We start from the raw sequence: 410224 nt of genomic DNA, 5'->3' as shown, positions 1-410224 counted from the left end.
ACTGAACATCAACAAAGTGTGCCAGATAGGAGAGAAAGAACAAAGCAAATCCCAGGGGACAGCTCTTGGGATCTTTTGTGAGAGCACAGAACAGTCCTGGAAGCCCCCAGGAATCACTGGGAAGGACTGTCGGCGGGGCTGGAGGCCCTGCATCATCACTTAGATGGCATGGATGATGCTATTTCCAGGATCCCATTTCATACCCAGGCCAGTGAGGCCTGGAAAACTCATTAAATAATCCAGTGGTTCTCAGATTAAAATAATCATCAGAATCACCTATTTGCTTAACAATTCAGATCCAGAACCTGATTCTAGATATGCTGAATTAGGATTTCTTAAAGTAAGGCCAGAAATGTTTGTCAAACCAAGCTCTTAAGAGAGTCTAATGTCTATCAAGTTTGGAAACTACCATTATAGATATTTTCAAAAAATAATTACTTCATCTTTTCCCAGTCTCCAAGTGAAGTTTCCTAGACTTGGGATATAAACTTATTTGTTAATCTAAGTATCTGTCCAGTGATTCCAACGACTCTATTCTTATATAAGAGTGTATTAACTTAATCATATTAAACAATTGGCATCATGAGGTGATCTAGAAGGGCCCAGCATCACTGAGCTAGAGGGTTTTTCAACCTCAGAACTTTTCATATTTTGGGTCAAATAATTCTTTGTTGTAAGGAGCTGTCTGGCGCATTGTAGGATGTCTAGCAGCATCCCTGACCTCCATTCCCTAGATGACAACAGCACTACCTCCAATTATGTTAACCAAAAAATGTACAGACATTGGCAAATGGTTGCTGAAGGCAAAATCACTTCCAGTTGAGAACCCCCGATTGTGAAATGCTATCTTTAGTATTTCACAGAAGCCCAGAAAATTCATGGCAACAGAAATATTAAATAACACTGGGTGGGAATTAAGAAAATGTACATGAAATCTTATGTTCTGGCTGAGACAATCTGTGCCTCCATTTTCCTGTGTGTATAAAAACTATGTGTTCTATATACTTCTATATAATTTCCAGAGATTAAGTGAGTGCTCACCTCACATTAATTTTTTTAATTTGTGTATTACTTACCTCTCCACTGAGCGGGGAGGTAAAGGAGGCTGGTAATCAAATTTCTTCAACTTCATTATGTTGCTACCTTGCAACACAATAATCCCTACTCTAAGCTAGCCTCAAATATCCTGTTTCTCATAAATAAGCTTAAATAAGGGAGGTGTGCTATAGACATGCTTTATGCTAAAATAAAAAGAACACATAATAAATAGATGAGAATTTAAGCTTTTATTAATAAATCATGATTTTCTATTGAATACATAATAAAGTACAATTAACAATAACATAACATTACAACATTAAAAATTAAAACTTTCAGAATCACCTTGATCAATATATAAAGCTTTAGTTCCTTATTTCAACAGTGTTCTTCTCATATGCAAAACAGCTTCCCAAAATAAGAGATTCGTGAATGAAATTTTATAAAGCTTCCTGTGTACCAAAGAGATTGACTCCACATCAACTGTCCCCTACTGAAAATCCAAACCATACAGGCTTGAAGGACCAGAACTGAGCCACATTCTATTAAAGTTATCAAAGATAAAATCTTAAAGATCTACAAATGGAACATGGAACTACCTTCTACCACCAATTCAATACACTGGGCAAACGTGGTAAATCTTGGCCTCAAGACAACATAAGATAGAATGATTCTTAAATATGTAGCAACAGATATATCAATATTATCCCTATTACAGAGACACATGTATACCAATTTATAACTGTTCTTTGCAGTAAGAAACTCAGAAATCATCTAGGAAATATCTATTTTCCTATGTTACAACTGAAATGAAAATGACAACATATTTTGTAAAATGATGCAATGTGGTATTGTCTTTTGATGAGACATGAAAACACAACTCACTGGCTAGAAATAGTTGTAAAACAAGCCTACTCTCACTGATATATACTTACTTTAAAAGTTACACTTACTTCTTAGTTTTCTGAAGAAAGAAGGATAATGGTCCTCTATTCAAAGTAGTAATAAAAATAATTGCACCTCAAATTACTCCCAGTGTAACATAAGATATTTAATATTAACATAAATATCATTTGCATAGATGATAGAAAAATTCTAATTTCTTAAAAGTGCTATGCCTTACTGGAATTTGAAGACAAAAAAAAAAGTGAGGAATACACTCTTCTGCCTGTCCGACAGAAGCCTCTACCGAGAACGTAAAAGGTTCTGAAACTCATCTATGAATGAGTCCACTTACTATAAGTGTCTTAAATTTACAATGCGCAAAAAACCAATGCACCCAAGAATACATCATGGCACCTTGCCCCATGGTAACCACTTGGCAGACTCAAATAATAACTACCCTCATAGGGAGAAATCTTGCCAAGGGAGAATTTACAACATATTTTTAGAAAGAAATGAGTATTCAATCATTCAATAAAGCAAATCAGAAAAAGTAAGGTTGTGAAAAGAACTCCAGATTATATGCCAGCAGGTTAATAAAATAATTCTTTTTTAAAAAATGACAAAGAAAAATCATAGTTCCAATTTTTTACTTAATGTCTTGAGTCTGCCAGACATGTCAAATGAAATAATTGAATTATGTAAAAATAAAAATAGTTGGTATTATATTGACAGACTACTTATAAATATGTTTAGCATAAATAGAAATTAAAGCTAAATATGTCTTTTTCTAAAAAAAAAAAAAAAATTATACCTAGGCTCAAAAGAATAGGAGCAGGGAGAGTTATGCTATCTACAATTCTGAATATTTCCACGTGCAGGATACAGTATTACATATGTAAGTAACATCTCCTAGGTAACAGAAATATATCTGGATTCTACATAAGCAAAACACTCCTCAGATTATAATATATAATCCAAAATACTAAACCAAAGATACTATTTTTACAATGTTTTGAAAAACAAAGTACAATAGCACAACACAATAAAAGGAAGCATTTCATTGACCAGACATATTTTAATGGGCTTGAATTTCTTTTTTAAAACTATAACTAAATGTAATAAGATGGTGGAACCAAATATAAAAATGTTATTCTGTCCTAGAATTGTTTGGCTACTAGGTTTTCCCAACATTCAGTCTCTGGAAGCATCGGCCAGTCAGAAAGAGAGGTAAGATATGCTGGTGTTTTACTAAGGTTCCCAGTGAGTGGAAAAGAAGGGGGACTTTAGTTCATACCAGTAAATGACATTGACAGTATTCTAAATGGAAGAGCTTCAGCATAAGGAATCTTAATGGTAAAATGAGTTTTTTAATATTATTACTCATAGCATGTGAAGAAAATAATTTATACTAGTAATTATTACTACTACATATACTCCTTTTCTCCTTATGCCTGTGGTATTTTAATCACTTTTAGTCCAAGCCCACTGCTTGTAGCAGAGCAAGTTCTCTAAGGGAAGTATGAAGGAAGAAGTGGCCGGGACATCTGCACAGCCCCATGCACCAGGAGACAGTGCTAGCTAACCCTTTATGTTCCTTCTCATTGTTGTCCTCTTCATTTTTAATAAACTTACAATAAAAAGAGATGAGTTACAAGGTGACTTTTTTGTTTTTTGTTTTTTGAGACAGAATCTCACTCTGTCCCCCAGGCTGGAGTGCAGTGGCGTGATCTCGGCTCACTGCAACCTCTGTCTCTCAGGTTCAAGTGATTCTCCTGCCTCAGCCTCCCGAGTAGGTGGGACTACAGGTGCATGCCACCACGCCTGGCTAAATTTTGTATTTTTAGTAGGGACGGGGTTTCACCATATTGGCCAGGCTGGTCTCAAACTCCTAACCTTGTGATTCACCCGCCTCAGCCTCCCAGAGTGCTGGGATTACAGGCATGAGCCACTGCGCCTGGCCTACGAGGTGACCTTTAACTTGAAAACATGGAGTTCTTCACCAAAAAAGTATTCAAATGATAGTTTTTAAACAAGGAAATATGGTCTAAAAAAGATACAACCTGTCTTCCAATGGCCTTTCCATTCTAGTGTTTCCTAATATATTACACTAGAAGTTAACTATAAATTATATACTTTAAAATATAAAGTATTGATTGTCAGTATAAGGTTCCCAGGCCAGGAAAGAGGAGGGGAAAGTCCTTTGCCAAGACCCTCCCCCAATTTCTTTGTAAGATGATTTCACCTTTAAAGAACTCCCAGAGAGTAAAGGGCAAAAACACGTTTACAAGGAGGCCCCAACATTACAAGTGCCTGTTTTAGAACAGATTGTGTCAGAGGTGTAAGAGATCTAGAAACTTTTCCCCACTTAAGAAAAAAAGGCAAGAAAATTAAGTATTTGATACTTAACTGCCCTCTTCATAGACCACTGTCTGGGGATCTATTTTCTATGTACAGGTTTGCCAGCTTTAAAATACTGAATGTCAGTTATTCCTACTTTGGTATCCAAAATATCCATAAGCAATATATGAGCATCCATTCCACTATAATTTCTGAAAATTCACTAAAATAAGAGCATTTTTAAAAATTAACTTTAAAAGATACATTTGCATACTTTATTTTTGATGGATTTATTTTTAAATAGCTAAAAACATAAAGCAAATTCTTTGGAGCCCATGGCAATTACTTTTTCCCCTGTCCACTTGAGTGAAATGCCATAGAGCTAAAGAGAAAAACTAAACCATTTCTTAGATTGAATAAAAGATCATTAATTGTTGACACATATCTAAATCATTTCAGTATATTTAGAAGGCAAAGAAGAAAGGGAGAAGGAAAGAAAAGAGAGAAGAAAAGAAAAAAGGGGGATTCATCTTTAAAATTTCCATCCAGATAAATTATATTACCCTTCGGAATACAGGGCAATTAAAGATTGAGGTGCTCAGGATTCGGGGATCTTAAAAGTTCACAGCAAGCATCAGATGTCACTAGACAACTGGCAGTCTAATGCTCACACCCCTGAACTAGAAGAGGTTCCACAGGATCCCTGGCCAATGCCAGGGATCTTTAGGTCAGCAGTCATGTCAAGATGCTCTGATTCTCCACAAACCCAGCTTCTTTCCCAAACTGCAGGGAGGTCGGTCTGCAGTGACTTACCTAGTATTTTGTTGTATCCCTGGCTCACAGTGTCTCCCTGGTCTAGGATCTTCGAATCGAAATCCCATGAAGCACATATTGCAGTGCTCTCTGACTCTCACCCCTGAAATAGAGCTGGTGTGGGGCTGAGGATGTGGGAAGGAGACAGCACACCCAGCACCCCCCAGGGCAATTTTCAGTATGCTCCTCAACCTCTGAGATGGTGTGAAAAGCACAGTAAATGTACTGCCCCTCACATTTCTCTACAGAGGAAAAAGAGAGGGAGGGCAATGGCTGGGGGGTGTGATCAGATTTCAAGCAGAAAAAGACCGTGCCACTTAAAAAAAATTCACCACCTAGATTCTGAAAAGAAAGAATTTCCAGTTAAGAAGTATCTACTGAGACCACTGGGCATGGGGTGGGTTGGGGTGGGGTGGGCAGTAGGGCTAGGTTGGAGGTGGGAAGGGAACAGATGAAGCTCCTCCTGCTGGCTGTTTTCTCCCATTCCCAGGGAAATCCATCTTTAAGCAAACATGGATGTGTAATAATGCTTAAGAATCTAGGTTCATTTCTTTCACAAAATGAGGAGAATACCTATTCTAAAGTAATACCTTTATTCTGGAGAAAACAAACACCTCCAAAAAAATTCTAAAAGATTTTGAGAGGGGAAAATATAGACACACAACTGCATTCATTCTGATCTTCCACACAAAGATCAGGTGAAGAAATCTATGCAGCTATACATGCTAGGACCTGTTGTACACCATCCCTGCAACCCCATAGAAAGAAAAAAAACTCTTTTTTCAAAATAGAAGCAGTATTCTTCTACGAAAACAAAACAATCACATGTGACTACTGGAAATGTTAGTGTTACACAGAGTCCTTTAAAAATAAATCACAGCCAAAGTTCCATAAAGTACAGAAGCTTGAAACAGAAAATAAAAATGACTGAAGAGTGATGATGGGAGCCTGAAGCTCCATCCTCACAAGGACGGCAGCCCTGGACATCACTGCAAAGGTCACAGGAGGACAGCTTCACTTCAGAGTTGTAACTTCTCACCGCCTGTCTCCCTGTTCAAAGAAGCAGACATCAGTTCACACGGCTCCCTTGTTTAGAAACATTGACTTTGCCAAAATATAAGAGCATTTCGATACACTTTTCTGAGTTTTCCATTCTTAACCTAATTTTATTTTTCTTTACAAGAAACAACTGAAATGTCCAAGAGTGGTCCAAAGTACTAACCAAATCCAAGAGAGAAACAATGCGCTCAGTCCAATCTGTCTACCACCAGCAGTTGGCCAGCATTAAAAGAGAGCAAATAGACTGCAGCTGCACACTGCAATCACAAGCACCACTTTAATCTCTTACTGCATCAGGGAGAATTTTCAGTTAAGGACTGTTTAACCTCCTCAAGAGTTTATTTTAGGATGACATTCTCTATGCACTCAAATCAAATTCTAATCATTAGAACTACTGAAAAGGGGCATTTACCCTGGGCTCTAGTAAAAAAATACATAAATATGAAGGGAAGACTGCCTATGCAATACCTTGTTTTAAAACACTCAGCATATAGTATCTAAAAGCGAACATGACAAAAACTACTTAAAGTACCTATAACACCACAGTGAACTCACTGTAAAACATAAATGAGTTTTATAATTTTTAAAAAACATATTCTATTTTCAAATTTATTCATGATTTTTCAGAGACTGTTTTCCATATCGTAAATGTGTTTTGAGATTTTTTAAAATGGGTTGGAAGGTTTAGCTTATTCTGATCTTTCCCATATTTTCATTTTAAAATGGCCTCCTCATAAGTAAGTTGTTTTCCATAAAAATTTGCATAGACTGAATTATTTTTGTTTCTTAAATGTTTAAAATGTTCCCCATGCACCCAAGAAATATAAATTGGGGAATTTTGCAACTAAGTAAAGTAATAAAGTTGGACAACTAGTTACTGTCATTGGGTCTCCACAGTGTATTCCATCCCTCCACTAGAAAAAAAGTGCCACACCAGTGTTTCCCAAATGTCCCACAAGAACCTGGGTGAACCCTCTTCCTCAGTGCCAACAGGAGGCAAAAGACAAGAGGAACTGGCTTGTTGACTATGAGGAGAGAACTGGTGCTACACCTTAGTCTTGAATACTCTATGAAACACTAACAACAATGGGAACAAGTTCATCTCATTTAAAGTGTAATTATCTACAACTACCTAACACACAAAAATGTTCATGCTTCTCATGCATTGTGATGATTCTGAGCCACCACAAGCGCTTATTCAAAATAAGACATATTACAATTAGAAACATTAGGCCAGAGATCACATACAAAAAGTCCCTCTGACTGAACATGGATTCATCCTATTAAACTTGGGCCATCTCCAGACCAGCTCTCTATTTTTACGTCCTAAATTTCCATCATTTTATACAAATAAGAAGTTACCAGTAAAATCAAAGAAGCTCAAGTTATTTTCCAAACAGGCTATATTTTTCTTGACACACTTTTAAAAATCTGTTATCAAGTGTAAGTTTCGGCAAAACACCAGACTCCCTCAATAAAGAAACAGCTAACTCCAGCCGATGCTACTGCATTGCAGATGCTGTTCATGTTCTCTCCTGAAGAAGTCCCATTTTATTTATTATTTGTTACTTATTTATTTACTGTTCAGGGGTACATGTACAAGTTTGTTACAAGGGTATATTATGTGATGCTGAGGTTTGGGCTTCTATTGATCCTGTCACCCAAATAATGAACATTGTACCCAATAGAGAGTGTTTCAGCCCTTATTCCCCCTCTCCCTCCCCACTTTTGAAGTCCCCAGTGTCTACTGTTCCCATTTTTATGTCCATGTGTACCCAATGTTCAGCTCCCACTTATAAGTGAGAACATGTGATATTTGGTTTTCTGTTTCTTCATTAATTCACTTAGAATAATGACCTTCAGCTGCATCCATGTTGCTGCAAAAGACATAATTTAGTTCTTTTTTATGGCTGTATAGTATTCCATGATGTACATCTACCACATTTTATTTATCCAATTCACAGTTGATGGGCACCTAGGTCGATGACCTGTCTTTGCTATTGTGAATTAGTGCTGTGATAAACATATGAGTGCAGGTGGCTTTTTGGTAGAACAATTTATTGTCCTTTGGGTATATATCCAGTAACGGGATTGTGGGGTCAAATGGTAGCTCTACTTTTAGAAGAACTCCCATTTTTTTTATTATACTTTAAGTGCTAGGGTACATGTGCACAACGTGCAGGTTTGTTACATATGTATACATGTGCCATGTTGGTGTGCTGCACCCGTTAACTCGTCATTTACATTAGGTATAACTCCTAATGCTATCCCTCCCTCCTCCCCCAACCCCATGACAGGCCCTGGTATGTGATGATCCCCTCTCTGTGTCCAAGTGTTCTCATTGGTCAATTCCCACCTATGAGTGCGAACATGCAGCATTTGGTTTTTTGTCCTTGCGATAGTTTGCTGAGAATGGTTTCCAGCTTCATCCATGTCCCTACAAAGGACATGAACTCATCCTTTTTTATAGCTGCATAGTATTCCATGGTGTATATGTGCCACATTAAGAACTCCCATTTTAAAGCTGGAAACAGATGGAATGGGTGCTTGGAATAGAAGCAATACCTTGCAAATGAGACATAACTGGACTCTATATGCCAATTTTTCTTTGTAAAGTTTATAATTGTGAGTTAAAAATCTAAAACATTATGAAAAAATATATCATTTTTAAATTTCATATGCTAAAACCTATCATGTGACCCTTGTAAATTATCAATAGTCTTCACTGAAATGGAATGCTCACTTCCTGCCCCCCCGCCTCCTGTACTTTCTCCTACCAAATCCTGCCCTCGCCACAGAACCAATCCAATGTGTGGTCACTTCCAATAAATGAATGAATGCCTGGCTTAATTTCTAAAGTATTAAGAACTCCAGAGCATACTTACTTGGCTCATAGTAATCCACTATGGACACTGAAGCATCTTGGGTATTTGAAACTTTAAAGTTTCTCACAGCAGGAATATTAACACAAAACTGGGTTTCATTTACCTTGAGAAATACAAAAGAGTCTTAAGGGGTTGGCACACTGTGTGTTCATGATTAAGTAAAGACATTTCTTTTTTCTCATCATTTTAGGAAACAGAGACTAACACTTAGGGAGGATTTCTACATGTCAGATACTGCAGTAAGTACTTCCTATGAACTATCTTATTTAACTTGTAAAACAATGCTTACAAAAAGGTATTGTTCTTAGTTCCATTTTGCTGAATGGGATACTGAGAATTAGAGTGGTTAAGTAAGCAGCAAGCCTTAGGGTGCATGCACCTAGATCTCCTGTCTCAGATGGTGCACCCCACCCCCAGTTACTACTAATGGCTCACAGCAGCCTCCTTCTCCTGGGAATCACCCTCAGCTCATGCAAGCCATGTCACCCAGTAGGTGAGGTAACTAAGATGGGGCTGTACTCCACAGCCAATGACTGAGATGGGGTACACAAAGCCAGCCTATCTGTCTCCAAGAGAGACAGATTTGGCCAATTTGGCAACAACACTCATTAAAGAATCAGAAATTAGTAAATTCCTTCAAACATTCCCTTATTTGCCAATAGTAGTAAATGAAAAGTCAAACTGACCACTCAAAGAGTACTGGACACTCAAATTAAAATAACCATTAACAAGAGCATCAAAGATAGAAGACAAACTCCAAAACCAATTACACAACTAAACTAAAACCTTAAATTTGTTTTTCAAGTTCCAAATCAGGCCAATGGCTTTTGAGCAGTGCTTAATGTAAGATAATTCCTAAACAGCAAAAGAATCTAGAGACTGTTATTTAACATTATATTGAGACTGAATTAGTTTTAACAGGGCTTTAACCAAAGTGGTTTTGAAGTGCTAAAACAAATGAGACCATTCAAGAACTATCTTTTTAAAAGCATATATTCAGCAATATATTTCTGATTCATACTTAGCAAAACTGAAATAAGAAACATACAAACCCACCCATGTAATATGAAATCCTTAGAATACTATGAACTCAATATCAGTTCAACCTATGAAGCTCATATAGATGCTATAAGAAAAGAATAAACTTACATACCACCAGTTTTGAGACATACCAAGTAGAGTCTGGAATTCTTCACTTACCTTTCCCTACACACTGTGTGCACTTTATTCTTGAATCAGTAGTACTCATTCAGCAATGGAAAGAGTACACGAAGGTTATGTAACAATTCTATGTCAAGATCAAATCTCTGAGAATAGTCTTCCATGATTTAGCACCTAATTTTTCAAGGTAAGAATATGAACCCCTTTAAGGTTTGTTAAAAGCTTCATGGAAGAATTTTAAAATGTGTAATTAAGACTTTCGTCTTCCAGCCAGGCATGGCGGCTCACACCTGTAATCCCAACACTTTGAGAAGCCAAGACCAGAAGATCACTTGAAGTCAGGAGTTCAAAACCAGCCTGGGCAACAAAATGAGACCCTATCTCCACAAAAAATTCTCATGAAATTATCTAGGCATGGTGGCATGCACCTGTGGTCCCAGCTACTCAGGAGCCTGCAGTGGGAGGATCACTTGAGCCCAGGAGTTGGAGGTTGCAGTGAGCTACGATTGCACCACTGCACTCCAGCCTAGGCAACTCCCTGAGGCAGACAGGCTCTCAAATTCAGATCTGGGTTGAATTTTTTTAATTATACTATGGAAATTTCTATGTATTTCACATCTGGCATGACATAAAGATTTAGTTATGAAGGCCTTCATCAGGCTCGTCATTAATAGCAACTCTCTAAACTGATTTTATACTTATGTCTTTCTAATGGAGATAAATATATGGTTGCCATGTTAAACTCATTCAGGGACACAAAAAGTTGAAATAACAATGAATTAAAGAAAACATACTTAAAGTAAGGTAGACACCTGAATACAAAACACAGTGGCTTTGTCAACAGTTACCTTATGTTTTACTACTTACAGAATCTAAATAGAGGTTGAGTTTTCCATGATCATATTCCACTTTCTTCACTGTCTCGCTCAGAGAAATTGCTTCTGAAGGCACCATAAAGCCACTTAATAGGTTAACTTCCATAAGAGCCATGCCACTCCTACCCGGGCCCGAAAAGCTAAATCAAAGAGGGAGGATGAATGAAAACTCCTCAGGAAAAACCCATAGCTGTTATCAAATTATCTTCATACAAAAATCAAACCCACCAAATGTTATTCCAAACACTGTTTGAGTTCAAATAAAATTCCCTATAGAGAATTTTAAAACAGGTTATCATTTTCTTACATGTGTGGTAATCTTGAAACTTTTAACCATATAAGGAATAATGATACAACAATGTGTTCATCTGACAGATAGTATGCAATGCCTGCAATGTAAGAGGCTTGTGCTTATAAACTGTGACAGTACAATATACATCCTTTCAACAGACAACTCTATTTTCTAGTGGTGATTCCAAACAGAATTGCACTTTTCCTTTTCTCAAAAGTTGACAGCACCAAACTTGCAAGCTGAAAGCCAGGCCCTGAGAAGGAGGCATCACTTGACCACTTAGTGATAGGTCCCATCCAAGGTCTTAGCAACCTTTTATTCGTCTGATTTTAGAAACATCAGACCAGTAGGGAGAAGCCATCCCTTTGTTCTCCCATATACTTGAAGAACATTTTCTGTTTTCTTTGGCCACCGTGAGGGAATTACAAGCCTTGGAAAGTTTTATTACACTGCATCCTTCTCTCGCCCTGTTGTACGTGATGTGAGCATCAAAGGATCTGGGCACCAACAACATTTTGTCTGCTTGGAAATAAATATTTTTATAAAATGAATTGATGGCAAGAGCTTTTCATTTAGAGCAGAAGGAGCCCAGCTAAGTGATTATGGAAAGATGTTTGCCTCCAATTTAAAAGAATCATAGCATTAAGTTAGTACCTGTTGTCCTTTTAAATGGCAAAAGAAAGAAGGGCTGTTAGAAAAATCTTGCTTTTTAGAGCAGAAAACCCATGCCTGCCAAACATGACTGATTGAAAAGCCATACAGTACAACTGCTGACTTCAGCTGGCTCTGCAATCCGAAGCAACTGAAACCATCTGCTGGCAATGCACTGAGCCAAAATAGATGTTATTGAGAACTAATAAATGGATTGAAACTGGAGGTGTTTGCATATGAGAAAAAAATATAGATGAGAAAAAAACAGTCAATATGCTTAAACATTTAAAAGCACAATGCAGATTATACTTTCAGTACATATTAAAAGTACCTTGGTTGATCTGATCTCTCTACCAAGCCTGGGGCAGAATTTGTTAAACTATCATGCCACACAGAAAGCCTGGTATGAGGTAAGGTCTTGGACCCTGTTGATAGGAATAAAGTGTCTGAAATATCAAGTAATCTTTTTATAATGTGCTGCTGAAAAAATACACCTAAATGTTATTTGTCCTTCATACCAGATTTTTCTCAGAAAACTAGTAGCAGCATTTAAATCCTTTTTATAAAACCCCTACCCTCACATGAAAACATTTCCCTTCTTCAGGCTCTACCTACCACCCAAACTCTGTTGTCCACCTGATTCCTGATGCTTAAAACTGGAAATCCTGCATCCTTACATGAACCCCTATAAATGCTGAGGCCTCTTCACAGTCTGAATTCTGGTTCCCCACCTCATTTTTCTCATGTTTCTTCACTTGATGTCTCTTAAGAGGTAAAAATCTCCCTCTCTTAACTCCATGAGGGTCTTCTTCTTTGCCCTTTTCAAAATTAGAATTTTAGGCTTGCTTAGGGGATTGTTTCCATTAATTTCTGTATCCCCCTCAAACAGCAAGTTCCACAAGGCAGAGCTTGCATCTTTTTTGGCTTACAATTATATTCCCACGCCTGACACACAGACACCATGCCTGGCACATAGTAGAGACTCAAGCAATACTTGCTGAGGTAATAAATAAATGAATGAGAAAAGCAAGAATAGGTGGGGCACAGTGGCTCATGCCTGTAAGCCCAGCACTTTGGGAGGCCAACGCAGGAGGATCACTTGAGGCCAGGAATTTGAGAAAAGCAGGGATAATAATAACACATACTTTACAGAGTTCCTGTAAGAATTAAATGATATGCATGTAAAAGTGTTTGGTGCCGTGCCTGGCATATAAGTTTGTAATTACTGTAGGTTGTTATTGTTTATAATAATAGTAATAACTTGAAGTTGTTATTCTATAACAGAGACCAATTGGAAGATTCGTAAAAAATAATTGGAGTCCTACTTTTTTCTCAGCTGAAAAGGATGCCAACACAGAGATTCTGATATCCCCTTGCTGCTGGCCCAAAATGCCCAAGAAGGTGAAGAATGGGACAAATGTGGGACATTTTACCCCAAAATCATGAACAAGAAGGTCCAAAGATAAAGACAGACAGTAGCAGTAATGGCGGAGACTGGGTCCAGGCAATAGCTGTGAAGGCTGGCCACCTGGATGAACACCCAGAGATGACCTTGAAGAACATCTGCCAGCTCAGGACCACATCAGGGACTTCTAGCCCAACAATAAGCTAAGTTAAACCAGGACACTATGGGATATTTTAGAAGAGCAAACAGCAGCTCCTCAATGCCAGTGCATCTTTAAGTCCCAGCTCAATACCAAATAATGCAGATGTAAGAGAATAGATTCATGAAAGAAAAAAAAGTGAAGCCTCTATTCAAGAACTTTCACAAGGAGTGTGCTCAAACTCCTGTGTGCAGTGGAATGACCAAAAATCTGCAGCTTCCCAGTCTTACTGTGAAGTCGGTAGGGTTGAGGTAGAACCCTTTTTCCTTATTAACAAGATTCTCAGATGCTTTGGATATAGAACAATTTAAGAGTCAACTTAAAAAGTACTCCCAGAAGCTTCAGCTGTTAAGTGTCTAATTATCCAAGATGAGAAACTCCTAAACTGGAATATTTTCAATGTACCTAAAAAAAAACTATCCTCTTGATTGAATTTGCATGTTATCATAAAGTTTTGGGTTAAATGCCTAACAGTTAAGGTTCAATATGAACCCGAAATAATTATTTCTACAGAAAAATAACTCATAACAAGAAATAACCATTTTTGAAGTATTAAATATGATTGACTTAATTTAAAGTTTTCCTAAATTAGACCTGAGTTTTATTAATTTATATATACACTGTTCTATTCAAATGTGTTATACGTCCAGGGAAAACTTGTAAATAATTTTTGTATGCATCTAATAAATGCTTGAATATAATTAGTAGTATTTCTAGTTTGTAATCTGAAGTGTAGTGCATAACTGAATTCTTTGTTCAATATAACTCTTAGATTGATATAGACAACTATACATAATTAAACCTTCAAGTCTATTTTTTAAAGGAAAAAAAGAAGAGAGACCTAAGCAGACACTTACCTTGTACACACATTCAAATCCACATGATTGAGATCATCTTTATTTTCTTTTACAGCAACATCTAAATCAAAGGCTTCTTGATTTTGGATAGATCTTCGTCTTCTAGAAGACCCAGAAGCCTTCACATTATATACAACATTGAGCTGTAAAAAATAAACTAGCATAAATAACAAGTTGGACATAAATTTCCATCATTTTGCCTTCTAAATACTGTATTAGGTAATGATTCTCTTTGGATGGACCCAGTAAGATTTTTAATCTTCAAACTAGAAAAAAATTAATTTAACTTGCTCACAAAGTATCACTATTAACAAATAGTATTAAAATTTATAAAATTATGTTTAAATGGAGAAAACTGTTAAGTAATATTCCAAAACAAGTACAATAAAACACTATGGGTGATATTTGGGGATACTGGTTTGCCAAAGAGGGCAAACATTCCCTTGAGGAAAAAACTTTCTTGACAGCATTCACTAATTTCTAAGGCCTGTTGCCCAAATGGAGTCATTTTTCTCTAACTAGAACTTCAAAAACTCTCAGTAGGATAAATCAAAACTAAAACATTGAAGAGCCTTAGTTGAACATTGCTGAGGATTATTTTTGTTCATACAATGTTTGTCAAAGATGATAAAATAAATGATAGCTTTCAAGTCAACTGGGTCTTTCTCAGCATCTACTCTGTACCCACCACTGATGTTAAAGGTGCCGTAGACACACTGGGAGAGCCTGAGGACCCGTGTCTTTCTCAAAGGGATCCTAAATCAGAAGCTTAGGAATGTACTCAAAACTTCCTAGTCCAATCTCATCTCCAGATGGACTGGAATCTATTTAAATGTTTTACCTCATCCCCTTTTTTATAACAAGGTTCATAAAGCTTACTGTTGCTTTGTAAGGTTGTGTTTTCTTTTAACTTATACCTAAAACACATACACATATGCACACGTGCACACACATACACACACACCCCTCAGAACTAACATCTAATACCCCTCATGGATTTGCATACTTAAAAAAATCCTCTAAGCCTTCATTTTTCAAATCTAAAAGTTGCAATCTTCTTATTCTGCCACAATCCAAACTGATATAATCCTTCATCCACTCGATCCTTCTGGTTATCTTACTTTGGACATTTGTCAACTCTTTCTTAAAGTATAATGATTAAATTATAGAGTATTCCTGAAGCAGCTGAAGAACAGTCCCATAAAATTGGAGAAATGCTTTCTATTATTTCCATCATTCCCCTTTCGGTGGCATGCAATTGTCCCTTTAGAGACCAATGCTATCAGGAAACAAACAAGGACTACTCTGTCTCTTGGGTCATAATTAATGCCCATCCATAACTAAGTATTAGGGTTTACATTTGGCAATAAAGCTCAACTGCTCACTCAGGGAACTTCAAAAGATCTTGCAGTTTATTTCCAACAGTTTAGTATTTTATTACCCAAAAGAGGGTAATATTTACTGCAAACTCATGAGTTTTCTTTGCCTTCCTTGTTCCAGAGCACTTATAAAAATATCAACTGTAAGAAATCTCAATACCCATTTCTGAGTGACCAACTTCTTTGTAATTTTTTTCCTCCCTCATGAGAGGTGCCTACTAGTCCCTTCCTTTTGTTTTCTGCATTTTGAGACCAACATGGGATTGATGAACATTCTGACCAACAGGTACCACATTTACCCCTGTGTGCTTCAAGCCTCAAGTAAAAAATCACTTGGTTTCACTAATTTCTCTACATTTGGTTTATCAAAAATGAATTCCAACCAACTTGGTGATTTAAGTACATATAATTTTTCAATTTTATCTAGAATACACAGCATATTTACTTCTGGATTTACTCTTGGATTGCAAGACAGCTTGAGAATGAGAATTTTCCCATGGTCTTTGTTAGTAAAGATCGAAATAAATTGTTTACTTTCTCTTTCTGACCTTTTCACTGAATACCATTCCTTTTCATTGTGATCATTTTTCCTTTAGTTTTAAAAAATGTTTACTGTATTCTGAGAATAATGCAAAATAATCTTAGAATTATTTGGAAGTTTCTAAATTATACCTGCTTAGCAAGGTATACCCGCCCTACTCAGCAAGTATACCTGTTCTCTCTACTAGAATGGTTGTTCTGGTTTTTGAAAAAAGTACTTTTTCTCCATAATAGCCATTTTTTTACTTTCTCAGTAAGTGTTTCAGTGTTTTTGTTTGGTCGTTTGTTTCTACCCAAGCACACAACCATTTTTGGTCCTATCACAAATTATCTTTGGGTTCTAATGAGATGATCTTAAAGTCCTCAATATTTTTATGTGCTATTTAGTGTGATGATTATCTTATTCAGTATTTTTCATACTACTTCCATTTTATTGTAGCTCCTGCTGCACTATAAAAATGTAGATTTCTTTATATTTTCTTTCTGTACCAGAGGATTGAGCATAATTATGCTTTAATTGTTATATTTACTATTATATAAGATTTTACATTAAAGGGACACAATTCCTCCCCTCAAGTCAATAATTCTACCATGTTGACTTCTATATTCTCAGATGAATATTAAGAAATTATAAGTAAAACATGTATTTGTTATCAGGAATCATATTGGAGGACATTAACCCTCACTTCAAAAAGCAAATAATCTCCAAGAAATACTTTTCAAACAGAAAATCAATCTATATAATTGCTCTCTACTCATTGGCTGGCAACATCTCTAATACTTTTTATTAAAGACAGTGATATATCTTGCTTAAGTCACAGATGTAAATCATTAGGAATTATATTCAAGTTATCTAAGATTTAATAAAGCCCCAAACCAAATAATTATTATAAAAAGTCATATTTAACTTAAAAAAATAAGCATCGTTACATACCTGACAAATAGCAAATCCAAAACCATTTGCGGAAATATTAACTGCCGTTGGCTGTACCACAGCAAGCTGAATCAAGGTGAAAAAAAGTGAATGAGGCTAATTTTCCATATCTAGATCCTTCCAAGTAGCAAAACAGATCAGTCCTATCCCTCATTAGGAAAAGAAGCAATCACTGACAGCACTAAGAGCTTTGCACTGTCTCACATATCAAAAGCTATGGGTCAAATAGGTAAGCAAGGTGATGAAAGGAAAAGTGCACACTCCCCAAGCTCCCTCACCTCTGCCCATGGGAGGGCACATTAGTGCTACTGACAAGTCTGTCCTCCTGTTGGGGCTGAAGCATAAAAGACAAGAAACTAAAGTCATCTCCCTCCCCTGACCTCCCTTAATCAGGGCCTAATCCCCTGGCTCTCCCAGGAACACAATAACACATTGTCTATGACTGTGCCTAACTTTATTCTTTCTTTTCCTTTATCATCACCACTCTTCATCACTTTCCAGAATTGAAGTTATCACCTTCATCCATTGTACTTAACCTCCCACAAAACTGATCAAGGGAATAAAGTTAAGAACTAGCATATTCTTTTATTCCAGTTAAAGTAAGAATTCTACTACCGGTTCTATCAATTCTCCTAAGAAGACATGTGGAGCAGCTGAAAAGAACATGGTCTTTGGAATGATGAGTTCAAATCCTAGCTCTACTGTTACTAGTAACATGATCTTGAGCAAGTCACTTAACCTCTCTCAGCCTCAGTTTTATCATATGTATGATGGGGATAGATGTACTTACTTCTTAGAGTTACTTTGAGAAGTAAATGCAATAGCATACGTAAAGTAATCTAGCACAGTGCCTATGAAGAATAGAAACTCAACAGGTTTCTATGTTCATTCCTTTCCCAATGTTACAGTGCCCGTGTTTTCTCCTGTTCCACCAATCTTTCCAAAGTTCCCCACCCTTCCAGAGCTCAGCAAATTCAGCCAAAGAAGGGCACCACTTCTCCCTATTACTCTACAGAGCTCTGGAAACAAGTCTTTGTTGAAATCAACAGATTACAAATAAAGCAGTATTCCAGCATAAAGAATTGTCTACACTGATTTTTAAATAACTGCCCCTTGCCCACACCTCTGCTGTCTGAAGGAGTAAGCGGTTGTGTGTGTCAATCAGAAACTTTACAGGACTTGGTGAGCTAGGCCCCGTCACGGTCACTTGGATATTTGTCCTTTCTGTATTCATTAGGGCTGCAAATTCAGACAGAGCCTTTAAAGCCACAGTGGTATCCTGTTGAGGGAAGAAAAACATTTGTACATATAAGTATATATCAAGGTCTTCAAAGAGTAAATTTAGTAGTATTTTGTTGCTGGATATTCATACACCTTCCTTCAGAGTGGAATGCTCCCTGATTCATATTTGAATGTCCTTGGCCTAGAGTACAGGAGAGGCTCAGAAAATGTTTGCTGAAATGTTTTATAGTTTTTAGTGTATAGATCTTATTGATTTTTGTCAGATTAATCCCTAAACAGTTCACATGTTATGCTATTTTGATTTGCATTTCCATTGCTTATATATAGATACAATGGATTTCTGTACAATGATTTTTTTATACCACAATGTTACTAAATTCACTTGTTAATCCTAGTAGCATTTCTGTAGATCCCACTGAATTTTGCTCATAAATGATCATATTATCAGTAAATTAAAAGTTTCAGTTTTTCCTTTCCAAAAAGAAGAAAAGAAAATAGAAAATATTTGCTATATGGAACTGAACATCTACTCTTATATCAGTTACCACAGATGAAAAGTGGCAGATGGGGAACTGATTTATTCCATATAAATATCAGACATGAAATTCATAGTAATGAGGAGAAAAAAATTAAAATTAATCAATTTAGCCTTTTGCTTAAGTTACTAAACTTTGAAACTGCCAAGTAATTTTATGAAATCAAGGAAAAAATGCAACCACATACTTTTAAAAATATTTTTTATATATAACATATGATTTATATAATATATACTATATATTATATATAAAATATATATAATAAATAAATCTATATTATATATTATAGTTTAAAGGGAAAAAACTATCATCTCTCACCTGAGTAGATGCAAAACCACCCAAGCTATTTCTTTGCCTGCTTAGCCACCTCATAATTGGGATTCCCTCAGAAGTCTGAAATTGTAAGAAGTGTGAGAGCAGTGCATAGGCTGCAACTTCAATATCCAGGGAGCGTGGCTGCCAGGAGTCAGAAAGTTTGGACTCTGATGACACCCAGAATTGCATGCCACCTGCAAGAGAAAAGTAATAACATTCTGATCAATTATCCAGAAAAATTACATTTTATACCATTAAATATTCCTACTCTGGTCCAAGTTGTACTTAACTAGCATAAAAAATATATACTTGTATACATGTATTTATTTATGCCAGACATGTATTTATTTATCACAAACACACACACACATACATATGTATACATGTGCCTATATGTTGCTTTTTTAAACTATTACAAGTTAAGTATATCTTATCCAAAAAGCTTGGGGCCAGAAGTGTGTCCAATTTCTGTTTTGTTTGAATTTTTGGAATATTTACAGCATACATACATTCCAAAATCTGAAATGCTCAAAAATCTGAAACTTTTTGAGCACTGACATGATACTCAAAGGAAATGCTCATTGGAGCATTTTGGATTTCAGATTTTTGGATTAGGGATGCTCAACCTATATACTTGTAAATTTTCATCCTTTTCCCATTGCCTACATTTGAGGATGTTTTGATGAAAATAGTTTTCCTATGAGAAATTCCCTATATTTGGCTCAAGACTAAATAGCTATAAATAAAAGGAAAAAATAATATATTTCAGAAGATAATGCACGTTACTTATCTGACCAGGCCATCCCCAAAATATTTTAAGACACATTGAAAAGAATCCTATTCTGGGAATCTGCCATTAACTAGCTCTAATATTCTGGACTCTCCCATTTTCATTATCTGAAGGTTGGTGTTAACAGTTTGAGGTTCAAGCCCCCAGGAAAAAAAATTAGGATCCCCAGCTAACTCAACAACCTTCCTAGAGATAATTCTGCTCTAGTCCCCAGAGGACCATCCTACTTGGTGCCCTCTCTCAAATATTACTATTTAGATGATGACTACACTTAGGTGGAATATTAAATAACTACCACTTAGCCAAGCAGACAAGAAGAAAAAATGTCAAAGACTGCTTCAGCCTCTAAGCAATAATCTTCTAGTCCCCAGCTTTGGAATAGGTAACAAGGATTCAATCTAAGTTACTGTTAATACAATATTTTTTACAGTCTCAGAAGCCTCTAAACACTTTCTACAATTATCCCTTCTTGAATTAACAGAAATTTGAATCACTGGACATTATCTTATTTCTGCCCACCCACTTCCATCTCTCTCTTTCTTACACACACACACACACACACACACACACACACACACACACCTGGATCCCTGTCCACTTTGTATATAAAATACACATAATCCACTTACTAGCAGCATTTTTTGGTATTCACATTTCTTTTAATTAGCATTTTAGTTCCTATTTTTGAGCATTTGCTATGCAGCAGCATTGCACATTATCTCATTTAATCCTCACAGCCACTCTAAAATAGGTGCCATTTCCACTTTACAGTTGGGAAAACTGAACCTCATAAAGGTAAGTTGCAGAACCAGGATTTAACCTGTCTCTCCAGAACCCAAGGTCTTAGCAAACTACAAGGCTGCCAAACCAGAAATGGTATCAGACACTCAAAGGGTAACTGACATAGGGCATCACATATCTAAAATAAAGAGACATCTGAGCCCTGAAATTCTGTTAAAAAAACCCTGGGGAGACCAGAAGCATTGTGGCCATGTCAGGCCCATCCTGATCTCATTATGTGTTTTACTTTTCACCAAAAGATGCAGATGTAATCAATTTCAAACCTGGCTAAAAATTTTTCTCATGTAAGTTATATATTTCATAAAGCATAACAACCTCAAGTGGGCCCAGCACATTACCTTCTTGTTCTGCTCTCCAAGTCAGCATATTCAAAGCTTCCTTCGCTTTAGGACTCCCCACTGATGACAATGCATAAGTTATAAGGGCTAGAGTATAATTGTCTGAAATTCCTCTACTGAATTCAGACTCCAAAAAATGGATAGACTCTTGCACATCAATGTTAGGCTTGGAAGAAAAAAAGTATGTTTTTTACTATTCAGAGTAACCCATTACCACATACTGAAACAAAAAGTACTTTGAAACATGCATTTAAAAAATAAGTTCAGTGTCTATGAAGTACCTGACCTTGTACTAGGCAATGAAAATCAACCATGATCATTGACATTTAAAGATTTGCCATGCATTTTGAAAATAATACTGTTTTTCAGTTTTTATAAGTAAACAGGTGTCATTCCCTAGAAGAAAAAAGTAGAGCTTTTGCCAGTGTTTCTCCCACTCAGTATCACAGACTCAGATAAGAACAGCAAACTGCTTGAGAAATATATTTCTTATATTTGATCTCTGGTAGTGCGGCCCTAAGTTCAGGAAAAGTTTAGCTTCTACATGCCTACTAGTAGAATAGGAAAATAGTGGGGGTCCTAATAAAGAGAATGACTTTGGTGATCTCATAAAATGCAGCAGGCAGTAAGCAGTAAAGGCATCAATCACCAGGACAGCTCTGGAGCAAACTTAAGCTCGTCAGCATACCTTTCCACGCATACTCATTCTCATCCAGGCATCCATGCCCATTCAACACACTTTTCAGGGTATGGGTGTTCTCAGCACTAAATTAACAGATATTGTAACTGTTCCATGATGTTTTATAAGTAAAAAATCCTTTGCAATCTAAACTTGCTAGAACACATTGTCAAATTTTAAATAATTTTCTTTCCCCTCAGAAATTAACTTTTTCAATGATAAAACATGTATTGACTTATCTTACCAATAGCAAGTACAATACATACATTAAAAAGCATTTTTAGAATTCTCTTAGTTATTCTGAAAGAGTGGGTTAATGTTTTATTCTCAGATTTTGGAACATGGCCACAAATGCAAAGCAAAAGAGTACTCAAATTCAGATTTCACATGTGTTGTAAAGCTGCAACTTGTTAAGTTTCCACACACATATTTGACCCATTAAGACCTACCTTCCTTGAATTTCCCATCTATCATTTATTAAATTAAATACGAAATACCTGATACTTTCTATATCCCAGGAGAGAAGTTACAATATAGGCTGTAAGTGTTACTGGACTTTTATTGCCACCTTGAAGCTCACTATGAATCACTCTTCCTGGATCCCAAAATTCACCGTTGGATTTCTGATGTCCTTTAAGCCAAGTGTATGTTCTGTGTAACACATTCTGATCAATATCTATGTAAGGATCGGCTTCAAGGAAACATCTTAAAACAAAAGCTGACAACCTTTATGAAAAGAGAAAAAAATTACATAAAATACACTTTATAAGGTCCACCAAATAACACCGAGCAAGCAAAACAACAACACTTTTTCCCCCATCAGAAGATTCATCAAAGGGGGAATCACTGAAGATGGAACAAGGAAAGAAAAAAATCAAAAAAGAAAGAGCAAAGGGACAAGGTAAGCAACTCTCTCTAGCAGGCAGAACTGGTTTCCACTTGGGCTTGGCCAAGAAATTCCATGTTGACTCAAAAATCTCAGATTTGAAAAGGAATTTAGAAATGATCTAATCCAGCTCCATTTTTTAATTTAATTTTATTTTATTTTATTTTTATTTATTATACTTTAAGTTCTAGGGTACATGTGCACAACGTGCAGGTTTGTTACATATGTGTACATGTGCCATGTTGGTGTGCTGCACCCATTAACGCGTCATTTACATTAGGTATGTCTCCTAATGCTATCCCTCCCCCATCCCCCCACCCCACAACAGGTCCCGGTGTGTAATGTTCCCCTTCCTGTGTCCAAGTGTTCTCATTGTTCAATTTCCACCTATGAGTGAGAACATGTGGTGTTTGGTTTTTTGTCCTTGCGATAGTTTGCTGAGAATGATGGTTTCCAGCTTCATCCATGTCCCTACAAAGGACATGAACTCATCCTTTTTTATGGCTGCATAGTATTCCATGGTGTATATGTGCCACATTTTCTTAATCCAGTCTATCATTGATGGACATTTGGGCTGGTTCCAAGTCTTTGCTATTGTGAATAGTGCCGCAATAAACATACGTGTGCATGTGTCTTTATAGCAGCATGATTTATAATCCTTTGGGTATATACCCAGTAATGGGATGGCTGGGTGTGGGGAAAAGAAAGAGAGATCAGATTGTTGCTGTGTCTGTGTAGAAAGAAGTAGACATAGGAGACTCCATTTTGTTCTGTACTAAGAAAAATTCTTCTGCCTTGAGATGCTGTTAATCTGTAACCTTACCCCCAACCCCGTGCCCTCTGAAACATGTGCTGTGTCAACTCAGGGTTAAATGGATTAAGGGCTGTGTAAGATGTGCCTTGTTAAACAGATGCTTGAAGGCAGCATGCTCGTTAAGAGTCATCACCACTCCCTAATCTCAAGTACCCAGGGACACAAACACTGCGGAAGGCTGCAGGGACCTCTGCCTAGGAAAGCCAGGTATTGTCCAAGGTTTCTCCCCATGTGATAGTCTGAAATGTGGCCTCGTGGGAAGGGAAAGACCTGACCGTCCCCCAGCCCAACACCCGTAAAGGGTCTGTGCTGAGGAGGATTAGTATAAGCAGAAGGAACACCTCTTTGCAGTTGAGATAAGAGGAAGGCATCTGTCTCCTGCCCGTCCCTGGGCAATGGAATGTCTCGGTATAAAATCCGATTGTATGTTCCATCTACTGAGATAGGGGAAACCTGCCTTAGGGCTGGAGGTGGGACATGCGGGCAGCAATACTGCTCTTTAAGGCATTGAGATGTTTATGTGTATGCATATCTAAAGCACAGCACTTAATTCTTTAACCCTGAGTTGACACAGCACATGTTTCAGAGAGCTCAGGGTTGGGGGTAAGGTTACAGATTAACAGCATCTCAAGGCAGAAGAATTTTTCTTAGTACAGAACAAAATGGAGTCTCCTATGTCTACTTCTTTCTACACAGACACGGTAACAATCTGATCTCTCTTTCTTTTCCCCACAGCTGGGTCAAATGGTATTTCTAGTTCTAGATCCTTGAGGAATCACCACACTGTCTTCCACAATGGTTGAACTAGTTTATGGTCCCACCAACAGTGTAAAAGTATTCCTATCTCTCCACAACTTCTCCAGCACCTGTTGTTTCCTGCCTTTATAATGATCGCCATTCTAACTGGTGTGAGATGGTATCTCATTGTGGTTTTGATTTACATTTCTCTGATGGCCAGTGATGATGAGCATTTTTTAATGTGTCTGTTGAATCCAGCTCCATTATTTTGTAGACTGAGAATCTGACAGTCCAAGAGAGTTAAATAAATTGTCCAAGGTTATTCATCTTTGGACTGTTCTAGATATTTACCAAAGAAGAGCTCCAACACGCTTCAGTCAGCCCCAAAGCTGTGGGTGAAGAATGCATACATAGTTCACAAGCAAACTGTAGTACTTCAGGTGGGGAAAATGATATTTTTCTCTCCTATAGAATGGGAGTTAGCCAACTGCAGCCTGTGGGCCAAATCTGCCTGGCCCAAATCTGGCCCTCAAGCCAAATACAGCCCAGGGCCTGTTTATGTGTGCACCAACCCAGCCCCCACCTGCCAACACCACCACCTAAGAGCGGGTTTTAAAAGAAGGAAAAGAAAAAGACAAAGACAGGAAAGAAAGAGGGAGGAGAGGGAGGAAGAGGGAAGAGCATGCAACGGAGACTCTACGTGGCCCAAAATGCCTGAAATACTTACAATCTGACCCTTTACAGAAAAGTTTGCCAGTCCCTGCTACAAAACACTATACTGAGGTAAAAAGAACATCAAGCAATACAACACTGAAAGCTTTCTATTTATGGTTCTATATCCTGAGTCAGGCCAAGGCCAAGAGAAAATTTGAAGCAGATCTGTTTCATGTTATATAAAGTTTCATGTGGTAAACATTACTGATATTCAATAATATACAGTTCTCTTTTACTTTGGTTACACAGAGGAATTCACTTTCCTGCCCCAGTGAGGTTAGGCATAGCCATGTGACCAGCTCTGAGAAGGATAAAATGAGTAGAAATGATACACTCAGGATGAAGTCTCTAATTGCCAGTGCTATAGACTCCAGCCTCCTCTTTCCGGGCTGTGGCAAACCTGGAGCCTCCTTTTGGAGACGTGGACACGTTGGCAGCTGCAGAGCCCCCTGCTGACCACAATGGAAAGGCAGCATGAACAAGAAATCCCTTCATTGTTAATTGCTTAGATTGAGTAGGTTGGTTGTTACCACAGCACTCCTAGTCTATCCTGATTGATACAGTGAGTCAATCTTTTTCTGAGTAAAATAGGAAATTGAAGATAAGTACAAGAAGAGAGATTAATCATCCAAAATCAGCCACATAGAGATTCCAGTCTGGAGGAAACTGGCTGTTCATACTTAATTCCATCAGTGTTTGTTTTTTACACACACACACACACACACACAAACTTAAACTACATTGACCGCAGTAACACAACACTTGTATTAGTCATGGAAGATTAAGAAAAAAGCTGTGTCACAATCACCCGGCATTTCTAACTGATTTTATCAGCTGCACCATCATCATAAAGTATTTTTATTTCTGTTTCTTCCACACACACACACACACAAAAAAGAGGATTTATAACTTATCTTTTCTAAATAAAAACATTTGATTTGTTAATGTTTGAAAATAATACTTTAAAAAGAAAATCTCTTTTTAAAGCCAGACTAAGGAAAAAGCAACCTCCCAGTCTATAATATATAGAGATATATCTGTCAATTTCGTGGCTATTGTGACCTAGTGAAAGCCCATTCCATGACACGGATTTGTTCAGTTGGCAAAAACACTTACCAAGTGCTCCCAGAAGGGTCATAATTCCCAAAAGCACTGAAAGAGCCATCTTCCCTCTGATAGAGAAGTTCTCTCTGGTAACCTAGACACAAAAATAGACAGATAGTCAAAGTAATCATTAACTTGCAATGGATGAAAGTTTCTAATTATGACTTCATATTGAGGAAATATGGGCAGAGAGGGGGAAAGAAGAAATCAAACCAAGAGCTAATATTGAGTACTTTCTATTTTAAGTGCTGTTGGAAATTTAAAATGCCAGGACTTTTCAAGCAGAATGCATAAAATAAAAACTGTGATATCCCAGCCGGGTGCAGTGGCTCACACCTATAATCCCAGCGCTTTGGGAGGCCGAAGCAGGTGGATTGCCTGAAGTCAGGACTTCGAGACCAGCTTGACCAACATGGTGAAACCCCATCTCTATTAAAAATACAAAAAGTAGCCGGGCATGGTGGCACATGCCTGTAATCCCAGCTACTCGGGAGGCTGAGGCAGGAGAATCGCTTGAACCCAGGAAGCAGAGGTTGCAGTGAGCCGAGATTTGCGTCATTGCACTCCAGCCTAGGCAACAAGAGCAAATAAAATTCCATCTCAAAAAAAAAAAAAAAAGCCTGTGATATCCCAAATTAAAGTAAATTAAAAGATCACTATGGCATAGATGATGCTTCTAGCCATTCAAAAGCAAGCAAATTAAAGGCAGACTTTTATTTAACTGTCTAGTGTTCATCAAAATTGTTTCAATGCTTAGTCATCTAGCACTGTTTGCTACAGAAGAAAAATACTATGTAGGGTATCATTAATTTAAGTTTAAGGCCAAAGTAGAAAATAAAAGTATTTTCTATTCTTAGACCAGCAATACAGAGGAGGAAATGCAAAATAATCTAAAACGGTGGCTCTTAAATTTTGGGGCCATGGCCAACTGAGGTAAACCAAAAAACCAACTTGCCTGCCTACCCACCAATTCCATGTTTCCACTAAAAAAAAAAAAAAAAAAAAAAATATATATATATATATACACACACACACACACACACACACACACACACATATACACATGCTCAGTGGTGGCAATGAAGTATCATTACAGAAGTAAATTAGGTAGGGGGTTAAGGCTCACGTATCTGCATTAATAAAAGCAAATGTGTCATATTTGCAAATAGTTACAAATAAATGATTGCAAATAAAAAGCAGATGTTTCATATTTGCAAAGCAATGCATACAGATCTCAAAGTCCAGTGTGAGAAAACATAGGCCAAACTCTAAAGGATTCACCAAACAACCCACAATAAACTAACTTGCTAAAAATAAAGTTAAGATAGCAATAACTTATCACTAAAAAAGCAACCATTAGCAGGAACATTTCCAGCTCAAGGCATTATCAATGACTCTCTGATAGCCAAAAATCCTTCTAAAAATTACACAATTCCACTATTAGCAGGTAAGGGCACACAGCCTGAGCTTTGCAGCACAGACATGGCAAAGCTTGGCAACCATACTCATTTGTGAAATGTTGAAATCCTTCCCCAGTAAACTGCAGTAATAAACAAATTTGACTTTATAAATACCATATTTTAGAAGCATCCAGAACTATAAGTAAAATTCATATTTGACTAACTAAACATAAGCATTAATGGTTTGAAATTACAGTTAATGTGTTCTCACCTTCAAGTCCCAAACTTCTCCCTGAGTCTTTCCAAAAGAAACCCTAGATTTAAGTATCTGATTTAAGTTACAATAAAACAAAATGCATAAAGAAAAAAAGAAAACAAGATACTCTGTTTCATGGTGATATTTAAGACTTATGGTAAAAGAAATATAAACATTTAAAGTGATGACAAAACTTTGCTTAATTTGAAGAAGGGAACATTAGATTATACCTTTATGTTTCTAATTGAATTATTACGGTGCAGTAATTAGCCAACTTTCATTCAGCACTCATTAGATGTCAGGAACTGTTCAAAGTCCTTTGCAGGATTAACTCAGGTAATTCTCACAAGGACCCTCTGACATAGATGCTATTATTATTCCCTTTTTCACAGATAATGAGACTGAAACTCAGCGGATACAGATACCATGTGCATGGTCACACAGCTAACAGGGAGTGAAGTTGGGCATTAGCCAACTTCTCACTGGCTCCAAGGCCACTGTCTCCTAGTAAATCACAGAGCTCTTCCAATTATTAAACATGATAAAAGAAGAAAAGACTTCAGTAAGTACCTTTTACATGGAAAGCTCTCAACAAACAATAGGCATTACTCTCTAATATAGGTGTAGAGGAAGGCTCTCTAAGCACCAGATGCAATAAAATAAAAAAATTGATGCATTTGACTATTTTTTTAAAGTTTTTAAACTATTCCAAGGCAAAACACACTATAAGCAAGGCTTAACAAATAAATTAAGACCATATTTGCAACATATAAGATGGATAAATAGCTAATATCAATATTATGTAATTTTTATGTATGTTTATATGTTATTACTTACATGTATATACATATATAAAGAACTTTTTAAAAATTAGGGTAAAGGATAAAAAGCCCTATAAAAATAAGTGAATAAAAGGCAAAACAGATAAGTCACAAAAGACAAAAATATAAAAACAAATCTTAATATAGAAAACACATTCAACTTCATAACAGGAGAAACTCAAATTAAACCTACACTGAGATACCATTTCTCTCCCATCAGATTAGCATTAAGATTCAAAAGTCTGACCACTCCTTCTGTTGGGTGAGCTGTATGGAAACCAGCACTGATCCACTGCTAGAGGGAATTCAGAAGGTTACAACTACCATGTAGGGGAATGTCTTTACCCTCTGACCCAGTAATCCCAGTTCTAGGAATCTACCCTGAAGACACACCTCCAACAATACAAAAATATATACGCAGAAGATTATTCATTACAGCATCATCTGTAATTGTAACATAATGGAAACAATCTTAGTGCCCCAAAACTGGAGACTGATTGAATAAACTATGGTACACACACATGACAGAGTACTATGCAGCTGTGAAAAAAAGAATGAGGAATATCTCGGTCAACTGATGCAGAGTAATTTCCTGGATACACTGTTAAGTGAAAAAGGCAAAGTGTAAAATAGTACATATAGATATACTATCTTCTGTGTAATAAAAAGGGGAAATGAGGCGAGGCGCCAAGGTTCACCTATTGCCAAGGTTCAGCACTTTGGGAGGCCAAGGCGAGTGGATCACTTGAGCCTAGGAGTTTGAGACCAGCCTGGGCAATATGACAAAAGCCTGTCTCTACAAAAATACAAAAAAAAAATTAGCATGGTGGCATGTGCCTGTAGTCCCACCTGTTCAGAAGGCTGAAGTGGGAGAATCACCTGAGCCCAGTAAGTCAAGGCTGCAGTGAACCATGATTGTGCCACTGCACTTCAGCCTGGGCAAAGGGAGACACCCTGTCTTTAAAAAAAAAAAAAAAATTGCGGGGGGAAATGAGAAAACATATATGTATACATTTATTTTCGCAAAAGGAGAGAGAGAAAAGATAGTCTAGAAACTAATGAAGTAGGTTACTGGTATATTTGTCCCCACACAAATCTCATGTTCAATTATAATCCTCAATGTTGGAGGTAAGGCCCAGTGGGAGGTGACTGGATCTTGGTGCTGTCCTTGAGATAGTGAGTGAGTTACTGTAAGATCTGGTCATTTAAAAGTGTGTGGCACCTCCCCACAACACTGTCTCTCTTGTCCTTGTTTTCACCATGTGATGTGCCTGTTCCCAGTTCACCTTCTGCCACAACTGTAAGCTTCCTGAGACCTTCCTAGGGGGAAATGCCGGCGCTATGCTTCCTGCACAGCCTGCAGAATCATGAGCCAATTAAACCTCTTTCCTTATAAATTACCCAGACTCGGGTATTTCTTTATAGTAATGCAAGAACCGCCTGATATAGTTACCAATGAGAGGTAGGGAGAAAGAAAAGGGGAAGAAGAGACACTCTTTTGAATATATGTCTCAAAATAAGTTTGTCTTTTGGAAGCATGTTAATGTTCTACATGTTCAAAACATAAACAAAAGTGGAAAAAATTAAATGATAGGCATTATCACTACTCTAGTTCATTTTATCATGTTTTAGTTTTCACATAACCTTTAAAAATGCAGTATATTATCTCATTTTTCAGAGGCAGCCAGGGATCACAGAGAAGCAAAATAATTAATGTTCACAAAAGAAATCAGCAAGAGAGTCCAGGACATTCTCCCTCAATTTTTAATTAAGGACTAAATTCTCCAGATAGCCAGAGTTTAACTATGAATTCAACCTAAGAAAAAAGAGGAAAAGGAAAGAAGAGAGGAGAAGGAGAGGAGAGGGAAGAAGAAAAAAGAAAATAGGTTTGAGGCCCTCAATCCCTACACAAAAGTTTGAGGTACTTTTGTGACAGAAAGACCAACCTCAAGGAGAGGACCATGTGCCTCCACACCCCCAGATCACATCAACAACGGCAGTTCCAAGTATGAGATATTGTGAAACTGGTCAGAGATGAGATCATGGAGATGAGATCAGTGCTTATGGAAATTACCCCTCAGGTGGCTGACCTCCAACATTCCCCATTAATATCAACAACTAGCACCATTCTTCCACTAGAGGCAGCCAGCCCAGAGAAGAGGCCACAGACAATCACCAGTTTTGCAGTGAATTTCTTGAGCAGGCTTAGATAACACCGAGAATCCAAACCACCAGCTCTGCTCCCATGGAAAAGTAAGGGAGAAATTCACAACCTGGAGAGAACTTGTATGTCTCCTTGTGGGAGTGTCCTGTGAGGTTTCCTTCCTCATCTTAAACCAGCATGCATCATTGTGGATCCCTCGACTGTCCTCCAAATCGTCCCAGTGTATCAGGCCTAATTTCCATCCCATAAACAAAACAGGTCCAGGCACAGTGGCTCATGCCTATAATCCCAGCACTTTGGGAGGCCAAGGCGGGTGGATTACCTGAGGACAGGAGTTTGAAACCAGCCTGGCTAATACGGCAAAGTCCCGTCTCTACTAAAAATACAAAAATTAGCCAGGTGTGGTGGCACACACCTGTAGTCCCAGCTACTCGGGAGGCTGAAGCAGGAGAATCGCTTGAACCTGGGAGGCGGAGGTTGCAGTGAGCCAAGATCGTACCACTGTACTCCAGACTGGATGACAGAGCAAGACTCCATCACAAAAAAAAGAAAAAAAAAAAAACAGGACACTGATGACTCGTCTATAATGTTTGTTGTTAATACAACAACTCAGCCTTCCAGTGCAGTCATCTAAGTTGGAGACTCTGCATCACAACAGACGAGAAAAGCAAAAACATAGCTCTCTCCAAAAGTTTATGAAGAAATAAGAGTATCACCTTTAAGTTAATCATTTTAGGAATGGCTCTTGAGTTTGAAAAGTAATCATATGCTCAGAACTTTCATAGACTTCTGAAAATTGAAATGCAGAAGAAGTCCAGAGGCTCTTAAGATAAAAACCCATGAGCCCTTCATAAAGGGCCAGATAAGACACATCCTGTTCTGGGTTATGAATTTTCTTTGGGATAACCATGAATGTAAAATTTCAAAATTTATTATAATAAAGATAAAAATACTGCTCACAAACAATGAAAAAGTAACATTCTAAACATAGTTTGACTTGATTTACCTCGTGTCAAAATTACATGTAAATAAAGGAAGTAAAGTCGGCTATTTGTGACTATTTCAAGAATTTTCTCTGGTAATAAGCTGATAAAAAAAATTCTCTGTATTAAAAGAAATCATTATGAATTTGTTTACTTTCTATGACATGAAATGGAAAGTGAGAACATCACAGTTTTTTAAGCTATGGCCACTAGCCATACTTGTGACCAATGGCAACATCCGAATTCTGAAGCTTTCTTTCTCTTATTTTTATTTCAATGGAGGAAATATAGTGTTTTCAATTAGACTTGGTTTGAGTCTCACTTTAAAAAGTTGAACTGCAGGCACTGTGATTTAAATATCTGAGGAAAACAAATGGTTTAAATCTTCAATTAACAGGTTCTGGATTTCCAGTCCTTATCAAAAACAGTTTTCATGTTATGGTTCCATTTTCCTTTTTGACAGCAAAGACACTTCATTCAATGATGTAGCTGTTGTTTCGACCAACAAAATAATGGGTTAGGTTACAGAACTCCTGGGCCAAGCATGATTTAAGTAAAACAATGCGCTGTTCATAAATGACATTTAAATAATATAATCATGACTCACGCTGAAGCCACTTTAATTTCTTAAAAAATAAAAACAACTACAGTATATTTAAAGGACTTTGGCAAATGTGATGGCAAAAGAAAAAAGAGAGTCTCTGAAATGAGACACTGATTTCATAATGAAAAGCATTATACCAAGAAGCTTTCGTCCACTACTTTGAAATATAATTTAGTTCAGCATGTGAGATGATGTATTTTTGGGGAGCTCCACTGTGCTGACTTTCACCAGCCACTTCACCAGCAAAAAGAGTAGCACATGGAAATCACTGGTCACATTTCTTAGCTGCTAAGAGAATGCCAAGGCCAGGTCGACCCATTAGTGCCCAGAGATCATCATGCTACACTGTGGGGGCGCTTCAGAGATCTTCTGGACCCAATATCCACATTAGGATGATGGACCTAAAGTCCAAAAAAGTTAATATTGGTAATAAGTTATTCGCCCATTCTGGATTTATTGAGATGCCCACATAGCTATACAATGAAGGTCAAACATGGTCCCCACTGTCACAGAGCTCCCCCTCTAAATGCCAGGACAGATGATGGACAGGATAATTTTAAATAATGTTAAGTGAAGAAATAAAATGGAGTAGTACAAATTGGAGTTACTAAGTGGTCAGGGAAGGCCACTCTGAGGCAAACATCAACTGAATGATGAAAAGGAGCAGCCATGGAAAGACCTAGGGAGAAAGCATGCCAGGAGAAGGAAGGGAAAGCATCATGTCCCTGAAGCAGCATGGAGCTCAGAGTGTTCCAGATACAGCCAGCTCCAGATGAGGCTAAGGAGGGAGGCCAAGCCAGATCACCCAGGACCCTGTAGGCTGAAGCCGGGAGCCCACTGCAGGATCATAAGCAAGCAAGTGACAGGATCTTGACATTTTCTAAGATCCCTTTTACATTATATGGAGAATGTACTGAAGGGGAGGGAACACAGAAAAAGACTAGTCAGGAAGCCATTGGAGTAGTCCAGTGAGCAATCATGCTTGAATGGAACAATTAGCAGTGGGATGGAGAGAAATAGAAGAATTTCATACAGGTTTTTAGAGGGAGAATGGACAGGATTTATTCACTGACATTAACCTCTAACTCCCTAGTTAGAGGCAACTAATTCTACTATAGCTGATATTTGTTGTGCACTTACTACGTGTTGAATAAAATGCTGACATATCTCACTGACTCCTCAAAACAACCCTACCACGTGGGTTCTTTTATTCTCACTGACTCCTAAAAACAACCCTACTAAGTGGGTTCTTTTATTATCCCTGTCTTCCAGGTAAAAAAACCAAGCCTTGGAGACACTAAGAACCTGTTCCAAGGTGGGAGCCAGGACTCAAGCCCAGGTGTGACTGCCTCCACAGCCAGTGCTATGCCCCTGATCTACTTCCTCCCAAGGGGAAACTCGCCTACTTACAGCTGTAGCGCTCGGCATTCTTAACACTTGGGAGGACTGCTTGGCATTTAGAGAACGATGCTTTTTTTGCACTCTGGCCACTGTACCTTCTAACAACCAACAGATGTGAGGAGGGATCTCAGGCAATCAGTAGAGACCCTTTCTGGGTTACTTTGAAAAACTACAGTTTGGCCACCTACCTGGCCAGGACTGACCTGAGGGACTAGCACTGCTTTGGGAAAACAACAGATACTGAGGATTTGGACCATTCATTTTGTAGGATGGCTGCTGATCCACAGCAAAAGTATCTAGGACACACACTGAAATTATTTTTAAGGAATGAGTTTTCACTGCTTACATGTTTCAAGCTATGTAAAATTTATGCTTTCTGTTTAAAGCATTAATATTTGATTAGCCAGAGTTACAGTTCATAAAGCATATGTAAATATGGAGTTATATGTGGCATTTTCTGAAATATTTTACCTTATTGTATTAAACTATCCCAAAGAATGTATGCCAAATTATAAAGCACCAGTCTAATTCCTATGTAGTTTCTACTTCAAACCAGAAAAACTAAATCTTGAATACAAATTGGAATCTTGTTTTCAAAAGGTACAACGTTCATTCATGACAATCCCAAATAATTTTTACTTATCTCCTTAATTACAGCCATTATGCCAATGTGTAAAGATCTCATTTGTGTTTAGCATGGCACACAATATACCACAGAGACCACTTGGTACCACTTAAATTTAATTATAATAAAATTTGACAAAGGTTATTCTTGTACGTATATATTTAAAACACGACCAATCCACAAATGTGTATAAACAGGGATAATTTTACATGGGCAACTCTATACAGGAAATTCCAACTGCTGGATCTCTACAAATATCCCAGAGGACCTAACCACCTGGTGCATTTCAGGGCCGGTCATAGTGTCTGCATGGTCTGGCCCTAATCTAAGGGAAAATATACCACTATGTCCTTCCCCACATCAGAACTCAGGCCACACTCAGCCCTGATTCTAAACGCTGGTCTCCCTTGGTTTGTGATCTCATACACTGCATTGTTCCTGACCCGCAACCCCTTGACTCCCATTCAGCCTTTGTCTGTGCCATCCTATCCCAGGGAGATCTTCAGACACTGACTCCAGCTCATCTACTTAAACCCAACACCTTACAGCTTACTTCAGTCTAATCTGACACCCCATATTCTAACCTTTGGTGCCTCCTTCTCTACAGGACCCCATGTTCCTCCCTTAATATTTTATCAAAACCTCCAGTGAGACTTCTTACACGGTGGTGATACTCAAGCATCCCGTCCCGATTCCTGGTCCTTTCCATCATATCCCATTGCTTCTAAAAACCAGAGAACACTGCAAATCAGAATTATCCCATAGTGTTCTGAGGAACAAGGTGGACGGTGGAACCAGACCACCATGGGTAAATTCTTTAACCTCTCTGTGCCTCAATTTCCTCATCTATAAAATGGAAATAATAATAGGACACCTGCTCCTAGAGTTTTTGTGAGAATTAAATGAAACATGCATAAAACATTTAAACAGATTTAGTTGTTATTACTGTCATTACATAGAATTATTTTAGAATAAAAAGGTCTCTACACAATAATGGAACCTGGAAGAAAAGCTCACATTACAATGGCGTCTTTACTGAGTTTTCTAATTCTCCTATGGAGAAATTAGCAATCAATTAATAGCTTGCCCCTACTTTTCATTTAATCCATTTGTTATAAAAAAACAAAAACTAAAAAAATTAGGAGTTGGAAAGCGTTGAACTATATTTCTCTTAGATTATAGTGAATCCTCATTTTTAATCAGTTTGTGTGAACCCTTCTAATCCTCATGAATTTGATGGACGGGATATATCATACAAATTGTGCAGAGAGAAAAACTCAGCCACAGAGAGTTTGTGCTAGAGGTCCACTAATAAGGAAATACAAAACTGAGACTGTAACTTTGGTAAGCTTTTGGAGTATTTCAGAAAATCAAATTTACTTTACTATTAACATCAAACGTGTCTCACATCTCTTTGTTTCCTCCTAGGTATGGATGTCAAGAGCATAGGCTCAGAGTCCAAATCCAAGCTCTGTATGACTATATGACCCTGGGCAAGTTAGCTAACTTTTCTGCACCTCAGCTTCCTCATCTGCAAAAAAACAGGATCATGCTAATACTAATGGTGAGCCTCCAATGAGGTATGAGATGTAAAGTGTTTAGAACACTGCCTGCCACACAGTGCACACTCAACTCATGTTAGCTGCTGTTATTAACAAGTTGCCAAAACAAAGGATCTGGTGCCTGTGAACAGTTTCCACCTTTCAAGGTGTCAAGATACAGTCTTCACTAGCATGACATTTCCTCAGGGTCCAGCAGGTCCTCCTCATCATTTTAAATGCACTGAGAAGGTCCCCACCACACGGCACTGCGTCTGTTTACATACAAACCATCTTCTCCATTGAGCAGCGAATTCTTTAAGAAGAGAGGCCCTGGCTCCCTCTGTTTTCTTGGCACGAAAACTGATCCTGGCACTAAGAAACACTCCACAAATGTGTAATAAAATGAATGAGTATTCCTCTAGATTTTTAAAGAGTTTTAAATTTCAGATCCCTTAGTATAATACAAGCCCTCCCACCAGAAACTAACTCTTAAGCCATTACTAACAAACATCTTAGCAGCAGTGAGTGAATAGTTAGCTAAAGGAAGAATTGTAACAGCTTTCCATTGTTTGCACTTCCTGCACATGTCAACACCGTGTAGCCCATCACTTACCTAAGACAAAATCCATCTATTTTGAAATATGGTCTAGAATGAACCCTACCTGAAAAAAACAAATTTTTTTCTACGAACAAATGTAGGTCTCTAAAATGCTTACCTTGCCTCATAAATGAAAGAGCTTTTTCTTTCAAATTATCTGTCAGTTGTTTCTTTTTAGTCAGATAATCCAAAATGTAAATATTTGGAGCAAAATTTATCATGTTCTGTTCACCACAGCCATAAGGCATCCGAATCAATGAGGCTAAGCCATTGATGGAAGGACCAAGAACATCTCCTGGAAGCACAAGACATGCAGTTCATTCAGTAAATACTCAGTAACAACGACCTGCTGGTGGCAAAGAGACTTCCACTGAGTACAGAAGACCTCTGTCATTGAAGCAATATCATTATTCCACTGCTTGGAACAGAGTTGGAACTTTACACCAAGCTTTTAGGAAGACTGGTCAAAAAAATAACAATGCTCTGGTACTGAACTTGTAGGTCATGTGATGAAAGAGGACATTTTTAGCTCAGTTAAGCATGTGGCATAAATTAGGCAAAAAATAATTTTTTTAAAAATCTTTAAAAAAATGTACAGAATTGATCAGTAAGACACCATCACTCATACAGGAAAGAAACATTTTATTAGTAGTATTCTTCACGCAAACAAAATTTTATTCTTATTTCTTACTAATACACCACAAGAACTTGAGAAATAATTTTTTAAAAAAACAATGAGGATTGTAGTGTTTTCCAATGTGTTCTGTTTAGTAACAACAAATATAAGTATTTCAATTAATCTCAGGATCAAAAGGATTCGGAAAAGGATTCAAAGTTAGTAATCTAAAATTAAACAAAACACATGCTTTAAAAACCCTCTACCCACATCCTAACACCACAACTCAGGGAAAGTAGCAAAAATTCAGAAATATGAAGGCTGAGTTCTAATTTTGGCCCTGCCATTGTTAAGCTGTATAGATAAGAGTATCTTTCTATGTAGTTTATTTTGAAAACTTATACCAAGCCAAGTCCAAATACCTAGTGAAAATGTGATCCTAAAAAATGAATATGAAAAAAAAGGGAAAAGAACCTGTTTCATATGAATAGACTGAAGCTGTGCCAGTATAGCTTAAATTTTAGATGTGAATACAAAGAAAAAAATAGAGGTTATATTATTACCACTGCAGGCTATGTGTTTAATATTCAAAGTGAACATAGACTATCAAAGTTCAAAGAAGCAAGCTAAAATTCGTACATTCTGGGATACAAAATAGGTCTTTAAAACAACATGTAAAAATAAAACTTGAAAATCCGTTCTTTACATCAAGCATAAAAATTAAGCCTCGGGGTATTTCCATGACGACAGACAGAATCGTTCCTGTGTAAGGAGTGATGGTACATATTTAAAAAGCCAGGCTCCTTCCCTCTGTGTATATGTGTGCGTGTGTGTGTGTGTATGTATGTGTAGTGCATGTCCCAGCATCCCAACACTGTGGGAGATGCTTAAGCAGAATTTATTCCCCTAAATAGAGAGCTTATTTAATTCCTTTTAAGAATTGGCCAGGCACAGTGGTGCATGCCTGTAGTCCCAGTTATGCAAGGGGCTGATGCAGGAGGACTACATGAGCTCAGAAGTTCAAGAAGTTCAAGTCCAGCCTGGGGCAAACATAGCTAAACCCTGCCTCTTCCAAAAAAAAATTATATATATATATATATATATATATATATGTATGTGTGTGTGTGTATATATATATATATATATATATATATATATATATATATATGTATGTATGTATATATATGCCTCCAAATAAAGTCCTCTGCCTATGGATTGGTTGTTTGGGTTATAATAAAAAAGCATTACATCTGCCAGTGAAATATAAAAGAACTGTAAAAAAGTGTTTTAGGTCCTAACACCTTAAAGACCTAACAAACTATTAGACGTCATTAATTAAAATGTTTTCTTCAGTTATTTGTAAAGCACAACTATATAAACAAACCATTTGTGAGGGTTAATTTTGTGTGTCAACTTAAGTGAGCCAAGGGGTGCCTAGATTAAGCATTGCTTCTGAGTGTCTGTGAGGGTGTTTCTAGATGACATTAGCATTTGAATTGGTGGACTGGGTCCAGCAGATTGTCCTCCCCAGTGTGTGTGGGCACCATCCAATCCACTGACAGCCTGAATAGACAAAAGCTTGAGGAAGGAGGAATTCACCCTTTTTTTCCTGCCTCACTACTTGAGCTCAGACATCTCATCTCATCTTCTCCTAGGACTGGGATTTACATCATCAGCTCCTCTGCTTCACAGGCCTTTGGACTCAGAGTGAGTACTACCAGCCTTCCTGGGTCTCCAGCTTGCAAAAGCAGATCATGGGACTTCTCAGCCTCCATAATTGCATGAGCCAATTCCTCATAATAAACCTCCTTTTATATGTAAGTATCTCCTATTGGTTCTGTTTCTCTGGAGAACCCTGATTAATAACACCATTTGTGTAGACACTATGTCTAATTAAAAAGTACTTTTAGGCTGGGCGCAATGGCTCATGCCTGTAATCCTGGCACTTTGGGAGGCTGAGGTGGGTGGATCACCTGAGGTGAGGGGTTTGAGACCAGCCTGGCCAACATGGTGAAATCCCGTCTCTAATGAAAATATAAAAAATTAGCCGGGCATGGTGGCACACACCTGTAGTCCCATCTTCATAGGAGGCCAAGGTATAAGAACTGCTTAAACCCAGTAGGCGGTGGTTGCAGTAAACCGAGATCACACCACTGCACTCCAGCCTGGGCTACAGAGAAAGACTCCATCTCAAAAAAAAAAAAAGGACTTTTAGCATGGTAAATATAGTTAATAACAAGAGTATTGTAAATTTCCAAATTGCTAAGAAAGGCTGAGTGCCATGGCTCACACCTGTAATCCCAGCACTTTGGGTCAGGGGTTCGAGACCAGCCTGGCCAACACTGCAAAAGCCCATCTCTACTAAAACTACAAAAACTAGCTGGGTGTGGTGGCACGTGCCTGTAATTCCAGCTACTCAGGAGGCTGAGGCAGGAGACTCGCTTGAACCCCAAGAGGCAGAGGTTGCAGTGAGCCAAGATCCTGCCACTGCACTCTAGCCTGGGAGACAGAGCAAGACTCCATCAAAGGAAAAAAAAAAAAAAAAGGCCGGGCGCGGTGGCTCACGCCTGTAATCCCAGCACTTTGGGAGGCCGAGGCGGGTGGATCATGAAGTCAGGAGATGGAGACCATCCTGGCTAACATGGTGAAACCCCATCTCTACTAAAAAATACAAAAAAAAAAAATTAGCCAGGCATGGTGGCGGGTGCCTGTAGTCCCAACTACTCGGGAGGCTGTGGCAGGAGAATGGCGTGAACCTGGGAAGCAGAGCTTGCAGTGAGCCAAGTTCGCGCCACTGCACTCCAGCCTGGGCGACAGAGCGAGACTCCGCCTCAAAAAAAAAAAATGCTCAGACAGCAAATTTCAAATGTTCTTCCCACAAAAAAAAACAGTTAAGTATTTGAGGTGATGACTACGTCAACCAGCTTGATTTAGTTATTCCACATTGCATTCATAAGCCATAATATCACTTTGTATCCCATAAATTTATACAATTATAAATTGCCAATTTTTGAAAAGTACTATTATGTTATGGAAAGTAACTAGGAGAGGCGACCGAAGTCAGTGAGTAACTTCCTACTGTAAAGGTTACTCATATCCTGCACAGAGAACTGCCCTAGGGAGGAGTACTCAACCTTTGGTTATCAGAATCACTTGTGAAAGTTTTTTAAGATATACATGACCAAGCCATAGCCCAAGTGATTCTGACTTAGTAGGTTTAGAGTAGAACCCAGATGTTTCTGTATTTACAGAGCTCCTTAGAAGATTCTGATATTCACCAGTGGTGGAGAGCCACAGAAGCCAGAAGCTCTGCTCTTAGGAATGAACCCTCCCTCCAGCCACAGTATAGTGAGGCCTTGCTACTCAAAGTGTGGTCTACAAGCCAGAGTATCACCAACACCTAGGAGCTTGTTAGAAAAGCAGATTCCCAGGCCCCACTCCAGACCTACTAAACCAGAATTTGCTTTTAAACAAGACTCCCAGGTGATTCTTATGCACATTGAAGATTGAGAACAGTTTTAGGATACATAATTTGCTAGCCTTCATATTATAATGAGTTGTTGGGCCCAATTAAAAACTTTTGCCATCTCTTCTTATTAGGACTCAATAAGAAAATACATCTATAATTACAAGAACAACATATATGATCATATACAATTAAACCAATAGATGGTGATATACTCTATTCTTACCAATTGCAGTGATCTGAACTCTTTCACTGCCAGTCACTGTATTAGGAGGAAATGAGAAACTCAAAGTTTTCAGGGTACTCTGTAGCCTATTGTCAGTCAAGTCTAATAAGATGGATTGTGAATATGATTTTTCTATTCCTTCAGCCTGTTGAAAAAAATGAACACAATTAACATGGTCTCTACTCACATGTTTACAGAGAACTATACGCAGATATGAGCACAAACATCTGACCTGTTGTGTCTGAGGTTTGTGTGTGGCTAAATAGGCACCTATCATTTCTTATTTTGTTTTCTTTAAATTAGATATTTTATTTAAACAAGTAATACATTCATTTCACAGAATGAGTTTTTCTTGTTAGTCTGTATTACAAAAAATTACCATAACTTTGATTAATTTTTCCTTTTAGATTTTCTCACTAAGTACAGTACCCTTCATTAACTGAAACGTGTTTTTCACAGGATTTACACTTAATAGGCACCATTTCCATGGAAATGAATTAAATCTGATGACACAGCGCGTACCATTTTGTTATTCTTACTTCAAATCTGTTAGTAAGTTCTAGTTAAATTAGATAAGGCATCTCATGGACTGGCCTTGAAAATGACAAAGAAGAAGATGAAAATGTAAGGAAAAAAACCCTTTGAGGTAGTTCCTATTATTATCCAAAGAGGGGGAGATTAAATGCCTTGTTCAAAATCACACTTGGCAGAGCTGAGATTCAAACACAGGGTTGCCTCACCCCAGAATACAAGTGTTTATCCACTATGCTCATTATCTTTCTGTCTAGAATGTCTTCTCTGAAAAAAATCTACAAAATCTCTTTTACCTTCACTGAAAAATTCCAAAATTCCAAATCTACAAATCGACTTGGCCGTGTTTTAATAGGATCCCAACGTAACACAGTCTGTAGATGTAAATGACTGCAAAAGAGACGTTAGTCTTTATAGTCACATTCCTGACTAAATTTAAAGAGGAAATTGGCAATTATTTCTAAATGATTTATTTTTACATACAGATTAGAAAGTGATTAGGCATTACCAGAAGGGTAAAGAAGATGACCTACTAGATATGCCAACAAATTTAACCAAGAGAAAAAACCTTCTGCTTCCTTTTTAATTACGTATTTCCATTTCACTTCTTTCAGACATCAAATATTTACCTTTACTAAAATCATCTGGGTGACAGCATCAGAAGCAGTGGGTGAAAGAGCTGTGACTGTGATAGGAATTTCTCCCAGATGTGTTGGCCTGATGGGAAAAAGAACAGTTGCCCCATCCTCACTGGGAACCAGAAGGGTCTGCTGGTGGCCTGTGGCATTTATTTCATTTGAAGTCATTAGAATATCAAATTTGTCACTTTTCTCAATGATTACCTTAACCTGAAAGAAAAAAATAAATCAAAGCTTTTGTATAATAGATGCTCTTCAGTAAAGTGCTCTTTTATCACCAGTTTAAGTACTGTCAAATCTGTGAGGCTCAAGACTAGCGAAAAGATGAGACAAAGATTCGACCAAGGAGAGTATCAAAGAGTATCAGGAAAAACTTCATTTCTTTTCTATGCTTTCCCCTCAACCTCAAGATACATGGGGAAAGGGCGATCTTCAGCCCCATTTCTAGTCCTCCCACTAACTTTAAATTCTCTCACTATCTGAAGCCATTAGATGGTAAGGATGTGCACAGAAAGGCTATTTCATATATTGATATTACTACTAGCTTGATTTAACTATGTCATCCTGGAACATACTGGTCTCATTAGAAAAATTTGAAGAAAACAGCATGAAATGTTATTGAATTTATTGAAGTCTCTGTAAAAAATTATTCCAAGGAAAGTACAACTCAGATATTAGTCCTGAAGCATATCTTGGTTGTAAACTTTTGTAAATTATCCCAAAGTTGCAAGTCTCATCAATAATAGCATTTATCTAGGCCTTAAATTTTACGAATTATTTTCCCATTGATGTTTTCATCTGCTTCTCAAGGTATCTTTTGTGGGTGTAATAATTATCATTTCCATTTTACAGATGAGGAAACTACAATTAAGTCATTTGCTGGTAAGTGGTAGATTAAACATTGAATCCAGGCCTTTAGACTCTAGATCTTTTGCTTGTTACATGGTACCATGATAACTGGGTTAAAAAGTAAAATTAAAAAATTAAAAAAATTTACTTCCCACTTTGTCAGCCAAATATGCCAATAAAAAGCTTAAAAAATTAAAATTTAAATTAAAAAAAATTATATATAAAGTGCCTAAAGATATCATGTCATTTTCATCCATGTAATAAAGTTAATTACGTATCTCTACTTATTCTGGGGGAAGAAAAATCAGTCACTTGGTTAACATACTGTGGGCACAACACAAACAGTGAACCTAATTCCTGCCTCCCAGGGAAATGACTAGCTAAGGAGATACAAGGTACGTGAATCCAATAGTGAATCCTTGAAAATATAAACATGGGGGCTACAAACATAACAGAATGGCAGTCGGGTGCAGTGGCTCATGCCTGTAATGCCAGTACTTTGGGAGGCCAAGGCAGGCAGATCACTTGATCAAGACCCGCCTGGCCAACATGGCAACACTCTGTCTCTATGAAAAACACAAAAATTAGCTGGGCGTGGTGGTGCACCCTTGTAATCCCAGCTACTCGGAGGCTGAGGCAGGAGAATCACTTGAACCTGTGAGGTGGAAGTTGCAGTGAGCCGAGATCACGCCACTGCACTCCAGCCTGGGCAACAGAGCAAGACCATGTCTCAAAAAAAAAAAAAAAACAAAACTGCAGTGGGCACAGAGTGGCAGTGAGAAGTGGCCACACATTCTAGATGTGGGGAAAACCAGGGGAAAATGCAGGGAGGCAGGAAAGAGAAAGGCATGCTTCAGAGACAATAAGGAACTTACATGGCAAAAGAGGAAAACCTATGCTGAAAATTCAAGGAGGTAATGTGTAGACATGCTAATGATATCCTTAGACATTAATTAGCAGAAGAAATCACTGACAAGACATGTCTATTTTCAGCCTCCCAGAAATGTATAAAGTGCTTAGAATCCCAAATGCCCAGATACTACACAACCCAATCCCTTCATGCTACCTCGATTTTCTCCTGTAGTGTAAATGATCAACAAAAGCTTGAATACATTACCTCAGTGGCATCTTTCAAATAATTGAATATAGTTATTTCCAAAGCAAATTCTTCACCTCTGATAACAGAGTAGGGAAGATTCAAAAAAATGAAAAATGGTTGGAAGGCTTGGAGCTGGAAAGAACACAACGAGTACATATTTTTATTCAGGTCAAAATTCTTCACATTTTATGCAATTAAATGCAATCTTTATAAAACCTGTGAAGCTTTTAACTTCAGCTAGAAATGTCAACTTGCTATCAACAGAAAGCAAACAGCAACTTATCACAAATGAATGACGGCAAATTGACTTGATTTATGTTACTTAACATAATAATTGCTATACTTTATTAAGTGCCTTATAGCAACCAAACACTTCACATAAATTATTTTGTTTGGTTATTACAACCCCATAAGGTTACTGTTAGTCTCCTAGTTTATAGAAAAGAAAATTAAATTTTTGAGATTTTTGTAACTAGTACAAATTCATATTGCTGGCAAGTAGAGGAGCCAGAACTAGAACCCAGCCTGTCTAATCCCGAAGCAATTTGCTCTTCTTTCATGCTGTATTGACTCCACCAATCTGCTTTAAAAGCCCTGCCAAATCCAACAGCCCCTGTTCTAGTGTGGGACATCTGAATACATGTGCTTCCTGACTAAATTTAAAGAGGAAATTGGAAATTATTTCTAAAACATATATATGATTTATTTTTACATACAGATGAGAAAATGTGTGGGACATCTGAATACATGTGCTTCCTCCTCAGTGACCCAATTCTGATATTGTTGGCCAAGTCCTACAGAAAAGGCCAAGCCCCACACCTGCATCTAAAGCTAAACCTGGGTTAGTTTAGGCCAGTGGTTTTGCTGGCAGCAGTAACTCCCTCTAGAGTTTATCTGCACATTTGTGAAGGTGTCTTAGATTGTCACCATGACTCGAAGGTGCTATAGGTAGTTAGTGGGTGACAGTCTGCAATACTCAGGACAGCCCCAGACAATGAAAAATTGCCCCATGTTCCTAATGATTCTTGAATGTCCCTTCAGACATTCATGTTGCTGAATTGTCTGTTTATAGTGGCCTGAGCTTACAATCTAATTCCAATTTCTATATAAACCCAAAGCATTTTTCAATCTACACTGTATTTTTCATGAATACGATTATTTTGTAAATCAAAATTACATTTCAATTTCAAATGAGAAAATTCAGGCCACTCATGGTCATTATATTCCTCCTGCCAGTGACTGGCTTAGGAAACAATATATGATGCAATTTGACCAAAAGACATGATGGAATATTGGCTAGGGAACATCTTGAGAAGTTCTGTTCATTCTTGAAGAGGACAAATAGAAAGACTCACTCTCTCTCTCCTCTCCTCTTTCTCTCTCTCTCTTTTTCTTTCTCTCTCTTCTGGCCTTTGGAGATGGTTAGTTCAGGTCAATAATAAACTTTTCTACCCAAATCTTAATACGGACTTTGCACATTTAGCAGTTTATATAGCTATATATAGCTCACATTCTTAAATATAAAACAGATAAAAACCAAAAGACAAAGCCAAGGAATCTCTAAACTGTGATAAACATTATAAGCAGTCATTTAAAAAAAAAATTGAGGAGCTGACGCTGTATTAGCTTAATGTCACCGTAATACTGATAAGCAGCTCTTTAATACAATACCTCCACTGGAGTAGTTGTTAGTCCAAGACCCAGGTCCTCAGAGATCACAAAACCAGTAGCCACCCAAGAAGTGATAGAATCAGGTACAGTTACTTCAAATTCTTGGTAAATCCTGTAACTGAAGTCAAGATAATAAATATAAACATCACAAAACCAAGAACTGATACATTTTGAAATAAGCCAAAATAATCTAAACTATTTTTGGAAGAATTTCAATTTTTCCTATTGTTTACATATCTGAATTTAAAACCATTTAAAAGGTTTAAGTATAAAACAGTAAATCCCAACTTTTCAAAGAATAGGTCATCATAAGGTCATAATACTGCATATTGATCCATATTCTAATAAAATCTTCCTGCAAAATTTACATCTTCAGAATAAACATTATTTTTTCACAAATTTTTTATAGATAATAAATACACATTTTCAAACTTAACTCCAATTTTTTCTCTAAATTTGCAGAAGTTTTTCTCTGTATCCCTGTCAATGCTGTTATTTGTTTCCTTGAGATTTCACTCATGTGTTAACTCAAGTATCTTTAAACAGCTGACTATAAAATACTATGTGGATTTCATGATTTACCTGCTCAATTATCAGGCCAGGTGGTACGGGGTTTATCAGCCAAGCTGAATTCTTTCCACCACCCATGCCCCTTCTCCCTGTGACTCCTGGGAATGCTTTGTGAGGAGCAGGGTTCAGTTAGCAGCACTGCCAGGGGTCACAGGAGGTAATCATGAGTGCTTCCCATCCTGTGACAACAAATGTACTCCCAGCAATTTTTCTTCAACAAGAATCATGAGACTTCAAGGAAGTCAAAATCACCCTTCAGTTAAAAAAAAAAAAAAAGGCCTATCTTCTCATTGATGAGACCTTCCTGCCATAATTTATGTGTGGCTTTATCAAAAACTGTATTTAGATTCAATAAATATCATTTCCTAAAAAATCCTTTTGGTCTACTTAGTTCTTAGTTACACTATGTTTGTACTTAAACATTAGAAAGCGGGCAAAGCTTATTTAAAACAAACACTAAACAAAATATGTATGGGCAAAGAACTTTATAAATTTTTACCCCATGTTGGTGTCTAGCCAAATCCAAGTCTCTGGAAAATGCTTTCGGACATGTGGACTGCTACCCAAAGAAAAGTCATGAATATCTACAATATGTCCTTCATTTTCCTCCATAAACCTCTCAGCATATTCTGCATTGTCATCTATAAATAAACATTGACAGTAGTTAGAAAAACAGTCACTGGAGAGAATGAATTGTAAACTCCACATACAAAATGAATGTCAATCACTTGAGGTGTCCAGAGACATAATGTGCCAGTGAGAGTATCAGGTTCCTTCTGTTACAGTGAAAAGGTAGAAGAAGGTTTTCAGAAAAGGTAAAGGATACAGTAAGTATTACTGGCAATAGAATGGGTATTACAGTGGGCATCAAGAAGGATTCAATATGTAAAAAAGAACAAAGATGGGTAAAAACTGAGACTGAAAAATGGAAAAACATGCTTGGAAGATTGTCTAGGATAGAGGGTTATATGAGGAAAGCTAAATGTACCACATGTCTTTAATGTAGAGAGATCATAATGACTTCATAACATCTTCAAGACTATAAAATTATCTTTTAAGTTTCAGGACAGAGGATCAGGTGTCCTGTTGGGGCAAGAACCAGCCCAAAGAGACCCGGGGGCTTAGCATGGAATAACAGAATACCTGACAGAAACAGGGAATTCAGGGATAGAAACTGTGACAGTTCTAGAAGCCTTTCAAGATGATGTTAGTATAACTTAACCTGAAAGAAAAGAGAATCCCTTCTAAGGTTAACCATTCTAATTTATACATTTATACATTTCCTTCAGTCAAAACATTTTATGACGTCTTTCTAAAAGCACACTTATTATTACTTGGCAGCCAACTCTATTTGGCAATTCAAGAAACTAGGATGTACAGATATAATCCTGCCCAGGAAGAACTCAGATTGATGAGGGGTGTGTGTGTGTGTGTGTGTCTGCGTGTGTGTCTATGTCTCTGTGTGTGTGTGTGTGTCTGTGTCTGTGTGTGTGTGTGTGTGTGTGTACCAGAATACTTTATGGCATGATGGCATCTGGGCTATTTTCTAGGTGAACATCAAAAAGCTGGAGTACAAAAATATTTCAAAAATATGTTGCTCCTTTTAAATAATTCCAAAAGAATAGGACAGTTTGTGATACAAATCAGAAGAAAAGCAGCTTCCAGTATGTCCAAAAATATAACTACCTCAAAGAATTACCTAGAGAAAAAGGAAAGCATTCACTTCAAATATCTAGACAGGAGCTCAGATGAACGTTCCATGTCATGGCCCAGATGTACTTCTAAGTACATTAAACTCCAAACATTTTGGGAGAAGAGAACAAAAAAATGAAAATCACAATCTCTATGTTCATCTAAAAAATATCCATACCTATATAAGTAATGTTGAATATCATGTGAAAGACAAATACAAGCATGTCGCCATGTATTACTTACAAACACCATCAATATAATCCTTCGTGAGGTTTGCATCTGTCAATACCCAGAGTCCACATTCCTAAAAAGAATAATTTTTATTTTCTTTTAAAACACAAGTTTAAATGCTCACTAAATTATCAAGGCAGTCTCCCAAACTCCTGACTCACTTGTGCTCATTTTTGAGAGCTTAGGTATACACATGCACATACATTCAACCTTTCTGTCTCTCACTCAAACACACACACACACGCACACACACATCAACCTTTCTCACTCAAACACACACACGCACATGCCCATCGATCTTTCTCACTCAAACACACACACACACGCATACACATATCGATCTCTCTCAAACACACACACGCACATACACATTGATCTTTCTCAAACACACATACACACATCAGTCTTACACACACACACATACACACACACACTCATGCATAAGAGCCATTTCAAAGTCAAGGAAATATATATAAAATATATTTATATATTATATATATACATAAAATATATTTATATATTATATATATACATAAAATATATTTATATATTATATATATACATAAAATATATTTATATGGAAATACATATACATAAAGGAAAAATTATTTGTTTAATGTCAATTCCATTAACTTTTCCAATGGTGAATTGTTCCATTTGCTTTTAAAACTGGAAAGATGATTATCTTTTCATTTCAAATTATACTTACATAAGACTGCGCTTCAGTGACACATTTAATAAAAGGTTAACATCTCAAAATGATCACTAATTCTGAAAGGGTTTGCAATAGTAAAAAATATTAATATCTTTTCAATATAGCAAGCAAAACATACCTGAAAGACTGCAAAAGAATTCATGAACATGCCTAAATAATATCCTGTGTTATAAAGTTCCAACTCATGGACCACCTAAGGAGAAGATAAAATATACGGAATGAATGGATTCATAACAACTTTCCACACTTCTTCCAAGTAACTTAGATAAGACTTAGCCTTCATGTTTATCAACTTTGAAAATGACACAAATTGAGGAGTAATGAATATGTAATTGCTTTGTTCATCAGTCAGTCAGCCAAAATTACATTTCTTACTTATACTTACTTTTACTCTGTTCAGCAATCCAGAGTTCCTAAGAAGTCTGGACTTGAGTTCTGCCAGGGAGAACTTAGATGTTACTGTTTGACAAGACCAACAGGCAGAGGTCAGCATTAAAAATGACCCACACTTTTGGCAGAGATAAACAGGTTAACTTTGTTGGAGATTAATATAAACTCTGCAAAATGTCAGTGACCTAAATTTACAAAAAAAAAAAAAAACTGAAGAGGCAATTTACAAAAGTAGAAATATAAGTTATTAATAAGCAGAAAAATATTCAGCCTCACTGATAATCAAAGCAATGCAAATGACAACATCCATGAGATACGGTTTTTTCAAAAATGAGATATTTGCATGTACCCCATTAGCAATGCTTTTTTTTTTAAGAATAGTACTCATTGCTAGCAAGAGTGGGTAAAACAGGCTAAAAGAGTAAAACTGTCAGATCCTCAAAAAATTAACATAGAATTAGAATATGACCCAGTAATTCCACTCCTAGGTATATACACAAAAGGACTGAAAACAGTAACTCCAAGAGATACTTGTATGCCACCGTTCATTGCAGCAATAGTTACAGTAGCCAAAAAGGTGGAAACAACCTGTGTCCATCAGCAGAAAAATGGATAAACAAAATGTGGTATATATACACAACACAATATTATTCAGCCGTAAAAAGAAATGAAGCTCTGAGGCTAGGTGCGGTGGCTCACACCTGTAATCCCAGCACTTTGGGAGGCCGAGGCGGGCGGATCATGAGGTCAGGAGTTTGAGACCAGCCTGGCCAACATAGTGAAACCCCGTCTCTACTAAAAATACAAAAAATTAGCTGGGCGTAGTGGTGGGCGCCTGTAGTCCCAACTACTCGGGAGGCTGAGGAAGGAGAATGGTTTGAACCCGGGAGGCGGAGGTTGCAGTGAGCCAAGATCGCGCTATTGCACTCCAGCCTGGGTAACAGAGCAAGACTCCGTCTCAAAAAAAAAAAAAGAAATGAAGCTCTGATACATGCTACAACATGGAATAATCTTGAAAACACTGTGCTAAGTGAAATAAGCCAGACACAAAAGGGCAAATATTATATAAATGTGAAATATCTAGAATAGGTAAATTCATAAAGACAGAAGTAGACTAGAGGTTCCCAAGGGCTGTGGGGAAGGGGAAATGAGTAGTTATTGCTTAATGATTACAGAGTCTCTGTCTGGAGCCATGAAAATGTTTTGGAAATATTGGTGATGGTCATATAACATTGTGAAGTAATTAATGTCACTGAATTAAACACTTAAAATGGTAAAAATAGCAAATTTTATTTTATATATATTTAACTTCAATAAAAATCAAGTATTATACCTTTTTAGGTAATAATTTTGATACTTCTCCCTAAAAATTTACATTAACCAGACAAATTAAGACAAAGTCAGAATTAAAAATCACAAAAAAAACTAAGTTGAAAAAAACACATTCCAGCATAAAATTAAACACCTGCAACCACTATTTCTGCAATGCTAACAACAACCATGGCTGCATCCACAGTAAGCAACTAGAACAGGCACCAATAAGAAAACAATAAAATAAGAAAAAAAATTCATAATGTGTCAAGAAGCTGGCAAGTAGACAAGGGAGCCAGAGCCAGGCATATTGGAGAGAAAAGGCTAGAGTTCCATGACTCCAACTCTGTCACAAAATACAAATACATGAAGATTTGCTTCCGCTCTTGCTCAGACACCAATTCAAGAAGCAGCATCTAAACAGTGGTTATCAGCACAAGACAAGAATGCCCTCTCTCACCGCTCCTATTCAACATAGTACTAGAAGTTCTGGCCAGGGCAATCAGGCAAAAGAAAGAAAGAAAAAATGAAACAAAGGGCATCCAAATAGGAAGAGAGGAAGTCAAACTATCCCTGTTTGCAGATGACATAATCCTATATCTAGAAAACCCCATAGTCTCAGCCCAAAAGTTTCTTAAACCGATAAACAACTTCAGGAAAGCCTCGATGTGTGAAAATCACTAGCATTCCTATACACCAACAACACACAGCAGAGAGCCAAATCAGAAATAAACTCCCATTCACAACTGCCACAGAAAGATAAAATACTTAAGAACACAGCTAACTAGGGAGGTAAAAGATCTCTACAAGGAGAACTACAAACCACTGCTCAAAGAAATCATAGATGAACAAACCAATGGGAAAACATCCCATGCTCATGGATAGGAAGAATCAATATTGTTAAAATGGCCATACTGCCCAAAGCAATTTATGTATTCAATGCTATTCCTATTAAACTACTACATTCTTCACAGAACGAGAGAAAACTATTTTAAAATTCATATGGAACCAAAAAAGAGCTCGTATAGCCAAGACAATCCTAAGCAAAAAGAACAAAGCTGGAGGCATCATGCTACCAGAGTTCAAACTGTACTACAAGGCTATAGTAACCAAAACAGCATGGTACTCACACAAAAACAGACACATAGACCAATGGAACAGAATAGAGAACCCAGAAATAAGACTGCACATCTACAACTATCTGATCTTCAACAAATCTGACAAAAACAAGCAATGGGGAAAGGATTTCCTATTCAATAAATGGTGCTGGGAGAGCTGGCTAGCCATATGCAGAAGACTGAAACTGGACCCCTTCCTTACATCATATACAAAAATTAACGCAAGATGGATTAAAAACTTAAATGTAAAACCCAAAACTATAAAAACCCTGGAAGACAACCTAGGCAATACCATTCAGGACATAGGAACAGCCAAAGATTTCAAAAGCAATTGCAACAAAAGCAAAAATTGACAAATGGGATCAAATTAAATGAAAGAGATCTGCACAGTGAAAGAAACTATCAACACAGTAAACAACCTACAAAATGGGAGAAAATTTTTGCAAACTGTGCATCTGACAAAGATCTAATATCCAGCATCTATAAGGAACTTAAACAAATTTACAAGAAAAAAAAAATTTTTTTAAGCCAGCAAAGGGGCCAGGCACAGTGGCTCATGCCTCTAATCCCAGCACTTTGGGAGGCCAAGGTAGGCAGATCACCTGAGATCAAGAGTTTTCAAGACCAGGCTGACCAACATGAAGAAACCCCATCTCTACTAAAAAATACAAAATTAGCAAGCATGGTGGCACATGCCTGTAATTCCAGCTACTTGGGAGGCTGAGGCAGGAGAATCACTTGAACCCGGGAGGTGGAGGTTGCAGCGTGGGCAACAAGGGGGAAACTCCATCTCAAAAAAAAAAAAAAAAAAAATGGGCAAAGGATATGAACAGACACTTTTCAAAAGAAGTCATACATGCATACATGAGGCCTACAATCATATGAGAAAAAGCTCAACATCACTGATCATTAGAGAAATGCAAATCAGAACCATAAGGAGGCCACCAGGCACAGTGCTCACATCTGTAACCCCAGCACTTTGGGAGGCCAAAGCAGGAGGATCACTTGAGATCAGGAGTTTGAAACCAGCCTGTCCAACATGGTGAAACCCTGTCTCTATTAAAATACAAAAATCAGCTGGGTATGGTGGCTCACGCCTGTAATCCCAGCTACTTGGGAGGCTGAGGCAGGAGAATCGCTTGAACCCAGAAGGTGAAGGTTGCAGTGAGCCAAGATCACATCACTGCACTCCAGCCTGGGTGACAGATCAAGGCTCTGTCAAAAAAAAAAAAAAAAAAAAAAAAGGCCACTTGCGTGGTGGCTCACGCCTGCAATCCCAGCACTTTAGGAGGCCAAGGGAGATGGATCACAAGGTCAGGAGTTTGAGACCAGCCAGGCCAATATGGTGAAACCCCTTCTCTACTAAAAAAGTTTAAAAATTAGCCAGGCGTGGAGGCGACACCTGTAGTCCCAGCTACTCGGGAGGCTGAGGCAGGAGAATTACTTGAACCTGGGAGGCAGAGGTTGCAGTGAGCCGAGATCACACCACCGCACTCCAGCCTGAGCAACAGAGTGAGACTTTGTCTCAAAAAAATAAAATAAAATAAAAACACACAATGAGATACCATCTCACACCAGTCAGAATGGATAGCTATCATTTAAAAGTCAAAAAAATAACAGATGCTGGAGAGGTTGTAGAGAAAAGGAACACTTATACACTGTCGGTAGGAGTGTTAATTAATTCAGCCATTGTACAAGACAATGTGACAATTCCTCAAAGACTTAAGACAGAAACACCATTTCAATACTAGCAATCCCATTATTGGGTATATATCCAAAGGAATATAAATAATTCTATTATAAAGATGTATGCATGCATATGTTCATTGCAGCACTATTCACAAAAGCAAAGACATGGAATCAAACTAAATGTCCGTCAATGATAGACTGGATAAAGAAAATGTGGTACATGTACACCATGGAATACTAGGCAGCCATAAAGAACAAGATCATCTCCTTTGCAGGTACATGGATGGAGCTGGAGGTCATTATCCTTAGCAAACTAACTCAGGAACAGAAAACCAAATACCACATGTTCTCACTTATAAGTGGGAGTTAAATGATGAGAACACATGGACACATAGAGAGGAACAACACACAGTAGAGATTGTCAGAGGGTGGAGGGTGGGAGCAGGGAGAGGATCATGAAAAATAACTAATGGGTACTGGACTTCATACCTGAGTAATGAAATAATCTGTACAACAAACCCCTATGACACAAGGTTGCCTATGTAACAAACCTGCACATGTATCCCTGAACTTAAAAGTTTAAATAAATAAATAGATAAACAAATGATGGTTACAGGGGCGAGGGGGAAAGGAAGAAGAAAATGGGAATATAGAGGTCAAGGGATACAAAATAGCAGATATGTGGGATGAAAAAATGCAGTTATATAATCTACAACATGAGAGATATAGTTAATAGAATTGTATGATATTTGGAGTTTTCATTAAATCGATTTTAACTGCTTTTGTCACAAAAATGTAGCTATGCAAAATGATAAATATGTAAATTTGCTTCACTACAGTAACCACTATACTGCCTATATGTATTCCATAACCTCATGTATACACAATAACCTCATATATACATATATACATATATATATATACACATAACCTCAAATATACACAATAAAATTTATTTTAAAAAAAGCAAAAGCAGCATCTATCTCATAAAGAAATCTTCCTGTTCTCACTGGCTCAATAAACAAAGCACTGTCAAAGCTGCAGCATAGGCTAACGAAAAGAAGGCTAATGTCTAAAAATTATTCCTGGAAGATCCACATACTGAAATTATTCCAAGGCATTCAAGAGGCTATTGACAACACATATAAATTTAACAAAAAAAAAAAAGAAGCCAAAACAGTCTACTATGACAGGATCCTCACTCCCTCCTCCAGAACCAACTGGAGAAACAATAAAAGCAAGCAGAAAACTTTAACGTGCACAGTGAGAAAACCCCAGGAAGAGTGGTGGACATCTTGAATTGGTCTTGGGAGAAAGTGCATCGCTTCAGTCTAAGGCAGAAGGCAGCTAGACACAGCAGCAGACATAGTCAGAAAACAGGCTGGAGGAGAGGTTTTTAAACTTTGCTCTTATTTCCCTCCAGGGGGTAGCCTCAGGACACACAGTCCTGGCAACTTCACTGCCAAAATCAACAGCAGTAGCAGCTCAGACGGCCTGTGCAAGTATCCAAAAGATAATACCAGGTCAGCACCTCTGCCTTTCTAGTGTGGGAAAGTGAAGAAAACATGCAGACAGACCCATGTCCCTCAAGCATTCACTCTTCCTCTCCTCCTCCTCCAAACCCTCAGGGCTGGTGAATCATAACCTCAGGAGACCTTCTCTTACTGGTGCTCTTTTCCCCAAGGGTTTAAGAGTGAAACACTGAATAGAGGCAAGCAGCAGAAAGGATCAAGAGTAATTCTCTAGTCCATGAGGCTAGTCCTCTCCCCTCAGGAAGGGGTCATAGGACTTACACAGATTGGAACCTTATGCTCAGCCTTCACCAATAGATATTATCAGAGAATCTGCCAAATCAGCTAGACTTCCAAAGAGTATAAATACTGTAGAAGTAAGACATCCAACTAAACAACATATAGCATGTGACACAAAATTACTGAAAAGTTCAATTCAATAATTTAAAATACGCATAGCAAATATACACAAGGAGATAATGGGAAATATCAGAATATAAAACAAAAACAAGAAACAAAGGAAAAATAATAGATATTAAAAACATAATAGCTGACATAAAAGACACAATATGAGAGATTAAAGTAGATTAAAATACAGCTAATGAATGATCACTAAGCTGAGTTGACTGAAGAACTCTCCCAGAGAAACACAGAAAAGACAAAGAGATAGAAAACATAAAACAAAAAACTAAGAGATGTGAAGGAGGAAGTAAAAGTGCCAATTTCTGAAAAACAAAAGTCCCAGAAGGAGAGAAAAAATAAAATGGGGAGGAAGAAATAATCAACACAGATTTCCACAATTAAAAAATGAAAGAACAGCATAGATTGAAAGGCAATCTATGGTAACATGGAACTAAAATCTGTACACGAGCAAAATGATCTGGCCAGGGTAGGAGGAGAAGGAGGAGACAGAGGTAGAGACCAAAAGGAATAGGAGCATACTAGAAGATTCAAATACTGATAACCTTTAGAAACCAACAAGGATAAATTAATATGGGTACAGTTTGTAACTAACAGAGTAACAAAAATAGAACGCATAACTTCTAAATCACCAAAACAAATTTAATCTAGCCCACAGAAAAAGAATCTAAATTTTAAAATATAGAAAAGCAGAAAAAGTCCCCATTAGAAAAAGAATTACCATACTTATAAGTGGATTAAATAAAAGCTTATTAAAAGATGTTGACTATTAGATTAGATTGAAAAACAAAAGCAAAATATAATAATATGCTATTTAAAAGATACACTTAAAAATTTACAAAAGGTTGAAAATAAGAAATGTAAAAATACACCAGGAAAATATGAACCAAAAGAAAGCTGAGAAAGCAATCTTAATATCTGAAAAAATTTAATGTAAATATGCATATATTATATGTATATATAAATATACTTGTAAATATATATATAACACACATATATAAATGTAAATAGAGACAGAGTGCGCAGCACATCAGATGGGGTGTGTGTGTATGTGTATGTATACACACACGTACACACACACAAACATACACATATGTAGGGAAGAAAAAATGAAATAATATATTTACCAAGATATTTAGAAAGCTATAAAATAACAGATACTATTATATTCAGTTAAATCAAATGCAAGATCTACAGACATAAAACTAATGTGAACTCAGGAAAAGTCAAAGAGAGAAAAATGACCAACTGGTTGTAAAAAAAAAAAAAGTTTTCAAAAAAAAGAAAAGATTGAAAAAAATAGTTGTGTAGACTGAAGAAAATGTACAATTTTTCTGAAGTAAACTAAATTTTACAATATAATGACCAAATCAACCCAACTATATATAGTTTTCTTTCTGATGTATTGTTAATCACTCTACTGAATCCATTAATAGACAAAAATTATACAATCTAGTTTACAACTGACAATGGTACACAAGAATATATCAAGGACATATAAATAAAAATCAAATGACTAATGAATATGGGATTCATTTATGCAATGCTAGATGTTCATATACTTCTTGGTTTGTAAGTTTTCTGCAGAGTAACATGATTTCACCCCCTCAATATACTGCAAATTCCTGATTCAATGGGAACTGTAATTTTTTTTTTTTTTTTTTTTTTTTTTGAGACAGAGTCTTGCTCTGTCACCCAGGCTGGAGTGCAGTGGCACGATTTCTGCTCGCTGCAAGCTCCGCCTCCTGGGATTCATGCCATTCTCCTGCCTCAGCCTCCCGAGTAGCTGGGACTACAGGCGCCCGCCACCGCGCCCGGCTAATTTTTTGTATTTTTAGTAGAGATGGGGTTTCACCATGTTAGCCAAGATGGTCTCGATCTCCTGACCTCGTGATCCACCCACCTCGGCCTCCCAAAGTGCTGAGATTACAGGCATGAGCCACCATGCCCGGCACAATGGGTGCTGTAATTATTTATAACCATTACGTATAACCAAAATAGAACACACTTCAAAAATTATCTAAAGCTCTCTTATCCAACGTAACCCAGAATAATGCAAGTCAATTTCCTAGTACTTTCTTGAGTGTCTTAAAATGTAGTATGAAAATGAAGGAAAACTATAGGTGGCATTTTTTATTGTATATATTTATGGAGTACAATGTGATATATTGATATTTGTATATACTGTGGAATGATTAAGCTAATTAACATATCTATCACCTTGCATACTACATACTGATCATTTTTTGTGGTGAGAACATTTCAAATCTACTCTTTTAGCAATTTTCAAGTATATGGTACATTATCATTAACTACAGTCACCATGTTGTACCACAGACCTCCAGAATTTATTCCTCCCATCTAACTTTAGGTGATAATTCTGATGAAAGAGAGCAAGGACACTTAACCACATAAGCTTCTTTCCAACATAACCATTACGATACAGATTACTTTTTATTTGGAAGCTTTACTAATTATTGACTTACACATGCAAAGGAACTAATGAAATTTTCTTTAAATATTTAAAGTAGTACAATAAAGTTTCCTCTTTCTCTTGTAATACATATTTTCATAATGAAAAAATAGCTAAACTCACATTTTCCATTGTAATATCATTAGAGGCATTCATCAGATTCACACTTTTGTCAACAGCTACAATCCCAACTATGGAGTCAGGCTGTGTCACAGAGATCCTAAGAGAGACTTTCTCAGATGGTTCAGCTTTCACTTTACTCCAATATAGCTTTATCTAAAAAAGAGAGAAAGGAGGATTAACTTATTTCACTTTTTTAAAGCATATTCTTGCCAATAGCAGACCACTGGCCCAAAATATAGCAAAGATTCTACATTTGCCTTGGCTCAGGGATAATTCTAAAACCATGCATAACCCTTCTCTAGGGAAAGGAATAAAAAAACTACGCCCAGAGTGTTTGCAAGTCATAGAACTTCTCACAGTGGTATAAATCTGAATTATTCTTTAATTCTGTATCTTTTTTCTTCCCTTTCTCCATCTCCCACCCCTCAGATCCCAGCCAGTGCTGAGTAGAAGACAGCAGTGTCTAGCATACCTGGGGAAGGCCAGTATACAAAGGAGAAACACGAAAGAGGAAAGAAACTGCAGATGCCTACATGTTGGTGACGTGAGCTCAGAAGTGAAGGCAAGGAGAGCTCCTCGGGGACTCATAGAACCACCTGGACTGAGGGTGAGGGGTGGCCTTTCCAAGGGAGTGGGTGGTTAGAGCAAACACTAGTCCAGGCCCTCATGCTCTGTCTCCATGGCCTTCTAAACTTCCTCACCATTACCCTCAGGAAAGCATGGTCCTGGACCTACTAATACTTTATAAAGAGCATCAGTCATCGCATCACCGCTGAACCAAATGGCCTTGTCATGAGGCCCCTGCCTACTGGGCATTTTCTTTTTTTGTTTTTGAGATGGAGTTTCCCTCTTGTTGCCCAGGCTAGAGTACAATGGCACAATCTCGGCTCACTGCAACCTTTGCCTCCTGGGTTCAAGTGATTCTCCTGCCTCAGCCTCCCAAGTAGCTGGGATTACAGGCGCCCACCACCATGCCCGGCTAATTTTTGTAACTTTTTTAGTAGAGACAGGGTTTCACCATGTTGGCCAGGCTGGTCTCCAACTCCTGACCACAGGTGATCCGCCTGCCTCGGCCTCCCAAAGTGCTGGGATTACAGGCGTGAGCCACAGTGCCTGGCCCCTGCTGGGAATTTTCATTTCATCTAGCTCTATCTCAACATTCTGCTGTGCCAATGATTATAATGCCTGACAAAGAGGGCCTTAACATTCCCCTCAAGTTGACTCGACTTTACAAAGACAGGCTTCTTCCTAACTATAAGCCCCTGAGCTCCCTTTTCTTAGAGCATTTATTTTAGAAAACATGCAATTATAAATTCTTTCTCCAACTCTCTGAGATGTAAATCTTTTCCCAGCCTCTGGCCAGTTTTACAACCCAGGCATGTCTTTCTCAAGGTCCTCAGAGCCATCCCTTTGAAGTATAATCATCAAGAAAGACAGAGTCCCAATTGATCTCATTCTCTGTGGGAGGGTGGAAACCTAACTTCAGTAAGTACTAATTAGCAAACACAGACTACCTAATCACATTGACCAACCTCCCAACAATGTCCTCCAGCACTTTCATATGAGTTCACCCCAGTGCTTAAAAACTCTTCTGCCTTTTGTTTCAGCAGAGTTGAGTTTATCATCTCTCTCTTCCATTGCAATAGTCTTGAATAAAGCCTTCCTTACCTGTTTAACTTGTCCAGTGCAATTTTTTTCTGACATGCCTCTCAAACCACTGTATGTAGGTTACTTTCTCCACCTACACACTAAAGCATGGGGGAGAGGGAGCAGCATGTTCAAGACTCAGTCTTAGACCTTGTACTTCTCACTCTATACTCTGTACCTCAGAGCCCCATGGCTTCAACTTGCACTTCTGTGTGGATGATTTCTAAACCTAAATCTCTTGCCGCTCCTACAGCTCATTTATTTATTCCATAGTCATTACTGAACATTAATAAACATTCACTAACTTTCTCTTGCTTAGACATATTCCATTTCTAATTATGTTGTTTCTTTATAAATGTGATGATTATCACATAAAAATAAGAGAAAGATATATAGTTGCAAATGGAACTGAAACTAATTCCTTTCTCTTATAGCTAAGAAATTACTTGAAAGTATGCTATTCATATACTCTGCTTCCTCAAAGTCCGTGATCTTTTACACTGTAACCAGCTTTAGAACCTGGTCTTGCTTTCTGAGATGTTTAAGCCTCCATAACTTCTACTTTAAAATTCACCTTTGTCAGGCAATTACTAGGATCACTAGAAGTCAAAAATTGTGCTCTACCACTAACAAAACACAGTGTTATCTTTTTAAGAACTCTTTTCATAAGCTAAAAAAATAGAAGTTTGTATTATATTTTAACAATCAAAGTGAGAGTAATAATTCTCAACAAAACTAAAGTACAGGCCTGGCGCAGTGGCTCATGTCTGTAATCCCGGCACCTTGAGAGGCTGAGGCAGGTGGATCTCCTGAGCCCAGGAGTTAGAGACCAACCTGAGCAACATGGCAAAACCCTCTCTCTACCGAAAATACAAAAATTAGCCAGTCTTATAACCTAGTCTCAAAAAATAAATAAATACAAATTTTAAAAAAGAAAGTACAGATCACTACTGTTACTTCTCAAATATTTTAACAAATAAAGGAAAAAGAAATAGAAGAACCATACTCTGCAAATCACTATTTAAAGGAATAATTTTTTACATAAGAGGATGGAGAGGGCAGCAGTTGTTAGTGACAGCAATGGCTCATTCTTATATACATGAGATGATGCAATCAGGTTTCTTTTCAGAGCTGGGGTCCAAAGGGATTTCCTACTCAAGCTGGTCACATTAGGCTATAAAAGGCACTGGTGCACTTGGAGACCAGACTCCACACAGATCCTCACATGCAGGGTAATCAAGCTCATTGAAAAGTTGCCCTGGGCTAGTTTCCAGCTAATTAAATAGATTAATGAAAGCCCAGCTCTGCTTCTACGTATTATCCTAGATGGCCTCACTCCTTCCCACACCCTTTATATCACTGCAATATCAACACCACACGAATTCTATGTTACCACTGGAATTTCACTCCTGAGCAATATTAATTCAACCATTTGAAAAATTCTGAAACAGCTTCATGATCTGAGTTAAAGTCTTAAAGACCAGAACCATAGTTTACAAATAGACTATCAATCCCCAATAACTCCACAAGTGAAAATATATATGTAATGCTAAATATTGAAAAGTTTAACCATAGTTCTAGAAATAGAATAATATAAATTTCTAACCAGTTTGGCTTAATGATACTTTTCTAAAGAAATATTACATTTCTCAGACTTCACTAATATAAAGTTTTCTTTTAAACATCATTACCTTAAATCTTACCTTATTTTTAAAAACAAGCTGAACAGGAATTTTTAGAACATCACTTATAATTTCCCCATCATCTTCAATATAATACACAATTACACAGGCTTTTGGAGTCCAAGAATTTTCTGGTGTTAAAGAGAACATTGTTGAATTTTGTTTTCCTACAGCCACCAACTGTCCCCTGGATACTACCTGAAAAGAACAGTAGATGGGTTTAATTTATTGCCAAACCTAGTAGGATCTCATCTGAAGCTACATTAATCATAATTGTATGCATACACACAAATTCTTGAATTAAACCAGCTTCAAAGTCTTTTGGAATGCAGGAAAACCTCTCTGACAAACACAGAGAGCATACACTGAGAAAAAGAAAATGGTAAGATTAAAGTAATACTGATTGGAGCAACAGTAGCTTCATAGTCAAGAATCTATTTTTGATTGCAAGGAATACAGGGCACCATTGGGAAAGCTGAATTAGCAAAATTACATGGTCATGGATAGCACTTTTTATTTTCTTTTTCATTTTTCTTACATTGTATAATTTTCTATAATGAATATATATTGCTTATCAAATAGAAATTTAAATTTTAAACATAAAACAAGGTTTAGTTATCTATTTTAAATTGGAAATGCAAACATAGGTGAAGAAATAAAAAAGGTTTTTTATTTGATTGCAATGTTAAAACGACAGGCTAAAAAGGTATGAGGCTGAGTTATAAAAATTAATAAGTTTAGTGTAGATATAAGGTAGACACCATTTAAGATGATTCTCAACCTAAATGCCCATCAAAGGTGGACTGGATAAAGAAAACGTGGTGCACATATACTACGGAATACTATGCAGCTATAAAAAAGAATAAAATCATGTCCTTTGCAGGAAGATGGATGGAGCTGGAGGCCACTATCCTTAGCAAACTAATGCAGGAACAGAAAACCAAATACCACATATTCTCACTTATAAGTGCACACTAAATGATGAGAACACATGGACACATAGAGGGGAACAACCGACACTGGGTCCTATGGGAGGGTGGAGGGTAGGAGGAGGGAGAGGATCAGGAAAAATAACTAATGGGTACTAGGATTAATACCTGGGTGATGAAATAATCTGTACAACAAACCCCCATGACATGAGTTTAGCTATATAACAAACCTGCACATGTACCCCAGAACTTAAAAGTGAATAAAAAGATGATTCTATAATAGATCATAAATTTAGATTCTATAAGAGATTACCATATAGCTTAACTCCTTCAATCGTTTGTTGCCACTAACCACCAACTCAAAAGGCGATCCCACCTAGAAAAAAACCTTAATTAATATGTACATATCAAAAGCAAGATAGTCCAATTATATTGTAATTCTCAAGTGAATTGTAAGCATTACCTTTATATTTTCATCTCTTGTTTTTAGTTGGATGTATGTCTTACTAGGAGACTTAAACAGACTATGAACTGCCATGCTACTTTTACTACCAAGGAAATAGGCCTATAATAAAAGAAAAAGGAGCTGTAAATGTTCATCTTTAGTAACACCTTGAGAAAAGATGTTACCTGCTGAACAATTATTAAAGACCAAATTCATCTTCACTTTTTTTTAATGCAAGAAAAATACATTCACCAGACATTGGATTTTCATCATTTTATAGCTTATACTGTAAAGAAACTGATAGCTTTAAAACACAGGAAAGGAATATATATATATATATATACACACACACATATACATATACATATATATGTGTGTATATATATATATGTATATATATTTATCTTTCATTTCAATTCCTGCCAAAATAAAATTTCAAATGACTGACCTCAAACACTAGACTGGGGATTTGAGGAAATTCTCCATCATATCTTCACATTGCTATATTTTACTGTGCTCTTCAAAATGAACTTACAAGGAAAAATTTAGTCTAACCTTCAGCCACTGTCATTAAATTACTTTTACCACTCTCCTCCATTTTGTGAAACAGAAACATGTGTCCACTTCCTATGTACTTTCAGTTCTGACAGGTTGAGTGCCTACCACAAGATTACAACTGTAATGGTGTTGTTGCAGTGACACAATGATGGGAAACAGACGGCACCTTCAACTGTAGCTCACTGGAATCCTCCAGGATTGGGAATTCAATCTTAAAAGTTCCACTTTGGGGGACAGTATAATTTATTTTCTGAACAGCTTCCATTTTCTGATTTCCACTGTTAGATCCGCTCCAGTACTCAGTATAGTTTCTCTGTGTCACTGTTATGACTACATTATTTCTTCTTTCTTCAAGAGTCAGTTGGTTGCCATCAGCACGAGTTACCTTCACCTAATGGTCAAAACAAAACATCTTAAAAACACAAAGGATTTAAGTACGATTAAATACAGTTTCCGTCTGTAGTATTCTCATGAAATTGAACTCTCAAAAATTATTGGTAGCACTATAATATCCAGATTCAGTGGCCTCTCTCTAGGAGGCATCCAACATCACTGATTACTCCCTTGTTAATATTATGGATTCCCTTAACTTCCGCGGCTCCAAAATAACCCCCTTCACTTCCTACCTCTCTTTCTGCATCCTCTCAGTGTCCTTTTCAGTTCCTCTTTCCTCTCCCTAAATGTGGGAATTTTGGACATCTGTTCTTCTCCCTTCCTCCAAGGTCTCAGCAATCCTATTGCTTAGCTTGTCATCTCTGTGATTGTACCCTAAAGCCAAAATTCCCATCCTTGCCCTTCTCTGGAGTTCATGCCCAACACCTCCAGTTACCTGCAGGAAATTTCTACTTGGATATCCTGGACACCTTGAATTCACATATCTAAAATGAGCAACCATGTCATTTTCCTATTTTCGCTAACATCAGGATTTTGCAAGACTTTACATTTCTGAATTTTCCCTCCCTCTCCCCACCCCCCAAATCCAATGAACACCAAAGTCCTATGCTTCTCTCTTCCATCCTCTCCACTCCCACAGCTACCACCACAAGGCTGCCCATCCCCTCACTCCTGGGCTACAGCCATCCTCCTGCACACAGCCTGAGCAGTCTCCCTCAAACACTACCTGAGTGCACCCCGAAATTGCCAGCCAGACCTCTCCTTCTTGTCTCACTTCTTATCTTGCTCCCCACCTCCCACTCCCATGCCCAAGCATTTAAAACACAACTAATCTTTTAAAAAACAGTTTAGACCATCCTCTTCCATAAAGCATCCCATAGTAACCCCCATGCCTATCCCACAGCCAACTCTCCCCCTCTGAACGCCCATGGTTTCACTCTACTCATTCAGAAATTACCATTTGCAGCCTCAATTTTTTAAACTGACCTTTTCAAACTGCCTAAATTAAGATCATTGAAATCAGAAACTACCTGAAACGTCTACCGACCCATTCAACAAGTGACCCCTCCATTCTTTCTTTGTCGTTTTAGTTGTTTTTTTTTTTTTTTTTGAAATGGAGTTCCACTTTTGTTGCCCAGGCTGGAGTGCAATGGCGCAATCTCCACTCACCACAACCTCCGCCTCCCGGGTTCAAGCGATTCTTCTGCCTCAGCCTCCCGAGTAGTTGGAATTACAGGCATGTGCCACCACGCCCGCCTAATTTTTTGTGTTTTTAGTGGAGATGGGGTTTCTCCATGTTGGTCAGGCTGGTCTCGAACTCCTAACCTCAGGTGATCCGCCTGCCTCGGCCTCCCAAAGTGCTGGGATTACAGGCATGAGCCACCACGCCAGGCCTGACTCCTCCTTTCTTTAAATCAGAGATCAGCCAACTACTGCAAGCTGATAGGCCAATCCAGTATGTTTGTAAACAAAGTTTTACTGGAACACATTCCACTCTCACTTATTTATAAATTGGCTATGGCTGCTTTCACACTACAATGGCAGGGCTGAGTAGCTGTGACAAAGACCACATGGCCACAAAGCTGAAAATATTTACTCTCTAGCCCTTTGCAGAAAAAGTTTGGCAACCCCTGCTTTAAATCCCTACAGAAATTAATTTGTAACACTAATCTTAATCTGCCATGAGTTATAGTTAAGTATATATTTTCCTGTCACCATCACAAAAACTGTGAACCTGAGGGTAGGGACTGAGCCCTTCTTGGCTCTATAGCCCTGCCCAACACCATGCCTTGCTCATTGTCAACATTCACACAATTAATGTGTTAATTCAACATTATCTCCAAAAAATGAGATTTGTTGATAATTTTTTAATGTAACATCTTTGTTAGAACTACAATTAATCATTATAAAAACCAAATTGAAATTGAAATTTTTGACTACCATGTAATTATTTCAATTAATTAATAAAAGCTTCAGTGTAGCAATCCACATCTAACTTAAATTGCTTGTAAAAAAAAATACATTTTCAAAAAATATTTTTACTGTTGTTGAAAACTACTTTTTTAGAAAAAATAGACAAAGGTCATTTGGAAACAAATCTACATGCCCCACATGTCTAAAGAGACAAAGTTATATACTTTTTGGCTTAAATTTTTAGAAAAGCATTGAAAATATTATTTCCCATTCTATTTCATTAAGCTGAACTTACTGCTATGGACTGGAAATAAATATACCAACTTACAGTGGCTGTGAAGTTGAGAGATGGCTTCAAGACAGTAGTATAATCAAAAAACTCAATGATGTAATCATGTTGCTTGAAGAACACATTAGTGCTTACATTTCTTGAAATACCTTTTTTGGAAATTGCACAATTTAGAAAGCAAAAGTAATGTTTCACCCAAAGCTTCTATCCACCAAATCTCTCCATCTAACCTATTGCAAAAAGGGTTAAAAATATCAGGGCACATAAGCCTCATTCCCATATTGACTTTGACACTACAAGCACCACACAGTTCTATTATGTTCTCTATGGATCCCCTCTAAGCACCATTGCTGCCATTCTACCGCAGTGACATGTACAACAGCAGCAAATTAAGGCCAATGAAAGAATAGTCTTTTGCTCTTTCAGGGATTGGCTAAAGTTGTTGAAATAGTAACAGAAAGGTCCAAGAAACTCAACTTTATTTTCTTATTAAAAGTGAAAACTGTCTAGGAACAGCTGAGATTTCAGTGATTTTAAAAAGAAGAAGGTTACCAGCTGAAAATGTAAGCCTTTCCATGTAGTTTTCAGGGGGAAAGAGTAGAAATGGAAAAAAAAATTAAGAAGAGCTATCACATGTGGTTGAAGTAGTGACTTTCATAGAAAATAAGGTCCCCCTTATAAAATCATCCTGCAACTTAGACTAACAGTCATAACAATTTCAACATTAAATAGCATCTTTAGAAAGTCAATGATGCTCCCAAATGAAAGTGCCAGTTATAATAAGAAAGATGATAAAGCAGTGTCACATGAATAGTTTTACCTCCACTTTAAAGTCTACAAACCTGTAACTGATTCTGTCACTGTGGTTAAAATTTCTACTGGTCCAGGGGAAGATAGATCCAGGTATTCAGAAAGTCCATTTGAAGAATCCATTACATTTTTCATCTCTTCATCATTAAAAGAGAAGTTTGCAGATCCATTTATCTGTTTTGTTTAAAAGTTCAGTATTATTTACCATTTTAGCAATTCAAATTTTAGAAATAAAACTCAAACTAAGTCACAACAATATGATAGCTCTGGTACCATTTTAATCGCTATAATTGCATAAATTCTCATTTGTTCAATGCTGGAAAGCTCTTGATTTTCTTACACTTAACTTTTTGTTAATTCAGTACTAAATCTTATTTCTAGAAAAATACACATATTTTACCCATCACAAGTTATAAAGTGTCTGCAAAAGTTACCTTAAATGTTTTTGTAATATTTTTCTTCTTTCCCCAAAAGGATAAAGGTAAAAATGTAAGCGTTACGTCTCCTTTCACTGGCTTCCCATATGTATACCTGAATAATTATAAACATAGTCTTTTTATGTATCAACTTGATATTGTCAGAACACAATAAAAATACTACTTTCAATAGCATACATTAGCAATTAGCAATCTAACATTTTAAAAAATTACATTGGGCTGGGAGCGGTGGCTCACGCCTGTAATCCCAGCACTTTGGGAGGCCGAGGCGGGTGGATCACGAGGTCAGGAGTGCAAGACCAGCCTGGCCAACATAGTGAAACCCTGTCTCTACTAAAAATACAAAAATCAGCTGGGCATGGTGGCAGGCACCTGTACTCCCAGCTACTTTGGAGGCTGAGGCAGGAGAACTGCTTGAACCCAGGAAGTGGAGGTTGCAGTGAGCCGAGATCGCATCACTGCACTCCAGCCTGGACAACACAGCAAGACAGCAAGACTCTGTCTCAAAATAAATAAATTAAAAAAAAATACATTATGGGATGGCAAAACACTAAAAAGAGAAAATTTTAAAAAGAAAAAAGTTACATTAAAAACATACTCCTACTATAATTTTTTAAACTAAACCCAACAAAAATGTCTTTAATAAACGGTGATCCTGGATGGGCACGGTGGCTCATGCCTGTAATCCCAGCACTTTGGGAGGCCGAGGCTGGTGGATCACGAGGTCAGGAGTTCAAGACCAGCCTGGCCAAGATGGTGAAACCCCATCTCTACTAAAAATGCAAAAAAATTAGCCAGGCGTGGTGGTGGGTGCCTGTAATCCCAGCTACTTGGAGGCTGAGGCAGAGAACTGTTTGAACCCAGGAGGTGGAGGCTGCAGTGAGCCAAGATCGTGCCACTGCACTCCAGCCTGGGCAACAGAGTGAGACTCCAACTCAAAAAATAAATAAATAAATAAAAAATAAATGGTGATCCTTGAAATTAAGTTTCCAAAATGGGAAGACTTTTAACTATAGTAGCTTAAAACAGTTCTTAACACACACTCTGCCCAACCTCTGACCATCTGAAAGACTCCAGAAAATACCTGATCATAATTGGAAGTGACAGTTTCCTGTCCAAAGATTTTTTAAAGATTACATAAATCTTTCACTCCTAGAAATCTGGACTGGCCCATTAACTGAATGCCCACGAAACTTCGCAGCTTTAGAAGATTTTTAAATGTCAGCTGATAGTGCAATCACCATGGTCTATTGCTACATGTTCCAATATTAGCGAGGAAGGTTTATTACACCATAGATTCTGAAGCACCAAATGTGCTCATGGCTGTCAAAAATTGATTTTTTGCCAAAAAATTTAAAATAAGAATAATTTTTAAAATCTGTAGTACCAAACTTAGTTTCTGGGTTTGTGTGTGTGTGTGTGTGTGTGTGTGTGTGTGTGTGTGTGTGTGTGTGTGTGTGTGTTTAGACACAGTCTCACTCTGTCACCCAGGCTGGATGCAGTGGCATGATCTCGGCTCACTGCAACCTCCACCTCAGGGGTTCAAGAGATTCTCCTGCCTCAGCCTCCTGAGTAGCTGGGATGACAAGCGCACACCACCACGTCCAGCGAATTTTATTTTATTTTATTTTTTGAGACAGAGTCTCGCTCTGTCACCCAGGCTGGAGTGCAGTGGTGCGATCTAGGGTCACTGCAACCTCTGCCTCCCAGGTTCAATCAATTCTCTGCTTCAGCCTCCCGAATAGCTGGGATTATAGGCGTCTGCCACTACACCCAGCTAATTTTTGTATTTTCAGTAGAAATGGAGTTTCACCATATTGGCCAGGCTGGTCTCAAACTCCTGACCTCAAGTGATCCACCCAGTTTGGCCCCCCAAAGTGCTGGGATTATAGGCACGAGCCACCTCACCTGGCCCAAACTTAGCTTCGTAAGTCAAATATTCTCTGCTACTTTTCTTTCTATGTATTAATTTTATCCTCTCTCATTATAGGAAAGTCTCTTCATGTGAAGAAGAGGCAATACATTTTACTGCCAGAAAGGCTTTTTTTTTTTTTTTTTTTTTTTTTTTTTTGAGACGGGGTCCCGCTCTTTAGCCCAGGCCGGACTGCAGTGGCACAATCTCGGCTCACTGCAAGCTCCGCCTCCCAGGTTCACGCCATTCTCCTGCCTCAGCCTCCCGAGTAGCTGGGACTACAGGCGCCCGCCACCGCGCCCGGCTAATTTTTTGTATTTTCAGTAGAGACGGGGTTTCACCGTGTTAGCCAAGATGGTCTCGATCTCCTGACCTTGTGACCCGCCCGCCTCGGCCTCCCAAAGTGCTGGGATTACAGGCGTGAGCCACTGCGCCCGGCCCAGAAAGCCTTTTTTAAGTACATTTCCTGGGTTGCTTCTATCTCTATTGTGAAATGCTGAGCCAGACATGGAAGTCAATTTTGCTTTGCAGTCTATAAATCACAGCAGTAAACGGCGGCTTCCTGAATCCATTAACTGAACACAGAAACAGCCCCTCATCTGGATCAACTCAACTCAAAAGCAAATCTTAAAATATAGCATATTCCAAACTAAGAAGAAAAAAAAAAAAATCCAAGTTCAAATGCACCACACTTCCAAACAAAAACAGTAAAGTCAGTGGAAACCCTGGTTAGCAACCTGAGCATCAAATTCACTCATTCAAGAGTCTTCGAAACCTGACTCTACTTGTATCGTGCTAAAGATTAAATAAAAGCAAAACTAGAATGCCAGGATATTGTATTTTAACAGAGTTATATCACATGGTAGTAAAAGGATCTTTAAAATCCAAATATAATTTAAAGTACTCTCAGACATAAAAATTTTTAATTTTGACTTTAATGTGAAGCAGATTTAGTTTTCCAAACACCAAGCTGGTTATAATAATTGTGAAACAAAGATACAATTATTGTCCCAAATAGAACCGGGAAGCATTTGGGATAAGTTAATCACTCAGAAAATAAAAGCTTGACTAATTTTTAAAAAGCAAATCAGCCCAGGAGTGGTGGAACATGCCTGTAGTCTCAGCACTTTAGGAGACCAAGGCAGGAGTATCATGTGAGGCCAGGAGTTCAAGACCAGCCTGGAGAAAATGGCAAGACCCCATCTCTATAAAGGAAAAAAAATTAGCCAGGCGTGGTGGCTTCAAGTCCATGTCATCTGAAAAAAAAACAGTGCTATCTATAATATAAATCCCTTAATAAGTCTAAGAAATATGGGAAATATTTTAAGACTGGGTCGGCTTGCAAGCAGAGTGATAGATGCAGTGAAATGTGGAGCTCTGTCCCATGCTTAATTATTTATTATAAATAGTCATTTACTGTCCACTAAGGTATTTTAATAAGCAAAAATTGCCCTAATATTCTGAAGTATACAATCAGCTTTTGGTCACACAGTTTTATAATGGTTTTGAGTCATATCAAAAGAAAAATGACACTTACTTTGCCGTGATGGTACCATTTAAATGCTTAGAATTCATAGAACAATATAATGGTGTCTGCAAAGTCACTTCAAATTTTGGTAATACTGGAAAAGAAAAGCAAGGGTAAATCTTTTTTTCTTTTTGAGACGAAGAAGCAAGGGTAAATCTTTTAAAGAATCTACTTCACTATCATCTTCCACTGAATAAAATGAAAAATAAAATTGTTGTGAAGGAGTTAATAATTTGTACTATTTGAACTTAAATTTATTAGAATCCAAATACATATTAAGACAGATGAAAAGCCCTTTGTTTCACCCAAAACTAGAAATCCCTAATTTGGTCAGCTTTATATAATTAAGGTATGAGGCTGGGAGTAGTGGCTCACGCCTGTAATTCTAGAACTCGGGAGGCAGAGGCAGGTGGATCACCTGAGGTCAGGAGTTCAAGACCAGCCTGGCCAGCATGGTGAATCCTATCTCTACTAAAAATACAAAAATTGTTGGGCATGGTGGTGCATGCCTGTAATCCCAGCTACTCAGGAGGCTGAGGCAGGAGAATCGCTTGAACCCAGGAGGCAGTGGTTGCAGTGACCCGAGATCATGCCACTGCACTCCAGCCTGAGTGACACAGTGAGACTCCGTCTCGAAAAATAATAATAATAATTAAGGTATAAACTATTTTATAAGTACTAATACTATAATTGATATAAAGCACTCCACCAGAGTAAAAAATGTGTGTTTCTTTACAGTCGATAAAACTTTTTTTCTATAGTTCTCTGACCAAAGAAACAGGCCACTCTCATAACAAGGCACCTCACCATTCAATTAACATAAGAGAAGTATCAAAAAAGCCAAATAGTCAACAATATAGGGCAGACCTTCAGCTCCAATCAAGGCTAATGGCCCTGAATGTACCAAGACACTCCTAGACTCTAGATCAGTCTAGGACAGGGAGACCAAAAAGTCACGTGAGTCAACTATGACCCCGCCCCCGCAACCCCCACCACCAAGAAAATCCAAATGCCTCTTCCTCAAACATCATAGGTTTGCAATCAATTCCCCACCTCCACTATACCTCATTCAACAACATACAACCACCCAGCATACCATCACAATGGGATATAAAGATAGCCTATAAAAATGTTGGTCCCCTATGACTTATTCTTCTAGATCAGGGCTGTCTAAAAGACATAAAATGGGAGCCATATGTGTAATTTTTCATTTCTAGTAGTCAAATTTTTAAAGTAAAAATAAGCAGGTGAAATTAATTTTTATATTTTACTTAACCCTATATATCTAAAATAGTATCTTTTCAACAAATAATAAAAATTTAAAAATGGTTATTAATGAACTATTTTTCTTTCTTTCATTTTTCTTGTACTAAGTCTTTGACATCTGCTGTCTCCATCTGGACTAGCCACATTTGAAGTGCTCAACAGCCACACATGGCAAGTGGCCCCGCTACTGGAGAGCACAGTTACAGATCAGAGTTCAGCAAACTATGACCAGCATGAACCAAGAACATTTTTTACAATTTTTAACTGGTTGAAAAAAATCAAAAGAAGAAGAATATTTCATGACATATGAAAATTATATGAAATTCAAATTTTCATGCCCATAAAATAAAGTTTATTGAACCACAGCAACATTCATGTACATATTATCTTTGGCTGCTCTCATGCTACCACGGCAAAATTGAGTAGTAACAACAGAGACATATGGCCCACAGAGCCTGAGGTATTACTACCTGTATATTATAATTTCTACTGCCTAAATAAAACCCAATCTCAAAAAAGAAGCTCAAATCAAATGAAAAACTGCATGTGCAACCTCAAAATAACTATTCAAATTATAACTAATACTAAGATCCTATGCTTTCAGTCTCATCTCTCATTCCTCTCCATTCACCAACAAAATAGATGGGTCCCACTGTTTTTATCTATGGGTTTCTAACAGATATTGTAAGTATGGCACCTGCAAGAAGAGGATTTACCTGAGAAACAGACCATCTTTACCAATGTCAATCAAATGAAAAATATGGAAGAGAATTTGTTAAGTATTTTTAAGTGCAACACTTTAAATATTTTTTTATCACAACAAAGTAGAAAAATAGAAAAATCATGTTGTGGATAAGAAAAAGACTAGCACAATGCAACTATAGGTGATTTTTTTCTACTTTTTTCTGTATAATGAGATTTTAGAATTTTTACAAAGGAAAAAAAATATGGTTAGGCCTTTAAAAAACACCAGAATTTTAACTCCATTGAGATTTTTACTTCAAATAATACATCTCTTAAAAATTTCTCTAATCTCTGCTGAAAGTAACAAATGTTTTTTTCTTCCAAAATAGATTGAGGAACTCTTACCATATTCTGAAACCTGAAATGATTGATAGTATGTCTGGTCCTATTGGGCAGGGGAGAAAAAAAAGACAGGAAAGTATATGAGTTCTTATTTATTTTGCTTGCTTACTTACTTGCATAAAACAATTTAGAAAATTAATTTTTAAATTACATTTATAATGATGCAATGAACAAACTTGTTTATTTTCATTTATGGAAGTGTATTTGTAGACAACTGCAACATGAAGCCTGTAAAATTTCATGAATTTTTCTTGCCAACCCGTTAGCATAAAATGGTGACCTATCTCTATAATTCATTGCGGGTCATTTAAACAAACTGCTTAATCTGACTTCCATCATTTGTGAAATAAGAACTAGATTAAACTAGATAATTGAGGAATTTATGAAGCAAAGATAACACAGGTCAAACTAACAAATAACTGCAGATTTGTTTTGGATATCATTATCAAAAATTAATGGAGAAAATGAAGTTACACATAACTCAAATACTTATAAATAATTAAGGATGCAAAATCTTCATAGAACAACATGCCTCACTTTTCCAATTCCTTGAATTATTTTCTACTGTAATTCTTAAATCAATACATCCTATGTGGTTATAATAGATACTGTTAATTATTTCCTTTTCCACAATCAACAAGAAAACGTGGGCTATTATCGTATCATTTATCTAACTCTTCATATTTCTCCTTTTTTTGTTGCTTTTGTTTTTGTTTTTGTTTTTTCAGACAGGGTCTCACTTTGTCACCCAGGCTGGAGTATAGTGGCACAAACACAGCTCACTGAAGCCTCAACCTCCTGGACTCAAGCGATTCTCCTGCCTCAGCCCACCAACTAGCTGGGACCACAGGGGCAAGTCACTATGCCCAGCTAATTTTTTTTTTTTTTAAGTAGAACAGGATTTTGCCATGTTGCCCAGGCTGGTCTCAAACTCCTGAGCTCAAGCAATCACACCTCAGCCTCCCAAAGTCCTAGGATTACAGGCATGAGACACCATGCCCAGTCAACTCTTCATATTTCTAAATCGCTCATTCTAAATCAAGGTAGCACATTAAATAGAACCTCTCCAAATTGGCTATGTAATTCCACTAATGAAATTTGCATTGTAAATTTAATTCCCAAATTTATCAAATCAAACACGGAGATGCAGCTATAAAATAATAGCTTTTGTTAACAAGTACCCTTGGTTAATCTAAAATATCTGTACACCACGAAGTTATTTTTCAGTCCTAAAAGAAGGCCATAGTTCACTTCAAAATATAAAACAAATAGAACCACTAACACGCTAACAAATAAATTGTGTATCAATTGGCTTCAACATTGTCATGTAAAGAAGATCCCATCTTTGGTTAGCTGTTGTTGAAAAATAAAAGTTTTAAAAAAAGAAAATCTCAAAGAAATTTTGTTGTTTTGATCAAAGTCTTAAGAAACTTCATATTTATGACTTCTATCTCAAATTGTTTTCATATCATATAGTAACATTATAAATTACACGTATTTGATTCATTTATAAGTTCTAACACGTCATTCTCAAAAGTCAAATCAAGAAGGTAATTTATCTATTACCTGTTTTACTAATGAACATAAGAATGCTAGTCTTTAAGTTAGTTTTTGCTTTATTACTGAGGCCAGCACAGACAAGACTATGGAATAAGTAACAATTATGATGTTTCTGTTTCTCAAGTTTCATTCATATAGCAAACATTAATTGAGTAAATACAACATGCAAAACACCATGTGAGGCTCTATAAATCACAGTCCTCAGCATTAGAGAGTCTAGTGGTGGAGACAGACATAGTCAAGAACAATAATTCAAGACTGACAGTGTCCTGGGGTTTCATGCACTGTGTTTTTGCTCTAACTCTTGCCTATTCTTGACTTATATGTACTTCCATCCCTCCCCATTTTCCAGGGCTTAGCTTAAATATTACTACTTCACTTTTTGATCATTTTTATATCCCGCATAGTTTATCCCTTAGGGTGCCAACCTGTTATAGCACCTAGTACAAAATAAGTGCTCAATAAATGTGTGTTTGATTAAATAAAAATTATTAGCTTTTACAAATATAGGAAATCAACTTACTTATTTGAGCCTACTTTAAACAACAGCCTGAAACTAAGTTTTAGGTCATCATTTGTTTAACACATAAGTAGTTTACATTAGAATATTTGAAATGAATTCCATCTCCCCTCTGCCTCCTACATTGCCAGTCCCTGATCAATCCTGGATTTTCCATCTTTCCATTGACCGTCTCCTTCCCCTCACTCAGTCTCTAAACACCATTGTCTTTTGTTCTCTTGGTATTCCTAATTATCTCTCTGACCCCTTCCTTGTTTCCTTTATGCATCTCTTTCTGATCCTTAAATGTTGGCCTTTCCCATGCTGAGCCCTCTTCCCACTCTTCAGGCTCTCATCAGCTCTCAGGGTTTTAACTGCCATTCCTAGAATAAAGACACCTAAATCCTTATCTCTATCCCAGATTGAGACTCAAATCCACCTGCCAGACATCTCCATCTGAATTTCTGACAGAATGTCCTGGATTTATTGATCTGGATTTAGCCTCTTTCAAATAGCTTTTCTTGATTGCCCTCTCCCCATGGTGGATTAGATGCCCCTTCTCTCCTATAATATCCTGACTATAACTCAATCATCTTGCCTAACACAGTATATGATAATCATTTGCTTTGTGTCCATCTCCTGTAAGAGACTATGAAATCCTTGAGAGCACAGAACCTAGTAAAGCATGCCTTCAACGTTTGTTGAATAAACATAAGTATAAATGAATAAATGAGTCAATTCTTGTCCCCAGTCTGGTTCCTACAGTGCTCAACAGATCAGCCTCAGTTATCAGGCAGCATCTCCTGCAATACATTAAAATAATCTTCTCTTGAGAAGGATCAAACAACCCTGAAGAGGCAAATGACCCACAGAGTAACCTTAACTCTGCCCTTTAAGGAAGGAACATGAATGCCCCAAGGAGTGAATGCATCCAGCCATCATAGAAAAATGAAGAACACAAAGGAAGAAAAGTACTTCTTTTCACTGACATTTTAAATTGTTCCAATAAATCTAGAAAACATTTTGGAAGTGGGTGCTGACAGTATGCTTTCTACTACACAATGTCTTCCCAAGGTGCTCATATGTGGTAAAATGCAAATCAAGAAATAAATTATTTTACTGTCCAAGGGATTTGAAAAGCAGAAATTAGTTTTGTAATGTCCAGTGTATTGTCCATTAGGCAAACAGACCATACCAATTTTCAGAATTAATTCAATTATTTTAATGAGATATATAATCAAGTACAAAAGATACTGAAATATTTAAAATTAATAATAATTCAGAGAATTAATAGCCATTTATGCCATATATAACCACAAAAACACTGATACTGAGTACTTTCATTAATCTAGAACAGGGATCTGCAAACTTTTCCTGTAAAGAGTGGGATAGTAAATATTTTAGGCTTTGCAGGCCATATGGTCTCTGTCCCAACTACTTAACAATGCTGTTGCAATGCAAATGTAGCCAGACACAATTTGTAAACAAACGAGCACGACTATGTTCCAATAAATCTTTATTCACAAAAACAGGTGTCAGGCTACATTTGGTTTTTCTGCCAGGGTTTGCTAACCTCTAGTTTAAAAAAAGGAATAAAATGTATTTCCAAATTGTTCAGTGTTCGTTCTAGGTGAACTAAACTAAATTTGACTAAACTTTACTAAAAACATGGAGCAAAAAAACACAGTCTTTTCGTAGGAAGTACAAGTTTCTCTTATGAAACAATTTTCCTTCACTTTCAAAATAATTTTATCTGCTTCAAAATGAGTATTTGTGTTAACTGTAGTTCATCAAATACAGTTCATGCTCATTCACTCTGCCAACAACTGGAAAAAAGACCCTAACCTGAAGGCTTAAATACTTGGGCAGCATGTCTTTTAAGCAAACACCTCCCCAGGCAAGAGAAGCATAACTCATGTCTCCTGAGCTCTTCTTTCCCCAATATGGTCACTCTTCCATGGGGAAAGCTCTCTCTTAAAAACCTGCTCCAAAGCACATCCAGTAGAAACTCTCTGTTTCTACTGGATGTAAGACGGCCTTGATTAGATTTTCTAAACAACTTCTAAAGCAGAAGTAGAAAATAAGAGTCAGCAGGTATTCTTAGCAACCTCTGTAATTTCTCTACCTCTTGTCCCTGAGTCAATAATTCATTGTGAGGGTGTATGTTACAGAAATTAGACAAATGAAGTGGGAAAGAGAAAACACATTATTTTTACCACCCTTTTAAGAAGTATGTTATGACTAGAATACAAATTGAGACATGTGAATTACTACAACCATCTATTCCAGTTACAGAATTTTTCTTCCCTAACCATGATGCCATCCAACTCTTGAGTTTCTATTTTTAACAGATTTGAAGAAATATAGCATATTACATGACCATTAAAAAATATATTTTAAAATGCAGGTCAGTTTCTTTCAACTCTTGCTTCTGGAGTAAAAAGCAATGCCAGAATCAAAACTAAGGTGCTGGTTGGATTATTTCTGTTTGTTCATTATGTTCTTTTATGGTCATTTCAATTCCCTAATAGTTTGTTTTAGCACTACTCTCCAGTGTCTGGATGTACCTTTTACTTTAAGAAAGGCACTGAATTTGTTAAATCTGCACATAACGGGAGGTTAAAAGGGAACTATTTCAGACTCAGTTTTGCGTTTAGCCCCCAAGACAATAGATGTCAACTATGTCCACCTTCCACAGGTGAAGGATGCAGGACCTGTAAAGGAGGTTTCCAAAAACTGGTTTTGTAACTCTTAACCCATCACCAAGGTGGAAAGGTCAAGATAAAAATAAAACTAGAAGGGAATTTCAGGAGAGAGCTTTCGATGAGCTAGGAGTGGCACTCACCCCACCCTGGGGCATCAGGTAGAGTTGCTTGGCCCTCATTTCAAGCCTAGGGAAACGGGCTTCCATAGACAATGCAGACAACTAGGTATGTGTCCCTGGGAGCATCCTCAAGCTGTCAGTGAGCAGGCTGTTGACACACCTGAAAACTCTAAAGGGTATAATATTTGTGCTGGCAGTGGAGCTAAGAGTGTGCTATGCTAGGAGTGGTCTGCATCTCCTGAATGTTCAGGATCAGAGAAAGCATGAGCATTTTCCCTCAACTAGATATGCCAAAAGAGCAAGTCAGCATGGAACTGTTTTCTATCCTGATCAAAACAGCCTTAGTAGGAATAAGGCAAGCCCTCAGAAGAGGGAAGCTGAGGTGTGTGATCTAGATGCCCAGCAGCTAAAGATGGAGTTATGAGCTGCCATTTGGAGGAGACAGATTCAAAAGCATCCAGGGTACTTTGGATGAAAGACCTCCCCACAATCTTAAGGGTCCTCCTAGGAATACAGAAAGGAGTTCTAAAAAGGAAAAATGTAGTTTTAAATGCCGTCTTAGCCCAGACAGGTCTCATGCAGATGACAACAGTATTACATTGAACCATATTAAATTGACATTTTTGCAGGACAAATATTAGCAAGTTCACATGACTCATCCTTATACATCAGATGAGAATTTTGTTACCCCTCACTTCTCTTTCCTCCACCCAATTCAGTCTGGAGGAGTCAAAGGCAGCCTAGTGAGTTGGAGGCAGGCATCCAGACCAAAGAAGACCCGAGCTGGAGAAGGGAGCATTTTATTTTATTAGACTGGACATATTAATTACTGAATGTAGACTGTGTATATGAAAGTAACCGAACATGACAGGACCTTTTGTTACCAAAGAGTAACCATAAAAATGATGAGATTTTCCCTACATTTTATCCAAGGAGTAGGGAAGAATTCGTCCCAAAGAACAGGACAAAATGGCACAAAAATAATGTGCTTTTTTACTTCACCTGTCAAGTAATAAATGTTCAACCTCACAGTTACACATAAATAACTGGGCATGAATATGTTAAGTAAGAATAGGAATACCATAACATAAATGAAATTATATTGCTGCTGCCTCCACCAGATAATCATATTAATTCTCTCCTTCTTAGGAACAGAAGTTGTAGACTATTATATACATTACCCTACATTACATAGCTATGTTATGTATAGCTATTTATGCGCTTTATTGCTCTTGAAATCTCGATTCTGCCTCTCCCATTTCACTGACCCCAGAAGATGCTCGGTATGCCAGGTTGCTTTCCTCTAACCGCCTGTCACCTTTCTCAGGCCTCACTCCCTTTGAGGCCTCTGCAGCACCTGGAAAGCCACTCTCTCTGAATCTCTTGCCCTCTGCTCTGTGCCTGAACTTGCTTGCTTTTCTCTTCCCAAAACTGGCTGTTCTTTCTCTATTGCTTTGGATGGCTTCTCTGCTTTGCTCCTAAATGTGATTTCTGATGGCTCAGTCCAAATACATCTAGCTCATACCACTCACCCAAACTGAGCTTCCATCCCTAACTTCCCTAGAACTGATATGGGTGATTCTCCCAAAGACCCAACTTGAAATTCCCAGGTACCTTTTGCTCCTCTTTCTTCTCTGCTCCAATCGAAATCCAGTCACTAATCCTAATGATTCTGCCTTTAAGTGTCTCTTGAATTCATCCATTCCTCTTTAATTTTTTCTGCTCTCTTACCGCAGTCCCCCATTACCTTTGAACTTACTAACACTGAAGGTATTCGATTATAAGCTAACATTGAAGGTATTCGTATATTTGTTAAACAATAATACTAACCCCCTGGTAGTCTCCTGGACTTTAGTTTCTCTCCCTCTAATCACCCTACATGCTGCCACCAAAGTGATCTTCCTAAAATACAACTTTAATCATGTCATACTTTTACATAGAAACTTTCTACTAAAGCAATAAGAAGACAACACATACTGATGATTTTTGTTTGTTTGGAAGTTTACCATAAGGGTGTCATACTTTCTACACTATCATGTTTGGATGTTTTTACCTTACTCATGCATTACTTTTATAACCAGAGGAAAATTATGAAGGTATGATCCTATAACTTTTATAATTTGAGAGACCCATTCACACACATTTTGTTTCCTTTGTCCTCAGAAGTCCTATATTGAAATTTGCATCACTGATTGAAATTCAAAGTAAAATACACAAAAGTTTTTAGAGCTGCCTGTTGTCTACAAAATGAAATACAAAATTTCAGCCTGATAGCCAATATCCTCCACAGCTCGGCCCACAAACTTCCCCACCTTTCTCTTCAACTACTACTCTCTACAAGCCCTCCATGCCAGCCAGTGCCTGCTCCCAGCCCCACAGCCCTGTCAGCCAGCTCAGAGCCCACCACTTCCCATCCAAATCCTACAGTCCCCTCCAGCCCTATCTTGGACTTGTAAAGTTGTGAAGATCCTTAAAAATCCCTTGATCCAAACCCCTTATTTTACAGCTGAGGAAACGGAGACCCACAGCTGAAATGCCATGCCCACCATCACTTAACTAGAGCACAGTACCCAGGTCTTAGGACTCCTAATCTAATGCTCTTTGCATTTGTTACACGAAGCTTTTCTGATTGTAAGCTCCTTGAAAGCCAGGTCTGTGTCTTGTCACCTTTAGATGTGTACTGACTGGTGTTTCTTCCCACCCTCGCATACAACACAAAAGCTTCATATTTTTAGCTTTATTCCGATCCCTACTAACCTGACTATGCCTAAACCTATTGCCTACGTAATAGCAATCATGTAATACCCTATTTTTCCCCTCTTTTATTTTTACCATAAAATTGGGAGAGCTTAAAAATAAAAAAGAAATCACAATGGAAATATCATCCTGTAAAAGTGTCAGCTGATGTACACTGTCCTACTTAGAGGAATGACAGAGTCAATAGGGTTTGCAAAATGAGAGAAAATGTTTATTAACATTTACATCATCCTTTCCTTCCCTTTCCTGTTTAGAGTCTAAACACCTGTGGTCTAAACTGTAGTTGCAACATATTTCTCTATGGGGTTCAACCCAAACTCAGCATCAGAATCAGCTGTGGTGGGTTTAATAAATAGAGGTGTCCAGTTCCTACCCCAGAGCTACTGAATCAGAATTACCAGGGCTGAGGCCCAAACACAACAAATGCATTCATTCATCCATTCCTTCAAGAGATATTCATTGCGCCTGAGTGGCAGGTGTAATGGGAATACAACCCCGCATGGACCTTCTGATCTAGTGGAAAGAAGGATATTTATCAAATAACCACATATGTGAGTATGTATTACAAATTATGATAAAAGCTGTGAATTAACATTTACAGAGAGTTATGAAATCTGGAGATGAGATGGGAAAAACAGAGTCAGATCAGGTAAGACCCTGTGTAGGCCATGGTAAAACATCTGAATTTTGTTCTGAGGCCAGTGGAAAGTCTTTGGACAGTTTTAAGCTGGGGAATAACATGATCCAGCTAATGTTGAGATTATTTTTACTGCTGTGTAGATAATTGGTTGCAAAGGGGAAAAAAACCAAATGCAGAGAGATTAAGAGACACTGTAATATCTAGGAACAATATAATAGTGGCTTGGACAAAGGAGGGAGAGGTGGAAATAGAGAAGTAGGTGGATTTGAAATATATTTAAGGTTGAGGCAGGCAGATCACTTGAGCTAAGGAGTTAGAGACCAGCCTGGGCAACATGGTGAAACCCCATCTCTACAAAAAATACAAAAATTAGCCGGGCATGGTGGCACACGCCTGTACTCCCAGCTACTCGGGAGATGGAGGCAGGAAGATCACTTGAACTCGGGAGGTGGAGGTTGCAGTGAGCTGAGATTGCCTGGGTGACAGAGCAAGACTCTGTCTCAGGGTAGGAAAAAAAAAAAAGAAAGAAAGAAATATATTTATTTAAGGGAAAAAGCTGTGGGAATTGATGAAGGCCTGAATATGGGTGGTCAGGCAGCATGAGGTGTCAAGAACTCTAAGGTTACCAGCCTGCACAGCCGAATGGATAGAGAATTAAATAAGGTAGGAAATGCTGCAGAGGAGCCAGGTGTGGTGGGGAAAGATTGTTAAGAATGATACTGGACATGAAGAGTTTGGGGTGCTTTGAAACATCCAAATACAGATGTTGATAGTTTTAAAGGTAGATAGTTTTAAAGGTCTAGAACTCAGAGGTATAGGTTCTCTCAGAGAGGCCAATTTGAGAGTCATTGGTGTATAGATGGAAACTGAAACCATGCCTTCGGGTGAACTTCCCTAGAGTGAGAAATGAAAGAAACTTAAAACCAAACTTGCAATGTGCCAATATGTAATAGAGAGTAAATGACGAAAGTGACCAAGAAGAAGAATCCAAACAAGTAGAAAGAAATCTCAGTCAAACTGGAGTGAGTTGGGAAAATGGAGGCAGAGAGATCAGACATTTTTTTTTAGAAGACTGGCTAGAATGGGAATGTGAAGTCACTGAAGAGGAAGTAGAGTTAAAGTACAGTACTTCTCTATATTTTTTGTTTTTTCAATGAGAAAGAATTAAACATATTAGATTTTATAAAAAGATCTAAGACAGAAAGAGATCCAGTTTGAAGACTGAGAAGAAAGAGACTGTCAACACTGCAAGTTTTCTGACAAAGTAGAGGAAGAAAGAAGCCAAGGCAGAAATCGGGATATTGGTCTTAGATGTGAAGAATAGGACCTTTCCTCTAAAAAGAAGAGAATAAGCATGAGATGGGCACAGGCAACACATGCAAATCTGGCAGAAAAAGTGAAAGAAATTCCCATCTGATGACTGTGTTCTCTGTGAAGTGGAAAGGAAGATAATCTACTGAGTGTGAGGAGGGAGGAATCAGAACCTCCCCAGGAGACAGTTTTGTTCCTGGATCCCTTCTCTCATTAGAAAGGATTACAAATATTCTGGTTCTTATCAAGGCTGGAACTAAACACCTGAAGAACTGAAGCTGGTCTATACCTGACAGTCACTCATAGTGACAGGACTTGGGAATAATGGATCTAACCAATGACCAAGACATAGACCATACAAGCCTCCAGTTAGCAGAATAGTGGCCAGGTATCCAGGGATCACAAGCACATTCATACTCCTAAAACAGTGTTACCATCTGCAGTACAAATACATTATGCAGTACAAGGGACAAACTTGTTTCCTTGGTGTTGAAAAAAAAAAAGTACTAACTAGAAACATATTCTCTTTAAAAACAAACAATAAACAAAAATCACCCATTTAACCCTCTCTGTTCCTACTCAAAGTAGAAGGAACTATGGTTTTTAAAGACATGTAACATGACCACCTTTCTTGGGCACCTATCTCAAGCAAGGGAGCAAAAGCAGCAGCATAGCTACAGGTTTGTACTGAATAGGAAAGTTACCCTTGAGGGAAAATAACTCCATTTCTTGCTCTTTCTCCCTTTCCTCACTCCACCCAGGGACTTGGTACTCATTTCAGTGCCCCCTTCCCCCTCACCCAGGGCTGCCACCACTGGTCAGAGCCCAGTGAGTTATCATTTTCCAAAACTCCCTCTATGCCACTGAAAATAAAGCATCATACAGAACCATACACACATACCACACAAACGTCAAATTCTTGCTTTTTATATTGTACTATAATAACATAAGATATAACCACTGGGTGCACTGCGTTAAGATAATATAGGGCCGCTTTGTGCTATCTTCGCAACTTTCTGTGAATCTACCTAAAGGTAAACAGTTATTTTTAAAATTAATCTTCTTGGCTGAGCACAGTGGCTTATGCCTATAATCCCAGCCCTTTGGAAGGCAGAGGCAGGCGGATCACTTGAGGTCAGAAGTTCAAGACCAGCCTGGCCAATGTGGCGAAACCTTGTCTCTACTAAAAATACAAAAATTTAGCCAGGCGTGGTGGTGGATGCCTGTAATCCCAGTTACTCGGGAGGCTGAGGCAGGTGAATCGCTTGAACCTGGGAGGCGGAGGTTACAGTAAGCCAAGATTGTGCCACTGCACTCCAGCCTGGGTGACACAGCGAGACTCTGTCTCAAAAACAAACAACAAAAAATTAATCTTTGTAAGCCTCATATGACCAAGGTTATAGAGGCTGTGAGGTGACAGCAGCCTAATCCTTAATAGTATATTAATGGATATTAAATAGATGAACCAAGTAACCTACATGCTGGACTCAAATCTTCAATCTAAACACATGGCTGCTGTGGTCAGAATCTGGGACACGTTGGGAACAATCCAACGTGCAAACAAGGTGATCCCGTGGCATCCACAAGTCATATAAAAGAAGTAGGTATCTTCTCCACCAATGCATACAGCAAGCCCTGTTGACATCTAAATTCAACCTTAAAAGGAGGCCATATTAAAACAGCAATTGCTGGCCAGGCATGATGACTCATGCCTGTAATCCCAGCACTTTGGGAGGCCAGGGCGGGCGGATCACCTGAGGTCAAGAGTTCAAGACCAGCCTGGCCAACATGGTGAAACCCTGTCTCTACTAAAAATACAAAAATTAGCCAGGCCCATGGTGGCACATGCCTGTAAATCCCAGCTACTCAGGAGGCTAAGGCAGGAGAATCACTTGAACCTGGGAGGCAGAAGTTGCAGTAAGCTGAGACAGCACCACTGCACTCCAGCCTGGGTGACAGAGCAAGACTCTGTCTCAAAAATAAATAAATAAATAAAACAGCAATTGCTGCACATATTAAATAATTTAATTTTACAGAACTGAAAGTATGAGTAAACTAGTTGCTAGTCCTGACCCTCCCACAACACACTGTGTGAGCCTAACCAGGTCACGTCACTTATCTCAGATTCTTCCTCCATAAAGTGGGGAGATGGATCTAGGCGACCTCTAAGATCATCTATAGCACTGAGTCCCTATCCTATGTACTGATGATGCTACATACTCAGACCCTCCATTTCATTGATGAACACAACATCCTAAAGTCTGGCCCCAAAGTTTTCTAACTGATGCCAAAAACATGTCTCTTCAGAGAGGGGTACAGAAGACACATTTGAAAGGAGGGGTCCTCCTAGGGTGGCTTCTGTAGAGAAAGAACAAAACAAAGAACTCCTCATGAAAATTTGCATATGGGGCCTAGAAATTAAAATGCACACTGCCAAAGGACTGGCACTAGCAGATCAAATGGCTGAATAAAGACACAAGAATAATATGGCACCAAAATTATAAGTCTATTTTAGACTTTATAACAAACTAGAATATTCAGCTCTTGCCTGAGATTTTTTTTAATTTTCAAAATGAGAAAGTCCAGGGCATTAATCCAAAAGTCCTGTTTTCCATTAGCTCACAGGTTCATCAAATACAGCAACCATATATATTCTCAAAATGAAAATATACAAAGATATTTCTACTAAGTTGCAAGATGATATAGCAGAGTGAGACTAGAAGTCAAAGAACATCACAAAGGATAATAACAGCAATCATCTAGAAGAAGCTCTATTCACTCATTCTTTCATCCCACAAGCATGAATGAGTTCCCATAACAGGTCAGATATTATATTAGACAGAACAAATATGAAAATTAATAAAATAGAATTCCTGTCTTCAAGGAGTTCACAGTTTAAGAAATGAGGCAGACATTTTTTTAAATATCTGAAGATAATAATAGGTTCTGGAGATGGATGGTGGCAGATGGTTGCACCACAATGTGAATGCACCTGATGCTACTTAACTTTTAAATTGTTAAAATGGTAAATTTTACATATATATCTTACCACAGTTTTTAAAAAACGAAAATAACGCTACACTGATTAATAAATGCTATTCTAGAGGTGTTTATCGGGGCCTTTGGAAGAATGGAGGAGAAAGTGCTGAGCTCTGCCAGATAATGCTCTAAGAAATCAATATTCTAAAACCATCTCCTCCCTCCCTTTCTCACTGAACAAGGAAGTAAGAGTTTGAGATCCTTCCCAAACAAAGCATTCTTCTTATAAGCAAAGACTAGTGAAAGTATTTTGGAAGCCACAACCACATTTCAGAGAGAATGCCACTGTTTTCTGACCTGTCAAAGTTTTGCTCCATGCTTTCTGTTAAGTTGTCGTCACAAGCCAGGCGGGTTAAGCAGATGCTCCTGGTAGAGTGCTTTAGGGACAAGAACTGTCCAAACAAAGATGTGCTCTTTTGCAAAAGAAAAACGGCTCCAGAGATACTTAACAGAAGCAGCAAGCTGACCCAGGCAGAGGCTGGACAACAAGTCCAGAAAAAATAAGGAATATCCTGAAAGGTTATAAAAAGCAGTAAGGTGTTGGCAACCCTCACCTAATCTAGAAAAAACAAGTAACTCAAGAGAAACTAGATATAACTGTTAGATGCAAAGAAATAACTCAATGCAGATTGCTTCTGAGTTACATAATAATTTGATAACCCGTTTCATTATACAGGGCTCCAGAAGAGTGACTTCAAGCCTTAACCCTGTTGAGTTTTCTGCTTGCTATTTCTTGTTCCCCACCTCTAACAATGGCTTAAGATTGAGACAACGGTTACGAAATTGTAGTTAGTGACAGATAGAAAAGATGATTATCAAGTTCAGTGGTTCCCAAGCTGGCTGTGCATCTGAAGCATCAGAGAAGCTGTTGTAAAGGATATACATTGTCCCAGAAATTCTGACTTAGTATGTCTAAGGTGCTGGGGAGCTCTACTGAGCTGATTACCTAAAAAGGTAAAGTAAATAGCAGAAAGTAGCACTGCTGAGGAATTCAAAGAATAAATCAGATGGCCTGTCCCCAGTTCCATACCTTGTTGACTGCCCAACACTGCCCAACACTGCCTCTCAATGGAAAAGATGGATTCTAAAGATGCCTAGCTGCGGGCATTTATGAGCACTTCTCAAAATGTGGTTCAAAAAACTAGTAGAATTTCCTTGAGTGCTTATTTAAAATTCAAACTCCTAGCTCCCATGCCAAAATTAGTAAATTGTGATCTGGGGGTGGGACCTGGACTATGCATCTTTAAACAAGCTCCCAGTCCATTGATTCTGTGGCACACTGATGTTTCAGAACCAGCTGCAGCCTCAGGTGGCCATTATGGTAAACTCAAATGCCTAAGCCACTCTAGAAAGAAGAAGAGACTTCCATCTGACAATGAGGAAAGACAGCACAGGGCTGCCGTCATCAAATGACCAGGAATCTCTCAGTGACTCAGGCTCTTCTTTCGGGCTCTTGGAGGAACATGAGCACCAGTGCGTGGGTCACGCAAAGACCTGGAGCTCTGGGCTGCAGGCTGCACTGCTCTGGCCAGATGCCTCCTGGCTCCCAGAAGCCTGGTTCTCAGACACCAACATTAGCCTTTCTTTTAAAGAACCCCTAAAATCACCTTCTAATAACCTCGAATATAATTTTTAAATCATAGATGCAAAAACATTCGCAACCAAATGTGGTATATTCACACAATGGAATATTATTCAGCCTTTAAAAGAGAGAAAATTCTGATATATGCTACAACATGGGTGAGCCATAATAACATTATGCTAAGAGAAAAAAGCCAGTCTCAAAAAGAGATCCTGTATGATTCTGCTGATATAAGACTAATCAACACCACAGAGATAGAATGTACAGTGGCTGCCAGGGGCTGGGGGGTGGGAGGGAATGGAGAGTTATTGTTTAATAGGTGTAGATTTTCAGTTTTGCAAGATGAAAAGAGTTACAGAGATGGATGGTGGTGATGAATGCACAACAATATTAATGTACTTAATACCACTGAACTGTACACTTAAAAATGGTTACAATGGCAAATTTTACGTTATGTGTATTTTACTACAGAAAATAAAAAATGGAGGGAAAAACCATTTGCAGGCCAGGCACAGTGGCTCATGCCTGTAATCCTAGCACTTTGGAAACCCAAGGCAAGTGAATCACCTGAGGTCAGGAGTTCGAGCCCAGCCTGACCAACATGGTGAAACCCCATCTCTACTAAAAATACAAAAATTAGCTGAACATGATGGTGCACACCTGTAATCCCAGCTACTCAGGAGGCTGAGGCAGGAAAATCACTTCAACCTGGGAGGTGGAGGTTGCAATGAGCTGAGATTGCACACTGCACTCCAGACTGGTCAACAGAGTGAGACTCTTTCTCAAAAAACAAAACAAAACAAAACAAAAAAACCATGTGCAATTATTTGAGAAAACTGTCAACACCAATCAAGAGATAACATACCTAGAGATAAGGTACCTAGAGAACTATATTGCAAAGAAATGAAAATAAAGGAATGTCTAACTTTTAAAACACATTATCTTCCTAAGGTGTATTTTCAAGTCAATTATTAAATCAGAACATATTCCCACACTCAACTTATAATGTACCTAAAGTATAACGGCCCTATAAAACACACTTCTATGAAAAGATGTTACAGCTAAAATATACCTCTGCCCTCTGAGAGGAGGGCTTGGTGCTCTAGACAAAGAAATGATGAAAAAGAGCAGGGCAATCAAAGTATGGCAGAAGTAGAAGACTTGGTCACATTCTCAAGAGAAGAAGTACAATCCCCAAAGTAGCAAAGAACTATTCACACTAGAATATGTGTGTCAATTAAGCACACGTATAAGTAGCACAAAAAGAGCCAGGGCTCTTACTAAACTTTACTGATTTTAAGAGGTCTTAAACATTATAATCATCAAGAGTTTCTTTGCAATTTGATTAAACTAGCATTGTAAAAAAAAAAAAAGTCTATGTATATATTGAGAACTTATGATGTCCCACCATCATATGCTGAACAATGACAGAGATAAAACATAAGATGGAAAACCAAGGTGGCAGGGTAGAGAGAACCTTGGATTTGGTGTCAAAAGGCCTGAGTTCTAATCCTAGTTTGGTAAGTTGTGGGACATTGGGCAAATCACTTAACTAATCCCCCAAAACATTTGTTTCCTTTCTTGGCCAGGCACAGTGGCTCATGCCTGTAATCCCAGCACTTTGGGAGGCCGAGTAGGGTGCATCACTTGAGGTCTGGAGTTCAAGACCACCCTGGCCAACATGATGAAACCGTCTCTACTAAAAATACAAAAATTAGCTGGGCATGGTGGTGCATGCCTGTAATCCCAGCTACTCAGGAGGCTGAGGCAGGAGAATCGCTTGAACCTGGGATGTGGAGGTTTCAGTGAGCCGAGATCACACCACGGCCTGGGCAAAAGAGCGAGACTCTGTCTCGAAAAAAAAAAAAAAGAAAGAAAGAAAAGAAAACTAGAAATCATACTAGACCAAAATAATTACTCACCATTACTATCATAAAAAACCTTGAAGGTGAAAAGCAATACAATACTTGAAGGGCAAACAATTTAGATTAATCCAGAAAGGTTAACACGGTATCATAAAGGACTTATTCACTCTTACTCTACAAACAAACATGTTATTAATACAAGTGGAGAAATGCCAAGGAGCCGTCAAGTATGTTTTACTTAAAGGATCCTTTTCCTGACCTAGGACAAAGGGTAACTGAAGAATACCACTTTCTGATTACCTGTATAGTCATTACAAATCAAAGCTCTGATAACTCCGGTAATTCTTAAAGAGATTGTCCATCAGTGGGAATACTCATATCATTCCATATTTTTTCTACAGACAAAATGGAATTTCAAAACTCTCCCAAAGGCTGTGTATGATGGCTCACACATGTAATCCCAGCACTTTGTGAGGCCAAGGCAGAAGGATTGCTTGAGTCCAGGAGCTCAAGATCAGCCTGGGCAACATAACAAGACCCTGTCTCTATGAAAAGGAAAAAAAAATTTTTTAACTAGGCAGGCGTAGTGGCACATACCTGTAGTCCCTGCTACTCAGGAGGCTGAGGCAGGAGGATCACTTGAGCCCAGGAGTTCGAGGCTGCAGTGAACTATGATTGTGCCACTTCACTCTAGCCTGAGTGACAGACGACAACCCTGTCTCTTACAAATTAAAAAATTTAAAAAATACTTCCTTTTTTTTTAGCCAGAGTATCACTCTGTCGCCCAGGCTGGAGAGCGGTGGCATGATCTTGGCTCACTGCAAGCTCCGCCTCCCAGGTTCACGCCATTCTCCTGCCTCAGCCTCCCGAGTAGCTGGGACTACAGGCGCCCGCCACCACACCCAGCTAATTTTTCGTATTTTTAGTAGAGACGGGGTTTCACTGTATTAGCCAAGATGGTCTCGGTCTCCTGACCTCGTGATCCGCCCGCCTCGGCTTCCCAAAGTGCTGGGATTACAGGTGTGAGCCACCACGCCCAGCCAATACTTTCTTGAAAATAAATATTTTCCTTCCCTGAGTTTTATATTGAGAATGGTGACTGCCACCGAAAAGTAAAAATATAGTCTCTAATGGTGGGCTATTTAAATAATAAATACATTTCCTCTATGTTATTATTCACTACTAAAAGAAAAGGGGTTTAATAACAAGAAATATACAGTCCTTTAATGCTGCGCAGTAGTCAAAGAAAAACAAAAGCCAGAGACCAAGGCCACAGTTGCTTCTCATAACATTTCCTTGGTTATACTGACCCCTGGTGGTTCTAAAAGGGCTCTTTTTTTTAAGGGGCTTATTTTTTCTTAGCTGAATGCCTCAAATTAACATACCTCAAATGACAAGTACCTGATCAGTATACTTGTCTTCAAAAAGATAAAGATGCTTTATAGAATATACAAAAGGGAAAATTGCATTTGGTTCAAGACAAATTATTGCTATATAGTTTTCACACATTCGTTTTAAGAAAATACTGCTTTCTACTTACATGCAAAAGCACTGAACTTGGTCCCAGGAATAGAGAGGTGAGCAAGACCAGAAGGTCACCAGCTTTACAAAGGCTACTGTCTATCATGGACCACTAATTAAAAGTGAGATGAATGAATTAAGGGAAGCACACAGTACTATGGGAATGTCTGGAACAGCCAGGCCACTTTAGAGAATGGCTGCAGGTTAAAAGCAAGTAGCGAGAATAAGGAAGAAAAAACATTCTCAGCAGAGGGAACAGCATGATGAAAGGCTCTAGAATGAGACAGATCGGTGAGTTTAAGAAACTTAAGGGACATAAGATGTCTAAAGCATAGAGTTCAAGAGGAAGGGCGGCACTTTACAAGACTGAAAAGTTGGGCAAGGGCCAGATCCTGCAAATGCTTTTCATTTTTTAAGCACCTAAATTTCCTTAAGAGCATTTGTTTTCTATAAAAGCAATATGACAAGCCAAGTCCACAAACCACAACATGATAAATCCTATAAATCTTTCAAAGTATAATCTCACATCTTCTGCAAAGTCTCCCTCTGCTATTCTATCCCCCTCTCTTCTGGTACTTATTCTGTCCACCATTCAATGAACAAATTAATCCCTCAGCGCCTGTTATCCAGCTAAAACTGCTCTTGCTGGTCATTGTGCATAGGTGGCATCTGAATGGACCAAAAATGGACACCTTGACCCAGGGCGGCCCACCCACAGGCTGCCAGCCACCTGTGCAGAGGCTTGCTTTAAAGATTCTGGGCATGATGGTTATTTAGCTAAGCTAATGGAATCAGAAGAACTGAAGAACACCTCAAAGGTTGGCAGAAGAGTGAAAGGAGAACAGAGCAGACCATGGGAGACAGAAGGAGCAGCTGGCCCCAAAACATCAGTGCTTGTGCTAACAATAAACCCTCTTTATCACCAAGCTGGACTGAACACCTTACAATTCCTCTGCTATTGCACTGCCCTGTGTTTGTCTGTCCCCCTTATGTCATTTAATTTTTATCATATTGTTCATGTCACCATGACAATGACCTTTGAAAATGGAGGTCATATGTTTACCTTCTTTGTATTCATCACAGCCATAAAGTCCTTAACACATACTGGGTTGGTGGGTGGGTGGGTGGATAGAAGGATCGATGGATGGATGGACCAAAAAAAGTGATTCTTAAGAATTTAAGTGGGAACTGAAAATAATATTCAAACTACTTTAAACTCACAACGTGCTTCCTAATCTACACCGCCATCATTCTCCACATGCTCCAGTAACATCAACTTCTCCCAAATCCCCAGACACATAACGTTCTCTTCCATTTTCCCTACTCCCACACAAATTTTTCCCTATTTTCTAAGTTTCACAAATGCCTACTCTTTCCACTTTCTCTACAAGCTCAGATATAAAGAATTCCACTTCCCCTAGAACTCATCACATCCTGCTCTAGGCTGCCATTTATAACAGTGGTTATTATTACACTGTTATAAGTAAGGAAATAAGCAAAGACCTCACTGAAAATTGTCCATGACTTTAATGGTTATGCATTACATTGTTCTCTAACAGTATGAGCCCCTTTCATAATATTGCCTCAAATGTTCTTTAAAACCACATCATACATTCATTCGGTAGAGCTTCTGCTACCTTAAAAAGAATAATATTGGTAAACACATCATACAAACACCCATAAAGATGCAGGGTGGCCATGAAGCAAATATTGAGAGTCCATTGTGCCTCCAGCACTGTTCTCATTCATACAGGTCAATTCACACACGAGTCCCACCTACTCAAGGCTCAGCAACAATGCTTAGAATAAGCTACAATTTCATGCATTTCATATTACATATCTTCCCCTTTAGATACAGAAAAAGTTGATTATATCTTATATGTTTATATGTCACATAAATATAGAAAAATATAAAGGTTTACATGTTATATACTAAATGACCAATTTATATCACATAAAACAGTTAAGTCTCATTGCTTTTTAAAATTGTTTCCATCCCATTGTGTTTATGTCTCATTCATTCCAATGAATGCCCCCCATTTAGATTTATATGCCATTTAATGCCCTCCATTTAGATTTCAGAGCTATACAAGTTGGCAGCAAGTAAAGGCAATAGGTGTAGAAGCTAGGGAAAAAGGATTGGGGAATAGCAGTCGGTGTAGCTATTTAAGTCACTGTTTCTTAAAACAAAGATAAAAGTAGGTTAATCTAATCACTCATTAGGAGTCATTATTCTAAGGCATAAAATTTGCCAAATAATAGCTATGTGTTCATTACTTAGTTTTAAAATAATGCATGAAACAAATAAGTAAACATTGTGTACTAAAATGTCAAAATGTTTTAACCTTTAAACATCATATCATAGAAAAAGACAACAGTTATGAAAATTCTAATATGTTAGAATGAAAGCTAAATAAACCCTTGATAAACATCATAAATTAAAAATAAACCGTTTAAATTGTCTAAATGTTCACATTAATTTTTTTCTCTTCATTGTATAAATGACTTTGGAGATTTTCCCCCACCTGACCTAATTAAATCACTTTAACATTCCCCCCAAAAAATATATTTATACTCACATTCACTTGAACTTGAATAGACCAGTCACCAAGTATTGGATGGGAAGATAGCTGAAAAGTTTTGGAAATGACTCCAAGATCACTTTGTTGTGACAACCACTGTTGGATCAAATTTGATTTGGGGTCCTAAAATGAAAACCAGACATGTAAGTATGTAGAGGCTGCCCATGTGCATGTGTATCCTATCAGGTTAGGAATAATGCCTTGCAGCATTCCCACCCAGGTCCAGAACTTTACTCCAAAATACGGCACAAATATGGCTGGATGGCAGGATGTGAGGATGGAAAGAAGGAGACACATTAGAGATATATTAACCTAACAAAGTTAAAAGGTCTGGAAATGTGAGAGAGGAATCTAGGATGACTGCTGGAATGGCTTGGATGAATGCTGCATGAACATTTTGGAAAACGTAGGCTCTATATTTCTAAAGAAGACAAATCAAAGTTTATTCTTTTCTCATATTTCTCCCAAGTTCATCTTGATTCTGCTCCACCTTTTAATTCCTGGCACCCTATTTCCTTCTACATGAAACACTACAACATGTACGTCACCAAACCCCTGGTGGCGGCGGTGGTGGTAGTAGTGTTAAAAGAAAATTTAACTGTAGAGATAACAGGCCCCATTTATTAAAGGCCCAATATGTGTCAGGCACTCTGCCTTATCTCTAATCATTACAATTCTCCTTTAGGACATGGTTATCCTCACTTTATAGTTGAGAAAACTGATGCCTGGAGAGGGAGGTACGCATTCAAGTGACTGGCATGACTCAATATTACAGCACCAGTGCATGATGAAATTCAGAATCCAAACTCATGTCTGCCTTTTAACTCAACAAAAGCATATTAGAGAGATGTTTAATCACGGATATACATGGAAAACACTTCATTCTTCCTATAACCTCCCAAACAACAATCCCTTCATGCAACATTTATCCAAGCCATTCCAGCAGTCATCCTAGATTCCTCTCTCACATTTCCTGACATTTTAACTTTGTTAGGTTAATATATCTCTAATTTGTCTCCTTCTTTCCATCCTCACATCCAGCCACCATGTCCTATTTTCTAACTAATGCAACTAATCTTCCCCCTCTAGTCTTGCCCTCTACAATACATCTTCCCCACTGCCAACAGTGTGATCCATCTGAAACGCAAATCTGAGAATGAGTTACAGTGGTTGAAATACTTGGCACAGTCCCTGGCATATAAAAAGCAGTGGCTATACACTTTTTATAGTCCCTAATTATAGTATATGATGATTATACTAGACCACTAGGTACCCATGGCTTTTGTTTGCCTACAGGAAGTCTACACTCCTTTGCCTAGTTTACAAGGCCCTTACTAATACTACTCCATCTACATTTCTAGGCTCATCTTCCTCCAAACATACGGATTTGTTTGCAGTTTATTCCCAAAAAGCCCATGCATGTAGGTCTCTGCAACTGCTGCATGGAAATCCCTCCCTTCCTTGTCCACTGGTGAAATCAGTTTCAGTTTCTTGCCTCCTATACATGCCTCCAATAGGCAGAGGTGACTTCTTCCTGGAAAGTCCCTAGTATATCTGGAGTTTATCTCTCTTGAATACATATTTTTGTTAAAGGCAGTAAAATATGTTTATTTTACATATTTTATTTTGCCAAAAATCTATATTTTATTATTCCCAACTAGACTGTGACTGAGAGCAGGGGTTGAATATTTTCCCTTAGACTTATCCTCTAAACTTTGCCTAGAAGTAGTGAGTGGGGCCAGTTATTAGAACAGAAGAAACCTCTCTCCCAGAGTGGAGATATGACAGTTAGGGGTAAGTACAATGCTGAGAACTGTGCAGAAAGCAGTCTAATAAGCCAGAAACCAATTGTGAAAACCAGAGACCAAAAGCAAGTCAAGAACAAGCAGGTCACTGTATCCTTGGTAAACTCCTGGGCCAGGCATTGTAATGGGCAGTTGGCCCTACTGTGCCTGCCACAGCATGACGCATGGGAGGGCTATGAAGTTCAAAGGCTCAGGAACAAAGGAAGAAATACAAATAGCCAATAAATATATGCTGTCTAGTAATTAAGGAAATACAAATGAAAACAATATTGTGTTTCTTCTGTCAGTCTGACAAAGATAAAAATAATAATAACAATAATTCTTGGTGTTACCTGAAGTGTAGGAAAATGGAATGTCCATATTCTACTGAAACATTATGGTAGTGAGGGCATACATTTCTCCTGGACAATGAAGTCTGAACTGACCTCATTGATGGCTTTGTACCTGGGGGATCTGGAGGGTTGGGGGAGAATGAGATAATTCCTCTGCTTTCCCAAGCCTGTCTTGGACCTAGGTCTAACTGTTACCAATAAGGCAGAGGGAGAGAATGCAGAAACACCAGAAGTCTACAAGACACATCAGGATTTGAACCAGCCAAGCATGGTGATGTCACAGCGGAGCCCAGCATTTGCATGCGGCCATCTGCTGCTACGACACAGCCATGTACAGTATGAGCAATACCCCCGTCACAGCCAGAAAAGCTGCAGGCCAGAGATCCTGGAATAGTGGCCCCACATGCCCTTCGAGTCACCTTTAGATCGCTCTGGATCTCTGAGATGCCTCAACACAGCACACAGTACCTGATTGTCTCAAGCAGTAAGCTCCCTGGCTGGAGAATATGTCTGTGAGGACTATTTCTGGATTATGTGTGAATAACATGTCTGTCCAGCCTGTAGAATTAGAGAATTCAAATCACTCAAATAAGGTAGCTTCTTCACCTGGCCAGCGGTCAGGTTCTGAGTTAGCCACCACTGCTCCAAAACTGAGTGTCAGGGCACAATAACAGGATATACCCCCAAGCCAATAACACCTGTTCCCCTACAAGATCATTCACCCGTACTAGCACCAACAACTTCTGGATGGAGAGGTCAGAGCAGAAGCCAGCCATGCCAGCTGCCATCGCAGTGTCAGAGGCACTCAATTCCATTGTGTCAGGCCAAATTGGCTAGAGGAGGCCAGAAGCGTGGGAGACATAGGTTATGTTTTTTCTACTGCCAAAAGGCCTCGAAGCTCCTTTCCCTCCTGAGAAGACCAGTTATTGGGGCATGCAAAATGAATAACACCCAAAGATGGCCTGCAGTCCCCAAGAACAACAATGAACACCCTGAAGGTGCTGTGACAGTCAGTATCTTAGCTACATCCTGCAGCCATTTCTAGCTGGGCAAGATGGGCCCCGTTAACTCTCAGGTGCACTTCTCCACATCAGCCTGCAGGTGGTGCTGTGCCAAGGAGTACAACTGTCTCAGTCAGGGGCTCCAGTTCAGGCTAAGTCCCAATTTGTTCTGAAAAGTTTTGCCAAGACACCAATTATTCCACACTGAAAGATGTAGAAAATATCATAGACTTGTAAACCTGGCCCAAATGTCTGTTTTCAGCTGAAAGAGTTCACATTACTGCTCCCACCTGGCCTCTGCAAGTTACAAGGAGGAAGGCAGCTAGACCTAAGTCCACATTTGAGCATCACTTCCCAGGTACAGAGACAGGAGCATGGCCACCCCTCACTCATAGTTCCAAAACACTTTGGGTTCCAGGTAGAATTTTAGTTTAAACTCCCCTCCCCTGGCCAAGAGAGTCATATCAGTACCAGAGCTAATAAGAGGAAAGTCTCTCTGAGCCCTTTCCAGAAAGCCAAACGTGGTCTGCTAAGTCCCAAACTGCACAGAAGAGCCCAAAGAATCTGCAAATCAAAGATTCAAAGGAAGATACTAGAGCAGAGTAGACAGGCAGAACTATGAAAATGCACAGACTAATTATCCAGAACCAGCAGGGTTAGTTCTGGGTTGATGTCTAGAACAGGCAATTTATGCAGTGCTAACTTTTATTTGCCTGCAGTAGAAGGAAGCATTGAATGTAAACACCCAGAGATAGCCAGACATTTATTAAACCATCTATTGTACACATCCTTTCTGACATACAGTAAGCTCTCCATATATGTGGATAAATGATGAAAGATGGTATGAATGGAGTCAGTTCAACTCTGCTCAGGGGGGTGACATGAATTTAGAAATACTATTCACTATGTCAACCTGCTTTATAAACATTCCATTACATACCAAAGGCAAACTCTGAAATAATGCTAGTTCAATTCAAGCAATATGCATTGAACACCATGGCAACAAATGTGATACTGGCTACAAATATATCTTGGCTCAAAGTTAAATGTATACATGTTTATTTGATTGGGTTTTGTTGTTTTAATTTATAACAACAAATAAACTAAGAATAGGAAGATACCAAACTAAAAGGCCTACTTTACCTTCCACACTATGTTATTCATTAGAATATCTGGAGTAACCAATGTCCTGAGACTAAGGAGGTTCCCAGGACCAGAGACTTTTCAGTTTTAAAATCAGAGGCATCCCAGGCAGACTGGGATGTTAGTCACCCTATTTCCAAGTAATGATCAAATGTCCAGTGTTCTTCTCCGTTTAAATACAGAAAACCAGGCCCAGCTGGATCTCAGTTGTCTTCAACTTGATTCTCACAGGAAAGCACTCAGTGTGCTAACCACAGTGCCTCCAAATCATCAGAGTATTAAGCAGCAGAGACAAAACTACTACCTTTCAAAAGGGGTTCCTAAAATAATAATAATGGCTAACGTTTAGTGAGCATGTACTATGTGCCAGACACAGTTCTAAATGGTTTACTTGAATTATCTCACTTAAGCCTCATAAAAACCTTTTGAGGTTTTATTATTACATATTTTCTAGATAAGGAAACTGAGGTTCTAGAAGGTTAATAAATTTACCCAGGATCACACAGCTAGCATCTAGCATCTATTCTTCTTAGAGCTGACAGTGATCCTTTTAAGATGTTAAGTTAGATTACATCAAGTCTTGCCTCAGAATTCTCCAGTGAATTCTCACTTCACTTAGCATAAGTTTCAAAGTCCCTATCATGGCCAATAAGGCCCTGCATGAGCCCCACCCTAACCCACCTACTTGTATAGGACCTCATGTCCTAGCACCTGTCCCCTCGCCCCGGGGCTCCAGCACACTGCCAGCTTGTTGTTCCTCCAATGCGCCAAACAAGCTCCCCCTCAGGGCCTTTCCATGTGCTTCCCCCTCTGTATGGGCTTATTTTCTTTTACTGCCTTTGGCTCTCTGCTCAAATCAGTCTTCCCAGACAACCCTAGAGAAAGCAACAAACATGCTGGGCGCAGTGGCTCACGCCTATAATCCCAGCATCTTTGGGAGGCTGAGGTGGGTGGATCACGAGGTCAGCCTGACCAACATGGTGAAACCCCGTCTCTACTAAAAATTCAAATTTAGGCAGACGTGGTGGCACATGCCTATAATCCCAGCTACTCAGGAGGCTGAGGCAGGAGAATCGCTTGAACCAAGGAGGCGGAGGTTGCAGTGAGCCAAGATCGTGCCATTGCACTCCAGCCTGGGCAACAAGAGTGAAACTCCATCTCAAAAAAAAAAAAGAAAGAAAGAAAATAGCAAACACAAACTCTCTGTCTCTCACTCCCTTTTTCTCTCTCATACACACACACAAATACATACATATCTGTCCCTTTATAAATATATATTTGTATGTTTATTTATTATGTCTGTCTCCTACTACCCACTGAAAAATAAACTCAGTGTCAGCAGGGACTTAATCTCTTCTGTTCACTGCCCTATCGCTGTGCCTGGAACACAGAAGTTTAATAAATGTTTGACAACTGTATAAATCAATGAAGACCCCAGGCCTGGAACTCAAGCAGGTTGACTCTAGAGGCTGAGCTCTTAACCCAGTGCATGCACCACCTTCTTTCCTATTAGAGGAGTTCCATGTTGGGAGGGAAGCTTATCTTAGGTGAATTCTAAAATATTCCAGTGTCAGTAACACAAGCAGAACTTCCCAGAGGGGTTTAGTAAGATGGCTAGAATTCCTTGCTTCATTTCTGTCTGGCACTTACCTTAATGAGAATGTTTAAAGAGGTTTTGTAAGGCTTAAAATCTGAGAAGAGTGTAACAATGCGAAACTTCACTTCTTGCTTTGGCTTGTATAAGGCCTTGTCTGTTTGAATGAAGACAGATATTCTCTTGGTCTCAAATGATAAGCGGGTACTATTAGAGAATAAAATCTCATCCTGGGTACGTCCGGTTACACGTAGCTCATAAATCTCATCTGCACTGTTCAGAGGTAGCTGGGGGGAAAAAGAGATCACACATCAAGGTCTCATTATTTTACCTCAAAAATGTTTTAATTGCAAGTTAGAATAAAAAAAGTAAATACACAGTATTATCAAAAGTAACTGCGATGTTGAAAATTTGCCCCTCCCAGGCATCAGAGTTAATTTGTTTTCCCTCTTTTAACTTCCTGCAGTTTGCTCTCCAGTTACATCACAGGGCTCCTGGAATGGGGGACACATAGCCCACTGCTCTCCCTCAGCAGGAGTCACCTTGCCATTTCCTATTCCAAGTGCAAATTCATCCTCCCTAACAGTTATTGCAGGTCAGAATATCTAACATCCTTCAACCTTCTTTTCCACGCTCACCCTATTTGAGGCAGTCAGCTGATGAAAGGCTCTTCTGCACAAAATTTGTTTCTTGCTATATTCTCTCAACCTGTTTTCTGAGATGCATTCTCCTAATGCATCTTGCGCATATGTGTCATAGTCTTGGTAGGGATGATGATGCTGCTACTTCTACTACTACTATTAATAACAGAAATCCTTCCCAGGCACGTTAACTCACACCTGTAATCCCAGCACTTTGGGAGACCAAGGCAGGCAGATCACCTGAGGTCAGGAGTTTGAGACCAGCCTGGCCAACATGGTGAAACCCCATCTCTACTAAAACTACAAAAATCACCCAGGTGTGGTGGCATGCGCCTGTAGTCCCAGCTACTCCGGGAGGCTGAGGCAGGAGAATCGCTTGAACATGGAGGTTGCAGTGAGCCGAGATCGTGCCACTGCACTCCAGCCTGGGCAACAGAGCGAGAATTTGTCTCAAAATAATAATAATAATAATAATAATAATAATAATAATAATAATAACAATAGAAGTCCTACCTTCTAGCATTAGCAGACCAGAGCCATACTGAGCAGTTTACCTGCACTATATCATTTTAATTCACAACAATCCCTCAGGTGGATATTCTTATTAAAATCATTTCAGACACACACACTACACACACACACACACACACACACTTTGATGTGGTAATTTTAAAATATGTCCAAAAATTCTCTGACTTTAGTCCCTTCAAAAGGTGAAGCCTAATTCCCCAGACTTAGTGATTTCCTTCCAAATCCTAGAATTAGGCTATGTCAGAAAAAGAATACCTTCTTCCCTGTTGTCTCTCTTTCTCGCTTGGATCACTCACTCTGGAGGAAGCCAGAGTGGTGTGGTAAGGACACTAAAGAAGTCTGTGGAGAGGCCCACATTGGGAGGAACCAGGGCCTCCCACCAACCACCAACAACCACGTGTCAGCCTAGTGAATGAGCTGCCTCACAGAATGTGTTAGCCCTGATGAAGCCTTCAGATGACTGCAGCCCTAGCTGATATCTTGATTGCAACCTCGTGAGACTCCAAATCAGAAATGCCCAACCATATTGTTCCCAATTCTTCACCCACAAAGACTGTGAGAAGTAATAAAAGTTTAATTTATTATTGTTTGAAGCAAAGTTTTAGAGTTACTTAGCAATAGATAACTAGCATGCTTGACTTTTAGTTGATTTTCATATTAAAACTGAGGTCCCGAAACTATATCCTGACTCATTTTTGCAAATAAGTTTTGTCTACAGATAGCTCAAAGGGGATTTTCCAATAATAGCAGACATCAGAATGCTATCAATGTGGTTAAGAATATGAAGAAAGTGCAAGAAACCACTGTCAACAATAAAATGGTCAGCAGCAATATTTAGGGAGAAGAGTATTGATGTCTGCAATTTACTTGGAAATACATTTAAAAATAAGATGAACTAATGGATGGATAGAAAGATGGGTAGATGGATAGATGTATGATAGAGCAAGTATAGTAAAATGTTAATGGTAGACCCTAAGTGGCAAGTATAGGAGTGTTCATTATGAAACATTTTCAAGTTTTTTGTATATTTGAAAAGTTAATAATAAAATGTTAGGAAAAACAATCAGTATGTCACCTTCAAATGACTTCTGGTGTCAATTTTTGCTTTTATTCAATAAAGAAGTGTTTTGTTTTGTTTTGTTTTGTTTTGAGACGAACTCTTGCTCTGTTGCCCAGGCTGGAGTGCAGTGGCCCAATCTCAACCCCACCTCTTGGGTTCAAGCGATTCTCCTGCCTCAGCCTCCCAAGTAGCTGGGACTACAGGTGTGCGCCACCATGCCTAGCTAATTTTTGTATTTTTAGTAGAGAAAAGGTTTTACCATGTTGGCCAGGCTGGTTTCGAATTCCTGAACTCAAGTGATCCACCCACCTCGGCCTCCCAAAGTGATGGGATTATACATGTGAGCCACTGCGCCCAGCCTAAAGAAGTATTTATTGAGCACCCTTTGTGTACCAGGACGCCCTAGGTACTTGGGATACAACATGAACCAAAGACCTGTGCCCTGGTAGAGCAGAGTCTAGCCTGGAACTTGCAATCTTAAATTCTATTTTCTCAAGTGATACTTCAGTCCTCAGACTCTTTGAATCAGATTTCCTAATACTATAAACAAGAAAATATATACACCAGGAACCAGAATATTATATGCTTATAAATGGCATCGATTTCTAAATATTTCATGTTTAAAAATATATTTGATGGGATTGCTCTTCCTGATTTGATATGTTTATCATTTTTAGTGGCACAGAGGCCCCAGAACAGATGCTAGATTGAAGACTGATGTCAAATTAATGACACAGAGGCCTAGAGCTAAAGAAGCCTATTAACCACAAGCAGCCTAAAGGGTCAGAGAATTAAAATAAATGCAAATATGCCCGAAAACATTTTATTCTACCTCCTACTCTATCCTCCTTCAGGGAGCTGACACTGACTCAGGGGAAACATTACTGACTATCTTCCTGTTCCTTTGGGTTACCTTAACTAATTTGCTTTTTTAACTTTTCCCCGTTAAAAACCCCACCTTGCCATATATAAAATTTAGGTAATTTGGGATCCTCAAAGACTCAGTGTTAGTCCCAGGGCAAGCCACCCAGAGATGACAATATGGGCCTTGGTGAATCATTAGACCTGGGTGCCTGTATGAAGCATGGGGCATCACCACATGTCTCGGGGTGTCACCACGTACTCTGGGTGGTGCTCCAGAGTCTTGTGGTGTCAATGCAGACCTCGGTGCTCCATGGTTAACAATGGGGGCGCATAATGAGACTGAAGAAAAGATTATTGACTTTAAGCAATTTTTATAAAAGTTTCTCTCTCTGTGCCAGATCTGGAGTGGGTTATAACCTGCCCACAGCAGAGTGGACACTATGAGGTAACAGAAGCTCCTGCATCTTTACTGGTAAATTGCCTTCTGCCGTCTTGGGGCCACAGTTACTGAAAAAGGTTCCCGAAATTGGTGGGGGAAAGGGGGAAAAAAAGCTGTTCCTTGATAAGTGACTTCCATGGCTCTTAAACAGGAGTCAATTATTTACCCACAGAGATTTTGGACTCCTTGACCAGAGGGCACAGGGCTGGAGGAAGGTGCAGTTCCCACAGTGAGAGGCTGTCTGAAAGCAGGACAAGAGTCTGGGAATTGACAATATCCCAAAGCTTTGACCAACAGAATATCAATCAGCCTCTGGATTGGCTATGTTGACTCTCACTTAGGCACATCTATTTCGTGTATACATAAATGCAAACTCTCTGAGGAGATGATAGCTCTCTGCCTAGGATACATAAGGTAAGCACATTCAAAAACATTCTTGCTAGACAATAAATAAGGATTACTTATTCTAATCTGGGCTGTCTAAAGCCATTTCACCTTCTCTGAAAGATTCACTGCTGTAAGGAAACTGAGACAACACAATAGTATTTATCCTCATATACTTCAGGAATAATGCCAGTTACCAAACATAACGGAGACAATTTTTCAAAATAAAATTGAGAAATCTAAGATGATAGTTTCCATTAAAAATATATTAGTAATTATACTTACACATTAAAAACATTTCTAATCAAATAAAACCACTCCTTCATTTGACAAAGAGAACAAAAGAAGTTTTTCTGCCATATTGTGTACAAAACAATATTTATATTGTCTCAATTTATGTTTTTTATTTACTTCATATTGGGGGTTATTTTAGTGTCTTGAAGTACAATGAGTAAATCAGAAATAAAAAACACATTTGTGTTAACACATTCTTGAAATATTTATATTTTACACTAAAAAGCCATAAAGACCTGAAAAATAATTTAAAATATTACACTTACAAGTGTCAGAATGCAAGTGCACTTTAAAAGGTGGTTCTATTCACAGGTATGTTCTCACTGGGGAAAAAGAAAGTTGGTTCTGCTTTAATTGAAAACTCATTAAAATGCAGAGCCTTCTTTTTTTGTCAAGCATTATCAAATTTGTCCATACACTTTATTTCTAAGTCTTTCATACTGTGCTTTACTAAAAAGAGATACACTCCAAAATATAATCTCTAATAAAGCTTTCAATAGATAATAGCTATATTTATATACAATTGAAATGACATAATATTAAAGACAAATACTGGATGTCAGAGTTAGTATTTCATATACTTAAGACTTAAAAGAAGTATAGTAGGCTGGGCGCAGTGGCTTGCGCCTGTAATCCCAGGACTTTGGGAGGCCGAGGCAGGCGGATTACTTGAGGTTGGAAGTTCAAGACCAGCCAGACCAACATGGCGAAACTCTGTCCCTACTAAAAATACAAAAAAAAATTAGCTGGGCATGGTGGTGCATGCCTGTAATCCCAGCTACTCGGGAGGCTGAGGCAGGAGAATCTCTTGAATCCGGGAAACGGAGGTTGCAGTGAGCCGAGATCGCGCCACTGCTCTCCAGCCTGGGCAACAAGAGAGAAACTCTGTCTCAAAAAAAAAAAAAAAAAAAAAGAAGTGTAGTAGACAAATTTCTAGTTAATATTAGCTCAGACACGTACAGTTTATACTAGTATCATTGAAAGAAACTCTCATGCCCTTGCCCCGCCTTCTCCTTTCAGCCTTTCTACACTTCCGGTATGTGAAACTGCAAACTCCTTTGAGGAAACCAGACAATTATTGTGCTTTAGGCTGTGATTCCTGAGCTTAAACCCCACCCTCCTTCTGCTATAGGGCAAATATACGACACAGGATTTATTTTCATCTTACCACTGGAATACCCTTTCAACAAAGTTCTGCGCCCAGGCACTGGGGCCAGTATCTAATGTTTTAGGTTATTTTAATGCAATCTAATGTTTTATTGCCACAAAGATTGCAGGGTTTTTTTCCCCCACTTCTGCCTGCTTATGCCTTTTTTCTTCCACTTTCTATTATTAGCAGCAGTATATTTCTTAGGAAAGAAAGTACAAATATAATATGTAACAAACAGAATAGATATAGCATACTAAGTAATTTTTATAAAGTATTGTTTGAGAGTATAATATTCTCTATGAACCCCCCAAAATAAATGTGGTTTCTGAATGTACTTGACAAGTAACTTTCAAAAGGTACTAAGTGGGCCAGGCATGGTGGTTCACTCCTGTAATCCCAGCACTTTGGGGGACCAAGGCAGGAGGGATGCTTGGGCCCAGGAGTTTGAGACAAGCCTGGGCAACATAGGGAAACCTGTTTCTACAAAAAATAAAAAATCAGCCAGGCATGGTGGCACATGCCAGTAGTCGGGAGGCTGAGGTGAGAAGATTGCTTGAACCTGGGAGATTGAGGCTGCAGTGAGCCATGATTGTGCCACTGAACTCCAGCCCGGGCAACAGACCAAGACCTGTCTCAAAAAAAAAAAAAAAAAAATTTAAGGTAATGAGCGAACCTGGCTTATGAGGTAATGCTGATACTAATCAGGTATACAGTGTGTCAGGGCCTAAGTCATTAGTCCTCTGTTCTCAGAAAAGTACATATATCAAACTGCACCTGATGTTGGATGCTGTGGTTTACTATACTGTACATTAAGCATGTAAAGCCCCAAAACAAAGCATAGTAATGAAAGTATAAACTTCCAAATCAAAGCTATAGGAAGATTCATCCACAAACATTTAATAATAAGGTTTTATGAATCTCTCAACAAAATAATAACTCCTTTCCATTTCTATAGCAAGTGCTACAACACTTCCACATCTCATTTCACTCCAGGACATGCTGTGAGATAAAGATGGTATCTTCATTCTCTTTTCCAAGGCCAGGGCTATGGTGAGGTGAGTGAGGCACTTGTCTAAGGTGCAAAATTTAAGGGGGTACCAAAAAATTTAGCAATCAAGAAAATAATATTTTAATACAATATTTTAAAATATCAAAATTAATGCAAAAAATTATAAACAAAGAAGTCGAAGTTTTAAACAAAGACAGGGTCAATATTACTGATTTTTCCTTTTGCCTCAAGTTCTAGTATGTCTCAGCATGGCACTGCTCTTTTCAAGCACAAGGAAACTGAGGAGCAGAGTTCCACACTAGAAGGCTCATTACGACAGAAGCAGGAGCAAACCAGCCCAGATGCCTTGTTTTTTTTTAACTTTTATTTTAAGTTCAGGGGTACAAGTGCAGGTTTGTTACATAGGTAAACTTGTGTCATGGGGGTTGTCGCACAGATTATTTCATCACCCAGTTGCTAAACCTAGAACCCATTAGCTATTTTTCCTGCTCCTCTCCCTCCTCCCTCCCTCTACCCTCCAGTAGGCCCCAGTGTGTGTTGTTCCCCTCTATGTGTCCATGTGTTCTCATCATTCAGCTCCCACTTATAAGTGAGAACATGTGGTGTTTAGTTTTCTGTTCCTATTTTAGTTTGCTAAAGATAATGGCCTCCAGCTCCATCCATGTTCCTGCAAAGGACATGGTCTCGTTCCTTTTTATGACCAGTCCAGATTTCTGTGCTAATAGTCCAGGCCAGTTTCCTTCAGTGAAGTCTTCTATTTTACAAGAGGAAAATCTCTGCCAAGAGTTTGAAGAGCCTCATAATCAATCTCCTTGAAATAATATTATTCATAAATAATCTGAAGGCTGAACTAAACTCAAGCCAAACTTACATGAAACGTGAAATGTGTGAATTGACATAAAATCCAATAAAATATTAATTTATTTAGTTCACTGATACAATATATTTCTGAAACCAAATTTTTTAAATGGATACTTACTGATGGAAGAGTAAGTGTCTTAAAAGAGCCTACAAGGAAAACAGGAAAGAAAACAGAGTTAGCACAATTTGAATATGATGATAGAATACAAACCTTCCAAAACTCTCCCAATACTCTTACATGTGTAGGTGGAATCATAAATACATTTGGTGAAACCAAAATGACATTTAAATGCCCAGAAGACCCAAGAAATTATTACATATCTTTGTGCCAAACAATTAAAAATCAGGATTAAAAGGGTATCAGTGGGCAAACCCAAAAAACATTAGGTTCTGCTTCTCTTTGCCATTATCATTTTTGTTGTCGTTGTTGCTGCTGCCCTTGTTGCTATTTTAAGGTTATACGTGCTTGCGGGACACTTCACACGCTGTACAGAAGTAGTCTGAGGTTTATTTCTTGTCCTCATACCCTCGTGATAAAGGAAGAAAGGAAGGCATTAGTCATGTCAGGGGTGAGCTGGGACTCATAACTGACTCGTGAGTACTGGGGTGATGCAGACTTTTTTCGTGTAAAGTTTCTATACATAGGACTGCTAATTAAACTCATGCCAATTTCTCATCAGATCCATTTATTTCAAGGGGAAAAATGGTTTCATGTTAAAAATAAAAGAGAACTTGTCCAAAGTTCCTATCGAAGATGGCAGGCCCTTGGGAAATAAAATGGAGCAAAAGATGATTTTAAAGAGAGAGAAGGAAATAATAGGCCCCGTAAAAACTAGCACAATGTGCAAGACAGATGTGGTCCCTCTCCTCCAGGAAGCCAAATGGGTCTATCATGTGAGAGCAGAGGCACCAGAGCACAGCACAGTACACAGCAGGGGTTAAGCTAGCAGCATCTGGAATCAGACCACATCAAGAATTTGATATGTACTGGCCCTGTCCTTGAACAAATTACCTGATTCTCTAGCTCAATTTTTTTCATCCATAAGATGAGGATGCTAATAATCATATCAATCTCATGAGGTGGTTATAAGGAATACGTATGTTGATACCTGTAAAGCATATAGAACAGTGCGTGACACATAGAAAACACTTGAAATATGTTAGCTATTATAGTGTCAAAAAGCTTGAAGAGTTTTCCATTGAGGATGTCATATGCCCCTATAGACGTAGTCTTCAAATTTTTATGATAGAGTACTCCATCAATAAAAATACTTAGTATACCTTACCAATGTCAAATTAGATTTATAAAATTATATACATGTATTTTCTCAACCAAAATATTAAACATTAGAAAAACTTTATAGCCAGGCACAGTGGCTCACACCTATAATCCCAGCACTTTGGGAGACTGAGGCAGACAGAACACCTGAAGTCAGGAGTTAGAGACCAGCCTGGCCAACATGGCAAAACCCCATCTCCACTAAAAACTACAAAAATTAGCCAGGCATAGTGGCACGCCTGTAGTCCCAGCTACTTGGGAAGCTGAGGAAGGAGGATTGCTTGAACCCAGGAGGTGGAGGTTGCAGTGAGCTGAGATCACATCACTGCACTACAGCCTGGGCAACAGAGCAAGACTCTGTCTCAAAAATAAATAAATAAATCAATAAAAAGAAAAAGAGAAACACTTTAACTTCTTAGCTTTGCTTAATAAAATAATAGAAATAAAAATTACTGGCCGGGCGTGGGTGGCTCATGCCTGTAATCCCAGCACTTTGGGAGGCCGAGGCGGGTGGATCATGAGGTCAGGAGATTGAGACCATCCTGGCTAACATGGTGAAACCCCATCTCTACTAAAAATACCAAAAATTAGCCGGGTGTGGTGGCAGGCGCCTGTAGTCCTAGCTACTCGGGAGGCTGAGGCAGGAGAATGGTGTGAACCCAGGAGGCAGAGCTTGCAGCGAGCCAAGATCGTGCCACTGCACTCCAGCCTGGGCTACAGAGGGAGATACTGTCTCAAAAAAAAAAAAAAAAGAAATAAAAATTACTACATTTTCTACTTCCATCCTTATAAATGGTCTCATATACTCTTAGACGTGTGCACACTCACTTTGAAGACTACCACCCCAGTGGGCCTCCATGAAATACAAGTATGTTTTCAGGAACAGATAAGTAATTCATCACCATCACTTACCACCTAGCACAGATCAGTTCCTCTAATAACTGTTATCATAGGAAGCAAAGAGCAAGACTCTTAAATAACAGGATATTGAACATGGTGTTTCAAAAAGGTGAAGAAGGAAGTATCGTGGAACAGATATACATAGTACAGGTAGGACAAGGAGCACATTGGAGGGATGAAGGGAAGGCACCTAGAGAAAACGATGCCAGTGTCTAAGGTTGTAGGATATGGAGAAATTAGCCATATGAGCAAGGAGGGGTACAATGTTACAGGCAAAAGAGCAGCAAATGCAAAGCAGTGGAGATCAACCTGAGTCTACCAAACCAAAGAGCTGGGTGAGCAAAGACCACAGCCAGAAAGACAGCAGTAGCCAGGAGGCCTGGCCCAATCAAAAGGGGGTCTTTGGACAAGATGAGGCCTCACCAGGATTATCCCAGTTGACGCTGTTATTCCAGCATCCTGATTTAGCATTTGTCCTGGATCTTTTTTTGGTTAGCAAAATATTATTCTAGGATGGGTTTAATGTGCACATAAATTAACTCTGAAAATGTTTTATTCTTTTTTTAATTGACAAGTAATAATTGAATATATTTATGGTATGCGACATATAGATGATAGATGTATACCTTATGGAATGAGGTATAACTTATGGAATGGCTAAACCACACTATTTAACATGTGCCTTACCTCACATAACTACTTGTGGAAAGGAACAATTAAAATCTACTCTAAGCAATTTTTAAGTATACAATATGTTGATATTAACCATAGTCACCATGCTGTACACTAGATCTCTTGAAATTATTCCTCCCGTATAACTGAAATTTTGTGTCTATTGACCAACATCTCCCCATTCCTTTCACTTCTGGTAACTGCCATTTTACCCTTTGTTTCTATGAGTTCATCTTTTTTTACCTTCCACATATAAGTGAGATCATGCAATATTTGTTTTTCTGTGCTTGGCTTATTTCACTTAACATAATGTCCTCCAAGTTCATCCATGTCACTGAAAATGACAAGACCTCCTTCTTTTTACATTTTTTTTGTTAAAAAAAATGGCTGAATAGTGTTCCATTACGTATATATACCACACTTTCTTTATCCATTTATCCATTGATGGACACTGACATCGATTCCATATCTTAGATATTGGGAATAATGCTGCAGTGGATGTGGGGGTGCAGCTATCTCTTCAACATACTGATTTCATATCTTTGGATATACACCAGTTATACTTTGGGAGTATCTTACCTTGTAGGAAGAAACTTCTGTTCATTAAGCTTACTTTTAATGGGAAAGACTTATTATATTCTATACTGAATTGAAGTGAAATTGAAAAGCCCTAGGATATTTCAGCAAGTAAACTTGGTAAAACTTTCAAAGGAACCATAAATAGAGACAATTTACTGGACAAATTTTGTCCTGTAAAAACATTTGTTGAAGAGAAGCATGGGGCTCTGCAAGCAGACCCTGTGAAATATTTGGGCTGAAACATTTAAACATTGCAATACGGGGGTGTTGGGGGATGGAATTGAGAATACCATCCATGTAGCAGAATTTGTTCTGATCTCATCAGGTACCTGAGCATGTGTGGAGAGGGTGTTTTCTTAATTTAAAATATTATGGTCAGATCACTTGAATAATAAAATAAATAATGGGTTACAACCTACTGAATACAACAAGAATCTATGAGTTCATGCTGATGTACAATTAAATATATGACTGAGTGAAAGAGAAGAAAGAGTTATTCCTTACCACAGAATTCCAACTAATAAATGTAGAAGGAATCGTGGAATTCAAAAACTATCATGGAATTCACAACTATCACAAAAATAATGGCAATAATCATCAATCTAGCATGTATAGGCTAAATGAGAATTGTGAGAAATAATAAACCATTGTTGTTTTAATCTACTAAATCTGGGGGCGGCTTATTTCACAGCAACAGTTGACTGGAACACTTCAGAAATGAGCAAGATTAACTAGCAACTCTTTAAAGCTGCTCAGTCACATACAGGAGCCTCTAAATACATGTGGCTATTGAGCCACTGAAATAAGCAGCAAGTGTAAAATACACCCCATATTTCTGAGACTTACAACCAAAAAAATGTAAAATGTCATGTCAATAATTTTATAGTGATTAAATGCTGAACTAATAATACTTGTAAATTATTGGGTTAAATAAAATATATTATTACAATTAATTTCACCTGTTTCTCTTTCTTTTTTAGTGCGGCTACTAGAAAATTGCCAATAACTTATGTAGTTGACTTATACTTGTATTGGACAGAACTGGTCACGGGGATAGAAGACTTAAATTTGTGTTTAGCAACAATGAAACAACCAACAGATCAGACAGAATACAATTTTTTAGTTATATGAATAAAATAATAATAATAGTACATACCACTTACAGAGTGTTCTAAAGCATTACATACATTGAGTTTAAAGCTCACAACAATACTATTAAGTATTATTACCCTTATTTTACAAATGAGAACACTGAGACATAGACATGTGAAATGACTTTCCCAGGGTCACACAGACAAAAAGTAGTGGGGCCAAGCTTCTGACCCTAACCACCTGACTCATGGGCCTGAGCTCTAAACCACTGCTCTGCACTGACTCTGAATATAAAAAAAAAAAAAGTTGTATGCACATCAATCAATGTGATACATCATATCAACAGAATGAAGGGCAAAAACTACATGATCATTTCAATTGATAATTTAAAAAAATTTGATAAAATTCAGCACCTCTTCATGATAAAAACCCTCAAAAAAACTGCATATAGAAGGAACACACCTCAACATAAAAAAAGCCATATATGACAGACCCACAGCTAGTATGATACTAAATGGGGAAAAACTGAAAGCCTTTCCTCTAAGATCAGGAAGACGACAAGAATGCCCACTTTCACCACTGTTACTCAACATAGTACTGGAAGTCCTAGCTAGGGCAATCAGACAAGAGAAAGAAATGAAGGGCAGGCAAATTGGAAAGGAAGAAGTCAAATTATTTTTGTTCGCAGATGATATAATATTTTTAATTAATTTACTTTTTAAAGATAAATAGACACAGGGTCTCCCTATGTTGCCCAGGCTGGTCTCAGACTCCCAGGCTCAAGTGATCTGGCCCTCCTCCACCTCCCAAAGTGCTGGGATTACAGGCATGAGTCACCACGCCCAGCCAATATGATCTTATATTTGGAAAAACCTAAAGATGCCACCAAAACACGATTAGAACTGATAAACTCAGTCTAGTTGCAGGATACAAAATCAACATACAAGAATCAGTAGAAGCCAGGCGCGGTGGCTCACGCCTGTAATCCCAGCACTTTGGGAGGCCGAGGTGGGCGGATCACGAGGTCAGGAGATCGAGACCGTCCTGGTTAACACGGTGAAACCCCGTCTCTACTAAAAATACAAAAAATTAGCCGGGCGTGGTTGCAGGCGCCTGTAGTCCCAGCTACTTGGAAGTCTGAGGTAGGAGAATGCCCTGAACCCGGGAGGCGGAGTTTGCAGTGAGCCGAGATTGCGCCACTGCACTCCAGCCTGGGTGACAGAGCGAGACTCCATCTCAAAAAAAAAAAAAAAAAAAAAAAAAAGAATCAGTAGAATTTCTATATGCCAGCAGTGAACAATCTGAAAAAGAAATCAAGAAAGTAATCCCATTTACAATAGCAGCAAATAAAGTTAAATACCCAGGCATTAACTTGATCAAAGAAGTGAAAAATCTGTACAATGAAAAGTATAAAACACTGATGAAAAAAATTGAAGATGACACCAAAAAAATGAAAAGATATTCCATGTTCACGGATTGAAATTATCAATATTGTTAAAATGTCCATGCTGCCTAAAGCAATCTATAGATTTAATGCAATCTCTATCAAAATACCAATGGCATTCTTCACAGAAATAGAAAAAAAATCCTAAAATTTTTATGGAACCACCAAAGACCCAGAATAGCCAAAGCCATACTGAGAAAGAAAAAAAAAAAGGAGGAATCACATTACCTGACTTCAAATTATGCTACAGAGCTATAGTAACCAAAACAGTATGATATTGGCATAAAAACAGACACACGACCAATGGAACACAATAGAGAAGCCAGAAACAAATCCATACACCTACAGTGAACTCATTTTTGACAAAGGTGCCAAGAACATATATTGAGGAAAAGATAGTCTCTTCAATAAATGGTGCTAGGAAATCTGGATGTACATATGCAGAAGAATGAAACTAGACCCTGTCTCTCACCATACACTAAAATCAAATCAAAATGGATTAAAGACTTAAACCTAAAACCTAAAACTGTGAAACTACTAAAAGAAAACTTTGGAGGGACTCTCCAGGACACTGAACTGGGCAAAGATTTCTTGAGCAATATCCCACAAGCACAGGCAACCAAAGCAAAAATCGACAAATGGGATCACGTCAAGTTAAAAAGCTTCTGCGCAATAAAGGAAACAATCAACAAAATGAAGATACAACTCAGAATGAGAGAAAATCTTTGTAACTACTCATCTCACAAGGGATTAATAACCAAAACACATAAGGAACTCAAATAACTCTACAGGAAAAAATCTAATAATCCAATTAAAAATGGGAAAACGATCTGAATAGACATTTCTCGAAAGAAGACATACAAATGGCAAACAGGTATATGAAAAGGCCCTCTCAACACCATTGATCATTAGAGAAATGCAAATCAAAACTACAATGAGATATCATCTCGCCCCAGTTAAAATGGCTTTTATCCAAAAGACAGGCAGTAACAAATGCTGATGAGGATGTGGAGGAAAGGGAACCCTCATACACTGTTGATGGAAATGAAAATTAGCACAACCACTATGGAGAACAGTTTGGAGGTTCCTCATAAAACTAAAAATAGAGCTACCATACAATCTAGCAATCCCACTGCTGAGTATATACCCAAAAGAAAGGAAATCAGTATATCAAAGAGCTATCTGCACTCCCATGTTTGTTACACCACTGTTCATAATAGCTAAGATTTGGAAGCAACCTAAGTGTCCATCAACAAATGAATGGATAAAGAAAATGTGGTACATGTACACAATTAAGTACTACTCAGCCATAAAAATGAATGAGATCCTGTCATTTGCAACAACATGGATGGAACTGAAGGTCATTATGTTAAGTGAAATAACCCAAACACAGAAAGACAAACTTTGCATGTTCTCACTTATTTGTGGTAGCTAAAAATTAAAACAATTTAACTAATAATGGAGATAAGAGTGTAGAAGGATGGTTACCAGAGGCTAGGGAGAGTAGTGAAGGGTTAGGGAGCAAGTGAGGATGGTTAATGGGCACAAAAAATAGTTAGAAAAATGAATAAGACCTAGTATTTGATAGCACAACAGGAGGACTGTAGTCAATAACAATTTGATTGTACATTTTTAAATAACTAAAATAGTATAACTGGATTGTTTGTAACACAAAGGACAAATGCTTGAGGGAACGGATACCCCAGTTACTATGATGTGGTTGTTGACATTGCATGCCTGTTTCAAAGTATCTCATGTACCCTGTAAATATATACATCTTCTATGTATCCACAACAATTAAAAATTAAAAAAAGAATCAGTTGTATAGTTGGTTTTATTATACATACCTTTTTTTTTTTTTTTTTTGGAGACAGGGTCTCACTCTGTCACCCAGGCTGGAGTACAGTGGTGCAATCATAGCTCACTGCCACCCCAAACTCCTGGACTCAAGCGATCTTCCTGCCTCAGCCTCCCCAGTAACTAGGACTACAAGCACAGGCCACCATGCCTGGCTAATTTTTTTTACTTTTTTGTAGAAATGGGGGCTCATTATGTTGCCCAGGCTGCTCTCAAACTCCTAGGCTCGAGTGATCCTCCCACCTTGACTTCCCAAGGCCCTAGGATTACAGATGTGAGTCACCGTGCCTCATCACTGGTTTTTTGTTTGTTTTTGAGACAGAGTCTTGCTCTGTCACCCAGGCTGGAGTGCAGTGGCACGATCTCAGCTCACTGCAACCTCCACCTCCCGGGTTCAAGAGATTCTCATGCCTCAGCCTCCCATGTAGCTGGGACTACAGGCAAGCACCATCACAGCTGGCTAATTTTTTGTGTTTTTAGTAGAGACAGGGTTGTGCCATGTTGGCCAGGCTGGTCTCGAACTCCTGACCTCAAGTGATCTGCCCGCCTCAGCCTCCCAAAGTGCTGGGATTACAGGCGTGAGCCACTGGACCCAGCCTTGTGCCTCACCATTGTTTTCATTATACATATCTTTGATTATAGTAAAAGTTCCACTGCCTGTATAGCCTGTTTGTATATGTTGCTATCACCACTTCCTCAATCATGGATGTTCAAAATCTCAATCATCTTGAACTCTTTTCTCTCCTCAACTCTAAGTTTATCACTCACCAAAACCTGTGGATTCTTCTTCCATGAAGTTTCTCTTAGAAGAAACTTAGAGTTATACTCCAAGCACTGCAGTAGCGGAGCTAACTCTAAAATATTTTGTGTCATACAAGAACTCTGAAAAGGATATAAAAACGAAAGACTTTCCCAACTCATGTCAATTCTTCACACTACACAGTTTTGACATGTTTGAAGTTGATTCCAAGATCTGAAACATTCCTCTTCAAAGGAAAGTTAAACAGTAGCCAACTCTGAGACGGTAATTACAATGCAGGAGGTTTACTAAGGAGTATTCGGTGGATCAGCACCTGCAGAAGGGAAAGGGGGAAACTGCACTAGGGGAGAGAGCAGTGGGGCTGCAATGCAGGCTCCAAAGAGGCATCCACCAGGGCAGCTCAGAAGCAGTCAGGGCCAGTGAGAGTTGTCCTGAACTGGGGCGAAAGGGCCAGACCTTCATACCCCACGTCAATCAGTCACATAATACAGGCCATCCCCAGGAGGGAGGCCACCATGGGCAAGGCAATTCTCTAGCTGATACGATCATCAGAGACAACTGGCTCTGAAGGCAGTCGGGCACAACACTCCTAGCAGCTTTCGGGAAAAAGTCCTTCATCCCTAAAGAGCGATCTGGGCCCTAAAACACAGCATCCACCACAATGTCCCACATTGGAATAAAATAGAAACAAACTGCAGTGAGCTTCGCCCCAACAAACCAGCACCCTCCATTATTGAGAGTTACTTATTTTTCATTGTATTAAGATAAATCATCAGGGGTTGACTATTATGCTAGCTCCATAACTGGAGGAAGCAATGTGCTTCCTTCCTGCCCTGGTCTGATACCAGCTACCACCCACCGGCAGCAAATTTACAAAGATGAAGAACGACGGGGGAGGGGTGGTAATTTATTTTTATCCAATGACATCAGCAAGGAGAAAGTAAAAAAACAGTTGGGAGTCTACAATCCAAATGAGGCTCTCGGAGATTGACTAATTGGAGGCCAAGCATTCTGGCACTTCAAAACAAGCTAAACAGATTTGAAGTGCAGGAAATCTCATTTCATAGTAGAAGTGTTTTTTGTTTTGTCTTTTGTTTTTAATGCAGCTCTGAATGAAGTCAAATCTTTGAGGAATTCTCTCACCAGAGAGAAGTTGGACGAGCAGTTCAACTGCATGCCTGGGTCCTACTGCTCAGACACATGACCTTATCTGTTCACAGATGCAAGAAAGATACAGAGCTAGAAACAGAAGTCCTACCCAGGCCAGGTGTGGCAGCTCACGCCTATAATACCAGCACTTTGGGAGGGCTGAGGCAGAAGGATCCCTTGAGGCAAGGAGTTCAAGACCAGCCTGGGCAACATCGTGTGACCCCATCTCTATTAAAAAAAAAATAAAAATACAAAATACAAAGACTCTTCCCCAACGCTATGGTGTAGGGACAAAGATGTCCCACCCACCCCTATTTCTTGCTGGATCCAGGGAGCGACTCAGAGGATATGTGGACACATCCAATCTAAGGCCTACTCACTGGTCTCATGCGTCCTTAATAAAAAGTCGATTTTAAGTACTTGACATTTTTTTCTGCTGATCTTCCCTTTAAATTTACAAATACAGCTTGGAATTTCCTAGGCACTTATGAAGTCCTAGCATAGGACTTATTTGAAAGTTCTATTCATTTAGCAATAATTTACACAACCAAAACATAAAATCGGGGGCAGCGGGGAGGAGAGTGGGGGCAGCATAGATGAGAGAGGAATAATAATCTCTTTCTCTGCTGTTGCTAGGTTGAGAATTAAATAGATAGTATTTGCAAACTGTTGTGAACATTTTTCTCCCTTTTGGCGAGGCTCCATTCAGACACGGGAAATGGTCACCACCTCTTGAAACCCAGTATGGCACTCTTTTAAATCACTAACTAAAGACACACTCTGTTATGTAAGGTTCTTCTTAGTGTTTTTATAGATAACTTTATAAAACTCCAATCATTTCTGTGTATAACCAGAGACAATCAATCTGAAAACCCTTTCAGATGCTTTCTCCTTCCCAGGGCTGCTTAAGCAACTCAGAAGAAACCTTGTTTGAAGGCTTCGCATTTGGCACAGCCTGAGAACTGGCCATTTGATTTACAAATAGAGTCAAAGCTATTTTTAAATTGTGTAATAAGCATACACAAAAACTAACCTTTCCTTAACTTTTTAAACATACTCTGTAATACCATTATATGCTGCCTCTTCTGACATCTGTCCTCACCAAATAACTTTGGAAAATCATTGAAGGGAAGGAGTAGTGTGTAACCGGAAATCCAACTAGGTACAGAAATACTCTCTATGAAAAAAAAAGTGGATTTTCCACTAGATATATATATATGCCTGACTTAGTGTTTGCTGCTTAATTATTTTTGGCAGCCTTTTGCTACTCAGTCTTATGCAATAATAAATTTATTATCACTTTTTTAGCTGAAAATTTTGATCTCTTTATCAAGTTACTAAATTTTTTTCCTCATTCTTCAGCAGTTTCTTTGATCAACAGATAAGGTAAGAAATAAGGGTTTTCCCCCCACAAATTCATGGAAAACAAAACTTTAAAATACAATTTTTTTTTTTTTGAGACGGAGTCTCGCTTCGTTGCCCAGGCTGGAGTGCAGTGGCATGATCTCGGCTCACTACAACCTCCGCTTTCCAGGTTCAAGCAATCCTCCTGCCTCAGCCCCCCAGTAGCTGGGATTAGAGGCATGCGCCACCATACCCGGCTAATTTTTGTATAAAATACAATATTTTTTAGAGAGTGAAATAATAGACATTGGAGATTCATATGGCAGGGAGGTAAGGGATAAGAAATGACTTAATGGATACAACATACACTATTTGGCTGATGTTTATACTAAAAGCCCAGACTCCACCACTACCCAAAATATCCATGTAAGAAAACTGCACATGTACCCCCTAAATCTATAAAAATAAAATATTTTAAAAACTTAGGCCGGGCGCGGTGGCTCACGCCTGTAATCCCAGCACTTTGGGAGGCCGAGGCGGGCGGATCACGAGGTCAAGAGATCGAGACCATCCCGGCTAAAACGGTGAAACCCCGTCTCTACTAAAAATACAAAAAAAAAATTAGCCGGGCGTAGTGGCGGGCGCCTGTAGTCCCAGCTACTTGGGAGGCTGAGGCAGGAGAATGGCGTGAACCCGGGAGGCGGAGCTTGCAGTGAGCCGAGATCCCGCCACTGCACTCCAGCCTGGGCGACAGAGCGAGACTCCGTCTCAAAAAAAAAAAAAAAAACTTAAAGTACGATTTTAAAAATACAATGTTTCTGCTTCACAGTTTAATGTCACTTTAAGGCAAAAAAACTATTGGGTAAATTCAGTCTACACAGAAAACACAAGTATTCTGAGCAGAACAAAACCAAACAAAAAATCTCCTTTGGTCCCTTACATACTCCTTTTATATTTTTCTCTCTTATTTCCCTTTGCTTACAAATATCTTAATAAATTTGAGTTTCATAAACAAAGTTTTGTTCCATTGTCTAAAAAAAAGCAGGTTAAACACAAACATTGAGTAAAAAAAAAAGCAGGTCAAACACAAACCTACTAAAAGTAAAATAAATAAAATGGTACACTATAAAGCAAATGTTAGGTTAAGTACAAATGAAAAACCCAGAGTCAAGCAAGGTTCTTGGCTGCTAAATGTACAGGGCATTTTTAATGGCAGGGTCAGCAATCCACAGCCTACAGATCCAGTCTGGCCCACGCCTGTTTTTTGTACAGTTCATGAACTAAGAATGGGTTTGCATTTCTAAATAGCTGGGGGGAATATCAAAAGAAGAAGAATATTTCATGATAAGTAAAAATTATATGAACTCAAAATTTCAGCATCCATAAATAAAGTTCTGCTGGTACACAACCATGCTCTTTTGTTTATGAACCGTCTACAGCTGCTTCCGAGCTATAAAGGCAGAGTTGAGCAGCTGTAATAAAGACCTGAAGGTTGGCAAAACCTACATGCTTAACATCTGGCCCTTTACAGAAATTTTGCCGACCCCTGTGGCTCTCTTTAGGGAGATTTTCTTCTTCCTCAAGGGATAAGGGATAAGGGTGAAGATCTACCTAAGCCAAAATGAGTCATCAGCAGGGAGACTTGGACTCATGCCACAGGCTTGTGGTCAGGCATCAGTATTAATATCTGATACTGAGAAACACCAGGTACAACATAGTTAACATTCCCTCGGTGTCTTCTATGTACCAAGCATTGTGATAAATGTTTTAAAGATGTGCACTAAAAAAAAAATAGAAAAAATTGGGCAGTATGGCCATTTTCAAGATATTGATTCTTCCTACCCATGAGCATGGAATGTTCTTCCATTTGTTTGTGTCCTCCTTTATTTCGTTGAGCAGTGGTTTGTAGTTCTCCTTGAAGAGGTCCTTCACATCCCTTGTAAGTTGGATTCCTAGGTATTTTATTCTCTTTGAAGCAATTGTGAATGGGAGTTCACTCATGATTTGGCTCTCTGTTTGTCTGTTATTGGTGTATAAGAATGCTGGTGATTTTTGCACATTGATTTTGTATCCTGAGACTTTGCTGAAGTTGCTTATCAGCTTAAGGAGATTTTGGGCTGAGACAATGGGGTTTTCTAGATATACAATCATGTCATCTACAAACAGGGACAATTTGACTTCCTCTTTTCCTAATTGAATACCTTTTATTTCTTTCTCCTGCCTGATTGCCCTAGCCAGAACCTCCAACACTATGTTGAATAGGAGTGGTGAGAGAGGACATCCCTGTCTTGTGCCAGTTTTCAAAGGGAATGCTTCCAGTTTTTGCCCATTCAGTATGATATTGGCTGTGGGTTTGTCATGAATAGCTCTTATTATTTTTAGATATGTCCCATCAATACCTAATTTATTGAGAGTTTTTAGCATGAAGCGCTGTTGAATTTTGTCAAAGGCCTTTTCTGCATCTGTTGAGATAATCATGTGGTTTTTGTCTTTGGTTCTGTTTATATGCTGGATTACGTTTATTGATTTTCATATGTTGAACCAGCCTTGCATCCCAGGGATGAAGCCCACTTGATCATGGTGGATAAGCTTTTTGATGTGCTGCTGGATTTGGTTTGCCGGTATTTTATTGAAGATTTTTGCATCGATGTTCATCAGGGATATTGGCCTAAAATTCTCTTTTTTTGTTGTGTCTCTGCCAGGCTTTGGTATCAGGAAAATGGCCATACTGCCCAAGGTAATTTATAGATTCAATGCCATCCCCATCAAGCTACCAATGACTTTCTTCACAGAACTGGAAAAAACTACTTTAAAGTTCATACGGAACCAAAAAACAACTCACATTGCCAAGTCAATCCTAAGCCAAAAGAACAAAGCTGGAGGCATCATGCTACCTGACTTCAAACTATACTACGAGGCTACAGTAACCAAAACAGCATGGTACTGGTACCAAAACAGAGATATAGACCAATGGAACACAATAGAGCCCTCAGAAATAATGCCACACATCTACAACTATCTGATCTTTGACAAACCTGACACAAACAAGAAATGGGGAAAGGATTCCCTATTTAATAAATGGTGCTGGGAAAACTGGCTAGCCATATGTAGAAAGCTGAAACTGGATCCCTTCCTTACACCTTATACAAAAATTAATTCAAGATGGATTAAAGACTTAAATGTTAGACCTAAAACCATAAAAACCCTAGAAGAAAACCTAGGCAATACCATTCAGGACACAGGCATGGGGAAGGACTTCATGTCTAAAACACCAAAAGCAATAGCAACAAAAGCCAAAATTGACAAATGGGATCTAATTAAACTAAAGAGCTTCTGCACAGCAAAAGAAACTACCATCAGAGTGAACAGGCAGCCTACAGAATGGGAGAACATTTTTGCAACCTACTCATCTGACAAAGGGCTAATATCCAGAATCTACAAAGAAGTCAAACAAATTTACAAGAAAAAAAACAAACAACCCCATCAACAAGTGGGCAAAGGATATGAACACACACTTCTCAAAAGAAGACATTTGTGCAGCCAAAAAACACATGGAAAAATGCTCATCATCACTGGCCATCAGAGAAATGCAAATCAAAACCACAATGAGATACCATCTCACACCAGTTAGAATGGCGATCATTAAAAAGTCAGGAAACAACAGGTACTGGAGAGGATGTGGAGAAATAGGAACACTTTTACACTGTTGGTGGGACTGTAAACTAGTTCAACCATTGTGGAAGACAGGGTGGTGATTCCTCAGGGATCTATAACTAGAAATACCATTTGACCCAGCCATCCCATTACTGGGTATATACCCAAAGGACTATAAATCATGCTGCTATAAAGACACATGCACACGTATGTTTATTGAGGCATTATTCACAATAGCAAAGACTTGGAACCAACCCAAATGTCCAACAACAACAGACTGGATTAAGAAATTGTGGCACATATACACCATGGAATACAATGCAGCCATAAAAAATGATGAGTTCATGTCCTTTGTAGGGACATGGATGAAGCTGGAAACCATCATTCTCAGCAAACTATCGCAAGGACAAAAAACCAAACACCGCATGTTCTCACTCATAGGTGGGAATTGAACAATGAGAACACTTGGACACAGGACGGGGAACATCACACACCGGGGCCTGTCGTGGGATGGGGGAAGGGGGAAGGGATAGTATTAGGAGATACACCTAATGTAAGTGACGCGTTAATGGGTGCAGCACACCAACATGGCACATGTATACATATGTAACAAACCTGCATGTTGTGCACATGTACCCTAGGACATAAAGTATAATAAATATATATATATATATATATATATATATATATATATATATATATATAAAGATAACAATTTTAAATCAAAGTTCTTAACTGCATAATAAAAGAGAAAATAATAACTAATATTTATTAAATTAGGTGTCTTTTATGTGCCAAAAAAAGAAAAAATTGGGTGACATTACTTTTAATAACATATTTTATTTAACTCAATATGTCCAAAATATTAACATTGAACATGAAATCATTATTTTAAAATCATAAGTTTTATTGCATTTCTTGGAACTAAGTATTCAAAATCCATTATGTATTTTATACTCCTGGCACATCTCAATTTGTATGAGCCACATTTCAAGTGCTCAAAAACCACATGTGGTTAGTAGCTACCATATTGGATGATACAGCTCTTAAGTATTATCTCATTTAATCCTCTCAACAATGCTACGAGGTGGGTACTACTATTAGGTGATGCTAGGGTTCAATTTCAGTGTGGTTCCTGAGCACCCATTCTAACCCACTGTGCCTCCCAAACAGTGCAGGACAGACCCAGCTATTCCTTCCAAAACAGTAGTGCAAACATAACCTCATATCCCTTCCCTCCTTGTTCCTCCTCTGTAGCTTACTCCACTCTCATTTACTATTTGGATACACCCACTCTTTCGTCTGTTCTCTCTTATCCATGTTGTTACTACCTCAAGCCCCTATGTAGCTACGTAGATAACCGTTCCTCTTAGACCATTCCTCTTCAACTGATCCATAAATAAAGTTTATGGATGGGCTACAGAATCCTTCGCAGCATTCATACCACACTCCCCAACTCCCATGGCCATGGCAGACACAGCTAATTCATCCAGTTCTCTAGTCCAGTAAACCCACGCTTGACTTTGAAACTGTCAACACGGCACCCGAACAAGCCTCTATAATCAACGTGGGAGGACACATCAAATGAAGCCTACTCTGCTTCCCTGCGAAGAGCACAGGCACAGGAACCTCATGTGGTCACCAAATATTTATGTCACCCAGCATTGTGCCATAGGCAATTTGGTGCTGAATAAATTTGAATTGCTCAGAATAATAAATTCCCTGTCTTATCTATATTCCTGAGGAGCTTTAACATATATTGCAGTGAAACTTAAGTTTGTAATACTAAATCATTTCTGCCAGCTATATTTTCATAAATGTAAATTCCTAACACAGCCCTGCCAAAAGGGAGCTACTAGGTGTTCTTTAAAAATTTTCCTCTTCATTTATTTCCAAGCTCTTTACCAGTCTGGTTTTCGGATTTTAATTTATGAATCGTTTCTTCAGAACTAACAACCTATAGACCTGTCATCTACCTACCTACTGCTACCCCCTCCACCAAATCTTTGACCAATTTCACCCTGAGCCTTGCAACGGAAGAAAGTCTCCTCATAGAATTCTCCGAGGTAAGTGAAGAGTGAAAGAGATAGAGCAAGACCAAGATCCACTTTAATCCTCCTAGACAAGTTTTATCATTGCACCTTGGTCATCTTGGCCCACACTAAGAGTGAATTACAAATTCACTGACAACCATGGCAGTAATAAAGTAACTCCACCCAGTCCTCTCGAGCTTCAACTGAGGCATATCTTCATCGTAAACAGCCCTTTCCTCTTCTCTCTCCTCCCTGTGTTAGCTCTCCCAGATACAAATATGACTTCCTGCCCCTGTATTCTAATTTCCTACAATCCAGCGGTGACCCAGTTTAGGGCACCACCAGGGAAGATCTCCAGTCCTGTGTTTCTCATTCTGGTCTGCCACTACTTTTAACTTTTACCCCCATTTCCTATAAAGTGGTGGCCAGATCTGTGCAATTTACAAGTCGGTAAATAAGTTTTCCTAAAACTGTATTTCAATTTTATTCTTCATCTCAATTTCATACCTCAAAATATTTCTTTCCTTAATGATTCTCTTCTATTTCTTTCTTTCTTCAAAGAAGAAAGTATGAGGGTTTTTTAAGGATAATCCACTTGCCTCTGCCCCAATACTGATCTCACCACTTCTAACCCAGGAATTATCCACCCTCTCCTTTGCCTTAACCACTTTCACCTTTCTAATGTGCCTTTTGAGAGACCGTCCACCTCTCTCCTTTCAACTACCAAACTTCTGGAAAGAATAAATTTTGATTATATTTTTCACCATCCATTTATTCCCTCAAATTTGCTTTTGCTTCCAACATTCAACTTAAAGCCATTTACTTAAGCGTCACCAATGTTCTTTCCTCTGTCCTCCTCTTCTCTGACCTGAGAGAATTGATTATTAACTATTAAACCTTCCTTCTTGGAACTTCTTCTTCCCTTGGCTTCTGAGACATTTTCAATTTACCCTTCTCTGATTGCTCGTTGTCTATTCTATTCTTTTCTTTTCTTTTCTTTTCTTTTCTTTTTCTTGAGACAGGGCCATGCTTTGTTACCCAGGCTAGAGTACAACGGCACTATAACTGTAGCTCAAGAAATCCTCCTGCCTGAGCCTCCTGAGTAGCTGGGACTACAAGCACATGTCACCACGTCCAGCTACCTTTTTTTTATTTTTAGTAGAGATGAGGTTCCAATATGTTGTCCAGGCTGATTTCAAACTCTTGAGCTCAAGCGATCTGCTCACCTCAGCCTCCCAAGTTGCTGGGATTACAGGCATGAGCCACTGTGTCTGGTCTTTTTCCCTTCATTAACTTATTTTCCTCTTTCCAAGCTTCTCTCAAAAGACTTGTTCTTTCCATGAGCTCTGTCTCTCTTGTGCATCTTATGTATTTCCAGGACTTCAAAATATTGTCTGCCTCTATGAAAATAATGCCTAAATCTCTCTCCCCAGCTGCAATTTCAAAACTATCTGCTGGACATCTCCACCTGGATGTCTCCCCAAACTCATATCCAAAGCAGAATGAAACATCTTTTTAGAAAATATATACACAAACCCCTATCTCCTTTTCATAACTGCCACACCAGCCAGCAGCTCTTTCCTCCGGCACACCCTTCCCGTCTCTAGTACGTGAAGTAACTGTTCCCTCCAAAGGCCAAATATGTCAGCAGAGGTGGGACATTTATGAATGGACATCTGTATAGCTCTGGAAGTAAAAGATAATAGTACCAGGCACAGGCTCACATACAAGAAGCACTATTTACAAACCGCATTGTATTTTTTATACAAAAAATAAAAACTCCTCTAGCCTTCTGCACTTTTAATATTATATTATCCTTCTGGGACCTCTGAATGTCCTCCAGTGCCTTCCTTTCTCTTATTCCCCACTCCCCATTCATTCATGTTTCACATACAGCAAATAATCAATAAATAATACATTAATGAGAAGAAATGTCTGTGGGGAAACAACTAGTTTCAGCATTATAAAGCCCTCTTCACAGGACATAAAGGATCAACAGTAACCCAGCCCAAATTCTTATGGGATCTGTTTTCTATTTCCACCACAATCCTTCAGTGAGTCACTAGGACAGTGACTCATCCAGTGCTAGAAGAGGAGCAGCACATGTTTAACTTGGAGTTTAAAGAATCAGTGTGTTCACTTTTAACTTCACCCAATCGTTGATTCACAATCAAACCCCAAGTCATGTTTCTCTGCGGCTGAAAATGAACACCAGCGCTTAGGGTTGAGGGTTGCTTAAAAGCAAACATGAAAGTCCACGAGGAGCCTTCCCTCCGCCGCCATGAATCATCACAGGCTTGCAGGGGCATGCTACTCACCCTCGAGCTTTCCAGTATTTGGTCGAGTACAATTTGTGAGATACCAAAGGGCAGTTGTTCTCATTCTAATGTGACTAAGAATCACCTGTGGTCATGGTGGAACATAAAGGTTAGATTCTCTTTTTTTTTTTTTTTTTGAGATGGAGTCTTGCTCTGTCACCCAGGCTGGAGTGCACTGGTACAATCTCACTGCAGCCTCTGCCTCCTGGGTTCAAGCGATTCTCCTGCCTCAGCCTCCCAAGTAACTGGGACTATAGGCGCCCACCACCACACCTGGCTAATTTTTGTGTTTTTGGTAGAGACGGGGTTTCACCATGTTGGCCAGGCTGGTCTCGAACTTCTGGCCTCAAGTGATCCACCTACCTTGGCTTCCCAAAGTGCTGGGATTATAGGCGTGAGCCACCACACCCAGCTGAGATTCTTGATTCTTACCCATGTCTTGAGGGAGGCCATGAATCAGCCTTTTTAATAAATACAATTTGGACTCTGAGAAACAAAGCAACAGAATTTAGTTTTTAAAAGGTCTATGAAGCTTCTAACCCAGCCCCCACCCCTTATACAGAACAAATAGTGCATAAAGAGCAACTCCACCTTGAGCTAAAATAAGAAACTTTCACAGTATGCAAGTAAGCATTTTTAAACTCCTTAGTTAGCCTTATTTTCTTCCATATCAGAAGAATCAGCATTTGTAAATATATCTTAGGTCTTAAGCTCAGCTCTCCATATGTTAGGAAACTTTCGTAGAGTATACTGGAAATAGCACTGGACTGCAAATTTGGGAAACTGCAATCTGTTTCCAGCTCTGCCACCAATAAGTGATTTGACCTTGGGAAAATCCCCAGATCCCATGCCTCACCTCAGTCTCCCAGCCATATATTAGGCTATTGAATTTGCTTATCTTTGAGGTCCCCTCCAGCTCCAAAACTCTATGAGGCTGAAAGTAAATTAAGAGGAGAGCTGGCATTTCATTTTGTAATTCTTTCGATTCAAATTAGATTTCATTAGATCCAGGTCTATCTACTGCAAGCAAATGTGAAAATGATTTTAGTGGAAGACAACTGCAACATTGCATCAATATCCCAAAATCAAGGAAATAAAAATACTTCACTCTCTTCCCAGCAATAGAAAACCTTATGGTCTCTGGACCTCAGATACAACTAACTTCAAATTCAGGCTTCACCATTTACTAACTGGGTTAACTCAGAAAAACTAATTCTTCTCTCTTTGCCTCAATTTCCTCACCTCCAAAATGAAGACAAGAGTATCTACTTCATCAAGTTGTTAAAATTAAATATAGTGCATAAAGTCCTTGGCACTATGAGGAAACTGGATATTTAATATGTTAAATCCCTTCCAATCCCCTCCTAGGGATGTGTCTTTTATAGAGTTCCCGGTTCAAGATTGTCACAATAGGTGATTAATAATTGCCTTTGACATAAACTGTTGCTACTCTCTTCTAGTAACAATAGCTACCATTTTCTTGAATAATTCCTTTGTGTTAAGTGCCTTGAATATGTTACCTCATTTAATCCTCACAATATCCATATAATTGTATAAGGCAGAAACCACTATTTTTCAGATGATGAAACTGAAGCCTAGTGAGATCATGACTGCCCACAGCCACACAACCACTAAGTGGAATGGCCAGCACCTGTGCCCAGGTAGCCAGGCTCCAGAGCCCAGGCACATCGTGATTATGCTGTGGTCCTTTATTCTCAGGTACCACCTACCTGTTAATATACATCACACACAAGAACAAAGACGATGTGTGAATGAAAAGCCTACACCCTTTAAAAATAATTCTAACATAACTGCAGGTTCAGACTGAGTTATGTTGGCAAAGCTGCCTGTGAAAACCTGCTCTGGGAGATCTGCCCACACACTACACTAATTAATCTACTTTCATAAAGACCATGGGACTGATTTTTATCTACGAGGCATGAAATGCATGTTCAGGAGCTTTGTTTCCACCAGAAAACCATCCAAACCAAATTGGATGATTTTTTAAGTTTTTCAGCTAATATCTCAATTTTTAAAAATTTCCCACCCTTACTGAGCCAAGATGGAAAATAAAATATATCATAGTCAATGTGAGAAAGACAACAAAGGAAAAAATAGATTTTTTAAAAAATCTTTAAAAAAAGGTTAACACTCCATTAACTCTCCAGGATTTTAGGGCAAAAAGAAAAAGCGAGTTACAGACACATTTATAGAGCACATTCCACCCCAGTAACTCAATGGGAAGATGGAAGTAGGATTGGCAGCATTTAAAAAATGGTGCCCCCAAACCAGCAGGCACTCACCTGGAGACGCCCATGCAGAGTTCCCAAAATTTCAGTAGGCATTTTCAGTTTAGGTTTTTGGGAGTTTTTGGTTTTAAGGGTTCTTTTGTTTTTGTTTTTGAGATAGAATTTCACTGTGTTGTCCAGGCTGGTCTCAAACTCCTGGGCTCAAGCAATCCTCCCACCTCAGCCTCCCAAGCTCTGGGATTACGGTTGTGAGCCACTGCACTCAGCCTCTAGCATTTTTTCTTAAATCAGGTTTACATGAAACTAATGATGATGAATTCATTAATGAGGGAGAAAGGTTATATTCTTTATTACTTGAAGTGACTCTTGTTCAGGAAAACTACTGAAAGTTTACAAATGAAAATGTCAAATTGTAGCAAGAGAAGGGAAAATAAAACAGAAATTATGGTTTCAAGGACATCACGAAAATTAAATTATTTTATATGCCTTAACAGATGAGAGGACAGTTCTCAAAATGTTCTTAATTTCTTTTTTCTTGATTTGGCAAGGAACTCCTTTCACAGTAAGGAAAGAGAAAAAAAATATGGGAAGAGACAAAGGGACAGACTCACTCTCCACCCAAAACAGTAATCTGACTTGATTTTAAATGCCAATAGCTGTGCCATCTTCTTTCCTCTGGTAATTATTACCTGCTGAACTTTTACTACGTTTTGCCAGTTATGTTTATTTAACTAACTCTTTATGCAAAGGAAGATAAGATTAGGAACATAGTTCTAATCACTATGGAGCTGATGGCAATGATGCTGATAGTGGTAGAGGCAGTGACAGTGGTAACAGTGACAAGCAATCTTTTGAATCTCACTACTAGAAAGGCATTGATACACCTTCCCAGAACTCTGCAAAGTGTAGCAGAAATACTTTTTCTAAAGGTCTATTATTCACCAAAAAAAAAAAAAAAGCCCATAATCGCTGGGCACGGTGGCTCACGCCTATAATCCTAGCACTTTGGGAGGCCGAGGCAGGCAGGTCACGAGGTCAGGAGTTCAAGACCAACCTGGCTAACACAGTGAAACCTCGTCTCTACTAAAAATACAAAAAATTAGCCAGGCATGGTGGCACATGCCTGTAGTCCCAGTTACTCGGAAGGCTGAGGCAGGAGAATCGCTTGAACCAGGGAGGCAGAGGTTGCAGTGAGCCGAGATCGCACCACTGCACTCCAGCCTGGGTGACAGAGTGAGACTGTGTCTCAAAAAAAAAAAAAAAAAAAAAAAAAAAAACTACAATCAATCCCCAATAAATGTAGAATTAATGTATTTTTAAATGAATAACAGTAATATAACCTACACTCCTGGCCATAAAAGTGGAAATGTAAATAAAATCTCCCCCATATCTGTCAAACAAACAAATGAACTCTTCCCTGAAGAAATGCCATACTTTTTCACCTTTATTAAATACATTCTCCATTTGAACAATTTAGTTATTACTATTTCCAACACAAATTGAGCCAGAAATCTATTGTGGTTTGGGTAAAACACCTCCCTATCCTGAGGATTTCTAAGAAATCCAAAACTGCTGGAAATAAGCTACTAAGACACAGTCTACTGCCTTACCCAACTTTACTAGAAGATAAATCTTTATTAAAACCAACCTTCTGTTGGGGGGCTGGGGGTGGCTCATAGGAAAATGAAACAATCAGGCTCATACCCATAATCCCAGCACTTCGGGAGGCTGAGGCAGGAAGATCGCTTGAGCCCAGGAGTTCAAGACCAGTCTGGGCAACATAGCAAGACCCCATCTCTACAAAAAAAAAAAAAATTTTAAACCTAGCATGCTGGCACTTGCCTGTAGTCCCAGCTGATTCAGGAGGCTGAGACAGCAGGATCACTTGAGCCCAAGAATTCCAAGTTGCAGTGAGCTATGATTTCACCACTGCACTCTGGCCTGGGCAACAGAGTGAGACTCTGTCCCTTAAAAATAAAAGGTATTTATTTGTTGGTGTTTGGTGTTTATGTGATGGAGAAAAAACAAAACATGAATCCACATCCAGATACTTGAAGATCCAGACCCCTGATTTAGAAGTCCTGGTTTATCTACATATTGTTACAACTGGAGAAGCCAGATAAAGCAAAGGATGTGAAGACAAGCAGGGAGAAGTGTCTTGATCCTCAAGTCCTCACATTACAGGAAGCATCTGCTCTGAGAACAATAACTCCCAGCCTCTGATAATACAGTAACATTCTCCTTTGAAACAGGAGAGTGCTCCTAGCAATGGCATTTTCAATGAAACTCTATGTCAATAGAGTCAAAAACAGCCCATGAAAGAAGCAGCGTTTTCCCTCCTTCCTTCCCACAGATCCATTCTGCTCCCAGGACAGCTTTGCCCGCCCCAGTCTTGAGTACTTGAACTTTCCTATGGGCATACAAGGAACCCTTCTCCCAAAAGAAGATCTAAGAATAAAGCTGAAAACCAAGCCACAACAACATGCACCCCAATGTAGGTACTATTTGTTGCAAAAAAAAAGAGAGACTGATAACAGAGATCACAGAAAAGACCTAACAGGTGAAATTCTAGAATTAGAGTATGTAAATGTCCAAGCAAAGCTCAAATATTTATCAAAAACATCCATATATATTCTGGATCTCTGCATTGCAGGAAAACTGCCACACTAGTGGAGCCAATATTATAAATTCTTTTTTTTTTAACTTTTATTTTAGTTTCAGGGATACACGTGCAGGTTTGTTATATAGGTAAAATGCCTGTCATAGGGCTTTAGTGTACATGTTATTTCATCATCCAGGTGATAAGTGTGGTACCCAATAGGTGGTTTTTTAATACCCTCCCTCTTCCCACTCATAAATTCTTAATGAATAAATAATGAATGTGGAACTACCTTAAGTATTATGTCCTGTGATTTAATATTTCAATATTTTCTTTAGCGACTATCATAAGATCAGGGGTCATTCATTTTCAGAAATGATAGTCCAATAACGAAAGTTGAAGTCTGCCCCCATGTAAAAAGGAAATGGACTTTCTGCATCCTCTTCTGCAGTATTATTACACTAATAATATTAGCAATTGTTGTTTATTGCATGCCTAAGAGGTACTATATACAGATTTTAACTTTATAACTGCCCTGGGAAATCAGTTTCATTATTTCCATTTTATAGACAAGGAAACTGTGGCTCAAAGCAGTTAAGTAACCTACCTAAGATCATACAACTAGTAGCAAAGTAGTACCAGGATTCAAACTCAGATCTTAAGGGCTAACCTATACTTCCCCTCCAGGGAAATAAGACCTCCCACTTCCCTGACATTGCTTCTATGAGGGACAAAAGTGACTTGCCCCTACACACACCATCTCTTCCTGACTCCTATTCCAAATATACCTACCCAGTGAACTTCCAGTGGGGAAAGAACCACAGATGCAGATAAACTTTTACTTTTATTTCATTTCATGATGGTGTTCATTTCTCTACGCTTGTAGAGAATAAACACTTATGTAATGAATACCAACCACCCTTCATTACGTGCCTTAAATTTTTTTTTTTAAATAACTCTTAACATTATAAAAATGTATGTCTCGGCCAGGAGCAGTAGCTTAGGACTGTAATCCCAGCACTTTGGGAGGCCAAGGTGGGTGGATCACTTGAACTTAGGAGTTCGAGACCAGCCTGGGCAACATGGTGAGAGCTTGTCTCTAAAAATAATTATAAGAATCTAAAAAAAGAAAAAAATGCAATAAAAGTTCATTTTAATGAAAAATGTTTTAAGTATTTAAGTATTTACCTCTTCCTCCCAAAATTATTTTTCCCTTAGCACTGAAAAAGAAGACATTCATTGGCCCAATTTAATCTTGGGCCATGTCAGAACCCAAACTTGAAACAAGAACCAAACTTGGTTCTGCTACAAATGGCTCCCACTTTCACACTATTTTCTTTTTTTCTCTTGTTACTTTAAAACTTAAGAAATATTCCATAAAACTGGATTTTAACTATTGTGTAGCTTTTCCTTTCCTTCCTACAGGCCTATTCTGTAAAATACTTTGCACTCAATAAATATGGTTTTGTGTTAGAGACTAGCCCATTTCCTCTTCTGGGGCACACATTAGCCTACACTTCCCAGCCTCCCTTGCCTGTGAATATGAGCAGTAGTGATGTAAGCTATTTCTAGGCCTATCCCATAAAAACCTTCCATATGCTCTTCCCATCCTCTTCCCCTTCTCCCATGAAGAAACTCCATGATCTTCCCCTGCAGTCTTGGGAGCCAAGTGATGATAATGGAGCCACAAAATGGAAGGAAACTGGGTCTCTGAATCTGCACTTGGAAGAGCATCCAGGAACACCATCTAGGACTTTACATGAGTGAGAATTAAAAGTATATTAGGTAAGATACTGCAAATTTGGGGTTTCTCTGCTATACTACCTAACACATGACCTTATTAACATATTCCAGTTATTACTGCAGAAGGGTAAGACTTTATGCTGTTTATCTTACCTTTTTCAAAGACTCCTTCTGCTTCCAGGACAGAGACAGTGAGGTTTGATGCTGTCTTGAGCAGCTCCGCCTTCACAGTCACCTGTGAAGGGCAGTGTTCCAGAAGCTCCACCCCAATAGTCACATTTCCTCCGGGCCTGATGATCCCTGGGGCTGTCACCAGAAACCGAGGCCTAAAGAGTTCCCAACAAGGGAAAAACAAAGTTTCTTATCCTCACATCTCCTTTCTTTTGTGACCCTCAGATTTCCTAGTGCGATAGGCACTCCATACTGCGCCAATTGCAGTTGTTTCCGTTAACATTGCCCACTGCTCTATTTGGCAACTGAATTGAAATGCTACTGAAACAACAATAATTCCCATAAATCAATTTTAATGCAGTAATTCATGCATCACTACTAGAGGAAGGCCTGTGTTATTATTTCCATTTTATAAACCACGAACCGCACAGAAGGAACCATGATGTAAATGGCTTGCACCGGGGCATAATGGAGTTATTGGCAAAGCAAAAGTCTCTAAGCTTCTCCTTTACAGAGGACCTTATCCCAGCGTGATTATTTTCTTGTTGTTGTTGTTATTTTTTAACTAAGATTTTGCCTGTTTCTTATTCAAACCTTTATCCTTGAGTAGCTGCCCAACGAGGGTAAAAAATTATTTAACCAATACCATTGATTGAAATATACCATTTGAAAATAAACTACAACTGGTGAAAATTCCAGGTATAGCGAATCATAAAAGAAGTCACTAAAGCAGCACTTTCTCTGCTATAACTAGGGGTTAGGGCTCAACTACAGAAATCTTTAGGAATGAATGGGGCTTGCCATTATTGGGTGCTGTTGTTTTCTTCCTATAATGTCTGCCCCTGAACCCATACATCAGTCCCCTCCGCCACACTTTGGCAATGCTAAGGTTGAGACATCTTGGTTAGAAAAAATATATCATGTCTTTGAGAGAAGAATCGCAATCTGGGAGCAAAAAGTTGAGAAGCAAAAGGCAGAGGCAATGTGGACTAAAAATAAAATGACTCTCTTCAGAAAGTTGTTATGGCCGGGGAGACGCTTAAACAACTTCATGAGTGGAGAAAGTTAACTGTCCCATGGAGAGCCACGCTGAAGCTACATATGGTCAAACCTCCAGGCCAGTACCAGGCTGGGGACTGCAGCCGCGAGGGCATTTCCCACCCGCTGCTGCACAGCAGCCGCCACCTCCCCGAAGCCCTGGCCCAGAGCCGCAGAGCGGCCCAGGCCCGCGCGCCCGCGCGCCCCCCGCGCGCCCACGTTCCTACCCGGGAGCCACGGCCAGCGCGGCGGTGCACACGCAGAGGAGGTGGGCGGCGGTCAGGAGCGGTGGGCCCTGCATCTCGACGGCGTCTGCCTGGGCTACAGTCCGCTGCCGGGGAAGTTCGCGGGCACCGTGGGGTGTGGCTTGCCACCTCCTCCCTGATTTTTTTTCCCTCTTAATTCGAGTTTAGTAATCTGAAATGGGCGCGCCTAACAGCAGAGTGAGAGATCTAAATTGAGACAGGACTTGGAGGCTCCACCCCTCCCATCCCCATTACAATGGCGCTTCTCGCTGCTGTGGCAAACATCGCAAATCCAGGGGGTGAGAAAGCAGTTGCTAAACGCAGGCGGCCCCACCTGGCCCGGCGTCCCAGCTGGCCGCGGAGAACAGAGCGCGCCCACTTCCCCGGCCCACCGGGTTCCTCAGGCTGTTTACACTAGCGCTCTACCAACGATGCCCAGGGTGAGTAAACAGGCCCATCCTTGTGAGGAGAAATTCATAGCAACTATGTGAAGTGGAAAAAAGTCAATCATTGTCCTCCAGACTATGAGTCAGAATTTTAGAGAAACGGCACACACACACACGCACACACACACGCACGCACACGCGCGCAAAACCGGGGCGTATTTCCTGGGTAGTTATTTAATGTATATGAATGGAAACAGAAAAACTATTTTTCCTTAAAACAAAAAATGAGGTCTACTGCTTTCCTTTCCAGGAAAATGTTATGATTTATCACCTTAAAAAAAAAAAGAAGAAGAGAACTCGCACTGCAGACGTTAGGTGTTGCTACTTGGAACCCTGAAAAAAAATTACCTAAGAAGATGCCTTTATATTTTTGCTACAGAAAGAATTTGGTAGAACTGTAAAGCTTGGAGCAATCTCTGAACACAGTTAGGGTTGGGTTGGCTCTCCTGTCAGAATGAAGGCCAGTGGCCGGTGGTGCCCAGGAGTTATTGATGCCCAACGCTGTCTGGCTTCTTTGCAGCTCCTCTCTCCTGCTCTCTGGCACTGCCACCATCTTCAGATGACTCAGGTTTCACCATGACTACACCATAAAAGCAGGGAACTGCCAGAAACTGTTGGAAAACAGACACATTCAGTCCCTGACAACTTAAACTTTCTAATTCATGGAGCGGTTTTAGATGGTAGCATTCTAATATGGGGCAAAATGCAAACGGAAAAGAGGTCAGCAAAAAGATGTCTCATGACAAAGCTATGTGCTAAATAAGGAAAAGTGAGAAAGTAGCACCTAGACAAACTGTGGTTTGGGGAATCCAGAAACTTGCTTTCCTCCCTTTCCTGTTCCACCCTTTTTCTCCCTGCTGAACAGCTTGCAAAGGTCCTTATGTCCTTTCCTTCAGGCAGCCTATCTTTAGTGGCCAACTTCCTGTGCAGGCAGGACTTAGGAATGGTCAAAAGTGTCTGTGTGGATCCCTGGGTGCTGACCTGTTCCTGACACAGCTGTTACTACTGGTCTCCTCACCTCCGTTGTTCAGAGAGGAGGACCATGGTCAAGGGTGGGCCAAGCACCAAGGTCTAACTCAGTGCTTCTCACATGCCAATGTGTGTGAGAATCACATGAAAACAGACTCTGACTTGGCAGGTCTGGAACGAGGACTGGGATTCTGCTTTACTTTAGCAGACAGTAGGCCATGGAGACTCTACAAGTGGGGGCAATTTGGGGGCAATTTGATGAGCAAAGGCAATTAAGAACACAGAAAATTCTTCTCAATCTTTCACTTCATAAAGGTGGATTAATAAATTCAGGTTCATTCTAGAGGTAGGCAAACATAAGAGGGACTGCAAAAGATTAGATGATAATGTTGCCTCCCGAGAAGACTTACAGAAAGTCTTAGAACCACATTGTATAAATCTGTGTGGATTTTAAAGTGATGCCACCTTCCTGTTTATGCCCTCCTTCCCACAATACACACTTGTCGAAAGGCGTAGTCATGCAAAAATTTAGGCATATGGATTTGCATAGAGATGAGGCTATTACATGCCTGGCACAGAGTAGCTATTCAATAAAAATGTGTTAAAAGGATTAATGAAAAATGTTCATCTCAGAAGTGGGATTTTTTATTAAGAAAAACTGAAAATGAGGCCAGGCGTGGTGGTTCACACCTGTAATCCCAGTAATTTGGGAGACCGAGGCGGGTGGATCACCTAAGGTCACGAGTTCGAGACCAACCTGACCAACATTGTGAAACCCCATCTCTACTAAAAATACAAAATTAGCCAAGTGTGGATGGTGGCACATGCCTGTAATCCGAGCTACTCAGGAGACTGAGGCAAGAGAATTGCTTGAACCTGGGCGTTGGAGGTTGCAGTGAGCCGAGATCGCAGAATTGCTCTCCAGCCTGGGCAACAAGAGCAAAACTCCGTCTCAAAAAAAAAAAGAAAAGAAAAGAAAGAAAAGAAAAAAGAAACACTGAAAATGGGCCGGGCATGGTGGCTTATGCCTGTAATCCCAACATTTTGGGAGGCTGAGGAAGGCAAATCACTTGAGGGCAGGAGTTCAAGACCAGCCTGGCCAAAATGGTGAAACCCTGTCTCTACTAAAAATACAAAAATTAGCCCAGCATGGTGGCACATACCTGTAATAAAAGCTACTCAGGAGGCTGTGGCATGACAATCACTTGAACCCAGGAGGTGGAGGCTGCAGTGAGCCAAGATGGTGCCACTGCACTCCAGTCTGGGTGACAGAGCAAGACTCTGTCTCAAAAGAAAAACTGAAAATGGTCTGAACATGTAACAATAAGATATTGGGTTTGCTGTCATTTGGATGTTTGTCGCCCAAAGCTGATGCTGAAATTTGATCCCCAGTGTTGGAGGTAGAGCACAATGTGAGATGTTTGGGTTCTGTGGGTGGATCCTCATGAATAGATGAATGTCCTCCCTGGGGGTCGGGGGGTGAGTGAGTACTCAGTTCCCACAAGAATTGGTTGTTAAAAAGAGCCTGGCACCTCCTGCTTCTCTTGTTTCCTCTCTCACCATGGGATCTCTGCACACTAGCTCCCCTTCCCCTTCCACATGAGTGGAAGCAGCCTGAGGACCTCACCAGAAGCCAAGCAAATGCCAATGTCATGCTTCTTGAACAGCCTGCAGAATTGTAAGCCAAGTAAACTTTTTTTTTTAATAAATTACCCAGCCTTGGGTACTACCTTATAGCAACACAAAACAGACAAAAACAGGATTAAATAAATTACAGTATATCCATGCAATGGAATACTGAAATAATTAAAAACTATTTGTTTAATTGGAGCTTGTTTAACCATCTAGAGACAAATATTCATATGTTATTAAGGAGGGTATATTAGTCTGTTCTCACCCTGCTAATAAAGACATACCTGAGACTGGGTAATTTATAAAGGAAAGAGATTTAATTGATTCACAGTTCCACATGGCTGGGAGGCCTCACAATTATGGTGGAAGGCGAATGTGGAGCAAAGTCAAGTCTTACATGGTGGCAGGCAAGAGAGCATATGTAGGGGAACTCCCCTTTATAAAACCATCATATTTCGTGAAATTTATTCACTATCACAAGAAAAGCATGGGAAAGACCCACCCCCAAAATTGAATTACATCCCACTGGGTCCCTCCCGTGACATGTGGGAATTATGAGAGCTGCAATTCAAGATGAGATTTGGGTGGGGACACAGCCAAACCATATCAGAGGGGAAGTCTGTTTTATAAAACAGAATTTAAATTTCATTTTATTTTTATAAAAAATAAAGTGTATTTATGTGTACATAGACATTACAGATCTATGCACTGAAGAAAGACTTGAAGGATATTCACCAAAATGCTATTATCAGTATCCTGGTGATTACCTGGATATGCCAAGTTTCCTACAATAAATATATATTATATCTCCTTTAAGAAGAAAACAATAATAATATTATTTTAGTAAATAGTTTTTGAGGGGGCATCTTAGAAGCTCTTTTGCATAAAACTTCTGAATTTTGATACCAAAAATATCATCTATGCTTATTGCATGAAAACCTAATGGTCTCTTGGATAAGAACCCCACACTGTTCCTGTGTCCCTCCTGAGCTGTCTTTAAGGTGTTGATATGGTTTGGATCTGTGTCCCTGCCCAGATCTTATGTCAAATCCCCAATTTCGGAGGTGGGGCCTGGTAGGAGGTGATTGAATCATGGGGGCAGATTTCCCCCGTGGTGCTGTTCTTGCGATAGTGAATCTTCATGAGATCTGGTTGTTTAAAAGTATGTGGCACCTCCCCCCACCTCTTTTGGTCCTTCTCCTGCCATGTAAGATACCACGAGCCCATACATCAGCCCCTTCTGCCATACTTTGGCAATGTTAAAGTTGAGACCATGAGTAAAAGCTCCCTGAGGCCTCCCTAGAAGCAGATGCTGACATGCTTCCTATATAGCCTGTGGAACTGTGAGCCAATTAAACTTCTTTTCTTTATAAGTTACCCAGTCTCAGGTGTTACTTTATAGCAATGCAAGAACAGAGTAATTCAATGAGAAAGGCAGAACCACTATGAGTGAGACAGACCCTAAGCAATCATGGGAGCTGGTAGGGCAGTTTGTGCAAACCATTGCCCCTGTGTGTGGTGTGCAGCATAACATAACTATGAGTCAGCCAGGGGAGAAAAGCTAAATGTGGGTAAGAATAAAGAAAAACTGATTGAGAAGTGGAACCCATGTCCATCTTACCACCTCCAACTTCCATGTCATGAGTAACCTGCAGGAGAAGCTGGTGTCCTTTGTCCAGAGCTTCATGTACATTTGGCCCACAATTCAGAAAAACTGAAGGAAGAGAGCCTCTGAGAACTAAAGGAGCTACAGGCCTGACTGTGGCCCTGAACCCACAAAGTGAACTGGCACATTAGTAACAGTATGGACAAGTGTTCCCAACTGCCTAGCACTCTAAACCAAGCTTCAGAAAGTAAAAAATACAGGTGTATGGGGTACCCCACCTCCCCTTTATAGTCTGCTCTGTCCATAACACCAGCTGGAGGCTTTCCTGGGGCCACCTGAGTCCAGGCCCCAATCAGATGGACATTGGAAGGGGTGAGACCAGGACTGGCAGGGAGCAGTTAGTTGCCTTTCTAGTCTCCCTCCCTAGCCATGCACTTTTGCCTTTAGAAAAATGATGGGGAAAACCTTGGCTCCTTCTTTGTCCAGAAAGTGTTAATTGCCTGTGGGTTCTGGTGGCCGGGGAGAAGAGCAGGAAAGCAGAGAGCAGGTGGGTGGCTGAAAGGGAAGAGGGGAGGAACACGGCAGAAACATGAAGGTGACCCTATCTATTCCCCTGGAGAAGGGGTGAGAGGTCAGGTAGAGTAGCTGCTCAGTACACAAAATGTAGAAAGATGATGAGAAAAAAAAATCTGCTACAGTCTTACCACTACCCAGAGACAAGCATTATTTCATTTTGTTGTGTTTCCTTCCTCTCTTTCTTTCTCCACATAATTTGCTGGTATCTTTTTTAAAGAGTAATTATGTTATAAATATAATACAACTTTGTGCTTTGTGTCCTACTTTTCCCATTTAATTATTCCATCATAAGCATTTCCTCATGTTTTACAAACCTTTTTTAAATAAAATGTTCATCAGCTGCAGCCGGGCACGGTGGCTCACGCCTGTAATCCCAGCACTTGGGAGGCCGAGGCGGGCAGATCACCTGAGGTCAGGAGTTTGAGACCAGCCTGACCAACATGGAGAAACCCCGTATCTACTAAAAATACAAAATTAGCAAGGCGTGGTGGCACATGCCTGTAATCCCAGCTACTCAGGAGGCTGAGGCAGGAGAATCTCTTGAACCTGGGAGGCGGAGGTTGCGGTGAGCCGAGATCACACCACTGCACTCCAGCCTGGACAACAAGAGCGAAACTCCGTCTCAAAAAAACAAACAAAAAAAATGTTTATCACCTGCATAATAAAACAAACAAAAGGAATAAAAACATTTTCAGAAATGGAATGGCTCAGAAACTTCGCCTTTCACAAATTCATTTTAGGAAGTTACTTTAGGAAGACATATTTAGCAACGAAGTGAAATAAGCCAAGAAAAAGGGAAATGTATATATAACCCCAGAAAAAAATGAAGAGAGAACTTCTAATAGGAAAAATTCCAGGAGTAAGCTCTTAAGGGAAATAAAAGGGATCTTAATCGAATAGATGTACATAATGAAATACAAGAAAACTGAGACTATGATAAAGTAAAATAGTGCAGTAAAAAGGAAGGGAATTTAGAAATTCAAGGGAAAAGCAAACACTGAATAAAAAAGAATATATCATGATTCATTAGTTGGCTTTGCAGTGAAAAATAATTAGTTGTGTTGATGTAAGTATGGTTTACTGATTTATAACAGAATAAAAGAATTGACAAAGAAGATTTAATTACACTGTTTCACCATTTCTAAAATATATGTTTTTCACATTTGTAACATTTCTGATCTTATAATCAATGGTATCATAATAATAATTGACAATAAATTTTCTTTCTTGGTATTAAAGTAAGTGGTGTATCTTAGATTTGATGAAATATGTGAAATACACAATGTTTACAAAACAATGTAAATGGTGTTAATACTTGAAAAGAGCACAGATGACAAAAACTTACAAAGTCAAAGAGGGATGAAGAATTAAAGCATTGACTGAGACACTAAGAGCCTTATAAAGTAAAAAAAAAAAATGTGTCTACAGTTTTCTTGGATCAAGAAATATGTCATAAGCATATTAAGACTATAAAGTAGTGTAAGGATATAAGAAAAACTGAACCAAAGTGGTTTTCCCACTTTTATACACTCAATATAACACACTGGCCACCAAAATGCATAGAAGAGCTTCTCCCATGCTGACCAAGCAATCAATTCTCTGGCAGATTCTACAGCAGACTCAGCTGAGCATCCTCTAAGTCAATTCAATCCCAACACAAACTACCTGGAAATAGCAGCAGATCCCCTAGGTTGAGGGTTCCTTCCCATAAGACTGCCCCCAACCTTAGATGCCAATCACAAACTCAGGTTGTGACCTGTGCTTCTGATCCAACAGCTATAAATTGGGGTTCCCACAATCCCATCCTTGGGTTTGGTTAATTTGCTAGAGCAGCTCACAGAACTCAGGGAAACTATGTTTCCCAGTTTATTAATAAAGGGTATAATAAATGACCTCTGCCAATTCTAGTTTGGAAGTTGAAAGATGTCGCCCAATGGAATAATTTATAAACTAATTAATTAATTAACAGAAGCAGCTGGGCTTGGTGGCTCATGCCTGTAATCCCAGCACTTTGGGAGGCCAAGGCAGGAGTACTGCTTGAGCTCAGGAGTTCGAGACCAGCCTGGGCAACATAGCAAAACCTTGTCTCTACTAAAAATCAAAAAAATTAGCCAGATGTGGTGGTGCGTGGCTGTAGTCCCAGCTACTTAGGAAGCTGAGGTAGGAAGATCACTTGAGTCTGGGAGATTGAGGCTGCAGTGAGCTTGATTACACCGCTGCACTCCAGCCTGAGTGACAGAAGGAGACCCTGTCTCAAAAAAAAAAAAAAAAAAAAAAAAAACAAAGAAAAACTCTCAGAACCCTATAATCCAGGAATTTTTATGGAAGCTTCATCAAGTAGAAATAATTATTAATGCCATTTCCAGCCCTTCTCCCCTCTCCAGAGGATGAGGGTGCACTAGAAGTTCCAGGCTTCTAATCATAGCTTGGTCTTTCTGGTGACCAGCCTCTATCCAGCAGCCTACCAAGAGTTACCTCATTAGTACAAAAGACTCTCTCATCGCACAGAAAATTCCAAGGGATTTAGGAGCTCTGTGTCAGATGCTAACACTTAGGAAATTACAAATGTCTTTGGAGCTCTGTGTCAGGAACCAGAGCAGAGACCAAATATTAGAACAAAAGATTCTCCTAGCACCCCTATCTAACAGAGTATTAAGAACTCTGTTTCAAGAACCAGAGCAGAAACCAAACATTAGAATGAAAGATTCTCCTAGCACTCCTATTGCTCAGGAAACTACAAGAGTTTTAAGAACTCTGTGCCAGGGACTGGGGGGCAGAGACCAATATGTGTATTTTTTATTGCACAACAGCCAATTAGAAATTAAAATACTAATATATTATCATAAATAGTAAAAGCAAAGGTATGTTTTCCAAAAAAAATCTACCAGACAAAAAGAAATCACAATTAATTTGAGTTCTTACAAAGTTTCTAGTGTTCTTCTAGTGCATGATTTTAATTACTATATTTTGAACAGCAAAGTACTATCTGGGGAAGATACATTAATCTGAGATGACATCTGCCAATGCCAGTTGGGAGTTTCTCACCTAATGGGACAATTTGTAAACTTATTAATCTATTAATAAGCAAAGAAACAACCTCAAAATCACACCAACAATAAACTTTTGCTTCAGATCCCAAGTTTGCAGGCCAGCTGAGGCAGTTCCCACTTTGTGTTTCTCCTTTTCCTTGGAACAGTAGTCTGGGAAAAGCACGTCCTTCTTGCGGTCATGGTAGAAGCACAAGAGAACAAGCCCCACTGCTCAAGCACATTTTAGGTCCCTGTTTACTTGACATCTGTGAAGATCCTGTTGCCCAGAGCAAGTTTCATGGTCAAGGACCAAGTCAAGGATGGGTAGAATACTCCACCTTTTGGTTAGAGGAACTGCAAACTTAATTATGTGGGAAAGGATATGGATGGGAGAAAATTGGGACAAATAATTCAATCTACCACAGACAGTTAGCAAAATTTGCCAAAAGCTGTGTTCTGTTCATCAAGACAATGTTTCCATGAAGGACAATTAGCCTATCAAGGAAGGAAGGAAAGAAGGGGAGGAGAGGGAAGGAGAGGGGAGGGGAGGGTAGGGAAGGGGAGGGGGAAAGGAAGAAGGGAAGAGAGAGAGCATGCATGTGAAAGAAGGAAGGAAGGAGAGAGAGGAGAAAGAGAAAGAAAGAGGAAGGAAAGAAAGACTGAAGGGAGGAAGGAGTATCCAATGTCTAAAATCATGCATGGTTTTTTTTAGTTATTCACTTTTGGAGGATGCTGCAATATGAACTCATTAAAGGTAAAGAATTAACCTTTATCCTGCCTTTCCTACGTGAACTGATCACTGGGTAACCAAATAGTAGATATGAGGGATTTCTCTCTATAGTTTTCCAACTAATAAATGTAAAATTAATGTTAGAATAGCACCATATCACTACTCTTTGTGAATTAATAGATCTAGACCAATGCTGTCCAATAGAACTTTCTGTGATGATGGAAATGTTCTGTATCTTATACAGTAGCTATAACCAACATGAATTTATTTAGCATTTGAAATGTGACTGATAGGCCAGGTGCAGTGGCTCACATCTATAATCCCAACACTTTGGGAGACCCAGGCGGGTGGATCACTTGAGGTCAGGAGTTCAACACCAGCCTGGCCAACATGGTGAAACCACATCTCTACTAAAAATACAAAAATTAGCTGGGCATGGCAGCAGGCACCTGTAATCCCAGCTACTCAGGAGGCTGAGGCAGAAGAATCACTTGAACCCGGGAGGCGGAGTTTGCAGTGAGCTGAGATTGTGCCACTACATTCCAGCCTGGGCAACACAGAAAGACTCTGTCTCAAAAAAAGAAAGAAAGAGAGAGGACTGATATAACTGAGAAATTGAATTTTTAATTTAATTTAATTTAATTTATATTTTTAAGTAGCCACATGTGGCTAATAGCTACCACATTGGATTGTATAGACTCAGCAGTGATCATAAATGGCTGCTAATATCACAAAGGGAGATATTCAGATACTATATGCCGCCCAGTAGAACAAAGCACCACCTAAGAAGTGGTCTTGCCAAAAATTCTAAACTGAATCTGATTAAATTTCTAGATTTAAATGCCAATTTGCAAGGAAATGTGAAGGAACGTATTAAACATCACACAGATGTATTAGCAAAATTCAGACTGTGCAAAACACTATCAAACAAATAATCCAATTCCTTCAACAAATAAATTTCAAGGAAAAATAGAGAGGACATCAACAAGATGCTGGAATAGGAGTTTCCAGGGCTCATCCCCTCAGAGACACATCAATTTGAACAGCCATCCACACACAAGAGTACCTTCACCAGTGCTGAGGACTCCAGGTGAGAGATTACAGCACCTAGTTGGAGCACAGAAACAATAAAAGACACATTGAAGAAGGTAGGAAAGACAGTTTCACATTACTCAAGTTACCCCTTTCCCAAGCCTACTCAGCACAGCATAGCACAGAGAGAGAAAAGCCCACAGCTAATATCATGCAAAATGGTCAAAAGCTGAAAGCTTATCCTTTAAGATCAGGAATAAGACAAGAATGCATACTCTCATCACCTTCACTCCATATAGTACTACAAGTCCTAGCCAGAGCAATTAGCAAAGAAAAAGAAATACAAAGACATCCAAATCAGAAAGGAAATAGTAAAATTGTCTCTGTTTGCAAAGATGACATGATCTTATATATTTTCAGAAACCTGATGTAACTCAGGAATGGAAAACCAAATACTGTATGTTTTCACCTATAAGTGAAAGCTAAGCTATGAGGATGCAAAGGGATAAGAATGATATAATGGACTTTGGGGACTTGAGGGGATGGACAACAGAGGGTAAGGGATAAAAGACTACATATTGGATACAGTGTGTGCACTGCTTGTATGACAAAATCTCAGAATTATCACCACTAAAGAACTTATTCATGTGACCAAAAACCGCCTGTACCCCAAAAACTATTGAAATAAAATTTTTTAAAAATTGTTTAATTTTTTTAAACCCTAAGGATTCCATACAAAAAAAAAGTTAGAACTAATAAATTCATTGATGTTGTATGATACAAAATCCACAAACATTGATCTAGACAATGTTTTTTTGCATATAACACCAAAAGCACAGGCAACAAAAGCAAAAATAGACAACTGGGATTGCATCAAACTAAAAAGCTTCTGGAAAAAAAAATCATCAGAGTAAACAGACAACCTATTGAATAGGAGAAAATATTTGCAAACCATATATCTAGTTAGTAAGGGGCTTATATCCAGAATATATAAGGAACTCAAACTACTCAATAACAAGAAAACAACCCAATAAAGAAATGGACAAAGCAGGCTAGGCACAGTGGCTCATGCCTATAATCCCAGCACTTTGGGAGGCTGAGGCGGGTGGATCATGAGGGCAAGAGATCAAGACCATCCTGGCCAACACAGTGAAACCCCGTCTCCACTAAAAAATGCAAAAATTAGCTGTGCCTGTAGTCCCAGCTACTCGGGAGGCTGAGGCAGGAAAATCACTTGAACCTGGGAGGTGGAGGTTGCAGTGAGCCAAGATCATGCCACTACACTCCATCCTTTTGAGATTCCACCTCAAAAAAAAAAAAAGAAAAAAAAATGGGCAAAGCAAGAATTTGAGACCACATAGGCAAAATAGTAGGACTTTTGTCTGTACCAAAAATAAAACTAAAAAGACTAGCCAGACATGGTAGCGTGGTCCCAGCTACTCAGGAGGCTGAGGCAAGAGGATCACTTGAGCCCAGGAGTTTGAGGTTACCGTGAGCTATGATTGTACCACTGCACTCCAGCCCAGGTGACAGAGTAAGATCCTGTCTCTAAAAAAGAGGGGAAGGGGGAGGAATTGAGTAAACATTTCTCAAAAGAAGACATATAAAATGGCCAACAGGTACATGAAAAAATGTTCAATACCACTAATCATCAGGGAAATGCAAATCAATACCAAAGAGATATCACCTTATACCTGTTAAAATGGATATCATCAAAAAAAGACAAAAGTTGGCCAGGTGCAGTGGCTCACACCCATAATCCCAGCACTTTGGGAGGCTGAGGCAGGTGAATCGCTTGAGCCCAGGACTTTGAGACCAGCCTGAACAACATGGCAAAACCTCATCTCCCCAAAAAAATACAAAAATTAGCCAGGAGTGGTGGCACTCAGCTGTAGTCCCAGCTACTTGGGAGATTGAAGTGGGAGGATCATCTGAGCCTGAGAAGCCAAGCTTGCAATGAGCCAAGACTGCATCACTGCACTCCAGCCTGGGTGACAGAGCAAGACCCTGTCTCAAAAAAAAAAAAAAAAGAAAGAACGACAAAAGAAAAGAGAAAACAATACAGAGGCTCCTCAAAAAATTAAAAATAGAACTACTGTATGATCCAGCAATCACATTTCTCAATATATATCAAAAACAACTGAAATTAGTATCAAAGAGAGATCCATACTCCCATGTTCATTGCACCATTGTTCACAATAGCCAAGCTATGATATCAATCTAAATGCCCATCAACAGATAAATAGTGATATGGTTTGGCTGTGTCCCCACCCAAATCTCATCTTGAATTGTAACTCCCACAGTTTCCAAGTGTCATGGGAGGAACCTAGTGGGAGGTAATTGAATCATGGGAGCAGGTCTTTCCCATGCTGTTCTAATGATAGTGAATAAATCTCATGAGATCTGGTGGTTTTAAAAATGGGAGTTCCACTGCACAAGCTCTCTCTCTTTGCCTGCTGCCATCCATGTAAGATGTGACTTGCTCCTCCTTGCCTTCCACCATGATTATGAGGCTTCCCCAACCACATGGAACTGTAAGTCCATTAAACCTCTTTCTTTTGTAAATTGCCCAGTCTCGGGTATGTCTTTATCAGCAGTGTGAAAACGGACTAATACAGTAAATTGGTACCAGTAGAGTGGGCACTGCTGAAAAGGTACCCAAAAATGTTGAAGTGACTTTGGAAATGGGTAACAGGCAGAGGTCAGAACAGTTTGGAGGGCTCAGAAGAAGACAGGAAAATGTGGGAACGTTTGGAACTTCCTAGAGACTTGTTGAATGGCTTTGACCAAAATATTGATAGTGATATGCACAATGAAATCCAGGCTGAGGTGGTCTCAGACTGAGATGAGGAGCTTGTTGGGAACTGGAGCAAAGGTGATTCTCGTTATGTTTTGGCAAAGAGACTGGTGGCATTTTGTCCCTGCCCTAGAGATTTCTGGAAATTTGAACTAGAGAGAGATGATTTAGGGTATCTGGTGGAAGAAATTTCTAAGCAGCAAAGCATTCAAGAGGTGACTTGGGTGCTGTTAAAGGCTTTCAGTTTCAAAAGCGATACAGAGCATAGAAGTTTGGAAAATGTGCAGCCTGACAATGCAATAGAAAAGCAAATCCCATTTTCTGAGGAGAAATTCAAACCAGCTGCAGAAATTTGCATAAGTAATGAGGAGCTGAATGTTAATCACCAAGACAATGGGGAAAATGTCTCCAGGGCATGTCAGAGAACTTTGCAGCAGCCCCTCCCATCACAGGCCTGGAAGCTTAGGAGGAAAAAGTGATTTCATGGGCTGGGCCCAGGGTCCCTGTGCTGTGTGCAGCCTAGGGACTTGGTGCCCTGTGTCCCAGCCACTCTAGCAGTGGCTAAAAGGGGCCAATGTAGAGCTCGGGCCGTGGTTTCAGAGGGTGCAAGCCTCAGCCTTGGCAGCTTCCATGTGGTGTTCAGCCTGCAGGTGCACAGAAGTCAAGAATTAAGGCTTGGGAAAGATTTCAGAAGATGTATAAAAATGCCTGGATGCCCAGGCAGAAGTTTGCTGTAGGGGTAGTGTCCTCATGGAGAACCTCTGCTAGGGCAAGAACCTCTGAAGGGAAATGGGGGATGGGAGCCCCCACACAGATTCCCTACTGGGTCACTGCCTAGTGGAGCTGTGAGAAGAGGGCCACGTCCTCCAGACCCCAGAATGGTAGATCCACCCACAGCTTGCACTGTGTGCCTGGAAAAGCTGCAGACACTCAACATCATCCAGTGAAAGCAGCCAAGAGGAAGGCTGTACCCTGCAAAGCCACAGGAGCGGAACTGCCCAAGACCATGGGAACCCACCTCTTTCATCAGCATGACCTGGATGTGAGACATGGAGTCAAAGGAAATCATTCTGAACTTTTAAGATTTGACTGCCCCACTAGATTTTGGACTTGCATGGGACGTGTAGCCCCTTTGTTTTGGCCAATTTCTCCAATTTGGAATGGCTGTATTTACCCAATGCCTGTACCTCCATTGTATCTAGGAAGCAACTAACCTGCTTTTGATTTTACAGGTTCAGAGGCAGAAGGGACTTGCTTCATCTCATATGAGACTTGGGACTGCGGACTTTTGAGTTAATGCTGAAGTGAGTTAAGACTTTAGGGGACTGTTGGGAAGGCATGACTGGTTTTGAAATGAGATTTGGGAGGGGCCGGGGTGGAATGATATGGTTTTGCTGTGTCCCAAACCATACCTCATCTTGAATTCCCACATGTTGTGGGAGAGTCCTGGTAGGAGGTAATTGAATCATGGCAGGGGGGATCTTTCCCATGCTGTTCTCATGATAGTGAATAAGTCTCATGAGATCTAATGGTTTTTAAAATCGGAATTTCCAGCCAGGTGCGGTGGCTCAGACCTGTAATCCCAGCACTTTGGGAGGCTAAGGTGGGCAGATCACCTGAGGTCAGGAGTTTGACCTCAGCCTGGCCAACATGGTGAAACCCCATCTCTACTAAAAATATAAAAATTAGCCAGGTGTGGTGGTGTGCACCTGTAATCCCAGCTACTCAGGAGTCTGAGACAGGAGAATCACTTGAACCCAGAAGGCGGAAGTTGTAGTGAGCCCAGATTGTACCATTGCACTCCAGCCTGGGTGACAAAAGCGAAACTCCATTTCAAAAAAAAAAAAGTGGGGGAAGTTTCCCTACACAAGCTCTCTCTTTGCCTGCTGCCATCCATGTAAGACATGACTTGTTTCTCCTTGCCTTCCACCGTGATTGTGAGACCTCCCCAGTCACACGGAACACTTTTTCCTGTATAAATTACCCAGTCTTGGTGTGTCTTTATCAGCAGCGTGAAAACAGACTAATACAATAATACCATATTGTATTCTTGAAATATGCTTAAAGAGTGGATCTTAAATGTCTCACCACATACACACACACACACACACACACACACACACACACACAAATGGTAACTGTAAGGTGATGGATATTATAATTAGCTTGTCTGTGGTAATTATTCCACAATGTATATGTATATCAAACATCACATATATCACATTGTATACCTTAAATATATAAAATTTTGTCAATTTCACCTCAATATCACTGGGGTAAAAAAGAGAGAGAATAGAACAAAGCCATGGATTTAAATGGACTTTTGGTTTTCAGACACTTTCTATGTAACTACCAACTTGTCTTACGAGGGAGCACTGCAGATGGGCCACTGAAAAGCTATCCATTCCTTTCCTGTGCTGTGTATTCCTTTGCCAGAGTCTGGAAAGCAAAAATAGGCAAATTTCTAGGCTCAATCCAGCTAGACGTGTCCATGTATGGTAATCCTGGATAAGGAGATGTAAAATGAAGACTGAAGAGAAAGCATTCTCTTCCTGAATGGAGACAACACCTCAAGGGAACCAGTCTTTGGCTCTTCCACTTTTGTCCTGCCCAGAACCCAGGCGCCGTGCTTTGAAACTCAGAAGACAAACGACACCCAAGAAGGGAAGATTGGAATGAGAGGTAGAAAGCACTGGATCACTAAGTGCACAATTAAGCAGTTGTAGCAGCCCTGGACTGGGCCAAATGCCCTCTTCCCCATCAATCCACCTCTTTGCAGGAAGGAAGTCCTGACTAAGTGCCAGACTTTCAGGCATGGACCTTTCCCCTGCAGGAGTCTCTCTTTGGGCAAGATTGGCCAGCTACGTGGAGAGTCTACCATTGCCTCAAAGCTCTCTCTTCAGCCACTGCCCTTTCACTGCTCATCCAGAACACAAAAGCTCATTTTTCACATCCTGTCTGCCCCCACAAAATACAACGAACACACCCTTGAGGTCAATTATTTCTATCAAGGTTAAGCTGTCTTGGCTTAGGGGCAATTTCTCCACCCACTCTTAAATATTTTTAAGTATGCCACACCCTTACACTGGCATATTTTAGTCAAAGGTATCATCAATCAAGCTTCAATGGCTGTTATAAGATTATATTTACCTCCTTATGCAAAAATGTGTTTGCCTGAACTTCTAGCAATTCAGATTTCTTCAAAAAGAATTGTATAAAGAAAAAGAATAAAAAATAATATAATTACATAAATCTGTATGTAATATAGTTAGGAAATAGACATTGTAGAAATATAAAAATGGCTTGAAATGGAAACAAACCAAATAGAAATGAATCACGAATTCACTCATATCTCTGGGTTTGTGGTCTTGGCTTTACATTCTTAAGTTACCTGCCTCCAGATCTTGGGCTGAATCCTTTATCAGCCACATATAGTTTTATTTTCCTCTAAAACAAAACACTATGATAAACTTTCCACGTAAAACATGGTTCACCAAAAACAACACTGAAAAACATCTATACCCGGGTGTAGTCACACACGCCTGTAATCCCAGCATTTTGGGAGGCCAAGGGAGGCAGATCACCTGAGGTCAGGAGTTCGAGACTAGCCTGGCCAACATGGTGAAACCCCATCTCTACTAAAAACACAAAAATTAGCTGGGCATGGTGGCTCGTGCCTATAATCCCAGCTACTCAAAGGCTGAGGCACAAGAATCACTTGAACCCAGGAGGCGGAGGTTGCAGTGAGTCGAGATCGTGCCGCTGCACTCCAGCCTAGACAACAAAGGGAAACTCCATCTCAAAAAAAACAAAAAACAAAAAAAAACAGAAAAGAAAAGAAAAACATCTATGATTTTTCTCTCATTTGTTTTCTCTATTTTTTTCTCATTTGTTTTCTCTATTGTTGCTAGTACTGAAATATAAAATGCTGCCTTTCCCTGCTTGATAAAATATTAAACTTTTTTTTTTAATTATCCAAGGGTACAGGATTAGGGACGTTTTAATTGTAAACGGCAGAAACCTTTAGAAGTGGGCTCTAAAACCTTTTGGAATATAACTTTTTTCTCCAAAATTTATATTAACAATGGTGATTCCTTTACATTTCACATGACATTCTACAAGCAAAATATACTTTGTTAGACTCAGTTCTGACATTATCTCATCCATCCTGGCTGGACTTGCCTTGCCATGCAGTCCCCACTTCAAGACTCACCCTGAGCCTGCGTTGTTCACACACACTTGCCACATTTTCACTTCTGGTCACCCTGCCAGGCTCAGCTCTAAAAATAGTAAAAGAATTTTTAGCTTGAAACATGGGCACCCAAAATTAACTACATTTCCCAGTCGTACTTGCAGCTGGGTGTGGCCATGGAGTTGTTAGTGAAAATAGTGTGTGCATCCTTTGGGAAATGTCCCCAAAGGGCGGAGGCATGTCATTTCCCTTTCTTTCCCTCTTTCCTTCTAGTGGAATACAGACATGGTGGCTGGAGCTGGAGCAGCCATCTGGAACCAGTAGTTTGACTTTAGAAAAGGAGGCCATGATGGCCGGGCGCGGTGGCTCATGCCTGTAATCCCAGCACTTTGGGAGACCGAGGCAGGGGGATCACATGACGTCAGGAGTTCAAGACCAGCCTGGTCAACATGGCGAAACCCCGTCTCTACTAAAAATACAAAAATTAGCTGGGTGTGGTGGCACGCACCTGTAATCCCAGCTACTCGAGAGGCTGAGGCAGGAGAATCGTTTGAACTGGGAGGTAGAGGTTGGAGTGAGTCAAGATTGCACCATTGCATTCCAGCCTGGGCAACAAGAGTGAAACTCCAGCTCAAAAAAAAAAAAAAAAGAAAAAGAGGCCATGCCCAGTAATAGAAGTCTAAGTCCCTGACTCCTCTGGAATTCTTTTTTTTTGTTTTGTTTTTTCTTTTTGAAGTGTCTTGCTCTGTCACTCAGGCTGGAGTGTAATGCCTGGATCATAGTTCGCTGCAGCCTCGAACTCCTGGGCTCAAGTGATCCTCCCACCTCAGCCTCCCCACAGGGACTACATGCCACCACACCTGGATAACTTTTTTTATTTTTAGTAGAGACAAGGTCTCACTGTGTTACCCAGGCTGGTCTTGAACTACTGAGCTGAAGCAATTGTACCTCAGCCTCCCAAATCCCAAAGCGTTGGGATTACAGGTGTAAGACATCACACCTGACTCCTCCGGACTTCTTTTTTCTTTTTCTTTTTCTTTTTTTTTTTTAAAAAAATAATATAATTACATAAATCTGTATGTAATATATTTAGAAAATAGTCATTGTAGAAATATAAAAATGGCTTGAAATGGAAACAAACCAAATAGAAATGAATCACGAATTCACTCATATCTCTGGGTTTGTGGTCTTGGCTTTACTTTCTTAAATTACCTGCCTCCAGATCTTGGGCTGAATCCTTTATCAATCCTTTAAAAAAAAAAACAGGGTCTGCCTGTGTCACCCAGGCTGGAGTGCAGTGGGGCAATCTCAGCTCACTGCAACCTCTGCCTCCTGGGCTCAAGCAATCCTCCCACCTCAGCCTCCCAAGTAGCTAAGACCACAGGTGCATGCTATTACACCCAGCTAATTTTGTAATTTCACCATGTTGCCCAGATTGGTCTCAAACTCCTGAGCTCAAGTGATCTGCCCGCCTCGGCCTCCCAAAGTGCTGGGATTACAGGCATAGCCACCACTCCCCCACCCTCCTCTGGACTTCTTGTGAGAGAAATAAAAATCTATCTTGTTTAAGCCATTGCGACTTTGAGTTTTCTATCACTCACAGAAAGAGATAACTAATGTACTACATGTATATCAATTTGCTGTGTATCCTTCCGTCTATTTCCGAGTTCTCATTTCTCTTCCATTGATCTGTTCGTGTATCACTGGGCCAAACACCTCATGCTTTAATTAATATAATTTTGTGTTAGGTTTTGATATCTAATAGGCAAAGCTCCTCCCTTAGTTCTTTTTCAGAATTGTTTTTGACTGTTCTTAGACTGTTACTCCTCCATTTGAATTTTAGTCTGTCTAGTTTCAGAGGAAAAAGTGTGGCAGCATTTTTATTGCCATCATGTTTCCATTTAACTTGTAGATTAACTTAGAATCAACACCTTTATGAAATTGAATGAGCATGGTATAGTTCCATATTTATGTTTTTGTGTACTACAATAATATTTTGTACTTTACTCCATAAATGTCTACGTACCCTATGTCAGATTTATATGCCTAATGTTCTTGTAAATGGTGTATTTTATTTTATTTCATTACCTGATGGGTTATTGGTGATATACAAGATTTTTTGCATGTTGGGCTTGTATTCAACAACCCTATTGAAATCTTATAAGTTCTAAAAGTATGTCTGTAAAGTCTTTTGAATTTTCTTCCTTTCTTTTTCTTTTTTTTTTTTTTTTTTTGAGACAGGGTCTTGCTTTGTCACCCAGGCTGGAGTGCAGTGGCACAATCACGGCTCACTATAGCTTCAAACTCCTGGGCTTAAGCCATCCTCCCACCTTAGCCTCCCAAGTAGCTGGGACTAAAGGCATGAGCCACCATGCCTGGCTAATTTTTTGTATTTTTAGTAGAGACAGGGTTTCACCATATTGCCCGGGCTGGTCTCAAACTCCTGAGCTCAAGCAATCTGCCTGCCTCGGCTTCTCAAAGCGCTAGGATTACAGGCATGAGCCACCACACATGGTCCTCTTGAATTTTCTATTAATTTGTTTCCATAAAGAAACCACAGGGAAATGAAAAAAAAGTAAAAGTGAATTGCCTTGAGTGTGAATAGCACTAAGAGTCTCAAAATAGAAGTGTAGTATAAGTAAGAAGTTCAGGTGCCAGCCGTAGAGCCTCATCAATAACACAGCAACAGGACTAACAAGGCAACCTTGGAATACTGAGCAAGGATATAAAATAGCTCACCTCAGGGGGACAGGCTAGCACTGGAACCAGAAGTCAGGCCATGAAAGACAAGAGCTGGGGTGGAAGGAGAGAGGGAAGGAGAGAGTCTGGGAAGATTCAAGAACCAGAGGCAGTAGCTCAACCAGACAACAACGTCACTCCCATGGAGGTCATTTATGGCAGATCAATTTGTCAGTCTCCAAAATAGAATTTGTTCAATATAAAAAGCTTGAGAGCAAAAGTTTCTTTATTTTGGTTAAGATACTGGCCTTCCCCTCCCAATACTGGAAGTAATAACATTACAAAGGAGAAAAGAGTAAAGTAAAAGATAAAAGATCTGGATCCTTACCAGGGAAGGATCCCTGAAAGCCAATTCAGCCTGAAACCTTTGACTTCTCATAAACAGTGAAAAGTGGAGATAATTCTATTGGGCTGCAGTGTCTCTCCAGGGACCGTAGTTAATACTTTCTTTACAATTCCCATCACCACTTCTGGGTTCTATGGTGTTTTGTTTGTTTTGTTTTGTTTTTTAATCTTCGTTACATGTTTATATGGGTTTTCAGAAGTGACTCAAAATTTTAGACTGTGACCCCTGTACATTCCAGATGTCTCTCTAAGGACACCTGGAATAACAGTAAGATAATAATTTTCCTCAATAAGACACTTAGTTTTTTGTGTATGAAGGTCTAAAGCAGAAATGAAGAATAGTCATTGGGGCTGAAGGTCCATAAGGTGACAGACACTTGAGTTCATCTACATTTTACATTCTGAATACAGGAAAAGCCTGCTGCAGCTGGTCATCATCATGCTGGTGTCCATAGAAGTCAGTCAGAACACTGTCCAGTTTCCCTAGCAGCTGCCATTCTGCACCAGCCTGCCACCTAGTGGTCAAGGAAGTTGATGCAACATATTATTGGAGATAACACAGGAACCCCATATAGCCTCATCCTTCTCTCGTGTCTCAGAGTTAATGATTACTGGGTAAAATCAAGGGAAAGAGAACAGATATTTCTGTTACAAGCCAGCAGCAGTGGCTTGCACCTGTAATCCCAACACTTTGGCAAGCCGAGATAGGAGGATCGCTTGAGGCCAGGAACTCAAAACCAGCCTGATCAATATAGCGAGACCCCATCTTTATATATTTAAAATTTAAAAATTTGATATATATATATATATAAATTGTGTGTGTGTGTGTATATATATATACATATTATATATATACACATATTTTATATATATATATATATATATATATATGATATTTCTGGCCAGGCTCTGTGGCTCACCCCTGTAGCCTGTAATCCCTGCATTTTGGGACACTGAGGCAGACAGATCATTTGAGGTCAGGAGTATGAGACCAACCTGGCCAACATGGTGAAACCCTGTCTCTATAAAAAATACAAAAATTAGCTGGGCAAGGTGATGCACACTTGTAATCCCAGCTACTTGGGAGGCTGAGAGAGGAGAATTGCTTGAGCCCAGGAGATCGAGGTTGTAGTGAGCCAAGATCACACCACCGCACTCTAGCCTGGGTGACAGAGTGAGACTCCATTTCAAAAAAAAAAAAAAAAAGATATGTCTGTAACAATGTTTCTTAGTCCATTCAGGCTGCTGTAACAAAATAGACATAAACACAGAAATTTATTTCTTACAGTTCTGGAGGCTGGAAGATCAAGGAGCTGGTGGGTTCAGTGTCTGGTAAGGACCCTTTTCCTAGTTCATAGATAATACTTTCTTGCTGTGTCTTCACATGATAGAAGGGGCAAGGCAGTTCTCTTGGGGCCTCTTTTATGAGGGCACTAATCTCATTCATGAGGCCTCTGCCCTCATGACCTAATCACCTCCCAAAGCCTCCACCTCCTAATACCATCACATTGGTGATTAGGTTTCAACATACGAATTTGGGGTAGTGGGTGGAAGGACATAAACATTCAGACCTTAGCACAGTGTGACAATGGTAATACAGTTATTGATAAAACTATGAAAAGATGCTCCTAACTGTAAAAAAAAAAAAAATTTTTTTTTAAGTAATTTTTTTTTCAGATGGAGTCTTGCTCTGTTGCCCAGGCTGGAGTGCAGTGGCACAATCTCAGATCACTGCAACCTCTGCCTCCCAGGTTCAAGCTATTCTCCTGCCTCAGCCTCCCTACTAGCTGGGATTACAGGTGTGCGCCACCACACCTGTCTAATTTATTTGTATTTTGAGTAGAGATGAAGTTTTACCATGTTGGCCAGGCTGGTCTCGAACTCTTGACCTCAGGTGATCTGCCTGCCTTGGCCTCTCAAAGTGCTGAAATTACAGGCATGAGCCACCGCGCCCAGCCAAAAAAGTAATTCTTTTATTTTTTTCTTGAGACAGGGTCTCACTCTGTTGCCCAGGTTGGCGTGCAGTGACATCATCTTGGCTCACTGCAACCTTGGCCTTCAAGGTTTAAGTGATTCTCCCACCTCAGCCTCCTGAGTAGCTGGGATTACAGGTGAGCACTACTGTGCCTGGCTAGTTTTTGTTTTATTTATTTATTTATTTATTTATTTATTTATTTATTTATTTATTTGAAATAGAGTCTCACTTTGTCACCCAGGCTGGAGTGCAGTGATGCAATCTCGGCTCACTGGGTTCAAGCTATTCCTCCTGGGTTCAAGCCTCGCCTCCTGGGTTCAAGCTATTCTCCTTCCTTAGCCTCCGGAGTAACTGGGATTACAGGCATGTGCAACCACGCCTGGCTAATATATATATATATATATATATATATATTTTTTTTTTTTTTTTTTCTTTTTTAGATGGAGTCTCGTTCTGTCACTCAGGCTGGAGTGCAGTGGTGCAACCTTTGCTCACTGCAGCCTCTGCCTCCCAGGTTCAAATGATTCTCCTGCCTCAGCCTCCTGCGTAGCTGGGATTACAGGCACACGCCATCATGCCCGGCTAATTTTTGTATTTTTAATGGAGGCAAGGTTTCACCATGTTGGTCAGGCTGGTCTCGAACTCCTGACATCGTGATCCATCTGCCTCGGCCTCCCAAAGTGCTGGCATGAGCCACCACCGTGCCACCCGGCCTAATTTTTTGTATTTTTAGCAGAGACGGGGTTTCACCATGTTCACCAGGCTAGTCTCCTGACCTCAAGTGGCTCACGTCTGTAATCCCAGCACTTTGCGAGGTCGAGGTGGGTAGATCATTTGAGGTCAGAAGTTTGAGACCAGCCTGGCCAACGTGGGGAAACCCCGCAGGAGGCTGCAGTGTGCGGAGATCATGCCATTGCACTCCAGCCTAGGAGACAGACAGAGACTCTATCTCAAAAAAAAAAAGAAAAAAGAAAAAGAAAAGGAAAGAAAAAAAGAAATAGGCACTGCTTAGTAGACCTTGACTAGCTTTAACTCTTTATTGGCCAGACATTTTTTTTATCCCATCAGTTAACATAAAATCAAATTATACAAAAACTGTCACCCCAGGCTCACACTTGTAATCCCAGCACTTTGGGAGGCCGAGACAAGCAGATCACCTGAGGTCAGGAATTTGAGACCAGCCTGGTCAACATGGTGAAACCCCATCTCTACTAAAAATACAAAAATTAGCCGGTTGTGGTGGCAAACGCCTGTAATCCCAGCTGCTCAGGAAGCTGAAGCAGAAGAATTGCTTGAACCCAGGAAGAGGAGGTTGCAGTGAGCCAAGATGGTGCCACTGCACTCCAGCTTGGGTGACAGAGCAAGACTCTGTCTCAAAAAGAAAAAGAAAAAGAAAATAAAGAAATGGCTATCAAACAATGAAACAATATGAAGGAACCTTAAATGCTTATTGATAATGAAAGAAGCCAATCTGAAAAGACTACATACTGTATGATTCCAACTATTCTGGGAAAGCTCAGTCGGCCAACATTATTTCTATAGTTTCAATTAAGTCTCAGTGGGTGTTTTCATTGTTGACAGTTTCTGATTATTTAGGCACAGGAATGAGTGAATTAAATGTTATGACGCTGGTTTAAGGAAATTAAAGCTATCATGACTTTATAAAGCTTAGAAGGGATAGACTTCCTTTTTTTTCCGCCCAGGCTCACTGCAGTGGCACTATCTGGACTCACGCAACTTCTGCCTCTAGGGCTCAAACCATCATCCCACCTCAGCCTCCCGAGTAGCTGAGACTATAGGCGTGCGCCCTGGCTAATTTTTTGTATTTTTAGTACAGGCAGGGTTTCACCATGTTGTCCAGGCTTGAAGGGACTTTAAATGATAGCTTCAGTTCTGTCTCAGAGTCATTGTTTCTCATTGGTTTATTTCTGATTACTTAGGCATGGGAATGTATAAATTGAATGTTATGATAAAGTTTTAAGGAAATTATCCTACCTTTGGATTCAATGGCCAATACAACACAAGGCTTCAAAAGGAATTCCAATTATTACATAGTTAAAACCCAGTCATCCCCACCCTGTCCCTCTTCATTGTTGTGCAACAGGTGGTGATTTGGAAACCTAGACAACATTCTAATTCCGTTTCTTATACCCTACTGTCATGAGGAAACAGATCCACACAATCCTTTAAAAACAGTATATTCCTTAAAAAACCTTTTCATTATGAAAAATTTCAAATCTACACTAGGTAAAGAATAGGTTAATCAACTACTACAGACTATTTTGCCAAATTTGTTCCATCTATCTCCCATTCTACCATCTTGTACCTCCCTGTGCATGAGGAATACATAAATGATCTACTGGAACTCAGCATGGAAAAAGCAGGGGATTTGGAGTAAGCCTGACATACATTCTAACCCCTGTGCTTAAGCAGGTTACTCTCTCTGATGTCAGATTTTCTCAACTACATAATGAGAATAAAGATACCAAACATGGCTAGGTGCCATGGCTCACGCCTGTAATTTCAGCACTTTGGGAGGCTGAGGCTGGCAGATCTCTTGAGCCAACAAGTTCAAGATCACCCTGAGCAACATAGCGAGACTCCATCTCTATTTCAGTTAAATTTCTTTTTTTAGGCCAGGCGTGATGGCTCACGCCTGTAATCCCAGCACTTTGGGAGGCTGAGGCGGGCAGATCACAAGGTCAAGAGTTTGAGACCAGCCTGATCAACATGGAGAGGCCCCGTCTCTACTAAAAATACAAAAATGAGCCAAGCTTGGTGGTGCGTGCCTGTAATCCCAACTACTCAGGAGGCTGAGGCAGGAGAATCGCTTGAACCCAGGAGGCGGAGGGTGCAGTGAGCCAAGATTGCGCCACTGCACTCCAGCCTGGGCAACAGAGCAAGACTCTGTCTCAAAAAAAAAAAAAAAATTAAGATACCAAACACTGGACGCTAGAGAGTTAAATAACATGTGTAACTGCTTACTATGGTGTCTGACACATACCAGGCACTGAGTATTCATTTTCTTTTGCTTCTTCTTACATTGGACCAAAGCAGTGGCAGGTATATTCTTTTCATGTGAGTTTTAGCTTGCAAGCACTGTTGCCACAGAGTTATTAAGAAGTTAATAATTGTATTAGTCCATTTTCACACTGCTGATAAAGACATACCTGAGACTGGGCAGTTTACAAAAGAAAGAGGTTTATTGGACTTAACAGCTCCAAGTGGCTAGAGAAGCCTCATAATCATGGCAGAAGGTGAAAGGCATGTCTCACATGGCAGCAGACAAGAGAAGAGAGCTTGTGCAGGGTAACTCTCGCTTTTAAAACCATCAGATCTCATGAGACTCATTCACTATCACTAGAACAGCACAGGAAAGATCCACCCCTGTGATTCAATTATCTCTCACCAGATCCTTCACACAACACGTGGGAATTATGGGAGCTACAAGATGAGATTTGGATGGGGACACAGAGCCAAACCATATCAATAACCTTAGTTTCTGGCTTTACTATGAACATCTCTTCTCCTTTAGGTAAAAGTCCTCCCCACAGTCCACCCATGATTTTTTTCCAGGAAAAACAAAAGCAACCCTGTTGTCCCCATAAAAGGCATTATCATTTCCTTATTAACTCACTGAGGCTCTTCTCCACAAAAAGTATTGTATCAGGTCTGCCTCTCTTGACATCACAATGGCTAAGCTGGCAACTTGGCTACATGAGAGATAATCAGGTAACGATAAAGCAATAGAGCGATTGAATTTTTTCAAATAAACACAAATTAATGTAAAAGAGAATGCAAATTTAACAGATTAAATACCTTTTCTCAATTGTTCTAGCCTTCAAAATACTTTTGGAACTTTTGTCCTAGAACTGTCTTAACAACTATTTCTTAGATCTCTCTCCTTCACACATCTCATTATTTTATGCTCACAAGTTAAAACTAAAACCTAGTAGAAGTGCATCCCTTTATTGTTATTTTTTATTTTTAGACACCAGGTCTCACTGTGTTGCCCAGACTGGCAGGCTGGCACGATCATGGCTCACTGCGCACTGACGTCCTGGCCTCATGGAATCCTCTCACCTCAGCCTTGTGCTTTCCTTTATATGTAAGGATGACACCACACAGCATGCTTAATTATCTACTTATTGCTGTTGGCTTTTATTTGGGGTTTAGGGAGTAGATCAATCAATCACATTCTGTAGATTAAGTTTTGGTTTTCTGTTGTTGGGTATTTGTTCTTTGGGGTCTTTGTGTTTGTTTATTTCCACAAAGAGGCCTGTCAGTAGGGATTGGAGTCATTTCACCAACTGATATAACCAATTCTGATGGAATTTTTTTAATAGGATTGAACTTAAATATTCTGATTCATTGCATTATAACTACTGACTTACAAGGTTACAATTTTTATTCATGAGGAATTGAATGGATAAACTATTGCTCTGCTCTAGATACTTGCCAGTGAAGTATTAAATCTTTTCATTAAAAAAAAATAAAGATAAACAAAGCATGACTACATTTCTCATTTTACTGAAATTACTGAATGGAAAAACCAGTATAAATGTGCCCTATTAAAAGAACACCTAAAAAATGAAAATCCAGCTATTTCTTTTCAAAAGAATTAATCACAGCTTCTCTATACATCATAAACTCTACTGTGTCATCTTAAATATGATTGAATTTATATAAAACTCGAAGAATATATTTATCAGAAAAAGAGCTATAATTGTATTAATTGGCAGGTTGTGATGATGTTTTAACATGAAATATCAAAATCCATTGATTCATGGACTGGCTTCAGTGGAGAAAGACCTTTACCAATAGGCCAGGCTAGAGATCCTAGGAGCCTCTCAAATGTTTTCTATGTCCTGAATGATACTCAGTGCTTAAAGGATAAATAAATAAATAAGTAAATAAATAGTTTCTTATGATGTGCACATTCATTCCTCCCTTTTCCTGGAGGAGTAATTTCAGGGTTGTGTACATTCTCCCAACCTCGCAGAGTCATCAGACTGCCATGAACCACCCATCCCATTTCCTTAGGGCAGTGCACTAAAAAAAAAAAAAAAAACAGGACTGTAAAACTCCTAGAAAAAAACATAGAAATACAGAGTGTTGGCAATTATTTCTTGAATATGACACCAAATGCACAGACAAAAAAGCCAAAAGCAAAACTAGACAAGTAGGACTACATCAAACTAAAAAGATTCTACATAGCAAAGGAAACAATAGAGAGAAAGGACAACTTACTAAATGGGAAAAAATATTTGCAAACTATACATTTGATAAAAGGTTAATACCAAAAATATATAAGTAGCAAAAAAAAACTAAATAATCATATTAAAAAATAGGCAAGGGACTTGAATAGACATTTCTCAAAAGAAGACATATAAATGGCCAGCAGATATTTGAAAACATGCTCAACATCACTAATCATCAGAGAAATGCAAATCAAAACCACGAGATATTATCTGACACCTGTTAGGGTGGCTATTATCAAAGAAATAAAAGATAACAAGTGTTGGCAAGGATGTGGAGAAAAGGGAACCCTTGTATGCTTAGGGTAGTAATGTAAAATCATGCAGCCACTATGGAAAACAGTACAGAGGCTCCTCACAAAATTAAAAATAGAACTACCATATGATCCAGCAACCCCATTTCTGGGTGTATATCCAAAAGAATTGAAATCAGTATCTGGAAGAGATATCTGCACTCTCATATTCATTGTAGCATTACTCACAATAGCCAAGACATGGAAACAACTCAAATTTTCATCTATGGATGAATGGGTAAAGAAAATCTGGTATATTCATACTATGGAATATTATTCAGCTTTTAAAAAGACGGCAATACTGTCATTTGTGACAACATGAAGTGAACCTGGAAGACATTATGTTTAGCGAAATAAGCCAGACACAGAAGTTCAAATACTGCATGATTCCACTTGTATGAGGTATTTAAAATAGTCAAACACATAGAAGCAAAAAAATAGAATGAACTTGCCAGGGGTTAGAGGGGGAGAAAATAGGGAGTTTTTGTTTAATATCTACAAAACTTCAGTTATGCAATGTGAATAAGTTCTAGAGATCTGCTGTACAACACAATGCCTATAGTTAGTAACACTGTACTGTGCACTTAAAAAGTTAAGAGGGTGGATCTCATGTTAGGTGTTCTCACAACAAGAAGAAACCAAAGAGGCATATGGAAACTTTTGAAGGTGCTGTATGTGTCTACTACCTCAATTGTGGTGATGGTTTCAGAGATGTGGGTATATGTCTAGACTCATCAAATTGTCTACATTAAATAGTGCAATTTTCATATATCAGTTATACTTCAATATAGCAGTTTTTTAATTCCATTGATTTTGAGATTTTTCCCTGTTATAAAACAACAGCAATTCGTTTCTGAGCCCCTGTATATTTCCTTGGTCAGAAAATATGAATATATGATGTGTGAAAAGATTTCAGACCAAAAAGGATTCACAGGAAAGGCTGACTCGACAGCCCTCTTTGGCTTCACATATTACTTAAAAGAATAGATTTTAACCTTAATCTTTTAATCTGCCTGAGTCTTGCAATTTTTACTTGCTTTGCATGCACTTTTAGCTCATGTCTAAAGGTCATTCTGTTTCTTGTGTGATTCTACCAGCTGATTTTCTATCTGATCCACTAATATTTTACAATACCTGCAAAATTTGATTTATTTTAAATTCTCTGGAGTCAAAAAGATAAAACTGGTCGGGCGTGGTGGCTTACACCTGTAATCCCAGCACTTTGGAAGGCCAAGGCAGGTGGATCACGAGGTCAGGAGTTCAAGACCAGCCTGACCAAGATGGCGAAACCCCGTCTCTACTAAAAATACAAAAATTAGCTGGGCGTGGTGGCAGGCACCTGTAATCCCAGCTACTCAGGAGGCTGAGGCAGGAGAATCGGTTGAACCCAGGGGGTGGGGGTTGCAGTGAGCCGAGATCACACCACTGCACTCCAGCCTGGGCAACAGAGTGAGACTCCATCTCAAAAAAAAAAAAAAGAGATAAAACTGTGACAAGTCTTTTTATATTTTTCAATGTGTTTAAATTTGAAAGATTGCTCTCTTCCAAGCTTTTCACAGATGTAACATTACTAATGTGTATGTGTGTGTGTGTGTGTGTGTGTGTGTATTTACAGTGGCTATGTTTTCAGCTCCCCTAAAGCAAGTAACTGAAATTGACAAAGAAAATGCCACATAATTTGTAATCAGCAATTGAACACATATTATATACTTATCATTGAAATGACTTCCAAGACTAAGTGAAATTGTGTTCCAAGTTTTAAGATGCAAAAATAACATACAACATGTACAAAATTAAGACAGTTATGAAGAAGCACCACTTAGAATTTGAATACTATGAAAGGCAATAAATCTGAATTGTAATAGTGGCTGTCACTAACCTCGGACAAATCACTTCATTCGGTTGCCATCTCTTAGTTTTCCTCTTTAAAATGGTTATAATAATACTCATGTCTCTGTGGGTATGTCACAAGAACTACCCAATTGTTAAGTTGAAAAGCACTGAGGAAATCCAAATTCTGCTATAAAAACAATGAGTGCATGCCATAAGATAAGCAGAAAACCATGCACATATGCCTCTCCTATTTTGAACACTATCTGAGGACATCTGACAGTACAGCTGCCTAGAGGAAATAGGATATGGGAAAGTATGTCCAGATTCCATTATTGAAACCCTTTGCTAAAAATATTAATCACTCTTCTTCTGGAATACATTAATCATATGCCACTTGCTTAATAGAAAATAGATATAAAAATATGTCCTCTGACTTCCATAACTGTTAGGAAAATACTTTATATTTCCCTTGCACAGTTTTAAGAAATATTTCCTTCAAGGTGCCTTTCACTCATAAGCTCCTTGAAAGCAGAAACCATGCTTATACATCTTGTATATCTATCTGCTCCACTAATAGTGTATATCCCCCATAGCAACCAGGACAGTGCCTTACAGATAATATGGGGCTCCATAAATACTCATCTCTGCTTAAAGCAGGAAATGAAAAATAAGTCAAGGTTCCTGCTCTCAAGGAATGACTCACATACCATTCAACTGCCTTAGATAACTTTAACACAGTATGCTATAACAAAGGTGTGTACAATATACATAAGAGCACAGAGTAAGGGAGAGATTATAAAGGAATCATTAAATAAAAGGTTATCTTTTAGCCTCAAAGGACAAATAAGAACTTACCATACACAAAAGAAGCAAACAGGTGGAGGAAACGACACAAGGAAAACATGGTATCTATGAAGTTCAATGAATAGAACAACGTGTGCAGCACAGAGCAGGTGGCCACAGTTGTGGAAGATGGGACTGGAAATGTCAGCTGGGGCCAGTTTGTAAAGGCCTTGTGATCTATACCAAAGAATTCTGATTTTGTCCTCTAGACAGTGATCTCCAAAGTGGGGTGCACTCACCCGAGAGCATGTGCAAATGATCCAGAAAAAAATCAGAGCATTTATATTTTTTCTCATCCTTTTTAATTCTTTAGATGAGCTTTTTTGTTACTATTTAATGGTTATACTTATTTTGGGGGGTACATATGATATTCTGATACCTGTATACAATGTGTAATGATCAAATCACTGTAATGGGAATATCCATCACCTCAAACATTTATCTCTTCTTTGTGTGGGGATCATTCCGATTCTCTTCCAGCTATTGTGAAATACATAATACATTTTTGTTAACTCTAGTCTCCTTCCTATACTATTGAATACTAGAATTTATTGCTTCTATCTAAGTGTATTTTTGTACCCATTAACCAACTTCTCTTCATCCCCCCTTCTCCCTACCCTTCCCAACCTCTGGTAACTACTATTCAATTCTCTGCCTTCCATGAGATCCACTTTTTTAGCTCCCATACATGAGTAAGAACATATGAATTTGTCTTTCTGTGCCTGGCTTATTTCACTTAACATAATGACCTTCAGTACCATCCATGTTGTTGCAAATGACAGGACTTTATTCTTCTCTATGGCTGAATAATATTCCATCATATATACATACCACATTTTCTTTATCCATTCATCTCTTGATGGACACAGGTTGATTTCATATCTTGGCTACTGAGACTAGAGCTGAGCTACGATAAATATGGGAGTGGAGGTATCTCCCCAATATACTGATTTCCTCTCTTTTAGATATATACCTAGCAGTGGGACTGCCAGATCATATGATAGTTCTATTTTTAGTTTTTTGAGGAACTTACATACTGTTTTCCATAATGACTGTACTACTTTACATCCCAACAACAGTGTACAAGCATTCCTCTCCCTGCATCATCACCAGAATTTGTCATTTTTTTGTATTTTTGTAATAGCCATTCTAAGTAGGGTGAGATGATATCTCATTGCGGTTTTGGTATGCATTTCCCTAACAAGTAGTGATACTGAGCATGTTGTAATATACCTGTTGGTCACTTGTATGTGTTCTTTTGAGAAATGTCTATTCAGGTCTTTTGCCTATTTTTAAATTGGATTATTTGTGGGGTTTGCCATTGAGTTGTTTGAGTTCCTTATATATTCTGCTTATAAATAGTCTGCAATTCATGCTTTTTAAGTGTTTGTTGAGTGTTTATAGTGTCTGTGTACTTTATAGAGAAATATATACATATTGGATATGTTGTGGCTCAGAAAAAGGTATCCCAAAGTATGGCACTTTGTCATGCTGAGTACTTTGAACTAAAGGAGATTGGGAAGCCTCAGAAGCAATCTCAGAAACAAGGTCTCTCTGACTTTTTCCTGCCCTCCTGTCTCCCGGTCCCCTTTCTTCTTCAAACTGAGTAATAGAAACCGGGATTCTTCTTCTCCAAGGCAGGTCATAGAAACTAGAACCCCTGTCCCCCAAAGCAAGCCATAAAACATAGAAAGGTCACTTCTCCTTTCTCCCTTGAAGGCCTTCATTCCAGAGGCACCCTGTCCCATATCCAGCAGGAAAGAATGCTACACAGAGACTAAGATTTTGAACTGACAAGCTTTGCTGGGTTTCCTCACTCTCAGTCTGTTGCCACTAGATCATACCCTTTTATTCAATCACATTTCTCCATTCTTCACTGAACCCGAGCATAAAAAGAGACAGTTTGCCCTGGGTCTTTGGAGATTCATTTCTGAAGCTCCCATATCACATAAAACTTCGATTAATTTGGCCGGGCGCGGTGTCTCACGCCTGTAATCCCAGCACTTTGGGAGGCCGAGGCTGGTGGATCACGAGGTCAGGAGATCAAGACTCATCCTGGCTAACACGGTGAAACCCCCGTCTCTACTAAAAATACAAAAAATTAGCTGGGTGCGGTGGCAGGCGCCTGTAGTCCCAGCTACTCGGGAGGCTGAGGCAGGAGAATGGCGTGAACCCGGGAGGCGGAGCTTGCAGTGAGCCGAGATCGCACCACTGCACTCCAGCCTGGGCAAAAGAGCAAGACTCTGTCTCAAAAAAATAATAATAATAATAAAAACTTTGATTAAATTTGTCATCTGTTATCTTATCTTGTTAACCTGTCTTTCATTATAGAGCGTCAGCTGTGCCCCTTATGATGCGTGAGGAAAGATATCTCATTCTGCCCTTATCAGTGCATATTCAAAATTTTTAGTGATGGGATGCACAATCAAAAATGTGAATATCTAAGCAATAAGCTACTATTGAAAAGTTTTTAAAAGGGATAACAGGCCGAGCACCGTGGCTCATGCCTGTAATCCCAGCAATTTGGGAGGCCAAGGTAGGCTGATTGCTTCAGCCCGAGTAGTTGAAATTACAGGCACCTACCACCATGCCTGGCTAATTTTTGTATTTTTAGTAGAGACGGAGTTTCACCATGTTGGCCAGGCTGGTCTCGAACTCCTGACCTCAGGTGATCTGCCCATCTCAGCCTCCCAAAGTGCTGAGATTACAGGCATGAGCCACCACGCCCGGCCAGTTTTTTCTTTTAGGTTTTGTTTGTTTATTTGTTTTATAGAGATGGGGGTCTTGCTTTGTTGTCCTGGCTGGTCTCGAACTCCTGGGCTCAAGCAATCCTCCCACCTCGGCTTTCCAAAGTGCTGGTATTACAGGCATGAGCCACCATGCCTGGCCAATAATCTTTATAATTTATTATAATTTATTTTAGAGGAAAAGCTGGTATAAAAAAAAGGGATTATTATTATAATTTTTTTTTTTTGAGACAGAGTTTCGCTCTTGTTGCCCAGGTTGGAGTGCAATGGCATGATCTCGGCTTATGGCAACCTCCGCCTCCTGGGTTCAAGTGATTCTCCTGCCTTAGCCTCCCGAGTAGCTGGGATTACAGGCATGAGCCACCACACCCGGCTAATTTTGTATTTTTAGTAGAGACGGGGTTTCTCTGTGTTGGTCAGGCTGGTCTTGAACTCCTGACCTCAGGTGATCTGCCTGCCTCAGCCTCCCCAAGTGCTGGGATTACAGGCATGAGCCACTGCGCCCGGCAAAAAAGGATTATTTTATAGAACCATATTGTTCATCAAAAAATTCCTTTACCAAGTTTATCAAGTCTAAATTAATCATTCAGCCTGGGTGCAGTGGCTCACGCCTGTAATCCCAGCACTTTGGGAGACCGAGGCAGGCAGATCACTTGACATTGGGAGTCTGAGCCCAGCCTGGCCAACACGGTGAAACCTGTCTTTACTAAAAATACAGAAATTAGCCAGGTGTGGTGGCAGGTGCCTGTAATCCCAGTTACTCAGGAGGCTGAGGCAGGAGAACTGCTTGAACCCTGGAGGTAGAGGTTGCAGTGAGCACAGATTGCACCACTGCACTCCAGCCTGGACAACAGAGTGAGACTCCATCTCAAAAAGTAATTAATTACTAAATTGGTGATTTAAATATCTGCCCCTCCATTTACTTTTTATTCCCCATATATTCCTACATACTTGAAAATTTCACTAAGGCCAATATGATGAGGCACTGTGAAACACAATGAACACAGTGAAAGGACAAGAACTGGGATCTGCTCAGGTTGCAGAAAATAAATAAGACTTTGTTCCAGCTCCTAGGAAACCTACAGTTATAAAAGGAAACTAAAACATTAAATAATCAACTACTAACTATAAAATTCCATACAGAAAATGATATGTATCCTAAAAGAGATATAATTAAAATCAAATGGGTTGTTCCTAAGATAGGTAAGCTCATTTTGCAAAGCAAATTTAACTCTAAAAAAATGGCAGGCCTGGCCTCCTCTGGGTGGATTTTCATTCTGCAGCATTCATTCAGGAAGCACTCATGAAGAGCCTACCAGGTGCCGGCCCTGGCCTGGGGCTGGGCTTAGAGCCGGGGCAGGATGGCCCGGCATCTGCTCCATGGAGCTCACAGCCCAGCCTAGGCTGGCAACTCCAGTCTGCCCCAGTTTCCAGTTCTGTCCATTCCCCTTGCAGCTCAGCATGGATGAAGCTTTGAAATCCAGCTCTCCCTCTCCCTCTCCCTCTCCCGTCTCCCCACGGTCTCCCTCTCCCTCTGTTTCCACGGTCTCCCTCTCATGCCGAGCCGAAGCTGGACTGTACTGCTGCCATCTCGGCTCACTGCAACCTCCCTGCCTGATTCTCCTGCCTCAGCCTGCCGAGTGCCTGCGATTGCAGGCACGCGCTGCCACGCCTGACTGGTTTTCGTATTTTTTTTGGTGGAGACGGGGTTTCGCTGTGTTGGCCTGGCCGGTCTCCAGCTCCTAACCGCGAGGGATCCGCCAGCCTGGGCCTCCCGAGGTGCCGGGATTGCAGACGGAGTCTCGTTCACTCAGTGCTCAATGGTGCCCCGGCTGGAGTGCGGTGGCGTGATCTCGGCTCGCTACAACCTCCACCTCCCAGCCGCCTGCCTTGGCCTCCCAAAGTGCCGAGATTGCATCCTCTGCCCGGCCGCCACCCCGTCTGGGAAGTGAGGAGCGTCTCTGCCTGGCCGCCCATCGTCTGGGAAGTGAGGAGCCCCTCTGCCTGGCTACCCAGTCTGGGAAGTGAGGAGCGTCTCCGTCCGGCCGCTATCCCATCTAGGAAGTGAGGAGCGCCTCTTCCTGGCAGCCATCCCATCTGGGAAGTGAGGAGCGTCTCTGCCCGGCCGCCCATCGTCTGAGATGTGGGGAGCGCCTCTGCCCCGCCGCCCCGTCTGGGATGTGAGGAGCACCTCTGCCCGGCCGCGACCCCGTCTGGGAGGTGAGGAGCGTCTCTGCCCAGCCACCCCGTCTGAGAAGTGAGGAGACCCTCTGCCTGGCAACCGCCCCGTCTGAGAAGTGAGGAGCCCCTCCGCCCAGCAGCCGCCCCGTCTGAGAAGTGAGGAGCCTCTCCGCCCGGCAGCCACCCCGTCTGGGAAGTGAGGAGCATCTCCGCCCGGCAGCCACCCCCTCCGGGAGGGAGGTGGGGGGGGTCAGCCCCCCGCCCGGCCAGCCGCCCCGTCCGGGAGGGAGGTGGGGGGGTCAGCCCCCCGCCCAGCCAGCCGCCCGGTCTGGGAGGGAGGTGGGGGAGTCAGCCCCCCGCCCGGCCAGCTGCCCCATCCGGGAGGTGAGGGGCGCCTCTGCCCAGCCGCCCCTACTGGGAAGTGAGGAGCCCCTCTGCCCGGCCAGCCGCCTCGTCCGGGAGGGAGGTGGGGGGGTCAGCCCCCCGGCCGGCCAGCCGCCCCGTCCGGGAGGGAGGTGGGGGGGTCAGCCCCCCGCCCGGCCAGCCGCCCCGTCCGGGAGGGAGGTGGGGGGGTCAGCCCCCCGCCCGGCCAGCTGCCCCATCCGGGAGGTGAGGGTCGCCTCTGCCCAGCCGCCCCTACTGGGAAGTGAGGAGCCCCTCTGCCCGGCCACCACCCCGTCTGGGAGGTATGCCCAACAGCTCATTAAGAACGGGCCATGATGACAATGGCGGTTTTGTGGAATAGAAAGGGGGGAAAGGTGGGGAAAAGATTGAGAAATCGGATGGTTGCCGTGTCTGTGTAGAAAGAAGTAGACATGGGAGACTTTTCATTTTGTTCTATACTAAGAAAAATTCTTCTGCCTTGGGATCCTGTTGATCGGTGACCTTACCCCCAACCCTGTGCTCTCTGAAACATGTGCTGTGTCCACTCAGGGTTAAATGGATTAAGGGCGGTGCAAGATGTGCTTTGTTAAACAGATGCTTGAAGGCAGCATGCTCGTTAAGAGTCGTCACCACTCCCTAATCTCAAGTACCCAGGGACACAAACACTGCGGAAGGCCGCAGGGTACTCTGCCTAGGAAAACCAGAGACCTTTGTTCACTTGTTTATCTGCTGACCTTCCCTCCACTATTGTCCTATGACCCTGCCAAATCCCCCTCTGTGAGAAACACCCAAGAATGATCAATAAAAAATAAATAAATAAATAAATAAATAAATAAATAAATAAATAAAACAAAATAAAATAAAAATGGTAATGGCGGCCAAGCGCGGTGGCTCACGCCTGTAATCCCAGCACTTTGAGAGGCCAAGCGGGGGTGGATCATCTGAGGTCAGGAGTTCAAGACCAGCCTGGCCAACATGCTGAAACCCCGTCTCTATTAAAAATAACAAAAATTAGCTGGGCATGGTGGCAGGCTCCTGTAATCCCAGCAATTCAGGAGGCTGAGGCAGGAGAATCGCTGGAACCCAGGAGGTGGAGGTTGCAGTGAGCCAAGATCACGCCATTGCACTCCAGCCTGTGTAATGAGGGTTAAACTCCGTCTCAAAAAAAAAAAATGCTAATGGCTAACATATATTGAAATGTAATAATTACAGTACAGTACCCACCAGGTACAGTACTGTAATTTACAGGTATTATCTTATTTAATTATCTAATTCTTACAACCCCCCCTATGAAAATGTTTCTATTATTATCTTCATTTGAGAGAAGAAGAAACTAAGAAAAACAGCTAGAGGCTTTTGAACTAGATACTCTATCCAAAAGGTGTTCCTTTCCCATCCAAAGACAGGATGGCAGATGGGAGAGACAGAGAGTGTAAGCCCTCACATGGTCTAGAACTATGCTGTCCAATACGGTAGACCCAGACACAATGTGGCTATTGAGCACTTGAAATGTGGCTGGTCCTAATGGAGATGTGCTGTAGGTATAAAATACACACTGGGTTTCAAAATTTAGTACCAGGCCGGACCTGGTGGCTCACGCCTGTAATCCCAGCACTTTGGGAGGCCGAGTCAGGCAGATAGCCTGAAGTCAGGAGTTCGAGACCAGCCTGGTCAACATGGTGAAACCCTGTCTCTACTAAAAATACAAAAATTAGCCAGGTGTGGTGGTGGGTGCCTGTGATCCCAGCTACTCAGGAGGCTGAGGCAGGAAAATTGTTTGAACCCGGGAGGTGGAGGTTGCAGTGAGCCAAGATCACACCATTTCACTCCAGCCTGGGTGACAGAGCGAGACTCCGTCTCAAAAAAATAGAATAAAATAAAAAATAAAAAAAAAATTAGTACCAACAAAAGAGCTTATCTCATTAATCATTTTATATTGATTACATGTTGAACTGATATATCGGATTAAAAATGCATGTCATACAATTAATTTCCCCATTTTTGTTTTGCTTTGTTTTACTTTTTTAATGTGGCTACTAGAAAATTTAAAATTACATCTATGGTTTGCATTATATTTCTACTGAACAGTGCTAGTCTAAAGTGTTGATAAAGGAAAAGTATCAACTAAAGAATAAATATGAGGCCGGGCGCAGTGGCTCATGCCTATAATCCCACCACTGTGGGAGGCCAAGGCGGGCGGACTACCTGAGGTCAGGAGTTTGAGACCAGCCTGGCCAACATGGCAAAACCCCGTCTCTACTAAAAATACAAAAATTAGCCGGGCGTGGTGGCACATGCCTATAGTCCCAGCTACTCGGGAGGCTGAGGCAGGAGAACTGCTTGAACCTGGGAGGTGGAGGTTCCACTGAGCCAAGATCGTGCCACTGCACTCCAGCCTGGGCAACAAGAGCGAAACTCCATAAAAAAAAAAAGAAAGAAAGAGAGAGAGAGAGAGAGACAGAAAGAAAGAGAGAGAGAGAAAGAAAGAAAGAGAGAGAGAGACAGAAAGAAAAAGAAAGAAAGAAAGAAAGAGAAAGAAAGAAAGAAAAGAAAAGAAAAAGGAAGAAATTGCAAGGAGAAAACATAAAGACATGTGAGAGATGTCTACGGTATGTGAGGTCTGAACATGAATGGATCCAGATTCAAACAAACCATGTAAGAAAAAAAAAAAAAAAAGACCAGGAAAGGAGAAAAAAAAAATAGGCTGGGCATGGTGGCTCACGCCTGTAATCCCAACACTTTGGGAGGCCGAGATGGTTGGATCACCGGAGGTCAGGAGTTCAAGACCAGCCTGGCCAACATGGTGAAATCCTATCTCTACTAAAAATACAAAAAATTAGCCGGGCATGGTGGTGGGCGCCTGTAATCCCAGCTACTCCGGAGGCTAAGGCAGGAGAATCGCTTGAACCCAGGAGGTTGCAGTGAACTGAGATTGCACCACTGCACTCCAGCCTGAGCAACAAGAGTGAAACTCTGTCTCAAAATAATAATAATAATAAATAAATAACACCAACAATGATCTTTTATGGTAGTGTGCAATCAGGAAATAAATGCCAGATATAAGGGGGAAAAAATGTGTCATCATACTTTTTTTTAATCTTCTTGGGGCCAGGCACAGTGGTTCACACCTATCATATCAATACTTTGGAAGGTCAAGGCAGGAGGACTGCTTGAGCCCAGCCTGGGCGTCACAGGGAGGCCCTGTCTCTAACAAAAATGTTTTTAAATTAGCAGGGCGTGGTGGCACATGCCTGTGGTCTCAGCTACCAGGGAGGCTGAGGTAGGAGGATCACTTGAGCCCAGGAGGTGGAGCCTACAGGGAGCCGTGATCACACCTCTGCACTCAAGCTTAGGTGACAGAGTAAGATCCTGTCTCAAAATCTTCTTGGGAAGATTATAAAAACAAAAACCAAAGTACCTCCTCTGAACCTAGAATCAATGACACTGCAATAGGAAGAAGTACACCCAATGCTCAGATGTTAGTTTGTAATATCATTCTCCTTATAGAAATGGCAGGGGTAGAGAATACACAAGATGAGCCTGGAACATCTTGTTGTACCAGAAAGTAAGGGAATGCTCAAAAAACACAACAATGGAGGCATGCAAGACACAAGAGCCAACTGAAAGAGCTCTTAGTCACCAAAGCTGGAACAATTTGAGCAACAAAATAAATAACATAGTGTTGGGAGTATAACCCAAAGTATAAAATAATAACCATGACATCATACTAATAAAAATAAATGATTGAATAAGTAAATAAATGTAGGAGAATAAACAAATCTCCCAAACAAAAGAATTCTTCCCCTGAAACTGGTGGAGTATAGATAACTCCCCACCCCTTAAGTGAAGGCTGCACATACTGATTTCCTTCCAAAGAGAAAAGTAAGGCCGGGGGAAAAGAGTTAACTTCACAGTGAAAACACCTGACAAACACAACCTCAGGCATGCAATGAGGCTTACCATCACTACTGATAAACATCAGTGATAAATAAGTTGACAGCACATTCCCTTGACATTACATGATGAGAATGGCCCTTTACCTCTATGACCTTTCCCTCAAAAATCCATAACCCCAGTCTAATTATAAGAAAAACATTCAGGCCGGGGGTGGTGGTTCATGCCTGTAATCCCAGCACTTTGGGAGGCTGAGGCAGGTGGAGGCTGAGGCAGGAGGTCAGGAGATGGAGACCATCCTGGCTAACATGGTGAAACCCCATCTCTACTAAAAATACAAAAAATTAGCCGGGCGTGGTGGCATGCACCTATAGTCCCAGCTACTCGGGACGTTGAGGCAGGAGAATCGCTTGAACCTGGGAGGTGGAGGCTGCAGTGAGCCGAGATCGTGCCACTGCACTCTAGCCTGGACGACAGAGCGTGACCTCGTCTCAAAAAAAAATTCGACAACCCAAATTAAGACACTTTCTACAAAACCTACCAGTACTCTACAAAACTGTCAAGGTCAGCAAAAGCAATGAAAGTCAGGAACTGTCGATCTAGAGGAGCCTAAGGAGACATGTAATGTGGCATCCTGGATGAGATCCTGGGACCGAAAAAGGATATTAGGTAAAAATTAAAGAAACGCAAATTAAGTATGAACTTCAGTTAATAATTATCTATACTGGCTCGTTAGTTATGATATATGCATGATACTAATGTAAGATCTTAATAATAGGTCAAACTAAGCAAAGGGTATGGAGAACTCACTGTACTATCTTTGCAACGTTTATGTAAACCTAAAATTTCTAAAATAAAAAATATTAAAAAAAAGAATTCCTCTGGTTTGAAGTCTTTCAAGTCTGTTGCAACTATATTCCCTGGCCCAAGTTATCTATAACCTTGGTCATCTGGGAGCTTGTTAGCAATACAGAATCTCAGGCACATCCCAGATGTACTGGGCTTCTCAGAGAAACAGCCCCAATTGGGTAGTTTGGGTAATAAAGTTTTGGCTTTCACAATATAGGCTGGCCAACTCGACCCAAAACAGATGATGGTGCACATGCCTGGAGACCCAGGAGGACCTGTGGTGCAGATGAAGTCTGAGGACACTCTGCTGGAGAAGTCTCCCTTGCTTGGGCAAGAGAAGTGGGGGAGTCGGATTTTTTATTCTAGATAGGCCTTCAACTGATTGAAGGAAGCCCACCCAGATTATGGAAGGCAGCCATCTTTACCCAGAGTTCAATGATTTTAGTGTTAACCTCATCCAAAGACAACCAGCAAGTTAACACATAAAATTAACCATCACACCAGATCTGCTGAATCTGAATCTACATTTTAAAAGGATTTGCCAGGTGACTCTGCATAATCCAGTTTGAAAATTGCATTTTTCTACAACCCTTAGAGAGTGTAAAAATCTACATGGTAATTCAGTAACTCAGAAACAAGGCTTGATTTGCTGCTTTAACTTGAGAACTTTTCTAGCATTTACTGATCTGGAGGTAGGGATGCCTACAGAAATCCTCGCCCTCCCTTCTAGGTAAAGGACCCTCCCCTTTGTTCTCACGTGAACCTCACTAAGCTTCTAACCTGGTTTACTGAATTAGTGGCTTGTGGGTCTTCCCTGTCTACACCAAACTCTCCGAGAGCATCTACATCTTATTTTCTACCTCCACAGAGACAGCCTTTATTGGCGGATCCAGATCTGCCCTGCCAAGGCAAGCTGGGTTTTCCTAGTTTCACTTTCAGAGTCCGCAAATGCTAGCACAATCTATCCAAATTCTATCGTGGAGATAAAGCATGCACACATACATCAGAGGATTCCATAGGTCGAACCATATGAAACTACCTATGTTGATTACTTTTACCTATAAAACCAGCAACATCATAGGACTCAACAAATTTCCATTGCTGTTTTTCCGCCTAAAAGCTATTTTAGGACCAGGAGCAGTGGCTCACGCCTGTAATCCCAGCACTTTGGGAGGCCGAGGAGGATTGCTTGAGCCCAGGAGTTCGAAACCAGCTTGGGCAATATAATAAGACCAAGCCTCTACAAAAATAAAAAGTAGAAACAAAATTAGCCAGATGTGGTGGCATGCTCCTGTAGTCCCAGCTACTTGGGGGAGCTGAAGAGAATCGCTTGAGTCCAGGAGTTGGAGGTTGCAGTGAGCTGCGATTGCGCCACTGCATTCCAGCTTGGGCAACAGAGCAAGACCCTGCCTGGGAGAAAAAAAAAAAAAAAAAAAAGCTATTTTAGGGACAATATGCCGCCACAGTCACGAGGTAAATATGCCGCCACAGTCACGAGGTAGATCGTACAAAGGTTGCTAACAGTATGGCAACTGACCGCTAACAAGCGAATGTCAAGTTGTGAAATGCACACCACCCACTTCCCTAGTTCGGTCGAAGCCCTCCCCTTAATTATGTGCAATTCAAGTCCCCACTGCCCGCCCGCAAGCCCCCACTCATCCTCGCTGCGGGCAGGGTGGCCCCTGCACTTTACAAGGGGGTGCAGGAGCGGGAGACGGTCGTCCGAACACCGGCTCCCCGGCATGCGTAGACCGGCGGGCGGAGCGGGCTCACTTTGCGCCAATCCTACGAGAACTCCCAGAACTCCGCTTCCCTAGTCCAACCCAAGCCAGAGTTGCCCACACCTAAGATGGCGGCGGGGGCGGAGTCGGCGCGGCCGCCTCTGGGCGGGACCGCGGGGACTAGACGTGGCCGCGGGGCGGTGTCATCGCCCCCGCCCCGCCCGGTCCAGCCAGCTCGGCCCGGGGGCTTCGGGCTGTCGGGCCGGCGCTCCCTTCTCTGCCAGGTGGCGAGTACACCTGCTCACGTAGGCGTCATGAGGTCTCCGGTTCGAGACCTGGCCCGGAACGATGGCGAGGAGAGCACGGACCGCACGCCTCTTCTACCGGGCGCCCCACGGGCCGAAGCCGGTAAGCGGCGGGGTCGTCCAGGGGCTTCGAGTGGGCAGCGGTACCGGGGGCGGCGGTCTCTGGGCCGGCATGGCCCGGGTACCCGCACCCTGCGCCGGCGGGACCGGAGCTGCTCAGGCGCGAGGGGACATTAAGAGGGGAGCCCGTTCAGAGTGCCGCTCAGTCCCGCCTGCCTCGGTGCGCAGAAGCCCCTCGGGAACCCCGGGGGCCGCGACCGTGATCGCGGAGCCGAGCCGGGGCCTCGGCAGGTGCAGCCCCACCGGGCGGGGGCGGGGGCGGGGGCGGGGGCGGGGGAGCGGCGGTGCAGCCGGCGCTGAGCTGGTGGTTATTTTGGGTAGTGCTGAGCAAGGGACCCAGTGGAAGAACGAACTGGGAGAGAATCATCAAATGAATGGGCTAAGGTCCGAGCGGAGGACCCCGGTGTAAGAGCAAACTGGAGGAGAAACCTGCAGATCAGTAGGCAGAGGGCTGTCCTTCCCTGTCACCGCTAGGTTTCCGCCACTGCGTATCCGCCAGCATGTGACCTGGTAGCTTCTTAGGCGGGGAGGGAAGACAAAAAAGGACTGGAGTTAACATTTGTGAGTATGCAGAGGGCAACTATTGTATAACCCAGCTGATATCTTGACATTGTGCAGTAAGAGACTAAAAACATCGAGGACATTTTTTTTCCGTCTGGCAGTCTATGATTTAAGTTAGGAAAAGGTTCAGTTATCCTCAAGATACCTATGGAGTTCTAAAGTAATTTGCCAAAGGTCTTGGAACAAATCGAAAAGCAGGTACGTCATAAAGCATCTTCCCTGAATTTGAGAAAATTAAAATATTTTGCTATTTGACACTTTTGTAATATAGTTTATTTAAAAGTAACGAAAACTAAAGAACAAATCAGTTTGAATGCATTCTATAGTTTCAAAGATCTGTGCGTGAGAAAGAGTTGTGTTGGAAATTTGACTTTGGCTAACCCAGAATTGTATAGTTTCTATATTTTTATTTGTTTTTAATGTTACCAGATGGTGGCAGTAGAGGTGGCAACCTTATAGCTCCATCTGGCAGCCGGGAGCTTATTTTAGTCAACACAAACTGTAAATACCATACCATAGTTACGTTTTACCTGGAAGTCGGACTTAGTTCCATAAACTGATCATTTTCTGTGGCTTGTAGTGTTCAAATTGTATAATATTCCTCATAAAATAATATAGAAATACAGAAATAAAAGTTATAATAAAGATATTTGCCAGAGATTATTACATTGTTACAATTGAAAAATATGTATATGTATAATCAAAATTTAGCACAAATGTTAAACATTATTCTCAGGAAAATGCAGATTAAAATTACAACGAGGCACTATACACCCACTAGAATAGCTAAAATCCAAAAGGCTGATAATACCAAATGTTAGCAGAGATGTGGATAGAAAAGTTATACATCTCAATAAAGATTGAGATGGACAAATGTATACATTTATCACGTAAATTATACTTCAATAAAGTTGATTTTTAAAAAAGTAGCTTATAGCATCCCTTTTAAAAACAATCCCTACTTGATTCATGTGTTGAGTGTATGGATCTTATGGTACTGGCCCTGTCCTTCCTGGCTTTAGGTGGCTACGTTTGTTACAACCATTTCCTTTTTTATTTTCCCTCTTTACATACCCACTGGAGAGCAAGTGAAGTGGAAATAATAGTAACATACTGTTTTTGCTATTTAGAATATGATAAGTTTTATAGAGAAGGAGCATATATGGCAATTAAGAGAAGTATATAATGAGCCCCCATGTAACCAGCACCCAGATTAAAGTTATCAATTCATGGCCAGTCTTGCCTTATGCTCATACATACTGTGTATTTTGAAGCAAATCCCAGATACCATGTCATTTCATATGTAAATATTTCAATTATTTACCTCTAAAAGATAAGGACTCTTTTTAACATAACTACAGTACTATTATCACAGCAAATAAAAATAATGCTTACTCACTTTGGGAGGCCGAGGCGGGCGGATCACCTGAGGTCAGCAGACCGAGACCATCCCGGCTAACAAGGTGAAACGCCTGAAACGCCGTCCCTACTAAAAATACAAAAAATTAGCCGGGTGTGGTGGCGGGTGCCTGTAGTCCCAGCTATTCGGGAGGCTGAGGCAGGAGAATGGCGTGAACCTGGGAGGCGGAGCTTGCAGTGAGCCGAGATCACGCCCCTGCACTCCAGCCTGGGTGACAAGAGCAAGACTTCGTCTCAAAAAATAATAATAATAAAATAATAATAATACTTACAAAATACTCAGTGTTCATATTTCCTCAATTATGTCCTGATTTTTTTTTTTTTTTTTTTTTTTTGAGACGGAGTTTTGCTCTGTCGCCCAGGCTGGAGTGCAGTGGTGCGATCTCGGCTCACTGCAGCCTCAGCCTCCCCGGTTCAAGTGATTCTCCTGCCTCAGCCTCCCGAGTAGCTGGGATTACAGGCCTACGCCACCACACCCAGCTAATTTTTGTATTTTTAGTAGAGACGGAGTTTCACCATGTTGGCAAGGCTGGTCTCTAACTTCTGACCTCAGGTGATCCACCCGCCTTGGCCTCCCAAAGTGCTGGGATTACAGGCCTGAGCCACCGGGCCGGGCCTATGTCCTAATTTTTTATAGTGTGTTCAAATCAGGATCTCAATAATGTCCATACCTTCCAAATGATTGAAATGTTTTTTGTCTCTTTTAATCTGTTTCCCCTGCCCCGCTCCTTTTCTTTTCCCTGCAATTTTATATCCTTATGTTGTCCTTTAACATCTTCTGCCCTCCTGATTTACTGTAAATTGGTAATTAGTAGATCTGAAGATTTGATAGGATTATGAGTCTGTCTGTCTTAATTACCGTCATGACTATTCCATAAGTAGAATACAAGTGTAGAAAGTAGAATTGTGTCAGCATGCTAATTCTCCCATACACGGCTCTAGACACTGGAGATACAAAGAAGTAAACAAAACAGAACAAAAGCTCCTGCCCTTATAGACTTTTATATTCTAGTGTATATTTTCCTAAACTTTCAGCCCTCTCCATTTTGCTTTCTTCTTGGGTTACAATCAAAGTCCAACACTTTATTTTCTTTTTTTTTTTTTTCAGGATCTCACTCTGTTGCCCAGGCTAGAATGCAGTGGCTCAAACAGGTCTTACTGCAGCCTCAACCTCCCAGGCTCAAGTGACCCTCCTACCTAAGCTTCCTGAAGAACTGGGACTGCAGGCATGTGCCACCACACCTGGCTAATTTTTTTCTTTTTCTTTTTTTTTTTTTTTTTTTTTTTTGAGACGGAGTCTTGCTCTTTCGCCCAGGCTGGACTGCAGTCGCGCTATCTCGGCTCACTGCATGCTCCGCCTCCCGGGTTCATGCCATTCTCCTGCCTCAGCCTCCGAGTAGCTGGGACTACAGGCACCCGCCACCACGCCCGGCTAATTTTTTCTATTTTTAGTTCAGAAGGGGTTTCACCGTGTTAGCCAGGATGGTCTCGATCTCCTGACCACGTGATCCACCTGCCTCGGCCTCCCAGAGTGCTGGGATTACAGGCGTGAGCCACCGTGCCCGGCCTTTTTTTCTTTCTTTTTTTTTTTTTTTTTTGTAGAAAAAAGGTCTCACTTAGTTGCTCAGGCTGGTCTCAAACTCCTGGGCTCAAGTGATCCTCCTGCGTCAGCCTCCCAAAGTGCTAGGATTACAGGCGTGAGCCACAGCACCCAGCCCAACACTTTATTTTCTTGCCAATACTCTCGATTCCCTTGCCCCCTTCTTTGTCATCACATCCATCTCGGTGCCAGCTATCTGCTTTCTTAGTGCCTACTCCTGAGCACAGGCATGCAGTGCTTATGAAGTTACACACTAGGGCAGATTGTTCCCACCAATTCTGTATGGGTATCTGCTCAGCATTCCTGTGTTTCACTGAGAACCTCATGCCCCCACTCTCTTCAACAATTTCTTACTTTTCCCAGATCCCAATTTCTCACAAATGAGAACTAACCTCAATTCCTAAGAAATAACCTCAATTCCTAATTTCCAGAAAAAAAAACCCATAATAATTCACAGTTATTCTGTGCCAAGCACTCTTCTAAGTATTTTACATTACTAACTCAGTGAATCCTTATAATAACCCTAATTCAGGCAAAATACTTCGACTAGTGCCAAGCGTATAGAAAATGCTTAGTAATATTTGTTTTTTGAGACAAGAGTCTTATTCTGTTGCCCAGGCTGAAGTGCAGTGGCACAATCACAGCTCACTGCAGCCTAAACTTCCCAGACTCAAGCCATCCTCCCACCTCAGCCTCCCAGGTAGCTGGGATTACAGGTGCACAACACCACAACCAGCTAATTTTGAAATTTTTTGTAGAGATGGGGTTTCATCATGTTGCCCAGGCTGGTCTTGAACTCCTGGGCTCAAGCAATCCTTCCCCATCTCAGCTTCCCAAAGTGCTGGGATTACGAGTGTGAGCCACCATGCCCGGCTTGTAATAAATATTATCTATTATTGTCTAGGCATGGTGGCTTATGCCTGTAATCCCAATGCTTTGGGATGCCAAGGTGGGCGGATTGCCTGAGGTCAGGAGTTTGAGACCAGCCTGGCTAACATGGTGAAATCCTGTCTCTACCAAAAATACAAAAATTAGCTGGGTGTGGTGATGCATGCCTGTAGTCCCAGCTACTCGGGAGGCTGAGGCAGGAGAATTGCTTGAACCTGGAAGATGGAGGTTGCAGTGAGCTGAGATTGTGCCACTGCACTCCAGCCTGGGAGACAGAGAAAGACTCCATCTCCAAAAAAAAAAAAAATTATATATTATTTTATGTTATTAAACTTAATACCCACTATCCCACTCAATAGTGTTAGTTCTTAGAGTTACTACAATACATAATCTAGATACTGCAGATCATTTAGAATGTCCTGCTCTCCCTATGTTTATCTGTCTCATTTCCATACCTCTGTACATGCTGCTGCTTTTGCTTGGATTGTTCCATCTGTCCCTACTGGTGACTTCCTGCTCCTTGAAGAGACTTCTCCAAGAGGCCTTCTCTGACTGTCTCCACTGTCCCCTCCATCAGATTAATGTGCCTCTTTTGTTCCTTTTTATATATACGTACATAGTACTTTGTCTTATTGGCATAACTTTCTCCAGATAAAAAGGAGGAAGAAATCCTTTTTACTAAGTGCCTGCTATAATGTCTTGCAGTATTTCATTTAATCCCCATGCAGCCCAGTGGGTAGATGGTGGTCTCTACATATTATAGCTAAGAAACCTGAGAATGAAAACTAGTAAGTAATTTCTACAAAAGCACACAGCCAGTGAAAAATCAGAAACAGATTCATTCCCAGGTCCCACTCTAAATTAGCCTGTGTACTTTCAGTTACACCCACACACATTCCTAAGTTTAAAACACATTTTAGAAGCTGATGTTTGTTTTTGATGGGTGCCATGTTCCTTATGCAAGCATGATTTTGCTTTGAACTTGATGCTCAATGGATGTTCTCTCTCTTGGTCATGCAAGCATGCTTTTGTTGGATCAATTTCAAAGAATATTCACATTCCCAGGCATGTTTTTCTTTACTGCTATACCTTCTTGAAATAAAAATTTTCTGATTGAATATATTTGTAATCAGCAACCATTTTATTAGCTAGTAATTGTTTATTTTTAATATTTCTTAGAATCTCATAGTAATATACTTTGTGACACCTGAGTTGGCTTTTTATTTTCTTTTTTTTTTGAGACGAAGTCTCGCTCTTGTCCCCCAGGCTGGAGTGCGATGGCGTGATCTCGGCTCACTGCAACCTCCACCTCCCAGGTTCAAGCGAGTCTCCTGCCTCAACCTCCCGAGTAGCTGGGATTACAAGTGCCTGCCACCACGCCCGGCTAATTTTTGTATTTTTAGTAGAGACGGGGTTTCACCTTGTTGGCCAGGCTGGTCTACAAACTCCTGACCTCAGGTGATCCACCCGCTTCGTCCTCCCAAAGTGCTGGGATTACAGGCGTGAGCCACCGTGCCTGGCCGCTTTTTATTTTCTAATTACTGACTATGCATCCAAAAGTTAAAGTTGCCTGATCTATAACTTGTAGGTCAGATTTCCAAGTAATACCACGAGTAATTTGAAATCATTTTACTTACCTTTCTTTCATTTCTCAACATTCTAGCCCCTTGTAATTCACATGATAAGGTATATCATAGTCCCAATAAAGCATCACTTAGGGAAAACTAATAATGTACAGTAAAATAAGATAACTGCAAATAAGGATAGAATGAAGTAATAACATTACAAATTACAGTAGCATAAAATAGAGTTTTTTAGAGTAAGAGAATTACTAATAACTTCATCCCTCCCCTTCACTTACTCCCACATCTAACATTTGGGCAAGGCCTGTTAATTCTGCCTTTAAACATCTCAGATCTGCCCATTTTTCTTCACTGCTGCTTTCACTGTAGTTTAAGCCACCTTCATCTCTTAGCTGGAAAGCTACAGTAGTCCTTTAAGTGATCTCCCTGACTGTACATTCCTTACACCCTTCACACTTCTCCTTTCTATAGTCTCCATGCAGGGTCCAGATGAGCTCTTTAAACCATCAACCAGATAAGCTTTTTAAACCATAAATCACATCTCATCACTCCTTTGCTGAAATAGGTAATGATCTTTTTAAATGCTGCATTGACAAAACAGACATAGTACATAAATCTGGGTTTTTCTTGCTCCAAATTGCTCAAAGTAACACATTTTAATGCACACATTTAGCTAGATTTTTGAGTCCCCCATCCAGACTTCTAGGTAATATCACCTGACACAGAGCAATGATAAAGAAAACATGTTCTGCTGGGCACAGTGGCTCACGTCTATAATTCCAGTGCTTTGGGAGGCTGAGATGGGAGGATTGCTTGAGGCCAAAAGTTCAAGACCAGCCTGGGCAAAATAGTGAGACCCCGACTCTACAAGTAAAAATTTAAAAATTAGTCAGATATGCTGCCATATGCCTTTAGTCCCAGCTACTCAAGAGGCTGAGGTGAGAGGATCACTTGAGTCCAGGGGTTCGAGGTTACAGAAAGTTATGATCACCCACTGTACTCCAGCTTGGGCAACAGAGCAAGACCCTGTCTCTAAAAAAAAAAAGAAAGAAAAAAGAAAATGTGTTTTTTTACAAAACATGCCTCACAATATCCAAACCGTCATTAACTGGACAACTGCCCATTTGGTTGCAGCAGAAAGCAAATTCGCCTAGATTCTAGTAATAGAGACAATGTGAATAGAACTTTAGAAATTCAGTTCTTACAGATCTGGATCTAACTATGGTAGTGGTACCATAAATTTCATAGCTGTACCCCTGAAGAAAGGATTTAAGAATGCCAAATGAAAAGTTTCCTGTTAAAAGAAGTTAATCTTACACAGGGAAAAAAAAATAATAGCAGTTGTTAAACATAGGAGGGCATACAGAAAAGTGAGTTGGATCATAATATATTAATATAAACCTAAGTATAGTTGTGCATATTCATTAATGTTTCAGTCTAAATCAGTTCATCTGAGCCAGTATCAAGACTTTTGTATTCTGTAAAATATATTCTCTCCTTTGATGCTAGGTTAATGAAAACACCAGGATTCTTAAGTAGGGGAAAAACATACACACATTTATATGATGTTGATGTGTCATTACCAAATAAAAGCACACATATTTTCATTTAATTTTAATATGTCATTGCTTAATGAAATACATGTTTATATCTTTAAAGAGGTATTTATCAGCCACTCAGAGTTTACTAAACTTAAAGATGTTCAGACTCTGGATTAGCTAATTTCTCTTTGTTACTAAGAGGTTGATTATCCTTAGTCAGCATCCTGAATCCTATCCCTCTCCAATTCTGCAACTCAATAAAAGAAGAAAAAAGAGAAACTATGCATAAGCCCACAGTTAGAGTAATAAATAGGTCAAACTCCTCCTCTCACATGATCCTTTTATTGGTTCCTCCAACCTACTCTGCATTCTTTTTTTTTTTTTTTTTTTTTTTGAGACGGAGTCTCTGTCTCTGTCGCCCAGGCTGGAGTGCAGTGGCGCGATCTCCTCTCGCTGCAAGCTCCGCCTCCCGGGTTCACGCCATTCTCCTGCCTCAGCCTCCCGAGTAGCTGGGACTACAGGCGCCCGCGACCACGCCCGGCTAATTTTTTGTATTTTTAGTAGAGACGGGGTTTCACCGAGTTAGCCAGGATGGTCTCGATCTCCTGACCTCAGGTGATCCGCCCGCCTCGGCTTCCCAAAGTGCTGGGATTACAGGCGTGAGCCACTGTGCCCGGCATCCTTTTTTTTTAATCATGGTGGTACATTCACTGATTTCCCTTTTTACTGTGAGCCCTTTACGCTTGATAACTACTGAGCAACTGTCACAGATGCTGCAACTGTCATAGGTTCTGCAAGTTTGCTTCTAGATTCTTAAATGCATTTAGTTTACGATGGCTTTAAGTATTAATCATGGCTTCTGATTCAAACCCAGCCTTTGAGGATACTCTTCGAGGTAAGAAATTTATCAAGAGAAATTTCATGCCCTACCCTTGGCAGTAAATTTTTTTTGCTATGCTACATTTAACAATGAGATGGCTACTAACTCATAATCAGTAATATATCATGTCATTGTAAGTACTCAAGTACTTATTGACCATGTTTCAGATAGTTTTTCAGAAATAGTAATGCCATTAAACCTCCTTACCTGCTTTTCTCATGCCGTATATCTTTGCCAGCTGACAAGGAGTAGGGGTTCAGTTTGAATCTGGAATAGATCTTTTTCTCAGCAAAGGTGATAAAACTACTACCTCCATGTTTTAATGAACTTTTTTATAGTTCAGGCTCTCATGTGTGAAATTTTTACCAAAACTACAGATATGAGAAACAGCTAATCTTTGACAAATGTTTCTTAGATTTGCTTAATCTAAGAATATTCTTTAACATTTTTTCATAATTATTTTTGTACTTTTAAAAAGCAACCTTTTTCATTATTTAGACAATATCATGTAATTAACTTTTTTAATTAAAGCAGCCGGGTATGGTGGCCAATGCCTATAATCACAGCACTTTGGGAGGCTGAGGTGGGTGGATGGCTTGAGCCCAGGAGTTCAAGACCAGCCTAAGCAACATGGCAAAACCCTGTCTCTAAAAATAAAAATTTAAAAATAAATAAAAATTTTCCCCAATCTTTATTTCAGCTCCAGTGTGCTGCTCTGCTCGTTACAACTTAGCAATTTTGGCCTTTTTTGGTTTCTTCATTGTGTATGCATTACGTGTGAATCTGAGTGTTGCGTTAGTGGATATGGTAGATTCAAATACAACTTTAGAAGATAATAGAACTTCCAAGGCGTGTCCAGAGCATTCTGCTCCCATAAAAGTTCATCATAATCAAACGGTAGGTGCTATTTTTTAAGGAAACAATTTTAATTATCCTAAAATACTTGCAAGTAAAAATATTAAAAGGTCTTTTTTCATCCTACAGAAACTATACTTTGTTTGTGTATACTCTGAATCACTTTCTTTTTGTGTTTTCCCAGGAACTGATTGGGCAATAACTTGTAACTATAGCTACTACTGCTATGCCGTAATACACCTTCATCTGTTTGAAAAGTAGTTCTTCCATTCCCTCTATAAACATACCATGCTTAAAGAAAATTTGGAAAAACCTGTTTTATATAACAGAAAATTAAACTGTTTTAAATTTTCTAAATAGCTTTTATAGGAGTATTATTTATAACCCTATATCACTTATAGAGTTACAGCTGCAAGAGAGTTTAGGTAATCTCAGTTGCAAGATGAAAAACAAGAACTGGCCAGTTTCTTAGGACATTCTTTTCTGAATGTACACATGCCCAACCTAAGCCACATAAGTCATTTTGCCTGCCTTATGTTATAGTGGTATTAATAAATGTGTATTCATCATTTGTTTATAATTAAGTTATATATACTTCATTTTATGTTGCTTATCACACGAGGAGATAGTACAGAAAGAAAAGCTAGTATTCTTTTTAGAAGTACATTTGCAGGCTGGGTGCAGTGACTCATGCCTGTAATCCCAGCACTTTAGGAGGCTGAGGCAGGTGGATCACCTGAGGTGAGTAGTTCGAGACCAGCCTGGCCAACACGGTGAAACCCTGTCTTTACTAAAAATACAAAAATTAGCTGGGCGTGGTAGCACACACCTATAATCCCAGCTACTCAGGAGGCTGAGGCAGGAGAATTGCTTGAACCTGGGAGGTGGAGTTTGCAGTGAGCCGAGATCACGCCATTCCACTCCAGCCTGGGCAACAAGAGCAAGACTTCGTCTCAAAAAAATAAATAAATAAAAAATAATAAATTTTTGGCCGGGCGCGGTGGCTCACACCTGTAATCCCAGCACTTTGGGAGGCCGAGGCACATGGATCACGAGGTCAGGAGATCAAGACCATCCTGGCTAACATGGTGAAACCCCATCTCTACTGAAAATACAAAAAATTAGACGGGCGAGGTGGTGGGCGCCTGTGGTCCCAGCTACTCGGGAGGCTGAAGCGGGGGAATGGTGTGAACCCCAAGGGGTGGAGCCTGCAGTGAGCCGAGATCGCGCCACTGCACTCCAGCCTGGGCCACAGCGAGATTCCGTCTCAAAAAAAAAATTTAAAAATAAATAAATAAATAAATAAATAAATTTTCACCCATTTTCAGTGCTCACGAAGATACTAGTTCATACTTAGATGAATCTCCTCTATCATTCACAAGCAGAGCATTCAAGCAGGAAAGAGGGTTTCTCTCTAAACAAAATAAATCTCTCCGAAAATCTTTATATTTGACTTTAATAATGTTGCTGAGTAACATTTGGGTACACATCACTCACTTTCTCCACTCCAACCTGTGACCTTCAGGGACAATACTGCTGGAATGTACATGAAATCCTAGAATTCCACAGATAAACTGCAAATTGGTACCCTAAATAAGGAAAAGTAAGAGTTTGCTTTGTGTCTTTTTCTTTGCAAAGTGCTTTTGTTGACCCTGCTACTTATCTTCATCTGCCTTATATCAGCAGTAGAAAGAAATCCCGGAATGGTTCTTGACATGTTGGCTTTGTTATACAGCTACACTGCATTAAAAATGTCAGATACTCAGATCAGTCACTAAATCTTCATTAGTACCTTGCTGTGTGCTGTTACTAATGAAAACACAGGTTCTATTCACATGAAGTTTGTGGCTTGATTTAAATTCTTGCTCTTTGGAATTGTTCCATGTGCTTGTTTAAGTGCTTCGTCTGAAATGGGGAGATATTATTAATATCTACATTTATGCATGTTAATAGCCAGCACTAAGTGAACACTAACTGTACATCAAGCCTTATTTTATGTGCCTATTTCATTTCCTCTTCCCAGATCACACATTCGGTAAGTAATAGAGCTAGGATTAAAACCAAGCCTGGTTCCCAAAGCCTAGCTCAGCCACTACAGTTTTCTGCTTAATAGCTTTCTGGATTAAGCCTGTGACTCTTTTTTTGGGAGGGGGAGGCAGGGCCGGGGGGGCGGCAGCCTCCCGAGCCATAGTAGGCTCAGAGATACCCAAGCCTTTTTTGTGATTCTTTTGTGAGCCTTCTTGGTCATAGTTATTATAAAGCTTCTGGCAGCTCATCCTGCAGTCTAGTTTTATAAAATTGCAAGCCTTCTTGAAGTTTACGACTGTCAGTTCTTTTTCATTCACTTCTAAATACTGTATATCTATATTGTTATGACTCACCCACCTACTAGAAAGTTTGCATGTTCTTCAGTCCAAAATAGTGGTTCAAAATCTCATTTATATGTACTTACATGCCAGTAAGAGAAAAGAGCTGCTCTGTGAAGGTCTTAAAGGATTGTTTTATTCTTTTCTGATTTTTGTAGGGTAAGAAGTACCAATGGGATGCAGAAACTCAAGGATGGATTCTCGGTTCCTTTTTTTATGGCTACATCATCACACAGATTCCTGGAGGATATGTTGCCAGCAAAATAGGGGGGAAAATGCTGCTAGGATTTGGGATCCTTGGCACTGCTGTCCTCACCCTGTTCACTCCCATTGCTGCAGATTTAGGAGTTGGACCACTCATTGTACTCAGAGCACTAGAAGGACTAGGAGAGGTAATTTTCTTTTCTCTCTTGTTTTACTTCTTACCGTGTGTCTCCTTCTCTTCTTCTTAAAGATGTCATTCTTTGGTATGAATATGAACCAAAAAATAACGTTGGATGATAACAGGGGTTTATTTTTTAGAGAAAGGACTAACTAGAAAATTACCTGAATAGATTTTGTTTGTGGTAAATGAGGTCTCTAGTAGGAGCACCCCGAAATTGGAACCTTTACTCAAAAACCAGAGAAAACTTTTTTCCAAAAGAGACTTCATAGCTCATACTTTAGGAGAGAAGAAAATAAACCATTAATAAATGGTTAAGATAGTCCGGGCGTGGTGGCTCATGCCTGTAATCCCAGCATTTTGGGAGGCCAAGGTAGGTGGATCACTTGAGGTTAGGAGTTTGAGACCAGCCTGGCCAACAGGTGAAACCCCATCTCTACTAAAAATACAAAAATTAGCCGGGCATGGTGGTGCACACCTGTAATTGCAGCTACTCGGGAGGATGAAGTGGGAGAACTGCTTGAACCCGGGAGGCAGAGGTTGCAGTGAGCCAAGATCGCGCCACTGCACTCCAGCCTGGACGACAGCAAGTCTCCATCTCAAAAGAAAAAAAAATGGTTAAGATTGACCATCCTTACCTCTTGTGCTCTTGCCACCGTTAAACTCTGCTCTATCATTGATGCCCAAGTCTGAAGCACATTTTACACAATAGACTGTTGAGTTGCATTTAATTTCTTTTTTATCGCTTATTCTTTTATTTTTTCTGGTCTTGTAACTTAGAGACAAATATTTTATGATTTTATATAACTATCTCAATTTAGTTCTATGATTCTGCTCTTTTTAGAAGTATTATTGATTTTTGCCTCTTTTATTTCCCTCCTCTTAATAGTTTTATCATTTTTTAAAATTTTGATTCTTGTCTTTCTTTTCCTTCCCACTTTTCTTTTGTATTTCATCATGTGTACCCCCATACTTAATAATTTTCACTTTTCCTTTATAACTTCGAACTTCTACCTCTGAAATCCAGGGAATGGTGTATTTTGCTCTCTTGCATTTCTTTAATTCAAGCAAGATAATGGCCACTGGGCTTGGTGTAGAGGATGAAGATTATTTTAAGTAGCAGTGTATCATGCTGTTGGAATGAACACTGGACCAGAGTTTGAATAATAGCTCTATTGTATCTAACAGTGAAACCTTAGGTAAGCTCTAATCTCTAGATCTCAGTCCCATCATTTTTTAAACTGGGACTAAAATACCTTCCCTGTTTTCAGTCACAGATTAGATATAAAATTCATATGTGATAAGGATTGCTAGAATACTTTGGAAATTGCCAGGTACTATTAAAAGATTTTTCATTCATCTGAATGTTTTTATTTTGTTCTTATCAGTAGAGGTCCATTAAGTAAACCCTTCCTGATCACAAAATTAAAATTACTCCTCTATTACCAGGTTCCTGTTCTTCTTGACAAAGTAAAATATACTTAAATCTAGCATATTTTCTCTGATCCTAGTATTCAATCTCCTTGCTGAATGTATTCCCATATTTTACTTCCAGTTTATGCCACTAATTTAACATTACGGCATATTGATCATATTACCACTGTTATCTCAGGTGACATTTTATTTATTCATTTATTTATTTTTTTCTAGTCTTTGAGACGGAGTCTCACTCTGTTGCCCAGGCTGGAGTGCAGTGGCATGATCTCGGCTCACTGCAACCTCCGCTTCCTGAGTTCAAGCAATTCTCCTTCCTCAGCCTCCCAAGTAGGTGGGATTACAGGCATGCGCCACCATGCCTGGCTAATTTTTGTATATTTAGTAGAGGCGGGGTTTCACCATGTTGGCCAGGCTGGTCTCGAACTTCTGGCATCAAGTGATCCACCTGCCTCCGCCTCCCAAAGTGCTGGGATTACAGGCATGAGCCACCGTGTCCAGCCAACAACTAAATAGAATTTAAGTTGTATTTATACTCAGGTTCTCTCGTCCTTCTTCATCCCTTCAATATGTATCACAGGTGCATTTCCTCATTCATAAAGGACACTTAGATTACTATCTTGCATTCCTACCATCTGATTCACCATAAATATACCTACATTGTCCCTAGGTTTTATAATAAAGTTTTCTACAACATAATCTCTGTGGGCATTTCCAAACATCTCAAGTTTTCTTCTATAATGACTCATCCTGTGGATGCTCCATCATATAGATTCTTATTGATTTGCAATGTACCTAAATCATCTTTGCCTTCCATTGGTATTACTTTTTTTTAATTCCTTTTGTTTTTGTTTTTGAAAGAGTCAGCGGAAAGTACAAAGTATTAAAACATTTATTCTTCTCTCCACTAATAATAGCACTAGTTACCATTTATCTTTACAACAATTATGCAACCGCCTTGAAGTTCAGGGAGGTTAACTAATCTTTCTGAAGTGACACAGAGAGTGTCCAAGGAGAGCCGTTCTCTCTCACTGTCCTGTGGTATCTCCTCATTTACCCAGTCTCTATGAAACTCCCTGTTTCCACATCCTGTTAGCTCTCCGTGTCAGTAATTGGCATCTACTAGGCTTGTTATCACAGGAAAAAAAAGAAGAAAGGCTGTAAACATGCTAATTGAATTCATCCTTTTTTTAATAGGACTGTTTTTCTGGTTGATTGTCAGCTTGAATTTTTTTTCAGTATCCCAAAATATTAGCTCAGTATTTTTTAAAGTTATAAGTTAGTAATATTCCCTTTCATTCAGGTGATTAATAAAGTGAATGAGTAAAATTAACCTTGAGCAAGATCCCTTTATGTCCTCACTCAGTACAATTATTTTAGATTTATTGTAACCCTTATCTTGTTGTCTTAAAACCAGTTCCAAAATCCATGAATCTTTGGGGAGTTTTACTTTTTTTTTTTAAGAGATGGTGTCTCACTACGTTACCCAGGCTGATCTCGAACTCCTGGGCTCAAGCAATCCTCCTGCCTTGGCCTCCCAAAGTGCTGGGATTACAGGCATGAGCCACCACACCCAGCCTCAAATTCTGAAAGTACTTCATTATAAGATATTTTCACTTAACACTGTAAAAATTTCTCATTTCATGGAACCTGATTCGTTTGATTCTTATCCAGAAAATGCTTTTGTAGCAAAATACTTAACTTACTTTAAAGCATTAACAAAACTACCTTACATTTCATCAGAAATATCATGTTCCCTTCTCTCAGGGTGTTACATTTCCAGCCATGCATGCCATGTGGTCTTCTTGGGCTCCCCCTCTTGAAAGAAGCAAACTTCTTAGCATTTCATATGCAGGTGAGATAACAATTACCAAATTTTGCTGTAATATGTTATGTATATATCAACCTTTGGGAAAAAGGGCCTGCATACCAGAACGATGCAATGTTGGATTGGATGCCCCTTTGGGGAGAACATTAAGTTTCGGTAGTATAACTTTATTACCAATTTTTCTCTTTGGCTCAACAACTTATAGTAATGCAGCTTAATTGACTAATGTCATTTTCCCCATCTGCCATCATCTATTTCAAAGTATGTTGTGTTTTCAGATATTGGTATAGAGATGCTATTTTTTTTCTTTTTCTGTTTACTTTTTTGGGGGTTTTAAATTTTATTTTTGTTTGTTTAGAGATGCTATTTAAAAAAAAGAAAAAAAAAGGCCAGTAGCTAGAAAATTGAGTGTTTTTGTCCTTAAATTGTGATTTCTGTTTTGATTAACTAATGAATGTATCATGATTCTCAACCCCTCTCTTCATGCATCTTTTTTCTATTGCATCTTTATTTGCCATCATTTTGATCTACAGGTGAGATAACATGAGTTTTATATATGTGAATTATAATTTTATCAGATTGCATAAGAAATTCTAGCCTTTCTTTCATTGACTAAATTAAAATTTTTCCACCGGACTGCTTTTTAAATACAGTAGTTGAGAAAAGGCCTCTCTGTGGTACTTTTAAGCTAAAATCTGAAGGATAAGAACAAACCATTCATGCAGGGAGAAGAGCATTTCAGCCAATCAGAACAGCATGTACGAGGGCACTCAGGCAAGAAATAACATAAGGGTTAAAAGAAGTGGAAAACTACCTTGGATGGCTAGAACTCAGTGAGTAAGGAGGATGATGGCATAAGATGAGGTTAGAGAAAGAGATAAGAGCCGGGTTATATCAGGTCTTACAGGCTACAGGAAAAAATGTAGATTGTTTTTTAAGAGGCATGATTCAATTACATTTTAAGAAGATTATTCTTGCAGCTATGTTGAGATTGACATGAGAAATCTGATGATAGGTTCAAGAACAGGTACTATCTAAGGTTCCCTTTTACCTATTGAATAAATCCCAAACTCCTTGAACTAGGGGCAAGATTCTTTACAGTCTTCACTACTTTGTTGCAGCTAGCCTTATATCTCTGGCAGATAGTGCCTAGCATGGAGTAGGTACTCAGTAACTGTTCAACTGTCCAACCTATTTTTCCAGCTTTATCTGCTTTTCCTTTCCTTTACCCAAATGAAGTTCCCAAGCCTACTCTCTGCTTTACTACTTCCATTCCTTTGCTTGTCCTGTTATACTACCTCTATATCTTTTTTCTAATCTTGTTTCTATGGGACCACATTTTAGCCTTTTTTTTTTTTTTGAGCCAGGGTCTCACTCCAGGCTGGAAGGCAGTGGCACAATCGCCCCTCACTGCAGCCTCAACAGCTGAAGCGATCGTCCCACCTCAACCTCCCAAGTAGCTAAGTAGCTGGTACTACAGGCGTGCATCACCACCATACCCAGATAATTTTTGTATTTTTAGTACAGATAGGAGTTTGCCATATTGCCCAGGCTGGTCTCAAACTCCTAGGCTCAGGTGATCCACCCACATCAGCCTCCCAAAGTGCAGGGATTACAGGAATGAGCCACTGTGCCCAGCCTGTTACCCATCCTCTGTAAGCAGTAGACTTGTCTGTCCTATCCTTGTTTCTCTCTCCAAAGTTTATAAAATAGTCTTATGTGTTGTTCTAGGAGCACAGCTTGGGACAGTAATTTCTCTTCCTCTTTCTGGAATAATTTGCTACTATATGAATTGGACTTATGTCTTCTACTTTTTTGGTAAGTTTAAAATTTTAACTAAATTATAATGTAACAAATTCAAAATGTAATAATAGTAGCCTAATAATGTTTTAAAAATATATCTTCCAAATCACTGAACCACAGTTCTGAAACACTTCCTGATAACCTGTTTTTCAAGTTGGTATGATTTACTTGACCTATTTGAGTTACGAGCTGATGTTAGTTTTGGAATATTTCTCAGTAGAAATGACTGTTGATCCTGTACTTAAATAGTACATTTGCTATCAAAAAATCACTATCTTAGGTATTTTGAATTTCTTCTCAAGCAAAGTAGGATGTTCTCACTTGGTAGTTTTAATGTTTTTTTTTTTTTTTTCTTTTTACTTAGTCCCAAGGCATTTTATTGCTCAATTTCCTTGGCAGCATGATACACATTTTTAATAAATTAGATTTTCACATAGACATGTCATGCAAGAAATATATCTGCAATCAAAATTTAAAACTCAACTAACAAAAACAGACACCTTTGGAAATATGTAGATTGTGGAAATGTATCTTCAAAAAGATTTGTCTGGTAGACCCTGATAGGCAAAGTCATGTGGTTAAAAGTTGTTTTCTTCTGGCTGGGTGCAGTGGCTCACACCTGTAATCCCAGCACTTTGGGAGGCCGAGGCGGGTGGATCACGAGGTCAGGAGTTCAAGACCAGCCTGGCCAACATGGTGGAACCCCATCTCTACTCAAAATACAAAAATTAGCCAGGCGTGGTGGCACGTGCCTGTAGTCCCAGCTACTCAGGAGGCTGAGACAGTAGAGTTGCTTGAACCCAGCAGGCGGAGGTTGCAGTGAGCCGAGATCACGTCACTGCACTCCAGCCTGTGAGACAGAGCAAGACTCTATCTCAAAAAAAAAAAAAAAAGTTGTTTTCTTCAAAATGTATAAGCAATAATACAGTTATAGCAATTATCCCATTAAAGAATTGAGAGAAACTTGAAATTGAATCCAAACTGAAGTCAGTTTTACATTGAATTTATAGTTACATAATTTTTTCAAGACATGTAAAAATTGTTGTTGGTGCTTTCTAATTTTGTGTTTTTGTTTTGTTTTGTTTGTTATTTGGTACATTCTAATTTTATCTAACTATTATTTTTCTATTTTAAGGTACTATTGGAATATTTTGGTTTCTTTTGTGGATCTGGTTAGTTAGTGACACACCACAAAAACACAAGAGAATTTCCCATTATGAAAAGGAATACATTCTTTCATCATTAAGAAATCAGGTATGGACTTTGACACATTTTAAAAATAATGTCAGAAACTTTTTTTCTTCAGAATTAAGATATCAGTTTTTAAAAATATATATTCCTATTGTGCATGCTCTAGACAAAGTAGAATAGGCAAATGAAATGAACATCCAAAGTATTGTCTGGCTGGGTGCAGTGGCTCACACTTGTAATCCCAGTCCTTTGGGGAGGTCTAGGTGGGAGGATCATTTGAGGTCAGGAGACTAGCCTAGTCAACATAGTGAGACCCTTTCTCTACAAAACATTTAAAATATTTAAAAAAAAATTTTAAATACATAAATATGAACAAAGTATTGTCTGAAGAATTTCAGTTCTTTCATTTTTTATAGAAAGTATAGTTTTATAAACTATAAAAAATATTTTTAAGTCATTTTAAAACCTTTTAGTGTAGTGATTATCAAATGAGTCTTAAGTTTGTTTTTTCCACTTGATTAGTAGAAAATAAAATGTGTTATTCATGAAAGGATTCTCATTCTGACCATTAGTTGTTAGAAAACCAACTAGTGTGTTTATACAGTTGTACATCCCAAATCTGAAAATTCTAAATCCAAAATACTCTGAAATCCAAAAGTTTTTGAGAACCCACATGATGCTCAAAGGAAATGCTCATTGGAGCATTTCAGAGTTCAGATTTTTGGATTTTAAGATTTAGGATGCTTGGCCAGCCTGATGGCTCACTCCTGTAATCCCAGCACTTTGGGAGGCTGAGGCAGGCGGATCGCCTGAGGTCAGGAGTTCGAGATCAGCCCGGCCAACATGACAAAACCCCATCTCTGCTAAAAATACAAAAATTAGCTGGGCATGGTGGCACACACCTGTAGTCCCAGCTACTCGGGAGGCTGAGACAGGAGAATTCCTTGAACCCAGGAGGCAGAGGTTGCAGTGAGCTGAGATCGTGCCACTGCACTCCAGCCTGGGTGACAGAGCAAGACTCCATCTCGAAAAGAAAAACAAGATTTAGGATGCTTAATTGGGAAGGTACGTGATACAAATATTCTAAAATCCAGAATCCAAAACACTTCTGGTTCCAAGCATTTCAGACAAGGGATATTGGACCTGTATCTATATTTTAAATGAGTGTCATTAAAGAAAGAGAACAGCACATTTATTATGATATAATATTATAATATGATATACATCTGTTTGCTCTTCTAGAGTAGGTCTTTAGAAAAAAGTTTATATCTTATTAAAACCAGATTTCAATCACTTAATCGAGCACAAAGGCAAATCACAAATAAAAATCTATAATAATTCAATATACTAAATTCTCAAACCATGGAAACAAAATGTTTGCCTTTTGAGTAGAATAAAAGAAGAACATAAAAACATTAGGAAAGATTAAAATATACACAGTTTGTTTTCAGCATTCTTGTTGGCTTCAAAGTCACTTTATTAGTTTAAGAACATAAAATATTTAAGACTTTTCCTATTAAATTGTCATGATTGATATTTTATTTTATTTTATTTATTTTTTTTTTTAGACGGAGTTTCGCTCTCTCACCCAGGCTGGAGTGTAGTGGCACAATCTCAGCTCACTGCAACCTCTATCTCCCTGGTTCAAGCAATTCTCCTGCCTCAGCCTCCTGAGTTGCTGGGATTACAGGTGCATGCCACCACTCCCAGCTAATTTTTTGTATTTTTAGTAGAGACGGGATTTCACCTTATTGGCCAGGCTGGTCTCGAACTCCTGGCCTCAAGCGATCCTCCCACCTTGGCCTCCCAAAGTGCTGGGATTACAGGCATGAACCACTGTGCCTAGCCCAAGATTGATATTTTAAATATTTATATACAATATAACCAGGCAGTAAAATTAAAAACTTAGTCTTGGCTGGGCATGGTGATTTACGCCTGTAATCCCAGCACTTTGGGAGGCTAAGGCAGGCAGTTTTCTTGAGCCCTGGAGTTCAAGACCAGCCTGGACAACATAGCGAGACCCCATCTCTAAAAAGAAGGAAAAATGTACTCTTTAACATTTCTTTTTAAGTTTTTTATTTTGCTATAAATGTCTCTACAAGCAGCTGAACTTTAAGAATTATGACCTGTCTTGATCTTTGCCAAAGATTGGCAAAAACTTAGAAACAGAAGAAATCAGCACTGTAATAAAGTTTTAACCAGGTGGAGAGCTCATATCCAAGGTTACTTGGGTCTGAGTCTTCCCAGCAAAAAAAAAAAAAAAAAAAATTAATACAAGTAAAAAAGAAAGTTTTAGCTGGGTATGGTGGCACACAAGTGCAGTTCCAGCTCCTCAGGAGGCTGAGGCAAGGGGACTGCTTAAGTCCAGCAGGTCAAGGTTGCAGTGAACTATGATCAGCCATTGCACTCCAACCTGGGCAACAGAGCAAGACCATGTCTCAAATAAATAAGTTAAGTTACTTTGAAAGTTTAGAGTCCTACCTGATGTTAATTGAGTTACCCACTTTTTTCCCCTTAAGGAACAGGTAAAAAAAATTTAACACATTATAAACAGATGTTGCCATGTAAAACTTGATATGTTTTGTCATTTTCTCAACATTGATGGGTAACAGCTTGCTTTCTCCAATATTTCATTTTTATCATGATCTTCCAGAACTGATAAAACTTTTGAGTTTGTTTAAATTTTTTAAAAAGCTTTCCCTTGGCCAGGGGTGGTGGCTCGCATCTGTAATCCCAACACTTAGGGAGGCCAAGATGGAAGGATTGCTTGGGCCCAGGAATTGAGACCAGCCTGGGCAACATGACGAGACCTCATCTCTACAAAAAATTTAAAAATTAGCCAAGCATGAGGTTATGCACTTGTAGTCCCAGCTACTCGGCTGGCTGCAGCAGGAGGATTGAGTGAGCCTGGGAAGTCAACGGTATAGTAAGCTGTGTTTGTGCCACTGCACTCCAGCTTGGGCAACAGAGCAAGACCCTGTCTTAAAAAAAAAAAAAAAAAAAAAAAAAAGCTTTCTCTACATCGATATGTGTCTTAATCTCTCCAAACTTAGGTTGTTTCTCGACACACTTCGGAAAAAGGAATATTCAGAGGCAAGAGAGTTAGGAGGAGAAGCCCAGATTGCATTCCTTTTTTTTTTTTTTTTTTTTTTTGAGTCTAGCTCAGTGCCCAGGCTGGAGTACAGTGGCACCATCACAGCTCAGTGCAGCCTCAACCCTACAGGTTCAAGCAGTCTTCCCACCTCAGCCTCTCGAGTAGCTGGGACTACAGGTGCACACCACCATGCCTAGCTAATTATTTTTTGTAGAGACGGAGTCTCGCTATGATGATCAAGCTGGTCTCAAACTGCTGGGCTTAAGGAGTCTTCCTGCCTAAGACTCCCAAAATGCTGGGATTACAGGCATGAGTCACCTTGTACAACCAGACTGCATTCTTAAAGCACATGACGTTATAGTTGACAGTGTTGTAAAATGATGTGTTACGTGAAGCTGCATCTTTAAATCTTGGACCCAAGAAATGTGCAGCATCTACTCATTCATTCTTTAAACATTTTTTTTTGAAACTTTACTATGACCTAGGTTCTTTGTCAGCTGAGGACTTAAAAATGAATAAGAGGAAAAAAATAAAACATGGTTCCTGTGGGGCCCAAGGTCTCCAGAGGGAGACAGACATGGATGGACAGAATTTCAATACAATATAGCCTGCATAATGCAGTGCTGTAAGGTACAGGACATCTTTGGAACAGAGAAGGTGGCAGTCCTCAGCCAGCCTGGGGCAGACAGGAAAAGCTTCCTTGTGTCAGTGCCTTTTGGCCAAAGGAACACACTTGTAGTTGAACAAGTTGGGTTTCTTGGTTCGTTGCAGTGAGGAAGAAAGCACACCATGAAGAACCATGGGGCATCTTAGTGCAGAGTTGAGAGGAACTTGTTGCAGTTTAGACTTGCAGTAGGTGACTTTGGGAAGGGTTTAAAGAATCAATATTTTGCTCTGGATTTGATAATTCTATGATGAATTTTTATCTAGAAGGTGGGGTAAAGCTGTGATTAGTAAGGGCACAGCAGTCACTCATATTAGCTGGGAGAGGAAGATGTTTCGCATTTTTTGTAGTTTATGGCATTTGTGTTTTTGTCTGTGCTCAGACATGACTGTGGAGTGGTTTTTTTTCTTTTTCTTCTTCTTTTTAGAGACAGGGTCTCGCTCTGTCTCCCGGACTGTCATGCAGTGGGGTGATCTCAGCTCACTGTAAAGTGGTCTTATTTTTGTCTTGCTCCAGCATGCTCATAGAGTGGCCTGGTTTCGGTTCAACAGGACAACCCCAGGCCTAGATGTTAGAACCAGGACAGTTTAGCTTACCGCAGCCCAGGACTGCTTTTTTTCTTTTTTTTTTTTTTTCTTTTGAGACAGAGTTTTGCTCTTTTTGCCCAGGCTGAAGTACAATGGCACGATCTCAGCTCACTGCAACATCCGCCTCCCAGTTTCAAGTGACTCTCCTGCCTCAGCCTCCCGAGTAGCCGGGATAACAGGTGTGCACCACCACACCCAGCTAATTTTGTATTTTTAGTAGAAACGGGGTTTCTCCACGTTGGTCAGGCTGGTCTCGAACTCCCAACCTCAGGTGATCCGCCCGCCTTCATCTCCCGAAGTGCTTGTATTACAGGTGGGAGCCACCACACCCGGCCTGACTGCTTTTTTTCTTTCTCACTTTCCTGAGAGAAAGAGTGATATCTTCTAGAGAGAGAGTGACACCTTCTAGGAAATGTGGCTGTTGGGTGTTGCTCTCGTGCATAAGGTAAAGGCAAAAAACAGCAGGAGGAGGAACAGCTGGAAGTCAGGTCACAGAGGGTCCTCTGTGCCTCCCTAAGGAGCTTAGCCTTTATCCTTTAGGCACTGGGATGCCATGAAGTATTTGTAAGCTCGAAGTGACAGAATCAGATTTGCATTGTAGATAGCTTATGCTGGCAGTCATGTCGAAGGAGATCTGAGCTGGACAAGCAAGAGTTGCAGTTCAAATGTTTTCTCAGTTATCCAACCAAGAAAAAGTCAGTACTTATAGGTAGAAATGTGATTTCATTCTTACAATAAGTGGATTTTACAATTATGATAGCATATATAGTTCTAATTCTGATTCAGAAATTTCTACAAGAAGAGAAATAGGCTGGGTACGGTGGCTCACACCTGTAATCCCAGCACTTTGGGAGGCCAAGGCAGGCGGATCATGAGGTCAGGAGTTTGAGACCAGCCTGGCCAATATGGCAAAGCTCCATCTCTAGTAAAAATACAAAAATTAGCCAGGCGTCGTAGCGTGTGCCTGTAGTCCCAGCTACTCGAGAGGCTGAGGCAGAAGAATCACTTGAACCTGGGAGGCGGAGGTTACAGTGAGCCAAGATCATACCACTGCACTCCAGCCTGGGCGACAGAGCAAGACTCTATCTCAAAAAAAAAAAAAATAGAGAAATAAAAATCTTCATTGCACGCTGCAGTTAAATTCAGAAGGACCATCTCATGACTAGCGAGTGCTTTAAGATCATCAGCTACTCCTCTATGTTGAAGATCTCCTTTTAATGAATTATGGAAAGACATTACCACTTCACCCATTGAAGTGTTCTTTCCTATATATCTGCTATTTTTGTTCTTCTTCTTTTCTTTCTTCTTGTTTTTTTGAGACGGAGTTTCGCTCTTGTTCTCTTGTTGCCCAGGCTGGAGTGCAATGGTGCGATCCTGGCTCACTGCAACCTCCGCCTCCTGGGTTCTAGTGATTCTCCTGCCTCAGCCTCCCAAGTAGCTGGGATTACAGGCATGCACCACCACGCCCAGCTAATTTTTTTGTATTTTTAGTGGAGACAGGGTTTCTGCATGTTGGTCAGGCTGGTCTCAAACTCCCAACCTCAGGTGATCTACCAGCTTCGGCCTCCCAAAGTGCTGGGATTACAAGCGTGAGCCACCACACCCGGCTTCTTCTTCTTTTCTTAATTCCAAGGATATCATGGGGTTTTCTTGTTTGGTTGGTTCTGGGTTTGTTTTTTGTTTTTGTTTGTGTGTTGTTTTGTTTTTTGACACAAAGTCTGGTTCTGTTGCCTAGGCTGGAGTGCAGTAGCATGATCTTGGCTCACTGCAGCCTCCCTCTGCCTCCCGGGTTCAAGCCATCCTCCCACCTCAGCCTACCAAGTAGTTGGGACGACAGGTGTGTACCACAAAGCCTGGCTAATTTTTGTATTTTTTGTAGAGACAGGGTTTTGCCATGTTGCCCAGGCTGGTCTTGAACTTGTGAACTCAAGTGATCTGCCTGCCTCAGCCTCCAAAGTGCTGGGATTACAGGCATGAGCCACCATGCCCAGCCTGAAGATAGCATGTTTTGTAACTGTTTTACTTCTCCTTTATGCCTTTTAGGAAGAGTATACAATTTTGCAGCATTGCGAAGCAAATCAAATGGGGACCTTGGTTTGAATATTTAGTTGTCAAATTAAGACAGAAATTAAGAGCATTTTTTACATGTAACTTTGCTAAATCAATTTGCTGTTACTTGCATTTGACAAGAAAAATTTTTTTTAAATGGCATATTAGAATATATTCAAGTATTTGTCGAGTGATCTTACCCTCTATATTTCACACATTTCATGACAAATAATTTTTATAGTTTGTCCTTTTCTGTTTCAACTTATATGGAAAAAAAGTTGATTGAGCTATTATTAGAAATTCGATGATACATTCTGAATACAAGATTCAGGATCTCATTGATTTTTCCTTCACAAATTCCATTATCATTTAAATCTCCAAAGTATATTTGCTTTCAAAATGTTGGCTGAGCAAATGATCTGAGCAATTTTAAATTTTTTTGCCTGTATGTATTTTCCTTTTTGGGGGGTGGGGGTGGGGAGGACAGAGTCTCCCTCTGTTCCCCAAGCTGGAGAGCAGTGGCACTATCTCAGCTCATTGCAACCTCTGCTTCCCGGGTTCAAGCGATTCTCATGCCTCAGCCTCCCGAGTAGCTGGGATTACATGCACGCATCACCATTCCCGGCTAATTGTTTATATTTTTAGTAGAGCCAGGGTTTCACTGTGTTGGCCAAGTTGGTCTCGAACTCCTGGCCTCAAGTGATCCGCCTGCCTTGGCCTCCAAAGTGCTGGGATTACAGGTGTGAGCCACCACGCCCAGCCACGCATATGTATTTTCTTTTATCAGCAGTGGTATTTTAGAATAATGTAGCCCTCTAATAGGAACTTTCAGGACCAGGTGCAGTGACTTATGCCTGTAATCCGATCACTTTGGGAGGCCTAGGTGGAAGGATCACTTGAACCCAGGGGTTAGAGACCTGCCTGGGCAACATAGGGAGACCCCATTTCTACAAAAAATTTAAAAATTACCCGGTGTGGTGGCACATGCCTGTAGTCTCAGCTACTCAGGAGGCTGAGGTGAGAGGATCACTAGAGCCCAGGAGGTTGAGGTTGCAGTAGCCGTGATCGCGCCTCTGCACTCCAGCCTGTGCGACAGAGCGAAACCCTGTCTCAAAAAAAAAAAAAAAAGTGGCAGGCACAGTGGCTCACGCCTGTAATCCCAGCACTTTTGAGGCAGGTGGATCGCCTGAGGTTAGGAGTTCTAGACAAGCCTGGCCAACGTGGTGAAACCCTGTCTCTACTAAAAATACAAAAATTAGCCGGGTGTGGTAGCAGGTGCCTATAATCCCAGCTTCTCAGGAGGCTGAGTCAGGAGAATTGCTCGAACCTGGGAGGCAGAGGCTGCAGTGAGTTGAGATCGTGCCACTGCACTCCAGCCTGGGCAACAGAGTGAGATTCCTTCTCAAAAAAAAAAAAAAATGCTTTCATAATTTTTAATTTTTTGCCAACAATTAGATATGATGAAGCCATCGAGAGTATGTGTTTACATTGCTTGATTGGCAAGATAGTAGTGTGTTAGAAACAATAGCAAGAGAATAATTTCTAGATCCAGAACATCAAAAAAAGCTGTTTTGTACCTTCTTAAGCCCAACCTTGTGTTGTCCAGTATGGTAGCCACTAGCTCCACGTGGCTGTTATATTTTTAATTTAACTAATTTAATTAAAAATTTAGTTTTGGCCAGGCACGGTCGCTCACACCTGTAATCCCAGTACTTTGGGAGGCTGAGGCACGCAGATCACGAGGTCAACAGATAGAGACCATCCTGGCCAACATGGTGAAATCCCATCTCTACTAAAAATACAAAAATTAGCCAGGCATAGTGGCACGCGCCTGTAGTCCCAGCTACTCAGGAAGCTGAGGCAAGAGAATCACTTGAACCTGGGAGGTGGAGGTTGCAGTGAGCCGAGATCACGACACTGCACTCCAGCCTGGCGACAGAGCGAGACTCCGTCTCAAGAAAAAAAAAAAAATTAGTTCTGGCCAGGCGTGGTGGCTCACGCCTGTAATCCCAGCACTTTGGGAGGCCAAAGTGAGTGGATCACCTGAGGTCACGAGTTCAAGACCAGCCTGGTCAACTTAGTGAAACCCCCATCTCTACCAAAATACAAAAATTAGCCAGGCATGACAGTGAGTGCTTATAATCCCAGCTACTCGGGAGGCTGAGGTGGGAGAATCACTTGAACCCAGGAGGCGGAGGTTGTAGTGAGCCGAGATCGCTCCACTGAACTCCAGCCTGGGCAACAGAGCAAGACTCCATCTAAAAATAAAAAAATTTAGTTATTCAGTCACACATATGTCACACATATGACAAGGGTTTTGTTTCACTTCATTTTCTTTCATCAACCTGTTAGAAGGACAAGATTTAATAACCACATGTAACTACTGGTTACCCTGTGGACAATGTGCATATAAAACATTTCCATCATCATGGAAAGTTCTACTGGACAGCACTACCTTAAACTCTTGAAGGATTTTTTTATAAATGTCTGCTAGATACGCGGATAGTTTCTCCTAGTAACATTTGAAAATTCATCTTTAACTTGAAAGTTTTTATAAATGAAGACTTTCCCCCTGAAATATAACTTGTAATGTGGAAATACTATAAGTTGATCTTACAATTCATATTGGGAGAACAGAAAACTGTTGTGTTGTACCTAGATTACAAATGAACACTAAGCTGGAATACATACATTTCACATTCTTCTTTCTAAGCCTCTAACCCTGTGAGCCTTGTATTCGTTTGATAAGCAGCTATTGAGAACCTGCCATGTGAAGGGCTTATGTGTTAGACATACAGCTCATCTTGGTTGGGTGATTGTTCAAAAACATCAGATTATCAAAAACTCAATTGATATTTATAGGTTGTGAAAACATACCAGTGTGACTAAAATTAAATATTTCTTATTTCAGGTTATGTTTCCAAGAGGTAGGGTACATTCTTCAGAATACATTCAGTTTTCAGAGATCAAATACATTTACACTTGTACCTTTCAGCATAAAAGAATGATTTCACTTCCTTTGTGGATTTCAAAGCCATATAAAAAGAGCTATGTTCCAAATTCCTTCAAACTCTAAAATCCTCTCTGCCCTGAGCTTTTCAATCAAGAAGGATAAGGGCAGACTTTTTAAAATCTGATCTCTACAGCAGTGGGTCCCAAACTTGCTGCACATTGAAATCACCCAGGGATCTTCAAAAACTAGGGATACTTACCTCCCACCCACCCACAACCTATTCAATTGGTCTGTGGTGTGACCTTGGTCTCAGTGTTTTTAAGGCTCCCCTGGGTGATTCTTATATGCAGCAAAGTTTGGGAACCCACTGCTCTATAGAATCACCAGTGAAGCCTTTTAAAACTTAGATTCCTTGGCCCTACACTCAGAGTTTTTTTGCCTTACTTGTTTTTGTTTTGTTTATTCAATAGGCAGAGAGTAGAACACAGGCCCCTATAATTGTAAAGTATAGCTGGAGTTGAAAACCACTGCTGTAAAAGAATCAATGTTCTCTCTCCTTCTCTTTCCCTATATCTGTACATCTTTGATCATATTAAAAAATACAACCAAGCGCAATGGCTCACTGGCTCACGCTTGTAATCCCAGCACTTTGGGAGACCGAGGCTAGCGGATCACCTGAGGTCAAGAGTTCACCACCAGCCTGGCCAATATGGTGAAACCCCATCTCTACTAAAAATACAAAAATCAGCCAGGGGTGGTGGCGGGTGCCTATAATCCCAGCTACTCGGGAGGCTGAGGCAGGAGAATCGTTTGAACCTCAGAGGCAGAGGTTGCAGTGAGCCAAGATCGCGCCACTGCACTCCATCCTGGACAACAGAGCAAGACTCCATCTCATAAATAAATAATAATTTTTTAAAATTTGTAATTAAAAAACACAAGAGCATATCTACAAAGATGTCAAGTAAAAAGTCCATATGAAAAAGGCCAGAAGAAGGTTGGGCAATACTGGTTCTTCCTCTTTTTAAAATAACAGCAACTGTGAACTCTGAAGGCAGAAACATAGATTGCTCTTGCTTTTGAGAAAAACAACAGTCTTAGCGTATAGAAAATATAAAAATCTGATGCCCTAAATATCAGTGGTATCCAAGCTTTCTTGATCATGCAAGAATCAATAAACAGGTGGGAGGCTCACAATCTGAATGTATATATATATATTGTTTTCTTTTGAGACAGAGTGTTGCTCTGTCGCCAAGCTGGAGTGCAGTGATGTGATCTTAGCTCACTGCAACCTCCGCTCCCTGAGTTCAAGCGATTCTCCTGCCTCAGCCTCCCAAGTAGCTGGGACTACAGGTCGCGCCACCACATCCAGCTAATTTTTGTATTTTTAGTAGAGACGGGGTTTCACCATGTTGGCCAGGATGGTCTTGATCTCTTGACCTCATGATCCGCCTGCCTCGGCCTCCCAAAGTGCTGGGATTACTGGCATGAGCCACCACGCCTGGCCGTATATTTATTCTTAAGTTATCTATATGTACTATGATACTTATGTATATCATAAAATATATACAGAAATAGACTTTTTAAAGGATTGATAGATGAAATAAACAGAATATACATAAAATTTACATCTTAATAGAAAAAAACTTCTTTGCTATAACTTAAAAATTACAAATAATTTGTTGTTTTTATTTTTTGAGACAGAGTCTCGCTCTGTCGCCCAGGCGGGAGTGCAGTAGCGTGATCTCAGCTCTCTGCAACCTCCACCTCCCGGGTTCAAGCAATTCTCATGCCTCAGACTCTTAACCAGCTGGAATTACTGCTGCGCACCACCACACCCGGCTAATTTTTGTATTTTTAGTAGAGACAGGGTTTCACCATGTTGCCCAGGTTGGTCTCGAACTGTTGGCCTCCAGTTATCTGCCCGCCTCGGCCTCCCAAAGTGCTGGAATTACAGGTGTGAGCCACCATGCCCAGCCATAATTTGTTGATATAATAATATTTAAAGGGAGCAATGTGTTTGACTATGTTATAGTTAATGATCTGCCATTATTTTGCTTGGCGAAGTAGTTGACAAAGGACTCATCAAGAAAAGTGGCAGCTCAGCCGGGTACGGTGGCTCACGCCTGTAATCCCAGCACTTTGGGAGGCTGAGGCGGACAGATCACGAGGTCAGGAGATCGAGACCATCCTGGCTAACACGGTGAAACTCTGTCTCTACTAAAAATACAAAACATTTGCCAGACATGGTGGCACGTGCCTGTGATTCCAGCTACTCAGGAGGCTGAGGCAGGAGAATCACTTGAACCTGGGAGAGAGAAGTTGCAGTGAGCCGAAATCGCGCCACTGCAATCCAGCCTGAGCAACAGAGCGAGACTCCATCTCAAAAATAAATAAATAAATAAATAAATAAATAAATAAATAAATAAATAAATAAAAATAAAAGACACTTAAAATAAATCACTTACGCTGGGGGCAGTGGCTCACACCTGTAATCCCAGAACTTTGGGAGGCTGAGGCAGGCAGATCACTTCAGGTCAGGAGTTCGAAACCAGCCTGGCCAACATGATGAAACCCCGCCTTTACTAAAATACAAAAATTAGCCAGATGTGGTGGTGCACACCTGTAATCCCAGCTACTTGGGGGGCTGAGGCCGGAGATTGCTTGAACCCGGGAGGCAGAGGTTGCAGTGAGCTGAGATTGCACCACTGCACTCCAGCCTGGGCAATAGAGCAAGACTCCATCTCAAAAAAAAATACATAGGCCAGGTGCAGTGGCTCACGCCTGTAATCCCAACACTTTGGGAGGCCAAGGCAGGTGGATCACCTGAGGTCAGGAGTTCGAGACCAGCCTGGGCAACATAGTGAAACCTTGTCTCTACTGAAAATACAAAAATTAGTCAGGCATGGTGGTGCATGCCCATAGTCCCAGCTACTCGTGAGGCTGAGGCAGGAGAATCCGACTTGAAGTGGGGAGGCAGAAGTTGCAGTGAGCCGAGATCATGCCACTGCACTCCAGCCTGGGTGACAGAGCAAGACTCTCTTAAAATAAAATAAAATAGTACTTAAACTGCAATATGCTATAATACTCTGAGGGCAAACAAACAAGTGAGGATGCCATTATTAACCTCTCTGAATTGGGGGACTCATACGATTTGTAATCACCTGACATACTCCAGGGCCAACATATTTATTAAATATTAATAGAGTGTGTTTTTTTATTTTTATAATAAAAATGAGTAAAAATGGAAATAAATAGAAATATGTCTTTCCTCACCCCAACAGATCATCTTGCATACCCCTATGGTGCTTTTACCCTGCTTTAAAGACCACTACTGCATATGGCTGCATACAGAAACCTTGTATTGCCTAATTTTTATAAATCATTTCAATTGAATAAAGATTGGATAATTAAACATGAATTCTAACAGGACCTTCCAATCTCTTTCCTTTATCCTTATGTCAACCTCTGAATCTGACCGTGAAACTATATTTTAGAAATAGAGAATTCAGGCCGGGCACGGTGGCTCACGCCTGTAATCCCAGCACTTTGGGTCGGATCACTTGCAGTCAGGAGTTCAAGACCAGCCTAACCAACATGGTGAAACCCCGTTTCTACTAAAAATGCAAAAATTAGCCAGGCCTGGTGGAGTATGCCTATAATCCCAGCTACTTGGGAGGCTGAGGCAGGAGAATCACTTGAACTCAGGAGGCAGAGGTTGCAGTGAGCCGAGATTGTGCCATTGCACTCCAGCCTGGGCAACAAGAGTGAAACTTGTCTCAAAAAAGAAAAAAAAAAAAAAGAAAGAAAGAAATAGATAAATCAATGCTGCAGGTGACTTCTGACATTCATAAAGAATGTTTAGGGTTGACATTATAGCTCTACGAATACATTTTTACTTTTTCCTCTAATCTGAATCATGGACTTTCTAGTTAATATATTTTTTAAAAAATCAAACAACTAAATATTTATCATGTATTTTGCTATTTAATATTTCAAAGGAGTTGATTTAAAAATTTGGAGTTTACTAATTAAGGTGATATTCTGTATGAATTCTGGATAGAGTTTTAGCTGATACGGTACAGATCTAAGCATTAACATAGCCGTAGTTTATCCTAATTATTCCTGTTTTCTTCAGCTTTCTTCACAGAAGTCAGTGCCGTGGGTACCCATTTTAAAATCCCTGCCACTTTGGGCTATCGTAGTTGCACACTTTTCTTACAACTGGACTTTTTATACTTTATTGACATTATTGCCTACTTATATGAAGGAGATCCTAAGGTTCAATGTTCAAGAGGTAAGAAAAAATAATCATCTGCTTCTTATATATATAGTATAAGACCATACACAGAATTTGTTCTCATCTGTATAAAATTCAGTTATTCTGTATCTTCCATTTTACTCTGCTGTCCTAAATTTTAGAGATTCTTATACATCAAAGGACTATTAAGAAAATGAAAAACAACCCACTGAATGGGAGAAAGCATTTATAAATCAAACATCTAATAAGGGTCTAGTATCCAGACATATTAAGAATTCTTACAATTCAATAATAAAAAGACAACTCAGTTTTTAAAATGGGCAAAGGACTTGAATACGAATACACATTTCTCCAAAGATACACAGATGGCCAATAAGCACATGTAAGGATGCCCGACATCAGGCCGGGTGTAGTGGCTCACGCCTGCAATCCTACCACTTTGGGAGGTCGAGGCAGGTGGATTACTTGAGGCCAGGCATTTGAGACCAGACCGGGCAACATGGTGAAACCCTGTCTCTGTTAAAAATACAAAAAAGGCCAGGCGCGGTCGCTCACGCCTATAATCCCAGCACTTTGGGAGGCCAAGGCAGGCGGATCACCTGAGGTCAGGAGTTTGAGACCAGCCTGACAAATATGGAGAAACCTCATCTCTACTAAAAATACAAAATTAACCAGGCGTGGTAGTGCATGCCTGTAATCCCAGCTACTCGAGAGGTTGAGGCAGGAGAATTGCTTGAACCCGGGAAGCGGAAATTGTGGTGACCCAGGATCAAGCCATTGCACTCCAGCCTGGGCAACAAGAGTGAAACTCCATCTCAAAAAATAATAATAATAATAATTAATCCCAGCACTTTGGGAGGCTGAGGCAGAAGGACTGCTTGAGCCCAGGAGTTCGATAATACAGATTGGATAATACAGCAAAACCGTCTCTACTAAAAACACACAAAAAAATTAACCGGGCATGGTGGCCTACACCTGTAATCCCAGCTACTAGGGAGGCTGAGGCACGAGAATCTCTTGAACCCAGGAGGCGAAGGTTGCAGTGAGCTGAGGTCATGCCCCTGCACTCCAGCCTGGGCAGCAGAACAAGACTCTGTCCCAGGAAAAAAAAAAAAAATGCTAACAAGGCTGACTGCACAACTGCACTGGCTACATGGACTTACCTGCTTTAAAAACTATTAAAGTGAATCCTCAGTCACTCACATTCCAAAGTATACCATAAACATTGGCCTGGCTATGTGGACCAAACCTTAAAACTTCAGGCAGCTAAGCTGTGAAGAACTCCTCTGTCTACTTCTGAAAAACAAGATCACTATATAGAAATATTTCCACAAATTGCACTGACAGAAGTTAAATTGAAACTAGGCTTTGGCAACATAATGGGATGGATTCATTGTGAGCAATCTTATTTTTCCCAAGTTCTCTGTTAACAGAGCCTGATTATAATCTACTACTACATTTCAACTATAAAGTGGGGCTGATTTTTAAAAAAGAAAGAAATAAATAATATACTACTACAGTGATTAATTGCATTCAACTGTGCATTGAAAGGTTAATTTGGTAATTATCATTTGGGGTAAAACTGAGATCCACAGGAAGATTAAAAATAGCAAATCCAGCCGGGCCCAGTGGTTCACACCTGTAATACCAGCACTTTGGGAGGCCGAGGTGGGTGGATCACTTGAGGTCAGGAGTTCAAGGCCAGCCTGGCCAACATGTGAAACCCCATCTCTACTAAAAATATAAAAATTAGCCAGGCATGGTAGCAGGCACTTGTAGTCCTAGCTACTCGAGAGGCTGAAGCAGGAGAATCACTGGAACCCAGGAGGCAGAGGTTGCAGTGAGCTGAGGCCATGCCATTGCACTCCAGCCTGGGCAACAGAGCAAGACTCCATCTCAAAAAAAAAAAAAAAAAAACAAATTCTCAAAATCATATTAACAAAATATCTTATTTTACTTATAAAGTATATTTAAAGATTACTACACTGATGTTTCTATTTGAGATTTTCCAGGAAGAACTATATATGGAAGAAATAAAATATCAATAGCTGGCCAGTAATTAATGTTGTGTACTTTAAAACAAGGATCTTTTATCTTGCATTTTCATAGACAAAAAGGTTTATCTTAATTAAAATTAAAAGAAATGTGAATATAGGACCTTCTTTCATTCTGTAAAATAAAAAGAAATGTGAATAGAGTTTGAAAATAATTCTATAATTATATAGCCTATTTTTTAATTGATTTTTTTTCTTGAAAATCAATGTGTTACATTCATGAAATGGCCTAGGTGTTTTTGTTTTTGTTTTTTTTAAATAGTAGAGATGGGGTTTCCCATTATTGTCCAGGTTGGTTTCATACTCCTGAGCTCAAATGATCCTCCTGCCTCAGCCTCCCAAAGTGTTGGGATTACAGGCATGAACCACCCTGCCTGGCCATCAGATGGCCTTTGTTCAAAATAAGCTTGCTTTGAGAAGCGTGGCATGCCTCCTTTTATTGCACTTTGCTTTATTATACTCTGCAAATATTGTATTTTTTATGAATTGAAGATTTGTGCTAACCCTGCATGGAGCAAATCCGTTAGCACCATTTTTCCAACAGCATGTGCTCACTTCAGGGCTCTTGATCTTTGAAGTTAGTGTTGTAATTGTTGGGGGGCACCATAATCCTTCCCCATATAAGATGGCAAACTTAATAAATGTTGAGTGTCTTCTGACGGCTCTGCCAACCAGCCACTACCCCATCTCTTTCCTTCTCCTTGAGCTTCCCTATTCCCTGAGACACAACAATATTGAAATTAGGCTGGTTAATAACCCTACAGTGGCCGGGCGCAGTGGCTCACGCACCTAGCACTTTGGGAAGCCGAGGCGGGCGGATTGCCTGTGCTCAAGAGTTCGAGACCAGCCTGAGCAACACGGTGAAATCCCATCTCTACTAAAATACAAAAGAAGTTAGCCAGGCATGGCAGCTCGTGCCTGTAATCCCAGCACCTCGGGAGACTGAGGCAGGAGAATTCCTTGAACCTGGGAGGCAGAAGTTGCAGTGAGCCAAGATCACACCACTGCACTCCAGCCTGGGTGACAGAGCAAGACTCCGTCTGTACAGAAAAACAAAATAAATAACCCTACGATGGCCTGCAAGTATTCAAGTGAAAGCAAGAGTCACATATCTCTCATTTTTTTAAATCTTTTATCTAAAATGTGTTTATAGAGATGGTTTTCCACTCATCTTGATTCAGAGTGCTCTTAGTGCTGCTTCCTCCTGAAGGAACATCCTTCCATAAGCCTTGCTTTTCCTCCTGTAGGCTGGCAGAGGACAGTAGAGCACCCAACACACAAAACTACTGTTTGTGCATGAGTAAAGACCGTGATGATTTTATAGCGTCCTGGGCACTTCACATCCATGAAGTAGGAATTAGTGCTCTGCACCAGGCATTTCTTCTTGTGTTTCCTCTTCTCCTCTTCTGGAGAGGGATGAAGGAAATTTTTTGCAAGAGGTGTGTTCTCGTCGGTAGGTCGTCACAACCAGAAACTCATTTTATTTTATTTTATTTTATTTTATTTTATTTTATTTTATTTTATTTTATTTTATTTTATTTCATTTTATTTTATTTTAAGACTGAGTCTTGCTCTGTTGCCCAGGCTAGAGTTCAGTGGTACGACCTCAGCTCACTGCAACCTCCACCTCCCGGGTTCAAGCGATTCTCCTCTGTCAGCCTCCCAAGTACCTGAGATTTCAGGTGTGTGCCACCACACCTGGCTAAATTTTTTATTTTTGTAGAGACAGGGTTTTACCATGTTGGCCAGGCTGGTCTCAAACTCCTGACCTCAAGTGATCCCTTTGCCTTGGCCTCCCAAAGGGCTGGGATTACAGACGTGAGCCAATGCGCCTGCAAAAAAATTGGAATCAATTTTTTTAAATAAATGAATACAAGGGATCTTATCCTTGAAGAGAAAACTTAACAACTGTGGAAGGTGCCTGTGGAATGTATAAATGCTGAAGACTTTAGTGTATTTAGGTTGTTGCCCAGGCTGGAGCGCAGTGGCGCAATCTTGGCTCACTGCAACCTCCGCCTCTCAGGTTCAAGCGATTCTCCTGCCTCGGCCTCCCTAGTAGCTGGGATTACAGGCATCCACCGCCACACCTAATTTTTGTATTATTAGTAGAGATGAGGTTTCACCATGTTCACCAAGCTGGTCTCAAACTGCTGACCTCAGGTGATCTGCCTGCCTTGGCCTCCCAAAGTGCTGGGATTACAGGCATGAGCCACCGTGCCTAGCCGGCAGTTTTTAGCATTGCAACTTGAAGTGGCAATATTACTAACTGTGAGGAATTATCAACCTTATCCCACCAGGAAACAAAATCAAGATCAGAAAATTCACTTATCTGATTTACTACAGCTTATTCTTTTTTACTTTCCTACTAATATTTTGAAACCATTTATTCTTATACAGGATTTTGCCACAAATAATGATAGATGTGATCCCACCGTGCAGAAGTCTAAATGGAATTGTGTTTTTTTTTCTTTTTTTTGTTTTTTTTCTTTCTGAGACAGAGTCTTGCTCTGTCACCCATGCTGGACTGACTGCACCAGAGCAATCTTGGTTCACTGCAACCTCCACCTCCCAGGTTCAAGCGATTCTTCTGCCTCAGCCTCCCAAGTAACTGGGATTACAGTCATGTATCATGATGCCCAGCTAATTTTTTGTATTTTTAGTAGATACAGGGTTTTGCCATGTTGACCAGGCTGGTCTTGAGCCCCGTCCTCAAGTGATTCTTCCTCCGCGGCCTCCCAAAGTGCTGGGATTACAGGCATGAGCCACTGTGCCCAGCCAAGCTTTTTTTGTTTGTTTGTTTAAGGGAAGTAGAATAGGCAATGCTTGATGATTGGACGCGAAAAATGAGGGAAAAGAAACCATCAGGAAAGACTCTCAGAGGCCAGGCGCGGTGGCTCATCCCTGTAATCCCAGCACTTTGGGAGGCTGAGGCGGCCAGATCACTTGAAGTCAGGAGTTCGAGATTAGCCTGGCCAACATGGCGAAACTCCGTCTCTACTAAAAATACAAATTAGCCGGGCGTGGTGACACACGCCTGCAATCGTAGCTACTCAGGAGGCTGAGGCAGGAGAATTGCTGGAACCCAGAAGGTGGAGGTTGCAATGAGCCAAGATCACGCCACTGCACTCCAGCCTAGGCAACAGAGCAAGACTCTGTCTCAAAAGAAAAAAAAAAAAAAGACTCTCCAGTTCTGTTAAAAATAAACGTGTGTGTGTGTGTGTGTGTGTGTGTGTGTGTGTAGTAAATAAACATGTAATGCACTTTTGAGTTATTGTTTTACTGGGCACCGATAAATTTTAAGAAATAGATAAATTGTAAGAAAAAAATGAATGGAAGGGAACTTACAGATTTAAAGAGACATAAAAGGCAAATCAAAAAAATTTTAATGGCCAAGACTAAATCGAAGTGTCTAGGGATGTACATTTGGGTGATGTAACTATAAATAAAAGTGAGTACATGATTACTATACACCAAAACGAGGTTAATGCTTATTTAAGGGGGGAGGAAGAGGGCTCTGATAGGACTAGGACCATGAAGTGTCTTCTGGCAAGGCTGGCAAAGTTCTATTTCTTGACCTAGATGGTCATTAGAAAGACTCATGAGGCCGGGTGCGGTGGCTCATGCCTGTAATCCCAGTACTTTGGGAGGCCAAGGTGGGTGGATCACAAGGTCAGAAGTTCAAGACCAGCCTGGCCAAGACGGTGAAACTCCGTCTCTAATAAAAATACAAAAATTAGCCAGGTGTGGTAGCAGGCACCTGTAACCCCAGCTACTCGGGAGGCTGAGGCAGGAGAATCACTTGAACCCAGGAGGCAGAGGTTGCAGTGAGTCGAGATCACACCCCTGTACTCCAGCCTGAGTGACAGAGTAAGACTCCATCTCAAAAAAAAAAAAAAAAAAAAAAAGAATGATTCATTAAGCTATGTTTATGTGGTTTTCTGCATCTGCATTTTATTTTATAGTAAAAAAAATTTTTTTTAAATAAATGAGTGAGAATGGAAGATGAAAATGTTCAGTAGGGAGAATCCATAGGCTAACAGGAAGGTTTGTCTTCTCTCACAACCCAGATCCCAGAGAAACAGTCAAGATTACCCGAAGCAGACAGGACTAGGGCAAGGCTTATTTCCCTCTGAGACAGACTCTTAGGGACTGCCTTGGACTGAACCCTATAATCCTTCTGACAGCCAGACTTATTTACTGTAATTATATTAAAAAATTAACAACATATTGCTATGCATTTCCTTTGCTTTCAAGTGGTGGTCATTGGCTGTGATGAATGTGTATGTTTTGTTTTTTTCTCTCACCGTAATTAATCCTGTATCTTCTTATTCCTTCCAGAATGGGTTTTTATCTTCATTGCCTTATTTAGGCTCTTGGTTATGTATGATCCTGTCTGGTCAAGCTGCTGACAATTTAAGGGCAAAATGGAATTTTTCAACTTTATGTGTTCGCAGAATTTTTAGCCTTATAGGTAAGTGAAGCAATCAGGTTTTGTTTTGGTTTACAGTTATTTACCATGTTTACAGTTATAGGAGATAGGAAAACAAAGTGTGTTTCCCACTTTTACACACAGTTAACACAATACTCAACACAGAACACCTCGCTCTAATCACCAAAATGTTTGTGGGGATTTCTGCCTACACATAACCAGTTCTGCAGCGGACACCAGCTAGGTATCCTGTAATTCAGTTCTGACACTGTCCAGCTGGCGGTAGCATCAGATCCTATAGGTTGAGGGCTCAGTTCCACAAGATCGCCCCCCTACTTCGGATACCAATCACAAGTCCCAGCTTGTGACCTCTGCTTCTGACTGACCGGCTATAAATCAGGGTTCCCATGACTGTCTTGTCAGGTTCAGTTAATCTGCTAGAGCATCTCAGAGAACTCAGAGAAACACTTTATTTTATGTTTACCCACTTATTATAAAGGGTATTGCAAAGGATATAGATGAACAGCCAGATGGAAAAGCTGCATAGGGCAACATATGTGGGACCGGGTAGGGAGTTTTCATGCCCTCTCCTGGAACACCACCCTCCAAGAACCCCGACCGCAAAAGTTCATCCAAACCCTGTCCCTTTGAGTTTGTATGGAGACTTCGTTAAATGTGTATGATTGATTAAATCATTGGCCATTGGTGACTGGCTCAACCTTCAGCCCCTCTCCCCTCTCTGGAGTTTGGGGGTGGTGCCAAAAGTCCCAGACCTCTAATCCAGCCACCATCCTGAAGCTGTATGGGGACCCCCAGCCACCAATTGTCTCATTAGCATACAAAAGACACTGTTACCACTCCAGAAATTCCAAAAGTTTTAGGAGCTGTGTGCCAAAAAACCGGGGGCAGAGACCAAATATATATTTCTTTTTTAAAACAATTTTTTAATAGAAATGGGGTCTTGCTATGTTGCCCCGTCTGGTCTTGAATTCCTGGCCTCAAGTGATCTTCCTGCCTCAGCATCCCAAAATGTTGGGATTACAGACATGAGCCACCACACTGGCCATATTTCTTTTCTTATTTTTTTTCTTGAGACAGGGGCTCACTCTTAGCCCAGGCTGGAGTGTGGTGGCATGATCTTGACTCACTGCAGCCTCAACCTCCTCAGCCTCAGGTGATCCTCCCACCTCAGCCTCCTGAGTAGCTAGGACTACAGGCACACACCACCATACCCAGCTAATTTTTTAATTTTTACTGAAGACGGGGTTTCACCACGTTGTCCAGGCTGGTCTTTAACTCCTGAACTCAAGTCATCTGCCCGCCTTGGCCTCCCAAAGTGCTGGGACTACAGGAGTGAGGCACCACACCCAGCCCCAGCCATTTTGTTTAATTTCTTTCTTTAATGGGACAAGGTCTCGCTTTATTGCCCACATTGGCCTTGAACTCCTGGCCTTCAGCAATCCTGCTGCTTCAGCCTCCCAAAGTGCTAGGATTACAGGTGTGAGCCACCACACCCAGCCCCCAGCCATATTTTTTAAAATCACAATATCACAACAGTTCAAGACAAAATAAAAATGATAATATTAGTCTTTTATTTTGTTCACATAACAAAACACTATGATGCATTTAAGTGCATTTCTTTACAATATGTTTCTTTTTGAATCATACATTTTGAGGATTAAGATTTATAATATTCACTGGGCGCAGTGGCTTATGCCTGTAATCCTAGCACTTTGGGAGGCTGAGGTGAGCAGATCACAAGGTCAGGAGTTCAAGACCAGTCTGACCAACATGGTGAAACCCTGTCTACTAAAAATACAAAAATTAGCTGGGCGTGGTGGCAAGTGCCTGTAATCCCAGCTACCTGGGAGGCTGAAGCAGGAGAATTGCTTGAACCCAGGAGGCAGAGGTTGCAGTGAGCTGAAATCGCGCCACTGCACTCCAGCCTGGGCAACAGAGTGAGATCCTGTCTCAAAAAAAAAAAATTTATAAAAGATTTATCTCCACCATGGCTTATAATTATTTTTAAAATGGCTTGCTGTGCCAAACATCATCCCTCACAATTTTATATATCACTGTGCTTTCAGCTCAGACTTTGCAATGAAGATTTTTATATCAACTTTAGACAAGATGTAATCAAAGTATTTTTAAGCCTCCATCCCTTTTCTAAGTGAATGCATTTTAAGTTTCAATCCAAAAATATTTACTAGCATTATTATATCAAATAAGGAGCTATAAATCAAAGAACTCAAAGAACCCATAAATAATCATGTGTTTCAGACTCTGCTTTCAGAAAGGTAATTTTTTTTTTTTTTGAGACAGGGTCTTGCTCCGTTGGCCAGGATGGACAACCATGGCTCACTGCAGCCTCAACCTTCTAGGCACAAGTAATTCTCCCACCTCAGTCTCCTGAGCAGCTGGGACTACAGGTCACGCCACAGCACCCAGCTAATTATTTTTGATTTTTTGTAGAGACATGGTTTTACCATGTTGCTCAGGTTAGTCACAAATTCCTGGGCTCAAGCGATCCTCCCACCTCAGCCTTTCAAAGTGCTGGAATTACAGGCGTGAGCCACTGTGCCTGGCCTAGAAAGGTAACTTTTAAAACTATCTAATCAGTTAGGCATGATGGTATGTATCTGTAGTCCCAGCTACTCCAGAGGCTAAGGTGAGAAAATCTCTTGAGCCTAGTTGTTTGAGGCTGCAGAGAGCTATGATCACAACACTGCACTCCAACCTAGGCAACAGAGCAATACCCTATCTCTAAAAATAGTTAGAAAAAAATGTACGTAGAAATAAAACTGTCTAAGACAATCATTTAACTTTTTAAAAGTCTCCAGTAGAGACCCTGGAAGTCTCAGTGACTATACTTCAGTAATTACATTATAAAAAGACCCTGGCTGGGCTCGGTGGCTGTTGCCTGTAATCCCAGCACTTTGGGAGGCAGAGGCGGAGGCAGGCAGATACTTGAGGTCAGGAGCTCAAAACCAGGCTGGCCAACATGGTGAAACCCCATCTCTAATACAAAGATTAGCTTGGCGTGGTGGTGTGTGGCTGTCCCAGCTATTCAGGAGGCCGAGGCAGGAGAATTGCTTGAACCTGGGAGGCAGAGGTTGCAGTGAGCCAAGATTTCGCCACTGCACTCCAGTCTGGGCAAAAAGAGTGAAAAAAAAAAAATTAGCCAGGCATGGTGGCACATGCCTTTAATCCCAGCTACTCAGGAGGCTGAGGCACAAGACTTGCTTACACCTGGGAGGCAGAGGTTGCAGTGAGCTCAGATTGTGCCACTGCACTCCAGCCTGGGTAACAGAATGCGACCCTATTTCAAAATAAATAAATAAAAGTAATGAAATTAAATTAAATCAGACATGGTGGCGTGCACCTGTAGTCCCAGCTACTCAGGAAGCCAAGGCAGAGGATCACTTGAGCCTGGGAAGTCAAGGCTGCAGTGAGCCATGATCGCACCACTGCACTCCAGCCTGACGACAGTGAGACCCTGTCTCAAAAAAACAAGAAAATAAATAAATAAGTAAATAAATGTAATTGAACTTTTTTTAAAGTTCCTCAGTTGCAGTATATACAAATACAACATTTCCATCATCACAGAGAGCTATTGGATAGCACTGCTGTAGACACAGAAAAACTGACAGCCCACTCATTAAGTCTCTTCTCATATTTTACGCTTAACTGCCTGTAATGACCAATGTGTATTCTTATCAGTTGTTAATAATAGGGAGGATTCCTGCATATTAGGTGGGGCAGAAAAAAAAAAAACCAAGGCCGGGCATGGTGGCTCACACCTGTAATCCCAGCACTTTGGGAGGCAAGGTGGGTGGATCGCTTGAGGTCAGGAGTTCGAGAACGGCCTGGCCAACATGGCGAAACCCCATCTCTACTAAAAATACAAAAATTAGCTGGGTATGGTGGCCCAGGCCTGTAATTCCAGCTATTCAGGAGGCTGAGGCAGGAGAATCACTTGAACCTAGGAGGCAGAGGTGGCAGTGAGCCCAGATCACGCCACTGCACTCCAGCCTGGGTGACAGAGTGAGACTCCAGCTCAAAAAAAAGAGAGAGAGAATGAAGACAGAGATTTTAAAAAATCTTTTTAAGAAACAAGGTCTTGCTCTGACAACCCAGGCTGGAGTGCAGTGGTGCCATCATAGCTCACTGTAACCTTGAACTTCTGGGCTCAAGCAATCCTCCCACCTCAGCCTCCTGAGCAGCCAGGACTACAGGTGTGCACCACCATGCCTGGCGAATTTTGTTTTTAATATTTCGTAGAGACAGGGTCTTGCTGTGTTGCCCAGGCTGGCCTCAAACTCCTGGCCTCAAGTGATTCTCCCGCCTCAGCCTCCTAACGTGCTGGGATTACAGGTGTGAGCTGCCACACCCAGGCAAGATGGAGTATTATTCTAACCTCATCCAACAGAGTTTATTATTCAGTTTATCTCCTTTGGTTATATGTATTTTAAACCACATTCTGTGTCAGCTATTGCTTCTCTCTAGAAACATATTTTTAAGTTGTTCTTGTCTTGTTCTTCTCTAACACCATGGAATTTTAGCTGAGTTTTGGCCACATGTAGATTTAATAACATTGCATAATGAGATTTTCCTTTTATAGTATATTAGTTGTATTACGCCCATGTTTTCCAGCATTTTTTTTTTCTCATGAAATTTGTTAGTCTTCCAGGCAATATAGTGTTTCTACAGTAGGTGGCAGCAATTTCAAATTTCAGATTTATACCATATTAAGGTAGAGCAAATATTAATGCTGGGTGTTTTTTCCCTTTTATAACTTTTTAACTCCAGGAATGATTGGACCTGCAGTATTCCTGGTAGCTGCTGGCTTCATTGGCTGTGATTATTCTTTGGCCGTTGCTTTCCTAACTATATCAACAACACTGGGAGGCTTTTGCTCTTCTGGATTTAGCATCAACCATCTGGATATTGCTCCTTCGTGAGTACTAATATAAAGATTTGCTGTGATTGACTTTAAATTATATTTTTAAAAATCCTGATAAAAGGCCAGAGGCGGTGACTCACACCTGTAATCCCAGCACTTTGGGAGGCCAAGGCAGGCAGATAACCTGAGGTCAGGAGTTTGAGACCAGCCTGGCCAACATGGCGAAGCCCTATCTCTACTAAAAATACAAAAATTAGCCAGGCATGATGGCGGGCACCTGTAATCCCAGCTACTTAGGAGGCTGAGGCAGGAGAATCGCTTGAACCCAGGAGGCAGAGGTTGCAGTGAGCTGAGATCGCATCATTGCACTTCAGCCTGGGCAACAAGAGCAAGACTCCATCTAAAAAAAAAAAAACCTGATAAAATAGATATGATATAAAACTTACCATTTTAAGTATGCAGTTCTGTGGCATTAAGTATTCACATTGTTTCATAACTAGCACCACCAACAATCTCTAGAGCAATTTCATCTTCTCAACAGAAACTGTACCCGTTAAACACAATCTCCCATTTCTCCTTCCTCCCAGGCCCTGGCAACCAACATTCTACTTTCTGCCTCTATGGATTTGACTACTATAGGAATGACTTTAAATTCTTAACAGGATTTTAATTTACACAATAATTAAAGCAGGAAGTTGTTTTTAAATTTAAACTTTTAACTATCATCACCTCTGTCCACAGTGCTCTCATTAGAACATTGCAATAACTCATTACTGTGTCTGTTCACCCAACTAGACTAGGAACTCTGTGAAGGCAGAAACTCCCTTATTGTCCTCAGGGCTCTCCATGGCACTTGGCATGTAGTAGGCATTTTGTCAGATGAATGAATGTGAAAGAGTAGACCCAATTGATTTGTCTAACTATATTACCTATGTGCAAATATATTTGTGTAGCCCTTGATAGTTTACACATCACTTTCATAAACACTATCCATTTTACCCTTAAAGCATTCCTTTGAAGTAAGTATTTTTGCCCTATTTGAACGCTAAAGAAACTTAAGAGAAGTTAAGTGATTTATCTTGCAGCACACAGCTAATATAATAAATGATAGAGCCAAAACTTGAACCTAAAATTTTTACTTTTAAGCCCAAAATTCTTTCTACAGCTACCTCTCTGGAAATATTCTTTGAGCCACATACTTCTAAAACCATTTTGTGCCAGCTGACAAGGTAAATAAGGGAGCTATGTAAATATTTTAACCCAAAAGTTTTAATACACTTTATTTGTAAAAATAATAGATATAAATTTATTTTGGAGAAAAGACAGATGGACTCTTACCCTCTTTTCACTACCTCAAAATCTTCACACCTGGACTCCTACAGAATCTTCTGATTTCTATGAATCCTCAGTCTCCTATCTCTTCAATAAATACTCTAAGATAAGCTGCACTCTGTCACCCAGGCTAGAGTGCAGTGACGCCACTGTAGTTCACTGTGGCCTTGAACTCCTGGGATCAAGTAATCCTTCCTGCTCAGCCTCCTGAGTCGCTGGGACTGCAGGCATACATCACCATGCCTGGTTAATTTTTCAAAAAATATTTTGTAGAGATGGGGTCTCCCTATCTTGCCCAGGGTGGTCTCAGTCTCCTGGCCTCAAGTAATCTTCCCGCCTCAGCCCCCCGAAGTGCTAGGATTACAGGCGTGGGCCACAGCACCTGGCCAAGACTTGAGGTTTTGTCAAGCCTAGGATTGACGAATAGTCAAAGGGATATGGGAATTGAGAGTTTTGGCAAGAAATAGTTCTAGGCTATGTTATCGCTTAGGATGTTTTTAGTTGAAGTATAGAAATTCTAATTTAAACTGGGCTAAACAGCATAATCTATTGATTCACTTAATTGTATCCAGAAATAATAGGCTTCAGGCAAGAGTTGATATCCAGCTGCCTACTAATATCACCACAGATTGTTTCTTTCTCACTCTCTGTCTTTTACAGTAGTAGTTTTGTCCTAAGACTGGGTCTGCTTATAAAATCACACAATGAAATGATTGCCAGCAACAATCAGGACTACATGCTTCTTCATTCACATCAAGCAGAAAGAAAAGGATCTTTTCCTCTCTCCACCATGGAAATAAGTCCTGGGCTTCATTTTGGTTGACCCAAACTGAGTCACATGAACCAACCCCAATGGCCAAGAGAATATCATGTGACTTTAGGACAATCAGCACCTACCCCAAAAGTTAGAAGTCAAAGGGTCAGTGCCCCTCAGACATCACTATTGCTACACAGATGGGGGTGGGGAGTGGGAATGGATGCTGAGGAATCCATCGGTAACATCCATTATAACACATGAAGATGTAAATAAACATGAGTCATTTTGAGCCGGGCACGGTAGTTCACGCCTGTAATCCCAACACTTTGGGAGGCTGAGGCGGGTGGATCACCTGAGGTCAGGAGTTCGAGATCAGCCTGGCCAACATGGTGAAACCCCATCTCTACTAAAAATACAAAAATTAGCAGGGTGTGATGGCACACACCTGTAGTCTCAGCTTCTCAGGAGGCTGAGGCAGGAGAATCGCTTGAACCCGGGAGGCAGAGGTTGCTGTGAGCCAAGATTGTGCCACTGTGCTCCAGCCTGGGTGACAAAGTGAGACTCCATCTCAAAAAAAAAAAAAAAAAAATTATAAGGAACATAAAATTGGTTCAGCAGCCATCCAGCCAGAAGGTGGTAAGTCACCCACACCATTTAATAAATCTGAAAGGTAGCTTAGGATTCATCAGGTTCCTGAAGTCTTATTAGAATCTCTGGAATCTGATGAGGGCCCCCCCTGCTCTCTTGAACTAGCAATGAAAGAAAATTGGATCATCGGATAAAAATTGGAGCTATGGTCGGCCGGGTGTAATGGCTCATGCCTGTAATCCCGGCACTTTGGGAGACCAAGGTGGGCAGATCACCTGAGGTCAGGAGTTCAAGACCAGCCTGGCCAACATGGTGAAACTCTGTCTCTACTAAAAATATAAAATTAGCCAGGTGGGGTGGTAGGACCTGTAATCCCAGCTACTTGGAAGGATGAGGCAGAAAATCACTTGAACCTGGGAGGTGGAGGTTGCAGTGAGCAATTGCACTCTAGCCTGGGTGACAAGAGTGAAACTCCATCTCAAAAAAAAAAAAAATAGTGCTATTGTCAAAAGATGAAAATAGATGCTGAAGAAAAAGAAAACCAAATATCCATGGTACCTACCTTATAAGATCGTTGTGAAGATTAAATAGAACACGCACAGAACACTTTGCTCATAATGCAATAAAGGTATTTGCATATAATGCAATAGATGTAATTATTTTCTGGCTAACTTTGAGTCAGGTGTGGTGACCAGGGTCACAGATCAATCCAAGTAAAATATTAAAGTGATGATTGGTGTGCTTTCAGAAAGGAAAATGCTGACCACTAAAGAGCCACCATTGGGTCACTAAGAGCCAAAATGGCAAAACAGTCTAACTTCTCAACATAATTTTTAGCCTAATAGAATAAAGAAAATATAGTAGATTTGATATGTCAGGACTTCAGCCAGGCCTCCTATGATAGATGCCGTTTTGGACAAGGTGGAGAAAGATGAATTGGATGTACAATTAGATAAATTTGTCACTACTAAATTTCAGTGTAATAGCATGCTCATTAACGGATCTAGTCATTTGAGAAACACTGTGCCAGGCACTGTACCAGATGTTGAAGACACAAACATGAAAGTAACATGATTCCTGCTGGCATCTGTATAAGCTTAAGCTGGCCTGGATGATGGTGGGTCATGTCATGAAGTATAATGCTGGACAGGCAGCAGGGGGATCCTGTGCCTGAGCTTCAAGCATCAGGTGGGTGGTTGAAGTCTACATCTTAAAGACCCAGGTCCAACCCTGAAATTTTATGAGTCTTATAAGCCGAAAAAGACATTTATCTAGATATCATAAGAAGCTAAACAGGTTTAGTAACATAAATGATGCCAGCAAATAGTTGTAGCAGTTGGGAGGATGGTAAGCAAGTGCCTTTGTGCCTCAGATAATGAGGACTGCTGTACTGGTTCTCAGCTGACTGAGACACAACTATTCCAAATGTAAGTAGGCCCGGTGAGGTGGCTCATGCCTGTAATCCCAGCACTTTGGGAGGCTGAGGCGGTTGGATCGTTTGAGGTTAGGAGCTCCAGACCAGCCTGACCAACATGGTGAAACCCCATCTCTACTAAAAATACAAAAATTAACCAGGTGTGGTGGCGGGCGACTATAATCCCACTGACTCAGGAGGCTGAGGCATGAGAATTGCTTGAACCCAGGAGTTGGAGGTTGCAGTGAGCAGAGATTGTGCTACTGCACTCCAGCCTGGGCTGCAGAGTGAGACTCAGTCTCAAAAAATTAAATAAATAAATAAATAAATAAATCTCATCAAATTCAAAATTATTATTATTTGTTTTTTGTTTTGTTTTGTTTTTGAGATGGAGTTTCACTCTTGTTGCCCAGGCTGGAGTGCAATGGTGCAATCTCAGCTCACCGCAACCTCTGCCTCTTGGGTTCAAGTGATTCTCCTGCCTCAGCCTCCCAAGTAGCTGGGATTACAGGCATGTGCCACCACACCCTGCTAATTTTGTATTTTTAGTAGAGAGGGAGTTTCTCCATGTTGGTCATGCTGGTCTCGAACTCCCGACCTCAGGTGATCCGCCAGCCTCAACCTCCCAAAGTGCTAGGATTACAGGCGTGAGCCACCATGCCCAGCCCAAAGTCAAAATTATTTATCTCCCTTAGTGTGTGTGTGTGTGTGTGTGTGTGTGTGTGTGTGTGTTTAAACCTTGCAGTTCTAGCTCAAAGGATAACTTTCTTATATTTTGATTCAGCTCTTCAGATGAGCTTTTTAGTTTTTCTTTTCCAACTGGAATTTCTTCATTCAAAGCACATCAGTTATTTCTAGTTGCAGGAGTCTTGGCTACATATCTTATTGGGGATTACATATCTTAGGTTTTTCATAGTTGCTTTTTGTTGTGGTAACAACTGAGGGCCCATTCAGTGTAATACGCTACTAGTTAAAACAGAGGCACTTGAGGACCATAAACAAGCCATAAACAAGTTCAACACCAGGGCTTGTGGTGAAAAATGAAGCATGAGAAAATTTATCTTTCCTACAGATTGGGTTCAGTGATTACTGTGTTTTGTTTTTTTTAACAAGGTAGCATTGTAGATTATAACATTATAATATTAAGTACTGATTCAGAATCAGACAAATTGGGTGACATTTTATGGTTTTTCTTCATCTATAAAATGAAGATAATCCAGCTGGGTGCAGTGGCTCTCGCCTGTAATCCCAGGACTTCGGAAGGCCAAGGTGGGAGGATCGTTTGGGCCCAGCAGTTCAAGACCTGCCTGGGCAATATAGCAAGATCGTACCTCTAAAAAACTTAACAAAATTTTAAAATTTTAAAAATAAAATGAAGATAATCCTTCCTCATGGGGTTGATTTTATAATTAAAATGATATAATATGATATATAAAACCCTTATAAACATGTCTGATATCAGGTTTTCCAATACATAGTCAGTAAACAGATACAAGGTTTTCCAATAAATAATATTCCTATTAACATATAAATGTGTACTTGGATTTTATAGGCCTTTACTTCTATAGACTGAAATAGAGATTTTATGTTATCAATGTATTTATTATCTTTTGAGGCAGAGTCACACCCTGTCACCCAGGCTGGAGTACAGCAGCAAGACCACGGCTCACTGCAGTCGCAAGCAATCCTCCTGCAATCCTCCACCTCAGCCTCCTGAGTAGCGAGCGGGTCTACAGCCTGAGCCAACACACCCAGCTAATTTTGTGTGTTTTTTTAGTTTTTGTAGAGAGAGGGTTTCACCATGTTGCCCAGGCTAGTCTCAAACTCCTGGGCTCAAGCAATTCTCCCACCTCAGCCTCCCAAAATGCTGGGATTACAGGCATGCACCACCACACCCGGCCCCAAAATAGAGATTTTTCTATGGTAATTTTGTTGCCCGAATTCATGGGAATTAGATAGATTTTCAGCTATTAATTCCAATAGTACTCCAACAGCACAGAATCCAGACTGAGTCCATACAACTTGTTTTCTTCCAAGTGGTCATCAATCTTTCATGGCCTGTCCTGGCCAAGTGAAATATAAGTACTTGAATGAGCTTCTTGTTGCTGACATTTAGAATTTCATGGCATTCGTCTGCACTTAATATCTGTCACTGGAAAGGCTGGCAACATTGCAGTTGACTCCTCTTACTGCCAAGGTGTTAATGGTTTAAAAAGAAAAAAAAAAAAGAGAGGCTCTGCCAAGCTTGGTTAATTTAGATACACCCCTAAAGGGGATGAGCCAAAAAGATCTGTACTTCATGGTTTTGTTATAGTGCTGTGTGTATGCACAAGTTTTGAACATAAAACTTTGTGATCTTTATACATAACTGAATTAGTTAAGCAGCACTTTTTTTAACTGAACTCCTCCTTCTCCTTTAAGTGTTTTTTTTTTGTTTTTTGTTTTTGTTTTTGTTTTTTACCAAAAACATTAAACCTAAATCTAATGAACCCCCTAGGATCTAGAGTCTAGAAACTATCAGTGTACAGGAAATACAGGAGGTATAAGATTATGTGAAATGATACCTAAGAGATACAATCTTCAAAGTCCAGAATTCATGAATATATACAGGACAAACATCCTAGTAAAGGGACAGCAATTTTAGGCCAGGCGCAGTGGCTCGCTCCTGTAATCCCAGCACTATGGGAGGCTGGGGCAGGTGGATCACCTGAGGTCAGGAGTTTGAGACCAGCCTAACCAACGTGGTGAAACCCCGTTTCTACTAAAAATACAAAATTACCCAGGTATGGTGGTGCATGCCTGTAATCCCAGCTACTCAGGAGGCTGAGGAAGGAGAATCACTTGAACTGGGGAGGTGGAAGTTGTAATGAGCCAAGATCACACCATTGCACTCCAGTCTGGGCAACAAGAGTGAAACTCTGTCTCAAAAAAAAAAAAAAAAAGAGGCAGCAATTTTAAAAATGAATTATCGGGCCAGGTGCAGTGGCTCACGCCTGTAATCCCAGCAATTTGGCAATTTGGGAGGCTGAGGCAGGTGGATCACCTGAGATCAGGAGTTCAAGACCAGCCTGACCTACATGGCATGCGTGTATAGTCCCAGCTACTTGGGAGGCTGAAGCAGAAGAATCACTTGAACCTAGGAGGCGGAGGTTGCAATGAGCTGAGATCGCGCCACTGTACTCCAGCCTGAGCGACAGAGACTCCGTCTCAAAAAAAAAAATGTAATTAATGGAACAAGCAAATTTTATGTTTGATATGATCTCACGTCTATAATAACATACTAGAAATATATACAGACAGAAAAAAATAGGATATTTATGAAAATGTTAATGTTGATCATCTCTATGGGGAAGAATTATAGGTAATTTTACTTCATTATTTTTTTCTTTTTTCGTATTAATTTTCAAAAATTAATTACAATTGAATTTTCAAATCAGGAAAGAAATTTTTTTTAACTTAAAAAACTTTAAGCTAGACATGCTAAGCTTTCTGTATGAAAATGATATCTCAGAACTTTCCTATATCACTATAAAAAGGGGTTATTTCCATGGCTGTGTTCCTGTATGTAATTTTTTTTTTTTTTTTTTTGAGACGGAGTCTCGCTCTGTCGGCCAGGCTGGAGTGCAGTGGCGCGATCTCTGCTCACTGCAAGCTCCGCCTCCCAGGTTCACGCCATTCTCCTGCCTCAGCCTCCCGAGTAGCTGGGACTAGAGGCGCCTGCCATCACGGCCGGCTAATTTTTTTGTATTTTTGGTAGAGACGGGGTTTCACCATGTTAGCCAGCATGGTCTCGATCTCCTGACCTCGTGATCCACCCGCCTCGGCCTCCCAAAGTGCTGGGATTACAAGCGTGAGCCACCGCGCCCAGCCTTCCTCTAATGTTAATGTTTTTTGTTGTTGTTGTTGTTGTTAATTTTTATTTTTTTTATTGATCATTCTTGGGTGTTTCTCACAGAGGGGGATTTGGCAGGGTCATAGGACAATAGTGGAGGGAAGGTCGGCAGATAAACAAGTGAACAAAGGTCTCTGGTTTTCCTAGGCAGAGGACCCTGCGGCGTTCCGCAGTGTTTGTGTCCCTGGGTACTTGAGATTAGGGAGTGGTGATGATTCTTAACGAGCATGCTGCCTTCAAGCATCTGTTTAACAAAGCACATCTTGCACCGCCCTTAATCCATTTAACCCTGAGTGGACACAGCACATGTTTCAGAGAGCACAGGGTTGGGGGTAAGGTCACCGATCAACAGGATCCCAAGGCAGAAGAATGTATCTTAGTACAGAACAAAATGAAAAGTCTCCCATGTCTACTTCTTTCTACACAGACACGGCAACCATCCGATTTCTCAATCTTTTCCCCACCTTTCCCCCCTTTCTATTCCACAAAACCGCCATTGTCATCCCAGCCCGTTCTCAATGAGCTGTTGGGTACACCTCCCAGACGGGGTGGTGGCCGGGCAGAGGGGCTCCTCACTTCCCAGTAGGGGCGGCCGGGCAGAGGCGCCCCTCACCTCCCGGACGGGGCGGCTGGCCGGGCAGGGGGCTGACCCCCCCACCTCCCTCCCGGACGGAGCGGCTGGCCGGGCAGAGGGGCTCCTCACTTCTCAGTAGGGGCGGCTGGGCAGAGGCGCCCCTCACCTCCCGGACGGGGCGGCTGGCCGGGCGGGGGGCTGACCACCCCACCTCCCTCCTGGACGGGGCATCTGGCTGGGCGGGGGGCTGACCCCCCCCCACCTCCCTCCCGGACGGGGCGGCTGGCCGGGCAGCAGGGCTCCTCACTTCCCAGTAGGGGCGGCCGGGCAGAGGCTCCCCTCACCTCCCGGACGGGTTGGCTGGCCGGGCGGGGGGCTGACCCCCCCACCTCCCTCCCGGACGGGGCGGCTGGCCAGGCGGGGTGCTGACCCCCCCACCTCCCTCCCGGACGGGGCGGCTGGCCGGGCGCGGGGCTGACCCCCCCACCTCCCTCCCGGACGGGGCGGCTGCCGGGCGGAGACGCTCCTCACTTCCCAGACGGGGTGGCTGCCGGGCAGAGGGGCTCCTCACTTCTCAGACGGGGCGGCTGCCGGGCGGAGGGGCTCCTCACTTCTCAGACGGGGCGGCTGGGCAGAGACGCTCCTCACCTTCCAGACGGGGTCGGGGCCAGGCAGAGGCGCTCCTCACATCCCAGACGGGGCGGCGGGGCAGAGGCGCTCCCCACATCTCAGACGATGGGCGGCCGGGCAGAGACGCTCCTCACTTCCCAGATGGGATGGCTGCCGGGAAGAGGCGCTCCTCACTTCCTAGATGGGATGGCGGCCGGGCAGAGACGCTCCTCACTTTCCAGACTGGGCATCCAGGCAGAGGGTCTCCTCACTTCCCAGACGATGGGCGGCCAGGCAGAGACGCTCCTCACTTCCCAGACGGGGTGGCGGCCGGGCCTAATGTTAATGTTAAAATGCTACTTAACTATTGAAATGCAAGTTTTTCACCAGCTGAATATAAAATCCCATTGCAATAAGACATTTTATTTAGACATAAAATTTCACAAGAACACAACCTGGAGCAGAATAGCTGTCTATTGAAAGAAGCAGCCAGGCGCTGTGGCTCATACTTGAAATCCCAGCACTTTGGGAGGCCGAGGCAGGCAGATCACTTGAGGTCAGGAGCTCGAGAGCAGCCTGGCCAACATGGTGAGACACCGGCTCTACTAAAAATACAAAACTAGCCCAGCATGATGGTGGATGCCTGTAGTCCCCGCTACTCAGGAGGCTAAGGCATGCTTGAACCCGGGAGGCAGAGGCTGCAGTGAGCTGAGATCATCCCACTGCCCTCAAGCCTGGGCCACAGAGTGAGACTCTGTCTCAAAAAAAAAAAAAAAAAAGAAGGAAAGAATGAAGCTGTTTAAATGTGTATCACAATAATAAACGTCTATGAAAATGTTTCTACAGGTATGCTGGTATCCTCCTGGGCATCACAAATACATTTGCCACTATTCCAGGAATGGTTGGGCCCGTCATTGCTAAAAGTCTGACCCCTGATGTAAGTAGATAATTTACTTGTAAACTGGAAAGGTTTTGGAGCTGCACATCTGTGTCAAAGTTCAGTGTATTTTAATTAAGTTTAAAATTCTAAATGTTCTTATGAAATTCTTTTTAGCAACAAAAAGCTAAATGCCTTAATGGATGGGAAAGTATATTTTCAAAGAACAGTTTTTGGATTTTAGACAAAACAATTGAACTAAGTCAAATGAAGACACTGTAGCTGAAACCACACAAGTAGTTAAAAGTTGTGATATTGGCCGGGTGCAGTGGCTCATGCCTGTAATCCCAGCACTTTGGGAGGCCGAGGCAGGTGGATCACGAGGTCAGGAGTTCAATACCAGCCTCACCAACATGGTGAAACCCCGTCTCTACTAAAAATACAAAAATTAGCCGGTGTGGTGGCAGGTGCCTGTAGTCCCAGCTACTCAGGAGGCTGAGGCACAAGAATCGCTCAAACCCAGGAGGCGGAGGTTGCAGTAAGCCAACATCACCACTGCACTCCAGTCTGGCAACAGAGCAAGACTCCGTCTCAAAAAAAAAAAAAGAATTTCAGGACATACTTACAGACTTTCTTATTACCAAATATACTGATTTCAGACATATATCCGACAGATAGTGTTCCTACTTCTTCTCCACATCTACCATTTCTAATTCCTTAAGTGACACGGTACCTGTTACTATTTCCTCTCACTTAATAAAAAGGAATGTTGTAGAAATGCTTTTTCTAAAGTTCTGTGTCTCAATATGGACATGTCCAAAATGTTTAACCTTGTCCTCATGGAGCAGGGTGGCAACACCAGAACCTAAGTCAGCTCACTACCATGTGTTCATTTCACTTACTGATAATGCCAGCACTTCTGCTAGGGAAATATGGATTCCTGAATTACAGTCTTGTATGTTTACAAGTGGGAACTGCGCTTGATTTGGGATATGTTACAGCATTTGTTTAATGCTATTAAAAGGATATCACTGTTTTAGCTGGGTGTGGTTTGTACCTGTAGTCCCAGCTACTTAGGAGGCTGAGGCAGGTGGATGCATAAGCCCAGGGTTTTGAGGCTGCAGTGAGCTATGATCATGCCTCTGCACTCCAGCCTGGGTGAGAGCGGGAGACCCTGTCTCAAAAAAATAAAATAAATAAAAAATAAAAATAAAAAAATAAACAAAATAAAATAAGTTTCGCACTCCGTTGCCCAGTCTGGAGTACAGTGGTGCAGTCTCAGCTCACTGCAACCTCTGCCTCCCAAGTTCAAGCGATTCTCCTGCCTCAGCCTCCCAGGTAGCTGGAACTACAGGCACTCACCACCATGCCCTGCTAATTTTTGTTTTTTGTTTGTGTGTGTGTGTGTTTTTTGGTTTTTTTTTTTGAGACGGAGTTTCGCTCTTGTTGCCCAGGCTGGAGTACAATGGCGCAATCTCAGCTCACCACAACCTTTGCCTCCCGGGTTCCGGCGATTTTCCTGCCTCAGCCTCCCGAATAGCTGGGATTACAGGCATGTGCCACCACGCCCAGCTAATTTTGTATTTTTAATAGAGACGGAGCTTCTCCATGTTGGTCAGGCTGGTTTGGAACTCAGGTGATCCGCCCATCTCGGCCTCCCAAAGTGCTGGGATTACAGGAGTGAGCCACTGCACCCGGCCAAATAAAACTCTAAAGTATATTATTTTTAAAAAGGAAAAGCACACACTTACCTTCACAATTGTAATTTCTTTCTTCTTTTTGAGATGAAGTCTCACTCGTCCCCCAGGTTGGAGGGCAGTGGCGTGATCTCAGCTCACTGCAACCTCCGCCTCCCAGGTTCAAACAATTCTCCTGCCTCAGCCTCCCAAGTAGCTAGGACTACAGGCACGTGCCACCACACCCGGCTAATTTTTGAATTTTTAGTACAGATGGGGTTTCACCATGTTGGCCAGGCTGGTCTCGAACTTCTGACCTCAAATGATCCACCCGCCTCAGCCTCCCAAAGTGCTGGGATATCAGGCATGAGCCACCGCGCCCAGCCTGTAATTTCTTACTTTGAGCACTGCCTCAAAAACTTTGTGGAATGAGTCAGCATATAAATAAATAATGCAATAATTAAAATTCAAAGTGTGTCTGAGGTTCAATGTTGTTATAAACAAAACAGTATTCTCTAAAAACTGGTGGAATTTTTGTTAAAAAACAAACTAGGAGCTGTGTGAGACTTGTAGTACAACGATTGATTTTAAGTTCACTCATTGCCTTCAGATAACACTGAAGTATTATTTTGTCCCAGAGACCACACAGGGCAGCTTTGTCTTAGTAATCCTAAGAAGCTGTTTCAAACATTTCTTTCTGGTATAAGATGTAATTATTGACTGATTCCTCAGCAGAATTTAAGATGAGTATCTAAGATTTTTTTTCATTAAAATGCACTCATCTCAGACAAGTATAGCCACCACAGGGTGTTTCTTTCTTCATGTTTCTCCTTTTTTCCCAAATAAATGACCTCATACTGGCTTCCCAGTGCCTTCTCTTTCACTTCCTCATTGCTAGTTCTACTGCTTGTTTGTTTGGGTTTTTTGTTTGTTTGTTTGTTTCTTTGTTTTTTGAGACAGGGTCTCCATCGCCCAGGCTAGAGTGCAGTGGCGCAATCATGGCTCACTGCAGCCTCAACCTCCCCAGGCTCAGGTGATCTTCCTACCTCAGCCCCCCAAGTAGCTGGGACTACAGATGTACACTACCATGTCCAGCTAATTTTCCTACTTCTTGTAAAGATGGGGTTTCACCACCTTGCCCAGGCTGGTCTCAAACTCCAGGGCTCAAGGTAGCCACCTACCTCGGCCTCCCAAAGTGCTGGGATTACAGGCATGAGCCGCCATGCCTGGCCTGCTTGGTTTTTTTTGTTTTGTTTTGTTTTGTTTTTGAGACGGAGTCTCACTCTGTTGCCCAGGCTGGAGTGCAGTGGCACGATCTTGGCTCACTGCAAACTCCGCCTCCCGGGTTCACGCCATTCTCCTGCCTCAGCCTCCCAAGTAGCTGGGATTACAGGTGCCCACCACCACGCCTGGCTAATTTTTTGTCTTTTTAGTAGAGACGGGGTTTCACCTTGTTAGCCAGGACAGTCTCCATCTCCTGACCTCGTGATCCGCCCACCATGGCCTCCCAAAGTGCTAGGATTACAGGCGTAAGCCACCACGCCTGGCCTGGTTTATTTATTTATTTATTTTTGAGACGGAGTTTCACTCTTGTTCCCCAGGCTGGAGTGCAATGGCATGATCTCAGCTCACTGCAACCTCCGCCTCCCAGGTTCAAGCAATTCTCCTGCCTCAGCCTCCCGAGTAGCTGGGATTACAGGAGCCTGCCACCACGCCCAGCTAATTTTTGTATTTTTAGTAGGGACAGGGTCTCGCCATGTTGGCCAGGCTGGTCTTGAACTCCTGACCTCGGGTGATCCACCCACCTCAGCCTCCCAAAGTGCTGGGATTACAAGCATGAGCCACCACGCCCAACCAGTTTTGTTTTGTTTTGTTTTTGAGAGGGAGTCTTGCTCTGTTGCCCAAGCTGGAGTGCAGTGGAGCGATCTCAGCCTCACTGCAAGCTCCACCTCCCAGGTTCACGCCATTCTCCTGCCTCAGCCTCCCGAGTAGCTGGGACTACAGGCACCAGCCACCACGCCCGGCTAATTTTTTATTTTTTTAGTAAAGACGGGGTTTCACCATGTTAGCCAGGATGGTCTCGATCTCCTGACCTCATGATCCGCCCGCCTCGGCCTCCCAAAGTGCTGGGATTACAGGCGTGATCCACCACGCCCGGCCGTGTGTTTCTTAGTTAATGCTGCAAATGTAGTCACCACTCTGGTTAGACTGAAATTGAAAAAATCCAAAAAATGGTTGTTAAAGGTAGTCACATGACCCAGAAATTTAGATAACTGTCTGATATTTTTATGCCACAGGGTTATACACTGAACAGTTGTCTTACTGACAGATCCCATGTTATATCCTGCTTTGTATGCCATTCAAGATCTTTTATACTTGCCAGGCCTCTCTCTGATGTCACAGATCCTCAAAGCTGAACTTGAGTTCATCTTAACAGTATTTACTTGATCCACCTGACACCTTTCACCTGAGAACCCAGGAGACCGTGCACAGGCATAAGACTTTCTTAGTGTTAGTTAGTGTTAGGCATGATTCAGGGACATGCCAGTACACTTTTTATTGAAGTATATCTATCTATCTTCAGTAAACTTTTTATTGAAGTATAACTTTTTTTAAATGCACAAATCCAGGCCAGGCGTGGTGGCTCACACCTGTAGTACCATCACTGCGGGAGGCTGAGGCGAGTGGATCACTTGAGCCCAGGAGTTCAAGACCAGCCTGGGAAACATGGCGAAACCCCATCTCTACCAAAAATATATATATATATGTATATGTATATATATACGTATATATATATATATGTATATGTATATATATACGTATATATATACATATATATACACACACAAAGAAAATTAGCCAGGCATGGTAGCATGCACCTCTAATCCCAGCTCCTTGGAAGGCTGAGTTGGGAGGATTGCCTCAGCCCAGAAAGTGGAGGCTGCAGTGAGCCGAGATTGCGCCACTGCACTCCAGCCCGGGTGACAGAGTGAGACTCTGTCTCAAAAATAAAAACAAAAATAAATAAATGCACTAATCTAAAGTGTGCAGCTAGATGAATTTCCACAAAGTTAATACATCTGTGTAACCAGCACCCAATCAAGAAACAGAATATTACCTCCCTCAGTAAGACCCCAGGTACCATTTCCTCCTATTTTTCCTTCACCCTCACCAAGTGGAACCACTCTCCCAACTTTTAACCCCATAGATTAGTATGGTCTGACTTTGGGCTTTATATAAATGGAATAATTTAGTATGTACCTTTTTTGTCTGGCTTCTTTTGCTTCATATTTTGTTTGTGAGCTGTATTTATGATGTTGTAGCCCATTCTCATTGCTGTATTGTATTACGTTGAACAAATATACCACTATCCTACTGCTGGTGGACATTTGGGTTGTTTCAAGGATGAGGCTTTTATGAATAATGTGGCTGTTTTAACACTCTTGTGACACTATCTTTTTAATGAAGTGAACTACACACAAAATTTTATTTCACTTGCATTTTTTGTCTTCCTTTATAGAACACTGTTGGAGAATGGCAAACCGTGTTCTATATTGCTGCTGCTATTAATGTTTTTGGTGCCATTTTCTTTACACTATTCGCCAAAGGTGAAGTACAAAACTGGGCTCTCAATGATCACCATGGACACAGACACTGAAGGAACCAATAAATAATCCTGCCTCTATTAATGTATTTTTATTTATCATGTAACCTCAAAGTGCCTTCTGTATTGTGTAAGCATTCTATGTCTTTTTTTAATTGTACTTGTATTAGATTTTTAAGGCCTATAATCATGAAATATCACTAGTTGCCAGAATAATAAAATGAACTGTGTTTAATTATGAATAATATGTAAGCTAGGACTTCTACTTTAGGTTCACATACCTGCCTGCTAGTCGGGCAACATGAAGTAGGACAGTTCTGTTGATTTTTTAGGGCCATACTAAAGGGAATGAGCTGAAACAGACCTCCTGATACCTTTGCTTAATTAAACTAGATGATAATTCTCAGGTACTGATAAACACCTGTTGTTGTTCACTTTCCTCATAAAAATTGTCAGCTCTCTCTGACACTTAGACCTCAAACTTTAGCATCTCTGTGGAGCTGCCATCCACTGTATAATTTCGCCTGGCAACTGGACTGAGGGGAGTGTGCCCAGGCAGCTGCCAAGCACTCCCTCCCTGGCTTCAGGGTCAGAGTGCCCAGCGTTTATCAGAGGCAGCATCCAAGCCCAGAGCCAGTGTCGACTCTTCGGCTGGTGCCTTTCCTCTGAGGGGCTATCAATGTGTAGATAAAGCCCTGAGTAGGCAAGAGCAGTGAGATCCACTGCTATGGTCTTGATACATCCTCAAACTTTCCCTTCCCAGCACAGAGGAATATTGGCTGGCATGCAACCTGCAAAAGAAAAATGCGAAGCGGCCGGGCACGGTGGCTCATGCCTGTAATCCCAGCACTTTGGGGGGCTGAGGTGGGCGAATCATGAGATCAGGAGTTCGAGACCAGCCTGGCCAGCATGGTGAAACCCCATCTCTACTAAAAATACAAAAAATTAGCTGGGCGTGGTGACGGGCGCCTGTAATCCCAGATACTCAGGAGGCTGAGGTAGGAGAATCACTTGAACCTGGGAGGTGGAAGTTGCAGTGAACCAAGATCACGCCACTGCACTCCAGCCTGGGCGATGGAGCGAGACTCCAACTCAAAAAAAAAAAAAGAATAAAGAAAGAAAAGTGCGATGCCCAGTCAATCACAAATAAGATCATCCTGGTTTAAATCTACTCTCACATGGATCACAGTATAAATTTCTATGTGCTGTGTTTTGTTCGTTTGTATTTTGTAGAGATGGGGTCTCGTTTTGTCGCCCAGGCTGGTTTTGAACTCCTGGCTTCAAGCGATCCTCCTGTCTCGGCCTCACAAAGTGTTGAGACTACAGGCATGAGCCACTGTGCCCAGCCTGTTCTATGTTTTTAAGCTACACGAGAATTTTTTTTTTAATTAATTCTCACTGTTTGTTCAGTCTGTCTTCATCTAAGTTTGTGTTGCAGTTTAAAGTTAAAGTGACTTTTAAAGGCCACATCACCTGAGACTAGGGTAATCATCTTTACTTCTGGTTCCTGAAATCATATTTTTCCAGTGGACCATCCTCCAGTGGCTGTGGTTGTTGAGCATGCTTTCAGAACACCTATGTGGCTTAAAACTTAGTTTATGTTTTGTGTTCAACACTACGTGTAATATTTTAAAACTGTTTAATGTGATGTGAATACATTTATGTACATTTATTTTTAAATTTGTAAATAGCTTTAAATTGCTATGGCAATGTTTCTTTTATAAATCATCAAAATAAACCTTTGTGAATTGATTTTTGGATCTGACAGTTCTGTGATGTTTCCTAGTGTCCACAGTGACTCTTTGACATCTTTTCTGCATCCTGCTCGAGCCATCGTCTTCTCTACACACATTTCTGCTACCACAAAGCCGAGGAACTTGGGCCTCCTAAGGGATACAGCATCAGAAATCTCTGTTGCCATCAACCTGCCCTTCCTAGCTCTGAATAGAGTCAGTCCTTCTTGCTATAGCATATGCCCACACTACACTGATTCTCTCTCTCCCACCTCCTCTAAGGACTTGCTTCAGTAATTCTTTTTTTAAATAATTGAGACAGGGTCTTGCTTTGTTGCCCAAGCTGAGCTCAAGCGATCCTCCTGCCTCAGCCTCCCAAGTAGCTGGCACTACACAGCATGTGCTATCACGCCCAGTTAGGAGCTCCTCTTTCATTTACTTCTTCAGTCTCTCCCCTTATTCTTTTCCTTCTATCTCAGAGATACACACGTCTTCTCTAGTCCTTAAATAAAAATACAGAAGTCTCCTGGAGACATTAAATCACAAGTGTACAGAATATCTCTAAGATAATACTCAAGAAACTGGAAAACAGTGTGTGATTTTATAGATAGATATAGATACAGATATAGATTTTCATCCATGGTTCGAGGCTCATAACTCCCGTAGCTCTTGTTATGTTGAGCGCCTTTAGCCCTTAGAAGTAGCCTCAGGAAACAGAATCTTTCTGATCCTCTCCTCTCCTCCTTTCACCTGCTGCTTTTTCTCCCAAGGCAGGAATCTTCCCCCACCTTTCTGTCTTGGAACTGGTCATAAAGAAATTCTGTGGCTGGGGAGGTGGCTCACACCTGTAATCCCAGCACTTTGGGAGGCTGAGGCGGGCGGATCACAAGGTCAGGAGTTCGAGACCAGCCTGGACAATATGGTGAAACCCCGTCCCTACTAAAAATACAAAAATGAGCCAGGCGTGGTGGCGGGCGTCTGTAGTCCCAGCTACTCGGGAGGCTGAGGCAGGAGAATCACTTAAACCCGGGAGGTGAAGGTTACAGTGAGCCGAGATTGCACCACTGCACTCCAGCATGGGTGACAGAGTGAGACTCCGTCTCAAAAAAAAAAAAAAAAATTATGTGGCCTACCTTGTTGGACTGTAGGTCATAAGACCCCATGCCCACGTTTGAGAAGAGGTCCTCTCCATACCCTGGAGGAAGGAATGCTGCACAGAGAGGCCAAGAAGAATCTGGACAGGACTTGGTGGGTTTCCCTCTGAGTCTATTAGTGTTAGATCACACCCTTTCTGTCCAATCACATTTCTACATGGTTGTTAATCATGACTATCCAATGAAGTCTCCATAAAAGGCCTAATAAGACAGGGTTTGGGGAGGCTACTGATAGCTGAACACATGGAGGTTCCTGGAGGGTGGCACGCCCAGAGAGGGCATGGAAGTTCCTCATCCCTTTCCCCAGACATTGCCCTGTGCATCTCTTCATCTGTGTCCTTTGTAATATCCTTTATAGTAAATGATAAACATAAGTGTTTCCCTGAGTTCTTCGAACCACTCTAGCAAATCGATTGAACCAAAAGAGGCAGTTGTGAAAACCTCAACTTGAAGCCAGCAGGTCACAAGTTCCAGAACCCTAGACTTGGGACTGGTGTCTCCAGTGGTGGGCAATCCTGGGGACTGGGCCTTCAACCTGTGGAATCGGATGCTACCTCCAGGTAGACAGTGTCAGTACTGAATTGGGAGACACCCAGTCGGTGTCTGTTGCAGAACTGATTGCTTAGTTGGTGTGTGAGGAAAAACCCACACCCTTTTAATCACAGAAGTCTTCTGTGTTTATTGTTGAATGAGAGATAAGAAAAAAACACATTTGGGCCGGGCGCGGTGGCTCACGCCTGTAATCCCAGCACTTTGGGAGGCCGAGGCGGGTGGATCACGAGGTCAGGAGATCGAAACCATCCTGGCTAACATGGTGAAACCCCACCTCTACTGAAAATACAAAAAAATTAGCCAGGCATGGTGGCAGGTGCCTGTAGTCCCAGCTACTCCGGAGGCTGAGGCAGGAGAATGGCATGAAGCCGGGAGGCGGAGCTTGCAGTGCGCTGAGATCGCGCCACTGCACTCCAGCCTGAGCGACAGAGTGAGACTCCGTCTCAAAAAAGAAAAAGAAAAAGAAAAAAAACACATTTGGCCCGCCGTGGTGGCTCACGCCTGTAATCCCAGCACTTTGGAAGGCTGAGGCAGGCAGATCACCTGAGATCAGAAGTTCGAGACCAGCCTGACCAACATGGAGAAACCCTGTCTCTACTAAAAAATACAAAATTAGCCGGGCATGGTGGCACATGCCTGTAATCCCAGCTACACGGGAGGCTGAGGCAGGAGAATCGCTTGAACCCAGGAGGCAGAGGTTGCGGTGAGCCAAGATCACGCAATTGCACTCCAGCCTGGGCAACAAGAGCGAATCTCAGTCTCAAAAAAAACAAAAAAAAAAAAAACAAAAAAAAAAAAACACAGTTTGAGTAGATTTTTCCACAAACAACGGTTACCTCTATAGAGATAAAATCAGCAACTAGGGATAGGAAGGACAATTAATTTTCACTTTACCAAATGTGGCAGTATGACCTATTCAAATAAATATATTGTTTCATTTATTTATTTATTTTCAGACGGACACTTGCTCTGTTGCCCAGGCTGGAGTGCAGTGGCGCGATCTCTGCTCACTGCGACCTCCACCTCCCAGGTTCAGCGATTCCCCTGCCTCAGCCTCCTGAGTAGCTGGGACTAAAGGCATGCGCCACCATACCTGGCTAATTTTTGTATTTTTAGTAGAGATGGGGTTTCACCATGTTGGCCAGGCTGGTCTACGAACTCCTGACCTCGTGATTTGCCCGCCTCAGCCTCCCAAAGTGCTGGGATTGCCGTGCCTGGCCAAATATATTGTTTTAAAAACAAAAGACCTGTTGCCCAAGCTGTTGTGTAATCACCGCTAGGTTTTCTTTTTTTTTTTTTTTTTGAGACGGAGTCTCGCTCTGTCGCGCAGGCTGGAGTGCAGTGGCGCGATCTCAGCTCACTGCAAGCTCTGCCTCCCAGGTTCACGCCATTCTCCTGCCTCAGCCTCCCGAGTAGCTGGGACTACAGGCGCCCACCACCACGCTAGGCTAATTTTTTGTATTTTTAGTAGAGACGGGGTTTCACTGTGTTAGCCAGGATGGTCTCGATCTCCTGACCTTGTGATCCGCCCACCTCGGCCTCCCAAAGTGCTGGGATTACAGGCGTGAGCCACCGTGCCTGGCACCGCTAGGTTTTCAACTACCTGCTGGACATCCCCAGCTGGCTATCCTTCCTTGCACCTGAGACTATTTAAATCCAACCTCACTCCCCCACCCCCATTCTAAATAAAACTGGCTGTTCCTGCCACCTTCATATTTCTCTTAAAAGTACATTTCCCCAGTCACTTAGGCTTGGCCCAAAGTCATTTCTGTTCCTCCTCCCTAGCCTCCCACCAAACCCCCTACTCTGTGCCAAAACAACCACCTGCCGACCGGGCACGGTGGCTCACACCTGTAATCCCAGCACTTTGGGAGGCCAAGGCGGGTGGATTGCCTGAGGTCAAGAGTTCCAGACCAGCCTGGCTAACGTGGTGAAACACCTTCTCTACTAAAAATACAAAAAAATTAGCCGGGCATGGTGGCACCCGCCTTCAGTCCTACAAAATACAAAAAATTAGCTGGACATGGTGGTGCAGACCTGTAGTTCCCAGCTACTCGGGAGGCTGAGGCAGGAGAATCTCTTCCACCCGGGAGATGGAGGTTGCAGTAAGCCGAGATCGCACCACTGCCCTCCAGCCTGGGCGACAGAAGGGGACCCCGTCAAAAAACAAAAACAAAAAAAAAAAACACCTGGCTCTTCCATTTCAGTTTTTTCATGTCTCTGGAATTTTTTGTTTGTTTTGAAACAGAGTATCACTCTGTCACCCAGGCTGGGGGGCGTGGCATGATCACAGCTCACTGCAGCCTCTACCCCACAGGCTCAAGAGATCCTCCCACTTCAGCCTCCAGACTAGCTGGTACTAAAGGTCTGCACCACCATGCCCAGCTAATTTTTGTATTTTGTAGAGATGGGGTTTCACTATGTTGTCCAGTCTAGTCTCCTGGGTTCAAGTGATCCTCCCGCCTCAGCCTTTCAAAGTGCCGGGATTACAGGTGTAAGCCACCATGTCCGGCCTGGAATTTTTTTTTTCTTAATCCTTCTTCCAGGCCAGGCACAGTGCCTCACACCTGAAATCCCAGTACTTTGGAAGGTCAAGGTGGATAGATGGCTTGAGCCCGGGAGTTTGAGACCAGCTTGGGCAACATGGTGAAACCTGGTCTCTACAAAAAATACAAAAAATTGGCCGGGCATGGTGGTGCATACCTGTAGCCCCAGTTATTCAGGAGGCTGAGTTGAGAGAATCACTTGAGCCCAGGAGATCGAGGCTGCAGTGAGCTGAGATCTCACTGCACTCCAGACTGAGTGACAGAGCGAGAGTCTTTCTCAAAAAAAAAAACAACAAAAAAAAAACCCACTCTCATCTCCTAAGTAAGAGTCTAGTGGCTTTTGTTTACACCTAGAGTAGAAAAGTTAAGTGGTATCACTGCCTTTAGTCTTGCCCTCTTCTATCCCAGCTTCCCACCAGTGTTGAGTTCATTGTCCCAATACAACTAATCTCTCTGATTAAGGTGCTCCCCTATGGTGAGCCCCATGGCTTCCCTGGGCCTACCCAGTAAACTCTCCCACCCAGCAGCTGTGCCCTCCTCACCCTTAGGTTCAGCCTACCCTACCCTTATCTTATGGTGGGAGCCATGCCTTGTTGCAGCGATCTGGCTGCTTCACTTCCCCATGCCTTCTCTCCATCTTCCCTTTCCTCTTCATACCTTTATTAATTTCCTTCCCTGGGTCTGGAAGGTCTCTCCTCAACCTTGCCACCTCCTTCATGACCCCTAATTTCTTCCACCCTCCCTGATCTAGATGTGGTGTCTCCCTTTAACCTACTAAAGTGCCACATTATTTATTTATTTTGGGGTTTCCCTTTATTTTAAACTCAAGGATTTAGGCTCAATTATGTGGAAGAGAGAATTTCTTCATTCATTCAGCGAATACTAAGTATCTACCCTTTGCTAGGCAACAAGGATACAAAGATGCATCTGACACAGCCCTTTCCCTCCCTGGAGCTCCTTCTGACTCCTTGACTCCTTGATCCCCTTCCTCCTTTTTTTTTTTTTTGGAGACAGAGTCTTGCTCTGTTGCCCAGGCTGTAGTGCAGTGGTATAATCTCCACTCACTGCAACCTCTGCCTCCCAGGTTCAAGAAATTCTCCTGCCTCAGCCTCCCGAATAGCTGGGACCACAGGTCCATGCCGCCACATCCAGCTAATTTTTTGTATTTTTAGTAGAGACTAAAATACTAAATTTTTAGTAGAGCCTGTTGCCCAGGCTGGCCTCGAACCCCTGAGCTCAGGCAATCCGCCAGCCTCAGCCTCCCGTGAGCCACTGCACCCGGCCCTCTTTCTTTATAATACTTAATGAACACATGTCTGTGTCTGTCCCAGGAATAGATTCATCACAAACATCTTGAAGGCAGGGTTCATTCCATTCATCTCAGCATGGTCTCACTCATAACAACATGTGCTTAGTTCACTTAGGATGCTTATTAAATAACAACCCTTTAGTTAAATAGACTAAAAATTGATATTTTTGACCAGGCACAAAGGCTCACACCTGTTATCCCAACACTTTATGAGGCTGAGGGCAGGAGGATTGCTTGAGCCCAGGAATTCAATACCAGACTGCACAACAAGGCAAGACCCCATCTCTACAAAAAATTTTCTAAAAACTTAGCCAGGTGTGCTGGCACAGACCTGTGGTCCCAGCTACTCAGGAGGCTGAGGTGGGAGGATCACTTGAGCCCAGGAGGTTGAGGCCACAGTGAGCCATGTTCACACCAAGCCACTCCAGCCTGGGCAACAGAGCAAGACCCTGTCTCAAAAAATAATAAATAAATACATAATTTTTTTTTTGAGATGGAGTTTCGCTTTTGTTGCCCATACTGGAGTGCAGTGGCACGATCTTGGCTCACTGCAACCTCCACCTCCCGGGTTCAAGAGATTCTCCTGCTTCAGCTTCCCAAATAGCTGGGATTACAGGTGCCTGCCACCATGCCCGGCTACTTTTTGTATTTTTAGTTGAGACGAGGCTTACCATGTTGGCCAGGCTGGTCTCGAACTCCTGACCTCATGTGATCCGCCCACAAAGGCCTCCCAAAGTGCTGGGATTACAGGCGTGAGCCACAGCACCTGGCCAATAAATAGAAATTTTTGATCTCATATATTGTTTTTTTCATATGTTTTCTGCTGACCCAAAAAATTAAATAAATGTGCCGACTGCTTTTCAATTTTTTTTTTCAATAAGGCTCCAGGTCAACAGTAGTGCAAGCTTTTAATGAATAAATATGCTAACATCAAAATAAGTTATAAATGGTAATTATTAGCAAATAGTTTTGAAAGTATTTGAGAGTAGCTTAGTTTTGTATATGCAAAATACTTCTCCCAGTTATTCAACAAGTATTTACTGAGCATCCACTATGTACCAGGCATTGCTTTTTGCACGACGACATGGAAGTGGAAAAAAAAAAAGAAATAAGCCAAGTCCCTTTTCTCCTGCAGCTCACATTTTTATTTATCAAGCGTTTTTGTTTATAAGCTCCAGCCTTCAAAACCTCTCATGTAAAAGCATTATTATCCACCCAACAAGCAAATCCAATGGGGAAGAAGCGTGCCAACTGACCTTGAGAGTCCAGTTTATGAAAGAACTTGAGACAAACGCTGAAGACAGCAGTTTGTATTAGCCATGGTAATGTCTTTCTTACTTCAGCCTTTGTTTCGTTTTCAGGAAATCAGAAATAGAGATATCTGAGTTTAGACTTTGTTGCAGAGTAGATTATCTTATCTCCCCTCTGGATGTTCAAAATAAAATTCCCCCAAATATTGGGACCAAAGCTATCACAAAAACAAAACAAACAAACAAAAAAGCCAGCCATGGTGGTGCATGCCTGTGGTCTCAGCTACTCAGGAGGTTGAGGTGGGAGGATAGCTTGAGCCCAAGTGGTCAAGGCTTCAGTGAGCCAAGATCATACCACTGCCCTCCAGCCTGGGTGACAGAGCCAGACGCTGTCTCACAAAAAAGAAAAGAGAGAGAGAGAAATTCCCCCAAACAGAAAAAGACTGATGTAACATTTAAATGTGAAGGCAGGAAGACCACTATAGGAAATGGCCTGGTTCCTCTCAGTAAAAGCATGTTACTGCCTCAGAAGAAGAGACATGGGGTAAATGTTTAATTTCAGTTAAAGAATAAATTATCTTTCTCATAGACATGTAAATTAAGATGGATCACAAAGCCTTTTCAGATGCCTCTGCCTTTTAGAGCAACCATAAGCAGAAAAGCCAATTATAAAAGTTTTTACTCTCAAAGGATAATATAGAAAATTATTTCTAGGAGCTGTGCAAAGGAAAGCTGTGAGCATAAGCAATACTGAAAAGAAATGAAATGTAAGGAATTTTCTGCCCCCTTTTCTTATGTGCCTGGAGGAGGAAGAACACTAGTAATTTTCCAAGTGCCTGTTTACTTTCACTTTATCTTGATGTTGGGGGAGGCGGAAACTTAGAAGTGTTACATCACTGCCAGTCCTGTGCTTGAGTGAGAAGCCACTTTTGCCCAACTGAGCTAAAAAACTATTGAAACTATCAGTTTCCTCATACACATTCTCAGTCCATAATCGTCTAGACTTTGGTAGAGGGGTAGGATTATACATATATATTGTATTAAATCTTTTTCTTAAGCACTCTCACTGTCAGAAACAACTGAAATACGCTAACATGTCCAACAGTGTTATCACCTCTCCGATCAAGTGTGCATCCTGGTCCCAATCATGCTTTAGAGCACTACAAATAGCCCCTTGTGTTAAGCACGTTTTATAGCCTTCACTCTACAGTCTGAAACTTGAACTTTCCCCAGAAGTTTTGTTGATATTAAAAGTGATCTGGAAAGGATAAAGAGTCTGATCTTTTTAATGCTTAAGAATTGTTTTGGGCTGGGCATGGTGGCTCATGCTTATAGTCCCAGCACTTTGGGAGACCAAGGCGGGAGAATCATTAAGATCAGGAGTTTGAGATCAGCCAGACCAACATAGTGAAACCCCGTCTCTACTAAAAATACAAAAATTAGCTGGGCATGGTGGCGTGAGCCTGTAGTCCTAGCTACTCAGGAGGCTGAGGCAGGAGAATCACTTGAACTCGGGAGGTGGAGGTTGCAGGGAGCCGAGATGATACCACCGTATTCCAGCCTGGGCAATAGAGCAAGACTCCATCTCAGAAAAAAAAAAAAAAAAAAAAAAGAACTGTTTTGTATGAAGTAATGAATGCTGTTAGAGGAAATTCAAGTCTGTATATTGAATAAATCACCCATATAAGATCTAATTTTTTTTTTTTTTTGAGACAGAGTCTTGCTCTGTCACCCAGGCTGGAATGCAGTGGCACGATCTCAGCTCACTGCAACCTTGGCCTCCTGGGTTCAAGCAATTCTCTGCCTCAGCCTCCCCAATATCTGGGATTACAGGCGCCCACCACCATACCTTGCTAATTTTTTTGTATTTTTATTTATTTATTTATTTTTCTTTTTTTTGAGACAGAGTCTTGCTCTGTTGCCCAGGCTGGAGTGCAGTGGTGCCATCTCGGCTCACTGCAAGCTCCGTCTCCCGGGTTCATGCCATTCTCCTGCCTCAGCCTCCCGAGTAGCTGGGACTACAGGTGCCCACCACCACGCCTGGCTAATTTTTTTGTATTTTTAGTAGAGACGGGGTTTCACCGTGTTAGCCAGGATGGTCTCGATCTCCTGACCTCGTAATCCACCCGCCTCGGCCTCCCAAAGTGCTGGGATTACAGGCGTAAGCCACCGAGCCCAGCCTGTATTTTTAGTAGAGACCGGGTTTCACCATCTTGGCCAGGTTATTCTTCAACTCCTGAACTCATGATCCATCCACCTCGGCCTCTCAAAGTGCTGGGATTACAGACGTGAGCCACTGCGCCCGGCCTACAATATCTATTATAATGCACTTCTCTCTTTTTTTTTTTTTTTTTAACACTAAGAAGATATTTCAGGCTGGGTGTGGTGGCTCCCATCTGTAACATCTGCAATCCTAGCATTTTGGGAGGCTGACACTTAAGCCTCGGAGTTCAAGACCAGCCTGGGCAACATAGTGAGACCCTCTCCTCTATAAAACAATAAAATAAAACAAAGAAAAGAAAGAAAAAATGTGTAAAGAAAAAAAAAAAAAAGAAGGCCAGACACAGTGGCTCACGCCTGTAATCCCAGCACTTAGGGAGGCCAAGGCAGGTGGATCACCTGAGGTCAGGAGTTCGAACCCAGCCTGGCCAACATGGTGAAACCCTGTCTCTACTAAAAATACAAAAATTAGCCGGGCGTAGTGGTGGGCGCCTGTAATCCCAGCTACTAGGGAGGCTGAGTCAGGAGAATTGCTTGAACCCGGGAGACGGAGGTTGCAGTGAGCCGAGGTGGCGCCACTGCACTCCAGCCTGGGCTACAAGAACAAAACTCCGTCTCAAAAAATAAAAAAGAAAAGGAAAGGAAAGGAGAAAAGAAATGCACACTAAACTATAATGAAATATTACTTTAGATCCATCAGATTGGCAAAAATTAGAAAATATGGCTGGGCATGGTGGCTCACGCCTGTAATCCAGCACTTTGGAAGGCCGAGGCAGGCGATCACCTGAGGTCAGGAGCTCGAGACTCAGCCTGGCCAATACGGCAAAACCTGTCTCTACTAAAAATACCAGAAAAAAAAAAAAAAAGCTGGGTGTAGTGGTGGTCGCCTGTAATCCCAGCTACTAGGGAGGCTGAGGCAGGTGAATCGCTTGAACCCAGGAGGCGGAGGTTGCAGTAAGCCAGTATCACGCCATTGCACTCCAGCCTGGGCAACAGGAGCGAAATTCCATCTAAAAAAAAAAATTATAAAACCTGATGCTAAGTGTTGGCAAAGGATGTGGGAAGACAAAAATTCTTGTCCACAAAGGGAGTGAGTGTGGGATATAAACTGGCAAACCCATTCCAGAAAGCAAAATGTTTGTATTTGAATTAAATAAAAATGTGTCCTTTGGCCCTGTATATATGCCCCACATCTGGGTATATGTCCCAGAGTGATTTGCTGAAGTCCCTAAGAAAGCGTATACTCCACACTGTTTATTGTGACAGAGTTGGAGGCAACCCAGGTGTCCATGATTAGGGAAATATAAGTTAAATCTGGTGGATGTTTATTATGGAATAATATAATTCAGGACCATATAGAGACCTCAAAAATGTTGAGTAGGCCAGGCGCGGTGGCTCAGGCCTGAAATCCCAGCACTTTGGGAGGCCGAGGCAGGCAGATCACCTGAGGTCAGGAGTTTGAAACCAGCCTGGCCAAGATGGTGAAACCCGGTCTCTACTAAAAATACAAAATTAGCGAGGCGTGGTGGCACATGCCTGTAATCCCAGCTACTCGGGAGGCTGCGACGGGAGAATCACTTGAACCCAGGAGGTGGAGGTTGCAGTGAGCTGAGATTGCACCACTGCACTCTAGCCTGGGCAACACAGCAAGACTCCATCTCATAAATAAATAAATAAAATAAAAGTGTACAAGTCAGCTGGGCATGATGGAGTGCACCTGTAGGGCTCAGCTACTCAGGAGGCTGTAGAGGGAAGATTACTTGAGCCTAGGAAACATAGCAAGACCCCATCTCTTTTTTAAAAAAGTGTACAATTTAGTGATTTTTTAGTATATTCAGGGTTGTGCAACTATTAAATGTCTAATTACAGAACACGTCATCACCCTGTAAAGAAACCTCATATCCATTCACAGTCACTCTTCATTCCCTCTCTTTTCCCAGTACCAGTCAACCACTAACCTACTTTCCGTCTCTACAGATATGACTATTCTGGACATTTCTTATAGAATATGTGATCTGTTATGACTGGCTTATTTCTCTTAGCCTGTTTTCTAGGTTCATCCTCTGGTAGCATGTATCTGTATTTCATTCCTTTTTTATTGCCAAATAATATTCCATTGAATGGATATATTATTATTTATTTGTTTTTTCATTAGTTGATGTTTCTATTTTTTGGCAGTTATGAATAACACTGCTAGAACATTCACGTACAGGTGTTTTATTCTTTTTTTTTTTTTTTTTTTTTTTGAGACAGGGTCTCACTCTGTTGCCCAGACTGGAGTGCAGTGGTGTGATCTTGACTCATTGCAGCCTCCACCTCCTGGGTTCAAGTGATTCTCGTACTTCAGCCTCCTGAGTAGCTGGGACTACAGGCACATGCCACCATGCCTGGCTAATTTTTGTATTTTTAGTAGAGACGGGGTTTTGCCATGTTGGCCAAGCTGGTCTCAAACTCCTGGGCTCAGGTGATCCACCTGCCTCAGCCTCTCAAAGTGCTCAGATTACAGGCATAAGCCACCACACCCAGACTAGTTGATTTTAGTATATGGTAAGAAATAGGGGTCTATTTGCTTTTTTTTTTTTTCCTGCTGCTGTGTGAGGAGCAGGGCTAACTCATAGGCAGTGTGTCCAGAGACGGTGAGGGGTCTAGTTTCATTCTTCTGCATATGGATATCGAGTTTTCCCAGCATCATTTATTGAAGGAGGCATCCTTTTCCTGGTGTATGTCCACGGTGCCTTTATAAAAAAATGTTGGCTGTAAATGCATGGATTTATTTCTGGGTTCTCTATTCTGTTCCATTGGTCGGTGTCTGTTTTTATACCAATACCATGCTGTTTCAGTTACTATCACTTTGTAGTATATTTTGAATCAGGTAGTGTAATACCTCCAGCTTTGTTCATTTTGCTCAGTATAGCTTTGGCTAGTTGGGGTCTTTATGGTTCCATATTAATTTTAGGGATTTTTTTTCTATTTCTGTGAAGAATGTCATTGGTATTTTTATAGCAATTGCATTGCTATAGATTGCTTTGGGTCATTAAAAATAATAATAACAATCAGAAAAAGAATGCATTGTAAAAAACAAATACAAAAACTCAAGGTCAGCCCCAAAACTTCCGCCTGACTTTAGAACCCCAAATCTAGGGTTTCTGGCTCTTGGGCTTCAGGCTGGAGTGACCCTCCCCAATCCACCCTCAAACTTTACACCTCAGACTGGATGATAAGGTGGCTTCTGTGGCCTACAAAGTGGCCCTTGTTGATATTCATGTCAGCCCACTGGCCATGCCAAATGACCCATATTTACTTGCCAATAAAAACACCAAAAAACAAAACACTGACACTCCTGAAGGATGCCATTCAGCTCACTACTTTCTCCACTCTCTTATCCCAGTGTCAATGTCCATAACTTTCACCATAAGGACTTTGTATTTTAAAAAATACGTTTTAAAGAACCGATTGTTACAGCATAAACACACACGCACACGCACACACACACACACACACACACACCCTGTCTTCAGAAGCTTGGAATACATTACAGATTCACTGCCCTAAAAACCACTCACAGCAGGGATCGTTTTACCCCGGACACCAAAGAAATCCTCCAGATTTGAGCCACTCGGTGGCGAAACACGGACTGTGGGTATTTCCCAGTAGGGTGGGGTGCAGCAAATATTTATAGCTCTCAGGAAACTTGTGTTTGACTCATATTTTAGCTGATTCGTGAATAAGAACTATCAAAGGCTAGATTTTTTTTTCTTTCTTTTTGGTTTAAGGAAAGAAGATGACTAGTGGAGCAACTATTTCTGCGTGACTGCAGAGAGAAAACACAAAGAAAGGAATTTAGAATGACTCAGCCCGGGCGGCGCAGCGGGTGAGGGCCTCGCGAACAATGGAAAGTCACACTGGGGCCTCAGAACCCGGGTCTACACCCTCAGCGTCAGAGGCTGCTGACCGCTGGGGGCAGCAGGGACACTAGGCAAAAAGTGACTTTCTTGTCCCTCATTTCTTGCTTTTTAGCCTAAAATGCAGAACTAGCTCTTAAGATTGAAATATAATTATGATAATTTTGTAAAACTCACAGGAGCTCTGGGACATAAAAGCAAAGGTCCGGGGCCTCATTCCCAGAGGCCAGGGTCATTTGGGCAGCAAATAACAAATGCCAGGAATCCACACATCAACTCGCCTGGGCTGGGGATGGGGGTGGGGGTGGGTAGGACTCTGAGCACGTTTTTTTAACTCACCAGAAAACTTTCTAGAAAAAAAAAAAAAAAGCCCAAGGGCGCCACATGGCTAGCCTTTGCTTCCAGGCCAAGGGTAAAAGTCTTTGCTGTACCTCCAAGAGGCCAGCTTGGACCTCACAGGATAATGAATTTGCCCTTTCTGGCAGGAACAGGAACTCAGAAAAGAAATTGGCCAGAGGCCTGGTGGTTAGGAGATTGTTTCTGAAAAAATGCAATCATCTAATAGAGAATCTGTTGAGCTTAGGGTTTCTTGTGTGGGACTCAGTTACTCTCGAGGAATGTAGCAGCTGCAGCCAACATTTAAAAATCAATAGAATATATAGAATACCCTGTTTTTTTGTTGTTTGTATGTTTGCCAGTGCATGGTATAGATGTCCAGGCTGCGCCCTAAATATCTCCCAGAGGCCCTTCCAGTATCCCCAGGGAGACCAGGTCCACACCCACCCCAAGGCTGGGGCACAGCCCACATGGTTTCTGCAGGTTGCACCCAGGCTCTGCATGTCAAGTGGCACAAGATCTGGAGCACATGCCCTGCTGGGGAAGGGAGGCACCGCCTCTGGCAAATCCCCCCAGCCGGTGCCTCTCCTCCCTATTGTCCTGGCCACTCTGTGCCCTGTCCAGGACAGCTTCCTGCCAGCCCCACAGCCCAGGATGCCATCCAAATTGACAAGTTGCCCTCTAAATCTTCCTTCCTGCCAGGTGCAGTGGCTCACGCCTGTAATCCTAAACTTTAGGATGCCAAGGTGGGTGGATCATGAGGTCAAGAGATCAAGACCATCCTGGCCAAGATGGTGAAACCCCATCTCTACTAAGAATTCCAAAATTAGCCAGGCGTGGTGGCAGTCACCTTTAATCCCAGCTACTGGGGAGGCTGAGGCAGAAGAATTGCTTGAACCCGGAGGCAAAGGTTGCAGTGAGCCGACACCACGCCATTGCACTCCAGCCTGGGTGACAGAGCAAGACTCTGTCTCAAAAAAAAAAAAAAAGGAAAAAAAAAAAGACAGCCTAATTCAGCACTACACTTTGAAAAATATCCTGTTTTGTTAAAAATGCTTAGACCTAGTAAGTGTATTTTGCTCCACTTTTCTTAAATACTTGGAGATTTATCTGTAAACGCACGCAACAATTTCTGTTGACATCAGCAAAGCAGGGTTAGCAAGTGCTGCAGGGGACGTAGAACTAGCCAGACTGACCTAACAGTGGTATTTCTTCCCACAGGATTCTCTCTGTGCATTATCTTTATACACATAGAGTTATTACTTACATAGATACAGATTTGGGGGAAAAAGATTTTTTTTCCTGACTGTGGCTTCCTAGCTGCCTATGTGTAGTTAGCAATAGCAAACCAAATTTTTTTAAACAAACTCTTATAGTAGGTACTGTATGTGCAGACACTGTGTAGTCTTACTCTTACATATGTTAATTCAGTTAATTCTCACAACTCTATGAAGTAGGTACTACTATTATCATTCCCTTTTTTTTTTTTTTTTTTGAGACGGAGTCTCACTCTGTCACCCAGGCTGGAGTGCTGTGGCGCAATCTTGGCCCATGGCAACCTCCACCTCCCAGGTTCAAGCGATTCTCCTGCCTCAGCATCCCAAGTGGCACGCACTACCACGCTCAGCTAATTTTTGTATTTTTAGTAGAGACAAGGTTTCACCATGTTGGCCAGACTGGCCTTGAACTCCTGACCTCAAATGATCCGCCTGCCTCAGCCTCCCAAAGTGCTGGGATTACAGGCATGAGCCACCTCACCTGGCCTTCATTTCCATTTTTACAGGTAGGGAAACTGAGGCAAAGAGAGGTTAAATAAATTGCCCAAAATCTCAAAACTCGTAAAATTGCACAGGTGGGATTAGAACCATGCTCCAAGCACTAAATTATGCCGATCTGACCTGTGAATGCTTCCTAAGAGCCATAGGAGAGGTACAACCTGGCTTAATTAAGCTCCTTTGCTAAAGTACATTAAGATGTGTTTTACTGCTGCCTATGCCTCTAATAAATGCTCCCTTCGGGCATCCCATAATAAAGCTACCACTAAGATTCAACTTGGTTCTGTGAGGCCTTTAGCAGTGTGACCCAGTCTTCTTTCTCTCTAGCACTCAGCTTCGGCTAAACTAAAATTCAGTTTATGCTTTCCTGCCTCAGCATTTTCTCTGTGCTTTTCTCTCCACCTAGAATGCCTCCCAAGCCATCTCTCTCCACCTGACTTCTTTTATTGAAACCCCATCTACCTTCAAGGCCCAGATCAAGCTAGCATTCATTGTCACACAAGACAGAATATCTCTGAAGTCTGAAATTCTACAGCCTTTGTCTTCACCACTCACATGCCTACATATCTTATCTTCCCTACGTGGTCAGCAATTTCTTTTCCCCACAACACTGAGCACAGCACATTTGCACATAAATAGTTCTCAGTGAATGTATAGTCTCTCATTGTTTGCCCTCCATCCATCCTCTCTGTTAAATATCTGTAGAGAAATATAATGCATTATTTCAAAAAGAAAATACTTCCTCCTTCTTAAAAACAAACAAACAAAAAAACATGATTTTGTTCAGGAATTTATCCCTCTCCATTTCTGGAAATAGATCCTGATTTGTCTGAGCCAGTGCTATCAAACAGAAACAGAAATCAACTTACAAATGTAATTTTATTTTATTTTATTTATTTATTTTGAGACAGAGTCTCGCTCTGTCACCGAGGCTAGAGTACAGTGGTGCAATCTCGGCTCATACTGCAACCTCTGCCTCCCAGGTTCAAGCGATTCTCCTGTCTCAGCCTCCCAAATAGCTGGGATTACAGGCGCATGCCACCAAGCCCAGAGAATTTTTGTATTTTTAGTAGAGATGGGGTTTCGCCATGTTGGCCAGGCTGGTCTCAAACTCCTGACCTCAGAGTGATCTGCCCGTCTTGGCCTCCCAAAGTGCTGGGATTACAGGCATCAGCCACCACACCCAGCCTGTAATTTAAAATTTTCTAGTAGCCACATTAAAAAATTAAAAATAGCCCAGGTATGGTGGCTCACGCCTGTAATCCCAGCAACTTGGGTGGCTGAGGCATGAGAATCGCTTGAACCCGGGAGGTGGAGGTTGCAGTGAGGCAAGATGGCACCACTGCACTCCAGCCTGGGCGACACAGAGAGACTCTGTCTCAAAAAAATAAAAAATAGGCTGGGCAAGGTGGCTCACACCTGTAATCCCAGCACTTTGGGAGGCTGAAGTGGGTGGATCACCTGAGGTCAGAAGTTCAAAACCAGCCTGACCAACATGGTGAAACCCCGTCTCTACTAAAAATACAAAAATTAGCCAGGCATGGTGGCTCACACTTGTAATCCTAGTTACTGGGGAGGCTGAGGCAGGAGAATCACTTGAACCCAGGAGGCAGAGGTTGCAGTGAGCCAAGATCATGCCACTTTACTCCAGCCTGGGCAATAGAGTGAGACTCCATCTCAAAAAAAAAAAAGAAAATGAAATTATCGGGGAACCTGCCCCCAGTAGTCACGTAGGTTCTTTTCTATTTTCCCTAAGCATCGGCCGGGTTGAAAAATAAAGGGACAGAGTACAAAAGAGAGAAATTTTAAAGCTGGGTGTCCGGGGGAGACATCACATGTTGGTAGGTTCCGTGATGCCCTGCAAGCTGTAAAATCAGCAAGTTTTTATTAGTGATTTTCAAAAGGGGAGGGAGTGTATGAATAGGGTGTGGGTCACAGAGATCACATGCTTCACAAGGTAATAGAATATCACAAGGCAAATGGAGGCAGGGCGAGATCACAGGACCACAGGACCTGGGCGAAATTAAAATTGCTAATGAAGTTTCAGGCACCATTGTCATTGATAACATCTTATCAGGAGACAAGGTTTGAGAGCAGACAACCGGTCTGACCAAAAATTTATTAGGCAGGAATTTCCTCATCCTAATAAGCCTGGGAGCGCTATGGGAGACTGGGGCTTATTTCATTCCTACAGTTTCTACCATAGAAGATGGCCACACCCAAGGGGGCCATTTTAGAGGCCTACCCTCAGGGGCACATTCTCTTTCTCAGGGATGTTCCTTGCTGAGAAAAAGAACTCAGCAATATTTCTCCCATTTGCTTTTGAAAGAAGAGAAATATGGCTCTGTTCTGCCTGGCTCACCAGCGGTCAGAGTTTAAGGTTATCTCTCTTGTTCCCTGAACATTGCTATTATCCTGTTCTTTTTCAAGGTGCTCAGATTTCATATTGTTCAAACACACATGCTCTACAATTTGTGCAGTTAACGCAATCATCACAGTGTCCTGAGGGGACATACATCCTCCTCAGCTTACGAGATGACAGGATTAAGAGATTAAAGTAAAGACAGGCATAGGAAATCACAAGGGTATTTGATTGGGGAAGTGATAAGTGTCCATGAAATCTTCACAATTTATGTTTAGAGATTGCAGTAAAGACAGGCATAAGAAATTATAAAAGTATTAACTTGGGGAACTAATAAATGTCCATGAAATCTGCACAATCCATGTTCTTCTGCCATGGCTTCAGCCGGTCCCTCTGTTCAGGGTCCCTGACTTCCTGCAACATGAAATAAAATAAAAAAATTAAAAATAGCCAAACACAATGGGTCGTGCCTGTAATTTCAACACTTAGGGAGGCAGAGGTGGGAGGATAGCTTGAGCTCAAGGGTTTGAGACCTGCCTGGGCAATATAGCAAGGCCCCATTCTCCACAAACAGAAAAAAAAGACCAAAAAAAAAATAAACAGGTTAAATTAATTTTAATAATAAATTTTATTTAACTCAATATATCAAAAATATTATTTCAACATGGTTGTTTTTGTTGTTGGTTTTGTTTGTTTTTTTTTTGTTTTTTTTTGAGATGGAGTCTTGCTCTGTCGCCCAGGCTGGAGTGCAGTGGCGCGATCTTGGCTCACTGCAAGCTCCGCTTCCCGGGTTCACACCATTCTCCTGCCTCAGCCTCCCAAGTAGCTGGGACTACAGGTGCCCACCACCACACCCGGATAATTTTTTGTGTTTTTAATAGAGACAGGGTTTCACCATGTTAGCTAGGGTGGTCTCAATATCCTGACCTTGTGATCCGCCCGCCTCAGCCTCCCAAAGTGCTGGGATTACAGGCGTGAGCCACCACGCCCGGCCTTGAGACAGGTTCTTGCTCTGTCACCCAGGCTGGAGTGTAGTGGTTCGATCTCAGCTCACTGTAACCTCCGCCTCATGGGTTCAAGCAATTCTCCTGCCTCCTGAGTAGCTGGGATTACAGACATGAACCACTACACCCAGCTAATTTTTGTATTTTTAGTAGAGACAGGGTTTCACCATGTTGGCCAGGCTGGTTTCGAACTCCTGTTCTCAAGCGATCTGCCTATCTCAGCCTCCTGAAGTGCTGGGATTACAGGCGTGAGCCAGCACACCTAGCCTTCAGCATGTAATCAATATAAAAATAAATAAATAAGTTGGGTACAGTGGCTCACTTCTATAATCCCAGCACTTGGGAGGCCGAGGCAGGAGCATCACTTGAATTCAGGAGTTGGAGACCAGCCTAGCCAACATAGCAAGACCTTATTTCTAAGTAAAAAATAAAAATAAAACTAATTTTTAAAAGAAAAAAAACATTAAATAGATATTTTACGTGTGTGTATGTTATGAAGTTTTTGGAATTTTATCTTTTTTAATTTGAGTCCAAGTCTCGCTCTGTCGCCCAGGCTGGAGTGCAGTGGCGTGATCCCCCCTGGCTCACTGCAACCTCCGTTTCCTGGGTTACTGCAACCTCCGTTTCCTGGGTTCAAGCAATTATCCTGCCTCAGCCTCCTGAGTAGCTGGGACTACAGACGTGTACCACCACACCCGGCTAATTTTTATGTTTTTAGTAGAGACATGGTTTCACCATGTTGGCCAGGCTGGTCTCAAACTCCTCGGCTCAAGCCCCCCTCGGCCTCCCAAAGTGCTGGGATTACAGGCATGAGCCACCATGCCCAGCTGAAGTTTTTGGAGTATTTTACACTTACAACTTAATTCGGACTACATTTTAAAAGCTCAATAGCCACATATGGCTAGTAGCTTCCATATTAGACAGGGCAGTTCTGAGCCCATTAGCACAACATTCCCATGGTGACAGTTATTGATCCAGGAGTGTAGGCTGGAGGCCTAAGTTGAGCTGATCAGACTGAAACAAAGGATTTATAGTCCATAATAGGAGAGGTTCTGCCTGCTGGTAGTTACAAGAGAAGCCTATAACTCTGATTGCTACTGGCAGCCTTAGTAGGAATCATCTCGGAACCATAAGGAAAAATCAGCAGCATTGGTGTTAGGATGACACCAACATTGAGGAGGAGTAGGGAGACAGAAAGTACCCTGGGTCCTGAATGACATTGCTGAGCCATTGATCAGACCGGGCCTAGAGCTCACCCTACTTCTAGTTATGAAAAATAATACATTTCCCCTTTGTTTAAGCCAGACTGAGTCAGTTTTCTGTAGCATCCAACAATATCCCAACATCAGAGCTAACCCTGGAATCCAAGTCTACAGCCTCCTACATCCAGGTTTCTTGACAAGGATGGCTCTCAAGAAAGAATTCTGACTAATTCTTTTTTTTTTTTTTTGGAGACGGAGTCTTGCTCTGTGGCCCAGCCTGGAGTGCAGTGGCACAATCTCAACTCATTGCAACCTCTGTCTCCTGGGTTCAAGCAATTCTCCTGCCTCAGCCTCCCGAGTAGCTGGGATTACAGGTGCACACCACCACACACAGCTAATTTTTTCTATTTTTAGTAGAGATGGGTTTTCACCAAGTTGGCCAGGCTGGTCTCGAACTCTTGACCTTAAATGATCTACCCACCTCAGCCTCCCAAAGTGCTGGGATTATAGGCATGAGCCACCATGCCCAGCCGAATTTTGGCTAATTCTTTTGGATCCCTCTTTGATTCTTTCTGTGGCACAGTAGTGGTAACTGCCAATGAATTGGAAGTAAAGATCCCTACAGATGCTAGTGCTTGTGAAGGCCTCACCTAACAGGTGGGTCCTCACAGCTGCCGATGTCAGCTTGAGAGGTGACAGCGTGCTGGCAGTCCTCACAGCCCTCGCTCGCTCTCGGCGCCTCCTCTGCCTGGGCTCCCACTTTGGCGGCACTTGAGGAGTCCTTCAGCCCAGCGCTGCACTGTGGGAGCCCCTTTCTGGGCTGGCCAAGGCCAGAGCCGGCTCCCTCAGCTTGCAGGGAGGTGTGGAGGGAGAGGCCCGAGCGGGAACCCGGGCTGCGCGTGGCGCTTGCGGGCCAGCTGGAGTTCCGGGTGGGCGTGGACTTGGCAGGCCCCGCACTCGGAGCAGCCGGCCGGCCCTGCCGACCCCGGGCAATGAGGGGCTTAGCACCCGGGCCAGCGGCTGCAGAGGGTGTACTGGGTCCCTCAGCAGTGCCAGCCCACCGGCGCTGGGCTCGATTTCTCACCGGGCCTTAGCTGCCTTCCCGCGGGGCAGGGCTCGGAACCTGCAACCCGCCATGCCTGAGCCTCCCACCCCCTCCATGGGCTCCTGTACGGCCCGAGCCTCCCCGACAAGTGCCACCCCCTGCTCCACGGCGCCCAGTCCCATCGACCACCCAAGGGCTGAGGAGTGCGGGCGCACGCACGCACTGGGACTGGCAGGCAGCTCCACCTGCCCCCCCAGTGCGGGATCCACTGGGTGAAGCCAGCTGGGCTCCTGAGTCTGGTGGGGACATGGAGAACCTTTATGTCTAGCTAAGGGATTGTAAATACACCAATCAGCACCCTGTGTCTAGCTCAGGGTTTGTGAAGGCACCAATCGACACTCTGTATCTAGCTACTCTGGTGGGGTCTTGGAGTACCTTTATGTCTAGCTCAGGGATTGTAAATACACCAATCCACACTCTGTATCTAGCTCAAGGTTTGTGAACACACCAATCAGCACCCTGTGTCTAGCTCAGGGTTTGTGAATGCACCAATCAACACTCTGTATCTAGCTACTCTGGTGGGTACTTGGAGAACCTTTGTGTTGACACTCTGTATCTAGCTAATCTGGTGGGGAGGTGGAGAACCTTTGTGTCTAGCTCAGGGATTGTAAATGCACCAATCAGCGCCCTGTAAAAACAGACCACTCAGCTCTACCAATCAGCAGGATGTGGGTGGGGCCAGATAAGAGAATAAAAGCAGGCTGCCCAAACTCTGCAGTGGCAACCCGCTTGGGTCCTCTTCCACGCGGGGGAAGCTTTGTTCTTTCGCTCTTTGCAATAAATCTTGCTGCTGCTTACTCTTTGGGTCCACACTGCTTTTTTTGACCTGTAACACTCACCGCGAAGGTCTGCAGCTTCACTCCTGAAGCCAGCAAGATCACGAGCCCACCAGGAGGAACGAACAACTCCAGATGCGCCACCTTAAGAGCTGTAACACTCACCGTGAAGGTCTGCAGCTTCACTTCTGAGCCAGTGAGACCACGAACCTACCAGAAGGAAGAGACTTCGAACACATCTGAACATCAGAAGGAGCAAACTCCGGACACGCTGCCTTTAAGAACTGTAATACTCACCGCAAGTGTCTGCGGCTTCATTCTTGAAGTCAGTGAGACCAAGAACCCACCAATTCCGGACACAATCTCAGAGCACAAGAATGGCTGGAAGTCCCTTCTCAGGGCAGCTGTTATTACACTGCGCTCTCAAGCTAGCCAGAGCTTCCTCCATCTGCCAGGGCAGGCATTTGTCACAGCCCTTCAACACCTCTCCTGGAACTGATAGACCCTGGGGCTGACCCAAATCTGGACAAGCTAGAGCCCTTTGCCAAGAGGCAGCCCAGGAAGCCACACTTTCCACTGTGATAGCAGCCTTTTCTGTCAGGGTGCTGAAGATCAGCATGTTCTAGGCCAACTGCTGGTGCCAGGAATTTAGAGGGAAGGTTGGAAAGACTGACAGGAGCACTGACAACTGCACGGCCATAAACCTAAGAGGAGCAGTACAAAGAAAGTGAACTGAAGAGATGCCACCATGGGAGTGAGAGAAAATTGCTCCCAAGCTCCGTTCATCCTGCATTGCTTAAAAGCAGCAGCAGCACGGTGTGAACTAACCTGCTCTGAGGCAAACAGACCTTATGGTTCACTTACAATGCACAGGTCTTACAGCCCCAAAACTATGAGGAAAGGCTGAGCCACAATTAATCAAGCCTCCTTCCCTTCTGTCTTGGAGAATATGCATCGTGCACCAGTTGCTGAAAAATGGCAACATGGTATAGTGAGAAGAACGTGGCTTCCAGACCAGAGATCTGCCACTCAGCACTGGTGCAATGGTGGACAAGTCACATGGCCTTCATGAGGCTTAGTTTTCTAGTCTCTAAAATGAACATTATTACAAATCTCACAACTTCGGAAGGTCTAATTTCTAAAATACATGTGAAACCCTTTGTTTTTATTATTTTTCTAAATAGAGACAGGGTCTTGCTATGTTACCCAGGCTGGTCTTGAACTCCTGGCCTCAAGCAGTCCTCCCCTCTCAGCCTGCTAAAGTGCTGGGGATTATAGGACGTGAAACCCTTAGTAAGCTAAGTGCTATAAATGTTCACTGTTATGACTTCTTTTATAAGGAAAAAGAAATGTCTCTGATGGTTTTTTAATACCCAGAAATTACTACCTACTCATTAATGCTTCCTCTGAAAAATAAATGAAAATCATAAATTTTTAAATACAATTATTTGTTCTTACAGCATTTGTTTCTATCCACTTACTTGCTCTGTGCCTCGGGTCCCTGGTTCACAAAAACAGACCTCAAGTACCTGTCCTGCACAATGCTGACAACTGGAATGATGGCCAAATGCACAGAACCCAAAGGTTTACTAAGCTTAAAGGCTTATACGTCTTCTTCCTGATCATTTCACAAAGAAAGAAAAAGGAAAAGGAAAAAAAGAATGTAAAAAATAAGGCTTATACATCAGGGGTGACACTCCAAAACAGTTACAGCATCTAATTACAAAACAGTTTGCCAAGGTGTAGGATCCAGCTCCCTAGGCCCTCTGAATGGTACCACATCTTGTTTCCTTCTGACCCTAGTATGTCACATCTGAATACCACGTCTTGTTTCCTTCTAACCCTAATACCCATGGCTCACAGACACCTTCTGTCCCAGCCAAGGAAATACATACCACATTGAACTAAGCTTCTTGGTCCCCTGTATCTAAAGATGAAGGAGAACATGCTATGTCAGCCTGGCTCGCAGAATAATTGGCCCTGCACACTAAACTAGAAAACACACACACACATACACGTGCAGATGCACGCATACATAAGCAAATATGGGCACGGTGGCTCACGCCTGTAATCCCAGCACTTTGGGAGGCCAAGGCAGGTGGATCACTTGAGGTCAGGAGTTCCAGACCAGCCTGGCCAACATGATGAAATCCCACCTCTACTAAAAATACAAAAATTAGCCGGGTGTGGTGGTGAACGCCTATGATCCCAGCTACTCAGGAGGCTGAGGCATGAGAATTGCTTTGGGGAACCTGGGAGACAAAGGTTGCAATGAGCCGAGATCGTGCCACTGCACTCCAGCCTGGGCAACAGAGCGAAACCCCATCTCAAAAATAAATAAATAAATATATAAAAATTAAAAATAAAATCATTTGCTTATGTGCCAGGGAATTTACAGCCAAGTAGTTAAGTAAAATGCATACAAACCCAAAGAGGAAGCACTTAACCAAGTATCTGTTTAAGTTAAACAGGGAGATGCAGATTACGTGTGCCAAACACAGCTGGGCTTCCATGCTACGGTTCTTGGCCCTTCTGAGTCCCTGGAGCTATGTGCCTCTGGAGTTTGGAGCAAGATCAGTGCAGCGGTAGTAATTTTTACAATGATGAACGACTGCCTCAGTTGAAAGCCTGCTTCCTCATCATCCCTTGCCCAAATCCTGCTGTTCGGTTCCCAGACTGCTCTGTTCCCACAAGTTTTTCCAGAGAACACTGTAGGCCAATACACATATTCAGGTGAGCTGAGAGGAAAACCACAACAGCTGGGAGCCAGAATAAAGGGCAGGCAATGTAATAAGGAGACACTAGCAAGATTGCTGGAACCCACAGGATTTGACCACATGCTTTCCAAAGGCAGTCCTACTAAGAGAATAGTCTAATATTCCATTTTATAAGTATGAATTCTTTGAAATTATCCTACAGGCTCTCTAGTGGTATTCTTGACTTATAAAGACATTATTATATCTGGCAGGGCATGGTGGCTCATGCCTATAATCCCAGTACTTTGGGAGGCCAAGGTGGGCGGATCACTTAAGCCAGGAGTTCGAGACCGGCCTGGCCAACATGGTGAAACCCTGTCTCTACTAAAAATACAAAAATTAGCCGGGCATGGTGGCACACACATGAAATCCCAGCTACTTGGGAGGCTGAGGCAGGAGAATCGCTTGAACCCGGGAGGCAGAGGTTGCAGTGAGCCAAGATTGTGCCACTGCACTCCAGCCAGCCTGGGCGACAGAGCGAGACTCCATCTCAAATAAAAAAATAAAAAAAAAGACATTATTATATTCAAAGACATACTTGTTCAACTGTTACATTCAACATGCACATAAACTAACTGGAAGATATGTAACAAGGGCAAAATGACTGGGAAATAACTATTTCTGAATTGATGCTTGCAGGCTGGCAGGATTTGGGGAAGGAAGAAGCTTGGAAATTTGTAGAACTGGCCCTGGGGCACACTTCTTGACCACCCAGCAAGCCACTTGGTTTCTGAGTCTGATTTCTGAGGCAGAGAGTTTCTTTTTTTTTTAGACAGAGTCTCGCTGTGTCACCCAGGCTGGAGTGCAGTGGCGCAATCTCGGCTCACTACAAGCTCCGCCTCCCAGGTTCATGCCATTCTCCTGCCTCAGCCTCCCGAGTAGTTGGGACCACAGGCGCCTGCTAGCACACCCGGCTAATTTTTTGGTATTTTTTTTTTTTAGTAGAGACGGGGTTTTACCGTGTTAGCCAGGATGGTCTCGATCTCCTGACCTCATGATCTGCCCGCCTCGGTCTCCCAAAGTGCTGGGATTACAGGCATGAGCCACCGCACCTGGCCAAGGCAAAGAGTTTCTTAACCAGGCATCATATTAAAGCAATGGTTCTTAAAGTGTACTATAAGGACCAGTAGTTTCAAAGAATATGCATTACTTTTAAACTTGTTAAAATGCAAATTATTGCTGGGCACGGTGGCTCATGCCTGTAATCCCAGCACTTTGGGAGGCCAAGGCGGGAGGATCACTTGAGGTCAGGAGTTTGAAACCAGCCTGGCCAACATGGCCAAACCCCATCTCTACTAAAAATACAAAAATTAGCCAGGTGTGGTGGTGGGCACCTGTAATCCCAGTGACTCGGGAGGCTGAGGCAGGAGAATCGTTTGAACCCAGGAGGGAGAGGTTGCAGTCCACTGCACTCCAGCCTGGGCAACAAAGCGAGACTTCGTCTCAAAAAAAAAAAAAGGAAATTACTGAGTCCTACCCAAACCTACAAAATTAGAAACTCTGGGCCTACCAATCTGTGTTTTCAGTTCACCTGGCCTCCAGGTAATGTGGTGGGTGTATTGTGAGGTATGACAAACATTATTTTAAAGTGCTGAAGCCTTCTGCCGTAGCTCCAGAGTAAAGACATCAAGCAGATCATCATCATCCTGGCTTGCATGGAATCTGGAACCAGGCAGCCCCAGTTGGCTTGCTGTAATCATAGTCACTCCAAGAACCCATTTCCTACCTCAGTTCACAATCTTTGGCAGTCTAAATCCTAAATCCTTGGCTGCTAGTCCCATACCCTTCCCTACCTCTGCTCGGCTTCACCTTAATGCTTCACTTGGTCTTCTTCCCAATTTGCCCTCACACCACCTACCCCACAGTATTTTCCAGATAATATGTGTAACAGACCAGGCGGATGCAAACTGAAGCACAGCACATGTACTTTGTACCCCGCTCCCTTACGCAACCTCAATTTGTCACCAAGCTGGCTGAGCATGAGGAAAACCTGACTCCGCCCTGTGAGCCGAGAACACACCAAGAATACACCAGAAACTCACCAGGAAGCCCCACCTCCCGGGAATAACTGTGGGGCCACCAGCTAGGATGTGTTATCCTGGCTCCCTCAAAACAATGGGAAATCAAAAAAAATTTTTTTTTGATGTTTAGTGGCATATAATAGGAGGTTATGAATGTAAATTCCAGGGTGGTTTCAAACTGGAGAGCCAGTAAATTCTTCCGTGAATTTGAGTAATGATTAAAAAGCAAACTAGAAGCTGGGCACGGGGGCTCACATCTGTAATCCCAGCACTTTGGGAAGCCAAGGTGGGTGGATCCCTTGAGCTCAGGAGTTCAAGACCAGCCTGGGCAACATGGAAAAACCCCATGTCTATAAAAAATTAGCCAGGCATGGTGGTGTGCACCTGTGGTCCCAGCTACTTGGGACAGGTGGGAGAATCACTTGAGCCCAGGAGGTGGAGGTTGCAGTGAGCTGAGATTGCACCACTGTACTCCAGCCTGGGCAACAGAGTGAGACTCTGAAAAGAAAGAAATTAGAAAACCATCAAATGGCACCTTTGACGGAAGATGCAGGCTACATCATCTTACTCACATCTACTCTAGCATTTTCGAAACTGCATTAGCAAAATATTTGAGCTACTATCTCTTAAAACTTCCCTCCAAGCAGTCCTTCAGGCCAATTTTGGGGAGGTGGGAAGTTGAATAGTGGCTCATTTGATTATCGTTGGTTCAAAATGCCATGGCAAAACACACTTTAATAATAAGGAATACAGATTTGTATTTTAACTTGCATATGGCTTCCTATTCTCTACACTAAATATGCAGGAATCCCAGAGGCCTGGGGCAGGAATGTGTAGCTGCCTGTGCACACTCAAATGGCAGACATTCTTTAAATGTTTGTGGACCCTGTCCCTTCCGCCTCTGTCTCCTAGTCTTAAGCTACCCAGTGTCCTAGTTTCTAGGCTTGTCCTGCTCTAACTTTTCAGCCAAAATAGCACAGTATTTTAACAATGCTTTTTTTTTTTTTTTTTTTTTTAAGATGGAATCTCGCTCTGTCACCCAGGCTGGAGTGCAGTGGCACAATTTCGGCTCACCACACCCTCTGCCTCCTGGGTTCAAGCAATTCTTCTGCCTCAGCCTCCCAAGTAGCTGGGATTACAGGTGCCCACCACCATACTGGCAGTAGAGACGGGGTTTCACTACATCGGCCAACCGGTGTCAAACTGCTGACCTCAGGTGATCCGCACGCCTCAGCCTCTCAAAGTGCTGAGATTACAGGCGTAAGCCACCGTGCCTGGCCAACAATGCTTCTTATACTTAATGTGCATACAGATTCATTTGGAATCTTGCTAAAATGCAGATTTGAATTCAACAGGTCTAAGGGGTGCCCAAGATGCTTCCTTTCTAACAAACTCCCAGAGGTTGCCCCTTGTTCCTGGTCCACAGGCCACACTGAATAGCAAAGCTCTACAGGAGTCAGCAGACTTTTTCTGAAAAGGGACAGATAGTACAAATTTAAGACTTTGTGGGACATAGGGTCTCTGTCCAACTGCACAATTCTGCTGTTGTAGCATGAAAACAGACAGAACATGTAAATGATAGGTGTATTACCAGAAAGGGTCCTGATCCAGACCCTTAGAGAGGGTTCTTGGATCTCGAGCAAGAAAGAATTTGAGCTGAATCCATAAAGTGAAAGTAAGTTTATTAAGAAAGTAAAGAAATAAAGAATGGCTCCTCACAGGCACAGCAGCAGCATGGGCTGCTGGTTGGCTATTTTATGGTGTTTTTTTATTTTGTTTTTGTTTTTAAGACAGAGTTCTGCTCTTTTCACCCAGCCTGGAGTACAATGGTACGATCTCAGCTCACTGCAACCTCCGCTTCCCCGGTTTAAGCGATTCTCCTGCCTCAGCTTACCCAGTAGCTGGGATTACAGGCACCCGCCACCACGCCTAACTTTTTTGTATTTTTAGTAGAGATGGGGTTTCGCCATGTTAGCCATGCTAGACTCGAACTCCTGACCTCAGGTGATCTGTTTGCCTCGACCCACCAAAGTGTTGGGATTACAGGCATGAACCACCACACCCAGCCCACTTTTATGGTTATTTCTTGATTATATGCTAAACAAGGGGTGTCTTATTCATGAGTTTTCCAGGAAAGGGGTGGGCAGTTTCCGGAACTGAGAGCTCCTCCCCTTTCTAGACCATATAGGGTAACTTCCTGACATTGCCATGGCATTAGTAAACTGTCACGGTTCTGGTAGGAGTATAGCAGTGAGAACAACCAGTGGTCACTCTCGTCGCCATCTTGGTTTTGATGCTTCTTTAGTGCAACCTGTTTTATCAGCAAGGTCTTTATGACCTGTATCTTGTGCTGACCCCGTATCTCATCCTGTGACTTAGACTGTCTGGGAATGCCGCCCAGATGGTCTCAGCCTTATTTTACCTAGCCACTATTCAAGATGGAGTTGCTCTGGTTCACACGCCTCTGACATAGGGACCCAAGTGTAGGTCTTAACTCAGCCATTTACTAACTCTATGGCTCAAGTAAGTCGCCTCTTGGATTCTCATTTAACTAAACCGTTACATGGGAGCAAAAATTCTTATCTTAGGGCTGTTTGCCTAGTGCCTGGCACACATCAGGTCTTCAATAGAAGGAAATTAATATTATTGGCATTTCCAGCTAACTTCCTTATACATTATTTTCGCTAATTTAGTCACCCCATTAAAACCCCTTGTGGCTCCCTGTTTCCCACTGGATCAAGTTTAAACACCTCTGTGTGATCTTCAAGGCCCTCTAGTATCTGACACACCCTTTCCCATTTTATTCTGAGCCTTCCCACTTTCAGGTTAGTCAAGTAGATTTTTCACTGTTCCTAGCCTACTGTGACATATCCCCTTCACTGGAATATTTTTGCTTATCTCCTTTGCTTTCTACAAACTAAGCAATTAGGGCTCAGTTCAGTTCTGTCTCTTCCATAAAAACCGACCTTAGAATTATTATTGTTTTCTATGGTCCATTTCATGCACACAGTTCCTCATACCATATATTATTAAGTTCTTGCTAACAATTACTTGAATAATATTTGCCTAATATGTCCATGTTATCACTTTTTTTTTTCTGTATTTAAATAGAGACCGAGTCTCACTGTGTTGCCCAGGCTGGTCTCAAATTTCTGGGCTCAAGTGACTCTCCCACCTGGGCCTCCCAAAGGCCCATTACAGATGTGAGGTACCACACCCAACCTATGTTGTCCCTTTTTTTTTTTTTTTTTTTTTGAGACAGAGTCTGGCTCTATCGCCCAGGCTGGAGTGCAGTGGCACGATCTTGGCTCACTGCAACCTGCGCCTCCTGGGTTCAAGCAGTGGTCTCAATCTCCTGATCTCATGATCCACCCACCTCGGCCTCCCAAAGTGCTGGGATCAGAGGCGTGAGCCACTGCGCCCAGCATGTCACTTTTTACAATAGGAACCATGAGATGGTTTTTGTTTAAATTTCTCCATTGTAATTTAGGAATCAACTTTATTTCCAAAAAGATCATTCACTGGAACATTTATTTGTTTACTCGACAAAAATTTATCTGTTTGTGGCCGGGCGTGGTGGCTCACGCCTGTAATCCCAGCACTTTGGGAGGCCAAGGCGGGCGGATCACAAGGTCAAGAGATCGAGACCATCCTGGCCAACATGGTGAAACCCCGTCTCTATTAAAAGTATAAAAATTAGCTGAGTGTGGTGGCGGGCGCCTGTAGTCCCAGCTACTGGGAGGCTGAGGCAGGAGAATCACTTGAACCCGGGAGGTGGAGGTTGCAGTGAGCCAAGATCACGCCATTGCACTCCAGCTTGGGCGACAGAGCGAGACTCTGTCTCAAGAAAAAAAAAATTTTTTTTTAAATTTATCTGTTTGTTATCTAAGAATATTCATTAAAAATCAAATACTGGCTGGGCACGGTGGCTCACTCCTGTAATCCCAGCACTTTGGGAGGCGAGGTGGGCAGATCACCTGAGGTCAGGAGTTCGAGACCAGCCTGGCCAACATGGTGAAACTCTGTCTCTACTAAAAATACAAAAACTAGCCAGAAGTGGTGGCGAGTGCCTGTAGTCCCAGCTACTCAGGAGGCTGAGGTGGGACAATCGCTTGAACTCAGGAGGCAGAGGTTGCAGCGAGCCGAGATCCTGCAGCTGCATTCCAGCCTGGGCAACATGGCAAGACTCCATCTAAAAAAAAAAAAAAAAAAAAAGGAATCAAACACTGTTTTAGGCTTTCAGGATACAAGGTTAAAAACAAATAAAAAGATCTCAACTGAGATTTACGATTAATAATTCTGTTTTATGATATAACTGTAGTCATACTTCATAGACAAATAAAATAATACCTAATGATTGCACAATCACAGATACGAACTTTAGAGATTGGAGCCTAAATCTCCAAAACTATAACATCCAGGAGCAGAAATCCAAATCATTTCTTACATTATACACCCCCTTAAAGCATAAAAAAAAATTAAAAAAGAAAAAAGGCAAATGGGAATGAGATTCCATTCTCTTTGGGGAATAGTCACTAGGCCAATGACAGGAATAGGATGAATTCCTTGCTTATCCATTCCCTAGTTACCTTCTGATAAGGTTAGAAGGTAGTAACCCCTGAATGTACCCATGTAGACCCAAATTGGTTCCTGGTGATACTAGGTATTCATGCACTGTTGGATAAATTCAACTAATCCCTTTGAAAATTTCCAGTAGCAAGTGAACATTATTATTTTCCAAGTCTTTTCCCAATTGCAAAGGGGCCTCTGTCAAATGTCTGGGTCAATGGTTAAAATGTCGAAGCCTTTTGGTGACTTAGAAAATTCTAAACTTGGCCGGGCACAGTGGCTCACACCTGTAATCCTAGCACTTTGGGAGGCCGAGGCAGGCAGATCACGAGGTCAGGAGTTTGAGACCAGCTTGGCCAATGTGGCAAAACCCCATCTCTACTAAAAATACAAAAATTAGCTGGGCATGGTGGCGTGTGCCTGTAGTCTCAGCTACTCTGGAGACTGAGGCAGAAGAATCACTTGAACCAGGGAGTTGGAGGTTGCAGTGAGCCAAGATCGTGCCACTGCATTCCAGCCTGGGCAACAGAGTGAGACTCTGTCTCAGAAAAAAAAAAAAAAAAAGAAAATTCTAAACTTTAGAGATAGAGCTTGAGCTATTAGCACTGACATTTAGTTATCAGTCAGGTATCAAGAAAGCTATGGTAATAGGGCCGGGTGCGGTGGCTCACGCCTATAATCCCAGCACTTTGGGAGGCCGAGGCGGGCGGATCACGATGTCAGGAGATCGAGACCATCCTGCCTAACACGGTGAAACCCTGTCTCTACTAAAAATACAAAAAATTAGCCAGGCACGGTGGCGGGCGCCCGTAGTCCCAGCTACTTGGGAGGCTGAGGCAGGAGAATGGCGTGAACCCGGGAGACGGAGCTTGCAGTGAGCCGAGATGGCGCCACTGCACTCCAGCCTGGGCAACAGAGCGAGACTCCGTCTCAAAAAAAAAAAAAAAAAGAAAGAAAGCTACGGTAATAGAGTGATGGGATTAGGGTGTTTACTGAGATTTTAATTCTTTCCTCTTTGTGTATGTTTTTGTTTGTTTGTGTGAGACACAGTCTCACTCTGTCACCCAGGCTGGAGTGCAGTATCCCGATCTTGGCTCACTGCAACGTCCACCCCCCAGCTCCAAGAGGTTCTCCTGCCTCAGCTTCCCAAATAGCTGGGATTACAGGCACCTGCCACCATGTCCAGCTAATTTTTGTATTTTTAGTAGAGAACGGGGTTTCACCATGTTGGCCACTGGTCTCGAACTCCTGACCTCAAGTGATCTGCCCGCCTCGGCTTCCAAGGTGCTGGTATTACAGGCGTGAGCCACCGCGCCCAGCCTCTAGCTCTTTGAAGTTAACTTTTTGTTTACCCTAAAATTAGTTTTAACTTTGCATAGGGGATTAATTGTCATACATAAAATCTGACTCTGCCCATTTCAGTGATTAAAATAGGATTAGAAATTGGAAGGAGGGGTTGCGGAATGATTTGTGTCCTAGAAACTGGATTTGGTAAGAAATGTTGAAAGCAGAAGTGAGATTCCTTTGAATTTTTTTTTCTTTTTCATAAGTGACATCTCTATGTCATGTCTAGTTTCTTTTCTTTTTTATTTTTTTCATTGAGGAAGGCCGGGAGACATGTCTAGTTTCTATTATGGTTATAAGCAGTGGCAATTTGCAATTATTAAGGAAGGAGAGAGGGAGAAAATTCTGGAAACTGTTTACTCTTATTTCACCTTGAGATGCCAGATTTTCTCTATTTCTATTTGCTAGCAAAGCATACCGTCACCCAAAATAGCCACTGAGTTTTCTTGTAAAAATCAAAGCAATTGTCCCTAAATACTTCATTTGTGTTCTTAGATACAAAGGCTTACAGAAGAAGATAAGTATTTCCCCTTCTTTGAGGATAAGATGGTGTGAAAACATAAAGCAAAAGAGGGCAAAAGGTTGAATATTCAAAGGTTAAGTAATTCAAAAAGAGAAACAAACAGATGGATTTTTGTCACACGTACTGTTCTTTGTTGAAAACCCTGGTAGTGGCAGAAATAGTCCAGGGCTAACGACGACCTGCATTGACTCTAGGCGCTGCAGCTTTCTGCTGTGTAAACCTTAGTCACCTCTGTGCCTTAATTCCCTAGTATTTAAAATAGAAAATATCACCAGCTACCTCGGAGTTTTTTAGGCCTTCTGCCAGATTTTTTTTTTTAAAAGTGCTTCAAAGCTATTTCATAGGTACTTGTGGGCTTTTCCTGGGTTTTTTCAAGGATGATGTCACAGATCCTATATCAAAAAGAACATGTATTTCTGTTCATTTGGGGTTTTCTTTTTTCTTTTTTCTTTTTGAGTCAGAGTCTCACTGTCGCCCAGGCTGGAGTGCAGTGGTGCGACCTCGGCTCACTGCAACCTCCGCCTCCCAGGTTCAAGCGATTCTCCTGCCTCAGCCTCCCGAGTAGCTGAGACCACAGGCGCACGCCACCATACCCGGCTAATTTTTGTATTTTTAGTAGAGACAGGGCTTCACTTTGTTGGCCAGGCTGGTCTTGAACTCCTGACCTCAGGTGATCCACCTGCCTCGGCCTCCCAAAGTGCTGGGATTACAGACGTGAGCCACAGCGCCCGGCCTGTTCATTTTGTTAATGCCAAGAGTCAACAATGGGAAGAACCGGGTTCTAGGTGAAGTTTGTAACCAAACGAGGCAAAAAGGTTCGGTAGCCATTTTGAAAAGCACTTAGCCAGGCGTGGAGGCGGGCGCCTGTGATCCCAGCTACTCGGGAGGCTGAGGCAGGAGAATCACTTGAATCCGGGAGGCAGAGGTTGCAGTGAGCCGAGGTCGCGCCACTGCACTCCAGCCTGGGTGACAGAACGAGACACCATCTCAAAAATAAAAAAAAAAAATACAATAAAATACACACACACACACACACATGCACACACACACGCTCACTTAGAAAAGAAAGGCGCGAGGCCAGGCAGTGTGACTCACGCCTTTAATCCCAGCAATTTTGGAGGCCAAAGCGGGAGAATCTCTTGAGCTCAGGAGTCCAAAACCAGCCTGGGTAACATGGACAGAACCCCCTATCTCTACAAAAATTAGCCGGATGTGGTGGCACACACCTGTAATCCCAGCTACTCAGGAAGCTGAGGTGGGAGGATTACTTGAGCTCCGGAGTGGGAGGTTGCAGTGGACTAAGATCGTCCCACTGCACCCAGCCTGGGTGACAGACCAAGATGCTGTCTGGGGGTAAAAAAAAGAAAGAAAGGAAAATGTACAAGTATGGAAGTTTCTCTATGAGTAGAGAGAAACAACAGGACCAAGTGCAGCCCTAGCCTCTAGAACCTTAACTAACCAAGCCCACCACCTGCAACATACCTCTAGCTCAGTTTAGAGCCCAAGGCTCTTTGTTATTTTTGTTTAGGGAGAACAAAGGAAGGGGCAAGGTAGGGAATGAGGATGGAGAAAGAACAAAATTTGACCTCTGTAACAGCAGAGGTCAAATTAGTGAAGACAGAAAAAACGTGAGGGAAAATCAGCCTGTCTTCAGTGTGGGTGAGCTGTTCCCTAGTAGACCCCAGGTGCTGCTCCCCCTCCTGGAGGATGGGGCTCCTCCCCCTCCCTTTCCCAGCTCTGTAACTGTCCTGGGCAAAGCAAGACAATAAGCTCAGTCCTAGACACCCCCAACCCTGTAAGACATCCCTTTTCTTAGCTGCCCAGAAACCTCATATTTCAAGGTTGAAAGGATGTGGGGGCCTGTTAATACCATACTGAAATACGTATCACTTTCTGTTCACACTTGTCCCCTCCAGTGCCATCAGTCCACCCCCACCTGCCCTCCAGAGGGTGAAGGACCTGACCGACCTGTCTTTTGTGTTTCTGGATCACTAAGGCTACAGCTACTCCTTGGGACATATTGGGTGAATTAATGTGGTTGAATGATATCAGTAGTCATTCATCACAACACCCACTGGAGTGTTAAAGTTCTTTTAATTGGGAAAAGCATATAGATTACTGTTGATAAGAGAATCTGATTTTAGCTAGGCTTTCTTATGCATAAACGCAGCAAATAGAGAGGTTCCAAATCTTTTTTGCTTTTGGTTTATCTATGTATATTTATACTGGGCAATTCAAGTTAAAATATTCCTTTCAGCTTACAACCCTGATTAAAACTTCCCATTTTCTGTTTCTCCCTGAAGTCTCATCCATTAGCCTACATTTAGTCTCTAATGTAAAAAAGTAACCCAAAATCAAAAGAAAGATGAGAGCAAGATTGGTTGAAGTAGTTTTATAAAGGACAAGTCCCTAACCAACTATAAATGCCCTGACAACTATAAATGTGAATGTACTGCCACAGCCATTTGTGGTGGTGAGAATGCCTTAAACTATTTTCCCATTTTTCTGAAGAGTCAAGGGACTTCTGCCTTTAGGACTATTTAAAATATTTAAGCTGGGCACAGTGGCTCACACCTGTAATCCCAACATTTTGGGAAGCTGAGGGGGAGGATCACTTCAGCCCAGGCATTCCAGACCAGCCTGGGCAACATAGTGACACCCCCATCTTTACACACATACACACGCATACACAGTCAGGCATGGTACACACACACACATACACACACAGCCAGGTGTGGTGGTGCATGCCTGTGAGTCTTTCTACTCCAGGAGTTTGAGCTGGGAGTATCCCTTGAACCTGGGAGTCCAGGCTGCAGTGAGCCATGATCGTCCCACTGCACTCAAGCCTGGGCCACACAGCGAGACCCTGTCTCAAAAAAAAGGGGTCGGGGTGGGAGGGATGGTTGATGTCTTCACACTTGGAACACAAACCCAGACTAGAGAACTGGAGATAGCTAAAATAATCCCCATAGCTAAAAGTGAGTGCTGCGTCTGGAGTTAAAATTCATTTCCTTCTTCACTGAGCAGGGCAGCCTCGCCTGGGCCTCGTATTCTTGGGTATAATTCTCTGTCTGCAATCCGAGCACCCTGGGCACAGCCAAGGCAACAGGGCAGTGCTCAGGGTACCTTCTCCAGGGGCTGACTTACCTTCTTCCTCTGCATTCACTGGACAATTATAGCTCTGTTTCAAGTGCAGACTGAAAAATTAACAGTTTCCAGAGTAATTGGGGAAGTTATCAAGGCCATATGGCCCGGGGACTGAGAGCCTGGAGCGCCTGCTGGAATATCTTTTGCCTTTGCAGATGTACTGAGCTATTCATTGTCTGGGGCATTCTTCATTCAGGATTAGAGACCAAAGTTGTGTGATGCTGCTGAGGTAATAAATGATTATAAGATCATTTTCCCAATACAAAGCAATATACATGTGTTTTCCTGATTTCCCTATGGCTTTTTTAATAACTAAGAGGTCTGGATTCTTTAAGAGTATGGAAAGAGGTAATGACCAAAGACCATGTTCTAACTGTGAAGATCTCTCCTGCTCTGTATTATCTGCCCTGGGAAAATGGAGATTCAGAAAACGAGTGACCAGCTCAAAGATGAAGGGACTAGCTTTCTCTTTGCTCTGTGAGGATGTTAAAAATAGCAGTGGAATTATAAAGAGGTATCTCAATCCTCCAGGAGAAAGAGGCTATACATAAATGCAGTGTGGCTTAAACTTAAATAGCAAGACTGGACAGTGGCTCTTTCATTCCAGCAAGTGTCAGCCAGCTGCTTTGCTAATAAAGAATTCTCAGTTGGGGAGGGTGAGAAGATAGGATCAGCAAGAAAAGGAGGAAAATAGAGCAGGAAAAAAAAACTAGAGAAAGTTTTAATTTTTCCTTAACTATTTTCAAAAACTACATGTAAGTGGTGAAGAAACACAAACATATCACGAGTCTCCCTACTTTCCCTCTCTTTAAGTTAGCCAGTGGTCCCTTCCACAGGGTTCTCCCTTCTCATATACATGTGGCTTTGTTGTTGTTGTTTTTTCAGATGGAGTCTCTCCCTGTTGCCCAGGCTGGAGTGCAGTGGTGCGATCTCAGCTCACTGCAACCTCCGCCTCCTGGGTTCAAGCAGTTCTCCTACCTCAGCCTCCTGAGTAGCTGGGATTACAGGCGCCCACCACTTTGCCCAGCTAATTTTTGTATTTTTAGTAGAGACAGGGTTTCACCATGTTAGCCAGGGTGGTCTTGAACTCCTGACCTCAAGTGATCCACCCGCCTTGGCCTCCCAAAGTGCTGAGATTACAGGCGTGAGCCACCATGCCCGGCCACATGTTTTTTGTTTTTTTTTTAAGTTTGCTGACTGACTTAACATTGGCAAAGGTGAAAGTAGAAAGTGGAGAGGTAAAGAAAATTACCTATCCACAGTCACACTCACTAGAGACAACTACTGTTAACATTTTAGTGTATCACTTTCCAGCATTTTTATACCAGAGAGAGAAAAGAGAAACCACAGGGGAAGAAATAGGAAGGAAAATGAAAGGGGAGGGAGAAGATGAAAAACATTTACATCTTCAATAGCATCAAGTGTTGAAAGCATCATGCTATGTAGGAAGGCCAAGTACATTCGTCTCTCAGAGGAGCCATCTGTAACAATGGAAGGCAACAACTAAGGTGTTGTATCTACTTGCTTTTTTTTTTTTTGAGATGGAGTCTCCCCTCTATCACTCAGGCTGGAGCGCAGTGGCGCAGTCTCCGCTCACTGCAACTTCTACCTCCCAAGTTAAGCCATTCTCCTGCCTCACCCTCCCAAGTAGCTGGGATTACAGGCGCCCGCCACCACACCCAGTTAATTTTTTGTATTTTTAGTAGAGACGGGATGTCACCATGTTAGCCAGGCTGGTCGCAAACTCCTGACCTCGTGATCCGCCCACCTCGGCCTCCCAAAGTACTGAGATTACAGGCCTGAGCCACTGCACCCGGCCGTATCTACTTGCTTTTAAAATGTTATCTGTGCTTGAGCCAGGGATTGCAGTGAGCTGAAATCATGCCACTGCACTCCAGCCTGGATGACAGAGTGAGACTCTGTCTCAAATAAATAAAATAAAATAAAATAAAATAAAATAAAATAAAATAAAATTAAATTAAATTAAATTAAATTAAATTAAAATAAATAAATAAATGAAATAGATCTGTAATTTCTAACTTTTTTTTTTTTTGAGACGGAGTTTCACTCTTGTAGCCCAGGCTGAAGTGCAATGGTGCAATGTCAGCTCACCAAAACCTCCACCTCCTGGGTTCAAGCGATTCCCCTGCCTCAGCCTCCCTGAGTAGCTGGGATTACAGGTATGTGCCACCATGCCCAGCTAATTTGGTATTTTTAGTAGAGATGGGGTTTCTCCATGTTGGTCAGGCTGGTCTTAAATTCCTGACCTCAGGTGATCCACCTGCCTCGGCCTCCCAAAGTGTTGGGATTACAGGCATGAGCCACCATGCCCTGCCTCTAACTCTTGTTACTGTTATTGTTTACATTTCTAACGCAGAAACGCTTGCTTCCCCCTAACGACCTCAAGATCAAAGCTACCAACAAAAATCCATCCAAGTGAAGTGATTGACTTTGAGAGTTCTTGGCAGCAGCTGTGAGAGGACATGAGTTCAAGAAGTGTGGATCACCCAGTATGGTGGCTTATGCCTGTAGTCCCAGCACTTTGGGAGGCCAAGGCAAGCGGATCACTTGAGTCTAGGTGTTCAAGACCAGCTTGGAGAACATGGCAAAACCCATCTCTACAAAAAATACAAAAATTAGCCGGGCATGGTGGCACATGCCAGTAGTCTCAGCTACTTGGGAGGCTGAGGTGGGAGGATCGCTTGAGCCCTGGAGGCAGAGGTTGCAGTGAGCCAAGATTGAGCCACTGCACTCCAGCCTGGGTGAAACAGCCAGACCCTGTCTCAAAACAAACAAATGACAACAACAACAACAAACCCATAGTGTAACTTGAAATAATGTAAAAAAAAGTTATTAAAAAACATAATTTATGGCCGGGCATGGTGACTCATGCCTGTAGTCCTAGCACTTTGGGAGGCTGAGGCAGGAGGATCACTTGAGCTCAGAGCTTCAAAACCACCCTGGGCAACATAGTGAGATTTTGTCTCTATTCGGTTAAATTTTTTTTTTAAAAAGACACACTTTTTAAGAAAATATGGATGAACTGTTGAAAAATATCACTTTTAGGCCGGGCGCGGTGGCTCACGCCTGTAATCCCAGCACTTTGGGAGGCCGAGGCGGGCGGATCACGAGGTCAGCAGATCGAGACCATCCCGGCTAAAACGGTGAAACCCCGTCTCTACTAAAAATACAAAAAATTAGCCGGGCGTAGTGGCGGGCGCCTGTAGTCCCAGCTACTTGGGAGGCTGAGGCAGGAGAATGGCGTGAACCCGGGAGGCGGAGCTTGCAGTGAGCCGAGATCCCGCCACTGCACTCCAGCCCGGGCGACAGAGCGAGACTCCGTCTCAAAAAAAAAAAAAAAAAAAAAAAAAAAAAAAAAAAAAAAGAAAAATATCACTTTTTTTTTTTTTTTTTGAGACAGAGTTTTACTCTGGCACCCAGGCTGGAGTGCAGTGGCATGATCACAGATCATTGTAGCCTGAAACTCCTGGTCTCAAGCAGTCCTCTCACCTCAGCCTCCTGAATAGCTGGGCACACACCACCATGCCCAGCTAATTTTTTAGAAAATATTTTGTAGAGACAGGGGATTGCTATGTTGCTCAGGCTGGTCTCAAACTCCTGGCCTCAATCAATCTTCCTGCCTCGGCCTCCCAAACTACAGGGATTATAGGCATGAGCCACCTCACCCACTGCCCCACTCTCTTTTCATACTAAATGCATATAAAGCTGGGTGCAGTGGCTCAAGCCTGTAATCCCAGCACTATGGGAGGCTGAGGCGGGTGGATCACCTGAGGTCGGGAGTTCAAGACCAGCCTGACCAACAAGGAGAAACCCCATCTCTACTAAAAATACAAAATTAGCCGGGCAAGATGGCACATGCCTGTAATCCCAGCTACTCGGGAGGCTGAGGCAGGAGAATCACTTAAACCCAGAAGGCGGAGGTTTTGGTGAGCTGAGATCGCACCATTGCACTCCAGCGTGGGCAACAAGAGCAAAACTCCATCTCAATAAATAAATAAATCCATATAAATTTACTTGGGACGGCCGGGTGAGGTGGCTCACACTTGTAATCCCAGCACTTTTGGAGGCTGAGGAGCATGAGGTCAGGAGATCGAGACCATCCTGACCAGCATGGTGAAACCCCATCTCTACTAAAAAAACAAAAAAAAATTAGCTGGGTGTGGTGGTGCATGCCTGTAATCCCAGCTACTCAAGAGGCTGAGGCAGGAGAATCACTTGAAGCCGGGGGGCAAAGATTGCAGTGAGCCGAGATCGTGCCACTGCACTCCAGCCTGTCAACAGAGCAAGACTCTGTCTCAAAAAAAAAAAAAAAAAAAAAATCTACTTGGGACAACTGGTTAAATGGGCATATTTCCAGACCCCACCCCAGAGATTGTGGTTCAATTGATCAGAGACTGGGCAGCACCCCAAAATTGGCATTTTTACCCTGTAGCCTGGGTAATTCTGATGTATTTGGCCATAGACCATGCTTTGAAACACTGTATGCATTACAAAATTTTTTTTCTTTTTTTTTTTTTTTTGAGACAGGGTCTCACTCCGCCATCCTGGCTGGAGTGCAATGACATGATCTCGGCTCAGTTCAACCTCCACCTCCAGGGCTCAAGTGATCCTTCCACCTCAGCCTCCCAAGTAGCTGGGACCCCCTGGCATGTGCCACCATGCCCAGCTAATTTTTGTATTTTTATTTTATTTTATTTTATTTTGACATGGAATCTTGCTCTGTCACCCAAGCTGGAGTGCAGTGGCACGATCTCAGCTCACTGCAATCTCTGCCGCCTGGGTTCAAGCGATTCTCCTGTCTCAGCCTCCTGAGTAGCTGGGATTACAGGCACACACCACCACGCCTGGCTAATTTTTTTGTATTTTTAGTAGAGACGGAGTTTCAGCATCTTGGCCAGGCTGGTCTTGAACTTCTGACCTCATGATCCACCCGTCTCAGCCTCCCGAAGTGCCAGGATTACAGGCGTGAGCCACTGTGCCCAGCCATTTTTGTATTTTCAGTAGAGGCAGGGTTTCACCACTTTGGCCAGGCTGTTCTCAAACTTCTGACCTCAAGTGATCTACCTGTCTCGGCCTCTCAAAGTGCTAGGATTACTACCGTGCCAAGCATATGCATTAAATTTAGCAATCACGTAAGTGTGAGGAAGAAAATACCTAAATAAATGGGCGAGAAGTATTACATTCCTTGCTAAACAGTGTAGGGTGGTGGCAAAACACTTTTAAATCTGTCAGATCTACCATCAGAACTTGCCGCCACTTTTTTACTGGCTGGAGATTTTATTTTATTTTATTTTATTTTTGAGACGGAATCTGGCTCTGCCGCCCAGGCTGGAGTGCAGTGGCGCGATCTTGGCTCACTGCATGCTCCGCCTCCTGGGTTCACACCATTCTCCTGCCTCAGCCTCCCGAGTAGCGGGACTACAGGCGCCGACTGGCTGAAGATCTATAGAAAGTTTTTGTCTCTGATCTTGTTTGCTCCTAGGCAAACTGGTTTTATATTGAAGACATTAGAAAATCTTTACTGTACTATAACTTTATTCCGTTCCTTATTATAATGCCTCAGTTGTTTAAAAATGTAAATGGCCTGGTGTGGTGGCTTATGCCTGTAATCCCAGCACTTCGGGAGGCCGAGGCGGGTGGATCACGAGGTCAAGAGATCGAGACCATCCTGGCCAACATGGTGAAACCTTGTCTACTAAAAATACAAAAATTAGCTGGGTGTGGTGGTGCATGCCTGTAGTCCCAGCTACTCAGGAGCCTGGGGCAGGAGAATCGCTTGAACCTGAGAGGCAGAGGTTGCAGTGAGCTGAGATCGCGCTATTGCACTCCAGGCTGGCGACAGAGCGAGACTCCATCTCAAAAAAAAAAAAAAAAAGTAAATAATGTAATGTAACTTTTAATTGTCTATTTTGCAGGTGAACTTGAAAAAGAGTTATTGCACTAACAGTGTAAATAAAATTGAAACAAAAACTAAAATGGATTTCCATGTGAGAACAAATATCGATTATTATTATTATTTTTTTTTTTTTTGAGGCAGAGTTTCCCTCTGTTGCCCAGGCTGGAGTGCAGTGGCACAATCTCAGCTCACCTCAACCTCTGCCTCCTGGGTCCAAGCGAGAACGTCTGGTTAATTTTTCAATTTTTGGTAGAAACAGGGTTTCACCATGTTGGCCAGGCTGGTCTCAAACTCTTGACCTCAAGTGATCTGAACACCTCAGCCTCCTAAAGTGCTGGGATTACAGGTATGAGTCACCATGCCCAGCCTGTTATTTTTATTTAATGCAATTTTTTTTTTCTTTTGAGACCAAGTCTCGCTCTGTCACTCAGGCTGGAGTGCAGTAGCACAATCTTGGTTCACTGCAACCTCTGCCTCCCAAATTCAAGCGATTCTCCTCCCTCAGCCTGCTAGTAGCTGGGACTTCAGGCACCTATCACCACAACAAGTTAATTTTTGTATTTTTTTAGTAGAGTCCGGGTTTCACCATGTTGAGCAGGCTGGTCTCGAACTCCTGACCTCAAGTGTTCCTCCTGCTTCAGCCTCCCAAAGTGCTGGGATTACAGGCGTGAGTCACCGTGCCCAGCCACAAATACTGATTATTTAAGTTCACATATAGGATAGTTAGCTTCTTAGGGTAACTTCTTAGTGCTTTTACTTCCCATTCTAACAGTAAAAGACTATTAGGATTTCGTGGGTTTCTTGGGGCTTCCAAAATACATTGCTGGGGAAGGGGGGTGCATCCCTCCAACACCCCCGCTTTCCCTACCCTCCACCCCTAACTCCACCGCCAGACTCCTCCACTCTTTAATCCCATCAAGGAAGTGATAAGATTTTTTCTTCAACTATTTTCTCTAATTATTTTGGAATAATTTGGATTTACAGAAAATTTGCAAAGATAGTTCAGAAAGTTCCCATTATACACTCACACAGGATAAGATTTATTTTTAGAAATAATCCTAAGTACTTTGTTATGTGTAACCGTCAATCACAACATCCTATCATAATCTTGATTAATTGGTTGTTTTGCTGATCATCCTAGGCAAGTTTCCCCCTTACTTTTTTTGTGTCTATGTTATCATTTCCTAATCTCACTGAATCTCTGGACAAAGCTCTTTAGGGGATGCTAATGCTCTCTCCACCTTCCATTCTAAGTCCTAGGAATTTTGGCATATTTTGGCATGGGCCTACATGTTGAATACCCTGGTGGCAGCCTGGCCTTGACCTATTGATGACATTATCAGTGCTGACCAACAGGAACTTTAATTAAATGAGCTACCCCTTTTGCAAATCTAAGTATGAGACATTCTGGTTTCTTCCTAGTCTGCCAGAAACAAACCTTGGAGGCCTGGATGACATGGTCTTCTGGGGACTGACTTAAATGATCTCTGCAAGCATGATAGGCACCAAATCACAATTATATCTACCTTCCTTGGTAGATTCTAGCACTGTAGCTTTACTTTTAAAATAACTTTAGAGTTAAATGCAAAATTTTAAAAATTTAAGTTAAATTTAGATTAAATATTTTAAATTTTAGTTTAAATGTTTTTTCTTTATAGCATTTACCCCATGCAAAACATATTCTTATGAATGAATTGTCTGGTATGAGCTTCTTACATCAGCATGACCTTTTTGCTTAAGCACATTATTCTTGTTAAACTGATTTTAACAACAGCCATTGTTATAAATTAGGAAGAAAATAAGTTGCTTTCCCCATGCTAACTCTTTATTTCTTAAATGGAGGAGAGTGGACCAGATAATCTGAGTGGTGGAGGGGGGAAAAGAATTTGCTTTGGAGGCCAGGCATGATGGCTCATGCCTGTAGTTCCAGCACTTTGGAAGGCTGAGATGGGAGGATCTCTTGAGGCCAGGAGTTTAAAACAAGCCTGGTCAATATAGCGAGACCCCATCTCTATTTTTTTTAAATTTATTTTAAAAAAAAAAGAATTTGCTTTGGATCCAGGCAGTCACTTGTGGGTTGCTATCTTAAGCAAGTTTCTTAATTTCTCAAAGCCTCTGTTCTCTTATCTGTGAAGTGGTTATAATACCTATCTTATTTAATAGCTGTAAGGACTAAATAATTTATAATACAGTGACTTGCAGCAAATGGGAGTTGTCCACTTTATTAATAAATGCATTATAGTTTTGTGTACATTTATTTTGTCTTTCCCACTGACATGGAAGCTCCTCAAAGATAGTGTGGTTCTTTTTTTTTTTTTTTTGAAACAGAGTTGCGCCCTGTCACCCAGTCTGGCGTGCAATGGTGCAATCTCGGCTCATTGCAACCTCTGCCTCCTGGGTTCAAGCGATTCTCCTACCTCAGCCTCCCGAGTAGCTGGGATTACAGGTGCCTCCCACCATGCCCGGCTAATTTTTTTGTATTTTTAGTAGAGACAGGGTTTCACCATGTTGGCCAAGCTGGTCTTGAATTCCTGACCTAGGGTGATCCATCCACCTTGGCCTGCCAAAGTGCTAGGATTACAGGTGTGAGCCTCCACACCTGGCCAGTGTGATCCTTTTGTATCCCCTGGGAACTCAGGACAGCACTGAACAGGGAGTAAACTCCAAGTGGCTGTATTATTGCATTGCTGTTTTCCAAGTTAACAACTGGTTTGAATTTTAATGAATGTTACCCGTGAGCTAATATTGACTCGCCAAAACTCTCACAGTTGCAACATGGCCACACAAATTGAGTAATGTTTTAGCTTAAAAAATAAAAATAAAAAATAAAACCCTAGCTATTTCATTAGGTCTTTACAAAACTACTTTTCGTGGACTGGAATAGTTTAATACTGATGAAGGCATAAGTTAAGTTACTGAGAAGGACAAACTATGAATGGATTGGATTTGGGAAGTACAGAGAATGAGAAAATGCCTCACATGTGACCAGTTGGGTGCGTAACTTCAAAAAGAGCTTTGGAAAAGAATAGCAAGGCTGTTAATTAAGGTAGAGTTTGTAGTTTTATCTTAAAGAATAATAACTTGTTAGCATAAGATCTTATTTTTTTTAATCAGTACTATCACTGTTCAGACACGAATAGGACTTGACAGTCTAACGAAATGTTGAAGTGTTCACAACTTGTGAAATTCAGGGGGCCTAAATAAGCTATAAAGACCTCTGTAAAAACAAGCGTATTAATAAAGAGCAGAAGGGCTGGGCTCGGTAGCTCATGTCTGTAATCCCAGCACTCTGGGAGGACAAGGCGTGTGGATCACTTGAGGTCAGGAGTTTGAGACCAGCCTGGCCAACGTGCTGAAACCCCATCTCTACTAAAACTACAAAAATTAACTGGGCCTCGTGGCATGCACCTGTAATCCCAGCTACTCAGAAGACTGAGGCACGAGAGTCACTTGAACCTGGGAGGCAGAGGTTGCCGTGAGCCGAGATAGCGTCACTGCACTCCAGACTGGGTAACAGAGCGAGACTCTGTCTTAAAAAAAAAAAAAATCAAATATTTAAAACACTCTGGTAGAGGAGAGTCTACCAGGGACTATGGGGAGTGGGAAGGGAGAGGTTTTTGTTTTGTTTTGTTTTGTTTAATTTCCACCACCTTGTCTAAGAGAGTTGTTAGTTAATGGGTACAAAGTTTTTGTCAGGGATGATAAAAAATTTTAGGTATAGATAGTGATAATTACACAACATTGTGGATATAGTTTAGCCACTGAATTGTACACTTGTGAGTGGTTCAAATGATGGACATTATGTTATGTATCTTATCGCGATAAACCTTGCCACCTCCCAGGGAGAAAAAAAGTTATCAGGCTGGGTGTGGTGGCTCACACCAGTAATTCCAGCACTTTGGGAGGCAGGCAGATCACTTGAGGTCAGGCATTCAAGACCAGCCTGGCCAACATGGTGAAACCCCACCTCTACTGCAAATACAAAAATATTAGCTACTCAGGAGGCTGAGGCAGGAGAATCACTTGAACCCATAAGGCAGAAGTTGCAGTGAGCCAAGACAGTGCCACTGCACTCCAGCCTGGGTGACAGAGCAAGACTTTGTCTCAAAAAGAAAAAAAATAGTTATCTTTGGGCTATTTCAAAAGTTTGATGATTTTCTACAAGGAATGTACCTGCCCTTGCACTTTGTTTATAGCACAGAAGGAAGAAAAAATATTTGACCTCTTCAAGCTCAATCTTTAGGGTTATTTTTATTCTATCTTGAGTTAGTAATCAATTTCTTTTCAATTCTCAAACTCAAGTTTCACAATCACAAACCACAAAACAAAACAATCAGTACCAGGACAAAAACACACAACAAAACAAAACACCACACAATACATAAATCAGGAACTGGGAGAAATGGAGTAGTGGTGAGAAGAATATGAATGCTATTTCCCTCTTTCTACAGGATTCTAAGAATTTCTTTTCTATTACTGTTGATTCAAAAGAGGCCGTTTCAGCTTTTGGGTCCAAAAACTGGTAATGTGATTTCAAACAATATTGTCTTTTTTTTTTTTTTTTTGAGATGGGGATCTCACTCTGTCACCCAAGCTGGAGTGATGTGGCACGATCTTGGTTCACTGCAACTTCCGCCTCCTGGGCTCAAGCGATCCTCCCACCTCAGCCTCCTGAGTAGCTGGTACTACAGGTATGTGTCACCACATCTGGCTAATTTTTGGGGGTATTTTTAGTAGAGGACAGGGTTTCGCCATGTTGCCCAGGCTGGTATCGAGCTCCTGAGCTCAAGTAATCCACCCACCTTGGCCCTTCAAAGTGCTAGGATTACAGACATGAGCCACTGCACCAGGCCAAATATAGTCATTATATGTCACTAAAACATAACTGGAGGCCCAGTGAGTTCAATTAAATTTTGTGCATATGTGTGGATAGTATGCTTTTATGCACATATAAACACATGGTAACTTAATGACCTGAAGGGCTTTTAGAAAAGAATTTGATTTATTTATTTATTTATTTGAGATGCAGTCATGTTCTATCACCCAGGCTGTAATGCAATGGCCTGATCTTGACTCACTGCAACCTCCACCTCCTGGGCTCAAGCAATTCTCCTGCTTCAGCCTCCCAAGCAGCTGGGATTACAGGCACCCACCATCATGCCTGGCTAATTTTTGTATTTTTAGTAGAGATGGGGTTTCACCATGTTGGCCAGGCTGGTCTTGAACTCCTGACCTCGTGATCCACCCATCTCGGCCTCCCAAAGTGCTGGGACTACAGGTGTGAGCCACCGCATTCGGCCAAGAATTTGGTATTTTAACAGTATCCTGCCAAAAGAAATAAAATGATTTGGGAAGAGGGATGAGTAGTTGAGACACTTTGATCTTTAAAAATCAACTTATTGAGGTGCAATTTACATATCATAAAATGCACTCATTTTTTTTTTCTTGAGACAATGTCTTGCTCTGTTGCCCAGGCTGGAGTTGCCCAGTGGTACAATCACAGCTCACTGCAGTGTCGACATCCCAGGCTCAAGTGATCCTCCCACCTCAGACTCCCAAGTAGATGGGACTACAGCGTGCCACCCCGCCCAGCTCATTTTTTTTTTTTTTGTGGAGGTGATGTATCACGATGTTGCCCAGGCTGGTTTCCAACCCTCAGTCTCAAACGAGCCTTTTCCCTTGGCCCCGCAAAGTGTTGGGATTACAGGTGTGAACCACTGAGCCTGACCTTCATTGATTAATTGATTGACTTTTTAAAAGACTCCTGGCCGGGTGTGGTGGTTCACACCTGTAATCCCAGCACTCTGGGAGGTCAAGATGTGTGGATCACCTGAAGTCAGGAGTTCAAGACCAGCCTGGCCAACATGGTGAAACCCCATCTCTACTAAAAATACAAAAATTAGCCTGGGGTGGTGGCACACGCCTGTAATCCCACCTACTTGGGAGTCTGAGGCGGGAGAATCGCCTGAACCTGGGAGTCAGAGATTGCAGTGGGCCAAGATCATGCCATTGCACTCCAGCCTAGGCAAAAAGAGCGAAACTCCATCTCAAGAAAAAAAAAAAAAAAAAAAAGACTCCTGACTTCAGCAAGAATAGGGATTTTTTTGTAGTCCTAACGTAGTCCTAATGAAACAAGAATAGGGATTTTGTTGAAAAGAGGTGTAGAGGTAGAGAAGGAGATGTAAGAATGTCTGCAAATTGACTCTGGAGGCTGAGGCAGGAGGATTGTTTGAGCCCAGGAGTTCAAGACCAGCCTGGACAACACAGCAAGACCCCATCTCTACAAAAAAAAAAAAAAAAAGAAAGAAAGAAAAGAAAATAAGCCAGGTGGGGTGGTGTGCATCTGTAGTCCCAGCTTCTCAGGAGGCTGAGGTGGTAGGATCACTTGAGTCTAGGAGGTCAAAGCTGCACAGATCGGTGATCATGCCACTGCCCTCCAGCCTGGGCAACAGAGAGAGACCTTGTCTCAAAAAAAAGAAGAAGAAGAAGAAATAAGAGGAGGAGGAGGAGGAAGGAGGAAGGAGAAGGGAGAAGAAGAGGAAGAGGAAGAAGAAGAGAAAAATTAGCCAGGCATAGTGGTGTGCACCTGTAGTCTCGGCTACTTGGGAGGCTGAGGTGGGAGGCTCACTTGAGCCCAGGAGGCAGAGGGTGCAGTGAGCCAAGATTATACCACTACACTCCAGCCTGGGTGACAGAATGAGACCCTGTCTCAAAAAACAAACAAACAAACAAACAAACAAAAAAACGATGAAGATGAGAGAAGACGAGGAAAAAGAAAGAAGGAGGGGGAGGAGAAAGAAGAAAGGAGAAAGCCAGGTATGGTGGTGCATGCCTGTAGTCCCAGCTTCTTGGGAAGCTGAGGCAGGAGGATCGCTTGAGCCCAGGAGTTTGAGAGCAGCCTGGTCAACATGGCAAGACTCTGTCTAAGAAGAAAAGAAAACCCTCTGTAACAAGCAGACCTGGCTCTAAAAATAGCCACTTATATAACTAATTATGGAATGTCTAGTGTAAAAGAAGCCCAGTATCTATGAGAACGATGCAAACATTTGCCTATTCTCCATGCAGCTCTATCTTCTCCAGTCTTGGGCTGATCATTCCTGTTGATTGCCTTCTAGCCTTCTAGCATTAAGGCAGCCTTCTGTAATAAAACTAGTGTTTTGATTTGTGAAGTGTCAAGTGTTTTCATTTGCTCTCACATGAATCTTTTTTTTTCTTTCTTTTCTTTTTCTCTTTCTTTTTTTTTTTTTTTTTAGACAGAGTCTCACTCTATTGCCCAGGCTGTTGTGCAATGGCACAATCTCGGCTTACTGCAACCTCCACCTCCCAGGTTCAAGTGATTCTTCTGTCTCAGCCTCCCAAGTAGCTGGGATTACAAGGGTGCACCACCACATCTGGCTAAATTTTGTATTTTTAGTAGAGACTAAAACATAGTTTCACCATGTTGGCCAAGCTAGTCTTGAACTCCTGACCTCATGATCTGCCTGCCTCGGCCTCCCAAAGTGCTGGGATTACAGGTGTCAGCCACCACGCCCAGCCTCTCACACAAATCTTCAAACAGTACACAGGGTCACTTATAAATCCTAAAAAAGACAACATAGGAATAGCCATAACCCAGAACAAAGCAATCACACTTATGTTGAGATCAGTTGTTTCAATGCAGACATTTGCATTTCAATACTCTGGGCTTTAGACAGTATTACAAGGCTGTCTTGACTTCCTACCAACCAGCTATGCATTCTGATTAAAAACTTTCCCCCTTAACTTCTTTTATTTTTCTTTTTAATTTTTTGGGTTTTTTTTTTCAGACGGGGTCTCACTATGTTGCCCAGGCTGGTCTCGAACTCTTGGGCTCAAGTGATCTGCTCGCCTCAGCCTCCTAAAGTGCTAGGATTACAGGCTTGAGAGTCACCATGCCTGGCCTCTCCTTAACTTCTAATTGAGCATTATAAAAGAAAAGCTCTGTGACTTTATTAAGAGTTTTAACCTTAAGATGTCCATTTTTTTTAAACAAAATAAGGCAAAAGATTGACTAAAGTAGAAATTAGTGACTGTATCTTAATAGTGTTTTACAATCTCTAATACTATCCTTTGGAAACTCTTGAGTGATACGCACAGCATTATACCCTCTTTTTTCTTTTTTGCACAAACAGTCCTACTGTAGTTATTCCCTACTCTTGAACTCATTTGCTATTTTCAGCTTGATATTGTGCCTTTTCTATATTAATAGCTGTACATTTTGGTTATTTTATTTTATTTTATTTTATTTTGAGACAGGGTCTCGCTCTGTCACCCAGACTGGAGTGCACTGGCACAGTCATGGCTCACTGAAACCTCTGCCCCGAGAGCTCAAGTGATCCTCCCATCTCAGCCTCCCAAGTAGCTGGAACCACAAGTGCTCCCCACCACGTCCAGCTATTACTTTTTTTTGTAAAGATGGGGTTTCGTCATGTTGCCCAGGCTGATCTGGAACTCCTGGGCTCAAGTGATCCACTCGCCTCAGCCTCACAGAGTGCTGGGATTACAGGCCATGAGCCACTGCACCCGGCCTGGTTAATTATTTTTTGATTCAGTAATCTGTTTACTTCTAAAAGGAGTCCCATACTGTTAACCTCAGAAATTCAAATGTATGCTTAGTAACTACAAGGAATAATTTTATTTTATTTTTTGAGACAAGCTCTCTGTCACCCAGGCTGGAGTGCAGTGTGATCACAGCTCACTGCAGCCTCAACCTCCAGGACTCAAGAAATTCTCCTGCCTCAGCCTCCCAAGTAGCTGGGATCACAGGTGTGACACCATGCCCAGCTAATTTATTTTTATATTTTGTAGAGACAGGGTCTCCCTATGTTGTCCAGGCTGAACTTGAACTCCTGAGCTCAAGCAATCCTCTTGCCATGGCCTCCCAAAGTGTTGGGATTATGGGCGTGAGCCACCATGCCCAGTCAAGAAACTAAGAATACTTAATGGCCGGGTGTGGTGGTTCACACCTGTAATCCCAGCACTTTGGCAGGCCAAGGTGGGTGGATCACCTGAGCTCAGGAGTTCAAGACCAGCCTGGCCAACATGGTGAAACCCTGTCTCTACTAAAAACACAAAAATTAGCCAGACATGATGGTGGGTGCCTGCAATCCCAGCTACTCGGCAGGCTGAGGCATGAGAATCACTTGAATCCGGGAGGCAGAGGTTGCAGTGAGCTGAGATTGTGCCATTGCACTACAGCCTAGGTGACAGAGCCAGACTCCGTCTCCAGAAAAAAAAAAATAAAGCTAAATGTGCAAAGACTTTTTGTTTGTTTCCATTATCCATCCCTGAAATCTAACAGACAATTAAATAGGCTTAAACAAGATAATCAAAGATAATTAAATTGCCTAGAAAATGTAACTGAAAGAATCAAAAGCCAGGCGCAGTGGCTCACGCCTGTAATCCCAGCACTTTGGGAGGCTGAGGCAGGCAGATCATGAGGTCAGAAGATCAAGACCAGCCTGGCTAACACAGTGAAACCCCGTCTCTACTAAAAATACAATAAAAATTAGCAGGGCGTGGGGGCACGCGCCTGTAGTTCCAGCTACTCCAGAGGCTGAGGCAGGAGAATCGCTTTAACCTGGGAGGTGGAGGTTGCAGTGAGCCGAGATCTCGCCACTGCACTCCAGCCTGGGCGACAGAGTGACACTCCATCTCAAAAAAATTAAATTAAATTAAAATTAAAAAGATTTTAGCTGGGAGCGGTAGCTCACGCCTGTAATCCCAGTGCTTTGGGAGGCCGAGGCAGGTGGATCACGAGGTCAGGAGGTTGAGACCATCCTGCCTAACACGGTGAAACCCCGTCTCTACTAAAAAAATACAAAAAATTAGCCGGGTGTGGTGACGGGCGTCTGTAGTCCCAGCTACTTGGGAGGCTGAGGCAGGAGAATGGCGTGCACCCAGGAGGCGGAGCTTGCAGTGAGCCGAGATCACGCCACTGCACTCCAGCCTGGGCGACAGAGCAAGACTCCGTCTCAACAACAAAAAAAAAGATTTTAAACAAGAATTAAATATTATTTAAACTGGTGGATTAAGTTTCAAACATGTCCATCCTTACATGAAATAGAAAATGGTCCTTATTAGAGGAAAATCCATTTTTCCCCCCATAGATACAAGGTCTTGCTATGTTGCCCAGGCTGGTCTCAAACTCCTGGGCTCAAGCAGTCCTCTCACCTCCGCCTCCCAAAGTGCTGGGATCACAGGCGTGAGCCACCCCACCCGGCTGAGCAAAATCCTTTATTTTATTTTATTTTATTTTATTTTATTTTATTTTGAGATGGATCCTCGCTCTGTCACCCAGGCTGGAGTGCAGTGGTGCGATCTTGGCTCACTGCAACCTCTGCCTCCTGGGTTCAAGCGATTCTCTGCCTCAGCCTCCGGAGTAGCTGGGATTACAGCAACTGCCACCATGCCCAGCTAATTTTTGTATTTTTAGTCGAGATGGGGTTTCACCATCTTGGCCAGGCTGATCTTGAACTCCTGACCTCGTGATCCACCTGTCTTGGCCTCTTGAAGTGCTGGGATTACAGGCATGAGCCAACACGTCTGGCCTGAAAATCATTTTTTTAAAATTTATTTATTTATTTTTGAGACCGAGTGTCGCTTTGTCGCCCAGGTTAGAGTGCAGTGGCACCATCTCAGCTCACTGCAACCTCCACCTCCCAGTTTCAAGCGATTCTCCAGCCTCAGCCTCCCGAGTAGCTGGGACTACAGATGCGCGCCACCACATCCAGCTAATTTTTGTATTTTTAGTAGAGACAGGGTTTCACCATGTTGGCCAGGCTAGTCTTGAACTCCTGACCTCAGGTGATCCACCCGGTTGGCCTCCCAAAGTGCTGGTATTACAGGCGTGAGCCACCACACCCAGCCTGCAAATCCTTTTAAATATGACATATGGCTGGGCACAGTGGCTCACGCCTGTAATCCCAGCACTTTGGGAGGCCAAGGCAGGTGGATCATGAGGTCAGGAGATTGAGACCATCCTGGCTAACATGGTGAAACCCCGTCTCTATTAAAAATACAAAAAAAAATTAGCAGGGCGTGGCAGCGGGTGCCTATAATCCCAGCTACTTGGGAGGCTGAGGCAGGAGAATGGCATGAACCCGGTAAGTGGAGCTTGCAGTGAGCCGAGATTGTGCCACTGCACTCCAGCCTGGGCAACAGACCGAGACTCCATCTCAAAAAAAAAAAAAAGATGACATATGTCTGAAGAGATGGCCTGACTGAAGAGGAAAAGTACTTCCTCTTCCTTTCTGTATCTGATAAAGTTTTCTTCAACATTTGCTCTGAATTTACCATTTAACTGGTTTTTCAAGGCTTAAATTTATTCCACAAGTATTTATTAGTCCTAATCACTGTTGGAGATTGTAAAACTGGACTTGGAGTCCCATGATAGAGCCTCAAACTGTGTACCTAGCTTTATTTTTTCTAGAGCAGGGTTTCTCGGCCTTGGCACTGTTGACATTTGGGGCTGGATAGTGCCTTGTTGTAGGGGGCTGTTCTGTGCACTGTAAGACATTTAGCAGCATCGTTAGCTGCCACTCATTAGATGCCAGTAGGATTCCAAAGTCATGACAATAAGAAATGTTCAGGCCAGGCACGGTGGCTCACGCCTGTAATCTCAGCATTTTGGGAGGCCGAGGCAGGTGGATCACCTGAGGTCAGGAATTCGAGACCAGCCTGGCCAACATGGTGAAACTCCGTCTCTACTTAAAACACAAAAAATTAGCTGGGCGTGGTGGTACACACCTGTAATCCCAGCTACTCAGGAGGCTGAGGCAGAAGAATCACTTGAACCCAAAGGTGGATGTTGCCTGTGCACTCTAACCTGGGATGGTGCCACTGCACTCTAACCTGGGTGACAAAGCGACACTCAGTCTCAAAAATAAATAAATTAATTAATTAAAAAAAAAAAGGATTTTCAGGCCGGACGCGTTGGCTCACGCCTGTAATCCCAGCACTTCAAGAGGCCAAGACAGGTGGATCATGAGGTCAGGAGTTCAAGATCAGCCTGGCCAAGATGGTGAAACCCCATCTCTACTAAAAATACAAAAATTAGGAGTGCAGTGAGCCAAGATTGTGCTACTGCACTCCAGCCTGGAGGACAAGAGCAAGACTTCATCTCAAAATATAAAAAAATAAAAATACAAAAATTAGCCAGGCGTGGTGGTGCACACCTGTAATCCTAGCTACTTGGGAGGCTGAGGCTGGAGAATCGCTTGAACCTGGGAGGCAGAGGTTGCAGGGAGCTGAGATCCTGCCATTGCACTCCAGACTGGGTGACAAGAGTGAAACTCCATCTCAAAAAAAAATGTTTCCAGACATTGTCAATTGTCCCAGGGGAGGGGGTGGGGACAGGGGGAATGAACACTCTTGGTTTGAGAATCACTGTTCTAGAACCACACAGGACTACTCAGTTTTCCTTAAACAAGCCATGAATTCACATCTCTTTTTTTATTTTTTATTTTTTTTTAGGTGGAGTCTCCCTCTTTCACCCAGGCTGAAGTGCAGAGGCATGATCTGGGCTCACTGCAACCTCTGCCTCTCAGGTTCAAGCGATTCTCCTGCCTCAGCCTCCTGAGTGGCTGGGATTACAGGTACTTGCTACTATACCCGGCTAATTTTGTATTTTGTATTTTTAGTAGAGACAGGGTTTCTCCATGTTGGTCAGGCTGGTCTCAAACTCCCGACCTCAGGTGATCCACTTGCCTCAGCCTCCCAAAGTGCTGGGATTACAGGTGTGAGCCACCACGCCCCGCCTCTTGATATCTTTCAAGACCCATATTCTCTATGAGGATTCCCCAGGTGCAATCTAGTGGTGAACCATTATCTGTCTGGTCCTTGCTTTCTTGAGGCCTATGGGTCAAGGGACAAAGGAGATAATTATCTAATATTCACTACAATTCATGTATATTTACAAACTAAGACAAGTGGGCATTGTGGCTTATTCATGCCTGTAATGGGCATGGTGGCCCACGCCTGTAATCCCAGCACTTTGTGAGGCTGAGGTGGGAGGATCGCTGGAACCCAGGAATTCGAGGCTAGCCTGGGCAACACAGTGAGACCCCTATCTCTACAAAAAACAAAAAATTAGCCAGGCATGGTGGTATGCGCCTGTGCTCCCAGGTACGCAGGAGGCTGAGGCAGGAGTATCACTTGAACCCAGGAGTTTCAGGCTGCAGTGAGCTGTGATAGTGTCACTGCACTCCAGCCTGGGCCACAGGGGGAGACTCTGTCTCTAAAAACAAAACAAAAAGTTAATTTTTTAAAAAAGGTACTTTCTGGCCAGGCATGGGGGCTCATGCCTGTAATCTCAGGACTGTGGGAGGTCGAGGTAGTTGGATCATTTAAGGTCGGGAGTTCAAGACCAGCCTGGCCAACATGGTGAAACCCCGCCTCTACTAAAAAATACAACAATTAGCTGGGCGTGGTGGCAGGCACCTGTAGTCCCAGCTACTCTGGAGGCTGAGGCAGGAGAATCGCTTGAACCTGGGAGGCAGAGGTTGCAGTGAGCCAAGATCACACTACTGCACTCCAGTCTGGGCGACAGAGTAAGATGCTGTCTCAAAAATAAATAAATAAATAAATAGAATAAAAAATAAAGGTACTTTCCATGTGGCAAATGATATGCAAGACATCACAAAGAGTGATGGGAAAGCACAGAGAAGGGCACAGCTCAATGTGGGGAATTCACAAGACCTCCAGAGGCTTCATTACTCTTACTCAGAATTATAGAAACTCAAGCTCATGCACTTTGCCCAAGATCACAGAACTCGTGACGAACAGAGACCTGATTCAGTGCCAAGTCTCTCCAAACCCAATACTGTGTTCTTCCCATTCCCCCAGTGTCCTTCCTGTAGCCACAGCACTTTATTTCTCCTGTTTAGCACTGACTTTATCTTAAAATGTGTAATTTATATGGCAACAACACTTTCCATAATCCTAAAACAGTATATGTAATTTTGCTTAAATACTGTCCTATCATCATTACATTTCAAAAATGATTTGGAAAATTATCACAGCTTTTTTTTTTTTTTTTAGATGGAGTCTCACTCTGTTGCCCAGGCTCAAGTGCAGTGGTGCTATCTCGGCTCACTGCAACTCCGCCTCCCGGGTTAAAGCAATTCTTCTGCCTCAGCCTCCGAGTAGCTGGGACTACAGGCACCCACCACCAGGCCCAGCTAATTTTTGTATTTTCAGTAGAGACAGGGTTTTACCATATTGGCCAGGCTGGTCTCCAACTTCTGACCTTGTGATCTGCCTGCCTCAGCCTCCCAAAGTGCTGGGATTACAGGTGTGAGCCACTATCATAGCTTTTTTTGTAAACTGCATTATCTGACCCTATAACGGTTATCTGATCATTCTCAAAGACCACTGAACAATAATGCTTAATAGGTGCTTATCAGGTTTCTCATTTATTTTATTATTATTATTATTTTAAATAATAAAGAGTCTCGCTCTTGTCTCCCAGGCTGGAGTGTAATGGCGCAATCTCAGCTCACTGCAACCTCTGCCTCCCAGGTTCAAGCAATTCTCCTGCTCAGCCTCTCGAGTAGCTGGGATTACAGGCACCTGCCACCACGCCCTGCTTTTTTTTTTTTTTTTTGTATTTTTAGTAGAGATGGGGTTTCACCATATTGGCCAGGCTAGTCTTGAACGCCTGACCTTAGGTGATCCACCCACCTTGTCCTCCCAAAGTGCTGGGATTACAGGTGTGAGCCACTACACCAGGCCATAACTTTTCTCATTTATAAACTGGGGATATTAACAGTATTTACCCTTATAGTAACTGTAAGAATTAAATTAGTTAATATGTATAAAACATGTAGAATGGTTCTTGTCTGGGTCTGAGATCAGTAAACACTATAATTACTGAAAGAGGGGATGGATTAATGGTTGGATGATAAAGAAACAGAGGCATGTCTCTGTTCTCAATGAGTTCCTTCAGCCCTTACCATCCCCTACTTGTCTTTAAGCCAGTCCTAGTTATAAGTGTGACCAACTCTTCTGATTAGGCCACATGAAAACGTCATTCTTTATTTGCTAAGTAGACATCAAGGCAACGATGTTTAAGGATGTTCCCTACCTCTACCAGGGCCTGGGTGAACCCCTCACTCCCAGGCAAACTTTAAAAAATCAAGCAAGTAGCTAGGTATGGTGGTGTGGGCCTGTAGTCCCAGCTACTTAGGAGGCTAAGGCAGGCGAATCCCTCGAGCCCAGGAGTTGGAGGTTATAGTGAGCTATGATCATGCTACTGCACTGTAGACTAAGCGACAGAATGAGACCTTTTCTTTGAAAGAAAGAAAGAAAAAATAAAAAAGCTGGGTGGGGTGATTCCCACCTGTAATCCCAGCACTTTGTGAGGCCGAGGCGGGTGGATCATCTGAGGTCAGGAGTTCGAGACCAGCCTGACCAACACGATGAAACCCCATCTCTACTAAAAATACAAAAATTAGCCAGGCATGGTGGTGCGTGCCTGTAATCCCAGCTACTCAGGAGGTTGAGGCAGGAGAATTGCTTGAACCCGGAAGGCGGAGGTTGCAGTGAGCCGAGATTACACCACTGTACTCCAGCCTGGGCTACAGAGCGAGACTCCGTCTCCACCATCGTCAAAAAAAAAAAAAAAGCAAGAAAACATAGTGCAAGTCCAAACTAGAAAAGAAGAAAGACCAAGGCACATTAGGAAGACGGCTGGAAAACATATGAATTATAGAATGATTTTTAATACCCAAGGGCAGGTTTTCATAGTTAAAACTGAAGACAATGTCAGTGAAATATATGTACTTGAGGAGAAGCAGACTCCATTCCCAGATTCCCTCTCTATGTATTCATTCAACAGATGTCTACTGAACATCTACTATGCACCACACACTGGATACCACGGTTAAAACAAAAAAAGTCAGGAAAGATCTTTGCTTTGGAATTTCAATTCTAGGAGAGGAGACAAAGCTGAAAAAATAGTCAAATGAATAAGATAATTACATGTTGTGGTAAGTGTTTAGAAGGAAACAAAGAAGACGCTATAATGGAAAGTAACAGGGGACCTTCTTTTTTTTTTTTTTTTTTTTTGGAAATGGAGTCTTGCTCTGTCGCCAGGCTGGAGTGCAATGGTGGGATCTTGGCTCACTACAACCTCTGTCTCCCGGGTTCAAGAGATTCTCCTGCCTCAGCCTCCCAAGTAGTTGGGACTACAGGCACCAGCCACCACACCCGGCTAATTTTTGTATTTTTAGTAGAGATGGGGTTTCACCATGTTGTCCAGGCTGGTCTTGAACTCCTGACCTCAGGTGATCTGCCCACTCAGCCTCCCAAAGTGCTGGGATTACAAGCGTGAGTCGCTATGCCCAGCCGTTTTTTTTAATTTTTAAATAGAGATGGGGGTCTTGCTATACTGCCCAGGCTGGTCTCAAATGCCTGGCCTCAAGCAAGCCTCCCACCGTGGGCTTCTGAAGTGCTGGAATTTATAGGCATGAGCCACCATGCCCTGCCCAGCACAAGTACTTTGAAAGTCATTCATGTCTTTGGATTTGTCAATAGTTCATTCGTCGTTATTGCTAAGTAGTTTTCTAGTATATGGATATACCACCATTTGTTTTCCGTTCACCTGTTGATGGACATTTGGGTCGTTTCCATGTTTGTGGATAAAATAAAGCTGCTATGAACATTTTGGCCCAATTCTTTGTTTGGATATATGCTTTCATTTCTCTTGGGTAAACACTTGAAAGTGGAATGGATGGTCATATGGTAGATGTATGTTTAACTTTTTTTAGAAACTGCTAAACTGTTTTCCTAAAAGATTGTACCATTTTACATTCTCACCAGCTGTATAAGACTCCTAATTGCTTGCCAAAAGATGGTATTGTTAGTCTTTCTTTAATTTTAGCTACTTTAGTGGGTGTGTAGTGATATCTCATTGTGATTTTATTGTCTTCATTTGTGAAGGATAGTTTCACCAGATATAGAGTTCTAAGTTGACATATTTTGTTTTTTCCTTCAGTACTTTAAGATGTTGTTCATTTACCTCCTAGCTTCCATGTCCCTAATGAGAAGCAGTCAACCATTGCTCCCATGTATGTAATGTGTCCCTTGTATGTAATGTATTTTTCTCTGAGAACTTTCAGTTTTTTCTTTTTCTTTTCTTTTCTTTCCCTCCCTCCCCCCCTCCTCCCTTCCTTTCTTCCTTCTTTTTTTAATGTTACAAACCATCTTTATTGGTTGCAATGGAAAGTGGAAGAGGAAGGAATATAACAGTTCCCATTCCTGGAGTGGCATTTACAGACTTGGCCACTGCCCTCCAAAAGGAGTATTTTGTTGTGTCATTTGTTTTTGTTTTTGTTTTTGAAACAGGGTCTTGCTCCGTCACCCAGGCTGGAGTGCAGTGTCGCAATCATGGCTCACTACAGCCTCAACCTCCTGGGCTCAAGTGATCCTCCCACCTCAGCTCCCCAAGTAGCTGGGACCACAAGTGCATACCACCATGCCCAGTTAATTATTTGTAGAGATAAGGTCTCACTTTGTTGCTGAGGCTTGTCTTGAACTCCTGGGCTCAAGCAATCCCTTCTTGCCTCGGCCTCCGAAGGTGCTAGGATTACAGGTATGAGCCACCAAGCCCATCCAAGTTTTTTTCTTAAACTTTAGTTTTCACCAGTCTGACTGATGACTACAATGTGCCTAAACGAAGTCTTACTATCTTGCTTGGTTTTCATTCATTGGGTTGAATCTATCCTTCACTAAATTTGGGAAATGTTCAGCCATATTATTTCTTCATAACATATTAATGTAGATCAAAAATCTTAAAAGTAGTCCTACCTACAATTTTCATTTACCTTCTGCAACTCAAACTAACCTATTGATGTCTGACAGTGAGAACCATCCTTCCACAAAAATATATGTTAAAAAAATTTTTTTAAGTCAACTAGTCAATGATGGCATAGGGAAGCAGCTTACCCTTTATCCATTCAATTATTCATTTAGCAAAGTCATTGTGCAGGTACTATTTTAGGTCCTGAAGGTAGAATAATGAACAAAACATGATAGCTAATACTTAAACAATGTAAATAATTTAGAATACGTATATTAACTTATTTGTCATAATTTTATAAATGAGGAATATTATCCTCATTTTGCAAATAAAGAAGCTAAGACTTAAAGAGTTTAATATGCCTCAGGTCACATAGCTATTAAATATTAAGAGTTGGGCTTGGAACCCAGCTAGTCTGGCTCTAGAACATACACTTTTAATCCCTACTGCTTTACTCGCTAAAGGCAAAAAATGGAAGTCATAAGGTGGGCGGGCAGGCTTGATCTTTAGCCACATGAGCACTGGGCAAATCACTCAGTCATTCCCACAGTTTCTCACCTGTAAAATTAGTGGTTTTCAGTACATGGAGATTAAACTGTCTTCCAAAGTGAAGAGTTTATTGTTCTAGATCTTGAGCACAAAGGTTGGTATACGTTAACTGGAATTAATGAAATCAAGTGTGAAAACAATACAGTACTATCCATAAAGGAACAGTAGTATTTATTTTACAGTGGGTCCCCAGGTGGCAGATATACAAATTAATGGAGAGGCTGGGTGTGGTGGCTCACACCTGTAATTCCAGCACTTTGGGAGACCAAGGCAGGTGGATCACCTGAAGGTCAGGAGTTCGAGACCAACCTGGCCAACATGGTGAAACCTTGTCTCTACTAAAAATATAAAAAATTAGCTGGGTGTGGTGGTGGGCACCTGTAATCACAGCTACTCGGGAGGCTGAGGCAGGAGAATCATTTCAAGCCAGGCGGCAGAGGTTGCAGTGAGCCAAGATCACGCCATTGCACTCCAGCCTGGGCAACGAGAGCAAAAACTTTGACTCAAAACAACAACAACAACAACAACAAGTTAATGGAGAGAATTGTCAATAGTTTGTATTCACATGATGGCTTCTTCCAGATTCTTTCTTCATTGTGAGAAAAAAAAAAGAAGAAGAAGAAGATGATGATCTAAGAGCTTACCATAGCGGTTTTCTAGTTATTGAGACCTGGTTTTCCCTTTTCATTGATGAATATGTGACATATGAAATGGTTGGGCGTTTTTTAAAACTAAATCTGCAAAGTTCCTTTTGCAGCAAGAACAGCTTGCCAATAGATATAGCAGAAGCAGATGGTACTAGATAAACAAAGGCAATGACATAGCAACAATTCAAGAGATACTATATTTTAAAAGGAAAAAATTAAAAAGAATAAAGAAGATTTAATCTTAGAAAAGAAATGACAGGATTTTAGAATTAGAAGTGATTGTTTACGCTGCTTTTCATCTTTTAAAAATCCTAGGTTTTTGGACAGGCACAGTGGTTCATGCCTGTAATCCCAGCACTTTGGGAGGCTGAGGTGGGCAGATCACCTGAGGTCAAGAGTTTGAGACCAGCCTGGCCAACATGGCAAAACCCCATCTCTACCAAAAATACAAAAAAAAAATTAGCCAGGCATGGTTGTGGGCACCTGTAGTCCCAGCTACTTGAGAGGCTTGAGGCAGGAGAATCGCTTGAACCTAGGAGGCAGAGGTTGCAGTGAGCCGAGATTGTGCCGCTGTACTCCAGCCTGAGTGACAGAGTGAGACTCCATCTCAAAAAAAACAAAAATCCTACATGTTTTTTTTATCAAACAAACTTGTTTTCCTTAATACTTCTAACTCCATAATGTTCATAATAATTTATCTATTTTTACCTTTTTTTTTTTTTTTTTTGAGACATCATCTCACTCTGTCACCCAGGCTGGAGTGCAATGGTGCAGTCTTGGTTCACCTCAACTACCGCCTCCCTGGTTGAAGCAATTATCTTGCCTCAGCCTCCCGAGTAGCTGGGATTACAGGCGTGCACCACCGTGCCCAGCTAATTTTTGTATCTTTATTAGAGACGGGGTTTTGCCATGTTGGCCAGGCTGGTATTTTTACATTATATTTTATCTTTTTAGAGGTAGTATCTCACTGTGCTGCCTAGGCTGGAGTGCAATGGTACAATCATAGTTCACTGCAGCCTTGAACTTCTGGGCTCAAGCGAACCTACAGCCTCAGCCTCCTAAGTAGCTGAGATCACACTGTGCACCACTATGCTCAGCGAATTTTTAAAAGTCTTTTGTAGAGATGCACACTCACTATGTTGCCGAGGCTGGTCTTGAACTCCTGACTTCAAGCAATCCTCCTACCTCGTCCACAATTATTTAAAACATGACATCGTTGGGCGTGGTGGCTCACACCTGTAATCCCAGCACTTTGGGAGGCAGAGGCAGGCGGATCACCTGAGGTTGGGAGTTCAAGACCAGCCTGACCAACATGGAGAAACCCTGTCTCTACTGAAAATACAAAATTAGCCAGGCGTGGTGCTGCATGCCTGTAATCCCAGCTACTCGGGAGGCTGAGGCAGAAGAATCACTTGAACTCAGGAGGCAGAGGTTGCGGTGAGCCGAGATTGCGGTGAGCCGAGATCACGGCATTACACTCCAGCCCGGGCAACAAGAGCGAAACTCTGTCTCAAAAAAAAAAAAACAACAAACAAACAAACAAACAACAAAAAAAACCATGACATCTGGCTAGGCTCTATGGCTCACACCTGTAATCCTAGCACTTTGGGAGGCGGAGGCCAGAGGATAGCTTGAGCCTAGGGGTTTGAGATCAGCCTGGGCAACAGAGGGAGAGCCCATCTCCACAAAAAATTTAAAAATTAGCCAGGTGTGTTGGTACACGCCTATAGACCCGGCTACTCTGGGGGGCTGAGGTGGGAGGATTGCTTGAAGCTTGGGAGGTCAAGGCTGCAATAAGCTATGATTGTGCCATTGCATTCCAGCCTTGGTGACAGAATGAAACTGTCTCAAAAAAACAAACCAGGGCCAGGCATGGTGGCACGCACCTGTAGTCCCAGCTACTAGGGAGGCTGAGGCAGGAGAATTGCTTGAACCTAGGAGAGGGAGATTGCAGTGAGCCAAGATCGCCCACTGCACTCCAGCCTGGGCGACAGAGCAAGACTCTGTCTCAAAAACAAAAACAAAAACCATGGTATCTGCTATGGTCTGAATGTTGATGTCCCTCCAAAATTCATAAGTTGAAATGTAATAGGTCTGATAGTACTAAGAGGTAGGGCTTTTGGGAAGTGATTAAGTCAGCAGAGCTCTATCCTTTAATAAATGCCCGTATTAAAGAAGCCTGAGCCTGAGGGAACTCCCTTGACTTTTCTGCCATGTGGGAATGCAGCTGAAAGGCACAATCTTTGAAGCAGAGAGCAAGCCCTCACCAGACACAGCATCTGCCAGTGCCTTGATCTTAAACTTCCCAGGCTCCGGAACTGTAACAAATTTCTGTTGTTTATAAGTTACCTAGTCTAAGGTATTTTGTAATAACAGCCCAAGTGGACTAAAACAGCATCTTTTTTTTCTTTTTTTTAGAAATAGAATAGGCTGGTGTGGTGGCTCACGTCTATAATCCCAGCACTTTGGGAGGCTGAGGCAGACGGATCACGAGGTCAGGAGATCAAGACCATCCTGGCCAACATGGTGAAACCCCGTCTCTACTAAAAATACAAAAAAATTAGCTGGGCTTGGCAGTGCACGCCTCTAGTCGCAGCTACTTGGGAGGCTGAGGCAGGAGAAATGCTTGAACCCTGGGAGGTAGAGGCTGCAGGGAGCCGAGGTCACGCCACTGCACTCCATCCAGCCTGGGCGACAGAGCGAGATTCCGTCTCCGAAAAAAGAAAGACAGGGTTTCGCCATGTCACCCAGGCTGGTCTTGAACTCCTGGACTCAACTGATCTGACTGCCTCAGCCTCCCAAAATTCTGGGATTAAAGGCATGAGCCACCATGCCCAGCGAACAGCATCTTTAAGATTCTGAAAATGCAAGTTATAGGAAAATTAATAAGGAAACCTGAAATGCAGGAATATTAAACACAGAGCTCAAGGCAAGGTCATTATGGCATTTTCTTAGTAAAGAAACTTCATTCTATAATAAGATGCTAGTTAATGAGGAATCCCAAATAACAAAAAATTAAATAACATATCAAAGAACAATTAAAATTTACTGAATGCTTACTACATGTCCAGCACTGGGTTAAGTAGTATTTTATATCGATTGTCTCATTTAATCCTTACAACGAGCCTATGGGGTAGATATTATTTATTATTATCATCACTTTATAGATATGAAAAATGAGGCTCAGTGAAGTTAAATCACTTGCTAAACATTCTACCTCTGGTTGTGGTAGAGCCAACAGAGATATGAGTGAAAATGTTCTAACTTCAGAGCTTCTTTGCTCTTAAAGTAATATGTAATAAACACAATGGATTGAAACAAACAAAAAAGAACAAACGAAAAAGTTTCTGCCAATTGCTATTCTAACTTGGTGCAAATAAATCTTGCTCGACATTTGAAATACTTTTCTTATCTAATTTTTCACAGCAGTCTTATGGAATAGTTATTATTATCTCCTTTTTACAGACACGGGATCTGAAGCTTAAACAGACCAAACACCTTGCCCAGAGCCACATGTTCAGCAAGTGGTGGACGCGAGACTTGGATCCAGGTTGGTCTGTCTCCAGAGATTCAACGTTCTTCGCAGGCTCCTTGAGGGCCTTGGTGAATGCCCCCAGACAGATCTATCTTGCTATCTGTTACTGTCTTGTAGGAGTAAACTCTTCCTCCCACTTTCTTTCCTAGAGCAGTCAACTCCATAGCCTCCCACCTTCATAGCCTCCTTTCACTGGCTTATGCCCACAGTTCATACCAAACCCAGGTGAGACTTTCTGTCCTTTGAGAAGGTTTCCCTGCTGCTGTCCTCCAAACCCAGGTGAGACTCTCTGCCCTCTGGGAAGCTTTGCGTGCTGCTGTCCTCATCCCCTCCCTGAGTCTGAATCTGTCCTGAATGCTCAAAAGCACCTTAGGCATACTTGGTTCCAGGACTCATGCTCTCCTGGAGTTACCTGTTTACTATTTGTCTTCCTTCCCCTACCTCTCCAGGGCTCTGCCACATATGCTATGCAGCAGAGATTGCTTTTTGTCTCCTAGTGCCTAGCTCAGTGCCTGGCACAGAACAGATGCTCAATAAATGTCTGATGGATAGATGAATAAAGACTGACTTCAGAAATCCTGCACAATTACCATCATCTTTTTTTTCTTTTCAGACATGAGGGTCTCACTCTGTTGCCCAGATGGCAATAATCATATCTCACTGCAGCCTCAAACTCCTGGCCTTAAGTCATCCTCCCACCTCAGCCTCCTGAGTAGCTGGAATTAGTGGCACAAGCTGCCATGCCCAGCACCAACATATATTGAATGTCATAATTCAAAAGTCCTTGCCACTTACAGAACACACACATTGTCACATGTATGTATAACACTTGTATAGATTGGTGAATCTATAATTCTAATACTTAAATGAAATTGACCAAATAGTACTCATTATTAGGATAAATGTTGAGAATTTGTAAAGTACTCTACATTTTAAACAGATTTTTGCTTTTTTTGTGTGTGTCTTTTTTTTTTTCTTCCTTTTTGTGGAGAACGGGGTCTCGCTATATTGCCCAGGCAGGTCTAGAACTCCCGGGCTCAAGCTATCCTCCCGCCTCTGCCTCCCTGAGAGCTGGGATTACAGGCATGAGCCACCGTGCCCGGACAGATTTTTGCTTTTTAAAAGAGCTGGCTGGGCGCGGTGGCTCACGCCTGCAATCCCAGCACTTTGGGAGGCCAAAGCAGGCAGATTTCCTGAGGTCAGGAGTTCGAGAACAGCCTGGCCAACATGGTGAAACTCCATCTCTACTAAAAATACAAAAATTAGCCAGGGGTGGTGGCATGTGCCCGTAATCCCAGCTACTCCAGAGGCTGAGGCAGGAGAATTGTTTGAATCTGGGAGGTGGAGGTTGCAGTGAGCCGAGATCATGCCACTGCACTCCAGCCTGGGCAACAGAGCAAGACTCTGTCTCAAAAAAATAAATAAATAAAATAAAAGCGCTAATGATTATTTTCTAAGTATAATGAGCGCTGACATTTGTAAAAATGGTTTGCATCATCTGGTCCATTATCTTATTTAATCCTTATGATCAATTCTATGAAATAGATGTTAGATTATTTTACTATGAAATAATGAGCTCAGGCCAGGCGTGGTGGCTCATGCCTGTAATCCCAGCAATTTGGGAGGCCGAGGAGGGCAGATCATGAGGTCAGGAGTTCAAGACCAGCCTGGCCAACATAGTGAAACCTCGTCTCTACTAAAAATACAAAAAAATTAGCCAGGCATGGTGGTGGGCGCCTGTAATCCCAGCTGCTTGGGAGGTTGAGACAGAAGAATCACTTGAACCCAGGAGGCGGAGGTTGCAGTGACCGGAGATTGCACCACTGCATTTCAGCCTGGGTGACAGTGCGAGACTCCATCTCAAAAAATAAAAATAAAAAAAAGAAATAATGAGCTCAAGTGTGATTTATTCAAGATCACTCTGATAAAGAAATTATGTGGGACTACGAATATATTCCAGCTTGTCTCTTAGTCAAGTGCTCTGTTAACTATATCACCTATGAAGACAAAGAAATACTGAAAATTCATATGATTTATAAAATATGGATTCACAAATGAATACTGAGTGAGGGGGCCCTGCTACTGGGCTTACAACTGCTGGGCTCTGCTCAGGAACCCTAATCTGGTCCAGAGTGAGCAGTATGGTCTCAGCCCAGCGTTTCACGAGTCTTCAAGCCTTCAGGCTTTCTTTTAATCAAGATGAGTGATAAACCCAAACTTGTCAGAAGTGAAGTTTGACAGGTCAAAATTGAAGAAAACTAACACTGGAGAAAAAAATAGGCTTTCTTCCAAGGAAACTATCCAGCAGGAGAAATACGGTGTTCAAACATCATATAATGGGGGCTGGGCATGATGGCTCACGTCTGTAATCTTTGGTAGGCTGAGGTGGGTGGATCACCTGAGGTCAGGAGTTCGAGACCACCCTGGCCAACATGGCTAAGCCCTGTCTCTATTAAAAATACAAAAATTAGCCAGGTGTGGTGGCACATGTCTGTAGTCACAGCTACTCGGGAGACTGAGGCAGGAGAATCGCTTGAACCCGGGAGGCGGAGGTTGCAGTGAGCTGAGATCATGACACTGCACTCCAGCCTGGGTGACAGAGTGAGACTCCATCTCAAACAAACAAAGAAAAAAATGAATTAGGCATGGTGGTGTATGCCTGCAATCCCAGCTACATGGAAGTCTCAGGCGGGTGAATCACTTGAACCCGGGAGGCGGAGGTTGTAGTGAGCCAAGATCATGCCACTGTATTCTAGCCTGGGTGACAGAATAAGACTCCGTCTCAAAACAAAACAAAACAAAGCAAAACACCAAAAATCTTCCCATTGGCACATAAATTCCACATGGCAGATGCTGCCAATAATCTAACCATTGATGACCTGTGTGTGTATAGTCTTTGCACCTCCTACAGGAAAAGCCAATTTTAACCTTCTATGAGTGTCTCCATTGCTTCATAATCTTTATGAAGTTGCATGCCTTTGCAGCTTCTCAGAGTGTATTTTCATTTCTAATGTAGCAATAAAATAATATACTTACTAAAAAAAATAGCAAGGGAAGAAAATCATTTCCTTCATACCAAGTAAGAGAGCACTTATCATGGTAGGCACTGGCTTTGCAATTATGAGACCAGTAGTAGAAATAGCTTTAGTTTCCTCAATTTTCCTGGAGTATTCTTCAGACTTTCTTTACACTGCTAAAATGAGAGTAACATTTCATTGTATAACCTCTGTACAATTTCTTACCATGTACATGTATTACCTACGTAAAAATGCTTACAATTACAAAGATACCAATGAGTTTATTTTCTCTACTGACTCAAGTTGGTGTCACAGGCATACCAATTAAGGACAGGCATTCTCCAAAAAGCATGTAGAAACACTGTCTTTTGTACTAATAAAGAGCCCCCATGTCTTTTCATGTCATTGCATATTAGAATTGTGACATAGGTGTTAAGTAGGAACAAAGAGGCAACCCATTTCACAGATGTACTCAGAACTGCTGGGCTGTCATAGGTCTAAGCAGAAGAGCGAGGACTAAATCCCTAATTTTCTGACACCGATGCCACTGATATTTTCATTATATCAGGCTGCCTCGACCTGCTGGTAAGGGTTAGGACTAGCTCTCTGACAGATTACCCTGGTTCCAATCCTGCTCTGCTGGGCCCTAAGGTACCATGAAAAAAGATCACCAAGCTGTATTAGGTGAAAAAAGCAAGGTGGCATATTGTATTTTACCATTTTGTGCAAAAAAAGGTAAAACTTTAAAAAAGAATATATGTCTATATGTGCTTATTACGCATAAACTGCCTGTTGCCCATTGCTGCTCCATCTATACAATGTGGGTGGTAGGATTACAATAAATATTGCAAATATTAGAACAGTGCCTGTCACACTAAAGTGTCATTTTATTTGGATTCTCGGCTGGGCGTGGTGGCTCATGCCTGTAATCCTAGCACTTTGGGAGGCCGAGTTGGGCAGATCACGAGGTCAGGAGATCAAGACCGTCCTGGCTAACATGGTGAAACCCCCATCTCTACTAAAAAAAATACAAAAAATTAGCTGGGTGTGGTGGCCGGCGCCTGTAGTCCCAGCTACTCGGGAGGCTGAGGCAGAATGGCATGAACCCGGGAGGCGGAGCTTGCAGTGAGCCGAGATCGTGCCACTGCACTCCAGCCTGGGTGACAGAGTGAGACTCCATCTCAAAAAAAAAAAAAAAAAAAAAAATTGGATTCTCAGTCCAAATAGTTCCTTGGCTTAATCATATTCTAAAATACCCCTTTAAAAAAAAAAATATATATATATATATATATAGTTTTTTCTGAGATGCAGTCTCACTTTGTTACCCAGGCTGGAGTGCAGTGGCACGATTTCTGCTCACTGCAACCTCCTCCTCCCGGGTTCAAGCAATTCTCCTGCCTCAGCCTCCCAAGTAGCTGTGATTATAGGTGCACACCACCAAGCCTGGCTAATTTTTATATCTTTAGTAGAGACGGGAGTCTCACCATGTTGGCCAGGCTGGTCTCGAACTCTTACCTCAGGTGATCCGCCTGACTCGGCCTCCCAAAGTGCTGGGATTACAGGCGTGAGCCACCGCACCGGGCCATCATCTTTTCTTCAGAGGTAGCTACAGCAGATGAAAAGATTTAAAAATCATTTTCACGTGGCAAGCCATGGTAAAATGTAACTATTTAAGGCTGCTTTAAATTAGACTAATAGCAGAGTGGTCAGACTATACTGAAAGCTTGGTGAATCACAATTAAGTACCTCAAAGAACTATTCTTGTTTGCCTTATTCCTATGTAAATAACTGAAATCTTTGTTTTTCTTCCTAAAAGGGGTCATGTTGATTTTTACTTACAATGTATTTTAAGTTTGTCACTCTAAATGGTTATGAGCAAGTTTAAGAAAAATCTTCAGCAAATACTACCTTAGATTATGACCCCAAAACACATTTACGAGCCTCAACATCGTTACTGTTACCGCTTTAACATTTAAGGCAGTAAAAAGCATACTGGATCTCTGTAAAGGCGTAGGGGTGCGGGGAATCCGTTATGATTATGTTGAAAACATAGGGTCTGGGGAAAAAGGGATTTAAAATAAGAAGAAAAAGAAGACTTGGGACTTAAAAAGTCTTTTAGAGGCCAGCTCACGGTGACAAAAACCGACCCTCACCCCGAGCCACGTGAGGTTTTCTGCTTCCTCCCAGGCCCTTCCTTCCGCAGTCAGAAGGCGGAAGAAAAGTTACCTCAAGGTGGGGCGAGTGGCAGGGCGGACCCTGGCGACCTGACGCTGCGGAGGCTCGAGCGGCGTATCCATACCACCCAGCTGTTCGCCGCGGGAACCCGCCGGCCCGCAGGTGACCCAGCGCTGGAAAAACGCCAGCGACGTGGCCTGGCGAGCTGGCGCGGGGCAAGGACCACCCGCGCCCGCCTTGCCGCCCCAGCCTCCCTCCCTAGGAAGCAGGGTGCGCCCCGGTGCGCGCGGGGCTTCCCCGGACCGGCGTTCCAGTCCCTCTCCGGCTTCCGGCCCACCCCGGCCCCACTGAGAGCAGAAATGTGATCTCTGCCCTGAGAAAATGCTCGTGGCCAGTGACTACCCCTAACGCACAATAATATGGCTCCGATGGGCTCAAAGGTATTGGTTTTTTGTTTTGTTTTGAGACAAGGTCTCACTCGGTCGCCCAGGCTGGAGTGCAATTGCGTGATCTTGACTCACTGCAACCTCCGCTTCCCGGGCTCAAGCGATTCTCCTGCCTCAGCCTCCCAAGTAGCTGGGATTACAGGCATGCGCCACCACGCCCGGCTAATTTTGTATTTTCAGTAGACAGGGTTTCACCATGTTGGCCAGGCTGGTCTCGAACTCCTGGCCTCAAATTATACGTCCGCCTCGGCCTCCCAAGGTGCTGGTATTATAGGCGTGAGCCACCGCGCCCGGTCCAGTGTTGGTTCTTAAACGCGAGAATTGAGATCTCCCTTCACCTAATGAAAGTCTCGGCCACTATCGCAACATTCAGAACACCCAGTCTGTGTTGCACAATATGTTACTTAGGTATAAATCAAGGATTCATGTAATTTTGTCATTCCTTGCGTGATATTTTAAAAAACATTCTGTGTAAGGTATTTATAAAGCGTTTACTATTATCCGCAATCACAGGGGCTTGAGGAAAAACTTTGACTGTGGCCGGGCACCGTGGCTCACGCCTGTAATCCCAGCACTTTGGGAGACCGAGCCGGGTGGATCACTTGAGGTCAGCAGTTCGAGACCAGCCTGGCCAACATGGTGAAACCCCCGTCTCTTCTAAAAATACAAAAATTTGTGGGGCGCGCTTGTAGTCCCAGCTACTTGGGAGGCTGAGGCAGGAGGAATCGCTTGAACTCGGGAGGCAGAGCTTGCAGTGAGCCGAGATCGCGCCACTGCACTCCAGCCTGGGCAACAGAGTAGAACTCCGTCTCAAAAAAAAAAAAAAAAAAGAAAGAAAGAAAAAAAAGTGGACTGTGAAAACTGAAAGGACTAGAAAAACTACACTACAAAGATACAGAAACCAAGAAAGCACCATAGCGTTTGCCTTCAACTGCTTCCCAACTTGTTTTCCTCTTCCAATTTGATTGTGGTTTCCTCTCCAGAAGGAACTCCACAGTACTTAGCGTTGGCCACATAGTAGGTTCTCAAATACTTGTTAATAAATAAGTTTGTTCGAGAAGCTGGGCAATGATATTCTACAGCTGGAAGAAGAAACATAATGATCTAGTAATTAGCTCATTAAAAATAAACGTTCTTCTTTCCTCAGAGGAGCATTTCCCAAGGCCTGCCTTGATAGCCATCCAAAAAGGCCAAGCTCATCCAATCTTGCCCTAGATTTATGCTAAAATGCAGTTACAATCGATAGGATGACAGAAAACGACAGCACTTATTTAAATATAATAGGCACTTATTTAAATAGGAGAAGCTGTGACTTCATAGCAAGTGTTGGGGTTAGGAAACTGGGTGGATAAACTTGCTGATGCTGTAGATCTTAGCCTCTACATGAGATCATGTGGAAAATCTGAAAGCATTTTAGGTTCCTTATGTTTGCAATCAAATAACTGTACACCTTTTAATTTAAAAAGTACCATGAGGCACACACACACACTCGCAGGAACTTTTTGGCGTAACAAAACTAGAATTAGATCTAAAGCTAACTGTAGGACTGAGTCTATTCTAAACTGAAAGCCTGGACATCTGGAGTACCAGGGGGAGATGACGTGTTACGGGCTTCCATAAAAGCAGCTGGCTTTGAATGGAAGGAGCCAAGAGGCCAGCACAGGAGCGGATTCGTCGCTTTCACGGCCATCGAGCCGAACCTCTCGCAAGTCCGTGAGCCGTTAAGGAGGCCCCCAGTCCCGACCCTTCGCCCCAAGCCCCTCGGGGTCCCCGGGCCTGGTACTCCTTGCCACACGGGAGGGGCGCGGAAGCCGGGGCGGAGGAGGAGCCAACCCCGGGCTGGGCTGAGACCCGCAGAGGAAGACGCTCTAGGGATTTGTCCCGGACTAGCGAGATGGCAAGGCTGAGGACGGGAGGCTGATTGAGAGGCGAAGGTACACCCTAATCTCAATACAACCTTTGGAGCTAAGCCAGCAATGGTAGAGGGAAGATTCTGCACGTCCCTTCCAGGCGGCCTCCCCGTCACCACCCCCCCCAACCCGCCCCGACCGGAGCTGAGAGTAATTCATACAAAAGGACTCGCCCCTGCCTTGGGGAATCCCAGGGACCGTCGTTAAACTCCCACTAACGTAGAACCCAGAGATCGCTGCGTTCCCGCCCCCTCACCCGCCCGCTCTCGTCATCACTGAGGTGGAGAAGAGCATGCGTGAGGCTCCGGTGCCCGTCAGTGGGCAGAGCGCACATCGCCCACAGTCCCCGAGAAGTTGGGGGGAGGGGTCGGCAATTGAACCGGTGCCTAGAGAAGGTGGCGCGGGGTAAACTGGGAAAGTGATGTCGTGTACTGGCTCCGCCTTTTTCCCGAGGGTGGGGGAGAACCGTATATAAGTGCAGTAGTCGCCGTGAACGTTCTTTTTCGCAACGGGTTTGCCGCCAGAACACAGGTAAGTGCCGTGTGTGGTTCCCGCGGGCCTGGCCTCTTTACGGGTTATGGCCCTTGCGTGCCTTGAATTACTTCCACGCCCCTGGCTGCAGTACGTGATTCTTGATCCCGAGCTTCGGGTTGGAAGTGGGTGGGAGAGTTCGAGGCCTTGCGCTTAAGGAGCCCCTTCGCCTCGTGCTTGAGTTGAGGCCTGGCTTGGGCGCTGGGGCCGCCGCGTGCGAATCTGGTGGCACCTTCGCGCCTGTCTCGCTGCTTTCGATAAGTCTCTAGCCATTTAAAATTTTTGATGACCTGCTGCGACGCTTTTTTTCTGGCAAGATAGTCTTGTAAATGCGGGCCAAGATCTGCACACTGGTATTTCGGTTTTTGGGGCCGCGGGCGGCGACGGGGCCCGTGCGTCCCAGCGCACATGTTCGGCGAGGCGGGGCCTGCGAGCGCGGCCACCGAGAATCGGACGGGGGTAGTCTCAAGCTGGCCGGCCTGCTCTGGTGCCTGGCCTCGCGCCGCCGTGTATCGCCCCGCCCTGGGCGGCAAGGCTGGCCCGGTCGGCACCAGTTGCGTGAGCGGAAAGATGGCCGCTTCCCGGCCCTGCTGCAGGGAGCTCAAAATGGAGGACGCGGCGCTCGGGAGAGCGGGCGGGTGAGTCACCCACACAAAGGAAAAGGGCCTTTCCGTCCTCAGCCGTCGCTTCATGTGACTCCACGGAGTACCGGGCGCCGTCCAGGCACCTCGATTAGTTCTCGAGCTTTTGGAGTACGTCGTCTTTAGGTTGGGGGGAGGGGTTTTATGCGATGGAGTTTCCCCACACTGAGTGGGTGGAGACTGAAGTTAGGCCAGCTTGGCACTTGATGTAATTCTCCTTGGAATTTGCCCTTTTTGAGTTTGGATCTTGGTTCATTCTCAAGCCTCAGACAGTGGTTCAAAGTTTTTTTCTTCCATTTCAGGTGTCGTGAAAACTACCCCTAAAAGCCAAAATGGGAAAGGAAAAGACTCATATCAACATTGTCGTCATTGGACACGTAGATTCGGGCAAGTCCACCACTACTGGCCATCTGATCTATAAATGCGGTGGCATCGACAAAAGAACCATTGAAAAATTTGAGAAGGAGGCTGCTGAGGTATGTTTAATACCAGAAAGGGAAAGATCAACTAAAATGAGTTTTACCAGCAGAATCATTAGGTGATTTCCCCAGAACTAGTGAGTGGTTTAGATCTGAATGCTAATAGTTAAGACCTTACTTATGAAATAATTTTGCTTTTGGTGACTTCTGTAATCGTATTGCTAGTGAGTAGATTTGGATGTTAATAGTTAAGATCCGACTTATAAAAGTTTGATTTTTGGTTGCTTCTGTAACCCAAAGTGACTAAAATCACTTTGGACTTGGAGTTGTAAAGTGGAAACTGCCAATTAAGGGCTGGGGACAAGGAAATTGAAGCTGGAGTTTGTGTTTTAGTAACCAAGTAACGACTCTTAATCCTTACAGATGGGAAAGGGCTCCTTCAAGTATGCCTGGGTCTTGGATAAACTGAAAGCTGAGCGTGAACGTGGTATCACCATTGATATCTCCTTGTGGAAATTTGAGACCAGCAAGTACTATGTGACTATCATTGATGCCCCAGGACACAGAGACTTTATCAAAAACATGATTACAGGGACATCTCAGGTTGGTGGGATTAATAATTCTAGGTTTCTTTATCCCAAAAGGCTTGCTTTGTACACTGGTTTTGTCATTTGGAGAGTTGACAGGGATATGTCTTTGCTTTCTTTAAAGGCTGACTGTGCTGTCCTGATTGTTGCTGCTGGTGTTGGTGAATTTGAAGCTGGTATCTCCAAGAATGGGCAGACCCGAGAGCATGCCCTTCTGGCTTACACACTGGGTGTGAAACAACTAATTGTCGGTGTTAACAAAATGGATTCCACTGAGCCACCCTACAGCCAGAAGAGATATGAGGAAATTGTTAAGGAAGTCAGCACTTACATTAAGAAAATTGGCTACAACCCCGACACAGTAGCATTTGTGCCAATTTCTGGTTGGAATGGTGACAACATGCTGGAGCCAAGTGCTAACGTAAGTGGCTTTCAAGACCATTGTTAAAAAGCTCTGGGAATGGCGATTTCATGCTTACACAAATTGGCATGCTTGTGTTTCAGATGCCTTGGTTCAAGGGATGGAAAGTCACCCGTAAGGATGGCAATGCCAGTGGAACCACGCTGCTTGAGGCTCTGGACTGCATCCTACCACCAACTCGTCCAACTGACAAGCCCTTGCGCCTGCCTCTCCAGGATGTCTACAAAATTGGTGGTAAGTTGGCTGTAAACAAAGTTGAATTTGAGTTGATAGAGTACTGTCTGCCTTCATAGGTATTTAGTATGCTGTAAATATTTTTAGGTATTGGTACTGTTCCTGTTGGCCGAGTGGAGACTGGTGTTCTCAAACCCGGTATGGTGGTCACCTTTGCTCCAGTCAACGTTACAACGGAAGTAAAATCTGTCGAAATGCACCATGAAGCTTTGAGTGAAGCTCTTCCTGGGGACAATGTGGGCTTCAATGTCAAGAATGTGTCTGTCAAGGATGTTCGTCGTGGCAACGTTGCTGGTGACAGCAAAAATGACCCACCAATGGAAGCAGCTGGCTTCACTGCTCAGGTAACAATTTAAAGTAACATTAACTTATTGCAGAGGCTAAAGTCATTTGAGACTTTGGATTTGCACTGAATGCAAATCTTTTTTCCAAGGTGATTATCCTGAACCATCCAGGCCAAATAAGCGCCGGCTATGCCCCTGTATTGGATTGCCACACGGCTCACATTGCATGCAAGTTTGCTGAGCTGAAGGAAAAGATTGATCGCCGTTCTGGTAAAAAGCTGGAAGATGGCCCTAAATTCTTGAAGTCTGGTGATGCTGCCATTGTTGATATGGTTCCTGGCAAGCCCATGTGTGTTGAGAGCTTCTCAGACTATCCACCTTTGGGTAAGGATGACTACTTAAATGTAAAAAAGTTGTGTTAAAGATGAAAAATACAACTGAACAGTACTTTGGGTAATAATTAACTTTTTTTTTAATAGGTCGCTTTGCTGTTCGTGATATGAGACAGACAGTTGCGGTGGGTGTCATCAAAGCAGTGGACAAGAAGGCTGCTGGAGCTGGCAAGGTCACCAAGTCTGCCCAGAAAGCTCAGAAGGCTAAATGAATATTATCCCTAATACCTGCCACCCCACTCTTAATCAGTGGTGGAAGAACGGTCTCAGAACTGTTTGTTTCAATTGGCCATTTAAGTTTAGTAGTAAAAGACTGGTTAATGATAACAATGCATCGTAAAACCTTCAGAAGGAAAGGAGAATGTTTTGTGGACCACTTTGGTTTTCTTTTTTGCGTGTGGCAGTTTTAAGTTATTAGTTTTTAAAATCAGTACTTTTTAATGGAAACAACTTGACCAAAAATTTGTCACAGAATTTTGAGACCCATTAAAAAAGTTAAATGAGAAACCTGTGTGTTCCTTTGGTCAACACCGAGACATTTAGGTGAAAGACATCTAATTCTGGTTTTACGAATCTGGAAACTTCTTGAAAATGTAATTCTTGAGTTAACACTTCTGGGTGGAGAATAGGGTTGTTTTCCCCCCACATAATTGGAAGGGGAAGGAATATCATTTAAAGCTATGGGAGGGTTGCTTTGATTACAACACTGGAGAGAAATGCAGCATGTTGCTGATTGCCTGTCACTAAAACAGGCCAAAAACTGAGTCCTTGTGTTGCATAGAAAGCTTCATGTTGCTAAACCAATGTTAAGTGAATCTTTGGAAACAAAATGTTTCCAAATTACTGGGATGTGCATGTTGAAACGTGGGTTAAAATGACTGGGCAGTGAAAGTTGACTATTTGCCATGACATAAGAAATAAGTGTAGTGGCTAGTGTACACCCTATGAGTGGAAGGGTCCATTTTGAAGTCAGTGGAGTAAGCTTTATGCCAGTTTGATGGTTTCACAAGTTCTATTGAGTGCTATTCAGAATAGGAACAAGGTTCTAATAGAAAAAGATGGCAATTTGAAGTAGCTATAAAATTAGACTAATCTACATTGCTTTTCTCCTGCAGAGTCTAATACCTTTTATGCTTTGATAATTAGCAGTTTGTCTACTTGGTCACTAGGAATGAAACTACATGGTAATAGGCTTAACAGGTGTAATAGCCCACTTACTCCTGAATCTTTAAGCATTTGTGCATTTGAAAAATGCTTTTCGCGATCTTCCTGCTGGGATTACAGGCATGAGCCACTGTGCCTGACCTCCCATATGTAAAAGTGTCTAAAGGTTTTTTTTTGGTTATAAAAGGAAAATTTTTGCTTAAGTTTGAAGGATAGGTAAAATTAAAGGACATGCTTTCTGTTTGTGTGATGGTTTTTAAAAATTTTTTTTAAGATGGAGTTCTTGTTGCCCAGGCTAGAATGCAATGGCAAAATCTCACTGCAATCTCCTCCTCCTGGGTTCAAGCAATTCTCCTACTTCAGCCTCCCAAGTAGCTGGGATTACAGGCATGTGCTAATTTGGTGTTTTTAATAGAGATGAGGTTTTTCCATGTTGGTCAGGCTGGTCTCAAACTCCTGACCTTAGGTGATCGCCTCGGCCTCCTAAAGTGCTGGAATTACAGGCATGAGCCACCATGCCTGGCCAGGACATGTGTTCTTAAGGACATGCTAAGCAGGAGTTAAAGCAGCCCAAGAGATAAGGCCTCTTAAAGTGACTGGCAATGTGTATTGCTCAAGATTCAAAGGTACTTGAATTGGCCATAGACAAGTCTGTAATGAAGTGTTATCGTTTTCCCTCATCTGAGTCTGAATTAGATAAAATGCCTTCCCATCAGCCAGTGCTCTGAGGTATCAAGTCTAAATTGAACTAGAGATTTTTGTCCTTAGTTTCTTTGCTATCTAATGTTTACACAAGTAAATAGTCTAAGATTTGCTGGATGACAGAAAAAACAGGTAAGGCCTTTAATAGATGGCCAATAGATGCCCTGATAATGAAAGTTGACACCTGTAAGATTTACCAGTAGAGAATTCTTGACATGCAAGGAAGCAAGATTTAACTGAAAAATTGTTCCCACTGGAAGCAGGAATGAGTCAGTTTACTTGCATATACTGAGATTGAGATTAACTTCCTGTGAAACCCAGTGTCTTAGACAACTGTGGCTTGAGCACCACCTGCTGGTATTCATTACAAACTTGCTCACTACAATAAATGAATTTTAAGCTTTAAGATGAAGTGGCATTTCTTTTAACAGTTACTATGTTGGAATTGGTTACAAATTTTGGAGTGGATTTCAAAAGTGAGAGCTAACTTCAGTTGATTTCAAGGTAGTGCTTGGCTTTTTTTGTTTAGACAGGGTTTTACTCCTGCCCTGGTTGGAGTGGAAGTTAACGGCTAACTGCAGTCCTGACTTCTGGGCTTAAGTGATCTTCCCTGAATAGCAGGGACCACAGGTTTTTGCCACCACGCCTGGCTAATTTTTGTATTTTGCCATGTTGCCAAGGCTGGTCAACTCCTGGGCTCAAGTGATCTGCCTGTACTGTATCTTTCCCAGTTAATCTGATATTTATCTTTTAAATCTCAGATGTGCCAGGGCCTCGGCAGTGACTCAAGGAAGAACCCATGTGCTCTTAGTGGGACACGATTTGTTCAGACCTACTAACCTCAACCCAGTTTCAGTTCTTTATAGTGGAGAATGTTGACAGTTTACACTGACAGGCCACATTTTAGCATTGTGTTATCTTCATGGTTTTTTTTCTTTTGAGATGAAGTTCCAAACTTAGTAACTTACCATTTACTTTTTAGTGTAATTCTAAAAGATTTCATTCAGCTAGAACTACCCTGATATTTAACTGTCCTTTTTCTCTTACCTAATTATTGGCAATTAAACATTTTTGTCATTTACTTTGGGACTGTTTTTAGCAGGCCCATGGATCTCAAGGTTTAGTTTTGTGGGTTCTATGGGAGACAATGACAATGAAGATAAACGTTAATGTTGCAATAATTCTAAGCAAGGGATATTAGAAAATGAAGCAGGCCAGGTCATGGCTCACGCCTGTAATTCCACCATTTTGGGAGGCTGAGGTGGGGAGATCACAAGGTCAGGAGTTCAGACCAGCCTTGCTAATATGCTGAAACCCCATCTCTACTGAAAATACAAAATTAGCTGGGTGTGGTGGCAGGTGCCTATAGTTACGAGGCTGAGCCAAGATCACACCACTGCACTCCAGCCTGGGCGACAGAGAAAGACTTCATCTCAAAAAAAAAAAAAAAAAAAAAGCAAAAGGCTGGGCGCAGTGCCTCGAATCCTAGCACTTTGGGAGGCTGAGGCGAGAAGATCTGCTAAATACAAAAGAAAAGCAAGGTGTGGTAGCACATGCCTATAGTCCCAACTGAGGCTGAGGCAGGAGAATCCCTTTAGCTTGGAAGGTGGGGGTTGCGGTGAGCCAAGATCTTGCCAGGGCACTCCAGCCTGGGTGACAGGGCAAGACTGTCTCAAAAAATAAAGATGCCGGGTGCAGTGGCTCACGCCTGTAATCCCAGCACTTTGGGAGGCCGAGGTGGGCGGATCACAAGGTCAGGAGATCGAGACCATCCTGGCTAAAACGGTGAAGCCCCCGTTTCTACTAAAAATAAAAATTAGCCGGGCATGGTGGTGGGCGCCTGTAGTCCCAGCTACTCGGGAGGCTGAGGCAGGAGAACAGCATCAACCCGGGAGGCGGAGTTTGCACTGAGCCGAGATTGCGCCACTGCACTCCAGCCTGGACGACAAAGTGCGACTTCGTCTCAAAAAAGTATATATATAATAATAAAAATTAGCTGGGCATGGTCGTACACACCTGTAGTCCCAAGCTACTCTGGGGGGTTCAGGCAGGAGGATCGCTTCATCCTGGGAGGCTGAGGCTGCAGTGAGCTATGATGGTGCTATGTACTCCAGCCTCGGCAACAGTGAGACCCCGTCTCCTAGGTTCAAGCAATTCTGCCTCAGCCTCCTGAGTAGCTAGGACCACAGGTGCCCACCACCACACCTGCCTAATTTTTGTATTTTCAGTAGAGACCGGGTTTTACCATGTTGGTCAGGCTGGTCTCCAACTCCTGACCTCAGGTGGTCTGCCCGTCTTGGCCTCCCAAAGTGCTGGGGTTACAGGCGTGAGCCTGTATATATCAGTAATCTCTTACTTTTTAATGGGTGTATGACAGTTTGTGTATTCATTCCCAGCTGAGGGGCATTTAGTTGTTTCCAGTTTGGGGCAATTATTAATAAAGCTGCTATAAATGTCCACATATAGTTTTGTATGTAATAATGTTTTTATTTTACTTGTGTAAATAGCTAGGAAAGTGATTACTGGGCTGAGTGGCAAAGCGTATGCTTTTTAAGAAACTGCCGAGTTGTTTCCAAAGTGGTTGAACCATTTAGTAATTAAGAGATCAACTTTTTTGAGGAAGACAAATAGACTACCTGAGTGTTAAACTGATATTTTGCAGGTCAGTGAAGTAATTTGTTTATAAAATATTGTGCTTACTATGTTCTAGGCACCGTTCTAGGCATTGGGGATAGAGCTATGAACAAAATGGACATGGTTATTGACCTTTGAGTTTATAGTTAGTGGGGGAGATAGAGATTCAATAAATAAAATTAGCTACTTTTGAGTTGTGATGGTACTATGAAGGAAAAGAGAAATATACCATGAGGGAGAAGAGTAAATGAAAGGGACATAATTTAGACTGGCCAGAGAAGGTATTTGCCAGGAATAGCTGAGACCTGAAGGATAAGTAGGAGTTAGGGGAGAATATGACAACATTGTGTGTGTAATATATATATGCATACACACACACAATGTTTTCATATTCTCCCCAACTCCTACATATAATATATATAATTATATACATGCATACACACACACACATACATATATATTTATTTTCTTGAGACAGAGTCTCGCTCTGTCACCAGGCTGGAGTGCAGTGGCTTGATCTCGCCACACTGCAACCTCTGCCTCCCAGGTTCAAGCTATTCTCCTGCCTCAGCCTCCCAAGTAGCTGGGACTACAGGCACATGCCACCATGCCCAGCTAATTTTTGTGTTTTTAGTAGAGATGGGGTTTCACCATGTTGACCAGGATGGTCTTGATCTCTTGACCTCATGACCCACCTGACTTCGCCTCCCAAAGTGCTGGGATTACAGGCATGAGCCACCACACCCAGCCCTATATATTTTTATTTTATTTATTGTTTTGACACTTTTTTTTTTTTTGAGACAAGAGTCTCACTCTGTTGCCCAGGCTGGCATGCAATGATGCTATATCAGCTCACTGCAACCTCCACCTCCCCAGTTCAAGTGTTTCTTGTGCCTCGGGTTCCCAAGTAGCTGGGACTACAGGCATGCACCACCACACCCAGCTAATTTTTGTATTTTTAGTAGAGAAGGGGTTTTACCATGTTGGCCATGCTGGTCTCGAACTCCTGACCTCAAGTGATCCACCTGCTTCGGCCTCCCAAAGTGCTTCTATTACAGGCATGAGCCACTGCACCCGGCTTGTATTACTTTTTAGACATGTCAGTATTTAAGGCTTAATTTGGCCTCAGGACAATCACATAGAATCAGAAAATCTGAGAAGAAAACTTAAAAACCTTTGAATCTAACCTACTCAAATAAACTTTGAATATATTTATTGAAATATTTAATTTGTTTATTTTTTATTTTTTTATTTTAGAGACAAGGTCTCACTAAAGTGCAGGCTAGAGTGCAGTGACACAATCATGGCTATGGCTCACTGCAACCTCAAACTCCTGGGCTCAAGCGATTCTGTTGCCTTAGGTTCGCCAGGAGCTGGCACTACAGGTGCCACCACACCTGGCTTTTTTGTTTTGTTTTTTTTGGGTAGAGAAGGGGATTTGGTATGTTGCTTAGGCTGATCTTGAACTCCTAGCCTCACGCAATCCTGCTTCGGCTTTCCAAAATGTTGGGATTATAGGCATGAGCCATGCGCCTGACCTTGATTACCTCGATGATGTGTATGTCATACATTGGAGGGCAAAGACATCTCTGAATTCCTCACAACAGCCATGGCAGGGGGCAGGTACCCATGTTACAGATGACAGACTGATGCATAGAGAAGTTAAGTCGTGGGGAGTTTACTTTCTCCTAAATTGTCCTGTTACTAGATGAATTTGTTTTTGTTTCATTTTGTTTTGTTTTTGAGACAGAGTCTCATGTTGTCACCCAGACTGGAGTGCAGTGGCTCCATCTCGGCTCACTATAGCCTCCGCCTCCTGAGTTCAAGTGATTCTCCTGCCTCAGCCTCCCAAGTAGCTGGGTGCATGCCACCACGCCTGGCTAATTTTTGTATTTTTAGTATAGATGGGGTTTCACCATGTTGGCCAGACTGGTCTCGAACTCCTGACCTCAAGTGATCCACCCCGCGCTTAGCCTCCCAAAGTGCTGGGATTATAGGCGTGAGCCACCACACCAGGCCATGAATTTGTTTTCAATATTTATTTATTTTGTATTTTCTATTTTTGAGATGGAGTCTCGCTCTGCTGTCCAGGCTAGAGTGCAGTGGTGTGATCTTGGCTCACTGTAGCCTCCACCTCCTGAGTTCAAGTGATTCTCCTGCCTTAGCCTCCCGAGTAGCTGGGATTACAGGCGCCCACCATCACACCCGGCTAATTTTTGTATTTTTAGTAGAGATGGGGTTTCACCATGTTGGCCACGCTGGTCTCAAACTGACCTCAATTGATCCACCCACCTTGACCTCCCAAAGTGCTGGGATTACAGACCTGAGCCACAGCGCCCAGCCCTTCAATATTTATTTAAATTTGCCTGCTGGCTAACTTCTCATTGCACCTGGGCTCTAGTGTAATTAAATTACTTCATTCTCTTTTTAAAACTTTTTACTTTTTTCTTTTTTGTGTTTTTCATTCTCTTATCTACGAGAGCCACAATACTTGAAGACACCAATTGATACCCCTTAGTCACATCTGAGCTAAACACTTTCAGTTCCTACAGCTGTTTCTTAATCTTAGGTCACATGGTTTCTTCCCATGCTGTTCTTCCCAGACAGCATTTTTTTTTTTTTTTGAGAGTCTCACTCTGTTGCCCAGGCTGGAGTACAGTAGCACAATCTCAGTTTACTGCAACCTCTGCCTTCCAGGTTCAGGTGATTCTCCTGCTTCAGCCTCCTGAGTAGCTGGGACTACAGGAGCGTGCCACCACGCCCGGCTAATTTTTGTATTTTTAGTAGAGACAGGGTTTCACCATGTTGGCCAGGCTGGTCTTGAACTCCTGACCTAAAGTGATCTGCCCATATATGGTCTTTTCCTTACATGTATTTTGTTTCATTTTATTTTATTTTATTTTATTTATTTTATTTTATTTATTTTATTTTATTTTATTTATTTTATTTTATATTTTATTTTATTTTGAGATGAAGTCTTGCCCTGTTGCCCAGGCTGGAGTGCAATGGTGTGATCTCAGCTCACTGCAACCTCCACCTCACAGGTTCAAGCTATTCCCCTGCCTCAGCCTCCCAAGTTGCTGGGATTACAGGCATGCACCACCAAACCCAGCTAATTTTTCATAGTAGGGACGGGGTTTCACCATATTGGCCAGGCTGGTCTCGAACTCCTTACCTTGTGATCCGCCTGTCTCGGCCTCCCAAAGTGGTGGGATTACAGGTGTGAGCCACCACGCCTGGTTCTTACATTTATTTTGGAATAAATTTAGATACACAGAAAAGTTGCAAAGATAAGAGTTTCCATATAACCCTCACCCAGTTTGCCTTCCCTAATGTTAACATCTTACATTATCATGGTACATTTGTCAAAACTAAGACACTTTTTTTTCTAATAAAAATAATAGAGATGAGGTCTCACTATATTGTCCAGGCTGGTCTCAAACTTTGAGCTCAAGCAGTCCTCCCACCTCCACCTCCCAAAGTGCTGGGATTACAGGCATGAACCACCACACCCAGCCTACATTGTTATGTTACTACTCTCCAGACTATTCAGATTTCACCAATTTTTCTATCCATAGCCTTTTTTTCTGTTTCAGGATCCAATTCAGGACACCATACCACTGTATGGTTAATTTTAAAAACTCAAATGTTGGGAGTTTGCTTTATCACCGCTGTATCTTATCATCTCGTTAGATAATTTTGTATCTGGAGCCTGCTCTCTAGCATGAATAAGTAAAAATGTGGACTTTGTGATTTACAGATCTGATATTTATGTTTTTGTGTTTTTACTTTAAGTACTAGACAAAGTAAATCTAAGAGGTCTGTGGTACTGCACTAGAGAATTGTTACTTGATTATGGTGGGCCAAGTGGTTGAAAATTTACCTAACAATACTATAACATAGGCCATATTTCATAATTTTAATCACAAGGCAATTGTGAAAATTTTATCAAATGTTTAATAAAAGCAAGGTGAAGAAGGTGATAGCTTTAAATTTACTTGCCATTTTTGGGCACACAAAAGTAATTTGCTCTGCCACTTAGAGTTATAAGGTCAAAGTGGGAGTAAATAATCTTTGTATTAGGAATTAAAAGTTTCTATTTTAGCCAGTCATGGTTTCCCTAAAAGAGTTCATGTAGTTTTGCTTTTGTCAAACTTTACATTTAAAGCTAACTCAAAACAGATAAAAGCACAATATGCAGCCTGGATTTTCCTTTAACACAATCTCTTTTGAGACATTGTCCGAAATATGGGTTATTGCTCGTATAAAGCGAAATAGACTTAAGTCAAAAGTAAGCAGTTTCATTTATTCCAGTGAAAAAAGCGTATAGAAGATTGTGTGGTTTTCAGAGGTTAAATACCAGATGGCTAATACCAAATGAAAAACATAAATAAAACTTGGTTATATTTTCAGTACAATCATGTGATTGAGGGAATATCCTAGTTGGTGTTGGGATAAACCAAGTTACCATGTAAGCAATTTGAGTTTGACTTCTAGTGCTGTCTGGAGGCATGCAAACTGAGGAACTGGTTCTCAGCCTTCTGGTGAGGGCATCTGCAACATTTTCTGAGGCCTGGATTGTAACCATATGGGTATAACAGTGCAGCTATATTGGTGCAACAAAAGAAGAACCTCGTGGAGCATTGACCTACAGTCCCCATCTTTAGCCATTATCATACCTTCTTGATTGACTCTTTGGACTTCCCTGTTGAGCCTCTTGCAGGATTCTATATATAACTAGCAACCCAGTAAACATCTGATGAGAAATGAGGTGATTTTTATTCATTTATGGTTGGGTACAAAGAATGTTTTCTCATAGCTATCTTTATGTTGAAGTTAGGGATGCATTTCTTAGAACTCAATTTCTCATTTTGTATAACTGCTCATCAGTATTTTTCTTCAGAGCTATAATACCTCTGAATTTTCAGTTAAACTGCCCTCCTTGAGGTTGTTTCTTGTGAAACTGGAAATACAGAAAATTCCAACAGTTTTCTTAAATTACTTGAAACACCACATACACATAGCACAGTCTGGTCTTGTGTCAAAATACAGTATATTCTAGAAGTGTTTCCTTTTAAATTTAGCCAGTGTTTTTTTTTATGTATCTTAATTTACTGTTATAAATTTGGATTGCCCATGTTTTAAAAGGATGTAGACCAACTCTAAAAGAGAATTCTAAAAGCAACCAACATAATTAAAGACTAAAAATGACTTAATTACAAGCCACTGGACTAAAAAATAGTTGTTTAGCCTAGCAAATTCTAAGAAATTATTATTGTCTTCAGATATAGGAGGAATATTTTAAGTCTGCAGAGGGTGCTGTTCAAGTGAAATTCACACTCTGAATTCCCCTACAGCCTCCAAATTCTGGGATAACCTTTGAAATAGAGTGAGTGCCATAATGGCTAATTAAGCATGGCACCTCCATAAATGCTTAACCTGAAATAGGTTACAAAGGATTGGAATGGGAACTGAAGGTTAAGAGAAACAGACTTCCAGATTGTTCAAAAGGGATGGAGAATTTTTTTTTTTTTTTTTTTTTTTTGAGACAGAGTCTCGCTTTGTCGCCCAGGCTAGAGTGCAGTGGCGCGATCTCGGCTCATTGCAAGCTCCGCCTCCTGGCTTCACGCCATTCTCCTGCCTCAGCCTCCCGAGTAGCTGGGACTACAGGCGCGCACCACCACACCCGGCTAATTTTTCGTATTTTTAGTAGACACGGGGTTTCACCATGTTAGCCAGGATGGTCTCTATTTCCTGACCTCGTGATCCGCCCGCCTTGGCCTCCCAAAGTGTTGGGATTACAGGCGTGAGCCACCGCACCCTGCCGGGATGGAGAAACTTTTAATCCAGTAGAGGACCTCTGGTCCCTAGGAGGGAAAAATCCACTGAAAGTGGCAGAAAGGTGTTGTGAAGTCAGAAGACCTGAGATCTATGCTCAACAGCAACTTGAAGTTAGACTTTAATTACATCACCTCGCAAGGCTAAGTTATATCTATAAAATTGGAGCATAGGAAGAGATCAGTAAGACTTTAAGTTTTTAAAAACTTTTTAGAAAAATTCTTACTCTGAGGAATACACAGATCCTAACCTGTTGGGGTTTTCCTGTCAGAAAGTAGTGCTGTTCAAACAGATTGTGTTTTTTCAAACTTTTGACTGTGATCCACAATAAGAAACATTTTCATTTATTTTTTAGAGACTGGGTCTTGCTCTGTTGCCTAGGCTGGAGTACAGTGGTATAATCAGAGCTCACTGCAGCCTTGAACTCCTGGGCTCAAGTGATCCTCCCACTTTGGCCTTCCAAAGTGCTGGGATTACAGGTGTGAACCACCATACCTGGCCTGAAATACATTTTATATTGCAGCACAATACAAACACACACACTGTATTTCATTGCATCTAAGATGTTTTTCAGTCACAAATGCTGCCAGTTATAACTGTCAGATGCCATTAATTGTAAGACATACTCCAACTTAGAGATACTAAAATATGGAAAGATGTGCATCTTAAAATTGGTGAATATAGACCGAGCGCGGTGGCGCACGCCTGTAATCCCAGAGGTCATCCACCCACTTTGGGAAGCCAAGGTGGGTGGATCACCTGAGGTCAGGAGTTCAAGACTAGCCTGGCCAACATGGTGAAACTCTGTCTCTACTAAAAATACAAAAATTAGCCGGGTGTGGTGGCACAAGCCTGTAATCCCAGCTACTCAGGAGGCTGAGGCAAGAGAATCGCTTGAACCCGGGAGGCAGAGTTTGCAGTGACCTGATGTTGCGCCATTGCACTCCAGCCTGGGCAACAAGAGCGAAACTCCATCTCAAAAAAAAAAAAAAAAAAAAAAAGTGATAAAACACTGTATTAGTTCATTTTCATGCTGCTGATAAAGACATACCTGAAACTTTAATTGGAACTTTAAGTCCAATTAAACCTCTTTTCGTCCCCAAAGTTCCACATGGCTGAGGAAGCCTCAGAATCTTGGCGGGAGGCGAAAGGCACTTCTTACATGGGAGTGGCAAGAGAAAATGAGGAAGAAGCAAAATCGGAAACCCCTGATAAACCCATCAGATCTTGTGAGACTTATTCACTATCACAAGAAAGCATGGTAAAAACCGGCCCTTGTGATTCAATTACCTCCCTGTGGGTCCCTCCCACAACATGTGGGAATTCTGAGAGATACAGTTCAAGTTGAGATTTGGGTGGGGACACAGCCAAACCATATCAAACAAAGAACATAAAAATTTCCATCTTGGCTGTGCACGGTGGCTCATGCCTGTAATCCCAGCACTTTGAGAGGCTGAGGGAGGTGGATCACGAGGTCAGGAGATCGAGACCATCTGGCTAACATGGTGAAACCCTGTCTCCACTAAAAATAGAAAAAATTAGCTGAGCATGGTGGCACGCGCCTGTAGTCTCAGCTGCTCGGGAGGCTGAGGCAAGAGAATCACTTTAACCCAGCAGGAGGAGGTTGCAGTGAGCCGAGATAGTGCCACTGCACTCTAGCCTGAGTGACAGAGCGAGACTCCGTCTCAAGAAAAAAAAAAGAAAAAGAAAAATTCCATCGTAACCATTTGTAAATGAACAGTTCATTGGCATTTAAAATATTCAAATTGTTGTGCAACCATCACCATCAACCATCTCCAGAACTCTTTTCATCTTGCAAAACTTGAAATTCTGGACTGGGCATGGTGGCTCACCCCTGTAATCCCAGCACTTTGGGAGGTCGAGGTGGGCGGATCATGAGGTCAGGAGTTCGAGACTAGCTTGGCCAACCTGTGAAACCCTGTCTCTATTAAAAATACAAAAATTAGCTGGGCATGATGGCAGGCGCCTGTAATCCCAGACTCAGGAGACTGAGGCAGAAGAATCATTTGAACCTAGGAGGCAGAGGTTGCAGTGAACCAAGATCACACCATTGCACTCCAGCCTGGGTGACAGTGTGAGGCTCCATCTCAAAAACAAAAACAAAAACAAAACAAAAAAACTGAAATTCTGTACTCACTAAAGAATAGTTTCCTGTTTCTCCCTCCCCCATCCCCTGGTAACCATCATTTTACTGTCTCTATGAATTTGAGTGCTCCAGGTAACTCTTATAAAGGGAATCATACAGTATTTGTCTTTTTGTGACTGGCTGATTTCAGTTAGCATAACTTTTTCAAGGTTTATCCATGCTGTAGCATGTATATGAATTTCCTTCCTTTTTAAGGCTGTATAATATTCCATTGTATGTATATGCCACATTTTGTTTATCCTTTCATTCATTGGTGGATACTTGGGCTACTTCCAGCTTTTGGCTATTGTGAATTAATGCTACTTTGAACATGACTGTACAAATTTTTTTTTTTTGAGACAGTCTTGCTCTGTTGCCCAGGCTGGAGTGCAGTGGCTTGATCTCAGCTCATTGCAACTTCCATCTCCCAGGTTCAAGCGATTCTTGTGCCTCAGCCACCTGAGTAGCTCGGATTACAGGCGCATGCCACCACGCCCAGCTAATTTTTGTATTTTAATAAGAGATGGGGTTTCAACATGTTGGTCAGGCTGGTCTCAAACTCCTATCCTCAAGTGATCTGCTTGCGCTGGCAGATTTGTAATCCCAAAATGCTGGGATTACAGATGTGAGCCACCACACCTGGGCTTTTTTTCAGGCAGGGTCTCACTCTGTTGCCCAGGCTGGAGTGTGGTGGCATGCTATCAACTCACTGCAGCCTCAAACTCCCCGGCTCAAGTGATTCTCCTGCCTCAGCCCCCAAGTTGCTGGAACAACAGGTACGTGCCACCATGCTTGGCTTATTTTTGTATTTTTGGTAAAGACGGAGTTTCGCCATGTTGCCCAGGCTGGTCTTGAACTGCTGAGCTCAAGTGATCCGCCTGGCCTCCCAAAGTGCTGGGATTACAGGCGTAAGCCACCGTGCCTGGCCTGTCACAAATATTTTGATCTCATTTAATTATTCACTTGAGTTTTAGTAATACCATTTCTTGCCTTTAGTAGTATTCATTAATCTATTTAAAAAGCACGAGTATCTACAACTGTGATATTGCTTATATTTACAAGGCTTATATCTTCTTAAGGTAGACAGATATTAACATTAAGGTAGGGCCAGGCACATGGTGGCTCATGCCTGTACTATCACCTACACAGGAGGCTGAAGAGGGAGGATTAATTGAGCCCAGGACTTTGAGACCAGCCTGGGCAACATAGTAAGACCCCATATCTACAAAAACTTAAAAATTAGCCGTGCATGGTGGTGCACACCTGTAGTCCCAGCTACTTGGAGGGCTGAGATGGGAGAATAGCTAGAGCCAGGGAGGTTGAGGCTGCAGTGAGCTGTAATCATGCCACTGCACTCCAGCCAGGGTGGCAGAGTGAGATCTTGTCTCTAAATAAAAACATTAAGGTAGAACGAAGTAAGTGTAATAATAGAAGTATTGTGGAGAGGGAGTGTAAGAGGAACAATTAATTTTCACTGTGTGCATTCCAGTGTTAAGTGGCTCTTCCAGATCAGAATAAACCCCTAGTCTCTGCTGGTGGCTTTCCTGATACTCCTGACCACTTCTTCTGGACAGGGCATTCTTCTAGGAGTTGAAATTTCTGAAGTAGAAAAGCCATGGCTATTCCAATCTAGGTTGAAACTAAAAAATGACAAAATACTTTTAAAACCATCAGTAACAAAATTTAAGCTCTTGGCTATAAAGGAACTTCATTTTCAAGGCCATAATCGTTTAATTTAGCATAGGTTCGTATCTTCATCCTTCCTCCCCCAGTAATTTTACAAATGCTTAGTGTTTCTTAGTCATTTCTTATTTTTTGGTGTTCCTGTTGAATTGAATTGAAAAAATACCTGGCTTTTTCAACTGGTAGGCAGTCTGGTCTGTGGTGAATAGAGGAAGTCACAAGTATGGCCAGCTTTCGTTGGCAGCTGATTATTGTCAGTGATGGGATTTCTATGAAGTAACTACATTGAGTAAGGTTACATTTTTAGCTGATTTCTTCCTAGGGCATCATATTCTGTAGTACTTCTGCATAGCAGCACCAGAGGGTAGGCTGTTTTGACATATTAAGTGATGTAATTTTGTTTAAGTTAACATACAAACATTGTGGATTTAAAGAGGTTTCAGGCCACGTGTGGTGGCTCATGCCTGTAATCTGAGCACTTTGGGAGGCCAAGGCAAGAGGATCATTTGAGGCCAGAAGTTCAAGACCAGCCTGGGCAACATAGTGAGACTTCATTCCTACAAAAAATTTTTTTAAAACTTAGCCAGGCATGGTGGCATGTGCCTGTAGTCCCAGCCACTTGGGAGGCTGAGGCATAAGGATCACTTGAGCCCAGGAGATCAAGGCTGCAGTGAGCTATGATTGTACCACTGCACTACAGCCTGGGCAACAGAGTGAGACCCTGTCTCTAAAAAATAAAGAAGTTCACATCCTAAAGCAAATCATAGAATCTAAAATATGTATTTTCCATGAAACATTTTTCAGTGAGACAGTTACTATTGTAATGGAATAGCATTACAAACCTTCATTACTAAGAAACTTTAAAGTTTCTTTATATGTGTATAGTGTCACTAGCCCCAAATTGTAGCTGTCAAGAACCTCCCAAAATATTTGAACTTCCTGTTTCTTTTTTTTTTTTTGAGACAGAGTCTCACTCTGTTGCCAGGCTGGAGTGCAGTGGCATGATCTTGGCTCACTGCAACCTCTGCCTCCTGAGTTCAAGTGATTCTCTTGCCTCAGCCTCCTGAGTAGTTGGGACTACAGGCACGTGCCAACACACCTAGCTAATTTTTGTATTTTTAGTAGAGATGGGGTTTCACCATGTTGGGCAGGATGGTCTCGATCTCCTGACCTCGTGATCCACCTGCCTCAGCCTCCCAAAGTGCTGGGATTACAGGCGTGAGCCACTGTGCCAGGTTACTTCCCGTTTCTTTAAGATAAATTTTTGTTATATTCTATTCAAAAGGCACTCCATTCACTTTTTTTACTCTTGTATTTAATCAGAAAAAAAAGTTTAGAAACAATGAATTTCATTATTTTGCTGAACGGGTAGCACAAAAACACAAAATACCTTCTTTTCTTTTTCTTTTTTTTGAAACAGTCTCACTCTGTCGCCCAGGCTGGAGTGCAGTGGCACAATCTCAGCTCACTGCAACCTCTGCCTCCTGGGTTCAAGCGATTCTCCTGCCTCAGCCTCCTGAGTAGCTGGGACTACAGGCTTGCTCCACCACGCCTGGCTAATTTTGGTATTTTTAGTGGAGATGGGGTTTTGCCATGTTGGCCAGGCTGGTCTTGAACTCCTGACTTCAGGTTATCCACCCGCCTCAGCCTCCCAAAGTGCTGGGATTACAGGCGTGAGCTGCTGCAACCAGCCTCTTTTCAAAATATATACACAATGTGGTATTGTAATTAATATTGTCTCTGTAAGAAGAATTTTGCCCAGGAGTAGCTATGACTAAAAGTTACGACCTTTTGAAATCACTGAATCAAGTATTAAAAAATATTCATCATTCCTAAATTATCCAGCACTACAAATACTTTTTACTTGCTACTAATCTTACTGCTTTCTGGAAAGACTAAAATTAGATAAAATAAACCCAAGAAAACTAAGCTACCTCCAAGTGGCCATATGCAATTATAGTAACAAGATACTTGGTTGCCTCACACCCATAATCAGGCTTAACATACACATCTGTAGCCAAAGTGACTTTGGGGCCCTTAGAACTCTCCTGAGTACCTGCTTTGGCCCGAAGGTGACACGGGAGCTTCTCCCTAGGCTGACACCAGAGATCTGGGTTGGAATTCCAGAGACAAGCAGGGCTGTCTGGCCCATTTGGCTGTATTCATCCCTTAGTCTATTTAGAATGGTTGAGGTATCTGAGGTATCTGAGTCAAAAGGCCCAGCTGATTATCCCACTCTAACCCCTGTGAAGACATACCATTGAAGTACTGGAGAGGAAGAGGGGTACTACCACTATTCTGTTTTTTCTGTCATTCTGACTTAAAAACAGGGAAACACCACTCACCAGTTACTATGGACCTGTCTTCATTATTAAGAAATGATGGCCATGACAATTTCTTAAGAAAATATTTTTATGGTATGATATAAAATAACTAACGTTACTCAATTCTCCCATAACTAGGTCACCAAATAAGTATCCATCCACACTGTGGATAATAGGAAACAATGGTGATTTCCAATCTTTCTATTTTATAGGGCTTTCATTAATGTTCAAAACAATTACCAGTGAGGATTTCCTGAAGAAGTACAGATTTCTGTCAACTTTCACCCTACATACTATATTCCAATAGTATTAGCTGAATGATTCTGGATAATTTTATATAATCTCAAGTCTTTAGTCTTGAGAATTTAAGGGCTTTGATATTGCTTCCTAGCCTAGTATAACCAAGCAAAAGATTATTAACTCTCAAAACACGCTGAATGATAAGACTTTTAATTTGGTAGACTTAATAGGCAAAGTCCCTATGAGTAGGCAAATCTGCATGTTGAGTTTTATTCCAGGTTCAGTTTTAGGTTCACTGTCTCTCTCTTTGATGAACACTGCACAAAGTTATTTGTATTACAGCTCCTTAAAGAAAGAGTACAAATTGTTTACGACTAGTTTTTTCATATACACGAAAAAGCACAATTATAATTTCTGTCCCACTCAGAAATTAATGGCAAACCCATAGTAACCTAATAAAGCTATTTTAACATGTGCTAAATAATTCTTTTATCTATACTGTTGTATTGATCAAATTATTTATATGCTCTTTAAAAATCTTTTATGAATTGAAAGCTATAACTCTCTCTCTTGAAGTCTGTCTGCATCACATAAGTATTGATCAGTCTTGGATGATTCATTCATAGCCGACTGTCTTCGTTGAGTGGTCTTCACAAATCTCAGCAGATTGATGATGGCGGCAGGTGTTACTCCGGGTATGCGACTAGCAGCCCCGATCTAAAAATCAATACCACAAGAGAAACTAAGTGAGCTATGCTATGTCAAATCAAATCTATTTTCCTCCAAATAACAATCTGTATAGTATAGTTTATACAATATTTTCTTAATTATTATTTTGATGTATTATCTTAACATATTTCCTTGTAAAGTAGATAAAGGAAATATTATTATTTATGTCTTCATTTTACAAATGGGAAACTGAGGCACAGAAATGTTAAAATAGCTTGTGCAAGATTACATAACTAATAGATGTTAGAGTATCTACTTTTTTGTCCCATTAAACTAAGAAAAACTGTAATCAAGTTCCTTTCTTCAAATACAGGTCCACAGTCCCTTATTTGAAATTCTTGAGGCCAGCCTGGGAAAAATAGTGGGACTCTGTCTCTACAGAAAATAAACAAAAATTAGCTTAGGATGGTGGTGCACACTTGTAGTACTAGCCTCTCAGAAAACAAAGGTGGGAGGATCACTTGAGCCTGGGAGGTCGAGAATGCAGTGAGCTGTGATTATGCCACTGCACTCCAGCCTGGGTGACAGAGTAAGCCCCTCTCTCAAAAAAATAAAATGAAATGAAATCCTTGAAGCCATATGTTTTTGTAATAAGATATATCTAATCCTTGAGGCGGTACCTAATGTAACAGCCTCAGCAGTGTGTGGGGCAGCGCCCCACATTTTTAATCCTATTAATATTTCTGCAGTGTATTTTTACAGTGAAATGTATGAATATTCACTCTGAACAGTATAAAGACCATATAGCCTCTTCTGAGCTGAGCTCAGTTTTGCTACCAAATGAGCTTGTGGCAAACTTCTGCCAGAGCCTTTTGTATTATAGAATTGTGGGCAAGGAGTTCTGAACTCCTATGACCAGTGCTGTCCAACTGAACTTTCTATGATGATGGAAATCTTCTATAACATGTGCACTGCAATAATGCAGTGTCCAATATGGTAGCCACTAGTCATATGTGGCTACTGGGCACTTGAAATGTGGCTAGTAAGACTGAGGAACTGAATTTTACATTTTATTTAATTTTTTTCTTTTTTTTTTTTTTGAGACAGGGTTTCACTCTGTCACCCAGGCTGGGATGTAGTGGTATAATCATGACTTGCTGCAGCCTCTACCTCCTGGGCTCAAGCGATCCTCCCACCTCAGCCTCCCAAGTAGCTGGGACTATAGGTGCATGCCACTGCACCTGGCCTATTTAATTTTAATTAATGTAAATAACCACAATTGGCGAGTGGCTATCATGTTGGACAGTGTGGCAGTGTAGCCTATGATTATCCATACAAACATAACCTGAAATCAATAGGAAGGGACAAAGTCATAAAATTTAAGGCTTATTTTCCTGGTTTCCATGATGACTGTTGCTAAGAATACCATCTTATATTAATGAAATTACTCCTCCCTGTAAAAATAGTTTTTTTCAAATTTTTCTACAGTCTATATTTTTGTAATATGCCCCTTTATTTTATGAAACACTACTAAAAAAAAAATGTCCATTAAACTGTGACACACCATCAATTTTTGAGATAGTAAAGATGCAACTGGCCAGGCACGGTGGCTCACGCCTGTAATCCCAGGACTTTGGGAGGCCAAGGCGGGCAGATCATGAGGTCAGGAGATCGAGACCATCCCAGCCAACATGGTGAAACCCCGTCTCTGCTAAAAGTACAAAAAAAAATTAGCTGAGTGTGGTGGCATGCGCCTGTAGTCCCAGCTACTTGGGAGGCTGAGGTAGGGGAATCGCTTGAACCCAGGAGGCAGAGGTTGCAGTGAGCCGAGATCGTTCCACTGCACTCCAGCCTGGTGACAGAGTGAGACTCCATTTCAAAAAAAAAAAAGATGCAATTTTAGAGATGTTAAAATGTGGAGAAAAGTGTATTTCAGAATCAGTAAGTACAGTTTATCAGTCTTTAAACATTTATTAGAAGCCCAATACTAATTACTATATAGTAAATTAAAAGTTTATTTGTTTACACAAAGGAACATGCATATACCCTCTCACAATTAGTCTGAAGCACGTGGTGGGGGCATTTTTTGGCTCCCCTCTTTCTCCCATTAGTTCCCAAGGCAACACTATGGAACTCCTAGGGAGGACTCCAAGTAGTGACTTGAAAATCACAAATATGAGTTATGTTTTAATCTAGTATGGTTTCCTTTAAGCCATACACGTGTACTATCTTGCATAGTTTGCTCTGATGCTTTATCACATGGTTGGGACTAGAGAATAGTTCCAATCAAACCAATTCTTGACTTCCAGTTATTTAGTTAAAGTTAAGCTTTATCATCTCTCATACAAACATACCAACATCTGTCTTAGAAACACAAGAAAAAAATCTGAGGTCAAGTTTCTTTTTTTTTTGAGACAGGGTCTCACTCTGTTGCCCAGGCTGGAGTGCAGTCGTGCAATCATGGCTCACTGCAGCCTCAGTGTCTTGGGCTCAGGTATCTGCCACCTCAGCCTCCCGAGTAGCTGGCGCTGCAGGTGCATGCCACCATGCCCAGCTAATTTTTGTATTTTTGTAGAGATGGGGTCTTGCTGTGTTGCCCATGCTGGAAGTTTCTTATTACTAAATAAAACATTAGTTATATGGCCATTATAACCCCAGGTTTAAAAAATTAAAGCACTGTATCTTTATCTATAACTTGTTTCTATTCTCCTGCCTATTTTCTTACCGTCTGTGGACGACTAAAATGTAGTTTCTCTCGAACTTCATGGGACAAAGACACATCCCTGATAGTCAAATAATCTAGGTCTTTTGGCAGTTGGAGAGCTTCATCTTGCTGAACTCCCTTTATTTCTTGTAGTTGATGGAACAACACTGATTCATAAGTGGCTGGTCAACAAAATCAGAATCATGTTATAATACCCAGATTATATTATACTAACAACTTACATTTATGTAGCCTCTTACAATTTACAAAAAGCTTTTGTGTACATCATCTCATTCAACACTCATTTCATGAGATGGGTTGGGTAGGTGTTCCCTTTTACATAGGAGGAAACTGAAGCTAAGATAAATGGAGTGTCTTGCATATTAACTACAACATTCTGTCTAGTAGTTTAGTGCATGTCCTTTTCAAATATCTGGAAAATTAAAAGTAAAAAAAGAATTTGTGGCCAGGCATGGTGGCTCATGCCTGTAATACTAACACTTTGGGAGGCCAAGGCGGGTGGATAGTCTGAGCTCAAGAGTTCGAGACCAGCATGGGGAACATGGTGAAATGCCATCTCTACTAAAAATATAAAAAATTAGCCAGGCGTGGTGGCATCCACCTGTAATCCCAGCTACTCGGGAGGCTGAGACAGGAGAATTGCTTGAACCCCGGAGGTGGAGGTTGCAGTGAGCCGATATAGCGCTATTGCACTCCAGCCTGGGCGACAGAGCGAGACTCTGTCTCAAAAAAAAAAAAAGAATTTGCTTCCGCTGTCAGTGCAAATCTTGGCTGGAACATTTTTCTCAACAGGCTGTGAGGTTGAATTTTATGTCCTAGAGATAAGCTATTTCTCTCTTTTTTTGAGACAGAGTCTTGCTTGTTGCCTAGGCTGGAATGCAGTGGCGCGATCTCGGCTCACTGCAACCTCCACGTCCCAGGTTCAAGCAATTTCTCCTGCCTCAGCCTCCTAAGTAGCTGGGATTATAGACGCAAGCCACCACGCCCGGCTAATCTTTGTATTTTTAGTAGAGATGGGTTTTCACCATGTTAGCCAGGCTGGTCTCGAACTCCTGACCTCATGATCTGCCCACCTTGGCCTCCCAAAGTGCTGGGATTATAGGCATGAGCCACCATGCCCGGCTGAGATAAGCTACTTCTCTAAGAAAATGGTTTTTTGAACCAAACACTGCATGTTCTCACTCATAGATGGGAATTGAACAATGAGAACACATGGACACAGGAAGGGGAACATCACACTCTGGGGACTGTTGTGGGGTGGGGGGAGGGGGTAGGGATAGCATTAGGAGATCTAATGCTAAATGATGAGTTAATGGGTGCAGCACACCAGCATGGCACATGTATACATATGTAACTAACCTGCACATTGTGCACATGTACCCTAAAATTTAAAGTATAATAATAATAATTAAAAAAAAGAAAAAAAAAAGAAAATGGTTTTTTAAATTATCTTCATATAGAGCTATAAATTTTAAAAGTAAAGCTTCTTAGTTGACAAAACATAATTTAAATAATTTAGTTAAGGGATTGTTCAAAAGTGATGTTAGGAAGATAATTCAGCAATTATTTTGTTTAAAGCATTCTGCTCTTAGAAAATTAAATTAAAAACCTGTTTTAAAACCTAAATTGAGGTGCTTATTCTGTCCTGTTCAAGAAAGGGAGTCCTCTGAGGTTTTGGTAGCATCTTTTCCCATCACTTAACTGGCAGCCAGAACATCTCATCTCTGTGTCTGACTCCAACAATGAATTACCCTCTGACTATGCGTACATCATCATCATTTTGGGACTTAGCTTCTTTTTCTAGAAATTGCAAGGGCTGGCCCAGATGACTTCTGAGGGTCTTTATGGCAACAAAGAATAGTTGTGAAGTACACAGGATTTGCAATCAGACAAGGTAGGTTCCAGTCCCAGCTCTGCCACTCACCAACTGTGTGATCTTGGGCAATTACCACTTATCTGTAAAACTGGGACAACAATGCTAATATCTGCCCTTCACAGGGCAGTTCTAAGTATCAAATGAAATAATGCATGTAAATAGCTTATATAATATTGTAATATAATAAATTAGTACAGCAAATTGTAATATAATGTTATGACTCAAGAATAGACTCTTCAAGGTATCATGAAATATATGAGGTAATGCATATGCTAAAGGTATATAAGGGTATAATGTTATATGTATTCACATATAACAAAACAAGAGAGAGAATACAAAGAAGAATCTCACACTGATTTATGCCCTCAAGAAATGTTTTGTCTAGTGGAGGGATTCAGGTAGCAATCTGAAAACCACTGATATGTGTTATATTTCAATCTAGTATAGTTTTTTTTTTTAAGCCATGATAGTTATGAGAGTCTTTATATATGCCAGAGTCTTTAAAGAACAAGTAAAAACAGTAGCTATTCAATGTTTGAAGTCAGGGCTTTCTATGAACAAGTTAATGATAATTTTTCTGGATTATCCTAACCTGAACCTGACGATTTATTGAACAAAGTTAAACTGCAAACCAAGTTTAAAATATATAATCACTCTTCCCCAGAGCTAACAGCCCTAAGTGTTTAATAAAGAAATTTTTACTCAATAGAGAAATTGTGATGGTAAAATAACAGGTCAACGATCCTTCTTCTACCTTAATATATTGCTAGTGTTTAATAATTTGGAAGAATAATTCTAGAGTTTCTGATGAGTTTCCTTTTGTTGCTAGACTTTTGTAAACTTGTGTGGTGGAATGGTAGGTAGCACTTGGGTCATCCTACACAGACATCCAAAGCATTGCAAGGTGATAGGCCTTTGTGGGACTGAAAAAAATGCTGGCTGGGTATGGTGGCTCACGCTTGTAATCCCAACAACTTTGGGAGGCCGAAGTGGGCAGATCATCTGAGGTCAGGTGTTTGAGACCAGCCTGGCCAACATGGTGAAACACTGTCTCTACTAAAAAAAATACAAAAATTAGCCAGGTGTGGTGGTGCGCGCCTATAGTCCCAGCTACCTGAGAGGCTGAGGCAGGAGAACGGCTTGAACCCAGGAGGCCGAGGTTGCAGTGAATTCAGATTGCATCACTGCACTCCAGCCTGGGCGACAGGGTGACAGAGTAAGACTCTGTCTCAAAAAAAAAAAAAAGGCCAGGAGCAGTGCCTCATGCCTGTAATCCCAGCACTTTGGGAGGCCGAGGCGGGTGGATCACCTGAAGTCAGGAGTTCAAGACCAGCCTGGCCAAATAGTGAAACCCCGTCTCTACTAAAAATAAAAAAATTAGCCAGGCGTGGTGGTGCATGCCTGTACTCACAGCTACTCAGGAGGCTGAGGCAGGAGAATTGTTTGAACCCAGGAGGTGGAGGTTGCAGTGAGCCAAAATTGCGCCACTGGAATCCAGCCTGGGCGACAAAGCGAGACTCCGTCTCAAAAAAAAAAAAAAAGAAAAAAAAAGAAAATGCCACTGCTAGAAGGAATGCAGCATGATCACCATTCTGGCTGGTTCCCAAAGAGCATAGTCTTTTCCTGTTTGAACAGCACACCATCATCCAACTTTGTCTTCCCTTCTCACCATGTTATCCTGTTCCCTGCTTTTTTCACTACATCATTTTCCACCCATGAAAAAACACCTTCTATCAAAATGCAGAAGCCAATATTATTCTCAGTATTTTCTTTTCTTTTTTTTTTAAGATGAAGTCTCGCTCTTGTCGCTCAGGCTGGAGTGCAATGGTGCGATCTCGGCTCACTGCAACCTCCGTCTCCTGGGTGCAAGCAATTCTCCTGCCTCAGCCTCCCGAGTAGCTGGGATTATAGGTGCCTGCCACCATGCTCAGCTAATTTTTTTGTATTTTTAGTAGAGATGGGGTTTCACCATGTTGGCCAGGCTGGTCTCGAACTTCTGACCTCAGGTGATCTGCCCACCTCAGCCTCCCAAAGTGCTGGGATTACAGGCGTGAGCCACTACGCCCAGCTTCAGTATTTTCATAATAAAAATTTTCATTATGAAAAACTTAAAAAAATGCAGAGCAACTACCAGAGACACCTGTGGCTTTGATGGTCTATAAACTGACCAAGAGTATTGATACAAAGTAAGTATTTGTCAATGGTAGAGTATTTCAGTATACTGTCAAAGCCAAAGATAGTATTATTTTTCTCATTATTAAAACATTAGGTGGGGAGAGTATAAAAAGAAAGTTCAGGGTTAAAAAAATATATAAAGATATATATATATATGCTGGGTGCAGTGGCTCACACCTGTAATCCCAGCACTTTGGGAGGCCAAGGCGGGCGGATCACCTGAGGTCAGGAGTTTGAGACCAGCCTGGCCAATGTGATGAAACCCTGTCTCTACTAAAAATACAAAAATTTGCCGGGCCTTGTGGCGGGGCCCTGTAACCCCAGCTACTTGGGAGGCTGAGGCAGGAGAATTGCATGAACCTGGGAGGTGTAGGTTGCAGTGAGCCAAGATTGCACCATTGCACTCCAGCCTGGGCAACAAAAGTGAAACTCCATCTCAAAAAAGAAAAAACCAAAACACACACACACACACACACACACACACACACACATACATGCACATTTCAAATAAGTGGTACTGTGGTGCCCTCCTATAAAAAATATTTATTTTTGGCCAGGTGCAGTGGCTCACGCCTGTAATCCCTGGCACTTTGGGAGGCCGAGGCAGGCAGATCACCTGAGCAGGAGTTCGAGACCAGCCTGGCCAACATGGTGAAACCCCGTGAACACTAAAAATACAAAAAATTAGCCAGGCGTGGTGGTGCATGCCTGTAATCCCAGCTACTCAGGAGGCTGAGGCAGGAGAATCACTTGAACCCGGGAGGGAGAGGTTGCAGTGAACCGAGATCATGCCACTGCACCCCAGCCTGGGCAAGAAGAAGGAAACTCCTCCTCAAAAAAAAAAAAAAAAATACACACACACACACACACACACACATATATTATATATATATTTATTTATAGGAGGACTCTGCAGTACCACTTATTTGAAATGTGCATGTAAATCACCTGAAAAGCATGTTTAAATATAGATTCTCAGTGGGTCTGAGGTGAAGCCTGAGGGTCTGTATTTCCTTTTTTTAATTTTTTTTTTTTTTTTAGATGTCATCTTGCTCTGTCACCCAGGCTGGAGTACAGCGATCTTGGCTCACTGCAACCTCCACCTCCCAGCCTCAAGCAATCCTCCCACCTCTGTCTCCATAGTAGTTGGCACTACAGGCATGTATCTTCACATCCAGCTAATTTTTTGTATTTTTTTTGTAGAGACAGGGTTTTGCCATATTGGCCAGGCTGGTCCGGAATGCCCAGGCTCAAGAAATCAGCCCACCTCAGCCTCCCAAAGTGCTGGGATTATAAGCATGAGCCACTGTGCCCAGCCAAGATTCTGTATTTCTAACAAGCTTGTAGGTGTTGCAATGCTCTTAGCTGAGGACCACACTTTTGAAAAGCACAGAAGCTAACACTGTGCTGGTCCAACAGTAATAATGGATCTGTTGTCTATTCATAATTTGCACATATGATAAAGGTATGTTAAGTCAAAAATTATTTTCTACCTTCTATTTTCAGTCTTTCAGCCAGCTCTCTACATTTAGTATACTTCTTCAAGGGCTCTGGAACAGCCTTGGCTAATGAATCCATGTCAACTTCCTCATACTTCAGAACATCGAGAGCTCTGCAAATATATGAAAGTTTCATTAACATAAGGATCCATGTCATATAAGGCAGATCAAGAACAAGATTCTTTGAAATAATATCAGATCTCAGAATAAATACCAAAAGATTATTTCTTTTTTTTTTTTTTTGAGATGGAGTCTCGCTCTGTCGCCCATCAACTGTAGTGCAGTGGTACAATCTTGGCTCACTGCAATCCCCACCTGCTGGGTTCAAGCAATTCTCCTGCCTCAGACTCCCTAGTAGCTGGGACTACAGGCATGCGCCACCATGCCCGGCTATTTTTTTGTATTTTTAGTAGAGACGGGGTTTCACCATGCTGGCCAGGCTGGTCTCGAACTCCTGACCTCGTGATCTGCTAAACTGCTGGGATTACAGGCATAAGCCACTGCGCCCGGCCCCAAAAGATTATTTCTAAGTATAGTGAGCAAATGCAGCAGCATCTGCTAAACAGTAGCACCTCAATAAGATGTATTATTTGATTTTCCCCAACTCCTTATCTGGAGAATTAAGTTGCTGGTAAGGGTGGCATGGCTGTAATCCATTTGTCTTTCCTTTCATATAGAATATCATCTCATAACAAGGGTTTCACTGAATTCCCTAAGCACTGGAATGTACTTTACATCTAAGCCATGTTAAGTCCTACAGTCCTGTGAATTAGTCATCCTTTTGCATGCTAGGAACCATGACAGTGATCTCCTGCTTTCTTTTACTGAACTCCCTAAGGAAGAACAAGAGGCCATTATGAGCATGTTTTAAGTCTCTGCAAAACAAACTGATAAAAATGATATAGGGGTTCATAAGTCTTTTTCTTCTTCTTCTTTTTTTTTTTTTTTTTGTAGAGACAGGGTTTTGTCATGTTGCCCAGGTGATCTGCGTACCTCGGCCTCCCAAAGTGCCAGGATTACATGAGTGAGCTACTGTGCCCGGCTGGTTCATAAATATTCTGTCTGATTTTTTTTTTTTTTCCTAATTTGGTATAATCTACATGTCAACTTTTACCACATGGAAATTTTTGATAGTCACTTCTCAATTCTGCTTCTACTACCCACTCTGGATGGGCTAAAGCCTCCATGGCCAATGCCTTACCTTTCCTTGGGAGAGGAGAGCAATGTATGCAGATAGCAGGGACAATTACTAAAATTCCCAGGCAACTTACCTAGGCCAACAAAAGAACATGCCTAAGTATTAATGCACATAGATCCAGTGAGATTTCCAATAACTTAATTCATTGGCACTTGTTGAGATCAAACTAGTGAGCAAAACTTCAGCTGTGTTTAGCCTTCAGAAGTGCTGGAGCTCCTATGACCACTTTAATCCCTTTTATACTGATCTCAGGTCTCCCCTCTTGATATTACAAAGCCCCCACCCCCAACTTGACCCAGACCTTCTCCTAAAATGGACCTAGCTAGGTCACTTGTTGCTCTGTTAATTATTACTTACTTCATTTACATATACCTTTATTTTGCTGTAATTTACTTAGAAGGTTATTGCCATGGCTTTTTTTTTTTAGAAATAGAAAATTTCATCCTAAAATTTGTATGGAATCACAAGGAACCCCAAATAATCAAAACAATTTTGAAAAAAGAACATGGTTAGAGGCCTTATACTTCCTGATTTCAAACATATTACAAAGCTACAGTAATCAAAACAGCATGGTACTGGCACAAAGACAGATACATAGACCAGTGTAATAGAAAACCCAGAAATAGAAAACTGGCTAGCCATATGTAGAAAGCTGAAACTGGATCCCTTCCTTACACCTTATACAAAAATTAATTCAAGATGGATTAAAGACTTAAATATTAGACCTAAAACCATAAAAAACCCTAGAAGAAAACCTAGGCAACACCATTTAGGACATAGGCATGGGCAAGGACTTCATGAATAAAACACCAAAAGCAATGGCAACAAATGCCAAAATTGACAAATGGGATCTAATTAAACTAAAGAGCTCATACACAGCAAAAGAAACTACCATCAGAGTGAACAGGCAACCTACAGAATGGGAGAAAATTTTTACAATCTACCCATCTGACAAAGGGCTAATATCCAGAATCTATAAAGAACTTAAACAAATTTACAAGAAAAAATCAAACAACCCCATCAAAAAGTGGGCAAAGGATATGAACACACACTTCTCAAAAGAAGACATTTACGCAGCCAACAGGCACACGAAAAAATGCTCATCATCACTGGCCATCAGAGAAATGCAAATCAAAACCACAATGAGATACCATCTCACACCAGTTAGAATGGTGATCATTAAAAAATCAGGAAACAACAGGTGCTGGAGAGGATGTGGAGAAATAGGAACACTTTTACACTGTTGGTGGAACTGTAAACTAGTTTAACCATTGTGGAAGGCAGTGTGGTGATTCCTAAGGATCTAGAACTAGAAATACCATTTGACCCAGCCATTCCATTACTGGGTATATACGCAAAGGATTATAAATCATGCTTTATAATTAAAAGACACATGCACACGTATGTTTATTGTGGCACTATTCACAATAGCAAAGCCTTGGAACCAACCCAAATGTCCATCAATGATAGACTGGATTAAGAAAATGTGCCACATATACACCATGGAATACTATGCAGCCATAAAAAAAGATGAGTTCATGTCCTTTGTAGGGACATGGATGAAGCTGGAAACCATCATTCTGAGCAAACTATCACAAGGACAGAAAACCAAACATTGCATGTTCTCACTCATAGGTCAGAATTGAACAATGAGAACACTTGGACACAGGGTGGGGAACATCACATGCCGGGGCCTGTTGTGGGGTGGGGGGAGGGGTGAGGGATAGCATTAGGAGATATACCTAATGTAAATGTCGAGTTAACAGGTGCAGCACACCAACATGGCACATGTATATATATGTAACAAACCTGCACGTTGTGCACATGTACCCTAGAACTTAAAAGTATAATAATATACAAAAAAAAAAAAGAAAAAAAGAAAACCCAGAAATAAACCCTCACTATATAATCAAATGATTTTGACAAGCATACCAAGACCACCCAATGGGGGTTTCTTCAACAAATAATGTTGAGAAAGCTGGATATCCAAACAGCAAAAGAATGAAGTTGGACCCTTACCTTATGTCATATACAAAAATCAACACAATATGTATTAAAGACCTAAGGAAAGGCCTTAAGGTATAAAATTTCTAGAAGAAAACATACAGGAAAAGCTTCATGACATTAGCTTTGCCAGTGATTTCTTGGCTGACACCAAAAGCACAAGAAACAAAAGCAAAAGTAGACAAATGGAACTAGATCCATTTTGTTGTTGTTGTTGTTGTTGTTTTTTAGACGGAGTCTTGCTCTGTCATCCAGGCAGAGTGCAGTGGCATGATCTGTGCTCACTGCAACCTCCATCTCCCGGGTTCAAGCAATTCTCGTGCTTCAGCCCGCTCAGTAGCTGGGACTACAGACATGTGCCACCATGCGTGGCTAATTTTTTTTTTTTTTGTATTTTTGGTAGAGATGGGGTTTTGCCACACTGGCCAGGCTCGTCTTGAACTCCTGACCTCAGGTAATCTGCTTGCCTCAGCCTCCCAAGTGCTGAAATTACAGGCACAAGCTACCATGCCCAGCCTACATTAAATTTTTTTAAAATGTACATCAAAGGATACAAACAACAGAGTGAAAACACAATCCACAGAATGGGAGAAAATATTTGTAAATCATATATCTGAAATGGGGTTAATATCCAGTATACATAAAGAACTACAATTCAACAATAAAAAAATCTGGCGAGGCATGGTGACTACGTCTGTAATCCTAGTGCTTTGGGAGACCAAGGTGGGAGAGTTAATTGTGGCCAGGAGTTCAAGACCAACCTTGGCAACACAGCAAGATCCTGTCTCTACAAGAAATAAAAATCTAGCTGGATGTGGTGGTGTGCACCTGTGGTCCTAGCTACTTGGGAGGCTGAGGTGGGAGGATCACCTGAGTCATGGAGCTTGAGGCTGCAGTGAGCTATGATTGTACCACTGCACTCCACCCTGGGTGACAGAGGGAGACCCTGTCTCTGGAAAAAAAACCTAAACAACTGATTTAAAAAATGGGCAAAGAATTTGAATAGATACTTCTCCAATGATATAAAAATAGCTAACAAGCACATGAAAAGATGCTCAACATCCACTAATCATCAGAGAAATAAAATCAAAGCCACAATGAGATATCACCTCACATCCACTAGGATGGCTACTATCAAAAAACAGAAGATGACAACTGTTGGTGAGTATGTGGAGAAATGGGCAATCTTGTGCACTGTTGAAGGGACTGTAAAATGATGCGATCACGATAGAAAACAGTTCCTCAAAAAATTAAAATTAGAACTACTGCCAGGTGTGGTGGTGCGAGCATGTAGTCTCAGCTACTCGGGAGGCTGAGGCGGGAGGATCGCTTGAGCCCAGGAGTTCTGGACTGTAGTGCTCTACGCTGATTGGGTCTCCACACTAAGTTCAGCATCAATATGGTGACCTCCCAGGAGTGGGGGATTACCAGGTTGCCTAAGAAGGCGTGAGCCAGCCCAGGTCAGCCAAAACTCCTGTGCTGATCAATAGTGGGATCTGTGCCTGTGAAAAGCCACTGCACTCCAGCCTGGGAAACATAGCGAGATCCTGTCTCTAAAAAAAAAAAACTAAGAAAAAAAAAAAAAAAACCCACAGAGACCTACAACTACCACATGATGCTGCAATTCCACTTCTGGGTATACACTCAAAAAAATTGAAAGCAGGGGCCAGGTGTGGTGGGTCATGCCTGTAATTCCAGCATTTTGGGAGGCCGAGGCAGGTGGTCAGGAGTTCGAGACCAGCCTAGCCAACATGGTGAAACCCCATCTCTACTAAAAATACAAAAAGTAGCTGGGATTACTGGTGGGTGCCTGTAATCCCAGCTACTTGGGAGGCTGAGGCACAAGAATAGCTGGAACCAGGGGGCGAAGGTTGCAGTGAGCAGAAATTGTGCCACTCCAATCTGAGTGACAGAGTGAGACGGTCTCAAAAAAAAAAAAAAAAAAAATTGAAAGCAGGGTCTTGAAGATATCTTTGTATACCCATGTTCATAGCAGCACTAACATGTACATTAACATTTACATTTACAATAAGGTGAAAGCAACTCAAGTGTCCATCAACAGATGAATAGATAAACACAATGTGGTATATACATAAAATGGAGTATCATTCAACCTTAAAAAGGAATAAAATCCTGTTACATGTTACAAGGTAGATGAACCCTGAGGACATTTATTATTATTATTATAGAGAATGGGTCTTGCTCTGTCACCCCAGCTGGAGGGCAGTGGCACAAATGCAGCTTATTGCAGCCTCGACCTCCTGGGTTCAAAGGATCCTCCCACCTTAGCCTCCCAAAGTGCTGGGATTCCAGGCATGAGCCACCATTCCTGGTCGTGAGGACATTATGTTACATGAAATAAGCCAGTCACAAAAACACATACTGTATGAGTCTTTTCTTTTTTTTTGAGAGAAGTCTCACTCTTGTCCCTCAGGTTTGGGTGCAATGGCTTGATCTCGGCTCACTGCAACCTCCGCTTCCCAGGTTCAAACGATTCTCCTGCCTCTGCCTCCCAAGTAGCTGGGATTAAGATGTCTGCCACCACGCCTGGAAAATTTGTGTATTTTTTAGTAGAGACGAGGTTTCACCATGTTGGCCAGGCTGGTTTCGAACTCCTGACCTCAGGTGATCCGCCTGCCTCGGCTTCCTAAAGTGCTGGGATTACAGGCGTGAGCCACCGTGCCTGGCCACATACTGTATGATTCTAGTCAAATCCATAGAAACAGAGTAGAATGGGGTTACCAGGGGCTGGGGGAAGGAGAGAAAGGGGGAGTTACTGTCTAATGGGTATAGTGTTTGAGTTTTGCAAGATGAAAAAGTCCTGGAGATCTATTTTGCAACCATATGAATATACTTAAACTACTGAAATGTACACTTACAAATAGTTAAGATGGTAATTATGTTCTTTTTTGGGGGGATTATGTCTGTAATCCCAGCACTTTGGGAGGCAGAGGTAGGAGAATCACCTGAGCACCAGAATTCGAGATAGTTTTAAAAAAATCTGTTCACAAGGCTTTGAGCTATTCTCAACTCCAAACTTCAAGAACTGCTTTGAATCAAGCCTAAGCCTCAGAGTACAGAGCTCTGGCAAAGAATGGATAAGTTAGCATACTTCAACAAAGCCAGGAGGGAATTTCTGAGCTACCTAACACATCAATACATTTCTCTGTAATCCTGACAGAAAATGTGTGTGTGTGTGTGTGTATGTGTTACGCATAGGTGCACATGTACATGCATTTGTGTATCTCTTCTGTTAAATGCCTGTTCAGAGTCAGGTTCAACTGGTCAGCGCTTACTACATAGTCTGGCATGTATGCAGCAAGTGTATTTTTAACCGGATTTTAAAATCTTTTTAGCTTTATATGTCTGGGCATTGATCAAGTGAGTTCGCTAAAAAAGGCTAAGGCCAGGCACAGTGACTCATGCCTGTAATCCCAGCACTTTGGGAGGCCAAGGCAGGCAGATCTTGAGGTAAGGAGATTGAGACCATCCTGGCTAACACGGTGAAACCCTGTCTCTACTAAAAATACAAACAAAAATTAGCCAGGCATGGTGGCAAGCGCCTGTAGGCCCAGCTACTCAGAAGGCTGAGGCAGGAGAATCACTTGAACCCAGGAGGCGGAGGTTGCAGTGAGCCAAGATTGTGCCATTGCACTCCAGCCTAGGTGACAGAGTGAGACTCCGTCTCAAAAAAAAAAAAAAAGAAAGAAAGAAAGGCTAAGTGGTAGACTGCAAATATTCTCAAATCAAATATGTAGACTGATTCCTCCTGAAGGGAAATATGCCTGAATTAAAAAGGAATCTGGCCAAATTACCTTTTTAAACTGACCTTTTTAAAAAAAATCCATCTAAACAAAATGGCTACTCCTGGGATTGTTATGGTAAAAACATAGCTGATAAGTTTTCATTGTTCATTTGTTCATCTTTTTATTCATCAGTTAGCATCTGAGACTGCTGAAAACGATCACTTCCCACACTCTCAATATTCATCAATACACATCAGTCACATTCAATGCAAGTTCCTATTACACGAATTAGTGTGATATTTGTTATAAAAGAAAGCATAGTGTTATATAAATTCTTTTTTTTTTTTTTTTTGATACAGAGACTTGCTGTGTCACGCAGGCTGGAGTGCAGTGGTGTGATTTCGGCTCACTGCAACTTCTGCCTTCTAGGTTCAAGTGATTCTCCTCCCTCAGCCTCTTGAATAGCTGGGATTACAGGTGTGCTCCACCATGCCTGGCTAATTTTTGTATTTTTAGTAGAGACAGGGTTTTGCCATGTCTGGTCTTGACTTCTGGCCTCAAGTGATCTGCCCACCTCAGCCTCCCAAAACGATGGGATTACAGGCATGAGCCACTGTGCCTGGCCTGTGTTATAAATTATTTGTCCAACTTTTGAAATAATGTGAACCCTCCTAAATTTAAACAAATGAATAAACAGCTGGAGAAATGAGTCAATTTTAAACTGCTTACACTACAACCATTTCCTGGTGCCTAGTGTAAGCCAGTTAGCTAGTAAACAAATATATCCACTGCTATAGTCTGAATGTTGGTAGTATCCCCCACTTAAATTCTTATGTTGGAATCTAATGCTCAATATGACAGTTTTTAGAGGTGGGGCCCTTAGGAGGTGATTAGGGCATGAGGGTTCTGGCGCTTATAAGTGGGATTAGTGCCCCAATAAAAGAGGGTTGGGGAGCTTTTTGCCCTTTTGCTATGTGAGAACACAGCAAGAAGGCACCATCTTGGAAGCAAACAGCAAGCCCTCACCAGACACCTAATCTGCTGGTGCCTTGATCTTGGACTTCAGTCTCCAAAACTGTCAGCAATAAATTACTGTTGTTTATAAATTATCCAGTCTAAGGTGTTTTGTTATAGCAGTCTGAATGGACAAAGATATCCACCATCCTTATTTGTGAATAAGGCTGTCATTTCTATGAATGAGATCCCCTGATATGAAAGATGATTACGCAAATTCTTTAAAACCTGCTGTTACTATTATTAAAAATCTGTTTCATTGCTGGTGCTAGTGCTTTGGGAAACCCTCATGAAAATAAAAACTTGGGCCAGGCATGGTGGCTCATCCCTGTAATCCCAGCACTTTGAGAGGCCAAGGCAGGTGGATCACTTAAGGTCAAGAGTTCGAGCACAGCCTGGCCAACATGGTGAAACCCTGTCTCTACTAAAAATACAAAAATTAGCCGGGTGTGGTGGTGCATGCCTGTAATCCTAGCTACTCAGGAGGCTGAGGCAGGAGAATTGCTTGAACCCGGGAGGCAGAGGTTGCAGTGAGCCGAGATCATGCCATTGCACTCCTGACAGAGTGAGACTCCATCTCAAAAAAAAAAAAAAAAAAAATAGCCAGGTGTGGTGGCAGGCGCCTGTAATCCCAACTACTTGGGAGGCTGAGGCAGGAGAATCACTTGAACCCAGAAGCTGGGAGGTTGCGATGAGCCGAGATCGCACCATTGCACTCTAGCCTGAGCAAGGAGAGTGAAACTCCATCTCAAAAAAATTAAAAACAAAGGAGTTTCCTTGCTATAGCTCATGGACAAGATCAGATCATTCCACATTGCTCCAAGACTAGAAAAGAAAGCAGATAACAACTTTTCTTGGTTTGAGCCTTCTAAATCTTATGAAAGCCAAAAGAACTCAATGGGAGCCACAGAGAAATCATATAAAAAATAAAAATAATAATTTAGAATATATATATATATGTGATTTTTTCTTTTCTTTGAGACAGGGTCTCACTCTCACCCAGGCTGGAGTGCAGAGGCGTGATCTTGGCTCACTGCAACCTCTGCCTCCTAGGTTCAAGTGATTCTCCTGCCTCAACCTCCCAAGTAGCTGGGATTACAGGTGTGCACTACCACGCCCGGCTAATTTTTGTATTTTTAGTAGAGATGGGATTTTGCCACATTGGCCAGGCAGGTCTCAAACTCCTGAACTCAAGTGATCCGACTGCCTTGGCCTCCCAAAATTCTGGGATTATAGGTGTGAGCCACTGCATCCAGCCATATATTTTTTAATACTTAGAAAACAGATGAGTTAGGCCGGGTGCAGTGGCTCACGCCTGTAATCCCAGCACTTTGGGAGGCCGAGGCGGGCGGATCACGAGATCAGGAGATCGAGACCATCCTGGCTAACACAGTGAAACCCCATCTCTACTAAAAAATACAAAAAATTAGCCGGGCGCGGTGGCAGGCGCCTGTAGTCCCAGCTACTCGGGGGGCTGAGGCAGGAGAATGGCGCGAACCCGGGAGGCGGAGCTTGCAGTGAGCCGAGATCGCACCACTGCAGTCTGGCCTGGGTGAAAGAGCGAGACTGTCTCAAAAAAAAAAAAAAAAAAAAAAGAAAGAAAAAAGATGAGTTACAGCTAACGGATTTTGAAAAGAAGCCAAAAACAAGCTACATTCATTTGAAATGTGTAGGTAGGAACACATAGGTAATGTCTCTATGAAATGATCTTATGATCTTATTTTTCTATAAAAAGTGAGAAAGGTCTATATTAAAAATGCATACCTGACAGGCAGACTTCTACTAGTACTTATAGAAGCCTCTGGGATTAATTTTTTCCATTTAGAGCTCAAAAACTCAATAGATTTCAACACAGAAATGCCTTCTTCTAAAGAAGACTTCATCCAACAAGCTCTTTCATATCGTTGTTGGGACACACAGCCAGCGTCTTTATACCCTAGGGAAGGGAGAAAGAGAATATAATGAGAAGTGTGGTTTTTAAAGCAAATTTTTTTGTAGAGACAGTGTCTCACTATGTTGCCCAGGCTAGTCCTAAACTCCTGGCCTCAAGTGATCCTCTTGCCTTGGTCTCTCAAATTGCTTGGATTATAGGTGTGAGCCACCATGCCTGGCTGGATTGCAGGACTCAGGAAAGAGTTACCTCGCAGTGTGAGCCGGCTGTCAGCATTATCAGGGCGCAGTGACAAACGGAACTCTACTCGGCTGGTAAACATGCGGTATGGTTCACTGGTGCCCAGAGTAGTGAGGTCATCAATCAAGACTCCTATGTAACCTTCTGTTCGGCTAACCACAAAGGGAGGCTTGCGACTGACCCGAAGACTGGCGTTGATTCCGGCTATCACACCCTACAAGAGCACTGAAATGTTTAAAAGGCCATTATGAACTAAACAAACGGCTATCCCATTCAGAACACTACTCAGAAACAATGGCATGGGACAGGAAGAAAGCAAGTATTGCCCCTAAGGGATATAATAGAGGTAGAAAATGTGATCCATATTCAGAAATAGAATATGGGTAATATATCACTTTAGAAGGCTATGATTCATTGTTTTCAGAGATATCCATCTAATCTTCCTGATAAGCTGCACTCTGCGGGGACTAATCTTTTTTTTATCCGGAGACAGGGTCTTCCCCTGTTACCTAGGCTGGGGTGTAATGGCATAATCTTGGCTCACTGCAGCCTCGACTTCCTGAGTTTAAGCAATCCTCCCACCTCATCCCCCCAAGTAGCTGGGACTATAGGCACATGCCGTCACACCTGGCTAATTTTTACATATTTTTGTAGAGATGGGGGTCTCACTACATCACTCAGGCTGGTCTCGAACTCCTGGCTCAAGCAATTCTCTCTCCTCAGCCTCCCAGAGTGCTGGGATTACAGGTGTGACGCACCATGCCCAGCCGGTTAATCTTTTTTTTAAAACCCACCTGTGAAACTTCTCTAGCCTTTTCCCACTTGCAAATAAAAATAAAATAATTTCTGACTTACAAGGAATAATAATATAATAATTTCTAATGAAGTATATTAAAATAAATTTTAAACTTCACAAGCAATACATCTAATCAAAATATGATATCACACAGGAGCTCAGAAAAGAGTAATAAAGCCATAGTGTTTTAATAATCCTATTATTGGCTGGGCAAGGTGGTTCACACCTGTAATCCCAGCACTTTGGGAAGCCAAGGCAGGTGGATCACCTGAGGTCAGGAGTTTGAGACCAGCCTGGCCAACACAGTGAAACCATATCTCTACTAAAAATGCAAAAATTACCTGGGTGTTGTGGTGCATGCCTGCAGTCCCAGCTACTAGGGAGGGCTGAGGCAGGAGGATCGCTTGAAGCTGGGAGATCATATCACTGCACTCCAGCCTGGCAACAGAGCAACACTCTGTCTCAAAAAAAAAAAAAAAAAAAAAAAACCCTATTATCTACAAAAGCCATCTCCAAACACCCTGAAACATAAATTGTCTTCTATTAGTATGAATTGTATCTAAGATCTACATAGTTAACACAACAGACATTAAAAGGAGAAATACCAGTTAAATAGTCCCTTTCAGTTTACATTAATATCTTAACTTCTTACTTGAGCTGCAGCTTCCTCATAACCAGTGGTGCCATTGATCTGTCCAGCAAAGAAGAGTCGTTGAACCAAATGAGTCTCCAAGGAAGGGGTGATCTGACGGGGATCTAAGTAATCATACTGAACACCGTAGCCTGACCAAAGAACAAAGACATTAAATAAGTAAATACAGAGCTGGATTTGCTCAAGGTAGAGATGCAAGCATTACCCTTAAATGCCCTTTAAAAACAGACTATTTAGGTCAGGAGCAGTGGCTCACACCTGTAATCTCAGCACTTTGGGGGGCCAAGGCGGGTGGATCACCTGAGGTCGGGAGTTTGAGACCAGCCTGACCAACAGGGAGAAACCCTGTCTCTACTAAAAATACAAAATTAGCCGGGCATGGTGATGCATGCCTGTAATCCCAGTTACTCAGGAGGCTGAGGCAGAAGAATCACGAACCTGGCAGGGGGAGGTTGTGGTGAGCCGAGATCGCACCATTGCACTCCATCCTGGGCAACAAGAGCAAAACTCCGTCTCAAAACAAACAAACAAACAAACAAAAAACAGACTATTTAAAATGTATAGGTGTTGGGCTTCATCTTCTGAGGCTCTGAACAACAATGACTGTAGCTAAGGCCTCCTCACTGACCATTAAAACAATGCTGACCTTATACTGAAGGGCACTTGTGATCTTCTTTACCTGGCTGAATCACTTTAGCTTTCTCCAAGCCTCTGATGCATGTGATCATTTTCTCTTGTAACTCAGCTGGTAGCGTCATAGATAACCCCTGTGGGTAGATAAGGTCAGAATCCATTCCTTCAGGTTCCAACCAAACCTGATGTAGACGGTTTGGAAAACGCAAAACTTTTGATTCAATGGAGGGACAGTATCTAGAATAGAACATTTAAATAAACTTGAAATGAACAAAAGAGGATTGACGTCATTCCTTAAAGTAACTGAGCACTGACATTTTGTCCTTACCGAGGTCCTCTTGTCGTTTCTTTAACATGACTATTAAGGTGAAGGTTCTTAAGGACAATCTCATCCACTCTAGGGTTGGTGTGAGTCAAGTAACATGGCAGCTGATCTTCTGGCTAAAAAACAGTAACCAGATGCAATACTGATTTGCTTATCTACTAGTTTCTCTCTTATCCAAATAAATTCCACATGATACGTACTGACTTTAATAGACACTAAACTTGTGCATAATGCCTAGTATTACTTATGAAGTATTCTTGCCAAAAATAAACATCCCAAAAGATGAAGTTAAATTTAAGCAAAACTCTAAATCTAACTAGCAGTTTAATTTTTTTTTAATGTTTTTATTTTTTGAGACGGAGTCTCACTCTGTTGCCCAGGCTGGAGGGCAGTAGCGTGATCTCAGCTCACTCCAACCTCTGTGTCCCGGGTTCAAGCGATTCTCCTGCCTCAGCCTCCCAAGTAGCTGGGATCACAGGCATGCACCACTACGTTCGGCTAATTTTTGTATTTTTGGTAGAGACAGAGTTTCACCATGTTGGCCAGGCTGGTCTCGAACTCTTGACCTCAGGCGATCCACCTGCCTCAGCCTCCCAAAGTGCTGGGATTACAGGTGTGAGCCACCGTGCCTGGCCATGGTTACTTTTTTAAAAAAGTTATTGCCAAGTGCAAGTGGCTCACACCTGTAATATCAACACTTTGGGAGGCCAAGGCAGGTGGAGCACGAGGTCAGAAGTTTGAGACCAGCCTGGCCAACATGGTGAAATCCTGTCTCTACTAAAAAGACAAAAATTAGCTGGGCATGGTGGCGGGTGCCTGTAATCCCAGCTACTCGGGAGGCTGAGGCATGAGAATCACTTGAACCTGGGAGGCGGAGGTTGCAGTGAGCCGAGATTGCACCATTGCACTCCAGCCTGGATGACAGGGCGAGATTCCGTCTCAAAAAAAAAAAAAAGAAAAAAAAAAAGTGTTTTTGTGCCCACCCAGGGACTCCTTGCTTTGTTTGGGCTGGGCGCCGTGGCTCACGCCTGTAATCCCAGCACTTTGGGAGGCCAAGGTGTGTGGATCACCTGAGGTCAGGAGTTTGAGAACAGCCTGGTCAACATGGTAAAACTCTGTCTCTACTAAAAAAATCCAAAAAATTAGCCAGGCATGGTGGCAGGTGCCTGTAATCCCAGCTACTTGGGAGGCTCAGGCAGGAGAATCGCTTGAACCCAGGGGGTGGAGGTTGCAGTGGGCCAAGCTTGCGCCATTACCATTGCACTCTAGCCTGGGCAAGACTCTGTCTCAAAAAAGAAGAAAGGGTTATCATAATTTGCATACTACCAAAGCAAATATATAAAAGTATCTTGCTCAAAGTAACAGAATATTTGAAGCCATACATCAGGATAACACTCACCAGAAACTAGGACCATCAATTATTTTTTTTTTGTACAGGCAGGGTCTCATTATGTTGCCCAGGCTGGTCTTGAACTCCTAGGCTTAAGTGATCCTCCTACCTTGGCCTCCCAAAGTGCTGGTATTACAGGTGAGAGTCACTGTGCCTGGCCAATTCTTCATCCTCAATCTTAAACACATACAATATACTTTTTTTTTTTTTTTTGAGACAGAGTCTTGCTCTGTCGCCAGGCTGAAGTGCAGTGGCATCATCTCTGCTCACTGCAACCTCTGCCTCCCGGGTTCAAGCAATTCTGCCTCAGCCTCCCAAGTAGCTGGGACTACAGGGGCATGCCACCATGCCCAGCTAATTTTTGTATTTTTAGTAGAGACGGGGTTTCACCATGTTGGCCAGGATGGTCTCAATCTTTTGACCTTGTGATCCACCTGCCTTGGCCTCCCAAAGTGCTGGGATTACAGGTGTGAGCCACCATGCCACGCCACATTTTTTTAAAACTCGAGAGATAGGTAAAAGTGGCCTCTACACTTCAAAAATGTCGGCACCATTAAAGATTGACAAACTGTTCCAGATAAAAGACTTTAAAGAGAAATGACAATTAAACGCAATGCATGACCCTTGATTGGGAATAAAAAGGTTGTTTTGGGCTAGGCTTGGTGGCTCATACTTGTAATCCCAGCACTTTTGGGGCCCAAGGCAGGCAGATCCCTTCAGTCCATGAGTTTGAGACCAGCCTGGGTGACACTGCAAAAACTCATCTCTACAAAAAATACAAAAAGTAGCCAGCCATGGTGGTGAGCACCTGTGGTCGCAGCTACTTGGGAGGCTGAGGTAAAAGGATCATCCAAGCCTGGGAGGCGGAGGTTACAGTGAGCTGAGATTGCACCACTGCACTCCAGCCTGGGCAACACAGTGAGATCCTATCTCAAAAAAAAAAAAAAAGCTGCTTTGGACAATATTTACCAATTAGCAAAATGTGACTACGGACTTTATGTTAGATAATAGCACTGTATCAGTGTTAAATTCTCCGAATTTCTTTTTTTTTTTTTTTTTTTTTTGAGACATAGTCTTGCTGTTGCCCAGGCTGCAGTGCAGTGGCACAATCTCAGCTCACTGCAACCTCCCCATCCCTGGTTCAAGCGATTCTCATGCCTCAGCCTCCTGAGTAGCTGGGATTACAGGCGCATGCCACCATGCCCAGCTAATTTTTGTATTTTTAGTAGAGGTGAGGTTTCACCATATTGGCCAAGCTGGTCTTGAACTCCTGACCTCAAGTGATCCACCTGCCTTGGCCTCCCAAAGTGCTAGGATTATAGGCATGAGCCACTGCGCCTGGACTCTTTTCTGTCTTTAAAAAAATTTTTTGGTCAGGCGCAGTGGCTCATGCCTGTAATCCTAACACTTGGGAGGCCAAGGCGGGCAGATCATTTAAGAACAGCAGTTCAAAACCAGCCTGCCCAACATGGTGAAACCCTGTCTCCACTAAAACTACAAAAATTAGTCAGGCGTGTTGGCGGGTGCCTGTAATCCCGGCTACTGAGGAGGCTGAGGCATGAGAACTGACTGAACTCAGAAGGCGAGATTGCAGTAAGCCGAGATTGCACCACTGCACTCCAGCCTGGGGGATAGTGTGAGGCTCCGTCTCAAAAAAAAAAAAAAAATTTAAATTTTATTGTCCCTGCATCGTACTCTGAATTTCATCATTGCATAAGGGTTATATAAAAGGATGTCTCTGTGCTTAGTTGAGATATAGGCTTAAGGTAAGAGCTCATCATCTCTGCAATTTACTCCCAAATATTCCAGAAAAAAAAGAATAAGAATAAATGTGTATATTACCATCTTACACAGTAAATATGGACATAAATTGATATATCTATAGCGATAAATATGGTAAAATATTAACAGTGAGTGACGTTCAATGGTTTATAGGAGTTTGTTGTGAAAAAACTCTTACATTGAGAAAAGTCTTACAACTTTTTCTCGATGTTGCTTACTTTTTTTTGTTTTTCTCCGTCTTTTTAAAATAAAATTATATGCGTTGAGGGTTAACTTTCTTTTTTTTTTTTTTTTTTTGAGATGGAGTCTTGCTGTTGCCCAGGCTGGAGGCTGGAGTGCAGTGGCACAATCACAGCTAACTGCAACCTCTGCCTCCCAGGTTCGAGCAATTTTCCTGCCTCAGCCTCCCGAGTAGCTGGGATTACAGGCATGAGCCACCATGCCTGGCTAATTTTTTTATTTTTTTTTTATTTTTAGTAGGGATGGAGTTTCACCATGTTGGCCAGACTGGTCTTGAACTCCTGACCTCAAGTGATCCACCTGCCTCAGCCTCCCAAACTGTTGGGATTACAGGCATGAGCCACCACGCCCAGCTGAGGGTTAACTTTCAATAGATCGCAGCGAGGAAGTTGCTCTGCTATGTCTGAAATCCCACCCCAGAAGCAGGTCATCTAAGAATGGTTCAGTGTCGGGTTCTCCATAAAAATGCATTGTGTAATGGGCAAGGGGGCGGCTGCCTTTCCAGCAGCACCACCTGATATCGTTTCAAAAGCTTAATTTAGGCCGGGCATGGTGGCTTACGCCTGTAATCCCAGCATTTTGGGAGGCTGAAGGTGGATCACCTGAGGTCAAGAGTTTGAGACCAGTTGGGTGCGATGGCTCACACCTGTAATCCCAACACTTTGGGAGGCCGAGGCGGGCGGATCACCTGAGGTCGGGAGCTCGTGACCAGCCTGACCAACATGGAGAAACCCCATCTACTAAAAATACAAAATTAGCCAGGTGTGGTGGCACATGCCTGTAATCCCAGCTACTTAAGAGACTGAGGCGGGAGAATTGCTCGAACCCGTGAGGTGGATGTTGCAGTGAGCCGAGATTGTGCTGTTGCGTTCCAGCCTGGGCAACAAGAGTGAAATGCCATCTCAAAGAAAAAAAAAAAAAAAGAGTTCAAGACCAGCCTGATCAACATGGTGAAACCCTGTCTCTACTAAAAATGCAAAAACAAATTAGCTGGGCATGGCGGCGGGCACCTGTAATCCCAGCTACTAGGGAGGCTGAGGCAGGAGAATTGCTTGAACCCAGGGGGCGGAGGCTGCAGTGAGCTGAGATCGTGCCATTGCACCACAGGTTGGGCAACAAGACTGAATCTCCATCTCAAAAAGCAAAACAAAACAAAACAAAAAACGCCTATTTGACCAGGTGCGGTCGCTCATGCCTGTAATCCCAGCACTTTGAGAGGCTGAGGTGGGCGGATGGCTTGAGCTCAGGAGTACGAGACCAGCCTGGGCAATATGGCGAGACCCTGTCTCTATTAAAAATAATAATAAATGAAAAAATTTTTTAAAATAAAAGCTTAATTTACAAAATATGTAAGGTTATAAAAGTAATGAAATTTAAGATTTGCCAGGCACGGTGGCTCACGCCTGTAATGCTAGCACTTTGGGAGGCTGAGGAGGGTGGATTACCTAAGGTAAGGAGTTTGAAACCAGCCCGGCCAACATGGCAAAACACCGTCTCTATTAAAAATACAAAAATTAGCCAGTGTGGCGGCAGGAGCCTGTAATCCCAGCTACTCAGGAGGCTGAGGCAGGAGAATTGCTTGAACCTGGGAGGCGGAGGTTGCAGTAAGCCGAGATTGCGCCATTGCACTCCAGCCTGGGCAACAATGGCGAAACTCCGTCTCAAAAAAAGAAAAAAAAAAAAGTCGGGTGCAGTGGCTCACATCTGTAATCCCAGCACCAGCACTTTGGGAGGTTGAGGCAGGCGGATCACCTAAGGTCAGGAGTTCAAAACCAGCCTGGCCAACATGGTGAAACCCCGTCTCTACAAAACTATAAAAATTAGCCAGGCATGATGGCGGGTGCTTGCAATCCCAGCTACTAGGGAGGCTGAGGTGGGAGAATCGCTTGAACCCAGGATGCGGAAGTTGCAGTGCACCAAGATTTCACCATTGCGCTCCAGCAGGGCGACAGACTGAGACTGTCTCAAAAAAACAAAAAAAAGAAATTTACGATTTATGGGGAAATACCCAATTAGCCAAGTTAGCTAATCCCTTTTAGAGATTACTTCTTTAGGCTGAGTGCAGTGGCTGACGCCTATAATCCCAGCACTTTGAGAGGCTGAAATGGGTGGATCACGAGGTCAGGAGTTCGAGACCAGCCTGGCCAATATGGTGAAACACTGTCTCTATTAAAAATATAAAAATTAGCCGGGTGTGGTGGCGCGTGCCTGTATACTCGGGAGGCTGAGGCAGAAGAACTGCTTGAACCCAGGAGGCAGACGTTGCAGTGAGCTGAGATCGTGCCACTGCTCTCCAGTCTGGGTGACAGAGCAAGTCTCCACCACAAAAAAAAAAAAGGATAACTTCTTTGGCTGGGTTCGGTGGTTTACACCTGCAATCCCAGCACTTTGGGAGGCCAAGGGGGGTGGATCCTTTGAGCCCAGGAGTTCGAGACCAGCCTGGGCAACATAGTGAAACCCCATTTCTCAAAAAAATTTTAAAAAGCCAGGCACAATGGCTCATGCCTATGGTCTCAGCTACTCAAGGGGGTTGAGGTGGGAGGATCACTTGAGCCCAGGAGGTCAAGGCTGTAGTGACCCATAATTGTACCACTGCACTCCAGCCTGGGTGACAAGGTGAGACCTTATCTCAAAAAAAAAAAAAAAAAATCATTTCTTTGCACTATAAGCAATAGTGCTATAAAGTGAACTGCTGCCAAAAAAAAAAAAAAAAAGTTACAGTACTTCCTGCTGTGAATAGCCAATACCAGCTGTAAGCCAGGTTTTCGTAAAGTATCTTACCTTAATCCATACTGTCTCATTGGTAAAGCTGAATGGTATGGATGGATTGTCCGGTATATGCTTGTTTAGAATACTGAAATTAATGGACTCTTTGGCAATTCGGGGTGGAGTCCCAGTCTTCAACCTTCCCACCACAAACCCTAACTTCTCCAGTGTCTGAGCCAATCCTATAGAAGGCTGATCCCCTAAACGTCCTGCTGGATGCGTCTCCAATCCAATTACAATCATGCCTCTCAGAAATGTCCCAGTAGTCAGAATCACACTCTCTGCATATACTGTGCTTCCATCCACTAAATAACAAGAAAAAAGAATAAAGTCATTATCTATGTATCTATGTATTTATGTATCTATGTATCTATCTATCTATCTATCTATCTGAGATGAAGTCTCACTCTATCGCCAGGCTGGAGGGCAGTGGTGCAATGTCCGCTCACTGCAACCTCCGCCTCCCGGGTTCAAGCAATTCTCCTGCCTCAGCCTCCCGAGTAGCTGAGATTACAGGCATGCGCCACCACGCTCAGCTAGTTTTATATTTTTAGTAGAGATGGGGTTTCTCCATGTTGGTCAGGCTGGTCTCGAATTCCCGACCTCAGGTGATCCACCCACCTCTGCCTCCCAAAGCGCTGGGATTACTTACAGGCGTGAGCCACCGCGCCCGGCCTAAAGTCATTTTTTAAATTGTTACCATGGATCAAAATGGAATGTGACTATTTTACATTACAACTACAGAAAAACTATCAGTCTTTAAAAACTTGAGAATCTTTTTTAATATTTTTGTTTTTTCAAGACTTATCGACATATAACAGACATATAAAAAACTGTATATATTTAGAGTATGCAACATGGTGTTTTGATACAAGTATACCTTCTGTGATGATACCCATAATCAAGCTAATTAATATAACCATCACCTCACATAGTTACACGTTTTGTGTGGTGAGAACACTTATGATCTACTCCCTTAGCAAATTTCAAGTATATCATACATTATTATTAACTGCAGTTACCATACTGCTCACTAGATTGCTAGAACTTATTCAACTTACAGCTGAAAATGTATAACCTTTGAGCAGTATCTTCCCATTTCCCCTACCCCAGACAAAGAATTTTAAATGAGTAAGAAGGCTAATATGTTATCAATCTCAATCTAAGCAATCTAGGAGAGAGAATACAATGTGTTATCACCAATTCACATGTACCTAAAATCATATCAGCACTAAAAAGTTAGTCTCAATTAATTTAAAAAATTAATTAATTTTAGACTTCAGGATAAATATGGCATACAACCTCTCATTTCTTCTCCCTTCTAAAACTCAAAGAAAATTAAATAGGGGAATAAAAAAGGTATAAAACCAAAAGGACAAGTAATGAAAAAGAACCAGTCAGAAGATGAGAAATTTCAATGTATTTTTGAAAGATAGAAAGTGTTTGGAAGAATGGTAACTCATCTAGCAGAGGGGAGATAGCTATAACTTAAGTATTAATATCTGAAGAGAAGATATATCAATGAGAATGAACTAATTTGCCCTGCAAAGGCTCAGAAATTAGAGAACTGAGAATAAGAACTGAGGAGGAATGTAGAAATGAAACTTGGAACAGAAAATGAAAGAAACAGCTGAAATTTACACATTAAGGTTTTGTCCTCAGATAGCTCTACCTTACAGTAAAATGGAGGTTTATTCTTCAGGTAATGGGGACTTTTTGTTTAATGGGTACAGAATTTTAATTTGGGATGATGAAAAAGTTCAAGAGACCGTTGGTGGTGATGGGTGCACAACACTGTCAATGTACTTAATAGCACTGAATTGTACACTTAAAAATGGTTAAAATGGTACATTTTATGGTTTGTATATTTTACCACAAAAAAATTGTTATTGTTGGGCCTATAAAATATGGACAGGATCACAAAATAGCATTTAAAGATATTAAATTAAATCGGCCAGGCTCAGTGGCTCATGACTATAATATGAACACTTTGAGAGACTGGGGCAGGAAGATCACTGGAGCCCTGGGGTTCAAGACCAGTCCTGGCAACATAGTGAGACCCCCATCTCTACAAAAAAAAATAATAAATTAGCCAGGGGTGGTGACACATGCCTGTGGTCCCAGCTACACAGGAGGCTGAGGCAGGAAGATCACTTGGGTCCAGGTGGTCGAGGCTACAGCGAGCTGTGATCATGCCACTGCACTCCAGCCTAAGAAAGAGGGAGAGAACTTGTCTCAAAAATAAAAAAATAAACAATTTAAGGGTATAAACATAAATACTAATAAAAACAATATAACCATTAAATCTGGAAAATAAAGAAAGTCGGGGGAGAAAAGGAAATGAAAGTAAAACTAATTTAGTAATTGTTACTTGAGGGAAGTCAGTGAGCATATTATATTATATATAAAATCATAGCTTTTAAGGTAACCATCGGAACAAACCCACAAACTTAAAAAAAAAAAGCATGGCCTCCAAAAGCAAAGCAAACACAGATTAAGTTTTTTTTTTAAAAAAAGGTACAGAGGAACAGTGTGTATAATATGCTACGATTTTGTGAAAACAACAAAAAATACATATACATATGCATGAAGACATGTACATATGCCTAGGTAGAAAGACCACACAACAGATTAACAAAGCAAATGCTCCTGAGAAAGAAAACTGGCTGGTTGAGGGGACAAAGTGAAGGAGACAGACTATCTTTTTTTTTTCTATTGAGACAGACTCTTGCTCTCTCACCCAGGCTGGAGTGCAGTAGCAAGATCTCAGCTCACTGCAACCTCCATCTCCCAGGTTCAAGTGATTCTCCTGCCTTAGCCTCCTGAGTAGCTGGGACTACAGGCGTGAGCCATCATGCCTGGCTAATTTTTGTATTTTTAGTAGAGACGAGTTTCGCCATGTTGGCCAGACTGGTCTCAAACTCCCGACCTCAGGTGATCCACCTGCCTCGGCCTTCCAAAGTGCTGGGATTATAGGTGTGAGCCATAATCACATAATGCCCATAATGCCCAGCTAAGACAGACTATCTTTTCACTCTATATGCTTTTTGTAGCCTTTAAGTTGTTGGCCCTAAGTATGTATTTCCCAATCAAGAAAATTAATAAATCTATAATAAAAATGAAAATGGGAATTAAGATATGTATTTTAAAAGATGACACTCCTGGGCCACGCGCGGTGGCTCATGCCTGTAATCCCAGCACTTTGGGAGGCCGAGGTGGGCGGACCACAAGGTCAGGAGATCGAGAACATCCTGGCTAACACAGTGAAACCCCATCTCTACTAAAAATACAAAAAAGTAGCCGGGCATGGTGGCACGTGCCTGTAGTCCCAGCTACTCGAGAGGCTGAGGCAGGAGAATCGCTTGAACCTGGGGGGCAGAGGTTGCAGTAAGCCGAGATCACGCCATTGCACTCCAGCCTGGGCTACACAGTGAGACTCTGTCTCAAAAATAAATAAAAAGAAAAAATAAAAATAAATAAATAAATAAAATAAAATAAAAGATGACACTCCCTGGCACAGCCTCTCTTACCATTTTGTTCCCAGAACGCTAGTGGGTAGCCATATTACTCTCTTAGGTGGAAAACTGATTCTTCTGAGAACTAACAGACATTGATATTTGAGAATTCACCAAACCAAAAGGCTGGTTCAAATCTTTTCTTTTTTTTTGAGACGGAGTTTTGCTCGTTACCAGGCTGGAGTGCAGTGGCACTATCACGGCTTACCACAACCCGCACCTCCAGGGTTCAAGTGGTTCTCCTGCCTCAGCCTCCCGAGTGGCTAGGATTACAGGCATGTGCCACCACACCTGGGTAATTTTGTATTTTTAGTAGAGACGGGGTTTCTCCATGTTGGTCAGGCTGGTCTTCAACTCCCAACCTCAGGTGATCCACCCACCTCGGCCTCCTAAAGTGCTGGGATTACAGGCGTGAGCCACCGTGTCCAGCAGTTCAAGTCTTAATCACCACCAGAATCAGCCAGGCAATAAAATTAACTGTGTACACACAAATCTTCCAGTTAAGTGTTTTAGCGCCTTATTTATTTATTTAGAGATGGAGTCTCACTCTTGTCGCCCAGGCTGGAGTGCAGTGGCACGATCTCGGCTCACTGCAACCTCCGCCTCCTGGGTTCAAGCGATTCTCTTGCCTCAGCCTCCTGAGTAGCTGGGATTACAGGTGCATGCCACCACGCCCAGCTAATTTTTTTATTTTTAGTAGAGACAGGTTCACCATGTTGGCCAGGCTAGTCTCAAACTCCTGACCTCAGTGATCCGCCCGCCTCAGCCTCCCAAAGTGCTGGGATTACAGGCGTGAGCCACCATGCCCGACCTAGTGCCTCATTTAAAAATGTAACAGGCTGGGCATGGCAGCTCATGCCTGTAATCCCAACACTTTGGGTGGTTGAGGTGGGAGGATCACTTGAGCCTAGGAGTTCAAGACCAGTCTAGGCAACACAGGGAAGCAACATAGGGAGATCCCACGTCTCCAAAAAAATTGAAAATAAGCTGGGTGTGGTAGTGTACACCTATAGTCCCAGCTACTTGGGAGGTTGAGGTGGAAGGATCACCTCTGGGAGGTGGAGGCTACAGTGAGCGATTATAGTGCCACTGCACTCCATCCTGGGTGACAGAGTAAGACCCTGTCTCCAAAACCAAAAACGCAAAGAAGTCAACAGAAAACCAAAGTTCGCTAGATACTTAAAGGAAGTTGTGTACATGAAAGAGAGCAGCCCAAACACATAAACAGAACTAAAAAATCTGGAGAAGGCCAGGTGTGGTGGCTCACCCCTATAATACCAGCACTTTGGGAGGTGGAGGTAGGCGGATCACTTGAGGTCAGGAGTTCAAGACCAGCCTGGCCAACATGGTAAAACCCTGTCTCCACTAAAAACACAAAAATTAGCTGGGCGTGGTTGCTGCTGTCTGTAATCCCAGCTACTCGTGAGGCTGAGGCAGGAGAATTGCTTGAACCTGGGAGATGGAGGTTGCAGTGAGCCAAGATCGTACCACTGCACTCTAGCCTGGGTGACAGAGTGAGACTCTGTCTCAAAATAAATAAATAAAATAAAGCAATTATTAACTCAAGGCAAAACCAAGCATAAGAAAGGGACAAACATAATACACTTCCATGCAGTAAACAATACTTAGTCAATAATGTAAATACTATCAACCAAAAATTACGGTATAATTATATCAGAAGGAGAGAGGGAAGGAAAATTGGACATTAAAGAGAATTACCATAATAATAAGTTAATAGGCTGGGCACAGTGCTCATGCCTGTAATCCCAGCATTTTCAGACGCTGAGGTGGGCGGATCGCTTGAGGTCAGGAGTTCAAGACCAGCCTGACCAACATGGTGAAACCCTGTCTCTACTAAAAATACAAAAAATTAGCCGGGCATGGTGGCAGTCGCCTGTAACCCCAGCTACTTGGGAGGCTGAGGCAGGAGAATTGCTTGAACCTGGGAGGGGAACGTTGCAGTGAGCCAAGATGGTACCACTGCACTCCAGCCTAGGCAACAGAGCCAGACTCTGTCTCAAAAAATGTTAATAGATGGCTGGGTGCGGTGGCTCACAGCTGTAATCCCAGCACTCTGGGAGGGCGAGGCGGGTGGATCACAAGGTCAGGAGAACAAGACCATCCTGGCCAACGTGGTGAAACCCCATCTCTACTAAAAATACAAAAATTAGCTGGGCATGGTGGTACGTGCCTGTAGTCCCAGCTACTCAGGAGGCTGAGGCAGGAGAATCGCTTGAACCCGGGAGGCTCAGGTTGTGGTGAGCCGATATCGCACCACTGCATTCCAGCCTGGCACAGAGTGAGACTCCGTCTCAAAAACAAAAACAAAAACAAACAAACAAAAAAAGTTAATAGATAATGTCTAGAACTGTAAATTAGGAAGTAAAAAGATAAGCCTGCTATTCAGAAATATGGAAGTATATACAATAAGTGACAACTAAAAAAGCTGAAGTGTCTGTCTCCAGGGAAGGAGATGGTTGTTTTCCCACATAAATTTCTAAATTTCTTTTATATTTATTTATTTATTTATTTATTTATTTTGAGACAGAGTTTCGCTCTTGTTGCCCAGGCTGGAGAGCAATGGTGTGATCTCGGCTCACCACAACCTCCGCCTCCTGGGTTCAAGTGATTCTCTGGCCTCAGCCTCCTGAGTAGCTGGGATTTCAAGCATGCGCCACCACACCTGGCTAATTTTGTATTTTTAGTAGAGATGTGTTTCTCCATGTTGTTCAGGCTGGTCTTGAACTCCCAACCTCAGGTGATCTGCCTGCCTTGGCCTCCCAAAGTGTTGGGATTACAGGTGTGAGCCACTACACCCAAACTTATTTTTTATTTTTTTTTGACACAGGGTCTCACTCTGTTGCCCAGGCTGGAGTGCAGTGGCATAATCACAGCTCACTGAAGTCTCAACCTCCTGGGCTCAAGCAATCCTCCCACTTCAGCTTATTGAGTAGCTGAAACTACAGGCACCTGCTACCACACCGGCTAATTTTTGTATTTTTTTGTAGACATGAGGTTTTGCCATCTTGCCGAGGCTGGTCTCAAACTCTGGGGCTCAAGCAATCCACCTACCTCGGCCTCCCAAAGTGCTAGGATTACGGGCATGAGCCACCATGCCCAGACCCTTTTAATATTTTAAGAAAAAATTATATGCATGAGTTATTTTGATAAAAAACATACATAACTCTTTTACATAAAAATATATATAAGCTGTTAAAATATGAATTTTTTAAAAAATTAAAGTCAGAACCAGAAAAAACAGAAATTACAATAGAAAGATGGGGAGAGAGGGAGACATAAATATGCAGATTACAAAGTTCTACACTAAGATGGAACATGGTACTGATGAGCCTAGAATTTGACTGAGCATCATAAATGCCAAGATGAAAAGAGAAACATATTTATTTATATAGTTTTCCTCATCCAGGTAGAGAAAATGCAACAAGTTCCTTGAATAAGCAACATATCTCCACACTTTGCTCTAAAATAAATTTCTCACATGGAATTTGATATGCTGTTATCATACACCATCTATAACCAATACGTACCCAAAACAACCCCACTGACACGGCATTTCCCAGTGTGTTCAGGCTCTGGTTCTGTAAGAATAAGATCTTCTACAGCTCCCTCCTGAACAGTAAGCAGTGGTGTATTCAAGATTTCTTTCTGTCAAAAGAAAATGCCAGTTGAAACATGGTAATTAAACAATCACTATAATCTTTCCTGTGCTCATGCCCTATTCTTACCTGCATGTTCTGTTTATAGAGTTTCCTATCAATCTGAGCTCTCAGACCCCACACAGCTGGTCCCTTACGCCGGTTTAATACTTTATAATGTACACCAGACTGGTCACAGATGCGAGAACACAGGCCATCCAAGGCATCTACTTCCCTCATTAAATGTCCCTTTCCGATGCCACCAAAGGAAGGATTACATGACATCTGACCTAAAGATAATAGACATAAACAAAATAAATATATGAGCACCTTGCACATAGTGACTACTTAATAAGGAAACATTTATACAGGTGACTATAATCATCTCATATGATAAAAAATAGAAAACGTGAAAGATATACTACAAAGAAAATCCCAAAGACCCAATGGGATGCAAAAGTGTCCAGGGCAACCTGGATGACAAACCACTTCCTGAACTTCCTTTTGTTTTTTTTAAGATGGAGTCTCACTCTGTCACCCAGGCTGGAGTGCAGTGGTACAATCTCGGCTCACTGCAACCTCTGCCTCCTGGGTTCAAGCGATTCTCCTGCCTCAGCATCCCGAGTAGCCGGGATTACAGGTGTCCGGCACCACGCCTGGCTAATTTTTGTATTTTTGGTAGACGGGTTTCACCATGTCGACCAGGCTGGTCTCAAACTCCTGACCTCAGGTGATCTGCCCACCTCGGCCTCCCAGAGTGCTGGGATTACAGCCGTGAGCCACCGCGCCCGGCCTGAACTTTCTTTTGAATCTCTTCCTTGATGCATATTTTTACTGTTTCACTAGGTTGCCTTTTCCTTTCAAACATGTAATCCTTACCCCATGAAACCTTTCTAAACCAAGTATACTTGGTTTTTAAATTTGTTCTTTTTTGATACAGCACCAGAGGAATCTACCAAATCAAGCACACTTGTAAGAAGTCCCTAGTCCTTCAACATAAATAAGGACAAAAATAAATAAATAAATAAAAAACAGGGCCGGGTGTGGTGGCTCACGCCTGTAATCCTAGCACTTTGGGAGGCCAAAGAGGGTGGATTGCTGGAGCTCAGAAGTTTGAGACCACCCTGGGCGACACGGTGAAACCCCGTCTCTACTAAAATACAAAAAAATAGCCAGGCATGGCAGTTTGCACCTGTAATCCCAGCTACTTGGGAGGCTGAGGCAAAAGAATCGCTTGACCCTGGGAGGCTGAGGTTGCAGTGAGCCGAGATGGCACCATCGCACTCCACCCTGGGTGACAACAGTGACTCCATCTCAAAAAAAAAAAGAAAAGAAAAAAGAAAAAACAAAGAAGCCCCTTGGCACTGGTTCAGTTACAACCAATTATGTCTTCCATAAATGCCATCTGATATCTCCTTTTTGCACTTACTTTGCAGAATTAAATATAATTAAATTACAAATTTCTTGTGAGTGAAGACCATATTTTATACCTTTCCCTTACATTTACCCAGTCTTACCTGGAGGTCTAAACCCATGTGGTTACCTCAAAAGTTTTTGTGGGAGGTGGAGGGATGGGCAAGTTATGTCAATATCCACATATCCACTGCCACCACATCAAGAATCAAGACCTCCAAAAGTTTTTTTTTTTTTTTTTTTTTTTTTTGAGACAGAGTTTCGCTCTTGTTGCCCAGGCTGGAGTGCAATGGCACGATCTCAGCTCACTGCAACCTCCACCTCCCGAGTTCAAGTGATTCTCCTGCCTCAGCCTCCCAAGTAGCTGGGATTACAGGCATACGCCACCACGCCTGGCTAATTTTCTTTCTTTTTTTTTTTTTTTTTAGTATTTATTGATCATTCTTGGGTGTTTAATTTTCTATTTTTAATAGAGACAGGGTTCCTCCATGTTGGTCAGGCTGGTCTCGAACTTCCGACATCAGGTGATTTGCCCGCCTTTGCCTCCCAAACTGCTGGGATTACAGGCATGAGCCACCATGCCCAGACAAGACCTCCACAAGTTTTAATGGTCTCCACAGGGAGACTGGATAGCACTGTGATTATGAGCATGAAGTGTCATTATGAGGAGTGTGTGTGAAAGAGATATCTGGCTCAATTTCTAGACCTACCACTTATGAGCTCTGTGATCATGGCAAGTTACCTAACATACCTTAGTCTCTCTACTGTAAAAACAGGAATGACAGCTGTGGTAGATTATTTTCCTCCTTCTTCCTTTGAAATAGAAGACTCCTGGGCTCCCCAAATGCTGGGATTACAAGCGTGAGTAATCACCCCTGGCCTAGGTCTTTATTTTATTATTATTTTTTAAAAATATGGAACACTTCACAAATTTGTGCATCATCCTTGTGCAGGGGCTATGCTAATCCCTATATCATTCCAACTTTAGTTTATGTTGTTGCCAAAGCAAGCACTAGGTCTTTATTTTTTAAAAATATAAACAACAGGCCAGGTGTGGTGGCTCACACCTGTAATCCCAGCACTTTGGGAGGCTGACACGGGTGGATCACCTGAAGTCAGGAGTTGGAGACCAGCCTGGCCAACATGATGAAACCCCATCTCTACTAAAAATACAAAAAATTAGCTGGGCGTGGTGGCAGACTCCTCTAATCCCAGCCACTTGGGAGGCTGAGGCAGGAAATCGCTTGAACCCGGGAGGTGGAGGTTGCAGTGAGCCAAGATCGCGCCACTGCATTCTAGCCTGGTCAACAACAGCAAAACTCTGTCTCAAAAATGAAAGAAAAGAAAAGAAAAAACCCACCTGAATGTATGATGAGAAAAGTATAATCTTTTAGGAAATCATATAGCCTCCTCTCCCCCACCCACAAAACCGCAGTTAATAGTATATATTTCTTCACAGTTATGAGCTGAATGGTTATTTTAAAGAAGAATTTCAGGAATAAATAAGTGATTTATTCACAACTTTTACAAAACAAGTAAATATTCTAATTACTGCTCGCTCCTAAGCAAAAGGAAGGAGGAAAGACAAAAGTATACATAATTTACAAGTTGATGTTTTAGCTAGTATCTATCATGATGCTACAGAACGGCCATCCAACCATTACCCATTAGAGCAAAAAAAGTACTGTCCAGTACTAAACACAAAATCCAGGGACGACAACCCAGAAGGAATATAGGATGCAAAAGGTAGCATGGCGCTGGGCACGGTGGCTCATGCCTGTAATCCCAGCATTTTGGGAGGCCGAGGCGGGCGGATCACAAGGTCAGGAGATCGAGACCATCCTGGCTAACATGGTGAAACCCCGACTCTACTAAAAATACAAAGAAAAAAAAAATTAGCCGGGCGTGGTGGTGGGTGCCTGTAATCCCAGCTACTCGGGAGGCTGAGGCAGGAGAATGGCATTAACCCGGAAGGCGGAGCTTGCAGTGAGCCGAGATGGCGCCACTGCACTTGAGCCTGTGTGACAGTGCAAGACTCTGTCTCAAAAGAAAAAAAAAAAAAAAAGGTAGCATGGTTCTTCCAAAAGGCATCACAAAATCTTGACAGAAACACAAAGATCAGGCTGGGCAGAGTACTGAGCACCTGCAATCCCAGCTACTGGTTAGGCAGAGGCAGGAAAAGTTCTTGAGTCCAGAAAGCGGAGCCTGTAATGTGCAACGATCGTGCCTATGAGTAGTCACTGCACTCCAGCCTGGGCAACATGGCGAGACCCTGTCTCTAAAAAAATGTTTTTAAATAAAAACACAAGAACCGTTTAATAAAGGATTTTTTTATTTTATTAATATTATCATTATTTTGAGACGGAGTTTTGCTCTTTTGCCCAGGCTGGAGTGAAGTGGCGCAATCTCGGCTCACTGCAACCTCTGCCCCCGGGTTCAAGCGATTCTCCTGCCTCAGACTCCCGAGTAGCTGGGATTATAGGCGCCCGCCACCATGCCCGGCTAATTTTTGTATTTTTAGTAGAGACGGGGTTTCGCCGTGTTGGCCAAGCTGGTCTCAAACTCCTGACCTCAGGTGATCCACCTGCCTTGGCATCCCAAAGTGCTGGGATTAAAGAAGTGAGCCACTGCACCTGGCCATAAACCATTGTTAATAATGTTAATTCACCCTTTATCTGGAGTAACATAGTAGAAGGTAAACGCAGCAATGAACTAAGAAGCTACCAGCGAGTAGTTGGTAGCTCCCTTTCCCAAGGCACTGACCCCGAACCCCAACCTCCTACAACGGACGACTGTCAGCAGCAGCATAATCTATGGTTCGCAGAATAGACTAATATAGAGTTCTGGCCTGGCCCGCCTGATCCTTGCGAGACACTGATCGAGGCTAAAACCACAGAAGGTAGGATTCTCACTAGCTTTGAGGAAAGGAAGAGGTCCCCCGCTTCAGACCGGGGGAGGCGGGAAGGAAGCAGCCTGCGTCCTACGCCAAGTTCCACAGCACCCGCGCTCCTCACCGATCGTGTCCACGCGGTGAGTGAGGAGCAGAGTCCGAGAGCCGCACCGAGCGGCGGCGGTGGCTGCCTCAGTCCCGGCATGTCCTCCACCAATGACTATCACGTCGAAGTGCGGAGTCCGGGGCGCCGCGCTGTCACTGCTCAACCGTGCCAACGGAAATTGCTGCTTGGTGAAGGAAACCGCGACCCAACGGCCACAGCCTCGGAAGTAGAACATGCTGGGAGAAAAATCTATCTGACTTTGAAGCTGACACGAGTGACGGTCAAAAAAACTTACGCAACAAGAGACAATCTGCAGGGCGCGGCCATCTTGCTTTAATATCACGGGGTAGGACGTCTACGTCCAGCGTCGCCGCTGATTGGCGGTTTGGAGCTACTTTCCTGGTGAGGGAGATGGGTGATCGCACGGAGGGCCGGTTGTGTATTTTCTTTCCTAGTTCGTGCGGGCTTTTTTTATTATTATTATTTTTTATTTTTATTTATTTATTTATTTATTTATTTATTTATTTATTTATTTATTTATTTATTTATTTATTTTGAGACAGAGTCTCGCTCTGTTGCCCAGGCTGGAATGCAGTGGCGCGATTTCGGCTCACTGCAAGCTCCCCCTCCCGGGTTCGCGCCATTCTCCTGCCTTAGCCTCCGAGTAGCTGGGGCTACAGGCGCCCGCCACTACGCCCGGCTAATTTTTTGTATTTTTAGTAGAGACTGGGTTTCACCGTATTAGCCAGGATGTTCTCGATTTCCTGACCTCGTGATCCGCCCGTGCGGGCTTTTTTTGATTTCCTGTGGTTCTGGGTTGGGAGCTCCTACTAAAGGTCATCTTTTGTACTTTCTTAGGCCCTGCAGTCCTTATCGCCAGGTGGCCACCTACGATCAATGAATTTGATCACTTTGCCTTATCAGATCTTTGTGATCTGACAATCTGATACACCGTCACCTTCTGTTTGTCTATAAAAACTAAGGGCTGAAAATAAGAATAGATTCGGGCCGGGCGCGGTGGCTCACGCCTGTATTCCCAGCACTCTGGGAGGCCGAAGCAGGTGGATCACAAGGTCAGGAGATGGAGACCATCCTGGTCAACATGGTGAAACCCCATCGCTACTAAAAAAAAAAAAAAAAAAAAAAAAAAAAAAAATTAGCCGGGAGTGGTGGCATGCACCTGTAATCCCAGCTACTCAGGAGACTGAGGCAGGAGAATCGCTTGAACCTGGGAGGCCGAGGTTGCAGTGAACCAAGATTGTGCCACTGCACTCCAGCCTGGGCGACAGAGCAAGACTCCGTCTCAAAAAAAAAAAAAGAAAAAGAAAAGAAAAAGAATAGATTCGAAAGGAGTTCAAATATATTTGTGGACTGAAAGATTCATGATGGTGCCTGGGCATGGTGGATCACGCCTGTAATCCTAGCACTTTGGAAGGCCGAAGGGGGCAGATTGCCTGAGCTCAGGAGTTCGAGACCAATCTGGGCAACATGGTGAAACCCCGTCTGTACTAAAATACAAAAAAAAAAATTAGCCAGGTGTGGTGGCATGCACCTGTAGTCCCAGCTACTTGGGCGGCTGAGGCAGGAGAATTGCTTGAACCCGTAGGCAGAGGTTGCAGTGAGCCGAGATCGTGCCACTGCACTCCAGCCTGGCGACAAGAGTGAGACTCTGTCTCAAAAAAAAAAAAAAGAGAGAGAGAGATTCATGATGGCTAATTGGTTAATTAGAAGAATCGGTTGGTTGGAGGTTAAATGTCCAGCCTTTTGGAATTCACAGCCTTTCTCAATTCACAGCCTTTCTCAGAAAGGCAACGTTTGACTGGAGAATAAAACAAGTGTGGTATTGCAGGATCTGGCCAGCAGCCCACAATGCAATGGGGCTCTTTCTTTGTTCCCAGGCGGATTGGCAGGTCGAGAAATAATAGACACACAGAAGATATTGAAAGCTGGGTCCAGGGGGGTCACTGCCTTCTGGTCCTGCAATGCTGCTAATACACTGGATATACCAGCATTTATTATTAAGTTTAGTGAGGGCAGGGGTAGGTTAGTGAGGGATTTAGGGTCATTTGATTATGAGGTGAGATGGTCACATGGGGATGAAGTAATTCTTTAACATAACATCTGTATGCAGAAGTACAGTATACAGAGATAAGAATTTACAATATATTGTGTGCATCAGTAATTTCTAACAGAGCCTTAAAACAGAAACAGTCTTTCCATAACCTATGATTAGCAAGATATTAATCAGCAGTAACAGTTGCAGCAAAAGCTGGTTACAAACAATCCATAGAAACAGGATGTGAAGCTAGACAATCAGTTAGACCAGAAATTCTCAGAAGGGAGTATGCCTTAACCCTAAAAAGGCCTAGAAGAGCCGTGGCAAGATGAGGGCATTTATAGCCCTATCTTACCCACAGGGACAGGCGCCCCTCATGCGTCCGTTTAGAGGCTTTCCACAAGGGTTGCATTCCATTCCCAGAGCTATGAACATCTGCTTTTCTGGGATAGGAATCTTGGTGATGCACGTCCGTTCATAGGCTCTCTGCAGGGGGAAGCACATCACCCGCTGTTGGCTCATTCTGGCAGTCCAACCTGGCATTCTCTTTACACAATCCTGCATGCAACTTTGTATTTACAATAATCAGGAGCATTTCATCTTTTATTCCGTAGCAATAGTTTCAGGGGTCTCCCTACAGTGTGGCAGTTTTATTGTTCTAATTATAAAAAGTATTAAATACATAGGCCGGGAGTGGTGGCTCACACCTGTAATCCCAACACTTTGGGAGGCCAAGGTGGCGGATCACTTGAGTCCACCAGGAGTTTGAGACCAGCCTGGCCAATATGGCGAAACTCTATCTCTACTAAAAATAGAAAAATTAACCTGGCATGGTGCTGCGTGCCTGCAGTCCCAGCTACTCAGGAGGCTGAGGCAGGAGAATTGCTTGAACCCAGGAGGCACAGGTTGCAGTGAGCCCAGATGGTGCCATTGCACTCAAGCCTGGGTGACTGAGACCCTGTCTCAAAAAAACAAAACAAAAACCCTTAAAACAAAAAACAGTAAACATTATTTCTTTTCTTTATTTTTTTTTAATAGGATCTCCTTCTGTTGCCCAGGCTGGAGTGCAGTGGCGCTATCATGGCTCACTGCAACCTCCGCCTCCTGGGCTCAAGTGATCCTCCCACCTCCATCTCCCAAATAGCTGGGACCACAGATGTGGGTGGACACTAGGCCTGGCTAATTTGGTTTCTTTGTTGTTGTTTTTTGTTTGTTTGTTTGTAGACATGGGGTTGAGGGAGGGAGTGTCTCACTATGTTGCCCAGGTTGGTCTTGAACTCCTGGCCTAAAGCCTCCCAAAGTGCTGGGATTACAGGTGTGAGCCCTGCTCCCAGCCTATTTTTGATATTTTTTTCTTTAAATTTTTTTTTTCGCTTTCTGCAACTTCGGTTAAATATTTTTTAATAAAAATTAGATCATAGTGTGTGCATTGTTTTGTAATCTATTCTTTACTTAATAATCATGAACACTTTTCTATCCAAAAAAAATAACAATAAGACATAAGGAAACTCTAGATGATACCTTAGGGATGAGGGAAAGTATCCAAAAATTAAAGTGGGAAGGCGTTCATATCTCAAGTACAGAAAGCCTTTAGAAAGCATGTGCAGTGCAAAGTGGGGGGTTTACAGAGGAAGAAGCAGCTCTGTGTAGACCTCCTGGGCCACAGGTGGGCTTCACAGAGGGGCTTGCAAAAGGATCAGCTTCTGGGGTATGATTCTCTGGCCCAGGCAGCTGTATGCAGGCAAGGTGGGAATTTTAGTTTCTCTGTCTAGAAGGCTGTGGACAGGTTATAGATAGGTCAAGGCTCCAAAGTCACAGGGAGATCACTTTCTGGGCTTATGACTGAGGTAGGCTCTACCAGATGTTCTCATACCCAAGGCTGACTAGAGATAAACATGAGGCATACAGAGTAAGATGTAATCCCAGCATTTTGGGAAGCCAGTGTGGGCATATCACTTGAAGCCAGGAGTTCAAGACCAGCCTGGACAGCATGGTGAAACCTCATCTCTACTAAAAATACAAAAATTAGCCAGGGTGGTGGCGTGTGCCTGTAATCCCAGCTACTTGGGAGGCTGAGGTACGAATTGCTGCAATGAGCTGACATTGCACTGCTGCACTCCAGCTTGGGTGGCAGAGTGAGATGCTGTCTCAGAAAAAAAAAAAAAAAAGAAGTGGTAAAGTCAACTAGATAAAATATATACCCACAAATAAATTTCCTGGGGTTTCCTACTAGATAAAATCCAAGTTCCACATCAAGACTCAACTAAACAGTCATTTTCTCTGTGATTTGGACACTGATTGCTGCAGAAAGGTTGAATAAAGAATGAGTTCTCCTCCTTTGGTAGGCCAATAGTAGAGATATTTGATCTGGCCCAGTGGATTGTTGCTTGCAGCTTCTGGTTAAAGAAACCACCAGTGACTTAAGGGGACTTTAGAAACTGATGGAAGAGAGCATTTATTTTATTTTATTATTTTTTTTTTTTTGAGACGGAGTCTCGCTCTGTCTCCCAGTCTGGAGTGCAGTGGCGTGATCTCGGCTCACTGCAACCTCCGCCTCCCAGGTTCAAGCAATTCTCCTGCCTCAGCCTCCCATGTAGCTGGGACTATGGGTGCCGGCCACCACGCAAGGCTAATTTTTGTATTTTTAGTAGAGACCATATTGGTCAGGCTGGTCTCAAACTCCCGACCTCAGGTGATCCACCCACCTTAGCCTCCCAAAGTGCTGGGATTACAGGCGTGAGCCACCGCGCCCGGCTGAGAGCATTTATTTTTATGTATTTTTTTTTTGAGATGGAGTCTTGCTCTGTTGCCCAGGCTGGAGTGCAATGGCGCCATCTTGGCTCACTGCAACCTCCACCTCCCAGGTTCAATCAATCCTCCTGCCTCAGCCTCCGGAGTAGCTGGGATTACAGGGGCCCACCACCACGCCCATCTAATTTTTGTATTTTTAGTAGAGACAGGTTTCACCATCTCGCCCAGGCTGGTCTCGAACTCCTGACCTTGAGATCTGCCCGCCTCAGCCTCCCAAAGTGCTGGGATTACAGGAGTGAGCCACTGCACCCAGCCCGGAAGAGAGCACTAAACTAACTGTAGAGTCATTTACAGGATTTCATGACAAGCAGCTGAAGTCCTTGGAGAAAACAAACAGAACCATAGAGCAGAGGCCCTCAGAATGTGGTAGTTACCCCTGAACATCCTGGAAGACTATCCAGATGCACTTGTAGTTTCTTTTTTTTTTCTTTTTTCTTTTTTTTTTTTTTTTGGCGACAGAGTCTCACTCTGTCGTCTAGGCTGGAGTGCATTGGCATGATCTCAGATCACTGCCACCTCTGCCTCCTGGGTTCAAGCGATTCTCCTGCCTCAGCCTCCCAAGTAGCTGGGATTACAGGCATGCACCACCACACCTGGCTAATTTTTGTGCTTTTAGTAGAGATGGGGTTTCACCATGTTGGCCAGGCTGGTCTTGAACTCCTGACCTCAGGTGATCTGCCTGTGTGGATCTGCCAAACTGCTGGGATTACAGGCATGAGCCACCACACCTGGACAGCTCTTGCAGTTTCAAGGAAATGGATTTCCACATTTCAACTTCCATTTTACTCTTCCCTGAAATTGGCTGGCTTGGGAACAAGTCTGACTATGCAATGGTCCTCCTTCTATTTCTCCTCCTTATATATTTCACAAGAGAAAAATACACCTTTCTGGCATCCTAATTCAAACTACGGCTCATTGCTCCAGGGTGGTAAAAATCTCTTTGAACTTAACAGAAGGATATATAAAAATACTTGTTTCAGGGAAATCTTTTTAAAAAGTAAGGCATTTTTGTCCTTTGACAGGTGAATGGATAAACAAAATGTGATATATACATACAAAGCAATATTATTCAGCCCTAAAACGGAAGGAAATTCTTGCAACATAGATGAACATTGGCTAAGAGTGATAAGCCAGTAACAAAAAGACAAACGTTGCATCATTTCACTGACATAAAGTACTTAGAGCAGTCAAAATCACAGTCAGAAAGTATAATGGTGGTTGCCAGGGGCTAGAGAGAGGAGAGAAAGATGAGTTATTGTTTATGGGTACAGAGTTTCAGTTTTGCAAGATGAAGAGTTTTGAAGACAGATGATAGTGATGGTTGCATAGGAATGTGAACATACTTAATATCATTGAATTATACACCCCCCAAAAATGGTTCAAATAGTACAAAGAAAAAAAAAGTAGTCAAGGCTTTCTAAACCCAAGAGGTTCTTGTCTAATATGCATTTCTTTTATTATTATTATTTTTTTTTTTTAGACAGAGTCTCATTCTGTTGCCCAGGCTGGAGTGCAGTGGCAGGATCTCACTCACTGCAACCTCTGCCTCCTGGGTTCAAGCTATTCTCCTGCCTCAGCCTCCCGAGTAACTGGGATCACAGACATGTGCCATCACACCCGGCTAATTTTTTGTATTTTTAGTAGAGACAAAGTTTCATCATGTAGGCCAGGCTGGTCTTGAACTCCTGATCTCAGAAGATCTAGGGCTCCTGAAGTGCTGGGATTATAGGCATGAGCCACTGCGCCTGACCTCTAATATGCATTTCTATCAGGGGCTTTAGAAATAGATACTTGAAGGCCAGGCAAGGTGGCTCACGCCTGTAATCCCAACACTTTGGGAGGCCAAAGGGGGCAGATCACCTGAGGTCAGGAGTTCGAGACCAGCCTGGTCAACATGGTGAAACCCCGTCTCTACTAAAAAGGTAAAAAAATTAGCTGGGTGTGGTGGCAGGCGCCTATAATCCCAGCTACTCAGGAGGTTGAGGCAGGAGAATCGCTTGAACCCAGGAGGCGGAGGTTACAGAGAGCCGAGATAGCACCATTGCACTCCAGCCTGGACAACAAAAGTGAAACTCCATCTCGAAAAAAAAAAAAAGATATTTGAAAGCCTGTATTGAGATACTCTAGAATCACAACAGCTGAAGCAGTATGAATGATTTAAAATGTAAATGCCAGGTCCGGTGCAGTGGCTCATGCCAGTAACAGCACTTTGGGAGGCTGAGGCGGGCAGATAGCTTGTTGGGGACCAGCCTGGGCAACATGGTGAAACCACATTTCTACAAAACCATACAAAAATTAGCTGGGCATGGTGGGGCACGCCTGTAGTCCCAGCTGCGCAAGAGGCTGAGTCACGAGAATCTCTTGAACCCGGGAGGCGGAGGGTGTGGTGAGCTGAGATTGTACCATTGCACTCCAGCCTGGGCAACAAGAGCAAAACTCCGTCTCAAAAATGAATAAAATAAAATAAAATAAAAAGAGAGAACTTTACACAACTTTTTTTCCCCCTGAGACAGAGTCATTTGCCCTGTCGCCCAGGATGGAGTGCAGTGGTCTGATCTCAGCTCATTACCACCTCCGCTTTCCCGATTCAAGCAATTCTCCCGTCTCAGCCTCCCCAGTAGCTGGGTTTACAAGCATGGCCCACCACACCTGGCTAATTTTTGTATTTTTAGTAGAGATGGGTTTTCACCATGCTGGACAGGCTGGTCTTGAACTCCTGACCTCAAGTGATCCACCCACCTTCGCCTTCCAAAGTGCCGGGATTATAGGCGTGAGTCACCGCACCAGGCAGAAACTTTACACAACATTTTAAAGATTTTCTGTGCTTTTTAAAAAATGTCAAATAGAAGTATTTACTCCAATTGCAGTCAATCTTTGTTTCATTCCATCTTGTAAAAGTTGAATATTTTCTCTTTCTTATTTTTTTCTTTTTTCAAAGTATTTTTCATTTGTTATTAATTTTTTTCTTTTTAAAAATTATTATTTTATTTCTTATTGATTTTTAAAAAACCCTATTTAAATTTACATTGAAAAAGTTGGCCGGGCGCTGAGGCTCATGCCCGTAATCCCAACAGTTTGGGAGGCCGAGGCAGGTGGATCACGAGATAAGGAGTCCCAGACCAGCCTGGCCAATATGGTGAAACTCCTTTCTACTAAAAATACAAAAATTAGCCGGGCATGGCGGCGCACACCTGTAGTCCCAGCTACTTCGGAGGCTGAGGCAGGAGAATCGCTTGAATCCGGGAGGCAGAGGTTACAGTGAGCCGAGATCGTGCCACTGCACTCCAGCCTAGGGGACAGAATGAGACTCCATCTCAGGAAAAAAAAAAAAAAAAAGGGAAAAGTTTCTGGCCAGGCGCCGTGGCTCACGCCTGTAATCGCAGCACTTTGGGAGGCCGAGGCGGGTGGATCACTTGAGGTCAGCAGTTTGAGAGCAGCCTGGCCAACATAGCGAAACCCCGTCTCTACTAAAAATACGAAAAATTAGCCGGGCGTGGTGGCGGGCGTCTGTAATCCCAGCTACCCGGGAGGCTGAGGTAGGAGAATTGCTTGAACCCAGGAGGCAGAGGTTGCAGTGAGCCAAGATCGCACCATTGCACTTCGGCCTGGGTGACAAGAGCGAAATTCTGTCTCAAAAAAAAAAAAAAAAAAAAAGAAAGAAAGAAAGAAAAGAAAAAGAAAAAAAAGAAAAGAAAAAGTTTCTGTGGCAGGGCACAGTGGCTCATGCCTACAATCCCAACACTTTGGGAGGTTGAGGAGGGAGAATCGCTTGAGTCTAGGAGTTCGAGACCAGCCTGGGCAACATAGTGAGACCTCCCCATGTATACAAAAAAATTAAAAAGAAAAGAAAAAGCTGGGCATGGTGTCCGCACCTGTAGTAACAGCTACTCAGGATGCTGAGGTGGGAGGATCGCTTGAGCCCTGGTGGCTGAGGTTGCAGTGAGCCGAGATTGCGCCCCCCTAACTCAAACCAAAATTAAATTTAAAAAAACTTTCACTTGAAAGAGAAAAGTTTCTCTGTCAATGTTTTTGTTTTGTTTTGTTTTGTTTTGTGATGGACTCTTTTTCTGTTGCCCAGGCTGGAGTGCAGTGGCGCGATCTCGGCTCACTGCAACCTCTGCCTCCCGGGTTCAAGCAGTTCTCTGTCTCGGCCTCCCGAGTAGATGGGACTACAGGCGCCACCAAGCCCGGCTAATTTTTTGTATTTTTAGTAGAGACGGGGTTTCACCATGTTGGCCAGGAAGGTCTCGATGTCTTGGCCTCGTGATCCGCCCGCCTCGGCCTCCCAAACTGCTGAGATTACAGGCGTGAGCCACCACGCCTGGCCTCTTTTTCTTTTTTGAGACAGAGTCTCGCTCTGTCGCCCAGGCTGGAGTGAAGTGGCACGTCTCAGCTCACTGCAACCTCCGCCTCCCGGGTTCAAGTGATTCTCCAGCCTCAGCCTCCCGAGTAGCTGGGATTACAGGTGCCCGCCACCACGCCTAGCTAATATTTGTATTTTTTAGTAGAGACGGGGTTTCTTTCGCCTTGTTGGCCAGGCTGGTCTTGAACTCCTGACCTCAGGTGATCCGCCCACCTCGGTCTCCCAGATTGCTGGGATTACAGGCGTGAGTCAGTGTGCCCAGGCAACACACACACACACATATATTTAATTATAAGAAAGACCAGGTCTTGCTGGGTTGCCCAGGCTGGTCTCAAACTCCTGAGCTCAAGCGACCCGCCTGCCTCGGCCTCTCGGATGCTGAGGTTACAGGCGTGAGCCACCGCGCCCGGCCCTACCTCATCTTCTTAAGACAGGGGCACGGATTGCCTGGAGAGTTAGAAACTTCGAGACTTTTGTAGCCTCAGGAAAGGCCGCGGCCAGCCTCTTCGCGGCATGGGCGTGGCTCCCAGCGACTTCCCAGCCTGGGGTTCCCCTTCGGGTCGCAGACTCTTGTGTGCCCGCCAGTAGTGCTTGGTTTCCAACAGCTGCTGCTGGCTCTTCCTCTTGCGGCCTTTTCCTGAAACGGATTCTTCTTTCGGGGAACAGAAAGCGCCAGCCATGCAGCCTTGGCACGGAAAGGCCATGCAGAGAGCTTCCGAGGCCGGAGCCACTGCCCCCAAGGCTTCCGCACGGAATGCCAGGGGCGCCCCGATGGATCCCACCGAGTCTCCGGCTGCCCCCGAGGCCGCCCTGCCTAAGGCGGGAAAGTTCGGCCCCGCCAGGAAGTCGGGATCCCGGCAGAAAAAGAGCGCCCCGGACACCCAGGAGAGGCCGCCCGTCCGCGCAACTGGGGCCCGCGCCAAAAAGGCCCCTCAGCGCGCCCAGGACACGCAGCCGTCTGACGCCACCAGCGCCCCTGGGGCAGAGGGGCTGGAGCCTCCTGCGGCTCGGGAGCCGGCTCTTTCCAGGGCTGGTTCTTGCCGCCAGAGGGGCGCGCGCTGCTCCACGAAGCCAAGACCTCCGCCCGGGCCCTGGGACGTGCCCAGCCCCGGCCTGCCGGTCTCGGCCCCCATTCTCGTACGGAGGGATGCGGCGCCTGGGGCCTCGAAGCTCCGGGCGGTTTTGGAGAAGTTGAAGCTCAGCCGCGATGATATCTCCACGGCGGCGGGGATGGTGAAAGGGGTTGTGGACCACCTGCTGCTCAGACTGAAGTGCGACTCCGCGTTCAGAGGCGTCGGGCTGCTGAACACCGGGAGCTACTATGAGCACGTGAAGGTGAGCTGCTTGGCGCCCTCCCGCCGAGCCCCGCTGCTCGGCCTTCCGCAATCCGCAGTCCCTACCTTCCCCGGGTCGCGCCCCTCACTTCCCTTCGGAAGTAACTTAGACTTTTGCATGTTTTTCGGTAGCCTAGTCTAAGTAAAACGACAAACCGTTCGTTTATTCATCTACACATCCAACGATCAGACAACCAACCGGTACTGATTGCTGGCTAATTTCAAGACACTGCTCCCGGGGGAATTCAAATGTATGGGTTCATTCATGCAAGCCGACATGTATCGAGTTTCCGTAACAGGGCAGTGTTTGATGGTGTGGACCTGAGGTCCCGAGTCAGATATTGACTTGGATAATTTGAAGTGGTCTGTTAAAAATTCCACGTAGACTTTTTCCTATGAGGAAGACCTCTTACTCCATAGAAAAAAAGATCTTCAGTTTCTCTCCCCCTCTTCCTCCCTGCCCCCTCTCCTGCTATCCCGTCTGACCCCAATTTCTTTTTTTTCTTTTTTCTTTTCTTTTCTTTTTTTTTTTTTTTGAGGCGGAGTCTCGCTGCGTCCCCCAGGCTGGAGTGCAGTGGCGCTATCTCGGCTCACTGCAAGCTCCGCCTCCCGGGTTCACGCCATTCTCCTGCCTCAGCTTCCCGAGTAGCTGGGACTACAGGCGCCCGCCACCATGCCCGGCTAATTTTTTTTGTATTTTTAGTAGAGACGGTGTTTCACCGTGTTAGCCAGGATGGTCTCGATCTCCTGACCTCTTGATTCGCTCGTCTCGGCCTCTCAAAGTGCTGGGATTACAGGCGTGAGCTACCGCGCCCGGCCGTCTGTCCCCAGTTTCTTACACAGAAATCATGGGAAGCTTACAGTATAATGTTAAACAAACAAATAAGAATATCTCCTACAGATACTAAAACGCTTTCTAGATACACATTCCGTATAATTGCTTCGACGTGTGTATTACACAGCTCCATTTGCTTGTGGGTGATTGAGTCATTAATCATTCCTGTGTAAATTGAAAGTTTAGAAGCAGGTTCCTGACTGGAGCGTGTTTCTTGCCCAGCAAGAGATTTGTTTCTTTTTCTTTTTCTTTCTTTCTTTCTTTTTTTTTTTTTTGAGACGGAGTTTCGCTCTTGTTACCCAGGCTGGAGTGCAATGGCGCGATCTCAGCTCACCTCAACCTCCACCTCCCAGGTTCAAGCGATTCTCCTGTCTCAGCCTCCTGAGTAGATGGGATTACAAGCATGAGCCTCCACCCTGGCTAATTTTGTATTTTTAGTAGAGACGGGCTTTCTCCATGTTGGTCAGGCTGGTCTAGAACTCCCGACCTCAGGTGATCTGCCAGCCTCAGCCTCCCAAAGTGCTGGGATTACAGGCGTGAGCCACCACACCCGGCTTCTTTTCTCTTCTTTTTTCTCTTCTCTTCTCTTCTCTCTATCTCTCTGTCTCTCTCTTTTCCTCCCTCCCTCTCTTCCTCTCTCTCTCTCTCTCTTTATTTTGTTCTTTCTTTCTTTTCTTTCTTCTTTCTTCTTTTTTTGATGGAGTTTCACTCTTGTTGCCCAGGCTGTAGTGCAGTGGTGCCATCTAGGTTTCGCTGCAACCTCCGGCTTCCAGGTTCAAGCGATTCTCCTGCTTCAGCCTTCCAAATAGCAGGGATTACAGGTGCCTGCCCCCACTCCCGGCTAATTTATGTATTTTTAGTAGAGACGGGGTTTCACCATGTTGGCCAGGCTGGTCTCGAACTCTGACCTCAGATGATCCACCTGCCTCGGCCTCCCTAAGTGCTGGGATTACAGGCTTGAGCCACGGCACCCAGCCCAGACTGTGTCTTGAGCATGATTCTTTTTAATTAACTAATTTACTTTTCAGCATCAGATATGTCTCTGATTGAGCATGATTCTTATTATGTAAGTATCAATTCAGTTCAATTACTGTATATGGCGGGTCCAAAGGAAAAAGAAAGTTACTAGTTAGAATTAGAGAACAAGACATTCAGAAGACAGTCTCCATTCAGAACCACTTTGTGTGTGTGTGTGTGTGTGTGTGTGTGTGTGTTTGAGACAGAGTCTCACTCTGTCACCCAGGCTGGAGTGCAGTGGCGCGATCTCGGCTCACTGCAAGCCCTGCCTACTGGGTTCACACCATTCTCCTGCCTCAGCCTCCCAAGTAGCTGGGACTACAGGCGCCCGCCACCATGCCCAGCTAATTTTTGTATTTTTAGTAGAGACGGGGTTTCACCGTGTTAGCCAGGCTGGTCTCTATCTCCTGACCTCATGATCTTCCCGCCTTGGCCTCCCAAAGTGCTGGGATTACAGGTGGGAGCCACCATGCCCAGCCCAGAACCACTTTGTTTTTAAAAATTATGCCAATGAAAAGAAATCCAGTGAAATTTGTTTTATCTAAAACTTTTTCTTTTTTTCTTTTTCTTTTTTCTTTTTTTTTGGGGATGGAGTCTTGCTCTGTCACCCAGGGTGGAGTGCAGTGATGTGATCTTGGCTCACTGTAACCTCCGCCTCCCGGGTTCAAGTGAGTCTCCTGCCTCAGCCTCCAGAGTAACTGGGATTACAGGCGGGCGTCACCTCACCTGGCTAATTTTGTATTTTTAGTAGAGATAAGGTTTCAGCATGTTGGCCAGGCTGGTCTCGAACTCCTGACCTCAAGTGATCCACCTGCATCAGCCTTTCAAAGTGCTGGGATTACAGGCGTGAGCCACTACACCCAGCCTAAAACTTTTTCTATTACTGATTATGAGATATATGTGGGCCAGGTACAGTGGACTCATGCCTGTGATCCTAGCACCATGGGAGGCTGAGGCGGGAGTTTGAGTCCAGCCTGGACAACATAGTGAGACCCCAGCTCTACCAAAAATAAGTTAAAAATTAACTGGATGTGGTGGCACACACAGGTAGTCCCAGCTACCTGGGACTACAAATTCTAGGTAAAAAAAAATCTCGAAAATACATGGGAAGTTTCTTGTAGAAATTCCCTGTAGAATTGTCAGTCCATATGTTCTTTTCATTCTAAGTGTTAATGTACTTTACTATTTATATAGTTTGGACTCAGTGAAAAGGTTACATAGAAATCAATTAATTGTAGTTTTTTTTGTTTGTTTGTTTTTTGTTTTGTTTTGTTTTGAGACAGAGTTTCACTCTTGTTGCCTGGGCTGGAGTACAATGGCGTGGGTGGCCTCAGCTCACTGCAACCTCTGCCTCCCAGGTTCAAGCGATTCTCCTGCCTCAGCCTCCCGAGTAGCTGGGATTACAGGAATGCACCACCATGCCTGGCTAATTTTTTGTGTTTTTAGTAGAGATGGGGTTTCTCCATGTTGGTAAGGCTGGTCTCAAACTCCTGACCTCAGGTGATCCACCCGTCTCAGCCTCCCAAAGTACTGGGATTACAGGCGTGAGCCACTGTGCCCGGCCAGTGGTTTTAAGTAATGGTATATTAACTGGTAAAGAAAAGGAACAAACTACAGCAACATGAACAGTGAAAATGAATTACATAAATAATGTTGAACAACAACAAAAAGAACGTAAAGGAATACATACAGCTGATGCAGCAAGACAAGGAAAATAAAGGCATAAGATGGGAAAAAGAGTGATGAAATCGTTATGTGTAGATGACTTGATTGGCTTCACATATAAACTGTTGGAAATAATTAGTAAATTAGCAAAATTGCTGGTTGCAAAGTCAATAAACAAAAATAAAAATATTTCAATATACTAACAAGATTAAAAACAAAATGAAAATACCATTTAGAATATCATCAAAAATATCAAACCTAGGTCCATTGGTGCATTCTGATAGTCCCAGCTATTTGGGAGGCCGAGGTGGGAGAATCACATCAAGTCAGGAGTTTGAGGCTGCAGTACACTATGATCTATCTGTGAGTAGCCACTGTACTCCAGCCTAGAGACCCCATCTCTAAAAAATAAAAATTGAAAACTTTGGCCAGGCATGGTGGCTCACGCCTATAATCCCAGCACTTTGGGAGTAGAGGCAGGCAGATCACTTGAGGTCAGGAGTTTGAGACCAGCCTGGTCAACATGGCAAAACCCTGTCTCTACTAAAACTACAAAAATTAGCTGGGCGTGTTGGTGCGCGCCTGTATTCCCAGCTACTTGGGAGGCTGAGGCAGGAGAATTGCTTGAGCCCAGGAAGCTGAGGTTGCAGTGAGCCAAGCTTGCTCCATTGCACTCCAGCCTCAGTGACAAGCGTGAAACTCTGTCTCAAAAAAAAACAAAAAACTGAAAACTTGAAAAACAATTTAAAAATCAAATATTTAGGAATAAATATCACTAAAGATATTCAAAACTTAAAAACATAACTGGGTAAATTTGAAGAGGAAGTAATTGACAACTATATCGTGTTCATTTTTCCTCAAATTGTTCTAGATTTAATGCAATCAGTTGAAATATGATCAGTTTTTTAAATTAAATTGACAAACTGATTAAAATATGTATTCATTTATTTTTTGAGACGGAGTCTCGCACTGTCGCCCAGGCTGGAGTGCAGTGGTACCATCTCGGCTCACTGCAACCTCCGCCTCCCGGGTTCAAGCAAGTCTCCTGCCTCAGCCTCCTGAGTAGCTGGAACTACAGGTGCATGCCACCACACCTAGCTAATTTTCATATTTTTAATAGAGACGAAGTTCCACCATGTTGGCCAGGATGGCCTTGATCTCTTGACCTTGTGATTCGCCTGCCTCGTCCTCCCAAAGTACTGGGATTACAAGCGTGAGCCACCGCGCCTGGCTGAAAGGACGATTTTTTTTTTTTTTTTTTTTTTTTTTTTTTTGAGACGGAGTCTCGCTCTGTCGCCCCGGCGGGACTGCGGACTGCAGTGGCGCAATCTCGGCTCACTGCAAGCTCCGCTTCCCGGGTTCACGCCATTCTCCTGCCTCAGCCTCCCGAGTAGCTGGGACTACAGGCGCCCGCCACCGCGCCCGGCTAATTTTTTTTTGTATTTTTAGTAGAGACGGGGTTTCACCTTGTTAGCCAGGATGGTCTCGATCTCCTGACCTCATGATCCACCCGCCTCGGCCTCCCAAAGTGCTGGGATTACAGGCGTGAGCCACCGCGCCCGGCCCGATTTTTTTTTTTCAATAAATAATGCTGGGTCAATTGGATATCTATGTAGGAAAAACATGAACCTTGATTCCCTACCACATATCATACACAAATTTTTTTTTTTTTTTTTTTTGAGATGGAGTCTTGCTCTGTTGCCCAGGCTGGAGTACAGTGACACTATTTTGGCTCACTGCAACATCTGCCTTCTAGGTTCAAGCAATTCTCCTGCTTCAGCCTCCTGAGTAGCTGGGATTACAGGCGCATGCCACTATGCCCGGCTAATTTTTGTATTTTTAGTAGAGACGGGGTTTCACCATGTTGGACCAGGCTGGTCTCGAACACCTGACCTCAGGTGAATCGCCCGCCTTGGCCTCCCAAAGTGCTGGGATTACAGGCATGAGCCACTGCACCTGGCCCCACAAAATTTAATTATAGGTGTGAGCCACTGCACTTGGCCTAAAATCATTTTTAGTTATAAAAATAATACTAGGTCATGGTAAAAAAAATTAATTGAGTGTAGAACCTACAAAATGAAACTGGTAATACTCTTCCACCTCCTGCCAGCTCCACTAGTCCCACTCCCAGAGGGTATATATAGACATTATGAATCTTGCTTTTTAAAGTAAAGTTTTAAGTGGAAATTTTTTAAAAAGTTCCAGTCACTTGGAAAATATTCATAAGCAAATATTTCAGTACTATTTTTACTGTTTCTTAGATTTCTGCACCTAATGAATTTGATGTCATGTTTAAACTGGAAGTCCCCAGAATTCAACTAGAAGAATATTCCAACACTCGTGCATATTACTTTGTGAAATTTAAAAGAAATCCGAAAGAAAATCCTCTGAGTCAGTTTTTAGAAGGTGAAATATTATCAGCTTCTAAGATGCTGTCAAAGTTTAGGAAAATCATTAAGGAAGAAATTAACGACATTAAAGGTAAGACTTTTGCCTTTTGATTCTTAAAGGTTTAATTATACCTAGTAATTGCCAATGTACACTCCCATTCTCATGTTTCTTGACCTCTCTGCAGTAAGAAAAAGTGCAGTAGAGAGGTCAAGAAACATCAGTAGAGGAGTGTACATTGGCAATTACTTATAATATGATTACAAGATTATAAAGTACAGAAGGGTAGAGGTCTTTATCTATTTGTTCTCTAATGAATCCTAAATAACTAGAACACCTACACATTAGATAATCAATGAATATTGATTAAATTAAATGATTAAATTATATGAAATAATCAATGAATATTTATTAAATTGATGGATAAATGAATCTACACTCTCTGCCTAGGTATTTCATCCATTCCCAATGCCACCTATATGATGATGACTCCCAAATGTTTACTTGCAGCCCAAATATATCCTTTGCACTCCAAACCTATATCCAGCTACGTCCTTAACATATCCACTTTGATGTTGATGTACCACAGGAATCTATAACCAAACATATCCAAAGCGAATAAACATAACTTAATTCATATACCAAACTATGTTTTGCCTCAGTCCTTCCCATCTCAGAAAATGGCACAATCAATCCACCCAGACGCACCATCCAGAAACCTGGGAACCATCTTAATTTAATCCTCTCTGTTACCCCCTACGCTTAATCCAGATGCAAGTGCTGCTACAGCTTGGACCTGTCTGCTGCTTCAATCCCAGCACCCTACTCCCACCCCACCTAAGCTGCCACCATCTTTTACCTGAACTATTACATCATTTTCCTTTCTAATCTCCCTATTTGCCTTCTTATAATATCTGTCCTTAGAAGCCAGAGTAAATGTTTTAAAATACAAAGCCAGTCATTACTCTCTGATGAAAACCTGGCTTCTCAATGATCAGATAATAAAATCTGGTGCCAGGCGCAGTGGCTCACACCTGTAATCCCAGCACTTTGGGAGGCTGAGGTGCGTGGATCACCTGAGCTCAGGAGTTTGAGACCAGCCTGGCCAACATGGAGAAACCCCATCTCTACTAAAAATACAAAAATTAGCCGGGTGTGGTGGCACATGTCTGTAATCCCAGCTACTTGGGAGGCTGAGGCAGGAGAATTGCTTCAACCTGGGAGGCAGAGGTTGCAGTAAGCCGAGATCGGGGCATTGCACTCCAGCCTGAGTGACAAGAGCGAAACTCCATCTCAAAATAAAATAAAATTAAATTAAATTAAATTAAAATCTGGCCAGGCGCAGTGGCTCACACCTGTAATCCCAGCACTTTGGGAAGCTGAGGTAGGTATATCACGAGGTCAGGAGTTCAAGACCAGCCTGGCTAAGATGGTGAAACCCCATCTATACTAAAAATACAAAAATTAGCCAGGCGTGGTGGTGGATGCCTGTAATCCCAGCTACTCGGGAGGCTGAGGCAGGAGAATCGCTTGAACCCGAGAGGTGGAGGTTGCAGTGAGCCGAGATCGTGCCACTGCACTCCAGCCTGGGCGACAGAGCAAGACTCCGTCTCAAAAATAAAATGAAATCTAAAGTCCTTTTCAGGGTCTACAAGTCAGTACAGAATCTGGTCCCTGGCTGCCTCTTCAGCTTCATTTCATATAACTTCATCTTTTCCGAAAGAGTCTCTTTTTGTTCCTAGATCTTTCCAAGCTCTTTTTTTCTGCCTCAGGGCTTGGCTCCACCACCCCATTCCACCCTAATTGCTATCACTTTTCCCAGTTTATTCCCTTCAGAGCACTCACTGCAATTTGTGTTGTATGTTATTACGCTATTAGATTAAGAGCTTTATCTTGCAAGCACAGACGTACAATTAATAACAAATGGAAAAAATGATTATCTTGTATACTGGAAAGTAGTAAGTGCTGTTGTGAAGAAGTATAGCAAAGTGAGAGGGATCAGGAATGTGGGAGATGGAGGTGGGGGGGAAGTTGCAATGTTAAGTAGAGTGGTAAGAAGAGAATTCCATTAGAGTTTGGGAAGAGCCAGGCGCCGTGGCTCACGCCTGTAATCCCAACACTTTGGGAGGCCGAGGCGGGTGGATCACGAGGTCAGGAGTTCAAGACCAGCCTGGCCAAGATGGTGAAACCCCGTCTTGACTAAAAATACAAAAAACTAGCCGGGCGTGGTGGCGGGTGCCTGTAATCCCAGCTACTTGGGAGGCTGAGGCAGAGAATTTCTTGAACCCAGAAGGCGGAGGTTGCAGTGAGCTGAGACCGCGCCACTGAACTCCAGCCTGGGCGACAGAGTGAGACCCTGTCTCAGAAAAAAAAAAAAAAAAAAAAGAGTTTGGGAAGAAGAGAATGAACAAAAGGAGACTATGAGTGTTTTGTAGAAGGAGCGGTCAGTGTTTGGAATGCTACTGACATCCAGAAATCCAATGGATTTGTTCTTTGGTCTTGTGGGGTTGACAAGAGAAATGTCAGTGGGGTGATGGACACAGAGTGAAAAGGCAGGGTTGCAGTGGAGATAACATGTGTAGGCCACTCTAGAAAGTTCTGTCTGGGCTAACTGTGGTGTCTCAGCACTTTGGGAGGCCAAGGCAGAAGGATTGCTTGAGCCCAGGAGTTCAAGACCAGCCTGGGCAACAAAGTGAGAGTCCATCTCTACAAAAAAAAATTTTAGGCCAGGTATGGTGGCTCATGCCTGTAATCCCAGCACTTTGGGAGGCCAAGGTGGGCGGATCACAAGGTCAGGAGTTCAAGACCAGCCTGGCCAAGATGATGAAACCCCGTCTGTACTAAAAATACAAAAATTAGCCAGGCGTGGTGGCAGACACCTATAATCATAGCTACTCAGGAAGTTGAGGCAAAAGAATTGCTTGAGCCTGGGAGACAGAGGTTGCAGTGAGCTGAGATTGCGCCACTGCACTCCAGCCTGAGCGACAGAGCAAGACTGTCTCAGAAAAAAAAAAAAAAAAAAAGAAAGAAAAAAGAAAAAAACATTTTTTTAATTAGCCAGGAGTGGTGGCATGTGCCTGTGGTCCCAGCTACATACGATGCTGAGGCAAGAGGATTGCTTGAACCTAGGAGGTTGAGGCTGCAGTGAGCCATGTTCACGCTACTGCACTCCAGCCTGGGTGACAGAACGGGACCCTGTCTCAAAAAAAAAAAAAAGTTTGGGCTGGAAGGAAGCAGAAAGATGGGTGAGTATGGAGAGGAGGAAGATGTGGGGTGAAAGGAGAGGTATACCCTATAACCCTTTGTATGAATTTCAGAATAATCTAGCAGGGAGGGAGAGATGGCTGATGTAGGAGAGGAAATACTTGAAGAGCATGGTACTTGAGAAGTTGAGAAGGAAGGGATCCAGAGACTATGGGCAGAGGTGGCCTTTGAAAGGTAGATGGAGGGCCAGGCACAGTGGCTCACACTTGTAACCCTAGCACTTTGGGAGGCCAAGGTAGGCAGATCATTTGAGCTCAAGAGTTCAAGACCAGCCTGGCCAACATGGTGAAACCCTGTCTCTACTAAAAATACAAAAATTAGCCAGGTGTGGTGGTGCATGCCTGTAATCCCAGCGACTCAGGAGGTTGAGGCAGGAGAATCACTTGAAGCTGGGAGGTGGAGTTTGCAGTGAGCTGATATCACACCACTGCACTGCATCCAGCCTGGGCTACAGAGCAAGACTTTGTCTCAAAAAAAAGTAAGGTAGATGGACACTTACTTCCTCAGTGGTAACAGGAGAGGTGGCCAGGTTTGGGTAACAGGTGGCCAGGTTTGCAGATTTTTCTAGCATTTTCTCCTTTGTGCTCTACTTCGTCACTGTGGAAGTCTTATCTGACAGTAGTAGTCTTTACTGCTTATAAACCCCCAACTCCCAAAGCCATCTAAATTTCTGACCATAGCCACCCACCCAGCAGCCATCTCCACTTGAGTGTCCCACAGGTATCTAGAGCTCATTGTATCTCATGAAGTTCAGCTTGGCCCAATCTTTCTTCTTCCTGCTTATTCTATTTTGAGGAATGGAACCAACATCAGCCATTAGGCCTAGGAAGGCCAAGATCCTGGGATGGCATCCCAAGGCTCCTACTTTCCTCCTCACATCGTAGCCTCAACTCATGACCACTTATGTTGATTTGGACTTCTTTAGTTGCTCTCACTTCTTCCCCGTGTCTTGATGCTCACTACCTCTGTGCTGCCGTGGCACCCAGCCTCTGTGCCAGGCTGTTGCTGTGGTCTTTTTGCTGCCTGTCTCTTCCCTCTTGCCCATCTGGCCTCTCCTCTAGGCTTCCCTCCATTCTGCCATCTATAATTTGTAATGAAAATTTAACCAGGCACAGTGGCACATGCCTGTAATCCCAGCTACTCAGGAAGCTGAGGCAGGAGGATCAATTGAACCCGGGAGGCAGAAGTTGCAGTGAGCCGAGATCGTGCCACTGCACTCCAGCCTGGGCAACAAGACAATAAGAGTGAAACTCTGTCTCAAAAAAAAAAAAAAAGAAAAAGAAAAAGAAAAAAGAAAAGAAAAGAAAAGAAGAAAATTTAATCACAGCACTCTTAAACCTCAAAGTCTACAGAGACCCCTTCATCATATATGCCCCACACCATCTTGACAATGCCTCCCAATGGGAGATATCAGTAATTATTGTGTTTTTTGTTTTTTGTTTTTTTTTCTTTTTTGAGACAGAGTCTTAATCTGTCGCCCAGGCTGGAGTGCAGTCATGTGATCTCGGCTCACTGCAACCTCCGCCTCCTGGGTTCAAGTGATTCTCATGCCTCAGCCTCCCGAGTAGCTGGGATTACAGGCATTCGCCACCATGCCCGGCTAATTTTTGTATTTTTAGTAGAGATGGGGTTCCACCATGTTGGCCAGGCTGGTCTCGAACTCCTGACCTCAAGTGATCCACCTGTCTCGGCCTCCCAAAGTGCTGCGATTACAGGCATGAGCCATCATGCCCAGCCAATATTGGTTTAGTAAAATACTTTGCCTTTTAGAGCCAGTTTCTGTTTTACCACTAATGTTTACTTCATACTTAGCACACCAGAGATCTTCAATTATAGTTACATTATTTCCCCTGTATTTCCAGAGAAAATTGGATTAATAAATACTTTCTTTTCTTTTATATGTTCAACCAGATACAGATGTCATCATGAAGAGGAAAAGAGGAGGGAGCCCTGCTGTAACACTTCTTATTAGTGAAAAAATATCTGTGGATATAACCCTGGCTTTGGAATCAAAAAGTAGCTGGCCTGCTAGCACCCAAGAAGGCCTGCGCATTCAAAACTGGCTTTCAGCAAAAGTTAGGAAGCAACTACGACTAAAGCCATTTTACCTTGTACCCAAGCATGCAAAGGAAGGAAATGGTTTCCAAGGTATTTTAAATATTAAAGTTAACTTAAAGAAGTAAAAGAGTTGTTAATGTTATATGTTCAGGCAGTAAAAGATCAACAGCCAACCAATGCTGTTGTCATTTCAAGAGCCATCAGGCAAAATAGGTTATAAGATGGGAGTCTGGTGACAGACAGAATTGAAAAGGGCAAAGTTGTAGTATTAATATCAAATACTCAGCTTTAAAATGTCTAGCAATCCATATTTGAATTTTATTTTATTTTTTTCGGTAAAGAAAAGCAGTATTGGCCTTGGAGTCAGACTGCCCTGGTTCTGAATCCTGAGGCTCCTTCTACTAGTTGTGTGAATTCGAGCTAGTTATGATGCTTTCTAAACCCATTTGCTCATCCGTACACTGTGTTAACCAAAAGTACTTGAAAAATTCTGGAAAGATAAAATGTGCATGCAGTTCTGTGGCCAATTCTGTTCATGCCAGTTATACGTTATTACATATTAATATTATCATTAGAGTCTAGACTCTCATTCTCAGCCCTGGTTCTCTCTTTCCTTCATCTTCCCATTCCACTGCTCCTATGCAGCGTGTCTCAGCCTCACAGATCAGGACGGGTTTTCAGGCTGTGCTCTTGGGTAAAATTCAACTTCCAAGAAACAGACTGAGTTGGTCTACAGCTAAAACTTTATAATGGTGATATTTTTGAAGGTAGAAGGAAGTAACTTTTTTTTTTCTTTCTTTCTTTTTTTTTTTTTCCTGAGACAGAGTTTTGCTCTTGTTGCCCAGGCTGAAGTGCAGTGGCACAATCTCAGCTTGCTGCAACCTCTGCCTCCCGGGTTAAAGCGATTCTCCTGCCCCATCCTCCCGAGTAGCTGGGACTACAGGTGCCCGCTACCATGCCTGGCTAATTTTTTGTATTTTTAGTAGAGACGGGGTTTCACCATGTTGGCCAGGCTGGTCTCAAACTCCTGGGAAGTAGCTTTTTTCCTTGTGATTTAGTCTAAAAAAAAAAAGAAAGTAGCTGATTATTTTCATTTTCTCCCATAGATTTATATAGGACTTTTGGCACCTACTACTATTGGATTCCAGGGAAATTGAAGGAGACCATAAAACAAATGAACCAAGTTATAAATGAGTATTGCTGAAAAAAGCCCAGAAATAGTCAATCATGCTTAGTTTGATGGTTTGTGTTTTTGTGGACACACATCATAACTTCATATATTGCATACATAGAGGAATCATTTTCTGTAAGAAAAATAGTCTATGAAGGGTACTTACATATATCATTATTCATGTTTTTACAAAATGAATTATAGCTTTCTGCAAAGAGGTTGTTCTGCAAACTGAACAATTTTTAGAATAGCTGCCCCAGGAAACCCTCACTGTAAGTGATACAAAAATTGCAACAGGACCCCATACCATCTCTTGCTGACCCCATACTGTCCTGAGGAACACTGGAAGGTAAATCACCTTAGAGATGAAGAAGAGTCCTTTGGTGGCCCTGTGGCCTATGTGGTTAGGCAGTTCTTTTTTTTTTTTTTTTTTGAGACGGATTCTTGCTTTGTTGCCCAGGCTGGAGTGCAGTGGTGTGAACTTGGCTCACTGCAACCTCTGCCTCCTGGCTCAAGCGATTCTCCTGCCTCAGCCTCATGAGTAGCTGGGACTACAGGCGCATGCCACCACGCGAGGCTAATTTTTGTATTTTTAGTAGAGACAGGGTTTCATTATGTTGGCCAGGATGGTCTCCATCTCTTGACCTCGTGATCCACCCGCCTCAGCCTCCCAAAGTGCTGGGATTACAGGCGTGAGCCACTGCATCTAGCCATGGTTAGGGAGTTCTTTTCATTCTTCCATTAAAATGAAAGAAAGTGAAGGCTGGTGCTGGATGCTTAGCTTCACCTCTGCTTTCTGTTACCCTTGGCTGTTCTGCATCTGCCATCATTCCAGATTATGTATAATTAGACAAAACTCTGCTTCTGTGTATGTGTGTGAGTGTATGTGAACAGAGGGACTTAACAGTGAAAATACTTGTACTAGATTGGAGACACTTATAACACCTGCTATATCTTTTCTTTCTCTAAACATTCTACTAGAAATTCCCTGGTCTCACAAGCTATATTTTTAAAAATATTATGTTTTTGTTTTTATTTATTTTTATTTGTTTATTTTTTGAGACAGAGTCTCGCTGTGTCGCCCAGGCTGGAGTGCAGTGGTGCAATCTTGGCTCACTGCAACCTCCACCTCCTGGGTTCAAAAGATTCTCCCACTTCAGCATCTCGAGTAGCTGGGACTACAGGTGCGTGCCACCATGCCCAGCTAATTTTTTGTATTTTTAGTAGAGACTGGGTTTCACCATATTGGCCAGGCTGATCTCGAACTCCCAACTTCAGGTGATCCACCCATCTCCATCTCCCAAAGATTACAGGCATGAGCCACTGTGCCTGGCCTTGTTTTTATTGATTTTTGATTAAAAATTTTAAATTTTAAAAATTTACCTGTTGCAAAATAATACTAGTTTTATTACCAAGGATATAATTTATTTAAAGAACAGTTTATGATTTACTTGCAGTTTTTTTGTTCTTAAGATAAAAGGACAGTCAAAATATGAGGTTTTTAACCCACTCAAAAAAATGTTCAGCCAGGCGCAGTGGCCCATGCCTATAGTCTCAGCTACTCAGGAAGTTGAGGCGGGAGGATTGCTTGAGCCCAGGGGTTCAGGGCTGTAGTGAGCTATGATCATGCCACTGCACTCCATCCTGGGTAACATAGCAAGAAGTCCTCTATACCCCGCCTGCCAAAAAAAAAGTCTCTGGACAGTTTAACTCAACATAGGTAAATTAACTTGTTTCATTATGTTATCTGTTTTTAGATACTGGTTTTTAAATTTTGATTTAATTCGTTTCATAAATTTATAAAGCATATACGTGGTTCCAAAGTCAAAGCTATGGAAAAAGGTACAGTTAGAGAAACATCTTCTGTTCATGTCCTCTCCACACTCTTCTCTCCTTCCCTGATTAGAAACCTTTTTAATTGTTTTTAGTTTACCCTTCCATGTTTTATTTTTTATTTTATTTATTTATTTATTTTTGAGACAGAGTCTCGCTCTGTTGCCCAGGCTGGAGCGCAGTGGGGCAATCTTGGCTCACTGCAGCCTTCGCCTCCCAGGTTCAAGTGATTCTCCTGCCTCAGCCTCCAGGAGTAGATGGGATTACAGGTGTGTGCCACCACGCCTGGCTAATTTTTGTGTTTTTAGTAGAGATGAGGTTTCACCACGCTGGCCAGGCTGCTCTTGAACTCCCAACCTCAGGTGGTCCACCCACCTTGGCCTCCCAAAGTACTGGGATTACAGGCGTGAGCCACCGTGCCTGGCCTTCCGTGTTTTAAAAGTGTAAGTAAATATATTCTCTCTCTCTCTCTCTCATTCATGTAATGGCTCAAACCTATAATCCAGTACTTTGGGAGGCTGAAGTGGGTGGATCATTTGAGCTCAGGAGTTCGAGACCAGCGTGGGCAACATGGTGAAAGCCTGTCTCTACTAAAAATACAAAAATTAGCCAGGTGTGGTGGTGCAAGCCTGTAGTCCCAACTATTCAAGAGGCTGATGTCAGGGGATCACTTGAGCCCTGGAGGTTGAGGCTGCAGTGAGCCAAGATGGTGCCACTGCACTCTAGCCTGGGTAACAGAGTGAGACCCTGTCTCAAAAACAAAGAAAAAGGTGTCCCTTTTATTTTAAAAAGGGGATGGCATATAAATGTGTATATAGTATATAATATAAATTATATACAATGTTTTATATTATATGACATATTACATATAAATTATACATAATATATTACATGTAAATACTTATGTAAATATATTCATATAAATACTTATATTTAATATATATTTTTAAGATAAAGAAGTCAGGTAAAAACTAAGGAAATCTGGATAAAGTATAGACTTTAGTTAACAATAATGTATCAATATTGGTTTATTGTACCAATGTATTTTATGAATATGGGATGTTAATAATAGGGAAATGGGGGTGCAGTGGCATGTGCTTATAGTCCTAGTTTCCTCAGCCTTCGGGAGGCTGAGGCAGGAGGATCATTGAGCCCAGGAGTTAGGGTTGTTCTTCTTGGAGCTGAACTCCTGGGTTCAAGTGATCCTCCCGTCTCAGTCTCCCACCTCCCAAGTAGCTGAGATTACAGGTGCACGACACTGTAATCAGTGGACATGTTTTCAAGTGGGTTTAAAACTTGGTATTTTGACTGTCCTTTTATCTTAAGGACAAAAAACTGCAAAAAAATTATAAGCTGTTTTTTATAAGTGTATTATTGGTAATAATACTGGTATTACTTTGAAAAAGGTAGATTGAACATAAATATTAGATAATATAGTAATTTATATACATACAAAATATATTTGTATGCTACCCCCTTTTTAAATAAAAGGTACACTTTTTTTTTTTTTTTTTTTAAAGTAGACACAGGGTCTTGCTATGTTGCCCAGGCTGGTCTCAAACTCCTGGCCTAAAGCAGTCCTCCCACTTTGGCCTCCTAAAGTGCTGGGATTATAGGCATGAGCCATCATGGCCAGGACATATGTTTTTCTTTTTAATTTTATTAATTTGGTTTATTTTTTAATTTTATAGACGCCCTGCTCTCAGATATAACACTTTTTTTCTTTTAATTTAACAAGATATTTTCGATCTCACTCCATACCTCTATATAGAGAAAACACCCATTCCTTTTTAAAGTCTATTTTTACAGCTGGTCAAAGAGTAAATCGTTATGTAATATTGCTAGGCATTTCCCAGATCTCCATAGGCATCATTCCAATTTGCTTTTCCACAGCAATGTATCAGAGTACCTGTTTCACTCTCAACCTCACTGACTTGTTAAACTTTTTGCCAATTGAAATTCTTGCCAGTGAGAAAATGATATCTCAAAAAGTAAGAAATGATATCTCAGTGTAGTTTATTTAAAAATAAACTTTTTGTTTTAGCATAGTTTTGTATTTACAGAAAAATTGTGAAGATAGTACAGAGAGTTCCCGTATAACCCCATACCCATTCCCCTGGGGTTTTTTCTGGGGGAGGTAGTGGGGCAGAGTTTCACTATGTTGCCCATGCTGGTCTTGAACTGAGCTCAATGATCCTCCCACCTCACCTTATCAAGTAACTGGGACTACAGACACGTGCCACTGCAGCACCCCCATTTTCCTATTATTAATATCTCACATTAATACAATACATTTAATAATTAATAAACCAATATTGATATATTATTGTTAGCTAAGGGCTATATCTGCTGGGCACAGTGGGTCTTGCCTGTAATCCCAGCACTTTGGGAGGCCGAGGTGGGCAGATCACCTGAAATCAAGAGTTCGAAACCACCCTGGCCAACATGGCAAAACCCCGTCTCTACTAAAAAAATACAAAAATTAGCCAGGCGTGGTGGCATGTGACTTAGTCCCAGCTACTCAGGAGGCCGAGACAGGAGAATCACTTGAACTTGGTGGGTGGAGTTGCAGTGAGCCAAGATCATGCCACTGCACTCCAGTCTAGGAGACACAGCGAGACTCCATTAAAAAAAAAAATTATATACTTTATCCAGATTTCCTTAGTTTTTCTTAATGTCCTTTTACTGTTCCAAGATCCCATTTAGGATACCATATTGCATTTAGTTGTCATGTCTCCTTAAGCTACTCTTGACTGTGACAGTTTTTTGGTTTTAACAGTTTTGAGGAGTACTAGTTAGGTATTTTGTAGAATGTCCTTTACTTGAGATTTCTTTATTATGTTTCTTATGATTAGATCAGAGTTATTGGTTTGGGGGAGGAAGGTCACAGAGGCAAAGTGCCATCCTTATCAAATTTTATCAACGGTACGTGCCACCTTTCTTTACAGTCATGTACAGTTGACCCTCAGGATTGGCTCCAGGGTACCCTGCAGACACCGAAGTCCACAGATGCTCAAATCCCTTACATAAAATGATATAATACAGTTGGCCCTCCATATCTGTGGGTTTCAATTCACGATTGGTTGAATTCTCAGATGTGAAACCCTCAGATACAGAGGGCCAACCGTATTGTGTAGCTATCCCTGAACTCTTTATTCTGTCCCATTAAAATCTTTGTCTATCTTTGTACCATGTTGTTGTACATAATGTAGCTTTATAATTAGTCTCAATATCTTTTAGGGCAAGTTCTACCACTTCGTTTTTCTCCAAGGGTGTCTGAGAGAGTCTTGACCCTTTACATTCTCATATAAATTTTGAAATCAGCTTTTCAGATTCCACAAAATACTTTTTGGAATTTTGATTGAGATAATGTTGAATCTATAGATAAATTTGGGGCCAGGAATGATGACTTATGCCTGTAATTCCAGCACTTCAGAAGGCTGAGGAAGGAGAGTTGCTTTAGGTGAGGGGTTCAAGACCATCTTGGACAACACTGTGTAAAAACTCTAGCCAGGCGTGGTGGCTCACGCCTGTAATCCCAGCACTTTGGAAGGCCAAGGTGAGTGGATTACGAGGTCAAGAGATCGAGACCATCCTGGCCAACATGGTAAGACCCCATTTCTACTAAAAATACAAAAATTAGCTGGGCATGGTGGCACGTGCCTGTAGTCCTAGCTACTCGGGAGGCTGAGGCAGGAGAATCGCTTGAACCCAGGAGGCAGAGGTTGCAGTGAGCCAAGATCACGCCATTGCACTCCAGCCTGGTGACAGAGAGAGACTCCGTCTCAAAAAAAAATTAAAAAAAAAAAACTCTCTATAAAAGTTTTTATAGAGAGTTGTGAGTCTTCATCTCTATAAAAACTTTTTAAAAATTAGCCAGGCGTGGTGGTGTGCACTTGTAGCTTGTAGTCTTAGTTACGCAAGAGAATCACTTAAGCTCAGGAGTTCGAGGTTACAGTGAGCTATGATCTTGCCACTGCACTCCAGCCTGGGCAACATAACAAGACACTGTCTGTATTAAAAAAAAAAAACATGGGAGAGAGTTGATATGTTAACAATATTGAGTCTCCCAATCCACTTATTTACATCTCCTCTAATACTTCCCAGCTTCATTCATTAGCATTTTCTCTGCAGAGGTTTTGTATATCTTTTGTTAATTTATTCATAGGTAATTGATCTATTTTAAAACTATTTATTTATTTATTTATTTTGAGATGGAGTCTCGCTCTGTCACCCAGGCTGGAGTGCAGTGGTGCGATCTCGGCTCACTGCACCCTCCACCTCCTGGGTTCAAGCGATTCTCCTGCCTCAGCCTCCTGAGTAGCTGGGATTACAGGTGCCCACCACCGTGTCTGGCTAGTTTTTGTATTTTTAGTAGAGATAGGGTTTCACCATGTTGTCCAGGCTGCTCTCAAACTCCTGACCTCAGGTGATCTGCTCACCTCGGCCTCCCAAAGTACTGGGATGACAGGCGTGAGCCACCGCGCCTGGCCAAAACTTTTTATTATGAAAATTTTAAACCAGTACCAAAGGAGACTGGGCCAGGAGTGTTGGCTCATGCTTGTAATACCAGCATTTTGGGAGGCTGAGGTGGGTGGATCACTTGAGCCCAGGAGTTCAAGCCTGGGCCACGTGACAAAACCCTGTCTCTTCAAAAAATACAAAATAAATTAGCTGGGTGTGGTAATATGCACCTGTTGTCCCAGCTATTTGGGGGGCTGAGGTGGGAGAATCACTTGAGTCTAGGAGGTTGAGGCTTCTGTGAGCCGAGATCATGTCACTGCGCTCCAGCCTGGGTGACAAAGTGAAACCTTGTCTTAAAAAAATAATCAATGACTGGGAGCGGTGGCTCACACCTGTAATCCAAGCACTTTGGGAGGCCAAGGCGGGTGGGTCACCTGAGGTCAGGAGTGCGAGACCAGCCTGGCCAACATGGTGAAACCCCATCTCTACTAAAAATACAAAATTAGCCGGGCATGGTGGCGCATGCCTGTAATCCCAGCTACTCAGGAGGCTGAGGCAGGAGAATCACTTGAACCTGGAAGGCAGAGGTTGCAGTGAGCTGAGATGGTGTCACTGCACTCCAGCCTGGGCAACAGAGCGAGACTCAATCTCAAAAAATAAAAATAAATAAAAATAAATGTATAAACAAATAATAATTTTCTTATATTAGCTGGGCACAGTGGCTCACAGCTGTAATTCCAGCACTTTGGGAGGTGGGAGGATTGCTGGACCCCAGGAGTTTGAGATCAGCCTGGGCAAGGTGGAGAGACCCCGTCTCTACAAAAAAATCCAAAAATTAGCCAGCCATGGTGATGTATGCTTCTGGTCCCGCTATTGGAACGGCTAACATGAGAAGATTGCTTGAGGCTGGGAAGTCGAGGTTTCAGTGAGCTGTGTTCACGCACTCCAGCCTGGGTGATAGAGGGAGATCTTGTCTCAAAAAATGAAAGAAAAAAGTAATAATTCCCTAATATCAAACACCTATTCAGTATTAAAATTTCCGCTTGTCTTGTAAGTGTCATACTTTTTTTGTATGTTTGGATCAGTCTGTTTGGATCAGGATTCAAATAAGGTTCATACATTGTGACTGACCAATATGTCTGTTAAATCTCTTTTAACTCATAACTTCCTCTTTCATAACTTTTTTATTCCTTGAATAAAATTTACTCAATTTACTTCAATTTACTCATTGAAGAAACAGGTTATTTTTCCTGTAGAGTTTCCCAAAGAGAGTTTGTAGAGTGCATTCTAGAAGTGTCGTTTAGCATGTTCTGCTTTCATCCATATTTCTTTTTGTTGTTGTTGTTGTTTTGTTTTTTTGAGAGGGAGTTTTGCTCTTGTTGCCCAGTCTGGAGTGCAATCGCCCGATCTTGGCTCACTGCAACCTGCGCCTCCCAGGTTTAAGTGATTCTCCTGCCTTAGCCTCCAGAGTAGCTGGGATTACAGGCTTGTGCCACCATGCCCGGCTAAATGTTTGTATTTTTAGTAGAAATGGGGTTTCACCATGTTGGTCCGGCTGGTCTCGAACTCCTGACCTCAGGTGATCCACCGCCTCAGCCTCCCAAAGTGCTGGGATTACAGGAGTGAGCCACTGTGCCTGGCCTCATCCATATTTCATTAGCAGTTAGATCTAGAAGGTAACTGTTGGGTGTTTTTTTTTGTTTGTTTTTTGTTTTTGTTTTTGTTTTTTGAGACTGAGTCTCACTCTGTCATCCAGGCTGGAGTGCAATGGCATGATCTTGGCTCACTGCAACCTCTGCCTCCTGAATTCAAGCGATTCCCCTGCCTCAGCCTCCTGAGTAGCTGGGATTACAACTGTGTGCCACAATGCCTGGCTAATTTTTGTATTTTTAGTAGCGACGGAGTTTCGCCATGTTTGCCAGGCTGCTCTTGAACCCCATATCTCAGGTGATCTGCTCACCTCGGCCTCCCACGGTGCTGGGATTACAGGCATGAGCCACTGCACCTGGCCTAATTGCTAGTTTTTATACTATTGTAAGTAACATCTTTCTCAAAATTTCATTTTTTGTTTATTACCATATATCAAAATACCTTTGATTTTTGTATCCACAATCTTGGTAACTCTTTTAATTGATTTGGTGAGTTTATTTACATAATTTTTTTTTTCTTTTTTCATTTTCTTTCTTTTTTGAGATGGAGCCTCGCTCTGTTGTCCAGGCTGGAGTGCAGTGGCGTGATCTCGACTCACTGCAACCTCGGCATTCCGGGTTCAAGGGATTCTCCTGCCTCAGCCTCCCAAGTAGCTGGGACTATATACAAATACATACATACATGTGGTATGTGTAGGCACACGCCACCACACTGGCTAAGCTAATCTTTCTATTTTTAGTAGATATGGTGTTTCACCATGTTGGCCAGGCTGGTCTCCTGTCTCGGCCTCCTGAAGTGCTGGGATTACAGGCGTGAACCACCATGCCCAGCATTGTAGATTCTTTTGTATTTCCTATATATGCAATTACATCACCTATGAATAATGATGGCTTTGTTTCTCCCTTTCCAGTGTGTAACCCTGTTTTTCCTTCCCTTACTGTGCTTGCTATGACACCCAGTGCATGTTGAACAGAAATAGAGATAGCAGATGTTTTGCCTTCTTTCTGATTTCTCTCTCCAACTTTTTACCTCACATAATGATTGTTGCTATAGTTTTCTAAAATCTACCTTTTATGGAATCAAGTGTCCATCTAGACTTAGATTGCTAAGAGGTGTTTTTTTAATGATGAACGACTATAGGATTTTAAGAGCTTCATTTTCTTCATCTATTGAGACAATCATGTATTTCTCCTCTATTCTGTTAATGTGACAGATTATATTGATTGATTTTTCTGAAAAATCATTCAGATTATAAACTACTTATACTTTGCTAGTATAAAACCACGAAGTAACAGGGTGGTCAGAGCATAAAAGAGCTAGCCATGGTAAGACTCGGGGAGAAATTTTTTTTTTTTGAGACAGAGTCTTGTGCTGTTGCCCAGGCTGGAGTGCAGTGGCGCGATCTCCGCTCACTGCAAGCTCCACCTCCCGGGTTCGCGCCATTCTCCTGCCTCAGCCTCCCAAGTAGCTGGGATTACAGGCGCCCGCCACCACGCCCGGCTAATTTTTTGTATTTTTGGTAGAGGCAGGGTTTCACTGTGTTAGCCAGGATGGTCTTGATCTCCCGACCTTGTGATCCGCCCACCTTGGCCTCCCAAGGTGCTGGGATTACAGGCGTGAGCCACCGCGCCCAGGTGAAATCATTCTATATTTACACAAACTCTCATAAATAAGAATAAAGGAAATGGTCCCCAATTCATTTTGTATTAATATAAAACCTGTAAGGATGGTACAGAAAAAGTGAATAAATTGATTCAAATTATTATTGAAACAAAATATTTAACAAAGGGAATTTAGCAATATATAAAAGGTAATACATCTTACTATTGCTAACTATATTAAACTGTGACTTCCTTTTTTTTTCGGTTAGGCCCATTTTTTGTCTCAGTGTACTTATTTTTATACATAATTATTTATCTGTTCACTTCTTTTGATTCACTCCTAAGATTTTTTCAGAATATTTTCTTTTTCTTTCTTTCTTTTTTTTTTTTTGATGGAGTTTTGCTCTTGTTGCCCAGGCTGGAGTGCAATGGTGCAATCTCGGCTCACTGCAACCTCCACCTCCCAGGTTCAAGTGATTCTCCTTCCTCAGCCTCCCGAGTAGCTGGGATTACAGGCATGTGCCACCATGCCAGGATAACTTTTTTTTGTATTTTTGGTAGAGATGGGTTTCTCCATGTTGGTCAGGCTGGTCTCGAACTCCCGACCTCAGGTGACCCACCCTCCTCGGCCTCCCAAAGTACTGAGATTACAGGCGTGAGCCCCCATGCCCAGCCCCAGGATATTTTCATGAGGGAAACCACTTGAATATTGTTTAGATATGGATGCTTTGGGTAAAGTGCTTTTTTGTTTTTCTTTTTGAAATTAAGAAGAAACATGGCGGCTATCCTTCTCTCACATCGAAAAGGAAATTTTGAACAATCATGGAAAATCTAAAACGTGCTGTGAAAACAAAGAAGAGAAATGTTGCAGGTAACAGCCTTATTTTGTTAAATGACAGATTATCTATGGTATGCTTAATTATTTGTTGACTCCACACCTCAGACCTGAAGAGCTGAGCTGGGTTGGGTCTGGGGGGCAGGGCAGGATTGGGTTGAGCTGGGGAGAGTGTGAGTATGAAACCAGAGAAGCTAGATCCAAAGGGCCAAGGAAAGGGTGTTGTTAGAAGGCAAGGCCGGGGAATAGTAGTTCTGAACCCTGGATCAGATGAATGTGTTTTTGTATAGATGTATCAGTAGGACAGAGTGAGAGGGTATGAGCACTAGCCATGACAATTCGATGGGTCTTAGTATTCTGCTTGTTTAAAAGTAATGGATATTAATGCCATATAATTGGAGGAGGCCAAAAGGTCGCTCTTATTAGATACTGGGCTTGCTTTGGGATAGTTGGGTTGTGTTGACGGCTAGGGATTGATTGGCCAAACTGAAAACAACACTAAGTGAGTAATTTTTTTTTTTGAGACAGACTTTCACTCTGTCACCCAGACTGGAGTGCAGTGGCACAATTACGGCTCACCACAGCCTCGATCTCCTGGGCTCAAGCAATCATCCTACCTCAGCCCCCCAAGTAGCTGAGATTACAGGTGCATGCCACCATGCTCGGCTAATTTAAAAAAAAATTTTGTAGAGGGCCTGTTGGCTCACACCTGTAATCCCAGCCTAGCAACATGGTGAGACCCCACCTCCATAAAAAATTTAAAAATTAGCCAGGCATGGTGACTGGTGCCTGTGGTCCCAGCTACTTGGAAGGCTGAGGTAGGAGAATGGCTCGAGCCCAGAAAATCAAGGCTGCAGTGAGCCATGATCGTGCCACTGCACTGCAACCTGGGTGACATAGTGACACCCTGTCTCAAAAAAAATTTTTTTTATTGGTAGAGATGGTGGTCTCCCTTTGTTGCCCAGGCAGGCTGGTCACCAACTCCTGGGTTCAAGTAAACTTCCCGCCTTGGCCTCCCAAAGTCTTGGAAGTACGGGGATGAGACACTGCACCCCACCATTTTTTTTTGTGATGGCATACACACCATAAAGAACTAAGATTGAAAAGGAATTGTTCATTTGAGTTTCTAAAGTTGGCCAGTATTGGCCAGGCATGGTGGCTCAAGGCCTGCAATCCCAGCACTTTGGGAGGCCAGGGCAGGTGGATCACCTGAGGTCAGGAATTCGAGACCAGCCTGGCCTACGTGGCGAAACCCCGTCTCTACTAAAAATACAAAAATTAGCTGGGCGCAGTGGCACGTGCCTGTAATCCCCGCTACTCAGGAGGCTGAGGCAAGAGAATCACCTGAACCCGGGAGACAGAGGTTGCAATAAGCTGAGATCATGCCACTGCACTCCAGCCTGGGCAACAGAGCAAGACTCCATCTTAAATAAATAAATAAATAAATAAATAAATAAATAAATAAAGTAAGTTGGCCAGTATAAAGATCACAAAAGTTAAAAAGTCAAAACAAAAATGCCCAACATGCAGGCACAGAGGTTCTTTAAGATCTCATATGCAGGCTTTGAAGTAAGCATTAAGAAAACTATATTGTTGGCCAGGCACAGTGGCTCACGCCTGTAATCCCAGCACTTTGGGAGGCCGAGGCAGGTAGATCACCTGAGGTCAGGAGTTCGAGACCAGCCTGGCCAACGTTATGAAACCCCGTCTCTACAAAAATGCAAAAATTAGCCGGGCGAGGTGGCATGCACCTGTAATCCCAGCTACTTAGGAGGTTGAGGCAGGAGAATCGCTTGAACCCAGTAGGCAGAGGTTGCGGTGAGCTGAGATCACACCACTGCACTCCAGCCTGGGCAACAGAGCGAGACTCCATCTCAAAAAAAAAGGAAAAAGAAAAAAAAAAAGAAATATTGTTGATAAGGCTAAATAGTTTCATAAATAGTACATTTTGTCAACTACTAAATAACTAGATGAGATGGCAGATTATCTATGGTACTCTTAATAATGTAAATAATTCTGTGATACAATCAGTGGATTTTAGAAAAGAAAAAATTTATATTAAATTTGCAGTTCAATAAAGTAAAATAATTTTATAACAAAACAAGATTTTGGATCGCTTGAGGGGGGTGAGGGGAGGGTCAGAGGTTGCAGTGAGCCGAGATTGTATCACTGCATCCCAGCCTGGGTGACAGAGTGAGACCCTGTCTCAAAAAAAAAAAAAATAGTATAAATATCTGTTAGCTTTATACAGTTGAAGAAATTCATAGAATATATTTAAGCTAAGAATGGGAAAGAGAGGGAAAAAATGTGTTTTTGAAACTTCAAACCATATATTTGAAAACATAATCAGATTTTAGTGTGACTGTTGTATTTATTTTATTTTATTTTATTTTATCATTTCATTTCATTTCATTTATTTCATTTTATTTTATTATTTTATTTTATTTTATTTTATTTTATTTTGAGATGGAGTCTCACTTGTTGCCCAGGCTGGAGTGCAGTGGCATGATCTTGGCTCACTGCAACCTCTGCCTCCTGGGTTCAAGTGATTCTCCTGCCTCAGCCTCCCGAGTAGCTGGGATTATAGGTGCACGCCACCACACCTGGCTAATTTTTGTATTTTTAGTAGAGATGGGGTTTCAGCATACTGGCCAGGCTGATCTCGAACTCTTGACCTCGTGATCCGCCTGCCTAGGCCTCCCAAAGTGCTGGGATTACAGGCATGAGCCACCGCGCCCGGCTTTTTTGTTTTTGTTTTTGTTTTCTGTGTGTGACAGAGTTTCGTTCTTGTTGCCCAGGCTGGAGTGCAATGACGCGATCTTGGCTCACTGCAACCTCCGCCTCCTGGCTTCAAGCGATTCTCGTGCCTCAGCCTGCAGAGTAGCTGGGATTACAGGCGTGCGCCACCACGCCCAGCTAATTTTGTATTTTTAGTAGAGACGGGGTTTCACCATATTAGTCAGGCTGGACTCAAACTCTTGATCTTAGGTGATCCCCCTGCCTCAGCCTCCCAAAGTGCTGGGATTACAGGCGTTGTGTCACCACGCCCGGCCTATATTTATGTTATTATATATCTTTATTGTTTATATTTTTGCTATGAGATGCCTAAAATCCTTTGTTGAATGTAAATAAGTAAAAATAAGTGTTTTCCTTTTTTATTCAACAGGAAAGATTGTTTAAAACTAATGAAATACCTTTTAGAACAGCTGAAAGAAAGGTTTAAAGACAAAAAACATCTGGATAAATTCTCTTCTTATCATGTGAAAACTGCCTTCTTTCACGTATGTACCCAGAACCCTCAAGACAGTCAGTGGGACCGCAAAGACCTGGGCCTCTGCTTTGATAACTGCGTGACATACTTTCTTCAGTGCCTCAGGACAGAAAAACTTGAGAATTATTTTATTCCTGAATTCAATCTATTCTCTAGCAACTTAATTGACAAAAGAAGTAAGGAATTTCTGACAAAGCAAATTGAATATGAAAGAAACAATGAGTTTCCAGTTTTTGATGAATTTTGAGATTGTATTTTTAGAAAGATCTAAGAACTAGAGTCACCCTAAATCCTGGAGAATACAAGAAAAATTTGAAAAGGGGCCAGACGCTGTGGCTCACACCTGTAATCCCAGCTCTTTGGAGGCCGAGGCAGGCGGATCACTTGAGGTCAGGAGTTTGAGACCAGCCTGACCAACATGGTGAAACTCCATCTCTACTAAAAATATAAAAATTAGCCGGGCATGGTGATGCATGCCTGTAATCCCAGCTACTCGGGAGGCTTAGACATGAGAATCACTTGAACCCAGGAGGTGGAGGTTGCAGTGAGTCAAGATGGCACCACTGCACTCCATCCTGGGTGACAGAGCAAGACTTCCTCTCAAAAAATAAATAAATAAATAAGAAAAATAAATTAGGAAATTATTAAAATAATTTTTTAGAAAAGCAACAAAATAACAAAAATTAGTGACTGTAATAATTGGAATGTTTGAAATTTGTCACAGCAATAATTGACTAAAATGAATGTAAATAATTATTCAGTTTTCAGTTTGTTGTAATAAACTCTAATCAGTATAAAGGATTGACTATCCTAGGAAAAAGATTAGTCAAGGAATAAGAAGCAAAAGTAGTATTTGAAATCTAAAAACATTACCATGTTTGCTTTATCATGCAGGCAAATAAATAAATAAATGACATTTTTAGGTTGGAATAAAAAAAGATAAAGTACATATTGCCTTAATTAAATTCATCAAGTTCTTACTGAAAAACAGCTCTCCGCCGTGCCTGGCCAGGAAATACATAATTTTTTTTTTTTTTTTTTAGATGGAGTCTCGCTCTGTCGCCCAGGCTGGAGTCCAGTGGCATGATCTTGGCTCACTGCAAGCTCTGCTTCCTGGGTTCATGCCATTCTCCTGCCTCAGCCTTCCGAGTAGCTGGGACTACAGGTGCCCGCCACCACATCCGGCTAATTTTTTGTATTTTTAGTAAAGATGGGGTTTCACCATGTTAGCCAGGATGGTCTCGATCTCCTTACCTTGTGATCCGCCCGCCTTGGCCTCCCAAAGTGCTGGGATTACAGGTGTGAGCCACCACGCCTGGCTGAAATACATAATCTTAAAAGAAAACATAAGATACTTTATTTTAATATACGTGACTAAATGTAAAACCTAACTTATTTTCTGTTATCTATTTATTTTTACTTTCAGTAACACTTTTTTTATTTTAGGTAGCATTCAGCCTAGAGGCAACTGCTGTTTGTTAAATATTTCCTGTTCATATATTTTGCACATTTTCTTATGGGTTAGTTTTCTTCTCATTGTTTTGGGAAGTTCTTAATATATTTGGGGTATTTATCTTTCATTCGTTGTCTGTGTAACAAATAACTTCTGCCATATGGGTTGTCTGCACATTTTTTGGTGTCTTTTAGTAAACAAGGTTTTTTTGTTTTGTATTGTTTTGTTTATTGTAAAGATTTTTAAATTTTAATGGAGTTGATTTCTTTTCTCATTCAAGCTTTTGAGAATAAATTGGAGTTGAATTTTTTATGGTTTTTGCTTTATACATCTTGTTTAACAGCCTACTATGTTTGAACATACTAAGAGAAACATTAGACATTTGAAGAGTTTTGGGGACAATTAATGATAAATAAACCACTATGCAAATAAAATAATCTAAGCAATTTTTTTTTTTTTTGGGACAGTCTCACTCTGTCGCCCAGGCTGGAGTGCAGTGGCACGATCTTGGCTCACTGCACCCTCCTCCTCCCGGTTCAAGCAATTCTCCTGCCTCAGCCTCCCAAGTAGCTGGGACTACAGTTGCACGCCACCATGCCTGGCTAATTATTTTTGTATTTTTAGTAGAGACAGAGTTTCACCATGTTGGTCAAGCTGGTCTCAAACTCCTGACCTCAGGTGATACACCCATCTCAGCCTCCCAAAGTGCTAAGATTACAGATGTGAGCACTGTGCCCAGCCAATCTAAGCAATTTTTAACTCCATAAGAAAAATGAATGCATGAAAGAAAAGTCTGATATAAGAATATTGCTCAGCTGTTTAAGTATTGACAAAGTCATAGTAATGTAACCATTGACTATTAATCTTATTGAAGTTATGGACTGTTGTCGACTTTAAAAAAATTAAAAACCAGGGGCGGTGGCTCACCCCTGTAATTCCAGCACTTTGGGAGGCCAAGGCGGGCAGATCATGAGGTCAGGAGTTCAAGACCAGCCTGGCCAACATGGTGAAACCTCATCTCTACTAAAAATACAAAAATTAGATGAGTATGGTGGTACGTGCCTGTAATCCCAGCTACTTGGGAGGCTGAGGCAGGAGAATCGCTTGAACCCAGGAGGCAGAGGTTGCAGTGAGCCAAGACAGTGCCGCTGCACTCCAGCCTGGTGACAGAGCGAGACTCCATCTCAAAAAAAAAAAAAAAATTAAAAAAAAACTTTTTTAATGTGAAAAGAAAGAAAGAAATTATGATTACCCACTCTGTGGTTAGGATAGGACAATAGGCTTAGTTCCTGTATGGTGACAGTGGTAGGGAGATTACATTAGTTTCCTGTGTAACAATTAACCACAACCTTAGAGGCTTAAAACAACACATATTTATTATCTCACATTTTCAGTGGGCCAAAATTCTGGGTGTGGCTCTGCTCAGAGTCTCTCAAGGCTATAATTAAGACGTCAGCCAGCGCTGTAGCCTCATCTGAGGCTTGACTGGAGAAGGAACCATTTTTGTTGGCAGAATTTAGTTCCTTTACATTTGTAGGACTGAGGGCTTCAGTTTCTTGCTGTCAGCCAGAGGTTGCCCTCAGTTCCTAGAAGCTGTCTTCAGTTCCTTACCATGTGAGCCTCCCAACATAGGCAGCCCACAACAGTAGCTCGATTCTTCAAAGCCAGCAAGGGAGGTACTCCAGCAAGAGGAGTGCTACAAACTTGTTTAACACAATTACATACACATAATTATGTACAGTCCGTTGCCTGTACTGTATTCTATTGATTGGAAGCAAGTCAAAGGTCCCTCTCATACCCAAGAGGAGAGGAATCACTCAAGGGTGTTCTTGTTGTCTCAGATGCCAGCGATACAGTTAGGGGGAAAACAGTTCCCATAAGACCACCCTCATTTCTGTCAACAATTGCAATTTCAAGGGATTCCTAAAACCACCCTGAGGTTTGATGAAAGACTCACAGAACTCACTAAAACCACTATGCTCATGGTTGCAGTTTATTATATAGTAAGCATGCAAGTTTAAATCAGCCAAAGGAAGAAGTGCGTAAGGCAGAGTTTAAGAGAGTAGCAAACACAGCACTTTCTGTTGTCTTTTGGTGGAGTCATGGACATGTTATTCTCTTGGCATCAATGTGTGCCAATACACGCAGAATATTGCCAGCCAGGGAAGCTCACCTGAGCCATGTCCAGAGTTCTTACTGCAGCTCATGGTTGGCTGGACATATGTCTAACCTCAGTCTCCAGCTCCTCTGGAAGGCAAACAGTATAAGCTGATACCATGACCCAAAGACCCCACCATAAATCACATTGTTATACTTTCTGGCACATTCCAAGAATTCAGCCATTACCTTTCAGAAGCCAAGGGCAAAGGTGAGACTTTTCTTTGGGTTAGGTTAAATTCCTTACTACATAGATATGAACCTCAGGAGGTGGGGGGCCACAGGACAACCCTGAGGGTCCGACTGTCACAGGTATGCAAAAACTGAATTAATCTTCCTTATAGTGGGAAGTCAGTAAATGTCAAATTTTTAAAACCAAGAAATTGCAGTATAAGCAAGTTATTAATGGCTAAAAGATGAAAAGGTTACATCTTGGGAGTGGAAAATGAAGGGTGGAAGGGTTCGGGACTACTTTTTTTTTTAAATAAAATGATTTTATTTAGTTAGTTTGTAAATGTGAATATAGTTGGCAAAAACCAAACCAAAACAGCATAAAACCAAAAAATGACAGTTATATGATTGATCATGCCCAAGTACAACAGCATTTATTAGTAGAATATAAAAAATAAATTTTATGGCTGGGTGCCATGGCTCATGCCTGTAATCCCAGCACTTTGGGAGGACGAGGCGGGCGGATCACCTGAGGTCAGGAGTTCAAGACCAGCCTGATCAACATGGAGAAACCCCGTCTCTACTAAAAATACAAAATTGGCCGGGTGTGGTGGCGCATGCCTGTAATCCCAGCTACTCAGGAAGGCTGAGGCAGAAGAATTGCTTGAACCTGGGAGGCAGAGGTTGCAGTGAGCCGAGATTGTGCCATTGCAGTCCAGCCTGGGCAACAAGAGCGAAATTCCATCTCTAAATAAATTAATTAAATTAAAAATAATAAAAAATTTTATTATTGTTGTTATTTATTTATTTATTTTTTTGAGACGGAGTCTTGCTCTGTCACCCAGGCTGGAGTGCAGTGGCGCGATCTTGGCTCACTGCAACCTCCGCCTCCCGAGTTCAAGCGATTCTCCTGCCTTAGCCTCCCAAGTAGCTGGGATTACAGGCACCCACCACCACGCCCACCTAATTTTTTGTATTTTTAGTAGAGACAGGGTTTCACTATGTTGGCCAGGCTGGTCTTGAATGCTTGACCTCATGATCCACCTGCTTTGGCCTTCCAAAGTGCTGAGATTAAGGCGTGAGCCACTGCGCCTGGCCTAAAAATTTTGTTATTTTTATGTGCTTTTTTTCCCCCAGCTTTGACTCTCTGGATGCTTTTGAAAGTTTGAGTTCCTAAGAAATTCCACAGCTAGAGGTTCCTACGATGTCACTGAGTGAGGTTAAGGTTCTGCTCTTATAGGGAGCATCTTATCCTTGGGGATTCTGGACAACTGGACCCCTAGGAACTTGAAAAACAGCTGCTTTCATTGGTATTCTTTTGACATGGGGAAAATATAGCCATTGTCCATTAAAACACAATCCAATTTGGGTACAAGTACTCTTCAGGTTTTCTAAGTTCTCCACAGGAATACCAAGACTAGGCTACCATCTTTTCTGACAACAGACTACTTTTTAAATAAGCTTTGTAAGTCCAAGATTTCTGGCAGAGAAATGTAAATAAAAAATAAAAACAAAAATAAATAAGTCTTGTAGAACCATTTGCTTCCATACATTACATGTATATTTGACTTTGATAAAAATGAAAACAATTTTTTTTTTTGAGACAGAATTTCCCTCTTGTTGCCCAGGCTGGAGTGCGATGACCTAATCTTGGCTCACTGCAAACTCCACCTCCCGGGTTCAAGCGATTCTCCTGCCTCAGCCTCCCGAGTAGCTGGGATTATAAGCGCCCGCCACCACATCTGGCTAATTTTGTATTTTTAGTAGAGACCGGGTTTCTCCGTGTTGGTCAGGCTGGGCTCGAACTCCTGACCTCTGGTGATGCGCCCGCCTCGTCCTCCCAAAGTGCTGGTATTACAGGCGTGAGCCACTGTGCACGGCCTGAACACATATTATTTTTAAATTTTTTCATTTTGCCGGGCGCGGTGGCCTGAACACATATTACTTTTAAATCTTTTTCATTTTGCCAGGCATGAGGGTGGATGCCTGTAATCCCAGCTACTTGGGAGGCTGAGGCAGGAGAGTCGCTTGAACCTGGGAGGCGGAGGTTGTGGGTGAACTGAGATTGTGCCATTGCACTCCAGCCTGGGCAACAAGAGTGAAACTCTGTCTCAAAAAAAAAGTAATATGTGTTCAATGTGAAAAAGTCAGATGTTCACGTTAAAGTGTAAAAAAAAACAAACAGTGAAAATACAGAGAAATAGCATTATTAATCTAACATTTTATTACTGGGTAGTGCCACGCAATTCCAGGCTCCTGGTGTCTTGTTTTGTTTGTTCATTTTTGAGACGGAGTCTCACTCTGTCACCTAGGCTGGAGTGCAGTGGCCCGATCAC

The 410224-nt window shown here is 41.8% G+C and overlaps 5 protein-coding genes, 2 long non-coding RNA genes and 3 pseudogenes across 32 annotated transcripts, besides 57 other annotated features; 5 read left to right on the top strand and 5 right to left on the bottom strand.

Annotated features, from left to right (window-relative positions):
- On the bottom strand, positions 1268 to 150389 carry CD109 (CD109 molecule). Of its 10 annotated transcripts, none has more exons than XM_047418211.1 (33): positions 150340 to 150389; positions 132009 to 132181; positions 106302 to 106330; positions 99007 to 99237; positions 93073 to 93198; positions 72899 to 72938; positions 70553 to 70637; positions 67101 to 67197; positions 66699 to 66840; positions 65896 to 66005; positions 63427 to 63651; positions 62721 to 62822; positions 62571 to 62633; positions 61350 to 61526; positions 58000 to 58152; positions 49083 to 49157; positions 48262 to 48322; positions 46826 to 46967; positions 45757 to 45874; positions 44104 to 44217; positions 42129 to 42347; positions 40969 to 41113; positions 36779 to 36955; positions 26280 to 26361; positions 22509 to 22737; positions 21333 to 21498; positions 19407 to 19597; positions 18434 to 18589; positions 17311 to 17376; positions 14458 to 14600; positions 11046 to 11193; positions 9018 to 9120; positions 1268 to 6123 (listed from the first exon to the last, which is right to left on the bottom strand). In XM_047418211.1, the coding sequence occupies exons 1-33, from the start codon at positions 150372 to 150374 to the stop codon at positions 5948 to 5950; spliced, it is 4299 nt and encodes a 1432-aa protein (XP_047274167.1). In that variant the 5' UTR covers positions 150375 to 150389; the 3' UTR covers positions 1268 to 5947. The 10 variants fall into 10 exon arrangements, with proteins under 10 accessions (XP_047274167.1, NP_598000.2, NP_001153059.1 ...); NM_133493.5 differs by lacking the exon at positions 150340 to 150389 and adding an exon at positions 133292 to 133378; NM_001159587.3 differs by lacking the exon at positions 150340 to 150389 and adding an exon at positions 133292 to 133378 and having other exon boundaries at positions 18485 to 18589.
- Positions 40288 to 40488: a silencer, noted in NCBI's record as "peak5903 fragment used in MPRA reporter construct". NCBI's record gives its function as "represses an SCP1 promoter by STARR-seq MPRAs in K562 erythroleukemia cells {active_cell/tissue: K562}" and the evidence as "EXISTENCE:reporter gene assay evidence [ECO:0000049][PMID:32103011]".
- Positions 55001 to 55295: a silencer, noted in NCBI's record as "tiled region #9272; K562 Repressive non-DNase unmatched - State 24:Quies". NCBI's record gives its function as "represses a minimal TATA promoter and a strong SV40 promoter by Sharpr-MPRA in K562 cells {active_cell/tissue: K562}" and the evidence as "EXISTENCE:reporter gene assay evidence [ECO:0000049][PMID:27701403]".
- Positions 55001 to 55295: an enhancer, noted in NCBI's record as "tiled region #9272; HepG2 Activating non-DNase unmatched - State 24:Quies". NCBI's record gives its function as "activates a minimal TATA promoter and a strong SV40 promoter by Sharpr-MPRA in HepG2 cells {active_cell/tissue: HepG2}" and the evidence as "EXISTENCE:reporter gene assay evidence [ECO:0000049][PMID:27701403]".
- Positions 106629 to 106829: a silencer, noted in NCBI's record as "peak5902 fragment used in MPRA reporter construct". NCBI's record gives its function as "represses an SCP1 promoter by STARR-seq MPRAs in K562 erythroleukemia cells {active_cell/tissue: K562}" and the evidence as "EXISTENCE:reporter gene assay evidence [ECO:0000049][PMID:32103011]".
- Positions 132821 to 133535: an enhancer, noted in NCBI's record as "H3K27ac-H3K4me1 hESC enhancer chr6:74405769-74406483 (GRCh37/hg19 assembly coordinates)". NCBI's record gives its function as "activates a minimal SCP1, AML or CMV promoter by ChIP-STARR-seq in primed H9 embryonic stem cells {active_cell/tissue: H9 hESC(primed)}" and the evidence as "EXISTENCE:reporter gene assay evidence [ECO:0000049][PMID:30033119]".
- Positions 133209 to 133258: a silencer, noted in NCBI's record as "silent region_17339". NCBI's record gives its function as "represses an Ori minimal core promoter by ATAC-STARR-seq in GM12878 lymphoblastoid cells {active_cell/tissue: GM12878}" and the evidence as "EXISTENCE:reporter gene assay evidence [ECO:0000049][PMID:35858748]".
- CD109-AS1 (CD109 antisense RNA 1) lies at positions 133450 to 135678 on the top strand. Its single transcript, NR_110889.1, has 2 exons — positions 133450 to 133749; positions 134006 to 135678. It is a non-coding gene; the product is annotated as a CD109 antisense RNA 1 (long non-coding RNA).
- Positions 133489 to 133748: an enhancer, noted in NCBI's record as "active region_24755". NCBI's record gives its function as "activates an Ori minimal core promoter by ATAC-STARR-seq in GM12878 lymphoblastoid cells {active_cell/tissue: GM12878}" and the evidence as "EXISTENCE:reporter gene assay evidence [ECO:0000049][PMID:35858748]".
- Positions 153821 to 154115: an enhancer, noted in NCBI's record as "tiled region #11313; K562 Activating DNase unmatched - State 12:CtcfO". NCBI's record gives its function as "activates a minimal TATA promoter and a strong SV40 promoter by Sharpr-MPRA in K562 cells {active_cell/tissue: K562}" and the evidence as "EXISTENCE:reporter gene assay evidence [ECO:0000049][PMID:27701403]".
- Positions 153821 to 154115: a silencer, noted in NCBI's record as "tiled region #11313; HepG2 Repressive DNase matched - State 12:CtcfO". NCBI's record gives its function as "represses a minimal TATA promoter and a strong SV40 promoter by Sharpr-MPRA in HepG2 cells {active_cell/tissue: HepG2}" and the evidence as "EXISTENCE:reporter gene assay evidence [ECO:0000049][PMID:27701403]".
- Positions 174385 to 174474: an enhancer, noted in NCBI's record as "active region_24754". NCBI's record gives its function as "activates an Ori minimal core promoter by ATAC-STARR-seq in GM12878 lymphoblastoid cells {active_cell/tissue: GM12878}" and the evidence as "EXISTENCE:reporter gene assay evidence [ECO:0000049][PMID:35858748]".
- Positions 175474 to 176143: a silencer, noted in NCBI's record as "silent region_17338". NCBI's record gives its function as "represses an Ori minimal core promoter by ATAC-STARR-seq in GM12878 lymphoblastoid cells {active_cell/tissue: GM12878}" and the evidence as "EXISTENCE:reporter gene assay evidence [ECO:0000049][PMID:35858748]".
- On the top strand, positions 175589 to 236202 carry SLC17A5 (solute carrier family 17 member 5). 11 transcript variants are annotated; one of them, NM_001382633.1, is made up of 12 exons: positions 175589 to 175788; positions 184978 to 185174; positions 187657 to 187890; positions 191082 to 191169; positions 192874 to 192960; positions 194081 to 194199; positions 207619 to 207777; positions 214134 to 214266; positions 219034 to 219181; positions 229140 to 229230; positions 230625 to 230722; positions 234367 to 236202. In NM_001382633.1, the coding sequence occupies exons 1-12, from the start codon at positions 175695 to 175697 to the stop codon at positions 234518 to 234520; spliced, it is 1602 nt and encodes a 533-aa protein (NP_001369562.1). In that variant the 5' UTR covers positions 175589 to 175694; the 3' UTR covers positions 234521 to 236202. The 11 variants fall into 11 exon arrangements, with proteins under 11 accessions (NP_001369562.1, NP_001369560.1, NP_001369564.1 ...); NM_001382631.1 differs by lacking the exon at positions 230625 to 230722 and adding an exon at positions 184272 to 184292; NM_001382635.1 differs by lacking the exon at positions 230625 to 230722 and having other exon boundaries at positions 192877 to 192960.
- Positions 184732 to 184901: an enhancer, noted in NCBI's record as "experimental_94418 CRE fragment used in MPRA reporter constructs". NCBI's record gives its function as "activates a minimal promoter by MPRAs in K562 erythroleukemia cells, with activity observed for both the introgressed and non-introgressed 6:74354488 variant alleles {active_cell/tissue: K562}" and the evidence as "EXISTENCE:reporter gene assay evidence [ECO:0000049][PMID:34662402]".
- Positions 185865 to 186034: an enhancer, noted in NCBI's record as "experimental_94416 CRE fragment used in MPRA reporter constructs". NCBI's record gives its function as "activates a minimal promoter by MPRAs in K562 erythroleukemia cells, with activity observed for both the introgressed and non-introgressed 6:74353355 variant alleles {active_cell/tissue: K562}" and the evidence as "EXISTENCE:reporter gene assay evidence [ECO:0000049][PMID:34662402]".
- Positions 186644 to 186813: an enhancer, noted in NCBI's record as "experimental_94414 CRE fragment used in MPRA reporter constructs". NCBI's record gives its function as "activates a minimal promoter by MPRAs in K562 erythroleukemia cells, with activity observed for both the introgressed and non-introgressed 6:74352576 variant alleles {active_cell/tissue: K562}" and the evidence as "EXISTENCE:reporter gene assay evidence [ECO:0000049][PMID:34662402]".
- Positions 187143 to 187312: an enhancer, noted in NCBI's record as "experimental_94413 CRE fragment used in MPRA reporter constructs". NCBI's record gives its function as "activates a minimal promoter by MPRAs in K562 erythroleukemia cells, with activity observed for both the introgressed and non-introgressed 6:74352077 variant alleles {active_cell/tissue: K562}" and the evidence as "EXISTENCE:reporter gene assay evidence [ECO:0000049][PMID:34662402]".
- Positions 187551 to 187720: an enhancer, noted in NCBI's record as "experimental_94412 CRE fragment used in MPRA reporter constructs". NCBI's record gives its function as "activates a minimal promoter by MPRAs in K562 erythroleukemia cells, with activity observed for both the introgressed and non-introgressed 6:74351669 variant alleles {active_cell/tissue: K562}" and the evidence as "EXISTENCE:reporter gene assay evidence [ECO:0000049][PMID:34662402]".
- Positions 189115 to 189284: an enhancer, noted in NCBI's record as "experimental_94411 CRE fragment used in MPRA reporter constructs". NCBI's record gives its function as "activates a minimal promoter by MPRAs in K562 erythroleukemia cells, with activity observed for both the introgressed and non-introgressed 6:74350105 variant alleles {active_cell/tissue: K562}" and the evidence as "EXISTENCE:reporter gene assay evidence [ECO:0000049][PMID:34662402]".
- Positions 192491 to 192660: an enhancer, noted in NCBI's record as "experimental_94408 CRE fragment used in MPRA reporter constructs". NCBI's record gives its function as "activates a minimal promoter by MPRAs in K562 erythroleukemia cells, with activity observed for the introgressed 6:74346729 variant allele {active_cell/tissue: K562}" and the evidence as "EXISTENCE:reporter gene assay evidence [ECO:0000049][PMID:34662402]".
- Positions 205654 to 205831: a silencer, noted in NCBI's record as "fragment chr6:74333473-74333650 (GRCh37/hg19 assembly coordinates)". NCBI's record gives its function as "represses an EF-1alpha promoter that drives an FKBP-Casp9 reporter gene in an ReSE screen in HepG2 liver carcinoma cells {active_cell/tissue: HepG2}" and the evidence as "EXISTENCE:reporter gene assay evidence [ECO:0000049][PMID:32094911]".
- Positions 209937 to 210165: a silencer, noted in NCBI's record as "fragment chr6:74329139-74329367 (GRCh37/hg19 assembly coordinates)". NCBI's record gives its function as "represses an EF-1alpha promoter that drives an FKBP-Casp9 reporter gene in an ReSE screen in K562 erythroleukemia cells {active_cell/tissue: K562}" and the evidence as "EXISTENCE:reporter gene assay evidence [ECO:0000049][PMID:32094911]".
- Positions 210927 to 211269, bottom strand: RPS27P15 (ribosomal protein S27 pseudogene 15; annotated as a pseudogene).
- Positions 213808 to 213977: an enhancer, noted in NCBI's record as "experimental_94405 CRE fragment used in MPRA reporter constructs". NCBI's record gives its function as "activates a minimal promoter by MPRAs in K562 erythroleukemia cells, with activity observed for the introgressed 6:74325412 variant allele {active_cell/tissue: K562}" and the evidence as "EXISTENCE:reporter gene assay evidence [ECO:0000049][PMID:34662402]".
- Positions 218020 to 218189: an enhancer, noted in NCBI's record as "experimental_94403 CRE fragment used in MPRA reporter constructs". NCBI's record gives its function as "activates a minimal promoter by MPRAs in K562 erythroleukemia cells, with activity observed for both the introgressed and non-introgressed 6:74321200 variant alleles {active_cell/tissue: K562}" and the evidence as "EXISTENCE:reporter gene assay evidence [ECO:0000049][PMID:34662402]".
- Positions 219951 to 220120: an enhancer, noted in NCBI's record as "experimental_94402 CRE fragment used in MPRA reporter constructs". NCBI's record gives its function as "activates a minimal promoter by MPRAs in K562 erythroleukemia cells, with activity observed for the non-introgressed 6:74319269 variant allele {active_cell/tissue: K562}" and the evidence as "EXISTENCE:reporter gene assay evidence [ECO:0000049][PMID:34662402]".
- Positions 231253 to 231422: an enhancer, noted in NCBI's record as "experimental_94401 CRE fragment used in MPRA reporter constructs". NCBI's record gives its function as "activates a minimal promoter by MPRAs in K562 erythroleukemia cells, with activity observed for both the introgressed and non-introgressed 6:74307967 variant alleles {active_cell/tissue: K562}" and the evidence as "EXISTENCE:reporter gene assay evidence [ECO:0000049][PMID:34662402]".
- Positions 247297 to 248139: an enhancer, noted in NCBI's record as "NANOG-H3K27ac-H3K4me1 hESC enhancer chr6:74291165-74292007 (GRCh37/hg19 assembly coordinates)". NCBI's record gives its function as "activates a minimal SCP1, AML or CMV promoter by ChIP-STARR-seq in primed H9 embryonic stem cells {active_cell/tissue: H9 hESC(primed)}" and the evidence as "EXISTENCE:reporter gene assay evidence [ECO:0000049][PMID:30033119]".
- Positions 248140 to 248983: an enhancer, noted in NCBI's record as "OCT4-NANOG-H3K27ac-H3K4me1 hESC enhancer chr6:74290321-74291164 (GRCh37/hg19 assembly coordinates)". NCBI's record gives its function as "activates a minimal SCP1, AML or CMV promoter by ChIP-STARR-seq in primed H9 embryonic stem cells {active_cell/tissue: H9 hESC(primed)}" and the evidence as "EXISTENCE:reporter gene assay evidence [ECO:0000049][PMID:30033119]".
- Positions 248140 to 249827: a biological region, named in NCBI's record as "P300/CBP strongly-dependent group 1 enhancer GRCh37_chr6:74289636-74290835".
- Positions 248469 to 249668: an enhancer, noted in NCBI's record as "P300/CBP strongly-dependent group 1 enhancer chr6:74289636-74290835 (GRCh37/hg19 assembly coordinates)". NCBI's record gives its function as "activates an origin of replication core promoter dependent on BRD2, BRD4, P300/CBP, MED14 and CDK7 cofactors, with strong dependence on P300/CBP, by STARR-seq in HCT116 cells {active_cell/tissue: HCT116}" and the evidence as "EXISTENCE:reporter gene assay evidence [ECO:0000049][PMID:35650434]".
- Positions 248749 to 249078: an enhancer, noted in NCBI's record as "active region_24753". NCBI's record gives its function as "activates an Ori minimal core promoter by ATAC-STARR-seq in GM12878 lymphoblastoid cells {active_cell/tissue: GM12878}" and the evidence as "EXISTENCE:reporter gene assay evidence [ECO:0000049][PMID:35858748]".
- Positions 248984 to 249827: an enhancer, noted in NCBI's record as "OCT4-NANOG-H3K27ac-H3K4me1 hESC enhancer chr6:74289477-74290320 (GRCh37/hg19 assembly coordinates)". NCBI's record gives its function as "activates a minimal SCP1, AML or CMV promoter by ChIP-STARR-seq in primed H9 embryonic stem cells {active_cell/tissue: H9 hESC(primed)}" and the evidence as "EXISTENCE:reporter gene assay evidence [ECO:0000049][PMID:30033119]".
- Positions 252851 to 253566: an enhancer, noted in NCBI's record as "OCT4-NANOG-H3K27ac-H3K4me1 hESC enhancer chr6:74285738-74286453 (GRCh37/hg19 assembly coordinates)". NCBI's record gives its function as "activates a minimal SCP1, AML or CMV promoter by ChIP-STARR-seq in primed H9 embryonic stem cells {active_cell/tissue: H9 hESC(primed)}" and the evidence as "EXISTENCE:reporter gene assay evidence [ECO:0000049][PMID:30033119]".
- EEF1A1-AS1 (EEF1A1 antisense RNA 1) lies at positions 253328 to 305970 on the bottom strand. The gene is made up of 5 exons (NR_187283.1): positions 305746 to 305970; positions 305035 to 305125; positions 303539 to 303695; positions 256446 to 259294; positions 253328 to 254003 (listed from the first exon to the last, which is right to left on the bottom strand). It is a non-coding gene; the product is annotated as an EEF1A1 antisense RNA 1 (long non-coding RNA).
- Positions 263308 to 263857: an enhancer, noted in NCBI's record as "OCT4-NANOG-H3K27ac-H3K4me1 hESC enhancer chr6:74275447-74275996 (GRCh37/hg19 assembly coordinates)". NCBI's record gives its function as "activates a minimal SCP1, AML or CMV promoter by ChIP-STARR-seq in naive H9 embryonic stem cells {active_cell/tissue: H9 hESC(naive)}" and the evidence as "EXISTENCE:reporter gene assay evidence [ECO:0000049][PMID:30033119]".
- Positions 263577 to 263759: a silencer, noted in NCBI's record as "fragment chr6:74275545-74275727 (GRCh37/hg19 assembly coordinates)". NCBI's record gives its function as "represses an EF-1alpha promoter that drives an FKBP-Casp9 reporter gene in an ReSE screen in phorbol 12-myristate 13-acetate-treated (for megakaryocytic differentiation) K562 erythroleukemia cells {active_cell/tissue: K562(+PMA)}" and the evidence as "EXISTENCE:reporter gene assay evidence [ECO:0000049][PMID:32094911]".
- Positions 265508 to 266057: an enhancer, noted in NCBI's record as "H3K27ac hESC enhancer chr6:74273247-74273796 (GRCh37/hg19 assembly coordinates)". NCBI's record gives its function as "activates a minimal SCP1, AML or CMV promoter by ChIP-STARR-seq in primed H9 embryonic stem cells {active_cell/tissue: H9 hESC(primed)}" and the evidence as "EXISTENCE:reporter gene assay evidence [ECO:0000049][PMID:30033119]".
- Positions 268491 to 268630: an enhancer, noted in NCBI's record as "active region_24752". NCBI's record gives its function as "activates an Ori minimal core promoter by ATAC-STARR-seq in GM12878 lymphoblastoid cells {active_cell/tissue: GM12878}" and the evidence as "EXISTENCE:reporter gene assay evidence [ECO:0000049][PMID:35858748]".
- Positions 268641 to 268700: an enhancer, noted in NCBI's record as "active region_24751". NCBI's record gives its function as "activates an Ori minimal core promoter by ATAC-STARR-seq in GM12878 lymphoblastoid cells {active_cell/tissue: GM12878}" and the evidence as "EXISTENCE:reporter gene assay evidence [ECO:0000049][PMID:35858748]".
- Positions 305725 to 305904: a silencer, noted in NCBI's record as "silent region_17337". NCBI's record gives its function as "represses an Ori minimal core promoter by ATAC-STARR-seq in GM12878 lymphoblastoid cells {active_cell/tissue: GM12878}" and the evidence as "EXISTENCE:reporter gene assay evidence [ECO:0000049][PMID:35858748]".
- Positions 305945 to 306084: a silencer, noted in NCBI's record as "silent region_17336". NCBI's record gives its function as "represses an Ori minimal core promoter by ATAC-STARR-seq in GM12878 lymphoblastoid cells {active_cell/tissue: GM12878}" and the evidence as "EXISTENCE:reporter gene assay evidence [ECO:0000049][PMID:35858748]".
- Positions 307744 to 308566: an enhancer, noted in NCBI's record as "NANOG-H3K27ac-H3K4me1 hESC enhancer chr6:74230738-74231560 (GRCh37/hg19 assembly coordinates)". NCBI's record gives its function as "activates a minimal SCP1, AML or CMV promoter by ChIP-STARR-seq in primed H9 embryonic stem cells {active_cell/tissue: H9 hESC(primed)}" and the evidence as "EXISTENCE:reporter gene assay evidence [ECO:0000049][PMID:30033119]".
- Positions 307792 to 308021: a silencer, noted in NCBI's record as "silent region_17335". NCBI's record gives its function as "represses an Ori minimal core promoter by ATAC-STARR-seq in GM12878 lymphoblastoid cells {active_cell/tissue: GM12878}" and the evidence as "EXISTENCE:reporter gene assay evidence [ECO:0000049][PMID:35858748]".
- Positions 308549 to 313831, top strand: EEF1A1 (eukaryotic translation elongation factor 1 alpha 1). Its single transcript, NM_001402.6, has 8 exons — positions 308549 to 308581; positions 309525 to 309698; positions 310065 to 310244; positions 310353 to 310649; positions 310733 to 310883; positions 310971 to 311227; positions 311317 to 311551; positions 311647 to 313831. Exons 2-8 carry the CDS (start codon positions 309555 to 309557, stop codon positions 311769 to 311771), a joined length of 1389 nt encoding a protein of 462 aa, NP_001393.1. The 5' UTR covers positions 308549 to 308581; positions 309525 to 309554; the 3' UTR covers positions 311772 to 313831.
- Positions 308567 to 309388: an enhancer, noted in NCBI's record as "NANOG-H3K27ac-H3K4me1 hESC enhancer chr6:74229916-74230737 (GRCh37/hg19 assembly coordinates)". NCBI's record gives its function as "activates a minimal SCP1, AML or CMV promoter by ChIP-STARR-seq in primed H9 embryonic stem cells {active_cell/tissue: H9 hESC(primed)}" and the evidence as "EXISTENCE:reporter gene assay evidence [ECO:0000049][PMID:30033119]".
- Positions 308567 to 309431: a biological region, named in NCBI's record as "NANOG-H3K27ac-H3K4me1 hESC enhancer GRCh37_chr6:74229916-74230737".
- Positions 308602 to 308681: an enhancer, noted in NCBI's record as "active region_24750". NCBI's record gives its function as "activates an Ori minimal core promoter by ATAC-STARR-seq in GM12878 lymphoblastoid cells {active_cell/tissue: GM12878}" and the evidence as "EXISTENCE:reporter gene assay evidence [ECO:0000049][PMID:35858748]".
- Positions 308732 to 308841: an enhancer, noted in NCBI's record as "active region_24749". NCBI's record gives its function as "activates an Ori minimal core promoter by ATAC-STARR-seq in GM12878 lymphoblastoid cells {active_cell/tissue: GM12878}" and the evidence as "EXISTENCE:reporter gene assay evidence [ECO:0000049][PMID:35858748]".
- Positions 309132 to 309431: an enhancer, noted in NCBI's record as "active region_24748". NCBI's record gives its function as "activates an Ori minimal core promoter by ATAC-STARR-seq in GM12878 lymphoblastoid cells {active_cell/tissue: GM12878}" and the evidence as "EXISTENCE:reporter gene assay evidence [ECO:0000049][PMID:35858748]".
- Positions 309389 to 310211: an enhancer, noted in NCBI's record as "H3K27ac hESC enhancer chr6:74229093-74229915 (GRCh37/hg19 assembly coordinates)". NCBI's record gives its function as "activates a minimal SCP1, AML or CMV promoter by ChIP-STARR-seq in primed H9 embryonic stem cells {active_cell/tissue: H9 hESC(primed)}" and the evidence as "EXISTENCE:reporter gene assay evidence [ECO:0000049][PMID:30033119]".
- Positions 313961 to 314255: a silencer, noted in NCBI's record as "tiled region #3585; K562 Repressive non-DNase unmatched - State 25:Art". NCBI's record gives its function as "represses a minimal TATA promoter and a strong SV40 promoter by Sharpr-MPRA in K562 cells {active_cell/tissue: K562}" and the evidence as "EXISTENCE:reporter gene assay evidence [ECO:0000049][PMID:27701403]".
- Positions 320345 to 367844, bottom strand: MTO1 (mitochondrial tRNA translation optimization 1). Of its 6 annotated transcripts, none has more exons than NM_133645.3 (13): positions 367510 to 367844; positions 363173 to 363372; positions 362975 to 363092; positions 355927 to 356216; positions 349737 to 349849; positions 349455 to 349645; positions 349214 to 349288; positions 348776 to 348906; positions 347337 to 347541; positions 346961 to 347132; positions 337229 to 337347; positions 331685 to 331845; positions 320345 to 329007 (listed from the first exon to the last, which is right to left on the bottom strand). In NM_133645.3, exons 1-13 carry the CDS (start codon positions 367724 to 367726, stop codon positions 328846 to 328848), a joined length of 2154 nt encoding a protein of 717 aa, NP_598400.1. In that variant the 5' UTR covers positions 367727 to 367844; the 3' UTR covers positions 320345 to 328845. The 6 variants fall into 6 exon arrangements, with proteins under 6 accessions (NP_598400.1, NP_001116698.1, NP_036255.2 ...); NM_001123226.2 differs by lacking the exon at positions 349214 to 349288 and adding an exon at positions 348465 to 348584; NM_012123.4 differs by lacking the exon at positions 349214 to 349288.
- Positions 325828 to 326028: a silencer, noted in NCBI's record as "peak5897 fragment used in MPRA reporter construct". NCBI's record gives its function as "represses an SCP1 promoter by STARR-seq MPRAs in K562 erythroleukemia cells {active_cell/tissue: K562}" and the evidence as "EXISTENCE:reporter gene assay evidence [ECO:0000049][PMID:32103011]".
- On the top strand, positions 341704 to 341991 carry RN7SL827P (RNA, 7SL, cytoplasmic 827, pseudogene; annotated as a pseudogene).
- Positions 357350 to 357419: an enhancer, noted in NCBI's record as "active region_24747". NCBI's record gives its function as "activates an Ori minimal core promoter by ATAC-STARR-seq in GM12878 lymphoblastoid cells {active_cell/tissue: GM12878}" and the evidence as "EXISTENCE:reporter gene assay evidence [ECO:0000049][PMID:35858748]".
- Positions 365404 to 365508, bottom strand: RNU6-975P (RNA, U6 small nuclear 975, pseudogene; annotated as a pseudogene).
- Positions 367006 to 367851: an enhancer, noted in NCBI's record as "NANOG-H3K27ac-H3K4me1 hESC enhancer chr6:74171453-74172298 (GRCh37/hg19 assembly coordinates)". NCBI's record gives its function as "activates a minimal SCP1, AML or CMV promoter by ChIP-STARR-seq in naive and primed H9 embryonic stem cells {active_cell/tissue: H9 hESC(naive and primed)}" and the evidence as "EXISTENCE:reporter gene assay evidence [ECO:0000049][PMID:30033119]".
- Positions 367304 to 367353: an enhancer, noted in NCBI's record as "active region_24746". NCBI's record gives its function as "activates an Ori minimal core promoter by ATAC-STARR-seq in GM12878 lymphoblastoid cells {active_cell/tissue: GM12878}" and the evidence as "EXISTENCE:reporter gene assay evidence [ECO:0000049][PMID:35858748]".
- Positions 367374 to 367433: an enhancer, noted in NCBI's record as "active region_24745". NCBI's record gives its function as "activates an Ori minimal core promoter by ATAC-STARR-seq in GM12878 lymphoblastoid cells {active_cell/tissue: GM12878}" and the evidence as "EXISTENCE:reporter gene assay evidence [ECO:0000049][PMID:35858748]".
- Positions 367504 to 367833: an enhancer, noted in NCBI's record as "active region_24744". NCBI's record gives its function as "activates an Ori minimal core promoter by ATAC-STARR-seq in GM12878 lymphoblastoid cells {active_cell/tissue: GM12878}" and the evidence as "EXISTENCE:reporter gene assay evidence [ECO:0000049][PMID:35858748]".
- Positions 368284 to 368343: a silencer, noted in NCBI's record as "silent region_17334". NCBI's record gives its function as "represses an Ori minimal core promoter by ATAC-STARR-seq in GM12878 lymphoblastoid cells {active_cell/tissue: GM12878}" and the evidence as "EXISTENCE:reporter gene assay evidence [ECO:0000049][PMID:35858748]".
- Positions 377003 to 377482: an enhancer, noted in NCBI's record as "active region_24743". NCBI's record gives its function as "activates an Ori minimal core promoter by ATAC-STARR-seq in GM12878 lymphoblastoid cells {active_cell/tissue: GM12878}" and the evidence as "EXISTENCE:reporter gene assay evidence [ECO:0000049][PMID:35858748]".
- On the top strand, positions 377284 to 405870 carry CGAS (cyclic GMP-AMP synthase). Of its 2 annotated transcripts, NM_001410911.1 has the most exons (6): positions 377284 to 378056; positions 383834 to 384053; positions 389136 to 389372; positions 400770 to 400872; positions 404003 to 404117; positions 405151 to 405870. In NM_001410911.1, exons 1-6 carry the CDS (start codon positions 377400 to 377402, stop codon positions 405310 to 405312), a joined length of 1494 nt encoding a protein of 497 aa, NP_001397840.1. In that variant the 5' UTR covers positions 377284 to 377399; the 3' UTR covers positions 405313 to 405870. The 2 variants fall into 2 exon arrangements, with proteins under 2 accessions (NP_001397840.1, NP_612450.2); NM_138441.3 differs by having other exon boundaries at positions 404003 to 405870.
- Positions 377653 to 377862: a silencer, noted in NCBI's record as "silent region_17333". NCBI's record gives its function as "represses an Ori minimal core promoter by ATAC-STARR-seq in GM12878 lymphoblastoid cells {active_cell/tissue: GM12878}" and the evidence as "EXISTENCE:reporter gene assay evidence [ECO:0000049][PMID:35858748]".
- Positions 407701 to 407995: a silencer, noted in NCBI's record as "tiled region #12175; HepG2 Repressive non-DNase unmatched - State 24:Quies". NCBI's record gives its function as "represses a minimal TATA promoter and a strong SV40 promoter by Sharpr-MPRA in HepG2 cells {active_cell/tissue: HepG2}" and the evidence as "EXISTENCE:reporter gene assay evidence [ECO:0000049][PMID:27701403]".

The sequence above is a fragment of the Homo sapiens genome, chromosome 6 (assembly GCF_000001405.40).
Source record: "Homo sapiens chromosome 6, GRCh38.p14 Primary Assembly".
Lineage (NCBI taxonomy): Eukaryota > Metazoa > Chordata > Mammalia > Primates > Hominidae > Homo > Homo sapiens.
This window is presented reverse-complemented; position numbering and strand designations above follow the sequence as displayed.

What these genes read in the sequence shown, in the direction of transcription:
- EEF1A1 (NM_001402.6), top strand. Translation starts at nt 309,555, where the DNA reads ATGGGAAAGGAAAAGACTCATATCAACATTGTCGTCATTGGACACGTA. An exon ending in TGATTACAGGGACATCTCAG is followed by an intron (nt 310,245 to 310,352) that starts GTTGGTGGGATT and finishes CTTTCTTTAAAG; the next exon opens with GCTGACTGTGCTGTCCTGAT. An exon ending in GGATGTCTACAAAATTGGTG is followed by an intron (nt 310,884 to 310,970) that starts GTAAGTTGGCTG and finishes AAATATTTTTAG; the next exon opens with GTATTGGTACTGTTCCTGTT.
- CD109 (NM_133493.5), bottom strand. Translation starts at nt 133,365, where the DNA reads ATGCAGGGCCCACCGCTCCTGACCGCCGCCCACCTCCTCTGCGTGTGC. An exon ending in CTCTCAACTTCACAGCCACT is followed by an intron (nt 63,652 to 65,895) that starts GTAAGTTGGTAT and finishes TTTGACCATTAG; the next exon opens with GTGAAGGTAACTCGTGCTGA. An exon ending in GACCCTTCTGGGAGCACTTG is followed by an intron (nt 22,738 to 26,279) that starts GTAAGTGTTTTT and finishes CTTTTCATAAAG; the next exon opens with GTTGTCAGCTTTTGTTTTAA.
- SLC17A5 (NM_001382633.1), top strand. Translation starts at nt 175,695, where the DNA reads ATGAGGTCTCCGGTTCGAGACCTGGCCCGGAACGATGGCGAGGAGAGC. An exon ending in AAGTTCATCATAATCAAACG is followed by an intron (nt 185,175 to 187,656) that starts GTAGGTGCTATT and finishes TGATTTTTGTAG; the next exon opens with GGTAAGAAGTACCAATGGGA. An exon ending in CAGAATTTTTAGCCTTATAG is followed by an intron (nt 214,267 to 219,033) that starts GTAAGTGAAGCA and finishes TTTTAACTCCAG; the next exon opens with GAATGATTGGACCTGCAGTA.
- MTO1 (NM_001123226.2), bottom strand. Translation starts at nt 367,726, where the DNA reads ATGTTCTACTTCCGAGGCTGTGGCCGTTGGGTCGCGGTTTCCTTCACC. An exon ending in ATGAGGAAGCTGCAGCTCAA is followed by an intron (nt 348,585 to 348,775) that starts GTAAGAAGTTAA and finishes TTTTTTTTTGAG; the next exon opens with ACAGAGTGTTGCTCTGTTGC. An exon ending in CAGCCGGCTCACACTGCGAG is followed by an intron (nt 347,133 to 347,336) that starts GTAACTCTTTCC and finishes TCCCTTCCCTAG; the next exon opens with GGTATAAAGACGCTGGCTGT.
- CGAS (NM_138441.3), top strand. Translation starts at nt 377,400, where the DNA reads ATGCAGCCTTGGCACGGAAAGGCCATGCAGAGAGCTTCCGAGGCCGGA. An exon ending in AGAAATTAACGACATTAAAG is followed by an intron (nt 384,054 to 389,135) that starts GTAAGACTTTTG and finishes ATGTTCAACCAG; the next exon opens with ATACAGATGTCATCATGAAG. An exon ending in AAAGAAGAGAAATGTTGCAG is followed by an intron (nt 400,873 to 404,002) that starts GTAACAGCCTTA and finishes TTTATTCAACAG; the next exon opens with GAAAGATTGTTTAAAACTAA.